This window comes from Lithobates pipiens, unplaced genomic scaffold, assembly GCF_037356315.1.
Source record: "Lithobates pipiens isolate NorthernLeopardFrog02 unplaced genomic scaffold, aLitPip1_a1.2 Scaffold_30, whole genome shotgun sequence".
In the NCBI taxonomy this organism is placed as follows: Eukaryota; Metazoa; Chordata; class Amphibia; order Anura; family Ranidae; genus Lithobates; species Lithobates pipiens.
This window is the reverse complement of record NW_027507791.1, coordinates 148679688-149109536: the sequence shown is the minus strand read 5'-3', so window position 1 is coordinate 149109536 and position 429849 is coordinate 148679688. Positions and strand designations below refer to the sequence as shown.

At 50.1% G+C, this 429849-nt stretch overlaps 1 protein-coding gene, 616 non-coding genes and 674 pseudogenes across 617 annotated transcripts; 1290 read left to right on the top strand and 1 right to left on the bottom strand.

Annotated features, from left to right (window-relative positions):
• Positions 1 to 63: 63 nt before the first annotated feature.
• On the top strand, positions 64 to 182 carry LOC143953374 (5S ribosomal RNA). Its single transcript, XR_013268462.1, has one exon. It is a non-coding gene; the product is annotated as a 5S ribosomal RNA (ribosomal RNA).
• Positions 183 to 291: 109 nt separating this feature from the next.
• LOC143944510 (5S ribosomal RNA) lies at positions 292 to 410 on the top strand. The gene has a single exon (XR_013265034.1). It is a non-coding gene; the product is annotated as a 5S ribosomal RNA (ribosomal RNA).
• A 109-nt stretch (positions 411 to 519) lies between these two features.
• Positions 520 to 638, top strand: LOC143953319 (5S ribosomal RNA). The gene has a single exon (XR_013268412.1). It is a non-coding gene; the product is annotated as a 5S ribosomal RNA (ribosomal RNA).
• Positions 639 to 747: 109 nt separating this feature from the next.
• LOC143954872 (5S ribosomal RNA) lies at positions 748 to 866 on the top strand (annotated as a pseudogene).
• Positions 867 to 14952: 14086 nt separating this feature from the next.
• On the top strand, positions 14953 to 15071 carry LOC143953602 (5S ribosomal RNA). Its single transcript, XR_013268669.1, has one exon. It is a non-coding gene; the product is annotated as a 5S ribosomal RNA (ribosomal RNA).
• Positions 15072 to 15180: 109 nt separating this feature from the next.
• Positions 15181 to 15300, top strand: LOC143948477 (5S ribosomal RNA; annotated as a pseudogene).
• Positions 15301 to 15564: 264 nt separating this feature from the next.
• On the top strand, positions 15565 to 15683 carry LOC143944073 (5S ribosomal RNA; annotated as a pseudogene).
• Positions 15684 to 15792: 109 nt separating this feature from the next.
• Positions 15793 to 15911, top strand: LOC143951843 (5S ribosomal RNA). The gene has a single exon (XR_013267077.1). It is a non-coding gene; the product is annotated as a 5S ribosomal RNA (ribosomal RNA).
• Positions 15912 to 16020: 109 nt separating this feature from the next.
• On the top strand, positions 16021 to 16139 carry LOC143946196 (5S ribosomal RNA; annotated as a pseudogene).
• Positions 16140 to 16248: 109 nt separating this feature from the next.
• Positions 16249 to 16367, top strand: LOC143951831 (5S ribosomal RNA). Its single transcript, XR_013267066.1, has one exon. It is a non-coding gene; the product is annotated as a 5S ribosomal RNA (ribosomal RNA).
• Positions 16368 to 16476: 109 nt separating this feature from the next.
• Positions 16477 to 16595, top strand: LOC143944233 (5S ribosomal RNA; annotated as a pseudogene).
• A 109-nt stretch (positions 16596 to 16704) lies between these two features.
• On the top strand, positions 16705 to 16823 carry LOC143947854 (5S ribosomal RNA; annotated as a pseudogene).
• Positions 16824 to 16932: 109 nt separating this feature from the next.
• LOC143951819 (5S ribosomal RNA) lies at positions 16933 to 17051 on the top strand. Its single transcript, XR_013267055.1, has one exon. It is a non-coding gene; the product is annotated as a 5S ribosomal RNA (ribosomal RNA).
• A 109-nt stretch (positions 17052 to 17160) lies between these two features.
• Positions 17161 to 17279, top strand: LOC143944148 (5S ribosomal RNA; annotated as a pseudogene).
• Positions 17280 to 17388: 109 nt separating this feature from the next.
• LOC143944443 (5S ribosomal RNA) lies at positions 17389 to 17507 on the top strand (annotated as a pseudogene).
• A 109-nt stretch (positions 17508 to 17616) lies between these two features.
• LOC143951807 (5S ribosomal RNA) lies at positions 17617 to 17735 on the top strand. The gene has a single exon (XR_013267044.1). It is a non-coding gene; the product is annotated as a 5S ribosomal RNA (ribosomal RNA).
• Positions 17736 to 17844: 109 nt separating this feature from the next.
• On the top strand, positions 17845 to 17963 carry LOC143944147 (5S ribosomal RNA; annotated as a pseudogene).
• A 109-nt stretch (positions 17964 to 18072) lies between these two features.
• On the top strand, positions 18073 to 18191 carry LOC143946058 (5S ribosomal RNA; annotated as a pseudogene).
• A 109-nt stretch (positions 18192 to 18300) lies between these two features.
• LOC143951915 (5S ribosomal RNA) lies at positions 18301 to 18419 on the top strand. Its single transcript, XR_013267142.1, has one exon. It is a non-coding gene; the product is annotated as a 5S ribosomal RNA (ribosomal RNA).
• A 109-nt stretch (positions 18420 to 18528) lies between these two features.
• Positions 18529 to 18647, top strand: LOC143944128 (5S ribosomal RNA; annotated as a pseudogene).
• A 109-nt stretch (positions 18648 to 18756) lies between these two features.
• LOC143952087 (5S ribosomal RNA) lies at positions 18757 to 18875 on the top strand. The gene has a single exon (XR_013267298.1). It is a non-coding gene; the product is annotated as a 5S ribosomal RNA (ribosomal RNA).
• Positions 18876 to 18984: 109 nt separating this feature from the next.
• LOC143952592 (5S ribosomal RNA) lies at positions 18985 to 19103 on the top strand. Its single transcript, XR_013267754.1, has one exon. It is a non-coding gene; the product is annotated as a 5S ribosomal RNA (ribosomal RNA).
• Positions 19104 to 19212: 109 nt separating this feature from the next.
• On the top strand, positions 19213 to 19331 carry LOC143951479 (5S ribosomal RNA). The gene has a single exon (XR_013266748.1). It is a non-coding gene; the product is annotated as a 5S ribosomal RNA (ribosomal RNA).
• Positions 19332 to 19440: 109 nt separating this feature from the next.
• LOC143954373 (5S ribosomal RNA) lies at positions 19441 to 19559 on the top strand. The gene has a single exon (XR_013269371.1). It is a non-coding gene; the product is annotated as a 5S ribosomal RNA (ribosomal RNA).
• Positions 19560 to 19668: 109 nt separating this feature from the next.
• Positions 19669 to 19787, top strand: LOC143953459 (5S ribosomal RNA). Its single transcript, XR_013268540.1, has one exon. It is a non-coding gene; the product is annotated as a 5S ribosomal RNA (ribosomal RNA).
• A 109-nt stretch (positions 19788 to 19896) lies between these two features.
• Positions 19897 to 20015, top strand: LOC143946634 (5S ribosomal RNA; annotated as a pseudogene).
• A 109-nt stretch (positions 20016 to 20124) lies between these two features.
• LOC143951288 (5S ribosomal RNA) lies at positions 20125 to 20243 on the top strand. Its single transcript, XR_013266574.1, has one exon. It is a non-coding gene; the product is annotated as a 5S ribosomal RNA (ribosomal RNA).
• Positions 20244 to 20352: 109 nt separating this feature from the next.
• Positions 20353 to 20471, top strand: LOC143946633 (5S ribosomal RNA; annotated as a pseudogene).
• A 109-nt stretch (positions 20472 to 20580) lies between these two features.
• On the top strand, positions 20581 to 20699 carry LOC143944282 (5S ribosomal RNA; annotated as a pseudogene).
• A 109-nt stretch (positions 20700 to 20808) lies between these two features.
• Positions 20809 to 20927, top strand: LOC143952109 (5S ribosomal RNA). Its single transcript, XR_013267318.1, has one exon. It is a non-coding gene; the product is annotated as a 5S ribosomal RNA (ribosomal RNA).
• Positions 20928 to 21036: 109 nt separating this feature from the next.
• Positions 21037 to 21155, top strand: LOC143945032 (5S ribosomal RNA; annotated as a pseudogene).
• Positions 21156 to 21264: 109 nt separating this feature from the next.
• On the top strand, positions 21265 to 21383 carry LOC143949149 (5S ribosomal RNA; annotated as a pseudogene).
• A 109-nt stretch (positions 21384 to 21492) lies between these two features.
• On the top strand, positions 21493 to 21611 carry LOC143951478 (5S ribosomal RNA). Its single transcript, XR_013266747.1, has one exon. It is a non-coding gene; the product is annotated as a 5S ribosomal RNA (ribosomal RNA).
• Positions 21612 to 21720: 109 nt separating this feature from the next.
• Positions 21721 to 21839, top strand: LOC143954372 (5S ribosomal RNA). The gene has a single exon (XR_013269370.1). It is a non-coding gene; the product is annotated as a 5S ribosomal RNA (ribosomal RNA).
• A 109-nt stretch (positions 21840 to 21948) lies between these two features.
• LOC143944280 (5S ribosomal RNA) lies at positions 21949 to 22067 on the top strand (annotated as a pseudogene).
• Positions 22068 to 22176: 109 nt separating this feature from the next.
• Positions 22177 to 22295, top strand: LOC143953645 (5S ribosomal RNA). Its single transcript, XR_013268707.1, has one exon. It is a non-coding gene; the product is annotated as a 5S ribosomal RNA (ribosomal RNA).
• A 109-nt stretch (positions 22296 to 22404) lies between these two features.
• LOC143948497 (5S ribosomal RNA) lies at positions 22405 to 22523 on the top strand (annotated as a pseudogene).
• Positions 22524 to 22632: 109 nt separating this feature from the next.
• On the top strand, positions 22633 to 22751 carry LOC143951477 (5S ribosomal RNA). The gene has a single exon (XR_013266746.1). It is a non-coding gene; the product is annotated as a 5S ribosomal RNA (ribosomal RNA).
• A 109-nt stretch (positions 22752 to 22860) lies between these two features.
• On the top strand, positions 22861 to 22979 carry LOC143954371 (5S ribosomal RNA). The gene has a single exon (XR_013269369.1). It is a non-coding gene; the product is annotated as a 5S ribosomal RNA (ribosomal RNA).
• Positions 22980 to 23088: 109 nt separating this feature from the next.
• LOC143954369 (5S ribosomal RNA) lies at positions 23089 to 23207 on the top strand. Its single transcript, XR_013269367.1, has one exon. It is a non-coding gene; the product is annotated as a 5S ribosomal RNA (ribosomal RNA).
• Positions 23208 to 23316: 109 nt separating this feature from the next.
• On the top strand, positions 23317 to 23435 carry LOC143951111 (5S ribosomal RNA). The gene has a single exon (XR_013266413.1). It is a non-coding gene; the product is annotated as a 5S ribosomal RNA (ribosomal RNA).
• A 109-nt stretch (positions 23436 to 23544) lies between these two features.
• Positions 23545 to 23663, top strand: LOC143946632 (5S ribosomal RNA; annotated as a pseudogene).
• A 109-nt stretch (positions 23664 to 23772) lies between these two features.
• LOC143954481 (5S ribosomal RNA) lies at positions 23773 to 23891 on the top strand. The gene has a single exon (XR_013269469.1). It is a non-coding gene; the product is annotated as a 5S ribosomal RNA (ribosomal RNA).
• A 109-nt stretch (positions 23892 to 24000) lies between these two features.
• Positions 24001 to 24119, top strand: LOC143952108 (5S ribosomal RNA). Its single transcript, XR_013267317.1, has one exon. It is a non-coding gene; the product is annotated as a 5S ribosomal RNA (ribosomal RNA).
• A 109-nt stretch (positions 24120 to 24228) lies between these two features.
• Positions 24229 to 24347, top strand: LOC143944189 (5S ribosomal RNA; annotated as a pseudogene).
• Positions 24348 to 24456: 109 nt separating this feature from the next.
• Positions 24457 to 24575, top strand: LOC143947997 (5S ribosomal RNA; annotated as a pseudogene).
• Positions 24576 to 24684: 109 nt separating this feature from the next.
• On the top strand, positions 24685 to 24803 carry LOC143951155 (5S ribosomal RNA). Its single transcript, XR_013266453.1, has one exon. It is a non-coding gene; the product is annotated as a 5S ribosomal RNA (ribosomal RNA).
• Positions 24804 to 24912: 109 nt separating this feature from the next.
• LOC143954752 (5S ribosomal RNA) lies at positions 24913 to 25031 on the top strand. The gene has a single exon (XR_013269711.1). It is a non-coding gene; the product is annotated as a 5S ribosomal RNA (ribosomal RNA).
• Positions 25032 to 25140: 109 nt separating this feature from the next.
• Positions 25141 to 25259, top strand: LOC143950915 (5S ribosomal RNA). Its single transcript, XR_013266236.1, has one exon. It is a non-coding gene; the product is annotated as a 5S ribosomal RNA (ribosomal RNA).
• A 109-nt stretch (positions 25260 to 25368) lies between these two features.
• LOC143951287 (5S ribosomal RNA) lies at positions 25369 to 25487 on the top strand. Its single transcript, XR_013266573.1, has one exon. It is a non-coding gene; the product is annotated as a 5S ribosomal RNA (ribosomal RNA).
• A 109-nt stretch (positions 25488 to 25596) lies between these two features.
• LOC143954368 (5S ribosomal RNA) lies at positions 25597 to 25715 on the top strand. The gene has a single exon (XR_013269366.1). It is a non-coding gene; the product is annotated as a 5S ribosomal RNA (ribosomal RNA).
• A 109-nt stretch (positions 25716 to 25824) lies between these two features.
• LOC143951286 (5S ribosomal RNA) lies at positions 25825 to 25943 on the top strand. The gene has a single exon (XR_013266572.1). It is a non-coding gene; the product is annotated as a 5S ribosomal RNA (ribosomal RNA).
• Positions 25944 to 26052: 109 nt separating this feature from the next.
• LOC143948047 (5S ribosomal RNA) lies at positions 26053 to 26171 on the top strand (annotated as a pseudogene).
• Positions 26172 to 26280: 109 nt separating this feature from the next.
• On the top strand, positions 26281 to 26399 carry LOC143945752 (5S ribosomal RNA; annotated as a pseudogene).
• Positions 26400 to 26508: 109 nt separating this feature from the next.
• On the top strand, positions 26509 to 26627 carry LOC143952107 (5S ribosomal RNA). The gene has a single exon (XR_013267316.1). It is a non-coding gene; the product is annotated as a 5S ribosomal RNA (ribosomal RNA).
• A 109-nt stretch (positions 26628 to 26736) lies between these two features.
• LOC143951285 (5S ribosomal RNA) lies at positions 26737 to 26855 on the top strand. The gene has a single exon (XR_013266571.1). It is a non-coding gene; the product is annotated as a 5S ribosomal RNA (ribosomal RNA).
• Positions 26856 to 26964: 109 nt separating this feature from the next.
• LOC143948799 (5S ribosomal RNA) lies at positions 26965 to 27083 on the top strand (annotated as a pseudogene).
• Positions 27084 to 27192: 109 nt separating this feature from the next.
• Positions 27193 to 27311, top strand: LOC143952144 (5S ribosomal RNA). Its single transcript, XR_013267350.1, has one exon. It is a non-coding gene; the product is annotated as a 5S ribosomal RNA (ribosomal RNA).
• A 109-nt stretch (positions 27312 to 27420) lies between these two features.
• On the top strand, positions 27421 to 27539 carry LOC143944751 (5S ribosomal RNA; annotated as a pseudogene).
• A 109-nt stretch (positions 27540 to 27648) lies between these two features.
• On the top strand, positions 27649 to 27767 carry LOC143943424 (5S ribosomal RNA; annotated as a pseudogene).
• A 109-nt stretch (positions 27768 to 27876) lies between these two features.
• LOC143951387 (5S ribosomal RNA) lies at positions 27877 to 27995 on the top strand. Its single transcript, XR_013266664.1, has one exon. It is a non-coding gene; the product is annotated as a 5S ribosomal RNA (ribosomal RNA).
• Positions 27996 to 28104: 109 nt separating this feature from the next.
• LOC143945264 (5S ribosomal RNA) lies at positions 28105 to 28223 on the top strand (annotated as a pseudogene).
• Positions 28224 to 28332: 109 nt separating this feature from the next.
• LOC143954598 (5S ribosomal RNA) lies at positions 28333 to 28451 on the top strand. Its single transcript, XR_013269574.1, has one exon. It is a non-coding gene; the product is annotated as a 5S ribosomal RNA (ribosomal RNA).
• Positions 28452 to 28560: 109 nt separating this feature from the next.
• On the top strand, positions 28561 to 28679 carry LOC143943792 (5S ribosomal RNA; annotated as a pseudogene).
• A 109-nt stretch (positions 28680 to 28788) lies between these two features.
• On the top strand, positions 28789 to 28907 carry LOC143951283 (5S ribosomal RNA). The gene has a single exon (XR_013266570.1). It is a non-coding gene; the product is annotated as a 5S ribosomal RNA (ribosomal RNA).
• Positions 28908 to 29016: 109 nt separating this feature from the next.
• On the top strand, positions 29017 to 29135 carry LOC143954367 (5S ribosomal RNA). The gene has a single exon (XR_013269365.1). It is a non-coding gene; the product is annotated as a 5S ribosomal RNA (ribosomal RNA).
• A 109-nt stretch (positions 29136 to 29244) lies between these two features.
• LOC143951282 (5S ribosomal RNA) lies at positions 29245 to 29363 on the top strand. Its single transcript, XR_013266569.1, has one exon. It is a non-coding gene; the product is annotated as a 5S ribosomal RNA (ribosomal RNA).
• Positions 29364 to 29472: 109 nt separating this feature from the next.
• Positions 29473 to 29591, top strand: LOC143948046 (5S ribosomal RNA; annotated as a pseudogene).
• A 109-nt stretch (positions 29592 to 29700) lies between these two features.
• Positions 29701 to 29819, top strand: LOC143945751 (5S ribosomal RNA; annotated as a pseudogene).
• Positions 29820 to 29928: 109 nt separating this feature from the next.
• Positions 29929 to 30047, top strand: LOC143952106 (5S ribosomal RNA). The gene has a single exon (XR_013267315.1). It is a non-coding gene; the product is annotated as a 5S ribosomal RNA (ribosomal RNA).
• A 109-nt stretch (positions 30048 to 30156) lies between these two features.
• On the top strand, positions 30157 to 30275 carry LOC143951281 (5S ribosomal RNA). The gene has a single exon (XR_013266568.1). It is a non-coding gene; the product is annotated as a 5S ribosomal RNA (ribosomal RNA).
• Positions 30276 to 30384: 109 nt separating this feature from the next.
• LOC143947996 (5S ribosomal RNA) lies at positions 30385 to 30503 on the top strand (annotated as a pseudogene).
• A 109-nt stretch (positions 30504 to 30612) lies between these two features.
• LOC143952143 (5S ribosomal RNA) lies at positions 30613 to 30731 on the top strand. The gene has a single exon (XR_013267349.1). It is a non-coding gene; the product is annotated as a 5S ribosomal RNA (ribosomal RNA).
• A 109-nt stretch (positions 30732 to 30840) lies between these two features.
• LOC143944750 (5S ribosomal RNA) lies at positions 30841 to 30959 on the top strand (annotated as a pseudogene).
• A 109-nt stretch (positions 30960 to 31068) lies between these two features.
• LOC143943423 (5S ribosomal RNA) lies at positions 31069 to 31187 on the top strand (annotated as a pseudogene).
• A 109-nt stretch (positions 31188 to 31296) lies between these two features.
• Positions 31297 to 31415, top strand: LOC143950679 (5S ribosomal RNA). The gene has a single exon (XR_013266024.1). It is a non-coding gene; the product is annotated as a 5S ribosomal RNA (ribosomal RNA).
• A 109-nt stretch (positions 31416 to 31524) lies between these two features.
• Positions 31525 to 31643, top strand: LOC143954366 (5S ribosomal RNA). Its single transcript, XR_013269364.1, has one exon. It is a non-coding gene; the product is annotated as a 5S ribosomal RNA (ribosomal RNA).
• A 109-nt stretch (positions 31644 to 31752) lies between these two features.
• LOC143951386 (5S ribosomal RNA) lies at positions 31753 to 31871 on the top strand. Its single transcript, XR_013266663.1, has one exon. It is a non-coding gene; the product is annotated as a 5S ribosomal RNA (ribosomal RNA).
• A 109-nt stretch (positions 31872 to 31980) lies between these two features.
• Positions 31981 to 32099, top strand: LOC143946887 (5S ribosomal RNA; annotated as a pseudogene).
• Positions 32100 to 32208: 109 nt separating this feature from the next.
• Positions 32209 to 32327, top strand: LOC143950914 (5S ribosomal RNA). Its single transcript, XR_013266235.1, has one exon. It is a non-coding gene; the product is annotated as a 5S ribosomal RNA (ribosomal RNA).
• Positions 32328 to 32436: 109 nt separating this feature from the next.
• LOC143944420 (5S ribosomal RNA) lies at positions 32437 to 32555 on the top strand (annotated as a pseudogene).
• Positions 32556 to 32664: 109 nt separating this feature from the next.
• LOC143951280 (5S ribosomal RNA) lies at positions 32665 to 32783 on the top strand. Its single transcript, XR_013266567.1, has one exon. It is a non-coding gene; the product is annotated as a 5S ribosomal RNA (ribosomal RNA).
• A 109-nt stretch (positions 32784 to 32892) lies between these two features.
• LOC143948340 (5S ribosomal RNA) lies at positions 32893 to 33011 on the top strand (annotated as a pseudogene).
• Positions 33012 to 33120: 109 nt separating this feature from the next.
• LOC143951154 (5S ribosomal RNA) lies at positions 33121 to 33239 on the top strand. The gene has a single exon (XR_013266452.1). It is a non-coding gene; the product is annotated as a 5S ribosomal RNA (ribosomal RNA).
• A 109-nt stretch (positions 33240 to 33348) lies between these two features.
• On the top strand, positions 33349 to 33467 carry LOC143951839 (5S ribosomal RNA). The gene has a single exon (XR_013267073.1). It is a non-coding gene; the product is annotated as a 5S ribosomal RNA (ribosomal RNA).
• A 109-nt stretch (positions 33468 to 33576) lies between these two features.
• LOC143950913 (5S ribosomal RNA) lies at positions 33577 to 33695 on the top strand. Its single transcript, XR_013266234.1, has one exon. It is a non-coding gene; the product is annotated as a 5S ribosomal RNA (ribosomal RNA).
• A 109-nt stretch (positions 33696 to 33804) lies between these two features.
• LOC143946971 (5S ribosomal RNA) lies at positions 33805 to 33923 on the top strand (annotated as a pseudogene).
• A 109-nt stretch (positions 33924 to 34032) lies between these two features.
• LOC143950911 (5S ribosomal RNA) lies at positions 34033 to 34151 on the top strand. Its single transcript, XR_013266232.1, has one exon. It is a non-coding gene; the product is annotated as a 5S ribosomal RNA (ribosomal RNA).
• A 109-nt stretch (positions 34152 to 34260) lies between these two features.
• LOC143946970 (5S ribosomal RNA) lies at positions 34261 to 34379 on the top strand (annotated as a pseudogene).
• Positions 34380 to 34488: 109 nt separating this feature from the next.
• Positions 34489 to 34607, top strand: LOC143944544 (5S ribosomal RNA; annotated as a pseudogene).
• A 109-nt stretch (positions 34608 to 34716) lies between these two features.
• LOC143945017 (5S ribosomal RNA) lies at positions 34717 to 34835 on the top strand (annotated as a pseudogene).
• A 109-nt stretch (positions 34836 to 34944) lies between these two features.
• On the top strand, positions 34945 to 35063 carry LOC143950298 (5S ribosomal RNA). The gene has a single exon (XR_013265713.1). It is a non-coding gene; the product is annotated as a 5S ribosomal RNA (ribosomal RNA).
• A 109-nt stretch (positions 35064 to 35172) lies between these two features.
• On the top strand, positions 35173 to 35291 carry LOC143952619 (5S ribosomal RNA). The gene has a single exon (XR_013267779.1). It is a non-coding gene; the product is annotated as a 5S ribosomal RNA (ribosomal RNA).
• Positions 35292 to 35400: 109 nt separating this feature from the next.
• On the top strand, positions 35401 to 35509 carry LOC143948860 (5S ribosomal RNA; annotated as a pseudogene).
• Positions 35510 to 35618: 109 nt separating this feature from the next.
• Positions 35619 to 35737, top strand: LOC143953238 (5S ribosomal RNA). The gene has a single exon (XR_013268339.1). It is a non-coding gene; the product is annotated as a 5S ribosomal RNA (ribosomal RNA).
• Positions 35738 to 35846: 109 nt separating this feature from the next.
• On the top strand, positions 35847 to 35965 carry LOC143951785 (5S ribosomal RNA). The gene has a single exon (XR_013267024.1). It is a non-coding gene; the product is annotated as a 5S ribosomal RNA (ribosomal RNA).
• A 109-nt stretch (positions 35966 to 36074) lies between these two features.
• On the top strand, positions 36075 to 36193 carry LOC143943740 (5S ribosomal RNA; annotated as a pseudogene).
• Positions 36194 to 36302: 109 nt separating this feature from the next.
• Positions 36303 to 36421, top strand: LOC143951442 (5S ribosomal RNA). Its single transcript, XR_013266714.1, has one exon. It is a non-coding gene; the product is annotated as a 5S ribosomal RNA (ribosomal RNA).
• A 109-nt stretch (positions 36422 to 36530) lies between these two features.
• On the top strand, positions 36531 to 36649 carry LOC143945597 (5S ribosomal RNA; annotated as a pseudogene).
• A 109-nt stretch (positions 36650 to 36758) lies between these two features.
• LOC143951278 (5S ribosomal RNA) lies at positions 36759 to 36877 on the top strand. Its single transcript, XR_013266565.1, has one exon. It is a non-coding gene; the product is annotated as a 5S ribosomal RNA (ribosomal RNA).
• A 109-nt stretch (positions 36878 to 36986) lies between these two features.
• On the top strand, positions 36987 to 37105 carry LOC143944634 (5S ribosomal RNA; annotated as a pseudogene).
• A 109-nt stretch (positions 37106 to 37214) lies between these two features.
• Positions 37215 to 37333, top strand: LOC143948495 (5S ribosomal RNA; annotated as a pseudogene).
• A 109-nt stretch (positions 37334 to 37442) lies between these two features.
• Positions 37443 to 37561, top strand: LOC143954818 (5S ribosomal RNA; annotated as a pseudogene).
• A 109-nt stretch (positions 37562 to 37670) lies between these two features.
• Positions 37671 to 37789, top strand: LOC143951441 (5S ribosomal RNA). The gene has a single exon (XR_013266713.1). It is a non-coding gene; the product is annotated as a 5S ribosomal RNA (ribosomal RNA).
• A 109-nt stretch (positions 37790 to 37898) lies between these two features.
• On the top strand, positions 37899 to 38017 carry LOC143944773 (5S ribosomal RNA; annotated as a pseudogene).
• A 109-nt stretch (positions 38018 to 38126) lies between these two features.
• Positions 38127 to 38245, top strand: LOC143950297 (5S ribosomal RNA). The gene has a single exon (XR_013265712.1). It is a non-coding gene; the product is annotated as a 5S ribosomal RNA (ribosomal RNA).
• A 109-nt stretch (positions 38246 to 38354) lies between these two features.
• On the top strand, positions 38355 to 38463 carry LOC143948859 (5S ribosomal RNA; annotated as a pseudogene).
• A 109-nt stretch (positions 38464 to 38572) lies between these two features.
• Positions 38573 to 38691, top strand: LOC143953237 (5S ribosomal RNA). The gene has a single exon (XR_013268338.1). It is a non-coding gene; the product is annotated as a 5S ribosomal RNA (ribosomal RNA).
• Positions 38692 to 38800: 109 nt separating this feature from the next.
• Positions 38801 to 38919, top strand: LOC143950367 (5S ribosomal RNA). The gene has a single exon (XR_013265775.1). It is a non-coding gene; the product is annotated as a 5S ribosomal RNA (ribosomal RNA).
• A 109-nt stretch (positions 38920 to 39028) lies between these two features.
• LOC143943417 (5S ribosomal RNA) lies at positions 39029 to 39147 on the top strand (annotated as a pseudogene).
• Positions 39148 to 39256: 109 nt separating this feature from the next.
• Positions 39257 to 39375, top strand: LOC143943547 (5S ribosomal RNA; annotated as a pseudogene).
• Positions 39376 to 39484: 109 nt separating this feature from the next.
• On the top strand, positions 39485 to 39603 carry LOC143943738 (5S ribosomal RNA; annotated as a pseudogene).
• Positions 39604 to 39712: 109 nt separating this feature from the next.
• On the top strand, positions 39713 to 39831 carry LOC143947001 (5S ribosomal RNA; annotated as a pseudogene).
• Positions 39832 to 39940: 109 nt separating this feature from the next.
• On the top strand, positions 39941 to 40059 carry LOC143945036 (5S ribosomal RNA; annotated as a pseudogene).
• Positions 40060 to 40168: 109 nt separating this feature from the next.
• On the top strand, positions 40169 to 40287 carry LOC143948385 (5S ribosomal RNA; annotated as a pseudogene).
• Positions 40288 to 40396: 109 nt separating this feature from the next.
• LOC143954447 (5S ribosomal RNA) lies at positions 40397 to 40515 on the top strand. The gene has a single exon (XR_013269438.1). It is a non-coding gene; the product is annotated as a 5S ribosomal RNA (ribosomal RNA).
• A 109-nt stretch (positions 40516 to 40624) lies between these two features.
• LOC143946590 (5S ribosomal RNA) lies at positions 40625 to 40743 on the top strand (annotated as a pseudogene).
• Positions 40744 to 40852: 109 nt separating this feature from the next.
• On the top strand, positions 40853 to 40971 carry LOC143945296 (5S ribosomal RNA; annotated as a pseudogene).
• A 109-nt stretch (positions 40972 to 41080) lies between these two features.
• LOC143943914 (5S ribosomal RNA) lies at positions 41081 to 41199 on the top strand (annotated as a pseudogene).
• Positions 41200 to 41308: 109 nt separating this feature from the next.
• Positions 41309 to 41427, top strand: LOC143945382 (5S ribosomal RNA; annotated as a pseudogene).
• A 109-nt stretch (positions 41428 to 41536) lies between these two features.
• LOC143954741 (5S ribosomal RNA) lies at positions 41537 to 41655 on the top strand. Its single transcript, XR_013269701.1, has one exon. It is a non-coding gene; the product is annotated as a 5S ribosomal RNA (ribosomal RNA).
• A 109-nt stretch (positions 41656 to 41764) lies between these two features.
• Positions 41765 to 41883, top strand: LOC143949273 (5S ribosomal RNA; annotated as a pseudogene).
• A 109-nt stretch (positions 41884 to 41992) lies between these two features.
• On the top strand, positions 41993 to 42111 carry LOC143948057 (5S ribosomal RNA; annotated as a pseudogene).
• A 109-nt stretch (positions 42112 to 42220) lies between these two features.
• On the top strand, positions 42221 to 42339 carry LOC143954420 (5S ribosomal RNA). Its single transcript, XR_013269413.1, has one exon. It is a non-coding gene; the product is annotated as a 5S ribosomal RNA (ribosomal RNA).
• Positions 42340 to 42448: 109 nt separating this feature from the next.
• LOC143950755 (5S ribosomal RNA) lies at positions 42449 to 42567 on the top strand. The gene has a single exon (XR_013266092.1). It is a non-coding gene; the product is annotated as a 5S ribosomal RNA (ribosomal RNA).
• Positions 42568 to 42676: 109 nt separating this feature from the next.
• On the top strand, positions 42677 to 42795 carry LOC143948123 (5S ribosomal RNA; annotated as a pseudogene).
• Positions 42796 to 42904: 109 nt separating this feature from the next.
• Positions 42905 to 43023, top strand: LOC143946241 (5S ribosomal RNA; annotated as a pseudogene).
• Positions 43024 to 43132: 109 nt separating this feature from the next.
• On the top strand, positions 43133 to 43251 carry LOC143946194 (5S ribosomal RNA; annotated as a pseudogene).
• Positions 43252 to 43360: 109 nt separating this feature from the next.
• LOC143953373 (5S ribosomal RNA) lies at positions 43361 to 43479 on the top strand. Its single transcript, XR_013268461.1, has one exon. It is a non-coding gene; the product is annotated as a 5S ribosomal RNA (ribosomal RNA).
• A 109-nt stretch (positions 43480 to 43588) lies between these two features.
• Positions 43589 to 43707, top strand: LOC143948596 (5S ribosomal RNA; annotated as a pseudogene).
• Positions 43708 to 43816: 109 nt separating this feature from the next.
• LOC143943745 (5S ribosomal RNA) lies at positions 43817 to 43935 on the top strand (annotated as a pseudogene).
• Positions 43936 to 44044: 109 nt separating this feature from the next.
• Positions 44045 to 44163, top strand: LOC143948283 (5S ribosomal RNA; annotated as a pseudogene).
• A 110-nt stretch (positions 44164 to 44273) lies between these two features.
• Positions 44274 to 44392, top strand: LOC143948904 (5S ribosomal RNA; annotated as a pseudogene).
• A 109-nt stretch (positions 44393 to 44501) lies between these two features.
• On the top strand, positions 44502 to 44620 carry LOC143948595 (5S ribosomal RNA; annotated as a pseudogene).
• Positions 44621 to 44729: 109 nt separating this feature from the next.
• LOC143943744 (5S ribosomal RNA) lies at positions 44730 to 44848 on the top strand (annotated as a pseudogene).
• A 109-nt stretch (positions 44849 to 44957) lies between these two features.
• LOC143948282 (5S ribosomal RNA) lies at positions 44958 to 45076 on the top strand (annotated as a pseudogene).
• A 110-nt stretch (positions 45077 to 45186) lies between these two features.
• Positions 45187 to 45305, top strand: LOC143948903 (5S ribosomal RNA; annotated as a pseudogene).
• A 109-nt stretch (positions 45306 to 45414) lies between these two features.
• Positions 45415 to 45533, top strand: LOC143946714 (5S ribosomal RNA; annotated as a pseudogene).
• Positions 45534 to 45642: 109 nt separating this feature from the next.
• LOC143954514 (5S ribosomal RNA) lies at positions 45643 to 45761 on the top strand. The gene has a single exon (XR_013269499.1). It is a non-coding gene; the product is annotated as a 5S ribosomal RNA (ribosomal RNA).
• Positions 45762 to 45870: 109 nt separating this feature from the next.
• Positions 45871 to 45989, top strand: LOC143944704 (5S ribosomal RNA; annotated as a pseudogene).
• A 109-nt stretch (positions 45990 to 46098) lies between these two features.
• On the top strand, positions 46099 to 46217 carry LOC143947475 (5S ribosomal RNA; annotated as a pseudogene).
• A 109-nt stretch (positions 46218 to 46326) lies between these two features.
• LOC143955007 (5S ribosomal RNA) lies at positions 46327 to 46445 on the top strand (annotated as a pseudogene).
• Positions 46446 to 46554: 109 nt separating this feature from the next.
• On the top strand, positions 46555 to 46673 carry LOC143950754 (5S ribosomal RNA). Its single transcript, XR_013266091.1, has one exon. It is a non-coding gene; the product is annotated as a 5S ribosomal RNA (ribosomal RNA).
• Positions 46674 to 47010: 337 nt separating this feature from the next.
• LOC143944317 (5S ribosomal RNA) lies at positions 47011 to 47129 on the top strand (annotated as a pseudogene).
• A 109-nt stretch (positions 47130 to 47238) lies between these two features.
• On the top strand, positions 47239 to 47357 carry LOC143952891 (5S ribosomal RNA). The gene has a single exon (XR_013268024.1). It is a non-coding gene; the product is annotated as a 5S ribosomal RNA (ribosomal RNA).
• A 109-nt stretch (positions 47358 to 47466) lies between these two features.
• Positions 47467 to 47585, top strand: LOC143943519 (5S ribosomal RNA; annotated as a pseudogene).
• Positions 47586 to 47694: 109 nt separating this feature from the next.
• Positions 47695 to 47813, top strand: LOC143950403 (5S ribosomal RNA). Its single transcript, XR_013265808.1, has one exon. It is a non-coding gene; the product is annotated as a 5S ribosomal RNA (ribosomal RNA).
• Positions 47814 to 47922: 109 nt separating this feature from the next.
• Positions 47923 to 48041, top strand: LOC143954571 (5S ribosomal RNA). Its single transcript, XR_013269550.1, has one exon. It is a non-coding gene; the product is annotated as a 5S ribosomal RNA (ribosomal RNA).
• A 109-nt stretch (positions 48042 to 48150) lies between these two features.
• Positions 48151 to 48269, top strand: LOC143950568 (5S ribosomal RNA). Its single transcript, XR_013265923.1, has one exon. It is a non-coding gene; the product is annotated as a 5S ribosomal RNA (ribosomal RNA).
• Positions 48270 to 48378: 109 nt separating this feature from the next.
• Positions 48379 to 48497, top strand: LOC143952604 (5S ribosomal RNA). The gene has a single exon (XR_013267765.1). It is a non-coding gene; the product is annotated as a 5S ribosomal RNA (ribosomal RNA).
• Positions 48498 to 48606: 109 nt separating this feature from the next.
• Positions 48607 to 48725, top strand: LOC143944164 (5S ribosomal RNA; annotated as a pseudogene).
• A 109-nt stretch (positions 48726 to 48834) lies between these two features.
• Positions 48835 to 48953, top strand: LOC143944630 (5S ribosomal RNA; annotated as a pseudogene).
• A 109-nt stretch (positions 48954 to 49062) lies between these two features.
• LOC143954455 (5S ribosomal RNA) lies at positions 49063 to 49181 on the top strand. The gene has a single exon (XR_013269445.1). It is a non-coding gene; the product is annotated as a 5S ribosomal RNA (ribosomal RNA).
• Positions 49182 to 49290: 109 nt separating this feature from the next.
• Positions 49291 to 49409, top strand: LOC143947382 (5S ribosomal RNA; annotated as a pseudogene).
• Positions 49410 to 49518: 109 nt separating this feature from the next.
• On the top strand, positions 49519 to 49637 carry LOC143945434 (5S ribosomal RNA; annotated as a pseudogene).
• A 109-nt stretch (positions 49638 to 49746) lies between these two features.
• Positions 49747 to 49865, top strand: LOC143946005 (5S ribosomal RNA; annotated as a pseudogene).
• A 109-nt stretch (positions 49866 to 49974) lies between these two features.
• On the top strand, positions 49975 to 50093 carry LOC143943860 (5S ribosomal RNA). The gene has a single exon (XR_013264973.1). It is a non-coding gene; the product is annotated as a 5S ribosomal RNA (ribosomal RNA).
• A 109-nt stretch (positions 50094 to 50202) lies between these two features.
• On the top strand, positions 50203 to 50321 carry LOC143952207 (5S ribosomal RNA). The gene has a single exon (XR_013267406.1). It is a non-coding gene; the product is annotated as a 5S ribosomal RNA (ribosomal RNA).
• A 109-nt stretch (positions 50322 to 50430) lies between these two features.
• LOC143943514 (5S ribosomal RNA) lies at positions 50431 to 50549 on the top strand (annotated as a pseudogene).
• Positions 50550 to 50658: 109 nt separating this feature from the next.
• On the top strand, positions 50659 to 50777 carry LOC143943511 (5S ribosomal RNA; annotated as a pseudogene).
• A 109-nt stretch (positions 50778 to 50886) lies between these two features.
• LOC143943848 (5S ribosomal RNA) lies at positions 50887 to 51005 on the top strand. The gene has a single exon (XR_013264972.1). It is a non-coding gene; the product is annotated as a 5S ribosomal RNA (ribosomal RNA).
• A 109-nt stretch (positions 51006 to 51114) lies between these two features.
• Positions 51115 to 51233, top strand: LOC143953045 (5S ribosomal RNA). Its single transcript, XR_013268163.1, has one exon. It is a non-coding gene; the product is annotated as a 5S ribosomal RNA (ribosomal RNA).
• Positions 51234 to 51342: 109 nt separating this feature from the next.
• On the top strand, positions 51343 to 51461 carry LOC143943483 (5S ribosomal RNA; annotated as a pseudogene).
• Positions 51462 to 51570: 109 nt separating this feature from the next.
• LOC143948058 (5S ribosomal RNA) lies at positions 51571 to 51699 on the top strand (annotated as a pseudogene).
• Positions 51700 to 51808: 109 nt separating this feature from the next.
• Positions 51809 to 51927, top strand: LOC143954881 (5S ribosomal RNA; annotated as a pseudogene).
• A 109-nt stretch (positions 51928 to 52036) lies between these two features.
• On the top strand, positions 52037 to 52155 carry LOC143947665 (5S ribosomal RNA; annotated as a pseudogene).
• A 109-nt stretch (positions 52156 to 52264) lies between these two features.
• Positions 52265 to 52383, top strand: LOC143954027 (5S ribosomal RNA). The gene has a single exon (XR_013269055.1). It is a non-coding gene; the product is annotated as a 5S ribosomal RNA (ribosomal RNA).
• A 109-nt stretch (positions 52384 to 52492) lies between these two features.
• LOC143943656 (5S ribosomal RNA) lies at positions 52493 to 52611 on the top strand (annotated as a pseudogene).
• A 109-nt stretch (positions 52612 to 52720) lies between these two features.
• Positions 52721 to 52850, top strand: LOC143947466 (5S ribosomal RNA; annotated as a pseudogene).
• Positions 52851 to 52959: 109 nt separating this feature from the next.
• LOC143946107 (5S ribosomal RNA) lies at positions 52960 to 53078 on the top strand (annotated as a pseudogene).
• A 109-nt stretch (positions 53079 to 53187) lies between these two features.
• LOC143945595 (5S ribosomal RNA) lies at positions 53188 to 53306 on the top strand (annotated as a pseudogene).
• Positions 53307 to 53415: 109 nt separating this feature from the next.
• On the top strand, positions 53416 to 53534 carry LOC143943835 (5S ribosomal RNA). The gene has a single exon (XR_013264970.1). It is a non-coding gene; the product is annotated as a 5S ribosomal RNA (ribosomal RNA).
• A 109-nt stretch (positions 53535 to 53643) lies between these two features.
• LOC143953044 (5S ribosomal RNA) lies at positions 53644 to 53762 on the top strand. Its single transcript, XR_013268162.1, has one exon. It is a non-coding gene; the product is annotated as a 5S ribosomal RNA (ribosomal RNA).
• Positions 53763 to 53871: 109 nt separating this feature from the next.
• On the top strand, positions 53872 to 53990 carry LOC143943482 (5S ribosomal RNA; annotated as a pseudogene).
• A 109-nt stretch (positions 53991 to 54099) lies between these two features.
• Positions 54100 to 54228, top strand: LOC143948035 (5S ribosomal RNA; annotated as a pseudogene).
• Positions 54229 to 54337: 109 nt separating this feature from the next.
• LOC143953521 (5S ribosomal RNA) lies at positions 54338 to 54456 on the top strand. The gene has a single exon (XR_013268595.1). It is a non-coding gene; the product is annotated as a 5S ribosomal RNA (ribosomal RNA).
• Positions 54457 to 54565: 109 nt separating this feature from the next.
• LOC143951795 (5S ribosomal RNA) lies at positions 54566 to 54684 on the top strand. The gene has a single exon (XR_013267033.1). It is a non-coding gene; the product is annotated as a 5S ribosomal RNA (ribosomal RNA).
• A 109-nt stretch (positions 54685 to 54793) lies between these two features.
• Positions 54794 to 54912, top strand: LOC143947664 (5S ribosomal RNA; annotated as a pseudogene).
• Positions 54913 to 55021: 109 nt separating this feature from the next.
• On the top strand, positions 55022 to 55140 carry LOC143954026 (5S ribosomal RNA). Its single transcript, XR_013269054.1, has one exon. It is a non-coding gene; the product is annotated as a 5S ribosomal RNA (ribosomal RNA).
• A 109-nt stretch (positions 55141 to 55249) lies between these two features.
• Positions 55250 to 55368, top strand: LOC143946142 (5S ribosomal RNA; annotated as a pseudogene).
• Positions 55369 to 55477: 109 nt separating this feature from the next.
• Positions 55478 to 55607, top strand: LOC143947465 (5S ribosomal RNA; annotated as a pseudogene).
• A 109-nt stretch (positions 55608 to 55716) lies between these two features.
• On the top strand, positions 55717 to 55835 carry LOC143946106 (5S ribosomal RNA; annotated as a pseudogene).
• Positions 55836 to 55944: 109 nt separating this feature from the next.
• Positions 55945 to 56063, top strand: LOC143947582 (5S ribosomal RNA; annotated as a pseudogene).
• Positions 56064 to 56172: 109 nt separating this feature from the next.
• LOC143943823 (5S ribosomal RNA) lies at positions 56173 to 56291 on the top strand. Its single transcript, XR_013264969.1, has one exon. It is a non-coding gene; the product is annotated as a 5S ribosomal RNA (ribosomal RNA).
• Positions 56292 to 56400: 109 nt separating this feature from the next.
• LOC143953043 (5S ribosomal RNA) lies at positions 56401 to 56519 on the top strand. The gene has a single exon (XR_013268161.1). It is a non-coding gene; the product is annotated as a 5S ribosomal RNA (ribosomal RNA).
• Positions 56520 to 56628: 109 nt separating this feature from the next.
• On the top strand, positions 56629 to 56747 carry LOC143943481 (5S ribosomal RNA; annotated as a pseudogene).
• A 109-nt stretch (positions 56748 to 56856) lies between these two features.
• Positions 56857 to 56985, top strand: LOC143948033 (5S ribosomal RNA; annotated as a pseudogene).
• A 109-nt stretch (positions 56986 to 57094) lies between these two features.
• LOC143953520 (5S ribosomal RNA) lies at positions 57095 to 57213 on the top strand. Its single transcript, XR_013268594.1, has one exon. It is a non-coding gene; the product is annotated as a 5S ribosomal RNA (ribosomal RNA).
• A 109-nt stretch (positions 57214 to 57322) lies between these two features.
• On the top strand, positions 57323 to 57441 carry LOC143951782 (5S ribosomal RNA). The gene has a single exon (XR_013267021.1). It is a non-coding gene; the product is annotated as a 5S ribosomal RNA (ribosomal RNA).
• A 109-nt stretch (positions 57442 to 57550) lies between these two features.
• LOC143947663 (5S ribosomal RNA) lies at positions 57551 to 57669 on the top strand (annotated as a pseudogene).
• Positions 57670 to 57778: 109 nt separating this feature from the next.
• On the top strand, positions 57779 to 57897 carry LOC143954025 (5S ribosomal RNA). The gene has a single exon (XR_013269053.1). It is a non-coding gene; the product is annotated as a 5S ribosomal RNA (ribosomal RNA).
• A 109-nt stretch (positions 57898 to 58006) lies between these two features.
• On the top strand, positions 58007 to 58125 carry LOC143946141 (5S ribosomal RNA; annotated as a pseudogene).
• Positions 58126 to 58234: 109 nt separating this feature from the next.
• Positions 58235 to 58364, top strand: LOC143947463 (5S ribosomal RNA; annotated as a pseudogene).
• Positions 58365 to 58472: 108 nt separating this feature from the next.
• Positions 58473 to 58591, top strand: LOC143946105 (5S ribosomal RNA; annotated as a pseudogene).
• Positions 58592 to 58700: 109 nt separating this feature from the next.
• LOC143945594 (5S ribosomal RNA) lies at positions 58701 to 58819 on the top strand (annotated as a pseudogene).
• Positions 58820 to 58928: 109 nt separating this feature from the next.
• Positions 58929 to 59047, top strand: LOC143954681 (5S ribosomal RNA). The gene has a single exon (XR_013269646.1). It is a non-coding gene; the product is annotated as a 5S ribosomal RNA (ribosomal RNA).
• Positions 59048 to 59156: 109 nt separating this feature from the next.
• LOC143952781 (5S ribosomal RNA) lies at positions 59157 to 59275 on the top strand. Its single transcript, XR_013267925.1, has one exon. It is a non-coding gene; the product is annotated as a 5S ribosomal RNA (ribosomal RNA).
• Positions 59276 to 59383: 108 nt separating this feature from the next.
• On the top strand, positions 59384 to 59492 carry LOC143948272 (5S ribosomal RNA; annotated as a pseudogene).
• Positions 59493 to 59601: 109 nt separating this feature from the next.
• LOC143953041 (5S ribosomal RNA) lies at positions 59602 to 59720 on the top strand. The gene has a single exon (XR_013268160.1). It is a non-coding gene; the product is annotated as a 5S ribosomal RNA (ribosomal RNA).
• Positions 59721 to 59829: 109 nt separating this feature from the next.
• On the top strand, positions 59830 to 59948 carry LOC143950743 (5S ribosomal RNA). Its single transcript, XR_013266081.1, has one exon. It is a non-coding gene; the product is annotated as a 5S ribosomal RNA (ribosomal RNA).
• Positions 59949 to 60057: 109 nt separating this feature from the next.
• LOC143946012 (5S ribosomal RNA) lies at positions 60058 to 60176 on the top strand (annotated as a pseudogene).
• A 109-nt stretch (positions 60177 to 60285) lies between these two features.
• Positions 60286 to 60404, top strand: LOC143954516 (5S ribosomal RNA). The gene has a single exon (XR_013269501.1). It is a non-coding gene; the product is annotated as a 5S ribosomal RNA (ribosomal RNA).
• Positions 60405 to 60513: 109 nt separating this feature from the next.
• LOC143946410 (5S ribosomal RNA) lies at positions 60514 to 60632 on the top strand (annotated as a pseudogene).
• A 109-nt stretch (positions 60633 to 60741) lies between these two features.
• LOC143946614 (5S ribosomal RNA) lies at positions 60742 to 60870 on the top strand (annotated as a pseudogene).
• Positions 60871 to 60979: 109 nt separating this feature from the next.
• Positions 60980 to 61098, top strand: LOC143954880 (5S ribosomal RNA; annotated as a pseudogene).
• A 109-nt stretch (positions 61099 to 61207) lies between these two features.
• Positions 61208 to 61326, top strand: LOC143951769 (5S ribosomal RNA). Its single transcript, XR_013267010.1, has one exon. It is a non-coding gene; the product is annotated as a 5S ribosomal RNA (ribosomal RNA).
• Positions 61327 to 61435: 109 nt separating this feature from the next.
• On the top strand, positions 61436 to 61554 carry LOC143943655 (5S ribosomal RNA; annotated as a pseudogene).
• A 109-nt stretch (positions 61555 to 61663) lies between these two features.
• LOC143945966 (5S ribosomal RNA) lies at positions 61664 to 61782 on the top strand (annotated as a pseudogene).
• Positions 61783 to 61891: 109 nt separating this feature from the next.
• On the top strand, positions 61892 to 62021 carry LOC143947462 (5S ribosomal RNA; annotated as a pseudogene).
• Positions 62022 to 62130: 109 nt separating this feature from the next.
• On the top strand, positions 62131 to 62249 carry LOC143946104 (5S ribosomal RNA; annotated as a pseudogene).
• A 109-nt stretch (positions 62250 to 62358) lies between these two features.
• LOC143952194 (5S ribosomal RNA) lies at positions 62359 to 62477 on the top strand. The gene has a single exon (XR_013267394.1). It is a non-coding gene; the product is annotated as a 5S ribosomal RNA (ribosomal RNA).
• A 109-nt stretch (positions 62478 to 62586) lies between these two features.
• LOC143951581 (5S ribosomal RNA) lies at positions 62587 to 62705 on the top strand. The gene has a single exon (XR_013266840.1). It is a non-coding gene; the product is annotated as a 5S ribosomal RNA (ribosomal RNA).
• Positions 62706 to 62814: 109 nt separating this feature from the next.
• LOC143944749 (5S ribosomal RNA) lies at positions 62815 to 62933 on the top strand (annotated as a pseudogene).
• A 109-nt stretch (positions 62934 to 63042) lies between these two features.
• On the top strand, positions 63043 to 63161 carry LOC143945593 (5S ribosomal RNA; annotated as a pseudogene).
• A 109-nt stretch (positions 63162 to 63270) lies between these two features.
• On the top strand, positions 63271 to 63389 carry LOC143952984 (5S ribosomal RNA). The gene has a single exon (XR_013268108.1). It is a non-coding gene; the product is annotated as a 5S ribosomal RNA (ribosomal RNA).
• Positions 63390 to 63498: 109 nt separating this feature from the next.
• On the top strand, positions 63499 to 63617 carry LOC143952780 (5S ribosomal RNA). The gene has a single exon (XR_013267924.1). It is a non-coding gene; the product is annotated as a 5S ribosomal RNA (ribosomal RNA).
• Positions 63618 to 63726: 109 nt separating this feature from the next.
• On the top strand, positions 63727 to 63856 carry LOC143949500 (5S ribosomal RNA; annotated as a pseudogene).
• Positions 63857 to 63965: 109 nt separating this feature from the next.
• On the top strand, positions 63966 to 64084 carry LOC143953716 (5S ribosomal RNA). The gene has a single exon (XR_013268772.1). It is a non-coding gene; the product is annotated as a 5S ribosomal RNA (ribosomal RNA).
• Positions 64085 to 64193: 109 nt separating this feature from the next.
• LOC143953787 (5S ribosomal RNA) lies at positions 64194 to 64312 on the top strand. The gene has a single exon (XR_013268837.1). It is a non-coding gene; the product is annotated as a 5S ribosomal RNA (ribosomal RNA).
• Positions 64313 to 64421: 109 nt separating this feature from the next.
• On the top strand, positions 64422 to 64540 carry LOC143947285 (5S ribosomal RNA; annotated as a pseudogene).
• A 109-nt stretch (positions 64541 to 64649) lies between these two features.
• On the top strand, positions 64650 to 64768 carry LOC143952983 (5S ribosomal RNA). The gene has a single exon (XR_013268107.1). It is a non-coding gene; the product is annotated as a 5S ribosomal RNA (ribosomal RNA).
• A 109-nt stretch (positions 64769 to 64877) lies between these two features.
• LOC143952779 (5S ribosomal RNA) lies at positions 64878 to 64996 on the top strand. The gene has a single exon (XR_013267923.1). It is a non-coding gene; the product is annotated as a 5S ribosomal RNA (ribosomal RNA).
• A 109-nt stretch (positions 64997 to 65105) lies between these two features.
• Positions 65106 to 65224, top strand: LOC143944603 (5S ribosomal RNA; annotated as a pseudogene).
• Positions 65225 to 65333: 109 nt separating this feature from the next.
• Positions 65334 to 65452, top strand: LOC143951837 (5S ribosomal RNA). Its single transcript, XR_013267071.1, has one exon. It is a non-coding gene; the product is annotated as a 5S ribosomal RNA (ribosomal RNA).
• Positions 65453 to 65561: 109 nt separating this feature from the next.
• LOC143952841 (5S ribosomal RNA) lies at positions 65562 to 65680 on the top strand. Its single transcript, XR_013267979.1, has one exon. It is a non-coding gene; the product is annotated as a 5S ribosomal RNA (ribosomal RNA).
• A 109-nt stretch (positions 65681 to 65789) lies between these two features.
• On the top strand, positions 65790 to 65908 carry LOC143954829 (5S ribosomal RNA; annotated as a pseudogene).
• Positions 65909 to 66017: 109 nt separating this feature from the next.
• Positions 66018 to 66136, top strand: LOC143946752 (5S ribosomal RNA; annotated as a pseudogene).
• A 109-nt stretch (positions 66137 to 66245) lies between these two features.
• Positions 66246 to 66364, top strand: LOC143954879 (5S ribosomal RNA; annotated as a pseudogene).
• Positions 66365 to 66473: 109 nt separating this feature from the next.
• On the top strand, positions 66474 to 66592 carry LOC143954884 (5S ribosomal RNA; annotated as a pseudogene).
• Positions 66593 to 66701: 109 nt separating this feature from the next.
• On the top strand, positions 66702 to 66820 carry LOC143944695 (5S ribosomal RNA; annotated as a pseudogene).
• A 109-nt stretch (positions 66821 to 66929) lies between these two features.
• LOC143953040 (5S ribosomal RNA) lies at positions 66930 to 67048 on the top strand. The gene has a single exon (XR_013268159.1). It is a non-coding gene; the product is annotated as a 5S ribosomal RNA (ribosomal RNA).
• Positions 67049 to 67157: 109 nt separating this feature from the next.
• LOC143950991 (5S ribosomal RNA) lies at positions 67158 to 67276 on the top strand. The gene has a single exon (XR_013266305.1). It is a non-coding gene; the product is annotated as a 5S ribosomal RNA (ribosomal RNA).
• Positions 67277 to 67385: 109 nt separating this feature from the next.
• On the top strand, positions 67386 to 67504 carry LOC143944860 (5S ribosomal RNA; annotated as a pseudogene).
• A 109-nt stretch (positions 67505 to 67613) lies between these two features.
• Positions 67614 to 67732, top strand: LOC143954878 (5S ribosomal RNA; annotated as a pseudogene).
• A 109-nt stretch (positions 67733 to 67841) lies between these two features.
• Positions 67842 to 67960, top strand: LOC143954883 (5S ribosomal RNA; annotated as a pseudogene).
• Positions 67961 to 68069: 109 nt separating this feature from the next.
• On the top strand, positions 68070 to 68188 carry LOC143952657 (5S ribosomal RNA). Its single transcript, XR_013267812.1, has one exon. It is a non-coding gene; the product is annotated as a 5S ribosomal RNA (ribosomal RNA).
• A 109-nt stretch (positions 68189 to 68297) lies between these two features.
• LOC143947091 (5S ribosomal RNA) lies at positions 68298 to 68416 on the top strand (annotated as a pseudogene).
• A 109-nt stretch (positions 68417 to 68525) lies between these two features.
• LOC143945696 (5S ribosomal RNA) lies at positions 68526 to 68644 on the top strand (annotated as a pseudogene).
• A 109-nt stretch (positions 68645 to 68753) lies between these two features.
• LOC143946407 (5S ribosomal RNA) lies at positions 68754 to 68872 on the top strand (annotated as a pseudogene).
• Positions 68873 to 68981: 109 nt separating this feature from the next.
• On the top strand, positions 68982 to 69100 carry LOC143954877 (5S ribosomal RNA; annotated as a pseudogene).
• Positions 69101 to 69209: 109 nt separating this feature from the next.
• Positions 69210 to 69328, top strand: LOC143951757 (5S ribosomal RNA). Its single transcript, XR_013266999.1, has one exon. It is a non-coding gene; the product is annotated as a 5S ribosomal RNA (ribosomal RNA).
• Positions 69329 to 69437: 109 nt separating this feature from the next.
• LOC143946899 (5S ribosomal RNA) lies at positions 69438 to 69556 on the top strand (annotated as a pseudogene).
• A 109-nt stretch (positions 69557 to 69665) lies between these two features.
• LOC143943654 (5S ribosomal RNA) lies at positions 69666 to 69784 on the top strand (annotated as a pseudogene).
• A 109-nt stretch (positions 69785 to 69893) lies between these two features.
• On the top strand, positions 69894 to 70012 carry LOC143946378 (5S ribosomal RNA; annotated as a pseudogene).
• Positions 70013 to 70121: 109 nt separating this feature from the next.
• Positions 70122 to 70251, top strand: LOC143946980 (5S ribosomal RNA; annotated as a pseudogene).
• A 109-nt stretch (positions 70252 to 70360) lies between these two features.
• On the top strand, positions 70361 to 70479 carry LOC143946748 (5S ribosomal RNA; annotated as a pseudogene).
• A 109-nt stretch (positions 70480 to 70588) lies between these two features.
• Positions 70589 to 70707, top strand: LOC143954337 (5S ribosomal RNA). Its single transcript, XR_013269338.1, has one exon. It is a non-coding gene; the product is annotated as a 5S ribosomal RNA (ribosomal RNA).
• Positions 70708 to 70816: 109 nt separating this feature from the next.
• On the top strand, positions 70817 to 70935 carry LOC143954715 (5S ribosomal RNA). Its single transcript, XR_013269678.1, has one exon. It is a non-coding gene; the product is annotated as a 5S ribosomal RNA (ribosomal RNA).
• A 109-nt stretch (positions 70936 to 71044) lies between these two features.
• Positions 71045 to 71163, top strand: LOC143954960 (5S ribosomal RNA; annotated as a pseudogene).
• A 109-nt stretch (positions 71164 to 71272) lies between these two features.
• On the top strand, positions 71273 to 71391 carry LOC143945483 (5S ribosomal RNA; annotated as a pseudogene).
• Positions 71392 to 71500: 109 nt separating this feature from the next.
• On the top strand, positions 71501 to 71619 carry LOC143946057 (5S ribosomal RNA; annotated as a pseudogene).
• A 109-nt stretch (positions 71620 to 71728) lies between these two features.
• LOC143951068 (5S ribosomal RNA) lies at positions 71729 to 71847 on the top strand. Its single transcript, XR_013266374.1, has one exon. It is a non-coding gene; the product is annotated as a 5S ribosomal RNA (ribosomal RNA).
• Positions 71848 to 71956: 109 nt separating this feature from the next.
• On the top strand, positions 71957 to 72075 carry LOC143947029 (5S ribosomal RNA; annotated as a pseudogene).
• Positions 72076 to 72184: 109 nt separating this feature from the next.
• Positions 72185 to 72303, top strand: LOC143951835 (5S ribosomal RNA). Its single transcript, XR_013267070.1, has one exon. It is a non-coding gene; the product is annotated as a 5S ribosomal RNA (ribosomal RNA).
• Positions 72304 to 72412: 109 nt separating this feature from the next.
• Positions 72413 to 72531, top strand: LOC143947957 (5S ribosomal RNA). The gene has a single exon (XR_013265352.1). It is a non-coding gene; the product is annotated as a 5S ribosomal RNA (ribosomal RNA).
• Positions 72532 to 72640: 109 nt separating this feature from the next.
• LOC143946671 (5S ribosomal RNA) lies at positions 72641 to 72759 on the top strand (annotated as a pseudogene).
• Positions 72760 to 72868: 109 nt separating this feature from the next.
• Positions 72869 to 72987, top strand: LOC143946139 (5S ribosomal RNA). Its single transcript, XR_013265183.1, has one exon. It is a non-coding gene; the product is annotated as a 5S ribosomal RNA (ribosomal RNA).
• A 109-nt stretch (positions 72988 to 73096) lies between these two features.
• LOC143944286 (5S ribosomal RNA) lies at positions 73097 to 73215 on the top strand (annotated as a pseudogene).
• A 109-nt stretch (positions 73216 to 73324) lies between these two features.
• LOC143944214 (5S ribosomal RNA) lies at positions 73325 to 73443 on the top strand (annotated as a pseudogene).
• Positions 73444 to 73552: 109 nt separating this feature from the next.
• Positions 73553 to 73671, top strand: LOC143954048 (5S ribosomal RNA). Its single transcript, XR_013269074.1, has one exon. It is a non-coding gene; the product is annotated as a 5S ribosomal RNA (ribosomal RNA).
• A 109-nt stretch (positions 73672 to 73780) lies between these two features.
• On the top strand, positions 73781 to 73899 carry LOC143943837 (5S ribosomal RNA; annotated as a pseudogene).
• A 109-nt stretch (positions 73900 to 74008) lies between these two features.
• On the top strand, positions 74009 to 74127 carry LOC143946684 (5S ribosomal RNA; annotated as a pseudogene).
• A 109-nt stretch (positions 74128 to 74236) lies between these two features.
• LOC143945372 (5S ribosomal RNA) lies at positions 74237 to 74355 on the top strand (annotated as a pseudogene).
• A 109-nt stretch (positions 74356 to 74464) lies between these two features.
• Positions 74465 to 74583, top strand: LOC143944083 (5S ribosomal RNA; annotated as a pseudogene).
• Positions 74584 to 74692: 109 nt separating this feature from the next.
• Positions 74693 to 74811, top strand: LOC143952137 (5S ribosomal RNA). Its single transcript, XR_013267343.1, has one exon. It is a non-coding gene; the product is annotated as a 5S ribosomal RNA (ribosomal RNA).
• Positions 74812 to 74920: 109 nt separating this feature from the next.
• On the top strand, positions 74921 to 75039 carry LOC143946683 (5S ribosomal RNA; annotated as a pseudogene).
• Positions 75040 to 75148: 109 nt separating this feature from the next.
• On the top strand, positions 75149 to 75267 carry LOC143945371 (5S ribosomal RNA; annotated as a pseudogene).
• Positions 75268 to 75376: 109 nt separating this feature from the next.
• LOC143945399 (5S ribosomal RNA) lies at positions 75377 to 75495 on the top strand (annotated as a pseudogene).
• A 109-nt stretch (positions 75496 to 75604) lies between these two features.
• LOC143946056 (5S ribosomal RNA) lies at positions 75605 to 75723 on the top strand (annotated as a pseudogene).
• A 109-nt stretch (positions 75724 to 75832) lies between these two features.
• On the top strand, positions 75833 to 75951 carry LOC143951067 (5S ribosomal RNA). The gene has a single exon (XR_013266373.1). It is a non-coding gene; the product is annotated as a 5S ribosomal RNA (ribosomal RNA).
• Positions 75952 to 76060: 109 nt separating this feature from the next.
• On the top strand, positions 76061 to 76179 carry LOC143947027 (5S ribosomal RNA; annotated as a pseudogene).
• Positions 76180 to 76288: 109 nt separating this feature from the next.
• Positions 76289 to 76407, top strand: LOC143951834 (5S ribosomal RNA). The gene has a single exon (XR_013267069.1). It is a non-coding gene; the product is annotated as a 5S ribosomal RNA (ribosomal RNA).
• A 109-nt stretch (positions 76408 to 76516) lies between these two features.
• Positions 76517 to 76635, top strand: LOC143951038 (5S ribosomal RNA). The gene has a single exon (XR_013266348.1). It is a non-coding gene; the product is annotated as a 5S ribosomal RNA (ribosomal RNA).
• Positions 76636 to 76744: 109 nt separating this feature from the next.
• LOC143946670 (5S ribosomal RNA) lies at positions 76745 to 76863 on the top strand (annotated as a pseudogene).
• Positions 76864 to 76972: 109 nt separating this feature from the next.
• LOC143946127 (5S ribosomal RNA) lies at positions 76973 to 77091 on the top strand. Its single transcript, XR_013265182.1, has one exon. It is a non-coding gene; the product is annotated as a 5S ribosomal RNA (ribosomal RNA).
• Positions 77092 to 77200: 109 nt separating this feature from the next.
• LOC143944285 (5S ribosomal RNA) lies at positions 77201 to 77319 on the top strand (annotated as a pseudogene).
• A 109-nt stretch (positions 77320 to 77428) lies between these two features.
• LOC143944213 (5S ribosomal RNA) lies at positions 77429 to 77547 on the top strand (annotated as a pseudogene).
• Positions 77548 to 77656: 109 nt separating this feature from the next.
• On the top strand, positions 77657 to 77775 carry LOC143954047 (5S ribosomal RNA). The gene has a single exon (XR_013269073.1). It is a non-coding gene; the product is annotated as a 5S ribosomal RNA (ribosomal RNA).
• Positions 77776 to 77884: 109 nt separating this feature from the next.
• On the top strand, positions 77885 to 78003 carry LOC143944878 (5S ribosomal RNA; annotated as a pseudogene).
• A 109-nt stretch (positions 78004 to 78112) lies between these two features.
• Positions 78113 to 78231, top strand: LOC143946682 (5S ribosomal RNA; annotated as a pseudogene).
• A 109-nt stretch (positions 78232 to 78340) lies between these two features.
• LOC143945369 (5S ribosomal RNA) lies at positions 78341 to 78459 on the top strand (annotated as a pseudogene).
• Positions 78460 to 78568: 109 nt separating this feature from the next.
• Positions 78569 to 78687, top strand: LOC143944080 (5S ribosomal RNA; annotated as a pseudogene).
• A 109-nt stretch (positions 78688 to 78796) lies between these two features.
• Positions 78797 to 78915, top strand: LOC143946115 (5S ribosomal RNA). Its single transcript, XR_013265180.1, has one exon. It is a non-coding gene; the product is annotated as a 5S ribosomal RNA (ribosomal RNA).
• Positions 78916 to 79024: 109 nt separating this feature from the next.
• LOC143951580 (5S ribosomal RNA) lies at positions 79025 to 79143 on the top strand. The gene has a single exon (XR_013266839.1). It is a non-coding gene; the product is annotated as a 5S ribosomal RNA (ribosomal RNA).
• A 109-nt stretch (positions 79144 to 79252) lies between these two features.
• Positions 79253 to 79371, top strand: LOC143953362 (5S ribosomal RNA). Its single transcript, XR_013268451.1, has one exon. It is a non-coding gene; the product is annotated as a 5S ribosomal RNA (ribosomal RNA).
• Positions 79372 to 79480: 109 nt separating this feature from the next.
• LOC143953360 (5S ribosomal RNA) lies at positions 79481 to 79599 on the top strand. The gene has a single exon (XR_013268450.1). It is a non-coding gene; the product is annotated as a 5S ribosomal RNA (ribosomal RNA).
• Positions 79600 to 79708: 109 nt separating this feature from the next.
• LOC143954876 (5S ribosomal RNA) lies at positions 79709 to 79827 on the top strand (annotated as a pseudogene).
• A 109-nt stretch (positions 79828 to 79936) lies between these two features.
• LOC143946146 (5S ribosomal RNA) lies at positions 79937 to 80055 on the top strand (annotated as a pseudogene).
• Positions 80056 to 80164: 109 nt separating this feature from the next.
• Positions 80165 to 80283, top strand: LOC143945633 (5S ribosomal RNA; annotated as a pseudogene).
• Positions 80284 to 80392: 109 nt separating this feature from the next.
• On the top strand, positions 80393 to 80511 carry LOC143946140 (5S ribosomal RNA; annotated as a pseudogene).
• A 109-nt stretch (positions 80512 to 80620) lies between these two features.
• On the top strand, positions 80621 to 80750 carry LOC143946993 (5S ribosomal RNA; annotated as a pseudogene).
• Positions 80751 to 80859: 109 nt separating this feature from the next.
• LOC143944284 (5S ribosomal RNA) lies at positions 80860 to 80978 on the top strand (annotated as a pseudogene).
• A 109-nt stretch (positions 80979 to 81087) lies between these two features.
• Positions 81088 to 81206, top strand: LOC143944212 (5S ribosomal RNA; annotated as a pseudogene).
• A 109-nt stretch (positions 81207 to 81315) lies between these two features.
• On the top strand, positions 81316 to 81434 carry LOC143944079 (5S ribosomal RNA; annotated as a pseudogene).
• A 109-nt stretch (positions 81435 to 81543) lies between these two features.
• On the top strand, positions 81544 to 81662 carry LOC143952136 (5S ribosomal RNA). Its single transcript, XR_013267342.1, has one exon. It is a non-coding gene; the product is annotated as a 5S ribosomal RNA (ribosomal RNA).
• A 109-nt stretch (positions 81663 to 81771) lies between these two features.
• Positions 81772 to 81890, top strand: LOC143946681 (5S ribosomal RNA; annotated as a pseudogene).
• A 109-nt stretch (positions 81891 to 81999) lies between these two features.
• Positions 82000 to 82118, top strand: LOC143945368 (5S ribosomal RNA; annotated as a pseudogene).
• Positions 82119 to 82227: 109 nt separating this feature from the next.
• LOC143945398 (5S ribosomal RNA) lies at positions 82228 to 82346 on the top strand (annotated as a pseudogene).
• Positions 82347 to 82455: 109 nt separating this feature from the next.
• On the top strand, positions 82456 to 82574 carry LOC143946054 (5S ribosomal RNA; annotated as a pseudogene).
• Positions 82575 to 82683: 109 nt separating this feature from the next.
• LOC143951066 (5S ribosomal RNA) lies at positions 82684 to 82802 on the top strand. The gene has a single exon (XR_013266372.1). It is a non-coding gene; the product is annotated as a 5S ribosomal RNA (ribosomal RNA).
• A 109-nt stretch (positions 82803 to 82911) lies between these two features.
• On the top strand, positions 82912 to 83030 carry LOC143947026 (5S ribosomal RNA; annotated as a pseudogene).
• Positions 83031 to 83139: 109 nt separating this feature from the next.
• LOC143951833 (5S ribosomal RNA) lies at positions 83140 to 83258 on the top strand. Its single transcript, XR_013267068.1, has one exon. It is a non-coding gene; the product is annotated as a 5S ribosomal RNA (ribosomal RNA).
• A 109-nt stretch (positions 83259 to 83367) lies between these two features.
• Positions 83368 to 83486, top strand: LOC143947944 (5S ribosomal RNA). Its single transcript, XR_013265351.1, has one exon. It is a non-coding gene; the product is annotated as a 5S ribosomal RNA (ribosomal RNA).
• A 109-nt stretch (positions 83487 to 83595) lies between these two features.
• LOC143946669 (5S ribosomal RNA) lies at positions 83596 to 83714 on the top strand (annotated as a pseudogene).
• A 109-nt stretch (positions 83715 to 83823) lies between these two features.
• Positions 83824 to 83942, top strand: LOC143946103 (5S ribosomal RNA). Its single transcript, XR_013265179.1, has one exon. It is a non-coding gene; the product is annotated as a 5S ribosomal RNA (ribosomal RNA).
• Positions 83943 to 84051: 109 nt separating this feature from the next.
• LOC143944283 (5S ribosomal RNA) lies at positions 84052 to 84170 on the top strand (annotated as a pseudogene).
• Positions 84171 to 84279: 109 nt separating this feature from the next.
• Positions 84280 to 84398, top strand: LOC143944210 (5S ribosomal RNA; annotated as a pseudogene).
• Positions 84399 to 84507: 109 nt separating this feature from the next.
• LOC143954046 (5S ribosomal RNA) lies at positions 84508 to 84626 on the top strand. Its single transcript, XR_013269072.1, has one exon. It is a non-coding gene; the product is annotated as a 5S ribosomal RNA (ribosomal RNA).
• Positions 84627 to 84735: 109 nt separating this feature from the next.
• On the top strand, positions 84736 to 84854 carry LOC143943836 (5S ribosomal RNA; annotated as a pseudogene).
• Positions 84855 to 84963: 109 nt separating this feature from the next.
• LOC143946678 (5S ribosomal RNA) lies at positions 84964 to 85082 on the top strand (annotated as a pseudogene).
• Positions 85083 to 85191: 109 nt separating this feature from the next.
• On the top strand, positions 85192 to 85310 carry LOC143945367 (5S ribosomal RNA; annotated as a pseudogene).
• Positions 85311 to 85419: 109 nt separating this feature from the next.
• Positions 85420 to 85538, top strand: LOC143944078 (5S ribosomal RNA; annotated as a pseudogene).
• A 109-nt stretch (positions 85539 to 85647) lies between these two features.
• On the top strand, positions 85648 to 85766 carry LOC143946091 (5S ribosomal RNA). Its single transcript, XR_013265178.1, has one exon. It is a non-coding gene; the product is annotated as a 5S ribosomal RNA (ribosomal RNA).
• A 109-nt stretch (positions 85767 to 85875) lies between these two features.
• Positions 85876 to 85994, top strand: LOC143951579 (5S ribosomal RNA). Its single transcript, XR_013266838.1, has one exon. It is a non-coding gene; the product is annotated as a 5S ribosomal RNA (ribosomal RNA).
• Positions 85995 to 86103: 109 nt separating this feature from the next.
• On the top strand, positions 86104 to 86222 carry LOC143953359 (5S ribosomal RNA). The gene has a single exon (XR_013268449.1). It is a non-coding gene; the product is annotated as a 5S ribosomal RNA (ribosomal RNA).
• Positions 86223 to 86331: 109 nt separating this feature from the next.
• LOC143953358 (5S ribosomal RNA) lies at positions 86332 to 86450 on the top strand. The gene has a single exon (XR_013268448.1). It is a non-coding gene; the product is annotated as a 5S ribosomal RNA (ribosomal RNA).
• A 109-nt stretch (positions 86451 to 86559) lies between these two features.
• Positions 86560 to 86678, top strand: LOC143954875 (5S ribosomal RNA; annotated as a pseudogene).
• A 109-nt stretch (positions 86679 to 86787) lies between these two features.
• LOC143946145 (5S ribosomal RNA) lies at positions 86788 to 86906 on the top strand (annotated as a pseudogene).
• A 109-nt stretch (positions 86907 to 87015) lies between these two features.
• On the top strand, positions 87016 to 87134 carry LOC143945632 (5S ribosomal RNA; annotated as a pseudogene).
• Positions 87135 to 87243: 109 nt separating this feature from the next.
• On the top strand, positions 87244 to 87362 carry LOC143946138 (5S ribosomal RNA; annotated as a pseudogene).
• Positions 87363 to 87471: 109 nt separating this feature from the next.
• LOC143946992 (5S ribosomal RNA) lies at positions 87472 to 87601 on the top strand (annotated as a pseudogene).
• Positions 87602 to 87710: 109 nt separating this feature from the next.
• Positions 87711 to 87829, top strand: LOC143947117 (5S ribosomal RNA; annotated as a pseudogene).
• Positions 87830 to 87949: 120 nt separating this feature from the next.
• Positions 87950 to 88068, top strand: LOC143951578 (5S ribosomal RNA). Its single transcript, XR_013266837.1, has one exon. It is a non-coding gene; the product is annotated as a 5S ribosomal RNA (ribosomal RNA).
• A 109-nt stretch (positions 88069 to 88177) lies between these two features.
• LOC143954833 (5S ribosomal RNA) lies at positions 88178 to 88296 on the top strand (annotated as a pseudogene).
• A 109-nt stretch (positions 88297 to 88405) lies between these two features.
• LOC143952956 (5S ribosomal RNA) lies at positions 88406 to 88524 on the top strand. Its single transcript, XR_013268083.1, has one exon. It is a non-coding gene; the product is annotated as a 5S ribosomal RNA (ribosomal RNA).
• A 109-nt stretch (positions 88525 to 88633) lies between these two features.
• LOC143953848 (5S ribosomal RNA) lies at positions 88634 to 88752 on the top strand. Its single transcript, XR_013268892.1, has one exon. It is a non-coding gene; the product is annotated as a 5S ribosomal RNA (ribosomal RNA).
• A 109-nt stretch (positions 88753 to 88861) lies between these two features.
• LOC143943609 (5S ribosomal RNA) lies at positions 88862 to 88980 on the top strand (annotated as a pseudogene).
• A 109-nt stretch (positions 88981 to 89089) lies between these two features.
• LOC143946953 (5S ribosomal RNA) lies at positions 89090 to 89218 on the top strand (annotated as a pseudogene).
• Positions 89219 to 89327: 109 nt separating this feature from the next.
• Positions 89328 to 89446, top strand: LOC143944109 (5S ribosomal RNA; annotated as a pseudogene).
• A 109-nt stretch (positions 89447 to 89555) lies between these two features.
• Positions 89556 to 89674, top strand: LOC143954258 (5S ribosomal RNA). The gene has a single exon (XR_013269266.1). It is a non-coding gene; the product is annotated as a 5S ribosomal RNA (ribosomal RNA).
• Positions 89675 to 89783: 109 nt separating this feature from the next.
• LOC143943807 (5S ribosomal RNA) lies at positions 89784 to 89902 on the top strand (annotated as a pseudogene).
• A 109-nt stretch (positions 89903 to 90011) lies between these two features.
• On the top strand, positions 90012 to 90130 carry LOC143943957 (5S ribosomal RNA; annotated as a pseudogene).
• Positions 90131 to 90239: 109 nt separating this feature from the next.
• Positions 90240 to 90358, top strand: LOC143945441 (5S ribosomal RNA; annotated as a pseudogene).
• A 109-nt stretch (positions 90359 to 90467) lies between these two features.
• LOC143944714 (5S ribosomal RNA) lies at positions 90468 to 90586 on the top strand (annotated as a pseudogene).
• Positions 90587 to 90695: 109 nt separating this feature from the next.
• LOC143953015 (5S ribosomal RNA) lies at positions 90696 to 90814 on the top strand. Its single transcript, XR_013268136.1, has one exon. It is a non-coding gene; the product is annotated as a 5S ribosomal RNA (ribosomal RNA).
• A 109-nt stretch (positions 90815 to 90923) lies between these two features.
• On the top strand, positions 90924 to 91042 carry LOC143947107 (5S ribosomal RNA; annotated as a pseudogene).
• A 109-nt stretch (positions 91043 to 91151) lies between these two features.
• On the top strand, positions 91152 to 91270 carry LOC143950777 (5S ribosomal RNA). Its single transcript, XR_013266112.1, has one exon. It is a non-coding gene; the product is annotated as a 5S ribosomal RNA (ribosomal RNA).
• A 109-nt stretch (positions 91271 to 91379) lies between these two features.
• LOC143944199 (5S ribosomal RNA) lies at positions 91380 to 91498 on the top strand (annotated as a pseudogene).
• A 109-nt stretch (positions 91499 to 91607) lies between these two features.
• On the top strand, positions 91608 to 91726 carry LOC143951204 (5S ribosomal RNA). Its single transcript, XR_013266498.1, has one exon. It is a non-coding gene; the product is annotated as a 5S ribosomal RNA (ribosomal RNA).
• Positions 91727 to 91835: 109 nt separating this feature from the next.
• LOC143943746 (5S ribosomal RNA) lies at positions 91836 to 91954 on the top strand (annotated as a pseudogene).
• A 109-nt stretch (positions 91955 to 92063) lies between these two features.
• Positions 92064 to 92182, top strand: LOC143953735 (5S ribosomal RNA). Its single transcript, XR_013268790.1, has one exon. It is a non-coding gene; the product is annotated as a 5S ribosomal RNA (ribosomal RNA).
• A 109-nt stretch (positions 92183 to 92291) lies between these two features.
• LOC143944107 (5S ribosomal RNA) lies at positions 92292 to 92410 on the top strand (annotated as a pseudogene).
• Positions 92411 to 92519: 109 nt separating this feature from the next.
• On the top strand, positions 92520 to 92638 carry LOC143946102 (5S ribosomal RNA; annotated as a pseudogene).
• A 109-nt stretch (positions 92639 to 92747) lies between these two features.
• Positions 92748 to 92866, top strand: LOC143951745 (5S ribosomal RNA). The gene has a single exon (XR_013266988.1). It is a non-coding gene; the product is annotated as a 5S ribosomal RNA (ribosomal RNA).
• A 109-nt stretch (positions 92867 to 92975) lies between these two features.
• LOC143954958 (5S ribosomal RNA) lies at positions 92976 to 93094 on the top strand (annotated as a pseudogene).
• A 109-nt stretch (positions 93095 to 93203) lies between these two features.
• On the top strand, positions 93204 to 93322 carry LOC143953407 (5S ribosomal RNA). Its single transcript, XR_013268492.1, has one exon. It is a non-coding gene; the product is annotated as a 5S ribosomal RNA (ribosomal RNA).
• A 109-nt stretch (positions 93323 to 93431) lies between these two features.
• Positions 93432 to 93550, top strand: LOC143950791 (5S ribosomal RNA). The gene has a single exon (XR_013266125.1). It is a non-coding gene; the product is annotated as a 5S ribosomal RNA (ribosomal RNA).
• Positions 93551 to 93658: 108 nt separating this feature from the next.
• Positions 93659 to 93767, top strand: LOC143948511 (5S ribosomal RNA; annotated as a pseudogene).
• Positions 93768 to 93876: 109 nt separating this feature from the next.
• On the top strand, positions 93877 to 93995 carry LOC143952021 (5S ribosomal RNA). The gene has a single exon (XR_013267238.1). It is a non-coding gene; the product is annotated as a 5S ribosomal RNA (ribosomal RNA).
• Positions 93996 to 94104: 109 nt separating this feature from the next.
• Positions 94105 to 94223, top strand: LOC143950790 (5S ribosomal RNA). The gene has a single exon (XR_013266124.1). It is a non-coding gene; the product is annotated as a 5S ribosomal RNA (ribosomal RNA).
• Positions 94224 to 94331: 108 nt separating this feature from the next.
• Positions 94332 to 94440, top strand: LOC143945852 (5S ribosomal RNA; annotated as a pseudogene).
• A 109-nt stretch (positions 94441 to 94549) lies between these two features.
• LOC143947505 (5S ribosomal RNA) lies at positions 94550 to 94668 on the top strand (annotated as a pseudogene).
• A 109-nt stretch (positions 94669 to 94777) lies between these two features.
• On the top strand, positions 94778 to 94896 carry LOC143947561 (5S ribosomal RNA; annotated as a pseudogene).
• Positions 94897 to 95005: 109 nt separating this feature from the next.
• Positions 95006 to 95124, top strand: LOC143953290 (5S ribosomal RNA). Its single transcript, XR_013268386.1, has one exon. It is a non-coding gene; the product is annotated as a 5S ribosomal RNA (ribosomal RNA).
• A 109-nt stretch (positions 95125 to 95233) lies between these two features.
• Positions 95234 to 95352, top strand: LOC143951710 (5S ribosomal RNA). The gene has a single exon (XR_013266956.1). It is a non-coding gene; the product is annotated as a 5S ribosomal RNA (ribosomal RNA).
• Positions 95353 to 95449: 97 nt separating this feature from the next.
• Positions 95450 to 95568, top strand: LOC143953113 (5S ribosomal RNA). Its single transcript, XR_013268225.1, has one exon. It is a non-coding gene; the product is annotated as a 5S ribosomal RNA (ribosomal RNA).
• A 109-nt stretch (positions 95569 to 95677) lies between these two features.
• LOC143943954 (5S ribosomal RNA) lies at positions 95678 to 95796 on the top strand (annotated as a pseudogene).
• Positions 95797 to 95905: 109 nt separating this feature from the next.
• LOC143950789 (5S ribosomal RNA) lies at positions 95906 to 96024 on the top strand. Its single transcript, XR_013266123.1, has one exon. It is a non-coding gene; the product is annotated as a 5S ribosomal RNA (ribosomal RNA).
• Positions 96025 to 96132: 108 nt separating this feature from the next.
• LOC143948271 (5S ribosomal RNA) lies at positions 96133 to 96241 on the top strand (annotated as a pseudogene).
• A 109-nt stretch (positions 96242 to 96350) lies between these two features.
• Positions 96351 to 96469, top strand: LOC143948546 (5S ribosomal RNA). The gene has a single exon (XR_013265406.1). It is a non-coding gene; the product is annotated as a 5S ribosomal RNA (ribosomal RNA).
• A 109-nt stretch (positions 96470 to 96578) lies between these two features.
• Positions 96579 to 96697, top strand: LOC143952923 (5S ribosomal RNA). Its single transcript, XR_013268053.1, has one exon. It is a non-coding gene; the product is annotated as a 5S ribosomal RNA (ribosomal RNA).
• Positions 96698 to 96805: 108 nt separating this feature from the next.
• On the top strand, positions 96806 to 96914 carry LOC143948270 (5S ribosomal RNA; annotated as a pseudogene).
• A 109-nt stretch (positions 96915 to 97023) lies between these two features.
• LOC143943420 (5S ribosomal RNA) lies at positions 97024 to 97142 on the top strand (annotated as a pseudogene).
• A 109-nt stretch (positions 97143 to 97251) lies between these two features.
• Positions 97252 to 97370, top strand: LOC143947777 (5S ribosomal RNA; annotated as a pseudogene).
• Positions 97371 to 97479: 109 nt separating this feature from the next.
• On the top strand, positions 97480 to 97598 carry LOC143953687 (5S ribosomal RNA). Its single transcript, XR_013268746.1, has one exon. It is a non-coding gene; the product is annotated as a 5S ribosomal RNA (ribosomal RNA).
• A 109-nt stretch (positions 97599 to 97707) lies between these two features.
• LOC143947864 (5S ribosomal RNA) lies at positions 97708 to 97826 on the top strand (annotated as a pseudogene).
• Positions 97827 to 97935: 109 nt separating this feature from the next.
• On the top strand, positions 97936 to 98054 carry LOC143946364 (5S ribosomal RNA; annotated as a pseudogene).
• Positions 98055 to 98163: 109 nt separating this feature from the next.
• LOC143951127 (5S ribosomal RNA) lies at positions 98164 to 98282 on the top strand. Its single transcript, XR_013266428.1, has one exon. It is a non-coding gene; the product is annotated as a 5S ribosomal RNA (ribosomal RNA).
• A 109-nt stretch (positions 98283 to 98391) lies between these two features.
• LOC143951903 (5S ribosomal RNA) lies at positions 98392 to 98510 on the top strand. Its single transcript, XR_013267131.1, has one exon. It is a non-coding gene; the product is annotated as a 5S ribosomal RNA (ribosomal RNA).
• Positions 98511 to 98619: 109 nt separating this feature from the next.
• On the top strand, positions 98620 to 98738 carry LOC143945981 (5S ribosomal RNA; annotated as a pseudogene).
• Positions 98739 to 98847: 109 nt separating this feature from the next.
• On the top strand, positions 98848 to 98966 carry LOC143946259 (5S ribosomal RNA; annotated as a pseudogene).
• Positions 98967 to 99075: 109 nt separating this feature from the next.
• On the top strand, positions 99076 to 99194 carry LOC143947863 (5S ribosomal RNA; annotated as a pseudogene).
• A 109-nt stretch (positions 99195 to 99303) lies between these two features.
• On the top strand, positions 99304 to 99422 carry LOC143951901 (5S ribosomal RNA). The gene has a single exon (XR_013267130.1). It is a non-coding gene; the product is annotated as a 5S ribosomal RNA (ribosomal RNA).
• A 109-nt stretch (positions 99423 to 99531) lies between these two features.
• Positions 99532 to 99650, top strand: LOC143952335 (5S ribosomal RNA). The gene has a single exon (XR_013267521.1). It is a non-coding gene; the product is annotated as a 5S ribosomal RNA (ribosomal RNA).
• Positions 99651 to 99759: 109 nt separating this feature from the next.
• Positions 99760 to 99878, top strand: LOC143950238 (5S ribosomal RNA). The gene has a single exon (XR_013265659.1). It is a non-coding gene; the product is annotated as a 5S ribosomal RNA (ribosomal RNA).
• A 109-nt stretch (positions 99879 to 99987) lies between these two features.
• On the top strand, positions 99988 to 100106 carry LOC143945820 (5S ribosomal RNA). The gene has a single exon (XR_013265154.1). It is a non-coding gene; the product is annotated as a 5S ribosomal RNA (ribosomal RNA).
• A 109-nt stretch (positions 100107 to 100215) lies between these two features.
• On the top strand, positions 100216 to 100334 carry LOC143953664 (5S ribosomal RNA). The gene has a single exon (XR_013268724.1). It is a non-coding gene; the product is annotated as a 5S ribosomal RNA (ribosomal RNA).
• Positions 100335 to 100443: 109 nt separating this feature from the next.
• Positions 100444 to 100562, top strand: LOC143951733 (5S ribosomal RNA). Its single transcript, XR_013266977.1, has one exon. It is a non-coding gene; the product is annotated as a 5S ribosomal RNA (ribosomal RNA).
• Positions 100563 to 100671: 109 nt separating this feature from the next.
• On the top strand, positions 100672 to 100790 carry LOC143953375 (5S ribosomal RNA). The gene has a single exon (XR_013268463.1). It is a non-coding gene; the product is annotated as a 5S ribosomal RNA (ribosomal RNA).
• A 109-nt stretch (positions 100791 to 100899) lies between these two features.
• Positions 100900 to 101018, top strand: LOC143951721 (5S ribosomal RNA). Its single transcript, XR_013266966.1, has one exon. It is a non-coding gene; the product is annotated as a 5S ribosomal RNA (ribosomal RNA).
• A 109-nt stretch (positions 101019 to 101127) lies between these two features.
• On the top strand, positions 101128 to 101246 carry LOC143955024 (5S ribosomal RNA; annotated as a pseudogene).
• A 109-nt stretch (positions 101247 to 101355) lies between these two features.
• On the top strand, positions 101356 to 101474 carry LOC143946764 (5S ribosomal RNA; annotated as a pseudogene).
• A 109-nt stretch (positions 101475 to 101583) lies between these two features.
• LOC143946404 (5S ribosomal RNA) lies at positions 101584 to 101702 on the top strand (annotated as a pseudogene).
• Positions 101703 to 101811: 109 nt separating this feature from the next.
• LOC143946450 (5S ribosomal RNA) lies at positions 101812 to 101930 on the top strand (annotated as a pseudogene).
• Positions 101931 to 102038: 108 nt separating this feature from the next.
• Positions 102039 to 102157, top strand: LOC143952062 (5S ribosomal RNA). Its single transcript, XR_013267275.1, has one exon. It is a non-coding gene; the product is annotated as a 5S ribosomal RNA (ribosomal RNA).
• Positions 102158 to 102266: 109 nt separating this feature from the next.
• On the top strand, positions 102267 to 102385 carry LOC143947638 (5S ribosomal RNA; annotated as a pseudogene).
• A 109-nt stretch (positions 102386 to 102494) lies between these two features.
• LOC143944802 (5S ribosomal RNA) lies at positions 102495 to 102613 on the top strand (annotated as a pseudogene).
• A 111-nt stretch (positions 102614 to 102724) lies between these two features.
• Positions 102725 to 102843, top strand: LOC143953616 (5S ribosomal RNA). Its single transcript, XR_013268681.1, has one exon. It is a non-coding gene; the product is annotated as a 5S ribosomal RNA (ribosomal RNA).
• A 109-nt stretch (positions 102844 to 102952) lies between these two features.
• LOC143948819 (5S ribosomal RNA) lies at positions 102953 to 103061 on the top strand (annotated as a pseudogene).
• Positions 103062 to 103170: 109 nt separating this feature from the next.
• LOC143945730 (5S ribosomal RNA) lies at positions 103171 to 103289 on the top strand (annotated as a pseudogene).
• A 109-nt stretch (positions 103290 to 103398) lies between these two features.
• On the top strand, positions 103399 to 103517 carry LOC143952061 (5S ribosomal RNA). Its single transcript, XR_013267274.1, has one exon. It is a non-coding gene; the product is annotated as a 5S ribosomal RNA (ribosomal RNA).
• Positions 103518 to 103626: 109 nt separating this feature from the next.
• LOC143948817 (5S ribosomal RNA) lies at positions 103627 to 103735 on the top strand (annotated as a pseudogene).
• A 109-nt stretch (positions 103736 to 103844) lies between these two features.
• LOC143945729 (5S ribosomal RNA) lies at positions 103845 to 103963 on the top strand (annotated as a pseudogene).
• Positions 103964 to 104072: 109 nt separating this feature from the next.
• On the top strand, positions 104073 to 104191 carry LOC143952060 (5S ribosomal RNA). The gene has a single exon (XR_013267273.1). It is a non-coding gene; the product is annotated as a 5S ribosomal RNA (ribosomal RNA).
• Positions 104192 to 104300: 109 nt separating this feature from the next.
• On the top strand, positions 104301 to 104419 carry LOC143944351 (5S ribosomal RNA; annotated as a pseudogene).
• A 109-nt stretch (positions 104420 to 104528) lies between these two features.
• LOC143951661 (5S ribosomal RNA) lies at positions 104529 to 104647 on the top strand. The gene has a single exon (XR_013266912.1). It is a non-coding gene; the product is annotated as a 5S ribosomal RNA (ribosomal RNA).
• A 109-nt stretch (positions 104648 to 104756) lies between these two features.
• Positions 104757 to 104875, top strand: LOC143947637 (5S ribosomal RNA; annotated as a pseudogene).
• A 109-nt stretch (positions 104876 to 104984) lies between these two features.
• LOC143949358 (5S ribosomal RNA) lies at positions 104985 to 105093 on the top strand (annotated as a pseudogene).
• Positions 105094 to 105202: 109 nt separating this feature from the next.
• LOC143948576 (5S ribosomal RNA) lies at positions 105203 to 105321 on the top strand (annotated as a pseudogene).
• Positions 105322 to 105430: 109 nt separating this feature from the next.
• Positions 105431 to 105549, top strand: LOC143944793 (5S ribosomal RNA; annotated as a pseudogene).
• Positions 105550 to 105658: 109 nt separating this feature from the next.
• LOC143951959 (5S ribosomal RNA) lies at positions 105659 to 105777 on the top strand. Its single transcript, XR_013267182.1, has one exon. It is a non-coding gene; the product is annotated as a 5S ribosomal RNA (ribosomal RNA).
• A 109-nt stretch (positions 105778 to 105886) lies between these two features.
• On the top strand, positions 105887 to 106005 carry LOC143954073 (5S ribosomal RNA). Its single transcript, XR_013269097.1, has one exon. It is a non-coding gene; the product is annotated as a 5S ribosomal RNA (ribosomal RNA).
• A 109-nt stretch (positions 106006 to 106114) lies between these two features.
• On the top strand, positions 106115 to 106233 carry LOC143954428 (5S ribosomal RNA). Its single transcript, XR_013269421.1, has one exon. It is a non-coding gene; the product is annotated as a 5S ribosomal RNA (ribosomal RNA).
• Positions 106234 to 106342: 109 nt separating this feature from the next.
• LOC143943902 (5S ribosomal RNA) lies at positions 106343 to 106461 on the top strand (annotated as a pseudogene).
• Positions 106462 to 106572: 111 nt separating this feature from the next.
• Positions 106573 to 106691, top strand: LOC143947706 (5S ribosomal RNA; annotated as a pseudogene).
• A 109-nt stretch (positions 106692 to 106800) lies between these two features.
• LOC143946948 (5S ribosomal RNA) lies at positions 106801 to 106919 on the top strand (annotated as a pseudogene).
• A 109-nt stretch (positions 106920 to 107028) lies between these two features.
• LOC143954402 (5S ribosomal RNA) lies at positions 107029 to 107147 on the top strand. Its single transcript, XR_013269397.1, has one exon. It is a non-coding gene; the product is annotated as a 5S ribosomal RNA (ribosomal RNA).
• Positions 107148 to 107258: 111 nt separating this feature from the next.
• On the top strand, positions 107259 to 107377 carry LOC143945686 (5S ribosomal RNA). The gene has a single exon (XR_013265141.1). It is a non-coding gene; the product is annotated as a 5S ribosomal RNA (ribosomal RNA).
• A 109-nt stretch (positions 107378 to 107486) lies between these two features.
• LOC143948319 (5S ribosomal RNA) lies at positions 107487 to 107595 on the top strand (annotated as a pseudogene).
• A 109-nt stretch (positions 107596 to 107704) lies between these two features.
• On the top strand, positions 107705 to 107823 carry LOC143951385 (5S ribosomal RNA). Its single transcript, XR_013266662.1, has one exon. It is a non-coding gene; the product is annotated as a 5S ribosomal RNA (ribosomal RNA).
• A 109-nt stretch (positions 107824 to 107932) lies between these two features.
• On the top strand, positions 107933 to 108051 carry LOC143944846 (5S ribosomal RNA; annotated as a pseudogene).
• A 109-nt stretch (positions 108052 to 108160) lies between these two features.
• LOC143948790 (5S ribosomal RNA) lies at positions 108161 to 108269 on the top strand (annotated as a pseudogene).
• A 109-nt stretch (positions 108270 to 108378) lies between these two features.
• LOC143943435 (5S ribosomal RNA) lies at positions 108379 to 108497 on the top strand (annotated as a pseudogene).
• Positions 108498 to 108608: 111 nt separating this feature from the next.
• Positions 108609 to 108727, top strand: LOC143950246 (5S ribosomal RNA). Its single transcript, XR_013265666.1, has one exon. It is a non-coding gene; the product is annotated as a 5S ribosomal RNA (ribosomal RNA).
• Positions 108728 to 108836: 109 nt separating this feature from the next.
• Positions 108837 to 108945, top strand: LOC143948811 (5S ribosomal RNA; annotated as a pseudogene).
• A 109-nt stretch (positions 108946 to 109054) lies between these two features.
• Positions 109055 to 109173, top strand: LOC143948616 (5S ribosomal RNA; annotated as a pseudogene).
• Positions 109174 to 109282: 109 nt separating this feature from the next.
• On the top strand, positions 109283 to 109401 carry LOC143951384 (5S ribosomal RNA). The gene has a single exon (XR_013266661.1). It is a non-coding gene; the product is annotated as a 5S ribosomal RNA (ribosomal RNA).
• A 109-nt stretch (positions 109402 to 109510) lies between these two features.
• On the top strand, positions 109511 to 109629 carry LOC143944845 (5S ribosomal RNA; annotated as a pseudogene).
• A 109-nt stretch (positions 109630 to 109738) lies between these two features.
• Positions 109739 to 109847, top strand: LOC143949317 (5S ribosomal RNA; annotated as a pseudogene).
• A 109-nt stretch (positions 109848 to 109956) lies between these two features.
• LOC143943636 (5S ribosomal RNA) lies at positions 109957 to 110075 on the top strand (annotated as a pseudogene).
• A 109-nt stretch (positions 110076 to 110184) lies between these two features.
• LOC143953614 (5S ribosomal RNA) lies at positions 110185 to 110303 on the top strand. The gene has a single exon (XR_013268680.1). It is a non-coding gene; the product is annotated as a 5S ribosomal RNA (ribosomal RNA).
• A 109-nt stretch (positions 110304 to 110412) lies between these two features.
• Positions 110413 to 110531, top strand: LOC143944821 (5S ribosomal RNA; annotated as a pseudogene).
• A 111-nt stretch (positions 110532 to 110642) lies between these two features.
• Positions 110643 to 110761, top strand: LOC143947704 (5S ribosomal RNA; annotated as a pseudogene).
• A 109-nt stretch (positions 110762 to 110870) lies between these two features.
• LOC143946725 (5S ribosomal RNA) lies at positions 110871 to 110989 on the top strand (annotated as a pseudogene).
• Positions 110990 to 111098: 109 nt separating this feature from the next.
• LOC143953289 (5S ribosomal RNA) lies at positions 111099 to 111217 on the top strand. Its single transcript, XR_013268385.1, has one exon. It is a non-coding gene; the product is annotated as a 5S ribosomal RNA (ribosomal RNA).
• Positions 111218 to 111328: 111 nt separating this feature from the next.
• Positions 111329 to 111447, top strand: LOC143951645 (5S ribosomal RNA). Its single transcript, XR_013266898.1, has one exon. It is a non-coding gene; the product is annotated as a 5S ribosomal RNA (ribosomal RNA).
• Positions 111448 to 111556: 109 nt separating this feature from the next.
• LOC143948302 (5S ribosomal RNA) lies at positions 111557 to 111675 on the top strand (annotated as a pseudogene).
• A 109-nt stretch (positions 111676 to 111784) lies between these two features.
• On the top strand, positions 111785 to 111903 carry LOC143951382 (5S ribosomal RNA). The gene has a single exon (XR_013266660.1). It is a non-coding gene; the product is annotated as a 5S ribosomal RNA (ribosomal RNA).
• A 109-nt stretch (positions 111904 to 112012) lies between these two features.
• LOC143950313 (5S ribosomal RNA) lies at positions 112013 to 112131 on the top strand. The gene has a single exon (XR_013265726.1). It is a non-coding gene; the product is annotated as a 5S ribosomal RNA (ribosomal RNA).
• A 109-nt stretch (positions 112132 to 112240) lies between these two features.
• LOC143947321 (5S ribosomal RNA) lies at positions 112241 to 112359 on the top strand (annotated as a pseudogene).
• A 109-nt stretch (positions 112360 to 112468) lies between these two features.
• Positions 112469 to 112587, top strand: LOC143944035 (5S ribosomal RNA; annotated as a pseudogene).
• Positions 112588 to 112698: 111 nt separating this feature from the next.
• On the top strand, positions 112699 to 112818 carry LOC143944134 (5S ribosomal RNA; annotated as a pseudogene).
• Positions 112819 to 112927: 109 nt separating this feature from the next.
• LOC143952873 (5S ribosomal RNA) lies at positions 112928 to 113046 on the top strand. Its single transcript, XR_013268008.1, has one exon. It is a non-coding gene; the product is annotated as a 5S ribosomal RNA (ribosomal RNA).
• Positions 113047 to 113155: 109 nt separating this feature from the next.
• On the top strand, positions 113156 to 113274 carry LOC143947498 (5S ribosomal RNA; annotated as a pseudogene).
• Positions 113275 to 113383: 109 nt separating this feature from the next.
• LOC143946638 (5S ribosomal RNA) lies at positions 113384 to 113502 on the top strand (annotated as a pseudogene).
• A 108-nt stretch (positions 113503 to 113610) lies between these two features.
• On the top strand, positions 113611 to 113729 carry LOC143952104 (5S ribosomal RNA). The gene has a single exon (XR_013267313.1). It is a non-coding gene; the product is annotated as a 5S ribosomal RNA (ribosomal RNA).
• A 109-nt stretch (positions 113730 to 113838) lies between these two features.
• LOC143945651 (5S ribosomal RNA) lies at positions 113839 to 113957 on the top strand (annotated as a pseudogene).
• A 109-nt stretch (positions 113958 to 114066) lies between these two features.
• On the top strand, positions 114067 to 114185 carry LOC143945357 (5S ribosomal RNA; annotated as a pseudogene).
• Positions 114186 to 114294: 109 nt separating this feature from the next.
• On the top strand, positions 114295 to 114413 carry LOC143945431 (5S ribosomal RNA; annotated as a pseudogene).
• Positions 114414 to 114522: 109 nt separating this feature from the next.
• Positions 114523 to 114641, top strand: LOC143951381 (5S ribosomal RNA). Its single transcript, XR_013266659.1, has one exon. It is a non-coding gene; the product is annotated as a 5S ribosomal RNA (ribosomal RNA).
• A 109-nt stretch (positions 114642 to 114750) lies between these two features.
• On the top strand, positions 114751 to 114869 carry LOC143946013 (5S ribosomal RNA; annotated as a pseudogene).
• Positions 114870 to 114978: 109 nt separating this feature from the next.
• LOC143950073 (5S ribosomal RNA) lies at positions 114979 to 115097 on the top strand (annotated as a pseudogene).
• Positions 115098 to 115206: 109 nt separating this feature from the next.
• Positions 115207 to 115325, top strand: LOC143948234 (5S ribosomal RNA; annotated as a pseudogene).
• Positions 115326 to 115434: 109 nt separating this feature from the next.
• LOC143951213 (5S ribosomal RNA) lies at positions 115435 to 115553 on the top strand. Its single transcript, XR_013266506.1, has one exon. It is a non-coding gene; the product is annotated as a 5S ribosomal RNA (ribosomal RNA).
• Positions 115554 to 115662: 109 nt separating this feature from the next.
• LOC143946511 (5S ribosomal RNA) lies at positions 115663 to 115781 on the top strand (annotated as a pseudogene).
• A 109-nt stretch (positions 115782 to 115890) lies between these two features.
• Positions 115891 to 116009, top strand: LOC143948532 (5S ribosomal RNA; annotated as a pseudogene).
• A 109-nt stretch (positions 116010 to 116118) lies between these two features.
• On the top strand, positions 116119 to 116237 carry LOC143952520 (5S ribosomal RNA). Its single transcript, XR_013267689.1, has one exon. It is a non-coding gene; the product is annotated as a 5S ribosomal RNA (ribosomal RNA).
• Positions 116238 to 116346: 109 nt separating this feature from the next.
• On the top strand, positions 116347 to 116466 carry LOC143946647 (5S ribosomal RNA; annotated as a pseudogene).
• A 109-nt stretch (positions 116467 to 116575) lies between these two features.
• LOC143950904 (5S ribosomal RNA) lies at positions 116576 to 116694 on the top strand. The gene has a single exon (XR_013266226.1). It is a non-coding gene; the product is annotated as a 5S ribosomal RNA (ribosomal RNA).
• A 109-nt stretch (positions 116695 to 116803) lies between these two features.
• On the top strand, positions 116804 to 116922 carry LOC143947296 (5S ribosomal RNA; annotated as a pseudogene).
• A 109-nt stretch (positions 116923 to 117031) lies between these two features.
• On the top strand, positions 117032 to 117151 carry LOC143947079 (5S ribosomal RNA; annotated as a pseudogene).
• Positions 117152 to 117260: 109 nt separating this feature from the next.
• On the top strand, positions 117261 to 117379 carry LOC143945193 (5S ribosomal RNA; annotated as a pseudogene).
• Positions 117380 to 117488: 109 nt separating this feature from the next.
• Positions 117489 to 117607, top strand: LOC143944004 (5S ribosomal RNA; annotated as a pseudogene).
• A 109-nt stretch (positions 117608 to 117716) lies between these two features.
• LOC143947714 (5S ribosomal RNA) lies at positions 117717 to 117837 on the top strand (annotated as a pseudogene).
• A 109-nt stretch (positions 117838 to 117946) lies between these two features.
• LOC143951380 (5S ribosomal RNA) lies at positions 117947 to 118065 on the top strand. The gene has a single exon (XR_013266658.1). It is a non-coding gene; the product is annotated as a 5S ribosomal RNA (ribosomal RNA).
• A 109-nt stretch (positions 118066 to 118174) lies between these two features.
• On the top strand, positions 118175 to 118293 carry LOC143953804 (5S ribosomal RNA). The gene has a single exon (XR_013268852.1). It is a non-coding gene; the product is annotated as a 5S ribosomal RNA (ribosomal RNA).
• A 109-nt stretch (positions 118294 to 118402) lies between these two features.
• LOC143944730 (5S ribosomal RNA) lies at positions 118403 to 118521 on the top strand. The gene has a single exon (XR_013265054.1). It is a non-coding gene; the product is annotated as a 5S ribosomal RNA (ribosomal RNA).
• A 109-nt stretch (positions 118522 to 118630) lies between these two features.
• On the top strand, positions 118631 to 118749 carry LOC143946212 (5S ribosomal RNA; annotated as a pseudogene).
• Positions 118750 to 118858: 109 nt separating this feature from the next.
• LOC143945192 (5S ribosomal RNA) lies at positions 118859 to 118977 on the top strand (annotated as a pseudogene).
• A 109-nt stretch (positions 118978 to 119086) lies between these two features.
• On the top strand, positions 119087 to 119205 carry LOC143946510 (5S ribosomal RNA; annotated as a pseudogene).
• A 109-nt stretch (positions 119206 to 119314) lies between these two features.
• On the top strand, positions 119315 to 119433 carry LOC143948530 (5S ribosomal RNA; annotated as a pseudogene).
• A 109-nt stretch (positions 119434 to 119542) lies between these two features.
• LOC143952518 (5S ribosomal RNA) lies at positions 119543 to 119661 on the top strand. The gene has a single exon (XR_013267687.1). It is a non-coding gene; the product is annotated as a 5S ribosomal RNA (ribosomal RNA).
• Positions 119662 to 119770: 109 nt separating this feature from the next.
• LOC143946646 (5S ribosomal RNA) lies at positions 119771 to 119890 on the top strand (annotated as a pseudogene).
• Positions 119891 to 119999: 109 nt separating this feature from the next.
• LOC143950903 (5S ribosomal RNA) lies at positions 120000 to 120118 on the top strand. Its single transcript, XR_013266225.1, has one exon. It is a non-coding gene; the product is annotated as a 5S ribosomal RNA (ribosomal RNA).
• A 109-nt stretch (positions 120119 to 120227) lies between these two features.
• On the top strand, positions 120228 to 120346 carry LOC143945504 (5S ribosomal RNA; annotated as a pseudogene).
• A 109-nt stretch (positions 120347 to 120455) lies between these two features.
• Positions 120456 to 120575, top strand: LOC143947078 (5S ribosomal RNA; annotated as a pseudogene).
• Positions 120576 to 120684: 109 nt separating this feature from the next.
• LOC143945191 (5S ribosomal RNA) lies at positions 120685 to 120803 on the top strand (annotated as a pseudogene).
• A 109-nt stretch (positions 120804 to 120912) lies between these two features.
• On the top strand, positions 120913 to 121031 carry LOC143945742 (5S ribosomal RNA; annotated as a pseudogene).
• Positions 121032 to 121140: 109 nt separating this feature from the next.
• On the top strand, positions 121141 to 121261 carry LOC143947712 (5S ribosomal RNA; annotated as a pseudogene).
• Positions 121262 to 121370: 109 nt separating this feature from the next.
• LOC143951379 (5S ribosomal RNA) lies at positions 121371 to 121489 on the top strand. The gene has a single exon (XR_013266657.1). It is a non-coding gene; the product is annotated as a 5S ribosomal RNA (ribosomal RNA).
• A 109-nt stretch (positions 121490 to 121598) lies between these two features.
• LOC143953802 (5S ribosomal RNA) lies at positions 121599 to 121717 on the top strand. The gene has a single exon (XR_013268851.1). It is a non-coding gene; the product is annotated as a 5S ribosomal RNA (ribosomal RNA).
• A 109-nt stretch (positions 121718 to 121826) lies between these two features.
• Positions 121827 to 121945, top strand: LOC143944718 (5S ribosomal RNA). The gene has a single exon (XR_013265053.1). It is a non-coding gene; the product is annotated as a 5S ribosomal RNA (ribosomal RNA).
• A 109-nt stretch (positions 121946 to 122054) lies between these two features.
• Positions 122055 to 122173, top strand: LOC143946210 (5S ribosomal RNA; annotated as a pseudogene).
• Positions 122174 to 122282: 109 nt separating this feature from the next.
• LOC143946903 (5S ribosomal RNA) lies at positions 122283 to 122401 on the top strand (annotated as a pseudogene).
• Positions 122402 to 122510: 109 nt separating this feature from the next.
• LOC143955010 (5S ribosomal RNA) lies at positions 122511 to 122629 on the top strand (annotated as a pseudogene).
• A 109-nt stretch (positions 122630 to 122738) lies between these two features.
• LOC143945816 (5S ribosomal RNA) lies at positions 122739 to 122857 on the top strand (annotated as a pseudogene).
• A 109-nt stretch (positions 122858 to 122966) lies between these two features.
• LOC143947710 (5S ribosomal RNA) lies at positions 122967 to 123087 on the top strand (annotated as a pseudogene).
• A 109-nt stretch (positions 123088 to 123196) lies between these two features.
• LOC143951378 (5S ribosomal RNA) lies at positions 123197 to 123315 on the top strand. The gene has a single exon (XR_013266656.1). It is a non-coding gene; the product is annotated as a 5S ribosomal RNA (ribosomal RNA).
• A 109-nt stretch (positions 123316 to 123424) lies between these two features.
• LOC143947077 (5S ribosomal RNA) lies at positions 123425 to 123544 on the top strand (annotated as a pseudogene).
• A 109-nt stretch (positions 123545 to 123653) lies between these two features.
• LOC143945190 (5S ribosomal RNA) lies at positions 123654 to 123772 on the top strand (annotated as a pseudogene).
• Positions 123773 to 123881: 109 nt separating this feature from the next.
• LOC143945657 (5S ribosomal RNA) lies at positions 123882 to 124000 on the top strand (annotated as a pseudogene).
• A 109-nt stretch (positions 124001 to 124109) lies between these two features.
• Positions 124110 to 124228, top strand: LOC143944003 (5S ribosomal RNA; annotated as a pseudogene).
• Positions 124229 to 124337: 109 nt separating this feature from the next.
• LOC143947709 (5S ribosomal RNA) lies at positions 124338 to 124458 on the top strand (annotated as a pseudogene).
• A 109-nt stretch (positions 124459 to 124567) lies between these two features.
• On the top strand, positions 124568 to 124686 carry LOC143951376 (5S ribosomal RNA). Its single transcript, XR_013266654.1, has one exon. It is a non-coding gene; the product is annotated as a 5S ribosomal RNA (ribosomal RNA).
• Positions 124687 to 124795: 109 nt separating this feature from the next.
• LOC143953801 (5S ribosomal RNA) lies at positions 124796 to 124914 on the top strand. The gene has a single exon (XR_013268850.1). It is a non-coding gene; the product is annotated as a 5S ribosomal RNA (ribosomal RNA).
• A 109-nt stretch (positions 124915 to 125023) lies between these two features.
• On the top strand, positions 125024 to 125142 carry LOC143944706 (5S ribosomal RNA). Its single transcript, XR_013265052.1, has one exon. It is a non-coding gene; the product is annotated as a 5S ribosomal RNA (ribosomal RNA).
• Positions 125143 to 125251: 109 nt separating this feature from the next.
• LOC143948899 (5S ribosomal RNA) lies at positions 125252 to 125370 on the top strand (annotated as a pseudogene).
• A 109-nt stretch (positions 125371 to 125479) lies between these two features.
• On the top strand, positions 125480 to 125598 carry LOC143945728 (5S ribosomal RNA; annotated as a pseudogene).
• A 109-nt stretch (positions 125599 to 125707) lies between these two features.
• LOC143945016 (5S ribosomal RNA) lies at positions 125708 to 125826 on the top strand (annotated as a pseudogene).
• A 109-nt stretch (positions 125827 to 125935) lies between these two features.
• On the top strand, positions 125936 to 126054 carry LOC143944488 (5S ribosomal RNA; annotated as a pseudogene).
• Positions 126055 to 126163: 109 nt separating this feature from the next.
• LOC143946425 (5S ribosomal RNA) lies at positions 126164 to 126282 on the top strand (annotated as a pseudogene).
• Positions 126283 to 126391: 109 nt separating this feature from the next.
• LOC143951436 (5S ribosomal RNA) lies at positions 126392 to 126510 on the top strand. The gene has a single exon (XR_013266709.1). It is a non-coding gene; the product is annotated as a 5S ribosomal RNA (ribosomal RNA).
• A 109-nt stretch (positions 126511 to 126619) lies between these two features.
• On the top strand, positions 126620 to 126738 carry LOC143954836 (5S ribosomal RNA; annotated as a pseudogene).
• Positions 126739 to 126847: 109 nt separating this feature from the next.
• LOC143953741 (5S ribosomal RNA) lies at positions 126848 to 126966 on the top strand. The gene has a single exon (XR_013268795.1). It is a non-coding gene; the product is annotated as a 5S ribosomal RNA (ribosomal RNA).
• Positions 126967 to 127075: 109 nt separating this feature from the next.
• On the top strand, positions 127076 to 127194 carry LOC143944782 (5S ribosomal RNA; annotated as a pseudogene).
• Positions 127195 to 127303: 109 nt separating this feature from the next.
• On the top strand, positions 127304 to 127423 carry LOC143947076 (5S ribosomal RNA; annotated as a pseudogene).
• A 109-nt stretch (positions 127424 to 127532) lies between these two features.
• LOC143954387 (5S ribosomal RNA) lies at positions 127533 to 127651 on the top strand. Its single transcript, XR_013269383.1, has one exon. It is a non-coding gene; the product is annotated as a 5S ribosomal RNA (ribosomal RNA).
• Positions 127652 to 127760: 109 nt separating this feature from the next.
• Positions 127761 to 127879, top strand: LOC143944054 (5S ribosomal RNA; annotated as a pseudogene).
• A 109-nt stretch (positions 127880 to 127988) lies between these two features.
• On the top strand, positions 127989 to 128107 carry LOC143946658 (5S ribosomal RNA; annotated as a pseudogene).
• Positions 128108 to 128216: 109 nt separating this feature from the next.
• On the top strand, positions 128217 to 128337 carry LOC143946844 (5S ribosomal RNA; annotated as a pseudogene).
• A 109-nt stretch (positions 128338 to 128446) lies between these two features.
• LOC143951708 (5S ribosomal RNA) lies at positions 128447 to 128565 on the top strand. The gene has a single exon (XR_013266955.1). It is a non-coding gene; the product is annotated as a 5S ribosomal RNA (ribosomal RNA).
• Positions 128566 to 128674: 109 nt separating this feature from the next.
• On the top strand, positions 128675 to 128793 carry LOC143946509 (5S ribosomal RNA; annotated as a pseudogene).
• A 109-nt stretch (positions 128794 to 128902) lies between these two features.
• LOC143949453 (5S ribosomal RNA) lies at positions 128903 to 129021 on the top strand (annotated as a pseudogene).
• Positions 129022 to 129130: 109 nt separating this feature from the next.
• Positions 129131 to 129249, top strand: LOC143953733 (5S ribosomal RNA). The gene has a single exon (XR_013268788.1). It is a non-coding gene; the product is annotated as a 5S ribosomal RNA (ribosomal RNA).
• Positions 129250 to 129358: 109 nt separating this feature from the next.
• On the top strand, positions 129359 to 129478 carry LOC143946645 (5S ribosomal RNA; annotated as a pseudogene).
• Positions 129479 to 129587: 109 nt separating this feature from the next.
• On the top strand, positions 129588 to 129706 carry LOC143945502 (5S ribosomal RNA; annotated as a pseudogene).
• Positions 129707 to 129815: 109 nt separating this feature from the next.
• LOC143947075 (5S ribosomal RNA) lies at positions 129816 to 129935 on the top strand (annotated as a pseudogene).
• A 109-nt stretch (positions 129936 to 130044) lies between these two features.
• On the top strand, positions 130045 to 130163 carry LOC143945189 (5S ribosomal RNA; annotated as a pseudogene).
• A 109-nt stretch (positions 130164 to 130272) lies between these two features.
• LOC143955009 (5S ribosomal RNA) lies at positions 130273 to 130391 on the top strand (annotated as a pseudogene).
• A 109-nt stretch (positions 130392 to 130500) lies between these two features.
• On the top strand, positions 130501 to 130619 carry LOC143944002 (5S ribosomal RNA; annotated as a pseudogene).
• Positions 130620 to 130728: 109 nt separating this feature from the next.
• Positions 130729 to 130849, top strand: LOC143947708 (5S ribosomal RNA; annotated as a pseudogene).
• Positions 130850 to 130958: 109 nt separating this feature from the next.
• LOC143951375 (5S ribosomal RNA) lies at positions 130959 to 131077 on the top strand. Its single transcript, XR_013266653.1, has one exon. It is a non-coding gene; the product is annotated as a 5S ribosomal RNA (ribosomal RNA).
• A 109-nt stretch (positions 131078 to 131186) lies between these two features.
• Positions 131187 to 131305, top strand: LOC143953800 (5S ribosomal RNA). Its single transcript, XR_013268849.1, has one exon. It is a non-coding gene; the product is annotated as a 5S ribosomal RNA (ribosomal RNA).
• Positions 131306 to 131414: 109 nt separating this feature from the next.
• Positions 131415 to 131533, top strand: LOC143944693 (5S ribosomal RNA). The gene has a single exon (XR_013265050.1). It is a non-coding gene; the product is annotated as a 5S ribosomal RNA (ribosomal RNA).
• Positions 131534 to 131642: 109 nt separating this feature from the next.
• LOC143948591 (5S ribosomal RNA) lies at positions 131643 to 131761 on the top strand (annotated as a pseudogene).
• A 109-nt stretch (positions 131762 to 131870) lies between these two features.
• Positions 131871 to 131989, top strand: LOC143945727 (5S ribosomal RNA; annotated as a pseudogene).
• Positions 131990 to 132098: 109 nt separating this feature from the next.
• On the top strand, positions 132099 to 132217 carry LOC143945015 (5S ribosomal RNA; annotated as a pseudogene).
• A 109-nt stretch (positions 132218 to 132326) lies between these two features.
• Positions 132327 to 132445, top strand: LOC143944487 (5S ribosomal RNA; annotated as a pseudogene).
• A 109-nt stretch (positions 132446 to 132554) lies between these two features.
• LOC143946424 (5S ribosomal RNA) lies at positions 132555 to 132673 on the top strand (annotated as a pseudogene).
• A 109-nt stretch (positions 132674 to 132782) lies between these two features.
• Positions 132783 to 132901, top strand: LOC143945760 (5S ribosomal RNA; annotated as a pseudogene).
• A 109-nt stretch (positions 132902 to 133010) lies between these two features.
• Positions 133011 to 133129, top strand: LOC143951435 (5S ribosomal RNA). The gene has a single exon (XR_013266708.1). It is a non-coding gene; the product is annotated as a 5S ribosomal RNA (ribosomal RNA).
• Positions 133130 to 133238: 109 nt separating this feature from the next.
• Positions 133239 to 133357, top strand: LOC143954834 (5S ribosomal RNA; annotated as a pseudogene).
• Positions 133358 to 133466: 109 nt separating this feature from the next.
• Positions 133467 to 133585, top strand: LOC143950902 (5S ribosomal RNA). The gene has a single exon (XR_013266224.1). It is a non-coding gene; the product is annotated as a 5S ribosomal RNA (ribosomal RNA).
• Positions 133586 to 133694: 109 nt separating this feature from the next.
• LOC143944781 (5S ribosomal RNA) lies at positions 133695 to 133813 on the top strand (annotated as a pseudogene).
• A 109-nt stretch (positions 133814 to 133922) lies between these two features.
• On the top strand, positions 133923 to 134042 carry LOC143947074 (5S ribosomal RNA; annotated as a pseudogene).
• Positions 134043 to 134151: 109 nt separating this feature from the next.
• Positions 134152 to 134270, top strand: LOC143954385 (5S ribosomal RNA). Its single transcript, XR_013269382.1, has one exon. It is a non-coding gene; the product is annotated as a 5S ribosomal RNA (ribosomal RNA).
• Positions 134271 to 134379: 109 nt separating this feature from the next.
• LOC143944053 (5S ribosomal RNA) lies at positions 134380 to 134498 on the top strand (annotated as a pseudogene).
• A 109-nt stretch (positions 134499 to 134607) lies between these two features.
• Positions 134608 to 134726, top strand: LOC143946657 (5S ribosomal RNA; annotated as a pseudogene).
• Positions 134727 to 134835: 109 nt separating this feature from the next.
• Positions 134836 to 134956, top strand: LOC143946843 (5S ribosomal RNA; annotated as a pseudogene).
• Positions 134957 to 135065: 109 nt separating this feature from the next.
• On the top strand, positions 135066 to 135184 carry LOC143951374 (5S ribosomal RNA). Its single transcript, XR_013266652.1, has one exon. It is a non-coding gene; the product is annotated as a 5S ribosomal RNA (ribosomal RNA).
• Positions 135185 to 135293: 109 nt separating this feature from the next.
• LOC143953799 (5S ribosomal RNA) lies at positions 135294 to 135412 on the top strand. The gene has a single exon (XR_013268848.1). It is a non-coding gene; the product is annotated as a 5S ribosomal RNA (ribosomal RNA).
• Positions 135413 to 135521: 109 nt separating this feature from the next.
• LOC143953798 (5S ribosomal RNA) lies at positions 135522 to 135640 on the top strand. Its single transcript, XR_013268847.1, has one exon. It is a non-coding gene; the product is annotated as a 5S ribosomal RNA (ribosomal RNA).
• Positions 135641 to 135749: 109 nt separating this feature from the next.
• LOC143950473 (5S ribosomal RNA) lies at positions 135750 to 135868 on the top strand. Its single transcript, XR_013265843.1, has one exon. It is a non-coding gene; the product is annotated as a 5S ribosomal RNA (ribosomal RNA).
• A 109-nt stretch (positions 135869 to 135977) lies between these two features.
• On the top strand, positions 135978 to 136096 carry LOC143949386 (5S ribosomal RNA; annotated as a pseudogene).
• A 109-nt stretch (positions 136097 to 136205) lies between these two features.
• Positions 136206 to 136324, top strand: LOC143951696 (5S ribosomal RNA). Its single transcript, XR_013266944.1, has one exon. It is a non-coding gene; the product is annotated as a 5S ribosomal RNA (ribosomal RNA).
• A 109-nt stretch (positions 136325 to 136433) lies between these two features.
• On the top strand, positions 136434 to 136552 carry LOC143947178 (5S ribosomal RNA; annotated as a pseudogene).
• A 109-nt stretch (positions 136553 to 136661) lies between these two features.
• On the top strand, positions 136662 to 136780 carry LOC143947653 (5S ribosomal RNA; annotated as a pseudogene).
• A 109-nt stretch (positions 136781 to 136889) lies between these two features.
• Positions 136890 to 137008, top strand: LOC143954888 (5S ribosomal RNA; annotated as a pseudogene).
• A 109-nt stretch (positions 137009 to 137117) lies between these two features.
• On the top strand, positions 137118 to 137236 carry LOC143951589 (5S ribosomal RNA). Its single transcript, XR_013266847.1, has one exon. It is a non-coding gene; the product is annotated as a 5S ribosomal RNA (ribosomal RNA).
• Positions 137237 to 137346: 110 nt separating this feature from the next.
• LOC143946485 (5S ribosomal RNA) lies at positions 137347 to 137465 on the top strand (annotated as a pseudogene).
• Positions 137466 to 137575: 110 nt separating this feature from the next.
• LOC143952712 (5S ribosomal RNA) lies at positions 137576 to 137694 on the top strand. The gene has a single exon (XR_013267862.1). It is a non-coding gene; the product is annotated as a 5S ribosomal RNA (ribosomal RNA).
• A 109-nt stretch (positions 137695 to 137803) lies between these two features.
• Positions 137804 to 137922, top strand: LOC143951684 (5S ribosomal RNA). Its single transcript, XR_013266933.1, has one exon. It is a non-coding gene; the product is annotated as a 5S ribosomal RNA (ribosomal RNA).
• A 110-nt stretch (positions 137923 to 138032) lies between these two features.
• Positions 138033 to 138151, top strand: LOC143947432 (5S ribosomal RNA; annotated as a pseudogene).
• Positions 138152 to 138260: 109 nt separating this feature from the next.
• LOC143947922 (5S ribosomal RNA) lies at positions 138261 to 138379 on the top strand (annotated as a pseudogene).
• A 109-nt stretch (positions 138380 to 138488) lies between these two features.
• LOC143943862 (5S ribosomal RNA) lies at positions 138489 to 138607 on the top strand (annotated as a pseudogene).
• A 109-nt stretch (positions 138608 to 138716) lies between these two features.
• On the top strand, positions 138717 to 138835 carry LOC143951373 (5S ribosomal RNA). Its single transcript, XR_013266651.1, has one exon. It is a non-coding gene; the product is annotated as a 5S ribosomal RNA (ribosomal RNA).
• A 109-nt stretch (positions 138836 to 138944) lies between these two features.
• Positions 138945 to 139063, top strand: LOC143947474 (5S ribosomal RNA; annotated as a pseudogene).
• Positions 139064 to 139183: 120 nt separating this feature from the next.
• Positions 139184 to 139302, top strand: LOC143954782 (5S ribosomal RNA). The gene has a single exon (XR_013269739.1). It is a non-coding gene; the product is annotated as a 5S ribosomal RNA (ribosomal RNA).
• Positions 139303 to 139411: 109 nt separating this feature from the next.
• LOC143949839 (5S ribosomal RNA) lies at positions 139412 to 139530 on the top strand (annotated as a pseudogene).
• Positions 139531 to 139639: 109 nt separating this feature from the next.
• On the top strand, positions 139640 to 139765 carry LOC143948285 (5S ribosomal RNA; annotated as a pseudogene).
• A 109-nt stretch (positions 139766 to 139874) lies between these two features.
• LOC143953418 (5S ribosomal RNA) lies at positions 139875 to 139993 on the top strand. The gene has a single exon (XR_013268502.1). It is a non-coding gene; the product is annotated as a 5S ribosomal RNA (ribosomal RNA).
• A 109-nt stretch (positions 139994 to 140102) lies between these two features.
• Positions 140103 to 140221, top strand: LOC143943505 (5S ribosomal RNA; annotated as a pseudogene).
• A 109-nt stretch (positions 140222 to 140330) lies between these two features.
• Positions 140331 to 140449, top strand: LOC143951999 (5S ribosomal RNA). Its single transcript, XR_013267218.1, has one exon. It is a non-coding gene; the product is annotated as a 5S ribosomal RNA (ribosomal RNA).
• A 109-nt stretch (positions 140450 to 140558) lies between these two features.
• Positions 140559 to 140677, top strand: LOC143954558 (5S ribosomal RNA). Its single transcript, XR_013269538.1, has one exon. It is a non-coding gene; the product is annotated as a 5S ribosomal RNA (ribosomal RNA).
• Positions 140678 to 140786: 109 nt separating this feature from the next.
• On the top strand, positions 140787 to 140905 carry LOC143946642 (5S ribosomal RNA). Its single transcript, XR_013265229.1, has one exon. It is a non-coding gene; the product is annotated as a 5S ribosomal RNA (ribosomal RNA).
• Positions 140906 to 141014: 109 nt separating this feature from the next.
• On the top strand, positions 141015 to 141133 carry LOC143952333 (5S ribosomal RNA). The gene has a single exon (XR_013267520.1). It is a non-coding gene; the product is annotated as a 5S ribosomal RNA (ribosomal RNA).
• A 109-nt stretch (positions 141134 to 141242) lies between these two features.
• LOC143945332 (5S ribosomal RNA) lies at positions 141243 to 141362 on the top strand (annotated as a pseudogene).
• Positions 141363 to 141471: 109 nt separating this feature from the next.
• On the top strand, positions 141472 to 141590 carry LOC143951552 (5S ribosomal RNA). The gene has a single exon (XR_013266813.1). It is a non-coding gene; the product is annotated as a 5S ribosomal RNA (ribosomal RNA).
• A 109-nt stretch (positions 141591 to 141699) lies between these two features.
• LOC143947827 (5S ribosomal RNA) lies at positions 141700 to 141818 on the top strand (annotated as a pseudogene).
• A 109-nt stretch (positions 141819 to 141927) lies between these two features.
• Positions 141928 to 142046, top strand: LOC143953233 (5S ribosomal RNA). Its single transcript, XR_013268334.1, has one exon. It is a non-coding gene; the product is annotated as a 5S ribosomal RNA (ribosomal RNA).
• A 110-nt stretch (positions 142047 to 142156) lies between these two features.
• On the top strand, positions 142157 to 142275 carry LOC143953296 (5S ribosomal RNA). Its single transcript, XR_013268391.1, has one exon. It is a non-coding gene; the product is annotated as a 5S ribosomal RNA (ribosomal RNA).
• Positions 142276 to 142384: 109 nt separating this feature from the next.
• LOC143953231 (5S ribosomal RNA) lies at positions 142385 to 142503 on the top strand. Its single transcript, XR_013268332.1, has one exon. It is a non-coding gene; the product is annotated as a 5S ribosomal RNA (ribosomal RNA).
• Positions 142504 to 142612: 109 nt separating this feature from the next.
• Positions 142613 to 142731, top strand: LOC143953230 (5S ribosomal RNA). Its single transcript, XR_013268331.1, has one exon. It is a non-coding gene; the product is annotated as a 5S ribosomal RNA (ribosomal RNA).
• Positions 142732 to 142840: 109 nt separating this feature from the next.
• On the top strand, positions 142841 to 142959 carry LOC143950972 (5S ribosomal RNA). The gene has a single exon (XR_013266288.1). It is a non-coding gene; the product is annotated as a 5S ribosomal RNA (ribosomal RNA).
• Positions 142960 to 143068: 109 nt separating this feature from the next.
• LOC143952478 (5S ribosomal RNA) lies at positions 143069 to 143187 on the top strand. The gene has a single exon (XR_013267651.1). It is a non-coding gene; the product is annotated as a 5S ribosomal RNA (ribosomal RNA).
• Positions 143188 to 143296: 109 nt separating this feature from the next.
• On the top strand, positions 143297 to 143415 carry LOC143955006 (5S ribosomal RNA; annotated as a pseudogene).
• Positions 143416 to 143524: 109 nt separating this feature from the next.
• Positions 143525 to 143643, top strand: LOC143948289 (5S ribosomal RNA). Its single transcript, XR_013265383.1, has one exon. It is a non-coding gene; the product is annotated as a 5S ribosomal RNA (ribosomal RNA).
• Positions 143644 to 143752: 109 nt separating this feature from the next.
• On the top strand, positions 143753 to 143871 carry LOC143944511 (5S ribosomal RNA; annotated as a pseudogene).
• Positions 143872 to 143980: 109 nt separating this feature from the next.
• On the top strand, positions 143981 to 144099 carry LOC143953663 (5S ribosomal RNA). Its single transcript, XR_013268723.1, has one exon. It is a non-coding gene; the product is annotated as a 5S ribosomal RNA (ribosomal RNA).
• Positions 144100 to 144208: 109 nt separating this feature from the next.
• LOC143951945 (5S ribosomal RNA) lies at positions 144209 to 144327 on the top strand. Its single transcript, XR_013267170.1, has one exon. It is a non-coding gene; the product is annotated as a 5S ribosomal RNA (ribosomal RNA).
• A 109-nt stretch (positions 144328 to 144436) lies between these two features.
• Positions 144437 to 144555, top strand: LOC143947212 (5S ribosomal RNA; annotated as a pseudogene).
• Positions 144556 to 144664: 109 nt separating this feature from the next.
• On the top strand, positions 144665 to 144783 carry LOC143946652 (5S ribosomal RNA; annotated as a pseudogene).
• Positions 144784 to 144893: 110 nt separating this feature from the next.
• LOC143945840 (5S ribosomal RNA) lies at positions 144894 to 145011 on the top strand (annotated as a pseudogene).
• Positions 145012 to 145120: 109 nt separating this feature from the next.
• Positions 145121 to 145239, top strand: LOC143954251 (5S ribosomal RNA). The gene has a single exon (XR_013269260.1). It is a non-coding gene; the product is annotated as a 5S ribosomal RNA (ribosomal RNA).
• A 111-nt stretch (positions 145240 to 145350) lies between these two features.
• LOC143947516 (5S ribosomal RNA) lies at positions 145351 to 145470 on the top strand (annotated as a pseudogene).
• Positions 145471 to 145579: 109 nt separating this feature from the next.
• LOC143950827 (5S ribosomal RNA) lies at positions 145580 to 145698 on the top strand. Its single transcript, XR_013266158.1, has one exon. It is a non-coding gene; the product is annotated as a 5S ribosomal RNA (ribosomal RNA).
• A 109-nt stretch (positions 145699 to 145807) lies between these two features.
• On the top strand, positions 145808 to 145926 carry LOC143946932 (5S ribosomal RNA; annotated as a pseudogene).
• Positions 145927 to 146035: 109 nt separating this feature from the next.
• LOC143950285 (5S ribosomal RNA) lies at positions 146036 to 146154 on the top strand. Its single transcript, XR_013265701.1, has one exon. It is a non-coding gene; the product is annotated as a 5S ribosomal RNA (ribosomal RNA).
• A 109-nt stretch (positions 146155 to 146263) lies between these two features.
• Positions 146264 to 146382, top strand: LOC143943544 (5S ribosomal RNA; annotated as a pseudogene).
• A 109-nt stretch (positions 146383 to 146491) lies between these two features.
• LOC143948198 (5S ribosomal RNA) lies at positions 146492 to 146600 on the top strand (annotated as a pseudogene).
• Positions 146601 to 146709: 109 nt separating this feature from the next.
• On the top strand, positions 146710 to 146828 carry LOC143953417 (5S ribosomal RNA). Its single transcript, XR_013268501.1, has one exon. It is a non-coding gene; the product is annotated as a 5S ribosomal RNA (ribosomal RNA).
• Positions 146829 to 146937: 109 nt separating this feature from the next.
• LOC143943503 (5S ribosomal RNA) lies at positions 146938 to 147056 on the top strand (annotated as a pseudogene).
• A 109-nt stretch (positions 147057 to 147165) lies between these two features.
• Positions 147166 to 147284, top strand: LOC143953414 (5S ribosomal RNA). The gene has a single exon (XR_013268499.1). It is a non-coding gene; the product is annotated as a 5S ribosomal RNA (ribosomal RNA).
• Positions 147285 to 147393: 109 nt separating this feature from the next.
• LOC143943502 (5S ribosomal RNA) lies at positions 147394 to 147512 on the top strand (annotated as a pseudogene).
• A 109-nt stretch (positions 147513 to 147621) lies between these two features.
• LOC143951998 (5S ribosomal RNA) lies at positions 147622 to 147740 on the top strand. Its single transcript, XR_013267217.1, has one exon. It is a non-coding gene; the product is annotated as a 5S ribosomal RNA (ribosomal RNA).
• A 109-nt stretch (positions 147741 to 147849) lies between these two features.
• On the top strand, positions 147850 to 147968 carry LOC143954557 (5S ribosomal RNA). The gene has a single exon (XR_013269537.1). It is a non-coding gene; the product is annotated as a 5S ribosomal RNA (ribosomal RNA).
• A 109-nt stretch (positions 147969 to 148077) lies between these two features.
• Positions 148078 to 148196, top strand: LOC143950661 (5S ribosomal RNA). The gene has a single exon (XR_013266008.1). It is a non-coding gene; the product is annotated as a 5S ribosomal RNA (ribosomal RNA).
• A 109-nt stretch (positions 148197 to 148305) lies between these two features.
• Positions 148306 to 148424, top strand: LOC143952332 (5S ribosomal RNA). Its single transcript, XR_013267519.1, has one exon. It is a non-coding gene; the product is annotated as a 5S ribosomal RNA (ribosomal RNA).
• A 109-nt stretch (positions 148425 to 148533) lies between these two features.
• LOC143945331 (5S ribosomal RNA) lies at positions 148534 to 148653 on the top strand (annotated as a pseudogene).
• A 109-nt stretch (positions 148654 to 148762) lies between these two features.
• Positions 148763 to 148881, top strand: LOC143951551 (5S ribosomal RNA). The gene has a single exon (XR_013266812.1). It is a non-coding gene; the product is annotated as a 5S ribosomal RNA (ribosomal RNA).
• Positions 148882 to 148990: 109 nt separating this feature from the next.
• Positions 148991 to 149109, top strand: LOC143944663 (5S ribosomal RNA; annotated as a pseudogene).
• Positions 149110 to 149218: 109 nt separating this feature from the next.
• Positions 149219 to 149337, top strand: LOC143953915 (5S ribosomal RNA). Its single transcript, XR_013268953.1, has one exon. It is a non-coding gene; the product is annotated as a 5S ribosomal RNA (ribosomal RNA).
• A 109-nt stretch (positions 149338 to 149446) lies between these two features.
• On the top strand, positions 149447 to 149565 carry LOC143943436 (5S ribosomal RNA; annotated as a pseudogene).
• Positions 149566 to 149674: 109 nt separating this feature from the next.
• Positions 149675 to 149793, top strand: LOC143954348 (5S ribosomal RNA). The gene has a single exon (XR_013269348.1). It is a non-coding gene; the product is annotated as a 5S ribosomal RNA (ribosomal RNA).
• Positions 149794 to 149902: 109 nt separating this feature from the next.
• Positions 149903 to 150021, top strand: LOC143950971 (5S ribosomal RNA). Its single transcript, XR_013266287.1, has one exon. It is a non-coding gene; the product is annotated as a 5S ribosomal RNA (ribosomal RNA).
• A 109-nt stretch (positions 150022 to 150130) lies between these two features.
• LOC143944276 (5S ribosomal RNA) lies at positions 150131 to 150249 on the top strand (annotated as a pseudogene).
• A 109-nt stretch (positions 150250 to 150358) lies between these two features.
• Positions 150359 to 150477, top strand: LOC143948276 (5S ribosomal RNA). The gene has a single exon (XR_013265382.1). It is a non-coding gene; the product is annotated as a 5S ribosomal RNA (ribosomal RNA).
• Positions 150478 to 150586: 109 nt separating this feature from the next.
• LOC143947175 (5S ribosomal RNA) lies at positions 150587 to 150704 on the top strand (annotated as a pseudogene).
• Positions 150705 to 150813: 109 nt separating this feature from the next.
• On the top strand, positions 150814 to 150932 carry LOC143947707 (5S ribosomal RNA; annotated as a pseudogene).
• A 110-nt stretch (positions 150933 to 151042) lies between these two features.
• On the top strand, positions 151043 to 151161 carry LOC143946837 (5S ribosomal RNA; annotated as a pseudogene).
• Positions 151162 to 151270: 109 nt separating this feature from the next.
• LOC143952395 (5S ribosomal RNA) lies at positions 151271 to 151389 on the top strand. The gene has a single exon (XR_013267576.1). It is a non-coding gene; the product is annotated as a 5S ribosomal RNA (ribosomal RNA).
• Positions 151390 to 151498: 109 nt separating this feature from the next.
• Positions 151499 to 151617, top strand: LOC143954778 (5S ribosomal RNA). Its single transcript, XR_013269735.1, has one exon. It is a non-coding gene; the product is annotated as a 5S ribosomal RNA (ribosomal RNA).
• Positions 151618 to 151726: 109 nt separating this feature from the next.
• On the top strand, positions 151727 to 151845 carry LOC143946271 (5S ribosomal RNA; annotated as a pseudogene).
• Positions 151846 to 151954: 109 nt separating this feature from the next.
• LOC143953863 (5S ribosomal RNA) lies at positions 151955 to 152073 on the top strand. The gene has a single exon (XR_013268906.1). It is a non-coding gene; the product is annotated as a 5S ribosomal RNA (ribosomal RNA).
• Positions 152074 to 152182: 109 nt separating this feature from the next.
• On the top strand, positions 152183 to 152301 carry LOC143944350 (5S ribosomal RNA; annotated as a pseudogene).
• A 109-nt stretch (positions 152302 to 152410) lies between these two features.
• LOC143944667 (5S ribosomal RNA) lies at positions 152411 to 152529 on the top strand (annotated as a pseudogene).
• A 109-nt stretch (positions 152530 to 152638) lies between these two features.
• On the top strand, positions 152639 to 152757 carry LOC143944509 (5S ribosomal RNA; annotated as a pseudogene).
• A 109-nt stretch (positions 152758 to 152866) lies between these two features.
• Positions 152867 to 152985, top strand: LOC143953661 (5S ribosomal RNA). Its single transcript, XR_013268721.1, has one exon. It is a non-coding gene; the product is annotated as a 5S ribosomal RNA (ribosomal RNA).
• Positions 152986 to 153094: 109 nt separating this feature from the next.
• LOC143951672 (5S ribosomal RNA) lies at positions 153095 to 153213 on the top strand. Its single transcript, XR_013266922.1, has one exon. It is a non-coding gene; the product is annotated as a 5S ribosomal RNA (ribosomal RNA).
• A 109-nt stretch (positions 153214 to 153322) lies between these two features.
• Positions 153323 to 153441, top strand: LOC143947211 (5S ribosomal RNA; annotated as a pseudogene).
• Positions 153442 to 153550: 109 nt separating this feature from the next.
• On the top strand, positions 153551 to 153669 carry LOC143946650 (5S ribosomal RNA; annotated as a pseudogene).
• A 110-nt stretch (positions 153670 to 153779) lies between these two features.
• Positions 153780 to 153898, top strand: LOC143954828 (5S ribosomal RNA; annotated as a pseudogene).
• A 109-nt stretch (positions 153899 to 154007) lies between these two features.
• LOC143954250 (5S ribosomal RNA) lies at positions 154008 to 154126 on the top strand. Its single transcript, XR_013269259.1, has one exon. It is a non-coding gene; the product is annotated as a 5S ribosomal RNA (ribosomal RNA).
• Positions 154127 to 154237: 111 nt separating this feature from the next.
• LOC143947515 (5S ribosomal RNA) lies at positions 154238 to 154357 on the top strand (annotated as a pseudogene).
• A 109-nt stretch (positions 154358 to 154466) lies between these two features.
• On the top strand, positions 154467 to 154585 carry LOC143950826 (5S ribosomal RNA). The gene has a single exon (XR_013266157.1). It is a non-coding gene; the product is annotated as a 5S ribosomal RNA (ribosomal RNA).
• Positions 154586 to 154694: 109 nt separating this feature from the next.
• LOC143945456 (5S ribosomal RNA) lies at positions 154695 to 154813 on the top strand (annotated as a pseudogene).
• Positions 154814 to 154922: 109 nt separating this feature from the next.
• Positions 154923 to 155041, top strand: LOC143950284 (5S ribosomal RNA). Its single transcript, XR_013265700.1, has one exon. It is a non-coding gene; the product is annotated as a 5S ribosomal RNA (ribosomal RNA).
• Positions 155042 to 155150: 109 nt separating this feature from the next.
• Positions 155151 to 155269, top strand: LOC143946130 (5S ribosomal RNA; annotated as a pseudogene).
• A 109-nt stretch (positions 155270 to 155378) lies between these two features.
• On the top strand, positions 155379 to 155487 carry LOC143948395 (5S ribosomal RNA; annotated as a pseudogene).
• A 109-nt stretch (positions 155488 to 155596) lies between these two features.
• LOC143952967 (5S ribosomal RNA) lies at positions 155597 to 155715 on the top strand. The gene has a single exon (XR_013268093.1). It is a non-coding gene; the product is annotated as a 5S ribosomal RNA (ribosomal RNA).
• A 109-nt stretch (positions 155716 to 155824) lies between these two features.
• Positions 155825 to 155943, top strand: LOC143947495 (5S ribosomal RNA; annotated as a pseudogene).
• Positions 155944 to 156052: 109 nt separating this feature from the next.
• On the top strand, positions 156053 to 156171 carry LOC143953199 (5S ribosomal RNA). The gene has a single exon (XR_013268303.1). It is a non-coding gene; the product is annotated as a 5S ribosomal RNA (ribosomal RNA).
• A 109-nt stretch (positions 156172 to 156280) lies between these two features.
• Positions 156281 to 156399, top strand: LOC143952966 (5S ribosomal RNA). The gene has a single exon (XR_013268092.1). It is a non-coding gene; the product is annotated as a 5S ribosomal RNA (ribosomal RNA).
• A 110-nt stretch (positions 156400 to 156509) lies between these two features.
• LOC143953823 (5S ribosomal RNA) lies at positions 156510 to 156628 on the top strand. Its single transcript, XR_013268870.1, has one exon. It is a non-coding gene; the product is annotated as a 5S ribosomal RNA (ribosomal RNA).
• A 110-nt stretch (positions 156629 to 156738) lies between these two features.
• Positions 156739 to 156857, top strand: LOC143946493 (5S ribosomal RNA; annotated as a pseudogene).
• A 109-nt stretch (positions 156858 to 156966) lies between these two features.
• LOC143952535 (5S ribosomal RNA) lies at positions 156967 to 157085 on the top strand. The gene has a single exon (XR_013267702.1). It is a non-coding gene; the product is annotated as a 5S ribosomal RNA (ribosomal RNA).
• A 109-nt stretch (positions 157086 to 157194) lies between these two features.
• On the top strand, positions 157195 to 157313 carry LOC143953901 (5S ribosomal RNA). The gene has a single exon (XR_013268941.1). It is a non-coding gene; the product is annotated as a 5S ribosomal RNA (ribosomal RNA).
• A 110-nt stretch (positions 157314 to 157423) lies between these two features.
• LOC143952524 (5S ribosomal RNA) lies at positions 157424 to 157542 on the top strand. The gene has a single exon (XR_013267692.1). It is a non-coding gene; the product is annotated as a 5S ribosomal RNA (ribosomal RNA).
• A 110-nt stretch (positions 157543 to 157652) lies between these two features.
• On the top strand, positions 157653 to 157771 carry LOC143947754 (5S ribosomal RNA; annotated as a pseudogene).
• A 109-nt stretch (positions 157772 to 157880) lies between these two features.
• On the top strand, positions 157881 to 157999 carry LOC143949003 (5S ribosomal RNA; annotated as a pseudogene).
• Positions 158000 to 158108: 109 nt separating this feature from the next.
• LOC143945174 (5S ribosomal RNA) lies at positions 158109 to 158227 on the top strand (annotated as a pseudogene).
• A 109-nt stretch (positions 158228 to 158336) lies between these two features.
• Positions 158337 to 158455, top strand: LOC143947611 (5S ribosomal RNA). The gene has a single exon (XR_013265319.1). It is a non-coding gene; the product is annotated as a 5S ribosomal RNA (ribosomal RNA).
• Positions 158456 to 158564: 109 nt separating this feature from the next.
• LOC143954213 (5S ribosomal RNA) lies at positions 158565 to 158683 on the top strand. Its single transcript, XR_013269225.1, has one exon. It is a non-coding gene; the product is annotated as a 5S ribosomal RNA (ribosomal RNA).
• A 109-nt stretch (positions 158684 to 158792) lies between these two features.
• On the top strand, positions 158793 to 158911 carry LOC143953724 (5S ribosomal RNA). Its single transcript, XR_013268780.1, has one exon. It is a non-coding gene; the product is annotated as a 5S ribosomal RNA (ribosomal RNA).
• A 109-nt stretch (positions 158912 to 159020) lies between these two features.
• On the top strand, positions 159021 to 159139 carry LOC143945199 (5S ribosomal RNA; annotated as a pseudogene).
• A 109-nt stretch (positions 159140 to 159248) lies between these two features.
• On the top strand, positions 159249 to 159367 carry LOC143945452 (5S ribosomal RNA). The gene has a single exon (XR_013265120.1). It is a non-coding gene; the product is annotated as a 5S ribosomal RNA (ribosomal RNA).
• Positions 159368 to 159477: 110 nt separating this feature from the next.
• LOC143952423 (5S ribosomal RNA) lies at positions 159478 to 159596 on the top strand. Its single transcript, XR_013267601.1, has one exon. It is a non-coding gene; the product is annotated as a 5S ribosomal RNA (ribosomal RNA).
• A 109-nt stretch (positions 159597 to 159705) lies between these two features.
• LOC143943854 (5S ribosomal RNA) lies at positions 159706 to 159824 on the top strand (annotated as a pseudogene).
• A 109-nt stretch (positions 159825 to 159933) lies between these two features.
• LOC143945210 (5S ribosomal RNA) lies at positions 159934 to 160052 on the top strand (annotated as a pseudogene).
• A 109-nt stretch (positions 160053 to 160161) lies between these two features.
• LOC143952834 (5S ribosomal RNA) lies at positions 160162 to 160280 on the top strand. Its single transcript, XR_013267972.1, has one exon. It is a non-coding gene; the product is annotated as a 5S ribosomal RNA (ribosomal RNA).
• A 109-nt stretch (positions 160281 to 160389) lies between these two features.
• Positions 160390 to 160508, top strand: LOC143944300 (5S ribosomal RNA; annotated as a pseudogene).
• A 110-nt stretch (positions 160509 to 160618) lies between these two features.
• LOC143954974 (5S ribosomal RNA) lies at positions 160619 to 160737 on the top strand (annotated as a pseudogene).
• A 109-nt stretch (positions 160738 to 160846) lies between these two features.
• Positions 160847 to 160965, top strand: LOC143953815 (5S ribosomal RNA). The gene has a single exon (XR_013268862.1). It is a non-coding gene; the product is annotated as a 5S ribosomal RNA (ribosomal RNA).
• A 109-nt stretch (positions 160966 to 161074) lies between these two features.
• Positions 161075 to 161193, top strand: LOC143954003 (5S ribosomal RNA). The gene has a single exon (XR_013269033.1). It is a non-coding gene; the product is annotated as a 5S ribosomal RNA (ribosomal RNA).
• A 110-nt stretch (positions 161194 to 161303) lies between these two features.
• On the top strand, positions 161304 to 161422 carry LOC143954973 (5S ribosomal RNA; annotated as a pseudogene).
• A 109-nt stretch (positions 161423 to 161531) lies between these two features.
• Positions 161532 to 161650, top strand: LOC143943548 (5S ribosomal RNA; annotated as a pseudogene).
• Positions 161651 to 161759: 109 nt separating this feature from the next.
• On the top strand, positions 161760 to 161878 carry LOC143953981 (5S ribosomal RNA). The gene has a single exon (XR_013269013.1). It is a non-coding gene; the product is annotated as a 5S ribosomal RNA (ribosomal RNA).
• Positions 161879 to 161987: 109 nt separating this feature from the next.
• On the top strand, positions 161988 to 162106 carry LOC143945173 (5S ribosomal RNA; annotated as a pseudogene).
• A 109-nt stretch (positions 162107 to 162215) lies between these two features.
• On the top strand, positions 162216 to 162334 carry LOC143947599 (5S ribosomal RNA). Its single transcript, XR_013265318.1, has one exon. It is a non-coding gene; the product is annotated as a 5S ribosomal RNA (ribosomal RNA).
• Positions 162335 to 162443: 109 nt separating this feature from the next.
• On the top strand, positions 162444 to 162562 carry LOC143944543 (5S ribosomal RNA; annotated as a pseudogene).
• A 109-nt stretch (positions 162563 to 162671) lies between these two features.
• Positions 162672 to 162790, top strand: LOC143953980 (5S ribosomal RNA). The gene has a single exon (XR_013269012.1). It is a non-coding gene; the product is annotated as a 5S ribosomal RNA (ribosomal RNA).
• Positions 162791 to 162899: 109 nt separating this feature from the next.
• On the top strand, positions 162900 to 163018 carry LOC143945171 (5S ribosomal RNA; annotated as a pseudogene).
• A 109-nt stretch (positions 163019 to 163127) lies between these two features.
• Positions 163128 to 163246, top strand: LOC143947587 (5S ribosomal RNA). The gene has a single exon (XR_013265317.1). It is a non-coding gene; the product is annotated as a 5S ribosomal RNA (ribosomal RNA).
• A 109-nt stretch (positions 163247 to 163355) lies between these two features.
• Positions 163356 to 163474, top strand: LOC143944387 (5S ribosomal RNA; annotated as a pseudogene).
• A 109-nt stretch (positions 163475 to 163583) lies between these two features.
• On the top strand, positions 163584 to 163702 carry LOC143953723 (5S ribosomal RNA). Its single transcript, XR_013268779.1, has one exon. It is a non-coding gene; the product is annotated as a 5S ribosomal RNA (ribosomal RNA).
• A 109-nt stretch (positions 163703 to 163811) lies between these two features.
• Positions 163812 to 163930, top strand: LOC143945198 (5S ribosomal RNA; annotated as a pseudogene).
• A 109-nt stretch (positions 163931 to 164039) lies between these two features.
• Positions 164040 to 164158, top strand: LOC143945440 (5S ribosomal RNA). Its single transcript, XR_013265119.1, has one exon. It is a non-coding gene; the product is annotated as a 5S ribosomal RNA (ribosomal RNA).
• Positions 164159 to 164268: 110 nt separating this feature from the next.
• LOC143954559 (5S ribosomal RNA) lies at positions 164269 to 164387 on the top strand. Its single transcript, XR_013269539.1, has one exon. It is a non-coding gene; the product is annotated as a 5S ribosomal RNA (ribosomal RNA).
• A 109-nt stretch (positions 164388 to 164496) lies between these two features.
• Positions 164497 to 164615, top strand: LOC143943853 (5S ribosomal RNA; annotated as a pseudogene).
• A 109-nt stretch (positions 164616 to 164724) lies between these two features.
• LOC143954972 (5S ribosomal RNA) lies at positions 164725 to 164843 on the top strand (annotated as a pseudogene).
• A 109-nt stretch (positions 164844 to 164952) lies between these two features.
• Positions 164953 to 165071, top strand: LOC143952833 (5S ribosomal RNA). The gene has a single exon (XR_013267971.1). It is a non-coding gene; the product is annotated as a 5S ribosomal RNA (ribosomal RNA).
• Positions 165072 to 165180: 109 nt separating this feature from the next.
• LOC143949570 (5S ribosomal RNA) lies at positions 165181 to 165299 on the top strand (annotated as a pseudogene).
• Positions 165300 to 165408: 109 nt separating this feature from the next.
• On the top strand, positions 165409 to 165527 carry LOC143951658 (5S ribosomal RNA). Its single transcript, XR_013266910.1, has one exon. It is a non-coding gene; the product is annotated as a 5S ribosomal RNA (ribosomal RNA).
• Positions 165528 to 165637: 110 nt separating this feature from the next.
• LOC143943892 (5S ribosomal RNA) lies at positions 165638 to 165756 on the top strand (annotated as a pseudogene).
• A 109-nt stretch (positions 165757 to 165865) lies between these two features.
• Positions 165866 to 165984, top strand: LOC143954074 (5S ribosomal RNA). The gene has a single exon (XR_013269098.1). It is a non-coding gene; the product is annotated as a 5S ribosomal RNA (ribosomal RNA).
• A 109-nt stretch (positions 165985 to 166093) lies between these two features.
• Positions 166094 to 166212, top strand: LOC143943831 (5S ribosomal RNA; annotated as a pseudogene).
• A 110-nt stretch (positions 166213 to 166322) lies between these two features.
• Positions 166323 to 166441, top strand: LOC143950809 (5S ribosomal RNA). The gene has a single exon (XR_013266141.1). It is a non-coding gene; the product is annotated as a 5S ribosomal RNA (ribosomal RNA).
• Positions 166442 to 166555: 114 nt separating this feature from the next.
• Positions 166556 to 166674, top strand: LOC143953850 (5S ribosomal RNA). The gene has a single exon (XR_013268894.1). It is a non-coding gene; the product is annotated as a 5S ribosomal RNA (ribosomal RNA).
• A 109-nt stretch (positions 166675 to 166783) lies between these two features.
• On the top strand, positions 166784 to 166901 carry LOC143949088 (5S ribosomal RNA; annotated as a pseudogene).
• Positions 166902 to 167010: 109 nt separating this feature from the next.
• LOC143944643 (5S ribosomal RNA) lies at positions 167011 to 167129 on the top strand (annotated as a pseudogene).
• Positions 167130 to 167238: 109 nt separating this feature from the next.
• LOC143953202 (5S ribosomal RNA) lies at positions 167239 to 167357 on the top strand. Its single transcript, XR_013268306.1, has one exon. It is a non-coding gene; the product is annotated as a 5S ribosomal RNA (ribosomal RNA).
• Positions 167358 to 167467: 110 nt separating this feature from the next.
• LOC143943878 (5S ribosomal RNA) lies at positions 167468 to 167586 on the top strand (annotated as a pseudogene).
• A 113-nt stretch (positions 167587 to 167699) lies between these two features.
• Positions 167700 to 167818, top strand: LOC143954546 (5S ribosomal RNA). Its single transcript, XR_013269527.1, has one exon. It is a non-coding gene; the product is annotated as a 5S ribosomal RNA (ribosomal RNA).
• Positions 167819 to 167927: 109 nt separating this feature from the next.
• On the top strand, positions 167928 to 168046 carry LOC143950402 (5S ribosomal RNA). Its single transcript, XR_013265807.1, has one exon. It is a non-coding gene; the product is annotated as a 5S ribosomal RNA (ribosomal RNA).
• Positions 168047 to 168155: 109 nt separating this feature from the next.
• LOC143952800 (5S ribosomal RNA) lies at positions 168156 to 168274 on the top strand. The gene has a single exon (XR_013267942.1). It is a non-coding gene; the product is annotated as a 5S ribosomal RNA (ribosomal RNA).
• A 109-nt stretch (positions 168275 to 168383) lies between these two features.
• LOC143946701 (5S ribosomal RNA) lies at positions 168384 to 168502 on the top strand (annotated as a pseudogene).
• A 110-nt stretch (positions 168503 to 168612) lies between these two features.
• On the top strand, positions 168613 to 168731 carry LOC143953412 (5S ribosomal RNA). Its single transcript, XR_013268497.1, has one exon. It is a non-coding gene; the product is annotated as a 5S ribosomal RNA (ribosomal RNA).
• Positions 168732 to 168840: 109 nt separating this feature from the next.
• Positions 168841 to 168959, top strand: LOC143945562 (5S ribosomal RNA; annotated as a pseudogene).
• A 109-nt stretch (positions 168960 to 169068) lies between these two features.
• Positions 169069 to 169187, top strand: LOC143951646 (5S ribosomal RNA). The gene has a single exon (XR_013266899.1). It is a non-coding gene; the product is annotated as a 5S ribosomal RNA (ribosomal RNA).
• A 109-nt stretch (positions 169188 to 169296) lies between these two features.
• On the top strand, positions 169297 to 169415 carry LOC143943999 (5S ribosomal RNA; annotated as a pseudogene).
• A 110-nt stretch (positions 169416 to 169525) lies between these two features.
• Positions 169526 to 169644, top strand: LOC143951695 (5S ribosomal RNA). The gene has a single exon (XR_013266943.1). It is a non-coding gene; the product is annotated as a 5S ribosomal RNA (ribosomal RNA).
• Positions 169645 to 169753: 109 nt separating this feature from the next.
• Positions 169754 to 169872, top strand: LOC143943720 (5S ribosomal RNA; annotated as a pseudogene).
• A 109-nt stretch (positions 169873 to 169981) lies between these two features.
• Positions 169982 to 170100, top strand: LOC143944778 (5S ribosomal RNA; annotated as a pseudogene).
• A 108-nt stretch (positions 170101 to 170208) lies between these two features.
• On the top strand, positions 170209 to 170327 carry LOC143948368 (5S ribosomal RNA; annotated as a pseudogene).
• A 109-nt stretch (positions 170328 to 170436) lies between these two features.
• Positions 170437 to 170555, top strand: LOC143952799 (5S ribosomal RNA). Its single transcript, XR_013267941.1, has one exon. It is a non-coding gene; the product is annotated as a 5S ribosomal RNA (ribosomal RNA).
• Positions 170556 to 170664: 109 nt separating this feature from the next.
• Positions 170665 to 170783, top strand: LOC143946700 (5S ribosomal RNA; annotated as a pseudogene).
• A 110-nt stretch (positions 170784 to 170893) lies between these two features.
• LOC143953411 (5S ribosomal RNA) lies at positions 170894 to 171012 on the top strand. The gene has a single exon (XR_013268496.1). It is a non-coding gene; the product is annotated as a 5S ribosomal RNA (ribosomal RNA).
• Positions 171013 to 171121: 109 nt separating this feature from the next.
• On the top strand, positions 171122 to 171240 carry LOC143945561 (5S ribosomal RNA; annotated as a pseudogene).
• Positions 171241 to 171349: 109 nt separating this feature from the next.
• On the top strand, positions 171350 to 171468 carry LOC143951634 (5S ribosomal RNA). Its single transcript, XR_013266888.1, has one exon. It is a non-coding gene; the product is annotated as a 5S ribosomal RNA (ribosomal RNA).
• A 109-nt stretch (positions 171469 to 171577) lies between these two features.
• LOC143954890 (5S ribosomal RNA) lies at positions 171578 to 171696 on the top strand (annotated as a pseudogene).
• Positions 171697 to 171806: 110 nt separating this feature from the next.
• On the top strand, positions 171807 to 171925 carry LOC143946925 (5S ribosomal RNA). The gene has a single exon (XR_013265257.1). It is a non-coding gene; the product is annotated as a 5S ribosomal RNA (ribosomal RNA).
• Positions 171926 to 172034: 109 nt separating this feature from the next.
• Positions 172035 to 172153, top strand: LOC143946699 (5S ribosomal RNA; annotated as a pseudogene).
• Positions 172154 to 172263: 110 nt separating this feature from the next.
• Positions 172264 to 172382, top strand: LOC143953837 (5S ribosomal RNA). The gene has a single exon (XR_013268882.1). It is a non-coding gene; the product is annotated as a 5S ribosomal RNA (ribosomal RNA).
• Positions 172383 to 172491: 109 nt separating this feature from the next.
• Positions 172492 to 172610, top strand: LOC143945560 (5S ribosomal RNA; annotated as a pseudogene).
• Positions 172611 to 172719: 109 nt separating this feature from the next.
• LOC143950401 (5S ribosomal RNA) lies at positions 172720 to 172838 on the top strand. Its single transcript, XR_013265806.1, has one exon. It is a non-coding gene; the product is annotated as a 5S ribosomal RNA (ribosomal RNA).
• A 109-nt stretch (positions 172839 to 172947) lies between these two features.
• On the top strand, positions 172948 to 173066 carry LOC143943998 (5S ribosomal RNA; annotated as a pseudogene).
• Positions 173067 to 173176: 110 nt separating this feature from the next.
• Positions 173177 to 173295, top strand: LOC143946913 (5S ribosomal RNA). The gene has a single exon (XR_013265255.1). It is a non-coding gene; the product is annotated as a 5S ribosomal RNA (ribosomal RNA).
• Positions 173296 to 173404: 109 nt separating this feature from the next.
• On the top strand, positions 173405 to 173523 carry LOC143953791 (5S ribosomal RNA). The gene has a single exon (XR_013268841.1). It is a non-coding gene; the product is annotated as a 5S ribosomal RNA (ribosomal RNA).
• Positions 173524 to 173632: 109 nt separating this feature from the next.
• On the top strand, positions 173633 to 173751 carry LOC143944777 (5S ribosomal RNA; annotated as a pseudogene).
• A 108-nt stretch (positions 173752 to 173859) lies between these two features.
• LOC143948367 (5S ribosomal RNA) lies at positions 173860 to 173978 on the top strand (annotated as a pseudogene).
• A 109-nt stretch (positions 173979 to 174087) lies between these two features.
• On the top strand, positions 174088 to 174206 carry LOC143952797 (5S ribosomal RNA). The gene has a single exon (XR_013267940.1). It is a non-coding gene; the product is annotated as a 5S ribosomal RNA (ribosomal RNA).
• Positions 174207 to 174315: 109 nt separating this feature from the next.
• LOC143946698 (5S ribosomal RNA) lies at positions 174316 to 174434 on the top strand (annotated as a pseudogene).
• A 110-nt stretch (positions 174435 to 174544) lies between these two features.
• On the top strand, positions 174545 to 174663 carry LOC143953410 (5S ribosomal RNA). The gene has a single exon (XR_013268495.1). It is a non-coding gene; the product is annotated as a 5S ribosomal RNA (ribosomal RNA).
• Positions 174664 to 174772: 109 nt separating this feature from the next.
• LOC143945559 (5S ribosomal RNA) lies at positions 174773 to 174891 on the top strand (annotated as a pseudogene).
• A 109-nt stretch (positions 174892 to 175000) lies between these two features.
• Positions 175001 to 175119, top strand: LOC143951622 (5S ribosomal RNA). Its single transcript, XR_013266877.1, has one exon. It is a non-coding gene; the product is annotated as a 5S ribosomal RNA (ribosomal RNA).
• Positions 175120 to 175228: 109 nt separating this feature from the next.
• LOC143943997 (5S ribosomal RNA) lies at positions 175229 to 175347 on the top strand (annotated as a pseudogene).
• Positions 175348 to 175457: 110 nt separating this feature from the next.
• On the top strand, positions 175458 to 175576 carry LOC143946900 (5S ribosomal RNA). The gene has a single exon (XR_013265253.1). It is a non-coding gene; the product is annotated as a 5S ribosomal RNA (ribosomal RNA).
• Positions 175577 to 175685: 109 nt separating this feature from the next.
• LOC143953790 (5S ribosomal RNA) lies at positions 175686 to 175804 on the top strand. Its single transcript, XR_013268840.1, has one exon. It is a non-coding gene; the product is annotated as a 5S ribosomal RNA (ribosomal RNA).
• A 109-nt stretch (positions 175805 to 175913) lies between these two features.
• On the top strand, positions 175914 to 176032 carry LOC143944775 (5S ribosomal RNA; annotated as a pseudogene).
• Positions 176033 to 176140: 108 nt separating this feature from the next.
• LOC143948366 (5S ribosomal RNA) lies at positions 176141 to 176259 on the top strand (annotated as a pseudogene).
• A 109-nt stretch (positions 176260 to 176368) lies between these two features.
• LOC143951610 (5S ribosomal RNA) lies at positions 176369 to 176487 on the top strand. The gene has a single exon (XR_013266866.1). It is a non-coding gene; the product is annotated as a 5S ribosomal RNA (ribosomal RNA).
• Positions 176488 to 176597: 110 nt separating this feature from the next.
• Positions 176598 to 176716, top strand: LOC143946380 (5S ribosomal RNA; annotated as a pseudogene).
• A 109-nt stretch (positions 176717 to 176825) lies between these two features.
• Positions 176826 to 176944, top strand: LOC143953789 (5S ribosomal RNA). The gene has a single exon (XR_013268839.1). It is a non-coding gene; the product is annotated as a 5S ribosomal RNA (ribosomal RNA).
• Positions 176945 to 177053: 109 nt separating this feature from the next.
• Positions 177054 to 177172, top strand: LOC143944774 (5S ribosomal RNA; annotated as a pseudogene).
• Positions 177173 to 177280: 108 nt separating this feature from the next.
• LOC143948364 (5S ribosomal RNA) lies at positions 177281 to 177399 on the top strand (annotated as a pseudogene).
• A 109-nt stretch (positions 177400 to 177508) lies between these two features.
• LOC143951598 (5S ribosomal RNA) lies at positions 177509 to 177627 on the top strand. The gene has a single exon (XR_013266855.1). It is a non-coding gene; the product is annotated as a 5S ribosomal RNA (ribosomal RNA).
• A 110-nt stretch (positions 177628 to 177737) lies between these two features.
• LOC143944801 (5S ribosomal RNA) lies at positions 177738 to 177856 on the top strand (annotated as a pseudogene).
• Positions 177857 to 177963: 107 nt separating this feature from the next.
• On the top strand, positions 177964 to 178082 carry LOC143953839 (5S ribosomal RNA). The gene has a single exon (XR_013268884.1). It is a non-coding gene; the product is annotated as a 5S ribosomal RNA (ribosomal RNA).
• Positions 178083 to 178191: 109 nt separating this feature from the next.
• LOC143944880 (5S ribosomal RNA) lies at positions 178192 to 178310 on the top strand (annotated as a pseudogene).
• A 109-nt stretch (positions 178311 to 178419) lies between these two features.
• LOC143945074 (5S ribosomal RNA) lies at positions 178420 to 178538 on the top strand (annotated as a pseudogene).
• A 109-nt stretch (positions 178539 to 178647) lies between these two features.
• LOC143947829 (5S ribosomal RNA) lies at positions 178648 to 178766 on the top strand (annotated as a pseudogene).
• Positions 178767 to 178875: 109 nt separating this feature from the next.
• On the top strand, positions 178876 to 178994 carry LOC143953175 (5S ribosomal RNA). The gene has a single exon (XR_013268281.1). It is a non-coding gene; the product is annotated as a 5S ribosomal RNA (ribosomal RNA).
• Positions 178995 to 179103: 109 nt separating this feature from the next.
• On the top strand, positions 179104 to 179222 carry LOC143945328 (5S ribosomal RNA; annotated as a pseudogene).
• A 109-nt stretch (positions 179223 to 179331) lies between these two features.
• On the top strand, positions 179332 to 179450 carry LOC143951799 (5S ribosomal RNA). Its single transcript, XR_013267037.1, has one exon. It is a non-coding gene; the product is annotated as a 5S ribosomal RNA (ribosomal RNA).
• A 109-nt stretch (positions 179451 to 179559) lies between these two features.
• On the top strand, positions 179560 to 179678 carry LOC143946079 (5S ribosomal RNA). Its single transcript, XR_013265177.1, has one exon. It is a non-coding gene; the product is annotated as a 5S ribosomal RNA (ribosomal RNA).
• A 109-nt stretch (positions 179679 to 179787) lies between these two features.
• Positions 179788 to 179906, top strand: LOC143944505 (5S ribosomal RNA; annotated as a pseudogene).
• A 109-nt stretch (positions 179907 to 180015) lies between these two features.
• Positions 180016 to 180134, top strand: LOC143951958 (5S ribosomal RNA). Its single transcript, XR_013267181.1, has one exon. It is a non-coding gene; the product is annotated as a 5S ribosomal RNA (ribosomal RNA).
• A 110-nt stretch (positions 180135 to 180244) lies between these two features.
• LOC143952496 (5S ribosomal RNA) lies at positions 180245 to 180363 on the top strand. The gene has a single exon (XR_013267667.1). It is a non-coding gene; the product is annotated as a 5S ribosomal RNA (ribosomal RNA).
• A 109-nt stretch (positions 180364 to 180472) lies between these two features.
• On the top strand, positions 180473 to 180591 carry LOC143947736 (5S ribosomal RNA). Its single transcript, XR_013265332.1, has one exon. It is a non-coding gene; the product is annotated as a 5S ribosomal RNA (ribosomal RNA).
• A 109-nt stretch (positions 180592 to 180700) lies between these two features.
• Positions 180701 to 180819, top strand: LOC143951264 (5S ribosomal RNA). The gene has a single exon (XR_013266552.1). It is a non-coding gene; the product is annotated as a 5S ribosomal RNA (ribosomal RNA).
• A 109-nt stretch (positions 180820 to 180928) lies between these two features.
• LOC143954352 (5S ribosomal RNA) lies at positions 180929 to 181047 on the top strand. The gene has a single exon (XR_013269352.1). It is a non-coding gene; the product is annotated as a 5S ribosomal RNA (ribosomal RNA).
• A 109-nt stretch (positions 181048 to 181156) lies between these two features.
• Positions 181157 to 181275, top strand: LOC143946697 (5S ribosomal RNA; annotated as a pseudogene).
• A 110-nt stretch (positions 181276 to 181385) lies between these two features.
• LOC143952494 (5S ribosomal RNA) lies at positions 181386 to 181504 on the top strand. The gene has a single exon (XR_013267665.1). It is a non-coding gene; the product is annotated as a 5S ribosomal RNA (ribosomal RNA).
• Positions 181505 to 181613: 109 nt separating this feature from the next.
• LOC143947723 (5S ribosomal RNA) lies at positions 181614 to 181732 on the top strand. Its single transcript, XR_013265331.1, has one exon. It is a non-coding gene; the product is annotated as a 5S ribosomal RNA (ribosomal RNA).
• Positions 181733 to 181841: 109 nt separating this feature from the next.
• Positions 181842 to 181960, top strand: LOC143951263 (5S ribosomal RNA). Its single transcript, XR_013266551.1, has one exon. It is a non-coding gene; the product is annotated as a 5S ribosomal RNA (ribosomal RNA).
• A 109-nt stretch (positions 181961 to 182069) lies between these two features.
• Positions 182070 to 182188, top strand: LOC143954351 (5S ribosomal RNA). Its single transcript, XR_013269351.1, has one exon. It is a non-coding gene; the product is annotated as a 5S ribosomal RNA (ribosomal RNA).
• A 109-nt stretch (positions 182189 to 182297) lies between these two features.
• LOC143946695 (5S ribosomal RNA) lies at positions 182298 to 182416 on the top strand (annotated as a pseudogene).
• A 109-nt stretch (positions 182417 to 182525) lies between these two features.
• On the top strand, positions 182526 to 182644 carry LOC143945794 (5S ribosomal RNA; annotated as a pseudogene).
• A 110-nt stretch (positions 182645 to 182754) lies between these two features.
• On the top strand, positions 182755 to 182873 carry LOC143951586 (5S ribosomal RNA). Its single transcript, XR_013266844.1, has one exon. It is a non-coding gene; the product is annotated as a 5S ribosomal RNA (ribosomal RNA).
• Positions 182874 to 182982: 109 nt separating this feature from the next.
• LOC143944816 (5S ribosomal RNA) lies at positions 182983 to 183101 on the top strand (annotated as a pseudogene).
• A 109-nt stretch (positions 183102 to 183210) lies between these two features.
• On the top strand, positions 183211 to 183329 carry LOC143952473 (5S ribosomal RNA). The gene has a single exon (XR_013267647.1). It is a non-coding gene; the product is annotated as a 5S ribosomal RNA (ribosomal RNA).
• A 109-nt stretch (positions 183330 to 183438) lies between these two features.
• On the top strand, positions 183439 to 183557 carry LOC143947692 (5S ribosomal RNA; annotated as a pseudogene).
• A 109-nt stretch (positions 183558 to 183666) lies between these two features.
• On the top strand, positions 183667 to 183785 carry LOC143951574 (5S ribosomal RNA). Its single transcript, XR_013266833.1, has one exon. It is a non-coding gene; the product is annotated as a 5S ribosomal RNA (ribosomal RNA).
• A 109-nt stretch (positions 183786 to 183894) lies between these two features.
• Positions 183895 to 184013, top strand: LOC143951227 (5S ribosomal RNA). Its single transcript, XR_013266519.1, has one exon. It is a non-coding gene; the product is annotated as a 5S ribosomal RNA (ribosomal RNA).
• A 110-nt stretch (positions 184014 to 184123) lies between these two features.
• LOC143950673 (5S ribosomal RNA) lies at positions 184124 to 184242 on the top strand. The gene has a single exon (XR_013266019.1). It is a non-coding gene; the product is annotated as a 5S ribosomal RNA (ribosomal RNA).
• Positions 184243 to 184351: 109 nt separating this feature from the next.
• LOC143948594 (5S ribosomal RNA) lies at positions 184352 to 184470 on the top strand. Its single transcript, XR_013265410.1, has one exon. It is a non-coding gene; the product is annotated as a 5S ribosomal RNA (ribosomal RNA).
• Positions 184471 to 184579: 109 nt separating this feature from the next.
• Positions 184580 to 184698, top strand: LOC143947141 (5S ribosomal RNA; annotated as a pseudogene).
• A 109-nt stretch (positions 184699 to 184807) lies between these two features.
• LOC143944814 (5S ribosomal RNA) lies at positions 184808 to 184926 on the top strand (annotated as a pseudogene).
• Positions 184927 to 185035: 109 nt separating this feature from the next.
• Positions 185036 to 185154, top strand: LOC143954628 (5S ribosomal RNA). The gene has a single exon (XR_013269602.1). It is a non-coding gene; the product is annotated as a 5S ribosomal RNA (ribosomal RNA).
• A 109-nt stretch (positions 185155 to 185263) lies between these two features.
• On the top strand, positions 185264 to 185382 carry LOC143948236 (5S ribosomal RNA; annotated as a pseudogene).
• A 109-nt stretch (positions 185383 to 185491) lies between these two features.
• On the top strand, positions 185492 to 185610 carry LOC143944508 (5S ribosomal RNA; annotated as a pseudogene).
• A 109-nt stretch (positions 185611 to 185719) lies between these two features.
• LOC143951631 (5S ribosomal RNA) lies at positions 185720 to 185838 on the top strand. Its single transcript, XR_013266885.1, has one exon. It is a non-coding gene; the product is annotated as a 5S ribosomal RNA (ribosomal RNA).
• Positions 185839 to 185947: 109 nt separating this feature from the next.
• Positions 185948 to 186066, top strand: LOC143947828 (5S ribosomal RNA; annotated as a pseudogene).
• Positions 186067 to 186175: 109 nt separating this feature from the next.
• On the top strand, positions 186176 to 186294 carry LOC143950719 (5S ribosomal RNA). The gene has a single exon (XR_013266060.1). It is a non-coding gene; the product is annotated as a 5S ribosomal RNA (ribosomal RNA).
• A 109-nt stretch (positions 186295 to 186403) lies between these two features.
• Positions 186404 to 186522, top strand: LOC143947051 (5S ribosomal RNA; annotated as a pseudogene).
• Positions 186523 to 186631: 109 nt separating this feature from the next.
• Positions 186632 to 186750, top strand: LOC143944529 (5S ribosomal RNA; annotated as a pseudogene).
• Positions 186751 to 186859: 109 nt separating this feature from the next.
• On the top strand, positions 186860 to 186978 carry LOC143943539 (5S ribosomal RNA; annotated as a pseudogene).
• Positions 186979 to 187087: 109 nt separating this feature from the next.
• On the top strand, positions 187088 to 187206 carry LOC143944926 (5S ribosomal RNA; annotated as a pseudogene).
• A 110-nt stretch (positions 187207 to 187316) lies between these two features.
• Positions 187317 to 187435, top strand: LOC143954768 (5S ribosomal RNA). The gene has a single exon (XR_013269726.1). It is a non-coding gene; the product is annotated as a 5S ribosomal RNA (ribosomal RNA).
• A 109-nt stretch (positions 187436 to 187544) lies between these two features.
• LOC143953512 (5S ribosomal RNA) lies at positions 187545 to 187663 on the top strand. Its single transcript, XR_013268587.1, has one exon. It is a non-coding gene; the product is annotated as a 5S ribosomal RNA (ribosomal RNA).
• A 109-nt stretch (positions 187664 to 187772) lies between these two features.
• On the top strand, positions 187773 to 187891 carry LOC143944337 (5S ribosomal RNA; annotated as a pseudogene).
• Positions 187892 to 188001: 110 nt separating this feature from the next.
• LOC143947920 (5S ribosomal RNA) lies at positions 188002 to 188120 on the top strand. Its single transcript, XR_013265349.1, has one exon. It is a non-coding gene; the product is annotated as a 5S ribosomal RNA (ribosomal RNA).
• Positions 188121 to 188229: 109 nt separating this feature from the next.
• On the top strand, positions 188230 to 188348 carry LOC143950938 (5S ribosomal RNA). The gene has a single exon (XR_013266257.1). It is a non-coding gene; the product is annotated as a 5S ribosomal RNA (ribosomal RNA).
• Positions 188349 to 188457: 109 nt separating this feature from the next.
• LOC143944145 (5S ribosomal RNA) lies at positions 188458 to 188576 on the top strand (annotated as a pseudogene).
• A 109-nt stretch (positions 188577 to 188685) lies between these two features.
• On the top strand, positions 188686 to 188804 carry LOC143952664 (5S ribosomal RNA). The gene has a single exon (XR_013267819.1). It is a non-coding gene; the product is annotated as a 5S ribosomal RNA (ribosomal RNA).
• Positions 188805 to 188914: 110 nt separating this feature from the next.
• On the top strand, positions 188915 to 189033 carry LOC143954281 (5S ribosomal RNA). The gene has a single exon (XR_013269287.1). It is a non-coding gene; the product is annotated as a 5S ribosomal RNA (ribosomal RNA).
• Positions 189034 to 189142: 109 nt separating this feature from the next.
• LOC143951956 (5S ribosomal RNA) lies at positions 189143 to 189261 on the top strand. The gene has a single exon (XR_013267180.1). It is a non-coding gene; the product is annotated as a 5S ribosomal RNA (ribosomal RNA).
• Positions 189262 to 189370: 109 nt separating this feature from the next.
• On the top strand, positions 189371 to 189489 carry LOC143944737 (5S ribosomal RNA; annotated as a pseudogene).
• Positions 189490 to 189598: 109 nt separating this feature from the next.
• Positions 189599 to 189717, top strand: LOC143946733 (5S ribosomal RNA; annotated as a pseudogene).
• Positions 189718 to 189827: 110 nt separating this feature from the next.
• On the top strand, positions 189828 to 189946 carry LOC143952285 (5S ribosomal RNA). The gene has a single exon (XR_013267477.1). It is a non-coding gene; the product is annotated as a 5S ribosomal RNA (ribosomal RNA).
• A 109-nt stretch (positions 189947 to 190055) lies between these two features.
• On the top strand, positions 190056 to 190174 carry LOC143951562 (5S ribosomal RNA). Its single transcript, XR_013266822.1, has one exon. It is a non-coding gene; the product is annotated as a 5S ribosomal RNA (ribosomal RNA).
• A 109-nt stretch (positions 190175 to 190283) lies between these two features.
• Positions 190284 to 190402, top strand: LOC143947104 (5S ribosomal RNA; annotated as a pseudogene).
• A 109-nt stretch (positions 190403 to 190511) lies between these two features.
• LOC143946732 (5S ribosomal RNA) lies at positions 190512 to 190630 on the top strand (annotated as a pseudogene).
• A 109-nt stretch (positions 190631 to 190739) lies between these two features.
• On the top strand, positions 190740 to 190858 carry LOC143953639 (5S ribosomal RNA). The gene has a single exon (XR_013268702.1). It is a non-coding gene; the product is annotated as a 5S ribosomal RNA (ribosomal RNA).
• A 109-nt stretch (positions 190859 to 190967) lies between these two features.
• On the top strand, positions 190968 to 191086 carry LOC143953303 (5S ribosomal RNA). Its single transcript, XR_013268398.1, has one exon. It is a non-coding gene; the product is annotated as a 5S ribosomal RNA (ribosomal RNA).
• A 109-nt stretch (positions 191087 to 191195) lies between these two features.
• On the top strand, positions 191196 to 191314 carry LOC143953937 (5S ribosomal RNA). Its single transcript, XR_013268973.1, has one exon. It is a non-coding gene; the product is annotated as a 5S ribosomal RNA (ribosomal RNA).
• Positions 191315 to 191422: 108 nt separating this feature from the next.
• LOC143953302 (5S ribosomal RNA) lies at positions 191423 to 191541 on the top strand. Its single transcript, XR_013268397.1, has one exon. It is a non-coding gene; the product is annotated as a 5S ribosomal RNA (ribosomal RNA).
• A 109-nt stretch (positions 191542 to 191650) lies between these two features.
• Positions 191651 to 191769, top strand: LOC143944143 (5S ribosomal RNA; annotated as a pseudogene).
• Positions 191770 to 191878: 109 nt separating this feature from the next.
• LOC143952663 (5S ribosomal RNA) lies at positions 191879 to 191997 on the top strand. Its single transcript, XR_013267818.1, has one exon. It is a non-coding gene; the product is annotated as a 5S ribosomal RNA (ribosomal RNA).
• A 110-nt stretch (positions 191998 to 192107) lies between these two features.
• Positions 192108 to 192226, top strand: LOC143954280 (5S ribosomal RNA). The gene has a single exon (XR_013269286.1). It is a non-coding gene; the product is annotated as a 5S ribosomal RNA (ribosomal RNA).
• A 109-nt stretch (positions 192227 to 192335) lies between these two features.
• On the top strand, positions 192336 to 192454 carry LOC143951955 (5S ribosomal RNA). The gene has a single exon (XR_013267179.1). It is a non-coding gene; the product is annotated as a 5S ribosomal RNA (ribosomal RNA).
• Positions 192455 to 192563: 109 nt separating this feature from the next.
• Positions 192564 to 192682, top strand: LOC143944736 (5S ribosomal RNA; annotated as a pseudogene).
• A 109-nt stretch (positions 192683 to 192791) lies between these two features.
• On the top strand, positions 192792 to 192910 carry LOC143946731 (5S ribosomal RNA; annotated as a pseudogene).
• Positions 192911 to 193020: 110 nt separating this feature from the next.
• Positions 193021 to 193139, top strand: LOC143952284 (5S ribosomal RNA). The gene has a single exon (XR_013267476.1). It is a non-coding gene; the product is annotated as a 5S ribosomal RNA (ribosomal RNA).
• Positions 193140 to 193248: 109 nt separating this feature from the next.
• LOC143951550 (5S ribosomal RNA) lies at positions 193249 to 193367 on the top strand. Its single transcript, XR_013266811.1, has one exon. It is a non-coding gene; the product is annotated as a 5S ribosomal RNA (ribosomal RNA).
• A 109-nt stretch (positions 193368 to 193476) lies between these two features.
• On the top strand, positions 193477 to 193595 carry LOC143947103 (5S ribosomal RNA; annotated as a pseudogene).
• A 109-nt stretch (positions 193596 to 193704) lies between these two features.
• On the top strand, positions 193705 to 193823 carry LOC143946730 (5S ribosomal RNA; annotated as a pseudogene).
• A 109-nt stretch (positions 193824 to 193932) lies between these two features.
• LOC143953638 (5S ribosomal RNA) lies at positions 193933 to 194051 on the top strand. The gene has a single exon (XR_013268701.1). It is a non-coding gene; the product is annotated as a 5S ribosomal RNA (ribosomal RNA).
• A 109-nt stretch (positions 194052 to 194160) lies between these two features.
• Positions 194161 to 194279, top strand: LOC143953301 (5S ribosomal RNA). The gene has a single exon (XR_013268396.1). It is a non-coding gene; the product is annotated as a 5S ribosomal RNA (ribosomal RNA).
• Positions 194280 to 194388: 109 nt separating this feature from the next.
• Positions 194389 to 194507, top strand: LOC143953936 (5S ribosomal RNA). Its single transcript, XR_013268972.1, has one exon. It is a non-coding gene; the product is annotated as a 5S ribosomal RNA (ribosomal RNA).
• Positions 194508 to 194615: 108 nt separating this feature from the next.
• Positions 194616 to 194734, top strand: LOC143954454 (5S ribosomal RNA). The gene has a single exon (XR_013269444.1). It is a non-coding gene; the product is annotated as a 5S ribosomal RNA (ribosomal RNA).
• Positions 194735 to 194843: 109 nt separating this feature from the next.
• On the top strand, positions 194844 to 194962 carry LOC143947343 (5S ribosomal RNA; annotated as a pseudogene).
• A 109-nt stretch (positions 194963 to 195071) lies between these two features.
• On the top strand, positions 195072 to 195190 carry LOC143950978 (5S ribosomal RNA). Its single transcript, XR_013266293.1, has one exon. It is a non-coding gene; the product is annotated as a 5S ribosomal RNA (ribosomal RNA).
• Positions 195191 to 195299: 109 nt separating this feature from the next.
• On the top strand, positions 195300 to 195418 carry LOC143946456 (5S ribosomal RNA; annotated as a pseudogene).
• A 109-nt stretch (positions 195419 to 195527) lies between these two features.
• On the top strand, positions 195528 to 195646 carry LOC143954403 (5S ribosomal RNA). The gene has a single exon (XR_013269398.1). It is a non-coding gene; the product is annotated as a 5S ribosomal RNA (ribosomal RNA).
• Positions 195647 to 195756: 110 nt separating this feature from the next.
• Positions 195757 to 195875, top strand: LOC143946331 (5S ribosomal RNA; annotated as a pseudogene).
• A 109-nt stretch (positions 195876 to 195984) lies between these two features.
• On the top strand, positions 195985 to 196103 carry LOC143950339 (5S ribosomal RNA). The gene has a single exon (XR_013265750.1). It is a non-coding gene; the product is annotated as a 5S ribosomal RNA (ribosomal RNA).
• Positions 196104 to 196212: 109 nt separating this feature from the next.
• LOC143954900 (5S ribosomal RNA) lies at positions 196213 to 196331 on the top strand (annotated as a pseudogene).
• A 109-nt stretch (positions 196332 to 196440) lies between these two features.
• On the top strand, positions 196441 to 196559 carry LOC143954124 (5S ribosomal RNA). Its single transcript, XR_013269143.1, has one exon. It is a non-coding gene; the product is annotated as a 5S ribosomal RNA (ribosomal RNA).
• Positions 196560 to 204253: 7694 nt separating this feature from the next.
• LOC143943622 (5S ribosomal RNA) lies at positions 204254 to 204372 on the top strand (annotated as a pseudogene).
• A 109-nt stretch (positions 204373 to 204481) lies between these two features.
• LOC143948769 (5S ribosomal RNA) lies at positions 204482 to 204600 on the top strand (annotated as a pseudogene).
• Positions 204601 to 204709: 109 nt separating this feature from the next.
• Positions 204710 to 204828, top strand: LOC143951535 (5S ribosomal RNA). Its single transcript, XR_013266799.1, has one exon. It is a non-coding gene; the product is annotated as a 5S ribosomal RNA (ribosomal RNA).
• A 109-nt stretch (positions 204829 to 204937) lies between these two features.
• On the top strand, positions 204938 to 205056 carry LOC143945340 (5S ribosomal RNA; annotated as a pseudogene).
• A 108-nt stretch (positions 205057 to 205164) lies between these two features.
• Positions 205165 to 205283, top strand: LOC143943808 (5S ribosomal RNA; annotated as a pseudogene).
• Positions 205284 to 205392: 109 nt separating this feature from the next.
• Positions 205393 to 205511, top strand: LOC143951636 (5S ribosomal RNA). Its single transcript, XR_013266890.1, has one exon. It is a non-coding gene; the product is annotated as a 5S ribosomal RNA (ribosomal RNA).
• Positions 205512 to 205620: 109 nt separating this feature from the next.
• Positions 205621 to 205739, top strand: LOC143952813 (5S ribosomal RNA). The gene has a single exon (XR_013267954.1). It is a non-coding gene; the product is annotated as a 5S ribosomal RNA (ribosomal RNA).
• A 109-nt stretch (positions 205740 to 205848) lies between these two features.
• On the top strand, positions 205849 to 205967 carry LOC143944757 (5S ribosomal RNA; annotated as a pseudogene).
• Positions 205968 to 206076: 109 nt separating this feature from the next.
• Positions 206077 to 206195, top strand: LOC143944327 (5S ribosomal RNA). Its single transcript, XR_013265016.1, has one exon. It is a non-coding gene; the product is annotated as a 5S ribosomal RNA (ribosomal RNA).
• A 109-nt stretch (positions 206196 to 206304) lies between these two features.
• Positions 206305 to 206423, top strand: LOC143953544 (5S ribosomal RNA). Its single transcript, XR_013268616.1, has one exon. It is a non-coding gene; the product is annotated as a 5S ribosomal RNA (ribosomal RNA).
• A 109-nt stretch (positions 206424 to 206532) lies between these two features.
• On the top strand, positions 206533 to 206651 carry LOC143951623 (5S ribosomal RNA). The gene has a single exon (XR_013266878.1). It is a non-coding gene; the product is annotated as a 5S ribosomal RNA (ribosomal RNA).
• Positions 206652 to 206760: 109 nt separating this feature from the next.
• Positions 206761 to 206879, top strand: LOC143951371 (5S ribosomal RNA). Its single transcript, XR_013266650.1, has one exon. It is a non-coding gene; the product is annotated as a 5S ribosomal RNA (ribosomal RNA).
• Positions 206880 to 206988: 109 nt separating this feature from the next.
• LOC143953282 (5S ribosomal RNA) lies at positions 206989 to 207107 on the top strand. Its single transcript, XR_013268379.1, has one exon. It is a non-coding gene; the product is annotated as a 5S ribosomal RNA (ribosomal RNA).
• A 109-nt stretch (positions 207108 to 207216) lies between these two features.
• On the top strand, positions 207217 to 207335 carry LOC143943434 (5S ribosomal RNA; annotated as a pseudogene).
• A 109-nt stretch (positions 207336 to 207444) lies between these two features.
• On the top strand, positions 207445 to 207563 carry LOC143952430 (5S ribosomal RNA). Its single transcript, XR_013267608.1, has one exon. It is a non-coding gene; the product is annotated as a 5S ribosomal RNA (ribosomal RNA).
• A 109-nt stretch (positions 207564 to 207672) lies between these two features.
• Positions 207673 to 207791, top strand: LOC143954938 (5S ribosomal RNA; annotated as a pseudogene).
• A 109-nt stretch (positions 207792 to 207900) lies between these two features.
• On the top strand, positions 207901 to 208019 carry LOC143953247 (5S ribosomal RNA). Its single transcript, XR_013268347.1, has one exon. It is a non-coding gene; the product is annotated as a 5S ribosomal RNA (ribosomal RNA).
• Positions 208020 to 208128: 109 nt separating this feature from the next.
• On the top strand, positions 208129 to 208247 carry LOC143944573 (5S ribosomal RNA; annotated as a pseudogene).
• Positions 208248 to 208356: 109 nt separating this feature from the next.
• Positions 208357 to 208475, top strand: LOC143948127 (5S ribosomal RNA; annotated as a pseudogene).
• Positions 208476 to 208584: 109 nt separating this feature from the next.
• Positions 208585 to 208703, top strand: LOC143944243 (5S ribosomal RNA; annotated as a pseudogene).
• A 109-nt stretch (positions 208704 to 208812) lies between these two features.
• LOC143946990 (5S ribosomal RNA) lies at positions 208813 to 208931 on the top strand (annotated as a pseudogene).
• Positions 208932 to 209039: 108 nt separating this feature from the next.
• LOC143946711 (5S ribosomal RNA) lies at positions 209040 to 209158 on the top strand (annotated as a pseudogene).
• A 109-nt stretch (positions 209159 to 209267) lies between these two features.
• LOC143947340 (5S ribosomal RNA) lies at positions 209268 to 209376 on the top strand (annotated as a pseudogene).
• Positions 209377 to 209485: 109 nt separating this feature from the next.
• LOC143954677 (5S ribosomal RNA) lies at positions 209486 to 209604 on the top strand. Its single transcript, XR_013269642.1, has one exon. It is a non-coding gene; the product is annotated as a 5S ribosomal RNA (ribosomal RNA).
• A 109-nt stretch (positions 209605 to 209713) lies between these two features.
• On the top strand, positions 209714 to 209832 carry LOC143945273 (5S ribosomal RNA; annotated as a pseudogene).
• A 109-nt stretch (positions 209833 to 209941) lies between these two features.
• LOC143943778 (5S ribosomal RNA) lies at positions 209942 to 210060 on the top strand (annotated as a pseudogene).
• A 108-nt stretch (positions 210061 to 210168) lies between these two features.
• Positions 210169 to 210287, top strand: LOC143950885 (5S ribosomal RNA). Its single transcript, XR_013266209.1, has one exon. It is a non-coding gene; the product is annotated as a 5S ribosomal RNA (ribosomal RNA).
• A 109-nt stretch (positions 210288 to 210396) lies between these two features.
• On the top strand, positions 210397 to 210515 carry LOC143954354 (5S ribosomal RNA). The gene has a single exon (XR_013269353.1). It is a non-coding gene; the product is annotated as a 5S ribosomal RNA (ribosomal RNA).
• A 109-nt stretch (positions 210516 to 210624) lies between these two features.
• On the top strand, positions 210625 to 210743 carry LOC143953821 (5S ribosomal RNA). The gene has a single exon (XR_013268868.1). It is a non-coding gene; the product is annotated as a 5S ribosomal RNA (ribosomal RNA).
• A 109-nt stretch (positions 210744 to 210852) lies between these two features.
• LOC143946989 (5S ribosomal RNA) lies at positions 210853 to 210971 on the top strand (annotated as a pseudogene).
• A 108-nt stretch (positions 210972 to 211079) lies between these two features.
• On the top strand, positions 211080 to 211198 carry LOC143946886 (5S ribosomal RNA; annotated as a pseudogene).
• A 109-nt stretch (positions 211199 to 211307) lies between these two features.
• Positions 211308 to 211416, top strand: LOC143948190 (5S ribosomal RNA; annotated as a pseudogene).
• A 109-nt stretch (positions 211417 to 211525) lies between these two features.
• LOC143951873 (5S ribosomal RNA) lies at positions 211526 to 211644 on the top strand. Its single transcript, XR_013267104.1, has one exon. It is a non-coding gene; the product is annotated as a 5S ribosomal RNA (ribosomal RNA).
• Positions 211645 to 211753: 109 nt separating this feature from the next.
• On the top strand, positions 211754 to 211872 carry LOC143943986 (5S ribosomal RNA; annotated as a pseudogene).
• Positions 211873 to 211981: 109 nt separating this feature from the next.
• On the top strand, positions 211982 to 212100 carry LOC143954565 (5S ribosomal RNA). Its single transcript, XR_013269544.1, has one exon. It is a non-coding gene; the product is annotated as a 5S ribosomal RNA (ribosomal RNA).
• A 109-nt stretch (positions 212101 to 212209) lies between these two features.
• On the top strand, positions 212210 to 212328 carry LOC143954644 (5S ribosomal RNA). The gene has a single exon (XR_013269616.1). It is a non-coding gene; the product is annotated as a 5S ribosomal RNA (ribosomal RNA).
• A 109-nt stretch (positions 212329 to 212437) lies between these two features.
• LOC143952100 (5S ribosomal RNA) lies at positions 212438 to 212556 on the top strand. The gene has a single exon (XR_013267310.1). It is a non-coding gene; the product is annotated as a 5S ribosomal RNA (ribosomal RNA).
• Positions 212557 to 212665: 109 nt separating this feature from the next.
• Positions 212666 to 212784, top strand: LOC143951824 (5S ribosomal RNA). The gene has a single exon (XR_013267060.1). It is a non-coding gene; the product is annotated as a 5S ribosomal RNA (ribosomal RNA).
• A 109-nt stretch (positions 212785 to 212893) lies between these two features.
• On the top strand, positions 212894 to 213012 carry LOC143946101 (5S ribosomal RNA; annotated as a pseudogene).
• Positions 213013 to 213121: 109 nt separating this feature from the next.
• On the top strand, positions 213122 to 213240 carry LOC143954423 (5S ribosomal RNA). The gene has a single exon (XR_013269416.1). It is a non-coding gene; the product is annotated as a 5S ribosomal RNA (ribosomal RNA).
• A 109-nt stretch (positions 213241 to 213349) lies between these two features.
• On the top strand, positions 213350 to 213468 carry LOC143948617 (5S ribosomal RNA; annotated as a pseudogene).
• A 109-nt stretch (positions 213469 to 213577) lies between these two features.
• On the top strand, positions 213578 to 213696 carry LOC143944533 (5S ribosomal RNA; annotated as a pseudogene).
• Positions 213697 to 213805: 109 nt separating this feature from the next.
• LOC143947619 (5S ribosomal RNA) lies at positions 213806 to 213924 on the top strand (annotated as a pseudogene).
• A 109-nt stretch (positions 213925 to 214033) lies between these two features.
• LOC143947326 (5S ribosomal RNA) lies at positions 214034 to 214152 on the top strand (annotated as a pseudogene).
• A 109-nt stretch (positions 214153 to 214261) lies between these two features.
• On the top strand, positions 214262 to 214380 carry LOC143944532 (5S ribosomal RNA; annotated as a pseudogene).
• Positions 214381 to 214489: 109 nt separating this feature from the next.
• LOC143945655 (5S ribosomal RNA) lies at positions 214490 to 214608 on the top strand (annotated as a pseudogene).
• Positions 214609 to 214718: 110 nt separating this feature from the next.
• LOC143952192 (5S ribosomal RNA) lies at positions 214719 to 214837 on the top strand. Its single transcript, XR_013267392.1, has one exon. It is a non-coding gene; the product is annotated as a 5S ribosomal RNA (ribosomal RNA).
• A 108-nt stretch (positions 214838 to 214945) lies between these two features.
• On the top strand, positions 214946 to 215064 carry LOC143953431 (5S ribosomal RNA). Its single transcript, XR_013268514.1, has one exon. It is a non-coding gene; the product is annotated as a 5S ribosomal RNA (ribosomal RNA).
• Positions 215065 to 215173: 109 nt separating this feature from the next.
• On the top strand, positions 215174 to 215292 carry LOC143952198 (5S ribosomal RNA). Its single transcript, XR_013267398.1, has one exon. It is a non-coding gene; the product is annotated as a 5S ribosomal RNA (ribosomal RNA).
• Positions 215293 to 215401: 109 nt separating this feature from the next.
• Positions 215402 to 215520, top strand: LOC143948130 (5S ribosomal RNA; annotated as a pseudogene).
• Positions 215521 to 215628: 108 nt separating this feature from the next.
• On the top strand, positions 215629 to 215747 carry LOC143946491 (5S ribosomal RNA; annotated as a pseudogene).
• A 109-nt stretch (positions 215748 to 215856) lies between these two features.
• Positions 215857 to 215965, top strand: LOC143949315 (5S ribosomal RNA; annotated as a pseudogene).
• A 109-nt stretch (positions 215966 to 216074) lies between these two features.
• Positions 216075 to 216193, top strand: LOC143943810 (5S ribosomal RNA). Its single transcript, XR_013264968.1, has one exon. It is a non-coding gene; the product is annotated as a 5S ribosomal RNA (ribosomal RNA).
• A 109-nt stretch (positions 216194 to 216302) lies between these two features.
• LOC143943985 (5S ribosomal RNA) lies at positions 216303 to 216421 on the top strand (annotated as a pseudogene).
• Positions 216422 to 216530: 109 nt separating this feature from the next.
• On the top strand, positions 216531 to 216649 carry LOC143954564 (5S ribosomal RNA). The gene has a single exon (XR_013269543.1). It is a non-coding gene; the product is annotated as a 5S ribosomal RNA (ribosomal RNA).
• A 109-nt stretch (positions 216650 to 216758) lies between these two features.
• Positions 216759 to 216877, top strand: LOC143954643 (5S ribosomal RNA). The gene has a single exon (XR_013269615.1). It is a non-coding gene; the product is annotated as a 5S ribosomal RNA (ribosomal RNA).
• A 109-nt stretch (positions 216878 to 216986) lies between these two features.
• On the top strand, positions 216987 to 217105 carry LOC143952099 (5S ribosomal RNA). Its single transcript, XR_013267309.1, has one exon. It is a non-coding gene; the product is annotated as a 5S ribosomal RNA (ribosomal RNA).
• A 109-nt stretch (positions 217106 to 217214) lies between these two features.
• On the top strand, positions 217215 to 217333 carry LOC143950849 (5S ribosomal RNA). The gene has a single exon (XR_013266178.1). It is a non-coding gene; the product is annotated as a 5S ribosomal RNA (ribosomal RNA).
• A 109-nt stretch (positions 217334 to 217442) lies between these two features.
• On the top strand, positions 217443 to 217561 carry LOC143945600 (5S ribosomal RNA; annotated as a pseudogene).
• A 109-nt stretch (positions 217562 to 217670) lies between these two features.
• Positions 217671 to 217789, top strand: LOC143951065 (5S ribosomal RNA). The gene has a single exon (XR_013266371.1). It is a non-coding gene; the product is annotated as a 5S ribosomal RNA (ribosomal RNA).
• Positions 217790 to 217898: 109 nt separating this feature from the next.
• LOC143953757 (5S ribosomal RNA) lies at positions 217899 to 218017 on the top strand. Its single transcript, XR_013268810.1, has one exon. It is a non-coding gene; the product is annotated as a 5S ribosomal RNA (ribosomal RNA).
• A 109-nt stretch (positions 218018 to 218126) lies between these two features.
• Positions 218127 to 218245, top strand: LOC143943497 (5S ribosomal RNA; annotated as a pseudogene).
• Positions 218246 to 218354: 109 nt separating this feature from the next.
• Positions 218355 to 218473, top strand: LOC143945056 (5S ribosomal RNA; annotated as a pseudogene).
• Positions 218474 to 218582: 109 nt separating this feature from the next.
• LOC143944140 (5S ribosomal RNA) lies at positions 218583 to 218701 on the top strand (annotated as a pseudogene).
• A 109-nt stretch (positions 218702 to 218810) lies between these two features.
• Positions 218811 to 218929, top strand: LOC143954044 (5S ribosomal RNA). The gene has a single exon (XR_013269071.1). It is a non-coding gene; the product is annotated as a 5S ribosomal RNA (ribosomal RNA).
• Positions 218930 to 219038: 109 nt separating this feature from the next.
• On the top strand, positions 219039 to 219157 carry LOC143951860 (5S ribosomal RNA). The gene has a single exon (XR_013267092.1). It is a non-coding gene; the product is annotated as a 5S ribosomal RNA (ribosomal RNA).
• A 109-nt stretch (positions 219158 to 219266) lies between these two features.
• LOC143954637 (5S ribosomal RNA) lies at positions 219267 to 219385 on the top strand. The gene has a single exon (XR_013269610.1). It is a non-coding gene; the product is annotated as a 5S ribosomal RNA (ribosomal RNA).
• Positions 219386 to 219494: 109 nt separating this feature from the next.
• On the top strand, positions 219495 to 219613 carry LOC143953351 (5S ribosomal RNA). Its single transcript, XR_013268441.1, has one exon. It is a non-coding gene; the product is annotated as a 5S ribosomal RNA (ribosomal RNA).
• A 109-nt stretch (positions 219614 to 219722) lies between these two features.
• LOC143950837 (5S ribosomal RNA) lies at positions 219723 to 219841 on the top strand. The gene has a single exon (XR_013266167.1). It is a non-coding gene; the product is annotated as a 5S ribosomal RNA (ribosomal RNA).
• A 109-nt stretch (positions 219842 to 219950) lies between these two features.
• LOC143954279 (5S ribosomal RNA) lies at positions 219951 to 220069 on the top strand. Its single transcript, XR_013269285.1, has one exon. It is a non-coding gene; the product is annotated as a 5S ribosomal RNA (ribosomal RNA).
• Positions 220070 to 220178: 109 nt separating this feature from the next.
• On the top strand, positions 220179 to 220297 carry LOC143954278 (5S ribosomal RNA). Its single transcript, XR_013269284.1, has one exon. It is a non-coding gene; the product is annotated as a 5S ribosomal RNA (ribosomal RNA).
• Positions 220298 to 220406: 109 nt separating this feature from the next.
• On the top strand, positions 220407 to 220525 carry LOC143945833 (5S ribosomal RNA; annotated as a pseudogene).
• Positions 220526 to 220634: 109 nt separating this feature from the next.
• Positions 220635 to 220753, top strand: LOC143950956 (5S ribosomal RNA). The gene has a single exon (XR_013266273.1). It is a non-coding gene; the product is annotated as a 5S ribosomal RNA (ribosomal RNA).
• A 109-nt stretch (positions 220754 to 220862) lies between these two features.
• LOC143949628 (5S ribosomal RNA) lies at positions 220863 to 220981 on the top strand (annotated as a pseudogene).
• Positions 220982 to 221090: 109 nt separating this feature from the next.
• On the top strand, positions 221091 to 221209 carry LOC143952187 (5S ribosomal RNA). Its single transcript, XR_013267388.1, has one exon. It is a non-coding gene; the product is annotated as a 5S ribosomal RNA (ribosomal RNA).
• Positions 221210 to 221318: 109 nt separating this feature from the next.
• Positions 221319 to 221437, top strand: LOC143944653 (5S ribosomal RNA; annotated as a pseudogene).
• A 108-nt stretch (positions 221438 to 221545) lies between these two features.
• LOC143944279 (5S ribosomal RNA) lies at positions 221546 to 221664 on the top strand (annotated as a pseudogene).
• Positions 221665 to 221773: 109 nt separating this feature from the next.
• On the top strand, positions 221774 to 221892 carry LOC143943798 (5S ribosomal RNA). Its single transcript, XR_013264967.1, has one exon. It is a non-coding gene; the product is annotated as a 5S ribosomal RNA (ribosomal RNA).
• A 109-nt stretch (positions 221893 to 222001) lies between these two features.
• LOC143943982 (5S ribosomal RNA) lies at positions 222002 to 222120 on the top strand (annotated as a pseudogene).
• A 109-nt stretch (positions 222121 to 222229) lies between these two features.
• LOC143954562 (5S ribosomal RNA) lies at positions 222230 to 222348 on the top strand. Its single transcript, XR_013269542.1, has one exon. It is a non-coding gene; the product is annotated as a 5S ribosomal RNA (ribosomal RNA).
• Positions 222349 to 222457: 109 nt separating this feature from the next.
• On the top strand, positions 222458 to 222576 carry LOC143954642 (5S ribosomal RNA). Its single transcript, XR_013269614.1, has one exon. It is a non-coding gene; the product is annotated as a 5S ribosomal RNA (ribosomal RNA).
• A 109-nt stretch (positions 222577 to 222685) lies between these two features.
• Positions 222686 to 222804, top strand: LOC143952098 (5S ribosomal RNA). Its single transcript, XR_013267308.1, has one exon. It is a non-coding gene; the product is annotated as a 5S ribosomal RNA (ribosomal RNA).
• Positions 222805 to 222913: 109 nt separating this feature from the next.
• LOC143950825 (5S ribosomal RNA) lies at positions 222914 to 223032 on the top strand. Its single transcript, XR_013266156.1, has one exon. It is a non-coding gene; the product is annotated as a 5S ribosomal RNA (ribosomal RNA).
• Positions 223033 to 223141: 109 nt separating this feature from the next.
• LOC143945598 (5S ribosomal RNA) lies at positions 223142 to 223260 on the top strand (annotated as a pseudogene).
• A 109-nt stretch (positions 223261 to 223369) lies between these two features.
• LOC143951063 (5S ribosomal RNA) lies at positions 223370 to 223488 on the top strand. Its single transcript, XR_013266370.1, has one exon. It is a non-coding gene; the product is annotated as a 5S ribosomal RNA (ribosomal RNA).
• A 109-nt stretch (positions 223489 to 223597) lies between these two features.
• LOC143952346 (5S ribosomal RNA) lies at positions 223598 to 223716 on the top strand. The gene has a single exon (XR_013267531.1). It is a non-coding gene; the product is annotated as a 5S ribosomal RNA (ribosomal RNA).
• Positions 223717 to 223825: 109 nt separating this feature from the next.
• LOC143943495 (5S ribosomal RNA) lies at positions 223826 to 223944 on the top strand (annotated as a pseudogene).
• A 109-nt stretch (positions 223945 to 224053) lies between these two features.
• Positions 224054 to 224172, top strand: LOC143945055 (5S ribosomal RNA; annotated as a pseudogene).
• Positions 224173 to 224281: 109 nt separating this feature from the next.
• Positions 224282 to 224400, top strand: LOC143944139 (5S ribosomal RNA; annotated as a pseudogene).
• Positions 224401 to 224509: 109 nt separating this feature from the next.
• On the top strand, positions 224510 to 224628 carry LOC143954043 (5S ribosomal RNA). The gene has a single exon (XR_013269070.1). It is a non-coding gene; the product is annotated as a 5S ribosomal RNA (ribosomal RNA).
• A 109-nt stretch (positions 224629 to 224737) lies between these two features.
• Positions 224738 to 224856, top strand: LOC143951859 (5S ribosomal RNA). Its single transcript, XR_013267091.1, has one exon. It is a non-coding gene; the product is annotated as a 5S ribosomal RNA (ribosomal RNA).
• A 109-nt stretch (positions 224857 to 224965) lies between these two features.
• LOC143954636 (5S ribosomal RNA) lies at positions 224966 to 225084 on the top strand. The gene has a single exon (XR_013269609.1). It is a non-coding gene; the product is annotated as a 5S ribosomal RNA (ribosomal RNA).
• Positions 225085 to 225193: 109 nt separating this feature from the next.
• On the top strand, positions 225194 to 225312 carry LOC143953349 (5S ribosomal RNA). The gene has a single exon (XR_013268440.1). It is a non-coding gene; the product is annotated as a 5S ribosomal RNA (ribosomal RNA).
• Positions 225313 to 225421: 109 nt separating this feature from the next.
• Positions 225422 to 225540, top strand: LOC143950813 (5S ribosomal RNA). The gene has a single exon (XR_013266145.1). It is a non-coding gene; the product is annotated as a 5S ribosomal RNA (ribosomal RNA).
• Positions 225541 to 225649: 109 nt separating this feature from the next.
• Positions 225650 to 225768, top strand: LOC143954277 (5S ribosomal RNA). The gene has a single exon (XR_013269283.1). It is a non-coding gene; the product is annotated as a 5S ribosomal RNA (ribosomal RNA).
• Positions 225769 to 225877: 109 nt separating this feature from the next.
• Positions 225878 to 225996, top strand: LOC143954275 (5S ribosomal RNA). Its single transcript, XR_013269282.1, has one exon. It is a non-coding gene; the product is annotated as a 5S ribosomal RNA (ribosomal RNA).
• A 109-nt stretch (positions 225997 to 226105) lies between these two features.
• LOC143945831 (5S ribosomal RNA) lies at positions 226106 to 226224 on the top strand (annotated as a pseudogene).
• Positions 226225 to 226333: 109 nt separating this feature from the next.
• Positions 226334 to 226452, top strand: LOC143950955 (5S ribosomal RNA). The gene has a single exon (XR_013266272.1). It is a non-coding gene; the product is annotated as a 5S ribosomal RNA (ribosomal RNA).
• Positions 226453 to 226561: 109 nt separating this feature from the next.
• On the top strand, positions 226562 to 226680 carry LOC143949627 (5S ribosomal RNA; annotated as a pseudogene).
• Positions 226681 to 226789: 109 nt separating this feature from the next.
• LOC143952186 (5S ribosomal RNA) lies at positions 226790 to 226908 on the top strand. The gene has a single exon (XR_013267387.1). It is a non-coding gene; the product is annotated as a 5S ribosomal RNA (ribosomal RNA).
• A 109-nt stretch (positions 226909 to 227017) lies between these two features.
• LOC143944652 (5S ribosomal RNA) lies at positions 227018 to 227136 on the top strand (annotated as a pseudogene).
• A 108-nt stretch (positions 227137 to 227244) lies between these two features.
• LOC143951090 (5S ribosomal RNA) lies at positions 227245 to 227363 on the top strand. The gene has a single exon (XR_013266394.1). It is a non-coding gene; the product is annotated as a 5S ribosomal RNA (ribosomal RNA).
• A 109-nt stretch (positions 227364 to 227472) lies between these two features.
• Positions 227473 to 227591, top strand: LOC143950221 (5S ribosomal RNA). Its single transcript, XR_013265644.1, has one exon. It is a non-coding gene; the product is annotated as a 5S ribosomal RNA (ribosomal RNA).
• A 111-nt stretch (positions 227592 to 227702) lies between these two features.
• On the top strand, positions 227703 to 227821 carry LOC143944599 (5S ribosomal RNA; annotated as a pseudogene).
• Positions 227822 to 227930: 109 nt separating this feature from the next.
• LOC143944106 (5S ribosomal RNA) lies at positions 227931 to 228049 on the top strand (annotated as a pseudogene).
• A 109-nt stretch (positions 228050 to 228158) lies between these two features.
• On the top strand, positions 228159 to 228277 carry LOC143947132 (5S ribosomal RNA; annotated as a pseudogene).
• Positions 228278 to 228386: 109 nt separating this feature from the next.
• Positions 228387 to 228505, top strand: LOC143945892 (5S ribosomal RNA; annotated as a pseudogene).
• Positions 228506 to 228614: 109 nt separating this feature from the next.
• On the top strand, positions 228615 to 228733 carry LOC143951194 (5S ribosomal RNA). The gene has a single exon (XR_013266489.1). It is a non-coding gene; the product is annotated as a 5S ribosomal RNA (ribosomal RNA).
• Positions 228734 to 228843: 110 nt separating this feature from the next.
• Positions 228844 to 228962, top strand: LOC143944396 (5S ribosomal RNA; annotated as a pseudogene).
• A 111-nt stretch (positions 228963 to 229073) lies between these two features.
• Positions 229074 to 229192, top strand: LOC143944955 (5S ribosomal RNA; annotated as a pseudogene).
• A 109-nt stretch (positions 229193 to 229301) lies between these two features.
• On the top strand, positions 229302 to 229420 carry LOC143946258 (5S ribosomal RNA; annotated as a pseudogene).
• Positions 229421 to 229529: 109 nt separating this feature from the next.
• Positions 229530 to 229648, top strand: LOC143952314 (5S ribosomal RNA). The gene has a single exon (XR_013267503.1). It is a non-coding gene; the product is annotated as a 5S ribosomal RNA (ribosomal RNA).
• Positions 229649 to 229757: 109 nt separating this feature from the next.
• On the top strand, positions 229758 to 229876 carry LOC143950875 (5S ribosomal RNA). Its single transcript, XR_013266201.1, has one exon. It is a non-coding gene; the product is annotated as a 5S ribosomal RNA (ribosomal RNA).
• A 109-nt stretch (positions 229877 to 229985) lies between these two features.
• On the top strand, positions 229986 to 230104 carry LOC143950341 (5S ribosomal RNA). The gene has a single exon (XR_013265752.1). It is a non-coding gene; the product is annotated as a 5S ribosomal RNA (ribosomal RNA).
• A 109-nt stretch (positions 230105 to 230213) lies between these two features.
• LOC143951523 (5S ribosomal RNA) lies at positions 230214 to 230332 on the top strand. The gene has a single exon (XR_013266788.1). It is a non-coding gene; the product is annotated as a 5S ribosomal RNA (ribosomal RNA).
• Positions 230333 to 230443: 111 nt separating this feature from the next.
• LOC143944598 (5S ribosomal RNA) lies at positions 230444 to 230562 on the top strand (annotated as a pseudogene).
• A 109-nt stretch (positions 230563 to 230671) lies between these two features.
• LOC143952331 (5S ribosomal RNA) lies at positions 230672 to 230790 on the top strand. Its single transcript, XR_013267518.1, has one exon. It is a non-coding gene; the product is annotated as a 5S ribosomal RNA (ribosomal RNA).
• Positions 230791 to 230899: 109 nt separating this feature from the next.
• Positions 230900 to 231018, top strand: LOC143946281 (5S ribosomal RNA; annotated as a pseudogene).
• A 109-nt stretch (positions 231019 to 231127) lies between these two features.
• On the top strand, positions 231128 to 231246 carry LOC143954892 (5S ribosomal RNA; annotated as a pseudogene).
• Positions 231247 to 231355: 109 nt separating this feature from the next.
• Positions 231356 to 231474, top strand: LOC143951182 (5S ribosomal RNA). Its single transcript, XR_013266478.1, has one exon. It is a non-coding gene; the product is annotated as a 5S ribosomal RNA (ribosomal RNA).
• A 110-nt stretch (positions 231475 to 231584) lies between these two features.
• On the top strand, positions 231585 to 231703 carry LOC143944395 (5S ribosomal RNA; annotated as a pseudogene).
• Positions 231704 to 231814: 111 nt separating this feature from the next.
• On the top strand, positions 231815 to 231933 carry LOC143944954 (5S ribosomal RNA; annotated as a pseudogene).
• A 109-nt stretch (positions 231934 to 232042) lies between these two features.
• On the top strand, positions 232043 to 232161 carry LOC143946257 (5S ribosomal RNA; annotated as a pseudogene).
• A 109-nt stretch (positions 232162 to 232270) lies between these two features.
• LOC143952313 (5S ribosomal RNA) lies at positions 232271 to 232389 on the top strand. Its single transcript, XR_013267502.1, has one exon. It is a non-coding gene; the product is annotated as a 5S ribosomal RNA (ribosomal RNA).
• A 109-nt stretch (positions 232390 to 232498) lies between these two features.
• LOC143950872 (5S ribosomal RNA) lies at positions 232499 to 232617 on the top strand. The gene has a single exon (XR_013266199.1). It is a non-coding gene; the product is annotated as a 5S ribosomal RNA (ribosomal RNA).
• A 565-nt stretch (positions 232618 to 233182) lies between these two features.
• Positions 233183 to 233301, top strand: LOC143952023 (5S ribosomal RNA). The gene has a single exon (XR_013267240.1). It is a non-coding gene; the product is annotated as a 5S ribosomal RNA (ribosomal RNA).
• A 111-nt stretch (positions 233302 to 233412) lies between these two features.
• On the top strand, positions 233413 to 233531 carry LOC143945006 (5S ribosomal RNA; annotated as a pseudogene).
• Positions 233532 to 233640: 109 nt separating this feature from the next.
• LOC143953088 (5S ribosomal RNA) lies at positions 233641 to 233759 on the top strand. The gene has a single exon (XR_013268202.1). It is a non-coding gene; the product is annotated as a 5S ribosomal RNA (ribosomal RNA).
• Positions 233760 to 233868: 109 nt separating this feature from the next.
• LOC143947788 (5S ribosomal RNA) lies at positions 233869 to 233987 on the top strand (annotated as a pseudogene).
• A 109-nt stretch (positions 233988 to 234096) lies between these two features.
• LOC143954757 (5S ribosomal RNA) lies at positions 234097 to 234215 on the top strand. The gene has a single exon (XR_013269716.1). It is a non-coding gene; the product is annotated as a 5S ribosomal RNA (ribosomal RNA).
• A 109-nt stretch (positions 234216 to 234324) lies between these two features.
• On the top strand, positions 234325 to 234443 carry LOC143954756 (5S ribosomal RNA). The gene has a single exon (XR_013269715.1). It is a non-coding gene; the product is annotated as a 5S ribosomal RNA (ribosomal RNA).
• A 109-nt stretch (positions 234444 to 234552) lies between these two features.
• Positions 234553 to 234671, top strand: LOC143943781 (5S ribosomal RNA; annotated as a pseudogene).
• A 109-nt stretch (positions 234672 to 234780) lies between these two features.
• Positions 234781 to 234899, top strand: LOC143946499 (5S ribosomal RNA; annotated as a pseudogene).
• A 109-nt stretch (positions 234900 to 235008) lies between these two features.
• LOC143946256 (5S ribosomal RNA) lies at positions 235009 to 235127 on the top strand (annotated as a pseudogene).
• Positions 235128 to 235236: 109 nt separating this feature from the next.
• On the top strand, positions 235237 to 235355 carry LOC143952312 (5S ribosomal RNA). The gene has a single exon (XR_013267501.1). It is a non-coding gene; the product is annotated as a 5S ribosomal RNA (ribosomal RNA).
• A 109-nt stretch (positions 235356 to 235464) lies between these two features.
• Positions 235465 to 235583, top strand: LOC143943911 (5S ribosomal RNA; annotated as a pseudogene).
• Positions 235584 to 235692: 109 nt separating this feature from the next.
• LOC143952465 (5S ribosomal RNA) lies at positions 235693 to 235811 on the top strand. The gene has a single exon (XR_013267640.1). It is a non-coding gene; the product is annotated as a 5S ribosomal RNA (ribosomal RNA).
• A 109-nt stretch (positions 235812 to 235920) lies between these two features.
• LOC143953246 (5S ribosomal RNA) lies at positions 235921 to 236039 on the top strand. Its single transcript, XR_013268346.1, has one exon. It is a non-coding gene; the product is annotated as a 5S ribosomal RNA (ribosomal RNA).
• A 109-nt stretch (positions 236040 to 236148) lies between these two features.
• On the top strand, positions 236149 to 236267 carry LOC143944572 (5S ribosomal RNA; annotated as a pseudogene).
• A 109-nt stretch (positions 236268 to 236376) lies between these two features.
• Positions 236377 to 236495, top strand: LOC143948126 (5S ribosomal RNA; annotated as a pseudogene).
• A 109-nt stretch (positions 236496 to 236604) lies between these two features.
• Positions 236605 to 236723, top strand: LOC143944241 (5S ribosomal RNA; annotated as a pseudogene).
• Positions 236724 to 236832: 109 nt separating this feature from the next.
• On the top strand, positions 236833 to 236951 carry LOC143946988 (5S ribosomal RNA; annotated as a pseudogene).
• Positions 236952 to 237059: 108 nt separating this feature from the next.
• On the top strand, positions 237060 to 237178 carry LOC143946710 (5S ribosomal RNA; annotated as a pseudogene).
• Positions 237179 to 237287: 109 nt separating this feature from the next.
• On the top strand, positions 237288 to 237406 carry LOC143954665 (5S ribosomal RNA). The gene has a single exon (XR_013269633.1). It is a non-coding gene; the product is annotated as a 5S ribosomal RNA (ribosomal RNA).
• Positions 237407 to 237515: 109 nt separating this feature from the next.
• Positions 237516 to 237634, top strand: LOC143943613 (5S ribosomal RNA; annotated as a pseudogene).
• Positions 237635 to 237743: 109 nt separating this feature from the next.
• Positions 237744 to 237862, top strand: LOC143945272 (5S ribosomal RNA; annotated as a pseudogene).
• A 109-nt stretch (positions 237863 to 237971) lies between these two features.
• Positions 237972 to 238090, top strand: LOC143944619 (5S ribosomal RNA; annotated as a pseudogene).
• A 108-nt stretch (positions 238091 to 238198) lies between these two features.
• LOC143950884 (5S ribosomal RNA) lies at positions 238199 to 238317 on the top strand. Its single transcript, XR_013266208.1, has one exon. It is a non-coding gene; the product is annotated as a 5S ribosomal RNA (ribosomal RNA).
• A 109-nt stretch (positions 238318 to 238426) lies between these two features.
• Positions 238427 to 238545, top strand: LOC143952503 (5S ribosomal RNA). The gene has a single exon (XR_013267673.1). It is a non-coding gene; the product is annotated as a 5S ribosomal RNA (ribosomal RNA).
• Positions 238546 to 238654: 109 nt separating this feature from the next.
• On the top strand, positions 238655 to 238773 carry LOC143953819 (5S ribosomal RNA). Its single transcript, XR_013268866.1, has one exon. It is a non-coding gene; the product is annotated as a 5S ribosomal RNA (ribosomal RNA).
• Positions 238774 to 238882: 109 nt separating this feature from the next.
• On the top strand, positions 238883 to 239001 carry LOC143946986 (5S ribosomal RNA; annotated as a pseudogene).
• Positions 239002 to 239109: 108 nt separating this feature from the next.
• On the top strand, positions 239110 to 239228 carry LOC143946885 (5S ribosomal RNA; annotated as a pseudogene).
• Positions 239229 to 239337: 109 nt separating this feature from the next.
• On the top strand, positions 239338 to 239446 carry LOC143946560 (5S ribosomal RNA; annotated as a pseudogene).
• Positions 239447 to 239555: 109 nt separating this feature from the next.
• On the top strand, positions 239556 to 239674 carry LOC143954653 (5S ribosomal RNA). The gene has a single exon (XR_013269624.1). It is a non-coding gene; the product is annotated as a 5S ribosomal RNA (ribosomal RNA).
• A 109-nt stretch (positions 239675 to 239783) lies between these two features.
• Positions 239784 to 239902, top strand: LOC143943612 (5S ribosomal RNA; annotated as a pseudogene).
• A 109-nt stretch (positions 239903 to 240011) lies between these two features.
• Positions 240012 to 240130, top strand: LOC143945270 (5S ribosomal RNA; annotated as a pseudogene).
• A 109-nt stretch (positions 240131 to 240239) lies between these two features.
• Positions 240240 to 240358, top strand: LOC143946889 (5S ribosomal RNA; annotated as a pseudogene).
• A 108-nt stretch (positions 240359 to 240466) lies between these two features.
• On the top strand, positions 240467 to 240585 carry LOC143950883 (5S ribosomal RNA). The gene has a single exon (XR_013266207.1). It is a non-coding gene; the product is annotated as a 5S ribosomal RNA (ribosomal RNA).
• Positions 240586 to 240693: 108 nt separating this feature from the next.
• Positions 240694 to 240812, top strand: LOC143953056 (5S ribosomal RNA). Its single transcript, XR_013268173.1, has one exon. It is a non-coding gene; the product is annotated as a 5S ribosomal RNA (ribosomal RNA).
• Positions 240813 to 240921: 109 nt separating this feature from the next.
• Positions 240922 to 241040, top strand: LOC143953818 (5S ribosomal RNA). The gene has a single exon (XR_013268865.1). It is a non-coding gene; the product is annotated as a 5S ribosomal RNA (ribosomal RNA).
• A 109-nt stretch (positions 241041 to 241149) lies between these two features.
• Positions 241150 to 241268, top strand: LOC143946985 (5S ribosomal RNA; annotated as a pseudogene).
• Positions 241269 to 241376: 108 nt separating this feature from the next.
• LOC143946883 (5S ribosomal RNA) lies at positions 241377 to 241495 on the top strand (annotated as a pseudogene).
• A 109-nt stretch (positions 241496 to 241604) lies between these two features.
• On the top strand, positions 241605 to 241713 carry LOC143948188 (5S ribosomal RNA; annotated as a pseudogene).
• A 109-nt stretch (positions 241714 to 241822) lies between these two features.
• Positions 241823 to 241941, top strand: LOC143943786 (5S ribosomal RNA). The gene has a single exon (XR_013264966.1). It is a non-coding gene; the product is annotated as a 5S ribosomal RNA (ribosomal RNA).
• A 109-nt stretch (positions 241942 to 242050) lies between these two features.
• LOC143943981 (5S ribosomal RNA) lies at positions 242051 to 242169 on the top strand (annotated as a pseudogene).
• Positions 242170 to 242278: 109 nt separating this feature from the next.
• LOC143954561 (5S ribosomal RNA) lies at positions 242279 to 242397 on the top strand. Its single transcript, XR_013269541.1, has one exon. It is a non-coding gene; the product is annotated as a 5S ribosomal RNA (ribosomal RNA).
• A 109-nt stretch (positions 242398 to 242506) lies between these two features.
• LOC143954639 (5S ribosomal RNA) lies at positions 242507 to 242625 on the top strand. The gene has a single exon (XR_013269612.1). It is a non-coding gene; the product is annotated as a 5S ribosomal RNA (ribosomal RNA).
• Positions 242626 to 242734: 109 nt separating this feature from the next.
• LOC143952097 (5S ribosomal RNA) lies at positions 242735 to 242853 on the top strand. Its single transcript, XR_013267307.1, has one exon. It is a non-coding gene; the product is annotated as a 5S ribosomal RNA (ribosomal RNA).
• Positions 242854 to 242962: 109 nt separating this feature from the next.
• Positions 242963 to 243081, top strand: LOC143951823 (5S ribosomal RNA). Its single transcript, XR_013267059.1, has one exon. It is a non-coding gene; the product is annotated as a 5S ribosomal RNA (ribosomal RNA).
• Positions 243082 to 243190: 109 nt separating this feature from the next.
• Positions 243191 to 243309, top strand: LOC143951738 (5S ribosomal RNA). The gene has a single exon (XR_013266981.1). It is a non-coding gene; the product is annotated as a 5S ribosomal RNA (ribosomal RNA).
• Positions 243310 to 243418: 109 nt separating this feature from the next.
• LOC143954422 (5S ribosomal RNA) lies at positions 243419 to 243537 on the top strand. Its single transcript, XR_013269415.1, has one exon. It is a non-coding gene; the product is annotated as a 5S ribosomal RNA (ribosomal RNA).
• Positions 243538 to 243646: 109 nt separating this feature from the next.
• On the top strand, positions 243647 to 243765 carry LOC143944531 (5S ribosomal RNA; annotated as a pseudogene).
• A 109-nt stretch (positions 243766 to 243874) lies between these two features.
• On the top strand, positions 243875 to 243993 carry LOC143947618 (5S ribosomal RNA; annotated as a pseudogene).
• Positions 243994 to 244102: 109 nt separating this feature from the next.
• LOC143948235 (5S ribosomal RNA) lies at positions 244103 to 244221 on the top strand (annotated as a pseudogene).
• Positions 244222 to 244330: 109 nt separating this feature from the next.
• Positions 244331 to 244449, top strand: LOC143944530 (5S ribosomal RNA; annotated as a pseudogene).
• A 109-nt stretch (positions 244450 to 244558) lies between these two features.
• LOC143945654 (5S ribosomal RNA) lies at positions 244559 to 244677 on the top strand (annotated as a pseudogene).
• A 110-nt stretch (positions 244678 to 244787) lies between these two features.
• On the top strand, positions 244788 to 244906 carry LOC143952191 (5S ribosomal RNA). The gene has a single exon (XR_013267391.1). It is a non-coding gene; the product is annotated as a 5S ribosomal RNA (ribosomal RNA).
• Positions 244907 to 245014: 108 nt separating this feature from the next.
• Positions 245015 to 245133, top strand: LOC143953430 (5S ribosomal RNA). Its single transcript, XR_013268513.1, has one exon. It is a non-coding gene; the product is annotated as a 5S ribosomal RNA (ribosomal RNA).
• Positions 245134 to 245242: 109 nt separating this feature from the next.
• LOC143952197 (5S ribosomal RNA) lies at positions 245243 to 245361 on the top strand. The gene has a single exon (XR_013267397.1). It is a non-coding gene; the product is annotated as a 5S ribosomal RNA (ribosomal RNA).
• Positions 245362 to 245470: 109 nt separating this feature from the next.
• LOC143948129 (5S ribosomal RNA) lies at positions 245471 to 245589 on the top strand (annotated as a pseudogene).
• Positions 245590 to 245697: 108 nt separating this feature from the next.
• Positions 245698 to 245816, top strand: LOC143946490 (5S ribosomal RNA; annotated as a pseudogene).
• A 109-nt stretch (positions 245817 to 245925) lies between these two features.
• On the top strand, positions 245926 to 246034 carry LOC143948187 (5S ribosomal RNA; annotated as a pseudogene).
• Positions 246035 to 246143: 109 nt separating this feature from the next.
• LOC143943774 (5S ribosomal RNA) lies at positions 246144 to 246262 on the top strand. The gene has a single exon (XR_013264965.1). It is a non-coding gene; the product is annotated as a 5S ribosomal RNA (ribosomal RNA).
• A 109-nt stretch (positions 246263 to 246371) lies between these two features.
• Positions 246372 to 246490, top strand: LOC143943980 (5S ribosomal RNA; annotated as a pseudogene).
• A 109-nt stretch (positions 246491 to 246599) lies between these two features.
• Positions 246600 to 246718, top strand: LOC143954560 (5S ribosomal RNA). Its single transcript, XR_013269540.1, has one exon. It is a non-coding gene; the product is annotated as a 5S ribosomal RNA (ribosomal RNA).
• Positions 246719 to 246827: 109 nt separating this feature from the next.
• LOC143954638 (5S ribosomal RNA) lies at positions 246828 to 246946 on the top strand. Its single transcript, XR_013269611.1, has one exon. It is a non-coding gene; the product is annotated as a 5S ribosomal RNA (ribosomal RNA).
• A 109-nt stretch (positions 246947 to 247055) lies between these two features.
• On the top strand, positions 247056 to 247174 carry LOC143951062 (5S ribosomal RNA). The gene has a single exon (XR_013266369.1). It is a non-coding gene; the product is annotated as a 5S ribosomal RNA (ribosomal RNA).
• Positions 247175 to 247283: 109 nt separating this feature from the next.
• Positions 247284 to 247402, top strand: LOC143947584 (5S ribosomal RNA; annotated as a pseudogene).
• Positions 247403 to 247511: 109 nt separating this feature from the next.
• Positions 247512 to 247630, top strand: LOC143951061 (5S ribosomal RNA). Its single transcript, XR_013266368.1, has one exon. It is a non-coding gene; the product is annotated as a 5S ribosomal RNA (ribosomal RNA).
• Positions 247631 to 247739: 109 nt separating this feature from the next.
• LOC143950750 (5S ribosomal RNA) lies at positions 247740 to 247858 on the top strand. The gene has a single exon (XR_013266088.1). It is a non-coding gene; the product is annotated as a 5S ribosomal RNA (ribosomal RNA).
• Positions 247859 to 247967: 109 nt separating this feature from the next.
• Positions 247968 to 248086, top strand: LOC143943494 (5S ribosomal RNA; annotated as a pseudogene).
• A 109-nt stretch (positions 248087 to 248195) lies between these two features.
• LOC143947647 (5S ribosomal RNA) lies at positions 248196 to 248314 on the top strand (annotated as a pseudogene).
• Positions 248315 to 248423: 109 nt separating this feature from the next.
• LOC143954042 (5S ribosomal RNA) lies at positions 248424 to 248542 on the top strand. Its single transcript, XR_013269069.1, has one exon. It is a non-coding gene; the product is annotated as a 5S ribosomal RNA (ribosomal RNA).
• Positions 248543 to 248651: 109 nt separating this feature from the next.
• Positions 248652 to 248770, top strand: LOC143950800 (5S ribosomal RNA). The gene has a single exon (XR_013266133.1). It is a non-coding gene; the product is annotated as a 5S ribosomal RNA (ribosomal RNA).
• A 109-nt stretch (positions 248771 to 248879) lies between these two features.
• Positions 248880 to 248998, top strand: LOC143954635 (5S ribosomal RNA). Its single transcript, XR_013269608.1, has one exon. It is a non-coding gene; the product is annotated as a 5S ribosomal RNA (ribosomal RNA).
• Positions 248999 to 249107: 109 nt separating this feature from the next.
• Positions 249108 to 249226, top strand: LOC143953348 (5S ribosomal RNA). The gene has a single exon (XR_013268439.1). It is a non-coding gene; the product is annotated as a 5S ribosomal RNA (ribosomal RNA).
• Positions 249227 to 249335: 109 nt separating this feature from the next.
• LOC143950213 (5S ribosomal RNA) lies at positions 249336 to 249454 on the top strand. The gene has a single exon (XR_013265636.1). It is a non-coding gene; the product is annotated as a 5S ribosomal RNA (ribosomal RNA).
• A 109-nt stretch (positions 249455 to 249563) lies between these two features.
• Positions 249564 to 249682, top strand: LOC143954274 (5S ribosomal RNA). The gene has a single exon (XR_013269281.1). It is a non-coding gene; the product is annotated as a 5S ribosomal RNA (ribosomal RNA).
• A 109-nt stretch (positions 249683 to 249791) lies between these two features.
• Positions 249792 to 249910, top strand: LOC143953085 (5S ribosomal RNA). The gene has a single exon (XR_013268200.1). It is a non-coding gene; the product is annotated as a 5S ribosomal RNA (ribosomal RNA).
• A 111-nt stretch (positions 249911 to 250021) lies between these two features.
• On the top strand, positions 250022 to 250140 carry LOC143954273 (5S ribosomal RNA). The gene has a single exon (XR_013269280.1). It is a non-coding gene; the product is annotated as a 5S ribosomal RNA (ribosomal RNA).
• Positions 250141 to 250249: 109 nt separating this feature from the next.
• LOC143945830 (5S ribosomal RNA) lies at positions 250250 to 250368 on the top strand (annotated as a pseudogene).
• Positions 250369 to 250477: 109 nt separating this feature from the next.
• Positions 250478 to 250596, top strand: LOC143950954 (5S ribosomal RNA). The gene has a single exon (XR_013266271.1). It is a non-coding gene; the product is annotated as a 5S ribosomal RNA (ribosomal RNA).
• Positions 250597 to 250705: 109 nt separating this feature from the next.
• Positions 250706 to 250824, top strand: LOC143948609 (5S ribosomal RNA; annotated as a pseudogene).
• A 109-nt stretch (positions 250825 to 250933) lies between these two features.
• Positions 250934 to 251052, top strand: LOC143952185 (5S ribosomal RNA). Its single transcript, XR_013267386.1, has one exon. It is a non-coding gene; the product is annotated as a 5S ribosomal RNA (ribosomal RNA).
• Positions 251053 to 251161: 109 nt separating this feature from the next.
• LOC143944651 (5S ribosomal RNA) lies at positions 251162 to 251280 on the top strand (annotated as a pseudogene).
• Positions 251281 to 251388: 108 nt separating this feature from the next.
• On the top strand, positions 251389 to 251507 carry LOC143951089 (5S ribosomal RNA). Its single transcript, XR_013266393.1, has one exon. It is a non-coding gene; the product is annotated as a 5S ribosomal RNA (ribosomal RNA).
• Positions 251508 to 251616: 109 nt separating this feature from the next.
• Positions 251617 to 251735, top strand: LOC143950220 (5S ribosomal RNA). Its single transcript, XR_013265643.1, has one exon. It is a non-coding gene; the product is annotated as a 5S ribosomal RNA (ribosomal RNA).
• Positions 251736 to 251846: 111 nt separating this feature from the next.
• Positions 251847 to 251965, top strand: LOC143944597 (5S ribosomal RNA; annotated as a pseudogene).
• A 109-nt stretch (positions 251966 to 252074) lies between these two features.
• LOC143944104 (5S ribosomal RNA) lies at positions 252075 to 252193 on the top strand (annotated as a pseudogene).
• Positions 252194 to 252302: 109 nt separating this feature from the next.
• LOC143947131 (5S ribosomal RNA) lies at positions 252303 to 252421 on the top strand (annotated as a pseudogene).
• Positions 252422 to 252530: 109 nt separating this feature from the next.
• LOC143947514 (5S ribosomal RNA) lies at positions 252531 to 252649 on the top strand (annotated as a pseudogene).
• Positions 252650 to 252758: 109 nt separating this feature from the next.
• Positions 252759 to 252877, top strand: LOC143951169 (5S ribosomal RNA). Its single transcript, XR_013266466.1, has one exon. It is a non-coding gene; the product is annotated as a 5S ribosomal RNA (ribosomal RNA).
• Positions 252878 to 252987: 110 nt separating this feature from the next.
• LOC143946649 (5S ribosomal RNA) lies at positions 252988 to 253106 on the top strand (annotated as a pseudogene).
• Positions 253107 to 253217: 111 nt separating this feature from the next.
• LOC143944953 (5S ribosomal RNA) lies at positions 253218 to 253336 on the top strand (annotated as a pseudogene).
• A 109-nt stretch (positions 253337 to 253445) lies between these two features.
• LOC143946254 (5S ribosomal RNA) lies at positions 253446 to 253564 on the top strand (annotated as a pseudogene).
• A 109-nt stretch (positions 253565 to 253673) lies between these two features.
• On the top strand, positions 253674 to 253792 carry LOC143952309 (5S ribosomal RNA). The gene has a single exon (XR_013267499.1). It is a non-coding gene; the product is annotated as a 5S ribosomal RNA (ribosomal RNA).
• Positions 253793 to 253901: 109 nt separating this feature from the next.
• On the top strand, positions 253902 to 254020 carry LOC143950871 (5S ribosomal RNA). The gene has a single exon (XR_013266198.1). It is a non-coding gene; the product is annotated as a 5S ribosomal RNA (ribosomal RNA).
• Positions 254021 to 254129: 109 nt separating this feature from the next.
• On the top strand, positions 254130 to 254248 carry LOC143950340 (5S ribosomal RNA). Its single transcript, XR_013265751.1, has one exon. It is a non-coding gene; the product is annotated as a 5S ribosomal RNA (ribosomal RNA).
• A 109-nt stretch (positions 254249 to 254357) lies between these two features.
• Positions 254358 to 254476, top strand: LOC143951511 (5S ribosomal RNA). Its single transcript, XR_013266777.1, has one exon. It is a non-coding gene; the product is annotated as a 5S ribosomal RNA (ribosomal RNA).
• A 111-nt stretch (positions 254477 to 254587) lies between these two features.
• On the top strand, positions 254588 to 254706 carry LOC143944595 (5S ribosomal RNA; annotated as a pseudogene).
• A 109-nt stretch (positions 254707 to 254815) lies between these two features.
• Positions 254816 to 254934, top strand: LOC143952330 (5S ribosomal RNA). The gene has a single exon (XR_013267517.1). It is a non-coding gene; the product is annotated as a 5S ribosomal RNA (ribosomal RNA).
• Positions 254935 to 255043: 109 nt separating this feature from the next.
• LOC143947130 (5S ribosomal RNA) lies at positions 255044 to 255162 on the top strand (annotated as a pseudogene).
• Positions 255163 to 255271: 109 nt separating this feature from the next.
• Positions 255272 to 255390, top strand: LOC143944000 (5S ribosomal RNA; annotated as a pseudogene).
• A 109-nt stretch (positions 255391 to 255499) lies between these two features.
• On the top strand, positions 255500 to 255618 carry LOC143950695 (5S ribosomal RNA). The gene has a single exon (XR_013266039.1). It is a non-coding gene; the product is annotated as a 5S ribosomal RNA (ribosomal RNA).
• A 110-nt stretch (positions 255619 to 255728) lies between these two features.
• LOC143954361 (5S ribosomal RNA) lies at positions 255729 to 255847 on the top strand. The gene has a single exon (XR_013269360.1). It is a non-coding gene; the product is annotated as a 5S ribosomal RNA (ribosomal RNA).
• A 109-nt stretch (positions 255848 to 255956) lies between these two features.
• On the top strand, positions 255957 to 256075 carry LOC143946253 (5S ribosomal RNA; annotated as a pseudogene).
• Positions 256076 to 256184: 109 nt separating this feature from the next.
• Positions 256185 to 256303, top strand: LOC143952308 (5S ribosomal RNA). Its single transcript, XR_013267498.1, has one exon. It is a non-coding gene; the product is annotated as a 5S ribosomal RNA (ribosomal RNA).
• A 109-nt stretch (positions 256304 to 256412) lies between these two features.
• On the top strand, positions 256413 to 256531 carry LOC143954475 (5S ribosomal RNA). The gene has a single exon (XR_013269463.1). It is a non-coding gene; the product is annotated as a 5S ribosomal RNA (ribosomal RNA).
• A 109-nt stretch (positions 256532 to 256640) lies between these two features.
• Positions 256641 to 256759, top strand: LOC143946252 (5S ribosomal RNA; annotated as a pseudogene).
• Positions 256760 to 256868: 109 nt separating this feature from the next.
• LOC143952307 (5S ribosomal RNA) lies at positions 256869 to 256987 on the top strand. Its single transcript, XR_013267497.1, has one exon. It is a non-coding gene; the product is annotated as a 5S ribosomal RNA (ribosomal RNA).
• Positions 256988 to 257096: 109 nt separating this feature from the next.
• On the top strand, positions 257097 to 257215 carry LOC143950870 (5S ribosomal RNA). Its single transcript, XR_013266197.1, has one exon. It is a non-coding gene; the product is annotated as a 5S ribosomal RNA (ribosomal RNA).
• Positions 257216 to 257780: 565 nt separating this feature from the next.
• On the top strand, positions 257781 to 257899 carry LOC143950668 (5S ribosomal RNA). Its single transcript, XR_013266014.1, has one exon. It is a non-coding gene; the product is annotated as a 5S ribosomal RNA (ribosomal RNA).
• A 111-nt stretch (positions 257900 to 258010) lies between these two features.
• Positions 258011 to 258129, top strand: LOC143945005 (5S ribosomal RNA; annotated as a pseudogene).
• Positions 258130 to 258238: 109 nt separating this feature from the next.
• On the top strand, positions 258239 to 258357 carry LOC143953087 (5S ribosomal RNA). The gene has a single exon (XR_013268201.1). It is a non-coding gene; the product is annotated as a 5S ribosomal RNA (ribosomal RNA).
• A 109-nt stretch (positions 258358 to 258466) lies between these two features.
• LOC143947787 (5S ribosomal RNA) lies at positions 258467 to 258585 on the top strand (annotated as a pseudogene).
• A 109-nt stretch (positions 258586 to 258694) lies between these two features.
• LOC143953631 (5S ribosomal RNA) lies at positions 258695 to 258813 on the top strand. The gene has a single exon (XR_013268695.1). It is a non-coding gene; the product is annotated as a 5S ribosomal RNA (ribosomal RNA).
• A 109-nt stretch (positions 258814 to 258922) lies between these two features.
• Positions 258923 to 259041, top strand: LOC143954755 (5S ribosomal RNA). Its single transcript, XR_013269714.1, has one exon. It is a non-coding gene; the product is annotated as a 5S ribosomal RNA (ribosomal RNA).
• A 109-nt stretch (positions 259042 to 259150) lies between these two features.
• Positions 259151 to 259269, top strand: LOC143943780 (5S ribosomal RNA; annotated as a pseudogene).
• Positions 259270 to 259378: 109 nt separating this feature from the next.
• LOC143946498 (5S ribosomal RNA) lies at positions 259379 to 259497 on the top strand (annotated as a pseudogene).
• A 109-nt stretch (positions 259498 to 259606) lies between these two features.
• Positions 259607 to 259725, top strand: LOC143947151 (5S ribosomal RNA; annotated as a pseudogene).
• A 109-nt stretch (positions 259726 to 259834) lies between these two features.
• LOC143946251 (5S ribosomal RNA) lies at positions 259835 to 259953 on the top strand (annotated as a pseudogene).
• Positions 259954 to 260062: 109 nt separating this feature from the next.
• On the top strand, positions 260063 to 260181 carry LOC143952306 (5S ribosomal RNA). Its single transcript, XR_013267496.1, has one exon. It is a non-coding gene; the product is annotated as a 5S ribosomal RNA (ribosomal RNA).
• Positions 260182 to 260290: 109 nt separating this feature from the next.
• Positions 260291 to 260409, top strand: LOC143950869 (5S ribosomal RNA). Its single transcript, XR_013266196.1, has one exon. It is a non-coding gene; the product is annotated as a 5S ribosomal RNA (ribosomal RNA).
• A 109-nt stretch (positions 260410 to 260518) lies between these two features.
• Positions 260519 to 260637, top strand: LOC143946249 (5S ribosomal RNA; annotated as a pseudogene).
• Positions 260638 to 260746: 109 nt separating this feature from the next.
• Positions 260747 to 260865, top strand: LOC143953422 (5S ribosomal RNA). The gene has a single exon (XR_013268506.1). It is a non-coding gene; the product is annotated as a 5S ribosomal RNA (ribosomal RNA).
• A 109-nt stretch (positions 260866 to 260974) lies between these two features.
• On the top strand, positions 260975 to 261093 carry LOC143950868 (5S ribosomal RNA). The gene has a single exon (XR_013266195.1). It is a non-coding gene; the product is annotated as a 5S ribosomal RNA (ribosomal RNA).
• Positions 261094 to 261202: 109 nt separating this feature from the next.
• On the top strand, positions 261203 to 261321 carry LOC143954593 (5S ribosomal RNA). Its single transcript, XR_013269570.1, has one exon. It is a non-coding gene; the product is annotated as a 5S ribosomal RNA (ribosomal RNA).
• Positions 261322 to 261432: 111 nt separating this feature from the next.
• Positions 261433 to 261551, top strand: LOC143944594 (5S ribosomal RNA; annotated as a pseudogene).
• Positions 261552 to 261660: 109 nt separating this feature from the next.
• Positions 261661 to 261779, top strand: LOC143952329 (5S ribosomal RNA). Its single transcript, XR_013267516.1, has one exon. It is a non-coding gene; the product is annotated as a 5S ribosomal RNA (ribosomal RNA).
• Positions 261780 to 261888: 109 nt separating this feature from the next.
• Positions 261889 to 262007, top strand: LOC143947129 (5S ribosomal RNA; annotated as a pseudogene).
• Positions 262008 to 262116: 109 nt separating this feature from the next.
• Positions 262117 to 262235, top strand: LOC143954649 (5S ribosomal RNA). The gene has a single exon (XR_013269621.1). It is a non-coding gene; the product is annotated as a 5S ribosomal RNA (ribosomal RNA).
• Positions 262236 to 262344: 109 nt separating this feature from the next.
• On the top strand, positions 262345 to 262463 carry LOC143951157 (5S ribosomal RNA). Its single transcript, XR_013266455.1, has one exon. It is a non-coding gene; the product is annotated as a 5S ribosomal RNA (ribosomal RNA).
• Positions 262464 to 262572: 109 nt separating this feature from the next.
• On the top strand, positions 262573 to 262691 carry LOC143947776 (5S ribosomal RNA; annotated as a pseudogene).
• Positions 262692 to 262800: 109 nt separating this feature from the next.
• On the top strand, positions 262801 to 262919 carry LOC143952305 (5S ribosomal RNA). The gene has a single exon (XR_013267495.1). It is a non-coding gene; the product is annotated as a 5S ribosomal RNA (ribosomal RNA).
• Positions 262920 to 263028: 109 nt separating this feature from the next.
• On the top strand, positions 263029 to 263147 carry LOC143950867 (5S ribosomal RNA). Its single transcript, XR_013266194.1, has one exon. It is a non-coding gene; the product is annotated as a 5S ribosomal RNA (ribosomal RNA).
• Positions 263148 to 263256: 109 nt separating this feature from the next.
• LOC143951088 (5S ribosomal RNA) lies at positions 263257 to 263375 on the top strand. The gene has a single exon (XR_013266392.1). It is a non-coding gene; the product is annotated as a 5S ribosomal RNA (ribosomal RNA).
• A 111-nt stretch (positions 263376 to 263486) lies between these two features.
• Positions 263487 to 263605, top strand: LOC143944593 (5S ribosomal RNA; annotated as a pseudogene).
• A 109-nt stretch (positions 263606 to 263714) lies between these two features.
• On the top strand, positions 263715 to 263833 carry LOC143952328 (5S ribosomal RNA). The gene has a single exon (XR_013267515.1). It is a non-coding gene; the product is annotated as a 5S ribosomal RNA (ribosomal RNA).
• A 109-nt stretch (positions 263834 to 263942) lies between these two features.
• LOC143947128 (5S ribosomal RNA) lies at positions 263943 to 264061 on the top strand (annotated as a pseudogene).
• A 109-nt stretch (positions 264062 to 264170) lies between these two features.
• On the top strand, positions 264171 to 264289 carry LOC143954648 (5S ribosomal RNA). The gene has a single exon (XR_013269620.1). It is a non-coding gene; the product is annotated as a 5S ribosomal RNA (ribosomal RNA).
• Positions 264290 to 264398: 109 nt separating this feature from the next.
• LOC143951145 (5S ribosomal RNA) lies at positions 264399 to 264517 on the top strand. Its single transcript, XR_013266444.1, has one exon. It is a non-coding gene; the product is annotated as a 5S ribosomal RNA (ribosomal RNA).
• Positions 264518 to 264626: 109 nt separating this feature from the next.
• On the top strand, positions 264627 to 264745 carry LOC143946248 (5S ribosomal RNA; annotated as a pseudogene).
• A 109-nt stretch (positions 264746 to 264854) lies between these two features.
• Positions 264855 to 264973, top strand: LOC143952304 (5S ribosomal RNA). The gene has a single exon (XR_013267494.1). It is a non-coding gene; the product is annotated as a 5S ribosomal RNA (ribosomal RNA).
• A 109-nt stretch (positions 264974 to 265082) lies between these two features.
• On the top strand, positions 265083 to 265201 carry LOC143944769 (5S ribosomal RNA; annotated as a pseudogene).
• Positions 265202 to 265310: 109 nt separating this feature from the next.
• On the top strand, positions 265311 to 265429 carry LOC143951087 (5S ribosomal RNA). The gene has a single exon (XR_013266391.1). It is a non-coding gene; the product is annotated as a 5S ribosomal RNA (ribosomal RNA).
• A 109-nt stretch (positions 265430 to 265538) lies between these two features.
• On the top strand, positions 265539 to 265657 carry LOC143946815 (5S ribosomal RNA). The gene has a single exon (XR_013265246.1). It is a non-coding gene; the product is annotated as a 5S ribosomal RNA (ribosomal RNA).
• A 111-nt stretch (positions 265658 to 265768) lies between these two features.
• LOC143953134 (5S ribosomal RNA) lies at positions 265769 to 265887 on the top strand. Its single transcript, XR_013268244.1, has one exon. It is a non-coding gene; the product is annotated as a 5S ribosomal RNA (ribosomal RNA).
• Positions 265888 to 265996: 109 nt separating this feature from the next.
• Positions 265997 to 266115, top strand: LOC143952327 (5S ribosomal RNA). Its single transcript, XR_013267514.1, has one exon. It is a non-coding gene; the product is annotated as a 5S ribosomal RNA (ribosomal RNA).
• Positions 266116 to 266226: 111 nt separating this feature from the next.
• On the top strand, positions 266227 to 266345 carry LOC143944592 (5S ribosomal RNA; annotated as a pseudogene).
• A 109-nt stretch (positions 266346 to 266454) lies between these two features.
• LOC143952326 (5S ribosomal RNA) lies at positions 266455 to 266573 on the top strand. The gene has a single exon (XR_013267513.1). It is a non-coding gene; the product is annotated as a 5S ribosomal RNA (ribosomal RNA).
• Positions 266574 to 266682: 109 nt separating this feature from the next.
• LOC143947126 (5S ribosomal RNA) lies at positions 266683 to 266801 on the top strand (annotated as a pseudogene).
• A 109-nt stretch (positions 266802 to 266910) lies between these two features.
• LOC143954647 (5S ribosomal RNA) lies at positions 266911 to 267029 on the top strand. The gene has a single exon (XR_013269619.1). It is a non-coding gene; the product is annotated as a 5S ribosomal RNA (ribosomal RNA).
• Positions 267030 to 267138: 109 nt separating this feature from the next.
• Positions 267139 to 267257, top strand: LOC143951133 (5S ribosomal RNA). Its single transcript, XR_013266433.1, has one exon. It is a non-coding gene; the product is annotated as a 5S ribosomal RNA (ribosomal RNA).
• A 109-nt stretch (positions 267258 to 267366) lies between these two features.
• On the top strand, positions 267367 to 267485 carry LOC143946247 (5S ribosomal RNA; annotated as a pseudogene).
• Positions 267486 to 267594: 109 nt separating this feature from the next.
• Positions 267595 to 267713, top strand: LOC143952303 (5S ribosomal RNA). The gene has a single exon (XR_013267493.1). It is a non-coding gene; the product is annotated as a 5S ribosomal RNA (ribosomal RNA).
• Positions 267714 to 267822: 109 nt separating this feature from the next.
• LOC143944768 (5S ribosomal RNA) lies at positions 267823 to 267941 on the top strand (annotated as a pseudogene).
• A 109-nt stretch (positions 267942 to 268050) lies between these two features.
• On the top strand, positions 268051 to 268169 carry LOC143951085 (5S ribosomal RNA). The gene has a single exon (XR_013266390.1). It is a non-coding gene; the product is annotated as a 5S ribosomal RNA (ribosomal RNA).
• Positions 268170 to 268278: 109 nt separating this feature from the next.
• Positions 268279 to 268397, top strand: LOC143951499 (5S ribosomal RNA). Its single transcript, XR_013266766.1, has one exon. It is a non-coding gene; the product is annotated as a 5S ribosomal RNA (ribosomal RNA).
• A 111-nt stretch (positions 268398 to 268508) lies between these two features.
• Positions 268509 to 268627, top strand: LOC143944591 (5S ribosomal RNA; annotated as a pseudogene).
• Positions 268628 to 268736: 109 nt separating this feature from the next.
• On the top strand, positions 268737 to 268855 carry LOC143952325 (5S ribosomal RNA). Its single transcript, XR_013267512.1, has one exon. It is a non-coding gene; the product is annotated as a 5S ribosomal RNA (ribosomal RNA).
• A 109-nt stretch (positions 268856 to 268964) lies between these two features.
• LOC143947125 (5S ribosomal RNA) lies at positions 268965 to 269083 on the top strand (annotated as a pseudogene).
• Positions 269084 to 269192: 109 nt separating this feature from the next.
• Positions 269193 to 269311, top strand: LOC143944610 (5S ribosomal RNA; annotated as a pseudogene).
• Positions 269312 to 269420: 109 nt separating this feature from the next.
• Positions 269421 to 269539, top strand: LOC143947453 (5S ribosomal RNA; annotated as a pseudogene).
• Positions 269540 to 269650: 111 nt separating this feature from the next.
• On the top strand, positions 269651 to 269769 carry LOC143944951 (5S ribosomal RNA; annotated as a pseudogene).
• A 109-nt stretch (positions 269770 to 269878) lies between these two features.
• On the top strand, positions 269879 to 269997 carry LOC143946246 (5S ribosomal RNA; annotated as a pseudogene).
• A 109-nt stretch (positions 269998 to 270106) lies between these two features.
• Positions 270107 to 270225, top strand: LOC143952856 (5S ribosomal RNA). Its single transcript, XR_013267992.1, has one exon. It is a non-coding gene; the product is annotated as a 5S ribosomal RNA (ribosomal RNA).
• Positions 270226 to 270334: 109 nt separating this feature from the next.
• Positions 270335 to 270453, top strand: LOC143950866 (5S ribosomal RNA). Its single transcript, XR_013266193.1, has one exon. It is a non-coding gene; the product is annotated as a 5S ribosomal RNA (ribosomal RNA).
• Positions 270454 to 271018: 565 nt separating this feature from the next.
• On the top strand, positions 271019 to 271137 carry LOC143950667 (5S ribosomal RNA). Its single transcript, XR_013266013.1, has one exon. It is a non-coding gene; the product is annotated as a 5S ribosomal RNA (ribosomal RNA).
• A 111-nt stretch (positions 271138 to 271248) lies between these two features.
• On the top strand, positions 271249 to 271367 carry LOC143945004 (5S ribosomal RNA; annotated as a pseudogene).
• Positions 271368 to 271476: 109 nt separating this feature from the next.
• LOC143945644 (5S ribosomal RNA) lies at positions 271477 to 271595 on the top strand (annotated as a pseudogene).
• Positions 271596 to 271704: 109 nt separating this feature from the next.
• LOC143943769 (5S ribosomal RNA) lies at positions 271705 to 271823 on the top strand (annotated as a pseudogene).
• Positions 271824 to 271932: 109 nt separating this feature from the next.
• LOC143952855 (5S ribosomal RNA) lies at positions 271933 to 272051 on the top strand. Its single transcript, XR_013267991.1, has one exon. It is a non-coding gene; the product is annotated as a 5S ribosomal RNA (ribosomal RNA).
• A 109-nt stretch (positions 272052 to 272160) lies between these two features.
• On the top strand, positions 272161 to 272279 carry LOC143950865 (5S ribosomal RNA). The gene has a single exon (XR_013266192.1). It is a non-coding gene; the product is annotated as a 5S ribosomal RNA (ribosomal RNA).
• Positions 272280 to 272844: 565 nt separating this feature from the next.
• On the top strand, positions 272845 to 272963 carry LOC143950666 (5S ribosomal RNA). Its single transcript, XR_013266012.1, has one exon. It is a non-coding gene; the product is annotated as a 5S ribosomal RNA (ribosomal RNA).
• Positions 272964 to 273074: 111 nt separating this feature from the next.
• LOC143954154 (5S ribosomal RNA) lies at positions 273075 to 273193 on the top strand. Its single transcript, XR_013269171.1, has one exon. It is a non-coding gene; the product is annotated as a 5S ribosomal RNA (ribosomal RNA).
• Positions 273194 to 273302: 109 nt separating this feature from the next.
• LOC143943768 (5S ribosomal RNA) lies at positions 273303 to 273421 on the top strand (annotated as a pseudogene).
• Positions 273422 to 273530: 109 nt separating this feature from the next.
• On the top strand, positions 273531 to 273649 carry LOC143954754 (5S ribosomal RNA). Its single transcript, XR_013269713.1, has one exon. It is a non-coding gene; the product is annotated as a 5S ribosomal RNA (ribosomal RNA).
• Positions 273650 to 273758: 109 nt separating this feature from the next.
• LOC143946496 (5S ribosomal RNA) lies at positions 273759 to 273877 on the top strand (annotated as a pseudogene).
• A 109-nt stretch (positions 273878 to 273986) lies between these two features.
• LOC143943779 (5S ribosomal RNA) lies at positions 273987 to 274105 on the top strand (annotated as a pseudogene).
• A 109-nt stretch (positions 274106 to 274214) lies between these two features.
• Positions 274215 to 274333, top strand: LOC143946494 (5S ribosomal RNA; annotated as a pseudogene).
• Positions 274334 to 274442: 109 nt separating this feature from the next.
• Positions 274443 to 274561, top strand: LOC143953665 (5S ribosomal RNA). The gene has a single exon (XR_013268725.1). It is a non-coding gene; the product is annotated as a 5S ribosomal RNA (ribosomal RNA).
• A 109-nt stretch (positions 274562 to 274670) lies between these two features.
• LOC143944320 (5S ribosomal RNA) lies at positions 274671 to 274789 on the top strand (annotated as a pseudogene).
• Positions 274790 to 274898: 109 nt separating this feature from the next.
• LOC143947558 (5S ribosomal RNA) lies at positions 274899 to 275017 on the top strand (annotated as a pseudogene).
• Positions 275018 to 275127: 110 nt separating this feature from the next.
• On the top strand, positions 275128 to 275246 carry LOC143950665 (5S ribosomal RNA). The gene has a single exon (XR_013266011.1). It is a non-coding gene; the product is annotated as a 5S ribosomal RNA (ribosomal RNA).
• Positions 275247 to 275357: 111 nt separating this feature from the next.
• On the top strand, positions 275358 to 275476 carry LOC143947111 (5S ribosomal RNA; annotated as a pseudogene).
• A 109-nt stretch (positions 275477 to 275585) lies between these two features.
• On the top strand, positions 275586 to 275704 carry LOC143944690 (5S ribosomal RNA; annotated as a pseudogene).
• A 109-nt stretch (positions 275705 to 275813) lies between these two features.
• Positions 275814 to 275932, top strand: LOC143947110 (5S ribosomal RNA; annotated as a pseudogene).
• Positions 275933 to 276041: 109 nt separating this feature from the next.
• Positions 276042 to 276160, top strand: LOC143946337 (5S ribosomal RNA; annotated as a pseudogene).
• Positions 276161 to 276269: 109 nt separating this feature from the next.
• Positions 276270 to 276388, top strand: LOC143954256 (5S ribosomal RNA). The gene has a single exon (XR_013269264.1). It is a non-coding gene; the product is annotated as a 5S ribosomal RNA (ribosomal RNA).
• A 111-nt stretch (positions 276389 to 276499) lies between these two features.
• Positions 276500 to 276618, top strand: LOC143946828 (5S ribosomal RNA; annotated as a pseudogene).
• A 109-nt stretch (positions 276619 to 276727) lies between these two features.
• LOC143946347 (5S ribosomal RNA) lies at positions 276728 to 276846 on the top strand (annotated as a pseudogene).
• A 109-nt stretch (positions 276847 to 276955) lies between these two features.
• Positions 276956 to 277074, top strand: LOC143952048 (5S ribosomal RNA). Its single transcript, XR_013267262.1, has one exon. It is a non-coding gene; the product is annotated as a 5S ribosomal RNA (ribosomal RNA).
• Positions 277075 to 277183: 109 nt separating this feature from the next.
• LOC143951796 (5S ribosomal RNA) lies at positions 277184 to 277302 on the top strand. The gene has a single exon (XR_013267034.1). It is a non-coding gene; the product is annotated as a 5S ribosomal RNA (ribosomal RNA).
• Positions 277303 to 277411: 109 nt separating this feature from the next.
• LOC143952169 (5S ribosomal RNA) lies at positions 277412 to 277530 on the top strand. Its single transcript, XR_013267371.1, has one exon. It is a non-coding gene; the product is annotated as a 5S ribosomal RNA (ribosomal RNA).
• Positions 277531 to 277639: 109 nt separating this feature from the next.
• LOC143947258 (5S ribosomal RNA) lies at positions 277640 to 277758 on the top strand (annotated as a pseudogene).
• Positions 277759 to 277867: 109 nt separating this feature from the next.
• Positions 277868 to 277987, top strand: LOC143944339 (5S ribosomal RNA; annotated as a pseudogene).
• Positions 277988 to 278096: 109 nt separating this feature from the next.
• Positions 278097 to 278215, top strand: LOC143943533 (5S ribosomal RNA; annotated as a pseudogene).
• Positions 278216 to 278324: 109 nt separating this feature from the next.
• LOC143952640 (5S ribosomal RNA) lies at positions 278325 to 278442 on the top strand. Its single transcript, XR_013267798.1, has one exon. It is a non-coding gene; the product is annotated as a 5S ribosomal RNA (ribosomal RNA).
• Positions 278443 to 278551: 109 nt separating this feature from the next.
• On the top strand, positions 278552 to 278670 carry LOC143944319 (5S ribosomal RNA; annotated as a pseudogene).
• Positions 278671 to 278779: 109 nt separating this feature from the next.
• LOC143947556 (5S ribosomal RNA) lies at positions 278780 to 278898 on the top strand (annotated as a pseudogene).
• Positions 278899 to 279008: 110 nt separating this feature from the next.
• Positions 279009 to 279127, top strand: LOC143950662 (5S ribosomal RNA). The gene has a single exon (XR_013266009.1). It is a non-coding gene; the product is annotated as a 5S ribosomal RNA (ribosomal RNA).
• A 111-nt stretch (positions 279128 to 279238) lies between these two features.
• On the top strand, positions 279239 to 279357 carry LOC143947108 (5S ribosomal RNA; annotated as a pseudogene).
• Positions 279358 to 279466: 109 nt separating this feature from the next.
• Positions 279467 to 279585, top strand: LOC143944670 (5S ribosomal RNA; annotated as a pseudogene).
• A 109-nt stretch (positions 279586 to 279694) lies between these two features.
• LOC143954255 (5S ribosomal RNA) lies at positions 279695 to 279813 on the top strand. The gene has a single exon (XR_013269263.1). It is a non-coding gene; the product is annotated as a 5S ribosomal RNA (ribosomal RNA).
• A 111-nt stretch (positions 279814 to 279924) lies between these two features.
• Positions 279925 to 280043, top strand: LOC143946826 (5S ribosomal RNA; annotated as a pseudogene).
• Positions 280044 to 280152: 109 nt separating this feature from the next.
• On the top strand, positions 280153 to 280271 carry LOC143946346 (5S ribosomal RNA; annotated as a pseudogene).
• Positions 280272 to 280380: 109 nt separating this feature from the next.
• On the top strand, positions 280381 to 280499 carry LOC143952047 (5S ribosomal RNA). The gene has a single exon (XR_013267261.1). It is a non-coding gene; the product is annotated as a 5S ribosomal RNA (ribosomal RNA).
• A 109-nt stretch (positions 280500 to 280608) lies between these two features.
• On the top strand, positions 280609 to 280727 carry LOC143951794 (5S ribosomal RNA). The gene has a single exon (XR_013267032.1). It is a non-coding gene; the product is annotated as a 5S ribosomal RNA (ribosomal RNA).
• A 109-nt stretch (positions 280728 to 280836) lies between these two features.
• LOC143952167 (5S ribosomal RNA) lies at positions 280837 to 280955 on the top strand. Its single transcript, XR_013267370.1, has one exon. It is a non-coding gene; the product is annotated as a 5S ribosomal RNA (ribosomal RNA).
• A 109-nt stretch (positions 280956 to 281064) lies between these two features.
• Positions 281065 to 281183, top strand: LOC143947257 (5S ribosomal RNA; annotated as a pseudogene).
• Positions 281184 to 281292: 109 nt separating this feature from the next.
• Positions 281293 to 281412, top strand: LOC143944338 (5S ribosomal RNA; annotated as a pseudogene).
• A 109-nt stretch (positions 281413 to 281521) lies between these two features.
• Positions 281522 to 281640, top strand: LOC143943532 (5S ribosomal RNA; annotated as a pseudogene).
• A 109-nt stretch (positions 281641 to 281749) lies between these two features.
• Positions 281750 to 281869, top strand: LOC143945294 (5S ribosomal RNA; annotated as a pseudogene).
• Positions 281870 to 281978: 109 nt separating this feature from the next.
• Positions 281979 to 282097, top strand: LOC143946803 (5S ribosomal RNA). Its single transcript, XR_013265245.1, has one exon. It is a non-coding gene; the product is annotated as a 5S ribosomal RNA (ribosomal RNA).
• A 109-nt stretch (positions 282098 to 282206) lies between these two features.
• LOC143947256 (5S ribosomal RNA) lies at positions 282207 to 282325 on the top strand (annotated as a pseudogene).
• A 109-nt stretch (positions 282326 to 282434) lies between these two features.
• LOC143953384 (5S ribosomal RNA) lies at positions 282435 to 282554 on the top strand. The gene has a single exon (XR_013268471.1). It is a non-coding gene; the product is annotated as a 5S ribosomal RNA (ribosomal RNA).
• A 109-nt stretch (positions 282555 to 282663) lies between these two features.
• LOC143943531 (5S ribosomal RNA) lies at positions 282664 to 282782 on the top strand (annotated as a pseudogene).
• A 109-nt stretch (positions 282783 to 282891) lies between these two features.
• Positions 282892 to 283010, top strand: LOC143951487 (5S ribosomal RNA). Its single transcript, XR_013266755.1, has one exon. It is a non-coding gene; the product is annotated as a 5S ribosomal RNA (ribosomal RNA).
• A 109-nt stretch (positions 283011 to 283119) lies between these two features.
• On the top strand, positions 283120 to 283238 carry LOC143952451 (5S ribosomal RNA). Its single transcript, XR_013267627.1, has one exon. It is a non-coding gene; the product is annotated as a 5S ribosomal RNA (ribosomal RNA).
• Positions 283239 to 283347: 109 nt separating this feature from the next.
• On the top strand, positions 283348 to 283466 carry LOC143952695 (5S ribosomal RNA). The gene has a single exon (XR_013267847.1). It is a non-coding gene; the product is annotated as a 5S ribosomal RNA (ribosomal RNA).
• Positions 283467 to 283575: 109 nt separating this feature from the next.
• On the top strand, positions 283576 to 283694 carry LOC143952757 (5S ribosomal RNA). The gene has a single exon (XR_013267903.1). It is a non-coding gene; the product is annotated as a 5S ribosomal RNA (ribosomal RNA).
• Positions 283695 to 283802: 108 nt separating this feature from the next.
• LOC143954764 (5S ribosomal RNA) lies at positions 283803 to 283921 on the top strand. The gene has a single exon (XR_013269722.1). It is a non-coding gene; the product is annotated as a 5S ribosomal RNA (ribosomal RNA).
• A 109-nt stretch (positions 283922 to 284030) lies between these two features.
• On the top strand, positions 284031 to 284149 carry LOC143954024 (5S ribosomal RNA). The gene has a single exon (XR_013269052.1). It is a non-coding gene; the product is annotated as a 5S ribosomal RNA (ribosomal RNA).
• A 109-nt stretch (positions 284150 to 284258) lies between these two features.
• Positions 284259 to 284378, top strand: LOC143945410 (5S ribosomal RNA; annotated as a pseudogene).
• A 109-nt stretch (positions 284379 to 284487) lies between these two features.
• LOC143955022 (5S ribosomal RNA) lies at positions 284488 to 284606 on the top strand (annotated as a pseudogene).
• Positions 284607 to 284716: 110 nt separating this feature from the next.
• LOC143952971 (5S ribosomal RNA) lies at positions 284717 to 284835 on the top strand. The gene has a single exon (XR_013268097.1). It is a non-coding gene; the product is annotated as a 5S ribosomal RNA (ribosomal RNA).
• Positions 284836 to 284944: 109 nt separating this feature from the next.
• On the top strand, positions 284945 to 285063 carry LOC143950524 (5S ribosomal RNA). Its single transcript, XR_013265883.1, has one exon. It is a non-coding gene; the product is annotated as a 5S ribosomal RNA (ribosomal RNA).
• Positions 285064 to 285172: 109 nt separating this feature from the next.
• On the top strand, positions 285173 to 285291 carry LOC143954762 (5S ribosomal RNA). The gene has a single exon (XR_013269720.1). It is a non-coding gene; the product is annotated as a 5S ribosomal RNA (ribosomal RNA).
• Positions 285292 to 285400: 109 nt separating this feature from the next.
• Positions 285401 to 285519, top strand: LOC143944275 (5S ribosomal RNA; annotated as a pseudogene).
• Positions 285520 to 285628: 109 nt separating this feature from the next.
• LOC143945409 (5S ribosomal RNA) lies at positions 285629 to 285748 on the top strand (annotated as a pseudogene).
• Positions 285749 to 285857: 109 nt separating this feature from the next.
• Positions 285858 to 285976, top strand: LOC143946791 (5S ribosomal RNA). The gene has a single exon (XR_013265244.1). It is a non-coding gene; the product is annotated as a 5S ribosomal RNA (ribosomal RNA).
• Positions 285977 to 286085: 109 nt separating this feature from the next.
• Positions 286086 to 286204, top strand: LOC143947254 (5S ribosomal RNA; annotated as a pseudogene).
• Positions 286205 to 286313: 109 nt separating this feature from the next.
• Positions 286314 to 286433, top strand: LOC143945267 (5S ribosomal RNA; annotated as a pseudogene).
• A 109-nt stretch (positions 286434 to 286542) lies between these two features.
• On the top strand, positions 286543 to 286661 carry LOC143953495 (5S ribosomal RNA). The gene has a single exon (XR_013268571.1). It is a non-coding gene; the product is annotated as a 5S ribosomal RNA (ribosomal RNA).
• Positions 286662 to 286770: 109 nt separating this feature from the next.
• Positions 286771 to 286889, top strand: LOC143951475 (5S ribosomal RNA). The gene has a single exon (XR_013266744.1). It is a non-coding gene; the product is annotated as a 5S ribosomal RNA (ribosomal RNA).
• Positions 286890 to 286998: 109 nt separating this feature from the next.
• LOC143950331 (5S ribosomal RNA) lies at positions 286999 to 287117 on the top strand. The gene has a single exon (XR_013265743.1). It is a non-coding gene; the product is annotated as a 5S ribosomal RNA (ribosomal RNA).
• Positions 287118 to 287226: 109 nt separating this feature from the next.
• On the top strand, positions 287227 to 287345 carry LOC143952756 (5S ribosomal RNA). Its single transcript, XR_013267902.1, has one exon. It is a non-coding gene; the product is annotated as a 5S ribosomal RNA (ribosomal RNA).
• A 108-nt stretch (positions 287346 to 287453) lies between these two features.
• Positions 287454 to 287572, top strand: LOC143946371 (5S ribosomal RNA; annotated as a pseudogene).
• Positions 287573 to 287681: 109 nt separating this feature from the next.
• Positions 287682 to 287800, top strand: LOC143943500 (5S ribosomal RNA; annotated as a pseudogene).
• Positions 287801 to 287909: 109 nt separating this feature from the next.
• On the top strand, positions 287910 to 288028 carry LOC143944707 (5S ribosomal RNA; annotated as a pseudogene).
• A 109-nt stretch (positions 288029 to 288137) lies between these two features.
• On the top strand, positions 288138 to 288256 carry LOC143944429 (5S ribosomal RNA; annotated as a pseudogene).
• A 109-nt stretch (positions 288257 to 288365) lies between these two features.
• LOC143944255 (5S ribosomal RNA) lies at positions 288366 to 288484 on the top strand (annotated as a pseudogene).
• Positions 288485 to 288593: 109 nt separating this feature from the next.
• LOC143953239 (5S ribosomal RNA) lies at positions 288594 to 288712 on the top strand. Its single transcript, XR_013268340.1, has one exon. It is a non-coding gene; the product is annotated as a 5S ribosomal RNA (ribosomal RNA).
• A 109-nt stretch (positions 288713 to 288821) lies between these two features.
• Positions 288822 to 288940, top strand: LOC143954029 (5S ribosomal RNA). Its single transcript, XR_013269057.1, has one exon. It is a non-coding gene; the product is annotated as a 5S ribosomal RNA (ribosomal RNA).
• Positions 288941 to 289049: 109 nt separating this feature from the next.
• On the top strand, positions 289050 to 289168 carry LOC143945984 (5S ribosomal RNA; annotated as a pseudogene).
• A 109-nt stretch (positions 289169 to 289277) lies between these two features.
• Positions 289278 to 289396, top strand: LOC143954022 (5S ribosomal RNA). Its single transcript, XR_013269051.1, has one exon. It is a non-coding gene; the product is annotated as a 5S ribosomal RNA (ribosomal RNA).
• A 109-nt stretch (positions 289397 to 289505) lies between these two features.
• On the top strand, positions 289506 to 289624 carry LOC143944812 (5S ribosomal RNA; annotated as a pseudogene).
• Positions 289625 to 289733: 109 nt separating this feature from the next.
• Positions 289734 to 289852, top strand: LOC143943557 (5S ribosomal RNA; annotated as a pseudogene).
• Positions 289853 to 289960: 108 nt separating this feature from the next.
• LOC143955021 (5S ribosomal RNA) lies at positions 289961 to 290079 on the top strand (annotated as a pseudogene).
• A 110-nt stretch (positions 290080 to 290189) lies between these two features.
• Positions 290190 to 290308, top strand: LOC143952970 (5S ribosomal RNA). Its single transcript, XR_013268096.1, has one exon. It is a non-coding gene; the product is annotated as a 5S ribosomal RNA (ribosomal RNA).
• A 109-nt stretch (positions 290309 to 290417) lies between these two features.
• Positions 290418 to 290536, top strand: LOC143953388 (5S ribosomal RNA). The gene has a single exon (XR_013268475.1). It is a non-coding gene; the product is annotated as a 5S ribosomal RNA (ribosomal RNA).
• A 109-nt stretch (positions 290537 to 290645) lies between these two features.
• Positions 290646 to 290764, top strand: LOC143954760 (5S ribosomal RNA). Its single transcript, XR_013269719.1, has one exon. It is a non-coding gene; the product is annotated as a 5S ribosomal RNA (ribosomal RNA).
• A 109-nt stretch (positions 290765 to 290873) lies between these two features.
• Positions 290874 to 290992, top strand: LOC143954021 (5S ribosomal RNA). Its single transcript, XR_013269050.1, has one exon. It is a non-coding gene; the product is annotated as a 5S ribosomal RNA (ribosomal RNA).
• Positions 290993 to 291101: 109 nt separating this feature from the next.
• Positions 291102 to 291221, top strand: LOC143945408 (5S ribosomal RNA; annotated as a pseudogene).
• Positions 291222 to 291330: 109 nt separating this feature from the next.
• Positions 291331 to 291449, top strand: LOC143946777 (5S ribosomal RNA). Its single transcript, XR_013265242.1, has one exon. It is a non-coding gene; the product is annotated as a 5S ribosomal RNA (ribosomal RNA).
• Positions 291450 to 291558: 109 nt separating this feature from the next.
• Positions 291559 to 291677, top strand: LOC143947253 (5S ribosomal RNA; annotated as a pseudogene).
• A 109-nt stretch (positions 291678 to 291786) lies between these two features.
• On the top strand, positions 291787 to 291906 carry LOC143953382 (5S ribosomal RNA). Its single transcript, XR_013268470.1, has one exon. It is a non-coding gene; the product is annotated as a 5S ribosomal RNA (ribosomal RNA).
• Positions 291907 to 292015: 109 nt separating this feature from the next.
• LOC143954536 (5S ribosomal RNA) lies at positions 292016 to 292134 on the top strand. The gene has a single exon (XR_013269518.1). It is a non-coding gene; the product is annotated as a 5S ribosomal RNA (ribosomal RNA).
• Positions 292135 to 292243: 109 nt separating this feature from the next.
• LOC143952362 (5S ribosomal RNA) lies at positions 292244 to 292362 on the top strand. Its single transcript, XR_013267546.1, has one exon. It is a non-coding gene; the product is annotated as a 5S ribosomal RNA (ribosomal RNA).
• A 109-nt stretch (positions 292363 to 292471) lies between these two features.
• On the top strand, positions 292472 to 292590 carry LOC143951268 (5S ribosomal RNA). Its single transcript, XR_013266556.1, has one exon. It is a non-coding gene; the product is annotated as a 5S ribosomal RNA (ribosomal RNA).
• A 109-nt stretch (positions 292591 to 292699) lies between these two features.
• On the top strand, positions 292700 to 292818 carry LOC143955029 (5S ribosomal RNA; annotated as a pseudogene).
• Positions 292819 to 292927: 109 nt separating this feature from the next.
• On the top strand, positions 292928 to 293046 carry LOC143952944 (5S ribosomal RNA). Its single transcript, XR_013268072.1, has one exon. It is a non-coding gene; the product is annotated as a 5S ribosomal RNA (ribosomal RNA).
• A 109-nt stretch (positions 293047 to 293155) lies between these two features.
• LOC143951203 (5S ribosomal RNA) lies at positions 293156 to 293274 on the top strand. Its single transcript, XR_013266497.1, has one exon. It is a non-coding gene; the product is annotated as a 5S ribosomal RNA (ribosomal RNA).
• Positions 293275 to 293384: 110 nt separating this feature from the next.
• LOC143952725 (5S ribosomal RNA) lies at positions 293385 to 293503 on the top strand. The gene has a single exon (XR_013267874.1). It is a non-coding gene; the product is annotated as a 5S ribosomal RNA (ribosomal RNA).
• Positions 293504 to 293612: 109 nt separating this feature from the next.
• On the top strand, positions 293613 to 293731 carry LOC143952043 (5S ribosomal RNA). Its single transcript, XR_013267258.1, has one exon. It is a non-coding gene; the product is annotated as a 5S ribosomal RNA (ribosomal RNA).
• A 109-nt stretch (positions 293732 to 293840) lies between these two features.
• LOC143952642 (5S ribosomal RNA) lies at positions 293841 to 293959 on the top strand. Its single transcript, XR_013267800.1, has one exon. It is a non-coding gene; the product is annotated as a 5S ribosomal RNA (ribosomal RNA).
• A 109-nt stretch (positions 293960 to 294068) lies between these two features.
• Positions 294069 to 294187, top strand: LOC143955035 (5S ribosomal RNA; annotated as a pseudogene).
• A 109-nt stretch (positions 294188 to 294296) lies between these two features.
• LOC143953552 (5S ribosomal RNA) lies at positions 294297 to 294415 on the top strand. The gene has a single exon (XR_013268623.1). It is a non-coding gene; the product is annotated as a 5S ribosomal RNA (ribosomal RNA).
• A 109-nt stretch (positions 294416 to 294524) lies between these two features.
• Positions 294525 to 294643, top strand: LOC143952464 (5S ribosomal RNA). Its single transcript, XR_013267639.1, has one exon. It is a non-coding gene; the product is annotated as a 5S ribosomal RNA (ribosomal RNA).
• Positions 294644 to 294752: 109 nt separating this feature from the next.
• Positions 294753 to 294871, top strand: LOC143954910 (5S ribosomal RNA; annotated as a pseudogene).
• A 110-nt stretch (positions 294872 to 294981) lies between these two features.
• Positions 294982 to 295100, top strand: LOC143945266 (5S ribosomal RNA; annotated as a pseudogene).
• Positions 295101 to 295209: 109 nt separating this feature from the next.
• On the top strand, positions 295210 to 295328 carry LOC143950635 (5S ribosomal RNA). Its single transcript, XR_013265984.1, has one exon. It is a non-coding gene; the product is annotated as a 5S ribosomal RNA (ribosomal RNA).
• Positions 295329 to 295437: 109 nt separating this feature from the next.
• LOC143948150 (5S ribosomal RNA) lies at positions 295438 to 295555 on the top strand (annotated as a pseudogene).
• Positions 295556 to 295664: 109 nt separating this feature from the next.
• Positions 295665 to 295783, top strand: LOC143947999 (5S ribosomal RNA; annotated as a pseudogene).
• Positions 295784 to 295892: 109 nt separating this feature from the next.
• Positions 295893 to 296011, top strand: LOC143951997 (5S ribosomal RNA). Its single transcript, XR_013267216.1, has one exon. It is a non-coding gene; the product is annotated as a 5S ribosomal RNA (ribosomal RNA).
• A 109-nt stretch (positions 296012 to 296120) lies between these two features.
• Positions 296121 to 296239, top strand: LOC143951252 (5S ribosomal RNA). Its single transcript, XR_013266541.1, has one exon. It is a non-coding gene; the product is annotated as a 5S ribosomal RNA (ribosomal RNA).
• A 109-nt stretch (positions 296240 to 296348) lies between these two features.
• LOC143954908 (5S ribosomal RNA) lies at positions 296349 to 296467 on the top strand (annotated as a pseudogene).
• A 110-nt stretch (positions 296468 to 296577) lies between these two features.
• Positions 296578 to 296696, top strand: LOC143945461 (5S ribosomal RNA; annotated as a pseudogene).
• A 109-nt stretch (positions 296697 to 296805) lies between these two features.
• LOC143947998 (5S ribosomal RNA) lies at positions 296806 to 296924 on the top strand (annotated as a pseudogene).
• Positions 296925 to 297033: 109 nt separating this feature from the next.
• On the top strand, positions 297034 to 297152 carry LOC143951463 (5S ribosomal RNA). Its single transcript, XR_013266733.1, has one exon. It is a non-coding gene; the product is annotated as a 5S ribosomal RNA (ribosomal RNA).
• Positions 297153 to 297261: 109 nt separating this feature from the next.
• Positions 297262 to 297380, top strand: LOC143951788 (5S ribosomal RNA). Its single transcript, XR_013267027.1, has one exon. It is a non-coding gene; the product is annotated as a 5S ribosomal RNA (ribosomal RNA).
• A 109-nt stretch (positions 297381 to 297489) lies between these two features.
• On the top strand, positions 297490 to 297608 carry LOC143945148 (5S ribosomal RNA; annotated as a pseudogene).
• A 109-nt stretch (positions 297609 to 297717) lies between these two features.
• LOC143950509 (5S ribosomal RNA) lies at positions 297718 to 297836 on the top strand. The gene has a single exon (XR_013265870.1). It is a non-coding gene; the product is annotated as a 5S ribosomal RNA (ribosomal RNA).
• A 109-nt stretch (positions 297837 to 297945) lies between these two features.
• On the top strand, positions 297946 to 298064 carry LOC143951451 (5S ribosomal RNA). Its single transcript, XR_013266722.1, has one exon. It is a non-coding gene; the product is annotated as a 5S ribosomal RNA (ribosomal RNA).
• Positions 298065 to 298173: 109 nt separating this feature from the next.
• On the top strand, positions 298174 to 298292 carry LOC143951665 (5S ribosomal RNA). Its single transcript, XR_013266916.1, has one exon. It is a non-coding gene; the product is annotated as a 5S ribosomal RNA (ribosomal RNA).
• A 109-nt stretch (positions 298293 to 298401) lies between these two features.
• Positions 298402 to 298520, top strand: LOC143949049 (5S ribosomal RNA). The gene has a single exon (XR_013265452.1). It is a non-coding gene; the product is annotated as a 5S ribosomal RNA (ribosomal RNA).
• A 109-nt stretch (positions 298521 to 298629) lies between these two features.
• On the top strand, positions 298630 to 298748 carry LOC143952565 (5S ribosomal RNA). Its single transcript, XR_013267730.1, has one exon. It is a non-coding gene; the product is annotated as a 5S ribosomal RNA (ribosomal RNA).
• Positions 298749 to 298857: 109 nt separating this feature from the next.
• Positions 298858 to 298976, top strand: LOC143948203 (5S ribosomal RNA). The gene has a single exon (XR_013265375.1). It is a non-coding gene; the product is annotated as a 5S ribosomal RNA (ribosomal RNA).
• Positions 298977 to 299085: 109 nt separating this feature from the next.
• LOC143951439 (5S ribosomal RNA) lies at positions 299086 to 299204 on the top strand. The gene has a single exon (XR_013266711.1). It is a non-coding gene; the product is annotated as a 5S ribosomal RNA (ribosomal RNA).
• Positions 299205 to 299313: 109 nt separating this feature from the next.
• Positions 299314 to 299432, top strand: LOC143954734 (5S ribosomal RNA). The gene has a single exon (XR_013269695.1). It is a non-coding gene; the product is annotated as a 5S ribosomal RNA (ribosomal RNA).
• A 109-nt stretch (positions 299433 to 299541) lies between these two features.
• On the top strand, positions 299542 to 299660 carry LOC143954907 (5S ribosomal RNA; annotated as a pseudogene).
• Positions 299661 to 299770: 110 nt separating this feature from the next.
• Positions 299771 to 299889, top strand: LOC143945460 (5S ribosomal RNA; annotated as a pseudogene).
• Positions 299890 to 299998: 109 nt separating this feature from the next.
• Positions 299999 to 300117, top strand: LOC143948626 (5S ribosomal RNA; annotated as a pseudogene).
• A 109-nt stretch (positions 300118 to 300226) lies between these two features.
• On the top strand, positions 300227 to 300345 carry LOC143951542 (5S ribosomal RNA). The gene has a single exon (XR_013266805.1). It is a non-coding gene; the product is annotated as a 5S ribosomal RNA (ribosomal RNA).
• A 109-nt stretch (positions 300346 to 300454) lies between these two features.
• LOC143945147 (5S ribosomal RNA) lies at positions 300455 to 300573 on the top strand (annotated as a pseudogene).
• A 109-nt stretch (positions 300574 to 300682) lies between these two features.
• Positions 300683 to 300801, top strand: LOC143950508 (5S ribosomal RNA). The gene has a single exon (XR_013265869.1). It is a non-coding gene; the product is annotated as a 5S ribosomal RNA (ribosomal RNA).
• Positions 300802 to 300910: 109 nt separating this feature from the next.
• LOC143949037 (5S ribosomal RNA) lies at positions 300911 to 301029 on the top strand. Its single transcript, XR_013265451.1, has one exon. It is a non-coding gene; the product is annotated as a 5S ribosomal RNA (ribosomal RNA).
• A 109-nt stretch (positions 301030 to 301138) lies between these two features.
• Positions 301139 to 301257, top strand: LOC143951250 (5S ribosomal RNA). Its single transcript, XR_013266540.1, has one exon. It is a non-coding gene; the product is annotated as a 5S ribosomal RNA (ribosomal RNA).
• A 109-nt stretch (positions 301258 to 301366) lies between these two features.
• On the top strand, positions 301367 to 301485 carry LOC143953198 (5S ribosomal RNA). Its single transcript, XR_013268302.1, has one exon. It is a non-coding gene; the product is annotated as a 5S ribosomal RNA (ribosomal RNA).
• Positions 301486 to 301595: 110 nt separating this feature from the next.
• LOC143943777 (5S ribosomal RNA) lies at positions 301596 to 301714 on the top strand (annotated as a pseudogene).
• A 109-nt stretch (positions 301715 to 301823) lies between these two features.
• On the top strand, positions 301824 to 301932 carry LOC143949582 (5S ribosomal RNA; annotated as a pseudogene).
• Positions 301933 to 302041: 109 nt separating this feature from the next.
• LOC143949002 (5S ribosomal RNA) lies at positions 302042 to 302160 on the top strand (annotated as a pseudogene).
• Positions 302161 to 302269: 109 nt separating this feature from the next.
• LOC143951731 (5S ribosomal RNA) lies at positions 302270 to 302388 on the top strand. The gene has a single exon (XR_013266975.1). It is a non-coding gene; the product is annotated as a 5S ribosomal RNA (ribosomal RNA).
• A 109-nt stretch (positions 302389 to 302497) lies between these two features.
• Positions 302498 to 302615, top strand: LOC143944353 (5S ribosomal RNA; annotated as a pseudogene).
• A 109-nt stretch (positions 302616 to 302724) lies between these two features.
• LOC143951420 (5S ribosomal RNA) lies at positions 302725 to 302843 on the top strand. Its single transcript, XR_013266694.1, has one exon. It is a non-coding gene; the product is annotated as a 5S ribosomal RNA (ribosomal RNA).
• Positions 302844 to 302952: 109 nt separating this feature from the next.
• Positions 302953 to 303071, top strand: LOC143948784 (5S ribosomal RNA; annotated as a pseudogene).
• A 109-nt stretch (positions 303072 to 303180) lies between these two features.
• On the top strand, positions 303181 to 303299 carry LOC143950400 (5S ribosomal RNA). The gene has a single exon (XR_013265805.1). It is a non-coding gene; the product is annotated as a 5S ribosomal RNA (ribosomal RNA).
• Positions 303300 to 303408: 109 nt separating this feature from the next.
• Positions 303409 to 303527, top strand: LOC143952957 (5S ribosomal RNA). Its single transcript, XR_013268084.1, has one exon. It is a non-coding gene; the product is annotated as a 5S ribosomal RNA (ribosomal RNA).
• A 109-nt stretch (positions 303528 to 303636) lies between these two features.
• LOC143947376 (5S ribosomal RNA) lies at positions 303637 to 303755 on the top strand (annotated as a pseudogene).
• A 109-nt stretch (positions 303756 to 303864) lies between these two features.
• Positions 303865 to 303983, top strand: LOC143950507 (5S ribosomal RNA). The gene has a single exon (XR_013265868.1). It is a non-coding gene; the product is annotated as a 5S ribosomal RNA (ribosomal RNA).
• Positions 303984 to 304092: 109 nt separating this feature from the next.
• LOC143953927 (5S ribosomal RNA) lies at positions 304093 to 304211 on the top strand. Its single transcript, XR_013268964.1, has one exon. It is a non-coding gene; the product is annotated as a 5S ribosomal RNA (ribosomal RNA).
• A 109-nt stretch (positions 304212 to 304320) lies between these two features.
• Positions 304321 to 304439, top strand: LOC143949280 (5S ribosomal RNA; annotated as a pseudogene).
• A 109-nt stretch (positions 304440 to 304548) lies between these two features.
• On the top strand, positions 304549 to 304667 carry LOC143943833 (5S ribosomal RNA; annotated as a pseudogene).
• A 109-nt stretch (positions 304668 to 304776) lies between these two features.
• LOC143945438 (5S ribosomal RNA) lies at positions 304777 to 304895 on the top strand (annotated as a pseudogene).
• Positions 304896 to 305004: 109 nt separating this feature from the next.
• On the top strand, positions 305005 to 305123 carry LOC143946863 (5S ribosomal RNA; annotated as a pseudogene).
• A 109-nt stretch (positions 305124 to 305232) lies between these two features.
• Positions 305233 to 305351, top strand: LOC143948624 (5S ribosomal RNA; annotated as a pseudogene).
• Positions 305352 to 305460: 109 nt separating this feature from the next.
• Positions 305461 to 305579, top strand: LOC143951972 (5S ribosomal RNA). The gene has a single exon (XR_013267194.1). It is a non-coding gene; the product is annotated as a 5S ribosomal RNA (ribosomal RNA).
• Positions 305580 to 305688: 109 nt separating this feature from the next.
• Positions 305689 to 305806, top strand: LOC143953132 (5S ribosomal RNA). Its single transcript, XR_013268242.1, has one exon. It is a non-coding gene; the product is annotated as a 5S ribosomal RNA (ribosomal RNA).
• Positions 305807 to 305914: 108 nt separating this feature from the next.
• Positions 305915 to 306033, top strand: LOC143951365 (5S ribosomal RNA). Its single transcript, XR_013266644.1, has one exon. It is a non-coding gene; the product is annotated as a 5S ribosomal RNA (ribosomal RNA).
• Positions 306034 to 306142: 109 nt separating this feature from the next.
• Positions 306143 to 306261, top strand: LOC143952825 (5S ribosomal RNA). The gene has a single exon (XR_013267964.1). It is a non-coding gene; the product is annotated as a 5S ribosomal RNA (ribosomal RNA).
• A 109-nt stretch (positions 306262 to 306370) lies between these two features.
• On the top strand, positions 306371 to 306489 carry LOC143951257 (5S ribosomal RNA). Its single transcript, XR_013266546.1, has one exon. It is a non-coding gene; the product is annotated as a 5S ribosomal RNA (ribosomal RNA).
• A 109-nt stretch (positions 306490 to 306598) lies between these two features.
• LOC143952786 (5S ribosomal RNA) lies at positions 306599 to 306717 on the top strand. The gene has a single exon (XR_013267930.1). It is a non-coding gene; the product is annotated as a 5S ribosomal RNA (ribosomal RNA).
• Positions 306718 to 306825: 108 nt separating this feature from the next.
• Positions 306826 to 306944, top strand: LOC143946181 (5S ribosomal RNA; annotated as a pseudogene).
• Positions 306945 to 307053: 109 nt separating this feature from the next.
• LOC143944108 (5S ribosomal RNA) lies at positions 307054 to 307172 on the top strand. Its single transcript, XR_013264997.1, has one exon. It is a non-coding gene; the product is annotated as a 5S ribosomal RNA (ribosomal RNA).
• Positions 307173 to 307281: 109 nt separating this feature from the next.
• On the top strand, positions 307282 to 307400 carry LOC143945034 (5S ribosomal RNA; annotated as a pseudogene).
• Positions 307401 to 307509: 109 nt separating this feature from the next.
• On the top strand, positions 307510 to 307628 carry LOC143953860 (5S ribosomal RNA). The gene has a single exon (XR_013268903.1). It is a non-coding gene; the product is annotated as a 5S ribosomal RNA (ribosomal RNA).
• Positions 307629 to 307737: 109 nt separating this feature from the next.
• LOC143950918 (5S ribosomal RNA) lies at positions 307738 to 307856 on the top strand. The gene has a single exon (XR_013266239.1). It is a non-coding gene; the product is annotated as a 5S ribosomal RNA (ribosomal RNA).
• Positions 307857 to 307965: 109 nt separating this feature from the next.
• On the top strand, positions 307966 to 308084 carry LOC143950917 (5S ribosomal RNA). The gene has a single exon (XR_013266238.1). It is a non-coding gene; the product is annotated as a 5S ribosomal RNA (ribosomal RNA).
• A 109-nt stretch (positions 308085 to 308193) lies between these two features.
• LOC143943933 (5S ribosomal RNA) lies at positions 308194 to 308312 on the top strand (annotated as a pseudogene).
• A 109-nt stretch (positions 308313 to 308421) lies between these two features.
• On the top strand, positions 308422 to 308540 carry LOC143952371 (5S ribosomal RNA). The gene has a single exon (XR_013267554.1). It is a non-coding gene; the product is annotated as a 5S ribosomal RNA (ribosomal RNA).
• A 109-nt stretch (positions 308541 to 308649) lies between these two features.
• Positions 308650 to 308768, top strand: LOC143948871 (5S ribosomal RNA; annotated as a pseudogene).
• Positions 308769 to 308877: 109 nt separating this feature from the next.
• Positions 308878 to 308996, top strand: LOC143946341 (5S ribosomal RNA; annotated as a pseudogene).
• A 109-nt stretch (positions 308997 to 309105) lies between these two features.
• Positions 309106 to 309224, top strand: LOC143949196 (5S ribosomal RNA; annotated as a pseudogene).
• A 109-nt stretch (positions 309225 to 309333) lies between these two features.
• On the top strand, positions 309334 to 309452 carry LOC143950859 (5S ribosomal RNA). Its single transcript, XR_013266187.1, has one exon. It is a non-coding gene; the product is annotated as a 5S ribosomal RNA (ribosomal RNA).
• A 109-nt stretch (positions 309453 to 309561) lies between these two features.
• LOC143946548 (5S ribosomal RNA) lies at positions 309562 to 309679 on the top strand (annotated as a pseudogene).
• Positions 309680 to 309787: 108 nt separating this feature from the next.
• Positions 309788 to 309906, top strand: LOC143951298 (5S ribosomal RNA). Its single transcript, XR_013266583.1, has one exon. It is a non-coding gene; the product is annotated as a 5S ribosomal RNA (ribosomal RNA).
• A 109-nt stretch (positions 309907 to 310015) lies between these two features.
• LOC143944177 (5S ribosomal RNA) lies at positions 310016 to 310134 on the top strand (annotated as a pseudogene).
• A 109-nt stretch (positions 310135 to 310243) lies between these two features.
• Positions 310244 to 310362, top strand: LOC143944244 (5S ribosomal RNA; annotated as a pseudogene).
• A 109-nt stretch (positions 310363 to 310471) lies between these two features.
• LOC143949025 (5S ribosomal RNA) lies at positions 310472 to 310590 on the top strand. Its single transcript, XR_013265450.1, has one exon. It is a non-coding gene; the product is annotated as a 5S ribosomal RNA (ribosomal RNA).
• Positions 310591 to 310699: 109 nt separating this feature from the next.
• Positions 310700 to 310818, top strand: LOC143945033 (5S ribosomal RNA; annotated as a pseudogene).
• A 109-nt stretch (positions 310819 to 310927) lies between these two features.
• LOC143945844 (5S ribosomal RNA) lies at positions 310928 to 311046 on the top strand. The gene has a single exon (XR_013265156.1). It is a non-coding gene; the product is annotated as a 5S ribosomal RNA (ribosomal RNA).
• Positions 311047 to 311155: 109 nt separating this feature from the next.
• Positions 311156 to 311273, top strand: LOC143948201 (5S ribosomal RNA; annotated as a pseudogene).
• A 109-nt stretch (positions 311274 to 311382) lies between these two features.
• Positions 311383 to 311501, top strand: LOC143950945 (5S ribosomal RNA). The gene has a single exon (XR_013266263.1). It is a non-coding gene; the product is annotated as a 5S ribosomal RNA (ribosomal RNA).
• Positions 311502 to 311610: 109 nt separating this feature from the next.
• LOC143954779 (5S ribosomal RNA) lies at positions 311611 to 311729 on the top strand. The gene has a single exon (XR_013269736.1). It is a non-coding gene; the product is annotated as a 5S ribosomal RNA (ribosomal RNA).
• Positions 311730 to 311838: 109 nt separating this feature from the next.
• Positions 311839 to 311957, top strand: LOC143954241 (5S ribosomal RNA). Its single transcript, XR_013269251.1, has one exon. It is a non-coding gene; the product is annotated as a 5S ribosomal RNA (ribosomal RNA).
• Positions 311958 to 312066: 109 nt separating this feature from the next.
• On the top strand, positions 312067 to 312185 carry LOC143945054 (5S ribosomal RNA; annotated as a pseudogene).
• A 109-nt stretch (positions 312186 to 312294) lies between these two features.
• LOC143948623 (5S ribosomal RNA) lies at positions 312295 to 312413 on the top strand (annotated as a pseudogene).
• Positions 312414 to 312522: 109 nt separating this feature from the next.
• Positions 312523 to 312641, top strand: LOC143950519 (5S ribosomal RNA). Its single transcript, XR_013265879.1, has one exon. It is a non-coding gene; the product is annotated as a 5S ribosomal RNA (ribosomal RNA).
• A 109-nt stretch (positions 312642 to 312750) lies between these two features.
• LOC143945360 (5S ribosomal RNA) lies at positions 312751 to 312868 on the top strand (annotated as a pseudogene).
• A 109-nt stretch (positions 312869 to 312977) lies between these two features.
• Positions 312978 to 313096, top strand: LOC143944770 (5S ribosomal RNA; annotated as a pseudogene).
• Positions 313097 to 313205: 109 nt separating this feature from the next.
• Positions 313206 to 313324, top strand: LOC143953144 (5S ribosomal RNA). The gene has a single exon (XR_013268253.1). It is a non-coding gene; the product is annotated as a 5S ribosomal RNA (ribosomal RNA).
• Positions 313325 to 313433: 109 nt separating this feature from the next.
• Positions 313434 to 313552, top strand: LOC143954051 (5S ribosomal RNA). Its single transcript, XR_013269077.1, has one exon. It is a non-coding gene; the product is annotated as a 5S ribosomal RNA (ribosomal RNA).
• Positions 313553 to 313660: 108 nt separating this feature from the next.
• On the top strand, positions 313661 to 313779 carry LOC143951476 (5S ribosomal RNA). The gene has a single exon (XR_013266745.1). It is a non-coding gene; the product is annotated as a 5S ribosomal RNA (ribosomal RNA).
• Positions 313780 to 313888: 109 nt separating this feature from the next.
• Positions 313889 to 314007, top strand: LOC143943478 (5S ribosomal RNA; annotated as a pseudogene).
• A 109-nt stretch (positions 314008 to 314116) lies between these two features.
• LOC143955025 (5S ribosomal RNA) lies at positions 314117 to 314235 on the top strand (annotated as a pseudogene).
• Positions 314236 to 314344: 109 nt separating this feature from the next.
• On the top strand, positions 314345 to 314463 carry LOC143951621 (5S ribosomal RNA). Its single transcript, XR_013266876.1, has one exon. It is a non-coding gene; the product is annotated as a 5S ribosomal RNA (ribosomal RNA).
• Positions 314464 to 314572: 109 nt separating this feature from the next.
• On the top strand, positions 314573 to 314691 carry LOC143944050 (5S ribosomal RNA; annotated as a pseudogene).
• Positions 314692 to 314832: 141 nt separating this feature from the next.
• On the top strand, positions 314833 to 314951 carry LOC143948173 (5S ribosomal RNA; annotated as a pseudogene).
• Positions 314952 to 315180: 229 nt separating this feature from the next.
• LOC143945234 (5S ribosomal RNA) lies at positions 315181 to 315299 on the top strand (annotated as a pseudogene).
• Positions 315300 to 315408: 109 nt separating this feature from the next.
• On the top strand, positions 315409 to 315517 carry LOC143948439 (5S ribosomal RNA; annotated as a pseudogene).
• A 109-nt stretch (positions 315518 to 315626) lies between these two features.
• On the top strand, positions 315627 to 315745 carry LOC143953013 (5S ribosomal RNA). The gene has a single exon (XR_013268134.1). It is a non-coding gene; the product is annotated as a 5S ribosomal RNA (ribosomal RNA).
• Positions 315746 to 315854: 109 nt separating this feature from the next.
• Positions 315855 to 315973, top strand: LOC143955023 (5S ribosomal RNA; annotated as a pseudogene).
• A 109-nt stretch (positions 315974 to 316082) lies between these two features.
• Positions 316083 to 316201, top strand: LOC143946065 (5S ribosomal RNA). Its single transcript, XR_013265176.1, has one exon. It is a non-coding gene; the product is annotated as a 5S ribosomal RNA (ribosomal RNA).
• A 109-nt stretch (positions 316202 to 316310) lies between these two features.
• LOC143953672 (5S ribosomal RNA) lies at positions 316311 to 316429 on the top strand. Its single transcript, XR_013268731.1, has one exon. It is a non-coding gene; the product is annotated as a 5S ribosomal RNA (ribosomal RNA).
• A 109-nt stretch (positions 316430 to 316538) lies between these two features.
• On the top strand, positions 316539 to 316657 carry LOC143947693 (5S ribosomal RNA; annotated as a pseudogene).
• A 109-nt stretch (positions 316658 to 316766) lies between these two features.
• On the top strand, positions 316767 to 316885 carry LOC143951426 (5S ribosomal RNA). The gene has a single exon (XR_013266700.1). It is a non-coding gene; the product is annotated as a 5S ribosomal RNA (ribosomal RNA).
• A 109-nt stretch (positions 316886 to 316994) lies between these two features.
• Positions 316995 to 317113, top strand: LOC143943718 (5S ribosomal RNA; annotated as a pseudogene).
• A 109-nt stretch (positions 317114 to 317222) lies between these two features.
• LOC143945277 (5S ribosomal RNA) lies at positions 317223 to 317341 on the top strand (annotated as a pseudogene).
• A 109-nt stretch (positions 317342 to 317450) lies between these two features.
• LOC143950696 (5S ribosomal RNA) lies at positions 317451 to 317569 on the top strand. Its single transcript, XR_013266040.1, has one exon. It is a non-coding gene; the product is annotated as a 5S ribosomal RNA (ribosomal RNA).
• Positions 317570 to 317678: 109 nt separating this feature from the next.
• On the top strand, positions 317679 to 317797 carry LOC143944797 (5S ribosomal RNA; annotated as a pseudogene).
• Positions 317798 to 317906: 109 nt separating this feature from the next.
• LOC143946623 (5S ribosomal RNA) lies at positions 317907 to 318025 on the top strand (annotated as a pseudogene).
• A 74678-nt stretch (positions 318026 to 392703) lies between these two features.
• On the bottom strand, positions 392704 to 429382 carry LOC143942236 (adenylate kinase 7-like). Its single transcript, XM_077463485.1, has 8 exons — positions 429256 to 429382; positions 418799 to 418984; positions 418560 to 418668; positions 415694 to 415788; positions 409693 to 409803; positions 405325 to 405408; positions 399653 to 399741; positions 392704 to 392719 (listed from the first exon to the last, which is right to left on the bottom strand). The coding sequence occupies exons 1-8, from the start codon at positions 429340 to 429342 to the stop codon at positions 392704 to 392706; spliced, it is 777 nt and encodes a 258-aa protein (XP_077319611.1). The 5' UTR covers positions 429343 to 429382.
• Between the last annotated feature and the right edge of the window lie 467 nt (positions 429383 to 429849).

Below are 429849 nucleotides of genomic sequence, written 5' to 3'. Positions count from 1 at the left end.
CTCGATTGCCCGAGGTGACCACCTTGGCTTTTGTCAAGAGAGTTGTAAGTAGGGTGCAAGATCGCCTATGGCCACATCACCCTGAATGCGCTCGATCTCGTCTGATCTCGGATGCTAAGCAGGGTCGGGCCTGGTTAGTACCTGGATGGGAGACCGCCTGGGAATACAAGGTGCCGTAGGCTTTTTTCCATTATGTTGTTGGCTTTGGCGACCTGCTGTATATTTCCTCTCGATTGCCCGAGGTGACCACCTTGGCTTTTGTCAAGAGAGTTGTAAGTAGGGTGCAAGATCGCCTACGGCCACATCACCCTGAATGCGCTCGATCTCGTCTGATCTCGGATGCTAAGCAGGGTCGGGCCTGGTTAGTACCTGGATGGGAGACCGCTTGGGAATACCAGGTGCCGTAGGCTTTTTTCCATTATGTTGTTGGCTTTGGCGACCTGCTGTATTTTTCCTCTCGATTGCCCGAGGTGACCACCTTGGCTTTTGTCAAGAGAGTTGTAAGTAGGGTGCAAGATCGCCTACGGCCACATCACCCTGGATGCGCTCCATCTCGTCTGATCTCGGATGCTAAGCAGGGTCGGGCCTGGTTAGTACCTGGATGGGAGACCGCCTGGGAATACCAGGTGCCGTAGGCTTTTTTCCATTATGTTGTTGGCTTTGGCGACCTGCTGTATTTTTCCTCTCGATTGCCCGAGGTGACCACCTTGGCTTTTGTCAAGAGAGTTGTAAGTAGGGTGCAAGATCGCCTACGGCCACATCACCCTGAATGCGCTCAATCTCGTCTGATCTCGGATGCCAAGCAGGGTCGGGCCTGGTTAGTACCTGGATGGGAGACCGCCTGGGAATACCAGGTGCCGTAGGTTTTTTTCCATTATGTTGTTGGCTTTGGCGACCTGCTGTATTTTTCCTCTCGATTTGCTCGAGGTGACCACCTTGGCTTTTGTCAAGAGAGTTGTAAGTAGGGTGCAAGGGGGGCGTGGTTTGGTGCCTGAGGAAGATGGACGCTCGCTTCTAAGCTCTCTCTCCCAGAGATCCAGCTATCTATTCATCGGGTATCTATCTCACCGAAAAACATGGGGAGCACACCGCAAAACCCTTCTGGTTTACCCTCCCGTTCGTCCAGGAGCCAAGACGCCCTTATAAACCAACACATACCGGAGATATTCCGTGCGCGGCCTAGAGGAGCAGCGTCTGACTCGCACGCAGCACCGCGCGACGATTCACCTCATGGCAGAGGGCCTAACAGATCCAGAAGCCGGAGCCCACAATCTCAACCCACGGATCCACCGTCGTCTCCATCGCTCAGTCTTGCAGATTTGAAAGCTATGACGGCGGATATCAAAGGAGCACTCGCGGCTGCGGTCTCCAAACTACGCGCGGACTTTCAGTCGATGATCCTGAGGGTGGAAGACATAGAAGACACACAAGCCCGCCATGACACTACTCTTTGCCGATTGCAACAAGTCTCGGAATCCCACGCGGTCCACTTCAGGGACATTAACCGCCACCTGGAAGACCTTGACAACCGTGGAAGAAGACACAACGTTCGAGTACGAGGTCTTCCAGAGTCCGTGGAACCTACACAGCTTGCCCGCTCTGTCACGGCCATTTTCAATGGCCTCTTAGAGAGGCCTCCCGATACGCCTATTGTCCTAGAGCGCATTCATCGAGCCCTACGACCCAGGGGAAGGGATGCTGATCCCCCTAGGGATGTCATATGCTGCATAGCCGATTATATCCTTAAGGAAGAAATTATGCGGAGGGCGAGGAATGGAGGGCGGATGCTTCATCAAGGCCCTGAAATTAAACTTTTCCAAGACCTGTCGGCCATTACTCTACAGAGAAGACGAGAGCTAAAACCGGTCCTAGATCTCTTGAGAGCCCGCGCTATTCCATACAGATGGAAATTCCCTCTTTGTCTCTCAGTCAACTATAATGGTCACTCGGTTAATCTCAGAGTTCCTGAAGATCTTGATCATTTTTGTAGTACTCTCAATTTGCCCCACGTTGAAGTGCCTGACTGGTACAGTGATTTTCGTCTCCCCGTGTTACGGAGAGCTGACTCTATGGAAGGCATTGCAGAGGCAGGCAACTTTAACATCGGCAGACGCAGGAGGAGCCATCCCCCTGCCTCATCACCGAGAGCTCGAGGCAACGTGCGCAATCTCAGCCCTACAGCCTCACCGGACCACCGAAAGCCCAGGAGATCGTAAAGTCTCTTCTTCCTGGAAATCCGTCTCGTTGACACACAACCCCACGAACCTTGTTCTCTGTTTTCCCGGTTACCTGAGTTAAGTGCAGTCCCACATGAAACCTAGAACCTATACTGCTCTGAGGATTTCTACTTCTTTTTTCATTCGACAACCACTATGGATGTATGAGAAATTTTGCGATTTACTGACCTAGAATGTACCCCGGATACACTCGATTGGAGTCTTTTACCACGAATGTTCTCCTGCACCCTCAACGCACCACCTACAGACTCTACTGCACTGCATTGGATTTCGTACGTCAAACCTGTAGGTAAGCTGTCTGGCTGGACAATATCTATATCCACGATGCGATCCCTAATAGTTGGTGAACTTACACTTGGACTTTGTCATCATCTCCTGCTTAATTTTTTCCTTTTTCTTTTTTCTTTTTGGTGGTGCAGTGCTATCTTACTTTTCCTTTTCTAATTATTGGTATATTATTTTTCTGTTTTTTCCCAAGTTTTCTTGGATCTCTGTATATCTGATAACCCAGCTGCATGATGAGTGTATCCGTTCAGTTTGACATGCTTTATAGATTTTCATTTACTGTTGTTTGCTTAATAACCTTCTCGTTCGATTTATGCATGAATATCGCATAACACTGTATATCCACTGAACATCTGGCTACGAACACTTGTTCTCTCTGAGGCAACCCTCGCGAGGAGAATCGATCCCACTTCATTCATTGAATATACAGTTAACTTGCACCTCAGTATGTATGCTCCCAGACCCTGATTACTTGCTCCAAGAGTTGTTATAAAGACTGCCTTCGGTTTTCATGCTTATGTTCTAGTTTGGATTTGTAGAGTACGGTATTAAGAACTCACATCCGATCCCTCATAGTTATATTGTGCATCTTCCTGATCAGAAGTGCCTCTCTTCATGATCTCTTTGTAGAATCTACCCACTCCCCGTACCTTTACATAACAATATCTCCATTTTCTTCCATGTTTGTGTATTTCCTCTCATGATATCTTTGTCGCCACAAACGAACTGATACCCCTCCTTCTCCCTTCTCGACCTCAAGGGACATGGAGCATATCCCATCTTTGTCGGGTTACCGAACACTCTCCACCACAGGAATCTCTATGAGATCCACCTGACCTTTACTGGTATTATTTACTGTCGGGAAGTTTCTAATAATACTTCCGGACCCCAGTTGTATTTACACCCCAAAAACCCACCTTTTTTGTCACATACTATCTACAATACACTTACCTTTGATCAGTCCTTCTACTGTCGTATCTGATCCCTCACCTCCCCCCTTCTTCTTTTTTTCTTTCTTTTTTCTTTCTTTTTCTTTCCTGTAGTTTATTATCCTGCCCTTCGCATTCCCTTTCCCAACCCCCTGGGTTTTCTGCTACTCGCCGTCTATTTCTCTGCTGGTCACTTACGATTTCGTTCATCATGCCCTCCCAGCACTCGATACACACACCACAATTTAGATCTCTCAAGATAGTATCTCTAAATGCGAAAGGTCTTAACACGCCCGAAAAAAGATCTCAACTTTTGGCCCATATGAAATCTATGAAAGCTGATATCATTTTTATTCAGGAAACCCATTTTAGCTCTCAGGCCACGCCTAAATTCTCCAACTTACACTACCCTCAGGGTTATCACTCCACCACTCCGAATTCTAAAACGAAGGGTGTATCCATTCTCATATCCAAGCGGACTCCCTTACAAATTATTGATACCAAGATCGATGATCATGGTAGGTACATTTTTCTTAAGGGCTCAGTACACGACAAACCGATTACATTAGCAAATATATATAGCCCTAATTCTGCACAAGTCCCCTTCTTTAGGTTAATCTCCAATCAACTGGCTACTTTTCAATCAGGTATGTTGATTCTAGGGGGCGACTTTAATGTCCCCCTAGATCCTCTGATTGACACCTCGACCGGTTCCTCTACTCTCCCTTACAGGGCCCTAAAACAAATTAGACTGACGCTACAAGATCTACTTCTCCACGATACTTGGAGAACCCTTCATCCGACCGAAAAAGACTTCACCTTCTATTCTAACCCTCACGACAAATACTCTAGACTTGACTACCTTTTCTTAACCCAGACTGATCTATCATATCTCAAACATGCAACTATAGAACCTATGGTCCTGTCGGATCATCACCCTATTTCGATCACTCTGACATTCCCTGAGACTCATGACCACACATATATCTGGAAATTGGATCCAAGTATCCTGACTGACACTATTCACACTTCTCAACTCCGACAATGTCTCACAGATTATTTCACTGAAAACACTACCCCAGATACCTCTTCTGTCACTCAATGGGCAGCTCACAAAACTGTTATCAGAGGGAAACTCATATCCATTTCTGCTGAGCTCAATAGAGAACGAAAACGTCGCCTATCCGATATTTTCATGCGTCTTAGAAAGTTAGAGACAGCACACAAATGTACGCTGGCTGAGCAGACCCTCCACGATTTACAAGCAATTCGTTCCTCCATTCGTGAGGAATTGGGGAAATCTATCCGGAAAAAATATATGCTCTCTCAGAAACTCTTTTACCAGTTCGGCAATAAAAGTGGTCATCTTCTAGCCCAAGCCTTGAAAGCCAAACGATCGAAGACGATTGTACATTCCTTACATACTTCCACAGGTAAAAAACTCACATCGAACGAAGAGATAGCCAAAGAATTCGAATGCTTCTACTCTAATTTATACAATCTTAAAAACTCTGATGAACCCCCCTTAGCTAAACTTCACAGACAACGAACGATGGAGGGATTTTTATACCAATTCTGTCCCAAAATTCAAAACCCAGACATCATATCCTCTCTAGAGGACCCGATTACCCCTTTAGATTGGAAGACCGCCCTTAAGCAGACCAAAACTGGAAAGAGCCCAGGTCCAGATGGACTGCCCGCGGTTTATTACAAAACCTTTTCGGACGTTCTCTTAGATCCCTTCTGTAGAGCCTTCAACTCCATTTCAGACACTACCCCCCTTCATCAGGATATGCTAGAAGCCCATATAGTGGTAATTCCGAAGGGTGACAAAGATCCAACCAAAGCTGAAAATTATAGACCTATCTCACTACTTAATGTTGATTTGAAACTTTTCTCTAAAATTCTTGCTAACAGAATTCTTCCTCTTATCCCTAAACTGATCTCTTGTGACCAAGTCGGATTCGTCCCTGGCCGTGAGGCCCCGGGACAATACGATTAAAGCCATTAACTTGCATCACTTAATCAAAACCTCTGGACAAAAAGGTTTTTTCCTTTCCCTTGACGCGGAGAAGGCATTCGATAGGGTAGCATGGGATTACATGCACTGTGTTTTGAAAACCATCGGATTAGGACCTCGCTTTCTCCGCTTTATTGATGCCCTATACATTAACCCGAAAGCGAAAATCAGAGTGAATAATACCTTATCGAATGCCTTCTCCATACGAAACGGGACCAGACAGGGATGTCCCCTGTCCCCTATTCTATATATTCTCACCTTGGAACTTTTCTTAAATAGCTTAAGATGTAACCCAGATATCACTGGAATTAAATCTAAAACAAAAGGGGGGCGCATGCGCGGAGGCTCCGAAGATGGACGCTTAGTCTGAGAGCTCCGTCCCGCCGCAGCAGCTCCGGCCTCTATACCGGCACCCTCGGACGCAATCTTCGCCTGAAACGAAGCCTCTAAACGAGCGGAAGCCTCGGGGACACCTCCGATGTACGCGGGAGCGGTGAGAAGAAATTTAATGACCGCTTTTGACGCCGCAGTGTCCCTGTCAGATTCAGTCAAGATGGCGGCGGCCTCGCGCTGCCCGGGCCCCGCTCGCCTGCCTAACTCAAACAATGCTGCATCCCCATCCATTTTGGCACCAGACCCCTTGCCTGACTTCCCCCCCCCGGGAGCCACTTCTCCTGCTTCTACAGCATCCCTCCTGGAGCATACCCTAGCAGACCTGGGTCTCTCACCAATGGAGGCTGGCCCACCTCAGTCTCCTCACACACTACAGCCTAAGGCTTCAGGCCTACCGCAAAATCTGAATGTGGCTGATCTCTTTGCAAAATTTGCAGATCTCCTGAACATAACAGCGAATAAAATTACAAGCGATATTAAGGCAGACCTTCACAATATTGGCTCCCGCATAGAAATAGTGGAATCTAATTTGGAAACTACAATTTCTAGGACCAATCAAAATACGGCTTGCATACAGAATCTACAGGAGCAATTGGAGACTGCACAAGCTAAAATTGACGATCTCGAAAATAGAAATCGAAGGTATAATTTTAGGATCAGGGGGCTCCCTGAATCCTACAAGGAGGTTCCTGAAACGGTCTCATCTCTCATCAAAACACTTATTCCGGATATCCCGCACCACCGACTGGAACTAGACAGAGCTCACAGGGCTCTCAGGCCCCCCAGAGCGGATGGGCTCCCCCGAGACATTGTGGTTAAGCCCCACTTTTTTTCAGTCAAAGAGGAAATAATGCGCAAATCAAGATCCCTACCAAAGATCATTTTCCAAGGGCATCATTTACAGATCTTTGCAGACTTATCCCCGTCCACTATCCAAAAAAGAAGAGCCCTGAAACCCCTGCTTCAAGTTTTGCTGGACAAAGAAATTAAATACTGGTGGCTTTTTCCTTTCCAACTCAAATTCATGTTGCGTGGCAAAGCCTACACTTTTGGTTCCCTACATGAAGGGGAAAAACTCCTGCTGCAGCTAGGCCTTATCAGCCAAATTCCACATCCTACTCCTCAAGGAAACACGTTCCAGTCAGCTAAACGACAACTGCCCACCAGCCCCCTACCTCCAGTGTGGGAGACTGTACGATCCAAGAAATCTAAGGAAACTGGTCCCCCCTGAGTGTATCAACCACAGGACCTTCGAGTATTTTGCAACTTCTCAGATGCTCCCTGGGAGCAATTACCACCTTACTTGTGCCTTGGACTCTAGACCTTTCCTCTGTCCTCTAGTTTAGCACCCATCTACAGAGGTGGTGCGGCGGGCATTGGAGGGTATCTAGGCCGTGCTACCCTCATGGGACTTTCCATTGTTGCTTACAATGCCCCATCTAATCCTAATAATTTTTTTCAGGGGGTGGGGAGGGTGAAGAAGATTGGTTCTTTTTTTTCTCCTGTGATGGCTCTGGGGGTGGTCCCGGAGGCCCCTCTCCCTGCCTCCCCTTATTGCTGTTTTTCACCATTTCCCCTGCCAAATATCCGAGACTTTCGCTTCCCCTAAGTTTCAGGTGTTATATATAGTTCTGTTCATATGTAATACAATTATTGCTACATAATGGGCTCACGGTCCTCCTTCCTTATGTCATTTTTAGTTTATCCCAATTTATTGCCAATGGAGGAGACACGAGGGCCATCGCTCTATGGGTGCCGTGTTTAAGTTCAAGATTATTTTACTATGTATTATGGTTTTCCATAATTGTTGAGGCCTTCCTGCTGGGGCGGTACTCATGTACCCCCCATTTGTCTGGCTCACTGGGACTTTTTGGTCCTGGTAACTGGACAAACCTTATCCCTACTTTTAGTAGGGTTGGGTTGTTTGATTGATTTGTCCTCACAGGTGGAGGACTCTGTCCCCTCCACTCTACGGATGACTCTCTTGTCACCCGTCTTTCTCTTCATTCCTATTCCCTTTCTTCCTCATCAGGGTCCTCCTCTATGGAATGTAAGTTGGTTTGGAAATAGAGGATTTTGCAGAGTAAGTGCTTTTGTTTTTGCTGGCGGTCCTCCCTCTCTGCTCAATGGCTGATGCGACCTTACCTCCACTAACTCCACTCAAAATAATTTCCCACAATTCCCAAGGTCTAAACTCTCCCCTTAAACGGCGCAAAGTATTTCAGTATCTACACAAACATGGGGTGGATGTAGCTCTGCTTCAGGAAACACACTTCCCTAAAAGATTTAACCCCTCCTTTATACACTCCAAATTTCCCCTATTTTTTCTGGTCAATGCAGAGGATAAAACTAGGGGAGTGGGCATCTTTATCTCTAATAGATGCAAATTCACACTGAAATCTGAATTCCAGGATGCGGAGGGTAGGTTTTTGTTATTAGTGGGTGAGCTTGATGGTAAACTATACTCCTTTGTATCTTACTATGCCCCCAACAAGGGCCAGTTAGCCTTTTTCCACCGTATGCTCTCCACCTTAACACCGTTACTTGAGGGTACGGTTCTTTTTGGAGGGGACTCCAACATCGCGTTTGACCAGGGTTTGGACACATCACGCCCCTTGGGCAAACGCTTGACTAGACCCACTAATCAAAGCTTACGTATAGCCAAGCTGCTTTTCCAGCAAGGTCTGGTTGATGTCTGGAGAGAGGTTAACCCGACTTTAAGAGACTTTACACACTATTCTAACCCTCACGGTTCCTTCTCCCGGATAGACCACATTCTTGTTGAATCTGCTTCCATTTCTCTTGCTCAAAGGGCTAGTATTAAGGAAGTGGTCTGGTCGGATCACTCAATGGTTGTCTTGACTCTCTCTCGTCCTGCATGCCACAGACCAAGTAGACGTTGGAGACTCAACGAGTCTATTTTGAGTGATCCCGCTAGAGCTCAGGAAATTGAACAAAGTATCCTACAATACTTTGCTACTAATGACACTCCCGACATAGATGATACCTGTCTGTGGGCAGCCCATAAGGCAGTAATTAGGGGTCATCTTATTCATATTTCTTCCCAAATTAACAAAACCAACAAAACTAATATTGATAACTTAGACAGGGAATACACAAAGCTAGCCAAACAACATAAAAAGAACCCAAGTTCTGTTCCAGTCTCCAAACTGGATGCTGCTAAATTGGCTTTGAACCTGGCCCTGACCACCAAAGCCGAAAAATGGTTGCGCTGGAACAGAGCCAGATTTTACTATCAGGGCGATAATATTGGTTCTATGCTGGCCAAGAGACTAACACCTAAATTCCGAGAGCCGGCCTTCCCTAAAATTAGAATCCAAGGCGGCTCCATGTCCCAAAACCCCCAGCGCATAATGCACGAATTCCGTGACTTCTACACTTCATTATACAGTGGTACCCACAGCCCATCCCCTGCGGACATCAACAAATTCCTTGACACCCTCCCGATCCCCTCATTAGAGGATAGACACAAAGCAAGGTTGGATTCGCCCATCTCAGCAGAGGAGGTGTGTGCAGTGATTAAACATTTGAAAATGCATTCGGCCCCTGGACCGGATGGCTTTTCGATACCATACTATAAAGCGTTCGTCCCCACTCTTGCACCATACATGGCCCGTTTCTTCAACAACCTCCGTAGGGGGGGAAGTCTTGATTCCTCTCTCAATGAGGCTTATATCACGGTCCTCCCTAAACCCAATAAAGATGCTAGTTCAGTCAGTAATTATAGACCGATTTCCCTCATCAACAATGATTTGAAGATTCTGACTAAAATCCTTGCGGACCGTCTGGCTTCCTTCATTAGTTTATACATACACAAAGATCAAGTAGGATTCATTCCGGGACGACAGGGCCCTGATCAAACGCGTAGGGCCATAGACATCGTGTCGCTTCTTAATTCCAATTGGGATGGGAATTCTGCCAGGCAGGGTTGCCTCTTATCTTTAGATCTCCAAAAAGCGTTCGACTCCGTGCGCTGGTCATATATTTTTACAACATTACAACGTTGGGGTTTTGGCGATTCCTTCCTCAATGTTTTGCGTGCCCTATACTCGTCTCCTACAGCCCAGGTTCCTATGCAGGGATTTTACTCAGAATCTTTCCCCATATCAAGAGGTACCAGACAAGGTTGTCCACTATCCCCTTTGGTTTTTGCAATAGCAATCGAATCTTTGGCTATAGCCATTAGGCATAATCCAAATATTCAAGGTATTCACTGTGGTTCTCAACAGCACAAATGTGCCTTATTTGCAGACGACATTCTGATGTTCGTCTCGTCTCCCCTGACTTCGTTGCCCAACATTTGCAGTCTCCTTACGGAATTTGGTTTAGTATCAGGTCTCAGGGTCAATTATCATAAATCTCAGGCTCTCAATGTTAATATCCCTGGCCCACTTATGGAAAGGCTCAGGGACAGCTTTAAATTCACCTGGAGTGATACTACGATATCATACCTGGGGATCAAATTAACCTCCAGGATTGATCTCCTCCATCAAGCTAATTACCCACCATTATTCCACAAACTGGAGGAGGATCTAAACAGGTGGTCTGGGCTGTCCCTGGGCTGGCTAGGTAGAATCAACACCATTAAGATGACGCTGCTCCCTCGTATTCTGTATCATTTCAGAGCTCTTCCCATCCCAGTAGACAGGGTGCGCTTAGAACGTTTTCAAGCTAAAGTTGTTAAATTTGTTTGGGGAAAGGGAGGACATAGATTCTCTAAATCCATTTTGTTCAGATCCAAATCGGAAGGAGGCTTGGGTCTCCCAAATTTACGTCTATACTACCAAGCAGCCCAGCTGGCACAGTTATCAGCTATCTTTTCTAGATGGGAGAAACCTGACTGGATACAGATCGAGAGACAGGCGGTTCCCAGGCACACGCTGGACTTTCTTATGTGGTGCCCCAAAAAAATGAGGCCCCCGATACTGTCCCCAACTCTTTCCCACTCCTTTTCAGTTTGGGATGGTCTAAAAAATAATTGTTGCCTTATTTCCCCGTTAAAACCTTTGTCCCACCTCTTTCATAACCCAGAATTTCCTCCGGGACGGGACATTAAAGCCTTTCAATGGTGGCTGGACAAGGGGATGTATAGAATAGGTCACTTCCTTCGACCTTTGGGCCCTGTTTCTAAAGCCTATTGTATCAGCAAACTTGACATGCCCTCTACTGAACTCTTTCGTTTCACTCAGATTACGAATTTCCTGCACAAAAAATGTAGACATCTTCCTAGTGGTCCCCAAGTGACTCCATATGAAACATGGTGCGGTCAGTACAGCGAGCAGAGGGGGGGGGGATTTCAGTTGTTTATAAGGCACTCTCTTCCACACGCTCCAAAACAACTTACATGCTAGCATGGGAAGAGGATCTTAACCAATCCTGGAGCATTGACTTATGGCAAGGGCTTTTTCTCAAATCCTTCAAAGGCATTCTTAACTCGAGTATGATAGAAGCCGGTGTCAAGGTGATAACAAGATGGTACTTGGTTCCTTCGAAATTAGCTAAAATGTTTCCATCCACTCCCCCTCTGTGTTTCCGGGGTTGCGGCCTACGGGGTGACATGATACATACCTGGTGGACTTGCCCTAGAATACGGCAGTTCTGGTACAGGATTTTTACCTGGATCTCCAAAATCTCTACCATACCGGTCCAGATGTCTCCTCTGGTGGCGCTCCTCAATTTCCCTGTAGAGGGAGCCTCCAGGAGTACGCAACGCCTCATCACTTTTATTTTACTAGGAGCTAAGCTTACTCTTGCCAAGGCCTGGAAACAACCCACTATTTCCACTGTATTGGCCAAGAGAAAAGTGTCCTGGATCATGCTCCAAGAAAAGTCGGCAAGCGTACTCCTGGACCGCTCGGACAAATTCAGGGCCATTTGGGAGCCCTGGGCGAGCTTCGTGGGAGTAGCCATTTCCCCATAATTGCGCTAGGATTTGGACCCTGGATATGATTTTATCCCCCCACGGTCGACTCCTGCTGGTAGTTGTCCTTCATCTTTTTATCTTTATTTTCCTTTTCTTTTCTTTCTTATTCCCTCTTCTCCGTTCCCTTTCTTTTCCCCCACTTTTAGCTTTCTTCTATGACGCCTAGAGGGGTACAATCTGCAGTAGACGCTTCATTGTAGAGCGAGGTCAAGTCAATTGAACTCAATACCTGCCCTTGCGCTACCATGTTGACCTCAGTTTGTTGTTTTCGGTTTCCGGGAACCTGGGCTCCTTTACACCTAACTAGTTATGTTGGACCCCCAGATGCAATTTGTTTGGGTTTCCTATTTTGGTTTCATTGAATAGATCAATACCTCTGATGTGCATGTTCCTGGTCTTCTCTGATCTGAGTTACGGCGGGGGGTGGGGGGTTCTCGGCCACAGCAAGAGCCCTTATGGGGTGGTGGAGGACTCTACCTTCTTCCTGGACATTTCTTCTTACTAGGATTCTGCACAAATGTATTAGTTAATTCTGGTCGGTTAGAGGCTATTGACTTTTCCAGATGTTTAAGTTTGTACTCCCTATAACCCTTACTTTATATGGGCTCATGGTTCTTCTCCAATTATATTGATTGCCTGTTCACCCTCTAGGCGATTCAGGACGATGAATGGTTACACATCTGTATTACCTTTTGCTGTGTTATAGTATTTTCTACAATGTCTCTGTTACATTTTATTGATGCAAATAAAAATATATTGAAACGAAAATCTAAAACAAAAGAATACAAAATCGCAGCGTACGCTGACGACATCTTACTATTTCTCACCAATCCCCTTATAACGATTCCATCCCTTTTAAAAGCATTTGGCTCATTTAATACCTTGTCCAACCTAAAAATTAACTTTAGTAAATCCTATGCCCTCAATATCTCTCTACCCCATGAATTGGCCGAACAATGTAAACTTAACTTCCCATTTCAATGGACAAATTAGACTATTACCTATCTGGGCATACAACTCCCAAAAAATTTAGACGACCTGTACGCTAAAAACTACCTACCCATCCTACATAAGATATTGTTGGACTTAAAACTATGGAACAAACCAATCTTTTCGTGGTTCGGTAGGGCTGCTATTCTCAAAATGAACATCCTCCCTCGCATCCTGTATCTTTTACAAGCCGTCCCGATTAAACTCCCCATAGCTTTTTTTAAATCGTACAAACGAGCATGTACGAATTACTTGTGGAATACGCACAGACCCAGAATTAGCTATCACCAACTCTCCCTACCCAAAGCCAAAGGTGGCATAGGTCTCCCTGACATCGCTAACTACTACAAAGCCACTCATATGACGAGGATAATTGACTGGAACATCCACTCACCTTACAAAGATTGGATTGCTCTAGAAGCTTCGTTCGTGGACTCCCCTCTTCGACATTTTCCATGGGTACAGCGCTCACACATGTTCGCTTCGACTAAATCCCATCCATTAATAGCCCCAACTTTACAATGCTTCTCTACTATATGCGCTCAAAAGGAAATTTCATCTAATCCTGGACCAATGACTCCACTGAAACAGAACCCACTCTTCCCGCCAGGCATGCACGAATCCTTCCTTGTTAAACATTGGACTAACGATCCGATTCTCATTAACTCCTTTTACAACAAAGGAAGACTGCTCACGGCACAACAAATCGCAGAAAACTTACAAATGCCCCCAATCCCCATGTGGACCTACCAACAAATTAGATTTTACCTGCAATTCACAAATTAACAAAGTGACTGCACTAGATCCCTGACTCCCTTCGAGAAACTCTGCACCTCACAGACCCCCCTGACTCACCTCGTTTCTTCGACTCATTCACTTCTATTTCAAAATTACAATCCTGGCACTTCGTTGGCTTGCAAGGCTTGGGAGAAAGACCTGGAATCTTCCTTTTCACAGGAAGAATGGGAACGTATCTTTCTACATATTCATAAAGGTTCGCTGAACGTATCAACGCAGGAAAATGGATATAAACTACAATGCCGCTGGTACCGTACTCCTGCTCTGATCCACTCCTGGGATGCAAAGACTCCGGATACATGCTGGAGATGTCACAATCCGGGTGGCACCCTCCTATACTTGTGGTGGCTTTGCTCAGCCATACGTCCTTTCTGGCAGATAATACATAGGAAAATTGAAAAAATTACGAGCTCGACAATACCCTTCTCTCCAGCACTTTTCTTGCTACATCACGATGCCCACTCTAGCACGCCTTACCGAAAATCTCTCACACTCCACTTAATCAGTGCAGCAAAGCAATGCATCCCAATCTATTGGAAGTCTCCTACCATCCCTTCCATTGCAGAATGGCTTCGTAGAGTTGATAAGATAGCAAACATAGAAGAACTGATCCACATTCATGCTGACACTCAGACGAAGTTTAGCTCCAAATGGGCACCTTGGATCCACTTTCGGACTACTGCTGACTTTCACGACCTTATTCAAAATCCCTCCTGACTAACCTTCGCATATTTAGATACCCGTAATTAGCACCGAGTACCCCCTGGGTTTCCTACCACACGACACCTCAACCGTCCACCCTAAAAGGGTGTTAGTTCGTAGACGGCGAGTAGCAGATCTCCTGAACCCCTGTCTGATTCTTTTACCTAAAGACATAACCTCCCTTCTCTCTGCCCTTTCTCACTCGTTCTTTATCCCGTCTCTCTTTTACATAGTTCCCTCTCCCCACCCTTCTCTCTACAAGGATACGCATCTCCAGAACAGAAGGTGTAAACCTATAACATCCCCCCTTACCTCCTTCTCGATCTTTCCTTACCTCGACACGTTCTTTGTTGTCGCGGTCGGGCAATCCAACTTTAGACCTGTTGATCATAGTACAACTCTACACCTACGCAATCAAACGATCTGATTTTATCTGCATTTGGAATCTCTTCCATAGATTTCTACATCTTGTTAACTGTTTACTTAGACCTAAGGTTCCATTCTACATCTACTGTATAACCATATCCAATTTGTTTGTATTATTCTTGCTCAACATGGATTGCCTGTTATATATATATATATATATGTTATTATTCTTCTGTATGATGTATTTTGAAAACCAATAAAAACCTTTGGTAAGTAGGGTGCAAGATCGCCTACGGCCACATCACCCTGAATGCGCTCGATCTCGTCTGATCTCGGATGCTAAGCAGGGTCGGGCCTGGTTAGCACCTGGTTGGGAGACCGCCTGGGAATACCAGGTGCCGTAGGCTTTTTTCCATTATGTTGTTGGCTTTGGCGACCTGCTGTATTTTTCCTCTCGATTGCCCGAGGTGACCACCTTGGCTTTTGTCAAGAGAGTTGTAAGTAGGGTGCAAGATAGCCTACAGCCACATCACCCTGAATGCGCTCCATCTCGTCTGATCTTGGATGCTAAGCAGGGTCATGCCTGGTTAGTACCTGCATGGGAGACCGGCCTGGGAATACCAGGTGCTGTAGGCTTTTTTCCATTATGTTGTTGGCTTTGGCGACCTGCTGTATTTTTCCTCTCGATTGCCCGAGGTGACCACCTTGGCTTTTGTCAAGAGAGTTGTAAGTAGGTCGTAAGATCGCCTACGGCCACATCACCCTGAATGCGCTCGATCTCGTCTGATCTCGGATGCTAAGCAGGGTCGGGCCTTGGCGACCTGCTGTATTTTTCTTCTCGATTGCCCGAGGTGACCACCTTGGCTTTTGTCAAGAGAGTTGTAAGTAGGGTGCAAGATAGCCTACAGCCACATCACCCTGAATGCGCTCTATCTCGTCTGATCTCGGATGCTAAGCAGGGTCGGGCCTGGTTAGTACCTGGATGGGAGACCGCCTGGGAATACCAGGTGCCGTAGGCTTTTTTCCATTACGTTGTTGGCTTTGGCGACCTGCTGTATTTTTCCTCTCGATTGCCCGAGGTGACCACCTTGGCTTTTGTCAAGAGAGTTGTAAGTAGGGTGCAAGATCGCCTACGGCCACATCACCCTGAATGCGCTCGATCTCGTCTGATCTCGGATGCTAAGCAGGGTCGGGCCTGGTTAGTACCTGGATGGGAGACCGCCTGGGAATACCAGGTGCCGTAGGCTTTTTTCCATTATGTTGTTGGCTTTGGCGACCTGCTGTATTTTTCCTCTCGATTGCCCGAGGTGACCACCTTGGCTTTTGTCAAGAGAGTTGTAAGTAGGGTGCAAGATAGCCTACAGCCACATCACCCTGAATGCGCTCTATCTCGTCTGATCTCGGATGCTAAGCAGGGTCGGGCCTGGTTAGTCCCTGGATGGGAGACCGCCTGGGAATACCAGGTGCCGTAGGCTTTTTTCCATTACGTTGTTGGCTTTGGCGACCTGCTGTATTTTTCCTCTCGATTGCCCGAGGTGACCACCTTGGCTTTTGTCAAGAGAGTTGTAAGTAGGGTGCAAGATCGCCTACGGCCACATCACCCTGAATGCGCTCGATCTCGTCTGATCTCGGATGCTAAGCAGGGTCGGGCCTGGTTAGTACCTGGATGGGAGACCGCCTGGGAATACCAGGTGCCGTAGGCTTTTTTCCATTATGTTGTTGGCTTTGGCGACCTGCTGTATTTTTCCTCTCGATAGCCCGAGGTGACCACCTTGGCTTTTGTCAAGAGAGTTGTAAGTAGGTCGTAAGATCGCCTACGGCCACATCACCCTGAATGCGCTCGATATCGTCTGATCTCGGATGCTAAGCAGGGTCGGGCCTGGTTAGTACCTGGATGGGAGACCGCCTGGGAATACCATGTGCCGTAGGCTTTTTTCCATTATGTTGTTGGCTTTGGCGACCTGCTGTATTTTTCCTCTCGATTGCCCGAGGTGACCACCTTGGCTTTTGTCAAGAGAGTTGTAAGTAGGGTGCAAGATAGCCTACAGCCACATCACCCTGAATGCGCTCTATCTCGTCTGATCTCGGATGCTAAGCAGGGTCGGGCCTGGTTAGTACCTGGATGGGAGACTGCCTTTGAATACCAGGTGCCGTAGGCTTTTTTCCATTACGTTGTTGGCTTTGGCGACCTGCTGTATTTTTCCTCTCGATTGCCCGAGGTGACCACCTTGGCTTTTGTCAAGAGAGTTGTAAGTAGGGTGCAAGAACGCCTACGGCCACATCACCCTGAATGCGCTCGATCTCGTCTGATCTCGGATGCTAAGCAGGGTCGGGCCTGGTTAGTACCTGGATGGGAGACCGCCTGGGAATACCAGGTGCCGTAGGCTTTTTTCCATTATGTTGTTGGCTTTGGCGACCTGCTGTATTTTTCCTCTCGATTGCCCGAGGTGACCACCTTGGCTTTTGTCAAGAGAGTTGTAAGTAGGGTGCAAGATCGCCTACGGCCACATCACCGTGAATGCGTTCGATCTCATTTGATCTCGGATGCTAAGCAGGGTCGGTCCTGGTTAGTACCTGGATGGGAGACCGCCTGGGAATACCAGGTGCCGTAGGCTTTTTTCCATTATGTTGTTGGCTTTGGCGACCTGCTGTATTTTTCCTCTCGATTGCCCGAGGTGACCACCTTGGCTTTTGTCAAGAGAGTTGTAAGTAGGGTGCAAGATTGCCTACGGCCACATCACCCTGAATGCGCTCGATCTCGTCTGATCTCGGATGCTAAGCAGGGTCTGGCCTGGTTAGTACCTGGATGGGAGACCGCCTTTGAATACCAGGTGCCGTAGGCTTTTTTCCATTACGTTGTTGGCTTTGGCGACCTGCTGTATTTTTCCTCTCGATTGCCCGAGGTGACCACCTTGGCTTTTGTCAAGAGAGTTGTAAGTAGGGTGCAAGAACGCCTACGGCCACATCACCCTGAATGCGCTCGATCTCGTCTGATCTCGGATGCTAAGCAGGGTCGGGCCTGGTTAGTACCTGGATGGGAGACCGCCTGGGAATACCAGGTGCCGTAGGCTTTTTTCCATTATGTTGTTGGCTTTGGCGACCTGCTGTATTTTTCCTCTCGATTGCCCGAGGTGACCACCTTGGCTTTTGTCAAGAGAGTTGTAAGTAGGGTGCAAGATCGCCTACGGCCACATCACCGTGAATGCGTTCGATCTCATTTGATCTCGGATGCTAAGCAGGGTCGGTCCTGGTTAGTACCTGGATGGGAGACCGCCTGGGAATACCAGGTGCCGTAGGCTTTTTTCCATTATGTTGTTGGCTTTGGCGACCTGCTGTATTTTTCCTCTCGATTGCCCGAGGTGACCACCTTGGCTTTTGTCAAGAGAGTTGTAAGTAGGGTGCAAGATTGCCTACGGCCACATCACCCTGAATGCGCTCGATCTCGTCTGATCTCGGATGCTAAGCAGGGTCTGGCCTGGTTAGCACCTGGATGGGAGACCGCCTGAGAACACCAGGTGCCGTAGGCTTTTTTCCATTATGTTGTTGGCTTTGGCGATCTGCTGTATTGTTCCTCTCGATTGCCCGAGGTGACCACCTTGGCTTTTGTCAAGAGAGTTGTAAGTAGGATGCAAGATTGCCTACGGCCACATCACCCTGAATGTGCTCGATCTCGTCTGATCTCGGATGCTAAGCAGGGTCGGGCCTGGTTAGTACCTGGAAGGGAGACCGCCTGGGAATACCAGGTGCCGTAGGCTTTTTTCCATTATGTTGTTGGGTTTGGCGACCTGCTGTATTTTTCCTCTCGATTGCCCGAGGTGACCACCTTGGCTTTTGTCAAGAGAGTTGTAAGTAGGGTGCAAGATCGCCTACGGCTACATCACCCTGAATGCGCTCGATCTCGTCTGATCTCGGATGCTAAGCAGGGTCGGGCCTGGTTAATACCCGGATGGGAGACCGCCTGGGAATACCAGGTGACGTAGGCTTTTTTTCATTATGTTGTTGGCTTTGGCGACCTGCTGTATTTTTCCTCTCGATTGCCCGAGGTGACCACCTTGGCTTTTGTCAAGAGAGTTGTAAGTAGGGTGCAAGATACCCTACGGTCACATCACCCTGAATGCGCTCGATCTCATCTGATCTCGGATGCTAAGCAGGGTCGGGCCTGGTTAGTACCCGGATGGGAGACCGCCTGGGAATACCAGGTGCTGTAGGCTTTTTTCCATTATGTTGTTGGCTTTGGCGACCTGCTGTATTTTTCCTCTCGATTGCCCGAGGTGACCACCTTGGCTTTTGTCAAGAGAGTTGTAAGTAGGGTGCAAGATCGCCTATGGCCACGTCACCCTGAATGCGCTCGATCTCGTCTGATCTCGGATGCTAAGCAGGGTCGGGCCTGGTTAGTAGTTGGATGGGAGACCACCTGGGAATACCAGGTGCCGTAGGCTTTTTTTCATTATGTTGTTGGCTTTGGCGACCTGCTGTATTTTTCCTCTCGATTGCCCGAGGTGACCACCTTGGCTTTTGTCAAGAGAGTTGTAGGTAAGGTGCAAGATTGCCTACAGCCACATCACCCTGAATGCGCTCGATCTCGTCTGATCTCGGATGCTAAGCAGGGTCGGGCCTGGTTAGTACCTGGATGGGAGACCGCCTGGGAATACCAGGTGCCGTAGGCTTTTTTCCATTATGTTGTTGGCTTTGGCGACCTGCTGTGTTTTTCCTCTCGATTGCCCGAGGTGACCACCTTGGCTTTTGTCAAGAGAGTTGTAAGTAGGGTGCAAGATCGCCTACAGCCACATCACCCTGAATGCGCTCGATCTCGTCTGATCTCGGATGCTAAGCAGGGTCAGGCCTGGTTAGTACCTGGATGGGAGACCGCCTGGGAATACCAGGTGCCGTAGGCTTTTTTCCATTATGTTGTTGGCTTTGGCGACCTGCTGTATTTTTCCTCTCGATTGCCCGAGGTGACCACCTTGGCTTTTGTCAAGAGAGTTGTAAGTAGGGTGCAAGATCGCCTACGGCCACATCACCCCGAATGCGCTCGATCTCGTCTGATCTCGGATGCTAAGCAGGGTCGGGCCTGCTTAGTACCTGGATGGGAGACCACCTGGGAATACCAGGTGCTGTAGGCTTTTTTCCATTATGTTGTTGGCTTTGGCGACCAGCTGTATTTTTCCTCTCGATTGCCCGAGGTGACCACCTTGGCTTTTGTCAAGAGAGTTGTAAGTAGGGTGCAAGATCGCCTACGGCCACGTCACCCTGAATGCGCTCGATCTCGTCTGATCTCGGATGCTAAGCAGGGTCAGGCCTGGTTAGTACCTGGATGGGAGACCGCCTGGCAATAGCAGGTGCCGTAGGCTTTTTTCCATTATGTTGTTGGCTTTGGCGACCAGCTGTATTTTTCCTCTCGATTGCCCGAGGTGACCACCTTGGCTTTTGTCAAGAGAGTTGTAAGTAGGGTGCAAGATCGCCTACGGCCACATCACCCTGAATGCGCTCGATCTCGTCTGATCTCGGATGCTAAGCAGGGTCGGGCCTGCTTAGTACCTGGATGGGAGACCACCTGGGAATACCAGGTGCTGTAGGCTTTTTTCCATTATGTTGTTGGCTTTGGCGACCAGCTGTATTTTTCCTCTCGATTGCCCGAGGTGACCACCTTGGCTTTTGTCAAGAGAGTTGTAAGTAGGGTGCAAGATCGCCTACGGCCACGTCACCCTGAATGCGCTCGATCTCGTCTGATCTCGGATGCTAAGCAGGGTCAGGCCTGGTTAGTACCTGGATGGGAGACCGCCTGGCAATAGCAGGTGCCGTAGGCTTTTTTCCATTATGTTGTTGGCTTTGGCGACCTGCGGTATTTTTCCTCTCGATTGCCCGAGGTGACCACCTTGGCTTTTGTCAAGAGAGTTGTAAGTAGGGTGCAAGATCGCCTAAGGCCACATCACCCTGAATGCGCTCGATCTCGTCTGATTTCGGATGGTAAGCAGGGTCGGGCCTGGTTAGTACCTGGATGGGAGACCGCCTGGGAATACCAGGTGCCGTAGGCTTTTTTCCATTATGTTGTTGGCTTTGGCGACCTGCTGTATTTTTCCTCTCGATTGCCCGAGGTGACCACTTTGGCTTTTGTCAAGAGAGTTGTAAGTAGGGTGCAAGATCGCCTACGGCCACATCACCCTGAATGCGCTCGATCTCGTCTGATCTCGGATGCTAAGCAGGGTCGGGCCTGGTTAGTACCTGGATGGGAGACCGCCTGGGATTACCAGGTGCCGTAGGCTTTTTTCCGTTATGTTTTTGGCTTTGGCGACCTGCTGTATTTTTCCTCTCGATTGCCCGAGGTGACCACCTTGGCTTTTGTCAAGAGAGTTGTAAGTAGGGTGCAAGATCGCCTACGGCCACATCACCCTGAATGCGCTCAATCTCGTCTGATCTCGGATGCTAAGCAGGGTCGGGCCTGCTTAGTACTTGGATGGGAGACCACCTGGGAATACCAGGTGCAGTAGGCTTTTTTCCATTATGTTGTTGGCTTTGGCGACCAGCTGTATTTTTCCTCTCGATTGCCCGAGGTTACCACCTTGGCTTTTGTCAAGAGAGTTGTAAGTAGGGTGCAAGATCGCATATGGCCACGTCACCCTGAATGGGCTCAATCTCGTCTGATCTCGGATGCTAAGCAGGGTCAGGCCTGGTTAGTACCTGGATGGGAGACCGCTTGGGAATAGCAGGTGCCGTAGGCTTTTTTCCATTATGTTGTTGGCTTTGGCGACCTGCGGTATTTTTCCTCTCGATTTCCCGAGGTGACCACCTTGGCTTTTGTCAAGAGAGTTGTAGGTAAGGTGCAAGATTGCCTACAGCCACATCACCCTGAATGCGCTCGATCTCGTCTGATCTCGGATGCTAAGCAGGGTCGGGCCTGGTTAGTACCTGGATGGGAGACCGCCTGGGAATACCAGGTGCCGTAGGCTTTTTTCCATTATGTTGTTGGCTTTGGCGACCTGCTGTGTTTTTCCTCTCGATTGCCCGAGGTGACCACCTTGGCTTTTGTCAAGAGAGTTGTAAGTAGGGTGCAAGATCGCCTACAGCCACATCACCCTGAATGCGCTCGATCTCGTCTGATCTCGGATGCTAAGCAGGGTCAGGCCTGGTTAGTACCTGGATGGGAGACCGCCTGGGAATACCAGGTGCCGTAGGCTTTTTTCCATTATGTTGTTGGCTTTGGCGACCTGCTGTGTTTTTCCTCTCGATTGCCCGAGGTGACCACCTTGGCTTTTGTCAAGAGAGTTGTAAGTAGGGTGCAAGATCGCCTAAGGCCACATCACCCTGAATGCGCTCGATCTCGTCTGATTTCGGATGGTAAGCAGGGTCGGGCCTGGTTAGTACCTGGATGGGAGACCGCCTGGGAATACCAGGTGCCGTAGGCTTTTTTCCATTATGTTGTTGGCTTTGGCGACCTGCTGTATTTTTCCTCTCGATTGCCCGAGGTGACCACCTTGGCTTTTGTCAAGAGAGTTGTAAGTAGGGTGCAAGATCGCCTACGGCCACATCACCCTGAATGCGCTCGATCTCGTCTGATCTCGGATGCTAAGCAGGGTCGGGCCTGCTTAGTACTTGGATGGGAGACCACCTGGGAATACCAGGTGCAGTAGGCTTTTTTCCATTATGTTGTTGGCTTTGGCGACCAGCTGTATTTTTCCTCTCGATTGCCCGAGGTTACCACCTTGGCTTTTGTCAAGAGAGTTGTAAGTAGGGTGCAAGATCGCCTATGGCCACGTCACCCTGAATGGGCTCAATCTCGTCTGATCTCGGATGCTAAGCAGGGTCAGGCCTGGTTAGTACCTGGATGGGAGACCGCTTGGGAATAGCAGGTGCCGTAGGCTTTTTTCCATTATGTTGTTGGCTTTGGCGACCTGCGGTATTTTTCCTCTCGATTGCCCGAGGTGACCACCTTGGCTTTTGTCAAGAGAGTTGTAGGTAAGGTGCAAGATTGCCTACAGCCACATCACCCTGAATGCGCTCGATCTCGTCTGATCTCGGATGCTAAGCAGGGTCGGGCCTGGTTAGTACCTGGATGGGAGACCGCCTGGGAATACCAGGTGCCGTAGGCTTTTTTCCATTATGTTGTTGGCTTTGGCGACCTGCTGTGTTTTTCCTCTCGATTGCCCGAGGTGACCACCTTGGCTTTTGTCAAGAGAGTTGTAAGTAGGGTGCAAGATCGCCTACAGCCACATCACCCTGAATGCGCTCGATCTCGTCTGATCTCGGATGCTAAGCAGGGTCAGGCCTGGTTAGTACCTGGATGGGAGACCGCCTGGGAATACCAGGTGCCGTAGGCTTTTTTCCATTATGTTGTTGGCTTTGGCGACCTGCTGTGTTTTTCCTCTCGATTGCCCGAGGTGACCACCTTGGCTTTTGTCAAGAGAGTTGTAAGTAGGGTGCAAGATCGCCTACAGCCACATCACCCTGAATGCGCTCGATCTCGTCTGATCTCGGATGCTAAGCAGGGTCAGGCCTGGTTAGTACCTGGATGGGAGACCGCCTGGGAATACCAGGTGCCGTAGGCTTTTTTCCATTATGTTGTTGGCTTTGGCGACCTGCTGTATTTTTCCTCTCGATTGCCCGAGGTGACCACCTTGGCTTTTGTCAAGAGAGTTGTAAGTAGGGTGCAAGATCGCCTACGGCCACATCACCCTGAATGCGCTCGATCTCGTCTGATCTCGGATGCTAAGCAGGGTCGGGCCTGCTTAGTACCGGGATGGGAGACCACCTGGGAATACCAGGTGCTGTAGGCTTTTTTCCATTATGTTGTTGGCTTTGGCGACCTGCTGTATTTTTCCTCTCGATTGCCCGAGGTGACCACCTTGGCTTTTGTCAAGAGAGTTGTAAGTAGGGTGCAAGATCGCCTACGGCCACGTCACCCTGAATGCGCTCGATCTCGTCTGATCTCGGATGCTAAGCAGGGTCAGGCCTGGTTAGTACCTGGATGGGAGACCGCCTGGCAATAGCAGGTGCCGTAGGCTTTTTTCCATTATGTTGTTGGCTTTGGCGACCTGCGGTATTTTTCCTCTCGATTGCCCGAGGTGACCACCTTGGCTTTTGTCAAGAGAGTTGTAAGTAGGGTGCAAGATCGCCTAAGGCCACATCACCCTGAATGCGCTCGATCTCGTCTGATTTCGGATGCTAAGCAGGGTCGGGCCTGGTTAGTACCTGGATGGGAGACCGCCTGGGAATACCAGGTGCCGTAGGCTTTTTTCCATTATGTTGTTGGCTTTGGCGACCTGCTGTATTTTTCCTCTCGATTGCCCGAGGTGACCACCTTGGCTTTTGTCAAGAGAGTTGTAAGTAGGGTGCAAGATCGCCTACGGCCACATCACCCTGAATGCGCTCGATCTCGTCTGATCTCGGATGCTAAGCAGGGTCGGGCCTGGTTAGTACCTGGATGGGAGACCGCCTGGGATTACCAGGTGCCGTAGGCTTTTTTCCGTTATGTTTTTGGCTTTGGCGACCTGCTGTATTTTTCCTCTCGATTGCCCGAGGTGACCACCTTGGCTTTTGTCAAGAGAGTTGTAAGTAGGGTGCAAGATCACCTACGGCCACATCACCCTGAATGCGATCGATCTCGTCTGATCTCGGATGCTAAGCAGGGTCGGGCCTGCTTAGTACCTGGATGGGAGACCACCTGGGAATACCAGGTGCTGTAGGCTTTTTTCCATTATGTTGTTGGCTTTGGCGACCAGCTGTATTTTTCCTCTCGATTGCCCGAGGTTACCACCTTGGCTTTTGTCAAGAGAGTTGTAAGTAGGGTGCAAGATCGCCTACGGCCACGTCACCCTGAATGGGCTCAATCTCGTCTGATCTCGGATGCTAAGCAGGGTCAGGCCTGGTTAGTACCTGGATGGGAGACCGCCTGGGAATAGCAGGTGCCGTAGGCTTTTTTCCATTATGTTGTTGGCTTTGGCGACCTGCGGTATTTTTCCTCTCGATTGCCCGAGGTGACCACCTTGGCTTTTGTCAAGAGAGTTGTAAGTAGGGTACAAGATCGCCTACGGCCACATCACCCTGAATGCGCTCGATCTCGTCTGATTTCGGATGCTAAGCAGGGTCGGGCCTGGATAGTACCTGGATGGGAGACCGCCTGGGAATACCAGGTGCCGTAGGCTTTTTTCCATTATGTTGTTGGCTTTGGCGACCTGCTGTATTTTTCCTCTCGATTGCCCGAGGTGACCACCTTGGCTTTTGTCAAGAGAGTTTTAAGTAGGGTGCAAGATCGCCTACGGCCACATCACCCTGAATGCACTCGATCTCGTCTGATCTCAGATGCTAAGCAGGGTCGGGCCTGGTAAGTACCTGGATGGGAGACCGCCTGGGATTACCAGGTGCCGTAGGCTTTTTTCCGTTATGTTGTTGGCTTTGGCGACCTGCTGTATTTTTCCTCTCGATTGCCCGAGGTGACCACCTTGGCTTTTGTCAAGAGAGTTGTAAGTAGGGTGCAAGATCGCCTACGGCCACATCACCCTGAATGCGCTCGATCTCGTCTGATCTCGGATGCTAAGCAAGGTCGGGCCTGGTTAGTACCTGGATGGGAGACCGCCTGGGAATACCAGGTGCCGTAGGCTTTTTTCCATTATGTTGTTGGCTTTGGCGACCTGCTGTATTTTTCCTCTCGATTGCCCGAGGTGACCACCTTGGCTTTTGTCAAGAGAGTTGTAAGTAGGCTGCAAGATCGCCTACGGCCACATCACCCTGAATGCGCTCGATCTCGTCTGATCTCGGATGCTAAGCAGGGTCGGGCCTGCTTAGTACCTGGATGGGAGACCACCTGGGAATACCAGGTGCTGTAGGCTTTTTTCCATTATGTTGTTGGCTTTGGCGACCAGCTGTATTTTTCCTCTCGATTGCCCGAGGTGACCACCTTGGCTTTTGTCAAGAGAGTTGTAAGTAGGGTGCAAGATCGCCTACAGCCACATCACCCTGAATGCGCTCGATCTCGTCTGATCTCGGATGCTAAGCAGGGTCAGGCCTGGTTAGTACCTGGATGGGAGACCGCCTGGGAATACCAGGTGCCGTAGGCTTTTTTCCATTATGTTGTTGGCTTTGGCGACCTGCTGTATTTTTCCTCTCGATTGCCCGAGGTGACCACCTTGGCTTTTGTCAAGAGAGTTGTAAGTAGGGTGCAAGATCGCCTACGGCCACATCACCCTGAATGCGCTCGATCTCGTCTGATCTCGGATGCTAAGCAGGGTCGGGCCTGCTTAGTACCTGGATGGGAGACCACCTGGGAATACCAGGTGCTGTAGGCTTTTTTCCATTATGTTGTTGGCTTTGGCGACCAGCTGTATTTTTCCTCTCGATTGCCCGAGGTGACCACCTTGGCTTTTGTCAAGAGAGTTGTAAGTAGGGTGCAAGATCGCCTACGGACACGTCACCCTGAATGCGCTCGATCTCGTCTGATCTCGGATGCTAAGCAGGGTCAGGCCTGGTTAGTACCTGGATGGGAGACCGCCTGGCAATAGCAGGTGCCGTAGGCTTTTTTCCATTATGTTGTTGGCTTTGGCGACCTGCGGTATTTTTCCTCTCAATTGCCCGAGGTGACCACCTTGGCTTTTGTCAAGAGAGTTGTAAGTAGGGTGCAAGATCGCCTAAGGCCACATCACCCTGAATGCGCTCGATCTCGTCTGATTTCGGATGCTAAGCAGGGTCTGGCCTGGTTAGTACCTGGATGGGAGACCGCCTGGGAATACCAGGTGCCGTAGGCTTTTTTCCATTATGTTGTTGGCTTTGGCGACCTGCTGTATTTTTCCTCTCGATTGCCCGAGGTGACCACTTTGGCTTTTGTCAAGAGAGTTGTAAGTAGGGTGCAAGATCGCCTACGGCCACATCACCCTGAATGCGCTCGATCTCGTCTGATCTCGGATGCTAAGCAGGGTCGGGCCTGGTTAGTACCTGGATGGGAGACCGCCTGGGATTACCAGGTGCCGTAGGCTTTTTTCCGTTATGTTTTTGGCTTTGGCGACCTGCTGTATTTTTCCTCTCGATTGCCCGAGGTGACCACCTTGGCTTTTGTCAAGAGAGTTGTAAGTAGGGTGCAAGATCGCCTACGGCCACATCACCCTGAATGCGCTCGATCTCGTCTGATCTCGGATGCTAAGCAGGGTCGGGCCTGCTTAGTACCTGGATGGGAGACCACCTGGGAATACCAGGTGCTGTAGGCTTTTTTCCATTATGTTGTTGGCTTTGGCGACCAGCTGTATTTTTCCTCTCGATTGCCCGAGGTTACCACCTTGGCTTTTGTCAAGAGAGTTGTAAGTAGGGTGCAAGATCGCCTACGGCCACGTCACCCTGAATGGGCTCAATCTTGTCTGATCTCGGATGCTAAGCAGGGTCAGGCCTGGTTAGTACCTGGATGGGAGACCGCCTGGGAATAGCAGGTGCCGTAGGCTTTTTTCCATTATGTTGTTGGCTTTGGCGACCTGCGGTATTTTTCCTCTCGATTGCCCGAGGTGACCACCTTGGCTTTTGTCAAGAGAGTTGTAAGTAGGGTGCAAGATCGCCTACAGTCACATCACCCTGAATGCGCTCGATCTCGTCTGATCTCGGATGCTAAGCAGGGTCGGGCCTGGTTAGTACCTGGATGGGAGACCGCCTGGGAATACCAGGTGCCGTAGGCTTTTTTCCATTATGTTGTTGGCTTTGGCGACCTGCTGTGTTTTTCCTCTCGATTGCCTGAGGTGACCACCTTGGCTTTTGTCAAGAGAGTTGTAAGTAGGGTGCAAGATCGCCTACAGCCACATCACCCTGAATGCGCTCGATCTCGTCTGATCTCGGATGCTAAGCAGGGTCAGTCCTGGTTAGTACCTGGATGGGAGACCACCTGGGAATACCAGGTGCCGTAGGCTTTTTTCCATTATGTTGTTGGCTTTGGCGACCTGCTGTATTTTTCCTCTCGATTGCCCGAGGTGACCACCTTGGCTTTTGTCAAGAGAGTTGTAAGTAGGGTGCAAGATCGCCTACAGTCACATCACCCTGAATGCGCTCGATCTCGTCTGATCTCGGATGCTAAGCAGGGTCAGGCCTGGTTAGTACCTGGATGGGAGACCGCCTGGGAATACCAGGTGCCGTAGGCTTTTTTCCATTATGTTGTTGGCTTTGGCGACCTGCTGTATTTTTCCTCTCGATTGCCCGAGGTGACCACCTTGGCTTTTGTCAAGAGAGTTGTAAGTAGGGTGCAAGATCGCCTACGGCCACATCACCCTGAATGCGCTCGATCTCGTCTGATCTCGGATGCTAAGCAGGGTCAGGCCTGGTTAGTACCTGGATGGGAGACCGCCTGGGAATACCAGGTGCCGTAGGCTTTTTTCCATTATGTTGTTGGCTTTGGCGACCTGCTGTGTTTTTCCTCTCGATTGCCCGAGGTGACCACCTTGGCTTTTGTCAAGAGAGTTGTAAGTAGGGTGCAAGATCGCCTACAGCCACATCACCCTGAATGCGCTCGATCTCGTCTGATCTCGGATGCTAAGCAGGGTCAGGCCTGGTTAGTGCCTGGATGGGAGACCGCCTGGGAATACCAGGTGCCGTAGGCTTTTTTCCATTATGTTGTTGGCTTTGGCGACCTGCTGTATTTTTCCTCTCGATTGCCCGAGGTGACCACCTTGGCTTTTGTCAAGAGAGTTGTAAGTAGGGTGCAAGATCGCCTACGGCCACATCACCCTGAATGCGCTCGATCTCGTCTGATCTCGGATGCTAAGCAGGGTCGGGCCTGCTTAGTACCTGTATGGGAGACCGCCTGGCAATAGCAGGTGCCGTAGGCTTTTTTCCATTATGTTGTTGGCTTTGGCGACCTGCGGTATTTTTCCTCTCGATTGCCCGAGGTGACCACCTTGGCTTTTGTCAAGAGAGTTGTAAGTAAGGTGCAAGATCGTCTAAGGCCACATCACCCTGAATGCGCTCGATCTCGTCTGATTTCGGATGCTAAGCAGGGTCGGGCCTGGTTAGTACCTGGATGGGAGACCGCCTGGGAATACCAGGTGCCGTAGGCTTTTTTCCATTATGTTGTTGGCTTTGGCGACCTGCTGTATTTTTCCTCTCGATTGCCCGAGGTGACCACCTTGGCTTTTGTCAAGAGAGTTGTAAGTAGGCTGCAAGATCGCCTACGGCCACATCACCCTGAATGCGCTCGATCTCGTCTGATCTCGGATGCTAAGCAGGGTCGGGCCTGCTTAGTACCTGGATGGGAGACCACCTGGGAATACCAGGTGCTGTAGGCTTTTTTCCATTATGTTGTTGGCTTTGGCGACCAGCTGTATTTTTCCTCTCGATTGCCCGAGGTGACCACCTTGGCTTTTGTCAAGAGAGTTGTAAGTAGGGTGCAAGATCGCCTACAGCCACATCACCCTGAATGCGCTCGATCTCGTCTGATCTCGGATGCTAAGCAGGGTCAGGCCTGGTTAGTACCTGGATGGGAGACCGCCTGGGAATACCAGGTGCCGTAGGCTTTTTTCCATTATGTTGTTGGCTTTGGCGACCTGCTGTATTTTTCCTCTCGATTGCCCGAGGTGACCACCTTGGCTTTTGTCAAGAGAGTTGTAAGTAGGGTGCAAGATCGCCTACGGCCACATCACCCTGAATGCGCTCGATCTCGTCTGATCTCGGATGCTAAGCAGGGTCGGGCCTGCTTAGTACCTGGATGGGAGACCACCTGGGAATACCAGGTGCTGTAGGCTTTTTTCCATTATGTTGTTGGCTTTGGCGACCAGCTGTATTTTTCCTCTCGATTGCCCGAGGTGACCACCTTGGCTTTTGTCAAGAGAGTTGTAAGTAGGGTGCAAGATCGCCTACGGACACGTCACCCTGAATGCGCTCGATCTCGTCTGATCTCGGATGCTAAGCAGGGTCAGGCCTGGTTAGTACCTGGATGGGAGACCGCCTGGCAATAGCAGGTGCCGTAGGCTTTTTTCCATTATGTTGTTGGCTTTGGCGACCTGCGGTATTTTTCCTCTCAATTGCCCGAGGTGACCACCTTGGCTTTTGTCAAGAGAGTTGTAAGTAGGGTGCAAGATCGCCTAAGGCCACATCACCCTGAATGCGCTCGATCTCGTCTGATTTCGGATGCTAAGCAGGGTCTGGCCTGGTTAGTACCTGGATGGGAGACCGCCTGGGAATACCAGGTGCCGTAGGCTTTTTTCCATTATGTTGTTGGCTTTGGCGACCTGCTGTATTTTTCCTCTCAATTGCCCGAGGTGACCACTTTGGCTTTTGTCAAGAGAGTTGTAAGTAGGGTGCAAGATCGCCTACGGCCACATCACCCTGAATGCGCTCGATCTCGTCTGATCTCGGATGCTAAGCAGGGTCGGGCCTGGTTAGTACCTGGATGGGAGACCGCCTGGGATTACCAGGTGCCGTAGGCTTTTTTCCGTTATGTTTTTGGCTTTGGCGACCTGCTGTATTTTTCCTCTCGATTGCCCGAGGTGACCACCTTGGCTTTTGTCAAGAGAGTTGTAAGTAGGGTGCAAGATCGCCTACGGCCACATCACCCTGAATGCGCTCGATCTCGTCTGATCTCGGATGCTAAGCAGGGTCGGGCCTGCTTAGTACCTGGATGGGAGACCACCTGGGAATACCAGGTGCTGTAGGCTTTTTTCCATTATGTTGTTGGCTTTGGCGACCAGCTGTATTTTTCCTCTCGATTGCCCGAGGTTACCACCTTGGCTTTTGTCAAGAGAGTTGTAAGTAGGGTGCAAGATCGCCTACGGCCACGTCACCCTGAATGGGCTCAATCTCGTCTGATCTCGGATGCTAAGCAGGGTCAGGCCTGGTTAGTACCTGGATGGGAGACCGCCTGGGAATAGCAGGTGCCGTAGGCTTTTTTCCATTATGTTGTTGGCTTTGGCGACCTGCGGTATTTTTCCTCTCGATTGCCCGAGGTGACCACCTTGGCTTTTGTCAAGAGAGTTGTAAGTAGGGTGCAAGATCGCCTACAGTCACATCACCCTGAATGCGCTCGATCTCGTCTGATCTCGGATGCTAAGCAGGGTCGGGCCTGGTTAGTACCTGGATGGGAGACCGCCTGGGAATACCAGGTGCCGTAGGCTTTTTTCCATTATGTTGTTGGCTTTGGCGACCTGCTGTGTTTTTCCTCTCGATTGCCTGAGGTGACCACCTTGGCTTTTGTCAAGAGAGTTGTAAGTAGGGTGCAAGATCGCCTACAGCCACATCACCCTGAATGCGCTCGATCTCGTCTGATCTCGGATGCTAAGCAGGGTCAGTCCTGGTTAGTACCTGGATGGGAGACCACCTGGGAATACCAGGTGCCGTAGGCTTTTTTCCATTATGTTGTTGGCTTTGGCGACCTGCTGTATTTTTCCTCTCGATTGCCCGAGGTGACCACCTTGGCTTTTGTCAAGAGAGTTGTAAGTAGGGTGCAAGATCGCCTACAGTCACATCACCCTGAATGCGCTCGATCTCGTCTGATCTCGGATGCTAAGCAGGGTCAGGCCTGGTTAGTACCTGGATGGGAGACCGCCTGGGAATACCAGGTGCCGTAGGCTTTTTTCCATTATGTTGTTGGCTTTGGCGACCTGCTGTATTTTTCCTCTCGTTTGCCCGAGGTGACCACCTTGGCTTTTGTCAAGAGAGTTGTAAGTAGGGTGCAAGATCGCCTACGGCCACATCACCCTGAATGCGCTCGATCTCATCTGATCTCGGATGCTAAGCAGGGTCAGGCCTGGTTAGTACCTGGATGGGAGACCGCCTGGGAATACCAGGTGCCGTAGGCTTTTTTCCATTATGTTGTTGGCTTTGGCGACCTGCTGTGTTTTTCCTCTCGATTGCCCGAGGTGACCACCTTGGCTTTTGTCAAGAGAGTTGTAAGTAGGGTGCAAGATCGCCTACAGCCACATCACCCTGAATGCGCTCGATCTCGTCTGATCTCGGATGCTAAGCAGGGTCAGGCCTGGTTAGTACCTGGATGGGAGACCGCCTGGGAATACCAGGTGCCGTAGGCTTTTTTCCATTATGTTGTTGGCTTTGGCGACCTGCTGTATTTTTCCTCTCGATTGCCCGAGGTGACCACCTTGGCTTTTGTCAAGAGAGTTGTAAGTAGGGTGCAAGATCGCCTACGGCCACATCACCCTGAATGCGCTCGATCTCGTCTGATCTCGGATGCTAAGCAGGGTCAGGCCTGGTTAGTACCTGGATGGGAGACCGCCTGGGAATACCAGGTGCCGTAGGCTTTTTTCCATTATGTTGTTGGCTTTGGCGACCTGCTGTGTTTTTCCTCTCGATTGCCCGAGGTGACCACCTTGGCTTTTGTCAAGAGAGTTGTAAGTAGGGTGCAAGATCGTCTAAGGCCACATCACCCTGAATGCGCTCGATCTCGTCTGATTTCGGATGCTAAGCAGGGTCGGGCCTGGTAAGTACCTGGATGGGAGACCGCCTGGGATTACCAGGTGCCGTAGGCTTTTTTCCGTTATGTTGTTGGCTTTGGCGACCTGCTGTATTTTTCCTCTCGATTGCCCGAGGTGACCACCTTGGCTTTTGTCAAGAGAGTTGTAAGTAGGGTGCAAGATCGCCTACGGCCACATCACCCTGAATGCGCTCGATCTCGTCTGATCTCGGATGCTAAGCAAGGTCGGGCCTGGTTAGTACCTGGATGGGAGACCGCCTGGGAATACCAGGTGCCGTAGGCTTTTTTCCATTATGTTGTTGGCTTTGGCGACCTGCTGTATTTTTCCTCTCGATTGCCCGAGGTGACCACCTTGGCTTTTGTCAAGAGAGTTGTAAGTAGGGTGCAAGATCGCCTACGGCCACATCACCCTGAATGCGCTCGATCTCGTCTGATCTCGGATGCTAAGCAGGGTCGGGCCTGGTTAGTACCTGGATGGGAGACTGCCTGGGATTACCAGGTGCCGTAGACTTTTTTCCGTTATGTTTTTGGCTTTGGCGACCTGCTGTATTTTTCCTCTCGATTGCCCGAGGTGACCACCTTGGCTTTTGTCAAGAGAGTTGTAAGTAGGGTGCAAGATCGCCTACGGCCACATCACCCTGAATGCGCTCGATCTCGTCTGATCTCGGATGCTAAGCAGGGTCGGGCCTGCTTAGTACCTGGATGGGAGACCACCTGGGAATACCAGGTGCTGTAGGCTTTTTTCCATTATGTTGTTGGCTTTGGCGACCAGCTGTATTTTTCCTCTCGATTGCCCGAGGTTACCACCTTGGCTTTTGTCAAGAGAGTTGCAAGTAGGGTGCAAGATCGCTTACGGCCACGTCACCCTGAATGGGCTCAATCTCGTCTGATCTCGGATGCTAAGCAGGGTCAGGCCTGGTTAGTACCTGGATGGGAGACCGCCTGGGAATAGCAGGTGCCGTAGGCTTTTTTCCATTATGTTGTTGGCTTTGGCGACCTGCGGTATTTTTCCTCTCGATTGCCCGAGGTGACCACCTTGGCTTTTGTCAAGAGAGTTGTAAGTAGGGTACAAGATCGCCTACGGCCACATCACCCTGAATGCGCTCGATCTCGTCTGATTTCGGATGCTAAGCAGGGTCGGGCCTGGATAGTACCTGGATGGGAGACCGCCTGGGAATACCAGGTGCCGTAGGCTTTTTTCCATTATGTTGTTGGCTTTGGCGACCTGCTGTATTTTTCCTCTCGATTGCCCGAGGTGACCACCTTGGCTTTTGTCAAGAGAGTTTTAAGTAGGGTGCAAGATCGCCTACGGCCACATCACCCTGAATGCACTCGATCTCGTCTGATCTCGGATGCTAAGCAGGGTCGGGCCTGGTAAGTACCTGGATGGGAGACCGCCTGGGATTACCAGGTGCCGTAGGCTTTTTTCCGTTATGTTGTTGGCTTTGGCGACCTGCTGTATTTTTCCTCTCGATTGCCCGAGGTGACCACCTTGGCTTTTGTCAAGAGAGTTGTAAGTAGGGTGCAAGATCGCCTACGGCCACATCACCCTGAATGCGCTCGATCTCGTCTGATCTCGGATGCTAAGCAAGGTCGGGCCTGGTTAGTACCTGGATGGGAGACCGCCTGGGAATACCAGGTGCCGTAGGCTTTTTTCCATTATGTTGTTGGCTTTGGCGACCTGCTGTATTTTTCCTCTCGATTGCCCGAGGTGACCACCTTGGCTTTTGTCAAGAGAGTTGTAAGTAGGCTGCAAGATCGCCTACGGCCACATCACCCTGAATGCGATCGACCTCGTCTGATCTTGGATGCTAAACAGGGTCAGGCCTGGTTAGTACCTGGATGGGAGACCGCCTGGGAATACCAGGTGCCGTAGGCTTTTTTCCATTATGTTGTTGGCTTTGGTGACCTGCGGTATTTTTCCTCTCGATTGCCCGAGGTGACCACCTTGGCTTTTGTCAAGAGAGTTGTAAGTAGGGTGCAAGATCGCCTACGGCCACATCACCCTGAATGCGCTCGATCTCGTCTGATCTCGGATGCTAAGCAAGGTCGGGCCTGGTTAGTACCTGGATGGGAGACCGCCTGGGAATACCAGGTGCCGTAGGCTTTTTTCCATTATGTTGTTGGCTTTGGCGACCTGCTGTATTTTTCCTCTCGATTGCCCGAGGTGACCACCTTGGCTTTTGTCAAGAGAGTTGTAAGTAGGCTGCAAGATCGCCTACGGCCACATCACCCTGAATGCGATCGACCTCGTCTGATCTTGGATGCTAAACAGGGTCAGGCCTGGTTAGTACCTGGATGGGAGACCGCCTGGGAATACCAGGTGCCGTAGGCTTTTTTCCATTATGTTGTTGGCTTTGGTGACCTGCGGTATTTTTCCTCTCGATTGCCCGAGGTGACCACCTTGGCTTTTGTCAAGAGAGTTGTAAGTAGGGTGCAAGATCGCCTACAGCCACATCACCCTGAATGCGCTCGATCTCGTCTGATTTCGGATGCTAAGCAGGGTCGGGCCTGGTTAGTACCTGGATGGGAGACCGCCTGGAAATACCAGGTGCCGTAGGCTTTTTTCCATTATGCTGTTGGCTTTGCCGACCTGCTGTATTTTTCCTCTCGATTGCCCGAGGTGACCACCTTGGCTTTTGTCAAGAGAGTTGTAAGTAGGGTGCAAGATCGCCTACAGCCACGTCACCCTGAATGCGCTCGATCTCGTCTGATCTCAGATGCTAAACAGGGTCGGGCCTGGTTAGTACCTGGATGGGAGACCGCCTGGGAATACCAGGTGCCGTAGGCTTTTTTCCATTATGTTGTTGGCTTTGGCGACCTGCTGTATTTTTCCTCTCGATAGCCCGAGGAGACCACCTTGGCTTTTGTCAAGAGAGTTGTAAGTAGGGTGCAAGATCGCCTACGGCCACATCACCCTGAATGCGCTCGATCTCGTCTGATCTCGCATGCTAAGCAGGGTCGGGCCTGGTTAGTACCTGGATGGGAGACCGCCTGGGAATACCAGGTGCCGTAGGCTTTTTTCCATTATGTTGTTGGCTTTGGCGACCTGCTGTATTTTTCCTCTCGATAGCCCGAGGAGACCACCTTGGCTTTTGTCAAGAGAGTTGTAAGTAGTGGGCAAGATCACCTACGGCCACATCACCCTGAATGCGCTCGATCTCGTCTGATCTTGGATGCTAAGCAGGGTCGGGCCTGGTTAGTACCTGGATGGGAGACCGCCTGGGAATACCAGGTGCCGTAGGCTTTTTTCCATTATGTTGTTGGCTTTGGCAACCTGCTGTATTTTTCCTCTCGATTGCCCGAGGTGACCACCTTGGCTTTTGTCAAGAGAGTTGTAAGTAGGGTGCAAGATCGCCTACGGCCACATCACCCTGAATGCGCTCGATCTCGTATGCTGAGCAGGGTCGGGCCTGGTTGGTACCTGGATGGGAGACCGCCTGGGAATACCAGGTGCCGTAGGCTTTTTTCCATTATGTTGTTGGCTTTGGCGACCTGCTCTATTTTTCCTCTCGATTACCCGAGGTGACCACCTTGGCTTTTGTCAAGAGAGTTGTAAGTAGGGTGTAAGATTGCCTACGGCCACATCACCCTGAATGCGCTTGATCTCGTCTGATCTCGGATGCTAAGCAGGGTCGGCCCTGGTTAGTACCTGGATGGGAGACCGCCTGGGAATACCAGGTGCCGTAGGCTTTTTTCCATCATGTTGTTGGCTTTGGCGACCTTCTGTATTTTTCCTCTCGATTGCCCGAGGTGACCACCTTGGCTTTTGTCAAGAGAGTTGTAAGTAGGGTGCAAGATCGCTTACGGCCACATCACCCTGAATGCGCTTGATCTCGTCTGATCTCGGATGCTAAGCAGGGTCGGGCCTGGTTAGTACCTGGATGGGAGACCACCTGGGAATACCGGGTGCCGTAGGCTTTTTACCATTATGTTGTTGGCTTTGGCAGCCTGCTGTATTTTTCCTCTCGATTGCCCGAGGTGACCACCTTGGCTTTTGTCAAGAGAGTTGTAAGTAGGGTGCAAGATCGCCTACGGCCACATCACCCTGAATGCGCTTGATCTCGTCTGATCTCGGATGCTAAGCTGGGTCGGGCCTGGTTAGTACCTGGATGGGAGACCGCCTGGGAATACCGGGTGCCATAGGCTTTTTTCCATTATGTTGTTGGCTTTGGCGACCTGCTGTATTTTTCCTCTTGATTGCCCGAGGTGACCACCTTGGCTTTTGTCAAGAGAGTTGTAAGTAGGGTGCAAGATCGCCTACGGCCACATCACCCTGAATGCGCTCGATCTCGTCTGATCTCAGATGCTAAGCAGGGTCGGGCCTGGTTAGTACCTGGATGGGAGACCGCCTGGGAATACCAGGTGCCGTAGGCTTTTTTCCATTATGTTGTTGGTTTTGGCGACCTGCTGTATTTTTCCTCTTGATTGCCCGAGTTGACCACCTTGGCTTTTGTCAAGAGAGTTGTAAGTAGGGAGCAAGATCGCCTACGGCCACATCACCCGGAATGCGCTCGATCTCGTCTGATTTCGGATGCTAAGCAGGGTTGGGCTTGGTTAGTACCTGGATGGGAGACCGCCTGGGATTACCAGGTGCCGTAGGCTTTTTTCCGTTATGTTTTTGGCTTTGGCGACCTGCTGTATTTTTCCTCTCGATTGCCCGAGGTGACCACCTTGGCTTTTGTCAAGAGAGTTGTAAGTAGGGTGCAAGATCGCCTACGGCCACATCACCCTGAATGCGCTCGATCTCGTCTGATCTCGGATGCTAAGCAGGGTCGGGCCTGCTTAGTACCTGGATGGGAGACCACCTGGGAATACCAGGTGCTGTAGGCTTTTTTCCATTATGTTGTTGGCTTTGGCGACCAGCTGTATTTTTCCTCTCGATTGCCCGAGGTTACCACCTTGGCTTTTGTCAAGAGAGTTGTAAGTAGGGTGCAAGATCGCCTACGGCCACGTCACCCTGAATGGGCTCGATCTCGTCTGATCTCGGATGCTAAGCAAGGTCGGGCCTGGTTAGTACCTGGATGGGAGACCGCCTGGGAATACCAGGTGCTGTAGGCTTTTTTCCATTATGTTGTTGGCTTTGGCGACCTGCTGTATTTTTCCTCTCGATTGCCCGAGGTGACCACCTTGGTTTTTGTCAAGAGAGTTGTAAGTAGGCTGCAAGATCGCCTACGGCCACATCACCCTGAATGCGATCGACTTCGTCTGATCTCGGATACTAAGCAGGGTCAGGCCTGGTTAGTACCTGGATGGGAGACCGCCTGGGAATAGCAGGTGCCGTAGGCTTTTTTCCATTATGTTGTTGGCTTTGGTGACCTGCGGTATTTTTCCTCTCGATTGCCCGAGGTGACCACCTTGGCTTTTGTCAAGAGAGTTGTAAGTAGGGTGCAAGATCGCCTACGGCCACATCACCCTGAATGCGCTCGATTTCATCTGATTTCGGATGCTAAGCAGGGTCGGGCCTGGATAGTACCTGGATGGGAGACCGCCTGGAAATACCAGGTGCCGTAGGCTTTTTTCCATTATGCTGTTGGCTTTGCCGACCTGCTGTATTTTTCCTCTCGATTGCCCGAGGTGACCACCTTGGCTTTTGTCAAGAGAGTTGTAAGTAGGATGCAAGGATGCCTACGGCCACATCACCCTGAATGCGCTCGATCTCGTCTGATCTCAGATGCTAAGCAGGGTCGGGCCTGGTTAGTACCTGGATGGGAGACCGCCTGGGAATACCAGGTGCCGTAGGCTTTTTTCCATTATGTTGTTGGCTTTGGCGACCTGCTGTATTTTTCCTCTCGATTGCCTGAGGTGACCACCTTGGCTTTTGTCAAGAGAGTTGTAAGTAGGGTGCAAGATCGCCTACAGCCACGTCACCCTGAATGCGCTCGATCTCGTCTGATCTCGGATGCTAAACAGGGTCGGGCCTGGTTAGTACCTGGATGGGAGACCGCCTGGGAATACCAGGTGCCATAGGCTTTTTTCCATTATGTTGTTGGCTTTGGCGACCTGCTGTATTTTTCCTCTTCATAGCCCGAGGAGACCACCTTGGCTTTTGTCAAGAGAGTTGTAAGTAGGGTGCAAGATCGCCTACGGCCACATCACCCTGAATGCGCTCGATCTCGTCTGATCTCGCATGCTAAGCAGGGTCGGGCCTGGTTAGTACCTGGATGGGAGACCGCCTGGGAATACCAGGTGCCGTAGGCTTTTTTCCATTATGTTGTTGGCTTTGGCAACCTGCTGTATTTTTCCTCTCGATTGCCCGAGGTGACCACCTTGGCTTTTGTCAAGAGAGTTGTAAGTAGGGTGCAAGATCGCCTACGGCCACATCACCCTGAATGCGCTCGATCTCGTATGCTGAGCAGGGTCGGGCCTGGTTGGTACCTGGATGGGAGACCGCCTGGGAATACCAGGTGCCGTAGGCTTTTTTCCATTATGTTGTTGGCTTTGGCGACCTGCTGTATTTTTCCTCTCTATTACCCGAGGTGGCCACCTTGGCTTTTGTCAAGAGAGTTGTAAGTAGGGCGTAAGATTGCCTACGGCCACATCACCCTGAATGCGCTTGATCTCGTCTGATCTCGGATGCTAAGCAGGGTCGGCCCTGGTTAGTACCTGGATGGGAGACCGCCTGGGAATACCAGGTGCCGTAGGCTTTTTTCCATCATGTTGTTGGCTTTGGCGACCTTCTGTATTTTTCCTCTCGATTGCCCGAGGTGACCACCTTGGCTTTTGTCAAGAGAGTTGTAAGTAGGGTGCAAGATCGCTTACGGCCACATCACCCTGAATGCGCTCGATCTCGTCTGATCTCGGATGCTAAGCAGGGTCGGGCCTGGTTAGTACCTGGATGGGAGACCGCCTGGGAATACCGGGTGCCGTAGGCTTTTTACCATTATGTTGTTGGCTTTGGCGACCTGCTGTATTTTTCCTCTCGATTGCCCGAGGTGACCACCTTGGCTTTTGTCAAGAGAGTTGTAAGTAGGGTGCAAGATCGCCTACGGCCACATCACCCTGAATGCGCTCGATCTCGTCTGATCTCAGATGCTAAGCAGGGTCGGGCCTGGTTAGTACCTGGATGGGAGACCGCCTGGGATTACCAGGTGCCGTAGGCTTTTTTCCGTTATGTTGTTGGCTTTGGCGACCTGCTGTATTTTTTCTCTCGATTGCCCGAGGTGACCACCTTGGCTTTTGTCAAGAGAGTTGTAAGTAGGGTGCAAGATCGCTTACGGCCACATCACCCTGAATGCGCTCGTTCTCGTCTGATCTCGGATGCTAAGCAAGGTCGGGCCTGGTTAGTACCTGGATGGGAGACCGCCTGGGAATACCAGGTGCCGTAGGCTTTTTTCCATTATGTTGTTGGCTTTGGCGACCTGCTGTATTTTTCCTCTCGATTGCCCGAGGTGACCACCTTGGCTTTTGTCAAGAGAGTTGTAAGTAGGGTGCAAGATGGCCTACGGCCACATCACCCTGAATGCGCTTGATCTCGTCTGATCTCGGATGCTAAGCTGGGTCGGGCCTGGTTAGTACCTGGATGGGAGACCGCCTGGGAATACCGGGTGCCATAGGCTTTTTTCCATTATGTTGTTGGCTTTGGCGACCTGCTGTATTTTTCCTCTTGATTGCCCGAGGTGACCACCTTGGCTTTTATCAAGAGAGTTGTAAGTAGGGTGCAAGATCGCCTACGGCCACATCACCCTGAATGCGCTCAATCTCGTCTGATCTCAGATGCTAAGCAGGGTCGGGTCTGGTTATTACCTGGATGGGAGACCGCCTGGGAATACCAGGTGCCGTAGGCTTTTTTCCATTATGTTGTTGGCTTTGGCGACCTGCTGTATTTTTCCTCTCGATTGCCCGAGGTGACCACCTTGGCTTTTGTCAAGAGAGTTGTAAGTAGGGGGCAAGATCGCCTACGGCCACATCACCCTGAATGCGCTCAATCTCGTCTGATCTCGGATGCTAAGCAGGGTCGGCCCTGGTTAGTACCTGGATGGGAGACTGCCTGGGAATACCAGGTGCCGTAGGCTTTTTTCCATTATGTTGTTGGCTTTGGCGACCTGCTGTATTTTTCCTCTCGATTGCCCGAGGTAACCACCTTGGCTTTTGTCAAGAGAGTTGTAAGTAGGGTGCACGATTGCCTACGGCCACATCACCCAGAATGCGTTCGATTTCGTCTGATCTCAGATGCTAAGCAGGGTCGGGCCTGGTTATTACCTGGATGGGAGACCGCCTGGGAATACCAGGTGCCGCAGGCTTTTTTCCATTATGTTGTTGGCTTTGGCGACCTGCTGTATTTTTCCTCTCGATTGCCTGAGGTGACCACATTGGCTTTTGTCAATAGAGTTGTAAGTAGGGGACACGATCGCCTACGGCCACATCACCCTGAATGCGCTCGATCTCGTCTGATCTCGGATGCTAAGCAGGGGCGGGCCTGGTTAGTACCTGGATGCGAGACCGCCTGGGAATACCAGGTGCCGTAGGCTTTTTTCCATTATGTTGTTGGCTTTGGTGACCTGCTGTATTTTTCCTCTCGATTGCCCGAGGTGACCACCTTGGCTTTTGTCAAGAGAGTTGTAAGTAGCCTGCAAAATCGTCTACGGCCACATCACCCTGAATGCGCTCTATCTCGTCTGATCTCGGATGCTAAGCAGGGGCGGGCCAGGTTAGTACCTGGATGCGAGACCGCCTGGGAATACCAGGTGCCGTAGGCTTTTTTCCATTATGTTTTTGGCTTTGGCGACCTGCTGTATTTTTCCTCTCGATTGCCCAAGGTGACCACCTTGGCTTTTGTCAAGAGAGTTGTAAGTAGGGTGCAAGATCGCTTACAGCCACATCACCCTGAATGCGCTCGATCTCGTCTGATCTCGGATGCTAAGCAGTGTCGGGCCTGGTTAGTACCTGGATGGGAGACTGCCTGGGAATACCAGGTGCCGTAGGCTTTTTTCCATTATGTTGTTGGCTTTGGCGTCCTGCTGTATTTTTCCTCTCGATTGCCCGAGGTGACCACCTTGGCTTTTGTCAAGAGAGTTGTAAGTAGGATGTAAGATCGCCTACGGCCACATCACCCTGAATGCGCTCAATCTCGTCTGATCTCGGCTGCTAAGCAGAGTCGGGCCTGGTTAGTACCTGGATGGGAGACCGCCTGGGAATACCAGGTGCCGTAGGCTTTTTTCCATTATGTTGTTGGCTTTGGCGACCTGCTGTATTTTTCCTCTCGATTGCCCGAGGTGACCACCTTGGCTTTTGTCAAGAGAGTTGTAAGTAGGGTGCTAGATCGCCTGCGGCCACATCACCCTAAATGCGCTCGATCTCGTCTGATCTCGGATGCTAAACAGGGTTGGGCCTGGTTAGTGCCTGGAAGGGAGACCGCCTGGGAATACCAGGTGCCGTAGGCTTTTTTCCATTATGTTGTTGGCTTTGGCGACCTGCTGTATTTTTCCTCTCTATTGCCCGAGGTGACCACCTTGGCTTTTGTCAAGAGAGTTGTAAGTAGGGCGCAAGGTCGCCTACGGCCACATCACCCTGAATGCGCTCGATGTCGTCTGATCTCGGATGCTAAGCAGGGTCGGGCCTGGTTAGTACCTGGATGGGAGACCGCCTGGGAATACCAGGTGCCGTAGGTTTTTTTCCATTATGTTGTTGGCTTTGGCGACCTGCTGTATTTTTCCTCTCGATTGCTCGAGGTGACCACCTTGGCTTTTGTCAAGAGAGTTGTAAGTAGGGTGCAAGATCGCCTACGGCCACATCACCCTGAATGTGCTCAATCTCGTCTGATCTCAGATGCTAAGCAGGGTCAGGCCTGGTTATTACCTGGATGCGAGACCGCCTGGGAATACCAGGTGCCGTAGGCTTTTTTCCATTATGTTGTTGGCTTTGGTGACCTGCTGTATTTTTCCTCTCGATTGCCCAAGGTGACCACCTTGGCTTTTGTCAAGAGAGTTGTAAGTAGGGTGCAAGATCGCTTACAGCCACATCACCCTGAATGTGCTCGATCTCGTCTGATCTCGGATGCTAAGCAGTGTCGGGCCTGGTTAGTACCTGAATGGGAGACTGCCTGGGAATACCAGGTGCCATAGGCTTTTTTCCATTATGTTGTTGGCTTTGGCGTCCTGCTGTATTTTTCCTCTCGATTGCCCGAGGTGACCACCTTGGCTTTTGTCAAGAGAGTTGTAAGTAGGGTGCAAGATCGCCTACGGCCACATCACCCTGAATGCGCTCAATCTCGTCTGATCTCGGATGTTAAGCAGGGTCGGGCCTGGTTATTACCTGGATGGGAGACCGCCTGGGAATACCAGGTGCCGTAGGCTTTTTTCCATTATGTTGTTGGCTTTGGCGACCTGCTGTATTTTTCCTCTCTATTGCCCGAGGTGACCACATTGGCTTTTGTCAATAGAGTTGTAAGTAGGGGACAAGATCGCCTACGGCCACATCACCCTGAATGCGTTCGATCTCGTCTGATCTCGGATGCTAAGCAGGGTCGGGCCTGGTTAGTACCTGGATGGGAGACCGCCTGGGAATACCAGGTGCCGTAGGCTTTTTTCCATTATGTTGTTGGCTTTGGCGACCTGCTGTATTTTTCCTCTCGTTTGCCCGAGGTGACCACCTTGGCTTTTGTCAAGAGAGTTGTAAGTAGCCTGCAAAATCGTCTACGGCCACATCACCCTGAATGCGCTCTATCTCGTCTGATCTCGGATACTAAGCAGGGGCGGGCCTGGTTAGTACCTGGATGCGAGACCGCCTGGGAATACCAGGTGCCGTAGGCTTTTTTCCATTATGTTGTTGGCTTTGGTGACCTGCTGTATTTTTCCTCTCGATTGCCCAAGGTGACCACCTTGGCTTTTGTCAAGAGAGTTGTAAGTAGGGTGCAAGATCGCTTACAGCCACATCACCCTGAATGCGCTCGATCTCGTCTGATCTCGGATGCTAAGCAGTGTCGGGCCTGGTTAGTACCTGAATGGGAGACTGCCTGGGAATACCAGGTGCTATAGGCTTTTTTCCATTATGTTGTTGGCTTTGGCGTCCTGCTGTATTTTTCCTCTCGATTGCCCGAGGTGACCACCTTGGCTTTTGTCAAGAGAGTTGTAAGTAGGGTGCAAGATCGCCTACAGCCACATCACCCTGAATGCGCTCAATCTCGTCTGATCTCGGATGCTAAGCAGGGTGGGGCCTGGATATTACCTGGATGGGAGACCGCCTGGGAATACCAGGTGCCGTAGGCTTTTTTCCATTATGTTGTTGGCTTTGGCGACCTGCTGTATTTTTCCTCTCGATTGCCCGAGGTGACCACATTGGCTTTTGTCAATAGAGTTGTAAGTAGGGGACAAGATCGCCTACGGCCACATCACCCTGAATGCGTTCGATCTTGTCTGATCTCGGATGCTAAGCAGGGTCGGGCCTGGTTAGTACCTGGATGGGAGACCGCCTGGGAATACCAGGTGCCGTAGGCTTTTTTCCATTATGTTGTTGGCTTTGGCGACCTGCTGTATTTTTCCTCTCGTTTGCCCGAGGTGACCACCTTGGCTTTTGTCAAGAGAGTTGTAAGTAGCCTGCAAAATCGTCTATGGCCACATCACCCTGAATGCGCTCTATCTCGTCTGATCTCGGATGCTAAGCAGGGGCGGGCGTGGTTAGTACCTGGATGCGAGACCGCCTGGGAATACCAGGTGCCGTAGGCTTTTTTCCATTATGTTGTTGGCTTTGGCGACCTGCTGTATTTTTCCTCTCGATTGCCCGAGGTGACCACATTGGCTTTTGTCAATAGAGTTGTAAGTAGGGGACAAGATCGCCTACGGCCACATCACCCTGAATGCGTTCGATCTTGTCTGATCTCGGATGCTAAGCAGGGTCGGGCCTGGTTAGTACCTGGATGGGAGACCGCCTGGGAATACCAGGTGCCGTAGACTTTTTTCCATTATGTTGTTGGCTTTGGCGACCTGCTGTATTTTTCCTCTCGTTTGCCCGAGGTGACCACCTTGGCTTTTGTCAAGAGAGTTGTAAGTAGCCTGCAAAATCGTCTACGGCCACATCACCCTGAATGCGCTCTATCTCGTCTGATCTCGGATGCTAAGCAGGGGCGGGCGTGGTTAGTACCTGGATGCGAGACCGCCTGGGAATACCAGGTGCCGTAGGCTTTTTTCCATTATGTTGTTGGCTTTGGTGACCTGCTGTATTTTTCCTCTCGATTGCCCCGAGGTGACCACCTTGGCTTTTGTCAAGAGAGTTTTAAGTAGCCTGCAAAATCGTCTACGGCCACATCACCCTGAATGCGCTCTATCTTGTCTGATCTCAGATGCTAAGCAGGGGCGGGCCTGGTTAGTACCTGGATGCGAGACCGCCTGGGAATACCAGGTGCCGTAGGCTTTTTTCCATTATGTTGTTGGCTTTGGTGACCTGCTGTATTTTTCCTCTCGATTGCCCAAGGTGACCACCTTGGCTTTTGTCAAGAGAGTTGTAAGTAGGGAGCAAGATCGTCTATGGCCACATCACCCTGAATGCGCTCTATCTCGTCTGATCTCGGATGCTAAGCAGGGGCGGGCGTGGTTAGTACCTGGATGCGAGACCGCCTGGGAATACCAGGTGCCGTAGGCTTTTTTCCATTATGTTGTTGGCTTTGGCGACCTGCTGTATTTTTCCTCTCGATTGCCCGAGGTGACCACATTGGCTTTTGTCAATAGAGTTGTAAGTAGGGGACAAGATCGCCTACGGCCACATCACCCTGAATGCGTTCGATCTTGTCTGATCTCGGATGCTAAGCAGGGTCGGGCCTGGTTAGTACCTGGATGGGAGACCGCCTGGGAATACCAGGTGCCGTAGACTTTTTTCCATTATGTTGTTGGCTTTGGCGACCTGCTGTATTTTTCCTCTCGTTTGCCCGAGGTGACCACCTTGGCTTTTGTCAAGAGAGTTGTAAGTAGCCTGCAAAATCGTCTACGGCCACATCACCCTGAATGCGCTCTATCTCGTCTGATCTCGGATGCTAAGCAGGGGCGGGCGTGGTTAGTACCTGGATGCGAGACCGCCTGGGAATACCAGGTGCCGTAGGCTTTTTTCCATTATGTTGTTGGCTTTGGTGACCTGCTGTATTTTTCCTCTCGATTGCCCCGAGGTGACCACCTTGGCTTTTGTCAAGAGAGTTTTAAGTAGCCTGCAAAATCGTCTACGGCCACATCACCCTGAATGCGCTCTATCTTGTCTGATCTCAGATGCTAAGCAGGGGCGGGCCTGGTTAGTACCTGGATGCGAGACCGCCTGGGAATACCAGGTGCCGTAGGCTTTTTTCCATTATGTTGTTGGCTTTGGTGACCTGCTGTATTTTTCCTCTCGATTGCCCAAGGTGACCACCTTGGCTTTTGTCAAGAGAGTTGTAAGTAGGGAGCAAGATCGCTTACAGCCACATCACCCTGAATGCGCTCGATCTCGTCTGATCTTGGATGCTAAGCAGTGTCGGGCCTGGTTAGTACCTGGATGGGAGACTGCCTGGGAATACCAGGTGCCGTAGGCTTTTTTCCATTATGTTGTTGGCTTTGGCGTCCTGCTGTATTTTTCCTCTCGATTGCCCGAGGTGACCACCTTGGCTTTTGTCAAGAGAGTTGTAAGTAGGGTGCAAGATCGCCTACGGCCACATCACCCTGAATGCGCTCAATCTCGTCTGATCTCGGATGCTAAGCAGAGTCGGGCCTGGTTAGTACCTGGATGGGAGACCGCCTGGGAATACCAGGTGCCGTAGGCTTTTTTCCATTATGTTGTTGGCTTTGGCGACCTGATGTATTTTTCCTCTCGATTGCCCGAGGTGACCACATTGGCTTTTGTCAATAGAGTTGTAAGTAGGGGACAAGTTCTCCTACGGCCACATCACCCTGAATGCGCTCGATCTCGTCTGATCTCGGATGCTAAGCAGGGTCGGGCCTGGTTCGTACCTGGATGCGAGACCGCCTGGGAATACCAGGTGCCGTAGGCTTTTTTCCATTATGTTGTTGGCTTTGGTGACCTGCTGTATTTTTCCTCTCGATTGCCCACGGTGACCACCTTGGCTTTTGTCAAGAGAGTTGTAAGTAGGGTGCAAGATCGCTTACAGCCACATCACCCTGAATGCGCTCGATCTCGTCTGATCTCGGATGCTAAGCAGTGTCGGGCCTGGTTAGTACCTGAATGGGAGACTGCCTGGGAATACCAGGTGCCATAGGCTTTTTTCCATTATGTTGTTGGCTTTGGCGTCCTGCTGTATTTTTCCTCTCGATTTCCCGAGGTGACCACCTTGGCTTTTGTCAAGAGAGTTGTAAGTAGGGTGCAAGATCGCCTACGGCCACATCACCCTGAATGCGCTCAATCTCGTCTGATCTCGGATGCTAAGCAGGGTCGGGCCTGGTTATTACCTGGATGGGAGACCGCCTGGGAATACCAGGTGCCGTAGGCTTTTTTCCATTATGTTGTTGGCTTTGGCGACCTGCTGTATTTTTCCTCTCGATTGCCTGAGGTGACCACATTGGCTTTTGTCAATAGAGTTGTAAGTAGGGGTCAAGATCGCCTACGGCCACATCACCCTGAATGCGTTCGATCTCGTCTGATCTCGGATGCTAAGCAGGGTCGGGCCTGGTTAGTACCTGGATGGGAGACCGCCTGGGAATACCAGGTGCCGTAGGCTTTTTTCCATTATGTTGTTGGCTTTGGCGACCTGCTGTATTTTTCCTCTCGTTTGCCCGAGGTGACCACCTTGGCTTTTGTCAAGAGAGTTGTAAGTAGGGTGCAAGATTGCCTAAAGCCACATCACCCTGAATGCGCTCGATCTCGTCTGATCTCGGATGCTAAGCAGGGTCTGGCCTGGTTAGTACCTGGATATGAGACCGCCTTGGAATACGAGGTGCCATAGGCTTTTTTCCATTATGTTGTTGGCTTTGGCGGCCTGCTGTATTTTTCCTCTCGATTGCCCAAGGTGACCACCTTGGCTTTTGTCAAGAGAGTTGTAAGTAGGGTGCAAGATCACCTACGGCCACATCACCCTGAATGGGCTCGATCTCGTCTGATCTCGGATGCTAAGCAGGGTTGGGCCTGGTTAGTACCTGGATGGGAGACCGCCTGGGAATACCAGGTGACGTAGGCTTTTTTCCATTATGTTGTTGGCTTTGGCGACCTGCTGTATTTTTCCTCTCGATTGCCCGAGGTGACCACCTTGGCTTTTGTCAAGAGAGTTGTAAGTAGGGTGCAAGATCGCCTACGGCCACATCACCCTGAATGCGCTCGAGCTCATCTGATCTCGGATGCTAAGCAGGGTCGGGCCTGATTAGTACCTGCATGGGAGACCACCTGGGAATACCAGGTGCCGTAGGCTTTTTTCCATTATGTTGTTGGCTTTGGCGACCTGCTGTATTTTTCCTCTCGATTGCCCGAGATGACCACCTTGGCTTTTGTCAAGAGAGTTGTAAGTAGGGTGCAAGATCGCCTATGGCCACATCACCCTGAATGTGCTCGATCTCGTCTGATCTCGGATGATAAGCAGGGTCGGGCCTGGTTAGTACCTGGATGGGAGACCGCCTGGGAATACCAGGTGCCGTAGCCTTTTTTCCATTATGTTGTTGGCTTTGGCGACCTGCTGTATTTTTCCTCTCGATTGTCCGAGGTGACCACCTTGGCTTTTGTCAAGAGAGTTGTAAGTATGGTGCAAGATCACCTACGGCCACATCACCCTGAATGCGCTCGATCTCGTCTGATCTCGGATGCTAAGCAGGGTCGGGCCTGGTTAGTACCTGGATGGGAGACCGCCTGGGAATACCAGGTGCCGTAGGCTTTTTTCCATTATGTTGTTGGCTTTGGCGACCTGCTGTATTTTTCCTCTCGATTGCCCGAGGTGACCACCTTGGCTTTTGTCAAGAGAGTTGTAAGTAGAGTGCAAGATCGCCTACGGGCACATCACCCTGAATGCGCTCGATCTCGTCTGATCTCGGATGCTAAGCAGGGTCGGGCCTGGTTAGTACCTGGATGGGAGACCGCCTGGGAATACCAGGTGCAGTAGGCTTTTTTCCATTATGTTGTTGGCTTTGGCGACCTGCTGTATTTTTCCTCTCGATTGCCCGAGGTGACCACCTTGGCTTTTGTCAAGAGAGTTGTGAGTAGGGTGCAAGATCGCCTACGGCCGCATCACCCTGAATGCGCTCGATCTCGTCTGATCTCGGATGCTAAGCAGGGTCGGGCCTGGTTAGTACCTGGATGGGAGACCGCCTGGGAATACCAGGTGCCGTAGGCTTTTTTCCATTATGTTGTTGGCTTTGGCGACCTGCTGTATTTTTCCTCTCGATTGCCCGAGGTGACCACCTTGGCTTTTGTCAAGAGAGTTGTAAGTAGGGGGCAAGATCGCCTACGGCCACATCACCCTAAATGCGCTTGATCTCGTCTGATCTCGGATGCTAAGCAGGGTCGGGCCTGGTTAGTACCTGGATGGGAGACCGCCTGGGAATACCAGGTGCCGTAGGCTTTTTTCCATTATGTTGTTGGTTTTGGCGACCTGCTGTATTTTTCCTCTCCATTGCCCGAGGTGATCACCTTGGCTTTTGTCAAGAGAGTTCTAAGTAGGGTGCAAGATCGCCTACGGCCACATCACCCTGAATGCGCTCGATTTCGTCTGATCTCGGATGCTAAGCAGGGTCGGGCCTGGTAAGAACCTGGATGGGAGACCGCCTGGGAATACCTGGTGCCGTAGGCTTTGTTCCATTATGTTGTTGGCTTTGGCGACCTGCTGTATTTTTCCTCTCGATTGCCCGAGGTGACCACCTTGGCTTTTGTCAAGAGAGTTGTAAGTAGGGTGCAAGATCGCCTACGGCCACATCACCCTGAATGCGCTCGATCTCGTCTGATCTCAGATGCTAAGCAGGGTCGGGCCTGGTTAGTACCTGGATGGGAGACCGCCTGGGAATACCAGGAGCGGTAGGCTTTTTTCCATTATGTTGTTGGCTTTGGCAACCTGCTGTATTTTTCCTCTCGTTTGCCCGAGGTGACCACCTTGGCTTTTGTCAAGAGAGTTGTAAGTAGGGTGCAAGATCGCCTACGGCCACATCACCCTGAATGCACTCGATCTTGTCTGATCTCGCATGCTAAGCAGGGTCGGGCCTGGTTAGTACCTGGATGGGAGACCGCCTGGGTATACCAGGTGCCGTAGGCTTTTTTCCATTATGTTGTTGGCTTTGGCGACCTGCTGTATTTTTCCTCTCGATTGCCCGAGGTGACCACCTTGGCTTTTGTCAAGAGAGTTGTAAGTAGGGTGCAAGATCGCCTACGGCCACATCACCCTGAATGCGCTCGATCTCGTCTGATCTCGGATGCTAAGCAGGGTCGGGCATGGTTATTACCTGGATGGGAGACCGCCTGGTAATACCAGGTGCCATAGGCTTTTTTCCATTATGTTTTTGGCTTTGGCGACCTGCTGTATTTTTCCTCTCCATTGCCCGAGGTGACCACCTTGGCTTTTGTCAAGAGAGTTGTAAGTAGGGTGCAAGATCGTCTATGGCCACATCAACCTGAATACGCCCGATCTCGTCTGATCTCGGATGCTAAGCAGGGTCGGGCCTTGTTAGTACCTGGATGGGAGACCGCCTAGGAATACCAGGTGCCGTAGGCTTTTTTCCATTATGTTGTTGGCTTTGGCGACCTGCTGTATTTTTCCTCTCGATTACCCGAGTTGACCACCTTGGCTTTTGTCAAGAGAGTTGTAAGTTGGGTGCAAGATCGCCTATGGCCACATCACCCTGAATGCGCTCGATCTCGTCTGATCGCGCATGCTATGCAGGGTCGGGCCTGGTTAGTACCTGGATGGGAGACCGCCTGGGAACACCAGGTGCCGTAGGCTTTTTTCCATTATGTTGTTGGCTTTGGCGACCTGCTGTATTTTTCCTCTCGATTGCCCGAGGTGACCACCTTGGCTTTTGTCAAGAGAGTTGTAAGTAGGGTGCAAGATCGCCTATGGCCACATCACCCTGAAAGCGCTCGATCTCGTCTGATCTCGGATGCTAAGCAGGGTCGGGCCTGGTTAGTACCTGGATGGGAGACCGCCTGGGAATACCAGGTGCCGTAGGCTTTTTTCCATTATGTTGTTGGCTTTGGCGACCTGCTGTATTTTTCCTCTTGATTGCACGAGGTGACCACCTTGGCTTTTGTCAAGAGAGTTGTAAGTAGGGTGCAAGATTGCCTACGGCCACATCACCCTGAAAGCGCTAGATCTCATCTGATCTTGGATGCTAAGCAGGGTCGGGCCTGGTTAGTACCTGGATGGGAGACCGCCTGGGAATACCAGGTGCCGTAGGCTTTTTTCCATTATGTTGTTGGCTTTGGCGACCTGCTGTATTTTTCCTCTCGATTGCCCGAGTTGACCACCTTGGCTTTTGTCAAGAGAGTTGTAAGTTGGGTGCAAGATCGCCTATGGCCACATCACCCTGAATGCGCTCGATCTCGTCTGATCTCGGATGCTAAGCAGGGTCAGGCCTGGTTAATACCTGGATGGGAGACCGCCTGGGAATACCAGGTGCCATAGGCTTTTTTCCATTATGTTGTTGGCTTTGGCGACCTGCTGTATTTTCCCTCTCGATTGCCCGAGGTGACCACCTTGGCTTTTGTCAAGAGAGTTGTAAGTAGGGTGCAAGATTGCCTATGGCCACATCACCCTGAATGCGCTCGATCTCGTCTGATCGCGCATGCTAAGCAGGGTCGGGCCTGGTTAGTACCTGGATGGGAGACCGCCTGGGAACACCAGGTGCCGTAGGCTTTTTTCCATTATGTTGTTGGCTTTGGCGACCTGCTGTATTTTCCCTCTCGATTGCCCGAGGTGACCACCTTGGCTTTTGTCAAGAGAGTTGTAAGTAGGGTGCAAGATCGCCTATGGCCACATCACCCTGAAAGCGCTCGATCTCGTCTGATCTCGGATGCTAAGCAGGGTCGGGCCTGGTTAGTACCTGGATGGGAGACCGCCTGGGAATACCAGGTGCCGTAGGCTTTTTTCCATTATGTTGTTGGCTTTGGCGACCTGCTGTATTTTTCCTCTTGATTGCACGAGGTGACCACCTTGGCTTTTGTCAAGAGAGTTGTAAGTAGGGTGCAAGATTGCCTACGGCCACATCACCCTGAAAGCGCTAGATCTCGTCTGATCTTGGATGCTAAGCAGGGTCGGGCCTGGTTAGTACCTGGATGGGAGACCGCCTGGGAATACCAGGTGCCGTAGGCTTTTTTCCATTATGTTGTTGGCTTTGGCGACCTGCTGTATTTTTCCTCTCGATTGCCCGAGGTGACCACCTTGGCTTTTGTCAAGAGAGTTGTAAGTAGGGTGCAAGGATGCCTAAGGCCACATCACCCTGAATGCTCTCGATCTCGTCTGATCTCGGATGCTAAGCAGGGTCAGGCCTGGTTAGTACCTGGATGGGAGACCGCCTGGGAATACCAGGTGCCGTAGGCTTTTTTCCATTATGTTTTTGGCCTTGGCGACCTGCTGTATTTTTCCTCTCGATTGCCCGAGGTGACCACCTTGGCTTTTGTCAAGAGAGTTGTAAGTAGGGTGCAAGGTCACCTACGGCCACATCACCCTGAATGCTCTCGATCTCGTCTGATCTCGTCGGATCTCGGATGCTAAGCAGGCTCAGGCCTGGTTAGTACCTGGATGGGAGACCGCCTGGGAATACCAGGTGCCGTAGGCTTTTTTCCATTATGTTTTTGGCTTTGGCGACCTGCTGTATTTTTCCTCTCGATTGCCCGAGGTGACCACCTTGGCTTTTGTCAAGAGAGTTGTAAGTAGGGTGCAAGGTCGCCTACGGCCACATCACCCTGAATGCACTCGATCTCGTCTGATCTCGGATGCTAAGCAGGGTCGGGCCTGGAAAGTACCTGGATAGGAGACCGCTTGGGAATACGAGGTGCCGTAGGCTTTTTTCCATTATGTTGTTGGCTTTGGCGACCTGCTGTATTTTTCCTCTCAATTGCCCGAGGTGACCACCTTGGCTTTTGTCAAGAGAGTTGTAAGTAGGATGCCAGATCGCCTACAGCCACATCACCCTGAATGCGCTCTATCTCGTCTGATTTCGGATGCTAAGCAGGGTCAGGCCTGGTTAGTACCTGGATGGGAGACCGCCTGGGAACACCTGGTGCCGTAGGCTTTTTTCCATTATGTTGTTGGCTTTGGCGACCTGCTGTATTTTTCCTCTCGATTGCCCGAGGTGACCACCTTGGCTTTTGTCAAGAGAGTTATAAGTAGGGTGCAAAATCGCCTGCGGCCACATCACCCTGAATGCGCTCAATCTCGTCTGACCTCGGATGCTAAGCAGGGTCGGGCCTGGTTAGTACCTGGATGGGAGACCGCCTGGGAATACCAGGTGCCGTAGGCTTTTTTCCATTATGTTGTTGGCTTTGGCGACCTGCTGTATTTTTCCTCTCGATTGCCCGAGGTGACCACCTTGGCTTTTGTCAAGAGAGTTGTAAGTAGGGTGCAAGATTGCTTACGGCCACATCACCCTGAAAGCGCTTGACCTCGTCTGATCTCGGATGCCAAGCAGGGTCGGGCCTGGTTAGTACCTTGATGGGAGACCGCCTGGGAATACCAGGTGCCGTAGGCTTTTTTCCATTATGTTGTTGGCTTTGGCGACCTGCTGTATTTTTCCTCTCGATTGCCCGAGGTGACCACCTTGGCTTTTGTCAAGAGAGTTGGAAGTAGGTTGCAAGATCGCCTACGGCCACATCACCCTGAATGCGCTCGATCTCGTCTGATCTCGGATGCTAAGCAGGGTCGGGCCTGGTTATTGCCTGGTTAGTACCTGGATGGGAGACCGCCTGGGAATACCAGGTGCCGTAGGCTTTTTTCCATTATGTTGTTGGCTTTGGCGACCTGCTGTATTTTTCCTCTCGATTGCCCGAGGTGACCACCTTGGCTTTTTTCAAGAGAGTTGTAAGTAGAGTGCAAGATCGCCTACAGCCACATCACCCTGAATGCGCTTGATCTCGTCTGATCTCGGATGCTACGCAGGGTCGGGTCTGGTTAGTACCTGGATGGGAGACCGCCTGGGAATACCAGGTGCCGTAGGCTTTTTTCCATTATGTTGTTGGCTTTGGCGACCTGCTGTATTTTTCCTCTCGATTGCCCGAGGTGACCACCTTGGCTTTTGTCAAGAGAGTTGTAAGTAGGGTGCAAGATTGCCTATGGCCACATCACCCTGAATGCGCTCGATCTCGTCTGATCTCGGATGCTAAGCAGAGTCGGGCCTAGTTAGTACCTGGGTGGGAGACCGCCTGGGTATACCAGGTGCCGTAGGCTTTTTTCCATTATGTTGTTGGCTTTGGCGACCTGCTGTATTTTCCCTCTCGATTGCCCGAGGTGACCACCTTGGCTTTTGTCAAGAGAGTTGTAAGTAGGGTGCAAGATCGCCTATGGCCACATCACCCTGAAAGCGCTCGATCTCGTCTGATCTCGGATGCTAAGCAGGGTCGGGCCTGGTTAGTACCTGGATGGGAGACCGCCTGGGAATACCAGGTGCCGTAGGCTTTTTTCCATTATGTTGTTGGCTTTGGCGACCTGCTGTATTTTTCCTCTTGATTGCACGAGGTGACCACCTTGGCTTTTGTCAAGAGAGTTGTAAGTAGGGTGCAAGATTGCCTACGGCCACATCACCCTGAAAGCGCTAGATCTCGTCTGATCTTGGATGCTAAGCAGGGTCGGGCCTGGTTAGTACCTGGATGGGAGACCGCCTGGGAATACCAGGTGCCGTAGGCTTTTTTCCATTATGTTGTTGGCTTTGGCGACCTGCTGTATTTTTCCTCTCGATTGCCCGAGGTGACCACCTTGGCTTTTGTCAAGAGAGTTGTAAGTAGGGTGCAAGGATGCCTAAGGCCACATCACCCTGAATGCTCTCGATCTCGTCTGATCTCGGATGCTAAGCAGGGTCAGGCCTGGTTAGTACCTGGATGGGAGACCGCCTGGGAATACCAGGTGCCGTAGGCTTTTTTCCATTATGTTTTTGGCCTTGGCGACCTGCTGTATTTTTCCTCTCGATTGCCCGAGGTGACCACCTTGGCTTTTGTCAAGAGAGTTGTAAGTAGGGTGCAAGGTCACCTACGGCCACATCACCCTGAATGCTCTCGATCTCGTCTGATCTCGTCTGATCTCGGATGCTAAGCAGGCTCAGGCCTGGTTAGTACCTGGATGGGAGACCGCCTGGGAATACCAGGTGCCGTAGGCTTTTTTCCATTATGTTTTTGGCTTTGGCGACCTGCTGTATTTTTCCTCTCGATTGCCCGAGGTGACCACCTTGGCTTTTGTCAAGAGAGTTGTAAGTAGGGCGCAAGGTCGCCTACGGCCACATCACCCTGAATGCACTCGATCTCGTCTGATCTCGGATGCTAAGCAGGGTCGGGCCTGGAAAGTACCTGGATAGGAGACTGCTTGGGAATACGAGGTGCCGTAGGCTTTTTTCCATTATGTTGTTGGCTTTGGCGACCTGCTGTATTTTTCCTCTCAATTGCCCGAGGTGACCACCTTGGCTTTTGTCAAGAGAGTTGTAAGTAGGTTGCAAGATCGCCTACGGCCACATCACCCTGAATGCGCTCGATCTCGTCTGATCTCGGATGCTAAGCAGGGTCGGGCCTGGTTAGTACCTGGATGGGAGACCGCCTGGGAATACCAGGTGCCGTAGGCTTTTTTCCATTATGTTTTTGGCTTTGGCGACCTGCTGTATTTTTCCTCTCAATTGCCCGAGGTGACCACCTTGGCTTTTGTCAAGAGAGTTGTAAGTAGGATGCCAGATCGCCTACAGCCACATCACCCTGAATGCGCTCTATCTCGTCTGATTTCGGATGCTAAGCAGGGTCAGGCCTGGTTAGTACCTGGATGGGAGACCGCCTGGGAACACCTGGTGCCGTAGGCTTTTTTCCATTATGTTGTTGGCTTTGGCGACCTGCTGTATTTTTCCTCTCGATTGCCCGAGGTGACCACCTTGGCTTTTGTCAAGAGAGTTATAAGTAGGGTGCAAAATCGCCTGCGGCCACATCACCCTGAATGCGCTCAATCTCGTCTGACCTCGGATGCTAAGCAGGGTCGGGCCTGGTTAGTACCTGGATGGGAGACCGCCTGGGAATACCAGGTGCCGTAGGCTTTTTTCCATTATGTTGTTGGCTTTGGCGACCTGCTGTATTTTTCCTCTCGATTGCCCGAGGTGACCACCTTGGCTTTTGTCAAGAGAGTTGTAAGTAGGGTGCAAGATCGCCTACGGCCACATCACCCTGAATGCGCTTGACCTCGTCTGATCTCGGATGCCAAGCAGGGTCGGGCCTGGTTAGTACCTGGATGGGAGACCGCCTGGGAATACCAGCTGCCGTAGGCTTTTTTCCATTATGTTGTTGGCTTTGGCGACCTGCTGTATTTTTCCTCTCGATTGCCCGAGGTGACCACCTTGGCTTTTGTCAAGAGAGTTGGAAGTAGGTTGCAAGATCGCCTACGGCCACATCACCCTGAATGCGCTCGATCTCGTCTGATCTCGGATGCTAAGCAGGGTCGGGCCTGGTTATTGCCTGGTTAGTACCTGGATGGGAGACCGCCTGGGAATACCAGGTGCCGTAGGCTTTTTTCCATTATGTTGTTGGCTTTGGCGACCTGCTGTATTTTTCCTCTCGATTGCCCGAGGTGACCACCTTGGCTTTTTTCAAGAGAGTTGTAAGTAGAGTGCAAGATCGCCTACAGCCACATCACCCTGAATGCGCTTGATCTCGTCTGATCTCGGATGCTACGCAGGGTCGGGTCTGGTTAGTACCTGGATGGGAGACCGCCTGGGAATACCAGGTGCCGTAGGCTTTTTTCCATTATGTTGTTGGCTTTGGCGACCTGCTGTATTTTTCCTCTCGATTGCCCGAGGTGACCACCTTGGCTTTTGTCAAGAGAGTTGTAAGTAGGGTGCAAGATTGCCTATGGCCACATCACCCTGAATGCGCTCGATCTCGTCTGATCTCCGATGCTAAGCAGAGTCGGGCCTAGTTAGTACCTGGGTGGGAGACCGCCTGGGTATACCAGGTGCCGTAGGCTTTTTTCCATTATGTTGTTGGCTTTGGCGACCTGCTGTATTTTCCCTCTCGATTGCCCGAGGTGACCACCTTGGCTTTTGTCAAGAGAGTTGTAAGTAGGGTGCAAGATCGCCTATGGCCACATCACCCTGAAAGCGCTCGATCTCGTCTGATCTCGGATGCTAAGCAGGGTCGGGCCTGGTTAGTACCTGGATGGGAGACCGCCTGGGAATACCAGGTGCCGTAGGCTTTTTTCCAATATGTTGTTGGCTTTGGCGACCTGCTGTATTTTTCCTCTTGATTGCACGAGGTGACCACCTTGGCTTTTGTCAAGAGAGTTGTAAGTAGGGTGCAAGATTGCCTACGGCCACATCACCCTGAAAGCGCTAGATCTCGTCTGATCTTGGATGCTAAGCAGGGTCGGGCCTGGTTAGTACCTGGATGGGAGACCGCCTGGGAATACCAGGTGCCGTAGGCTTTTTTCCATTATGTTGTTGGCTTTGGCGACCTGCTGTATTTTTCCTCTCGATTGCCCGAGGTGACCACCTTGGCTTTTGTCAAGAGAGTTGTAAGTAGGGTGCAAGGATGCCTAAGGCCACATCACCCTGAATGCTCTCGATCTCGTCTGATCTCGGATGCTAAGCAGGGTCAGGCCTGGTTAGTACCTGGATGGGAGACCGCCTGGGAATACCAGGTGCCGTAGGCTTTTTTCCATTATGTTTTTGGCCTTGGCGACCTGCTGTATTTTTCCTCTCGATTGCCCGAGGTGACCACCTTGGCTTTTGTCAAGAGAGTTGTAAGTAGGGTGCAAGGTCACCTACGGCCACATCACCCTGAATGCTCTCGATCTCGTCTGATCTCGTCTGATCTCGGATGCTAAGCAGGCTCAGGCCTGGTTAGTACCTGGATGGGAGACCGCCTGGGAATACCAGGTGCCGTAGGCTTTTTTCCATTATGTTTTTGGCTTTGGCGACCTGCTGTATTTTTCCTCTCGATTGCCCGAGGTGACCACCTTGGCTTTTGTCAAGAGAGTTGTAAGTAGGGCGCAAGGTCGCCTACGGCCACATCACCCTGAATGCACTCGATCTCGTCTGATCTCGGATGCTAAGCAGGGTCGGGCCTGGAAAGTACCTGGATAGGAGACTGCTTGGGAATACGAGGTGCCGTAGGCTTTTTTCCATTATGTTGTTGGCTTTGGCGACCTGCTGTATTTTTCCTCTCAATTGCCCGAGGTGACCACCTTGGCTTTTGTCAAGAGAGTTGTAAGTAGGTTGCAAGATCGCCTACGGCCACATCACCCTGAATGCGCTCGATCTCGTCTGATCTCGGATGCTAAGCAGGGTCGGGCCTGGTTAGTACCTGGATGGGAGACCGCCTGGGAATACCAGGTGCCGTAGGCTTTTTTCCATTATGTTTTTGGCTTTGGCGGCCTGCTGTATTTTTCCTCTCAATTGCCCGAGGTGACCACCTTGGCTTTTGTCAAGAGAGTTGTAAGTAGGATGCCAGATCGCCTACAGCCACATCACCCTGAATGCGCTCTATCTCGTCTGATTTCGGATGCTAAGCAGGGTCAGGCCTGGTTAGTACCTGGATGGGAGACCGCCTGGGAACACCTGGTGCCGTAGGCTTTTTTCCATTATGTTGTTGGCTTTGGCGACCTGCTGTATTTTTCCTCTCGATTGCCCGAGGTGACCACCTTGGCTTTTGTCAAGAGAGTTGTAAGTAGGGTGCAAAATCGCCTGCGGCCACATCACCCTGAATGCGCTCAATCTCGTCTGACCTCGGATGCTAAGCAGGGTCGGGCCTGGTTAGTACCTGGATGGGAGACCGCCTGGGAATACCAGGTGCCGTAGGCTTTTTTCCATTATGTTGTTGGCTTTGGCGACCTGCTGTATTTTTCCTCTCGATTGCCCGAGGTGACCACCTTGGCTTTTGTCAAGAGAGTTGTAAGTAGGGTGCAAGATCGCCTACGGCCACATCACCCTGAATGCGCTTGACCTCGTCTGATCTCGGATGCCAAGCAGGGTCGGGCCTGGTTAGTACCTGGATGGGAGACCGCCTGGGAATACCAGCTGCCGTAGGCTTTTTTCCATTATGTTGTTGGCTTTGGCGACCTGCTGTATTTTTCCTCTCGATTGCCCGAGGTGACCACCTTGGCTTTTGTCAAGAGAGTTGGAAGTAGGTTGCAAGATCGCCTACGGCCACATCACCCTGAATGCGCTCGATCTCGTCTGATCTCGGATGCTAAGCAGGGTCGGGCCTGGTTATTGCCTGGTTAGTACCTGGATGGGAGACCGCCTGGGAATACCAGGTGCCGTAGGCTTTTTCCATTATGTTGTTGGCTTTGGCGACCTGCTGTATTTTTCCTCTCGATTGCCCGAGGTGACCACCTTGGCTTTTTTCAAGAGAGTTGTAAGTAGAGTGCAAGATCGCCTACAGCCACATCACCCTGAATGCGCTTGATCTCGTCTGATCTCGGATGCTACGCAGGGTCGGGTCTGGTTAGTACCTGGATGGGAGACCGCCTGGGAATACCAGGTGCCGTAGGCTTTTTTCCATTATGTTGTTGGCTTTGGCGACCTGCTGTATTTTTCCTCTCGATTGCCCGAGGTGACCACCTTGGCTTTTGTCAAGAGAGTTGTAAGTAGGGTGCAAGATTGCCTATGGCCACATCACCCTGAATGCGCTCGATCTCGTCTGATCTCGGATGCTAAGCAGAGTCGGGCCTAGTTAGTACCTGGGTGGGAGACCGCCTGGGTATACCAGGTGCCGTAGGCTTTTTTTCATTATGTTGTTGGCTTTGGCGACCTGCTGTATTTTTCCTCTCGATTGCCCGAGGTGACCACCTTGGCTTTTGTCAAGAGAGTTGTAAGTAGGGTCCAAGATCGCCTACGGCCACATCACCCTGAAAGCGCTCGATCTCGTCTGATCTCGGATGCTAAGCAGGGTCGGGCCTGGTGAGTACCTGGATGGGAGACCGCCTGGGAATACCAGGAGCGGTAGGCTTTTTTCCATTATGTTGATGGCTTTGGCGACCTGCTGTATTTTTCCTCTCGTTTGCCCGAGGTGACCACCTTGGCTTTTGTCAAGAGAGTTGTAAGTAGGGTGCAAGATCGCATACGGCCACATCACCCTGAATGCGCTCGATCTCGTCTGATCTCGGATGCTAAGCAGGGTCGGGCCTGGTTAGTACCTGGATGGGAGATCGCCTGGGAATACCAGGTGCCGTAGGCTTTTTTCCATTATGTTGTTGGCTTTGGCGACCTGCTGTATTTTTCCTCTCGATTGCCCGAGATGTCCACCTTGGCTTTTGTCAAGATAGTTGTAATATAATCCAAGATCGCCTACGGCCACATCACCCTGAATGCGCTCCATCTCGGATGCTAAGCAGGGTCGGGCCTGGTTAGTACCTGGATGGGAGACCGCCTGGGAATACCAGGTGCCGTAGGCTTTTTTCCACTATGTTGTTGGCTTTGGCGACCTGCTGTATTTTTCCTCTTGATTGCACGAGGTGACCACCTTGGCTTTTGTCAAGAGAGTTGTAAGTAGGGTGCAAGATTGCCTACGGCCACATCACCCTGAAAGCGCTAGATCTCGTCTGATCTTGGATGCTAAGCAGGGTCGGGCCTGGTTAGTACCTGGATGGGAGACCGCCTGGGAATACCAGGTGCCGTAGGCTTTTTTCCATTATGTTGTTGGCTTTGGCGACCTGCTGTATTTTTCCTCTCGATTGCCCGAGGTGACCACCTTGGCTTTTGTCAAGAGAGTTGTAAGTAGAGTGCAAGGACGCCTACGGCCACATCACCCTGAATGCTCTCGATCTCATCTGATCTCGGATGCTAAGCAGGGTCAGGCCTGGTTAGTACCTGGATGGGAGACCGCCTGGGAATACCAGGTGCCGTAGGCTTTTTTCCATTATGTGTTTGGCTTTGGTGACCTGCTGTATTTTTCCTCTCGATTGCCCGAGGTGACCACCTTGGCTTTTGTCAAGAGAGTTGTAAGTAGGGTGCAAGGTCACCTACGGCCACATCACCCTGAATGCTCTCAATCTCGTCTGATCTCGGATGCTAAGCAGGGTCAGGCCTGGTTAGTACCTAGATGGGAGACCGCCTGGGAGTACCAGGTGCCGTAGGCTGTTTTCCATTATGTTGTTGGCTTTGGCGACCTGCTGTATTTTTCCTCTCGATTGCCCGAGGTGACCACCTTGGCTTTTGTCAAGAGAGTTGTAAGTAGGGTGCAAGGACGCCTACGGCCACATCACCCTGAATGCTGTCGATCTCGTCTGATCTCGGATGCTAAGCAGGGTCAGGCCTGGTTAGTACCTGGATGGGAGACCGCCTGGGAATACCAGGTGCCGTAGGCTTTTTTCCATTATGTTTTTGGCTTTGGCGACCTGCTGTATTTTTCCTCTCGATTGCCCGAGGTGACCACCTTGGCTTTTGTCAAGAGAGTTGTAAGTAGGGTGCAAGGTCACCTACGGCCACATCACCCTGAATGCTCTCGATCTCGTCTTATCTCGGATGCTAAGCAGGGTCAGGCCTGGTTAGTACCTGGATGGGAGACCGCCTGGGAGTACCAGGTGCCGTAGGCTTTTTTCCATTATGTTTTTGGCTTTGGCGACCTGCTGTATTTTTCCTCTCGATTGCCCGAGGTGACCACCTTGGCTTTTGTCAAGAGAGTTGTAAGTAGGGTGCAAGGTCACCTACGGCCACATCACCCTGAATGCTCTCGATCTCGTCTGATCTCGTCTGATCTCGGATGCTAAGCAGGGTCAGGCCTGGTTAGTACCTGGATGGGAGACCGCCTGGGAATACCAGGTGCCGTAGGCTTTTTTCCATTATGTTTTTGGCTTTGGCGACCTGCTGTATTTTTCCTCTCGATTGCCCGAGGTGACCACCTTGGCTTTTGTCAAGAGAGTTGTAAGTAGGGTGCAAGGTCGCCTACGGCCACATCACCCTGAATGCACTCGATCTCGTCTGATCTCGGATGCTAAGCAGGGTCGGGCCTGGAAAGTACCTGGATAGGAGACCGCTTGGGAATACGAGGTGCCGTAGGCTTTTTTCCATTATGTTGTTGGCTTTGGCGACCTGCTGTATTTTTCCTCTCAATTGCCCGAGGTGACCACCTTGGCTTTTGTCAAGAGAGTTGTAAGTAGGTTGCAAAATCGCCTACGGCCACATCACCCTGAATGCGCTCGATCTCGTCTGATCTCGGATGCTAAGCAGGGTCGGGCCTGGTTAGTACCTGGATGGGAGACCGCCTGGGAATACCAGGTGCCGTAGGCTTTTTTCCATTATGTTGTTGGCTTTGGCGACCTGCTGTATTTTTCCTCTCGATTGCCCGAGGTGACCACCTTGGCTTTTGTCAAGAGAGTTGTAAGTAGGGTGCAAGATTGCTTACGGCCACATCACCCTGAAAGCGCTTGACCTCGTCTGATCTCGGATGCCAAGCAGGGTCGGGCCTGGTTAGTACCTTGATGGGAGACCGCCTGGGAATACCAGGTGCCGTAGGCTTTTTTCCATTATGTTGTTGGCTTTGGCGACCTGCTGTATTTTTCCTCTCGATTGCCAGAGGTGACCACCTTGGCTTTTGTCAAGAGAGTTGTAAGTAGGGTGCAAGTTCGCCTACGGCCACATCACCCTGAATGCGCTTGACCTCGTCTGATCTCGGATGCCAAGCAGGGTCGGGCCTGGTTAGTACCTGGATGGGAGACCACCTGGGAATACCAGCTGCCGTAGGCTTTTTTCCATTATGTTGTTGGCTTTGGCGACCTGCTGTATTTTTCCTCTCGATTGCCCGAGGTGACCACCTTGGCTTTTGTCAAGAGAGTTGTAAGTAGGTTGCAAGATCGCCTACGGCCACATCACCCTGAATGCGCTCGATCTCGTCTGATCTCGGATGCTAAGCAGGGTCGGGCCTGGTTATTGCCTGGTTAGTACCTGGATGGGAGACCGCCTGGGAATACCAGGTGCCGTAGGCTTTTTTCCATTATGTTGTTGGCTTTGGCGACCTGCTGTATTTTTCCTCTCGATTGCCCGAGGTGACCACCTTGGCTTTTGTCAAGAGAGTTGTAAGTAGAGTGCAAGATCGCCTACAGCCACATCACCCTGAATGCGCTTGATCTCGTCTGATCTCGGATGCTACGCAGGGTCGGGTCTGGTTAGTACCTGGATGGGAGACCGCCTGGGAATACCAGGTGCCGTAGGCTTTTTTCCATTATGTTGTTGGCTTTGGCGACCTGCTGTATTTTTCCTCTCGATTGCCCGAGGTGACCACCTTGGCTTTTGTCAAGAGAGTTGTAAGTAGGGTGCAAGGATGCCTACGGCCACATCACCCTGAATGCTCTCGATCTCGTTTGATCTCGGATGCTAAGCAGGGTCAGGCCTGGTTAGTACCTGGATGGGAGACCGCCTGGGAATACCAGGTGCCGTAGGCTTTTTTCCATTATGTTTTTGGCTTTGGCGACCTGCTGTATTTTTCCTCTCGATTGCCCGAGGTGACCACCTTGGCTTTTGTCAAGAGAGTTGTAAGTAGGGTGCAAGGTCGCCTACGGCCACATCACCCTGAATGCTCTCGATCTCGTCTGATCTCGGATGCTAAGCAGGGTCAGGCCTGGTTAGTACCTGGATGGGAGACCGCCTGGGAATACCAGGTGCCGTAGGCTTTTTTCCATTATGTTTTTGGCTTTGGCGACCTGCTGTATTTTTCCTCTCGATTGCCCGAGGTGACCACCTTGGCTTTTGTCAAGAGAGTTGTAAGTAGGGTGCAAGGTCGCCTACGGCCACATCACCCTGAATGCACTCGATCTCGTCTGATCTCGGATACTAAGCAGGGTCGGGCCTGGTTAGTACCTGGATAGGAGACCGCTTGGGAATACGAGGTGCCGTAGGCTTTTTTCCATTATGTTTTTGGCTTTGGCGACCTGCTGTATTTTTCCTCTCGATTGCCCGAGGTGACCACCTTGGCTTTTGTCAAGAGAGTTGTAAGTAGGGTGCAAGATTGCCTATGGCCACATCACCCTGAATGCGCTCGATCTCGTCTGATCTCGGATGCTAAGCAGAGTCGGGCCTAGTTAGTACCTGGGTGGGAGACCGCCTGGGTATACCAGGTGCCGTAGGCTTTTTTCCATTATGTTGTTGGCTTTGGCGACCTGCTGTATTTTTCCTCTCGATTGCCCGAGGTGACCACCTTGGCTTTTGTCAAGAGAGTTGTAAGTAGGGTCTAAGATCGCCTACGGCCACATCACCCTGAAAGCGCTCGATCTCGTCTGATCTCGGATGCTAAGCAGGGTCGGGCCTGGTTAGTACCTGGATGGGAGACCGCCTGGGAATACCAGGAGCGGTAGGCTTTTTTCCATTATGTTGATGGCTTTGGCGACCTGCTGTATTTTTCCTCTCGTTTGCCCGAGGTGACCACCTTGGCTTTTGTCAAGAGAGTTGTAAGTAGGGTGCAAGATCGCATACGGCCACATCACCCTGAATGCGCTCGATCTCGTCTGATCTCGGATGCTAAGCAGGGTCGGGCCTGGTTAGTACCTGGATGGGAGATCGCCTGGGAATACCAGGTGCCGTAGGCTTTTTTCCATTATGTTGTTGGCTTTGGCGACCTGCTGTATTTTTCCTCTCGATTGCCCGAGGTGACCACCTTGGCTTTTGTCAAGAGAGTTGTAAGTAGGGTGCAAGATAGCATACGGCCACATCACCCTGAATGCGCTCGATCTCGTCTGATCTCGGATGCTAAGCAGGGTCGGGCCTGGTTAGTGCCTGGTTAGTACCTGGATGGGAGACCGCATGGGAATACCAGGAGCGGTAGGCTTTTTTAAATTATGTTGTTGGCTTTGGCGACCTGCTGTATTTTTCCTCTCGATTGCCCGAGGTGACCACCTTGGCTTTTGTCAAGAGAGTTGTAAGTAGGATGCAAGATAGCATACGGCCACATCACCCTGAATGCGCTCGATCTCGTCTGATCTCGGATGCTAAGCAGGGTCAGGCCTGGTTAGTACCTGGATGGGAGACCGCCTGGGAATACCAGGTGCCGTAGGCTTTTTTCCATTATGTTTTTGGCTTTGGCGACCTGCTGTATTTTTCCTCTCGATTGCCCGAGGTGACCACCTTGGCTTTTGTCAAGAGAGTTGTAAGTAGGGTGCAAGGTCGCCTACGGCCACATCACCCTGAATGCACTCGATCTCGTCTGATCTCGGATGCTAAGCAGGGTCGGGCCTGGTTAGTACCTGGATAGGAGACCGCTTGGGAATACGAGGTGCCGTAGGCTTTTTTCCATTATGTTGTTGGCTTTGGCGACCTGCTGTATTTTTCCTCTCGATTGCCCGAGGTGACCACCTTGGCTTTTGTCAAGAGAGTTGTAAGTAGGGTGCAAGATTGCCTATGGCCACATCACCCTGAATGCGCTCGATCTCGTCTGATCTCGGCTGCTAAGCAGAGTCGGGCCTAGTTAGTACCTGGATGGGAGACCGCCTGGGTATACCAGGTGCCGTATGCTTTTTTCCATTATGTTGTTGGCTTTGGCGACCTGCTGTATTTTTCCTCTCGATTGCCCGAGGTGACCACCTTGGCTTTTGTCAAGAGAGTTGTAAGTAGGGTCCAAGATCGCCTACGGCCACATCACCCTGAAAGCGCTCGATCTCGTCTGATCTCGGATGCTAAGCAGGGTCGGGCCTGGTTAGTACCTGGATGGGAGACCGCCTGGGAATACCAGGAGCGGTAGGCTTTTTTCCATTAGGTTGATGGCTTTGGCGACCTGCTGTATTTTTCCTCTCGTTTGCCCGAGGTGACCACCTTGGCTTTTGTCAAGAGAGTTGTAAGTAGGGTGCAAGATCGCATACGGCCACATCACCCTGAATGCGCTCGATCTCGTCTGATCTCGGATGCTAAGCAGGGTCGGGCCTGGTTAGTACCTGGATGGGAGATCGCCTGGGAATACCAGGTGCCGTAGGCTTTTTTCCATTATGTTGTTGGCTTTGGCGACCTGCTGTATTTTTCCTCTCGATTGCCCGAGGTGACCACCTTGGCTTTTGTCAAGAGAGTTGTAAGTAGGGTGCAAGATAGCATACGGCCACATCGCCCTGAATGCGCTCGATCTCGTCTGATCTCGGATGCTAAGCAGGGTCGGGCCTGGTTAGTACCTGGATGGGAGACCGCATGGGAATACCAGGAGCGGTAGGCTTTTTTCCATTATGTTGTTGGCTTTGGCGACCTGCTGTATTTTTCCTCTCGTTTGCCCGAGGTGACCACCTTGGCTTTTGTCAAGAGAGTTGTAAGTAGGGTGCAAGATCGCCTACGGCCACATCACCCTGAATGCACTCGATCTCGTCTGATCTCGCATGCTAAGCAGGGTCGGGCCTGGTTAGTACCTGGATGGGAGACCGCCTGGGTATACCAGGTGCCGTAGGCTTTTTTCCATTATGTTGTTGGCTTTGGCGACCTGCTGTATTTTTCCTCTCGATTGCCCGAGGTGACCACCTTGGCTTTTGTCAAGAGAGTTGTAAGTAGGGTGCAAGATCGCCTACGGCCACATCACCCTGAAAGCGCTCGATCTCGTCTGATCTCGGATGCTAAGCAGGGTTGGGCCTGGTTATTACCTGGATGGGAGACCGCCTGGGAATACCAGGTGCCATAGGCTTTTTTCCATTATGTTTTTGGCTTTGGCGACCTGCTGTATTTTTCCTCTCGATTGCCCGAGGTGACCACCTTGGCTTTTGTCAAGAGAGTTGTAAGTAGGGTGCAAGATCGCCTATGGCCACATCAACCTGAATGCGCCCGATCTCATCTGATCTCGGATGCTAAGCAGGGACGGGCCTTGTTAGTACCTGGATGGGAGACCGCCTGGGAATACCAGGTGCCGTAGGCTTTTTTCCATTATGTTGTTGGCTTTGGCGACCTGCTGTATTTTTCCTCTCGATTGCCCGAGGTGACCACCTTGGCTTTTGTCAAGAGAGTTGTAAGTAGGGTGCAAGGTCACCTACGGCCACATCACCCTGAATGCTCTCAATCTCGTCTGATCTCAGATGCTAAGCAGGGTCAGGCCTGGTTAGTACCTGGATGGGAGACCGCCTGGGAATACCAGGTGCCGTAGGCTTTTTTCCATTATGTTTTTGGCTTTGGCGACATGCTGTATTTTTCCTCTCGATTGCCCGAGGTGACCACCTTGGCTTTTGTCAAGAGAGTTGTAAGTAGGGTGCAAGGTCGCCTACGGCCACATCACCCTGAATGCACTCGATCTCGTCTGATCTCGGATGCTAAGCAGGGTCGGGCCTGGAAAGTACCTGGATAGGAGACCGCTTGGGAATACGAGGTGCCGTAGGCTTTTTTCCATTATGTTGTTGGCTTTGGCGACCTGCTGTATTTTTCCTCTTGATTGCACGAGGTGACCACCTTGGCTTTTGTCAAGAGAGTTGTAAGTAGGGTGCAAGATTGCCTACGGCCACATCACCCTGAAAGCGCTAGATTTCGTCTGATCTTGGATGCTAAGCAGGGTCGGGCCTGGTTAGTACCTGGATGGGAGACCGCCTGGGAATACCAGGTGCCGTAGGCTTTTTTCCATTATGTTGTTGGCTTTGGCGACCTGCTGTATTTTTCCTCTCGATTGCCCGAGGTGACCACCTTGGCTTTTGTCAAGAGAGTTGTAAGTAGGGTGCAAGATCGCCTCCGGCCACAACACTCTGAATGCGCTTGATCTCGTCTGATCTCGGATGCTAAGCAGGGTCGGGCCTGGTTAGTACCTGGATGGGAGACCGCCTGGGAATACCAGGTGCCGTAGGCTTTTTTCCATTATGTTGTTGGCTTTGGCGACCTGCTGTATTTTTCCTCTTGATTGCACGAGGTGACCACCTTGGCTTTTGTCAAGAGAGTTGTAAGTAGGGTGCAAGATTGCCTACGGCCACATCACCCTGAAAGCGCTAGATCTCGTCTGATCTTGGATGCTAAGCAGGGTCGGGCCTGGTTAGTACCTGGATGGGAGACCGCCTGGGAATACCAGGTGCCGTAGGCTTTTTTCCATTATGTTGTTGGCTTTGGCGACCTGCTGTATTTTTCCTCTCGATTGCCCGAGGTGACCACCTTGGCTTTTGTCAAGAGAGTTGTAAGTAGGGTGCAAGGACGCCTACGGCCACATCACCCTGAATGCTCTCGATCTCGTCTGATCTCGGATGCTAAGCAGGGTCAGGCCTGGTTAGTACTTGGATGGGAGACCGCCTGGGAATACCAGGTGCCGTAGGCTTTTTTCCATTATGTTTTTGGCTTTGGTGACCTGCTGTATTTTTCCTCTCGATTGCCCGAGGTGACCACCTTGGCTTTTGTCAAGAGAGTTGTAAGTAGGGTGCAAGGTCACCTACGGCCACATCACCCTGAATGCTCTCAATCTCGTCTGATCTCGGATGCTAAGCAGGGTCAGGCCTGGTTAGTACCTGGATGGGAGACCGCCTGGGAATACCAGGTGCCGTAGGCTTTTTTCCATTATGTTTTTGGCTTTGGCGACATGCTGTATTTTTCCTCTCGATTGCCCGAGGTGACCACCTTGGCTTTTGTCAAGAGAGTTGTAAGTAGGGTGCAAGGTCGCCTACGGCCACATCACCCTGAATGCACTCGATCTCGTCTGATCTCGGATGCTAAGCAGGGTCGGGCCTGGAAAGTACCTGGATAGGAGACCGCTTGGGAATACGAGGTGCCGTAGGCTTTTTTCCATTATGTTGTTGGCTTTGGCGACCTGCTGTATTTTTCCTCTTGATTGCACGAGGTGACCACCTTGGCTTTTGTCAAGAGAGTTGTAAGTAGGGTGCAAGATTGCCTACGGCCACATCACCCTGAAAGCGCTAGATTTCGTCTGATCTTGGATGCTAAGCAGGGTCGGGCCTGGTTAGTACCTGGATGGGAGACCGCCTGGGAATACCAGGTGCCGTAGGCTTTTTTCCATTATGTTGTTGGCTTTGGCGACCTGCTGTATTTTTCCTCTCGATTGCCCGAGGTGACCACCTTGGCTTTTGTCAAGAGAGTTGTAAGTAGGGTGCAAGGACGCCTACGGCCACATCACCCTGAATGCTCTCGATCTCGTCTGATCTCGGATGCTAAGCAGGGTCAGGCCTGGTTAGTACCTGAATGGGAGACCGCCTGGGAATACCAGGTGCCGTAGGCTTTTTTCCATTATGTTTTTGGCTTTGGTGACCTGCTGTATTTTTCCTCTCGATTGCCCGAGGTGACCACCTTGGCTTTTGTCAAGAGAGTTGTAAGTAGGGTGCAAGGTCACCTACGGCCACATCACCCTGAATGCTCTCAATCTCGTCTGATCTCGGATGCTAAGCAGGGTCAGGCCTGGTTAGTACCTAGATGGGACACCGCCTGGGAGTACCAGGTGCCGTAGGCTGTTTTCCATTATGTTGTTGGCTTTGGCGACCTGCTGTATTTTTCCTCTCGATTGCCCGAGGTGACCACCTTGGCTTTTGTCAAGAGAGTTGTAAGTAGGGTGCAAGGACGCCTACTGCCACATCACCCTGAATGCTGTCGATCTCGTCTGATCTCGGATGCTAAGCAGGGTCAGGCCTGGTTAGTACCTGGATGGGAGACCGCCTGGGAATACCAGGTGCCGTAGGCTTTTTTCCATTATGTTTTTGGCTTTGGCGACCTGCTGTATTTTTCCTCTCGATTGCCCGAGGTGACCACCTTGGCTTTTGTCAAGAGAGTTGTAAGTAGGGTGCAAGGTCACCTACGGCCACATCACCCTGAATGCTCTCGATCTCGTCTTATCTCGGATGCTAAGCAGGGTCAGGCCTGGTTAGTACCTGGATGGGAGACCGCCTGGGAGTACCAGGTGCCGTAGGCTTTTTTCCATTATGTTTTTGGCTTTGGCGACCTGCTGTATTTTTCCTCTCGATTGCCCGAGGTGACCACCTTGGCTTTTGTCAAGAGAGTTGTAAGTAGGGTGCAAGGTCGCCTACGGCCACATCACCCTGAATGCACTCGATCTCGTCTGATCTCGGATGCTAAGCAGGGTCGGGCCTGGAAAGTACCTGGATAGGAGACCGCTTGGGAATACGAGGTGCCGTAGGCTTTTTTCCATTATGTTTTTGGCTTTGGCGACCTGCTGTATTTTTCCTCTCAATTGCCCGAGGTGACCACCTTGGCTTTTGTCAAGAGAGTTGTAAGTAGGTTGCAAGATCGCCTACGGCCACATCACCCTGAATGCGCTCGATCTCGTCTGATCTCGGATGCTAAGCAGGGTCGGGCCTGGTTAGTACCTGGATGGGAGACCGCCTGGGAATACCAGGTGCCGTAGGCTTTTTTCCATTATGTTTTTGGCTTTGGCGACCTGCTGTATTTTTCCTCTCAATTGCCCGAGGTGACCACCTTGGCTTTTGTCAAGAGAGTTGTAAGTAGGATGCCAGATCGCCTACAGCCACATCACCCTGAATGAGCTCGATCTCGTCTGATTTCGGATGCTAAGCAGGGTCAGGCCTGGTTAGTACCTGGATGGGAGACCGCCTGGGAACACCTGGTGCCGTAGGCTTTTTTCCATTATGTTGTTGGCTTTGGCGACCTGCTGTATTTTTCCTCTCGATTGCCCGAGGTGACCACCTTGGCTTTTGTCAAGAGAGTTGTAAGTAGGGTGCAAGATTGCTTACGGCCACATCACCCTGAAAGCGCTTGACCTCGTCTGATCTCGGATGCCAAGCAGGGTCGGGCCTGGTTAGTACCTTGATGGGAGACCGCCTGGGAATACCAGGTGCCGTAGGCTTTTTTCCATTATGTTGTTGGCTTTGGCGACCTGCTGTATTTTTCCTCTCGATTGCCAGAGGTGACCACCTTGGCTTTTTTCAAGAGAGTTGTAAGTAGGGTGCAAGATCACCTACAGCCACATCACCCTGAATGCGCTTGACCTCGTCTGATCTCGGATGCCAAGCAGGGTCGGGCCTGGTTAGTACCTGGATGGGAGACCGCCTGGGAATACCAGGTGCCGTAGGCTTTTTTCCATTATGTTGTTGGCTTTGGCGACCTGCTGTATTTTTCCTCTCGATTGCCCGAGGTGACCACCTTGGCTTTTGTCAAGAGAGTTGTAAGTAGGTTGCAAGATCGCCTACGGCCACATCACCCTGAATGCGCTCGATCTCGTCTGATCTCGGATGCTAAGCAGGGTCCGGCCTGGTTAGTGCCTGGTTAGTACCTGGATGGGAGACCGCCTGGGAATACCAGGTGCCGTAGGCTTTTTTCCATTATGTTGTTGGCTTTGGCGACCTGCTGTATTTTTCCTCTCGATTGCCCGAGGTGACCACCTTGGCTTTTGTCAAGAGAGTTGTAAGTAGGGTGCAAGATCGCCTACAGCCACATCACCCTGAATGCGCTTGATCTCTTCTGATCTCGGATGCTACGCAGGGTCGGGTCTGGTTAGTACCTGGATGGGAGACCGCCTGGGAATACCAGGTGCCGTAGGCTTTTTTCCATTATGTTGTTGGCTTTGGCGACCTGCTGTATTTTTCCTCTCGATTGCCCGAGGTGACCACCTTGGCTTTTGTCAAGAGAGTTGTAAGTAGGGTGCAAGGATGCCTATGGCCACATCACCCTGAATGCTCTCGATCTCGTTTGATCTCGTATGCTAAGCAGGGTCAGGCCTGGTTAGTACCTGGATGGGAGACCGCCTGGGAATACCAGGTGCCGTAGGCTTTTTTCCATTATGTTTTTGGCTTTGGCGACCTGCTGTATTTTTCCTCTCGATTGCCCGAGGTGACCACCTTGGCTTTTGTCAAGAGAGTTGTAAGTAGGGTGCAAGGTCTCCTACGGCGACATCACCCTGAATGCTCTCGATCTCGTCTGATCTCGGATGCTAAGCAGGGTCAGGCCTGGTTAGTACCTGGATGGGAGACCGCCTGGGAATACCAGGTGCCGTAGGCTTTTTTCCATTATGTTTTTGGCTTTGGCGACCTGCTGTATTTTTCCTCTCGATTGCCCGAGGTGACCACCTTGCCTTTTGTTAAGAGAGTTGTAAGTAGGGTGCAAGGTCGCCTACGGCCACATCACTCTGAATGCACTCGATCTCGTCTGATCTCGGATGCTAAGCAGGGTCGGGCCTGGTTAGTACCTGGATAGGAGACCGCTTGGGAATACGAGGTGCCGTAGGCTTTTTTCCATTATGTTGTTGGCTTTGGCGACCTGCTGTATTTTTCCTCTCGATTCCCCGAGGTGACCACCTTGGCTTTTGTCAAGAGAGTTTTAAGTAGGGTGCAAGATTGCCTATGGCCACATCATCCTGAATGCGCTTGATCTCGTCTGATCTTGGATGCTAAGCAGGGTCGGGCCTGGTTAGTACCTGGATGGGAATCCGCCTGGGAATACCAGGTGCCGTAGGCTTTTGGCCATTATGTTGATGGCTTTGGCGACCTGCTGTATTTTTCCTCTCGATTGCCCGAGGTGACCACCTTGGCTTTTGTCAAGAGAGTTGTAAGTAGGGTGCAAGATCGCCTACGGCCACATCACCCTGAATGTGCTCGATCTCGTCTGATCTTGGATGCTAAGCAGGGTCGGGCCTGGTTAGTACCTGGATGGGAGACGGCCTGCGAATACCAGGTGCCGTAGGCTTTTTTCCATTATGTTGTTGGCTTTGGCGACCTGCTGTATTTTTCCTCTCGATTGCCCGAGGTGACCACCTTGGCTTTTGTCAAGAGAGTTGTAAGTAGGGTCCAAGATTGCCTACGGCCACATCACCCTGAATGCGCTCGATCTCGTCTGATCTCGGATGCTAAGCAGGGTCGGGCCTGGTTAGTACCTGGATGGGAGACCGCCTGCGAATACCAGGTGCCGTAGGCTTTTTTCCATTATGTTGTTGGCTTTGGCGACCTGCTGTATTTTTCCTCTCGTTTGCCCAAGGTGACCACCTTGGCTTTTGTCAAGAGAGTTGTAAGTAGGGTGCAAGATAGCATACGGCCACATCACCCTGAATGTGCTCGATCTCGTCTGATCTCAGATGCTAAGCAGGGTCGGGCCTGGTTAGTACCTGGATGGGAGACCGCCTGGGAATACCAGGAGCGGTAGGCTTTTTTCCATTATGTTGTTGGCTTTGGCGACCTGCTGTATTTTTCCTCTCGTATGCCCGAGGTGACCACCTTGGCTTTTGTCAAGAGAGTTGTAAGTAGGGTGCAAGATCGCCTACGGCCACATCACCCTGAATGCACTCGATCTCGTCTGATCTCGCATGCTAAGCAGGGTCGGGCCTGGTTAGTACCTGGATGGGAGACCGCCTGGGTATACCAGGTGCCGTAGGCTTTTTTCCATTATGTTGTTGGCTTTGGCGACCTGCTGTATTTTTCCTCTCGATTGCCCGAGGTGACCACCTTGGCTTATGTCAAGGGAGTTGTAAGTAGAGCGCAAGATCACCTACGGCCACATCACCCTGAATGCGCTCGATCTCGTCTGATCTCGGATGCTAAGCAGGGTTGGGCCTGGTTAGTACCTGGATGGGAGACCGCCTGGGAATACCAGGTGCCGTAGGCTTCTTTCCATTATGTTGTTGGCTTTGGCGACCTGCTGTATTTTTCCTCTCGATTGCCCGAGGTGACCACCTTGGCTTTTGTCAAGAGAGTTGTAAGTAGGGTGCAAGATCGCCTATGGCCACATCACCCTGAATGCGCTTGATTTTGTCTGATCTCGGATGCTAAGCAGTGTCGGGCCTGGTTAGTACCCGGATGGGAGACCGCCTGGGAACACCAGGTGCCGTAGGCTTTTTCCCATTATGTTGTTGGCTTTGGCGACCTGCTGTATTTTTCCTCTCGATTGCCCGAGGTGACCACCTTGGCTTTTGTCAAGAGAGTTGTAAGTAGGGTGCAAGATCGCCTATGGCCACATCACCCTGAATGCGCTCGATCTCGTCTGATCTCGGATGCTAAGCAGGGTCGGGCCTGGTTAGTACCTGGATGGGAGACCGCCTGGGAATACCAGGTGCCGTAGGCTTTTTTCCATTATGTTGTTGGCTTTGGCGACCTGCTGTATTTTTCCTCTCGATTGCCCGAGGTGACCACCTTGGCTTTTGTCAAGAGAGTTGTAAGTAGGGTGCAAGATTGCCTCCGGCCACAACACTCTGAATGCGCTTGATCTCGTCTGATCTCGAATGCTAAGCAGGGTCGGGCCTGGTTAGTACCTGGATGGGAGACCGCCTGGGAATACCAGGTGCCGTAGGCTTTTTTCCATTATGTTGTTGGCTTTGGCGACCTGCTGTATTTTTCCTCTTGATTGCACGAGGTGACCACCTTGGCTTTTGTCAAGAGAGTTGTAAGTAGGGTGCAAGATTGCCTACGGCCACATCACCCTGAAAGCGCTAGATCTCGTCTGATCTTGGATGCTAAGCAGGGTCGGGCCTGGTTAGTACCTGGATGGGAGACCGCCTGGGAATACCAAGTGCCGTAGGCTTTTTTCCATTATGTTGTTGGCTTTGGCGACCTGCTGTATTTTTCCTCTCGATTGCCCGAGTTGACCACCTTGGCTTTTGTCAAGAGAGTTGTAAGTAGGGTGTAAGGATGCCTACGGCCACATCACCCTGAATGCTCTCGATCTCGTCTGATCTCGGATGCTAAGCAGGGTCAGGCCTGGTTAGTACCTGGATGGGAGACCGCCTGGGAATACCAGGTGCCATAGGCTTTTTTCCATTATGTCGTTGGCTTTGGCGACCTGCTGTATTTTTCCTCTCGATTGCCCGAGGTGACCACCTTGGCTTTTGTCAAGAGAGTTGTGAGTAGGGTGCAACTTTGCCTACGGCCACATCACCCTGAATGCGCTCGATCTCGTCTGATCTCGGATGCTAATTAGGGTCGGGCCTGATTAGTACCTGGATGGGAGACCGCCTGCGAATACCAGGTGCCGTAGGCTTTTTTCCATTATGTTGTTGGCTTTGGCGACCTGCTGTATTTTTCCTCTCGATTGCCCGAGGTGACCACCTTGGCTTTTGTCAAGAGAGTTGTAAGTAGGGTGCAAGATCACCTACGGCCACATCACCCTGAATGCGCTCGATCTCGTCTGATCTCGGATGCTAAGCAGGGTCGGGCCTGGTTATTACCTGGATGGGAGACCGCCTGGTAATACCAGGTGCCATAGGCTTTTTTCCATTATGTTTTTGGCTTTGGCGACCTGCTGTATTTTTCCTCTCGATTGCCCGAGGTGACCACCTTGGCTTTTGTCAAGAGAGTTGTAAGTAGGCTGCAAGATCGCCTATGGCCACATCAACCTGAATGCGGCCGATCTCGTCTGATCTCGGATGCTAAGCAGGGTCGGGCCTTGTTAGTACCTGGATGGGAGACCGCCTGGGAATACCAGGTGCCGTAGGCTTTTTTCCATTATGTTGTTGGCTTTGGCGACCTGCTGTATTTTTCCTCTCGATTGCCCGAGTTGACCACCTTGGCTTTTGTCAAGAGAGTTGTAAGTTGGGTGCAAGATCGCCTATGGCCACATCACCCTGAATGCGCTCGATCTCGTCTGATCGCGCATGCTAAGCAGGGTCGGGCCTGGTTAGTACCCGGATGGGAGACCGCCTGGGAACACCAGGTGCCGTAGGCTTTTTTCCATTATGTTGTTGGCTTTGGCGACCTGCTGTATTTTTCCTCTCGATTGCCCGAGGTGACCACCTTGGCTTTTGTCAAGAGAGTTGTAAGTAGGGTGCAAGATCGCCTACGGCCACATCACCCTGAATGTGCTCGATCTCGTCTGATCTTGGATGCTAAGCAGGGTCGGGCCTGGTTAGTACCTGGATGGGAGACCGCCTGGGAATACCAGGTGCCGTAGGCTTTTTTCCATTATGTTGTTGGCTTTGGCGACCTGCTGTATTTTTCCTCTCGATTGCCCGAGGTGACCACCTTGGCTTTTGTCAAGAGAGTTGTAAGTAGGGTGCAAGATCACCTACGGCCACATCACCCTGAATGCGCTCGATCTCGTCTGATCTCGGATGCTAAGCAGGGTCGGGCCTGGTTATTACCTGGATGGGAGACCGCCTGGTAATACCAGGTGCCATAGGCTTTTTTCCATTATGTTTTTGGCTTTGGCGACCTGCTGTATTTTTCCTCTCGATTGCCCGAGGTGACCACCTTGGCTTTTGTCAAGAGAGTTGTAAGTAGGCTGCAAGATCGCCTATGGCCACATCAACCTGAATGCGGCCGATCTCGTCTGATCTCGGATGCTAAGCAGGGTCGGGCCTTGTTAGTACCTGGATGGGAGACCGCCTGGGAATACCAGGTGCCGTAGGCTTTTTTCCATTATGTTGTTGGCTTTGGCGACCTGCTGTATTTTTCCTCTCGATTGCCCGAGTTGACCACCTTGGCTTTTGTCAAGAGAGTTGTAAGTTGGGTGCAAGATCGCCTATGGCCACATCACCCTGAATGCGCTCGATCTCGTCTGATCGCGCATGCTAAGCAGGGTCGGGCCTGGTTAGTACCTGGATGGGAATCCGCCTGGGAATACCAGGTGCCGTAGGCTTTTGGCCATTATGTTGATGGCTTTGGCGACCTGCTGTATTTTTCCTCTCGATTGCCCGAGGTGACCACCTTGGCTTTTGTCAAGAGAGTTGTAAGTAGGGTGCAAGATCGCCTACGGCCACATCACCCTGAATGTGCTCGATCTCGTCTGATCTTGGATGCTAAGCAGGGTCGGGCCTGGTTAGTACCTGGATGGGAGACGGCCTGCGAATACCAGGTGCCGTAGGCTTTTTTCCATTATGTTGTTGGCTTTGGCGACCTGCTGTATTTTTCCTCTCGATTGCCCGAGGTGACCACCTTGGCTTTTGTCAAGAGAGTTGTAAGTAGGGTCCAAGATTGCCTACGGCCACATCACCCTGAATGCGCTCGATCTCGTCTGATCTCGGATGCTAAGCAGGGTCGGGCCTGGTTAGTACCTGGATGGGAGACCGCCTGCGAATACCAGGTGCCGTAGGCTTTTTTCCATTATGTTGTTGGCTTTGGCGACCTGCTGTATTTTTCCTCTCGTTTGCCCAAGGTGACCACCTTGGCTTTTGTCAAGAGAGTTGTAAGTAGGGTGCAAGATAGCATACGGCCACATCACCCTGAATGTGCTCGATCTCGTCTGATCTCAGATGCTAAGCAGGGTCGGGCCTGGTTAGTACCTGGATGGGAGACCGCCTGGGAATACCAGGAGCGGTAGGCTTTTTTCCATTATGTTGTTGGCTTTGGCGACCTGCTGTATTTTTCCTCTCGTATGCCCGAGGTGACCACCTTGGCTTTTGTCAAGAGAGTTGTAAGTAGGGTGCAAGATCGCCTACGGCCACATCACCCTGAATGCACTCGATCTCGTCTGATCTCGCATGCTAAGCAGGGTCGGGCCTGGTTAGTACCTGGATGGGAGACCGCCTGGGTATACCAGGTGCCGTAGGCTTTTTTCCATTATGTTGTTGGCTTTGGCGACCTGCTGTATTTTTCCTCTCGATTGCCCGAGGTGACCACCTTGGCTTTTGTCAAGGGAGTTGTAAGTAGAGCGCAAGATCACCTACGGCCACATCACCCTGAATGTGCTCGATCTCGTCTGATCTCGGATGCTAAGCAGGGTTGGGCCTGGTTAGTACCTGGATGGGAGACCGCCTGGGAATACCAGGTGCCGTAGGCTTCTTTCCATTATGTTGTTGGCTTTGGCGACCTGCTGTATTTTTCCTCTCGATTGCCCGAGGTGACCACCTTGGCTTTTGTCAAGAGAGTTGTAAGTAGGGTGCAAGATCGCCTATGGCCACATCACCCTGAATGCGCTTGATTTTGTCTGATCTCGGATGCTAAGCAGTGTCGGGCCTGGTTAGTACCCGGATGGGAGACCGCCTGGGAACACCAGGTGCCGTAGGCTTTTTCCCATTATGTTGTTGGCTTTGGCGACCTGCTGTATTTTTCCTCTCGATTGCCCGAGGTGACCACCTTGGCTTTTGTCAAGAGAGTTGTAAGTAGGGTGCAAGATCGCCTATGGCCACATCACCCTGAATGCGCTCGATCTCGTCTGATCTCGGATGCTAAGCAGGGTCGGGCCTGGTTAGTACCTGGATGGGAGACCGCCTGGGAATACCAGGTGCCGTAGGCTTTTTTCCATTATGTTGTTGGCTTTGGCGACCTGCTGTATTTTTCCTCTCGATTGCCCGAGGTGACCACCTTGGCTTTTGTCAAGAGAGTTGTAAGTAGGGTGCAAGATTGCCTCCGGCCACAACACTCTGAATGCGCTTGATCTCGTCTGATCTCGAATGCTAAGCAGGGTCGGGCCTGGTTAGTACCTGGATGGGAGACCGCCTGGGAATACCAGGTGCCGTAGGCTTTTTTCCATTATGTTGTTGGCTTTGGCGACCTGCTGTATTTTTCCTCTTGATTGCACGAGGTGACCACCTTGGCTTTTGTCAAGAGAGTTGTAAGTAGGGTGCAAGATTGCCTACGGCCACATCACCCTGAAAGCGCTAGATCTCGTCTGATCTTGGATGCTAAGCAGGGTCGGGCCTGGTTAGTACCTGGATGGGAGACCGCCTGGGAATACCAAGTGCCGTAGGCTTTTTTCCATTATGTTGTTGGCTTTGGCGACCTGCTGTATTTTTCCTCTCGATTGCCCGAGTTGACCACCTTGGCTTTTGTCAAGAGAGTTGTAAGTAGGGTGTAAGGATGCCTACGGCCACATCACCCTGAATGCTCTCGATCTCGTCTGATCTCGGATGCTAAGCAGGGTCAGGCCTGGTTAGTACCTGGATGGGAGACCGCCTGGGAATACCAGGTGCCATAGGCTTTTTTCCATTATGTCGTTGGCTTTGGCGACCTGCTGTATTTTTCCTCTCGATTGCCCGAGGTGACCACCTTGGCTTTTGTCAAGAGAGTTGTGAGTAGGGTGCAACTTTGCCTACGGCCACATCACCCTGAATGCGCTCGATCTCGTCTGATCTCGGATGCTAATTAGGGTCGGGCCTGATTAGTACCTGGATGGGAGACCGCCTGCGAATACCAGGTGCCGTAGGTTTTTTTCCATTATGTTGTTGGCTTTGGCGACCTGCTGTATTTTTCCTCTCGATTGCCCGAGGTGACCACCTTGGCTTTTGTCAAGAGAGTTGTAAGTAGGGTGCAAGATCACCTACGGCCACATCACCCTGAATGCGCTCGATCTCGTCTGATCTCGGATGCTAAGCAGGGTCGGGCCTGGTTATTACCTGGATGGGAGACCGCCTGGTAATACCAGGTGCCATAGGCTTTTTTCCATTATGTTTTTGGCTTTGGCGACCTGCTGTATTTTTCCTCTCGATTGCCCGAGGTGACCACCTTGGCTTTTGTCAAGAGAGTTGTAAGTAGGCTGCAAGATCGCCTATGGCCACATCAACCTGAATGCGGCCGATCTCGTCTGATCTCGGATGCTAAGCAGGGTCGGGCCTTGTTAGTACCTGGATGGGAGACCGCCTGGGAATACCAGGTGCCGTAGGCTTTTTTCCATTATGTTGTTGGCTTTGGCGACCTGCTGTATTTTTCCTCTCGATTGCCCGAGTTGACCACCTTGGCTTTTGTCAAGAGAGTTGTAAGTTGGGTGCAAGATCGCCTATGGCCACATCACCCTGAATGCGCTCGATCTCGTCTGATCGCGCATGCTAAGCAGGGTCGGGCCTGGTTAGTACCCGGATGGGAGACCGCCTGGGAACACCAGGTGCCGTAGGCTTTTTTCCATTATGTTGTTGGCTTTGGCGACCTGCTGTATTTTTCCTCTCGATTGCCCGAGGTGACCACCTTGGCTTTTGTCAAGAGAGTTGTAAGTAGGGTGCAAGATCGCCTATGGCCACATCACCCTGAATGCGCTCGATCTCGTCTGATCTCGGATGCTAAGCAGGGTCGGGCCTGGTTAGTACCTGGATGGGAGACCGCCTGGGAATACCAGGTGCCGTAGGCTTTTTTCCATTATGTTGTTGGCTTTGGCGACCTGCTGTATTTTTCCTCTTGATTGCCCGAGGTGACCACCTTGGCTTTTGTCAAGAGAGTTGTAAATAGGGTGCAAGGATGCCTACGGCCACATCACCCTGAATGCTCTCGATCTCGTCTGATCTCGGATGCTAAGCAGGGTCAGGCCTGGTTAGTACCTGGATGGGAGACCGCCTGGGAATACCAGGTGCCGTAGGCTTTTTTCCATTATGTTTTTGGCTTTGGCGACCTGCTGTATTTTTCCTCTCGATTGCCCGAGGTGACCACCTTGGCTTTTGTCAAGAGAGTTGTAAGTAGGGTGCAAGGTCACCTACGGCCACATCACCCTGAATGCTCTCGATCTCGTCTGATCTCGGATGCTAAGCAGGGTCAGGCCTGGTTAGTACCTGGATGGGAGACCGCCTGGGAATACCAGGTGCCGTAGGCTTTTTTCCATTATGTTTTTGGCTTTGGCGACCTGCTGTATTTTTCCTCTCGATTGCCCGAGGTGACCACCTTGGCTTTTGTCAAGAGAGTTGTAAGTAGGGTGCAAGGTCACCTACGGCCACATCACCCTGAATGCTCTCGATCTCGTCTGATCTCGGATGCTAAGCAGGGTCAGGCCTGGTTAGTACCTGGATGGGAGACCGCCTGGGAATACCAGGTGCCGTAGGCTTTTTTCCATTATGTTTTTGGCTTTGGCGACCTGCTGTATTTTTCCTCTCGATTGCCCGAGGTGACCACCTTGGCTTTTGTCAAGAGAGTTGTAAGTAGGGTGCAAGGTCGCCTACGGCCACATCACCCTGAATGCACTCGATCTCGTCTGATCTCGGATGCTAAGCAGGGTCGGGCCTGGAAAGTACCTGGATAGGAGACCGCTTGGGAATACGAGGTGCCGTAGGCTTTTTTCCATTATGTTGTTGGCTTTGGCGACCTGCTGTATTTTTCCTCTCGATTGCCCGAGGTGACCACCTTGGCTTTTGTCAAGAGAGTTGTAAGTAGGCTGCAAAATCGCCTGCGGCCACATCACCCTCAATGCGCTCAATCTCGTCTGACCTCGGATGCTAAGCAGGGTCGGGCCTGGTTAGTACCTGGATGGGAGACTGCCTGGGAATACCAGGTGCCGTAGGCTTTTTTCCATTATGTTGTTGGCTTTGGCGACCTGCTGTATTTTTCCTCTCGATTGCCCGAGGTGACCACCTTGGCTTTTGTCAAGAGAGTTGTAAGTAGGGTGCAAGATTGCTTACGGCCACATCACCCTGAAAGCGCTTGACCTCGTCTGATCTCGGATGCCAAGCAGGGTCGGGCCTGGTTAGTACCTTGATGGGAGACCGCCTGGGAATACCAGGTGCCGTAGGGTTTTTTCCATTATGTTGTTGGCTTTGGCGACCTGCTGTATTTTTCCTCTCGATTGCCAGAGGTGACCACCTTGGCTTTTGTCAAGAGAGTTGTAAGTAGGGTGCAAGATCGCCTACGGCCACATCACCCTGAATGCGCTTGACCTCGTCTGATCTCGGATGCCAAGCAGGGTCGGGCCTGGTTAGTACCTGGATGGGAGACCGCCTGGGAATACCAGCTGCCGTAGGCTTTTTTCCATTATGTTGTTGGCTTTGGCGACCTGCTGTATTTTTCCTCTCGATTGCCCGAGGTGACCACCTTGGCTTTTGTCAAGAGAGTTGTAAGTAGGTTGCAAGATCGCCTACGGCCACATCACCCTGAATGCGCTCGATCTCGTCTGATCTCGGATGCTAAGCAGCGTCGGGCCTGGTTAGTGCCTGGTTAGTACCTGGATGGGAGACCGCCTGGGAATACCAGGTGCCGTAGGCTTTTTTCCATTATGTTGTTGGCTTTGGCGACCTGCTGTATTTTTCCTCTCGATTGCCCGAGGTGACCACCTTGGCTTTTGTCAAGAGAGTTGTAAGTAGGGTGCAAGATTGCCTCCGGCCACAACACTCTGAATGCGCTTGATCTCGTCTGATCTCGAATGCTAAGCAGGGTCGGGCCTGGTTAGTACCTGGATGGGAGACCGCCTGGGAATACCAGGTGCCGTAGGCTTTTTTCCATTATGTTGTTGGCTTTGGCGACCTGCTGTATTTTTCCTCTCGATTGCCCGAGGTGACCACCTTGGCTTTTGTCAAGAGAGTTGTAAGTAGGGTGCAAGATTGCCTACGGCCACATCACCCTGAAAGCGCTAGATCTCGTCTGATCTTGGATGCTAAGCAGGGTCGGGCCTGGTTAGTACCTGGATGGGAGACCGCCTGGGAATACCAAGTGCCGTAGGCTTTTTTCCATTATGTTGTTGGCTTTGGCGACCTGCTGTATTTTTCCTCTCGATTGCCCGAGTTGACCACCTTGGCTTTTGTCAAGAGAGTTGTAAGTTGGGTGCAAGATCGCCTATGGCCACATCACCCTGAATGCGCTCGATCTCGTCTGATCGCGCATGCTAAGCAGGGTCGGGCCTGGTTAGTACCCGGATGGGAGACCGCCTGGGAACACCAGGTGCCGTAGGCTTTTTTCCATTATGTTGTTGGCTTTGGCGACCTGCTGTATTTTTCCTCTCGATTGCCCGAGGTGACCACCTTGGCTTTTGTCAAGAGAGTTGTAAGTAGGGTGCAAGATCGCCTACGGCCACATCACCCTGAATGTGCTCGATCTCGTCTGATCTTGGATGCTAAGCAGGGTCGGGCCTGGTTAGTACCTGGATGGGAGACCGCCTGGGAATACCAGGTGCCGTAGGCTTTTTTCCATTATGTTGTTGGCTTTGGCGACCTGCTGTATTTTTCCTCTCGATTGCCCGAGGTGACCACCTTGGCTTTTGTCAAGAGAGTTGTAAGTAGGGTGCAAGATCACCTACGGCCACATCACCCTGAATGCGCTCGATCTCGTCTGATCTCGGATGCTAAGCAGGGTCGGGCCTGGTTATTACCTGGATGGGAGACCGCCTGGTAATACCAGGTGCCATAGGCTTTTTTCCATTATGTTTTTGGCTTTGGCGACCTGCTGTATTTTTCCTCTCGATTGCCCGAGGTGACCACCTTGGCTTTTGTCAAGAGAGTTGTAAGTAGGCTGCAAGATCGCCTATGGCCACATCAACCTGAATGCGGCCGATCTCGTCTGATCTCGGATGCTAAGCAGGGTCGGGCCTTGTTAGTACCTGGATGGGAGACCGCCTGGGAATACCAGGTGCCGTAGGCTTTTTTCCATTATGTTGTTGGCTTTGGCGACCTGCTGTATTTTTCCTCTCGATTGCCCGAGTTGACCACCTTGGCTTTTGTCAAGAGAGTTGTAAGTTGGGTGCAAGATCGCCTATGGCCACATCACCCTGAATGCGCTCGATCTCGTCTGATCGCGCATGCTAAGCAGGGTCGGGCCTGGTTAGTACCTGGATGGGAATCCGCCTGGGAATACCAGGTGCCGTAGGCTTTTGGCCATTATGTTGATGGCTTTGGCGACCTGCTGTATTTTTCCTCTCGATTGCCCGAGGTGACCACCTTGGCTTTTGTCAAGAGAGTTGTAAGTAGGGTGCAAGATCGCCTACGGCCACATCACCCTGAATGTGCTCGATCTCGTCTGATCTTGGATGCTAAGCAGGGTCGGGCCTGGTTAGTACCTGGATGGGAGACGGCCTGCGAATACCAGGTGCCGTAGGCTTTTTTCCATTATGTTGTTGGCTTTGGCGACCTGCTGTATTTTTCCTCTCGATTGCCCGAGGTGACCACCTTGGCTTTTGTCAAGAGAGTTGTAAGTAGGGTCCAAGATTGCCTACGGCCACATCACCCTGAATGCGCTCGATCTCGTCTGATCTCGGATGCTAAGCAGGGTCGGGCCTGGTTAGTACCTGGATGGGAGACCGCCTGCGAATACCAGGTGCCGTAGGCTTTTTTCCATTATGTTGTTGGCTTTGGCGACCTGCTGTATTTTTCCTCTCGTTTGCCCAAGGTGACCACCTTGGCTTTTGTCAAGAGAGTTGTAAGTAGGGTGCAAGATAGCATACGGCCACATCACCCTGAATGTGCTCGATCTCGTCTGATCTCAGATGCTAAGCAGGGTCGGGCCTGGTTAGTACCTGGATGGGAGACCGCCTGGGAATACCAGGAGCGGTAGGCTTTTTTCCATTATGTTGTTGGCTTTGGCGACCTGCTGTATTTTTCCTCTCGTATGCCCGAGGTGACCACCTTGGCTTTTGTCAAGAGAGTTGTAAGTAGGGTGCAAGATCGCCTACGGCCACATCACCCTGAATGCACTCGATCTCGTCTGATCTCGCATGCTAAGCAGGGTCGGGCCTGGTTAGTACCTGGATGGGAGACCGCCTGGGTATACCAGGTGCCGTAGGCTTTTTTCCATTATGTTGTTGGCTTTGGCGACCTGCTGTATTTTTCCTCTCGATTGCCCGAGGTGACCACCTTGGCTTTTGTCAAGGGAGTTGTAAGTAGAGCGCAAGATCACCTACGGCCACATCACCCTGAATGCGCTCGATCTCGTCTGATCTCGGATGCTAAGCAGGGTTGGGCCTGGTTAGTACCTGGATGGGAGACCGCCTGGGAATACCAGGTGCCGTAGGCTTCTTTCCATTATGTTGTTGGCTTTGGCGACCTGCTGTATTTTTCCTCTCGATTGCCCGAGGTGACCACCTTGGCTTTTGTCAAGAGAGTTGTAAGTAGGGTGCAAGATCGCCTATGGCCACATCACCCTGAATGCGCTTGATTTTGTCTGATCTCGGATGCTAAGCAGTGTCGGGCCTGGTTAGTACCCGGATGGGAGACCGCCTGGGAACACCAGGTGCCGTAGGCTTTTTCCCATTATGTTGTTGGCTTTGGCGACCTGCTGTATTTTTCCTCTCGATTGCCCGAGGTGACCACCTTGGCTTTTGTCAAGAGAGTTGTAAGTAGGGTGCAAGATCGCCTATGGCCACATCACCCTGAATGCGCTCGATCTCGTCTGATCTCGGATGCTAAGCAGGGTCGGGCCTGGTTAGTACCTGGATGGGAGACCGCCTGGGAATACCAGGTGCCGTAGGCTTTTTTCCATTATGTTGTTGGCTTTGGCGACCTGCTGTATTTTTCCTCTCGATTGCCCGAGGTGACCACCTTGGCTTTTGTCAAGAGAGTTGTAAGTAGGGTGCAAGATTGCCTCCGGCCACAACACTCTGAATGCGCTTGATCTCGTCTGATCTCGAATGCTAAGCAGGGTCGGGCCTGGTTAGTACCTGGATGGGAGACCGCCTGGGAATACCAGGTGCCGTAGGCTTTTTTCCATTATGTTGTTGGCTTTGGCGACCTGCTGTATTTTTCCTCTTGATTGCACGAGGTGACCACCTTGGCTTTTGTCAAGAGAGTTGTAAGTAGGGTGCAAGATTGCCTACGGCCACATCACCCTGAAAGCGCTAGATCTCGTCTGATCTTGGATGCTAAGCAGGGTCGGGCCTGGTTAGTACCTGGATGGGAGACCGCCTGGGAATACCAAGTGCCGTAGGCTTTTTTCCATTATGTTGTTGGCTTTGGCGACCTGCTGTATTTTTCCTCTCGATTGCCCGAGTTGACCACCTTGGCTTTTGTCAAGAGAGTTGTAAGTAGGGTGTAAGGATGCCTACGGCCACATCACCCTGAATGCTCTCGATCTCGTCTGATCTCGGATGCTAAGCAGGGTCAGGCCTGGTTAGTACCTGGATGGGAGACCGCCTGGGAATACCAGGTGCCATAGGCTTTTTTCCATTATGTCGTTGGCTTTGGCGACCTGCTGTATTTTTCCTCTCGATTGCCCGAGGTGACCACCTTGGCTTTTGTCAAGAGAGTTGTGAGTAGGGTGCAACTTTGCCTACGGCCACATCACCCTGAATGCGCTCGATCTCGTCTGATCTCGGATGCTAATTAGGGTCGGGCCTGATTAGTACCTGGATGGGAGACCGCCTGCGAATACCAGGTGCCGTAGGCTTTTTTCCATTATGTTGTTGGCTTTGGCGACCTGCTGTATTTTTCCTCTCGATTGCCCGAGGTGACCACCTTGGCTTTTGTCAAGAGAGTTGTAAGTAGGGTGCAAGATCACCTACGGCCACATCACCCTGAATGCGCTCGATCTCGTCTGATCTCGGATGCTAAGCAGGGTCGGGCCTGGTTATTACCTGGATGGGAGACCGCCTGGTAATACCAGGTGCCATAGGCTTTTTTCCATTATGTTTTTGGCTTTGGCGACCTGCTGTATTTTTCCTCTCGATTGCCCGAGGTGACCACCTTGGCTTTTGTCAAGAGAGTTGTAAGTAGGCTGCAAGATCGCCTATGGCCACATCAACCTGAATGCGGCCGATCTCGTCTGATCTCGGATGCTAAGCAGGGTCGGGCCTTGTTAGTACCTGGATGGGAGACCGCCTGGGAATACCAGGTGCCGTAGGCTTTTTTCCATTATGTTGTTGGCTTTGGCGACCTGCTGTATTTTTCCTCTCGATTGCCCGAGTTGACCACCTTGGCTTTTGTCAAGAGAGTTGTAAGTTGGGTGCAAGATCGCCTATGGCCACATCACCCTGAATGCGCTCGATCTCGTCTGATCGCGCATGCTAAGCAGGGTCGGGCCTGGTTAGTACCCGGATGGGAGACCGCCTGGGAACACCAGGTGCCGTAGGCTTTTTTCCATTATGTTGTTGGCTTTGGCGACCTGCTGTATTTTTCCTCTCGATTGCCCGAGGTGACCACCTTGGCTTTTGTCAAGAGAGTTGTAAGTAGGGTGCAAGATCGCCTATGGCCACATCACCCTGAATGCGCTCGATCTCGTCTGATCTCGGATGCTAAGCAGGGTCGGGCCTGGTTAGTACCTGGATGGGAGACCGCCTGGGAATACCAGGTGCCGTAGGCTTTTTTCCATTATGTTGTTGGCTTTGGCGACCTGCTGTATTTTTCCTCTTGATTGCCCGAGGTGACCACCTTGGCTTTTGTCAAGAGAGTTGTAAATAGGGTGCAAGGATGCCTACGGCCACATCACCCTGAATGCTCTCGATCTCGTCTGATCTCGGATGCTAAGCAGGGTCAGGCCTGGTTAGTACCTGGATGGGAGACCGCCTGGGAATACCAGGTGCCGTAGGCTTTTTTCCATTATGTTTTTGGCTTTGGCGACCTGCTGTATTTTTCCTCTCGATTGCCCGAGGTGACCACCTTGGCTTTTGTCAAGAGAGTTGTAAGTAGGGTGCAAGGTCACCTACGGCCACATCACCCTGAATGCTCTCGATCTCGTCTGATCTCGGATGCTAAGCAGGGTCAGGCCTGGTTAGTACCTGGATGGGAGACCGCCTGGGAATACCAGGTGCCGTAGGCTTTTTTCCATTATGTTTTTGGCTTTGGCGACCTGCTGTATTTTTCCTCTCGATTGCCCGAGGTGACCACCTTGGCTTTTGTCAAGAGAGTTGTAAGTAGGGTGCAAGGTCACCTACGGCCACATCACCCTGAATGCTCTCGATCTCGTCTGATCTCGGATGCTAAGCAGGGTCAGGCCTGGTTAGTACCTGGATGGGAGACCGCCTGGGAATACCAGGTGCCGTAGGCTTTTTTCCATTATGTTTTTGGCTTTGGCGACCTGCTGTATTTTTCCTCTCGATTGCCCGAGGTGACCACCTTGGCTTTTGTCAAGAGAGTTGTAAGTAGGGTGCAAGGTCGCCTACGGCCACATCACCCTGAATGCACTCGATCTCGTCTGATCTCGGATGCTAAGCAGGGTCGGGCCTGGAAAGTACCTGGATAGGAGACCGCTTGGGAATACGAGGTGCCGTAGGCTTTTTTCCATTATGTTGTTGGCTTTGGCGACCTGCTGTATTTTTCCTCTCGATTGCCCGAGGTGACCACCTTGGCTTTTGTCAAGAGAGTTGTAAGTAGGCTGCAAAATCGCCTGCGGCCACATCACCCTCAATGCGCTCAATCTCGTCTGACCTCGGATGCTAAGCAGGGTCGGGCCTGGTTAGTACCTGGATGGGAGACTGCCTGGGAATACCAGGTGCCGTAGGCTTTTTTCCATTATGTTGTTGGCTTTGGCGACCTGCTGTATTTTTCCTCTCGATTGCCCGAGGTGACCACCTTGGCTTTTGTCAAGAGAGTTGTAAGTAGGGTGCAAGATTGCTTACGGCCACATCACCCTGAAAGCGCTTGACCTCGTCTGATCTCGGATGCCAAGCAGGGTCGGGCCTGGTTAGTACCTTGATGGGAGACCGCCTGGGAATACCAGGTGCCGTAGGGTTTTTTCCATTATGTTGTTGGCTTTGGCGACCTGCTGTATTTTTCCTCTCGATTGCCAGAGGTGACCACCTTGGCTTTTGTCAAGAGAGTTGTAAGTAGGGTGCAAGATCGCCTACGGCCACATCACCCTGAATGCGCTTGACCTCGTCTGATCTCGGATGCCAAGCAGGGTCGGGCCTGGTTAGTACCTGGATGGGAGACCGCCTGGGAATACCAGCTGCCGTAGGCTTTTTTCCATTATGTTGTTGGCTTTGGCGACCTGCTGTATTTTTCCTCTCGATTGCCCGAGGTGACCACCTTGGCTTTTGTCAAGAGAGTTGTAAGTAGGTTGCAAGATCGCCTACGGCCACATCACCCTGAATGCGCTCGATCTCGTCTGATCTCGGATGCTAAGCAGCGTCGGGCCTGGTTAGTGCCTGGTTAGTACCTGGATGGGAGACCGCCTGGGAATACCAGGTGCCGTAGGCTTTTTTCCATTATGTTGTTGGCTTTGGCGACCTGCTGTATTTTTCCTCTCGATTGCCCGAGGTGACCACCTTGGCTTTTGTCAAGAGAGTTGTAAGTAGAGTGCAAGATCGCCTACAGCCACATCACCCTGAATGCGCTTGATCTCGTCTGATCTCGCATGCTACGCAGGGTCGGGTCTGGTTAGTACCTGGATGGGAGACCGCCTGGGAATACCAGGTGCCGTAGGCTTTTTTCCATTATGTTGTTGGCTTTGGCGACCTGCTGTATTTTTCCTCTCGATTGCCCGAGGTGACCACCTTGGCTTTTGTCAAGAGAGTTGTAAGTAGGTTGTAAGTAGGGTGCAAGGATGCCTACGGCCACATCACCCTGAATGCTCTCGATCTCGTCTGATCTCGGATGCTAAGCAGGGTCAGGCCTGGTTAGTACCTGGATGGGAGACCGCCTGGGAATACCAGGTGCCGTAGGCTTTTTTCCATTATGTTTTTGGCTTTGGCGACCTGCTGTATTTTTCCTCTCGATTGCCCGAGGTGACCACCTTGGCTTTTGTCAAGAGAGTTGTAAGTAGGGTGCAAGGTGGCCTACGGCCACATCACCCTGAATGCTCTCGATCTCGTCTGATCTCGGATGCTATGCAGGGTCAGGCCTGGTTAGTACCTGGATGGGAGACCGCCTGGGAATACCAGGTGCCGTAGGCTTTTTTCCATTATGTTTTTGGCTTTGGCGACCTGCTGTATTTTTCCTCTCGATTGCCCGAGGTGACCACCTTGGCTTTTGTCAAGAGAGTTGTAAGTAGGGTGCAAGGTCGCCTACGGCCACATCACCCTGAATGCACTCGATCTCATCTGATCTCGGATGCTAAGCAGGGTCGGGCCTGGTTAGTACCTGGATAGGAGACCGCTTGGGAATACGAGGTGCCGTAGGCTTTTTTCCATTATGTTGTTGGCTTTGGCGACCTGCTGTATTTTTCCTCTCGATTGCCCGAGGTGACCACCTTGGCTTTTGTCAAGAGAGTTGTAAGTAGGGTGCAAGATTGCCTACGGCCACATCACCCTGAATGCGCTCGATCTCGTCTGATCTCGGATGCTAAGCAGAGTCGGGCCTGGTTAGTACCTGGATGGGAGACCGCCTGGGTATACCAGGTGCCGTAGGCTCTTTTCCATTATGTTGTTGGCTTTGGCGACCTGCTGTATTTTTCCTCTCGATTGCCCGAGGTGACCACCTTGGCTTTTGTCAAGAGAGTTGTAAGTAGGGTCTAAGATCGCCTAGGGCCACATCACCCTGAAAGCGCTCGATCTCGTCTGATCTCGGATGCTAAGCAGGGTCGGGCCTGGTTAGTACCTGGATGGGAGACCGCCTGGGAATACCAGGAGCGGTAGGCTTTTTTCCATTATGTTGATGGCTTTGGCGACCTGCTGTATTTTTCCTCTCGTTTGCCCGAGGTGACCACCTTGGCTTTTGTCAAGAGAGTTGTAAGTAGGGTGCAAGATCGCATACAGCCACATCACCCTGAATGCGCTCGATCTCGTTCGATCTCGTCTGATCTCGGATGCTAAGCAGGGTCGGGCCTGGTTAGTACCTGGATGGGAGACCGCCTGGGAATACCAGGTGCCGTAGGCTTTTTTCCATTATGTTGTTGGCTTTGGCGACCTGCTGTATTTTTCCTCTCGTTTGCCCAAGGTGACCACCTTGGCTTTTGTCAAGAGAGTTGTAAGTAGGGTGCAAGATAGCATACGGCCACATCACCCTGAATGCGCTCGATCTCGTCTGATCTCGGATGCTAAGCAGGGTCGGGCCTGGTTAGTACCTGGATGGGAGACCGCCTGGGAATACCAGGAGCGGTAGGCTTTTTTCCATTATGTTGTTGGCTTTGGCGACCTGCTGTATTTTTCCTCTCGTTTGCCCGAGGTGACCACCTTGGCTTTTGTCAAGAGAGTTGTAAGTAGGGTGCAAGATCGCCTACGGCCACATCACCCTGAAAGCACTCGATCTCGTCTGATCTCGCATGCTAAGCAGGGTCGGCCCTGGTTAGTACCTGGATGGGAGACCGCCTGGGTATACCAGGTGCCGTAGGCTTTTTTCCATTATGTTGTTGGCTTTGACGACCTGCTGTATTTTTCCTCTCGATTGCCCGAGGTGACCACCTTGGCTTTTGTCAAGAGAGTTGTAAGTAGGGTGCAAGATCGCCTACGGCCACATCACCCTGAAAGCGCTCGAACTCGTCTGATCTCGGATGCTAAGCAGGGTCGGGCCTGGTTATTACCTGGATGGGAGACCGCCTGGGAATACCAGGTGCCATAGGCTTTTTTCCATTATGTTTTTGGCTTTGGCGACCTGCTGTATTTTTCCTCTCGATTGCCCGAGGTGACCACCTTGGCTTTTGTCAAGAGAGTTGTAAGTAGGGTGCAAGATCGCCTATGGCCACATCAACCTGAATGCGCCCGATCTCGTCTGATCTCGGATGCTAAGCAGGGACGGGCCTTGTTAGTACCTGGATGGGAGACCGCCTGGGAATACCAGGTGCCGTAGGCTTTTTTCCATTATGTTGTTGGCTTTGGCGACCTGCTGTATTTTTCCTCTCGATTGCCCGAGTTGACCACCTTGGCTTTTGTCAAGAGAGTTGTAAGTTGGGTGCAAGATCGCCTATGGCCACATCACCCTGAATGCGCTCGATCTCGTCTGATCTCCGATGCTAAGCAGGGTCGGGCCTGGTTAATACCTGGATGGGAGATCGCCTGGGAATACCAGGTGCCGTAGGCTTTTTTCCATTATGTTGTTGGCTTTGGCGACCTGCTGTATTTTTCCTCTCGATTGCCGGAGGTGACCACCTTGGCTTTTGTCAAGAGAGTTGTAAGTAGGGTGCAAGATCGCCTATGGCCACATCATCCTGAATGCGCTCGATCTCGTCTGATCGCGCATGCTAAGCAGGGTCGGGCCTGGTTAGTACCTGGATGGGAGACCGCCTGGGAACACCAGGTGCCGTAGGCTTTTTTCCATTATGTTGTTGGCTTTGGCGACCTGCTGTATTTTTCCTCTCGATTGCCCGAGGTGACCACCTTGGCTTTTGTCAAGAGAGTTGTAAGTAGGGTGCAAGATTGCCTATGGCCACATCACCCTGAATGCGCTCAATCTCGTCTGATCTCGGATGCTAAGCAGGGTCGGGCCTGGTTAGTACCTGGATGGGAGACCGCCTGGGAATACCAGGTGCCGTAGGCTTTTTTCCATTATGTTGTTGGCTTTGGCGACCTGCTGTATTTTTCCTCTCGATTGCCCGAGGTGACCACCTTGGCTTTTGTCAAGAGAGTTGTAAGTAGGGTGCAAGATTGCCTCCGGCCACAACTCTCTGAATGCGCTTGATCTCGTCTGATCTCGGATGCTAAGCAGGGTCGGGCCTGGTTAGTACCTGGATGGGAGACCACCTGGGAATACCAGATGCCGTAGGCTTTTTTCCATTATGTTGTTGGCTTTGGCGACCTGCTGTATTTTTCCTCTTGATTGCACGAGGTGACCACCTTGGCTTTTGTCAAGAGAGTTGTAAGTAGGGTGCAAGATCGCATACGGCCACATCACCCTGAATGCGCTCGATCTCGTCTGATCTCGGATGCTAAGCAGGGTCGGGCCTGGTTAGTACCTGGATGGGAGACCGCCTGGGAATACCAGGTGCCGTAGGCTTTTTTCCATTATGTTGTTGGCTTTGGCGACCTGCTGTATTTTTCCTCTCGTTTGCCCAAGGTGACCACCTTGGCTTTTGTCAAGAGAGTTGTAAGTAGGGCGCAAGATAGCATACGGCCACATCACCCTGAATGCGCTCGATCTCGTCTGATCTCGGATGCTAAGCAGGGTCGGGCCTGGTTAGTACCTGGATGGGAGACCGCCTGGGAATACCAGGAGCGGTACGCTTTTTTCCATTATGTTGTTGGCTTTGGCGACCTGCTGTATTTTTCCTCTCGTTTGCCCGATGTGACCACCTTGGCTTTTGTCGAGAGAGTTGTAAGTAGGGTGCAAGATCGCCTACGGCCACATCACCCTGAAAGCACTCGATCTCGTCTGATCTCGCATGCTAAGCAGGGTCGGGCCTGGTTAGTACCTGGATGGGAGACCGCCTGGGTATACCAGGTGCCGTAGGCTTTTTTCCATTATGTTGTTGGCTTTGGCGACCTGCTGTATTTTTCCTCTCGATTGCCCGAGGTGACCACCTTGGCTTTTGTCAAGAGAGTTGTAAGTAGGGTGCAAGATCGCCTACGGCCACATCACCCTGAAAGCGCTCGATCTCGTCTGATCTCGGATGCTAAGCAGGGTCGGGCCTGGTTATTACCTGGATGGGAGACCGCCTGGGAATACCAGGTGCCATTGGCTTTTTTCCATTATGTTGTTGGCTTTGGCGACCTGCTGTATTTTTCCTCTCGATTGCCCGAGGTGACCACCTTGGCTTTTGTCAAGAGAGTTGTAAGTAGGGTGCAAGATCGCCTATGGCCACATCAACCTGAATGCACCCGATCTCATCTGATCTCGGATGCTAAGCAGGGACGGGCCTTGTTAGTACCTGGATGGGAGACCGCCTGGGAATACCAGGTGCCGTAGGCTTTTTTCCATTATGTTGTTGGCTTTGGCGACCTGCTGTATTTTTCCTCTCGTTTGCCCAAGGTGACCACCTTGGCTTTTGTCAAGAGAGTTGTAAGTAGGGTGCAAGATAGCATACGGCCACATCACCCTGAATGCGCTCGATCTCGTCTGATCTCGGATGCTAAGCAGGGTCGGGCCTGGTTAGTACCTGGATGGGAGACCGCCTGGGAATACCAGGAGCGGTAGGCTTTTTTCCATTATGTTGTTGGCTTTGGCGACCTGCTGTATTTTTCCTCTCGATTGCCCGAGGTGACCACCTTGGCTTTTGTCAAGAGAGTTGTAAGTAGGGTGCAAGATCGCCTACAGCCACATCACCCTGAATGCGCTTGATCTCGTCTGATCTCGGATGCTACGCAGGGTCGGGTCTGGTTAGTACCTGGATGGGAGACCGCCTGGGAATACCAGGTGCCGTAGGCTTTTTTCCATTATGTTGTTGGCTTTGGCGACCTGCTGTATTTTTCCTCTCGATTGCCCGAGGTGACCACCTTGGCTTTTGTCAAGAGAGTTGTAAGTAGGTTGCAAGATCGCCTACGGCCACATCACCCTGAATGCGCTCGATCTCGTCTGATCTCGGATGCTAAGCAGGGTCGGGCCTGGTTAGTACCTGGATGGGAGACCGCCTGGGAATACCAGGTGCCGTAGGCTTTTTTCCATTATGTTTTTGGCTTTGGCGACCTGCTGTATTTTTCCTCTCGATTGCCCGAGGTGACCACCTTGGCTTTTGTCAAGAGAGTTGTAAGTAGGGTGCAAGGTCGCCTACGGCCACATCACTCTGAATGCACTCGATCTCGTCTGATCTCGGATGCTAAGCAGGGTCGGGCCTGGTTAGTACCTGGATAGGAGACCGCTTGGGAATACGAGGTGCCGTAGGCTTTTTTCCATTATGTTGTTGGCTTTGGCGACCTGCTGTATTTTTCCTCTCGATTGCCCGAGGTGACCACCTTGGCTTTTGTCAAGAGAGTTTTAAGTAGGGTGCAAGATTGCCTATGGCCACATCATCCTGAATGCGCTCGATCTCGTCTGATCTCGGATGCTAAGCAGGGTCGGGCCTGGTTAGTACCTGAATGGGAAACCGCCTGGGAATACCAGGTGCCGTAGGCTTTTGGCCATTATGTTGATGGCTTTGGCGACCTGCTGTATTTTTCCTCTCGATTGCCCGAGGTGATCACCTTGGCTTTTGTCAAGAGAGTTGTAAGTAGGGTGCAAGATCGCCTACGGCCACATCACCCTGAATGCGCTCGATCTCGTCTGATCTTGGATGCTAAGCAGGGTCGGGCCTGGTTAGTACCTGGATGGGAGACCGCCTGGGAATACCAGGTGCCGTAGGCTTTTTTCCATTATGTTGTTGGCTTTGGCGACCTGCTGTATTTTTCCTCTCGATTGCCCGAGGTGTCCACCTTGGCTTTTGTCAAGATAGTTGTAATATAATCCAAGATCGCCTACGGCCACATCACCCTGAATGCGCTCCATCTCGGATGCTAAGCAGGGTCGGGCCTGGTTAGTACCTGGATGGGAGACCGCCTGGGAATACCGGGTGCCGTAGGCTTTTTTCCACTATGTTGTTGGCTTTGGCGACCTGCTGTATTTTTCCTCTCGATTGCCCGAGGTGACCACCTTGGCTTTTGTCAAGAGAGTTGTAAGTAGGGCACAAGATTGCCTATGGCCACATCACCCTGAATGCGCTCGATCTCGTCTGATCTCAGATGCTAAGCAGGGTCGGGCCTGGTTAGTACCAGGATGGGAGACCGCCTGGGAATACCAGGTGCCGTAGGCTTTTTTCCATTATGTTGTTGGCTTTGGCGACCTGCTGTATTTTTCCTCTTGATTGCCTGAGGTGACCACCTTGGCTTTTGTCAAGAGAGTTGTAAGTAGGACACAAGATCGCCTACGGCCACATCACCCTGAATGCGCTCGATCTCGTCTGATCTTGGATGCTAAGCAGGGTCGGGCCTGGTTAGTACCTGGATGGGAGACCGCCTGGGAATACCAGGTGCCGTAGGCTTTTTTCCATTATGTTGTTGGCTTTGGCGACCTGCTGTATTTTTCCTTTCGATTGCCCGAGGTGTCCACCTTGGCTTTTGTCAAGATAGTTGTAATATAATCCAAGATCGCCTACGGCCACATCACCCTGAATGCGCTCGATCTCGGATGCTAAGCAGGGTTGGGCCTGGTTAGTACCTGGATGGGAGACCGCCTGGGAATACCAGGTGCCGTAGGCTTTTTTCCATTATGTTGTTGGCTTTCTCGACCTGCTGTATTTTTCCTCTCGATTGCCCGAGGTGACCACTTTGGCTTTTGTCAAGAGAGTTGTAAGTAGGGTGCAAGATCGCCTACAGCCACATGTCCCTGAATGCGCTCGATCTCGTCTGATCTCGGATGCTAAGCAGTGTCGGGCCTTGTTAGTACTTGGATGGAAGACCGCCTGGGAATACCAGGTGCTGTAGGCTTTTTTACATTATGTTGTTGGCTTTGGCGACCTGCTGTATTTTTCCTCTCGATTGCCCGAGGTGACCACCTTGGCTTTTGTCAAGAGAGTTGTAAGTAGGGTGCAAGATCGCCTACGGCCATATCACCATGAATGCGCACGATCTCGTCTTATCTCGGATGCTAAGCAGGGCCCGGCCTGGTTAGTACCTGGATGGGAGACCGCCTGGGAATGCCAGGTGCCGTAGGCTTTTTTCCATTATGTTGTTGGCTTTGGCGACCTGCTGTATTTTTCCTCTCGATTGCCCGAGGTGACCACCTTGGCTTTTGTCAAGAGAGTTGTAAGTAGGGTGCAAGATTACCTACGGCCACATCACCCTGAATGCGCTCGATCTCGTCTGATCTCAGATGCTAAGCAGGGTCGGGCCTGGTTAGTACCTGGATGGGAGACCGCCTGGGAATACCAGGTGCCGTAGGCTTTTTTCCATTATGTTGTTGGCTTTGGCGACCTGCTGTATTTTTCCTCTCGATTGCCCGAGGTGACCACCTTGGCCTTTGTCAAGAGAGTTGTAAGTAGGGTGCAAGATCGCCTACGGCCACATCACCCTGAATGCGCTCGATCTCGTCTGATCTCGGATGCTAAGCAGGGTCGGGCATGGTTAGTACCTGGATGGGAGACCGCCTGGGAATACCAGGTGCCGTAGGCTTTTTTCCATAATGTTGTTGGCTTTGGCGACCTGTGGTATTTTTCCTCTCGATTGCCCGAGGTGACTGTCAAGAGAGTTGTAAGTAGAGTGCAAGATCGCCTACGGCCACATCACCCTGAATGCGCTCAATCTCGTCTGATCTCGGATGCTAAGCAGGGTCGTGCCTGGTTAGTACCTGGATGGGAGACCGCCTGGGAATACCAGGTGCCGTAGGCTTTTTTCCATTATGTTGTTGGCTTTGGCGACCTTCTGTATTTTTCCTCTCGATTGCCCGAGGTGACCACCTTGGCTTTTGTCAAGAGAGTTTTAAGTAGGGTGCAAGATTGCCTATGGCCACATCATCCTGAATGCGCTCGATCTCGTCTGATCTTGGATGCTAAGCAGGGTCGGGCCTGGTTAGTACCTGAATGGGAAACCGCCTGGGAATACCAGGTGCCGTAGGCTTTTGGCCATTATGTTGATGGCTTTGGCGACCTGCTGTATTTTTCCTCTCGATTGCCCGAGGTGACCACCTTGGCTTTTGTCAAGAGAGTTGTAAGTAGGGTGCAAGATCGCCTACGGCCACATCACCCTGAATGCGCTCGATCTCGTCTGATCTTGGATGCTAAGCAGGGTCGGGCCTGGTTAGTACCTGGATGGGAGACCGCCTGGGAATACCAGGTGCCGTAGGCTTTTTTCCATTATGTTGTTGGCTTTGGCGACCTGCTGTATTTTTCCTCTCGATTGCCCGAGATGTCCACCTTGGCTTTTGTCAAGATAGTTGTAATATAATCCAAGATCGCCTACGGCCACATCACCCTGAATGCGCTCCATCTCGGATGCTAAGCAGGGTCGGGCCTGGTTAGTACCTGGATGGGAGACCGCCTGGGAATACCAGGTGCCGTAGGCTTTTTTCCACTATGTTGTTGGCTTTGGCGACCTGCTGTATTTTTCCTCTCGATTGCCCGAGGTGACCACCTTGGCTTTTGTCAAGAGAGTTGTAAGTAGGGCGCAAGATTGCCTATGGCCACATCACCCTGAATGCGCTCGATCTCGTCTGATCTCGGATGCTAAGCAGGGTCGGGCCTGGTTAGTACCAGGATGGGAGACCGCCTGGGAATACCGGGTGCCGTAGGCTTTTTTCCATTATGTTTTTGGCTTTGGCGACCTGCTGTATTTTTACTCTCGATTGCCCGAGGTGACCACCTTGGCTTTTGTCAAGAGAGTTGTAAGTAGGGTGCAAGATCGCCTACGGCCACATCACCCTGAATGCGCTCGATCTCGTCTGATCTTGGATGCTAAGCAGGGTCGGGCCTGGTTAGTACCTGGATGGGAGACCGCCTCGGAATACCAGGTGCCGTAGGCTTTTTTCCATTATGTTGTTGGCTTTGGCGACCTGCTGTATTTTTCCTCTCGATTGCCCGAGGTGTCCACCTTGGCTTTTGTCAAGATAGTTGTAATATAATCCAAGATCGCCTACGGCCACATCACCCTGAATGCGCTCCATCTCGGATGCTAAGCAGGGTCGGGCCTGGTTAGTACCTGGATGGGAGACCGCCTGGGAATACCAGGTGCCGTAGGCTTTTTTCCACTATGTTGTTGGCTTTGGCGACCTGCTGTATTTTTCCTCTCGATTGCCCGAGGTGACCACCTTGGCTTTTGTCAAGAGAGTTGTAAGTAGGGCACAAGATTGCCTATGGCCACATCACCCTGAATGCGCTCGATCTCGTCTGATCTCGGATGCTACGCAGGGTCGGGTCTGGTTAGTACCTGGATGGGAGACCGCCTGGGAATACCAGGTGCCGTAGGCTTTTTTCCATTATGTTGTTGGCTTTGGCGACCTGCTGTATTTTTCCTCTCGATTGCCCGAGGTGACCACCTTGGCTTTTGTCAAGAGAGTTGTAAGTAGGGTGCAAGATCGCCTACGGCCACATCACCCTGAATGCGCTCAATCTCGTTTGATCTCAGATGCTAAGCAGGGTCACGCCTGGTTAGTACCTGGATGGGAGACCGCCTAGGAATACCAGGTGCCGTAGGCTTTTTTCCATTATGTTGTTGGCTTTGGCGACCTGCTGTATTTTTCCTCTCGATTGCCCGAGGTGACCACCTTTGCTTTTGTCAAGAGAGTTGTAATTAGGGTGCAAGGTTGCCTACAGCCACAACACCCTGAATGCACTCGATCTCGTCTGATCTTGGATGCTAAGCAGGGTTGGGCCTGGTTAGTACCTGGATGGGAGACCGCCTGGGAATACCAGGTGCCGTAGGCTTTTTTCCATTATGTTGTTGGCTTTGGCGACCTGCTGTATTTTTCCTCTCGATTGCCCGAGGTGACCACCTTGGCTTTTGTCAAGAGAGTTGTAAGTAGGGTGCAAGATCGCCTACGGCCACATCACCCAGCATGCGCTCAATCTCGTCTGATCTCAGATGCTAAGCAGGGTCGGGCCTAGTTAGTACCTGGATGGGAGACCGCCTGGGAATATCAGGTGCCGTAGGCTTTTTTCCATTATGTTGTTGGCTTTGGCGACCTGCTGTATTTTTCCTCCCGATTGCCCGAGGTGACCACCTTGGCTTTTGTCAAGAGAGTTGTAAGTAGGGTGCAAGCTCGCCTATGGCCACATCACCCTGAATGAGCTCGATCTCGTCTGATCTCGCATGCTAAGCAGAGTCGGTCCTGGTTAGTACCTGGATGGGAGACCGCCTGGGAATACCAGGTGCCGTAGGCTTTTTTCCATTATGTTGTTGGCTTTGGCGACCGGCTGTATTTTTCTTCTCGATTGCCCGAGGTGACCACCTTGGCTTTTGTCAAGAGAGTTGTAAGTAGGGTGCAAGATCGCCTACGGCCACATCACCCTGAATGCGCTCGATTTCGTCTGATCTCGGATGCTAAGCAGGGTTGGGCCTGGTTAGTACCTGGATGGGAGACCGCCTGGGAATACCAGGTGTCGTAGGCTTTTTTCCATTATGTTGTTGGCTTTGGCGACCTGCTGTATTTTTCCTCTCGATTGCCCGAGGCGACCACCTTGGCTTTTGTCAAGAGAGTTGTAAGTAGGATGCGAGATCGCCTACGGCCACATCACCCTGAATGCGCTCGATCTCGTCTAATCTCGGATGCTAAGCAGGGTCGGGCCTGGTTAGTACCTGGATGGGAGACCGCCTGGGAATACCAGGTGCCGTAGGCTTTTTTCCATTATGTTGTTGGCTTTGGCGACCTGCTGTATTTTTCCTCTAGATTGCCCGAGGTGACCACCTTGGCTTTTGTCAAGAGAGTTGTAAGTAGGGTGCAAGATCGCCTACAGCAACATCACCCTGAATGCGCTCGATCTCGTCTGATCTCGGATGCTACGCAGGGTCGGGTCTGGTTAGTACCTGGATGGGAGACCGCCTGGGAATACCAGGTGCCGTAGGCTTTTTTCCATTATGTTGTTGGCTTTGGCGACCTGCTGTATTTTTCCTCTCGATTGCCCGAGGTGACCACCTTGGCTTTTGTCAAGAGAGTTGTAAGTAGGGTGCAAGATCGCCTACGGCCACATCACCCTGAATGCGCTCAATCTCGTTTGATCTCAGATGCTAAGCAGGGTCGCGCCTGGTTAGTACCTGGATGGGAGACCGCCTAGGAATACCAGGTGCCGTAGGCTTTTTTCCATTATGTTGTTGGCTTTGGCGACCTGCTGTATTTTTCCTCTCGATTGCCCGAGGTGACCACCTTGGCTTTTGTCAAGAGAGTTGTAAGTAGGGTGCAAGATCGCCTACGGCCACATCACCCAGCATGCGCTCAATCTCGTCTGATCTCAGATGCTAAGCAGGGTCGGGCCTAGTTAGTACCTGGATGGGAGACCGCCTGGGAATATCAGGTGCCGTAGGCTTTTTTCCATTATGTTGTTGGCTTTGGCGACCTGCTGTATTTTTCCTCTCGATTGCCCGAGGTGACCACCTTGGCTTTTGTCAAGAGAGTTGAAAGTAGGATGCAAGATCGCCTACGGCCACATCACCCTGAATGCGCTCGATCTCGTCTAATCTCGGATGCTAAGCAGGGTCGGGCCTGGTTAGTACCTGGATGGGAGACCGCCTGGGAATACCAGGTGCCGTAGGCTTTTTTCCATTATGTTGTTGGCTTTGGCGACCTGCTGTATTTTTCCTCTCGATTGCCCGAGGTGACCACCTTGGCTTTTGTCAAGAGAGTTGTAAGTAGGGTGCAAGATCGCCTACGGCCACATCCCCCTGAATGCGCTCGATCTCGTCTGATCTCGTATGCTAAGCAGGGTCGTGCCTGGTTAGTACCTGGGTGGGAGACCGCCTGGGAATACCAGGTGCCGTAGGCTTTTTTCCATTATGTTGTTGGCTTTGGCGACCTGCTGTATTTTTCCTCTCGATTGCCCGAGGTGACCACCTTGGCTTTTGTCAAGAGAGTTGTAAGTAGGATGCAAGATCGCCTACGGCCACATCACCCTGAATGCGCTCGATCTCGTCTGATCTCGGATGTTAAGCAGGGTCGGGCCTGGTTAGTACCTGGATGGGAGACCGCCTGGGAATACCAGGTGCCGTAGGCTTTTTTCCATTATGTTGTTGGCTTTGGCGACCTGCTGTATTTTTCCTCTCGATTGCCCGAGGTGACCACCTTGGCTTTTGTCAAGAGAGTTGTAAGTAGGATGCAAGATCGCCTACGGCCACATCACCCTGAATGCGCTCGATCTCGTCTGATCTCGGATGTTAAGCAGGGTCGTGCCTGGTTAGTACCTGGGTGGGAGACCGCCTGGGAATACCAGGTGCCGTAGGCTTTTTTCCATTATGTTGTTGGCTTTGGCGACCTGCTGTATTTTTCCTCTCGATTGCCCGAGGTGACCACCTTGGCTTTTGTCAAGAGAGTTGTAAGTAGTGTGCAAGATCGCCTACGGCCACATCACCCTGAATGCTCTCAATCTCGTCTGATCTCGGATGCCAAGCAGGGTCGGGCCTGGTTAGTACCTGGATGGGAGACCGCCTGGGAATACCAGGTGCCGTAGGCTTTTTTCCATTATGTTGTTGGCTTTGGCGACCTGCTGTATTTTTCCTCTCGATTGCCCGAGGTGACCACCTTGGCTTTTGTCAAGAGAGTTGTAAGTAGGGTGCAAGATCGCCTACGGCCACATCACCCTGAATGCGCTCGATCTCGTCTGATCTCGGATGCTAAGCAGGGTCGGGCCTGGTTAGTACCTGGATGGGAGACCGCCTGGGAATACCAGGTGCCGTAGGCTTTTTTCCATTATGTTGTTGGCTTTGGCGACCTGCTGTATTTTTCCTCTCTATTGCAAGAGGTGACCACCTTGGCTTTTGTCAAGAGAGTTGTAAGTAGGGTGCAAGATCGCCTACAGCCACATCACCCTGAATGCACTCGATCTCGTCTGATCTCGGATGCTAAACAGGGTCGGGCCTGGTTAGTACCTGGATGGTAGACCGCCTGGGAATACCAGGTGCCGTAGGCTTTTTTCCATTATGTTGTTGGCTTTGGCGACCTGCTGTATTTTTCCTCTCTATTGCCCGAGGTGACCACCTTGGCTTTTGTCAAGAGAGTTGTAAGTAGGGTGCAAGATTGCCTACGGCCACATCACCCTGAATGCGCTCGATCTCGTCTGATCTCGGATGCTAAGCAGGGTCGGGCCTGGTTAGTACCTGGATGGGAGACCGCCTGGGAATACCAGGTGCCGTAGGCTTTTTTCCATTATGTTGTTGGCTTTGGCGACCTGCTGTATTTTTCCTCTCGATTGCCCGAGGTGACCACCTTGGCTTTTGTCAAGAGAGTTGTAAGTAGGGTGCAAGATCGCCTACGGCCACATCACCCTGAATGCGCTCGATCTCGTCTGATTTCGGATGCTAAGCAGGGTCGTGCCTGGTTAGTACCTGGATGGGAGACCGCCTGGGAATACCAGGTGCGGTAGGCTTTTTTCCATTATGTTGTTGGCTTTGGCGACCTGCTGTATTTTTCCTCTCGATTGCCCGAGGTGACCACCTTGGCTTTTGTCAAGAGAGTTGTAAGTAGGGTGCAAGATCGCCTACGGCCACATCACCCTGAATGCGCTCGATCTCGTCTGATTTCGGATGCTAAGCAGGGTCGTGCCTGGTTAGTACCTGGATCGGAGACCGCCTGGGAATACCAGATGCCGTAGGCTTTTTTCCATTATGTTGTTGGCTTTGGCGACCTGCTGTATTTTTCCTCTCGATTTCCCGAGGTGACCACCTTGGCTTTTGTCAAGAGAGTTGTAAGTAGGGTGCAAGATCGCCTATGGCCACATCACCCTGAATGCGCTCAATCTCGTCTGATCTCGGATGCCAAGCAGGGTCGGGCCTGGTTAGTACCTGGATGGCAGACCGCCTGGGAATACCAGGTGCCATTGGCTTTTTTCCATTATGTTGTTGGCTTTGGCGACCTGCTGTATTTTTCCTCTCTATTGCCCGAGGTGACCACCTTGGCTTTTGTCAAGAGAGTTGTAAGTAGGGTGCAAAGTTGCCTACGGCCACATCACCCTGAATGCGCTCGATCTTGTCTGATCTCGGATGCTAAGCAGGGTCAGGCCTGGTTAGTACCTGGATGGGAGACCGCCTGGGAATACAAGGTGCCGTAGGTTTTTTCCATTATGTTGTTGGCTTTGGCGACCTGCTGTATTTTTCCTCTCGATTGCCTGAGGTGACCACCTTGGCTTTTGTCAAGAGAGTTGTAAGTAGGGAGCAAGGTCGCCTACAGCCACAACACCCTGAATGCACTCGATCTCGTCTGATCTCGGATGCTAAGCAGGGTCGGGCCTGGTTAGTACCTGGATGGGAGACCGCCTGGGAATACCAGGTGCCGTAGGCTTTTTTCCATTATGTTGTTGGCTTTGGCGACCTGCTGTATTTTTCCTCTCCATTGCCCGAGGTGACCACCTTGGCTTTTGTCAAGAGAGTTGTAAGTAGGGTGCAAGATCGCCAAAAGCCACATCACCCTTAATGCGCTCGATCTCGTCTGATCTCGGATGCTACGCAGGGTCGGGCCTGGTTAGTACCTGGATGGGAGACCGCCTGGGAATACCAGGTGCCGTAGGCTTTTTTCCATTATGTTGTTGGCTTTGGCGACCTGCTGTATTTTTCCTCTCGATTGCCCGAGGTGACCACCTTGGCTTTTGTCAAGAGAGTTGTAAGTAGGGTGCAAGATCGCCTATGGCCACATCACCCTGAATGCACTCAATCTTGTCTGATCTCAGATGCTAAGCAGGGTTGGGCCTGGTTAGTACCTGGATGGGAGACCGCCTGGGAATACCAGGTGCCGTAGGCTTTTTTCCATTATGTTGTTGGCTTTGGCGACCTGCTGTATTTTTCCTCTCTCGATTGCCCGAGGTGACCACCTTGGCTTTTGTCAAGAGAGTTGTAAGTAGGGTGCAAGATCGCCTCCGGCCACATCACCCTGAATGCGCTTGATCTCGTCTGATCTCGGATGCTAAGCAGGGTCGGGCCTGGTTAGTACCTGGATGGGAGACCGCCTGGGAATACCAGGTGCCGTAGGCTTTTTTCCATTATGTTGTTGGCTTTGGCGACCTGCTGTATTTTTCCTCTCGATTGCCCGAGGTGACCACCTTGGCTTTTGTCAAGAGAGTTGTAAGTAGGGTGCGAGATCGCCTGCAGCCACCTCACCCTGAATGCACTCGATCTCGGATGCTAAGCAGGGTCGGGCCTGGTTAGTACCTGGATGGGAGACCGCCCGGGAATACCAGGTGCCGTAGGCTTTTTTCCATTATGTTGTTGGCTTTGGCGACCTGCTGTATTTTTCCTCTCGATTGCCCGAGGTGACCACCTTGGCTTTTGTCAAGAGAGTTGTAAGTAGGGTGCAAGATCGCCTACGGCCACATCACCCTGAATGCGCTCAATCTCGTCTGATCTCGGATGCCAAGCAGGGTCGGGCCTGGTTAGTACCTGGATGGCAGACCGCCTGGGAATACCAGGTGCCGTTGGCTTTTTTCCATTATGTTGTTGGCTTTGGCGACCTGCTGTATTTTTCCTCTCTATTGCCCGAGGTGATCACCTTGGCTTTTGTCAAGAGAGTTGTAAGTAGGGAGCAAGGTCGCCTACAGCCACAACACCCTGAATGCACTCGATCTCGTCTGATCTCGGATGCTAAGCAGGGTCGGGCCTGGTTAGTACCTGGATGGGAGACCGCCTGGGAATACCAGGTGCCGTAGGCTTTTTTCCATTATGTTGTTGGCTTTGGCGACCTGCTGTATTTTTCCTCTCGATTGCCCGAGGTGACCACCTTGGCTTTTGTCAAGAGAGTTGTAAGTAGGGTGCGAGATCGCCTGCAGCCACCTCACCCTGAATGCACTCGATCTCGGATGCTAAGCAGGGTCGGGCCTGGTTAGTACCTGGATGGGAGACCGCCCGGGAATACCAGGTGCCGTAGGCTTTTTTCCATTATGTTGTTGGCTTTGGCGACCTGCTGTATTTTTCCTCTCGATTGCCCGAGGTGACCACCTTGGCTTTTGTCAAGAGAGTTGTAAGTAGGGTGCAAGATCGCCTACGGCCACATCACCCTGAATGCGCTCAATCTCGTCTGATCTCGGATGCCAAGCAGGGTCGGGCCTGGTTAGTACCTGGATGGCAGACCGCCTGGGAATACCAGGTGCCGTTGGCTTTTTTCCATTATGTTGTTGGCTTTGGCGACCTGCTGTATTTTTCCTCTCTATTGCCCGAGGTGATCACCTTGGCTTTTGTCAAGAGAGTTGTAAGTAGGGAGCAAGGTCGCCTACAGCCACAACACCCTGAATGCACTCGATCTCGTCTGATCTCGGATGCTAAGCAGGGTCGGGCCTGGTTAGTACCTGGATGGGAGACCGCCTGGGAATACCAGGTGCCGTAGGCTTTTTTCCATTATGTTGTTGGCTTTGGCGACCTGCTGTATTTTTCCTCTCTATTGCCCGAGGTGACCACCTTGGCTTTTGTCAAGAGAGTTGTAAGTAGTGTACAAAATTGCCTACGGCCACATCACCCTGAATGCGCTTGATCTTGTCTGATCTTGGATGCTAAGCAGGGTCGGGCCTGGTTAGTACCTGGATGGGAGACCGCCTGGGAATGCCAGGTGCCGTAGGCTTTTTTCCATTATGTTGTTGGCTTTGGCGACCTGCTGTATTTTTCCTCTCGATTGCCCGAGGTGACCACCTTGGCTTTTGTCAAGAGAGTTGTAAGTAGAGTACAAGATCGCCTACGGCCACATCACCCTGAATGCGCTCGATCTCGTCTGATCTCGGATGCTAAGCAGGGTCGGGCCTAGTTAGTACCTGGATGGGAGACCGCCTGGGAATACCAGGTGCTGTAGGCTTTTTTCCATTATGTTGTTGGTTTTGGCGACCTGCTGTATTTTTCCTCTCGATTGCCCGAGGTGACCACCTTGGCTTTTGTCAAGAGAGTTGTAAGTAGGGTGCAAGATCGCCAAAAGCCACATCACCCTTAATGCGCTCGATCTCGTCTGATCTCGGATGCTACGCAGGGTCGGGCCTGGTTAGTACCTGGATGGGAGACCGCCTGGGAATACCAGGTGCCGTAGGCTTTTTTCCATTATGTTGTTGGCTTTGGCGACCTGCTGTATTTTTCCTCTTGATTGCCCGAGGTGACCACCTTGGCTTTTGTCAAGAGAGTTGTAAGTAGGGTGCGAGATCGCCTGCAGCCACCTCACCCTGAATGCACTCGATCTTGGATGCTAAGCAGGGTCGGGCCTGGTTAGTACCTGGATGGGAGACCACCCGGGAATACCAGGTGCCGTAGGCTTTTTTCCATTATGTTGTTGGCTTTGGCGACCTGCTGTATTTTTCCTCTCGATTGCCCGAGGTGACCACCTTGGCTTTTGTCAAGAGAGTTGTAAGTAGGGTGCAAGGTCGCCTACAGCCACAACAGCCTGAATGCACTCGATCTCGTCTGATCTTGGATGCTAAGCAGGGTCGGGCCTGGTTAGTACCTGGATGGGAGACCGCTTGGGAATACCAAGTTCCGTAGGCTTTTTTCCATTATGTTGTTGGCTTTGGCGACCTGCTGTATTTTTCCTCTCTATTGCCCGAGGTGACCACCTTGGCTTTTGTCAAGAGAGTTGTAAGTAGGGTGCAAAATTGCCTGCGGCCACATCACCCTGAATGCGCTCGATCTCGTCTGATCTCGGATGCTAAGTAGGGTCAGGCCTGGTTAGTACCTGGATGGGAGACCGCCTGGGAATACCAGGTGCCGTAAGCTTTTTTCCATTATGTTGTTGGCTTTGGCGACCTGCTGTATTTTTCCTCTCGATTACCCGAGGTGACCACCTTGGCTTTTGTCAAGAGAGTTGTAAGTAAGGTGCAAGATCGCCTACGGCCACATCACCCTGAATGCGCTCAATCTCGTCTGATCTCGGATGCTAAGCAGGGTCGGGCCTGGTTAGTACCTGGATGGGAGACCGCCTGGGAATACCAGGTGCCGTAGGCTTTTTTCCATTATGTTGTTGGCTTTGGCGACCTGCTGTATTTTTCCTCTCGATTGCCCGAGGTGACCACCTTGGCTTTTGTCAAGAGAGTTGTAAGTAGGGTGCAAGGTTGCCTACAGCCACAACACCCTGAATGCACTCGATCTCGTCTGATCTCGGATGCTAAGCAGGGTCGGGCCTGGTTAGTACCTGGATGGTAGACCGCCTGGGAATACCAGGTGCCGTAGGCTTTTTTCCATTATGTTGTTGGCTTTGGCGACCTGCTGTATTTTTCCTCTCTATTGCCCGAGGTGACCACCTTGGCTTTTGTCAAGAGAGTTGTAAGTAGGGTGCAAAATTGCCTACGGCCACATCACCCTCAATGCGCTCGATCTCGTCTGATCTCGGATGCTAAGCAGGGTCGGTCCTGGTTAGTACCTGGATGGGAGACCGTCTGGGAATACCAGGTGCCGTAGGCTTTTTTCCATTATGTTGTTGGCTTTGGCGACCTGCTGTATTTTTCCTCTCGATTGCCCGAGGTGACCACCTTGGCTTTTGTCAAGAGAGTTGTAAGTAGGGTGCAAGATTGCCTACAGCCACATCACCCTGAATGCACTCGATCTCGTCTGATCTCAAATGCTAAGCAGGGTCAGGCCTGGTTAGTACCTGGATGGGAGACCGCCTGGGAATACCAGGTGCCGTAGGCTTTTTTCCATTATGTTGTTGGCTTTGGCGACCTGCTGTATTTTTTTCCTCTCGATTGCCCGAGGTGACCACCTTGGCTTTTGACAAGAGAGTTGTAAGTAGGGTGCAAGATCGCCAAAAGCCACATCACCCTGAATGCGCTCGATCTCGTCTGATCTCGGATGCTACGCAGGGTCGGGCCTGGTTAGTACCTGGATGGGACACCACCTGGGAATACCAGGTGCCGTAGGCTTTTTTCCATTATGTTGTTGGCTTTGGCGACCTGCTGTATTTTTCCTCTCGATTGCCCGAGGTGACCACCTTGGCTTTTGTCAAGAGAGTTGTAAGTAGGGTGCAAGATCGCCTATGGCTACATCACCCTGAATGCATTCAATCTTGTCTGATCTCAGATGCTAAGCAGGGTTGGGCCTGGTTAGTACCTGGATGGGAGACCGCCTGGGAATACCAGGTGCCGTAGGCTTTTTTCCATTATGTTGTTGGCTTTGGCGACCTGCTGTATTTTTCCTCTCTATTGCCCGAGTTGACCACCTTGGCTTTTGTCAAGAGAGTTGTAAGTAGGGAGCAAGATCACCTACGGCCACATCACCCTGAATGCGCTCGATCTCGTCTGATCTCAGATGCTAAGCAGGGTCGTGCCTGGTTAGTACCTGGATGGGAGACCGCCTGGGAATACCAGGTGCCGTAGGCTTTTTTCCATTATGTTGTTGGCTTTGGCGACCTGCTGTATTTTTCCTCTCTCGATTGCCCGAGGTGACCACCTTGGCTTTTGTCAAGAGAGTTGTAAGTAGGGAGCAAGATCGCCTACGGCCACATCACCCTGAATGCGCTTGATCTCATCTGATCTCGGATGCTAAGCAGGGTCGGGCCTGGTTAGTACCTGGATGGGAGACCGCCTGGGAATACCAGGTGCCGTAGGCTTTTTTCCATTATGTTGTTGGCTTTGGCGACCTGCTGTATTTTTCCTCTCGATTGCCCGAGGTGACCACCTTGGCTTTTGTCAAGAGAGTTGTAAGTAGGGTGCGAGATCGCCTGCAGCCACATCACCCTGAATGCACTCGATCTCGGATGCTAAGCAGGGTCGGGCCTGGTTAGTACCTGGATGGGAGACCGCCTGGGAATACCAGGTGTCGTAGGCTTTTTTCCATTATGTTGTTGGCTTTGGCGACCTGCTGTATTTTTCCTCTCGATTGCCCGAGGTGACCACCTTGGCTTTTGTCAAGAGAGTTGTAAGTAGGGTGCAAAATTGCCTACGGCCACATCACCCTGAATGCGCTCGATCTCGTCTGATCTCGGATGCTAAGCAGGGTCAGGCCTGGTTAGTACCTGGATGGGAGACCGCCTGGGAATACCAGGTGCCGTAGGCTTTTTTCCATTATGTTGTTGGCTTTGGCGACCTGCTGTATTTTTCCTCTCGATTCCCCGAGGTGACCACCTTGGCTTTTGTCAAGAGAGTTTTAAGTAGGGTGCGAGATCCCCTACAGCCACATCACCCTGAATGCGCTCGATCTCGTCAGATCTCAGATGCTAAGCAGGGTCGGGCCTGGTTAGTACCTGGATGGGAGACCGCCTGGGAATACCAGGTGCCGTAGGCTTTTTTCCATTATGTTGTTGGCTTTGGCGACCTGCTGTATTTTTCCTCTCGATTGCCCGAGGTGACCACCTTGGCTTTTGTCAAGAGAGTTGTAAATAGGGTGCAAGATCGCCTGCAGCCACATCACCCTGAATGCGCTCGATCTCGGATGCTAAGCAGGGTCGGGCCTGGTTGGTACCTGGATGGGAGACCGCCTGGGAATACCAGGTGCCGTAGGCTTTTTTCCATTATGTTGTTGGTTTTGGCGACCTGCTGTATTTTTCCTCTCGATTGCCCGAGGTGACCACCTTGGCTTTTGTCAAGAGAGTTGTAAGTAAGGTGCAAGATCGCCTACGGCCACATCACCCTGAATGCGCTCAATCTCGTCTGATCTCTGATGCTAAGCAGGGTCGGGCCTGGTTAGTACCTGGATGGGAGACCGCCTGGGAATACCAGGTGCCGTAGGCTTTTTTCCATTATGTTGTTGGCTTTGGCGACCTGCTGTATTTTTCCTCTCTCGATTGCCCGAGGTGACCACCTTGGCTTTTGTCAAGAGAGTTGTAAGTAGGGAGCAAGATCGCCTACGGCCACATCACCCTGAATGCGCTTGATCTCGTCTGATCTCGGATGCTAAGCAGGGTCGGGCCTGGTTAGTACCTGGATGGGAGACCGCCTGGGAATACCAGGTGCCGTAGGCTTTTTTCCATTATGTTGCTGGCTTTGGCGACCTGCTGTATTTTTCCTCTCGATTGCCCGAGGTGACCACCTTGGCTTTTGTCAAGAGAGTTGTAAGTAGGGTGCGAGATCGCCTGCAGCCACATCACCCTGAATGCACTCGATCTCTGATGCTAAGCAGGGTCGGGCCTGGTTAGTACCTGGATGGGAGACCGCCTGGGAATACCAGGTGCCGTAGGCTTTTTTCCATTATGTTGTTAGCTTTGGCGACCTGCTGTATTTTTCCTCTCGATTGCCCGAGGTGACCACCTTGGCTTTTGTCAAGAGAGTTGTAAGTAGGGTGCAAGGTCGCCTACAGCCACAACAGCCTGAATGCACTCGATCTCGTCTGATCTCAGATGCTAAGCAGGGTCGGGCCTGGTTAGTACCTGGATGGGAGACCGCCTGGGAATACCAAGTTCCGTAGGCTTTTTTCCATTATGATGTTGGCTTTGGCGACCTGCTGTATTTTTCCTCTCTATTGCCCAAGGTGACCACCTTGGCTTTTGTCAAGAGAGTTGTAAGTAGGGTGCAAAATTGCCTACGGCCACATCACCCTGAATGCGCTCGATCTCGTCTGATCTCGGATGCTAAGCAGGGTCAGGCCTGGTTAGTACCTGGATGGGAGACCGCCTGGGAATACCAGGTGCCGTAGGCTTTTTTCCATTATGTTGTTGGCTTTGGCGACCTGCTGTATTTTTCCTCTCGATTCCCCGAGGTGACCACCTTGGCTTTTGTCAAGAGAGTTTTAAGTAGGGTGCGAGATCCCCTACAGCCACATCACCCTGAATGCGCTCGATCTCGTCAGATCTCAGATGCTAAGCAGGGTCGGGCCTGGTTAGTACCTGGATGGGAGACCGCCTGGGAATACCAGGTGCCGTAGGCTTTTTTCCATTATGTTGTTGGCTTTGGCGACCTGCTGTATTTTTCCTCTCGATTGCCCGAGGTGACCACCTTGGCTTTTGTCAAGAGAGTTGTAAGTAGGGTGCAAGATCGCCTGCAGCCACATCACCCTGAATGCGCTCGATCTCGGATGCTAAGCAGGGTCGGGCCTGGTTGGTACCTGCATGGGAGACCGCCTGGGAATACCAGGTGCCGTAGGCTTTTTTCCATTATGTTGTTGGCTTTGGCGACCTGCTGTATTTTTCCTCTCGATTGCCCGAGGTGACCACCTTGGCTTTTGTCAAGAGAGTTGTAAGTAAGGTGCAAGATCGCCTACGGCCACATCACCCTGAATGCGCTCAATCTCGTCTGATCTCTGATGCTAAGCAGGGTCGGGCCTGGTTAGTACCTGGATGGGAGACCGCCTGGGAATTCCAGGTGCCGTAGGCTTTTTTCCATTATGTTGTTGGCTTTGGCGACCTGCTGTATTTTTCCTCTCGATTGCCCGAGGTGACCACCTTGGCTTTTGTCAAGAGAGTTGTAAGTAGGGTGCAAGGTCGCCTACAGCCACAACACCCTGAATGCACTCGATCTCCTCTGATCTCGGATGCTAAGCAGGGTCGGGCCTGGTTAGTACCTGGATGGGAGACCGCCTGGGAATACCAGGTGCCGTAGGCTTTTTTCCATTATGTTGTTGGCTTTGGCGACCTGCTGTATTTTTCCTCTCGATTGCCCGAGGTGACCACCTTGGCTTTTGTCAAGAGAGTTGTAAGTAGGGTGCAAGATTGCCTACAGCCACATCACCCTGAATGCGCTCGATCTCGTCTGATCTCAAATGCTAAGCAGGGTCAGGCCTGGTTAGTACCTGGATGGGAGACCGCCTGGGAATACCAGGTGCCGTAGGCTTTTTTCCATTATGTTGTTGGCTTTGGCGACCTGCTGTATTTTTTTCCTCTCGATTGCCCGAGGTGACCACCTTGGCTTTTGACAAGAGAGTTGTAAGTAGGGTGCAAGATCGCCAAAAGCCACATCACCCTGAATGCGCTCGATCTCGTCTGATCTCGGATGCTACGCAGGGTCGGGCCTGGTTAGTACCTGGATGGGACACCACCTGGGAATACCAGGTGCCGTAGGCTTTTTTCCATTATGTTGTTGGCTTTGGCGACCTGCTGTATTTTTCCTCTCGATTGCCCGAGGTGACCACCTTGGCTTTTGTCAAGAGAGTTGTAAGTAGGGTGCAAGATCGCCTATGGCCACATCACCCTGAATGCACTCAATCTTGTCTGATCTCAGATGCTAAGCAGGCTTGGGCCTGGTTAGTACCTGGATGGGAGACCGCCTGGGAATACCAGGTGCCGTAGGCTTTTTTCCATTATGTTGTTGGCTTTGGCGACCTGCTGTATTTTTCCTCTCTATTGCCCGAGGTGACCACCTTGGCTTTTGTCAAGAGAGTTGTAAGTAGGGAGCAAGATCACCTACGGCCACATCACCCTGAATGCGCTCGATCTCGTCTGATCTCAGATGCTAAGCAGGGTCGGGCCTGGTTAGTACCTGGATGGGAGACCGCCTGGGAATACCAGGTGCCGTAGGCTTTTTTCCATTATGTTGTTGGCTTTGGCGACCTGCTGTATTTTTCCTTTCTCGATTGCCCGAGGTGACCACCTTGGCTTTTGTCAAGAGAGTTGTAAGTAGGGAGAAAGATCGCCTACGGCCACATCACCCTGAATGCGCTTGATCTCGTCTGATCTCGGATGCTAAGCAGGGTCGGGCCTGGTTAGTACCTGGATGGGAGACCGCCTGGGAATACCAGGTGTCGTAGGCTTTTTTCCATTATGTTGTTGGCTTTGGCGACCTGCTGTATTTTTCCTCTCGATTGCCCGAGGTGACCACATTGGCTTTTGTCAAGAGAGTTGTAAGTAGGGTGCAAGGTCGCCTACAGCCACAACAGCCTGAATGCACTCGATTTCGTCTGATCTCGGATGCTAAGCAGGGTCGGGCCTGGTTAGTACCTGGATGGGAGACCGCCTGGGAATACCAAGTTCCGTAGGCTTTTTTCCATTATGTTGTTGGCTTTGGCGACCTGCTGTATTTTTCCTCTCTATTGCCCGAGGTGACCACCTTGGCTTTTGTCAAGAGAGTTGTAAGTAGGGTGCAAAATTGCCTACGGCCACATCACCCTGAATGCGCTCGATCTCGTCTGATCTCGGATGCTAAGCAGGGTCAGGCCTGGTTAGTACCTGGATGGGAGACCGCCTGGGAATACCAGGTGCCGTAGGCTTTTTTCCATTATGTTGTTGGCTTTGGCGACCTGCTGTATTTTTCCTCTCGATTGCCCGAGGTGACCACCTTGGCTTTTGTCAAGAGAGTTGTAAGTAGGGTGCAAGATCGCCTACGGCCACATCACCCTGAATGCGCTCGATCTCGTCTGATCTCGAATGCTAAGCAGGGTCGGGCCTGGTTAGTACCTGGATGGGAGACCGCCTGGGAATACCAGGTGCCGTAGGCTTTTTTCCATTATGTTGTTGGCTTTGGCGACCTGCTGTATTTTTTCTCTCGATTGCCCGAGGTGACCACCTTGGCTTTTGTCAAGAGAGTTGTAAGTAGGGTGCAAACTTACCTACGGCCACATCACCCTGAATGCGCTTGATCTTGTCTGATCTCGGATGCTAAGCAGGGTCAGGCCTGGCTAGTACCTGGAGGGGAGACCGCCTGGGAATACCAGGTGCCGTAGGCTTTTTTCCATTATGTTGTTGGCTTTGGCGACCTGCTGTATTTTTCCTCTCGTTTGCCCGAGGTGACCACCTTGGCTTTTGTCAAGAGAGTTGTAAGTAGGGTGCAAGATCCCCTATGGCCACATCACCCTGAATGCGCTCGATCTCGTCTGATCTCGGATGCTAAGCAGGGTCGGGCCTTGTTAGTACCTGGATGGGAGACCGCCTGGGAATACCAGGTGCCGTAGGCTTTTTTCCATTATGTTGTTGGCTTTGGCGACCTGCTGTATTTTTCCTCTCTCGATTGCCCGAGGTGACCACCTTGGCTTTTGTCAAGAGAGTTGTAAGTAGGGTGCAAGATCGCCTACGGCCACATCACCCTGAATGCGCTTGATTCTCGTCTGATCTCGGATGCCAAGCAGGGTCGGGCCTGGTTAGTACCTGGATGGGAGACCGCCTGGGAATACCAGGTGCCGTAGGCTTTTTTCCATTATGTTGTTGGCTTTGGCGACCTGCTGTATTTTTCCTCTCGATTGCCCGAGGTGACCACCTTGGCTTTTGTCAAGAGAGTTGTAAGTAGGGTGCAAGATCGCCTACGGCCACATCACCCTGCATGCGCTCGATCTCGTCTGATCTCGGATGCTAAGCAGGGTCGGGCCTGGTTAGTACCTGGATGGGAGACCGCCTGGGAATACCAGATGCCGTAGGCTTTTTTCCATTATGTTGTTGGCTTTGGCGACCTGCTGTATTTTTCCTCTCGATTTCCCGAGGTGACCACCTTGGCTTTTGTCAAGAGAGTTGTAAGTAGGGTGCAATATCGCCTACGGCCACATCACCCTGAATACGCTCAATCTCGTCTGATCTCGGATGCCAAGCAGGGTCGGGCCTGGTTAATACCTGGATGGCAGACCGCCTGGGAATACCAGGTGCCGTTGGCTTTTTTCCATTATGTTGTTGGCTTTGGCGACCTGCTGTATTTTTCCTCTCTATTGCCCGAGGTGACCACCTTGGCTTTTGTCAAGAGAGTTGTAAGTAGGGTGCAAAGTTGCCTACGGCCACATCACCCTGAATGCGCTCGATCTCGTCTGATCTCAGATGCTAAGCAGGGTCAGGCCTGGTTAGTACCTGGATGGGAGACCGCCTGGGAATACAAGGTGCCGTAGGTTTTTTCCATTATGTTGTTGGCTTTGGCGACCTGCTGTATTTTTCCTCTCGATTGCCCGAGGTGACCACCTTGGCTTTTATCAAGAGAGTTGTAAGTAGGGTGCAAGATCCCCTATGGCCACATCACCCTGAATGCGCTCGATCTCGTCTGATCTCGGATGCTAAGCAGGGTCGGGCCTGGTTAGTACCTGGATGGGAGACCGCCTGGGAATACCAGGTGCCGTAGGCTTTTTTCCATTATGTTGTTGGCTTTGGCGACCTGCTGTATTTTTCCTCTCCATTGCCCGAGTTGACCACCTTGGCTTTTGTCAAGAGAGTTGTAAGTAGGGTGCAAGATCGCCTACAGCCACATCACCCTGAATGCGCTCGATCTCGTCTGATCTCGGATGCTACGCAGGGTCGGGTCTGGTTAGTACCTGGATGGGAGACCGCCCGGGAATACCAGGTGCCGTAGGCTTTTTTCCATTATGTTGTTGGCTTTGGCGACCTGCTGTATTTTTCCTCTCGATTGCCCGAGGTGACCACCTTGGCTTTTGTCAAGAGAGTTGTAAGTAGGGTGCAAGATCGCCTACGGCCACATCACCCTGAATGCGCTCAATCTCGTTTGATCTCAGATGCTAAGCAGGGTCGGGCCTGGATAGTACCTGGATGGGAGACCGCCTAGGAATACCAGGTGCCGTAGGCTTTTTTCCATTATGTTGTTGGCTTTGGCGACCTGCTGTATTTTTCCTCTCGATTGCCCGAGGTGACCACCTTGGCTTTTGTCAAGAGAGTTGTAAGTAGGGTGCAAGGTCGCCTACAGCCACAACACCCTGAATGCACTCGATCTTGTCTGATCTCAGATGCTAAGCAGGGTCGGGCCTGGTTAGTACCTGGATGGGAGACCGCCTGGGAATACCAGGTGCCGTAGGCTTTTTTCCATTATGTTGTTGGCTTTGGCGACCTGCTGTATTTTTCCTCTCTATTGCCCGAGGTGACCACCTTGGCTTTTGTCAAGAGAGTTGTAAGTAGGGTGCAAAGTTGCCTACGGCCACATCACCCTGAATGCGCTCGATCTCGTCTGATCTCGGATGCTAAGCAGGGTCAGGCCTGGTTAGTACCTGGATGGGAGACCGCCTGGGAATACCAGGTGCCGTAGGCTTTTTTCCATTATGTTGTTGGCTTTGGCGACCTGCTGTATTTTTCCTCTCGATTCCCCGAGGTGACCACCTTGGCTTTTGTCAAGAGAGTTTTAAGTAGGGTGCGAGATCCCCTACAGCCACATCACCCTGAATTCGCTCGATCTCGTCAGATCTCAGATGCTAAGCAGGGTCGGGCCTGGTTAGTACCTGGATGGGAGACCGCCTGGGAATACCAGGTGCCGTAGGCTTTTTTCCATTATGTTGTTGGCTTTGGCGACCTGCTGTATTTTTCCTCTCGATTGCCCGAGGTGACCACCTTGGCTTTTGTCAAGAGAGTTGTAAGTAGGGTGCAAGATCGCCTGCAGCCACATCACCCTGAATGCGCTCAATCTCGTCTGATCTCGGATGCCAAGCAGGGTCGGGCCTGGTTAGTAACTGGATCGGAGACCGCCTTGGAATACCAGGTGCCATAGGCTTTTTTCCATTATGTTGTTGGCTTTGACGACCTGCTGTATTTTTCCTCTCGTTTGCCCGAGGTGACCACCTTGGCTTTTGTCAAGAGAGTTGTATGTAGGGTGCAAAATCATCTATAGCCACATCACCCTGAATGCGCTCGATCTCATCTGATCTCGGATGCTAAGCAGTGTCGGACCTGGTTAGTACCTGCATGGGTGACCGCCTGGGAATACCAAGTGCCGTAGGCTTTTTTCCATTATGTTGTTGGCTTTGGCGACCTGCTGTATTTTTCTTCTCGATTGCCCGAGATGACCACCTTGGCTTTTGTCAAGAGAGTTGTAAGTAGGGTGCAAGATCGCCTACGGCCACATCACCCTGAATGCGCTCGATCTCGTCTGATCTCGGATGCTAAGCAGGGTCAGGCCTGGTTAGTACCTGGATGGGAGACCACCTGGGAATACCAGGTGCCGTAGGCTTTTTTCCATTATGTTGTTGGCTTTGGCGACCTGCTGTATTTTTCCTCTCGATTGCCCGAGGTGACCACCTTGGCTTTTGTCAAGAGAGTTGTAAGTAGCGTGCAAAATCGCCTACGGCCACATCACTCTGATTGCGCTCGATCTCGTCTGATCGCGGATGCTAAGCAGGGTCGGACCTGGTTAGTACCTGGATGGGAGACCGCCTGGGATTACCAGGTGCCGTAGGCTTTTTTCCATTATTTTGTTGGCTTTGGCGACCTGCTGTATTTTTCCTCTCGATTGCCCGAGGTGACCACCTTGGCTTTTGTCAAGAGAGTTGTAAGTAGGGTGCAAGATCGCCTACGGCCACATCACCCTGAATGCGCTCGATCTCGTCTGATCTCGGATGCTCAGCAGGGTCGGGCCTGGTTAGTAACTGGATCGGAGACCGCCTTGGAATACCAGGTGCCATAGGCTTTTTTCCATTATGTTGTTGGCTTTGACGACCTGCTGTATTTTTCCTCTCGTTTGCCCGAGGTGACCACCTTGGCTTTTGTCAAGAGAGTTGTAAGTAGGGTGCAAGATTGCCTACGGCCACATCACCCTGAATGCGCTCGATCTCGTCTGATCTCGGATGCTAAGCAGGGTCGGGTCTGGTTAGTACCTGCATGGGAGACCGCCTGGGAATACCAGGTGCCGTAGGCTTTTTTCCATTATGTTGTTGGCTTTGGCGACCTGCTGTATTTTTCCTCTTGCTTGCCCGAGGTGACCACCTTGGCTTTTGTCAAGAGAGTTGTAAGTAGGGTGCAAGATCGCCTACAGCCACATCACCCTGAATGCGCTCGATCTCGTCTGATCTCGGATGCTAAGCAGGGTTGGGCCTGGTTAGCACCTGCGATGGGAGACCGCCTGGGAATACCAGGTGCCGTAGGCTTTTTTCCATTATGTTGTTGGCTTTGGCGACCTGCTGTATTTTTCTTCTCTATTGCCCGAGGTGACCACCTTGGCTTTTGTCAAGAGAGTTTTAAGTAGGGTGCAAGATCGCCTACGGCCACATCACCCTGAATGCGCTCGATCTCGTCTGATCTCGAATGCTAAGCAGGGTCAGGCCTGGTTAGTACCTGGATGGGAGACCGCCTGGGAATACCAGGTGCCGTAGGCTTTTTTCCATTATGTTGTTGGCTTTGGCGACCTGCTGTATTTTTCCTCTCGATTGCCCGAGGTGACCACCTTGGCTTTTGTCAAGAGAGTTGTAAGTAGGGTGCAAGATCGCCTACGGCCACATCACCCTGAATGCGCTCAATCTTGTCTGATCTCTGATGCTAAGCAGGGTCGGGCCTGGTTAGTACCTGGATGGGAGACCGCCTGGGAATACCAGGTGACGTAGGCTTTTTTCCATTATGTTGTTGGCTTTGGCGACCTGCTGTATTTTTCCTCTCGATTGCCCGAGGTGACCACCTTGGCTTTTGTCAAGAGAGTTGTAAGTAGGGTGCAAGATCGCCTACGGCCACATCACCCTGAATGCGCTCGATCTCATCTGATCTCGCATGCTAAGCAGGGTCGGGCCTGGTTAGTACCTGGATATGGAGACCGCCTGGGAATACCAGGTGCCATAGGCTTTTTTCCATTATGTTGTTGGCTTTGGCGACCTGCTGTATTTTTCCTCTCGTTTGCACGAGGTGACCACCTTGGCTTTTGTCAAGAGAGTTGTAAGTAGGGTGCAAGATTGCCTACAGCCACATCACCCTGAATGCGCTCGATCTCGTCTGATCTCAGATACTAAGCAGGGTCGGGCCTGGTTAGTACCTGGATGGGAGACCGCCTGGGAATACCAGGTGCCGTAGGCTTTTTTCCATTATGTTGTTGGCTTTGGCGACCTGCTGTATTTTTCCTCTCGATTGCCCGAGGTGACCACCTTGGCTTTTGTCAAGAGAGTTGTAAGTAGCGTGCAAAATCGCCTACGGCCACATCACTCTGATTGCGCTCGATCTCGTCTGATCGCGGATGCTAAGCAGGGTCGGACCTGGTTAGTACCTGGATGGGAGACCGCCTGGGAATACCAGGTGCCGTAGGCTTTTTTCCATTATGTTGTTGGCTTTGGCGACCTGCTGTATTTTTCCTCTCGATTGCCCGAGGTGACCACCTTGGCTTTTGTCAAGAGAGTTGTAAGTAGGGTGCAAGATCGCCTACGGCTACACAACACCCTGAATGCGCTCGATCTCATCTGATCGCGGATGCTAAGCACTGTTTGGCCTGGTTAGTACCTGGATGGGAGGCCGCCTGGGAATACCAGGTGCCGTAGGCTTTTTTCCATTATTTTGTTGGCTTTGGCGACCTGCTGTATTTTTCCTCTCGATTGCCCGAGGTGACCACCTTGGCTTTTGTCAAGAGAGTTGTAAGTAGGGGGCAAGATTGCCTACGGCCACATCACCCTGAATGCGCTCGATCTCGTCTGATCTCGGATGCTAAGCAGGGTCAGGCCTGGTTAGTACCTGGATGGGAGACCGCCTGGGAATACCAGGTGCCGTAGGCTTTTTTCCATTATGTTGTTGGCTTTGGCGAGCTGCTGTATTTTTCCTCTCGATTGCCCGAGGTGACCACCTTGGCTTTTGTCAAGAGAGTTGTAAGTAGAGTGCAAGATCGCCTACGGCCGCATCACCCTGAATGCGCTCGATCTCGTCTGATCTCGGATGCTCAGCAGGGTCGGGCCTGGTTAGTACCTGGATGGGAGACCGCCTGGGAATACCAGGTGCCGTAGGCTTTTTTCCATTATGTTGTTGGCTTTGGCGACCTGCTGTATTTTTCCTCTCTATAGCCCGAGGTGACCACCTTGGCTTTTGTCAAGAGAGTTGTAAGTAGGGTGCAAGATTGCCTATGGCCACATCACCCTGAATGCGCTCGATCTCATCTGATCTCGGATGCTAAGCAGGGTCGGGCCTGGTTAGTACCTGGATGGGAGACCGTCTGGGAATACCAGGTGCCGTAGGCCTTTTTCCATTATTTTGTTGGCTTTGGCGACCTGCTGTATTTTTCCTCTCGATTGCCCGAGGTGACCACCTTGGCTTTTGTCAAGAGAGTTGTAAGTAGCGTGCAAGATCGAATACGGCCACATCACCCTGAATGCGCTCGATCTCGTCTGATCTCCGATGCTAAGCAGGGTCGGGCCTGGTTAGTACCTGGATGGGAGACCGCCTGGGAATACCAGGTGCCATAGGCTTTTTTCCATTATGTTGTTGGCTTTGGCGACCTGCTGTATTTTTCCTCTCGTTTGCACGAGGTGACCACCTTGGCTTTTGTCAAGAGAGTTGTAAGTAGGGTGCAAGATTGCCTACAGCCACATCACCCTGAATGCGCTCGATCTCGTCTGATCTCAGATACTAAGCAGGGTCGGGCCTGGTTAGTACCTGGATGGGAGACCGCCTGGGAATACCAGGTGCCGTAGGCTTTTTTCCATTATGTTGTTGGCTTTGGCGACCTGCTGTATTTTTCCTCTCGATTGCCCGAGGTGACCACCTTGGCTTTTGTCAAGAGAGTTGTAAGTAGCGTGCAAAATCGCCTACGGCCACATCACTCTGATTGCGCTCGATCTCGTCTGATCGCGGATGCTAAGCAGGGTCGGACCTGGTTAGTACCTGGATGGGAGACCGCCTGGGATTACCAGGTGCCGTAGGCTTTTTTCCATTATTTTGTTGGCTTTGGCGACCTGCTGTATTTTTCCTCTCGATTGCCCGAGGTGACCACCTTGGCTTTTGTCAAGAGAGTTGTAAGTAGGGTGCAAGATCGCCTACGGCCACATCACCCTGAATGCGCTCGATCTCGTCTGATCTCGGATGCTCAGCAGGGTCGGGCCTGGTTAGTAACTGGATCGGAGACCGCCTTGGAATACCAGGTGCCATAGGCTTTTTTCCATTATGTTGTTGGCTTTGACGACCTGCTGTATTTTTCCTCTCGTTTGCCCGAGGTGACCACCTTGGCTTTTGTCAAGAGAGTTGTAAGTAGGGTGCAAGATTGCCTACGGCCACATCACCCTGAATGCGCTCGATCTCGTCTGATCTCGGATGCTAAGCAGGGTCGGGTCTGGTTAGTACCTGCATGGGAGACCGCCTGGGAATACCAGGTGCCGTAGGCTTTTTTCCATTATGTTGTTGGCTTTGGCGACCTGCTGTATTTTTCCTCTTGCTTGCCCGAGGTGACCACCTTGGCTTTTGTCAAGAGAGTTGTAAGTAGGGTGCAAGATCGCCTACAGCCACATCACCCTGAATGCGCTCGATCTCGTCTGATCTCGGATGCTAAGCAGGGTTGGGCCTGGTTAGCACCTGCGATGGGAGACCGCCTGGGAATACCAGGTGCCGTAGGCTTTTTTCCATTATGTTGTTGGCTTTGGCGACCTGCTGTATTTTTCTTCTCTATTGCCCGAGGTGACCACCTTGGCTTTTGTCAAGAGAGTTTTAAGTAGGGTGCAAGATCGCCTACGGCCACATCACCCTGAATGCGCTCGATCTCGTCTGATCTCGAATGCTAAGCAGGGTCAGGCCTGGTTAGTACCTGGATGGGAGACCGCCTGGGAATACCAGGTGCCGTAGGCTTTTTTCCATTATGTTGTTGGCTTTGGCGACCTGCTGTATTTTTCCTCTCGATTGCCCGAGGTGACCACCTTGGCTTTTGTCAAGAGAGTTGTAAGTAGGGTGCAAGATCGCCTACGGCCACATCACCCTGAATGCGCTCAATCTTGTCTGATCTCTGATGCTAAGCAGGGTCGGGCCTGGTTAGTACCTGGATGGGAGACCGCCTGGGAATACCAGGTGCCGTAGGCTTTTTTCCATTATGTTGTTGGCTTTGGCGACCTGCTGTATTTTTCCTCTCGATTGCCCGAGGTGACCACCTTGGCTTTTGTCAAGAGAGTTGTAAGTAGGGTGCAAGATCGCCTACGGCCACATCACCCTGAATGCGCTCGATCTCATCTGATCTCGCATGCTAAGCAGGGTCGGGCCTGGTTAGTACCTGGATATGGAGACCGCCTGGGAATACCAGGTGCCATAGGCTTTTTTCCATTATGTTGTTGGCTTTGGCGACCTGCTGTATTTTTCCTCTCGTTTGCACGAGGTGACCACCTTGGCTTTTGTCAAGAGAGTTGTAAGTAGGGTGCAAGATTGCCTACAGCCACATCACCCTGAATGCGCTCGATCTCGTCTGATCTCAGATACTAAGCAGGGTCGGGCCTGGTTAGTACCTGGATGGGAGACCGCCTGGGAATACCAGGTGCCGTAGGCTTTTTTCCATTATGTTGTTGGCTTTGGCGACCTGCTGTATTTTTCCTCTCGATTGCCCGAGGTGACCACCTTGGCTTTTGTCAAGAGAGTTGTAAGTAGCGTGCAAAATCGCCTACGGCCACATCACTCTGATTGCGCTCGATCTCGTCTGATTGCGGATGCTAAGCAGGGTCGGACCTGGTTAGTACCTGGATGGGAGACCGCCTGGGAATACCAGGTGCCGTAGGCTTTTTTCCATTATGTTGTTGGCTTTGGCGACCTGCTGTATTTTTCCTCTCGATTGCCCGAGGTGACCACCTTGGCTTTTGTCAAGAGAGTTGTAAGTAGGGTGCAAGATCGCCTACGGCTACACAACACCCTGAATGCGCTCGATCTCATCTGATCGCGGATGCTAAGCACTGTTTGGCCTGGTTAGTACCTGGATGGGAGGCCGCCTGGGAATACCAGGTGCCGTAGGCTTTTTTCCATTATTTTGTTGGCTTTGGCGACCTGCTGTATTTTTCCTCTCGATTGCCCGAGGTGACCACCTTGGCTTTTGTCAAGAGAGTTGTAAGTAGGGGGCAAGATCGCCTACGGCCACATCACCCTGAATGCGCTCGATCTCGTCTGATCTCGGATGCTAAGCAGGGTCAGGCCTGGTTAGTACCTGGATGGGAGACCGCCTGGGAATACCAGGTGCCGTAGGCTTTTTTCCATTATGTTGTTGGCTTTGGCGAGCTGCTGTATTTTTCCTCTCGATTGCCCGAGGTGACCACCTTGGCTTTTGTCAAGAGAGTTGTAAGTAGAGTGCAAGATCGCCTACGGCCGCATCACCCTGAATGCGCTCGATCTCGTCTGATCTCGGATGCTCAGCAGGGTCGGGCCTGGTTAGTACCTGGATGGGAGACCGCCTGGGAATACCAGGTGCCGTAGGCTTTTTTCCATTATGTTGTTGGCTTTGGCGACCTGCTGTATTTTTCCTCTCTATAGCCCGAGGTGACCACCTTGGCTTTTGTCAAGAGAGTTGTAAGTAGGGTGCAAGATTGCCTATGGCCACATCACCCTGAATGCGCTCGATCTCATCTGATCTCGGATGCTAAGCAGGGTCGGGCCTGGTTAGTACCTGGATGGGAGACCGTCTGGGAATACCAGGTGCCGTAGGCCTTTTTCCATTATTTTGTTGGCTTTGGCGACCTGCTGTATTTTTCCTCTCGATTGCCCGAGGTGACCACCTTGGCTTTTGTCAAGAGAGTTGTAAGTAGCGTGCAAGATCGAATACGGCCACATCACCCTGAATGCGCTCGATCTCGTCTGATCTCCGATGCTAAGCAGGGTCGGGCCTGGTTAGTACCTGGATGGGAGACCGCCTGGGAATACCAGGTGCCATAGGCTTTTTTCCATTATGTTGTTGGCTTTGGCGACCTGCTGTATTTTTCCTCTCGTTTGCACGAGGTGACCACCTTGGCTTTTGTCAAGAGAGTTGTAAGTAGGGTGCAAGATTGCCTACAGCCACATCACCCTGAATGCGCTCGATCTCGTCTGATCTCAGATACTAAGCAGGATCGGGCCTGGTTAGTACCTGGATGGGAGACCGCCTGGGAATACCAGGTGCCGTAGGCTTTTTTCCATTATGTTGTTGGCTTTGGCGACCTGCTGTATTTTTCCTCTCGATTGCCCGAGGTGACCACCTTGGCTTTTGTCAAGAGAGTTGTAAGTAGGGTGCAAGATCACCTACGGCCACGTCACCCTGAATGCGCTCGATCTCGTCTGATCTCGGATGCTGAGCAGGGTCGGGCCTGGTTAGTACCTGGATGGGAGACCACCTGGGAATACCAGGTGCCGTAGGCTTTTTTCCATTATGTTGTTGGCTTTGGCGACCTGCTGTATTTTTCCTCTCGATTGCCCGAGGTGACCACCTTGGCTTTTGTCAAGAGAGTTGTAAGTAGCGTGCAAAATCGCCTACGGCCACATCACTCTGATTGCGCTCGATCTCGACTGATCGCGGATGCTAAGCAGGGTCGGACCTGGTTAGTACCTGGATGGGAGACCGCCTGGGAATACCAGGTGCCGTAGGCTTTTTTCCATTATGTTGTTGGCTTTGGCGACCTGCTGTATTTTTCCTCTCGATTGCCCGAGGTGACCACCTTGGCTTTTGTCAAGAGAGTTGTAAGTAGGGTGCAAGATCGCCTACGGCTACACAACACCCTGAATGCGCTCGATCTCATCTGATCGCGGATGCTAAGCACTGTTTGGCCTGGTTAGTACCTGGATGGGAGGCCGCCTGGGAATACCAGGTGCCGTAGGCTTTTTTCCATTATTTTGTTGGCTTTGGCGACCTGCTGTATTTTTCCTCTCGATTGCCCGAGGTGACCACCTTGGCTTTTGTCAAGAGAGTTGTAAGTAGGGTGCAAGATCGCCTACGGCCACATCACCCTGAATGCGCTCGATCTCGTCTGATCTCGGATGCTAAGCAGGGTCAGGCCTGGTTAGTACCTGGATGGGAGACCGCCTGGGAATACCAGGTGCCGTAGGCTTTTTTCCATTATGTTGTTGGCTTTGGCGAGCTGCTGTATTTTTCCTCTCGATTGCCCGAGGTGACCACCTTGGCTTTTGTCAAGAGAGTTGTAAGTAGAGTGCAAGATCGCCTACGGCCACATCACCCTGAATGCGCTCGATCTCATCTGATCTCGCATGCTAAGCAGGGTCGGGCCTGGTTAGTACCTGGATATGGAGACCGCCTGGGAATACCAGGTGCCATAGGCTTTTTTCCATTATGTTGTTGGCTTTGGCGACCTGCTGTATTTTTCCTCTCGTTTGCACGAGGTGACCACCTTGGCTTTTGTCAAGAGAGTTGTAAGTAGGGTGCAAGATTGCCTACAGCCACATCACCCTGAATGCGCTCGATCTCGTCTGATCTCAGATACTAAGCAGGGTCGGGCCTGGTTAGTACCTGGATGGGAGACCGCCTGGGAATACCAGGTGCCGTAGGCTTTTTTCCATTATGTTGTTGGCTTTGGCGACCTGCTGTATTTTTCCTCTCGATTGCCCGAGGTGACCACCTTGGCTTTTGTCAAGAGAGTTGTAAGTAGGGTGCAAGATCACCTACGGCCACGTCACCCTGAATGCGCTCGATCTCGTCTGATCTCAGATGCTGAGCAGGGTCGGGCCTGGTTAGTACCTGGATGGGAGACCACCTGGGAATACCAGGTGCCGTAGGCTTTTTTCCATTATGTTGTTGGCTTTGGCGACCTGCTGTATTTTTCCTCTCGATTGCCCGAGGTGACCACCTTGGCTTTTGTCAAGAGAGTTGTAAGTAGCGTGCAAAATCGCCTACGGCCACATCACTCTGATTGCGCTCGATCTCGTCTGATCGCGGATGCTAAGCAGGGTCGGACCTGGTTAGTACCTGGATGGGAGACCGCCTGGGAATACCAGGTGCCGTAGGCTTTTTTCCATTATGTTGTTGGCTTTGGCGACCTGCTGTATTTTTCCTCTCGATTGCCCGAGGTGACCACCTTGGCTTTTGTCAAGAGAGTTGTAAGTAGGGTGCAAGATCGCCTACGGCTACACAACACCCTGAATGCGCTCGATCTCATCTGATCGCGGATGCTAAGCACTGTTTGGCCTGGTTAGTACCTGGATGGGAGGCCGCCTGGGAATACCAGGTGCCGTAGGCTTTTTTCCATTATGTTGTTGGCTTTGGCGACCTGCTGTATTTTTCCTCTCGATTGCCCGAGGTGACCACCTTGGCTTTTGTCAAGAGAGTTGTAAGTAGGGTGCAAGATCGCCTACGGCCACATCACCCTGAATGCGCTCGATCTCGTCTGATCTCGGATGCTAAGCAGGGTCAGGCCTGGTTAGTACCTGGATGGGAGACCGCCTGGGAATACCAGGTGCCGTAGGCTTTTTTCCATTATGTTGTTGGCTTTGGCGAGCTGCTGTATTTTTCCTCTCGATTGCCCGAGGTGACCACCTTGGCTTTTGTCAAGAGAGTTGTAAGTAGAGTGCAAGATCGCCTACGGCCGCATCACCCTGAATGCGCTCGATCTCGTCTGATCTCGGATGCTCAGCAGGGTCGGGCCTGGTTAGTACCTGGATGGGAGACCGCCTGGGAATACCAGGTGCCGTAGGCTTTTTTCCATTATGTTGTTGGCTTTGGCGACCTGCTGTATTTTTCCTCTCTATAGCCCGAGGTGACCACCTTGGCTTTTGTCAAGAGAGTTGTAAGTAGGGTGCAAGATTGCCTATGGCCACATCACCCTGAATGCGCTCGATCTCATCTGATCTCGGATGCTAAGCAGGGTCGGGCCTGGTTAGTACCTGGATGGGAGACCGTCTGGGAATACCAGGTGCCGTAGGCCTTTTTCCATTATTTTGTTGGCTTTGGCGACCTGCTGTATTTTTCCTCTCGATTGCCCGAGGTGACCACCTTGGCTTTTGTCAAGAGAGTTGTAAGTAGCGTGCAAGATCGCTTACGGCCACATCACCCTGAATGCGCTCGATCTCGTCTGATCTCCGATGCTAAGCAGGGTCGGGCCTGGTTAGTAACTGGATCGGAGACCGCCTTGGAATACCAGGTGCCATAGGCTTTTTTCCATTATGTTGTTGGCTTTGACGACCTGCTGTATTTTTCCTCTCGATTGCCCGAGGTGACCACCTTGGCTTTTGTCAAGAGAGTTGTAAGTAGGGTGCAAGATCGCCTACGGCCACATCACCCTGAATGCGCTCGATCTCGTCTTATCTCGGATGCTAAGCAGGGTCTTGCCTGGTTAGTACCTGGATGGGAGACCGCCTGGGAATACCAGGTGCCGTAGGCTTTTTTACATTATGTTGCTGGCTTTGGCGACCTGCTGTATTTTTCCTCTCGATTGCCCGAGGTGACCACCTTGGCTTTTGTCAAGAGAGTTGTAAGTAGGGTGCACAATCGCCTACGGCAACATCACCCTGAATGCGCTCAATCTCGTCTGATCTCGGATGCTAAGCAGGGTCGGGCCTGGTTAGTACCTGGATGGGAGACCGCCTGGGAATACCAGGTGCCTTAGGCTTTTTTCCATTATGTTGTTGGCTTTGGCGACCTGCTGTATTTTTCTTCTCGATTGCCCGAGGTGACCACCTTGGCTTTTGTCAAGAGAGTTGTAAGTAGGGGGCAAGATCACCTACGGCCACATCACCCTGAATGCGCTCGATCTCGTCTGATCTCGGATGCTAAGCAGGGTCCGGCCTGGTTAGTACCTGGATGGGAGACCGCCTGGGAATACCAGGTACCGTAGGCTTTTTTCCATTATGTTGTTGGCTTTGGCGACCTGCTGTATTTTTCCTCTCGATTGCCCGAGGTGACCACCTTGGCTTTTGTCAAGAGAGTTGTAAGTAGGGGGCAAGATCACCTACGGCCACATCACCCTGAATGCGCTCGATCTCGTCTGATCTTGGATGCTAAGCAAGGTCCGGCCTGGTTAGTACCTGGATGGGAGACCGCCTGGGAATACCAGGTGCCGTAGGCTTTTTTCCATTATGTTGTTGGCTTTGGCGAACTGCTGTATTTTTCCTCTCGTTTGCCAGAGGTGACCACCTTGGCTTTTGTCAAGAGAGTTGTAAGTAGGGTGCAAGATCGCCTACGGCCACATCACCCTGAATGCGCTCGATCTCGTCTGATCTCGGATGCTAAGCAGGGTTTGGCCTGGTTAGTACCTGGATGGGAGACCGCCTGGGAATACCAGGTGCCGTAGGCTTTTTTCCATTATGTTGTTGGCTTTGGCGACCTGCTGTATTTTTCCTCTCGATTGCCCGAGGTGACCACCTTGGCTTTTGTCAAGAGAGTTGTAAGTAGGGAGCAAGATCCCCTACGGCCACATCACCCTGAACGCGCTCGATCTCGTCTGATCTCGGATCCTAAGCAGGGTCGGGCCTGGTTAGTACCTGGATGGGAGACCGCCTGGGAATACCAGGTGCCGTAGGCTTTTTTCCATTATGTTGTTGGCTTTGGCGACCTGCTGTATTTTTCTTCTCTATTGCCCGAGGTGACCACCTTGGCTTTTGTCAAGAGAGTTTTAAGTAGGGTGCAAGATCGCCTACGGCCACATCAACCTGAATGCGCTCGATCTCGTCTGATCTCGAATGCTAAGCAGGGTCAGGCCTGGTTAGTACCTGGATGGGAGACCGCCTGGGAATACCAGGTGCCGTAGGCTTTTTTCCATTATGTTGTTGGCTTTGGCGACCTGCTGTATTTTTCCTCTCGATTGCCCGAGGTGACCACCTTGGCTTTTGTCAAGAGAGTTGTAAGTAGGGAGCAAGATCGCCTACGGCCACATCACCCTGAATGCGCTCAATCTCGTCTGATCTCTGATGCAAAGCAGGGTCGGGCCTGGTTAGTACCTGGATGGGAGACCGCCTGGGAATACCAGGTGCCGTAGGCTTTTTTCCATTATGTTGTTGGCTTTGGCGACCTGCTGTATTTTTCCTCTCGATTGCCCGAGGAGACCACCTTGGCTTTTGTCAAGAGAGTTGTAAGTAGGGTGCAAGATCGCCTACGGCCACATCACCCTGAATGCGCTCGATCTCATCTGATCTCGCATGCTAAGCAGGGTCGGGCCTGGTTAGTACCTGGATATGGAGACCGCCTGGGAATACCAGGTGCCATAGGCTTTTTTCCATTATGTTGTTGGCTTTGGCGACCTGCTGTATTTTTCCTCTCGTTTGCACGAGGTGACCACCTTGGCTTTTGTCAAGAGAGTTGTAAGTAGGGTGCAAGATTGCCTACAGCCACATCACCCTGAATGCGCTCGATCTCGTCTGATCTCAGATGCTAAGCAGGGTCGGGCCTGGTTAGTACCTGGATGGGAGACCGCCTGGGAATACCAGGTGCCGTAGGCTTTTTTCCATTATGTTGTTGGCTTTGGCGACCTGCTGTATTTTTCCTCTCGATTGCCCGAGGTGACCACCTTGGCTTTTGTCAAGAGAGTTGTAAGTAGGGTGCAAGATCACCTACGGCCACGCCACCCTGAATGCGCTCGATCTTGTCTGATCTCGGATGCTGAGCAGGGTCGGGCCTGGTTAGTACCTGGATGGGAGACCACCTGGGAATACCAGGTGCCGTAGGCTTTTTTCCATTATGTTGTTGGCTTTGGCGACCTGCTGTATTTTTCCTCTCGATTGCCCGAGGTGACCACCTTGGCTTTTGTCAAGAGAGTTGTAAGTAGCGTGCAAAAACGCCTACGGCCACATCACTCTGATTGCGCTCGATCTCGTCTGATCGCGGATGCTAAGCAGGGTCGGACCTGGTTAGTACCTGGATGGGAGACGGCCTGGGAATACCAGGTGCCGTAGGCTTTTTTCCATTATGTTGTTGGCTTTGGCGACCTGCTGTATTTTTCCTCTCGATTGCCCGAGGTGACCACCTTGGCTTTTGTCAAGAGAGTTGTAAGTAGGGTGCAAGATCGCCTACGGCTACACAACACCCTGAATGCGCTCGATCTCATCTGATCGCGGATGCTAAGCACTGTTTGGCCTGGTTAGTACCTGGATGGGAGACCGCCTGGGAATACCAGGTGCCGTAGGCTTTTTTCCATTATTTTGTTGGCTTTGGCGACCTGCTGTATTTTTCCTCTCGATTGCCCGAGGTGACCACCTTGGCTTTTGTCAAGAGAGTTGTAAGTAGGGTGCAAAATTGCCTACGGCCACATCACCCTGAATGCGCTCGATCTCGTCTGATCTCGGATGCTAAGCAGGGTCGGGCCTGGTTAGTACCTGGATGGGAGACCGCCTGGGAATACCAGGTGCCGTAGGCTTTTTTCCATTATTTTGTTGGCTTTGGCGACCTGCTGTATTTTTCCTCTCGATTGCCCGAGGTGACCACCTTGGCTTTTGTCAAGAGAGTTGTAAGTAGCGTGCAAAATCGCCTACGGCCACATCACTCTGATTGCGCTCGATCTCGTCTGATCGCGGATGCTAAGCAGGGTCGGACCTGGTTAGTACCTGGATGGGAGACCGCCTGGGATTACCAGGTGCCGTAGGCTTTTTTCCATTATTTTGTTGGCTTTGGCGACCTGCTGTATTTTTCCTCTCGATTGCCCGAGGTGACCACCTTGGCTTTTGTCAAGAGAGTTGTAAGTAGGGTGCAAGATCGCCTACGGCCACATCACCCTGAATGCGCTCGATCTCGTCTGATCTCGGATGCTCAGCAGGGTCGGGCCTGGTTAGTAACTGGATCGGAGAGCGCCTTGGAATACCAGGTGCCATAGGCTTTTTTCCATTATGTTGTTGGCTTTGACGACCTGCTGTATTTTTCCTCTCGTTTGCCCGAGGTGACCACCTTGGCTTTTGTCAAGAGAGTTGTAAGTAGGGTGCAAGATTGCCTACGGCCACATCCCCCTGAATGCGCTCGATCTCGTCTGATCTCGGATGCTAAGCAGGGTCGGGTCTGGTTAGTACCTGCATGGGAGACCGCCTGGGAATACCAGGTGCCGTAGGCTTTTTTCCATTATGTTGTTGGCTTTGGCGACCTGCTGTATTTTTCCTCTTGCTTGCCCGAGGTGACCACCTTGGCTTTTGTCAAGAGAGTTGTAAGTAGGCTACAAGATCGCCTACAGCCACATCACCCTGAATGCGCTCGATCTCGTCTGATCTCGGATGCTAAGCAGGGTTGGGCCTGGTTAGCACCTGCGATGGGAGACCGCCTGGGAATACCAGGTGCCGTAGGCTTTTTTCCATTATGTTGTTGGCTTTGGCGACCTGCTGTATTTTTCCTCTCGATTGCCCGAGGTGACCACCTTGGCTTTTGTCAAGAGAGTTGTAAGTAGGGTGCAAGATCGCCTACGGCCACATCACCCTGAATGCGCTCAATCTTGTCTGATCTCTGATGCTAAGCAGGGTCGGGCCTGGTTAGTACCTGGATGGGAGACCGCCTGGGAATACCAGGTGCCGTAGGCTTTTTTCCATTATGTTGTTGGCTTTGGCGACCTGCTGTATTTTTCCTCTCGATTGCCCGAGGTGACCACCTTGGCTTTTGTCAAGAGAGTTGTAAGTAGGGTGCAAGATCGCCTACGGCCACATCACCCTGAATGCGCTCGATCTCATCTGATCTCGCATGCTAAGCAGGGTCGGGCCTGGTTAGTACCTGGATATGGAGACCGCCTGGGAATACCAGGTGCCATAGGCTTTTTTCCATTATGTTGTTGGCTTTGGCGACCTGCTGTATTTTTCCTCTCGTTTGCACGAGGTGACCACCTTGGCTTTTGTCAAGAGAGTTGTAAGTAGGGTGCAAGATTGCCTACAGCCACATCACCCTGAATGCGCTCGATCTCGTCTGATCTCAGATACTAAGCAGGGTCGGGCCTGGTTAGTACCTGGATGGGAGACCGCCTGGGAATACCAGGTGCCGTAGGCTTTTTTCCATTATGTTGTTGGCTTTGGCGACCTGCTGTATTTTTCCTCTCGATTGCCCGAGGTGACCACCTTGGCTTTTGTCAAGAGAGTTGTAAGTAGGGTGCAAGATCACCTACGGCCACGTCACCCTGAATGCGCTCGATCTCGTCTGATCTCGGATGCTGAGCAGGGTCGGGCCTGGTTAGTACCTGGATGGGAGACCACCTGGGAATACCAGGTGCCGTAGGCTTTTTTCCATTATGTTGTTGGCTTTGGCGACCTGCTGTATTTTTCCTCTCGATTGCCCGAGGTGACCACCTTGGCTTTTGTCAAGAGAGTTGTAAGTAGCGTGCAAAATCGCCTACGGCCACATCACTCTGATTGCGCTCGATCTCGTCTGATCGCGGATGCTAAGCAGGGTCGGACCTGGTTAGTACCTGGATGGGAGACCGCCTGGGAATACCAGGTGCCGTAGGCTTTTTTCCATTATGTTGTTGGCTTTGGCGACCTGCTGTATTTTTCCTCTCGATTGCCCGAGGTGACCACCTTGGCTTTTGTCAAGAGAGTTGTAAGTAGGGTGCAAGATCGCCTACGGCTACACAACACCCTGAATGCGCTCGATCTCATCTGATCGCGGATGCTAAGCACTGTTTGGCCTGGTTAGTACCTGGATGGGAGGCCGCCTGGGAATACCAGGTGCCGTAGGCTTTTTTCCATTATTTTGTTGGCTTTGGCGACCTGCTGTATTTTTCCTCTCGATTGCCCGAGGTGACCACCTTGGCTTTTGTCAAGAGAGTTGTAAGTAGGGTGCAAGATCGCCTACGGCCACATCACCCTGAATGCGCTCGATCTCGTCTGATCTCGGATGCTAAGCAGGGTCAGGCCTGGTTAGTACCTGGATGGGAGACCGCCTGGGAATACCAGGTGCCGTAGGCTTTTTTCCATTATGTTGTTGGCTTTGGCGAGCTGCTGTATTTTTCCTCTCGATTGCCCGAGGTGACCACCTTGGCTTTTGTCAAGAGAGTTGTAAGTAGAGTGCAAGATCGCCTACGGCCGCATCACCCTGAATGCGCTCGATCTCGTCTGATCTCGGATGCTCAGCAGGGTCGGGCCTGGTTAGTACCTGGATGGGAGACCGCCTGGGAATACCAGGTGCCGTAGGCTTTTTTCCATTATGTTGTTGGCTTTGGCGACCTGCTGTATTTTTCCTCTCTATAGCCCGAGGTGACCACCTTGGCTTTTGTCAAGAGAGTTGTAAGTAGGGTGCAAGATTGCCTATGGCCACATCACCCTGAATGCGCTCGATCTCATCTGATCTCGGATGCTAAGCAGGGTCGGGCCTGGTTAGTACCTGGATGGGAGACCGTCTGGGAATACCAGGTGCCGTAGGCCTTTTTCCATTATTTTGTTGGCTTTGGCGACCTGCTGTATTTTTCCTCTCGATTGCCCGAGGTGACCACCTTGGCTTTTGTCAAGAGAGTTGTAAGTAGCGTGCAAGATCGCCTACGGCCACATCACCCTGAATGCGCTCGATCTCGTCTGATCTCCGATGCTAAGCAGGGTCGGGCCTGGTTAGTAACTGGATCGGAGACCGCCTTGGAATACCAGGTGCCATAGGCTTTTTTCCATTATGTTGTTGGCTTTGACGACCTGCTGTATTTTTCCTCTCGATTGCCCGAGGTGACCACCTTGGCTTTTGTCAAGAGAGTTGTAAGTAGGGTGCAAGATCGCCTACGGCCACATCACCCTGAATGCGCTCGATCTCGTCTTATCTCGGATGCTAAGCAGGGTCTTGCCTGGTTAGTACCTGGATGGGAGACCGCCTGGGAATACCAGGTGCCGTAGGCTTTTTTACATTATGTTGCTGGCTTTGGCGACCTGCTGTATTTTTCCTCTCGATTGCCCGAGGTGACCACCTTGGCTTTTGTCAAGAGAGTTGTAAGTAGGGTGCACAATCGCCTACGGCAACATCACCCTGAATGCGCTCAATCTCGTCTGATCTCGGATGCTAAGCAGGGTCGGGCCTGGTTAGTACCTGGATGGGAGACCGCCTGGGAATACCAGGTGCCTTAGGCTTTTTTCCATTATGTTGTTGGCTTTGGCGACCTGCTGTATTTTTCTTCTCGATTGCCCGAGGTGACCACCTTGGCTTTTGTCAAGAGAGTTGTAAGTAGGGGGCAAGATCACCTACGGCCACATCACCCTGAATGCGCTCGATCTCGTCTGATCTCGGATGCTAAGCAGGGTCCGGCCTGGTTAGTACCTGGATGGGAGACCGCCTGGGAATACCAGGTACCGTAGGCTTTTTTCCATTATGTTGTTGGCTTTGGCGACCTGCTGTATTTTTCCTCTCGATTGCCCGAGGTGACCACCTTGGCTTTTGTCAAGAGAGTTGTAAGTAGGGGGCAAGATCACCTACGGCCACATCACCCTGAATGCGCTCGATCTCGTCTGATCTTGGATGCTAAGCAAGGTCCGGCCTGGTTAGTACCTGGATGGGAGACCGCCTGGGAATACCAGGTGCCGTAGGCTTTTTTCCATTATGTTGTTGGCTTTGGCGAACTGCTGTATTTTTCCTCTCGTTTGCCAGAGGTGACCACCTTGGCTTTTGTCAAGAGAGTTGTAAGTAGGGTGGAAGATGGCCTACGGCCACATCACCCTGAATGCACTCAATCTCGTCTGATCTCAGATGCTAAGCAGGGTCGGGCCTGGTTAGTACCTGGATGGGAGACAGCCTGGGAATACCAGGTGCCGTAGGCTTTTTTCCATTATGTTGTTGGCTTTGGCGACCTGCTGTATTTTTCCTCTCGATTGCCCGAGGTGACCACCTTGGCTTTTGTCAAGAGAGTTGTAAGTAGGGTGCAAGATCGCCTACGGCCACATCACCCTGAATGCGCTCGATCTCGTCTGATCTCGGATGCTAAGCAGGGTTTGGCCTGGTTAGTACCTGGATGGGAGACCGCCTGGGAATACCAGGTGCCGTAGGCTTTTTTCCATTATGTTGTTGGCTTTGGCGACCTGCTGTATTTTTCCTCTCGATTGCCCGAGGTGACCACCTTGGCTTTTGTCAAGAGAGTTGTAAGTAGGGAGCAAGATCCCCTACGGCCACATCACCCTGAACGCGCTCGATCTCGTCTGATCTCGGATCCTAAGCAGGGTCGGGCCTGGTTAGTACCTGGATGGGAGACCGCCTGGGAATACCAGGTGCCGTAGGCTTTTTTCCATTATGTTGTTGGCTTTGGCGACCTGCTGTATTTTTCTTCTCTATTGCCCGAGGTGACCACCTTGGCTTTTGTCAAGAGAGTTTTAAGTAGGGTGCAAGATCGCCTACGGCCACATCACCCTGAATGCGCTCGATCTCGTCTGATCTCGAATGCTAAGCAGGGTCAGGCCTGGTTAGTACCTGGATGGGAGACCGCCTGGGAATACCAGGTGCCGTAGGCTTTTTTCCATTATGTTGTTGGCTTTGGCGACCTGCTGTATTTTTCCTCTCGATTGCCCGAGGTGACCACCTTGGCTTTTGTCAAGAGAGTTGTAAGTAGGGAGCACGATCGCCTACGGCCACATCACCCTGAATGCGCTCAATCTCGTCTGATCTCTGATGCAAAGCAGGGTCGGGCCTGGTTAGTACCTGGATGGGAGACCGCCTGGGAATACCAGGTGCCGTAGGCTTTTTTCCATTATGTTGTTGGCTTTGGCGACCTGCTGTATTTTTCCTCTCGATTGCCCGAGGTGACCACCTTGGCTTTTGTCAAGAGAGTTGTAAGTAGGGTGCAAGATCGCCTACGGCCACATCACCCTGAATGCGCTCGATCTCATCTGATCTCGCATGCTAAGCAGGGTCGGGCCTGGTTAGTACCTGGATATGGAGACCGCCTGGGAATACCAGGTGCCATAGGCTTTTTTCCATTATGTTGTTGGCTTTGGCGACCTGCTGTATTTTTCCTCTCGTTTGCACGAGGTGACCACCTTGGCTTTTGTCAAGAGAGTTGTAAGTAGGGTGCAAGATTGCCTACAGCCACATCACCCTGAATGCGCTCGATCTCGTCTGATCTCAGATGCTAAGCAGGGTCGGGCCTGGTTAGTACCTGGATGGGAGACCGCCTGGGAATACCAGGTGCCGTAGGCTTTTTTCCATTATGTTGTTGGCTTTGGCGACCTGCTGTATTTTTCCTCTCGATTGCCCGAGGTGACCACCTTGGCTTTTGTCAAGAGAGTTGTAAGGAGGGTGCAAGATCACCTACGGCCACGCCACCCTGAATGCGCTCGATCTTGTCTGATCTCGGATGCTGAGCAGGGTCGGGCCTGGTTAGTACCTGGATGGGAGACCACCTGGGAATACCAGGTGCCGTAGGCTTTTTTCCATTATGTTGTTGGCTTTGGCGACCTGCTGTATTTTTCCTCTCGATTGCCCGAGGTGACCACCTTGGCTTTTGTCAAGAGAGTTGTAAGTAGCGTGCAAAAACGCCTACGGCCACATCACTCTGATTGCGCTCGATCTCGTCTGATCGCGGATGCTAAGCAGGGTCGGACCTGGTTAGTACCTGGATGGGAGACGGCCTGGGAATACCAGGTGCCGTAGGCTTTTTTCCATTATGTTGTTGGCTTTGGCGACCTGCTGTATTTTTCCTCTCGATTGCCCGAGGTGACCACCTTGGCTTTTGTCAAGAGAGTTGTAAGTAGGGTGCAAGATCGCCTACGGCTACACAACACCCTGAATGCGCTCGATCTCATCTGATCGCGGATGCTAAGCACTGTTTGGCCTGGTTAGTACCTGGATGGGAGACCGCCTGGGAATACCAGGTGCCGTAGGCTTTTTTCCATTATTTTGTTGGCTTTGGCGACCTGCTGTATTTTTCCTCTCGATTGCCCGAGGTGACCACCTTGGCTTTTGTCAAGAGAGTTGTAAGTAGGGTGCAAAATTGCCTACGGCCACATCACCCTGAATGCGCTCGATCTCGTCTGATCTCGGATGCTAAGCAGGGTCAGGCCTGGTTAGTACCTGGATGGGAGACCGCCTGGGAATACCAGGTGCCGTAGGCTTTTTTCCATTATGTTGTTGGCTTTGGCGAGCTGCTGTATTTTTCCTCTCGATTGCCCGAGGTGACCACCTTGGCTTTTGTCAAGAGAGTTGTAAGTAGAGTGCAAGATCGCCTACGGCCGCATCACCCTGAATGCGCTCGATCTCGTCTGATCTCGGATGCTCAGCAGGGTCGGGCCTGGTTAGTACCTGGATGGGAGACCGCCTGGGAATACCAGGTGCCGTAGGCTTTTTTCCATTATGTTGTTGGCTTTGGCGACCTGCTGTATTTTTCCTCTCGATTGCCCGAGGTGACCACCTTGGCTTTTGTCAAGAGAGTTGTAAGTAGGGTGCAAGATCGCCTACGGCCGCATCACCCTGAATGCGCTCGATCTCGTCTGATCTCGGATGCTCAGCAGGGTCGGGCCTGGTTAGTACCTGGATGGGAGACCGCCTGGGAATACCAGGTGCCGTAGGCTTTTTTCCATTATGTTATTGGCTTTGGTGACCTGCTGTATTTTTCCTCTCTATAGCCCGAGGTGACCACCTTGGCTTTTGTCAAGAGAGTTGTAAGTAGGGTGCAAGATCGCCTACGGCCACATCACCCTGAATGCGCTCGATCTCATCTGATCTTGGATGCTAAGCAGGGTCGGGCCTGGTTAGTACCTGGATGGGAGACCGTCTGGGAATACCAGGTGCCGTAGGCCTTTTTCCATTATTTTTTTGGCTTTGGCGACCTGCTGTATTTTTCCTCTCGATTGCCCGAGGTGACCACCTTGGCTTTTGTCAAGAGAGTTGTAAGTAGTGTGCAAGATCGCCTACAGCCACATCACCCTGAATGCGCTCGATCTCGTCTGATCTCCGATGCTAAGCAGGGTCGGGCCTGGTTAGTAACTGGATCGGAGACCGCCTTGGAATACCAGGTGCCATAGGCTTTTTTCCATTATGTTGTTGGCTTTGACGACCTGCTGTATTTTTCCTCTCGATTGCCCGAGGTGACCACCTTGGCTTTTGTCAAGAGAGTTGTAAGTAGGGTGCAAGATCGCCTACGGCCACATCACCCTGAATGCGCTCGATCTCGTCTGATCTCGGATGCTAAGCAGGGTCGGGCCTGGTTAGTACCTGGATGGGAGACCGCCTGGGAATACCAGGTGCCGTAGGCTTTTTTACATTATGTTGTTGGCTTTGGCGACCTGCTGTATTTTTCCTCTCGATTGCCCGAGGTGACCACCTTGGCTTTTGTCAAGAGAGTTGTAAGTAGGGTGCACAATCACCTACGGCAACATCACCCTGAATGCGTCCAATCTCGTCTGATCTCGGATGCTAAGCAGGGTCGGGCCTGGTTAGTACCTGGATGGGAGACCGTCTGGGAATACCAGGTGCCTTAGGCTTTTTTCCATTATGTTGTTGGCTTTGGCGACCTGCTGTATTTTTCCTCTCCATTGCCCGAGGTGACCACCTTGGCTTTTGTCAAGAGAGTTGTAAGTAGGAGGCAAGATCACCTACGGCCACATCACCCTGAATGCACTCGATCTCGTCTGATCTCCGATGCTAAGCAGGGTCCGGCCTGGTTACTACCTGGATGGGAGACCGCCTGGGAATACCAGGTACCGTAGGCTTTTTTCCATTATGTTGTTGGCTTTGGCGACCTGCTGTATTTTTCCTCTTGATTGCCCGAGGTGACCACCTTGGCTTTTGTCAAGAGAGTTGTAAGTAGAGGGCAAGATCACCTACGGCCACAGCACCCTGAATGCACTCGATCTCGTCTGATCTCGGATGCTAAGCAGGGTCCGGCCTGGTTAGTACCTGGATGGGAGACCGCCTGGGAATACCAGGTGCCGTAGGCTTTTTTCCATTATGTTGTTGGCTTTGGCGAACTGCTGTATTTTTCCTCTCGTTTGCCAGAGTTGACCACCTTGGCTTTTGTCAAGAGAGTTGTAAGTAGGGTGCAAGATCGCCTACGGCCACATCACCCTGAATGCACTCGATCTTGTCTGATCTCGGATGCTAAGCAGGGTCGGACCTGGTTAGTACCTGGATGGGAGACCGCCTGGGAATACCAGGTGCCGTAGGCTTTTTTTTTATTATGTTGTTGGCTTTGGCGACCTGCTGTATTTTTCCTCTCGATTGCCCGAGGTGACCACCTTGGCTTTTGTCAAGAGAGTTGTAAGTAGGGTGCAAGATCGCCTATGGCCACATCACCCTGAATGCGCTCGATCTCGTCTGATCTTGGATGCTAAGCAGGGTCGGGCCTGGTTATTACCTGGATCGGAGACCGCCTGGGAATACCAGGTGCCGTAGGCTTTTTTCCATTATGTTGTTGGCTTTGGCGACCTGCTGTATTTTTCCTCTCGTTTGCCCGAGGTAACCACCTTGGCTTTTGTCAAGAGAGTCAGTAAGTAGGGTGCAAGTTTGCCTACGGCCACATCACCCTGAATGCGCTCGATCTCGTCTGATCTTGGATGCTAAGCAGGGTCGGGCCTGGTTAGTACCTGGATGGGAGACCGCCTTGGAATACCAGGTGCCGTAGGCTTTTTTCCATTATGTTGTTGGCTTTGGCGACCTGCTGTATTTTTCCTCTCGATTGCCCGAGGTGACCACCTTGGCTTTTGTCAAGAGAGTTGTAAGTAGGGTGCAAGATCGCCTACGGCCACATCACCCTGAATGCGCTCGATCTCGTCTGATCTCGGATGCTAAGCAGGGTCGGGCCTGGTTAGTACCTGGATGGGAGACCGCCTGGGAATACCAGGTGCCGTAGGCTTTTTTCCATAATGTTGTTGGCTTTGGCGACCTGCTGTATTTTTCCTCTCGATTGCCCAAGGTGACCACCTTGGCTGTTGTCAAGAGAGTTGTAAGTAGGGTGCAAAGATCGCCTACGGCCACATCACTCTGAATGCGCTCGATCTCGTCTGATCTCGGATGCTAAGCAGGGTCGGGCATGATTATTACCTGGATCGGAGACCGCCTGGGAATACCAGGTGCCGTAGGCTTTTTTCCATTATGTTGTTGGCTTTGGCGACCTGCTGTATTTTTCCTCTCGATTGCCCGAGGTGACCACCTTGGCTTTTGTCAAGAGAGTTGTAAGTAGGGTGCAAGATCGCCTACGGCCACATCACCCTGAATGCGCTCGATCTCGTCTGATCTCAGATGCTAAGCAGGGTCGGGCCTGGTTATTACCTGGATCGGAGACCGCCTGGGAATACCATGTGCCGTAGGCTTTTTTCCATTATGTTGTTGGCTTTGGCGACCTGCTGAATTTTTCCTCTCTTTTGCCCGAGGTGACCACCTTGGCTTTTGTCAAGAGAGTTGTAAGTAGGGTGCAAGTTTGCCTACGGCCACATCACCCTGAATGCGCTCGATCTCGTCTGATCTTGGATGCTAAGCAGGGTCGGGCCTGGTTAGTACCTGGATGGGAGACCGCCTTGGAATACCAGGTGCCGTAGCCTTTTTTCCATTATGTTGTTGGCTTTGGCGACCTGCTGTATTTTTCCTCTCGATTGCCCGAGGTGACCACCTTGGCTTTTGTCAAGAGAGTTGTAAGTAGGGTGCAAGATCGCCTACGGCCACATCACCCTGAATGCGCTCGATCTCGTCTGATCTCGGATGCTAAGCAGGGTCAGGCCTGGTTAGTACCTGGATGGGAGACCGCCTGGGAATACCAGGTGCCGTAGGCTTTTTTCCATTATGTTGTTGGCTTTGGCGACCTGCTGTATTTTTCCTCTCGATTACCCGAGGTGACCACCTTGGCTTTTGTCAAGAGAGTTGTAAGTAGGGTGCAAGATCGCCTACGGCCACATCACCCAGAATGCGCTCAATCTCATCTGATTCCGGATGCTAAGCAGGGTCGGGCCTGGTTAGTACCTAGATGGGAGACCGCCTGGGAATGCCAGGTGCCGTAGGCTTTTTTCCATTATGTTGTTGGCTTTGGCGACCTGCTGTATTTTTCCTCTCGATTGCCCGAGGTGACCACCTTGGCTTTTGTCAAGAGAGTTGTAAGAAGGTTGTAAGAAGGTTGCAAGATCGCCTACGGCCACATCACCCTGAATGCGCTCGATCTTGTCTGATCTCGGATGCTAAACAGGGTCGGGCCTGGTTAGTACCTGGATGGGAGACCGCCTGGGAATACCAGGTGCCATAGGCTTTTTTCCATTATGTTGTTGGCTTTGGCGACCTGCTGTATTTTTCCTCTCGATTGCCCGAGGTGACCACCTTGGCTTTTGTCAAGAGAGTTGTAAGTAGGATGCAAGATCGCCTACAGCCACATCACCCTGAATGCGCTCAATCTCGTCTGATCTCGGATGCAAAGCAGGGTCGGGCCTGGTTAGTAACTGGATCGGAGACCGCCTTGGAATACCAGGTGCCATAGGCTTTTTTCCATTATGTTGTTGGCTTTGACGACCTGCTATATTTTTCCTCTCGTTTGCCCGAGGTGACCACCTTGGCTTTTGTCAAGAGAGTTGTATGTAGGGTGCAAGATCGCCTATGGCCCCATCACCCTGAATGCGTTCGATCTCGTCTGATCTCGGATGCTAAGCAGGGTCGGGCCTGGTTAGTACCTGGATGCTGGATGGGAGACCGCCTGGGAATACCAGGTGCCGTAGGCTTTTTTCCATTATGTTGTTGGCTTTGGCGACCTGCTGTATTTTTCCTCTCGATTGCCCGAGGTGACCACCTTGGCTTTTGTCAAGAGAGTTGTAAGTAGGGTGCAAGATCACCTGCGGCCACATCACCCTGCATGCGCTCGATCTCGTCTGACCTCGGATGCTAAGCAGGGTCGGGCCTGGTTAGTACCTGGATGGGAGACCGCCTGGGAATACCAGGTGCCGTAGGCTTTTTTCCATTATGTTGTTGGCTTTGGCGACCTGCTGTATTTTTCCTCTCGTTTGCCCGAGGTGACCACCTTGGCTTTTGTCAAGAGAGTTGTAAGTAGGGTGCAAGATCACCTACGGCCACATCACCCTGAATGCGCTCGATCTCGTCTGATCTTGGATGCTAAGCAGGGTCGGGCCTGGTTAGTACCTGGATGGGAGACCGCCTGGGAATACCAGGTGCCATAGGCTTTTTTCCATTGTGTTGTTGGCTTTGGCGACCTGCTGTATTTTTCCTCTCGATTGCCCGAGGTGACCACCTTGGCTTTTGTCAAGAGAGTTGTAAGTAGGGTGCAAGATCGCCTACTGCCACATCACCCTGAATGCGCTCGATCTCGTCTGATCTCGGATGCTAAGCAGGGTCGGGCCTGGTTAGTACCTGGATGGGAGACCGCCTGGGAATACCAGGTGCCGTAGGCTTTTTTCCATTATGTTGTTGGCTTTGGCGACCTGCTGTATTTTTCTTCCCGATTGCCCGAGGTGACCACCTTGGCTTTTGTCAAGAGAGTTGTAAGTAGGGTGCAAAAACGCCTACAGCCACATCACGCTGAATGCGCTCGATCTCGTCTGATCTCGGATGCTAAGCAGGGTTGGGCCTGGTTAGTACCTGGATGGGAGACCGCCTGGGAATACCAGGTGTCGTAGGCTTTTTTCCATTATGTTGTTGGCTTTGGCGACCTGCTGTATTTTTCCTCTCGATTGCCCGAGGTGACCACCTTGGCTTTTGTCAAGAGAGTTGTAAGTAGGATGCAAGATCACCTACGGCCACATCACCCTGAATGTGCTCGATCTCGTCTGATCTCGGATGCTAAGCAGGGTTGGGCCTGGTTAGTACCTGGATGGGAGACCGCCTGGGAATACCAGGTGCCGTAGGTTTTTTTCCATTATGTTGTTGGCTTTGGCGACCTGCTGTATGTTTCCACTCGATTGAACGAGGTGACCACCTTGGCTTTTGTCAAGAGAGTTGTAAGTAGGGTGCAAGATCGCCTACGGCCACATCCCCCTGAATGCGCTCGATCTCGTCTGATCTCGTATGCTAAGCAGGGTCGTGCCTGGTTAGTACCTGGGTGGGAGACCGCCTGGGAATACCAGGTGCCGTAGGCTTTTTTCCATTATGTTGTTGGCTTTGGCGACCTGCTGTATGTTTCCACTCGATTGCCCGAGGTGACCACCTTGGCTTTTGTCAAGAGAGTTGTAAGTAGTGTGCAAGATCGCCTACGGCCACATCACCCTGAATGCTCTCAATCTCGTCTGATCTCGGATGCCAAGCAGGGTCGGGCCTAGGTTAGTACCTGGATGGGAGACCGCCTGGGAATACCAGGTGCCGTAGGCTTTTTTCCATTATGTTGTTGACTTTGGCGACCTGCTGTATTTTTCCTCTCAATTGCCCGAGGTAACCACCTTGGCTTTTGTCAAGAGAGTTGTAAGTAGGGTGCAAGATCGCCTACGGCCACGTCACCCTGAATGCGCTCGATCTCGTCTGATCTCGGATGCTAAGCAGGGTCGGGCCTGGTTAGTACCTGGATGGGAGACCGCCTGGGAATACCAGGTGCCGTAGGTTTTTTTCCATTATGTTGTTGGCTTTGGCGACCTGCTGTATTTTTCCTCTCGATTGCCCGAGGTGACCACCTTGGCTTTTGTCAAGAGAGTTGTAAGTAGGGTGCAAGATCGCCTACGGCCACATCACCCTAAATGCGCTCGATCTCGTCTGGTTTCGGATGCTAAGCAGGGTCGTGCCTGGTTAGTACCTGGATGGGAGACCGTCTGGGAATACCAGATGCCGTAGTCTTTTTTCCATTATGTTGTTGGCTTTGGCGACCTGCTGTATTTTTCCTCTCGATTGCCCGAGGTGACCACCTTGGCTTTTGTCAAGAGAGTTGTAAGTAGGGCGCAAGCTCGCCTACGGCCACATCATCCTGAATGCGCTCGATCTCGTCTGATCTCGGATGCTAAGCAGGGTCGGGCCTGGTTAGTAACTGGATGGGAGACCGCCTGGGAATACCAGGTGCCGTAGGCTTTTTTTCCATTATGTTGTTGGCTTTGGCGACCTGCTGTATTTTTCCTCTCCATTGCCCGAGGTGACCACCTTGGCTTTTGTCAAGAGAGTTGTAAGTAGGATGCAAGCTCGCCTACGGCCACATCATCCTGAATGCGCTCGATCTCGTCTGATCTCGGATGCTAAGCAGGGTCGGGCCTGGTTAGTACCTGGATGGGAGACCGCCTGGGAATACCAGATGCCGTAGGCTTTTTTCCATTATGTTGTTGGCTTTGGCGACCTGCTGTATTTTTCCTCTCCATTGCCCGAGGTGACCACCTTGGCTTTTGTCAAGAGAGTTGTAAGTAGGGCGCAAGCTCGCCTACGGCCACATCATCCTGAATGCGCTCGATCTCGTCTGATCTCGGATGCTAAGCAGGGTCGGGCCTGGTTAGTAACTGGATGGGAGACCGCCTGGGAATACCAGGTGCCGTAGGCTTTTTTCCATTATGTTGTTGGCTTTGGCGACCTGCTGTATTTTTCCTCTCCATTGCCCGAGGTGACCACCTTGGCTTTTGTCAAGAGAGTTGTAAGTAGGACGCAAGCTCGCCTACGGCCACATCATCCTGAATGCGCTCGATCTCGTCTGATCTCGGATGCTAAGCAGGGTCGGGCCTGGTTAGTAACTGGATGGGAGACCGCCTGGGAATACCAGGTGCCGTAGGCTTTTTTCCATTATGTTGTTGGCTTTGGCGACCTGCTGTATTTTTCCTCTCCATTGCCCGAGGTGACCACCTTGGCTTTTGTCAAGAGAGTTGTAAGTAGTGTGCAAGATCGCCTATGGCAACATCACCCTGAATGCGCTCGATCTCGTCTGATCTCGGATGCTAAGCAGGGTCGGGCCTGGTTAGTACCTGGATGGGAGACCGCCTGGGAATACCAGGTGCCGTAGGCTTTTTTCCATTATGTTGTTGGCTTTGGCGACCTGCTGTATTTTTCCTCTCGATTGCCCGAGGTGACCACCTTGGCATTTGTCAAGAGAGTTGTAAGTAGGGAGCAAGATCGCCTATAGCCACATCACCCTGAATGCGCTCGATCTCGTCTGATCTCGGATGCTAAGCAGGGTCGGGCCTGGTTAGTACCTGGATGGGAGACCGCCTGGGAATACCAGGTGCCGTAGGCTTTTTTCCATTATGTTGTTGGCTCTGGCGACCTGCTGTATTTTTCCTCTCGATTGCCCGAGGTGACCACCTTGGCTTTTGTCACGAGAGTTGTAAGTAGAGCGCAAGATCGCCTACAGCCACATCACCCTGAATGCGCTCGATCTCGTCTGATCTCGGATGCTAAGTAGGGTCGGGCCTGGTTAGTACCTGGATGGGAGACCGCCTGGGAATACCAGGTACCGTAGGCTTTTTTCCATTATGTTGTTGGCTTTGGCGACCTGCTGTATTTTTCCTCTCGATTGCCCGAGGTGACCACCTTGGCTTTTGTCAAGAGAGTTGTAAGTAGGGTGCAAGATCACCTACGGCCACATCACCCTGAATGCGCTCGATCTCGTCTGATCTCGGATGTTAAGCAGGGTCGGGCCTGGTTAGTACCTGGATGGGAGACCGCCTGGGAATACCAGGTGCCGTAGGCTTTTTGCCATTATGTTGTTGGCTTTGGCGACCTGCTGTATTTTTCCTCTCGATTGCCCGAGGTGACCACCTTGGCTTTTGTCAAGAGAGTTGTAAGTAGGGTGCAAGATCGCCTACGGCCACATCCCCCTGAATGCGCTCGATCTCGTCTGATCTCGTATGCTAAGCAGGGTCGTGCCTGGTTAGTACCTGGGTTGGAGACCGCCTGGGAATACCAGGTGCCGTAGGCTTTTTTCCATTATGTTGTTGGCTTTGGCGACCTGCTGTATTTTTCATCTCGATTGCCCGAGGTGACCACCTTGGCTTTTGTCAAGAGAGTTGTAAGTAGTGTGCAAGATCGCCTACGGCCACATCACCCTGAATGCTCTCAATCTCGTCTGATCTCGGATGCCAAGCAGGGTCGGGCCTGGTTAGTACCTGGATGGGAGACCGCCTGGGAATACCAGGTGCCGTAGGCTTTTTTCCATTATGTTGTTGGCTTTGGCGACCTGCTGTATTTTTCCTCTCGATTGCCCGAGGTGACCACCTTGGCTTTTGTCAAGAGAGTTGTAAGTAGGGTGCAAGATCGCCTACGGCCACATCACCCTGAATGCGCTCGATCTCGTCTGATCTCGGATGTTAAGCAGGGTCGGGCCTGGTTAGTACCTGGATTGGAGACCGCCTGGGAATACCAGGTGCCGTAGGCTTTTTTCCATTATGGTGTTGGCTTTGGCGACCTGCTGTATTTTTCCTCTCGATTGCCTGAGGTGACCACCTTGGCTTTTGTCAAGAGAGTTGTAAGTAGGGTGCAAGATCGCCTACGGCCACATCACCCTGAATGCGCTCGATCTTGTCTGATTTCGGATGCTAAGCCGGGTCGTGCCTGGTTAGTACCTGGATGGGAGACCGCCTGGGAATACCAGATGCCGTAGGCTTTTTTCCATTATGTTGTTGGCTTTGGCGACCTGCTGTATTTTTCCTCTCGATTGCCCGAGGTGACCACCTTGGCTTTTGTCAAGAGAGTTGTAAGTAGGGTGCAAGATCGCCTACAGCCACATCACCTTGAATGCGCTCAATCTCGTCTGATCTCGGATGCCAAGCAGGGTCGGGCCTGGTTAGTACCTGGATGGGAGACCGCCTGGGAATACCAGGTGCCGTTGGCTTTTTTCCATTATGTTGTTGGCTTTGGCGACCTGCTGTATTTTTCCTCTCGATTGCCCGAGGTGACCACCTTGGCTTTTGTCAAGAGAGTTGTAAGTAGGGTGCAAAGATTGCCTACGGCCACATCACCTGAATGCGCTCAATCTCGTCTGATCTCGGATGCTAAGCAGGGTCGGGCCTGGTTAGTACCTGGATGGGAGACCGCCTGGGAATTCCAGGTGCCGTAGGCTTTTTTCCATTATGTTGTTGGCTTTGGTGACCTGCTGTATTTTTCCTCTCGATTGCCCGAGGTGACCACCTTGGCTTTTGTCAAGAGAGTTGTAAGTATGGTGTAAGATTGCCTACGGCCACCTCACCCTGAATGCGCTCGATCTCGTCTGATCTCGGATGCTAAGCAGGGTCGGGCCTGGTTAGTACCTGGATGGGAGACCGCCAGGGAATACCAGGTGCCGTATGCTTTTTTCCATTATGTTGTTGGCTTTGGCGACCTGCTGTATTTTTTTCCTCTCGATTGCCCGAGGTGACTACCTTGGCTTTTGTCAAGAGAGTTGTAAGTAGTGTGCAAGATCGCCTACGGCCACATCACCCTGAATGCTCTCAATCTCGTCTGATCTCGGATGCCAAGCAGGGTCGGGCCTACGTTAGTACCTGGATGGGAGACCGCCTGGGAATACCAGGTGCCGTAGGCTTTTTTCCATTATGTTGTTGACTTTGGCGACCTGCTGTATTTTTCCTCTCGATTGCCCGAGGTAACCACCTTGGCTTTTGTCAAGAGAGTTGTAAGTAGGGTGCAAGATCGCCTACGGCCACGTCACCCTGAATGCGCTCGATCTCGTCTGATCTCGGATGCTAAGCAGGGTTGGGCCTGGTTAGTACCTGGATGGGAGACCGCCTGGGAATACCAGGTGCCGTAGGTTTTTTTCCATTATGTTGTTGGCTTTGGCGACCTGCTGTATTTTTCCTCTCGATTGCCCGAGGTGACCACCTTGGCTTTGGTCAAGAGAGTTGTAAGTAGGGTGCAAGATCGCCTACGACCACATCACCATGAATGCGCTCGATCTCGTCTGATTTCGGATGCTAAGCAGGGTCGTGCCTGGTTAGTACCTGGATGGGAGACCGCCTGGGAATACCAGATGCCGTAGGCTTTTTTCCATTATGTTGTTGGCTTTGGCGACCTGCTGTATTTTTCCTCTAGATTGCCCGAGGTGACCACCTTGGCTTTGGTCAAGAGAGTTGTAAGTAGGGTGCAAGATCGCCTACGGCCACATCACCCTGAATGCGCTCGATCTCGTCTGATCTCGGATGCTAAGCAGGGTCGCGCCTGGTTAGTACCTGGATGGGAGACCGCCTGGGAATACCAGGTGCCGTAGGCTTTTTTCCATTATGTTGTTGGCTTTGGCGACCTGCTGTATTTTTCCTCTCGATTGCCCGAGGTGACCACCTTGGCTTTTGTCAAGAGAGTTGTAAGTAGGGTGCAAGATCGCCTACGGCCACATCACCCTGAATGCGCTCGATCTCGTCTGATCTCGTATGCTAAGCAGGGTCGTGCCTGGTTAGTACCTGGGTTGGAGACCGCCTGGGAATACCAGGTGCCGTAGGCTTTTTTCCATTATGTTGTTGGCTTTGGCGACCTGCTGTATTTTTCATCTCGATTGCCCGAGGTGACCACCTTGGCTTTTGTCAAGAGAGTTGTAAGTAGGGTGCAAGATCGCCTACGGCCACATCACCCTAAATGCGCTCGATCTTGGATGCTAAGCAGGGTTGGGCCTGGTTAGTACCTGGATGGGAGACCGCCTGGGAATACCAGGTGCCGTAGGCTTTTTTCCATTATGTTGTTGGCTTTGGCGACCTGCTGTATTTTTCCTCTCGATTGCCCGAGGTGACCACCTTGGCTTTTGTCAAGAGAGTTGTAAGTAGGGTGCAAGATCACCTGCGGCCACATCACCCTGCATGCGCTCGATCTCGTCTGACCTCGGATGCTAAGCAGGGTCGGGCCTGGTTAGTACCTGGATGGGAGACCGCCTGGGAATACCAGGTGCCGTAGGCTTTTTTCCATTATGTTGTTGGCTTTGGCGACCTGCTGTATTTTTCCTCTCGTTTGCCCGAGGTGACCACCTTGGCTTTTGTCAAGAGAGTTGTAAGTAGGGTGCAAGATCACCTACGGCCACATCACCCTGAATGCGCTCGATCTCGTCTGATCTTGGATGCTAAGCAGGGTCGGGCCTGGTTAGTACCTGGATGGGAGACCGCCTGGGAATACCAGGTGCCATAGGCTTTTTTCCATTGTGTTGTTGGCTTTGGCGACCTGCTGTATTTTTCCTCTCGATTGCCCGAGGTGACCACCTTGGCTTTTGTCAAGAGAGTTGTAAGTAGGGTGCAAGATCACCTGCGGCCACATCACCCTGCATGCGCTCGATCTCGTCTGACCTCGGATGCTAAGCAGGGTCGGGCCTGGTTAGTACCTGGATGGGAGACCGCCTGGGAATACCAGGTGCCGTAGGCTTTTTTCCATTATGTTGTTGGCTTTGGCGACCTGCTGTATTTTTCCTCTCGTTTGCCCGAGGTGACCACCTTGGCTTTTGTCAAGAGAGTTGTAAGTAGGGTGCAAGATCACCTACGGCCACATCACCCTGAATGCGCTCGATCTCGTCTGATCTTGGATGCTAAGCAGGGTCGGGCCTGGTTAGTACCTGGATGGGAGACCGCCTGGGAATACCAGGTGCCATAGGCTTTTTTCCATTGTGTTGTTGGCTTTGGCGACCTGCTGTATTTTTCCTCTCGATTGCCCGAGGTGACCACCTTGGCTTTTGTCAAGAGAGTTGTAAGTAGGGTGCAAGATCGCCTACTGCCACATCACCCTGAATGCGCTCGATCTCGTCTGATCTCGGATGCTAAGCAGGGTCGGGCCTGGTTAGTACCTGGATGGGAGACCGCCTGGGAATACCAGGTGCCGTAGGCTTTTTTCCATTATGTTGTTGGCTTTGGCGACCTGCTGTATTTTTCTTCCCGATTGCCCGAGGTGACCACCTTGGCTTTTGTCAAGAGAGTTGTAAGTAGGGTGCAAAAACGCCTACAGCCACATCACGCTGAATGCGCTCGATCTCGTCTGATCTCGGATGCTAAGCAGGGTTGGGCCTGGTTAGTACCTGGATGGGAGACCGCCTGGGAATACCAGGTGTCGTAGGCTTTTTTCCATTATGTTGTTGGCTTTGGCGACCTGCTGTATTTTTCCTCTCGATTGCCCGAGGTGACCACCTTGGCTTTTGTCAAGAGAGTTGTAAGTAGGATGCAAGATCGCCTACGGCCACATCACCCTGAATGTGCTCGATCTCGTCTGATCTCGGATGCTAAGCAGGGTTGGGCCTGGTTAGTACCTGGATGGGAGACCGCCTGGGAATACCAGGTGCCGTAGGTTTTTTTCCATTATGTTGTTGGCTTTGGCGACCTGCTGTATGTTTCCACTCGATTGCACGAGGTGACCACCTTGGCTTTTGTCAAGAGAGTTGTAAGTAGGGTGCAAGATCGCCTACGGCCACATCCCCCTGAATGCGCTCGATCTCGTCTGATCTCGTATGCTAAGCAGGGTCGTGCCTGGTTAGTACCTGGGTGGGAGACCGCCTGGGAATACCAGGTGCCGTAGGCTTTTTTCCATTATGTTGTTGGCTTTGGCGACCTGCTGTATGTTTCCACTCGATTGCCCGAGGTGACCACCTTGGCTTTTGTCAAGAGAGTTGTAAGTAGTGTGCAAGATCGCCTACGGCCACATCACCCTGAATGCTCTCAATCTCGTCTGATCTCGGATGCCAAGCAGGGTCGGGCCTAGGTTAGTACCTGGATGGGAGACCGCCTGGGAATACCAGGTGCCGTAGGCTTTTTTCCATTATGTTGTTGACTTTGGCGACCTGCTGTATTTTTCCTCTCGATTGCCCGAGGTAACCACCTTGGCTTTTGTCAAGAGAGTTGTAAGTAGGGTGCAAGATCGCCTACGGCCACGTCACCCTGAATGCGCTCGATCTCGTCTGATCTCGGATGCTAAGCAGGGTCGGGCCTGGTTAGTACCTGGATGGGAGACCGCCTGGGAATACCAGGTGCCGTAGGTTTTTTTCCATTATGTTGTTGGCTTTGGCGACCTGCTGTATTTTTCCTCTCGATTGCCCGAGGTGACCACCTTGGCTTTTGTCAAGAGAGTTGTAAGTAGGGTGCAAGATCGCCTACGGCCACATCACCCTAAATGCGCTCGATCTCGTCTGATTTCGGATGCTAAGCAGGGTCGGGCCTGGTTAGTAACTGGATGGGAGACCGCCTGGGAATACCAGGTGCCGTAGGCTTTTTTCCATTATGTTGTTGGCTTTGGCGACCTGCTGTATTTTTCCTCTCCATTGCCCGAGGTGACCACCTTGGCTTTTGTCAAGAGAGTTGTAAGTAGGACGCAAGCTCGCCTACGGCCACATCTTCCTGAATGCGCTCGATCTCGTCTGATCTCGGATGCTAAGCAGGGTCGGGCCTGGTTAGTACCTGGATGGGAGACCGCCTGGGAATACCAGATGCCGTAGGCTTTTTTCCATTATGTTGTTGGCTTTGGCGACCTGCTGTATTTTTCCTCTCCATTGCCCGAGGTGACCACCTTGGCTTTTGTCAAGAGAGTTGTAAGTAGGGCGCAAGCTCACCTACGGCCACATCATCCTGAATGCGCTCGATCTCGTCTGATCTCGGATGCTAAGCAGGGTCGGGCCTGGTTAGTAACTGGATGGGAGACCGCCTGGGAATACCAGGTGCCGTAGGCTTTTTTCCATTATGTTGTTGGCTTTGGCGACCTGCTGTATTTTTCCTCTCCATTGCCCGAGGTGACCACCTTGGCTTTTGTCAAGAGAGTTGTAAGTAGGACGCAAGCTCGCCTACGGCCACATCATCCTGAATGCGCTCGATCTCGTCTGATCTCGGATGCTAAGCAGGGTCGGGCCTGGTTAGTAACTGGATGGGAGACCGCCTGGGAATATCAGGTGCCGTAGGCTTTTTTCCATTATGTTGTTGGCTTTGGCGACCTGCTGTATTTTTCCTCTCCATTGCCCGAGGTGACCACCTTGGCTTTTGTCAAGAGAGTTGTAAGTAGTGTGCAAGATCGCCTATGGCAACATCACCCTGAATGCGCTCGATCTCGTCTGATCTCGGATGCTAAGCAGGGTCGGGCCTGGTTAGTACCTGGATGGGAGACCGCCTGGGAATACCAGGTGCCGTAGGCTTTTTTCCATTATGTTGTTGGCTTTGGCGACCTGCTGTATTTTTCCTCTCGATTGCCCGAGGTGACCACCTTGGCATTTGTCAAGAGAGTTGTAAGTAGGGAGCAAGATCGCCTATAGCCACATCACCCTGAATGCGCTCGATCTCGTCTGATCTCGGATGCTAAGTAGGGTCGGGCCTGGTTAGTACCTGGATGGGAGACCGCCTGGGAATACCAGGTACCGTAGGCTTTTTTCCATTATGTTGTTGGCTTTGGCGACCTGCTGTATTTTTCCTCTCGATTGCCCGAGGTGACCACCTTGGCTTTTGTCAAGAGAGTTGTAAGTAGGGTGCAAGATCACCTACGGCCACATCACCCTGAATGCGCTCGATCTCGTCTGATCTCGGATGTTAAGCAGGGTCGGGCCTGGTTAGTACCTGGATGGGAGACCGCCTGGGAATACCAGGTGCCGTAGGCTTTTTGCCATTATGTTGTTGGCTTTGGTGACCTGCTGTATTTTTCCTCTCGATTTCCCGAGGTGACCACCTTGGCTTTTGTCAAGAGAGTTGTAAGTAGGGTGCAAGATTGCCTACGGCCACATCACCCTGAATGTGCTCGATCTCGTCTGTTCTCGGATGCTAAGCAGGGTCGGCCTGGTTAGTACCTGGATGGGAGACCGCCTGGGAATACCAGATGCCGTAGGCTTTTTTCCATTATGTTGTTGGCTTTGGCGACCTGCTGTATTTTTCCTCTCGATTGCCCGAGGTGACCACCTTGGCTTTTGTCAAGAGAGTTGTAAGTAGGGTGCAAGATCGCCTACGGCCACATCACCCTGAATAGGCTTGATCTTGTCTGATCTTGGACGCTAAGCAGGGTCAGGCCTGGTTAGTACCTGGATGGGAGACCGCCTGGGAATACCAGGTGCCGTAGGCTTTTTTCCATTATGTTGTTGGCTTTTTGTGACCTGCTGTTTTTTTCCTCTCGATTGCCCAAGGTGACCACCTTGGCATTTGTCAAGAGATTTGTAAGTAGGGTGCAAGATTGCCTACAGCCACATCACCCTGAATGCGCTCGATCTCGTCTGATTTCGGATGCTAAGCAGGGTCGGGCCTGGTTAGTACATGGATGGAAGACCGCCTGGGAATACCAGGGGCCGTAGGCTTTTTTCCCTTATGTTGTTGGCTTTGGCGACCTGCTGTATTTTTCCTCTCGATTGCCCGAGGTGACCACCTTGGCTTTTGTCAAGAGAGTTGTAAGTAGGGTGCAAGATGGCCTACGGCCACATCACCCTGAATGCGCTCAATCTCGTCTGATCTCGGATGCTAAGCAGGGTCGGGCCTGGTTAGTACCTGGGTGGGAGACCGCCTGGGAATACCAGGTGCCGTAGGCTTTTTTCCATTATGTTGTTGGCTTTGGCGACCTGCTGTATTTTTCCTCTCGATTGCCCGAGGTGACCACCTTGGCTTTTGTCAAGAGAGTTGTAAGTAGGGTGCAAGATTGCCTACGGCCACATCAACTTGAATGCGCTCGATCTCGTCTGATCTCGGATGCTAAGCAGGGTCGGGCCTGGTTAGTACCGGGATGGGAGACCGCCTGGGAATACCAGGTGCCATAGGCTTTTTTCCATTATGTTGTTGGCTTTGGCGACCTGCTGTATTTTTCGTCTCGATTGCCCGAGGTGACCACCTTGGCTTTTGTCAAGAGAGTTCTAAGTAGGGTGCAAGATCGCCTACTGCCACATCACCCTGAATGCGCTCGATCTCGTCTGATCTCGGATGCTAAGCAGGGTCGGGCCTGGTTATTACCTGGATGGGAGACCGCCTGGGAATACAAGGTGCCGTAGGCTTTTTTCCATTATGTTGTTGGCTTTGGCGACCTGCTGTATTTTTCTTCTCGATTGCCCGAGGTGACCACCTTGGCTTTTGTCAAGAGAGTTGTAAGTAGGATGTAAGATAGCCTATGGCCACATCACCCTGAATGTGCTCGATCTCGTCTGATCTCAGATGCTAAGCAGGGTCGGGCCTGGTTAGTACCTGGATGGGAGACCGCCTGGGAATACCAGGTGCCGTAGGCTTTTTTCCATTATGTTGTTGGCTTTGGCGACCTGCTGTATGTTTCCTCTCGATTGCACGAGGTGACCACCTTGGCTTTTGTCAAGAGAGTTGTAAGTAGGGTGCAAGATCGCCTACGGCCACATCCCCCTGAATGCGCTCGATCTCGTCTGATCTCGTATGCTAAGCAGGGTCGTGCCTGGTTAGTACCTGGGTGGGAGACCGCCTGGGAATACCAGTTGCCGTAGGCTTTTTTCCATTATGTTGTTGGCTTTGGCGACCTGCTGTATTTTTCATCTCGATTGCCCGAGGTGACCACCTTGGCTTTTGTCAAGAGAGTTGTAAGTAGTGTGCAAGATCGCCTACGGCCACATCACCCTGAATGCACTCGATCTCGTCTGATTTCGGATGCTAAGCAGGGTCACGCCTGGTTAGTACCTGGATGGGAGACCGCCTGGGAATACCAGGTGCCGTAAGCTTTTTTCCATTATGTTGTTGGCTTTGGCGACCTGCTGTATTTTTCCTCTCGATTGCCCGAGGTGACCACCTTGGCTTTTGTCAAGAGAGTTGTAAGTAGGGTGCAAGATCGCCTACGGCCACATCCCCCTGAATGCGCTCGATCTCGTCTGATCTCGTATGCTAAGCAGGGTCGTGCCTGGTTAGTACCTGGGTTGGAGACCGCCTGGGAATACCAGGTGCCGTAGGCTTTTTTCCATTATGTTGTTGGCTTTGGCGACCTGCTGTATTTTTCATCTCGATTGCCCGAGGTGACCACCTTGGCTTTTGTCAAGAGAGTTGTAAGTAGTGTGCAAGATCGCCTACGGCCACATCACCCTGAATGCTCTCAATCTCGTCTGATCTCGGATGCCAAGCAGGGTCGGGCCTGGTTAGTACCTGGATGGGAGACCGCCTGGGAATACCAGGTGCCGTAGGCTTTTTTCCATTATGTTGTTGGCTTTGGCGACCTGCTGTATTTTTCCTCTCGATTGCCCGAGGTGACCACCTTGGCTTTTGTCAAGAGAGTTGTAAGTAGGGTGCAAGATCGCCTACGGCCACATCACCCTGAATGCGCTCGATCTCGTCTGATCTCGGATGCTAAGCAGGGTCGGGCCTGGTTAGTACCTGGATGGGAGACCGCCTGGGAATACCAGGTGCCGTAGGCTTTTTTCCATTATGGTGTTGGCTTTGGCGACCTGCTGTATTTTTCCTCTCGATTGCCTGAGGTGACCACCTTGGCTTTTGTCAAGAGAGTTGTAAGTAGGGTGCAAGATCGCCTACGGCCACATCACCCTGAATGCGCTCGATCTTGTCTGATTTCGGATGCTAAGCCGGGTCGTGCCTGGTTAGTACCTGGATGGGAGACCGCCTGGGAATACCAGATGCCGTAGGCTTTTTTCCATTATGTTGTTGGCTTTGGCGACCTGCTGTATTTTTCCTCTCGATTGCCCGAGGTGACCACCTTGGCTTTTGTCAAGAGAGTTGTAAGTAGGGTGCAAGATCGCCTACAGCCACATCACCTTGAATGCGCTCAATCTCGTCTGATCTCGGATGCCAAGCAGGGTCGGGCCTGGTTAGTACCTGGATGGGAGACCGCCTGGGAATACCAGGTGCCGTTGGCTTTTTTCCATTATGTTGTTGGCTTTGGCGACCTGCTGTATTTTTCCTCTCGATTGCCCGAGGTGACCACCTTGGCTTTTGTCAAGAGAGTTGTAAGTAGGGTGCAAAGATTGCCTACGGCCACATCACCCTGAATGCGCTCAATCTTGTCTGATCTCGGATGCTAAGCAGGGTCGGGCCTGGTTAGTACCTGGATGGGAGACCGCCTGGGAATTCCAGGTGCCGTAGGCTTTTTTCCATTATGTTGTTGGCTTTGGTGACCTGCTGTATTTTTCCTCTCGATTGCCCGAGGTGACCACCTTGGCTTTTGTCAAGAGAGTTGTAAGTATGGTGTAAGATTGCCTACGGCCACCTCACCCTGAATGCGCTCGATCTCGTCTGATCTCGGATGCTAAGCAGGGTCGGGCCTGGTTAGTACCTGGATGGGAGACCGCCAGGGAATACCAGGTGCCGTATGCTTTTTTCCATTATGTTGTTGGCTTTGGCGACCTGCTGTATTTTTTTCCTCTCGATTGCCCGAGGTGACTACCTTGGCTTTTGTCAAGAGAGTTGTAAGTAGTGTGCAAGATCGCCTACGGCCACATCACCCTGAATGCTCTCAATCTCGTCTGATCTCGGATGCCAAGCAGGGTCGGGCCTACGTTAGTACCTGGATGGGAGACCGCCTGGGAATACCAGGTGCCGTAGGCTTTTTTCCATTATGTTGTTGACTTTGGCGACCTGCTGTATTTTTCCTCTCGATTGCCCGAGGTAACCACCTTGGCTTTTGTCCAGAGAGTTGTAAGTAGGGTGCAAGATCGCCTACGGCCACGTCACCCTGAATGCGCTCGATCTCGTCTGATCTCGGATGCTAAGCAGGGTTGGGCCTGGTTAGTACCTGGATGGGAGACCGCCTGGGAATACCAGGTGCCGTAGGTTTTTTTCCATTATGTTGTTGGCTTTGGCGACCTGCTGTATTTTTCCTCTCGATTGCCCGAGGTGACCACCTTGGCTTTTGTCAAGAGAGTTGTAAGTAGGGTGCAAGATCGCCTACGGCCACATCACCATGAATGCGCTCGATCTCGTCTGATTTCGGATGCTAAGCAGGGTCGTGCCTGGTTAGTACCTGGATGGGAGACCGCCTGGGAATACCAGATGCCGTAGGCTTTTTTCCATTATGTTGTTGGCTTTGGCGACCTGCTGTATTTTTCCTCTCGATTGCCCGAGGTGACCACCTTGGCTTTGGTCAAGAGAGTTGTAAGTAGGGTGCAAGATCGCCTACGGCCACATCACCCTGAATGCGCTCGATCTCGTCTGATCTCGGATGCTAAGCAGGGTCGCGCCTGGTTAGTACCTGGATGGGAGACCGCCTGGGAATACCAGGTGCCGTAGGCTTTTTTCCATTATGTTGTTGGCTTTGGCGACCTGCTGTATTTTTCCTCTCGATTGCCCGAGGTGACCACCTTGGCTTTTGTCAAGAGAGTTGTAAGTAGGGTGCAAGATCGCCTACGGCCACATCACCCTGAATGCGCTCAATCTCGTCTGATCTCGTATGCTAAGCAGGGTCGTGCCTGGTTAGTACCTGGGTTGGAGACCGCCTGGGAATACCAGGTGCCGTAGGCTTTTTTCCATTATGTTGTTGGCTTTGGCGACCTGCTGTATTTTTCATCTCGATTGCCCGAGGTGACCACCTTGGCTTTTGTCAAGAGAGTTGTAAGTAGGGTGCAAGATCGCCTACGGCCACATCACCCTAAATGCGCTCGATCTTGGATGCTAAGCAGGGTCGGGCCTGGTTAGTACCTGGATGGGAGACCGCCTGGGAATACCAGGTGCCGTAGGCTTTTTTCCATCATGTTGTTGGCTTTGGCGACCTGCTGTATTTTTCATCTCGATTGCCCGAGGTGACCACCTTGGCTTTTGTCAAGAGAGTTGTAAGTAGGGTGCAAGATCGCCTACAGCCACATCACCCTGAATGCGCTCGATCTCATCTGATCTCGGATGCTAAGCAGGGTCGGGCCTGGCTAGTACCTGGATGGGAGACCACCTTGGAATACCAGGTGCCGTAGGCTTTTTTCCATTATGTTGTTGGCTTTGGCGACCTGCTGTATTTTTCCTCTCGATTGCCCGAGGTGACCACCTTGGCTTTTGTCAAGAGAGTTGTAAGTAGGGTGCAAGATCGCCTACAGCCACATCACCCTGAATGCGCTCGATCTCGTCTGATCTCGGATGCTAAGCAGGGTCGGGCCTGGTTAGTACCTGGATTGGAGACCGCCTTGGAATACCATGTGCCGTAGGCATTTTTCCATTATGTTGTTGGCTTTGGCGACCTGCTGTATTTTTCCTCTCGATTGCCCGAGGTGACCACCTTGGCTTTTGTCAAGAGAGTTGTAAGTAGGGTGCAGGATCGCCCACAGCCACATCACCCTGAATGCGCTCGATCTCGTCTGATCTCGGATGCTAAGCAGGGTTGGGCCTGGTTAGTACCTGGATGGGAGACCGCCTGGGAATACCAGGTGCCGTAGGCTTTTTTCCATTATGTTGTTGGCTTTGGCGACCTGCTGTATTTTTCCTCTCGATTGCCCGAGGTGATCACCTTGGCTTTTGTCAAGAGAGTTGGAAGTAGGGTGCAAGATCGCATACGGCCACATCACCCTGAATGTGCTCAATCTCGTCTGATCTTGGATGCTAAGCAGGGTTGGGCCTGGTTAGTACCTGGATGGGAGACCGCCTGGGAATACCAGGTGCCGTAGGCTTTTTTCCATTATGTTGTTGGCTTTGGCGACCTGCTTTATTTTTCCTCTCGATTGCCCAAAGGTGACCACCTTGGCTTTTGTCAAGAGTGTTGTAAGTATGGTGCAAGATCGCCTGCGGCCGCATCACCCTGAATGCGCTTGATCTCATCTGATCTCGGATGCTAAGCAGGGTCGGGCCTGGTCAGTACCTGGATGGGAGACCGCCTGGGAATACCAGGTGCCGTAGGCTTTTTTCCGTTATGTTGTTGGCTTTGGCGACCTGCTGTATTTTTCCTCTCGATTGCCCAAAGGTGACCACCTTGGCTTTTGTCAAGAGAGTTGTAAGTAGGGTGCAAGATCACCTACGGCCACATCACCCTGAATGCGCTTGATCTCGTCTGATCTCGGATGCTATGCAGGGTCCGGCCTGGTTAGTACCTGGATGGGAGACCACCTGGGAATACCAGGTGCCGTAGGCTTTTTTCCATTATGTTGTTGGCTTTGGCGACCTGCTGTATTTTTCCTCTTTATTCCCCGAGGTGACCACCTTGGCTTTTGTCAAGAGAGTTGTAAGTAGGGTGCAAGATCCCCTACGGCCACATCACCCTGAATGCGCTCGATCTCGTCTGATCTCGGATGCTAAGCAGGGTCGGGCCTGGTTAGTACCTGGATGGGATACCGCCTGGGAATACCAGGTGCCGTAGGCTTTTTTCCATTATGTTGTTGGCTTTGGCGACCTGCTGTATTTTTCCTCTCGATTGCCCGAGGTGATCACCTTGGCTTTTGTCAAGAGAGTTGGAAGTAGGGTGCAAGATCGCCTGCGGCCACATCACCCTGAATGTGCTCAATCTCGTCTGATCTCGGATGCTAAGCAGGGTTGGGCCTGGTTAGTACCTGGATGGGAGACCGCCTGGGAATACCAGGTGCCGTAGGCTTTTTTCCATTATGTTGTTGGCTTTGGCGACCTGCTTTATTTTTCCTCTCGATTGCCCAAAGGTGATCACCTTGGCTTTTGTCAAGAGAATTGTAAGTAGGGTGCAAGATCGCCTGCGGCCGCATCACCCTGAATGCGCTTGATCTCATCTGATCTCGGATGCTAAGCAGGGTCGGGCCTGGTTAGTACCTGGATGGGAGACCGCCTGGGAATACCAGGTGCCGTAGGCTTTTTTCCGTTATGTTGTTGGCTTTGGCGACCTGCTGTATTTTTCCTCTCGATTGCCCAAAGGTGACCACCTTGGCTTTTGTCAAGAGAGTTGTAAGTAGGGTGCAAGATCACCTACGGCCACATCACCCTGAATGCGCTTGATCTTGTCTGATCTCGGATGCTATGCAGGGTCGGGCCTGGTTAGTACCTGGATGGGAGACCGCCTGGGAATACCATGTGCCGTAGGCATTTTTCCATTATGTTGTTGGCTTTGGCGACCTGCTGTATTTTTCCTCTCGTTTGCCTGAGGTGACCACCTTGGCTTTTGTCAAGAGAGTTGTAAGTAGGGTGCAAGATCGCTTATGGCCACATCACCCTGAATGCGCTCGATCTCGTCTGATCTCAGATGCTAAGCAGGGTCGGGGCTGGTTAGTACCTGGATGTGAGACGGCCTGGGAATACCAGGTGCCGTAGGCTTTTTTCATTTATGTTGTTGGCTTTGGCGACCTGCTTTATTTTTCCTCTCGTTTGCCCGAGGTGACCACCTTGGCTTTTGTCAAGAGAGTTGTAAGTAGGGTGCATGATCGCTTACGGCCGCATCACCCTGAATACGCTCGATCTCGTCTGATCTCGGATGCAAAGCAGGGTCTGGCCTGGTTAGTACCTGGATGGGAGACCGCCTGGGAATACCAGGTGCCGTAGGCTTTTTTCCATTATGTTGTTGGCTTTGGTGACCTGCTGTATTTTTCCTCTCGATTGCCCGAGGTGACCACCTTGGCTTTTGTCAAGAGAGTTGTAAGTAGGGTGCAAGATCGCCTACGGCCACATCACCCTGAATGCGCTCGATCTCGTCTGATCTCGTATGCTAAGCAGGGTCGGGCCTGGTTAGTACCTGGATGGGAGACCGCCTGGGAATACCAGGTGCCGTAGGCTTTTTTCTGTTATGTTGTTGGCTTTGGCGACCTGCTGTATTTTTCCTCTCGATTGCCCGAGGTGACCACCTTGGCTTTGGTCAAGAGAGTTGTAAGTAGGGTTCAAGATCGCCTACGGCCACATCACCCTGAATTTGCTCGATCTCATCTGATCTCAGATGCTAAGCAGGGTTGGGCCTGGTTAGTACCTGAATGGGAGACCGCCTGGGAATACCAGGTGCCGTAGGCTTTTTTCCATTATGTTGTTGGCTTTGGCGACCTGCTGTATTTTTCCTCTCGATTGCCTGAGGTGACCACCTTGGCTTTTGTCAAGAGAGTTGTAAGTAGAGTGCAAGATCGCCTACGGCCACATCACCCTGAATGCGCTCGATCTCGTCTGATCTTGGATGCTAAGCAGGGTCAGGCCTGGTTAGTACCTGGATGGGAGACCGCCTGGGAATACCAGGTGCCGTAGGCTTTTTTCCATTATGTTGTTGGCTTTGGCGACCTGCTGTATTTTTCCTCTCGATTGCCCGAGGTGACCACCTTGGCTTTTGTCAAGAGAGTTGTAAGTAGGGTGCAAGATTGCCTACAGCCACATCACCCTGAATGCGCTCGATCTCGTCTGATCTCGGATGCTAAGCAGAGTCGGGCCTGGTTAGTACCTGGATGGGAGACCGCCTGGGAATACCAGATGCCGTAGGCTTTTTTCCATTATGTTGTTGGCTTTGGCGACCTGCTGTATTTTTCCTCTCGATTGCCCGAGGTGACCACCTTGGCTTTTGTCAAGAGAGTTGTAAGTAGGGTGCAAGATCGCCTATGGCCATATCGCCCTGAATGCGCTCGATCTCGTCTGATCTCGGTTGCTAAGCAGGGTCGGGCCTGGTTAGTACCTGGATGGGAGACCGCCTGGGAATACCAGGTGCCGTAGGCTTTTTTCCGTTATGTTGTTGGCTTTGGCGACCTGCTGTATTTTTCCTCTCGATTGCCCAAAGGTGACCACCTTGGCTTTTGTCAAGAGATTTGTAAGTAGGGTGCAAGATCGCCTACGGCCACATCACCCTGAATGCGCTTGATCTCGTCTGATCTTGGATGCTAAGCAGGGTCGGGCCTGGTTAGTACCTGGATGGGAGACCGCCTGGGAATACCAGGTGCCGTAGGCTTTTTTCCATTATGTTGTTGGCTTTGGTGACCTGCTGTATTTTTCCTCTCTATTGCCCGAGGTGACCACCTTGGCTTTTGTCTAGAGAGTTGTAAGTAGAGTGCAAGATCACCTACGGCCACATCACCCTGAATGCGCTCGATCTCGTCTGATCTTGGATGCTAAGCAGGGTCAGGCCTGGTTAGTACCTGGATGGGAGACCGCCTGGGAATACCAGGTGCCGTAGGCTTTTTTCCATTATGTTGTTGGCTTTGGCGACCTGCTGTATTTTTCCTCTCGATTGCCCGAGGTGACCACCTTGGCTTTTGTCAAGAGAGTTGTAAGTAGGGTGCAAGATTGCCTACAGCCACATCACCCTGAATGCGCTCGATCTCGTCTGATTTCGGATGCTAAGCAGAGTCGGGCCTGGTTAGTACCTGGATGGGAGACCGCCTGGGAGTACCAGGTGCCGTAGGCTTTTTTCCATTATGTTGTTGGCTTTGGCGACCTGCTGTATTTTTCCTCTCGATTGCCCGAGGTGACCACCTTGGCTTTTGTCAAAAGAGTTGTAAGTAGGGTGCAAGATCGCCTACGGCCACATCACCCTGAATGCGCTTGATCTCGTCTGATCTCGGATGCTAAGCAGGGTCGGGCCTGGTTAATACCTGGATGGGAGACCGCCTGGGAATACCAGGTGCCGTAGGCTTTTTTCCATTATGTTGTTGGCTTTGGCGACCTGCTGTATTTTTCCTCTCGATTCCCCGAGGTGACCACCTTGGCTTTTGTCAAGAGAGTTGGAAGGAGGGTGCAAGATCGCCTACAGCCACATCACCCTGAATGTGCTCAATCTCGTCTGATCTCGGATGCTAAGCAGGGTCGGGCCTGGTTAGTACCTGGATGGGAGACCACCTGGGAATACCAGGTGCCGTAGGCTTTTTTCCGTTATGTTGTTGGCTTTGGCGACCTGCTGTATTTTTCCTCTCGATTGCCCAAAGGTGACCACCTTGGCTTTTGTCAAGAGAGTTGTAAGTAGGGTGAAAGATCGCCTACGGCCACATCACCCTGAATGCGCTTGATCTCGTCTGATCTCGGATGCTAACCAGGGTCGGGCCTGGTTAGTACCTGGTTGGGAGACCGCCTGGGAATACCAGGTGCCGTAGTCTTTTTTCCATTATGTTGTTGGCTTTGGCGACCTGCTGTATGCTTCCTCTCGATTGCCCGAGGTGACCACCTTGGCTTTTGTCAAGAGAGTTGTAAGTAGGGTGCAAGATCGCCTACGGCCACATCACACTGATTTCGCTCGATCTCGTCTGATCTCGGATGCTAAGCAGGGTCGGGCCTGGTTAGTACCTGGATGGGAGACCGCCTGGGAATACCAGGTGCCGTAGGCTTTTTTCCATTATGTTGTTGGCTTTGGCGACCTGCTGTATTTTTCCTCTCGATTGCCCGAGGTGACCACCTTGGCTTTTGTCAAGAGAGTTGTAAGTAGGGTGCAAGCTCGCTTATGGCCACATCACCCTGAATGCGCTCGATCTCGTCTGATCTCGGATGCTAAGCAGGGTCTGGCCTGGTTAGTACCTGGATGGGAGACCACCTGGGAATACCAGGTGCCGTAGGCTTTTTTCCGTTATGTTGTTGGCTTTGGCGACCTGCTGTATTTTTCCTCTCGATTGCCCAAAGGTGACCACCTTGGCTTTTGTCAAGAGAGTTGTAAGTAGGGTGAAAGATCGCCTACGGCCACATCACCCTGAATGCGCTTGATCTCGTCTGATCTCGGATGCTAACCAGGGTCGGGCCTGGTTAGTACCTGGTTGGGAGACCGCCTGGGAATACCAGGTGCCGTAGTCTTTTTTCCATTATGTTGTTGGCTTTGGCGACCTGCTGTATGCTTCCTCTCGATTGCCCGAGGTGACCACCTTGGCTTTTGTCAAGAGAGTTGTAAGTAGGGTGCAAGATCGCCTACGGCCACATCACACTGATTTCGCTCGATCTCGTCTGATCTCGGATGCTAAGCAGGGTCGGGCCTGGTTAGTACCTGGATGGGATACCGCCTGGGAATACCAGGTGCCGTAGGCTTTTTTCCATTATGTTGTTGGCTTTGGCGACCTGCTGTATTTTTCCTCTCGATTGCCCGAGGTGACCACCTTGTCTTTTGTCAAGAGAGTTGTAAGTAGGGTGCAAGATTGCCTACAGCCACATCACCCTGAATGCGCTCGATCTCGTCTGATCTCGGATGCTAAGCAGAGTCGGGCCTGGTTAGTACCTGGATGGGAGACCGCCTGGGAATACCAGGTGCCGTAGGCTTTTTTCCATTATGTTGTTGGCTTTGGCGACCTGCTGTATTTTTCCTCTCGATTGCCCGAGGTGACCACCTTGGCTTTTGTCAAGAGAGTTGTAAGTAGGGTGCATGATCGCTTACGGCCGCATCACCCTGAATACGCTCGATCTCGTCTGATCTCGGATGCAAAGCAGGGTCTGGCCTGGTTAGTACCTGGATGGGAGACCGCCTGGGAATACCAGGTGCCGTAGGCTTTTTTCCATTATGTTGTTGGCTTTGGTGACCTGCTGTATTTTTCCTCTCGATTGCCCGAGGTGACCACCTTGGCTTTTGTCAAGAGAGTTGTAAGTAGGGTGCAAGATCGCCTACGGCCACATCACCCTGAATGCGCTCGATCTCGTCTGATCTCGTATGCTAAGCAGGGTCGGGCCTGGTTAGTACCTGGATGGGAGACCGCCTGGGAATACCAGGTGCCGTAGGCTTTTTTCTGTTATGTTGTTGGCTTTGGCGACCTGCTGTATTTTTCCTCTCGATTGCCCGAGGTGACCACCTTGGCTTTTGTCAAGAGAGTTGTAAGTAGGGTGCAAGATCGCTTATGGCCACATCACCCTGAATGCGCTTGATCTCGTCTGATCTCGGATGCTAAGCAGGGTCGGGCCTGGTTAGTACCTGGATGGGATACCGCCTGGGAATACCAGGTGCCCTAGGCTTTTTTCCATTATGTTGTTGGCTTTGGCGACCTGCTGTATTTTTCCTCTCGATTGCCCGAGGTGACCACCTTGTCTTTTGTCAAGAGAGTTGTAAGTAGGGTGCAAGATTGCCTACAGCCACATCACCCTGAATGCGCTCGATCTCGTCTGATCTCGGATGCTAAGCAGAGTCGGGCCTGGTTAGTACCTGGATGGGAGACCGCCTGGGAATACCAGGTGCCGTAGGCTTTTTTCCATTATGTTGTTGGCTTTGGCGACCTGCTGTATTTTTCCTCTCGATTGCCCGAGGTGACCACCTTGGCTTTTGTCAAGAGAGTTGTAAGTAGGGTGCATGATCGCTTACGGCCGCATCACCCTGAATACGCTCGATCTCGTCTGATCTCGGATGCAAAGCAGGGTCTGGCCTGGTTAGTACCTGGATGGGAGACCGCCTGGGAATACCAGGTGCCGTAGGCTTTTTTCCATTATGTTGTTGGCTTTGGTGACCTGCTGTATTTTTCCTCTCGATTGCCCGAGGTGACCACCTTGGCTTTTGTCAAGAGAGTTGTAAGTAGGGTGCAAGATCGCCTACGGCCACATCACCCTGAATGCGCTCGATCTCGTCTGATCTCGTATGCTAAGCAGGGTCGGGCCTGGTTAGTACCTGGATGGGAGACCGCCTGGGAATACCAGGTGCCGTAGGCTTTTTTCTGTTATGTTGTTGGCTTTGGCGACCTGCTGTATTTTTCCTCTCGATTGCCCGAGGTGACCACCTTGGCTTTGGTCAAGAGAGTTGTAAGTAGGGTTCAAGATCGCCTACGGCCACATCACCCTGGATTTGCTCGATCTCATCTGATCTCAGATGCTAAGCAGGGTTGGGCCTGGTTAGTACCTGAATGGGAGACCGCCTGGGAATACCAGGAGCCGTAGGCTTTTTTCCATTATGTTGTTGGCTTTGGCGACCTGCTGTATTTTTCCTCTCGATTGCCTGAGGTGACCACCTTGGCTTTTGTCAAGAGAGTTGTAAGTAGAGTGCAAGATCGCCTACGGCCACATCACCCTGAATGCGCTCGATCTCGTCTGATCTTGGATGCTAAGCAGGGTCAGGCCTGGTTAGTACCTGGATGGGAGACCGCCTGGGAATACCAGGTGCCGTAGGCTTTTTTCCATTATGTTGTTGGCTTTGGCGACCTGCTGTATTTTTCCTCTCGATTGCCCGAGGTGACCACCTTGGCTTTTGTCAAGAGAGTTGTAAGTAGGGTGCAAGATTGCCTACAGCCACATCACCCTGAATGCGCTCGATCTCGTCTGATCTCGGATGCTAAGCAGAGTCGGGCCTGGTTAGTACCTGGATGGGAGACCGCCTGGGAATACCAGATGCCGTAGGCTTTTTTCCATTATGTTGTTGGCTTTGGCGACCTGCTGTATTTTTCCTCTCGATTGCCCGAGGTGACCACCTTGGCTTTTGTCAAGAGAGTTGTAAGTAGGGTGCAAGATCGCCTATGGCCATATCGCCCTGAATGCGCTCGATCTCGTCTGATCTCGGTTGCTAAGCAGGGTCGGGCCTGGTTAGTACCTGGATGGGAGACCGCCTGGGAATACCAGGTGCCGTAGGCTTTTTTCCGTTATGTTGTTGGCTTTGGCGACCTGCTGTATTTTTCCTCTCGATTGCCCAAAGGTGACCACCTTGGCTTTTGTCAAGAGATTTGTAAGTAGGGTGCAAGATCGCCTACGGCCACATCACCCTGAATGCGCTTGATCTCGTCTGATCTTGGATGCTAAGCAGGGTCGGGCCTGGTTAGTAGCTGGATGGGAGACCGCCTGGGAATACCAGGTGCCGTAGGCTTTTTTCCATTATGTTGTTGGCTTTGGTGACCTGCTGTATTTTTCCTCTCGATTGCCCGAGGTGACCACCTTGGCTTTTGTCTAGAGAGTTGTAAGTAGAGTGCAAGATCACCTACGGCCACATCACCCTGAATGCGCTCGATCTCGTCTGATCTTGGATGCTAAGCAGGGTCAGGCCTGGTTAGTACCTGGATGGGAGACCGCCTGGGAATACCAGGTGCCGTAGGCTTTTTTCCATTATGTTGTTGGCTTTGGCGACCTGCTGTATTTTTCCTCTCGATTGCCCGAGGTGACCACCTTGGCTTTTGTCAAGAGAGTTGTAAGTAGGGTGCAAGATTGCCTACAGCCACATCACCCTGAATGCGCTCGATCTCGTCTGATCTCGGATGCTAAGCAGAGTCGGGCCTGGTTAGTACCTGGATGGGAGACCGCCTGGGAGTACCAGGTGCCGTAGGCTTTTTTCCATTATGTTGTTGGCTTTGGCGACCTGCTGTATTTTTCCTCTCGATTGCCCGAGGTGACCACCTTGGCTTTTGTCAAAAGAGTTGTAAGTAGGGTGCAAGATCGCCTACGGCCACATCACCCTGAATGCGCTTGATCTCGTCTGATCTCGGATGCTAAGCAGGGTCGGGCCTGGTTAATACCTGGATGGGAGACCGCCTGGGAATACCAGGTGCCGTAGGCTTTTTTCCATTATGTTGTTGGCTTTGGCGACCTGCTGTATTTTTCCTCTCTATTGCCCGAGGTGACCACCTTGGCTTTTGTCAAGAGAGTTGTAAGTAGGGTGCAAGATCTCATATGGCCACATCACCCTGAATGCGCTCAATCTCATCTGATCTCGGATGCTAACCAGGGTCGGGCCTGGCTAGTACCTGGATAGGAGACCGCCTGGGAATAGAAGGTGCCGTAGGCTTTTTTCCATTATGTTGTTGGCTTTGGCGACCTGCTGTATTTTTCCTCTCGATTGCAAGAGGTGACCACCTTGGCTTTTGTCAAGAGAGTTGTAAGTAGGGTGCAAGATCGCCTACGGCCACATCACCCTGAATGCGCTCGATCTCGTCTGATCTCGGATGCTAAGCAGGGTCGGGCCTGGTTAGTACCTGGATGGGAGACCGCCTGGGAATACCAGGTGCCGTAGGCTTTTTTCCATTATGTTGTGTGGCTTTGGCGAGCTGCTGTATTTTTCCTCTTGATTGCCCGAGGTGACCACCTTGGCTTTTGTCAAGAGAGTTGTAAGTAGGGTGCAAGATCGCCTACAGCCACATCACCCTGAATGCGCTCGATCTCGTCTGATCTCGGATGGTAAGCAGGGTCGGGCCTGGTTAGTACCTGGATGGCAGACCGCCTGGGAATACCAGGTGCCGTAGGCTTTTTTCCATTATGTTGTTGGCTTTGGCGACCTGCTGTATTTTTCCCCTCGTTTGCCCGAGGTGACCACCTTGGCTTTTGTCAAGAGAGTTGTAAGTAGGGTGCAAGATTGCCTACGGCCACATCACCCTGTATGCGCTCGATCTCGTCTGATCTCGGATGCCTAGCAGGGTCGGGCCTGGTTAGTACCTGGATGGGAGACCGCCTGGGAATACCAGGTGCCGTAGGCTTTTTTCCATTATGTTGTTGGCTTTGGCGACCTGCTGTATTTTTCCTCTCGATTGCCTGAGGTGACCACCTTGGCTTTTGTCAAGAGAGTTGTAAGTAGGGTGCAAGATCGCTTATGGCAACATCACCCTGAATGCGCTCGATCTCGTCTGATCTCGGATGCTAAGCAGGGTCTGGCCTGGTTAGTACCTGGATGGGAGACCACCTGGGAATACCAGGTGCCGTAGGCTTTTTTCCGTTATGTTGTTGGCTTTGGCGACCTGCTGTATTTTTCCTCTCGATTGCCCAAAGGTGACCACCTTGGCTTTTGTCAAGAGAGTTGTAAGTAGGGTGCAAGATCGCCTACAGCCACATCACCCTGAATGCGCTCGATCTCGTCTGATCTCGGATGCTAAGCAGGGTTGGGCCTGGTTAGTACCTGGATGGGAGACCGCCTGGGAATACCAGGTGCCGTAGGCTTTTTTTCCATTATGTTGTTGGTTTTGGCGACCTGCTGTATTTTTCCTCTCGATTGCCCGAGGTGACCACCTTGGCTTTTGTCAAGAGAGTTCTAAGTAGGTAGGATGCAAAATCGCCTACGGCCACATCACCCTGAATGCGCTTGATCTCGTCTGATCTCAGATGCTAAGCAGGGTCGGGCCTCATTAGTACCTGGATGGGAGACCGCCTGGGAATACCAGGTGCCGTAGGCTTTTTTCCATTATGTTGTTGGCTTTGGCGACCTGCTGTATTTTTCCTCTCGTTTGCCCAAGGTGACCACCTTGGCTTTTGTCAAGAGAGTTGTAAGTAGGGTGCAAGATCGCCTACGGCCACATCACCCTGAATGCGCTCGATCTCGTCTGATCTCGGATGCTGTGCAGAATCGGCCTGGTTAGTACCTGGATGGGAGACCGCCTGGGAATACCCGGTGCCGTAGGCTTTTTTCCATTATGTTGTTGGCTTTGGCGACCTGCTGTATTTTTCCTCTCGATTGCCCGAGGTGACCACCTTGGCTTTTGTCAAGAGAGTTGTAAGTAGGGTGCAAGATCGCCTATGGCCACATCACCCTGAATGCGCTCGATCTCGTCTGATCTCGGATGCTAAGCAGGGTCGGGCCTGGTTAGTACCTGGAAAGGAGACCGCCTGGGAATACCAGGTGCCGTAGGATTTTTTCCATTATGTTGTTGGCTTTGGCGACCTGCTGTATTTTTCCTCTCGATTGCCCGAGGTGACCACCTTGGCTTTTGTCAAGAGAGTTGTAAGTAGGGTGCAAGATCGCTTATGGCCACATCACCCTGAATGCGCTCGATCTCATCTGATCTCGGATGCTAAGCAGGGTCTGGCCTGGTTAGTACCTGGATGGGAGACCACCTGGGAATACCAGGTGCCGTAGGCTTTTTTCCGTTATGTTGTTGGCTTTGGCGACCTGCTGTATTTTTCCTCTCGATTGCCCGAAGGTGACCACCTTGGCTTTTGTCAAGAGAGTTGTAAGTAGGGTGCAAGACCGCCTACAGCCACATCACCCTGAATGCGCTCCATCTCGTCTGATCTCGGATGCTAAGCAGGGTTGGGCCTGGTTAGTACCTGGATGGGAGACCGCCTGGGAATACCAGGTGCCGTAGGCTTTTTTCCATTATGTTGTTGGTTTTGGCGACCTGCTGTATTTTTCCTCTCGTTTGCCCGAGGTGACCACCTTGGCTTTTGTCAAGAGAGTTCTAAGTAGGTAGGATACAAAATCGCCTACGGCCACATCACCCTGAATGCGCTTGATCTCGTCTGATCTCGGATGCTAAGCAGGGTCGGGCCTCGTTAGTACCTGGATGGGAGACCGCCTGGGAATACCAGGTGCCGTAGGCTTTTTTCCGTTATGTTGTTGGCTTTGGCGACCTGCTGTATTTTTCCTCTCGATTGCCCGAGGTGACCACCTTGGCTTTTGTCAAGAGAGTTGTAAGTAGGGAACAAGATCACCTACGGCCACATCACCCTGAATGCGCTCGATCTCGTCTGATCTCGGATGCTAAGCAGGGTCGGGCCTGGTTAGTACCTGGATGGGAGACCGCCTGGGAATACCAGGTGCCGTAGGCTTTTTTCCATTATGTTGTTGGCTTTGGCGACCTGCTGTATTTTTCCTCTCGATTGCCCGAGGTGACCACCTTGGATTTTGTCAAGAGAGTTGTAAGTAGGGTGCAAGATCGCCTACGGCCACATCACCCTGAATGCGCTCGATCTCGTCTGATCTCGGATGCTAAGCAGGGTCGGGCCTGGTTAGTACCTGGATGCGAGACCGCCTGGGAATACCAGGTGCCGTAGGCTTTTTTCCATTATGTTGTTGGCTTTGGCGACCTGCTGTATTTTTCCTCTCGATTGCCCGAGGTGACCACCTTGGCTTTTGTCAAGAGAGTTGTAAGTAGGGTGCAAGATCGCCTACGGCCACATCACCCTGAATGCGCTCGATCTCGTCTGATCTCGGATGCTAAGCAGGGTCGGGCCTGGTTAGTACCTGGATGGCAGACCGCCTGGGAATCATTGCTGCCGTAGGCTTTTTTCCATTATGTTGTTTGGCTTTGGCGACCTGCTGTATTTTTCCTCTCGATTGCCCGAGGTGACCACCTTGGCTTTTGTCAAGAGAGTTGTAAGTAGGGTGCAAGATTGCCTACGGCCACATCACCCTGAATGCGCTCGATCTCGTCTGATCTCGGATGCCTAGCAGGGTCGGGCCTGGTTAGTACCTGGATGGGAGACCGCCTGGGAATACCAGGTGCCGTAGGCTTTTTTCCATTATGTTGTTGGCTTTGGCGACCTGCTGTATTTTTCCTCTCGATTGCCCGAGGTGACCAACTTGGCTTTTGCCAAGAGAGTTGTAAGTAGGGTGCAAGATTGCCTACAGCCACATTACCCTGAATGCGCTCGATCTCGTCTGATCTCGGATGCTAAGCTGGGTCGGGCCTGGTTAATACCTGGATGGGAGACCGCCTGGGAATACCAGGTGCCGTAGGCTTTTTTCCATTATGTTGTTGGCTTTGGCGACCTGCTGTATTTTTCCCCTCTATTGCAAGAGGTGACCACCTTGGCTTTTGTCAAGAGAGTTGTAAGTAGGGTGCAAGATCGCCTACGGCCACATCACCCTGAATGCGCTCGATCTCGTCTGATCTCGGATGCTAAGCAGGGTCGGGCCTGGTTAGTACCTGGATGGGAGACCGCCTGGGAATACCAGGTGCCGTAGGCTTTTTTCCATTATGTTGTTGGCTTTGGCGACCTGCTGTATTTTTCCCCTCGATTGCTCGAGGTGACCACCTTGGCTTTTGTCAAGAGAGTTGTAAGTAGGGTGCAAGATCGCCTACGGCCACATCACCCTGAATGCGCTCGATCTCGTCTGATCTTGGATTCCAAGCAGGGTCGGGCCTGGTTAGTACCTGGATGGGAGACCGCCTGGGAATACCAGGTGCCGTAGGCTTTTTTCCATTATGTTGTTGGCTTTGGCGACCTGCTGTATTTTTCCTCTCGATTGCCCGAGGTGACCACCTTGGCTTTTGTCAAGAGAGATGTAAGTAGGGTGCAAAGATTGCCTACGGCCACATCACCCTGAATGCGCTCGATCTCGTCTGATCTCGGATGCTAAGCAGGGTCGGGCCTGGTTAGTACCTGGATGGGAGACTGCCTGGGAATGCCAGGTGCCGTAGGCTTTTTTCCATTATGTTGTTGGCTTTGGCGACCTGCTGTATTTTTCCTCTCGATTGCCCGAGGTGACCACCTTGGCTTTTGTCAAGAGAGTTGTAAGTAGGGTGCAAGATCTGCTACGGCCACATCACCCTGAATGCGCTTGATCTCATCTGATCTCGGATGCTAAGCAGGGTCGGGCCTGGTTAGTACCTGGATGGGAGACCGCCCGGGAATCCCAGGTGCTGTAGGCTTTTTTCCATTATGTTGTTGGCTTTGGCGACCTGCTGTATTTTTCCTCTCGATTGCCCGAGGTGACCACCTTGGCTTTTGTCAAGAGAGTTGTAAGTAGAGTGCAAAATTGCCTATGGCCACATCACCCTGAATGCGCTCGATCTCGTCTGATCTTGGATGCTAAGCAGAGTCGGGCCCGGTTAGTACCTGGATGGGAGACCGCCTGGGAATACTAGGTGCCGTAGGCTTTTTCCATTACGTTGTTGGCTTTGGCGACCTGCTGTATTTTTCCTCTCTATTGCCCGAGGTGACCACCTTGGCTTTTGTCAAGAGAGTTGTAAGTAGGGTGCAAGATCTCATATGGCCACATCACCCTGAATGCGCTCAATCTCATCTGATCTTGGATGCTAAGCAGGGTCGGGCCTGGCTAGTACCTGGATAGGAGACCGCCTGGGAATAGAAGGTGCCGTAGGCTTTTTTCCATTATGTTGTTGGCTTTGGCGACCTGCTGTATTTTTCCTCTCGATTGCAAGAGGTGACCACCTTGGCTTTTGTCAAGAGAGTTGTAAGTAGGGTGCAAGATTGCCTACGGCCACATCACCCTGAATGCGCTCGATCTCGTCTGATCTCGGATGCTAAGCAGGGTCGGGCCTGGTTAGTACCTGGATGCGAGACCGCCTGGGAATACCAGGTGCCGTAGGCTTTTTTCCATTATGTTGTTGGCTTTGGCGACCTGCTGTATTTTTCCTCTCGATTGCCCGAGGTGACCACCTTGGCTTTTGTCAAGAGAGTTGTAAGTAGGGTGCAAGATCGCCTACGGCCACATCACCCTGAATGCGCTCGATCTCGTCTGATCTCGGATGCTAAGCAGGGTCGGGCCTGGTTAGTACCTGGATGGCAGACCGCCTGGGAATCATTGCTGCCGTAGGCTTTTTTCCATTATGTTGTTTGGCTTTGGCGACCTGCTGTATTTTTCCTCTCGATTGCCCGAGGTGACCACCTTGGCTTTTGTCAAGAGAGTTGTAAGTAGGGTGCAAGATTGCCTACGGCCACATCACCCTGAATGCGCTCGATCTCGTCTGATCTCGGATGCCTAGCAGGGTCGGGCCTGGTTAGTACCTGGATGGGAGACCGCCTGGGAATACCAGGTGCCGTAGGCTTTTTTCCATTATGTTGTTGGCTTTGGCGACCTGCTGTATTTTTCCTCTCGATTGCCCGAGGTGACCAACTTGGCTTTTGCCAAGAGAGTTGTAAGTAGGGTGCAAGATTGCCTACAGCCACATTACCCTGAATGCGCTCGATCTCGTCTGATCTCGGATGCTAAGCTGGGTCGGGCCTGGTTAATACCTGGATGGGAGACCGCCTGGGAATACCAGGTGCCGTAGGCTTTTTTCCATTATGTTGTTGGCTTTGGCGACCTGCTGTATTTTTCCCCTCTATTGCAAGAGGTGACCACCTTGGCTTTTGTCAAGAGAGTTGTAAGTAGGGTGCAAGATCGCCTACGGCCACATCACCCTGAATGCGCTCGATCTCGTCTGATCTCGGATGCTAAGCAGGGTCGGGCCTGGTTAGTACCTGGATGGGAGACCGCCTGGGAATACCAGGTGCCGTAGGCTTTTTTCCATTATGTTGTTGGCTTTGGCGACCTGCTGTATTTTTCCCCTCGATTGCTCGAGGTGACCACCTTGGCTTTTGTCAAGAGAGTTGTAAGTAGGGTGCAAGATCGCCTACGGCCACATCACCCTGAATGCGCTCGATCTCATCTGATCTTGGATTCCAAGCAGGGTCGGGCCTGGTTAGTACCTGGATGGGAGACCGCCTGGGAATACCAGGTGCCGTAGGCTTTTTTCCATTATGTTGTTGGCTTTGGCGACCTGCTGTATTTTTCCTCTCGATTGCCCGAGGTGACCACCTTGGCTTTTGTCAAGAGAGATGTAAGTAGGGTGCAAAGATTGCCTACGGCCACATCACCCTGAATGCGCTCGATCTCGTCTGATCTCGGATGCTAAGCAGGGTCGGGCCTGGTTAGTACCTGGATGGGAGACCGCCTGGGAATGCCAGGTGCCGTAGGCTTTTTTCCATTATGTTGTTGGCTTTGGCGACCTGCTGTATTTTTCCTCTCGATTGCCCGAGGTGACCACCTTGGCTTTTGTCAAGAGAGTTGTAAGTAGGGTGCAAGATCGCCTACGGCCACATCACCCTGAATGCGCTCGATCTCGTCTGATCTCGGATGCTAAGCAGGGTCGGGCCTGGTTAGTACCTGGATGGCAGACCGCCTGGGAATCATTGCTGCCGTAGGCTTTTTTCCATTATGTTGTTTGGCTTTGGCGACCTGCTGTATTTTTCCTCTCGATTGCCCGAGGTGACCACCTTGGCTTTTGTCAAGAGAGTTGTAAGTAGGGTGCAAGATTGCCTACGGCCACATCACCCTGAATGCGCTCGATCTCGTCTGATCTCGGATGCCTAGCAGGGTCGGGCCTGGTTAGTACCTGGATGGGAGACCGCCTGGGAACACCAGGTGCCGTAGGCTTTTTTCCATTATGTTGTTGGCTTTGGCGACCTGCTGTATTTTTCCTCTCGATTGCCCGAGGTGACCAACTTGGCTTTTGCCAAGAGAGTTGTAAGTAGGGTGCAAGATTGCCTACAGCCACATTACCCTGAATGCGCTCGATCTCGTCTGATCTCGGATGCTAAGCTGGGTCGGGCCTGGTTAATACCTGGATGGGAGACCGCCTGGGAATACCAGGTGCCGTAGGCTTTTTTCCATTATGTTGTTGGCTTTGGCGACCTGCTGTATTTTTCCCCTCTATTGCAAGAGGTGACCACCTTGGCTTTTGTCAAGAGAGTTGTAAGTAGGGTGCAAGATCACCTACGGCCACATCACCCTGAATGCGCTCGATCTCGTCTGATCTCGGATGCTAAGCAGGGTCGGGCCTGGTTAGTACCTGGATGGGAGACCGCCTGGGAATACCAGGTGCCGTAGGCTTTTTTCCATTATGTTGTTGGCTTTGGCGACCTGCTGTATTTTTCCCCTCGATTGCTCGAGGTGACCACCTTGGCTTTTGTCAAGAGAGTTGTAAGTAGGGTGCAAGATCGCCTACGGCCACATCACCCTGAATGCGCTCGATCTCGTCTGATCTTGGATTCCAAGCAGGGTCGGGCCTGGTTAGTACCTGGATGGGAGACCGCCTGGGAATACCAGGTGCCGTAGGCTTTTTTCCATTATGTTGTTGGCTTTGGCGACCTGCTGTATTTTTCCTCTCGATTGCCCGAGGTGACCACCTTGGCTTTTGTCAAGAGAGATGTAAGTAGGGTGCAAAGATTGCCTACGGCCACATCACCCTGAATGCGCTCGATCTCGTCTGATCTCGGATGCTAAGCAGGGTCGGGCCTGGTTAGTACCTGGATGGGAGACCGCCTGGGAATGCCAGGTGCCGTAGGCTTTTTTCCATTATGTTGTTGGCTTTGGCGACCTGCTGTATTTTTCCTCTCGATTGCCCGAGGTGACCACCTTGGCTTTTGTCAAGAGAGTTGTAAGTAGGGTGCAAGATCTGCTACGGCCACATCACCCTGAATGCGCTCGATCTCATCTGATCTCGGATGCTAAGCAGGGTCGGGCCTGGTTAGTACCTGGATGGGAGACCGCCCGGGAATCCCAGGTGCTGTAGGCTTTTTTCCATTATGTTGTTGGCTTTGGCGACCTGCTGTATTTTTCCTCTCGATTGCCCGAGGTGACCACCTTGGCTTTTGTCAAGAGAGTTGTAAGTAGAGTGCAAAATTGCCTATGGCCACATCACCCTGAATGCGCTCGATCTCGTCTGATCTTGGATGCTAAGCAGAGTCGGGCCCGGTTAGTACCTGGATGGGAGACCGCCTGGGAATACTAGGTGCCGTAGGCTTTTTCCATTACGTTGTTGGCTTTGGCGACCTGCTGTATTTTTCCTCTCTATTGCCCGAGGTGACCACCTTGGCTTTTGTCAAGAGAGTTGTAAGTAGGGTGCAAGATCTCATATGGCCACATCACCCTGAATGCGCTCAATCTCATCTGATCTTGGATGCTAAGCAGGGTCGGGCCTGGCTAGTACCTGGATAGGAGACCGCCTGGGAATAGAAGGTGCCGTAGGCTTTTTTCCATTATGTTGTTGGCTTTGGCGACCTGCTGTATTTTTCCTCTCGATTGCAAGAGGTGACCACCTTGGCTTTTGTCAAGAGAGTTGTAAGTAGGGTGCAAGATTGCCTACGGCCACATCACCCTGAATGCGCTCGATCTCGTCTGATCTCGGATGCTAAGCAGGGTCGGGCCTGGTTAGTACCTGGATGCGAGACCGCCTGGGAATACCAGGTGCCGTAGGCTTTTTTCCATTATGTTGTTGGCTTTGGCGACCTGCTGTATTTTTCCTCTCGATTGCCCGAGGTGACCACCTTGGCTTTTGTCAAGAGAGTTGTAAGTAGGGTGCAAGATCGCCTACGGCCACATCACCCTGAATGCGCTCGATCTCGTCTGATCTCGGATGCTAAGCAGGGTCGGGCCTGGTTAGTACCTGGATGGCAGACCGCCTGGGAATCATTGCTGCCGTAGGCTTTTTTCCATTATGTTGTTTGGCTTTGGCGACCTGCTGTATTTTTCCTCTCGATTGCCCGAGGTGACCACCTTGGCTTTTGTCAAGAGAGTTGTAAGTAGGGTGCAAGATTGCCTACGGCCACATCACCCTGAATGCGCTCGATCTCGTCTGATCTCGGATGCCTAGCAGGGTCGGGCCTGGTTAGTACCTGGATGGGAGACCGCCTGGGAATACCAGGTGCCGTAGGCTTTTTTCCATTATGTTGTTGGCTTTGGCGACCTGCTGTATTTTTCCTCTCGATTGCCCGAGGTGACCAACTTGGCTTTTGCCAAGAGAGTTGTAAGTAGGGTGCAAGATTGCCTACAGCCACATTACCCTGAATGCGCTCGATCTCGTCTGATCTCGGATGCTAAGCTGGGTCGGGCCTGGTTAATACCTGGATGGGAGACCGCCTGGGAATACCAGGTGCCGTAGGCTTTTTTCCATTATGTTGTTGGCTTTGGCGACCTGCTGTATTTTTCCCCTCTATTGCAAGAGGTGACCACCTTGGCTTTTGTCAAGAGAGTTGTAAGTAGGGTGCAAGATCGCCTACGGCCACATCACCCTGAATGCGCTCGATCTCGTCTGATCTCGGATGCTAAGCAGGGTCGGGCCTGGTTAGTACCTGGATGGGAGACCGCCTGGGAATACCAGGTGCCGTAGGCTTTTTTCCATTATGTTGTTGGCTTTGGCGACCTGCTGTATTTTTCCCCTCGATTGCTCGAGGTGACCACCTTGGCTTTTGTCAAGAGAGTTGTAAGTAGGGTGCAAGATCGCCTACGGCCACATCACCCTGAATGCGCTCGATCTCGTCTGATCTTGGATTCCAAGCAGGGTCGGGCCTGGTTAGTACCTGGATGGGAGACCGCCTGGGAATACCAGGTGCCGTAGGCTTTTTTCCATTATGTTGTTGGCTTTGGCGACCTGCTGTATTTTTCCTCTCGATTGCCCGAGGTGACCACCTTGGCTTTTGTCAAGAGAGATGTAAGTAGGGTGCAAAGATTGCCTACGGCCACATCACCCTGAATGCGCTCGATCTCGTCTGATCTCGGATGCTAAGCAGGGTCGGGCCTGGTTAGTACCTGGATGGGAGACCGCCTGGGAATGCCAGGTGCCGTAGGCTTTTTTCCATTATGTTGTTGGCTTTGGCGACCTGCTGTATTTTTCCTCTCGATTGCCCGAGGTGACCACCTTGGCTTTTGTCAAGAGAGTTGTAAGTAGGGTGCAAGATCTGCTACGGCCACATCACCCTGAATGCGCTCGATCTCATCTGATCTCGGATGCTAAGCAGGGTCGGGCCTGGTTAGTACCTGGATGGGAGACCGCCCGGGAATCCCAGGTGCTGTAGGCTTTTTTCCATTATGTTGTTGGCTTTGGCGACCTGCTGTATTTTTCCTCTCGATTGCCCGAGGTGACCACCTTGGCTTTTGTCAAGAGAGTTGTAAGTAGAGTGCAAAATTGCCTATGGCCACATCACCCTGAATGCGCTCGATCTCGTCTGATCTTGGATGCTAAGCAGAGTCGGGCCCGGTTAGTACCTGGATGGGAGACCGCCTGGGAATACTAGGTGCCGTAGGCTTTTTCCATTACGTTGTTGGCTTTGGCGACCTGCTGTATTTTTCCTCTCTATTGCCCGAGGTGACCACCTTGGCTTTTGTCAAGAGAGTTGTAAGTAGGGTGCAAGATCTCATATGGCCACATCACCCTGAATGCGCTCAATCTCATCTGATCTTGGATGCTAAGCAGGGTCGGGCCTGGCTAGTACCTGGATAGGAGACCGCCTGGGAATAGAAGGTGCCGTAGGCTTTTTTCCATTATGTTGTTGGCTTTGGCGACCTGCTGTATTTTTCCTCTCGATTGCAAGAGGTGACCACCTTGGCTTTTGTCAAGAGAGTTGTAAGTAGGGTGCAAGATTGCCTACGGCCACATCACCCTGAATGCGCTCGATCTCGTCTGATCTCGGATGCTAAGCAGGGTCGGGCCTGGTTAGTACCTGGATGGGAGACCGCCTGGGAATACCAGGTGCCGTAGGCTTTTTTCCATTATGTTGTGTGGCTTTGACGACCTGCTGTATTTTTCCTCTCGATTGCCCGAGGTGACCACCTTGGCTTTTGTCAAGAGAGTTGTAAGTAGGGTGCAAGATCGCCTACGGCCACATCACCCTGAATGCGCTCGATCTCGCCTGATCTTGGATGCTAAGTAGGGTCAGGCCTGGTTAGTACCTGGATGGGAGACCGCCTGGGAATGCCAGGTGCCGTAGGCTTTTTTCCATTATGTTGTTGGCTTTGGCGACCTGCTGTATTTTTCCTCTCGATTGCCCGAGGTGACCACCTTGGCTTTTGTCAAGAGAGTTGTAAGTAGGGTGCAAGATCTGCTACGGCCACATCACCCTGAATGCGCTCGATCTCATCTGATCTCGGATGCTAAGCAGGGTCGGGCCTGGTTAGTACCTGGATGGGAGACCGCCCGGGAATCCCAGGTGCTGTAGGCTTTTTTCCATTATGTTGTTGGCTTTGGCGACCTGCTGTATTTTTCCTCTCGATTGCCCGAGGTGACCACCTTGGCTTTTGTCAAGAGAGTTGTAAGTAGGGTGCAAAATTGCCTATGGCCACATCACCCTGAATGCGCTCGATCTCGTCTGATCTTGGATGCTAAGCAGAGTCGGGCCCGGTTAGTACCTGGATGGGAGACCGCCTGGGAATACTAGGTGCCGTAGGCTTTTTCCATTACGTTGTTGGCTTTGGCGACCTGCTGTATTTTTCCTCTCTATTGCCCGAGGTGACCACCTTGGCTTTTGTCAAGAGAGTTGTAAGTAGGGTGCAAGATCTCATATGGCCACATCACCCTGAATGCGCTCAATCTCATCTGATCTTGGATGCTAAGCAGGGTCGGGCCTGGCTAGTACCTGGATAGGAGACCGCCTGGGAATAGAAGGTGCCGTAGGCTTTTTTCCATTATGTTGTTGGCTTTGGCGACCTGCTGTATTTTTCCTCTCGATTGCAAGAGGTGACCACCTTGGCTTTTGTCAAGAGAGTTGTAAGTAGGGTGCAAGATCGCCTACGGCCACATCACCCTGAATGCGCTCGATCTCGTCTGATCTCGGATGCTAAGCAGGGTCGGGCCTGGTTAGTACCTGGATGGGAGACCGCCTGGGAATACCAGGTGCCGTAGGCTTTTTTCCATTATGTTGTGTGGCTTTGGCGACCTGCTGTATTTTTCCTCTCGATTGCCCGAGGTGACCACCTTGGCTTTTGTCAAGAGAGTTGTAAGTAGGGTGCAAGATCGCCTACGGCCACATCACCCTGAATGCGCTCGATCTCGTCTGATCTTGGATGCTAAGCAGGGTCAGGCCTGGTTAGTACCTGGATGGGAGACCGCCTGGGGATACCAGGTGCCGTAGGCTTTTTTCCATTATGTTGTTGGCTTTGGCGACCTGCTGTATTTTAACTCTCGATTGCCCGAGGTGACCACCTGGCTTTTGTCAAGAGAGTTGTAAGTAGGATGCAGATCGCTTATGGCCACATCACCCGGAATGCGCTCGATCTCATCTGATCTCGGATGCTAAGCAGGGTCGGGCCTGGTTAGTACCTGGATGGGAGACCGCCTGGGAATACCAGGTGTCGTAGGCTTTTTTCCATTACGTTGTTGGCTTTGGCGACCTGCTGTATTTTTCCTCTCGATTACCCGAGGTGACCACCTTGGCTTTTGTCAAGAGAGTTGTAAGTAGGGTGCAAGACCACCTACGGCCACATCACCCTGAATGCACTCGATCTCGTCTGATCTCGGATGCTAAGCAGGGTCCGGCCTGGTTAGTACCTGGATGGGAGACCGCCTGGGAATACTAGGTGCCGTAGTCTTTTTTCCATTATGTTGTTGGCTTTGGCGACCTGCTGTATTTTTCTTCTCGATTGCCCGAGGTGACCACCTTGGCTTTTGTCAAGAGAGTTGTAAGTAGGGTGCAAGACCGCCTACGGCCACATCACCCTGAATGTGTTCGATCTCGTCTGATCTCGGATGCTAAGCAGGGTCGGGCCTGGTTAGTACCTGTATGGGAGACCGCCTGGGAATACCATGTGCCGTAGGCTTTTTTCCATTATGTTGTTGGCTTTGGCGACCTGCTGTATTTTTCCTCTCGATTACCCGAGGTGACCACCTTGGCTTTTGTCAAGAGAGTTGTAAGTAGGGTGCAAGATCACCTACGGCCACATCACCCTGAATGCACTCGATCTCGTCTGATCTCGGATGCTAAGCAGGGTCCGGCCTGGTTAGTTCGTGGATGGGAGACCGCCTGGGAATACTAGGTGCCGTAGTCTTTTTTCCATTATGTTGTTGGCTTTGGCGACCTGCTGTATTTTTCCTCTCGATTGCCCGAGGTGACCACCTTGGCTTTTGTCAAGAGAGTTGTAAGTAGGGTGCAAGATCGCCTACGGCCACATCACCCTAAATGCGTTCGATCTCGTCTGATCTCGGATGCTAAGCAGGGTCGGGCCTGGTTAGTACCTGGATGGGAGACCGCCTGGGAATACCAGGTGCCGTAGGCTTTTTTCCATTATGTTGTTGGCTTTGGCGACCTGCTGTATTTTTCCTCTCGATTGCAAGAGGTGACCACCTTGGCTTTTGTCAAGAGAGTTGTAAGTAGGGTGCAAGATCACCTACAGCCACATCACCCTGAATGCGCTCGATCTCGTCTGATCTCGGATGCTAAGCAGGGTCCGGCCTGGTTAGTACCTGGATGGGAGACCGCCTGGGAATACCAGGTGCCGTAGGCTTTTTTCCATTATGTTGTTGGCTTTGGCGACCTGCTGTAATTTTCCTCTCGATTGCCCGAGGTGACCACCTTGGCTTTTGTCAAGAGAGTTGTAAGTAGGGTGCAAGATCACCTACGGCCACATCACCCTGAATGCGCTCGATCTCGTCTGATCTCGGATGCTAAGCAGGGTCGGGCCTGGTTAGTACCTGGATGGGAGACCGCCTGGGAATACCAGGTGTCGTAGGCTTTTTTCCATTATGTTGTTGGCTTTGGCGACCTGCTGTATTTTTCCTCTCGATTCCCCGAGGTGACCACCTTGGCTTTTGTCAAGAGAGTTGTAAGTAGGGTGCAAGATCGCCTATGGCCACATCACCCTGAATGCGCTCGATCTCGTCTGATCTCGGATGCTAAGCAGGGTCGGGCCTGGTTAGTACCTGGATGGGAGACCGCCTGGGAATACCAGGTGCCGTAGGCTTTTTTCCATTATGTTGTTGGCTTTGGCGACCTGCTGTATTTTTCCTCTCGATTGCAAGAGGTGACCACCTTGGCTTTTGTCAAGAGAGTTGTAAGTAGGGTTCAAGATTGCCTACAGCCACATCACCCTGAATGCGCACAATCTCGTCTGATCTCGGATGCTAAGCAGGGTCGGGCCTGGTTAGTACCTGGATGGGAGACCGCCTGGGAATACCAGGTGCCGTAGGCTTTTTTCCATTATGTTGTTGGCTTTGGCGACCTGCTGTATTTTTCCTCTTGATTGCCCGAGGTGACCACCTTGGCTTTTTTCAAGAGAGTTGTAAGTAGGGGGCAAGATCGCCTACGGCCACATCACCCTGAATGCGCTCAATCTCGTCTGATCTCGGATGCTAAGCAGGGTCGGGCCTGGTTAGTACCTGGATGGGAGACCGCCTGGGAATACCAGGTGCCGTAGGCTTTTTTCCATTATGTTGTTGGCTTTGGCGACCTGCTGTATTTTTCCTCTCGATTGCCCGAGGTGACCACCTTGGCTTTTGTCAAGAGAGTTGTAAGTAGGGTGCAAAGATTGCCTATGGCCACATCACCCTGAATGCGTTTGATCTCGTCTGATCTCGGAAGCTAAGCAGGGTCGGGCCTGGTTAGTACCTGGATGGGAGACCAACTGGGAATACCAGGTGCCGTAGGCTTTTTTCCATTATGTTGTTGGCTTTGGCGACCTGCTGTATTTTTCCTCTCGATTGCCCAAGGTGACCACCTTGGCTTTTGTCAAGAGAGTTGTAAGTAGGGTGCCAGATCGCCTACGGCTACATCACCCTGAATGCGCTCGATCTCGTCTGATCTCGGATGCTAAGCAGGGTCGGGCCTGGTTAGTACCTGGATGGGAGACCGCCTGGGAATACCAGGTGCCGTAGGCTTTTTTCCATTATGTTGTTGGCTTTGGCGACCTGCTGTATTTTTCCTCTCTATTGCAAGAGGTGACCACCTTGGCTTTTGTCAAGAGAGTTGTAAGTAGGGTGCAAGATCGCCTACAGCCACATCACCCTGAATGCACTTGATCTCGTCTGATCTCGGATGCTAAGCAGGGTTGGGCCTGGTTAGTACCTGGATGGGAGACCGCCTGGGAATACCAGGTGCCGTAGGCTTTTTTCCATTATGTTGTTGGCTTTGGCGACCTGCTGTATTTTTCCTCTCTATTGCCCGAGGTGACCACCTTGGCTTTTGTCAAGAGAGTTGTAAGTAGTGTGCAAGATCGCCTACGGCCACATCACCCTGAATGCGTTCGATCTCATCTGATCTCGGATGCTAAGCAGGGTCGGGCCTGGTTAATACCTGTATGGGAGACCGCCTGGGAATACCAGGTGCCGTAGGCTTTTTTCCATTATGTTGTTGGCTTTGGCGACCTGCTGTATTTTTCCTCTCGATTGCCCGAGGTGACCACCTTGGCTTTTGTCAAGAGAGTTGTAAGTAGGGTGCAAGATCGCCTACAGCCACATCACCCTGAATGCGCTTGATCTCGTCTGATCTCGGATGCTACGCAGGGTCGGGTCTGGTTAGTACCTGGATGGGAGACCGCCTGGGAGTACCAGGTGCCGTAGGCTTTTTTCCATTATGTTGTTGGCTTTGGCGACCTGCTGTATTTTTCCTCTCGATTGCCCGAGGTGACCACCTTGGCTTTTGTCAAGAGAGTTGTAAGTAGGGTGCAAAGATTGCCTATGGCCACATCACCCTGAATGCGTTTGATCTCGTCTGATCTCGGAAGCTAAGCAGGGTCGGGCCTGGTTAGTACCTGGATGGGAGACCAACTGGGAATACCAGGTGCCGTAGGCTTTTTTCCATTATGTTGTTGGCTTTGGCGACCTGCTGTATTTTTCCTCTCGATTGCCCAAGGTGACCACCTTGGCTTTTGTCAAGAGAGTTGTAAGTAGGGTGCCAGATCGCCTACGGCTACATCACCCTGAATGCGCTCGATCTCGTCTGATCTCGGATGCTAAGCAGGGTCGGGCCTGGTTAGTACCTGGATGGGAGACCGCCTGGGAATACCAGGTGCCGTAGGCTTTTTTCCATTATGTTGTTGGCTTTGGCGACCTGCTGTATTTTTCCTCTCTATTGCAAGAGGTGACCACCTTGGCTTTTGTCAAGAGAGTTGTAAGTAGGGTGCAAGATCGCCTACAGCCACATCACCCTGAATGCACTTGATCTCGTCTGATCTCGGATGCTAAGCAGGGTTGGGCCTGGTTAGTACCTGGATGGGAGACCGCCTGGGAATACCAGGTGCCGTAGGCTTTTTTCCATTATGTTGTTGGCTTTGGCGACCTGCTGTATTTTTCCTCTCTATTGCCCGAGGTGACCACCTTGGCTTTTGTCAAGAGAGTTGTAAGTAGTGTGCAAGATCGCCTACGGCCACATCACCCTGAATGCGTTCGATCTCATCTGATCTCGGATGCTAAGCAGGGTCGGGCCTGGTTAATACCTGTATGGGAGACCGCCTGGGAATACCAGGTGCCGTAGGCTTTTTTCCATTATGTTGTTGGCTTTGGCGACCTGCTGTATTTTTCCTCTCGATTGCCCGAGGTGACCACCTTGGCTTTTGTCAAGAGAGTTGTAAGTAGGGTGCAAGATCGCCTACAGCCACATCACCCTGAATGCGCTTGATCTCGTCTGATCTCGGATGCTACGCAGGGTCGGGTCTGGTTAGTACCTGGATGGGAGACCGCCTGGGAGTACCAGGTGCCGTAGGCTTTTTTCCATTATGTTGTTGGCTTTGGCGACCTGCTGTATTTTTCCTCTCGATTGCCCGAGGTGACCACCTTGGCTTTTGTCAAGAGAGTTGTAAGTAGGGTGCAAGATTGCCTACGGCGACATCACCCTTAATGCACTCGATCTTGTCTTATCTCGGATGCTAAGCAGGGTCGGGCCTGGTTAGTACCTGGATGGGAGACCGCCTGGGAATACCAGGTGCTGTAGGCTTTTTTCCATTATGTTGTTGGCTTTGGCGACCTGCTGTATTTTTCCTCTCAATTGGCCGAGATGACCACCTTGGCTTTTGTCAAGAGAGTCTTAAGTAGGGTGCAAAGATTGCCTACGGCCACATCACCCTGAATGCGCTCGATCTCGTCTGATCTCGGATGCTAAGCAGGGTCGGGCCTGGTTAGTACCTGGATGGGAGACCGCCTGGGAATACCAGGTGCCGTAGGCTTTTTCCCATTATGTTGTTGGCTTTGGCGACCTGCTGTATTTTTCCTCTCGATTGCCCGAGGTGACCACCTTGGCTTTTGTCAAGAGAGTTGTAAGTAGGGTGCAAGATTGCCTACTGCCACATCACCCTGAATGCGCTCGATCTTGTCTGATCTCGGATGCTAAGCAGGGTCGGGCCTGGTTAGTACCTGGATGGGAGACCGCCTGAGAATACCAGGTGCCGTAGGCTTTTTTCCATTATGTTGTTGGCTTTGGCGACCTGCTGTATTTTTCCTCTCGATTGCACGAGGTGACCACCTTGGCTTTTGTCAAGAGAGTTGTAAGTAGGGTGCAAGATCGCCTACGGCCACATCACCCTGAATGCGCTCGATCTCGTCTGATCTCGGATGCTAAGCAGGGTCGGGCCTGGTTAGTACCTGCATGGGAGACCGCCTCGGAATACCAGGTGCCGTAGGCTTTTTTCCATTATGTTGTTGGCTTTGGCGACCTGCTGTATTTTTCTTATCGATTGCCTGAGGTGACCACCTTGGCTTTTGTCAAAAGAGTTGTAAGTAGGGTGCAAGATCGCCTATGGCCACATCACCCTGAATGCGCTCGATCTCGTCTGATCTCAGATGCTAAGCAGGGTCGAGCCTGATTAGTACCTGGATGGGCTAACGAATGGGAATACTAGGTGCCGTAGGCTTTTTTCCATTATGTTGTTGGCTTTGGCGACCTGCTGTATTTTTCCTCTCGATTGCCCGAGGTGACCACCTTGGCTTTTGTCAAGAGAGTTGTAAGTAGTGTGCAAGATCGCCTACGGCCACATCACCCTGAATGCGCTCGATCTCGTCTGATCTCGGATGCTAAGCAGGGTCGGGCCTGGTTAGTACCTGGATGGGAGACCGCCTGGGAATACCAGGTGCCGTAGGCTTTTTTCCATTATGTTATTGGCTTTGGCGACCTGCTGTATTTTTCCCCTCGATTGCCCGAGGTGACCACCTTGGCTTTTGTCAAGAGAGTTGTAAGTAGTGTGCAAGATCGCCTACGGCCACATCACCCTGAATGCGCTCGATCTCGTCTGATCTCGGATGCCAAGCAGGGTTGGGCCTGGTTAGTACCTCAATGGGAGACCGCCTGGGAATACCAGGTGCCGTAGGCTTTTTTCCATTATGTTGTTGGCTTTGGCGACCTGCTGTATTTTTCCTCTCGATTGCCCGAGGTGACCACCTTGGCTTTTGTCAAGAGAGTTGTAAGTAGGGTGCAAAGATTGCCTACGGCCACATCACCCTGAATGCGCTCGATCTCGTCTGAACTCGGATGCTAAGCAGGGTCAGGCCTGGTTAGTACCTGGATGGGAGACCGCCTGGGAATACCAGGTGCCGTAGGCTTTTTTCCATTATGTTGTTGGCTTTGGCGACCTGCTGTATTTTTCCTCTCGATTGCCCGAGGTGACCACCTTGGCTTTTGTCAAGAGAGTTGTAAATAGGGTGCAAGATCGCCTACGGCCATATCACCCTGAATACGCTCGATCTCGTCTGATCTCGGATGCTAAGCAGAGTCGGGCCTGGTTAGTACCTGGATGGGAGACCGCCTGGGAATACCAGGTGCCGTAGGCTTTTTTCCATTATGTTGTTGGCTTTGGCGACCTGCTCTATTTTTCCTCTCGATTGCCCGAGGTGACAACCTTGGCTTTTGTCAAGAGAGTTGTAAGTAGGGTGCAAGATCTCTTACGGCTACATCACCCTGAATGCGCTCAATCTCATCTGATCTCGGATGCTAAGTAGGGTCAGGCCTGGCTAGTACCTGGATGGGAGACCGCCTGGGAATACCAGGTGCCGTAGGCTTTTTCCCATTATGTTGTTGGCTTTGGCGACCTGCTGTATTTTTCCTCTCGATTGCCCGAGGTGACCACCTTGGCTTTTGTCAAGAGAGTTGTAAGTAGGGTGCAAGATTGCCTACTGCCACATCACCCTGAATGCGCTCGATCTTGTCTGATCTCGGATGCTAAGCAGGGTCGGGCCTGGTTAGTACCTGGATGGGAGACCGCCTGAGAATACCAGGTGCCGTAGGCTTTTTTCCGTTATGTTGTTGGCTTTGGCGACCTGCTGTATTTTTCCTCTCGATTGCCCGAGGTGACCACCTTGGCTTTTGTCAAGAGAGTTGTAAGTAGGGTGCAAGATCGCCTACGGTCACATCACCCTGAATGCGCTCGATCTCGTCTGATCTCGGATGCTAAGCAGGGTTGGGCCTGGTTAGTACCTGGATGGGAGACCGCCTGGGAATACCAGGTGCCGTAGGCTTTTTTCCATTATGTTGTTGGCTTTGGCGACCTGCTGTATTTTTCCTCTCGATTGCCCGAGGTGACCACCTTGGCTTTTGTCAAGAGAGTTGTAAGTAGGGTGCAAGATCAGCCACAGCCACATCACGCTGAATGCGCTCGATCTTGTCTGATCTCGGATGCTAAGCAGGGTCGGGCCTGGTTAGTACCTGGATGGGAGACCGCCTGGGAATACCAGGTGCCGTAGGCTTTTTTCCATTATGTTGTTGGCTTTGGCGACCTGCTGTATTTTTCTTCTCGATTGCCCGAGGTGACCACCTTGGCTTTTGTCAAGAGAGTTGTAAGTAGGGTGCAAGATCTCCTACGGCCACATCACCCTGAATGCGCTCAATCTCATCTGATCTCGGATGCTAAGCAGGGTCAGGCCTGGCTAGTACCTGGATGGGAGACCGCCTGGGAATACCAGGTGCCGTAGGCTTTTTTCCATTATGTTGTTGGCTTTGGCGACCTGCTGTATTTTTCCTCTCGATTGCCCGAGGTGACCACCTTGGCTTTTGTCAAGAGAGTTGTAAGTAGGGTGCAAGATGGCCTACGGCCACATCACCCTGAATGCGCTCGATCTCATCTGATCTCGGATTCTAAGCAGGGTCGGGCCTGGTTAGTACCTGGATGGGAGACCGCCTGGGAATACCAGGTGCTGTAGGCTTTTTCCCATTATGTTGTTGGCTTTGGCGACCTGCTGTATTTTTCCTCTCAATTGCCCGAGGTGACCACCTTGGCTTTTGTCAAGAGAGTTGTAAGTAGGGTGCAAGATTGCCTACTGCCACATCACCCTGAATGCGCTCGATCTTGTCTGATCTCGGATGCTAATCAGCGTCGGGCCTGGTTAGTACCTGGATGGGAGACCGCCTGAGAATACCAGGTGCCGTAGGCTTTTTTCCATTATGTTGTTGGCTTTGGCGACCTGCTGTATTTTTCCTCTCGATTGCCCGAGGTGACCACCTTGGCTTTTGTCAAGAGAGTTGTAAGTAGGGTGCAAGATCGCCTACGGGCACATCACCCTGAATGCGCTCGATCTCGTCTGATCTCGGATGCTAAGCAGGGTTGGGCCTGGTTAGTACCTGGATGGGAGACCGCCTGGGAATACCAGGTGCCGTAGGCTTTTTTCCATTATGTTGTTGGCTTTGGCGACCTGCTGTATTTTTCCTCTCGATTGCCCGAGGTGACCACCTTGGCTTTTGTCAAGAGAGTTGTAAGTAGGGTGCAAGATCGGCCACGGCCACATCACGCTGTATGTGCTCGATCTCGTCTGATCTCGGATGCTAAGCAGGGTCGTGCCTGGTTAGTACCTGAATGGGAGACCGCCTGGGAATTCCAGGTGCCGTAGGCTTTTTTCCATTATGTTGTTGGCTTTGGCGACCTGCTGTATTTTTCCTCTCGATTGCCTGAGGTGACCACCTTGGCTTTTGTCAAGAGAGTTGTAAGTAGGGTGCAAGATCGCCTACGGCCACATCACCCTGAATGCGCTCGATCTCGTCTGATCTCGCATGCTAAGCAGGGTCAGGCCTGGTTAGTACCTGGATGGGAGACCGCCTGGGAATACCAGGTGGCGTAGGCTTTTTTCCATTATGTTGTTGGCTTTGGCGACCTGCTGTATTTTTCCTCTCGATTGCCCGAGGTGACCACCTTGGCTTTTGTCAAGAGAGTTGTAAGTAGGGTGCCAGAACGCCTACGGCCACATCACCCTGAATGCGCTCGATCTCGTCTGATCTCGGATACTAAGTAGGGTCGGGCCTGGTTAGTACCTGGATGGGAGACCGCCTGGGAATACCAGGTGCCGTTGGCTTTTTTCCATTATGTTGTTGGCTTTGGCGACCTGCTGTAATTTTCCTCTCTATTGCCCGAGGTGACCACCTTGGCTTTTGTCAAGAGAGTTGTAAGTAGGGTGCCAGATTGCCTACGGCCACATCACCCTGAATGCGCTTGATCTCGTCTGATCTTGGATGCTAAGCAGGGTCGGGCCTGCTTAGTACCTGGATGGTAGACCGCCTGGGAATACCAGGTGCCGTAGGCTTTTTTCCATTATGTTGCTGGCTTTGGCGACCTGCTGTATTTTTCCTCTCTATTGCCCGAGGTGACCACCTTGGCTTTTGTCAAGAGAGTTGTAAGTAGGGTGCAAAGATCGCCTATGGCCACATCACCCTGAATGCGCTCGATCTCGTCTGATCTCTGATGCTAAGCAGGGTCGGGCCTGGTTAGTATCTGGATGGGAGACCGCCTGGGAATACCAGGTGCCGTAGGCTTTTTTCCATTATGTTGTTGGCTTTGGCGACTTGCTGTATTTTATCTCTCGATTGCCCGAGGTGACCACCTTGGCTTTTGTCAAGAGAGTTGTAAGTAGGGTGCCAGATTCCCTACGGCCACATCGCCCTGAATGCGTTCGATCTCGTCTGATCTCGGATGCTAAGCAGGGTCGGGCCTGGTTAGTACCTGGATGGGAGACCGCCTGGGAATACCAGGTGCCGTAGGCTTTTTTCCATTATGTTGTTGGCTTTGGCGACCTGCTGTATTTTTCCTCTCGATTGCCCGAGGTGACCACCTTGGCTTTTGTCAAGAGAGTTGTAAGTAGGGTGCAAGATTGCCTACGGCCACATCACCCTGAATGCGCGCGATCTCGTCTGATCTCGGATGCTAAGCAGGGTCGGGCCTGGTTAGTACCTGGATGGGAGACCGCCTGGCAATACCAGGTGCCATAGGCTTTTTTCCATTATGTTGTTGGCTTTGGCGACCTGCTGTATTTTTCCTCTCTATTGCCCGAGGTGACCACCTTGGCTTTTGTCAAGAGAGTTGTAAGTAGGATGCAAAGATCGCCTATGGCCACATCACCCTGAATGCACTCGATCTCATCTGATCTCGGATGCTAAGCAGGGTCGGGCCTGGTTAGTATCTGGATGGGAGACCGCCTGGGAATACCAGGTGCCGTAGGCTTTTTTCCATTATGTTGTTGGCTTTGGCGACCTGCTGTATTTTATCTCTCGATAGCCCGAGGTGACCACCTTGGCTTTTGTCAAGAGAGTTGTAAGTAGGGTGCCAGATCGCCTACGGCCACATCGCCCTGAATGCGCTCGATCTCGTCTGATCTTGGATGCTAAGCAGGGTCGGGCCTGGTTAGTACCTGGATGGGAGACCGCCTGGGAATACCAGGTGCCGTAGGCTTTTTTCCATTATGTTGTTGGCTTTGGCGACCTGCTGTATTTTTCCTCTCGATTCCCCGAGGTGACCACCTTGGCTTTTGTCAAGAGAGTTGTAAGTAGGGTGCAAGATCGCCTACGCCTACATCACCCTGAATGCGCTCGATCTCGTCTGATCTCGGATGCTAAGCAGGGTCAGGCCTGGTTAGTACCTGGATGGGAGACCGCCTGGGAATACCAGGTGCCGTAGGCTTTTTTCCATTATGTTGTTGGCTTTGGCGACCTGCTGTATTTTTCCTCTCTATTGCCCGAGGTGACCACCTTGGCTTTTGTCAAGAGAGTTGTAAGTAGGGTGCAAGATTGCCTACGGCCACATCACCCTGAATGCGCTCGATCTCGTCTGATCTCGGATGCTAAGCAGGGTCGGGCCTGGTTAGTACCTGGATGGGAGACCGCCTGGCAATACCAGGTGCCGTAGGCTTTTTTCCATTATGTTGTTGGCTTTGGCGACCTGCTGTATTTTTCCTCTCTATTGCCCGAGGTGACCACCTTGGCTTTTGTCAAGAGAGTTGTAAGTAGGGTGCAAAGATCGCCTATGGCCACATCACCCTGAATGCTCTCGATCTCGTCTGATCTCGGATGCTAAGCAGGGTCGGGCCTGCTTAGTATCTGGATGGGAGACCGCCTGGGAATACCAGGTGCCGTAGGCTTTTTTCCATTATGTTGTTGGCTTTGGCGACCTGCTGTATTTTTCCTCTCGATTGCCCGAGGTGACCACCTTGGCTTTTGTCAAGAGAGTTGTAAGTAGGGTGCAAGATTGCCTACGGCCACATCACCCTGAATGCGCTCAATCTCGTCTGATCTCGGATGCTAAGCAGGGTCGGGCCTGGTTAGTACCTGGATGGGAGACCGCCTGGGAATACCAGGTGCCGTAGGCTTTTTTCCATTATGTTGTTGGCTTTGGCGACCTGCTGTATTTTTCCTCTCGATTGCCCGAGGTGACCACCTTGGCTTTTGTCAAGAGAGTTGTAAGTAGGGTGCAAGATCGCCTATGGCCACATCACCCTGAATGCGCTCAATCTCGTCTGATCTCGGATGCTAAGCAGGGTCGGGCCTTGTTAGTACCTGGATGGGAGACCGCCTGGGAATACCAGGTGCCGTAGGCTTTTTTCCATTATGTTGTTGGCTTTGGCGACCTGCTGTATTTTTCCTCTCGATTGCACGAGGTGACCACCTTGGCTTTTGTCAAGAGAGTTGTAAGTAGAATGCAAGAACGCCTACAGCCACATCACCCTGAATGCGCTCGATCGCGTCTAATCTCGGATGCTAAGCAGGGTCTGGCCTGGTTAGTACCTGGATGGGAGACCGCCTGGGAATACCAGGTGCCGTAGGCTTTTTTCCATTATGTTGTTGGCTTTGGCGACCTGCTGTATTTTTCCACTCGATTGCCCGAGGTGACCACCTTGGCTTTTGTCAAGAGAGTTGTAAGTAGGGTGCAAAGATCGCCTATGGCCACATCACCCTGAATGCACTCGATCTCGTGTGATCTCGGATGCTAAGCAGGGTCGGGCCTGGTTAGTATCTGGATGGGAGACCGCCTGGGAATACCAGGTGCCGTAGGCTTTTTTCCATTATGTTGTTGGCTTTGGCGACCTGCTGTATTTTTCCTCTCGATTGCCCGAGGTGACCACCTTGGCTTTTGTCAAGAGAGTTGTAAGTAGGGTGCAAGATGGCCTACGGCCACATCACCCTGAATGCGCTCGATCTCGTCTGATCTCGGATGCTAAGCAGGGTCGGGCCTGGTTAGTACCTGGATGGGAGACCGCCTGGGAATACCAGGTGCCGTAGGCTTTTTTCCATTATGTTGTTGGCTTTGGCGACCTGCTGTATTTTTCCTCTCGATTGCCCGAGGTGATCACCTTGGCTTTTGTCAAGAGAGTTGTAAGTAGGGTGCAAGATAGCCTATGGCCACATCACCCTGAATGCGCTCAATCTCGTCTGATCTCGGATGCTAAGCAGGGTCGGGCCTTGTTAGTACCTGGATGGGAGACCGCCTGGTAATACCAGGTGCCGTAGGCTTTTTTCCATTATGTTGTTGGCTTTGGCGACCTGCTGTATTTTTCCTCTCGATTGCACGAGGTGACCACCTTGGCTTTTGTCAAGAGAGTTGTAAGTAGAATGCAAGAACGCCTACAGCCACATCACCCTGAATGCGCTCGATCGCGTCTAATCTCGGATGCTAAGCAGGGTCTGGCCTGGTTAGTACCTGGATGGGAGACCGCCTGGGAATACCAGGTGCCGTAGGCTTTTTTCCATTATGTTGTTGGCTTTGGCGACCTGCTGTATTTTTCCACTCGATTGCCCGAGGTGACCACCTTGGCTTTTGTCAAGAGAGTTGTAAGTAGGGTGCAAGATGGCCTACGGCCACATCACCCTGAATGCGCTCGATCTCGTCTGATCTCGGATGCTAAGCAGGGTCGGGCCTGGTTAGTACCTGGATGGCAGACCGCCTGGGAATACCAGGTGCCATAGGCTTTTTTCCATTATGTTGTTGGCTTTGGCGACCTGCTGTATTTTTCCTCTCGATTGCCCGAGGTGACCACCTTGGCTTTTGTCAAGAGAGTTGTAAGTAGGGTGCAAGATCACCTACAGCCACATCACCCTGAATGCGCTCGATCTCGTCTGATCTCGGATGCTAAGCAGGGTCGGGCCTGGTTAGTACCTGGATGGGAGACCGCCTGGGAATACCAGGTGCCGTAGGCTTTTTTCCATTATGTTGTTGGCTTTGGTGACCTGCTGTATTTTTCCTCTCGATTGCCCGAGGTGACCACCTTGGCTTTTGTCAAGAGAATTGTAAGTACGGTGCAAGATCGCCTATGGCCACATCACCCTGAATGTGCTCGATCTCGTCTGATCTCGGATGCTAAGCAGGGTCGGGCCTGGTTAGTACCTGGATGGCAGACCGCCTGGGAATACCAGGTGCTGTAGGCTTTTTCCATTATGTTGTTGGCTTTGGCGACCTGCTGTATTTTTCCTCTCGATTGCCCGAGGTGACCACCTTGGCTTTTGTCAAGAGAGTTGTAAGTAGGGTGCAAGATCACCTACAGCCACATCACCCTGAATGCGCTCGATCTCGTCTGATCTCGGATGCTAAGCAGGGTCGGGCCTGGTTAGTACCTGGATGGGAGACCGCCTGGGAATACCAGGTGCCGTAGGCTTTTTTCCATTATGTTGTTGGCTTTGGCGACCTGCTGTATTTTTCCTCTCGATTCCCCGAGGTGACCACCTTGGCTTTTGTCAAGAGAGTTGTAAGTAGGGTGCAAGATCGCCTACGCCTACATCACCCTGAATGCGCTCGATCTCGTCTGATCTCGGATGCTAAGCAGGGTCAGGCCTGGTTAGTACCTGGATGGGAGACCGCCTGGGAATACCAGGTGCCGTAGGCTTTTTTCCATTATGTTGTTGGCTTTGGCGACCTGCTGTATTTTTCCTCTCTATTGCCCGAGGTGACCACCTTGGCTTTTGTCAAGAGAGTTGTAAGTAGGGTGCAAGATTGCCTACGGCCACATCACCCTGAATGCGCTCGATCTCGTCTGATCTCGGATGCTAAGCAGGGTCGGGCCTGGTTAGTACCTGGATGGGAGACCGCCTGGCAATACCAGGTGCCGTAGGCTTTTTTCCATTATGTTGTTGGCTTTGGCGACCTGCTGTATTTTTCCTCTCTATTGCCCGAGGTGACCACCTTGGCTTTTGTCAAGAGAGTTGTAAGTAGGGTGCAAAGATCGCCTATGGCCACATCACCCTGAATGCTCTCGATCTCGTCTGATCTCGGATGCTAAGCAGGGTCGGGCCTGCTTAGTATCTGGATGGGAGACCGCCTGGGAATACCAGGTGCCGTAGGCTTTTTTCCATTATGTTGTTGGCTTTGGCGACCTGCTGTATTTTTCCTCTCGATTGCCCGAGGTGACCACCTTGGCTTTTGTCAAGAGAGTTGTAAGTAGGGTGCAAGATTGCCTACGGCCACATCACCCTGAATGCGCTCAATCTCGTCTGATCTCGGATGCTAAGCAGGGTCGGGCCTGGTTAGTACCTGGATGGGAGACCGCCTGGGAATACCAGGTGCCGTAGGCTTTTTTCCATTATGTTGTTGGCTTTGGCGACCTGCTGTATTTTTCCTCTCGATTGCCCGAGGTGACCACCTTGGCTTTTGTCAAGAGAGTTGTAAGTAGGGTGCAAGATCGCCTATGGCCACATCACCCTGAATGCGCTCAATCTCGTCTGATCTCGGATGCTAAGCAGGGTCGGGCCTTGTTAGTACCTGGATGGGAGACCGCCTGGGAATACCAGGTGCCGTAGGCTTTTTTCCATTATGTTGTTGGCTTTGGCGACCTGCTGTATTTTTCCTCTCGATTGCACGAGGTGACCACCTTGGCTTTTGTCAAGAGAGTTGTAAGTAGAATGCAAGAACGCCTACAGCCACATCACCCTGAATGCGCTCGATCGCGTCTAATCTCGGATGCTAAGCAGGGTCTGGCCTGGTTAGTACCTGGATGGGAGACCGCCTGGGAATACCAGGTGCCGTAGGCTTTTTTCCATTATGTTGTTGGCTTTGGCGACCTGCTGTATTTTTCCACTCGATTGCCCGAGGTGACCACCTTGGCTTTTGTCAAGAGAGTTGTAAGTAGGGTGCAAAGATCGCCTATGGCCACATCACCCTGAATGCACTCGATCTCGTGTGATCTCGGATGCTAAGCAGGGTCGGGCCTGGTTAGTATCTGGATGGGAGACCGCCTGGGAATACCAGGTGCCGTAGGCTTTTTTCCATTATGTTGTTGGCTTTGGCGACCTGCTGTATTTTTCCTCTCGATTGCCCGAGGTGACCACCTTGGCTTTTGTCAAGAGAGTTGTAAGTAGGGTGCAAGATGGCCTACGGCCACATCACCCTGAATGCGCTCGATCTCGTCTGATCTCGGATGCTAAGCAGGGTCGGGCCTGGTTAGTACCTGGATGGGAGACCGCCTGGGAATACCAGGTGCCGTAGGCTTTTTTCCATTATGTTGTTGGCTTTGGCGACCTGCTGTATTTTTCCTCTCGATTGCCCGAGGTGATCACCTTGGCTTTTGTCAAGAGAGTTGTAAGTAGGGTGCAAGATAGCCTATGGCCACATCACCCTGAATGCGCTCAATCTCGTCTGATCTCGGATGCTAAGCAGGGTCGGGCCTTGTTAGTACCTGGATGGGAGACCGCCTGGTAATACCAGGTGCCGTAGGCTTTTTTCCATTATGTTGTTGGCTTTGGCGACCTGCTGTATTTTTCCTCTCGATTGCACGAGGTGACCACCTTGGCTTTTGTCAAGAGAGTTGTAAGTAGAATGCAAGAACGCCTACAGCCACATCACCCTGAATGCGCTCGATCGCGTCTAATCTCGGATGCTAAGCAGGGTCTGGCCTGGTTAGTACCTGGATGGGAGACCGCCTGGGAATACCAGGTGCCGTAGGCTTTTTTCCATTATGTTGTTGGCTTTGGCGACCTGCTGTATTTTTCCACTCGATTGCCCGAGGTGACCACCTTGGCTTTTGTCAAGAGAGTTGTAAGTAGGGTGCAAGATGGCCTACGGCCACATCACCCTGAATGCGCTCGATCTCGTCTGATCTCGGATGCTAAGCAGGGTCGGGCCTGGTTAGTACCTGGATGGCAGACCGCCTGGGAATACCAGGTGCCATAGGCTTTTTTCCATTATGTTGTTGGCTTTGGCGACCTGCTGTATTTTTCCTCTCGATTGCCCGAGGTGACCACCTTGGCTTTTGTCAAGAGAGTTGTAAGTAGGGTGCAAGATCACCTACAGCCACATCACCCTGAATGCGCTCGATCTCGTCTGATCTCGGATGCTAAGCAGGGTCGGGCCTGGTTAGTACCTGGATGGGAGACCGCCTGGGAATACCAGGTGCCGTAGGCTTTTTTCCATTATGTTGTTGGCTTTGGTGACCTGCTGTATTTTTCCTCTCGATTGCCCGAGGTGACCACCTTGGCTTTTGTCAAGAGAATTGTAAGTACGGTGCAAGATCGCCTATGGCCACATCACCCTGAATGTGCTCGATCTCGTCTGATCTCGGATGCTAAGCAGGGTCGGGCCTGGTTAGTACCTGGATGGCAGACCGCCTGGGAATACCAGGTGCTGTAGGCTTTTTCCATTATGTTGTTGGCTTTGGCGACCTGCTGTATTTTTCCTCTCGATTGCCCGAGGTGACCACCTTGGCTTTTGTCAAGAGAGTTGTAAGTAGGGTGCAAGATTGCCTACGGCCACATCACCCTGAATGCGCTCGATCTCATCTGATCTCGGATGCTAAGCAGGGTCGGTCCTGGTTAGTACCTGGAAGGGAGACCGCCTGTGAATACCAGGTGCCGTAGGCTTTTTTCCATTATGTTGTTGGCTTTGGCGACCTGCTGTATTTTTCCTCTCGATTGCCCGAGGTGACCACCTTGGCTTTTGTCAAGAGAGTTGTAAGTAGGGTGCAAGATCGCTTACGGCCACATCACCCTGAATGCGCTCGATCTCATCTGATGTGGGATGCTAAGCAGCGTCGGGCCTGGTTAGTACCTTGATGGGAGACCGCCTGGGAATACCAGGTGCCGTAGGCTTTTTTCCATTATGTTGTTGGCTTTGGCGACCTGCTGTATTTTTCATCTCGATTGCCCGAGGTGACCACCTTGGCTTTTGTCAAGAGAGTTGTAAGTAGGGTGCAAGATTGCCTATGGCCAAATCACCCTGAATGCGCTCGATCTCATCTGATCTCGGATGCTAAGCAGGGTCGGGCCTGGTTAGTACCTGGATGGGAGACCGCCTGTGAATACCAGGTGCCGTAGGCTTTTTTCCATTATGTTGTTGGCTTTGGCGACCTGCTGTAATTTTCCTCTCGATTGCCCGAGGTGACCACCTTGGCTTTTGTCAAGAGAGTTGTAAGTAGGGTGCAGGATTGCCTACGGCCACATCACCCTGAATGCACTCAATCTCATCTGATCTCAGATGCCAAGCAGGGCCAGGCCTGGTCAGTACCTGGATGGGAGACCGCCTGGGAATACCAGGTGCCGTAGGCTTTTTTCCATTATGTTGTTGGCTTTGGCGACCTGCTGTATTTTTCCTCTTGGTTGCCCGAGGTGACCACCTTGGCTTTTGTCAAGAGAGTTGTAAGTAGGGTGCAAGATCGCCTACGGCCACATCACCCTGAATGCGCTTGATCTCGTCTGATCTCGGATGCTAAGCAGGGTCGGGGCTGGTTAGTACCTGGATGGGAGACCACCTGGGAATACCAGGTGCCGTAGGCTTTTTTCCATTATGTTGTTGGCTTTGGCGACCTGCTGTATTTTTCCTCTCGATTGCCCGAGGTGACCACCTTGGCTTTTGTCAAGAGAGTTGTAAGTAGGGTGCAAAGATCGCCTATGGCCACATCACCCTGAATGCGTTTGATCTCGTCTGATCTCGGAAGCTAAGCAGGGTCGGTCCTGGTTAGTACCTGGATGGGAGACTGCCTGGGAATACCATGTGCCATAGGCTTTTTTCCATTATGTTGTTGGCTTTGGTGACCTGCTGTATTTTTCCTCTCGATTTCCCGAGGTGACCACCTTGGCTTTTGTCAAGAGAGTTGTAAGTAGGGTGCAAGATTGCCTACGGCCACATCACCCTGAATGCGCTCGATCTCATCTGATCTCGGATGCTAAGCAGGGTCGGGCCTGGTTAGTACCTGGATGGGAGACCGCCTGCGAATACCAGGTGCCGTAGGCTTTTTTCCATTATGTTGTTGGCTTTGGCGACCTGCTGTTTTTTTCCTCTCGTTTGCAAGAGGTGACCACCTTGGCTTTTGTCAAGAGAGTTGTAAGTAGGGTGCAAGATCGCCTTCGGCCACATCACCCTGAATGTGCTCGATCTCGTCTGATCTCGGATGCTAAGCAGGGTCGGGCCTGGTTAGTCCCTGGATGGGAGACCGCCTGGGAATACCAGGTGCCGTAGGCTTTTCTCCATTATGTTGTTGGCTTTGGCGACCTGCTGTATTTTTCCTCTCTATTGCAAGAGGTGACCACCTTGGCTTTTGTCAAGAGAGTTGTAAGTAGGGTGCAAGATCGCCTATGGCCACATCACCCTGAATGCGCTCGATCTCGTCTGATCTCGGATGCTAAGCAGGGTCGGGCCTGTTTAGTCCCTGGATGGGAGACCGCCTGGGAATACCAGGTGCCGTAGGCTTTTTTCCATTATGTTGTTGGCTTTGGCGACCTGCTGTATTTTTCCTCTCGATTGCAAGAGGTGACCACCTTGGCTTTTGTCAAGAGAGTTGTAAATAGGGTGCAAGATCGCCTACGGCCACATCACCCTGAATGCGCTCGATCTCGTCTGATCTCGGATGCTAAGCAGGGTCGGGCCTGGTTAGTAAATGGATGGGGGCGTGGCTTGGTGTCCGAGGAAGATGGACGCACGCTGCTGAAGCTCTCTCTCCCAGAGGTCCAGGGTTCATCCCAGCGGCTACCTACTCCACAGAAAACATGGGGAATACACCACAAAACTCCTCAGGACTGTCCACCCGTTCTTCCAGGGGCCAAGACGTCCACGCCAGCCAACAAATACCGGAGATCTTCCGGGCGCGGCCTAGAGGCCCAGCGCCCGATCCACACGCTACACTACGCGAGTCATCTCCGCATGGCAGGGGAGCTCCCAGATCCAGGAGCCGGAGCCCGCAAGTTCACTCTCCTGACCCGCCACCCCCGCAGGCACTTAGCCTCGCGGATTTACGAGCCATGACTGCGGACATCAAGGGAGCTCTTGCAGCTGCAGTCGCGGAACTACGCGCCGACTTCCAGTCGATGGTCCTGAGGGTTGAGGACATTGAAGAGACGCAGGCCCGCCATGACACCACTCTTTGCCACGTCCAACAAGTCTCCGAATCCCACGCTATCCATCTCAGAGACATCAACCGCCATCTGGAAGACCTCGATAATCGCGGAAGGAGACACAACGTGCGGGTAAGAGGTCTTCCAGAATCCATAGAACCCACACAGCTCACGCACGCAGTTACATCCATCTTTAATGGCCTTCTAGAAAGGCCCCCTGACACCCCTATTGTCTTGGAGCGCATACACAGGGCCTTGAGACCCAGAGGGAGAGAGACTGATCCCCCTAGGGACGTTATTTGCTGTGTAGCTGACTATCTCTTAAAAGAGGAAATAATGAGAAAAGCCAGAAATGGGGGACGACTACATCACCAAGGAGCTGAAATTAAACTATTTCAGGATCTGTCAGCAATCACCTTACAGAGAAGAAGGGAGCTAAAACCCATCCTAGACCTGCTAAGGGCGCGTGCAATCCCTTATAGATGGAAATTCCCTCTCTGTCTTTCTGTCACCTATAATGGCCACACTGTCAATCTTAGGGTCCCTGAAGATTTGGAACACTTCTGCAGCACCCTTAATTTGCCACCTATGGAGGTTCCTGATTGGTACAGTGACTTCCGTCTTCCTTTGCTTCGCAGAGTGGACTCCATGGAAGGCATAGCTGAGGCAGGAAATTTTAACATAGGTAGGCGCAGAAGAGCTCACCCACCTGCCTCTTCTCCACGGGCCCATGGCAACTTACGTAACCTCAGCCCCACTGCCTCTCCTGACCACAGGAAACCAAGAAGATCATAAGGATCCCTCCTATATCGTCAAGACATGTTGGATCACAGTTTGTTACACTTCATACCACGTTATCTTCGCCACATGAAGCTTGCTCAGTCTTTTTTTTTTTTTCTCTTACTGTGTTTTGCTGTTGCTACAAGACTCTCCGTCCATCGCTACCTCTCCAGGCTCTATTGGTAAGAGAAGGATCTCACAGATGCTCATGTTTTGCTGTTAACTCGTCAGCCATTTTGCTTATCTCTTTCTCCCCACGGCTGCTGCCCACCCTCTCCACTTCTTCTCTGCCACAATTCTTCACAGTCATTGTACTTATCGTATGACCGCTGCTGAGCTATATGACAAACTTCTTCATTAACTCATACTTTGGCCCACATCCTTGCCTTTTATCTTTGGACCTTCCCTTAACCCTTCAGCTAACTTCCGAGGAATGGAATAGCTCGATCCCCCTCATTATCCTTTTTTTGTAATGTACCTGCTTTTTTGATCGCCCTTATCTGCTTTTGTTTTGTTTTTTCTCTTTCTTCTTTTTTCTTTTCTTTTCTTTTTCTCTCTATTTGCTTTTATTTAGTGCCCGATGGATCAGCTGGACATACACCACGAGTAAAGGTACTGTCTCAATACTCCAGATTGCCTCTCTTTTCACTACTTTAGCCTTGCTTAGCCCTGCAGCCGGGCTCCATACCAGCTGTCTGATGTACTTTATCTACCGGTACCAAGTTGGTACTGTCAGCAAGATCCCCTTGCCTGCATTATTCGAAGGGTAGATGGACTTATATAGCGTAATGTTTTTACTGCAAAAGTTTTCATTGCTATGTTCATGGTATATGATTTCCTTGTTACTGCAGCATATGTAAACCATTTTGTTCCTCTTACTCTAGGGTACATGTTTATTCTCTATGTATGATATTTCTCCCTCTCCCTGGATGCATAACATTCCTATTACATTACGGAAGGTGATAGCACCTTATATTCCTATTACACCTGAAACCCCGGGTCTCCGTATTTACGTCATCAGGTTCCCATCCAAGCTCATGATGTCAGCCCAGCTCCCCTAGGCTGCTAAAGGTTAAGATGATCATTCCCCCGACATACACATACGTACACGTCTGCCCCCACAGTCTCGTGCTGCTTTCTACTCTTTCACTCCCCATTTTAAAGCCATCAGATCTGTTCACTATCGGTATCCTCCTCATTCCCTTCTGACCTCAAGGGATATAGAGTCCACACTTTTCCTTGCTCGACCACCTTCCACCCTCCGCCACAGGGATCTCCGTGAGACTTCCCTGACCCGTACTGGTACTGTTCCTAGTCAGGAAGGTTTTAATTAGACCTCCTGACCCCAGTAATTGTTTTACCTTGCTCCCCCCCCCACCTACCTGTATATACTTGTATTCTCCACGTGACCTCGACCCCTCACCCCCCCTCCCCCCTTTCTCTTTTTGTACTTCACCCTCTTCCCTAACCCTTTCCTTCTTTCATTAATATCTCTGTAGATCCGCCACTCGCCGCTTTCTCTTCTACAAATTTAATTCCCTTTCAATCATCATGTACCCGCCTAAACCTCCACAATCACCAGGCTCTACCTCCCTTAAGGTAGTATCCCTAAACGCAAAAGGTTTGAACACCCCAGAGAAACACTCTCAACTTTTAATTCATATGAAATCTATGAAAGCTGATGTTATCTTTATCCAAGAGACACACTTTAGTTCTCAATCTGTCCCTAAATTTGCCAATTACCATTACCCGACCGGATACCATTCAACCACCCCCAATTCTAAAACCAAAGGGGTCTCCATTCTAGTGTCTAAAAACACCCCTCTTCAAATCACAGACAAGATGATTGATGACCAAGGTAGATACGTTTTCATTAAAGGATCCCTACACAACAAACCCATTAACCTAGCTAACATATATAGCCCTAATACGGCTCAGGTTCCATTCTTCAGGACGATCACAAACCATCTGGCGACGTTTCAATCTGGCCTGTTGATACTAGGGGGCGATTTTAATGTCTCCTTGGATCCTCACATGGATACTTCCGCAGGATCCTCCCACCTCCCCTTTAGGGCCCTTAGACAAATCAAGTTATCTCTCCAAACTCTTCTTTTACACGATACATGGAGGACTCTCCACCCGACGGAGAAGGACTTCACATTTTACTCTAGTCCCCATGACAGGTACTCAAGAATTGATTATATATTTCTGACACAGGCTGATCTTCCATACCTCTCACAAGCGACAATAGAACCTATGGTTCTCTCAGACCATCACCCCACTTCGATCACTCTGCTCTTCCCGGTTATTCAAGAACGATCGCGTGTCTGGAAACTAGATCCAAATATCCTGACTGACACTACTCGAGCGTTGCAGATCCAGCAATGTCTCACTGATTATTTCACAGAAAATAATACGCAAGACACGTCCTTTCTCACCCAATGGGAAGCCCACAAAAGTGTGATACGTGGGAAACTGATTTCTATCTCGGCCCAACTTAATAGGGAACGAAAACGCCGCTTATCCGTTCTTTACTCATCACTTAAGACACTTGAAACTGCACACAAACGTACGTTGGCCGAGCAGACCCTCCAAGAATTACAGCAAGTTCGTACCTCCATTCAAGAGGAGCTGGGAAAATCCGTTAAGAAAAAATACATGCTTTCCCAGAAGCTTTTCTACGAGTTCGGCAATAAAAGCGGTCACTTTTTGGCCCGAGCCTTGAAAGCCAAACAATCTAAAAACACGGTGCACTCTTTACATACATCTTCTGGTACAAAACTCACATCCAACACGGACATAGCTAGCGAATTCTAAAAATTTTACTCTGATTTATATAACATCAAACAACCTGACTCATCCCCCGCTGCCGCTTTTACCAGACAACAGACGATGGAACAATTCCTGAATAAATTTTGCCCGACCATTCAAAACCCTAACACAATATCTGACTTAGATGGTCCCATCACTCCATTGGAATGGACAAAAGCCCTTAAGCAGACGAAAAACGGCAAAAGCCCAGGCCCAGATGGGCTCCCCGCGGTTTATTACAAGACCTTTTCAGAAATTCTCCAAGACCCCTTTAGAAGAGCCTTTAATTCCATTTCTGACACCACACCCCTTCACCAAGACATGCTGGAGGCTCAAATCGTAGTCATTCCGAAGGGAGACAAGGACCCGACCAAGACTGGAAATTATCGACCAATATCGCTACTCAACGTTGACCTGAAACTGTTTTCCAAAATTATTGCCAACAGACTCCTCCCGCTCATCCCTACACTGATCTCCCCTGACCAAGTCAGCTTTGTCCCAGGCCGGGAGGCGCGGGACAACACGATAAAAGCTATCAACTTGCACCATTTAATTAATAGCACCGGACAAAAAGGTTTTTTTCTCTCACTTGACGCGGAGAAGGCATTCGATAGGGTTGCATGGGACTACATGCACTGTGTCCTCCGAAACATTGGTTTGGGACCCCAACTGCTATGCTTCATTAACGCTTTATACATCACACCGAGAGCTAGAATAAGAGTTAACAACACCCTATCGAATGCCTTCTCCATACAAAACGGGACCAGACAAGGATGCCCCTTATCCCCTATCCTATATATTCTCACACTAGAACCTTTCCTAAACAGTTTGAGACAAAATCCGGATATCTCAGGGATTCGTTCCAAATCCAAAGACTATAAAATTGCCGCCTACGCGGACGATATCCTACTGTTCCTGACCAACCCCTTGATCACGATCCCATCCCTTCTAAAAGCATTTAAACTATTCAACACGCTGTCCAATCTAAAAATAAACTTTAATAAGTCCTACGCTCTCAACATATCCTTAGACCACACCGTTACTCAACAGTGTAAACTTAACTTTCCGTTCCAATGGACTGATGATGCCATCACGTACTTGGGCATACAAATTACAAAAAACATGAGTGATCTCTATATTAAAAACTATGTACCTATTTTACACAAGATTATAACGGACCTGAAACAGTGGAACAAGCCAATTTTCTCTTGGTTTGGCAGAGCTTCCATTTTAAAAATGAACATCCTTCCTCGCATCTTATACCTTCTACAAGCAGTGCCAATCAAACTCCCAACTGCTTTTTTCAAATCGTACAGACAAACCTGCTCCAATTTTCTGTGGGGCTCGCATAGACCCAGAGTTAGCTACTCTCAGCTCTCTCTACCTAAAAGTAAGGGTGGTATAGGCCTTCCAGATATTACCAATTATTATAAAGCTGCCCACTTGACACGAATAATTGACTGGAACATTCATTCTCCGTATAAAGACTGGGTCAACCTGGAAGCGTCATTTATAGACTCTCCACTCCACTCTCTACCTTGGGTACAGCGTGCTCACGTCTTCCCCATGGTCAAATCCCATCCACTTATTGCCCCGACACTAGCGTGCTTCCGCACTGCCTGTTTACAAGACGGTATCTCATCTACGCCTGGACCACTGACCCCACTTAAAATGAACCCAGACTTCCCCCCGGGTATGCACGAATCCTTTCTTGTCAAGCATTGGACACAAATTCCGTTAGTGATATCATCCTTTTACAAAAACGGGCGACTACTTACAGCCCAGCAATTAGCCACTGACCTGAAGACACCTCCGATTCCCATGTGGACCTATCAACAGATTCAACATTAGTTACATGACACTAACAAAAAAAAGGATTGTACTAGACCTCTGACCCCCTTTGAGAATCTTTGCTCTTCTAAAACGCCTCTGACTCATCTCATCTCCTTAACACACTCCCTATTATATCAAAGATATACTCCTGGAGATTCTTTGGCTTGCAAGGCTTGGGAAAAAGACCTCGACTTATCCCTTTCTAGTGAGGACTGGGAAAATATCTTTCTTAATATTCACAAAGGCACCCTCAATGTTTCCACTCAAGAAAACGGCTTCAAGCTTCAATGCAGATGGTACAGAACCCCTGCTCAGATCCACTCCTGGGACACTCAGGTATCGGATACCTGCTGGAGATGCCACAACCACCGTGGCACTCTTTTACACTTATGGTGGCTCTGCTCGGCCATCCAACCTTTCTGGCAGAAAATACATCGGCTGATTAGCGAAATTACAGGTACAGACCTACCCTTCAACCCAGCCTTATTTCTTCTGCACCACAGAGTTCCCTTTAAAACATCTTATCGTAAATCCCTTACACTCCATCTACTCAGTGCGGCCAAACAATGCATTCCACTCCATTGGAAATCTTCTACTACCCCCTCTGCTAATACATGGCTTTGGAGAGTGGATAAAATAGCACAACTGGAGGAACTCATCCACATTAACAATGACACCCCGACCAAATATGGTTCGAAGTGGGCTCCTTGGCAACACTTCCGAACCACTGAAACCTTTCGCAACCTAACCCAACACCCAATCTAATTGACTGCTTACTGCTGCATAGTCACACGACTCTGTACTCCCTGGAACCTTTCCCTCGATTACTGTCTACTCACATCCATTATAACATATCCGCTACCATTTGACCTTGCAGAAGAACACTTTCTTCACCCAGAACCTGCGAGCGGCGAGTGGCGGAACTCGCATAGTCCTCATTAGGAGCCTACCTCACCCACCTGTCTACCCAAGAAATCCATCCTCACCTTAGGTCTTCCATGCTACTCTCCCCCCCCCATCCCCCCTTTATTCTCTTTCCCCTTCCCCCCCCTCCTCCATAACCTTACACACACTCAGCATGATGGACGAAAACCTCCCCCCTATCCCTTCCTCCCACTCCCTAATTTTTTCTTGTTTCCCTCGATCAGCCCGATATGGTACTATCACAGTGTGCACATTGCAGACTCTCTCAATACACCACACACACGTAAACAAGAATGCTATGTTTTGAGTGCATTTAGCAACTTCTCCAACACCTCTTTCATATTGAACGGATGAACCCGTGTAATCTATTTCTATGTTTCCACTGAGCGATTGTATCCTATATTATTTGATACTGTTTAAACCGTTTGTTCACTTATACCGTTTATTTATTTTTTCTCGGTAATGAGTACCTGCCATAAGGTGTATATTATCTGTATATTGTTTTATGGAAACATAATAAAATTTTTTGAAAAAAAAAAAAAAAAAGAAAGTAAATGGATGGGAGACCGTCTGGGAATACCAGGTGCCGTAGGCTTTTTTCCATTATGTTGTTGGCTTTGGCGACCTGCTGTATTTTTTCCTCTTGATTGCAAGAGGTGACCACCTTGGCTTTTGTCAAGAGAGTTGTAAGTAGGGTGCAAGATTGCCTATGGCCACATCACCCTGAATGCGCTCGATCTCGTCTGGTCTCGGATGCTAAGCAGGGTCGGGCCTGGTTAGTACCTGGATGGGAGAACGCCTGGGAATACCAGGTGCCGTAGGCTTTTTTCCATTATGTTGTTGGTTTTGGCGACCTGCTGTATTTTTCCTCTCGATTGCAAGAGGTGACCACCTTGGCTTTTGTCAAGAGAGTTGTAAGTAGGGTGCAAGATCGCCTACAGCCACATCACCCTGAATGCGTTCGATCTCGTCTGATCTCGGATGCTAAGCAGGGACTGGCCTGGTTAGTAAATGGATGGGAGACCGCCTGGGAATATCAGGTGCCGTAGGCTTTTTTCCATTATGTTGTTGGCTTTGGCGACCTGCTGTATTTTTCCTCTCGATTGCCCGAGGTGACCACCTTGGCTTTGGTCAAGAGAGTTGTAAGTAGGGCGCAAGATTGCCTACGGCCACATCACCCTGAATGCGCTCGATCTCGTCTGATCTCGGATGCTAAGCAGGGTCGGGCCTGGTTAGTACCTGGATGGGAGACCGCCTGGGAATACCAGGTGCCGTAGGCTTTTTTCCATTATGTTGTTGGCTTTGGCGACCTGCTGTATTTTTCCTCTCGATTGCCCGAGGTGACCACCTTGGCTTTTGTCAAGAGAGTTGTAAGTAGGGTGGAAGATCACCTACGGCCACCTCACCCTGAATGCGCTCGATCTCGTCTGATCTCGGATGCTAAGCAGGGTCGGGCCTGGTTAGTACCTGGATGGGATTTCGCCTGGGAATACCAGGTGCCGTAGGCTTTTTTCATTATGTTGTTGGCTTTGGCGACCTGCTGTATTTTTCCTCTCGATTGCCCGAGGTGACCACCTTGGCTTTTGTCAAGAGAGTTGTAAGTAGGGTGCAAGATCGCCTACGGCCAAATCACCCTGAATGCGCTCGATCTCGTCGGATCTCGGATGCTAAGCAGTGTCGGGCCTGGTTAGTACCTGGATGGGATTCCGCCTGGGAATACCAGGTGCCGTAGGCTTTTTTCCATTATGTTGTTGGCTTTGGCGACCTGCTGTATTTTTCCTCTCGATTGCCCGAGGTGACCACCTTGGCTTTTGTCAAGAGAGTTGTAAGTAGGGAGCAAGATCGCCTACGGCCACATCACCCTGAATGTGCTCGATCTCGTCTGATCTCGGATGCTAAGCAGGGTCGCGCCTGGTTAGTACCTGGATGGGAGACCGCCTGGGAATACCAGGTGCCGTAGGCTTTTTTCCATTATGTTGTTGGCTTTGGCGACCTGCTGTATTTTTCCTCTCGATTGCCCGAGGTGACCACCTTGGCTTTTGTCAAGAGAGTTGTAAGTAGGGTGCAAGATCGCCTACGGCCACATCACCCTGAATGCGCTAGATCTCGTCTGATCTCGGATGCTAAGCAGGGTTGGGCCTGGTTAGTACCTGGATGGGAGACCGCCTGAGAATACCAGGTGCCGTAGGCTTTTTTCCATTATGTTGTTGGCTTTGGCGACCTGCTGTATTTTTCCTCTCGATTGCCCGAGGTGACCACCTTGGCTTTTGTCAAGAGAGTTGTAAGTAGGGTGCAAGATCGCCTATGGCCAAATCACCCTGAATGCGCTTGATCTCGTCTGATCTTGGATGCTAAGCAGGGTCGTGCCTGGTTAGTACCTGGATGGGAGACTGCCTGGGAATACCAGGTGCCGTAGGCTTTTTTCCATTATGTTGTTGGCTTTGGCGACCTGCTGTATTTTTCCTCTCGATTGCCCGAGGTGACCACCTTGGCTTTTGTCAAGAGAGTTGTAAGTAGGGTGCAAAATCGCCTACGGCCACATCACCCTGAATGCGCTCGATCTCGTCTGATCTCGGATGCTAAGCAGGGTGGGGCCTGGTTAGTACCTGGATGGGAGACCGCCTGGGAATACCAGGTGCCGTAGGCTTTTTTCCATCATGTTATTGGCTTTGGCGACCTGCTGTATTTTTCCTCTCTATTGCCCGAGGTGACCACCTTGGCTTTTGTCAAGAGAGTTGTGTGTAGGGTGCAAGATCGCCTACGGCCACATCACCCTGAATGCGCTCGATCTCGTCTGATCTCGGATGCTAAGCAGGGTCGTGCCTGGTTAGTACCTGGATGGGAGAGCGCCTGGGAATACCAGGTGCCGTAGGCTTTTTTCCATTATGTTGTTGGCTTTGGCGACCTGCTGTATTTTTCCTCTCGATTGCCCGAGGTGACCACCTTGGCTTTAGTCAAGAGAGTTGTAAGTAGGGTGCAAGATCGCCTACGGCCACATCACCCTGAATGCGCTCGATCTCGTCTGATCTCGGATGCTAAGCAGGGTCGGGCCTGGTTATTACCTGGATGGGAGACCGCCTGGGAATACCAGGTGCCGTAGGCTTTTTTCCATTATGTTGTTGGCTTTGGCGACCTGCTGTATTTTTCCTCTCGATTGCAAGAGGTGACCACCTTGGCTTTTGTCAAGACAGTTGTAAGTAGGGTGCAAGATCGCCTACGGCCACATCACCCTGAATGCGCTCGATCTCGTCTGATCTCGGATGCTAAGCAGGGTCAGGCCTGGTTAGTACCTGGATGGGAGACCGCCTGGGAATACCAGGTGCCGTAGGCTTTTTTCCATTATGTTGTTGGCTTTGGCGACCTGCTGTATTTTTCCTCTCGATTGCCCGAGGTGACCACCTTGGCTTTTGTCAAGAGAGTTGTAAGTAGGGTGCAAGATCACCTACGGCCACATCACCCTGAATGCGCTCGATCTCGTCTGATCTCGGATGCTAAGCAGGGTCAGGCCTGGTTAGTACCTGGATGGGAGACCGCCTGGGAATACCAGGTGCCGTAGGCTTTTTTCCATTATGTTGTTGGCTTTGGCGACCTGCTGTATTTTTCCTCTCGATTGCCCGAGGTGACCACCTTGGCTTTTGTCAAGAGAGTTGTAAGTAGGGTGCAAAATCGCCTACGGCCACATCACCCTGAATGCGCTCAATCTCGTCTGATCTCTGATGCTAAGCAGGGTCGGGCCTGGTTAGTACCTGGATGGGAGACCGCCTGGGAATACCAGGTGCCGTAGGCTTTTTTCCATTATGTTGTTGGCTTTGGCGACCTGCTGTATTTTTCCTCTCGATTGCCCAAGGTGACCACCTTGGCTTTTGTCAAGAGAGTTGTAAGTAGGGTGCAAAGTCGCCTATGGCCACATCACCCTGAATGCGCTCGATCTCGTCTGATCTCGGATGCTAAGCAGGGTCAGGCCTGGTTAGTACCTGGATGGGAGACCGCCTGGGAATACCAGGTGCCGTAGGCTTTTTTCCATTATGTTGTTGGCTTTGGCGACCTGCTGTATTTTTCCTCTCGATTGCCCGAGGTGACCACCTTGGCTTTTGTCAAGAGAGTTGTAAGTAGGGTGCAAGATCACCTACGGCCACATCACCCTGAATGCGCTTGATCTCGTCTGATCTCGGATGCTAAGCAGGGTCAGGCCTGGTTAGTACCTGGATGGGAGACCGCCTGGGAATACCAGGTGCCGTAGGCTTTTTTCCATTATGTTGTTGGCTTTGGCGACCTGCTGTATTTTTCCTCTCGATTGCCCGAGGTGACCACCTTAGCTTTTGTCAAGAGAGTTGTAAGTAGGGTGCAAAATTGCCTACGGCCACATCACCCTGAATGCGCTCGATCTCGTCTGATCTCGGATGCTAAGCAGGGTTGGGCCTGGTTAGTACCTGGATGGGAGACCGCCTGAGAATACCAGATGCCGTAGGCTTTTTTCCATTATGTTGTTGGCTTTGGCGACCTGCTGTATTTTTCCTCTCGATTGCCCGAGGTGACCACCTTGGCTTTTGTCAAGAGAGTTGTAAGTAGGGTGCAAGATCGCCTATGGCCAAATCACCCTGAATGCGCTCGATCTCGTCTGACCTCGGATACTAAGCAGGGTCGGGCCTGGTTAGTACCTGGATGGGAGACCGCCTGGGGATACCAGGTGCCGTAGGCTTTTTTCCATTATGTTGTTGGCTTTGGCAACCTGCTGTATTTTTCCTCTCGGTTGCCCGAGGTGACCACCTTGGCTTTTGTCAAGAGAGTTGTAAGTAGGGTGCAAGATCACCTACTGCCACATCACCCTGAATGCGCTTGATCTCGTCTGATTTCGGATGCTAAGCAGGGTCGGGCCTGGTTAGTACCTGGATGGGAGGCCGCCTGGGAATACCAGGTTCCGTAGGCTTTTTTCCATTATGTTGTTGGCTTTGGCGACCTGCTGTATTTTTCCTCTCGATTGCAAGAGGTGACCACCTTGGCTTTTGTCAAGAGATTTGTAAGTAGGATGCAAGATCCCCTACGGCCACATCACCCGGAATGCGCTCGATCTCGTCTGATCTCGGATGCTAAGCAGGGTCGGGCCTGGTTAGTACCTGGATGGGAGACCACCTGGGAATACCAGGTGCCATAGGCTTTTTTCCATTATGTTGTTGGCTTTGGCGACCTGCTGTATTTTTCCTCTCGATTGCCCGAGGTGACCACCTTGGCTTTTGTCAAGAGAGTTGTAAGTAGGGTGCAAGATCGCCTACGGCCACATCACCCTGAATGCGCTCGATCTCGTCTGATCTGGGATGCTAAGTAAGGTCGGGCCTGGTTAGTACCTGGATGGGAGACCGCCTGCGAATACCAGGTGCCGTAGGCTTTTTCCATTATGTTGTTGGCTTTGGCGACCTGCTGTATTTTTCCTCTCGATTGCCCAAGGTGACCACCTTGGCTTTTGTCAAGAGAGTTGTAAGTAGGGTTCAAGATTGCCTACGGCCACATCACCCTAAATGCGCTCGATCTAGTCTGATCTTGGATGCTAAGCAGGGTCGGGCCTGGTTAGTAACTGGATGGGAGACCGCCTGGGAATACCAGGTGCCGTAGGCTTTTTTCCATTATGTTGTTGGCTTTGGCGACCTGCTGTATTTTTTCTCTCGATTGCCCGAGGTGACCACCTTGGCTTTTGTCAAGAGAGTTGTAGGTAGGGTGCAAGATCACCTACGGCCACATCACCCTGAATGCGCTCGATCTCGGATGCTAAGCAGGGTCGGGCCTGGTTAGTACCTGGATGGGAGACCGCCTGGGAATACCAGGTGCCGTAGGCTTTTTTCCATTATGTTGTTGGCTTTGGCGACCTGCTGTATTTTTCCTCTCGATTGCCCGAGGTGACCACCTTGGCTTTTGTCAAGAGAGTTGTAAGTAGGGTGCAAGATCGCCTACGGCCACATCACCCTGAATGCGCTCGATCTCGTCTGATCTCGGATGCTAAGCAGGGTCGGGCCTGGTTAGTACCTGGATGGGAGACCGCCTGGGAATACCTGGTGCCGTAGGCTTTTTTCCATTATGTTGTTGGCTTTGGCAACCTGCTGTATTTTTCCTCTCGATTGCCCGAGGTGACCACCTTGGCTTTTGTCAAGAGAGTTGTAAGTAGGGTGCAAGATCGCCTACGGCCACATCACCCTGAATGCGCTTGATCTCGTCTGATTTCGGATGCTAAGCAGGGTCGGGCCTGGTTAGTACCTGGATGGGAGGCCGCCTGGGAATACCAGGTTCCGTAGGCTTTTTTCCATTATGTTGTTGGCTTTGGCGACCTGCTGTATTTTTCCTCTCGATTGCAAGAGGTGACCACCTTGGCTTTTGTCAAGAGATTTGTAAGTAGGGTGCAAGATCGCCTACGGCCACATCACCCGGAATGCGCTCGATCTCGTCTGATCTCGGATGCTAAGCAGGGTCGGGCCTGGTTAGTACCTAGATGGGAGACCGCCTGGTAATACCAGGTGCCGTAGGCTTTTTCCATTATGTTGTTGGCTTTGGCGACCTGCTGTATTTTTCCTCTCGATTGCCCGAGGTGACCACCTTGGCTTTTGTCAAGAGAGTTGTAAGTAGGGTGCAAGATCGGCTACGGCCACATCACCCTGAATGCGCTCGATCTCGTCTGATCTCGGATGCTAAGCAGGGTCGGGCCTGGTTAGTACCTGGATGGGAGACCGCCTGGGAATACCAGGTGCCGTAGGCTTTTTTCCATTATGTTGTTGGCTTTGGCGACCTGCTGTATTTTTCCTCTCGATTGCCCGAGGTGACCACCTTGGCTTTTGTCAAGAGAGTTGTAAGTAGGGTGCAAGAACACGTATGGCCACATCACCCTGAATGCGCTCGATCTCGTCTGATCTCGGATGCTAAGCAGGGTCGGGCCTGGTTAGTACCTGGATGGGAGACCGCCTGGGAAAACCAGGTGCCGTAGGCTTTTTTCCATTATGTTGTTGGCTTTGGCGACCTGCTGTATTTTTCTTCTCGATTGCCCGAGGTGACCACCTTGGCTTTTGTCAAGAGAGTTGTAAGTAGGGTGCAAGATCGCCTACAGCCACATCACCCTGAATGCGCTCGATCTCGTCTGATCTCGGATGCTAAGCAGGGTCGGGCCTGGTTAGTACCTGGATGGGAGACCACCTGGGAATACCAGGTGCCATAGGCTTTTTTCCATTATGTTGTTGGCTTTGGCGACCTGCTGTATTTTTCCTCTCGATTGCCCGAGGTGACCACCTTGGCTTTTGTCAAGAGAGTTGTAAGTAGGGTGCAAGATCGCCTACGGCCACATCACCCTGAATGCGCTCGATCTCGTCTGATCTGGGATGCTAAGTAAGGTCGGGCCTGGTTAGTACCTGGATGGGAGACCGCCTGCGAATACCAGGTGCCGTAGGCTTTTTCCATTATGTTGTTGGCTTTGGCGACCTGCTGTATTTTTCCTCTCGATTGCCCAAGGTGACCACCTTGGCTTTTGTCAAGAGAGTTGTAAGTAGGGTTCAAGATTGCCTACGGCCACATCACCCTAAATGCGCTCGATCTAGTCTGATCGTGGATGCTAAGCAGGGTCGGGCCTGGTTAGTACCTGGATGGGAGACCGCCTGGGAATACCAGGTGCCGTAGGCTTTTTTCCATTATGTTGTTGGCTTTGGCGACCTGCTGTATTTTTTCTCTCGATTGCCCGAGGTGACCACCTTGGCTTTTGTCAAGAGAGTTGTAAGTAGGGTGCAAGATCACCTACGGCCACATCACCCTGAATGCGCTCGATCTCGGATGCTAAGCAGGGTCGGGCCTGGTTAGTACATGGATGGGAGACCGCCTGGGAATACCAGGTGCCGTAGGCTTTTTTCCATTATGTTGTTGGCTTTGGCGACCTGCTGTATTTTTCCTCTCGATTGCCCGAGGTGACCACCTTGGCTTTTGTCAAGAGAGTTGTAAGTAGGGTGCAAGATCGCCTACAGCCACATCACCCTGAATGCGCTCGATCTCATCTGATCTCGGATGCTAAGCAGGGTCGGGCCTGATTAGTACCCGGATGGGAGACCGCCTGGGAATACCAGGTGCCGTAGGCTTTTTTCCATTATGTTGTTGGCTTTGGCGACCTGCTGTATTTTTCCTCTCGATTGCCCGAGGTGACCACCTTGGCTTTTGTCAAGAGAGTTGTAAGTAGGGTGCAAGATCGCCTACGGCCACATCACCCTGAATGTGCTCGATCTCGTCTGATCTCGGATGCTAAGCAGGGTCTGGCCTGGTTAGTACCTGGGTGGGAGACCGCCTGGGAATACCAGGTACCGTAGGCTTTTTTCCATTATGTTGTTGGCTTTGGCGAACCGCTGTATTTTTCCTCTCGATTGCCCGAGGTGACCACCTTGGCTTTTGTCAAGAGAGTTGTAAGTAGTGTTAAAGATCGCCTACGGCCACATCACCCAGAATGCTCTCAATCTCGTCTGATCTCGGATGCCAAGCAGGGTCGAGCCTGGTTAGTACTTGGATGGGAGACCGCCTGGGAATACCAGGTGCCGTAGGCTTTTTTCCATTATGTTGTTGGCTTTGGCGACCTGCTGTATTTTTCATCTCGATTGCCCGAGGTGACCACCTTGGCTTTTGTCAAGAGAGTTGTAAGTAGGGAGCAAGGTTGCCTACAGCCACAACACCCTGAATGCATTCGATCTCGTCTGATCTCGGATGCTAAGCAGGGTCGGGCCTGGTTAGTACCTGGATGGGGGACCGCCTGGGAATACCAGGTGCCGTAGGCTTTTTTCCATTATGTTGTTGGCTTTGGCGACCTGCTGTATTTTTCCTCTCTATTGCCCGAGGTGACCACCTTGGCTTTTGTCAAGAGAGTTGTAAGTAGGGTGCAAGATCGCCTATGGCCACATCACCCTGAATGCGCTCGATCTCGTCTGATCTCGGATGCTAAGCAGGGTCGGGCCTGGTTAGTACCTGGATGGGAGACCGCCTGCGAATACCAGGTGCCGTAGGCTTTTTTCCATTATGTTGTTGGTTTTGGCGACCTGCTGTATTTTTCCTCTCGATTGCCCGAGGTGACCACGTTGGCTTTTGTCAAGAGAGTTGTAAGTAGGGTGCAAGATCGCCTACGGCCACATCACCCTGAATGCGCTCGATCTCGTCTGATCTCGGATGCTCAGCAGGGTCGGGCCTGGTTAGTACCTGGATGGGAGACCGCCTGGGAATACCAGGTGCCGTAGGCTTTTTTCCATTATGTTGTTGGCTTTGGCGACCTGCTGTATTTTTCCTCTCGATTGCCCGAGGTGACCACCTTGGCTTTTGTCAAGAGAGTTCTAAGTAGGGTGCAAGATCGCCTACCTTCAAATCACCCTGAATGCGCTCGATCTCGTCTGATCTCGGATGCTAAGCAGCGTCGGGCCTGGTTAGTACCTGGATGGGAGACCGCCTGGGAATACCAGGTGCCGTAGGCTTTTTTCCATTATGTTGTTGGCTTTGGCGACCTGCTGTATTTTTCCTCTCGATTGCCCGAGGTGACCACCTTGGCTTTTGTCAAGAGAGTTGTAAGTAGGATGCAAGATCGCCTATGGCCACATCACCCTGAATGCGCTCGATCTCGTCTGATCTCGGATGCCAAGCAGGGTGGGCCCTGGTTAGTACCTGGATGGGAGACCACCTGGGAATACCAGGTGCCGTAGGCTTTTTTACATTATGTTGTTGTCTTTGGCGACCTGCTGTATTTTTCCTCTCGATTGCCCGAGGTGACCACCTTGGCTTTTGTCAAGAGAGTTGTATATAGGATGCAAGATCACCTACGGCCACATAACCCTGAATGCGCTCGATCTCGTCTGATCTCGGATCCTAAGCAGGGTCGGCCCTGGTTAGTACCTGGATGGGAGACCACCTGGGAATACCAGATGCTGTAGGCTTTTTTCCATTATGTTGTTGGCTTTGGCGACCTGCTGTATTTTTCCTCTCGATTGCCCGAGGTGACCACCTTGGCTTTTGTCAAGAGAGTTGTAAGTAGAGTGCAAGATCGCCTACAGCCACATCACCCTGAATGCGCTCGATCTCGTCTGATCTCGGATGCTAAACAGGGTCGGGCCTGGTTAGTACCTGGATGGGAGACGGCCTGGGAATACCAGGTGCCGTAGGCTTTTTTTCATTATGTTGTTGGCTTTGGCGACCTGCTGTATTTTTCCTCTCGATTGCCCGAGGTGACCACCTTGGCTTTTGTCAAGAGAGTTGTAAGTAGGGTGCAAGATCGCCTACAGCCACATCACCCTGAATGCGCTCGATCTTGTCTGATCTCGGATGCCAAGCAGGGTGGGCCCTGGTTAGTACCTGGATGGGAGACCACCTTGGAATACCAGGTGCCGTAGGCATTTTTACATTATGTTGTTGGCTTTGGCGACCTGCTGTATTTTTCCTCTCGATTGCCCGAGGTGACCACCTTGGCTTTTGTCAAGAGAGTTGTAAGTAGGATGCAAGATCACCAACGGCCACATAACCTTGAATGCACTCGATCTCGTCTGATCTCGGATCCTAAGCAGGGTGTGCCCTGGTTAGTACCTGGATGGGAGACCACCTGGGAATACCAGGTGCTGTAGGCTTTTTTCCATTATGTTGTTGGCTTTGGCGACCTGCTGTATTTTCCCTCTCGATTGCCCGAGGTGACCACCTTGGCTTTTGTCAAGAGAGTTGTAAGTAGAGTGCAAGATCGCCTACAGCCACATCACCCTGAATGCGCTCGATCTCGTCTGATCTCGGATGCTAAACAGGGTCGGGCCTGGTTAGTACCTGGATGGGAGACGGCCTGGGAATACCAGGTGCCGTAGGCTTTTTTCCATTATGTTGTTGGCTTTGGCGACCTGCTGTATTTTTCCTCTCGATTGCCCGAGGTGACCACCTTGGCTTTTGTCAAGAGAGTTGTAAGTAGGGTGCAAGATCGCCTACGGCCACATCACCCTGAATGCGCTCGATCTTGTCTGATCTCGGATGTTAATCAGGGTCGGGCCTGGTTAGTACCTGGATGGGACACCGCCTGGGAATACCAGGTGCCTTAGGCTTTTTTACGTTATGTTGTTGGCTTTTGGCGACCTGCTGTATTTTTCCTCTCGATTGCCCGAGGTGACCACCTTGGCTTTTGTCAAGAGAGTTGTAAGTAGGGTGCAAGATCGCCTACGGCCACATCACCCTGAATGCGCTCGATCTCGTCTGATCTCGGATGCTAAGCAGGGTCGGGCCTGGTTAGTACCTGGATGGGAGACCGCCTGGTAATACCAGGTGCCGTAGGCTTTTTCCATTATGTTGTTGGCTTTGGCGACCTGCTGTATTTTATCTCTCTATAGCCCGAGGTGACCACCTTGGCTTTTGTCAAGAGAGTTGTAAGTAGGGTGCAAGATCGCCTACGGCCATATCACCCTGAATGCGCTCGATCTCGTCTGATTTCAGATGCTAAGCAGGGTCGGGCCTGGTTAGTACCTGGATGGGAGACCGCCTGGGAAAATCAGGTGCCGTAGGCTTTTTTCCATTATGTTGTTGGCTTTGGCGACCTGCTGTATTTTTCCTCTCGATTGCCCGAGGTGACCACCTTGGCTTTTGTCAAGAGAGTTGTAAGTAGGGTGCAAGATCGCCTACGGCCACATCACCCTGAATGCGCTCGATCTCGTCTGATCTCGGATGCTAAGCAGGGTCGGGCCTGGTTAGTACCTGGATGGGAGACCACCTGGGAATACCAGGTGCCATAGGTTTTTTTCCATTATGTTGTTGGCTTTGGCGACCTGCTGTATTTTTCCTCTCGATTGCCCGAGGTGACCACCTTGGCTTTTGTCAAGAGAGTTGTAAGTAGGATGCAAGATCGCCTACGGCCACATCACCCTGAATGCGCTCGATCTCGTCTGATCTGGGATGCTAAGTAAGGTCGGGCCTGGTTAATACCTGGATGGGAGACCGCCTGCGAATACCAGGTGCCGTAGGCTTTTTCCATTATGTTGTTGGCTTTGGCGACCTGCTGTATTTTTCCTCTCGATTGCCCAAGGTGACCACCTTGGCTTTTGTCAAGAGAGTTGTAAGTAGGGTTCAAGATTGCCTACGGCCACATCACCCTAAATGCGCTCGATCTAGTCTGATCTTGGATACTAAGCAGGGTCGGGCCTGGTTAGTACCTGGATGGGAGACCGCCTGGGAATACCAGGTGCCGTAGGCTTTTTTCCATTATGTTGTTGGCTTTGACGACCTGCTGTATTTTTTCTCTCGATTGCCCGAGGTGACCACCTTGGCTTTTGTCAAGAGAGTTGTAACTAGGGTGCAAGATCACCTACGGCCACATCACCCTGAATGCGCTCGATCTCGGATGCTAAGCAGGGTCGGGCCTGGTTAGTACATGGATGGGAGACCGCCTGGGAATACCAGTTGCCGTAGGCTTTTTTCCATTATGTTGTTGGCTTTGGCGACCTGCTGTATTTTTCCTCTCGATTGCCCGAGGTGACCACCTTGGCTTTTGTCAAGAGAGTTGTAAGTAGGGTGCAAGATCGCCTACGGCCACATCACCCTGAATGCGCTCGATCTCATCTGATCTCGGATGCTAAGCAGGGTCGGGCCTGATTAGTACCCGGATGGGAGACCGCCTGGGAATACCAGGTGCCGTAGGCTTTTTTCCATTATGTTGTTGGCTTTGGCGACCTGCTGTATTTTTCCTCTCAATTGCCCGAGGTGACCACCTTGGCTTTTGTCAAGAGAGTTGTAAGTAGGGTGCAAGATCGCCTACGGCCACATCACCCTGAATGTGCTCGATCTCGTCTGATCTCGGATGCTAAGCAGGGTCTGGCCTGGTTAGTACCTGGGTGGGAGACCGCCTGGGAATACCAGGTACCGTAGGCTTTTTTCCATTATGTTGTTGGCTTTGGCGAACTGCTGTATTTTTCCTCTCGATTGCCCGAGGTGACCACCTTGGCTTTTGTCAAGAGAGTTGTAAGTAGTGTTAAAGATCGCCTACGGCCACATCACCCAGAATGCTCTCAATCTCGTCTGATCTCGGATGCCAAGCAGGGTCGAGCCTGGTTAGTACTTGGATGGGAGACCGCCTGGGAATACCAGGTGCCGTAGGCTTTTTTCCATTATGTTGTTGGCTTTGGCGACCTGCTGTATTTTTCATCTCGATTGCCCGAGGTGACCACCTTGGCTTTTGTCAAGAGAGTTGTAAGTAGGGAGCAAGGTTGCCTACAGCCACAACACCCTGAATGCATTCGATCTCGTCTGATCTCGGATGCTAAGCAGGGTCGGGCCTGGTTAGTACCTGGATGGGGGACCGCCTGGGAATACCAGGTGCCGTAGGCTTTTTTCCATTATGTTGTTGGCTTTGGCGACCTGCTGTATTTTTCCTCTCTATTGCCCGAGGTGACCACCTTGGCTTTTGTCAAGAGAGTTGTAAGTAGGGTGCAAGATCGCCTATGGCCACATCACCCTGAATGCGCTCGATCTCGTCTGATCTCGGATGCTAAGCAGGGTCGGGCCTGGTTAGTACCTGGATGGGAGACCGCCTGCGAATACCAGGTGCCGTAGGCTTTTTTCCATTATGTTGTTGGTTTTGGCGACCTGCTGTATTTTTCCTCTCGATTGCCCGAGGTGACCACCTTGGCTTTTGTCAAGAGAGTTGTAAGTAGGGTGCAAAATCGCCTACGGCCACATCACCCTGAATGCGCTCGATCTCGTCTGATCTCGGATGCTAAGCAGGGTCGGGCCTGGTTAGTACCTGGATGGGAGACCGCCTGGGAATACCAGGTGCCGTAGGCCTTTTTCCATTATGTTGTTGGCTTTGGCGACCTGCTGTATTTTTCCTCTCGATTGCCCGAGGTGACCACCTTGGCTTTTGTCAAGAGAGTTGTAAGTAGGGAGCAAGGTCGCCTACAGCCACATCACCCTGAATGCGCTTGATCTCGTCTGATCTCGGATGCTAAGCAGGATCGGGCCTGGTTTGTACCTGGATGGGAGACCGCCTGGGAATACCAGGTGCCGTAGGCATTTTTCCATTATGTTGTTGGCTTTGGCGACCTGCTGTATTTTTCCTCTCGATTGCCCGAGGTGACCACCTTGGCTTTTGTCAAGAGAGTTGTAAGTAGGGTGCAAGATCGCCTACGGCCACATCACCCTGAATGCGCTCGATCTCGTCTGATCTCGGATGCTAAGCAGGGTCGGGCCTGGTTAGTACCTGGATGGGAGACCGCCTGCGAATACCAGGTGCCGTAGGCTTTTTTCCATTATGTTGTTGGTTTTGGCGACCTGCTGTATTTTTCCTCTCGATTGCCCGAGGTGACCACCTTGGCTTTTGTCAAGAGAATTGTAAGTAGGGTGCAAAATCGCCTACGGCCACATCACCCTGAATGTGCTCGATCTCGTCTGATCTCGGATGCTAAGCAGGGTCGGGCCTGTTTAGTACCTGGATGGGAGACCGCCTGGGAATACCAGGTGCCATAGGCCTTTTTCCATTATGTTGTTGGCTTTGGCGAAAGGCTGTATTTTTCCTCTCGATTGCCCGAGGTGACCACCTTGGCTTTTGTCAAGAGAGTTGTAAGTAGGGTGCAAGATCGCCTACGGCCACATCACCCTGAATGTGCTCGATCTCGTCTGATCTCGGATGCTAAATAGGGTCGGGCCTGGTTAGTACCTGGATGGGAGACCACCTGCGAATACCAGGTGCCGTAGGCTTTTTTCCATTATGTTGTTGGCTTTGGCGACCTGCTGTATTTTTCCTCTCCATTCCCCGAGGTGACCACCTTGGCTTTTGTCAAGAGAGTTGTAAGTAGGGTGCAAGATCGCCTACGGCCACATCACCCTCAATGTGCTCGATCTCGTCTGATCTCGGATGCTAAGTAGGGTCGGGCCTGGTTAGTACCTGGATGGGAGACCACCTGCGAATACCAGGTACCGTAGGCTTTTTTCCATTATGTTGTTGGCTTTGGCGACCTGCTGTATTTTTCCTCTCGATTGCCCGAGGTGACCACCTTGGCTTTTGTCAAGAAAGTTGTAAGTAGGGAGCAAGGTTGCCTACAGCCACAACACCCTGAATGCACTCAATCTCGTCTGATCTCGGATGCTAAGCAGGGTCGGGCCTGGTTAGTACCTGGATGGGGGACCGCCTGGGAATACCAGGTGCCGTAGGCTTTTTTCCATTATGTTGTTGGCTTTGGCGACCTGCTGTATTTTTCCTCTCTATTGCCCGAGGTGACCACCTTGGCTTTTGTCAAGAGAGTTGTAAGTAGGGTGCAAGATCGCCTACAGCCACATCACCCTGAATGCGCTCGATCTCGTCTGATCTCGGATGCTAAGCAGGGTCGGGCCTGGTTAGTACCTGGATGGGAGACCGCCTGCGAATACCAGGTGCCGTAGGCTTTTTTCCATTATGTTGTTGGTTTTGGCGACCTGCTGTATTTTTCCTCTCGATTGCCCGAGGTGACCACCTTGGCTTTTGTCAAGAGAGTTGTAAGTATGGTGCAAAATCGCCTACGGCCACATCACCCTGAATGCGCTCGATCTCGTCTGATCTCGGATGCTAAGCAGGGTCGGGCCTGGTTAGTACCTGGATGGGAGACCGCCTGGTAATACCAGGTGCCGTAGGCCTTTTTCCATTATGTTGTTGGCTTTGGCGACCTGCTGTATTTTTCCTCTCGATTGCCCGAGGTGACCACCTTGGCTTTTGTCAAGAGAGTTGTAAGTAGGGAGCAAGGTCGCCTACAGCCACATCACCCTGAATGCGCTCGATCTCGTCTGATCTCGGATGCTAAGCAGGATCGGGCCTGGTTAGTACCTGGATGGGAGACCGCCTGGGAATACCAGGTGCCGTAGGCATTTTTCCATTATGTTGTTGGCTTTGGCGACCTGCTGTATTTTTCCTCTCGATTGCCCGAGGTGACCACCTTGGCTTTTGTCAAGAGAGTTGTAAGTAGGGTGCAAGATCGCCTACGGCCACATCACCCTGAATGCGCTCGATCTCGTCTGATCTTGGATGCTAAGCAGGGTCGGGCCTGGTTAGTACCTGGATGGGAGACCGCCTGCGAATACCAGGTGCCGTAGGCTTTTTTCCATTATGTTGTTGGTTTTGGCGACCTGCTGTATTTTTCCTCTCGATTGCCCGAGGTGACCACCTTGGCTTTTGTCAAGAGAATTGTAAGTAGGGTGCAAAATCGCCTACGGCCACATCACCCTGAATGCGCTCGATCTCGTCTGATCTCGGATGCTAAGCAGGGTCGGGCCTGGTTAGTACCTGGATGGGAGACCGCCTGGGAATACCAGGTGCCGTAGGCCTTTTTCCATTATGTTGTTGGCTTTGGCGAAAGGCTGTATTTTTCCTCTCGATTGCCCGAGGTGACCACCTTGGCTTTTGTCAAGAGAGTTGTAAGTAAGGTGCAAGATCGCCTACGGCCACATCACCCTGAATGTGCTCGATCTCGTCTGATCTCGGATGCTAAGTAGGGTCGGGCCTGGTTAGTACCTGGATGGGAGACCGCCTGCGAATACCAGGTGCCGTAGGCTTTTTTCCATTATGTTGTTGGCTTTGGCGACCTGCTGTATTTTTCCTCTCGATTCCCCGAGGTGACCACCTTGGCTTTTGTCAAGAGAGTTGTAAGTAGGGTGCAAGATCGCCTACGGCCACATCACCCTGAATGTGCTCGATCTCGTCTGATCTCGGATGCTAAGTAGGGTCGGGCCTGGTTAGTACCTGGATGGGAGACCGCCTGCGAATACCAGGTGCCGTAGGCTTTTTTCCATTATGTTGTTGGGTTTGGCGACCTGCTGTATTTTTCCTCTCGATTGCAAGAGGTGACCACCTTGGCTTTTGTCAAGAGAGTTGTAAGTAGGGTGCAAGATCGCCTACAGCCACATCACCCTGAATGCGCTCGATCTCGTCTGATCTCGGATGCAAAGCAGGGTCGGGCCTGCTTAGTACCTGGATGGGAGACCGCCTGCGAATACCAGGTGCCGTAGGCTTTTTTCCATCATGTTGTTGGCTTTGGCGACCTGCTGTATTTTTCCTCTCGATTGCCCGAGGTGACCACCTTGGCTTTTGTCAAGAGAGTTGTAAGTAGGGTGCAAGATCGTCTATGGCCACATCACCCTGAATGCACTCGATCTCGTCTGATCTCGGATGCTAAGCAGGGTCGGGCCTGTTTAGTACCTGGATGGGAGACCGCCTGGGAATACCAGGTGCCGTAGGCTTTTTTCCATTATGTTGTTGGCTTTGGCGACCTGCTGTATTTTTCCTCTCGATTGCCCGAGGTGACCACCTTGGCTTTTGTCAAGAGAGTTGTAAGTAGGGTGCAAGATCACCTACGGCCACATCACCCAGAATGTGCTCAATCTCGTCTGATCTCAGATGCTAAGCAGGGTCGGGCCTAGTTAGTACCTGGATGGGAGACCGCCTAAGAATATCAGGTGCCGTAGGCTTTTTTCCATTATGTTGTTGGCTTTGGCGACCTGCTGTATTTTTCCTCTCGATTGCCCGAGGTGACCACCTTGGCTTTTGTCAAGAGAGTTGTAAGTAGGGTGCAAGATCGCCTATGGCCACATCACCCTGAATGCGCTCGATCTTGTCTGATCTCGGATGCTAAGCAGGGTCGGGCCTGGTTAGTACCTGGATGGGAGACCGCCTGGGAATACCAGGTGCCGTAGGCTTTTTTCCATTATGTTGTTGGCTTTGGCGACCTGCTGTATTTTTCCTCTCTATTGCCCGAGGTGACCACCTTGGCTTTTGTCAAGAGAGTTGTAAGTAGGGTGCAAAATTGCCTACGGCCACATCACCCTGAATGCGCTCGATCTCGTCTGATCTCGGATGCTAAGCAGGGTCAGGCCGGGTTAGTACCTGGATGGGAGACCGCCTGGGAATACAAGGTGCCGTAGGTTTTTTCCATTATGTTGTTGGCTTTGGCGACCTGCTGTATTTTTCCTCTCGATTGCCCGAGGTGACCACCTTGGCTTTTATCAAGAGAGTTGTAAGTAGGGTGCAAGATCCCCTACGGCCACATCACCCTGAATGCGCTCGATCTCGTCTGATCTCGGATGCTAAGCAGGGTCGTGCCTGGTTAGTACCTGGATGGGAGACCGCCTGGGAATACCAGTTGCCGTAGGCTTTTTTCCATTATGTTGTTGGCTTTGGCGACCTGCTGTATTTTTCCTCTCGATTGCCCGAGGTGACCACCTTGGCTTTTGTCAAGAGAGTTGTAAGTAGGGTGCAAGATCGCCTACGGCCACATCACCCTGAATGCGCTCGATCTCATCTGATCTCGGATGCTAAGCAGGGTCGGGCCTGATTAGTACCCGGATGGGAGACCGCCTGGGAATACCAGGTGCCGTAGGCTTTTTTCCATTATGTTGTTGGCTTTGGCGACCTGCTGTATTTTTCCTCTCGATTGCCCGAGGTGACCACCTTGGCTTTTGTCAAGAGAGTTGTAAGTAGGGTGCAAGATCGCCTACGGCCACATCACCCTGAATGTGCTCGATCTCGTCTGATCTCGGATGCTAAGCAGGGTCTGGCCTGGTTAGTACCTGGGTGGGAGACCGCCTGGGAATACCAGGTACCGTAGGCTTTTTTCCATTATGTTGTTGGCTTTGGCGAACTGCTGTATTTTTCCTCTCGATTGCCCGAGGTGACCACCTTGGCTTTTGTCAAGAGAGTTGTAAGTAGTGTTAAAGATCGCCTACGGCCACATCACCCAGAATGCTCTCAATCTCGTCTGATCTCGGATGCCAAGCAGGGTCGAGCCTGGTTAGTACTTGGATGGGAGACCGCCTGGGAATACCAGGTGCCGTAGGCTTTTTTCCATTATGTTGTTGGCTTTGGCGACCTGCTGTATTTTTCATCTCGATTGCCCGAGGTGACCACCTTGGCTTTTGTCAAGAGAGTTGTAAGTAGGGAGCAAGGTTGCCTACAGCCACAACACCCTGAATGCATTCGATCTCGTCTGATCTCGGATGCTAAGCAGGGTCGGGCCTGGTTAGTACCTGGATGGGGGACCGCCTGGGAATACCAGGTGCCGTAGGCTTTTTTCCATTATGTTGTTGGCTTTGGCGACCTGCTGTATTTTTCCTCTCTATTGCCCGAGGTGACCACCTTGGCTTTTGTCAAGAGAGTTGTAAGTAGGGTGCAAGATCGCCTATGGCCACATCACCCTGAATGCGCTCGATCTCGTCTGATCTCGGATGCTAAGCAGGGTCGGGCCTGGTTAGTACCTGGATGGGAGACCGCCTGCGAATACCAGGTGCCGTAGGCTTTTTTCCATTATGTTGTTGGTTTTGGCGACCTGCTGTATTTTTCCTCTCGATTGCCCGAGGTGACCACCTTGGCTTTTGTCAAGAGAGTTGTAAGTAGGGTGCAAAATCGCCTACGGCCACATCACCCTGAATGCGCTCGATCTCGTCTGATCTCGGATGCTAAGCAGGGTCGGGCCTGGTTAGTACCTGGATGGGAGACCGCCTGGGAATACCAGGTGCCGTAGGCCTTTTTCCATTATGTTGTTGGCTTTGGCGACCTGCTGTATTTTTCCTCTCGATTGCCCGAGGTGACCACCTTGGCTTTTGTCAAGAGAGTTGTAAGTAGGGAGCAAGGTCGCCTACAGCCACATCACCCTGAATGCGCTTGATCTCGTCTGATCTCGGATGCTAAGCAGGATCGGGCCTGGTTTGTACCTGGATGGGAGACCGCCTGGGAATACCAGGTGCCGTAGGCATTTTTCCATTATGTTGTTGGCTTTGGCGACCTGCTGTATTTTTCCTCTCGATTGCCCGAGGTGACCACCTTGGCTTTTGTCAAGAGAGTTGTAAGTAGGGTGCAAGATCGCCTACGGCCACATCACCCTGAATGCGCTCGATCTCGTCTGATCTCGGATGCTAAGCAGGGTCGGGCCTGGTTAGTACCTGGATGGGAGACCGCCTGCGAATACCAGGTGCCGTAGGCTTTTTTCCATTATGTTGTTGGTTTTGGCGACCTGCTGTATTTTTCCTCTCGATTGCCCGAGGTGACCACCTTGGCTTTTGTCAAGAGAATTGTAAGTAGGGTGCAAAATCGCCTACGGCCACATCACCCTGAATGCGCTCGATCTCGTCTGATCTCGGATGCTAAGCAGGGTCGGGCCTGTTTAGTACCTGGATGGGAGACCGCCTGGGAATACCAGGTGCCATAGGCCTTTTTCCATTATGTTGTTGGCTTTGGCGAAAGGCTGTATTTTTCCTCTCGATTGCCCGAGGTGACCACCTTGGCTTTTGTCAAGAGAGTTGTAAGTAGGGTGCAAGATCGCCTACGGCCACATCACCCTGAATGTGCTCGATCTCGTCTGATCTCGGATGCTAAATAGGGTCGGGCCTGGTTAGTACCTGGATGGGAGACCACCTGCGAATACCAGGTGCCGTAGGCTTTTTTCCATTATGTTGTTGGCTTTGGCGACCTGCTGTATTTTTCCTCTCCATTCCCCGAGGTGACCACCTTGGCTTTTGTCAAGAGAGTTGTAAGTAGGGTGCAAGATCGCCTACGGCCACATCACCCTCAATGTGCTCGATCTCGTCTGATCTCGGATGCTAAGTAGGGTCGGGCCTGGTTAGTACCTGGATGGGAGACCACCTGCGAATACCAGGTACCGTAGGCTTTTTTCCATTATGTTGTTGGCTTTGGCGACCTGCTGTATTTTTCCTCTCGATTGCCCGAGGTGACCACCTTGGCTTTTGTCAAGAAAGTTGTAAGTAGGGAGCAAGGTTGCCTACAGCCACAACACCCTGAATGCACTCAATCTCGTCTGATCTCGGATGCTAAGCAGGGTCGGGCCTGGTTAGTACCTGGATGGGGGACCGCCTGGGAATACCAGGTGCCGTAGGCTTTTTTCCATTATGTTGTTGGCTTTGGCGACCTGCTGTATTTTTCCTCTCTATTGCCCGAGGTGACCACCTTGGCTTTTGTCAAGAGAGTTGTAAGTAGGGTGCAAGATCGCCTACAGCCACATCACCCTGAATGCGCTCGATCTCGTCTGATCTCGGATGCTAAGCAGGGTCGGGCCTGGTTAGTACCTGGATGGGAGACCGCCTGCGAATACCAGGTGCCGTAGGCTTTTTTCCATTATGTTGTTGGTTTTGGCGACCTGCTGTATTTTTCCTCTCGATTGCCCGAGGTGACCACCTTGGCTTTTGTCAAGAGAGTTGTAAGTATGGTGCAAAATCGCCTACGGCCACATCACCCTGAATGCGCTCGATCTCGTCTGATCTCGGATGCTAAGCAGGGTCGGGCCTGGTTAGTACCTGGATGGGAGACCGCCTGGTAATACCAGGTGCCGTAGGCCTTTTTCCATTATGTTGTTGGCTTTGGCGACCTGCTGTATTTTTCCTCTCGATTGCCCGAGGTGACCACCTTGGCTTTTGTCAAGAGAGTTGTAAGTAGGGAGCAAGGTCGCCTACAGCCACATCACCCTGAATGCGCTCGATCTCGTCTGATCTCGGATGCTAAGCAGGATCGGGCCTGGTTAGTACCTGGATGGGAGACCGCCTGGGAATACCAGGTGCCGTAGGCATTTTTCCATTATGTTGTTGGCTTTGGCGACCTGCTGTATTTTTCCTCTCGATTGCCCGAGGTGACCACCTTGGCTTTTGTCAAGAGAGTTGTAAGTAGGGTGCAAGATCGCCTACGGCCACATCACCCTGAATGCGCTCGATCTCGTCTGATCTTGGATGCTAAGCAGGGTCGGGCCTGGTTAGTACCTGGATGGGAGACCGCCTGCGAATACCAGGTGCCGTAGGCTTTTTTCCATTATGTTGTTGGTTTTGGCGACCTGCTGTATTTTTCCTCTCGATTGCCCGAGGTGACCACCTTGGCTTTTGTCAAGAGAATTGTAAGTAGGGTGCAAAATCGCCTACGGCCACATCACCCTGAATGCGCTCGATCTCGTCTGATCTCGGATGCTAAGCAGGGTCGGGCCTGGTTAGTACCTGGATGGGAGACCGCCTGGGAATACCAGGTGCCGTAGGCCTTTTTCCATTATGTTGTTGGCTTTGGCGAAAGGCTGTATTTTTCCTCTCGATTGCCCGAGGTGACCACCTTGGCTTTTGTCAAGAGAGTTGTAAGTAAGGTGCAAGATCGCCTACGGCCACATCACCCTGAATGTGCTCGATCTCGTCTGATCTCGGATGCTAAGTAGGGTCGGGCCTGGTTAGTACCTGGATGGGAGACCGCCTGCGAATACCAGGTGCCGTAGGCTTTTTTCCATTATGTTGTTGGCTTTGGCGACCTGCTGTATTTTTCCTCTCGATTCCCCGAGGTGACCACCTTGGCTTTTGTCAAGAGAGTTGTAAGTAGGGTGCAAGATCGCCTACGGCCACATCACCCTGAATGTGCTCGATCTCGTCTGATCTCGGATGCTAAGTAGGGTCGGGCCTGGTTAGTACCTGGATGGGAGACCGCCTGCGAATACCAGGTGCCGTAGGCTTTTTTCCATTATGTTGTTGGGTTTGGCGACCTGCTGTATTTTTCCTCTCGATTGCAAGAGGTGACCACCTTGGCTTTTGTCAAGAGAGTTGTAAGTAGGGTGCAAGATCGCCTACAGCCACATCACCCTGAATGCGCTCGATCTCGTCTGATCTCGGATGCAAAGCAGGGTCGGGCCTGCTTAGTACCTGGATGGGAGACCGCCTGCGAATACCAGGTGCCGTAGGCTTTTTTCCATCATGTTGTTGGCTTTGGCGACCTGCTGTATTTTTCCTCTCGATTGCCCGAGGTGACCACCTTGGCTTTTGTCAAGAGAGTTGTAAGTAGGGTGCAAGATCGTCTATGGCCACATCACCCTGAATGCACTCGATCTCGTCTGATCTCGGATGCTAAGCAGGGTCGGGCCTGTTTAGTACCTGGATGGGAGACCGCCTGGGAATACCAGGTGCCGTAGGCTTTTTTCCATTATGTTGTTGGCTTTGGCGACCTGCTGTATTTTTCCTCTCGATTGCCCGAGGTGACCACCTTGGCTTTTGTCAAGAGAGTTGTAAGTAGGGTGCAAGATCACCTACGGCCACATCACCCAGAATGTGCTCAATCTCGTCTGATCTCAGATGCTAAGCAGGGTCGGGCCTAGTTAGTACCTGGATGGGAGACCGCCTAAGAATATCAGGTGCCGTAGGCTTTTTTCCATTATGTTGTTGGCTTTGGCGACCTGCTGTATTTTTCCTCTCGATTGCCCGAGGTGACCACCTTGGCTTTTGTCAAGAGAGTTGTAAGTAGGGTGCAAGATCGCCTATGGCCACATCACCCTGAATGCGCTCGATCTTGTCTGATCTCGGATGCTAAGCAGGGTCGGGCCTGGTTAGTACCTGGATGGGAGACCGCCTGGGAATACCAGGTGCCGTAGGCTTTTTTCCATTATGTTGTTGGCTTTGGCGACCTGCTGTATTTTTCCTCTCTATTGCCCGAGGTGACCACCTTGGCTTTTGTCAAGAGAGTTGTAAGTAGGGTGCAAAATTGCCTACGGCCACATCACCCTGAATGCGCTCGATCTCGTCTGATCTCGGATGCTAAGCAGGGTCAGGCCGGGTTAGTACCTGGATGGGAGACCGCCTGGGAATACAAGGTGCCGTAGGTTTTTTCCATTATGTTGTTGGCTTTGGCGACCTGCTGTATTTTTCCTCTCGATTGCCCGAGGTGACCACCTTGGCTTTTATCAAGAGAGTTGTAAGTAGGGTGCAAGATCCCCTACGGCCACATCACCCTGAATGCGCTCGATCTCGTCTGATCTCGGATGCTAAGCAGGGTCGGGCCTGGTTAGTACCTGGATGGGAGACCGCCTGGGAATACCAGGTGCCGTAGGCTTTTTTCCATTATGTTGTTGGCTTTGGCGACCTGCAGTATTTTTCCTCTCGATTGCCCGAGGTGACCACCTTGGCTTTTGTCAAGAGAGTTGTAAGTAGGGAGCAAGATTGCCTACGGCCACATCACCCTGAATGCGCTCGATCTCGTCTGATCTCGGATGCTAAGCAGGGTCGGGCCTGGTTAGTACCTGGATGGGAGACCGCCTAGGAATACCAGGTGCCGTAGGCTTTTTTCCATTATGTTGTTGGCTTTGGCGACCTGCTGTATTTTTTTCCTCTCGATTGCCCGCGGTGACCACCTTGGCTTTTATCAAGAGAGTTGTAAGTAGGGTGCAAGATCGCCAACAGCCACATCACCCTGAATGCGCTCGATCTCGTCTGATCTCGGATGCTACGCAGGGTCGGGCCTGGTTAGTACCTGGATGGGAGACCGCCTGGGAATACCAGGTGCCGTAGGCTTTTTTCCATTATGTTGTTGGCTTTGGCGACCTGCTGTATTTTTCCTCTCGATTGCCCGAGGTGACCACCTTGGCTTTTGTCAAGAGAGTTGTAAGTAGGGTGCAAGATCGCCTACGGCCACATCCCCCTGAATGCGCTCGATCTCGTCTGATCTCCTATGCTAAGCAGGGTCGTGCCTGGTTAGTACCTGGGTGGGAGACCGCCTGGGAATACCAGGTGCCGTAGGCTTTTTTCCATTATGTTGTTGGCTTTGGCGACCTGCTGTATTTTTCATCTCGATTGCCCGAGGTGACCACCTTGGCTTTTGTCAAGAGAGTTGTAAGTAGTGTGCAAGATCGCCTACGGCCACATCACCCTGAATGCTCTCAATCTTGTCTGATCTCGGATGCCAAGCAGGGTCGGGCCTGGTTAGTACCTGGATGGGAGACCGCCTGGGAATACCAGGTGCCATAGTCTTTTTTCCATTATGTTGTTGGCTTTGGCGACCTGCTGTATTTTTCCTCTCGATTGCCCGAGGTTACCACCTTGGCTTTTGTCAAGAGAGTTGTAAGTAGGGTCCAAGATCGCCTATGGCCACGTCACCCTGAATGCGCTCACTCTCGTCTGATCTCGGATGCTAAGCAGGGTCGGGCCTGGTTAGTACCTGGATGGGAGACCGCCTGGGAATACCAGGTGCCGTAGGCTTTTTTCCATCATGTTGTTGGCTTTGGCGACCTGCTGTATTTTTCCTCTCTATTGCCCGAGGTGACCACCTTGGCTTTTGTCAAGAGAGTTGTAAGTAGGGTGCAAGATCGCCTATGGCCACATCACCCTGAATGCACTCGATCTCGTCTGATCTCGGATGCTAAGCAGGGTCGGGCCTGGTTAGTACCTGGATGGGAGACCGCCTGGGAATACCAGGTGCCGTAGGCTTTTTTCCATTATGTTGTTGGCTTTGGCGACCTGCTGTATTTTTCCTCTCGATTGCCCGAGGTGACCACCTTGGCTTTTGTCAAGAGAGTTGTAAGTAGGGTGCAAAGATTGCCTACGGCCACATCACCCTGAATGCGCTCGATCTCGTCTGATCTTGGATGCTAAGCAGGGTCTGGCCTGGTTAGTACCTGGATGGGAGACCACCTGGGAATACCAGGTGCCGTATGCTTTTTTCCATTATATTGTTGGCTTTGGCGACCTGCTGTATTTTTTTCCTCTCGATTGCCCGAGGTGACCACCTTGGCTTTTGTCAAGAGAGTTGTAAGTAGGGTGCAAGATCGCCTACAGCCACATCACCCTGAATGCGCTCGATCTCGTCTGATCTCGGATGCTACGCAGGGTCGGGTCTGGTTAGTACCTGGATGGGAGACCGCCTGGGAATACCAGGTGCCGTAGGCTTTTTTCCATTATGTTGTTGGCTTTGGCGACCTGCTGTATTTTTCCTCTCGATTGCCCGAGGTGACCACCTTGGCTTTTGTCAAGAGAGTTGTAAGTAGGGTGCAAGATCGCCTACGGCCACATCACCCTGAATGCGCTCAATCTCGTTTGATCTCAGATGCTAAGCAGGGTCGCGCCTGGTTAGTACCTGGATGGGAGACCGCCTAGGAATACCAGGTGCCGTAGGCTTTTTTCCATTATGTTGTTGGCTTTGGCGACCTGCGGTATTTTTCCTCTTTATTGCAAGAGGTGACCACCTTGGCTTTTGTCAAGAGAGTTGTAAGTAGGGTGCAAGATCGCCTACAGCCACATCACCCTGAACGCACTCGATCTCGTCTGATCTCGGATGCTAAGCAGGGTCGGGCCTGGTTAGTACCTGGATGGGAGACCGCCTGGGAATAACAGGTGCCGTAGGCTTTTTTCCATTATGTTGTTGGCTTTGGCGACCTGCTGTATTTTTCCTCTCTATTGCCCGAGGTGACCACCTTGGCTTTTGTCAAGAGAGTTGTAAGTAGGGTGCAAGATCGCCTACGGCCACATCACACTGATTGCACTCGATCTCGTCTGATCTCGGATGCTAAGCAGGGTCGGGCCTGGTTAGTACCTGGATGGGAGACCGCCTGGGAATACCAGGTGCCGTAGGCTTTTTTCCATTATGTTGTTGGCTTTGGCGACCTGCTGTATTTTTCCTCTCGATTGCCCGAGGTGACCACCTTGGCTTTTGTCAAGAGAGTTGTAAGTAGGGTGCAAGATCCCCTACGGCCACATCACCCTGAATGCGCTCGATCTCATCTGATCTCGGATGCTAAGCAGGGTCGGGCCTGGTTAGTACCTGGATGGGAGACCGCCTGGGAATACCAGGTGCCGTAGGCTTTTTTCCATTATGTTGTTGGCTTTGGCGACCTGCAGTATTTTTCCTCTCCATTGCCCGAGGTGACCACCTTGGCTTTTGTCAAGAGAGTTGTAAGTAGGGTGCAAGATTGCCTACGGCCACATCACCCTGAATGCGCTCGATCTCGTCTGATCTCGGATGCTAAGCAGGGTCGGGCCTGGTTAGTACCTGGATGGGAGACCGCCTGGGAATACCAGGTGCCGTAGGCTTTTTTCCATTATGTTGTTGGCTTTGGCGACCTGCTGTATTTTTTTCCTCTCGATTGCCCGCGGTGACCACCTTGGCTTTTATCAAGAGAGTTGTAAGTAGGGTGCAAGATCGCCAACAGCCACATCACCCTGAATGCGCTCGATCTCGTCTGATCTCGGATGCTACGCAGGGTCGGGCCTGGTTAGTACCTGGATGGGAGACCGCCTGGGAATACCAGGTGCCGTAGGCTTTTTTCCATTATGTTGTTGGCTTTGGCGACCTGCTGTATTTTTCCTCTCGATTGCCCGAGGTGACCACCTTGGCTTTTGTCAAGAGAGTTGTAAGTAGGGTGCAAGATCGCCTACGGCCACATCCCCCTGAATGCGCTCGATCTCGTCTGATCTCGTATGCTAAGCAGGGTCGTGCCTGGTTAGTACCTGGGTGGGAGACCGCCTGGGAATACCAGGTGCCGTAGGCTTCTTTCCATTATGTTGTTGGCTTTGGCGACCTGCTGTATTTTTCATCTCGATTGCCCGAGGTGACCACCTTGGCTTTTGTCAAGAGAGTTGTAAGTAGTGTGCAAGATCGCCTATGGCCACATCACCCTGAATGCTCTCAATCTTGTCTGATCTCGGATGCCAAGCAGGGTCGGGCCTGGTTAGTACCTGGATGGGAGACCGCCTGGGAATACCAGGTGCCATAGTCTTTTTTCCATTATGTTGTTGGCTTTGGCGACCTGCTGTATTTTTCCTCTCGATTGCCCGAGGTTACCACCTTGGCTTTTGTCAAGAGAGTTGTAAGTAGGGTCCAAGATCGCCTATGGCCACGTCACCCTGAATGCGCTCAATCTCATCTGATCTCGGATGCTAAGCAGGGTCGTGCCTGGTTAGTACCTGGATGGGAGACCGCCTGGGAATACCAGGTGCCGTAGGCTTTTTTCCATCATGTTGTTGGCTTTGGCGACCTGCTGTATTTTTCCTCTCTATTGCCCGAGGTGACCACCTTGGCTTTTGTCAAGAGAGTTGTAAGTAGGGTGCAAGATCGCCTATGGCCACATCACCCTGAATGCACTCGATCTCGTCTGATCTCGGATGCTAAGCAGGGTCGGGCCTGGTTAGTACCTGGATGGGAGACCGCCTGGGAATACCAGGTGCCGTAGGCTTTTTTCCATTATGTTGTTGGCTTTGGCGACCTGCTGTATTTTTCCTCTCGATTGCCCGAGGTGACCACCTTGGCTTTTGTCAAGAGAGTTGTAAGTAGGGTGCAAAGATTGCCTACGGCCACATCACCCTGAATGCGCTCGATCTCGTCTGATCTTGGATGCTAAGCAGGGTCTGGCCTGGTTAGTACCTGGATGGGAGACCACCTGGGAATACCAGGTGCCGTATGCTTTTTTCCATTATGTTGTTGGCTTTGGCGACCTGCTGTATTTTTTTCCTCTCGATTGCCCGAGGTGACCACCTTGGCTTTTGTCAAGAGAGTTGTAAGTAGGGTGCAAGATCGCCTACAGCCACATCACCCTGAATGCGCTCGATCTCGTCTGATCTCGGATGCTACGCAGGGTCGGGTCTGGTTAGTACCTGGATGGGAGACCGCCTGGGAATACCAGGTGCCGTAGGCTTTTTTCCATTATGTTGTTGGCTTTGGCGACCTGCTGTATTTTTCCTCTCGATTGCCCGAGGTGACCACCTTGGCTTTTGTCAAGAGAGTTGTAAGTAGGGTGCAAGATCGCCTACGGCCACATCACCCTGAATGCGCTCAATCTCGTTTGATCTCAGATGCTAAGCAGGGTCGCGCCTGGTTAGTACCTGGATGGGAGACCGCCTAGGAATACCAGGTGCCGTAGGCTTTTTTCCATTATGTTGTTGGCTTTGGCGACCTGCGGTATTTTTCCTCTTTATTGCAAGAGGTGACCACCTTGGCTTTTGTCAAGAGAGTTGTAAGTAGGGTGCAAGATCGCCTACAGCCACATCACCCTGAACGCACTCGATCTCGTCTGATCTCGGATGCTAAGCAGGGTCGGGCCTGGTTAGTACCTGGATGGGAGACCGCCTGGGAATAACAGGTGCCGTAGGCTTTTTTCCATTATGTTGTTGGCTTTGGCGACCTGCTGTATTTTTCCTCTCTATTGCCCGAGGTGACCACCTTGGCTTTTGTCAAGAGAGTTGTAAGTAGGGTGCAAGATCGCCTACGGCCACATCACACTGATTGCACTCGATCTCGTCTGATCTCGGATGCTAAGCAGGGTCGGGCCTGGTTAGTACCTGGATGGGAGACCGCCTGGGAATACCAGGTGCCGTAGGCTTTTTTCCATTATGTTGTTGGCTTTGGCGACCTGCTGTATTTTTCCTCTCGATTGCCCGAGGTGACCACCTTGGCTTTTGTCAAGAGAGTTGTAAGTAGGGTGCAAGATCGCCTACAGCCACATCACCCTGAATGCGCTTGATCTCGTCTGATCTCGGATGCTACACAGGCTCGGGTCTGGTTAATACCTGGATCTGAGACCGCCTGGGAATACCAGGTGCCGTAGGCTTTTTTCCATTATGTTGTTGGCTTTGGCGACCTGCTGTATTTTTCCTCTCGATTGCCCGAGGTGACCACCTTGGCTTTTGTCAAGAGAGTTGTAAGTAGGGTGCAAGATTGCCTACGGCGACATTACCTTAATGCGCTCGATCTTGTCTTATCTTGGATGCTAAGCAGGGGCGAGCCAGGTTAGTACCTGGATGAGAGACCGCCTGGGAATACCAGGTGCTGTAGGCTTTTTTCCATTATGTTGTTGGCTTTGGCGACCTGCTGTATTTTTCCTTTCGATTGCCCGAGGTGACCACCTTGGCTTTTGTCAAGAGAGTTGTAAGTAGGGTGCAAAGATTGCCTACGGCCACATCACCCTGAATGCGCTTGATCTCGTCTGATCTCGGATGCTAAGCAGGGTCGGGCCTGGTTAGTACCTGGATGGGAGACCACCTGGGAATACCAGGTGCCGTATGCTTTTTTCCATTATGTTGTTGGCTTTGGCGACCTGCTGTATTTTTTTCCTCTCGATTGCCCGAGGTGACCACCTTGGCTTTTGTCAATAGAGTTGTAAGTAGGGTGCAAGATCGCCTACAGCCACATCACCCTGAATGCTCTCGATCTCGTCTGATCTCGGATGCTACGCAGGGTCGGGTCTGGTTAGTACCTGGATGGGAGACCGCCTGGGAATACCAGGTGCCGTAGGCTTTTTTCCATTATGTTGTTGGCTTTGGCGACCTGCTGTATTTTTCCTCTCGATTGCCCGAGGTGACCACCTTGGCTTTTGTCAAGAGAGTTGTAAGTAGGGTGCAAGATCGCCTACGGTCACATCACCCTGAATGCGCTCGATCTCGTCTGATTTCGGATGCTAAGCAGGGTCGTGCCTGGTTAGTACCTGGGTGGGAGACCGCCTGGGAATACCAGGTGCCGTAGGCTTTTTTCCATTATGTTGTTGGCTTTGGCGACCTGCTGTATTTTTCCTCTCGATTGCCCGAGGTGACCACCTTGGCTTTTGTCAAGAGAGTTGTAAGTAGGATGCAAGATTGCTTACAGCCACATCACCCTGAATGTGCTCTAACTCGTCTGATCTCGGATGCTAAGCAGGGTCGTGCCTGGTTAGTACCTGGGTGGGAGACCGCCTGGGAATACCAGGTGCCGTAGGCTTTTTTCCATTATGTTGTTGGTTTTGGCGACCTGCTGTATTTTTCCTCTCGATTGCCCGAGGTGACCACCTTGGCTTTTGTCAAGAGAGTTGTAAGTAGGGTGCAAGATCGCCTACAGCCACATCACCCTGAATGCGCTCGATCTCGTCTGATCTCGGATGCTACGCAGGGTCGGGTCTGGTTAGTACCTGGATGGGAGACCGCCTGGGAATACCAGGTGCTGTAGGCTTTTTTCCATTATGTTGTTGGTTTTGGCGACCTGCTGTATTTTTCCTCTCGATTGCCCGAGGTGACCACCTTGGCTTTTGTCAAGAGAGTTGTAAGTAGGGTGCAAGATCGCCTACAGCCACATCACCCTGAATGCGCTCGATCTCGTCTGATCTCGGATGCTACGCAGGGTCGGGTCTGGTTAGTACCTGGATGGGAGACCGCCTGGGAATACCAGGTGCTGTAGGCTTTTTTCCATTATGTTGTTGGCTTTGGCGACCTGCTGTATTTTTCCTCTCGATTGCCCGAGGTGACCACCTTGGCTTTTGTCAAGAGAGTTGTAAGTAGGGTGCAAGATCGCCTACAGCCACATCACCCTGAATGTGCTCGATCTCGTCTGATCTCGGATGCTAAGCAGGGTCGTGCCTGGTTAGTACCTGGGTGGGAGACCGCCTGGGAATATCAGGTGCCGTAGGCTTTTTTCCATTATGTTGTTGGCTTTGGCGACCTGCTGTATTTTTCCTCTCGATTGCCCGAGGTGACCACCTTGGCTTTTGTCAAGAGAGTTGTAAGTAGGGTGCAAGATCGCCTACGGCCACATCACCCTGAATGCGCTCAATCTCGTTTGATCTCAGATGCTAAGCAGGGTCGCGCCTGGTTAGTACCTGGATGGGAGACCGCCTGGGAATACCAGGTGCCGTATGCTTTTTTCCATTATGTTGTTGGCTTTGGCGACCTGCTGTATTTTTCCTCTCGATTGCCCGAGGTGACCACCTTGGCTTTTGTCAAGAGAGTTGTAAGTAGGGTGCAAGATCGCCTACGGCCACATCACCCTGAATGCGCTCAATCTCGTTTGATCTCAGATGCTAAGCAGGGTCGCGCCTGGTTAGTACCTGGATGGGAGACCGCCTAGGAATACCAGGTGCCGTAGGCTTTTTTCCATTATGTTGTTGGCTTTGGCGACCTGCGGTATTTTTCCTCTTTATTGCAAGAGGTGACCACCTTGGCTTTTGTCAAGAGAGTTGTAAGTAGGGTGCAAGATCGCCTACAGCCACATCACCCTGAACGCACTCGATCTCGTCTGATCTCGGATGCTAAGCAGGGTCGGGCCTGGTTAGTACCTGGATGGGAGACCGCCTGGGAATAACAGGTGCCGTAGGCTTTTTTCCATTATGTTGTTGGCTTTGGCGACCTGCTGTATTTTTCCTCTCTATTGCCCGAGGTGACCACCTTGGCTTTTGTCAAGAGAGTTGTAAGTAGGGTGCAAGATCGCCTACGGCCACATCACACTGATTGCACTCGATCTCGTCTGATCTCGGATGCTAAGCAGGGTTGGGCCTGGTTAGTACCTGGATGGGAGACCGCCTGAGAATACCAGATGCCGTAGGCTTTTTTCCATTATGTTGTTGGCTTTGGCGACCTGCTGTATTTTTCCTCTCGATTGCCCGAGGTGACCACCTTGGCTTTTGTCAAGAGAGTTGTAAGTAGGGTGCAAGATCGCCTACGGCCACATCACCCTAAATGCGCTCGATCTCGTCTGATCTCGGATGCTAAGCAGGGTCGGACCTGGTTAGTACCTGGATGGGAGACCGCCTGGGAATACCAGGTGCCGTAGGCTTTTTTCCATTATGTTGTTGGCTTTGGCGACCTGCTGTATTTTTCCTCTCGATTGCCCGAGGTGACCACCTTAGCTTTTGTCAAGAGAGTTGTAAGTAGGGTGCAAAATTGCCTACGGCCACATCACCCTGAATGCGCTCGATCTCGTCTGATCTCGGATGCTAAGCAGGGTTGGGCCTGGTTAGTACCTGGATGGGAGACCGCCTGAGAATACCAGATGCCGTAGGCTTTTTTCCATTATGTTGTTGGCTTTGGCGACCTGCTGTATTTTTCCTCTCGATTGCCCGAGGTGACCACCTTGGCTTTTGTCAAGAGAGTTGTAAGTAGGGTGCAAGATCGCCTATGGCCAAATCACCCTGAATGCGCTCGATCTCGTCTGACCTCGGATACTAAGCAGGGTCGGGCCTGGTTAGTACCTGGATGGGAGACCGCCTGGGGATACCAGGTGCCGTAGGCTTTTTTCCATTATGTTGTTGGCTTTGGCAACCTGCTGTATTTTTCCTCTCGGTTGCCCGAGGTGACCACCTTGGCTTTTGTCAAGAGAGTTGTAAGTAGGGTGCAAGATCACCTACTGCCACATCACCCTGAATGCGCTTGATCTCGTCTGATTTCGGATGCTAAGCAGGGTCGGGCCTGGTTAGTACCTGGATGGGAGGCCGCCTGGGAATACCAGGTTCCGTAGGCTTTTTTCCATTATGTTGTTGGCTTTGGCGACCTGCTGTATTTTTCCTCTCGATTGCAAGAGGTGACCACCTTGGCTTTTGTCAAGAGATTTGTAAGTAGGATGCAAGATCCCCTACGGCCACATCACCCGGAATGCGCTCGATCTCGTCTGATCTCGGATGCTAAGCAGGGTCGGGCCTGGTTAGTACCTGGATGGGAGACCACCTGGGAATACCAGGTGCCATAGGCTTTTTTCCATTATGTTGTTGGCTTTGGCGACCTGCTGTATTTTTCCTCTCGATTGCCCGAGGTGACCACCTTGGCTTTTGTCAAGAGAGTTGTAAGTAGGGTGCAAGATCGCCTACGGCCACATCACCCTGAATGCGCTCGATCTCGTCTGATCTGGGATGCTAAGTAAGGTCGGGCCTGGTTAGTACCTGGATGGGAGACCGCCTGCGAATACCAGGTGCCGTAGGCTTTTTCCATTATGTTGTTGGCTTTGGCGACCTGCTGTATTTTTCCTCTCGATTGCCCAAGGTGACCACCTTGGCTTTTGTCAAGAGAGTTGTAAGTAGGGTTCAAGATTGCCTACGGCCACATCACCCTAAATGCGCTCGATCTAGTCTGATCTTGGATGCTAAGCAGGGTCGGGCCTGGTTAGTAACTGGATGGGAGACCGCCTGGGAATACCAGGTGCCGTAGGCTTTTTTCCATTATGTTGTTGGCTTTGGCGACCTGCTGTATTTTTCCTCTCGATTGCCCGAGGTGACCACCTTGGCTTTTGTCAAGAGAGTTGTAAGTAGGGTGCAAGATCGCCTACGGCCACATCACCCTGAATGCGCTCGATCTCGTCTGATCTCGGATGCTAAGCAGGGTCGGGCCTGGTTAGTACCTGGATGGGAGACCGCCTGGGAATACCTGGTGCCGTAGGCTTTTTTCCATTATGTTGTTGGCTTTGGCGACCTGCTGTATTTTTCCTCTCGATTGCCCGAGGTGACCACCTTGGCTTTTGTCAAGAGAGTTGTAAGTAGGGTGCAAGATCGCCTGCGGCCACATCACCCTGAATCCGCTCGATCTCGTCTGACCTCGGATACTAAGCAGGGTCGGGCCTGGTTAGTACCTGGATGGGAGACCGCCTGGGAATACCAGGTGCCGTAGGCTTTTTTCCATTATGTTGTTGGCTTTGGCAACCTGCTGTATTTTTCCTCTCGATTGCCCGAGGTGACCACCTTGGCTTTTGTCAAGAGAGTTGTAAGTAGGGTGCAAGATCGCCTACGGCCACATCACCCTGAATGCGCTTGATCTCGTCTGATTTCGGATGCTAAGCAGGGTCGGGCCTGGTTAGTACCTGGATGGGAGGCCGCCTGGGAATACCAGGTTCCGTAGGCTTTTTTCCATTATGTTGTTGGCTTTGGCGACCTGCTGTATTTTTCCTCTCGATTGCAAGAGGTGACCACCTTGGCTTTTGTCAAGAGATTTGTAAGTAGGGTGCAAGATCGCCTATGGCCACATCACCCGGAATGCGCTCGATCTCGTCTGATCTCGGATGCTAAGCAGGGTCGGGCCTGGTTAGTACCTAGATGGGAGACCGCCTGGTAATACCAGGTGCCGTAGGCTTTTTCCATTATGTTGTTGGCTTTGGCGACCTGCTGTATTTTTCCTCTCGATTGCCCGAGGTGACCACCTTGGCTTTTGTCAAGAGAGTTGTAAATAGGGTGCAAGATCGGCTACGGCCACATCACCCTGAATGCGCTCGATCTCGTCTGATCTCGGATGCTAAGCAGGGTCGGGCCTGGTTAGTACCTGGATGGGAGACCGCCTGGGAATACCAGGTGCCGTAGGCTTTTTTCCATTATGTTGTTGGCTTTGGCGACCTGCTGTATTTTTCCTCTCGATTGCCCGAGGTGACCACCTTGGCTTTTGTCAAGAGAGTTGTAAGTAGGGTGCAAGAACGCGTATGGCCACATCACCCTGAATGCGCTCGATCTCGTCTGATCTCGGATGCTAAGCAGGGTCGGGCCTGGTTAGTACCTGGATGGGAGACCGCCTGGGAAAACCAGGTGCCGTAGGCTTTTTTCCATTATGTTGTTGGCTTTGGCGACCTGCTGTATTTTTCTTCTCGATTGCCCGAGGTGACCACCTTGGCTTTTGTCAAGAGAGTTGTAAGTAGGGTGCAAGATCGCCTACAGCCACATCACCCTGAATGCGCTCGATCTCGTCTGATCTCGGATGCTAAGCAGGGTCGGGCCTGGTTAGTACCTGGATGGGAGACCACCTGGGAATACCAGGTGCCATAGGCTTTTTTCCATTATGTTGTTGGCTTTGGCGACCTGCTGTATTTTTCCTCTCGATTGCCCGAGGTGACCACCTTGGCTTTTGTCAAGAGAGTTGTAAGTAGGGTGCAAGATCGCCTACGGCCACATCACCCTGAATGCGCTCGATCTCGTCTGATCTGGGATGCTAAGTAAGGTCGGGCCTGGTTAGTACCTGGATGGGAGACCGCCTGCGAATACCAGGTGCCGTAGGCTTTTTCCATTATGTTGTTGGCTTTGGCGACCTGCTGTATTTTTCCTCTCGATTGCCCAAGGTGACCACCTTGGCTTTTGTCAAGAGAGTTGTAAGTAGGGTTCAAGATTGCCTACGGCCACATCACCCTAAATGCGCTCGATCTAGTCTGATCGTGGATGCTAAGCAGGGTCGGGCCTGGTTAGTACCTGGATGGGAGACCGCCTGGGAATACCAGGTGCCGTAGGCTTTTTTCCATTATGTTGTTGGCTTTGGCGACCTGCTGTATTTTTCCTCTCTATTGCCCGAGGTGACCACCTTGGCTTTTGTCAAGAGAGTTGTAAGTTGGGTGCAAGATCGCCTACGGCCACATCACCCTGAATGCGCTCGATCTCGGATGCTAAGCAGGGTCGGGCCTGGTTAGTACCTGGATGGGAGACCGCCTGGGAATACCAGGTGCTGTAGGCTTTTTTCCATTATGTTGTTGGCTTTGGCGACCTGCTGTATTTTTCCTCTCGATTGCCCGAGGTGACCACCTTGGCTTTTGTCAAGAGAGTTGTAAGTAGGGTGCAAGATCGCCTACGGCCACATCACCCTGAATGCGCTCGATCTCGTCTGATCTCGGATGCTAAGCAGGGTCGGGCCTGGTTAGTACCTGGATGGGAGACCGCCTGGGAATACCTGGTGCCGTAGGCTTTTTTCCATTATGTTGTTGGCTTTGGCGACCTGCTGTATTTTTCCTCTCGATTGCCCGAGGTGACCACCTTGGCTTTTGTCAAGAGAGTTGTAAGTAGGGTGCAAGATCGCCTGCGGCCACATCACCCTGAATCCGCTCGATCTCGTCTGACCTCGGATACTAAGCAGGGTCGGGCCTGGTTAGTACCTGGATGGGAGACCGCCTGGGAATACCAGGTGCCGTAGGCTTTTTTCCATTATGTTGTTGGCTTTGGCAACCTGCTGTATTTTTCCTCTCGATTGCCCGAGGTGACCACTTTGGCTTTTGTCAAGAGAGTTGTAAGTAGGGTGCAAGATCGCCTACGGCCACATCACCCTGAATGCGCTTGATCTCGTCTGATTTCGGATGCTAAGCAGGGTCGGGCCTGGTTAGTACCTGGATGGGAGGCCGCCTGGGAATACCAGGTTCCGTAGGCTTTTTTCCATTATGTTGTTGGCTTTGGCGACCTGCTGTATTTTTCCTCTCGATTGCAAGAGGTGACCACCTTGGCTTTTGTCAAGAGATTTGTAAGTAGGGTGCAAGATCGCCTATGGCCACATCACCCGGAATGCGCTCAATCTCGTCTGATCTCGGATGCTAAGCAGGGTCGGGCCTGGTTAGTACCTAGATGGGAGACCGCCTGGTAATACCAGGTGCCGTAGGCTTTTTCCATTATGTTGTTGGCTTTGGCGACCTGCTGTATTTTTCCTCTCGATTGCCCGAGGTGACCACCTTGGCTTTTGTCAAGAGAGTTGTAAGTAGGGTGCAAGATCGGCTACGGCCACATCACCCTGAATGCGCTCGATCTCGTCTGATCTCGGATGCTAAGCAGGGTCGGGCCTGGTTAGTACCTGGATGGGAGACCGCCTGGGAATACCAGGTGCCGTAGGCTTTTTTCCATTATGTTGTTGGCTTTGGCGACCTGCTGTATTTTTCCTCTCGATTGCCGAGTTTACCACCTTGGCTTTTGTCAAGAGAGTTGTAAGTAGGGTGCAAGAACGCGTATGGCCACATCACCCTGAATGCGCTCGATCTCGTCTGATCTCGGATGCTAAGCAGGGTCGGGCCTGGTTAGTACCTGGATGGGAGACCGCTTGGGAAAACCAGGTGCCGTAGGCTTTTTTCCATTATGTTGTTGGCTTTGGCGACCTGCTGTATTTTTCTTCTCGATTGCCCGAGGTGACCACCTTGGCTTTTGTCAAGAGAGTTGTAAGTAGGGTGCAAGATCGCCTACAGCCACATCACCCTGAATGCGCTCGATCTCGTCTGATCTCGGATGCTAAGCAGGGTCGGGCCTGGTTAGTACCTGGATGGGAGACCACCTGGGAATACCAGGTGCCATAGGCTTTTTTCCATTATGTTGTTGGCTTTGGCGACCTGCTGTATTTTTCCTCTCGATTGCCCGAGGTGACCACCTTGGCTTTTGTCAAGAGAGTTGTAAGTAGGGTGCAAGATCGCCTACGGCCACATCACCCTGAATGCGCTCGATCTCGTCTGATCTGGGATGCTAAGTAAGGTCGGGCCTGGTTAGTACCTGGATGGGAGACCGCCTGCGAATACCAGGTGCCGTAGGCTTTTTCCATTATGTTGTTGGCTTTGGCGACCTGCTGTATTTTTCCTCTCGATTGCCCAAGGTGACCACCTTGGCTTTTGTCAAGAGAGTTGTAAGTAGGGTTCAAGATTGCCTACGGCCACATCACCCTAAATGCGCTCGATCTAGTCTGATCGTGGATGCTAAGCAGGGTCGGGCCTGGTTAGTACCTGGATGGGAGACCGCCTGGGAATACCAGGTGCCGTAGGCTTTTTTCCATTATGTTGTTGGCTTTGGCGACCTGCTGTATTTTTTCTCTCGATTGCCCGAGGTGACCACCTTGGCTTTTGTCAAGAGAGTTGTAAGTAGGGTGCAAGATCACCTACGGCCACATCACCCTGAATGCGCTCGATCTCGGATGCTAAGCAGGGTCGGGCCTGGTTAGTACATGGATGGGAGACCGCCTGGGAATACCAGGTGCCGTAGGCTTTTTTCCATTATGTTGTTGGCTTTGGCGACCTGCTGTATTTTTCCTCTCGATTGCCCGAGGTGACCACCTTGGCTTTTGTCAAGAGAGTTGTAAGTAGGGTGCAAGATCGCCTACGGCCACATCACCCTGAATGCGCTCGATCTCATCTGATCTCGGATGCTAAGCAGGGTCGGGCCTGATTAGTACCCGGATGGGAGACCGCCTGGGAATACCAGGTGCCGTAGGCTTTTTTCCATTATGTTGTTGGCTTTGGCGACCTGCTGTATTTTTCCTCTCGATTGCCCGAGGTGACCACCTTGGCTTTTGTCAAGAGAGTTGTAAGTAGGGTGCAAGATCGCCTACGGCCACATCACCCTGAATGTGCTCGATCTCGTCTGATCTCGGATGCTAAGCAGGGTCTGGCCTGGTTAGTACCTGGGTGGGAGACCGCCTGGGAATACCAGGTACCGTAGGCTTTTTTCCATTATGTTGTTGGCTTTGGCGAACCGCTGTATTTTTCCTCTCGATTGCCCGAGGTGACCACCTTGGCTTTTGTCAAGAGAGTTGTAAGTAGTGTTAAAGATCGCCTACGGCCACATCACCCAGAATGCTCTCAATCTCGTCTGATCTCGGATGCCAAGCAGGGTCGAGCCTGGTTAGTACTTGGATGGGAGACCGCCTGGGAATACCAGGTGCCGTAGGCTTTTTTCCATTATGTTGTTGGCTTTGGCGACCTGCTGTATTTTTCATCTAGATTGCCCGAGGTGACCACCTTGGCTTTTGTCAAGAGAGTTGTAAGTAGGGAGCAAGGTTGCCTACAGCCACAACACCCTGAATGCATTCGATCTCGTCTGATCTCGGATGCTAAGCAGGGTCGGGCCTGGTTAGTACCTGGATGGGGGACCGCCTGGGAATACCAGGTGCCGTAGGCTTTTTTCCATTATGTTGTTGGCTTTGGCGACCTGCTGTATTTTTCCTCTCTATTGCCCGAGGTGACCACCTTGGCTTTTGTCAAGAGAGTTGTAAGTAGGGTGCAAGATCGCCTATGGCCACATCACCCTGAATGCGCTCGATCTCGTCTGATCTCGGATGCTAAGCAGGGTCGGGCCTGGTTAGTACCTGGATGGGAGACCGCCTGCGAATACCAGGTGCCGTAGGCTTTTTTCCATTATGTTGTTGGTTTTGGCGACCTGCTGTATTTTTCCTCTCGATTGCCCGAGGTGACCACGTTGGCTTTTGTCAAGAGAGTTGTAAGTAGGGTGCAAGATCGCCTACGGCCACATCACCCTGAATGCGCTCGATCTCGTCTGATCTCGGATGCTCAGCAGGGTCGGGCCTGGTTAGTACCTGGATGGGAGACCGCCTGGGAATACCAGGTGCCGTAGGCTTTTTTCCATTATGTTGTTGGCTTTGGCGACCTGCTGTATTTTTCCTCTCGATTGCCCGAGGTGACCACCTTGGCTTTTGTCAAGAGAGTTCTAAGTAGGGTGCAAGATCGCCTACGGCCAAATCACCCTGAATGCGCTCGATCTCGTCTGATCTCGGATGCTAAGCAGCGTCGGGCCTGGTTAGTACCTGGATGGGAGACCGCCTGGGAATACCAGGTGCCGTAGGCTTTTTTCCATTATGTTGTTGGCTTTGGCGACCTGCTGTATTTTTCCTCTCGATTGCCCGAGGTGACCACCTTGGCTTTTGTCAAGAGAGTTGTAAGTAGGATGCAAGATCGCCTATGGCCACATCACCCTGAATGCGCTCGATCTCGTCTGATCTCGGATGCCAAGCAGGGTGGGCCCTGGTTAGTACCTGGATGGGAGACCACCTGGGAATACCAGGTGCCGTAGGCTTTTTTACATTATGTTGTTGTCTTTGGCGACCTGCTGTATTTTTCCTCTCGATTGCCCGAGGTGACCACCTTGGCTTTTGTCAAGAGAGTTGTAAGTAGAGTGCAAGATCGCCTACAGCCACATCACCCTGAATGCGCTCGATCTCGTCTGATCTCGGATGCTAAACAGGGTCGGGCCTGGTTAGTACCTGGATGGGAGACGGCCTGGGAATACCAGGTGCCGTAGGCTTTTTTTCATTATGTTGTTGGCTTTGGCGACCTGCTGTATTTTTCCTCTCGATTGCCCGAGGTGACCACCTTGGCTTTTGTCAAGAGAGTTGTAAGTAGGGTGCAAGATCGCCTACAGCCACATCACCCTGAATGCGCTCGATCTTGTCTGATCTCGGATGCCAAGCAGGGTGGGCCCTGGTTAGTACCTGGATGGGAGACCACCTTGGAATACCAGGTGCCGTAGGCATTTTTACATTATGTTGTTGGCTTTGGCGACCTGCTGTATTTTTCCTCTCGATTGCCCGAGGTGACCACCTTGGCTTTTGTCAAGAGAGTTGTAAGTAGGATGCAAGATCACCAACGGCCACATAACCTTGAATGCACTCGATCTCGTCTGATCTCGGATCCTAAGCAGGGTGGGCCCTGGTTAGTACCTGGATGGGAGACCACCTGGGAATACCAGGTGCTGTAGGCTTTTTTCCATTATGTTGTTGGCTTTGGCGACCTGCTGTATTTTCCCTCTCGATTGCCCGAGGTGACCACCTTGGCTTTTGTCAAGAGAGTTGTAAGTAGAGTGCAAGATCGCCTACAGCCACATCACCCTGAATGCGCTCGATCTCGTCTGATCTCGGATGCTAAACAGGGTCGGGCCTGGTTAGTACCTGGATGGGAGACGGCCTGGGAATACCAGGTGCCGTAGGCTTTTTTCCATTATGTTGTTGGCTTTGGCGACCTGCTGTATTTTTCCTCTCGATTGCCCGAGGTGACCACCTTGGCTTTTGTCAAGAGAGTTGTAAGTAGGGTGCAAGATCGCCTACGGCCACATCACCCTGAATGCGCTCGATCTTGTCTGATCTCGGATGTTAATCAGGGTCGGGCCTGGTTAGTACCTGGATGGGACACCGCCTGGGAATACCAGGTGCCTTAGGCTTTTTTACGTTATGTTGTTGGCTTTTGGCGACCTGCTGTATTTTTCCTCTCGATTGCCCGAGGTGACCACCTTGGCTTTTGTCAAGAGAGTTGTAAGTAGGGTGCAAGATCGCCTACGGCCACATCACCCTGAATGCGCTCGATCTCGTCTGATCTCGGATGCTAAGCAGGGTCGGGCCTGGTTAGTACCTGGATGGGAGACCGCCTGGTAATACCAGGTGCCGTAGGCTTTTTCCATTATGTTGTTGGCTTTGGCGACCTGCTGTATTTTATCTCTCTATAGCCCGAGGTGACCACCTTGGCTTTTGTCAAGAGAGTTGTAAGTAGGGTGCAAGATCGCCTACGGCCATATCACCCTGAATGCGCTCGATCTCGTCTGATTTCAGATGCTAAGCAGGGTCGGGCCTGGTTAGTACCTGGATGGGAGACCGCCTGGGAAAATCAGGTGCCGTAGGCTTTTTTCCATTATGTTGTTGGCTTTGGCGACCTGCTGTATTTTTCCTCTCGATTGCCCGAGGTGACCACCTTGGCTTTTGTCAAGAGAGTTGTAAGTAGGGTGCAAGATCGCCTACGGCCACATCACCCTGAATGCGCTCGATCTCGTCTGATCTCGGATGCTAAGCAGGGTCGGGCCTGGTTAGTACCTGGATGGGAGACCACCTGGGAATACCAGGTGCCATAGGTTTTTTTCCATTATGTTGTTGGCTTTGGCGACCTGCTGTATTTTTCCTCTCGATTGCCCGAGGTGACCACCTTGGCTTTTGTCAAGAGAGTTGTAAGTAGGGTGCAAGATCGCCTACGGCCACATCACCCTGAATGCGCTCGATCTCGTCTGATCTGGGATGCTAAGTAAGGTCGGGCCTGGTTAATACCTGGATGGGAGACCGCCTGCGAATACCAGGTGCCGTAGGCTTTTTCCATTATGTTGTTGGCTTTGGCGACCTGCTGTATTTTTCCTCTCGATTGCCCAAGGTGACCACCTTGGCTTTTGTCAAGAGAGTTGTAAGTAGGGTTCAAGATTGCCTACGGCCACATCACCCTAAATGCGCTCGATCTAGTCTGATCTTGGATACTAAGCAGGGTCGGGCCTGGTTAGTACCTGGATGGGAGACCGCCTGGGAATACCAGGTGCCGTAGGCTTTTTTCCATTATGTTGTTGGCTTTGGCGACCTGCTGTATTTTTTCTCTCGATTGCCCGAGGTGACCACCTTGGCTTTTGTCAAGAGAGTTGTAACTAGGGTGCAAGATCACCTACGGCCACATCACCCTGAATGCGCTCGATCTCGGATGCTAAGCAGGGTCGGGCCTGGTTAGTACATGGATGGGAGACCGCCTGGGAATACCAGGTGCCGTAGGCTTTTTTCCATTATGTTGTTGGCTTTGGCGACCTGCTGTATTTTTCCTCTCGATTGCCCGAGGTGACCACCTTGGCTTTTGTCAAGAGAGTTGTAAGTAGGGTGCAAGATCGCCTACGGCCACATCACCCTGAATGCGCTCGATCTCATCTGATCTCGGATGCTAAGCAGGGTCGGGCCTGATTAGTACCCGGATGGGAGACCGCCTGGGAATACCAGGTGCCGTAGGCTTTTTTCCATTATGTTGTTGGCTTTGGCGACCTGCTGTATTTTTCCTCTCGATTGCCCGAGGTGACCACCTTGGCTTTTGTCAAGAGAGTTGTAAGTAGGGTGCAAGATCGCCTACGGCCACATCACCCTGAATGTGCTCGATCTCGTCTGATCTCGGATGCTAAGCAGGGTCTGGCCTGGTTAGTACCTGGGTGGGAGACCGCCTGGGAATACCAGGTACCGTAGGCTTTTTTCCATTATGTTGTTGGCTTTGGCGAACTGCTGTATTTTTCCTCTCGATTGCCCGAGGTGACCACCTTGGCTTTTGTCAAGAGAGTTGTAAGTAGTGTTAAAGATCGCCTACGGCCACATCACCCAGAATGCTCTCAATCTCGTCTGATCTCGGATGCCAAGCAGGGTCGAGCCTGGTTAGTACTTGGATGGGAGACCGCCTGGGAATACCAGGTGCCGTAGGCTTTTTTCCATTATGTTGTTGGCTTTGGCGACCTGCTGTATTTTTCATCTCGATTGCCCGAGGTGACCACCTTGGCTTTTGTCAAGAGAGTTGTAAGTAGGGAGCAAGGTTGCCTACAGCCACAACACCCTGAATGCATTCGATCTCGTCTGATCTCGGATGCTAAGCAGGGTCGGGCCTGGTTAGTACCTGGATGGGGGACCGCCTGGGAATACCAGGTGCCGTAGGCTTTTTTCCATTATGTTGTTGGCTTTGGCGACCTGCTGTATTTTTCCTCTCTATTGCCCGAGGTGACCACCTTGGCTTTTGTCAAGAGAGTTGTAAGTAGGGTGCAAGATCGCCTACGGCCACATCACCCTGAATGCGCTCGATCTCGTCTGATCTCGGATGCTAAGCAGGGTCGGGCCTGGTTAGTACCTGGATGGGAGACCGCCTGCGAATACCAGGTGCCGTAGGCTTTTTTCCATTATGTTGTTGGTTTTGGCGACCTGCTGTATTTTTCCTCTCGATTGCCCGAGGTGACCACCTTGGCTTTTGTCAAGAGAGTTGTAAGTAGGGAGCAAGGTCGCCTACAGCCACATCACCCTGAATGGGCTTGATCTCGTCTGATCTCGGATGCTAAGCAGGATCGGGCCTGGTTTGTACCTGGATGGGAGACCGCCTGGGAATACCAGGTGCCGTAGGCATTTTTCCATTATGTTGTTGGCTTTGGCGACCTGCTGTATTTTTCCTCTCGATTGCCCGAGGTGACCACCTTGGCTTTTGTCAAGAGAGTTGTAAGTAGGGTGCAAGATCGCCTACGGCCACATCACCCTGAATGCGCTCGATCTCGTCTGATCTCGGATGCTAAGCAGGGTCGGGCCTGGTTAGTACCTGGATGGGAGACCGCCTGCGAATACCAGGTGCCGTAGGCTTTTTTCCATTATGTTGTTGGTTTTGGCGACCTGCTGTATTTTTCCTCTCGATTGCCCGAGGTGACCACCTTGGCTTTTGTCAAGAGAATTGTAAGTAGGGTGCAAAATCGCCTACGGCCACATCACCCTGAATGCGCTCGATCTCGTCTGATCTCGGATGCTAAGCAGGGTCGGGCCTGGTTAGTACCTGGATGGGAGACCGCCTGGGAATACCAGGTGCCATAGGCCTTTTTCCATTATGTTGTTGGCTTTGGCGAAAGGCTGTATTTTTCCTCTCGATTGCCCGAGGTGACCACCTTGGCTTTTGTCAAGAGAGTTGTAAGTAGGGTGCAAGATCGCCTACGGCCACATCACCCTGAATGTGCTCGATCTCGTCTGATCTCGGATGCTAAATAGGGTCGGGCCTGGTTAGTACCTGGATGGGAGACCACCTGCGAATACCAGGTGCCGTAGGCTTTTTTCCATTATGTTGTTGGCTTTGGCGACCTGCTGTATTTTTCCTCTCCATTCCCCGAGGTGACCACCTTGGCTTTTGTCAAGAGAGTTGTAAGTAGGGTGCAAGATCGCCTACGGCCACATCACCCTCAATGTGCTCTATCTCGTCTGATCTCGGATGCTAAGTAGGGTCGGGCCTGGTTAGTACCTGGATGGGAGACCACCTGCGAATACCAGGTACCGTAGGCTTTTTTCCATTATGTTGTTGGCTTTGGCGACCTGCTGTATTTTTCCTCTCGATTGCCCGAGGTGACCACCTTGGCTTTTGTCAAGAGAGTTGTAAGTAGGGTGCAAGATCGCCTACAGCCACATCACCCTGAATGCGCTCGATCTCGTCTGATCTCGGATGCTAAGCAGGGTCGGGCCTGGTTAGTACCTGGATGGGAGACCGCCTGCGAATACCAGGTGCCGTAGGCTTTTTTCCATTATGTTGTTGGTTTTGGCGACCTGCTGTATTTTTCCTCTCGATTGCCCGAGGTGACCACCTTGGCTTTTGTCAAGAGAGTTGTAAGTATGGTGCAAAATCGCCTACGGCCACATCACCCTGAATGCGCTCGATCTCGTCTGATCTCGGATGCTAAGCAGGGTCGGGCCTGGTTAGTACCTGGATGGGAGACCGCCTGGGAATACCAGGTGCCGTAGGCCTTTTTCCATTATGTTGTTGGCTTTGGCGACCTGCTGTATTTTTCCTCTCGATTGCCCGAGGTGACCACCTTGGCTTTTGTCAAGAGAGTTGTAAGTAGGGAGCAAGGTCGCCTACAGCCACATCACCCTGAATGCGCTCGATCTCGTCTGATCTCGGATGCTAAGCAGGATCGGGCCTGGTTAGTACCTGGATGGGAGACCGCCTGGGAATACCAGGTGCCGTAGGCATTTTTCCATTATGTTGTTGGCTTTGGCGACCTGCTGTATTTTTCCTCTCGATTGCCCGAGGTGACCACCTTGGCTTTTGTCAAGAGAGTTGTAAGTAGGGTGCAAGATCGCCTACGGCCACATCACCCTGAATGCGCTCGATCTCGTCTGATCTTGGATGCTAAGCAGGGTCGGGCCTGGTTAGTACCTGGATGGGAGACCGCCTGCGAATACCAGGTGCCGTAGGCTTTTTTCCATTATGTTGTTGGTTTTGGCGACCTGCTGTATTTTTCCTCTCGATTGCCCGAGGTGACCACCTTGGCTTTTGTCAAGAGAATTGTAAGTAGGGTGCAAAATCGCCTACGGCCACATCACCCTGAATGCGCTCGATCTCGTCTGATCTCGGATGCTAAGCAGGGTCGGGCCTGGTTAGTACCTGGATGGGAGACCGCCTTGGAATACCAGGTGCCGTAGGCCTTTTTCCATTATGTTGTTGGCTTTGGCGAAAGGCTGTATTTTTCCTCTCGATTGCCCGAGGTGACCACCTTGGCTTTTGTCAAGAGAGTTGTAAGTAGGGTGCAAGATCGCCTACGGCCACATCACCCTGAATGTGCTCGATCTCGTCTGATCTCGGATGCTAAGTAGGGTCGGGCCTGGTTAGTACCTGGATGGGAGACCGCCTGCGAATACCAGGTGCCGTAGGCTTTTTTCCATTATGTTGTTGGCTTTGGCGACCTGCTGTATTTTTCCTCTCGATTCCCCGAGGTGACCACCTTGGCTTTTGTCAAGAGAGTTGTAAGTAGGGTGCAAGATCGCCTACGGCCACATCACCCTGAATGCGCTCGATCTCGTCTGATCTCAGATGCTAAGCAGGGTCGGGCCTGGTTAGTACCTGGATGGGAGACCGCCTAGGAATACCAGGTGCCGTAGGCTTTTTTCCATTATGTTGTTGGCTTTGGCGACCTGCTGTATTTTTTTCCTCTCGATTGCCCGAGGTGACCACCTTGGCTTTTGTCAAGAGAGTTGTAAGTAGGGTGCAAGATCGCCTACGGCCACATCACCCTGAATGTGCTCGATCTCGTCTGATCTCGGATGCTAAGTAGGGTCGGGCCTGGTTAGTACCTGGATGGGAGACCGCCTGCGAATACCAGGTGCCGTAGGCTTTTTTCCATTATGTTGTTGGGTTTGGCGACCTGCTGTATTTTTCCTCTCGATTGCAAGAGGTGACCACCTTGGCTTTTGTCAAGAGAGTTGTAAGTAGGGTGCAAGATCGCCTACAGCCACATCACCCTGAATGCGCTCGATCTCGTCTGATCTCGGATGCAAAGCAGGGTCGGGCCTGCTTAGTACCTGGATGGGAGACCGCCTGCGAATACCAGGTGCCGTAGGCTTTTTTCCATCATGTTGTTGGCTTTGGCGACCTGCTGTATTTTTCCTCTCGATTGCCCGAGGTGACCACCTTGGCTTTTGTCAAGAGAGTTGTAAGTAGGGTGCAAGATCGTCTATGGCCACATCACCCTGAATGCACTCGATCTCGTCTGATCTCGGATGCTAAGCAGGGTCGGGCCTGTTTAGTACCTGGATGGGAGACCGCCTGGGAATACCAGGTGCCGTAGGCTTTTTTCCATTATGTTGTTGGCTTTGGCGACCTGCTGTATTTTTCCTCTCGATTGCCCGAGGTGACCACCTTGGCTTTTGTCAAGAGAGTTGTAAGTAGGGTGCAAGATCACCTACGGCCACATCACCCAGAATGTGCTCAATCTCGTCTGATCTCAGATGCTAAGCAGGGTCGGGCCTAGTTAGTACCTGGATGGGAGACCGCCTGGGAATATCAGGTGCCGTAGGCTTTTTTCCATTATGTTGTTGGCTTTGGCGACCTGCTGTATTTTTCCTCTCGATTGCCCGAGGTGACCACCTTGGCTTTTGTCAAGAGAGTTGTAAGTAGGGTGCAAGATCGCCTATGGCCACATCACCCTGAATGCGCTCGATCTTGTCTGATCTCGGATGCTAAGCAGGGTCGGGCCTGGTTAGTACCTGGATGGGAGACCGCCTGGGAATACCAGGTGCCGTAGGCTTTTTTCCATTATGTTGTTGGCTTTGGCGACCTGCTGTATTTTTCCTCTCTATTGCCCGAGGTGACCACCTTGGCTTTTGTCAAGAGAGTTGTAAGTAGGGTGCAAAATTGCCTACGGCCACATCACCCTGAATGCGCTCGATCTCGTCTGATCTCGGATGCTAAGCAGGGTCAGGCCGGGTTAGTACCTGGATGGGAGACCGCCTGGGAATACAAGGTGCCGTAGGTTTTTTCCATTATGTTGTTGGCTTTGGCGACCTGCTGTATTTTTCCTCTCGATTGCCCGAGGTGACCACCTTGGCTTTTATCAAGAGAGTTGTAAGTAGGGTGCAAGATCCCCTACGGCCACATCACCCTGAATGCGCTCGATCTCGTCTGATCTCGGATGCTAAGCAGGGTCGGGCCTGGTTAGTACCTGGATGGGAGACCGCCTGGGAATACCAGGTGCCGTAGGCTTTTTTCCATTATGTTGTTGGCTTTGGCGACCTGCAGTATTTTTCCTCTCGATTGCCCGAGGTGACCACCTTGGCTTTTGTCAAGAGAGTTGTAAGTAGGGTGCAAGATTGCCTACGGCCACATCACCCTGAATGCGCTCGATCTCGTCTGATCTCGGATGCTAAGCAGGGTCGGGCCTGGTTAGTACCTGGATGGGAGACCGCCTAGGAATACCAGGTGCCGTAGGCTTTTTTCCATTATGTTGTTGGCTTTGGCGACCTGCTGTATTTTTTTCCTCTCGATTGCCCGCGGTGACCACCTTGGCTTTTATCAAGAGAGTTGTAAGTAGGGTGCAAGATCGCCAACAGCCACATCACCCTGAATGCGCTCGATCTCGTCTGATCTCGGATGCTACGCAGGGTCGGGCCTGGTTAGTACCTGGATGGGAGACCGCCTGGGAATACCAGGTGCCGTAGGCTTTTTTCCATTATGTTGTTGGCTTTGGCGACCTGCTGTATTTTTCCTCTCGATTGCCCGAGGTGACCACCTTGGCTTTTGTCAAGAGAGTTGTAAGTAGGGTGCAAGATCGCCTACGGCCACATCCCCCTGAATGCGCTCGATCTCGTCTGATCTCCTATGCTAAGCAGGGTCGTGCCTGGTTAGTACCTGGGTGGGAGACCGCCTGGGAATACCAGGTGCCGTAGGCTTTTTTCCATTATGTTGTTGGCTTTGGCGACCTGCTGTATTTTTCATCTCGATTGCCCGAGGTGACCACCTTGGCTTTTGTCAAGAGAGTTGTAAGTAGTGTGCAAGATCGCCTACGGCCACATCACCCTGAATGCTCTCAATCTTGTCTGATCTCGGATGCCAAGCAGGGTCGGGCCTGGTTAGTACCTGGATGGGAGACCGCCTGGGAATACCAGGTGCCATAGTCTTTTTTCCATTATGTTGTTGGCTTTGGCGACCTGCTGTATTTTTCCTCTCGATTGCCCGAGGTTACCACCTTGGCTTTTGTCAAGAGAGTTGTAAGTAGGGTCCAAGATCGCCTATGGCCACGTCACCCTGAATGCGCTCACTCTCGTCTGATCTCAGATGCTAAGCAGGGTCGGGCCTGGTTAGTACCTGGATGGGAGACCGCCTGGGAATACCAGGTGCCGTAGGCTTTTTTCCATCATGTTGTTGGCTTTGGCGACCTGCTGTATTTTTCCTCTCTATTGCCCGAGGTGACCACCTTGGCTTTTGTCAAGAGAGTTGTAAGTAGGGTGCAAGATCGCCTATGGCCACATCACCCTGAATGCACTCGATCTCGTCTGATCTCGGATGCTAAGCAGGGTCGGGCCTGGTTAGTACCTGGATGGGAGACCGCCTGGGAATACCAGGTGCCGTAGGCTTTTTTCCATTATGTTGTTGGCTTTGGCGACCTGCTGTATTTTTCCTCTCGATTGCCCGAGGTGACCACCTTGGCTTTTGTCAAGAGAGTTGTAAGTAGGGTGCAAAGATTGCCTACGGCCACATCACCCTGAATGCGCTCGATCTCGTCTGATCTTGGATGCTTAGCAGGGTCTGGCCTGGTTAGTACCTGGATGGGAGACCACCTGGGAATACCAGGTGCCGTATGCTTTTTTCCATTATATTGTTGGCTTTGGCGACCTGCTGTATTTTTTTCCTCTCGATTGCCCGAGGTGACCACCTTGGCTTTTGTCAAGAGAGTTGTAAGTAGGGTGCAAGATCGCCTACAGCCACATCACCCTGAATGCGCTCGATCTCGTCTGATCTCGGATGCTACGCAGGGTCGGGTCTGGTTAGTACCTGGATGGGAGACCGCCTGGGAATACCAGGTGCCGTAGGCTTTTTTCCATTATGTTGTTGGCTTTGGCGACCTGCTGTATTTTTCCTCTCGATTGCCCGAGGTGACCACCTTGGCTTTTGTCAAGAGAGTTGTAAGTAGGGTGCAAGATCGCCTACGGCCACATCACCCTGAATGCGCTCAATCTCGTTTGATCTCAGATGCTAAGCAGGGTCGCGCCTGGTTAGTACCTGGATGGGAGACCGCCTAGGAATACCAGGTGCCGTAGGCTTTTTTCCATTATGTTGTTGGCTTTGGCGACCTGCGGTATTTTTCCTCTTTATTGCAAGAGGTGACCACCTTGGCTTTTGTCAAGAGAGTTGTAAGTAGGGTGCAAGATCGCCTACAGCCACATCACCCTGAACGCACTCGATCTCGTCTGATCTCGGATGCTAAGCAGGGTCGGGCCTGGTTAGTACCTGGATGGGAGACCGCCTGGGAATAACAGGTGCCGTAGGCTTTTTTCCATTATGTTGTTGGCTTTGGCGACCTGCTGTATTTTTCCTCTCTATTGCCCGAGGTGACCACCTTGGCTTTTGTCAAGAGAGTTGTAAGTAGGGTGCAAGATCGCCTACGGCCACATCACACTGATTGCACTCGATCTCGTCTGATCTCGGATGCTAAGCAGGGTCGGGCCTGGTTAGTACCTGGATGGGAGACCGCCTGGGAATACCAGGTGCCGTAGGCTTTTTTCCATTATGTTGTTGGCTTTGGCGACCTGCTGTATTTTTCCTCTCGATTGCCCGAGGTGACCACCTTGGCTTTTGTCAAGAGAGTTGTAAGTAGGGTGCAAGATCCCCTACGGCCACATCACCCTGAATGCGCTCGATCTCATCTGATCTCGGATGCTAAGCAGGGTCGGGCCTGGTTAGTACCTGGATGGGAGACCGCCTGGGAATACCAGGTGCCGTAGGCTTTTTTCCATTATGTTGTTGGCTTTGGCGACCTGCAGTATTTTTCCTCTCGATTGCCCGAGGTGACCACCTTGGCTTTTGTCAAGAGAGTAGTAAGTAGGGTGCAAGATTGCCTACGGCCACATCACCCTGAATGCGCTCGATCTCGTCTGATCTCGGATGCTAAGCAGGGTCGGGCCTGGTTAGTACCTGGATGGGAGACCGCCTGGGAATACCAGGTGCCGTAGGCTTTTTTCCATTATGTTGTTGGCTTTGGCGACCTGCTGTATTTTTTTCCTCTCGAGCGCCCGCGGTGACCACCTTGGCTTTTATCAAGAGAGTTGTAAGTAGGGTGCAAGATTGCCAACAGCCACATCACCCTGAATGCGCTCGATCTCGTCTGATCTCGGATGCTACGCAGGGTCGGGCCTGGTTAGTACCTGGATGGGAGACCGCCTGGGAATACCAGGTGCCGTAGGCTTTTTTCCATTATGTTGTTGGCTTTGGCGACCTGCTGTATTTTTCCTCTCGATTGCCCGAGGTGACCACCTTGGCTTTTGTCAAGAGAGTTGTAAGTAGGGTGCAAGATCGCCTACGGCCACATCCCCCTGAATGCGCTCGATCTCGTCTGATCTCGTATGCTAAGCAGGGTCGTGCCTGGTTAGTACCTGGGTGGGAGACCGCCTGGGAATACCAGGTGCCGTAGGCTTTTTTCCATTATGTTGTTGGCTTTGGCGACCTGCTGTATTTTTCATCTCGATTGCCCGAGGTGACCACCTTGGCTTTTGTCAAGAGAGTTGTAAGTAGTGTGCAAGATCGCCTACGGCCACATCACCCTGAATGCTCTCAATCTTGTCTGATCTCGGATGCCAAGCAGGGTCGGGCCTGGTTAGTACCTGGATGGGAGACCGCCTGGGAATACCAGGTGCCATAGTCTTTTTTCCATTATGTTGTTGGCTTTGGCGACCTGCTGTATTTTTCCTCTCGATTGCCCGAGGTTACCACCTTGGCTTTTGTCAAGAGAGTTGTAAGTAGGGTCCAAGATCGCCTATGGCCACGTCACCCTGAATGCGCTCAATCTCGTCTGATCTCGGATGCTAAGCAGGGTCGTGCCTGGTTAGTACCTGGATGGGAGACCGCCTGGGAATACCAGGTGCCGTAGGCTTTTTTCCATCATGTTGTTGGCTTTGGCGACCTGCTGTATTTTTCCTCTCTATTGCCCGAGTTGACCACCTTGGCTTTTGTCAAGAGAGTTGTAAGTAGGGTGCAAGATCGCCTATGGCCACATCACCCTGAATGCACTCGATCTCGTCTGATCTTGGATGCTAAGCAGGGTCGGGCCTGGTTAGTACCTGGATGGGAGACCGCCTGGGAATACCAGGTGCCGTAGGCTTTTTTCCATTATGTTGTTGGCTTTGGCGACCTGCTGTATTTTTCCTCTCGATTGCCCGAGGTGACCACCTTGGCTTTTGTCAAGAGAGTTGTAAGTAGGGTGCAAAGATTGCCTACGGCCACATCACCCTGAATGCGCTCGATCTCGTCTGATCTTGGATGCTAAGCAGGGTCTGGCCTGGTTAGTACCTGGATGGGAGACCGCCTGGGAATACCAGGTGCCGTAGGCTTTTTTCCATTATGTTGTTGGCTTTGGCGACCTGCTGTATTTTTCCTCTCGATTGCCCGAGGTGACCACCTTGGCTTTTGTCAAGAGAGTTGTAAGTAGGGTGCAAGATCGCCTACGGCCACATCACCCTGAATGCGCTCAATCTCGTTTGATCTCAGATGCTAAGCAGGGTCGCGCCTGGTTAGTACCTGGATGGGAGACCGCCTAGGAATACCAGGTGCCGTAGGCTTTTTTCCATTATGTTGTTGGCTTTGGCGACCTGCGGTATTTTTCCTCTTTATTGCAAGAGGTGACCACCTTGGCTTTTGTCAAGAGAGTTGTAAGTAGGGTGCAAGATCGCCTACAGCCACATCACCCTGAACGCACTCGATCTCGTCTGATCTCGGATGCTAAGCAGGGTCGGGCCTGGTTAGTACCTGGATGGGAGACCGCCTGGGAATAACAGGTGCCGTAGGCTTTTTTCCATTATGTTGTTGGCTTTGGCGACCTGCTGTATTTTTCCTCTCTATTGCCCGAGGTGACCACCTTGGCTTTTGTCAAGAGAGTTGTAAGTAGGGTGCAAGATCGCCTACGGCCACATCACACTGATTGCACTCGATCTCGTCTGATCTCGGATGCTAAGCAGGGTCTGGCCTGGTTAGTACCTGGATGGGAGACCGCCTGGGAATACCAGGTGCCGTAGGCTTTTTTCCATTATGTTGTTGGCTTTGGCGACCTGCTGTATTTTTCCTCTCGATTGCCCGAGGTGACCACCTTGGCTTTTGTCAAGAGAGTTGTAAGTAGGGTGCAAGATCGCCTACGGCCACATCACCCTGAATGCGCTCAATCTCGTTTGATCTCAGATGCTAAGCAGGGTCGCGCCTGGTTAGTACCTGGATGGGAGACCGCCTAGGAATACCAGGTGCCGTAGGCTTTTTTCCATTATGTTGTTGGCTTTGGCGACCTGCGGTATTTTTCCTCTTTATTGCAAGAGGTGACCACCTTGGCTTTTGTCAAGAGAGTTGTAAGTAGGGTGCAAGATCGCCTACAGCCACATCACCCTGAACGCACTCGATCTCGTCTGATCTCGGATGCTAAGCAGGGTCGGGCCTGGTTAGTACCTGGATGGGAGACCGCCTGGGAATAACAGGTGCCGTAGGCTTTTTTCCATTATGTTGTTGGCTTTGGCGACCTGCTGTATTTTTCCTCTCTATTGCCCGAGGTGACCACCTTGGCTTTTGTCAAGAGAGTTGTAAGTAGGGTGCAAGATCGCCTACGGCCACATCACACTGATTGCACTCGATCTCGTCTGATCTCGGATGCTAAGCAGGGTCGGGCCTGGTTAGTACCTGGATGGGAGACCGCCTGGGAATACCAGGTGCCGTAGGCTTTTTTCCATTATGTTGTTGGCTTTGGCGACCTGCTGTATTTTTCCTCTCGATTGCCCGAGGTGACCACCTTGGCTTTTGTCAAGAGAGTTGTAAGTAGGGTGCAAGATCGCCTACAGCCACATCACCCTGAATGCGCTTGATCTCGTCTGATCTCGGATGCTACACAGGGTCGGGTCTGGTTAATACCTGGATCTGAGACCGCCTGGGAATACCAGGTGCCGTAGGCTTTTTTCCATTATGTTGTTGGCTTTGGCGACCTGCTGTATTTTTCCTCTCGATTGCCCGAGGTGACCACCTTGGCTTTTGTCAAGAGAGTTGTAAGTAGGGTGCAAGATTGCCTACGGCGACATTACCTTAATGCGCTCGATCTTGTCTTATCTTGGATGCTAAGCAGGGTCGAGCCAGGTTAGTACCTGGATGAGAGACCGCCTGGGAATACCAGGTGCTGTAGGCTTTTTTCCATTATGTTGTTGGCTTTGGCGACCTGCTGTATTTTTCCTTTCGATTGCCCGAGGTGACCACCTTGGCTTTTGTCAAGAGAGTTGTATGTAGGGTGCAAAGATTGCCTACGGCCACATCACCCTGAATGCGCTCGATCTCGTCTGATCTCGGATGCTAAGCAGGGTCGGGCCTGGTTAGTACCTGGATGGGAGACCGCCTGGGAATACCAGGTGCCGTATGCTTTTTTCCATTATGTTGTTGGCTTTGGCGACCTGCTGTATTTTTTTCCTCTCGATTGCCCGAGGTGACCACCTTGGCTTTTGTCAATAGAGTTGTAAGTAGGGTGCAAGATCGCCTACAGCCACATCACCCTGAATGCTCTCGATCTCGTCTGATCTCGGATGCTACGCAGGGTCGGGTCTGGTTAGTACCTGGATGGGAGACCGCCTGGGAATACCAGGTGCCGTAGGCTTTTTTCCATTATGTTGTTGGCTTTGGCGACCTGCTGTATTTTTCCTCTCGATTGCCCGAGGTGACCACCTTGGCTTTTGTCAAGAGAGTTGTAAGTAGGGTGCAAGATCGCCTACGGTCACATCACCCTGAATGCGCTCGATCTCGTCTGATTTCGGATGCTAAGCAGGGTCGTGCCTGGTTAGTACCTGGGTGGGAGACCGCCTGGGAATACCAGGTGCCGTAGGCTTTTTTCCATTATGTTGTTGGCTTTGGCGACCTGCTGTATTTTTCCTCTCGATTGCCCGAGGTGACCACCTTGGCTTTTGTCAAGAGAGTTGTAAGTAGGATGCAAGATTGCTTACAGCCACATCACCCTGAATGTGCTCTAACTCGTCTGATCTCGGATGCTAAGCAGGGTCGTGCCTGGTTAGTACCTGGGTGGGAGACCGCCTGGGAATACCAGGTGCCGTAGGCTTTTTTCCATTATGTTGTTGGTTTTGGCGACCTGCTGTATTTTTCCTCTCGATTGCCCGAGGTGACCACCTTGGCTTTTGTCAAGAGAGTTGTAAGTAGGGTGCAAGATCGCCTACAGCCACATCACCCTGAATGCACTCGATCTCGTCTGATCTCGGATGCTACGCAGGGTCGGGTCTGGTTAGTACCTGGATGGGAGACCGCCTGGGAATACCAGGTGCTGTAGGCTTTTTTCCATTATGTTGTTGGTTTTGGCGACCTGCTGTATTTTTCCTCTCGATTGCCCGAGGTGACCACCTTGGCTTTTGTCAAGAGAGTTGTAAGTAGGGTGCAAGATCGCCTACAGCCACATCACCCTGAATGCGCTCGATCTCGTCTGATCTCGGATGCTACGCAGGGTCGGGTCTGGTTAGTACCTGGATGGGAGACCGCCTGGGAATACCAGGTGCTGTAGGCTTTTTTCCATTATGTTGTTGGCTTTGGCGACCTGCTGTATTTTTCCTCTCGATTGCCCGAGGTGACCACCTTGGCTTTTGTCAAGAGAGTTGTAAGTAGGGTGCAAGATCGCCTACAGCCACATCACCCTGAATGTGCTCGATCTCGTCTGATCTCGGATGCTAAGCAGGGTCGTGCCTGGTTAGTACCTGGGTGGGAGACCGCCTGGGAATATCAGGTGCCGTAGGCTTTTTTCCATTATGTTGTTGGCTTTGGCGACCTGCTGTATTTTTCCTCTCGATTGCCCGAGGTGACCACCTTGGCTTTTGTCAAGAGAGTTGTAAGTAGGGTGCAAGATCGCCTACGGCCACATCACCCTGAATGCGCTCAATCTCGTTTGATCTCAGATGCTAAGCAGGGTCGCGCCTGGTTAGTACCTGGATGGGAGACCGCCTGGGAATACCAGGTGCCGTATGCTTTTTTCCATTATGTTGTTGGCTTTGGCGACCTGCTGTATTTTTCCTCTCGATTGCCCGAGGTGACCACCTTGGCTTTTGTCAAGAGAGTTGTAAGTAGGGTCCAAGATCGCCTATGGCCACGTCACCCTGAATGCGCTCACTCTCGTCTGATCTCGGATGCTAAGCAGGGTCGGGCCTGGTTAGTACCTGGATGGGAGACCGCCTGGGAATACCAGGTGCCGTATGCTTTTTTCCATTATGTTGTTGGCTTTGGCGACCTGCTGTATTTTTCCTCTCGATTGCCCGAGGTGACCACCTTGGCTTTTGTCAAGAGAGTTGTAAGTAGGGTGCAAGATCGCCTACGGCCACATCACCCTGAATGCGCTCAATCTCGTTTGATCTCAGATGCTAAGCAGGGTCGCGCCTGGTTAGTACCTGGATGGGAGACCGCCTAGGAATACCAGGTGCCGTAGGCTTTTTTCCATTATGTTGTTGGCTTTGGCGACCTGCGGTATTTTTCCTCTTTATTGCAAGAGGTGACCACCTTGGCTTTTGTCAAGAGAGTTGTAAGTAGGGTGCAAGATCGCCTACAGCCACATCACCCTGAACGCACTCGATCTCGTCTGATCTCGGATGCTAAGCAGGGTCGGGCCTGGTTAGTACCTGGATGGGAGACCGCCTGGGAATAACAGGTGCCGTAGGCTTTTTTCCATTATGTTGTTGGCTTTGGCGACCTGCTGTATTTTTCCTCTCTATTGCCCGAGGTGACCACCTTGGCTTTTGTCAAGAGAGTTGTAAGTAGGGTGCAAGATCGCCTACGGCCACATCACACTGATTGCACTCGATCTCGTCTGATCTCGGATGCTAAGCAGGGTCGGGCCTGGTTAGTACCTGGATGGGAGACCGCCTGGGAATACCAGGTGCCGTAGGCTTTTTTCCATTATGTTGTTGGCTTTGGCGACCTGCTGTATTTTTCCTCTCGATTGCCCGAGGTGACCACCTTGGCTTTTGTCAAGAGAGTTGTAAGTAGGGTGCAAGATCGCCTACGGCCACATCACCCTGAATGCGCTCAATCTCGTTTGATCTCAGATGCTAAGCAGGGTCGCGCCTGGTTAGTACCTGGATGGGAGACCGCCTAGGAATACCAGGTGCCGTAGGCTTTTTTCCATTATGTTGTTGGCTTTGGCGACCTGCGGTATTTTTCCTCTTTATTGCAAGAGGTGACCACCTTGGCTTTTGTCAAGAGAGTTGTAAGTAGGGTGCAAGATCGCCTACAGCCACATCACCCTGAACGCACTCGATCTCGTCTGATCTCGGCTGCTAAGCAGGGTCGGGCCTGGTTAGTACCTGGATGGGAGACCGCCTGGGAATAACAGGTGCCGTAGGCTTTTTTCCATTATGTTGTTGGCTTTGGCGACCTGCTGTATTTTTCCTCTCTATTGCCCGAGGTGACCACCTTGGCTTTTGTCAAGAGAGTTGTAAGTAGGGTGCAAGATCGCCTACGGCCACATCACACTGATTGCACTCGATCTCGTCTGATCTCGGATGCTAAGCAGGGTCGGGCCTGGTTAGTACCTGGATGGGAGACCGCCTGGGAATACCAGGTGCCGTAGGCTTTTTTCCATTATGTTGTTGGCTTTGGCGACCTGCTGTATTTTTCCTCTCGATTGCCCGAGGTGACCACCTTGGCTTTTGTCAAGAGAGTTGTAAGTAGGATGCAAGATCCCCTACGGCCACATCACCCTGAATGCGCTCAATCTCGTCTGATCTCGGATGCTAAGCAGGGTCGGGCCTGGTTAGTACCTGGATGGGAGACCGCCTGGGAATACCAGGTGCCGTAGGCTTTTTTCCATTATGTTGTTGGCTTTGGCGACCTGCTGTATTTTTTTCCTCTTGATTGCCCGCGGTGACCACCTTGGCTTTTATTAAGAGAGTTGTAAGTAGGGTGCAAGATCGCCAACAGCCACATCACCCTGAATGCGCTCGATCTCGTCTGATCTCGGATGCTACGCAGGGTCGGGCCTGGTTAGTACCTGGATGGGAGACCGCCTGGGAATACCAGGTGCCGTAGGCTTTTTTCCATTATGTTGTTGGCTTTGGCGACCTGCTGTATTTTTCCTCTCGATTGCCCGAGGTGACCACCTTGGCTTTTGTCAAGAGAGTTGTAAGTAGGGTGCAAGATCGCCTACGGCCACATCCCCCTGAATGCGCTCGATCTCGTCTGATCTCGTATGCTAAGCAGGGTCGTGCCTGGTTAGTACCTGGGTGGGAGACCGCCTGGGAATACCAGGTGCCGTAGGCTTTTTTCCATTATGTTGTTGGCTTTGGCGACCTGCTGTATTTTTCATCTCGATTGTCCGAGGTGACCACCTTGGCTTTTGTCAAGAGAGTTGTAAGTAGTGTGCAAGATCGCCTACGGCCACATCACCCTGAATGCTCTCAATCTTGTCTGATCTCGGATGCCAAGCAGGGTCGGGCCTGGTTAGTACCTGGATGGGAGACCGCCTGGGAATACCAGGTGCCATAGTCTTTTTTCCATTATGTTGTTGGCTTTGGCGACCTGCTGTATTTTTCCTCTCGATTGCCCGAGGTTACCACCTTGGCTTTTGTCAAGAGAGTTGTAAGTAGGGTCCAAGATCGCCTATGGCCACGTCACCCTGAATGCGCTCAATCTCGTCTGATCTCGGATGCTAAGCAGGGTCGGGCCTGGTTAGTACCTGGATGGGAGACCGCCTGGGAATACCAGGTGCCGTAGGCTTTTTTCCATCATGTTGTTGGCTTTGGCGACCTGCTGTATTTTTCCTCTCTATTGCCCGAGGTGACCACCTTGGGTTTTGTCAAGAGAGTTGTAAGTAGGGTGCAAGATCGCCTATGGCCACATCACCCTGAATGCACTCGATCTCGTCTGATCTCGGATGCTAAGCAGGGTCGGGCCTGGTTAGTACCTGGATGGGAGACCGCCTGGGAATACCAGGTGCCGTAGGCTTTTTTCCATTATGTTGTTGGCTTTGGCGACCTGCTGTATTTTTCCTCTCGATTGCCCGAGGTGACCACCTTGGCTTTTGTCAAGAGAGTTGTAAGTAGGGTGCAAGATCGCCTACGGCCACATCACCCTGAATGCGCTCAATCTCGTTTGATCTCAGATGCTAAGCAGGGTCACGCCTGGTTAGTACCTGGATGGGAGACCGCCTAGGAATACCAGGTGCCGTAGGCTTTTTTCCATTATGTTGTTGGCTTTGGCGACCTGCGGTATTTTTCCTCTTTATTGCAAGAGGTGACCACCTTGGCTTTTGTCAAGAGAGTTGTAAGTAGGGTGCAAGATCGCCTACAGCCACATCACCCTGAACGCACTCGATCTCGTCTGATCTCGGATGCTAAGCAGGGTCGGGCCTGGTTAGTACCTGGATGGGAGACCGCCTGGGAATAACAGGTGCCGTAGGCTTTTTTCCATTATGTTGTTGGCTTTGGCGACCTGCTGTATTTTTCCTCTCTATTGCCCGAGGTGACCACCTTGGCTTTTGTCAAGAGAGTTGTAAGTAGGGTGCAAGATCGCCTACGGCCACATCACACTGATTGCACTCGATCTCGTCTGATCTCGGATGCTAAGCAGGGTCGGGCCTGGTTAGTACCTGGATGGGAGACCGCCTGGGAATACCAGGTGCCGTAGGCTTTTTTCCATTATGTTGTTGGCTTTGGCGACCTGCTGTATTTTTCCTCTCGATTGCCCGAGGTGACCACCTTGGCTTTTGTCAAGAGAGTTGTAAGTAGGGTGCAAGATCCCCTACGGCCACATCACCCTGAATGCGCTCGATCTCGTCTGATCTCGGATGCTAAGCAGGGTCGGGCCTGGTTAGTACCTGGATGGGAGACCGCCTGGGAATACCAGGTGCCGTAGGCTTTTTTCCATTATGTTGTTGGCTTTGGCGACCTGCTGTATTTTTTTCCTCTCGATTGCCCGCGGTGACCACCTTGGCTTTTATCAAGAGAGTTGTAAGTAGGGTGCAAGATCGCCAACAGCCACATCACCCTGAATGCGCTCGATCTCGTCTGATCTCGGATGCTACGCAGGGTCGGGCCTGGTTAGTACCTGGATGGGAGACCGCCTGGGAATACCAGGTGCCGTAGGCTTTTTTCCATTATGTTGTTGGCTTTGGCGACCTGCTGTATTTTTCCTCTCGATTGCCCGAGGTGACCACCTTGGCTTTTGTCAAGAGAGTTGTAAGTAGGGTGCAAGATCGCCTACGGCCACATCCCCCTGAATGCGCTCGATCTCGTCTGATCTCGTATGCTAAGCAGGGTCGTGCCTGGTTAGTACCTGGGTGGGAGACCGCCTGGGAATACCAGGTGCCGTAGGCTTTTTTCCATTATGTTGTTGGCTTTGGCGACCTGCTGTATTTTTCATCTCGATTGTCCGAGGTGACCACCTTGGCTTTTGTCAAGAGAGTTGTAAGTAGTGTGCAAGATCGCCTACGGCCACATCACCCTGAATGCTCTCAATCTTGTCTGATCTCGGATGCCAAGCAGGGTCGGGCCTGGTTAGTACCTGGATGGGAGACCGCCTGGGAATACCAGGTGCCATAGTCTTTTTTCCATTATGTTGTTGGCTTTGGCGACCTGCTGTATTTTTCCTCTCGATTGCCCGAGGTTACCACCTTGGCTTTTGTCAAGAGAGTTGTAAGTAGGGTCCAAGATCGCCTATGGCCACGTCACCCTGAATGCGCTCAATCTCGTCTGATCTCGGATGCTAAGCAGGGTCGGGCCTGGTTAGTACCTGGATGGGAGACCGCCTGGGAATACCAGGTGCCGTAGGCTTTTTTCCATCATGTTGTTGGCTTTGGCGACCTGCTGTATTTTTCCTCTCTATTGCCCGAGGTGACCACCTTGGCTTTTGTCAAGAGAGTTGTAAGTAGGGTGCAAGATCGCCTATGGCCACATCACCCTGAATGCACTCGATCTCGTCTGATCTCGGATGCTAAGCAGGGTCGGGCCTGGTTAGTACCTGGATGGGAGACCGCCTGGGAATACCAGGTGCCGTAGGCTTTTTTCCATTATGTTGTTGGCTTTGGCGACCTGCTGTATTTTTCCTCTCGATTGCCCGAGGTGACCACCTTGGCTTTTGTCAAGAGAGTTGTAAGTAGGGTGCAAGATCGCCTACGGCCACATCACCCTGAATGCGCTCAATCTCGTTTGATCTCAGATGCTAAGCAGGGTCGCGCCTGGTTAGTACCTGGATGGGAGACCGCCTAGGAATACCAGGTGCCGTAGGCTTTTTTCCATTATGTTGTTGGCTTTGGCGACCTGCGGTATTTTTCCTCTTTATTGCAAGAGGTGACCACCTTGGCTTTTGTCAAGAGAGTTGTAAGTAGGGTGCAAGATCGCCTACAGCCACATCACCCTGAACGCACTCGATCTCGTCTGATCTCGGATGCTAAGCAGGGTCGGGCCTGGTTAGTACCTGGATGGGAGACCGCCTGGGAATAACAGGTGCCGTAGGCTTTTTTCCATTATGTTGTTGGCTTTGGCGACCTGCTGTATTTTTCCTCTATATTGCCCGAGGTGACCACCTTGGCTTTTGTCAAGAGAGTTGTAAGTAGGGTGCAAGATCGCCTACGGCCACATCACACTGATTGCACTCGATCTCGTCTGATCTCGGATGCTAAGCAGGGTCGGGCCTGGTTGGTACCTGGATGGGAGACATCCTGGGAATACCAGGTGCCGTAGGCTTTTTTCCATTATGTTGTTGGCTTTGGCGACCTGCTGTATTTTTCCTCTCGATTGCCCGAGGTGACCACCTTGGCTTTTGTCAAGAGAGTTGTAAGTAGGGTGCAAGATCCCCTACGGCCACATCACCCTGAATGCGCTCGATCTCGTCTGATCTCGGATGCTAAGCAGGGTCGGGCCTGGTTAGTACCTGGATGGGAGACCGCCTGGGAATACCAGGTGCCGTAGGCTTTTTTCCATTATGTTGTTGGCTTTGGCGACCTGCAGTATTTTTCCTCTCGATTGCCCGAGGTGACCACCTTGGCTTTTGTCAAAAGAGTTGTAAGTAGGGTGCAAGATTGCCTACGGCCACATCACCCTGAATGCGCTCGATCTCTTCTGATCTCGGATGCTAAGCAGGGTCGGGCCTGGTTAGTACCTGGATGGGAGACCGCCTGGGAATACCAGGTGCCGTAGGCTTTTTTCCATTATGTTGTTGGCTTTGGCGACCTGCTGTATTTTTTTCCTCTCGATTGCCCGCGGTGACCACCTTGGCTTTTATCAAGAGAGTTGTAAGTAGGGTGCAAGATCGCCAACAGCCACATCACCCTGAATGCGCTCGATCTCGTCTGATCTCGGATGCTAAGCAGGGTCGGGCCTGGTTAGTACCTGGATGGGAGACCGCCTGGGAATACCAGGTGCCGTAGGCTTTTTTCCATTATGTTGTTGGCTTTGGCGACCTGCTGTATTTTTCCTCTCGATTGCCCGAGGTGACCACCTTGGCTTTTGTCAAGAGAGTTGTAAGTAGGGTGCAAGATCGCCTACGGCCACATCCCCCTGAATGCGCTCGATCTCGTCTGATCTCGTATGCTAAGCAGGGTCGTGCCTGGTTAGTACCTGGGTGGGAGACCGCCTGGGAATACCAGGTGCCGTAGGCTTTTTTCCATTATGTTGTTGGCTTTGGCGACCTGCTGTATTTTTTTCCTCTCGATTGCCCGCGGTGACCACCTTGGCTTTTATCAAGAGAGTTGTAAGTAGGGTGCAAGATCGCCAACAGCCACATCACCCTGAATGCGCTCGATCTCGTCTGATCTCGGATGCTACGCAGGGTCGGGCCTGGTTAGTACCTGGATGGGAGACCGCCTGGGAATACCAGGTGCCGTAGGCTTTTTTCCATTATGTTGTTGGCTTTGGCGACCTGCTGTATTTTTCCTCTCGATTGCCCGAGGTGACCACCTTGGCTTTTGTCAAGAGAGTTGTAAGTAGGGTGCAAGATCGCCTACGGCCACATCCCCCTGAATGCGCTCGATCTCGTCTGATCTCGTATGCTAAGCAGGGTCGTGCCTGGTTAGTACCTGGGTGGGAGACCGCCTGGGAATACCAGGTGCCGTAGGCTTTTTTCCATTATGTTGTTGGCTTTGGCGACCTGCTGTATTTTTCATCTCGATTGTCCGAGGTGACCACCTTGGCTTTTGTCAAGAGAGTTGTAAGTAGTGTGCAAGATCGCCTACGGCCACATCACCCTGAATGCTCTCAATCTTGTCTGATCTCGGATGCCAAGCAGGGTCGGGCCTGGTTAGTACCTGGATGGGAGACCGCCTGGGAATACCAGGTGCCATAGTCTTTTTTCCATTATGTTGTTGGCTTTGGCGACCTGCTGTATTTTTCCTCTCGATTGCCCGAGGTTACCACCTTGGCTTTTGTCAAGAGAGTTGTAAGTAGGGTCCAAGATCGCCTATGGCCACGTCACCCTGAATGCGCTCAATCTCGTCTGATCTCGGATGCTAAGCAGGGTCGGGCCTGGTTAGTACCTGGATGGGAGACCGCCTGGGAATACCAGGTGCCGTAGGCTTTTTTCCATCATGTTGTTGGCTTTGGCGACCTGCTGTATTTTTCCTCTCTATTGCCCGAGGTGACCACCTTGGCTTTTGTCAAGAGAGTTGTAAGTAGGGTGCAAGATCGCCTATGGCCACATCACCCTGAATGCACTCGATCTCGTCTGATCTCGGATGCTAAGCAGGGTCGGGCCTGGTTAGTACCTGGATGGGAGACCGCCTGGGAATACCAGGTGCCGTAGGCTTTTTTCCATTATGTTGTTGGCTTTGGCGACCTGCTGTATTTTTCCTCTCGATTGCCCGAGGTGACCACCTTGGCTTTTGTCAAGAGAGTTGTAAGTAGGGTGCAAGATCGCCTACGGCCACATCACCCTGAATGCGCTCAATCTCGTTTGATCTCAGATGCTAAGCAGGGTCGCGCCTGGTTAGTACCTGGATGGGAGACCGCCTAGGAATACCAGGTGCCGTAGGCTTTTTTCCATTATGTTGTTGGCTTTGGCGACCTGCGGTATTTTTCCTCTTTATTGCAAGAGGTGACCACCTTGGCTTTTGTCAAGAGAGTTGTAAGTAGGGTGCAAGATCGCCTACAGCCACATCACCCTGAACGCACTCGATCTCGTCTGATCTCGGATGCTAAGCAGGGTCGGGCCTGGTTAGTACCTGGATGGGAGACCGCCTGGGAATAACAGGTGCCGTAGGCTTTTTTCCATTATGTTGTTGGCTTTGGCGACCTGCTGTATTTTTCCTCTCTATTGCCCGAGGTGACCACCTTGGCTTTTGTCAAGAGAGTTGTAAGTAGGGTGCAAGATCGCCTACGGCCACATCACACTGATTGCACTCGATCTCGTCTGATCTCGGATGCTAAGCAGGGTCGGGCCTGGTTGGTACCTGGATGGGAGACATCCTGGGAATACCAGGTGCCGTAGGCTTTTTTCCATTATGTTGTTGGCTTTGGCGACCTGCTGTATTTTTCCTCTCGGTTGCCCGAGGTGACCACCTTGGCTTTTGTCAAGAGAGTTGTAAGTAGGGTGCAAGATCCCCTACGGCCACATCACCCTGAATGCGCTCGATCTCGTCTGATCTCGGATGCTAAGCAGGGTCGGGCCTGGTTAGTACCTGGATGGGAGACCGCCTGGGAATACCAGGTGCCGTAGGCTTTTTTCCATTATGTTGTTGGCTTTGGCGACCTGCAGTATTTTTCCTCTCGATTGCCCGAGGTGACCACCTTGGCTTTTGTCAAGAGAGTTGTAAGTAGGGTGCAAGATTGCCTACGGCCACATCACCCTGAATGCGCTCGATCTCGTCTGATCTCGGATGCTAAGCAGGGTCGGGCCTGGTTAGTACCTGGATGGGAGACCGCCTGGGAATACCAGGTGCCGTAGGCTTTTTTCCATTATGTTGTTGGCTTTGGCGACCTGCTGTATTTTTTTCCTCTCGATTGCCCGCGGTGACCACCTTGGCTTTTATCAAGAGAGTTGTAAGTAGGGTGCAAGATCGCCAACAGCCACATCACCCTGAATGCGCTCGATCTCGTCTGATCTCGGATGCTACGCAGGGTCGGGCCTGGTTAGTACCTGGATGGGAGACCGCCTGGGAATACCAGGTGCCGTAGGCTTTTTTCCATTATGTTGTTGGCTTTGGCGACCTGCTGTATTTTTCCTCTCGATTGCCCGAGGTGACCACCTTGGCTTTTGTCAAGAGAGTTGTAAGTAGGGTGCAAGATCGCCTACGGCCACATCCCCCTGAATGCGCTCGATCTCGTCTGATCTCGTATGCTAAGCAGGGTCGTGCCTGGTTAGTACCTGGGTGGGAGACCGCCTGGGAATACCAGGTGCCGTAGGCTTTTTTCCATTATGTTGTTGGCTTTGGCGACCTGCTGTATTTTTCATCTCGATTGCCCGAGGTGACCACCTTGGCTTTTGTCAAGAGAGTTGTAAGTAGAGTGCAAGATCGCCTACGGCCACATCACCCTGAATGCTCTCAATCTTGTCTGATCTCGGATGCCAAGCAGGGTCGGGCCTGGTTAGTACCTGGATGGGAGACCGCCTGGGAATACCAGGTGCCATAGTCTTTTTTCCATTATGTTGTTGGCTTTGGCGACCTGCTGTATTTTTCCTCTCGATTGCCCGAGGTTACCACCTTGGCTTTTGTCAAGAGAGTTGTAAGTAGGGTCCAAGATCACCTATGGCCACGTCACCCTGAATGCGCTCAATCTCGTCTGATCTCGGATGCTAAGCAGGGTCGGGCCTGGTTAGTACCTGGATGGGAGACCGCCTGGGAATACCAGGTGCCGTAGGCTTTTTTCCATCATGTTGTTGGCTTTGGCGACCTGCTGTATTTTTCCTCTCTATTGCCCGAGGTGACCACCTTGGCTTTTGTCAAGAGAGTTGTAAGTAGGGTGCAAGATCGCCTACGGCCACATCACCCTGAATGCGCTCAATCTCGTTTGATCTCAGATGCTAAGCAGGGTCTGGCCTGGTTAGTACCTGGATGGGAGACCACCTGGGAATACCAGGTGCCGTATGCTTTTTTCCATTATGTTGTTGGCTTTGGCGACCTGCTGTATTTTTTTCCTCTCGATTGCCCGAGGTGACCACCTTGGCTTTTGTCAAGAGAGTTGTAAGTAGGGTGCAAGATCGCCTACAGCCACATCACCCTGAATGCGCTCGATCTCGTCTGATCTCGGATGCTACGCAGGGTCGGGTCTGGTTAGTACCTGGATGGGAGACCGCCTGGGAATACCAGGTGCCGTAGGCTTTTTTCCATTATGTTGTTGGCTTTGGCGACCTGCTGTATTTTTCCTCTCGATTGCCCGAGGTGACCACCTTGGCTTTTGTCAAGAGAGTTGTAAGTAGGGTGCAAGATCGCCTACGGCCACATCACCCTGAATGCGCTCAATCTCGTTTGATCTCAGATGCTAAGCAGGGTCGCGCCTGGTTAGTACCTGGATGGGAGACCGCCTAGGAATACCAGGTGCCGTAGGCTTTTTTCCATTATGTTGTTGGCTTTGGCGACCTGCGGTATTTTTCCTCTTTATTGCAAGAGGTGACCACCTTGGCTTTTGTCAAGAGAGTTGTAAGTAGGGTGCAAGATCGCCTACAGCCACATCACCCTGAACGCACTCGATCTCGTCTGATCTCGGATGCTAAGCAGGGTCGGGCCTGGTTAGTACCTGGATGGGAGACCGCCTGGGAATAGCAGGTGCCGTAGGCTTTTTTCCATTATGTTGTTGGCTTTGGCGACCTGCTGTATTTTTCCTCTCTATTGCCCGAGGTGACCACCTTGGCTTTTGTCAAGAGAGTTGTAAGTAGGGTGCAAGATCGCCTACGGCCACATCACACTGATTGCACTCGATCTCGTCTGATCTCGGATGCTAAGCAGGGTCGGGCCTGGTTAGTACCTGGATGGGAGACCGCCTGGGAATACCAGGTGCCGTAGGCTTTTTTCCATTATGTTGTTGGCTTTGGCGACCTGCTGTATTTTTCCTCTCGATTGCCCGAGGTGACCACCTTGGCTTTTGTCAAGAGAGTTGTAAGTAGGGTGCAAGATCGCCTACAGCCACATCACCCTGAATGCGCTTGATCTCGTCTGATCTCGGATGCTACACAGGGTCGGGTCTGGTTAATACCTGGATCTGAGACCGCCTGGGAATACCAGGTGCCGTAGGCTTTTTTCCATTATGTTGTTGGCTTTGGCGACCTGCTGTATTTTTCCTCTCGATTGCCCGAGGTGACCACCTTGGCTTTTGTCAAGAGAGTTGTAAGTAGGGTGCAAGATTGCCTACGGCGACATTACCTTAATGCGCTCGATCTTGTCTTATCTTGGATGCTAAGCAGGGTCGAGCCAGGTTAGTACCTGGATGAGAGACCGCCTGGGAATACCAGGTGCTGTAGGCTTTTTTCCATTATGTTGTTGGCTTTGGCGACCTGCTGTATTTTTCCTTTCGATTGCCCGAGGTGACCACCTTGGCTTTTGTCAAGAGAGTTGTAAGTAGGGTGCAAAGATTGCCTACGGCCACATCACCCTGAATGCGCTCGATCTCGTCTGATCTCGGATGCTAAGCAGGGTCGGGCCTGGTTAGTACCTGGATGGGAGACCGCCTGGGAATACCAGGTGCCGTATGCTTTTTTCCATTATGTTGTTGGCTTTGGCGACCTGCTGTATTTTTTTCCTCTCGATTGCCCGAGGTGACCACCTTGGCTTTTGTCAATAGAGTTGTAAGTAGGGTGCAAGATCGCCTACAGCCACATCACCCTGAATGCTCTCGATCTCGTCTGATCTCGGATGCTACGCAGGGTCGGGTCTGGTTAGTACCTGGATGGGAGACCGCCTGGGAATACCAGGTGCCGTAGGCTTTTTTCCATTATGTTGTTGGCTTTGGCGACCTGCTGTATTTTTCCTCTCGATTGCCCGAGGTGACCACCTTGGCTTTTGTCAAGAGAGTTGTAAGTAGGGTGCAAGATCGCCTACGGTCACATCACCCTGAATGCGCTCGATGTCGTCTGATTTCGGATGCTAAGCAGGGTCGTGCCTGGTTAGTACCTGGGTGGGAGACCGCCTGGGAATACCAGGTGCCGTAGGCTTTTTTCCATTATGTTGTTGGCTTTGGCGACCTGCTGTATTTTTCCTCTCGGTTGCCCGAGGTGACCACCTTGGCTTTTGTCAAGAGAGTTGTAAGTAGGATGCAAGATTGCTTACAGCCACATCACCCTGAATGTGCTCGATCTCGTCTGATCTCGGATGCTAAGCAGGGTCGTGCCTGGTTAGTACCTGGGTGGGAGACCGCCTGGGAATACCAGGTGCCGTAGGCTTTTTTCCATTATGTTGTTGGCTTTGGCGACCTGCGGTATTTTTCCTCTTTATTGCAAGAGGTGACCACCTTGGCTTTTGTCAAGAGAGTTGTAAGTAGGGTGCAAGATCGCCTACAGCCACATCACCCTGAACGCACTCGATCTCGTCTGATCTCGGATGCTAAGCAGGGTCGGGCCTGGTTAGTACCTGGATGGGAGACCGCCTGGGAATAGCAGGTGCCGTAGGCTTTTTTCCATTATGTTGTTGGCTTTGGCGACCTGCTGTATTTTTCCTCTCGATTGCCCGAGGTGACCACCTTGGCTTTTGTCAAGAGAGTTGTAAGTAGGGTGCAAGATCGCCTACGGCCACATCACACTGATTGCACTCGATCTCGTCTGATCTCGGATGCTAAGCAGGGTCGGGCCTGGTTAGTACCTGGATGGGAGACCGCCTGGGAATACCAGGTGCCGTAGGCTTTTTTCCATTATGTTGTTGGCTTTGGCGACCTGCTGTATTTTTCCTCTCGATTGCCCGAGGTGACCACCTTGGCTTTTGTCAAGAGAGTTGTAAGTAGGGTGCAAGATCGCCTACAGCCACATCACCCTGAATGCGCTTGATCTCGTCTGATCTCGGATGCTACACAGGGTCGGGTCTGGTTAATACCTGGATCTGAGACCGCCTGGGAATACCAGGTGCCGTAGGCCTTTTTCCATTATGTTGTTGGCTTTGGCGACCTGCTGTATTTTTCCTCTCGATTGCCCGAGGTGACCACCTTGGCTTTTGTCAAGAGAGTTGTAAGTAGGGTGCAAGATTGCCTACGGCGACATTACCTTAATGCGCTCGATCTTGTCTTATCTTGGATGCTAAGCAGGGTCGAGCCAGGTTAGTACCTGGATGAGAGACCGCCTGGGAATACCAGGTGCTGTAGGCTTTTTTCCATTATGTTGTTGGCTTTGGCGACCTGCTGTATTTTTCCTTTCGATTGCCCGAGGTGACCACCTTGGCTTTTGTCAAGAGAGTTGTAAGTAGGGTGCAAAGATTGCCTACGGCCACATCACCCTGAATGCGCTCGATCTCGTCTGATCTCGGATGCTAAGCAGGGTCGGGCCTGGTTAGTACCTGGATGGGAGACCGCCTGGGAATACCAGGTGCCGTATGCTTTTTTCCATTATGTTGTTGGCTTTGGCGACCTGCTGTATTTTTTTCCTCTCGATTGCCCGAGGTGACCACCTTGGCTTTTGTCAATAGAGTTGTAAGTAGGGTGCAAGATCGCCTACAGCCACATCACCCTGAATGCACTCGATCTCGTCTGATTTCGGATGCTAAGCAGGGTCGTGCCTGGTTAGTACCTGGGTGGGAGACCGCCTGGGAATACCAGGTGCCGTAGGCTTTTTTCCATTATGTTGTTGGCTTTGGCGACCTGCTGTATTTTTCCTCTCGATTGCCCGAGGTGACCACCTTGGCTTTTGTCAAGAGAGTTGTAAGTAGGATGCAAGATTGCTTACAGCCACATCACCCTGAATGTGCTCGATCTCGTCTGATCTCGGATGCTAAGCAGGGTCGTGCCTGGTTAGTACCTGGGTGGGAGACCGCCTGGGAATACCAGGTGCCGTAGGCTTTTTTCCATTATGTTGTTGGTTTTGGCGACCTGCTGTATTTTTCCTCTCGATTGCCCGAGGTGACCACCTTGGCTTTTGTCAAGAGAGTTGTAAGTAGGGTGCAAGATCGCCTACAGCCACATCACCCTGAATGCGCTCGATCTCGTCTGATCTCGGATGCTACGCAGGGTCGGGTCTGGTTAGTACCTGGATGGGAGACCGCCTGGGAATACCAGGTGCTGTAGGCTTTTTTCCATTATGTTGTTGGCTTTGGCGACCTGCTGTATTTTTCCTCTCGATTGCCCGAGGTGACCACCTTGGCTTTTGTCAAGAGAGTTGTAAGTAGGGTGCAAGATCGCCTACGGCCACATCACCCTGAATGCGCTCAATCTCGTTTGATCTCAGATGCTAAGCAGGGTCGCGCCTGGTTAGTACCTGGATGGGAGACCGCCTGGGAATACCAGGTGCCGTATGCTTTTTTCCATTATGTTGTTGGCTTTGGCGACCTGCTGTATTTTTCCTCTCTATTGCCCGAGGTGACCACCTTGGCTTTTGTCAAGAGAGTTGTAAGTAGGGTGCAAGATCGCCTACAGCCACATCACCCTGAATGTGCTCGATCTCGTCTGATCTCGGATGCTAAGCAGGGTCGTGCCTGGTTAGTACCTGGGTGGGAGACCGCCTGGGAATATCAGGTGCCGTAGGCTTTTTTCCATTATGTTGTTGGCTTTGGCGACCTGCTGTATTTTTCCTCTCGATTGCCCGAGGTGACCACCTTGGCTTTTGTCAAGAGAGTTGTAAGTAGGGTGCAAGATCGCCTACGGCCACATCACCCTGAATGCGCTCAATCTCGTTTGATCTCAGATGCTAAGCAGGGTCGCGCCTGGTTAGTACCTGGATGGGAGACCGCCTGGGAATACCAGGTGCCGTATGCTTTTTTCCATTATGTTGTTGGCTTTGGCGACCTGCTGTATTTTTCCTCTCTATTGCCTGAGGTGACCACCTTGGCTTTTGTCAAGAGAGTTGTAAGTAGGGTGCGAGATCGCCTACGGCCACATCACCCTGAATGCGCTCGATCTCGTCTGATTTCGGATGCTAAGCAGGGTCGGGCCTGGTTAGTACCTGGATGGGAGACCGCCTGGGTATACCAGGTGCCGTAGGCTTTTTTCCATTATGTTGTTGGCTTTGGCGACCTGCTGTATTTTTCCTCTCTATTGCCCGAGGTGACCACCTTGGCTTTTGTCAAGAGAGTTGTAATTAGGGTGTAAGATCGCCTACGGCCACATCACCCTGAATGCGCTCGATCTCGTCTGATCTCGGATGCTAAGCAGGGTCAGGCCTGGTTAATACCTGGATGGGAGACCGCCTGAGAATACCAGGTGCCGTAGGCTTTTTTCCATTATGTTGTTGGCTTTGGCGACCTGCTGTATTTTTCCTCTCGATTGCCCGAGGTGACCACCTTGGCTTTTGTCAAGAGAGTTGTAAGTAGGCTGCAAGATTGCCTACAGCAACATCCCCCTGAATGCGCTTGATCTCGTCTGATCTCGGATGCTACGCAGGGTCGGGTCTGGTTAGTACCTGGATGGGAGACCGCCTGGGAATACCAGGTGCCGTAGGCTTTTTTCCATTATGTTGTTGGCTTTGGCGACCTGCTGTATTTTTCCTCTCGATTGAACGAGGTGACCACCTTGGCTTTTGTCAAGAGAGTCTTAAGTAGGGTGCAAAGATTGCCTACGGCCACATCACCCTGAATGCGCTCGATCTCGTCTGATCTCGGATGCTAAGCAGGGTCGGGCCTGGTTAGTACCTGGATGGGAGACCGCCTGGGAATACCAGGTGCCGTATGCTTTTTTCCATTATGTTGTTGGCTTTGGCGACCTGCTGTATTTTTTTCCTCTCGATTGCCCGAGGTGACCACCTTGGCTTTTGTCAAGAGAGTTGTAAGTAGGGTGCAAGATCGCTTACGGCCGCATCACCCTGAATGCGCTCAATCTCGTTTGATCTCAGATGCTAAGCAGGGTCGCGCCTGGTTAGTACCTGGATGGGAGACCGCCTGGGAATACCAGGTGCCGTAGGCTTTTTTCCATTATGTTGTTGGCTTTGGCGACCTGCTGTATTTTTCCTCTCGATTGCCCGAGGTGACCACCTTGGCTTTTGTCAAGAGAGTTGTAAGTAGGGTGCAAGATCGCCTACGGCCACATCACCCTGAATGCGCTCGATCTCGTCTGATCTCGGATGCTACGCAGGGTCGGGTCTGGTTAGTACCTGGATGGGAGACCGCCTGGGAATACCAGGTGCCATAGGCTTTTTTCCATTATGTTATTGGCTTTGGCGACCTGCTGTATTTTTCCTCTCGATTGCCCGAGGTGACCACCTTGGCTTTTGTCAAGAGAGTTGTAAGTAGGGTGCAAGATCGCTTACGGCCGCATCACCCTGAATGCGCTCAATCTCGTTTGATCTCAGATGCTAAGCAGGGTCGCGCCTGGTTAGTACCTGGATGGGAGACCGCCTGGGAATACCAGGTGCCGTAGGCTTTTTTCCATTATGTTGTTGGCTTTGGCGACCTGCTGTATTTTTCCTCTCGATTGCCCGAGGTGACCACCTTGGCTTTTGTCAAGAGAGTTGTAAGTAGGGTGCAAGATCGCCTACGGCCACATCACCCTGAATGTGCTCGATCTTGTCTGATCTCGGATGCTAAGCAGTGTCGTGCCTGGTTAGTAGCTGGGTGGGAGACCGCCTGGGAATACCAGGTGCCGTAGGCTTTTTTCCATTATGTTGTTGGCTTTGGCGACCTGCTGTATTTTTCCTCTCGATTGCCCGAGGTGACCACCTTGGCTTTTGTCAAGAGAGTTGTAAGTAGGGTGCAAGATTGCCTATGGCCACATCACCCTGAATGCGCTCGATCTTGTCTGATCTCGGATGCTAAGCAGGGTCGGGCCTGGTTAGTACCTGGATGGGAGACCGCCTGGGAATACCAGGTGCCGTATGCTTTTTACCATTATGTTGTTGGCTTTGGCGACCTGCTGTATTTTTTTCCTCTCTATTGCCCGAGGTGACCACCTTGGCTTTTGTCAAGAGAGTTGTAAGTAGGGTGCAAGATCGCCTACAGCCACATCACCCTGAATGCGCTAGATCTCGTCTGATCTCGGATGCTACGCAGGGTCGGGTCTGGTTAGTACCTGGATGGGAGACCGCCTGGGAATACCAGGTGCCGTAGGCTTTTTTCCATTATGTTGTTGGCTTTGGCGACCTGCTGTATTTTTCCTCTCGATTGCCCGAGGTGACCACCTTGGCTTTTGTCAAGAGAGTTGTAAGTAGGGTGCAAGATCGCCTACGGCCACATCACCCTGAATGCGCTCAATCTCGTTTGATCTCAGATGCTAAGTAGGGTCGCGCCTGGTTAGTACCTGGATGGGAGACCGCCTGGGAATACCAGGTGCCGTAGGCTTTTTTCCATTATGTTGTTGGCTTTGGCGACCTGCTGTATTTTTCCTCTCGATTGCCCGAGGTGACCACCTTGGCTTTTGTCAAGAGAGTTGTAAGTAGGGTGCGAGATCGCCTACGGCCACATCACCCTGAATGCGCTCGATCTCGTCTGATCTCGGATGCTAAGCAGGGTCGTGCCTGGTTAGTACCTGGGTGGGAGACTGCCTGGGAATACCAGGTGCCGTAGGCTTTTTTCCATTATGTTGTTGGCTTTGGCGACCTGCTGTATTTTTCCTCTCGATTGCCCGAGGTGACCACCTTGGCTTTTGTCAAGAAAGTTGTAAGTAGGGTGCAAGGTCGCCTATGGCCACATCACCCTGAATGCGCTCGATCTCGTCTGATCTCAGATGCTAAGCAGGGTTGGGCCTGGTTAGTACCTGGATGGGAGACCGCCTGGGAATACCAGGTGCCGTAGGCTTTTTTCCATTATGTTGTTGGCTTTGGCGACCTGCTGTATTTTTCCTCTCGATTGCCCGAGGTGACCACCTTGGCTTTTGTCAAGAGAGTTGTAAGTAGGGTGTAAGATCGCCTACAGCCACATCACCCTGAATGCACTCGATCTCGTCTGATCTCGGATGCTAAGCAGGGTCGGGCCTGGTTGGTACCTGGATGGGAGACCGCCTGGGAATACCAGGTGCCGTAGGCTTTTTTCCATTATGTTGTTGGCTTTGGCAACCTGCTGTATTTTTCCTCTCGATTGCCCGAGGTATCCACCTTGGCTTTTGTCAAGAGAGTTGTAAGTAGGGTGTAAGATCGCCTACGGCCACATCACCCTGAATGTGCTCGATCTCCTTTTATCTCGGATGCTAAACAGGGTCGGGCCTGGTTAGTACCTGGATAGGAGACCGCCTGGGAATACCAGGTGCCGTAGGCTTCTTTCCATTATGTTGTTGGCTTTGGCGACCTGCTGTATTTTTCCTCTCGATTGCCCGAGGTGACCACCTTGGCTTTTGTCAAGAGAGTTGTAAGTAGGGCACAAGATTGCCTATGGCCACATCACCCTGAATGCAATCGATCTCGTCTGATCTCGGATGCTAAGCAGGGTCGGGCCTGGTAATGTACCTGGATGGGAGACCGCCTGGGAATACCAGGTGCCGTAGGTTTTTTTCCATTATGTTGTCGGCATTGGCGACCTGCTGTATTTTTCCTCTCGATTGCCCGAGGTGACCACCTTGGCTTTTGTCAAGAGAGTTGTAAGTAGGGTGAAAGATCGACTACGGCCACATCACCCTGAATGAACTCGATCTCGTCTGATCTCGGATGCTAAGCAGGGTGGGGCCTGGTTAGTACCTGGATGGGAGACCGCCTGGGAATACCAGGTGCCATAGGCTTTTTTCCATTATGTTGTTGGCTTTGGCGACCTGCTGTATTTTTCCTCTCGATTACCCGAGGTGACCACCTTGGCTTTTGTCAAGAGAGTTGTAATTAGGGTGTAAGATCGCCTACGGCCACATCACCCTGAATGCGCTCGATCTCGTCTGATCTCGGATGCTAAGCAGGGTGGGCCTGGTTAGTACCTGGATGGGAGACCGCCTGGGAATACCAGGTGCCGTAGGCTTTTTTCCACCACGTTGTTGGCTTTGGCGACCTGCTGTATTTTTCCTCTCGATTGCCCGAGGTGACCACCTTGGCTTTTGTCAAGAGAGTTGTAATTAGGGTGTAAGATCGCCTACGGCCACATCACCCTGAATGCGCTCGATCTCGTCTGATCTCGGATGCTAAGCAGGGTCAGGCCTGGTTAATACCTGGATGGGAGACCGCCTGAGAATACCAGGTGCCGTAGGCTTTTTTCCATTATGTTGTTGGCTTTGGCGACCTGCTGTATTTTTCCTCTCGATTGCCCGAGGTGACCACCTTGGCTTTTGTCAAGAGAGTTGTAAGTAGGCTGCAAGATTGCCTACAGCAACATCCCCCTGAATGCGCTTGATCTCGTCTGATCTCGGATGCTACGCAGGGTCGGGTCTGGTTAGTACCTGGATGGGAGACCGCCTGGGAATACCAGGTGCCGTAGGCTTTTTTCCATTATGTTGTTGGCTTTGGCGACCTGCTGTATTTTTCCTCTCGATTGAACGAGGTGACCACCTTGGCTTTTGTCAAGAGAGTCTTAAGTAGGGTGCAAAGATTGCCTACGGCCACATCACCCTGAATGCGCTCGATCTCGTCTGATCTCGGATGCTAAGCAGGGTCGGGCCTGGTTAGTACCTGGATGGGAGACCGCCTGGGAATACCAGGTGCCGTATGCTTTTTTCCATTATGTTGTTGGCTTTGGCGACCTGCTGTATTTTTTTCCTCTCGATTGCCCGAGGTGACCACCTTGGCTTTTGTCAAGAGAGTTGTAAGTAGGGTGCAAGATCGCTTACGGCCGCATCACCCTGAATGCGCTCAATCTCGTTTGATCTCAGATGCTAAGCAGGGTCGCGCCTGGTTAGTACCTGGATGGGAGACCGCCTGGGAATACCAGGTGCCGTAGGCTTTTTTCCATTATGTTGTTGGCTTTGGCGACCTGCTGTATTTTTCCTCTCGATTGCCCGAGGTGACCACCTTGGCTTTTGTCAAGAGAGTTGTAAGTAGGGTGCAAGATCGCCTACGGCCACATCACCCTGAATGCGCTCGATCTCGTCTGATCTCGGATGCTACGCAGGGTCGGGTCTGGTTAGTAGCTGGGTGGGAGACCGCCTGGGAATACCAGGTGCCGTAGGCTTTTTTCCATTATGTTGTTGGCTTTGGCGACCTGCTGTATTTTTCCTCTCGATTGCCCGAGGTGACCACCTTGGCTTTTGTCAAGAGAGTTGTAAGTAGGGTGCAAGATTGCCTATGGCCACATCACCCTGAATGCGCTCGATCTTGTCTGATCTCGGATGCTAAGCAGGGTCGGGCCTGGTTAGTACCTGGATGGGAGACCGCCTGGGAATACCAGGTGCCGTATGCTTTTTACCATTATGTTGTTGGCTTTGGCGACCTGCTGTATTTTTTTCCTCTCTATTGCCCGAGGTGACCACCTTGGCTTTTGTCAAGAGAGTTGTAAGTAGGGTGCAAGATCGCCTACAGCCACATCACCCTGAATGCGCTAGATCTCGTCTGATCTCGGATGCTACGCAGGGTCGGGTCTGGTTAGTACCTGGATGGGAGACCGCCTGGGAATACCAGGTGCCGTAGGCTTTTTTCCATTATGTTGTTGGCTTTGGCGACCTGCTGTATTTTTCCTCTCGATTGCCCGAGGTGACCACCTTGGCTTTTGTCAAGAGAGTTGTAAGTAGGGTGCAAGATCGCCTACGGCCACATCACCCTGAATGCGCTCAATCTCGTTTGATCTCAGATGCTAAGTAGGGTCGCGCCTGGTTAGTACCTGGATGGGAGACCGCCTGGGAATACCAGGTGCCGTAGGCTTTTTTCCATTATGTTGTTGGCTTTGGCGACCTGCTGTATTTTTCCTCTCGATTGCCCGAGGTGACCACCTTGGCTTTTGTCAAGAGAGTTGTAAGTAGGGTGCGAGATCGCCTACGGCCACATCACCCTGAATGCGCTCGATCTCGTCTGATCTCGGATGCTAAGCAGGGTCGTGCCTGGTTAGTACCTGGGTGGGAGACTGCCTGGGAATACCAGGTGCCGTAGGCTTTTTTCCATTATGTTGTTGGCTTTGGCGACCTGCTGTATTTTTCCTCTCGATTGCCCGAGGTGACCACCTTGGCTTTTGTCAAGAAAGTTGTAAGTAGGGTGCAAGGTCGCCTATGGCCACATCACCCTGAATGCGCTCGATCTCGTCTGATCTCAGATGCTAAGCAGGGTTGGGCCTGGTTAGTACCTGGATGGGAGACCGCCTGGGAATACCAGGTGCCGTAGGCTTTTTTCCATTATGTTGTTGGCTTTGGCGACCTGCTGTATTTTTCCTCTCGATTGCCCGAGGTGACCACCTTGGCTTTTGTCAAGAGAGTTGTAAGTAGGGTGTAAGATCGCCTACAGCCACATCACCCTGAATGCACTCGATCTCGTCTGATCTCGGATGCTAAGCAGGGTCGGGCCTGGTTGGTACCTGGATGGGAGACCGCCTGGGAATACCAGGTGCCGTAGGCTTTTTTCCATTATGTTGTTGGCTTTGGCAACCTGCTGTATTTTTCCTCTCGATTGCCCGAGGTATCCACCTTGGCTTTTGTCAAGAGAGTTGTAAGTAGGGTGTAAGATCGCCTACGGCCACATCACCCTGAATGTGCTCGATCTCCTTTTATCTCGGATGCTAAACAGGGTCGGGCCTGGTTAGTACCTGGATAGGAGACCGCCTGGGAATACCAGGTGCCGTAGGCTTCTTTCCATTATGTTGTTGGCTTTGGCGACCTGCTGTATTTTTCCTCTCGATTGCCCGAGGTGACCACCTTGGCTTTTGTCAAGAGAGTTGTAAGTAGGGCACAAGATTGCCTATGGCCACATCACCCTGAATGCAATCGATCTCGTCTGATCTCGGATGCTAAGCAGGGTCGGGCCTGGTAATGTACCTGGATGGGAGACCGCCTGGGAATACCAGGTGCCGTAGGTTTTTTTCCATTATGTTGTCGGCATTGGCGACCTGCTGTATTTTTCCTCTCGATTGCCCGAGGTGACCACCTTGGCTTTTGTCAAGAGAGTTGTAAGTAGGGTGAAAGATCGACTACGGCCACATCACCCTGAATGAACTCGATCTCGTCTGATCTCGGATGCTAAGCAGGGTGGGGCCTGGTTAGTACCTGGATGGGAGACCGCCTGGGAATACCAGGTGCCATAGGCTTTTTTCCATTATGTTGTTGGCTTTGGCGACCTGCTGTATTTTTCCTCTCAATTGCCCGAGGTGACCACCTTGGCTTTTGTCAAGAGAGTTGTAAGTAGGGGGCGAGATCGCCTACGGCCACATCACCCTGAATGCACTTGATCTCGTTTGATCTCGGATGCTAAGCAGGGTCGGGCCTGGTTGGTAGCCTGGATGGGAGACCGCCTGGGAATACCAGGTGCCGTAGGCTTTTTTCCATTATGTTGTTGGCTTTGGCGACCTGCTGTATTTTTCCTCTCCATTGCCCGAGGTGACCACCTTGGCTTTTGTCAAGAGAGTTGTAAGTAGGGCGCAAGTTCGCCTATGGCCACATCACCCTGAATGCGCTCGATCTCATCTGATCTCGGATGCCAAGCAGGGTTGGGCCTGGTTAGTACCTGGATGGGAGACCGCCTGGGAATACCAGGTGCCGTAGGCTTTTTTCCATTATGTTGTTGGCTTTGGCGACCTGCTGTATTTTTCCTCTCGATTGCCTGAGGTGACCACCTTGGCTTTTGTCAAGAGAGTTGTAAGTAGGGTGAAAGATCGCCTACGGCCACATCACCCTGAATGTGCTCGATCTCCTTTTATCTCGGATGCTAAACAGGGTCGGGCCTGGTTAGTACCTGGATAGGAGACCGCCTGGGAATACCAGGTGCCGTAGGCTTTTTTCCATTATGTTGTTGGCTTTGGCGACCTGCTGTATTTTTCCTCTCGATTGCCCGAGGTGACCACCTTGGTTTTTGTCAAGAGAGTTGTAAGTAGGGGACAAGATTGCCTATGGCCACATCACCCTGAATGCACTCGATCTCGTCTGATCTCGGATGCTAAGCAGGGTCGGGCCTGGTAATGTACCTGGATGGGAGACCGCCTGGGAATACCAGGTGCCGTAGGTTTTTTTCCATTATGTTGTCGGCATTGGCGACCTGCTGTATTTTTCCTCTCGATTGCCCGAGGTGACCACCTTGGCTTTTGTCAAGAGAGTTGTAAGTAGGGTGAAAGATCGACTACGGCCACATCACCCTGAATGAACTCGATCTCGTCTGATCTCGGATGCTAAGCAGGGTGGGGCCTGGTTAGTACCTGGATGGGAGACCGCCTGGGAATACCAGGTGCCATAGGCTTTTTTCCATTATGTTGTTGGCTTTGGCGACCTGCTGTATTTTTCCTCTCAATTGCCCGAGGTGACCACCTTGGCTTTTGTCAAGAGAGTTGTAAGTAGGGTGCGAGATCGCCTACGGCCACATCACCCTGAATGCGCTCGATCTCGTCTGATCTCGGATGCTAAGCAGGGTCGGGCCTGGTTAGTACCTGGATGGGAGACCGCCTGGGAATACCAGGTGCCGTAGGCTTTTTTCCATTATGTTGTTGGCTTTGGCGACCTGCTGTATTTTTCCTCTCGATTGCCTGAGGGGACCACCTTGGCTTTTGTCAAGAGAGTTTTAAGTAGGGTGCAAAATCGCCTATGGCCACATCACCCTGAAAGCGCTCGATCTCGTCTGATCTCGGATGCGAAGCAGGGTCGGGTCTGGTTAGTACCTGGATGGGAGACCGCCTGGGAATACCAGGTGCCGTAGGCTTTTTTCCATTATGTTGTTGGCTTTGGCGACCTGCTGTATTTTTCCTCTCGATTGCCCGAGGTGACCACCTTGGCTTTTGTCAAGAGAGTTGTAAGTAGGGTGCAAGACCGCCTACGGCCACATCACCCTGAATGCGCTCGATCTCGTTTGATCTCGGATGCTAAGCAGGGTCAGGCCTGGCTAGTACCTGGATGGGAGACCGCCTGGGAATACCAGGTGCCGTAGGCTTTTTTCCATTATGTTGTTGGCTTTGGCGACCTGCTGTATTTTTCCTCTCGATTGCCCGAGGTGACCACCTTGGCTTTTGTCAAGAGAGTTGTAAGTAGGGTACAAGATTGTCTACGGCCACATCACCCTGAATGCGCTCGATCTCGTCTGATCTCGGATGCTAAGCAGGGTCGGGCCTGGTTAGTACCTGGATGGGAGACCGCCTGGGAATACCATGTGCCGTAGGCTTTTTTCCATTATGTTGTTGGCTTTGGTGACCTGCTGTATTTTTCCTCTCGATTGCCGAAGTGACCACCTTGGCTTTTGTCAAGAGAGTTGTAAGTAGGGTGAAAGATCGCCTACGGCCACATCACCCTGAATGCGCTCGATCTCGTCTGATCTCGGATGCTAAGTAGGGTGGGCCCTGGTTAGTACCTGGATGGGAGACCACCTGGGAATATCAGGTGCCGTAGGCTTTTTTCCATTATGTTGTTGGCTTTGGCGACCTGCTGTATTTTTCCTCTCGATTGCCCGAGGTGACCACCTTGGCTTTTGTCAAGAGAGTTGTAAGTAGGGTGAAAGATCGCCTACGGCCACATCACCCTGAATGCACTCCATCTCGTCTGATCTCGGATGCTAAGCAGGGTCGGGCCTGGTTGGTACCTGGATGGGAGACCGCCTGGGAATACCAGGTGCCGTAGGCTTTTTTCCATTATGTTGTTGGCTTTGGCAACCTGCTGTATTTTTCCTCTCGTTTGCCCGAGGTATCCACCTTGGCTTTTGTCAAGAGAGTTGTAAGTAGGGTGTAAGATCGCCTACGGCCACATCACCCTGAATGCACTCGATCTCGTCTGATCTCGGATGCTAAGCAGAGTCGGGCCTGGTTGGTAGCCTGGATGGGAGACCGCCTGGGAATACCAGGTGCCGTAGGCTTTTTTCCATTATGTTGTTGGCTTTGGCGACCTGCTGTATTTTTCCTCTCGATTGCCCGAGGTGACCACCTTGGCTTTTGTCAAGAGAGTTGTAAGTAGGGTGTAAGATTGCCTACGGCCACATCCCCCTGAATGTGCTCGATCTCATCTGATCTCGGATGCTAAGCAGGGGCAGGCCTGGTTAGTACCTGGATGGGAGACCGCCTGGGAATTCCAGGTGCCGTAGGCTTTTTTCCATTATGTTGTTGGCTTTGGCGACCTACTGTATTTTTCCTCTCGATTCCCCCGAGGTGACCACCTTGGCTTTTGTCAAGAGAGTTGTAAGTAGGGTGAAAGATTGACTATGGCCACATCACCCTGAATGAACTCGATCTCATCTGATCTCGGATGCTAAGCAGGGTGGGGCCTGGTTAGTACCTGGATGGGAGACCGCCTGGGAATACCAGGTGCCATAGGCTTTTTTCCATTATGTTGTTGGCTTTGGCGACCTGCTGTATTTTTCCTCTCAATTGCCCGAGGTGACCACCTTGGCTTTTGTCAAGAGAGTTGTAAGTAGGGGGCGAGATTGCCTACGGCCACATCACCATGAATGCACTCGATCTCGTTTGATCTCGGATGCTAAGCAGGGTCGGGCCTGGTTAGTACCTGGATGGGAGACCGCCTGGGAATACCAGGTGCCGTAGGCTTTTTTCCATTATGTTGTTGGCTTTGGCGACCTGCTGTATTTTTCCTCTCGATTGCCCGAGGTGACCACCTTGGCTTTTGTCAAGAGAGTTGTAAGTAGGATGCAAGATCGCCTACGGCCACATCACCCTGAATGCGCTCGATCTCGTCTGATCTCGGATGCTAAGTAGGGTGGGCCCTGGTTAGTACCTGGATGGGAGACCACCTGGGAATATCAGGTGCCGTAGGCTTTTTTCCATTATGTTGTTGGCTTTGGCGACCTGCTGTATTTTTCCTCTCGATTGCCCGAGGTGACCACCTTGGCTTTTGTCAAGAGAGTTGTAAGTAGGGTGAAAGATCGCCTACGGCCACATCACCCTGAATGCACTCCATCTCGTCTGATCTCGGATGCTAAGCAGGGTCGGGCCTGGTTGGTACCTGGATGGGAGATCGCCTGGGAATACCAGGTGCCGTAGGCTTTTTTCCATTATGTTGTTGGCTTTGGCAACCTGCTGTATTTTTCCTCTCGTTTGCCCGAGGTATCCACCTTGGCTTTTGTCAAGAGAGTTGTAAGTAGGGTGTAAGATCGCCTACGGCCACATCACCCTGAATGCACTCGATCTCGTCTGATCTCGGATGCTAAGCAGAGTCGGGCCTGGTTGGTAGCCTGGATGGGAGACCGCCTGGGAATACCAGGTGCCGTAGGCTTTTTTCCATTATGTTGTTGGCTTTGGCGACCTGCTGTATTTTTCCTCTCGATTGCCCGAGGTGACCACCTTGGCTTTTGTCAAGAGAGTTGTAAGTAGGGTGCAAGTTCGCCTATGGCCACATCACCCTGAATGCGCTCGATCTCATCTGATCTCGGATGCCAAGCAGGGTTGGGCCTGGTTAGTACCTGGATGGGAGACCGCCTGGGAATACCAGGTGCCGTAGGCTTTTTTCCATTATGTTGTTGGCTTTGGCGACCTGCTGTATTTTTCCTCTCGATTGCCTGAGGTGACCACCTTGGCTTTTGTCAAGAGAGTTGTAAGTAGGGTGAAAGATCGCCTACGGCCACATCACCCTGAATGTGCTCGATCTCCTTTTATCTCGGATGCTAAACAGGGTCGGGCCTGGTTAGTACCTGGATAGGAGACCGCCTGGGAATACCAGGTGCCGTAGGCTTTTTTCCATTATGTTGCTGGCTTTGGCGACCTGCTGTATTTTTCCTCTCGATTGCCCGAGGTGACCACCTTGGTTTATGTCAAGAGAGTTGTAAGTAGGGCACAAGATTGCCTATGGCCACATCACCCTGAATGCACTCGATCTCGTCTGATCTCGGATGCTAAGCAGGGTCGGGCCTGGTAATGTACCTGGATGGGAGACTGCCTGGGAATACCAGGTGCCGTTGGTTTTTTTCCATTATGTTGTCGGCATTGGCGACCTGCTGTATTTTTCCTCTCGATTGCCCGAGGTGACCACCTTGGCTTTTGTCAAGAGAGTTGTAAGTAGGGTGAAAGATTGACTACGGCCATATCACCCTGAATGAACTCGATCTCGTCTGATCTCGGATGCTAAGCAGGGTGGGGCCTGGTTAGTACCTGGATGGGAGACCGCCTGGGAATACCAGGTGCCATAGGCTTTTTTCCATTATGTTGTTGGCTTTGGCGACCTGCTGTATTTTTCCTCTCAATTGCCCGAGGTGACCACCTTGGCTTTTGTCAAGAGAGTTGTAAGTAGGGTGCGAGATCGCCTACGGCCACATCACCCTGAATGCGCTCGATCTCGTCTGATCTCGGATGCTAAGCAGGGTCGGGCCTGGTTAGTACCTGGATGGGAGACCGCCTGGGAATACCAGGTGCCGTAGGCTTTTTTCCATTATGTTGTTGGCTTTGGCGACCTGCTGTATTTTTCCTCTCGATTGCCTGAGGGGACCACCTTGGCTTTTGTCAAGAGAGTTGTAAGTAGGGTGCAAAATCGCCTATGGCCACATCACCCTGAAAGCGCTCGATCTCGTCTGATCTCGGATGCGAAGCAGGGTCGGGCCTGGTTAGTACCTGGATGGGAGACCGCCTGGGAATACCAGGTGCCGTAGGCTTTTTTCCATTATGTTGTTGGCTTTGGCGACCTGCTGTATTTTTCCTCTCGATTGCCCGAGGTGACCACCTTGGCTTTTGTCAAGAGAGTTGTAAGTAGGGTGCAAGATTGTCTACGGCCACATCACCCTGAATGCGCTCGATCTCGTCTGATCTCGGATGCTAAGCAGGGTCGGGCCTGGTTAGTACCTGGATGGGAGACCGCCTGGGAATACCATGTGCCGTAGGCTTTTTTCCATTATGTTGTTGGCTTTGGTGACCTGCTGTATTTTTCCTCTCGATTGCCGAAGTGACCACCTTGGCTTTTGTCAAGAGAGTTGTAAGTAGGGTGCATGATTGCCTACGGCCATATCACCCTGAATGTGCTCGATCTCCTTTTATCTCGGATGCTAAGCAGGGTTGGGCCTGGTTAGAACCTGGATGGGAGACCGCCTGGGAATACCAGGTGCCGTAGGCTTTTTTCCATTATGCTTTTGGCTTTGGCGACCTGCTGTATTTTTCCTCTCGATTGCCCGAGGTGACCACCTTGGCTTTTGTCAAGAGAGTTGTAAGTAGGGTGCAAGATTGCCTACGGCCACATCACCCTGAATGCGCTCGATCTCGTCTGATCTCGGATGCTAAACAGGGTCAGGCCTGGTTAGTACCTGGATAGGAGACCGCCTGGGAATACCAGGTGCCGTAGGCTTTTTTCCATTATGTTGTTGGCTTTGGCGACCTGCTGTATTTTTCCTCTCGATTGCCCGAGGTGACCACCTTGGCTTTTGTCAAGAGAGTTGTAAGTAGGGCACAAGATTGCCTATGGCCACATCACCCTGAATGCACTCAATCTCGTCTGATCTCGGATGCAAAGCAGGGTCGGGCCTGGTTAGTACCTGAATGGGAGATCGCCTGGGAATACCAGGTGCCGTAGGCTTTTTTCCATTATGTTGTTGGCTTTGGCGACATGCTGTATTTTTCCTCTCGATTGCCTGAGGTGACCACCTTGGCTTTTGTCAAGAGAGTTGTAAGTAGGGTGCAAGATTACCTACGGCCACATCAACCTGAATGCGCTCGATCTCGTCTGATCTCGGATGCTAAGCAGGGTCGGGCCTGGTTAGTACCTGGATGGGAGACCGCCTGGGAATCCCAGGTGCCATAGGCTTTTTTCCATTATGTTGTTGGCTTTGGCGACCTGCTGTATTTTTCCTCTCGATTGCCCGAGTTGACCACCTTGGCTTTTGTCAAGAGAGTTGTAAGTAGGGTGTAAGATTGCCTACGGCCACATCCCCCTGAATGTGCTCGATCTTATCTGATCTCGGATGCTAAGCAGGGTCAGGCCTGGTTAGTACCTGGATGGGAGACCGCCTGGGAATTCCAGGTGCCGTAGGCTTTTTTCCATTATGTTGTTGGCTTTGGCGACCTGCTGTATTTTTCCTCTCGATTGCCCGAGGTGACCACCTTGGCTTTTGTCAAGAGAGTCGTAAGTAGGGTGCAAGATCGCCTACGGCCACATCAATCTGAATGCGCTCGATCTCGTCTGATCTCGGATGCTAAGCAGCGTTGGGCCTGGTTAGTACCTGGATGGGAGACCGCCTGGGAATACCAGGTGCCGTAGGCTTTTTTCCATTATGTTGTTGGCTTTGGCGACCTGCTGTATTTTTCCTCTCGATTGCCCGAGGTGACCACCTTGGCTTTTGTCAAGAGAGTTGTAAATAGGGTGCAAGGTCGCCTATGGCCACATCACCCTGAATGCGCTCGATCTCGTCTGATCTTAGATGCTAAGCAGGGTTGGGCCTGGTTAGTACCTGGATGGGAGACCGCCTGGGAATACCAGGTGCCGTAGGCTTTTTTCCATTATGTTGTTGGCTTTGGCGACCTGCTGTATTTTTCCTCTCGATTGCCCGAGGTGACCACCTTGGCTTTTGTCAAGAGAGTTGTAAGTAGGATGCAAGATCGCCTACGGCCACATCACCCTGAATGCGCTCGATCTCGTCTGATCTCGGATGCTAAGTAGGGGGGGCCCTGGTTAGTACCTGGACGGGAGACCACCTGGGAATATCAGGTGCCGTAGGCTTTTTTCCATTATGTTGTTGGCTTTGGCGACCTGCTGTATTTTTCCTCTCGATTGCCCGAGGTGACCACCTTGGCTTTTGTCAAGAGAGTTGTAAGTAGGGTGAAAGATCGCCTACGGCCACATCACCCTGAATGCACTCCATCTCGTCTGATCTCGGATGCTAAGCAGGGTCGGGCCTGGTTGGTACCTGGATGGGAGACCGCCTGGGAATACCAGGTGCCGTAGGCTTTTTTCCATTATGTTGTTGGCTTTGGCGACCTGCTGTATTTTTCCTCTCGATTGCCCGAGTTGACCACCTTGGCTTTTGTCAAGAGAGTTGTAAGTAGGGTGTAAGATTGCCTACGGCCACATCCCCCTGAATGTGCTCGATCTCATCTGATCCCGGATGCTAAGCAGGGTCAGGCCTGGTTAGTACCTGGATGGGAGACCGCCTGGGAATTCCAGGTGCCGTAGGCTTTTTTCCATTATGTTGTTGGCTTTGGCGACCTACTGTATTTTTCCTCTCGTTTGCCCTAGGTGACCACCTTGGCTTTTGTCAAGAGAGTTGTAAGTATGGTGCAAGATCGCCTACGGCAACATCACCCTGAATGCGCTCGATCTCGTCTGATCTCGGATGCTAAGCAGGGTCGGGCCTGGTTAGTATCTGGATGGGAGACCGCCTGGGAATCCCAGGTGCCATAGGCTTTTTTCCATTATGTTGTTGGCTTTGGCGACCTGCTGTATTTTTCCTCTCGATTGCCGAGTTGACCACCTTGGCTTTTGTCAAGAGAGTTGTAAGTAGGGTGTAAGATTGCCTACGGCCACATCCCCCTGAATGTGCTCGATCTCATCTGATCTCGGATGCTAAGCAGGGGCAGGCCTGGTTAGTACCTGGATGGGAGACCGCCTGGGAATTCCAGGTGCCGTAGGCTTTTTTCCATTATGTTGTTGGCTTTGGCGACCTACTGTATTTTTCCTCTCGATTCCCCCGAGGTGACCACCTTGGCTTTTGTCAAGAGAGTTGTAAGTAGGGTGAAAGATTGACTATGGCCACATCACCCTGAATGAACTCGATCTCATCTGATCTCGGATGCTAAGCAGGGTGGGGCCTGGTTAGTACCTGGATGGGAGACCGCCTGGGAATACCAGGTGCCATAGGCTTTTTTCCATTATGTTGTTGGCTTTGGCGACCTGCTGTATTTTTCCTCTCAATTGCCCGAGGTGACCACCTTGGCTTTTGTCAAGAGAGTTGTAAGTAGGGGGCGAGATTGCCTACAGCCACATCACCATGAATGCACTCGATCTCGTTTGATCTCGGATGCTAAGCAGGGTCGGGCCTGGTTAGTACCTGGATGGGAGACCGCCTGGGAATACCAGGTGCCGTAGGCTTTTTTCCATTATGTTGTTGGCTTTGGCGACCTGCTGTATTTTTCCTCTCGATTGCCCGAGGTGACCACCTTGGCTTTTGTCAAGAGAGTTGTAAGTAGGATGCAAGATCGCCTACGGCCACATCACCCTGAATGCGCTCGATCTCGTCTGATCTCGGATGCTAAGTAGGGTGGGCCCTGGTTAGTACCTGGATGGGAGACCACCTGGGAATATCAGGTGCCGTAGGCTTTTTTCCATTATGTTGTTGGCTTTGGCGACCTGCTGTATTTTTCCTCTCGATTGCCCGAGGTGACCACCTTGGCTTTTGTCAAGAGAGTTGTAAGTAGGGTGAAAGATCGCCTACGGCCACATCACCCTGAATGCACTCCATCTCGTCTGATCTCGGATGCTAAGCAGGGTCGGGCCTGGTTGGTACCTGGATGGGAGACCGCCTGGGAATACCAGGTGCCGTAGGCTTTTTTCCATTATGTTGTTGGCTTTGGCAACCTGCTGTATTTTTCCTCTCGTTTGCCCGAGGTATCCACCTTGGCTTTTGTCAAGAGAGTTGTAAGTAGGGTGTAAGATCGCCTACGGCCACATCACCCTGAATGCACTCGATCTCGTCTGATCTCGGATGCTAAGCAGAGTCGGGCCTGGTTGGTAGCCTGGATGGGAGACCGCCTGGGAATACCAGGTGCCGTAGGCTTTTTTCCATTATGTTGTTGGCTTTGGCGACCTGCTGTATTTTTCCTCTCGATTGCCCGAGGTGACCACCTTGGCTTTTGTCAAGAGAGTTGTAAGTAGGGTGCAAGTTCGCCTATGGCCACATCACCCTGAATGCGCTCGATCTCATCTGATCTCGGATGCCAAGCAGGGTTGGGCCTGGTTAGTACCTGGATGGGAGACCGCCTGGGAATACCAGGTGCCGTAGGCTTTTTTCCATTATGTTGTTGGCTTTGGCGACCTGCTGTATTTTTCCTCTCGATTGCCTGAGGTGACCACCTTGGCTTTTGTCAAGAGAGTTGTAAGTAGGGTGAAAGATCGCCTACGGCCACATCACCCTGAATGTGCTCGATCTCCTTTTATCTCGGATGCTAAACAGGGTCGGGCCTGGTTAGTACCTGGATAGGAGACCGCCTGGGAATACCAGGTGCCGTAGGCTTTTTTCCATTATGTTGCTGGCTTTGGCGACCTGCTGTATTTTTCCTCTCGATTGCCCGAGGTGACCACCTTGGTTTATGTCAAGAGAGTTGTAAGTAGGGCACAAGATTGCCTATGGCCACATCACCCTGAATGCACTCGATCTCGTCTGATCTCGGATGCTAAGCAGGGTCGGGCCTGGTAATGTACCTGGATGGGAGACCGCCTGGGAATACCAGGTGCCGTAGGTTTTTTTCCATTATGTTGTCGGCATTGGCGACCTGCTGTATTTTTCCTCTCGATTGCCCGAGGTGACCACCTTGGCTTTTGTCAAGAGAGTTGTAAGTAGGGTGCAAGATCGCCTACGGCCACATCACCCTGAATGCGCTCAATCTCGTCTGATCTCGGATGCTAAGCAGGGTCGGGCCTGGTTAGTACCTGGATGGGAGACCGCCTGGGAATACCAGGTGCCATAGGCTTTTCTCCATTATGTTGTTGGCTTTGGCGACCTGCTGTATTTATCCTCTCGATTGCCCGAGGTGACCACCTTGGCTTTTGTCAAGAGAGTTTTGAGTAGGGTGCAAGATCGCCTACGGCCACATCACCCTAGATGTGCTCGATCTCGTCTGATCTCGGATGCTAAGCAGGGTCGGGCCTGGTTAGTACCTGGATGGGAGACCGCCTGGGAATACCAGGTGCCGTAGGCTTTTTTCCATTATGTTGTTGGCTTTGGCGACCTGCTGTATTTTTCCTCTCTATTGCCCGAGGTGACCACCTTGGCTTTTGTCAAGAGAGTTGTAAGTAGGGTGCAAGATCGCTTACGGCCACATCACCCTGAATGCGCTCGATCTCGTCTGATCTCGGATGCTAAGCATGGTTGGGCCTGGTTAGTACCTGGATGGGAGACCACCTGGGAATACCAGGTGCCGTAGGCTTTTTTCCATTATGTTGTTGGCTTTGGCGACCTGCTGTATTTTTCCTCTCGTTTGCCCGAGGTGACCACCTTGGCTTTTGTCAAGAGAGTTGTAAGTAGGGTGCGAGATCGCCCACGGCCACATCACCCTGAATGCGCTCAATCTCGTCTGATCTCGGATGCTAAGCAGGGTCGTGCCTGGTTAGTACTTGGATGGGAGACCGCCTGGGAATACCAGGTGCCGTAGGCTTTTTTCCATTATGTTGTTGGCTTTGGCGACCTGCTGTATTTTTCCTCTCGATTGCCCGAGGTGACCACCTTGGCTTTTGTCAAGAGAGTTGTAAGTAGGGTGCAAGATCACCTACGGCCACATCACCCTGAATGCGCTCGATCTCGTCTGATCTCGGATGCTAAGCAGGGTCGGGCCTGGTTAGTACCTGGATGGGAGACCGCCTGGGAATACCAGGTGCCATAGGCTTTTTTCCATTATGTTGTTGGCTTTGGCGACCTGCTGTATTTATCCTCTCGATTGCCCGAGGTGACCACCTTGGCTTTTGTCAAGAGAGTTCTAAGTAGGGTGCAAGATTGCCTATGGCCACATCACCCTGAATGCGCTTGATCTCGTCTGATCTCGGATGCTAAGCAGGGTCGGGCCTGGTTAGTACCTGGATGGGAGACCGCCTGGGAATACCAGGTGCCGTAGGCTTTTTTCCGTAATGTTGTTGGCTTTGGCGACCTGCTGTATTTTTCCTCTCTATTGCCCAAAGGTGACCACCTTGGCTTTTGTCAAGAGAGTTGTAAGTAGGGTGCAAGATCGCCTACGGCCACATCACCCTGAATGCGCTTGATCTCGTCTGATCTCGGATGCTAAGCAGGGTCGGGCCTGGTTAGTACCTGGATGGGAGACCGCCTGGGAATACCAGGTGCCATAGGCTTTTTTCCATTATGTTGTTGGCTTTGGCGACCTGCTGTATTTATCCTCTCTATTGCCCGAGGTGACCACCTTGGCTTTTGTCAAGAGAGTTTTGAGTAGGGTGCAAGATCGCTTACGGCCACATCACCCTAAATGCGCTCGATCTCGTCTGATCTCGGATGCTAAGCAGGGTCGGGCCTGGTTAGTACCTGGATGGGAGACCGCCTGGGAATACCAGGTGCCGTAGGCTTTTTTCCATTATGTTGTCTGCTTTGGCGACCTGCTGTATTTTTCCTCTCGTTTGCCCGAGGTGACCACCTTGGCTTTTGTCAAGAGAGTTGTAAGTAGGGCGCAAGATCGCCTACGGCCACATCACCCTGAATGCGCTCAATCTCGTCTGATCTCGGATGCTAAGCAGGGTCGTGCCTGGTTAGTACTTGGATGGGAGACCGCCTGGGAATACCAGGTGCCGTAGGCTTTTTTCCATTATGTTGTTGGTTTTGGCGACCTGCTGTATTTTTCCTCTCGATTGCCCGAGGTGACCACCTTGGCTTTTGTCAAGAGAGTTCTAAGTAGGGTGCAAGTTCGCCTACAGCCACATCACCCTGAATGCGCTCGATCTCGTCTGATCTCGGATGCTAAGCAGGATCGGGCCTGGTAAGTACCTGGATGGGAGACCGCCTGGGAATACCTGGTGCCGTAGGCTTTTTTCCATTATGTTGTTGGCTTTGGCGACCTGCTGTATTTTTCCTCTCGATTGCCCGAGGTGACCACCTTGGCTTTTGTCAAGAGAGTTGTAAGTAAGGTGCAAGATCGCCTACGGCCACATCACCCTGAATGCGCTCAATCTCGTCTGATCTCGGATGCTAAGCAGGGTCGGGCCTGGTTAGTACCTGGATGGGAGTCCGCCTGGGAATACCAGGTGCCGTAGGCTTTTTTCCATTATGTTGTTGGCTTTGGGGACCTGCTGTATTTTTCCTCTCGATTGCCCGAGGTGACCACCTTGGCTTTTGTCAAGAGAGTTGTAAGTAGGGAGCAAGATCCCCTGCGGCCACATCACCCTGAATGCGCTCGATCTCGTCTGATCTCGGATGCTAAGCAGGGTCGGGCCTGGTTAGTACCTGGATGGGAGACCGCCTGGGAATACCAGGTGCCATAGGGTTTTTTCCATTATGTTGTTGGCTTTGGCGACCTGCTGTATTTTTCCTCTCGATTGCCCAAGGTGACCACCTTGGCTTTTGTCAAGAGAGTTGTAAGTAGGGTGCAAGATCGCCTACGGCCACATCACCCTGAATGCGCTCGATCTCATCTGATCTCGGATGCTAAGCAGGGTCGGGCCTGGTTAGTACCTGGATGGGAGACTGCCTGGGAATACCAGGTGCCGTAGCATTTTTTCCATTATGTTGTTGCCTTTGGCGACCTGCTGTATTTTTCCTCTCGATTGCCCGAGGTGACCACCTTGGCTTTTGTCAAGAGAGTTGTAAGTAGGGTGCAAAGATCGCCTATGGCCACATCACCCTGAATGTGCTCGATCTCGTCTGATCTCAGATGCAAAGCAGGGTTGGGCCTGGTTAGTACCTGGATGGGAGACCGCCTGCGAATACCAGGTGCCGTAGGCTTTTTTCCATTATGTTGTTGGCTTTGGCGACCTGCTGTATTTTTCCTCTCGATTGCCCGAGGTGACCACCTTGGCTTTTGTCAAGAGAGTTGTAAGTAGGGTGCAAGATCGCCTACGGCCACATCACCCTGAATGCGCTCGATCTCGTCTGATCTCGGATGCTAAGCAGGGTCGGGCCTGGTTAGTACCTGGATGGGAGACTGCCTGGGAATACCAGGTGCCGTAGGCTTTTTTCCATTATGTTGTTGGCTTTGGCGACCTGCTGTATTTTTCCTCTCGATTGCAAGAGGTGACCACCTTGGCTTTTGTCAAGAGAGTTGTAAGTAGGGTGCAAGATCGCCTACGGCCACATCACCCTGAATGCGCTCGATTTCGTCTGATCTCGGATGCTAAGCAGGGTGGGCCTGGTTAGTACCTGGATTCGAGACCGCCTGGGAATACCAGGTGCCGTAGGCTTTTTTCCATTATGTTGTTGGCTTTGGCGACCTGCTGTATTTTTCCTCTCGATTGCCCGAGGTGACCACCTTGGCTTTTGTCAAGAGAGTTGTAAGTAGGGTGCAAGATTGCCTAAGACCACATCACCCTGAATGCGCTCGATCTCGTCTGATCTCGGATGTTAATTAGGGTCGTGCCTGGTTAGTACCTGGATGGGAGACCGCCTGCGAATACCAAGTGTCGTAGGCTTTTTTCCATTATGTTGTTGGCTTTGGCGACCTGCTGTATTTTTCCTCTCGATTGCCGGAGGTGACCACCTTGGCTTTTGTCAACGGAGTTGTAAGTAGGGTGCAAGATTGCCTACTGCCACATCACCCTGAATGCGCTCGATCTCGTCTGATCTCGGATGCTAAGCAGGGTCGGGCCTGGTTAGTACCTGGATGGGAGACCGCCTGGGAATACCAGGTGCCGTAGGCTTTTTTCCATTATGTTGTTGGCTTTGGCGACCTGCTGTATTTTTCCTCTCGATTGCCCGAGGTGACCACCTTGGCTTTTGTCAAGAGAGTTGTAAGTAGGGTGCAAGATCCCCTACGGCCACATCACCCTGAATGCGCTCGATCTCGTCTGATCTCGGATGCTAAGCAGGGTCGGGCCTGGTTAGTACCTGGATGGGAGACCGCCTGGGAATACCAGGTGCCATAGGGTTTTTTCCATTATGTTGTTGGCTTTGGCGACCTGCTGTATTTTTCCTCTCGATTGCCCAAGGTGACCACCTTGGCTTTTGTCAAGAGAGTTGTAAGTAGGGTGCAAGATCGCCTACGGCCACATCACCCTGAATGCGCTCGATCTCATCTGATCTCGGATGCTAAGCAGGGTCGGGCCTGGTTAGTACCTGGATGGGAGACTGCCTGGGAATACCAGGTGCCGTAGCATTTTTTCCATTATGTTGTTGCCTTTGGCGACCTGCTGTATTTTTCCTCTCGATTGCCCGAGGTGACCACCTTGGCTTTTGTCAAGAGAGTTGTAAGTAGGGTGCAAAGATCGCCTATGGCCACATCACCCTGAATGTGCTCGATCTCGTCTGATCTCAGATGCAAAGCAGGGTTGGGCCTGGTTAGTACCTGGATGGGAGACCGCCTGGGAATACCAGGTGCCGTACGCTTTTTTCCATTATGTTGTTGGCTTTGGCGACCTGCTGTATTTTTCCTCTCGATTGCCCGAGGTGACCACCTTGGCTTTTGTCAAGAGAGTTGTAAGTAGGGTGCAAGATTGCCTAAGACCACATCACCCTGAATGCGCTCGATCTCGTCTGATCTCGGATGTTAATTAGGGTCGTGCCTGGTTAGTACCTGGATGGGAGACCGCCTGCGAATACCAAGTGTCGTAGGCTTTTTTCCATTATGTTGTTGGCTTTGGCGACCTGCTGTATTTTTCCTCTCGTTTGCAAGAGGTGACCACCTTGGCTTTTGTCAAGAGAGTTGTAAGTAGGGTGCAAGATTGCCTACGGCCACATCACCCTGAATGCGCTCGATCTCGTCTGATCTCGGATGCTAAGCAGGGTCGGGCCTGGTTAGTACCTGGATGGGAGACCGCCTGGGAATACCAGGTGCCGTAGGCTTTTTTCCATTATGTTGTTGGCTTTGGCGACCTGCTGTATTTTTCCTCTCGATTGCAAGAGGTGACCACCTTGGCTTTTGTCAAGAGAGTTGTAAGTAGGGTGGAAGATCGCCTACGGCCACATCACCCTGAATGCACTCGATCTCGTCTGATCTCGGATGCTAAGCAGGGTCGGGCCTGGTTAGTACCTGGATGGGAGACCGCCTGGGAATACCAGGTGCCGTAGGCTTTTTTCCATTATGTTGTTGGCTTTGGCGACCTGCTGTATTTTTCCTCTCGATTGCCCGAGGTGACCACCTTGGCTTTTGTCAAGAGAGTTGTAAGTAGGGTGCAAGATCGCCTATGGCCACATCACCCTGAATGCGCTCCATCTCGTCTGATCTCGGATGCTAAGCAGGGTCGGGCCTGGTTAGTACCTGGATGGGAGACCGCCTGGGAATACCAGGTGCCGTACGCTTTTTTCCATTATGTTGTTGGCTTTGGCGACCTGCTGTATTTTTCCTCTCGATTGCCCGAGGTGACCACCTTGGCTTTTGTCAAGAGAGTTGTAAGTAGGGTACGAGATCGCCTACGGCCACATCACCCTGAATGCGCTCGATCTCGTCTGATCTCGGGTGCTAAGCAGGGTCGGGCCTGGTTAGTACCTGGATGGGAGACCGCCTGGGAATACCAGGTGCCGTAGGCTTTTTTCCATTATGTTGTTGGCTTTGGCGACCTGCTGTATTTTTCCTCTCGTTTGCAAGAGGTGACCACCTTGGCTTTTGTCAAGAGAGTTGTAAGTAGGGTGCAAGATCGCCTACGGCCACATCACCCTGAATGCGCTCGATCTCGTCTGATCTCGGATGCTAAGCAGGGTCGGGCCTGGTTAGTACCTGGATGGGAGACCGCCTGGGAATACCAGGTGCCGTAGGCTTTTTTCCATTATGTTGTTGGCTTTGGCGACCTGCTGTATTTTTCCTCTCGATTGCAAGAGGTGACCACCTTGGCTTTTGTCAAGAGAGTTGTAAGTAGGGTGGAAGATCGCCTACGGCCACATCACCCTGAATGCACTCGATCTCGTCTGATCTCGGATGCTAAGCAGGGTCGGGCCTGGTTAGTACCTGGATGGGAGACCGCCTGGGAATACCAGGTGCCGTAGGCTTTTTTCCATTATGTTGTTGGCTTTGGCGACCTGCTGTATTTTTCCTCTCGATTGCCCGAGGTGACCACCTTGGCTTTTGTCAAGAGAGTTGTAAGTAGGGTTCAAGATAGCCTACGGCCACATCACCCTGAATGTGCTCGATCTCGTCTGATCTCGGATGCTAAGCAGGGTCGGGCCTGGTTAGTACCTGGATGGGAGACCGCCTGGGAATACCAGGTGCCGTAGGCTTTTTTCCATTATGTTGTTGGCTTTGGCGACCTGCTGTATTTTTCCTCTCGATTGCCCGAGGTGACCACCTTGGCTTTTGTCAAGAGAGTTGTAAGTAGGGTGCAAGATCCCCTACGGCCACATCACCCTGAATGCGCTCGATCTCATCTGATCTCGGATGCTAAGCAGGGTCGGGCCTGGTTCGTACCTGGATGGGAGACCGCCTGGGAATACCAGGTGCCATAGGGTTTTTTCCATTATGTTGTTGGCTTTGGCGACCTGCTGTATTTTTCCTCTCGATTGCCCAAGGTGACCACCTTGGCTTTTGTCAAGAGAGTTGTAAGTAGGGTGCAAGATCGCCTACGGCCACATCACCCTGAATGCGCTCGATCTCATCTGATCTCGGATGCTAAGCAGGGTCGGGCCTGGTTAGTACCTGGATGGGAGACTGCCTGGGAATACCAGGTGCCGTAGGCTTTTTTCCATTATGTTGTTGGCTTTGGCGACCTGCTGTATTTTTCCTCTCGATTGCCGGAGGTGACCACCTTGGCTTTTGTCAACAGAGTTGTAAGTAGGGTGCAAGATTGCCTACGGCCACATCACCCTGAATGCGCTCGATCTCGTCTGATCTCGGATGCTAAGCAGGGTCGGGCCTGGTTAGTACCTGGATGGGAGACCGCCTGGGAATACCAGGTGCCGTAGGCTTTTTTCCATTATGTTGTTGGCTTTGGCGACCTGCTGTATTTTTCCTCTCGATTGCCCGAGGTGACCACCTTGGCTTTTGTCAAGAGAGTTGTAAGTAGGGTGCAAGATCCCCTACGGCCACATCACCCTGAATGCGCTCAATCTCGTCTGATCTCGGATGCTAAGCAGGGTCGGGCCTGGTTAGTACCTGGATGGGAGACCGCCTGGGAATACCAGGTGCCATAGGGTTTTTTCCATTATGTTGTTGGCTTTGGCGACCTGCTGTATTTTTCCTCTCGATTGCCCAAGGTGACCACCTTGGCTTTTGTCAAGAGAGTTGTAAGTAGGGTGCAAGATCGCCTACGGCCACATCACCCTGAATGCGCTCGATCTCATCTGATCTCGGATGCTAAGCAGGGTCGGGCCTGGTTAGTACCTGGATGGGAGACTGCCTGGGAATACCAGGTGCCGTAGCATTTTTTCCATTATGTTGTTGCCTTTGGCGACCTGCTGTATTTTTCCTCTCGATTGCCCGAGGTGACCACCTTGGCTTTTGTCAAGAGAGTTGTAAGTAGGGTGCAAAGATCGCCTATGGCCACATCACCCTGAATGTGCTCGATCTCGTCTGATCTCAGATGCAAAGCAGGGTTGGGCCTGGTTAGTACCTGGATGGGAGACCGCCTGGGAATACCAGGTGCCGTACGCTTTTTTCCATTATGTTGTTGGCTTTGGCGACCTGCTGTATTTTTCCTCTCGATTGCCCGAGGTGACCACCTTGGCTTTTGTCAAGAGAGTTGTAAGTAGGGTGCAAGATTGCCTAAGACCACATCACCCTGAATGCGCTCGATCTCGTCTGATCTCGGATGTTAATTAGGGTCGTGCCTGGTTAGTACCTGGATGGGAGACCGCCTGCGAATACCAAGTGCCGTAGGCTTTTTTCCATTATGTTGTTGGCTTTGGCGACCTGCTGTATTTTTCCTCTCGTTTGCAAGAGGTGACCACCTTGGCTTTTGTCAAGAGAGTTGTAAGTAGGGTGGAAGATCGCCTACGGCCACATCACCCTGAATGCACTCGATCTCGTCTGATCTCGGATGCTAAGCAGGGTCGGGCCTGGTTAGTACCTGGATGGGAGACCGCCTGGGAATACCAGGTGCCGTAGGCTTTTTTCCATTATGTTGTTGGCTTTGGCGACCTGCTGTATTTTTCCTCTCGATTGCCCGAGGTGACCACCTTGGCTTTTGTCAAGAGAGTTGTAAGTAGGGTGCAAGATCGCCTATGGCCACATCACCCTGAATGCGCTCCATCTCGTCTGATCTCGGATGCTAAGCAGGGTCGGGCCTGGTTAGTACCTGGATGGGAGACCGCCTGGGAATACCAGGTGCCGTACGCTTTTTTCCATTATGTTGTTGGCTTTGGCGACCTGCTGTATTTTTCCTCTCGATTGCCCGAGGTGACCACCTTGGCTTTTGTCAAGAGAGTTGTAAGTAGGGTACGAGATCGCCTACGGCCACATCACCCTGAATGCGCTCGATCTCGTCTGATCTCGGGTGCTAAGCAGGGTCGGGCCTGGTTAGTACCTGGATGGGAGACCGCCTGGGAATACCAGGTGCCGTAGGCTTTTTTCCATTATGTTGTTGGCTTTGGCGACCTGCTGTATTTTTCCTCTCGATTGCCCGAGGTGACCACCTTGGCTTTTGTCAAGAGAGTTGTAAGTAGGGCTGAAGATAGCCTACGGCCACATCACCCTGAATGTGCTCGATCTCGTCTGATCTCGGATGCTAAGCAGGGTCGGGCCTGGTTAGTACCTGGATGGGAGACCGCCTGGGAATACCAGGTGCCGTAGGCTTTTTTCCATTATGTTGTTGGCTTTGGCGACCTGCTGTATTTTTCCTCTCGATTGCCCGAGGTGACCACCTTGGCTTTTGTCAAGAGAGTTGTAAGTAGGGTGCAAGATCCCCTACGGCCACATCACCCTGAATGCGCTCGATCTCGTCTGATCTCGGATGCTAAGCAGGGTCGGGCCTGGTTAGTACCTGGATGGGAGACCGCCTGGGAATACCAGGTGCCATAGGGTTTTTTCCATTATGTTGTTGGCTTTGGCGACCTGCTGTATTTTTCCTCTCGATTGCCCAAGGTGACCACCTTGGCTTTTGTCAAGAGAGTTGTAAGTAGGGTGCAAGATCGCCTACGGCCACATCACCCTGAATGCGCTCGATCTCATCTGATCTCGGATGCTAAGCAGGGTCGTGCCTGGTTAGTACCTGGATGGGAGACTGCCTGGGAATACCAGGTGCCGTAGGATTTTTTCCATTATGTTGTTGCCTTTGGCGACCTGCTGTATTTTTCCTCTCGATTGCCCGAGGTGACCACCTTGGCTTTTGTCAAGAGAGTTGTAAGTAGGGTGCAAAGATCGCCTATGGCCACATCACCCTGAATGTGCTCGATCTCGTCTGATCTCAGATGCAAAGCAGGGTCGGGCCTGGTTAGTACCTGGATGGGAGACCGCCTGGGAATACCAGGTGCCGTAGGCTTTTTTCCATTATGTTGTTGGCTTTGGCGACCTGCTGTATTTTTCCTCTCGATTGCCCGAGGTGACCACCTTGGCTTTTGTCAAGAGAGTTGTAAGTAGGGTGCAAGATCACCTGCGGCCACATCACCCTGAATGCGTCTGATCTCGGAAGCTAAGCAGGGTCGGGCCTGGTTAGTACCTGGATGGGAGACCGCCTGGGAATACTATGTGCTGTAGGCTTTTTTCCATTATGTTGTTGGCTTTGGTGACCTGCTGTATTTTTCCTCTCGATTGCCCGAGGTGACCACCTTGGCTTTTGTCAAGAGAGTTGTAAGTAGGGTGCAAGATTGCCTAAGACCACATCACTCTGAATGCGCTCGATCTCGTCTGATCTCGGATGTTAATTAGGGTCGTGCCTGGTTAGTACCTGGATGGGAGACCGCCTGCGAATACCAAGTGCCGTAGGCTTTTTTCCATTATGTTGTTGGCTTTGGCGACCTGCTGTATTTTTCCTCTCGTTTGCAAGAGGTGACCACCTTGGCTTTTGTCAAGAGAGTTGTAAGTAGGGTGCAAGATCGCCTACGGCCACATCACCCTGAATGCGCTCGATCTCGTCTGATCTCGGATGCTAAGCAGGGTCGGGCCTGGTTAGTACCTCGATGGGAGACTGCATGGGAATACCAGGTGCCGTAGGCTTTTTTCCATTATGTTGTTGGCTTTGGCGACCTGCTGTATTTTTCCTCTCGATTGCAAGAGGTGACCACCTTGGCTTTTGTCAAGAGAGTTGTAAGTAGGGTGCAAGATCGCCTACGGCCACATCACCCTGAATGCGCTTGATTTCGTCTGATCTCGGATGCTAAGCAGGGTGGGCCTGGTTAGTACCTGGATGGGAGACCGCCTGGGAATACCAGGTGCCGTAGGCTTTTTTCCATCATGTTGTTGGCTTTGGCGACCTGCTGTATTTTTCCTCTCGATTGCCCGAGGTGACCACCTTGGCTTTTGTCAAGAGAGTTGTAAGTAGGGTGGAAGATCGCCTACGGCCACATCACCCTGAATGCACTCGATCTCGTCTGATCTCGGATGCTAAGCAGGGTCGGGCCTGGTTAGTACCTGGATGGGAGACCGCCTGGGAATACCAGGTGCCGTAGGCTTTTTTCCATTATGTTGTTGGCTTTGGCGACCTGCTGTATTTTTCCTCTCGATTGCCCGAGGTGACCACCTTGGCTTTTGTCAAGAGAGTTGTAAGTAGGGTGCAAGATTGCCTAAGACCACATCACCCTGAATGCGCTCGATCTCGTCTGATCTCGGATGTTAATTAGGGTCGTGCCTGGCTAGTACCTGGATGGGAGACCGCCTGCGAATACCAAGTGCCGTAGGCTTTTTTCCATTATGTTGTTGGCTTTGGCGACCTGCTGTATTTTTCCTCTCGTTTGCAAGAGGTGACCACCTTGGCTTTTGTCAAGAGAGTTGTAGGTGGGGTGCAAGATCACCTACGGCCACATCACCCTGAATGCGCTCGATCTCGTCTGATCTCGGATGCTAAGCAGGGTCGGGCCTGGTTAGTACCTGGATGGGAGACCGCCTGGGAATACCAGGTGCCGTAGGCTTTTTTCCATTATGTTGTTGGCTTTGGCGACCTGCTGTATTTTTCCTCTCGATTGCAAGAGGTGACCACCTTGGCTTTTGTCAAGAGAGTTGTAAATAGGGTGGAAGATCGCCTACGGCCACATCACCCTGAATGCACTCGATCTTGTCTGATCTCAGATGCTAAGCAGGGTCGGGCCTGGTTAGTACCTGGATGGGAGACCGCCTGGGAATACCAGGTGCCGTAGGCTTTTTTCCATTATGTTGTTGGCTTTGGCGACCTGCTGTATTTTTCCTCTCGATTGCCCGAGGTGACCACCTTGGCTTTTGTCAAGAGAGTTGTAAGTAGGGTGCAAGATCGCCTATGGCCACATCACCCTGAATGCGCTCCATCTCGTCTGATCTCGGATGCTAAGTAGGGTCGGGCCTGGTTAGTAGCTGGATGGGAGACCACCTGGGAATACCAGGTGCCGTACGCTTTTTTCCATTATGTTGTTGGCTTTGGCGACCTGCTGTATTTTTCCTCTCGATTGCCCGAGGTGACCACCTTGGCTTTTGTCAAGAGAGTTGCAAGTAGAGTGCGAAATCGCCTACGGCCACATCACCCTGAATGCGCTCGATCTCGTCTGATCTCGGGTGCTAAGCAGGGTCGGGCCTGGTTAGTACCTGGATGGGAGACCGCCTGGGAATACCAGGTGCCGTAGGCTTTTTTCCATTATGTTGTTGGCTTTGGCGACCTGCTGTATTTTTCCTCTCGATTGCCCGAGGTGACCACCTTGGCTTTTGTCAAGAGAGTTGTAAGTAGGGTTCAAGATAGCCTACGGCCACATCACCCTGAATGTGCTCAATCTCATCTGATCTCGGATGCTAAGCAGGGTCGGGCCTGGTTAGTACCTGGATGGGAGACCAACTGGGAATACCAGGTGCCGTAGGCTTTTTTCCATTATATTGCTGGCTTTGGCGACCTGCTGTATTTTTCCTCTCGATTGCCCGAGGTGACCACCTTGGCTTTTGTCAAGAGAGTTGTAAGTAGGGTGTAAGATCGCCTACGGCCACATCACCCTGAATGCGCTCAATATCATCTGATCACGGATGCTGAGTAGGGTCGGGCCTGGTTAGTACCTGGATGGGAGACCACCTGGAAATACCAGGTGCCGTAGGCTTTTTTCCATTATGTGGTTGGCTTTGGCGACCTGCTGTATTTTTCCTCTCGATTGCCCGAGGTGACCACCTTGGCTTTTGTCAAGAGAGTTGTAAGTAGGGTGCAAGATCGCCTACGGCAACGTCACCCTGAATGCGCTCGATCTCGTCTGATCTCGGATGCTAAGCAGGGTCGGGCCTGGTTAGTACCTGGATGGGAGAACGCCTGGGAATACCAGGTGCCGTAGGCTTTTTTCCATTATGTTGTTGGTTTTGGCGACCTGCTGTATTTTTCCTCTCGATTGCCCGAGGTGATCACCTTGGCTTTTGTCAAGAGAGTTCTAAGTAGGGTGCAAGTTCGCCTACGGCCACATCACCCTGAATGCGCTCAATCTCGTCTGATCTCGGATGCTAAGCAGGGTCGGGCCTGGTTAGTACCTGGATGGGAGACCGCCTGGGAATACCAGATGCCGTAGGATTTTTTCCATTATGTTGTTGGCTTTGGCGACCTGCTGTATTTTTCCTCTCGATTGCCGGAGGTGACCACCTTGGCTTTTGTCAACAGAGTTGTAAGTAGGGTGCAAGATCGCCTACGGCCACATCACCCTGAATGCGCTCTATCTCGTCTGATCTCGGATGCTAAGCAGGGTCGGGCCTGGTTAGTACCTGGATGGGAGACCGCCGGGGAATACCAGGTGCCATAGGGTTTTTTCCATTATGTTGTTGGCTTTGGCGACCTGCTGTATTTTTCCTCTCGATTGCCCGAGGTGACCACCTTGGCTTTTGTCAAGAGAGTTGTAAGTACTGTGCAAGATTGCCTAAGACCACATCACCCTGAATGCGCTCGATCTCGTCTGATCTCGGATGTTAATTAGGGTCGTGCCTGGTTAGTACCTGGATGGGAGACCGCCTGCGAATACCAAGTGCCGTAGGCTTTTTTCCATTATGTTGTTGGCTTTGGCGACCTGCTGTATTTTTCCTCTCGTTTGCAAGAGGTGACCACCTTGGCTTTTGTCAAGAGAGTTGTAAGTAGGGTGCAAGATTGCCTACGGCCACATCACCCTGAATGCACTCGATCTCATCTGATCTCGGATGCTAAGCAGGGTCGGGCCTGGTTAGTACCTGGATGGGAGACCGCCTGGGAATACCAGGTGCCGTAGGCTTTTTTCCATTATGTTGTTGGCTTTGGCGACCTGCTGTATTTTTCCTCTCGATTGCAAGAGGTGACCACCTTGGCTTTTGTCAAGAGAGTTGTAAGTAGGGTGCAAGATCGCCTACGGCCACATCACCCTGAATGCGCTCGATCTCGTCTGATCTCGGATGCTAAGCAGGGTGGGCCTGGTTAGTACCTGGATGGGAGACCGCCTGGGAATACCAGGTGCTGTAGGCTTTTTCCATCATGTTGTTGGCTTTGGCGACCTGCTGTATTTTTCCTCTCGATTGCCCGAGGTGACCACCTTGGCTTTTGTCAAGAGAATTGTAAGTAGGGTGGAAGATCGCCTATGGCCACATCACCCTGAATGCACTCGATCTCGTCTGATCTCGGATGCTAAGCAGGGTCGGGCCTGGTTAGTACCTGGATGGGAGACCGCCTGGGAATACCTGGTGCCGTAGGCTTTTTTCCATTATGTTGTTGGCTTTGGCGACCTGCTGTATTTTTCCTCTCGATTGCCCGAGGTGACCACCTTGGCTTTTGTCAAGAGAGTTGTAAGTAGGGTGCAAGATCGCCTATGGCCACATCACCCTGAATGCGCTCGATCTCGTCTGATCTCGGATGCTAAGCAGGGTCGGGCCTGGTTAGTAACTGGATGGGAGACCGCCTGGGAATACCAGGTGCCGTAGGCTTTTTTCCATTATGTTGTTGGCTTTGGCGACCTGCTGTATTTTTCCTCTCGATTGCCCGAGGTGACCACCTTGGCTTTTGTCAAGAGAGTTGTAAGTAGGGTTCTAGATAGCCTACGGCCACATCACCCTGAATGTGCTCGATCTCGTCTGATCTCGGATGCTAAGCAGGGTCGGGCCTGGTTAGTACCTGGATGGGAGACCAACTGGGAATACCAGGTGCCGTAGGCTTTTTTCCATTATGTTGTTGGCTTTGGCGACCTGCTGTATTTTTCCTCTCGATTGCCCGAGGTGACCACCTTGGCTTTTGTCAAGAGAGTTGTAAGTAGGATGCAAGATTGCCTACAGCCACATCACCCTGAATGCGCTCGATCTCGTCTGATCTCGGATGCTAAGCAGGGTCGGGCCTGGTTAGTACCTGGATGGGAGACCGCCTGGGAATTTCAGGTGCCGTAGGCTTTTTCCATTATGTTGTTGGCTTTGGCGACCTGCTGTATTTTTCCTCTTGATTGCCCGAGGTGACCACCTTGGCTTTTGTCAAGAGAGTTGTAAGTAGGGTGCAAGATCGCCTACGGCCACATAACCCTGAATGCGTTTGATCTCGTCTGATCTCGGATGCTAAGCAGGGTCGGGCCTGGTTAGTACCTGGATGGGAGACCGCCTGCGAATACCAGGTGCCGTAGGCTTTTTTCCATTATGTTGTTGGCTTTGGCGACCTGCTGTATTTTTCCTCTCGATTGCCCGAGGTGACCACCTTGGCTTTTGTCAAGAGAGTTGTAAGTAGGGTGCAAGATTGCCTACGGCCACATCACCCTGAATGCGCTCGATCTCGTCTGATCTCGGATGCTAAGCAGGGTCGGGCCTGGTTAGTACCTGGATGGGAGACCGCCTGGGAATACCAGGTGCTGTAGGCTTTTTTCCATTATGTTGTTGGCTTTGGCGACCTGCTGTATTTTTCCTCTCGATTCCCCGAGGTGACCACCTTGGCTTTTGTCAAGAGAGTTGTAAGTAGGGTGTAAGATCGCCTACGGCCACATCACCCTGAATGCGCTCGATCTCATCTGATCACGGATGCTGAGCAGGGTCGGGCCTGGTTAGTACCTGGATGGGAGACCACCTGGAAATACCAGGTGCCGTAGGCTTTTTTCCATTATGTTGTTGGCTTTGGCGACCTGCTGTATTTTTCCTCTCGATTGCCCGAGGTGACCACCTTGGCTTTTGTCAAGAGAGTTGTAAGTAGGGTGCAAGATCGCCTACGGCAACGTCACCCTGAATGCGCTCGATCTCGTCTGATCTCGGATGCTAAGCAGGGACGTGCCTGGTTAGTACCTGGATGGGAGACCGCCTGGGAATACCAGGTGCCGTAGGCTTTTTTCCATTATGTTGTTGGTTTTGGCGACCTGCTGTATTTTTCCTCTCGATTGCCCGAGGTGACCACCTTGGCTTTTGTCAAGAGAGTTGTAAGTAGGGTGCAAGATTGCCTATGGCCACATCACCCTGAATGTGCTCGATCTCGTCTGATCTCGGATGCTAAGCAGGGTCGGGCCTGGTTAGTACCTGGATGGGAGACCGCCTGGGAATACCAGGTGCCGTAGGCTTTTTTCCATTATGTTGTTGGCTTTGGCGACCTGCTGTATTTTTCCTCTCGATTCCCCGAGGTGACCACCTTGGCTTTTGTCAAGAGAGTTGTAAGTAGGGTGCAAGATTGCCTATGGCCACATCACCCTGAATGTGCTCGATCTCGTCTGATCTCGGATGCTAAGCAGGGTCGGGCCTGGTTAGTACCTGGATGGGAGACCGCCTGGGAATACCAGGTGCCGTAGGCTTTTTTCCATTATGTTGTTGGCTTTGGCGACCTGCTGTATTTTTCCTCTCGATTGCCCGAGGTGACCACCTTGGCTTTTGTCAAGAGAGTTGTAAGTAGAGTGCAAGATCGCCTACGGCAACGTCACCCTGAATGCGCTCGATCTCGTCTGATCTCGGATGCTAAGCAGGGTCATGCCTGGTTAGTACCTGGATGGGAGACCGCCTGGGAATACCAGGTGCCGTAGGCTTTTTTCCATTATGTTGTTGGTTTTGGCGACCTGCTGTATTTTTCCTCTCGATTGCCCGAGGTGATCACCTTGGCTTTTGTCAAGAGAGTTCTAAGTAGGGTGCAAGTTCGCCTACAGCCACATCACCCTGAATGCGCTCGATCTCGTCTGATCTCGGATGCTAAGCAGGGTCGGGCCTGGTAAGTACCTGGATGGGAGACCGCCTGGGAATACCTGGTGCCGTAGGCTTTTTTCCATTATGTTGTTGGCTTTGGCGACCTGCTGTATTTTTCCTCTCGATTGCCCGAGGTGACCACCTTGGCTTTTGTCAAGAGAGTTGTAAGTAGGGTGCAAGATCGCCTACGGCCCCATCACCCTGAATGCGCTCAATCTCGTCTGATCTCGGATGCTAAGCAGTGTCGGGCCTGGTTAGTACCTGGATGGCAGACCGCCTGGGAATACCAGATGCCGTAGGATTTTTTCCATTATGTTGTTGGCTTTGGCGACCTGCTGTATTTTTCCTCTCGATTGCCGGAGGTGACCACCTTGGCTTTTGTCAACAGAGTTGTAAGTAGGGTGCAAGATCGCCTACGGCCACATCACCCTGAATGCGCTCAATCTCGTCTGATCTCGGATGCTAAGCAGGGTCGGGCCTGGTTAGTACCTGGATGGGAGACCGCCGGGGAATACCAGGTGCCATAGGGTTTTTTCCATTATGTTGTTGGCTTTGGCGACCTGCTGTATTTTTCCTCTCGATTGCCCGAGGTGACCACCTTGGCTTTTGTCAAGAGAGTTGTAAGTACTGTGCAAGATTGCCTAAGACCACATCACCCTGAATGCGCTCGATCTCGTCTGATCTCGGATGTTAATTAGGGTCGTGCCTGGTTAGTACCTGGATGGGAGACTGCCTGCGAATACCAAGTGCCGTAGGCTTTTTTCCATTATGTTGTTGGCTTTGGCGACCTGCTGTATTTTTCCTCTCGTTTGCAAGAGGTGACCACCTTGGCTTTTGTCAAGAGAGTTGTAAGTAGGGTGCAAGATTGCCTACAGCCACATCACCCTGAATGCACTCGATCTCGTCTGATCTCGGATGCTAAGCAGGGTCGGGCCTGATTAGTACCTGGATGGGAGACCGCCTGGGAATACCAGGTGCCGTAGGCTTTTTTCCATTATGTTGTTGGCTTTGGCGACCTGCTGTATTTTTCCTCTCGATTGCAAGAGGTGACCACCTTGGCTTTTGTCAAGAGAGTTGTAAGTAGGGTGCAAGATCGCCTATGGCCACATCACCCGGAATGCGCTCGATCTCGTCTGATCTCGGATGCTAAGCAGGGTGGGCCTGGTTAGTACCTGGATGGGAGACCGCCTGGGAATACCAGGTGCAGTAGGCTTTTTCCATCATGTTGTTGGCTTTGGCGACCTGCTGTATTTTTCCTCTCCATTGCCCGAGGTGACCACCTTGGCTTTTGTCAAGAGAATTGTAAGTAGGGTGGAAGATCGCCTACGGCCACATCACCCTGAATGCACTCGATCTCGTCTGATCTCGGATGCTAAGCAGGGTCGGGCCTGGTTAGTACCTGGATGGGAGACCGCCTGGGAATACCAGGTGCCGTAGGCTTTTTTCCATTATGTTGTTGGCTTTGGCGACCTGCTGTATTTTTCCTCTCGATTGCCCGAGGTGACCACCTTGGCTTTTGTCAAGAGAGTTGTAAGTAGGGTGCAAGATCGCCTATGGCCACATCACCCTAAATGCGCTCGATCTCGTCTGATCTCGGATGCTAAGCAGGGTCGGGCCTGGTTAGTACCTGGATGGGAGACCAACTGGAAATACCAGGTGCCGTAGGCTTTTTTCCATTATGTTGTTGGCTTTGGCGACCTGCTGTATTTTTCCTCTCTATTGCCCGAGGTGACCACCTTGGCTTTTGTCAAGAGAGTTGTAAGTAGGATGCAAGATTGCCTACAGCCGCATCACCCTGAATGCGCTCGATCTCGTCTGATCTCGGATGCTAAGCAGGGTCGGGCCTGGTTAGTACCTGGATGGGAGACCGCCTGCGAATACCAGGTGCCGTAGGCTTTTTTCCATTATGTTGTTGGCTTTGGCGACCTGCTGTATTTTTCCTCTCGATTGCCCGAGGTGACCACCTTGGCTTTTGTCAAGAGAGTTGTAAGTAGGGTGCAAGATTGCCTACGGCCACATCACCCTGAATGTGCTCGATCTCGTCTGATCTCGGATGCTAAGCAGGGTCGGGCCTGGTTAGTACCTGGATGGGAGACCGCCTGGGAATACCAGGTGCCGTAGGCTTTTTTCCATTATGTTGTTGGCTTTGGCGACCTGCTGTATTTTTCCTCTCGATTCCCCGAGGTGACCACCTTGGCTTTTGTCAAGAGAGTTGTAAGTAGGGTGTAAGATCGCCTACGGCCACATCACCCTGAATGCGCTCGATCTCATCTGATCACGGATGCTGAGCAGGGTCGGGCCTGGTTAGTACCTGGATGGGAGACCACCTGGAAATACCAGGTGCCGTAGGCTTTTTTCCATTATGTTGTTGGCTTTGGCGACCTGCTGTATTTTTCCTCTCGATTGCCCGAGGTGACCACCTTGGCTTTTGTCAAGAGAGTTGTAAGTAGGGTGCAAGTTCGCCTACGGCCACATCACCCTGAATGCGCTCGATCTCGTCTGATCTCGGATGCTAAGCAGGGTCGGGCCTGGTAAGTACCTGGATGGGAGACCGCCTGGGAATACCTGGTGCCGTAGGCTTTTTTCCATTATGTTGTTGGCTTTGGCGACCAGCTGTATTTTTCCTCTCGATTTCCCGAGGTGACCACCTTGGCTTTTGTCAAGAGAGTTGTAAGTAGGGTGCAAGATCGCCTACGGCCACATCACCCTGAATGCGCTCAATCTCGTCTGATCTCGGATGCTAACAGGGTCGGGCCTGGTTAGTACCTGGATGGGAGACCGCCTGGGAATACCAGATGCCGTAGGATTTTTTCCATTATGTTGTTGGCTTTGGCGACCTGCTGTATTTTTCCTCTCGATTGCCCGAGGTGACCACCTTGGCTTTTGTCAACAGAGTTGTAAGTAGGGTGCAAGATCGCCTACGGCCACATCACCCTGAATGCGCTCGATCTCATCTGATCTCGGATGCTAAGCAGGGTCGGGCCTGGTTAGTACCTGGATGGGAGACCGCCTGGGAATACCAGGTGGCGTAGGCTTTTTTCCATTATATTGTTGGCTTTGGCGACCTGCTGTATTTTTCCTCTCGATTGCCGGAGGTGACCAGCTTGGCTTTTGTCAAGAGAGTTGTAAGTAGGGTGCAAGATCGCCTACGGCCACATCACCCTGAATGCGCTCGATCTCGTCTGATCTCGGATGCTAAGCAGGGTCGGGCCTGGTTAGTACCTGAATGGGAGACCGCCTGGGAATACCAGGTGCCATAGGGTTTTTTCCATTATGTTGTTGGCTTTGGCGACCTGCTGTATTTTTCCTCTCGATTGCCCAAGGTGACCACCTTGGCTTTTGTCAAGAGAGTTGTAAGTAGGGTGCAAGATCGCCTACGGCCACATCACCCTGAATGCGCTCGATCTCATCTGATCTCGGATGCTAAGCAGGGTCGGGCCTGGTTAGTACCTGGATGGGAGACCGCCTGGGAATACCAGGTGCCGTAGGCTTTTTTCCATTATGTTGTTGGCTTTGGCGACCTGCTGTATTTTTCCTCTCGATTGCCCGAGGTGACCACCTTGGCTTTTGTCAAGAGAGTTGTAAGTAGGGTGCAAGATCACCTACGGCCACATCACCCTGAATGCGTTTGATCTCGTCTGATCTCGGAAGCTAAGCAGGGTCGGGCCTGGTTAGTACCTGGATGGGAGACCGCCTGGGAATACTATGTGCCGTAGGCTTTTTTCCATTATGTTGTTGGCTTTGGTGACCTGCTGTATTTTTCCTCTCGATTGCCCGAGGTGACCACCTTGGCTTTTGTCAAGAGAGTTGTAAGTAGGGTGCAAGATTGCCTAAGACCACATCACCCTGAATGCGCTCGATCTCGTCTGATCTCGGATGTTAATTAGGGTCGTGCCTGGTTAGTACCTGGATGGGAGACCGCCTGCGAATACCAAGTGCCGTAGGCTTTTTTCCATTATGTTGTTGGCTTTGGCGACCTGCTGTATTTTTCCTCTCGTTTGCAAGAGGTGACCACCTTGGCTTTTGTCAAGAGAGTTGTAAGTAGGGTGCAACATCGCCTACGGCCACATCACCCTGAATGCGCTCGATCTCGTCTGATCTCGGATGCTAAGCAGGGTCGGGCCTGGTTAGTACCTGGATGGGAGACCGCCGGGGAATACCAGGTGCCGTAGGCTTTTTTCCATTATGTTGTTGGCTTTGGCGACCTGCTGTATTTTTCCTCTCGATTGCAAGAGGTGACCACCTTGGCTTTTGTCAAGAGAGTTGTAAGTAGGGTGCAAGATCGCCTACGGCCACATCACCCTGAATGCGCTCGATCTCGTCTGATCTCGGATGCTAAGCAGGGTGGGCCTGGTTAGTACCTGGATGGGAGACCGCTTGTGAATACCAGGTGCCGTCGGCTTTTTTCCATTATGTTGTTGGCTTTGGCGACCTGCTGTATTTTTCCTCTCGATTGCAAGAGGTGACCACCTTGGCTTTTGTCAAGAGAGTTGTAAGTAGGGTGCAAGATCGCCTACGGCCACATCACCCTGAATGCGCTCGATCATGTCTGGTCTCGGATGCTAAGCAGGGTCAGGCCTGGTTAGTACCTGGATGGGAGACCGCCTGGGAATACCAGGTGCCGTAGGCTTTTTTCCATTATGTTGTTGGCTTTGGCGACCTGCTGTATTTTTCCTCTCGATTGCCCGAGGTGACCACCTTGGCTTTTGTCAAGAGAGTTGTAAGTAGGGTGCAAGATCGCCTACGGCCGCATCACCCTGAATGCGCTCGATCTTGTCTGATCTCGGATGCTAAGCAGGGTCGGGCCTGGTTAGTACCTGGATGGGAGACCGCCTGGGAATACCAGGTGCCGTAGGCTTTTTTCCATTATGTTGTTGGCTTTGGCGACCTGCTGTATTTTTCCTCTCGATTGCCCGAGGTGACCACCTTGGCTTTTGTCAAGAGAGTTGTAAGTAGGTTTCAAGATAGCCTACGGCCACATCACCCTGAATGCGCTCGATCTCGTCTGATCTCGGATGCTAAGCAGGGTCGGGCCTGGTTAGTACCTGGATGGGAGACCGCCTGCGAATACCAAGTGCCGTAGGCTATTTCCATTATGTTGTTGGCTTTGGCGACCTGCGGTATTTTTCCTCTCGATTGCAAGAGGTGACCACCTTGGCTTTTGTCAAGAGAGTTGTAAGTAGGGTGCAAGATCGCCTACAGCCACATCACCCTGAATGCGCTCGATCTCGTCTGATCTCGGATGCTAAGCAGGGTCGGGCCTGGTTAGTACCTGGATGGGAGACCGCCTGGGAATACCAGGTGCCGTAGGCTTTTTTCCATTATGTTGTTGGCTTTGGCGACCTGCTGTATTTTTCCTCTCGATTGCCCGAGGTGACCACCTTGGCTTTTGTCAAGAGAGTTGTAAGTAGGGTGCAAGATCGCCTACGGCCACATCACCCGGAATGCGCTCGATCTCGTCTGATCTCAGATGCTAAGCAGGGTCGGGCCTGGTTAGTACCTGGATGGGAGACCGCCTGGGAATATCAGGTGCCGTAGGCTTTTTTCCATTATGTTGTTGGCTTTGGCGACCTGCTGTATTTTTCCTCTCAATTGCCCGAGGTGACCACCTTGGCTTTGGTCAAGAGAGTTGTAAGTAGGGTGCAAGATCGCCTATGGCCACATCACCCTGAATGCGCTCGATTTCGTCTGATCTCGGATGCTAAGCAGGGTCGCGCCTGGTTAGTACCTGGATGGGAGACCGCCTGGGAATACCAGGTGCCGTTGGCTTTTTTCCATTATGTTGTTGGCTTTGGCGACCTGCTGTATTTTTCCTCTCGATTGCCCGAGGTGACCACCTTGGCTTTTGTCAAGAGAGTTGTAAGTAGGGTGCAAGTTCGCCTACGGCCACATCACCCTGAATGCGCTAGATCTCATCTGATCTCCGATGCTAAGCAGGGTTGTGCCTGGTTAGTACCTGGATGGGAGACCGCCTAGGAATACCAGGTGCCGTAGGCTTTTTTCCATTATGTTGTTGGCTTTGGCGACCTGCTTTATTTTTCCTCTCGATTGCCCGAGGTGACCACCTTGGCTTTTGTCAAGAGAGTTGTAAGTAGGGTGCAAGATCGCCTACGGCCACATCACCCTGAATGCGCTCAATCTCGTCTGATCTCGGATGCCAAGCAGGGTCGGGCCTGGTTAGTACCTGCGTGGGAGACCGCCTGGGAATACCAGGTGCCGTAGGCTTTTTTCCATTATGTTGTTGGCTTTGGCGACCTGCTGTATTTTTCCTCTCGATTGCCCGAGGGGACCACCTTGGCTTTTGTCAAGAGAGTTGTAAGTAGAGTGCAAGAGTGCAAGATTGCAAGATTGCCAGATTGCAAGATTGCCTACGGCCACATCAACCTTAATGGGCTCGATCTTGTCTGATCTCGGATGCCAAGCAGGGTCGGGCCTGGTTAGTACCTGCGTGGGAGACCGCCTGGGAATTCCAGGTGCCGTAGGCTTTTTTCCATTATGTTGTTGGCTTTGGCGACCTGCTGTATTTTTCCTCTCGATTGCCCGAGGGGACCACCTTGGCTTTTGTCAAGAGAGTTGTAAGTAGAGTGCAAGAGTGCAAGAGTGCAAGAGTGCAAGATTGCAAGATTGCAAGATTGCAAGATTGCAAGATTGCAAGATTGCAAGATTGCAAGATTGCAAGATTGCAAGATTGCAAGATTGCAAGATTGCAAGATTGCCTACGGCCACATCACCCTTAATGCGCTCGATCTTGTCTTATCTCGGATGCTAAGCAGGGTCGGGCCTGGTTAGTACCTGGATGGGAGACCGCCTGGGAATACCAGGTGCCGTAGGCTTTTTTCCATTATGTTGTTGGCTTTGGCGACCTGCTGTATTTTTCCTCTCGATTGAACGAGGTGACCACCTTGGCTTTTGTCAAGAGAGTTGTAAGTAGGGTTCAAGATTGCCTATGGCCCCATTACCCTGAATGCGCTCGATCTCGGATGCTAAGCAGGGTCGGGCCTGGTTAGTACCTGGATGGGAGACCACCTGGGAATACCAGGTGCCGTAGGCTTTTTTCCATTATGTTGTTGGCTTTGGCGTCCAGCTGTATTTTTCCTCTCGATTGCCTGAGGTGACCACCTTGGCTTTTGTCAAGAGAGTTGTAAGTAAGGTGCAAGATTGCCTACGGCCACATCACCCTGAATGCGCTCGATCTCGTCTGATCTCGGATGCTAAGCAGGGTCGGGCCTGGTTAGTATCTGGATGGGAGACCACCTGCGAATACCAGGTGCCGTAGGCTTTTTTCCATTATGTTGTTGGCTTTGGCGACCTGCTGTATTTTTCCTCTCGATTGCAAGAGGTGACCACCTTGGCTTTTGTCAAGAGAGTTGTAAGTAGGGTGCAAGATCGCCTACAGCCACATCACCCTGAATGTGCTCGATCTCGTCTGATCTCGGATGCAAAGCAGGGTCGGGCCTGATTAGTACCTGGATGGGAGACCGCCTGGGAATACCAGGTGCCGTAGGCTTTTTTCCATCATGTTGTTGGCTTTGGCGACCTGCTGTATTTTTCCTCTCGATTGCCCGAGGTGACCACCTTGGCTTTTGTCAAGAGAGTTGTAAGTAGGGTGCAAGATCGCCTATGGCCACATCACCCTGAATGCGCTCGATCTCGTCTGATCTCGGATGCTAAGCAGGGTCGGGCCTGGTTAGTACCTGGATGGGAGACCGCCTGGGAATACCAGGTGCCGTAGGCTTTTTTCCATTATGTTGTTGGCTTTGGCGACCAGCTGTATTTTTCCTCTCGATTACCCGAGGTGACCACCTTGGCTTTTGTCAAGAGAGTTGTAAGTAGGGTGCAAGATCGCCTACGGCCACATCACCCTGAATGCGTTCGATCTCGTCTGATCTCGGATGCTAAGCAGGGTCAGGCCTGGTTAGTACCTGGATGGGAGACCGCCTGGGAATACCAGGTGCCGTAGGCTTTTTTCCATTATGTTGTTGGCTTTGGCGACCTGCTGTATTTTTCCTCTCGATTCCCCGAGGTGACCACCTTGGCTTTTGTCAAGAGAGTTGTAAGTAGGGTGTAAGATCGCCTACGGCCACATCACCCTGAATGCGCTCGATCTCATCTGATCACGGATGCTGAGCAGGGTCGGGCCTGGTTAGTACCTGGATCGGAGACCACCTGGAAATACCAGGTGCCGTAGGCTTTTTTCCATTATGTTGTTGGCTTTGGCGACCTGCTGTATTTTTCCTCTCGATTGCCCGAGGTGACCACATTGGCTTTTGTCAAGAGAGTTGTAAGTAGGGTGCAAGATCGCCTACGGCCACATCACCCTGAATGCGCTCGATCTCGTCTGATCTCGGATGCTAAGCAGGGTCGGGCCTGGTTAGTACCTGGATGGGAGACCGCCTGGGAATACCAGGTGCCGTAGGCTTTTTTCCATTATACTGTTGGCTTTGCCGACCTGCTGTATTTTTCCTCTCTATTGCCCGAGGTGACCACCTTGGCTTTTGTCAAGAGAGTTGTAAGTAGGGTGCACAATCGTCTACGGCCACATCACCCTGAATGCGCTCGATCTCGTCTGATCTTGGATGCTAAGCAGGGTCGGGCCTGGTTAGTACCTGGATGGGAGACTGCCTGGGAATACTAGGTGCCGTAGGCCTTTTTCCATTATGTTGTTGGCTTTGGCGACCTGCTGTATTTTTCCTCTCGATTGCCCGAGGTAACCACCTTGGCTTTTGTCAAGAGAGTTGTAAGTAGGGTGCAAGATTGCCTACCGCCACATCACCCTGAATGCGCTCGATCACGTCTGATCTTGGATGCTAAGCAGGGTCGGGCCTGCTTAGTACCTGGATGGGAGACCGCCTGGGAATACCAGGTGCCGTAGGCTTTTTTCCATTATGTTGTTGGCTTTGGCGACCAGCTGTATTTTTCCTCTCGATTGCCCGAGGTGACCACCTTGGCTTTTGTCAAGAGAGTTGTAAGTAGGGTGCAAGATCGCCTACGGCCACATCACCCTGAATACGCTCGATCTCGTCTGATCTCGGATGCTAAGCAGGGTCGGGCCTGGTTAGTACCTGGATGGGAGACCGCCTAGGAATACCAGGTGCCGTAGGCTTTTTTCCATTATGTTGTTGGCTTTGGCGACCTGCTGTATTTTTCCTCTCGATTGCCCGAGGTGACCACCTTGGCTTTTGTCAAGAGAGTTGTAAGTAGTGTGCAAGGTCGCCTACGGCCACATCACCCTGAATGCGCTCTATCGCGTCTGATCTCGGATGCTAAGCCGGGTCGGGCCTGGTTAGTACCTGGATGGGAGACCGCCTGGGAATACCAGGTGCCGTAGGCTTTTTTCCATTATGCTTTTGGCTTTGCCGACCTGCTGTATTTTTCCTCTCGTTTGCCCGAGGTGACCACCTTGGCTTTTGTCAAGAGAGTTGTAAGTAGGGTGCAAGATTGTCTATGGCCACATCACCCTGAATGCGCTCGATCTCGTCTGATCTTGGATGCTAAGCTGGGTCGGGCCTGGTTCGTACCTGGATGGGAGACCGCCTGGGAATACCAGGTGCCGCAGGCTTTTTTCCATTATGTTGTTGGCTTTGGCGACCTGCTGTATTTTTCCTCTCGATTGCCCGAGGTGACCACCTTGGCTTTTGTCAAGAGAGTTGTAAGTAGGGTGCAAGATCGTCTACGGCCACATCACCCTGAATGCGCTCGATCTCTTCTGATCTCGGATGCTAAGCAGGGTCGGGTGTGGTTAGTACCTGGATGGGACTCTCTCAGGTGCACACGCGTCATGACGTAGGACGCGGAGTCTAGGGGAGGGACTGGTGTGAAGCCGACCGGAGCGGGATGACGGCGGGCCCCACGGAATTTACCCGGAGAGTGAGAGGCTCCGGCGGCATGCAGCAGACCTCTTTCCAGCCACCGCACCGGAGCCCGCCCGTTCGCCAGACATCACACGGGAAACGAACATAACAGCGGGATCGCTGTATACTCCCTCCCCCCCCTCGCTCCCCCTCCCCCCCCTCTGGTCGGATCTCCTTAACGTCCATCGCTACGCAGAGTCCAAGCCGCGGCTCAAACTCCGGTATATGAGCGAGAAGGGACGAGGATACACGCAGGAAGATAGAACCAAGACTGGACCCTAGAAGGACAACGTGGAACAGATAAGAAACTGGGTTGTTTGTAATGTTGCTGTCTTGTTGTTTAATTCTGGCTAGATTGTGCGGTACTGGGCTATGCTGGGCAATGTGGTGCAACTAGCTTTTCAGAATCAGAAAGAGCAACGCTGTGCAGACAAGAGTCTGGGCTCTATGTAAAACTCACTTTTTCCTTGCCGTCAAATCTGAGCCAGGATGTGTTGTTTTGGACTGTACTGGGTTAAGTAGTACTACCCGTTTTCTTATTGTGTGTTTCGAAGGCTTTAAGGAACTAAGCACATATACACAAGCTGCACCAGAGAGGCCGTTTTCCTCCCTTTTTCTTTCCCCCTCCCCCCCTGGGGCTACCTCAGACTGGAAACATATATTGTACTTATTGAATTTATGTGCAATGGTTCAAAAGCAGGGAAGAAGGTCTAATTTGGGTTGAAGGACTATACCGCTCAGGTAAAATAAATTGGAGTGCACCCAGGGGCCTATTAACTGCAAGATAAATCCAAACTAAACCCATTGCTTTGAGAACGTTCCAGACGCTCTCAAATCTAAAGATTAACATACTAAACTGATTATAATCATATTGGCCTGCGATTAATATCAAAAATCTACGCGTCATAAGTCCTAGAGTTAAACGGCCCACCCTCCTTTAATGCTCATAAGGGAGAGTTACAAGTCTAACAAATAAGAGAAGGAGTAGGATTATCGCAGAAACAACAGGGGACTGGGTGAAAATTACGGTACAATTCCCGATTGCTCATAGAAAAGATAATAAGGGGAATTCTAAATAGGACCTTATTTACTTCGCTCCCCCGCGTCAGGGAAAGACGCTAGGATAACGACAGGCGAACCAACCTAGTGTGGTGGAAGAAGATAAAATGAGTAAATCCTCTAAACAAAATGCTCGGGGGGGGGGGCCCTAAAACCCCAAAAAATACAATAGCAGACTGTACAATTAAACAATATCTAACCCAAGGGGGGAGCCCAGGAGGAGAAGGGGCGGAAGGGTTACCTTCGAAACCCGAGAGGAAGAAGGGACTAGATAAAAAACATGAAAAAACCAGGGACCATTCTCGTGACAATCTTACAACCAAAAGCGAAATGGAATTGAGCAAAAATGAAGAACATCAGGGAGAGGATCAAACCATAACACAGCGAGTATTGAGAGAAATGCTCTCAAATCTCGAAGTCGCTATAAAATTAGAGATTGGTATGTTGAGATCGGATTTGGGACACTTATTAAATAGAGTGGAAGAAGTGGAGTCAAATATGGAAAGGCAGGCCCAGGAACTAGGGCTTGTGAAGAACCAAATTAAAACAGTATACCAAAACCAGAGAAAAATCTTGTATCAACTCGAGGACCAAGAAAACAGGAACCGCAGACAAAACTTAAGAATACGCTCGGTTCCCGAAAAAAAACAAGAAGATCTAAAGGAAATTATTAAAAATATATTCAATCCATTCCTGGACAGAGGGGAGGAGGGATTCCCAAAGATTGAAAGGGTCCACCGAATAGGCAGAATAAGGAATGAGGGAATCAGCAAGCCACGCGATATTATAGTCAGATTCAGATTCTGTGAAGATAAGGAAGAGATATGATCAAGATTAAAGGGGAGAGGTGCATTGAAATATGCAGGGACAGAGTTGCAAGTCTTTCCAGATCTCGCCTCAGAGACATTGACCAGAAAGCGGCTCTTAAAACCCCTGTTAGACCAGATGAAAACACAGAATATACGATACAGCTGGGGGTTCCCGGCATGTCTCGTGGGATCTAAAGATGGCAGATCAGCCAGACTGCGATTCCCGGAAGAGCTGGTTGGATTCTGTGAGAGATTGGAGATCCAGGCCCCGGCTCTGCCGGGCTGGATGGATGAGGACTGGGGGGTGTTTGGGGGGGGGCCTCGGGGGGTGGGAGGGAGGTAGGTGATGTAACATAGTGGTCTGGGTGCGGGCGTGGGGGGTGTGTTCCCCCATACCCCCCCCTCTCCCTAATATAATCTTGGGGAGGGAGGGGAGGAGGCTGAACACTGTACCTCACCTTAGATCTAAATAAGACTTAGGGATGGTCAGGATTATCGGGCCATTCAATGAGTCGAAGGCCAGACTTAGGCCCGGGGGGAGGGGGAGGAGGGGAGGGGTGGGATGGCGAGGAGTGGGAGGTGGCCTGGGGAGGGGGGGGGGAGGGTGGGATGGGGAGGGAGGGATGGGAGGGAAGGAGGGAGGGGAAATCTATGCGGGAGAAGTTATGCCTCAGTGTAGAAGTAAGACGAGGATTCTATATAGCTACTCAAGAGATCTGTGATGCAAGCCATAAATTTTTTGACGTATAATGTTAAAGGGCTAAACACGCCTAGTAAGAGGCATAAGATCTTGAAGGAACTTAGACACTATAAAGCTGAGGTGATTTTTCTGCAGGAAACCCATTTTTCCCATGAGGCAAATATCAAGTTATATTCAAAGGAATTTCCAGTTTGGTATTATGGAGAAGCGACAACAAGCAGAGGAAGGGGAGTAGCTATAGGGTTTGCAAATAAGGTACAGTTTAATCTGGAAGATAGACTAGTAGATCCGGAGGGAAGATATCTTGCCTTAAAAGGCAAGTTGAGAGAAGTGGAATGCACCCTGATCAATATATATGCCCCCAATCGTGACTCTACAAAATACTTAGTGGATCTGTTGGGGAAGTTGACAGATTTTGGGAGGGGACCAGTGATCTTGATGGGGGACCTGAATTTTTGTGTCGATCCGGGATTGGATAGTACATCCGGGGTACAGGGGACTAGTAAGGTGCAATTAAAAAGGATAAAACAAAAATTTCATGCATGTCAATTAGTAGATGCATGGAGAGTTCAGCACCCAAATGAGAAAGATTTCACGTTCTATTCCCCTGTACACGGGATGTACTCCCGGATCGACTACATTTTTGTAGACCATAGAATTTTGGAAATGGTCGAAGAGATTACGATAGAGGCAGCTACTCTCTCCGACTATTCCCCGGTGGGGATGAAGTTGCTATTAAGGAGAGAGGAATGTAAACCTTTTACTTGGCGTTTAAACGAAGGACTAATTCAGGATGCAGAAGGGGAAGAAAGGATTAATAAAGAATTAGAACAATATTTTGAGATCAATGATACTGAGAATATATCAAGCCAAAATTTATGGGAGGCTCACAAAGCCTACATCAGGGGGATCCTGATCGCATTGGGAACTAGGAAAAAAAAAGAGAGATCGGAAAAAATTAAAACCCTATTGGAGGAAATATTTAGAATAGAACAGCAACATAAAAAAGATCTGAATCAAGATAAAACAATTCTTCAAAAATTAATAACCAAACGGGATGATCTAAAAACCCTGATGGAACAGGAAACTCAAAAAACGTTCAATCAAATAGCTAGAGATAGGTATTATGGAGATAACAAACCCACTAAATATCTAGCAAGAAGACTACAAAAGAAAAAATCTAGAAATTATATAGAAAGTATCCAGACAGGTAAAGGAGATGTGGCTTATAGAACAAGAGAGATAGCGGAAATATTTAAAAACTATTATGAGAAAGTGTATGCAGTAGATCAGCCCGTTGGATTAAAAGTAGAGGAAAAGGAATTAAAAATGGAGGAATACCTAGAAAAGGCTCAGTTAACAAAAATCACTGAAGTGGAAATGGAACTATTAGAGAGACCTATCTCAGAGGAGGAAGTAAAAAAGGCACTTATGGACTCAGCCTCAGGGAAAAGCCCAGGCCCAGACGGGTTTACCACATACTATTTTAGGAAATTTAAGAAAATATTAATCCCGCATTTATGCAATTATATGAATGGACTTGGGATAGAGTATGAAATGAGTAAGGAGGCAAGGTCAGCATCTATAACGGTTATTCGGAAGGAGGGGAAGGACGAGACGATGTGTTCTAATTATCGGCCCATATCTCTACTTAATGCCGATACAAAGCTTTTTGCTAAAGTCCTGGCAAGTAGAATGAAGGTCCTAATGAACACCCTGGTTCATCCCGACCAGGTGGGTTTTATATCCGGAAGGGAGGGAAGGGACAATGGGGTGAGAACATTGCTCCTTCTTTCCCAGGAGGGTGAAGGGGAAGGCCCGAGTCTGCTCCTGTCGACTGATGCCCAGAAGGCCTTCGACAGGGTAGACTGGGGCTTTATGTTCCGGACCCTGGAAGCAATGGGAGTGGGACCAACAATGGTCCAGAGGATTAGGACACTTTATCGTCATCCAACCGCTAGAATTAAGATTAATGGTACGTTATCCCTACCTTTTGAGATGAAAAATGGGACGAGACAGGGGTGCCCCTTATCACCCCTATTGTTTGTGTTGTCTTTAGAGCCATTGCTTGCCACGATTCGTAATGACCCACAGATTAAGGGAATTGAAATAGGAAAGGAAGAACATAAATTGGCTGCTTTTGCCGATGATGTTCTATTCTATGTTAGTAAACCAAGCAATACTATGCCTAGGCTGATAGAGGCAATAGCACAGTATGGCCAACTCTCGAACTTTAAAATCAACCAAGCAAAATCAGAGATACTTAATATTAATACGGGTAAATTGGAAAAATGTAGACTCCAAAAAGAGTTTGGGTTCCCCTGGCGGAAGGAAATGAATTACCTTGGAATAAAACTTACAACCTCAGTAGAGAAAATGTATAAATTAAATTTAATCCCACTATTAGACGAAATCAAGAAAGAAAGTAATAGATTGGTAAATAGATCACTGACCTGGATGGGGCGTATTAGCGCACTTAGGATGTATATTATACCAAAAATTCTGTATAAATTCCAGATGATCCCCATAGCGGTACCGAAGTATTATTTCACAAAGATTAAGACACTGCTAATGGGGTTCATATGGAACAATAAAAAACCGAGAGTCCCCTTCACTACCCTGAAACGAAGCAAAAGTCAAGGGGGACTAGCTATACCCGATATACAAAAATATTATAACGCAATTGTGCTGTCGAGAGTAGTTGAATGGGTAAGGGAAAATAATAAGGAAAAAAGATGGGTAAACATAGAAAACGCTTTCAGTAAAACAGTTAAATAAGATAGTATGGAATCCGCCAAAACACAGGACACTTGACTTGGATACAAATATTTTAACACGTAATGCACTCAGGGTGTGGGATAGGATATACAAGCAACTGAATGGCCAATACAATTCCCCACTTATAGAGTTAAAAGAAAATGAATATTTCCCTCCAGGGTTAAAAATTAATAGTGGGAACTGGCTGAAAAAAGAGAAGGCATAGGTTAGGGACATTATAAAAGGGGGGAGGATTTTGTCACTGCACGATTTAAAACACAAAGGGGAATTGGGAAGAATAGATGAGTGGCGGTATCTCCAGTTGGCCCACTTTGTGGGAAGCCTACCACAGCCATTAAAAACGGAAGAAGAGTGGTCGCCTTTTGAGCAGCTATGTTTAACAGATAACCCTAAGGGGATAATTTCCAAGCTGTATGGGCTTCTGACCGAGAGGGGGGATCTGGGGAGCCCGCCTTTTATACAGAAATGGGAAAAGGAACTGGGCACACAATGTGATAAAAGCACTCAGGGGAAAATGTATAAACTTATACACAGGTCGGCAGCCGATAGTAGCACAGTAGAAATGAATTATAAATGTATCTCTAGATGGTACGCTACCCCAGACAAAATTCATAAATTCCAACCAAGTAAGTCAGGAGATTGCTGGAGAGGATGTAGAGAATTAGGAACAATGACTCATCTGTGGTGGAGCTGTCCCAAAATAAATAAATATTGGAAAAGGATTCTACATTACGTAAAAGAAATTACAAACATCATAATCCCAGAGGACCCATGGATAGTATTATTCCACGGTACTAGAGAGGAAATTAAAAAGTATCAAGAATCACTGGTCCCACATCTTTTAAATGCTGCCAAAAGATTGATACAAAGAATTACCGCTCTAAGGTAATGACTTCTCCCAAAACAGCTGTCTCCACAATCCCACAGGGTGCTGGCTCTGTTTGCAACAGGAACTGAAGTAGAAAAGATGTAGCTGGATAGCCGCACTCCAAATTATTCAACTTTATTTGAAAAATGTATTTAAAATCATAGCATCTAGGCTGGCAAACAGACTAACTGCACAGCCGCTGACATGTTTCACACCGAACACGGTGCTTAGTCATAGCTAATGAGCAGAATATACATACAGAGCTATATATACACACACACAAGCAATTAGACAAATGAATAAAATATGTGTATGACAAGATAGCAATTAAGGAAACACCTGTGAACATCCAAAGTCTAAAGATTAACATTTAAATGAATGAAAAGAAAAATACTTTTTCCCCTAAAACACCAAAATCAAGCTGACACATTGAAAGCATGGTAATAAATGAATGACATGATAAATCTTATCCTTAGGTGGAGAGGTATAGATGTAACCTAAAGAAATAAAAAATGACAAGTAAAAACATTTTTCATTTTGTATGTAAAAAAATGTTATATATTTTTTCACACGCATTGGCAGACACACAAAAAAAAAGGGAGAGAAAGAAACAAACTCTCAATGTGTGTGCATGCCAATACATGGGCTCATTGAATGTCAAACCCACCAGAGAAAAACACACAAAAAATATTCCCTAAAAATGACACATCCCAAAAAAGGTTTCATAATAAAAAGATTGCAAATATTGCATTATTGGATGTGTCTGCTTAGGTCGTCTCCTATGATACAATGCATAGATATCAAAAATAAAAGTAAATATAAATATAGGAATAGACCAAATGAATGATCGATATCGAATGTTCTAAAACCAAGGGCAGGTTCAATGCGAATATCACTATACCGACAGGTATAAGAAGCTGATACAAAAACCCTGTTGATTGATCACACACCCAACATAATATATTAGCTGTGTGATTATCAAACGAATGACAAACATGTCTAATAGGATATTAGTTAACATAAAAAATACTGATATTCATAAACATTGCAGAGAAAAATGCCGCAATATATGCATGCAGACCTATTCAAAAAACAGTTTCAATCGAATAATTGGCCTGTCCTCAATGTAAAGCAATTATAATAAATGGAAAATGGTGAATAAACTCTGGCAGAAACATATTAAAATGAGCCCAGCAGAACCAGATGAAAAAACCTGTCAGCACCAGACCGACAACCAGTGAAATGGGAGCCATACATATTGGCTTAGTAAATACTGGGCAATCAATATGTGGAAAATTCACTCATAAAAGAATGAAATGTCCCACTCAAAGTTAAGGCCCTTAGGCTGCCTCGTATGGAGATGGAATATCCAATAAACCTCCCTTTTGCATAACAGACTAAACCTATCACCCCCTCTTTTAGATAAAGTGACTTTTTCCACCCCCTGAATGCGTAAGCCACTGACATCCTTATCATGGCAAAAATTCCAATGCTTCGCCACATTAGTGGGGTGGTTTTTGGAAATGTCATAGAGGTGGTCATATAATCTGTCTCTCAGTCTTCGTGTTGTGCGTCCAACATACTGTATGCAACATTGTTCACACGTAATCACGTAAATAACAAATTTAGTGTTACAGTTAATAAAGGCCATGGCTTTAAAATCCTTATTTAGAGACCTAGAAAGGATGGTATCGCCTCGACAGGTTTTTTCATCTGGTTCTGCTGGGCTCATTTTAATATGTTTCTGCCAGAGTTTATTCACCATTTTCCATTTATTATAATTGCTTTACATTGAAGACAGGCGAATTATTCGATTGAAACTGTTTTTTGAATAGGGCTGCATGCATATATTGCGGCATTTTTCTCTGCAATGTTTATGAATATCAGTATTTTTTATGTTAACTAATATCCTATTAGACATGTTTGTCATTCGTTTGATAATCACACAGCTAATATATTATGTTGGGTGTGTGATCAATCAACAGGGTTTTTGTATCAGCTTCTTATACCTGTCGGTATAGTGATATTCGCATTGAACCTGCCCTTGGTTTTAGAACATTCGATATCGATCGTTCATTTGGTCTATTCCTATATTTATATTTACTTTTATTTTTGATATCTATGCATTGTATCATAGGAGACGACCTAAGCAGACACATCCAATAATGCAATATTTGCAATCTTTTTATTATGAAACCTTTTTTGGGATGTGTCATTTTTAGGGAATATTTTTTGTGTGTTTTTCTCTGGTGGGTTTGACATTCAATGAGCCCATGTATTGGCATGCACACACATTGAGAGTTTGTTTCTTTCTCTCCCTTTTTTTTTGTGTGTCTGCCAATGCGTGTGAAAAAATATATAACATTTTTTTACATACAAAATGAAAAATGTTTTTACTTGTCATTTTTTATTTCTTTAGGTTACACCTATACCTCTCCACCTAAGGATAAGATTTATCATGTCATTCATTTATTACCATGCTTTCAATGTGTCAGCTTGATTTTGGTGTTTTAGGGGAAAAAGTATTTTTCCTTTCATTCATTTAAATGTTAATCTTTAGACTTTGGATGTTCACAGGTGTTTCCTTAATTGCTATCTTGTCATACACATATTTTATTCATTTGTCTAATTGCTTGTGTGTGTGTGTATATAGCTCTGTATGTATATTCTGCTCATTAGCTATGACTAAGCACCGTGTTCGGTGTGAAACATGTCAGCGGCTGTGCAGTTAGTCTGTTTGCCAGCCTAGATGCTATGATTTTAATTACATTTTTGAAATAAAGTTGAATAATTTGGAGTGCGGCTATCCAGCCACATCTTTTCTACGCCAAAAGATTGATACCTAAGAATTGGCAAAAAGAGGAAAGTCCTTCAATCTGGGAATGGATCGATGCAGTGGAGGTGACTTACCGTATGACTAGGCGAAGGGAAAGCCATGATGATAAGGGATTGGTAGTAGCAGATAAATGGCAAGAGTGGAAAAAATTTAAAAAAACATGGAGCTATGCTGAGCATATAAGAATATAAGAAGGTAAAATAGAAGTAGACTTAAATCTCCCGCATAGTTAGGTAGAGGAGGCGGTGGGTGGGAGATGGGGGGGGGGGGGGTAAGGTAGAAGAAGGAGCGAGAAGTTTGTAAGAGTAGACCTGATATTGTTTTTTATATCTTTTTCTTGGAAAAAATAAAGGAATTTTTGTAGTATAAATTAAAACATAAAGCTACAATGATGTGAAGACGAGGACAACGTAAATGAACGTAAAGTTGATTGGACCTCATGAAAAATTTGCTGAAGTAGCAAAAAAAAAAAAAATAATAATAATTGGTAAAAATAAGAATAAAATGGGTAAATACAGAAAGGATTATCATTCTAAAATGGTTTAAATTGATTAATGAAAATTATTTAGGAAAACATAATTTTTAAAAGAATTTGATACTTGTTTTCATTTTCTTTTACAGATATGTCTTTTTGTTTCTAAATTTAAAGAAAACGATTTTATTTTAATTTTTTATTTAGTTTTTTGAAATTTTTCAATGACAATGCAACAAGCACAACAAAATTTCTATTTGTTACTATTTCTTGTTTTTTCAAAAATTATTATTTTTTGATTATGTTATCAAGGACTATCATTTTTTGGTGAATTTCAATGATTTATTCATATGGACTTGCATCAAAAGCGACATATTGATCGGTCGATCATTATGTGAGGGGGAGTTAGGATGTGCTTCTCATAAGAATTTTTTTTATGAATTATGAATAATGATGATAGTAATAAGATAATAGGAAAGACAAAAAGGTATAATTAGAGTAATTTTGATGGTTCAGCGTCACACAACACCTAACAAAGATGGCACCACATCCCTGAAAATTTGAAACATAAATCAAAGGACAGGAAGGGAGATTAGGGATTTTGGCGGTGCTGGTTAACAAAGTACAATTAATTAAAGTACAAAATTTGTAATACAAAAATTTATTAAGTTTGAAGTTAAAATCAGTAGCAATATATGCTTAAAAGATACAGGATAATGCAATACAGTGGTTGTTCTCGTCAAGCACACATAGTCCCGACATGTTTCGCATTGGATTGCTTCTTCAGGGGATGTGTGAATGTTTGAACAAAATCTTCAACCACTACGTTGATGGTAAAGTAGGGGAATTGCCCACCTCGGGGGTTAACTGCAGCAGCGCTGAATCGCAGGGGGCTAAAAAGCCAACCCAGGGAAAATGGGTTGGATAGTTGTAAGAAATGGGGACGCTTGTATTTTGAAAAAAATCTTTTTGAGCACTCAGGGAGACACACCTGCACAGAAGTACCAGCAAGAAGTACAAAGTCTGGAGGATCAAGCGTCACCCTTGGCTGCGACCCGCGAAAGAATTTTTTTTCAAAATACAAGCGTCCCCATTTCTTACAACTAGGCACAATCAAAGGGCAGCTCCAGAAAATATGGTAATGGGTGCCCTCATCTCGTTGGCATCTCCAACACAACTTAGATACGGAGTGATCATATTTATGTAACATTTCAGGGGTTTTGTACCAGAACATTAGTATCTTGTAGGCCGTCTCTCTCTGCTCCACACATCTGGAGACTCTAGAGGTAGAGGTCCAGATGTCCTGCCATTGGGAAATGGTTAAGGGGGAAGGTAAAACCGTAGCCCATCTTCTCATATAGAGATGTGTGTCCGTAGTGGGTGAGGTCGAATTGTGGAGGACACTATAAATAGAGGATATAAGTCCTTTCTGGCACGGGCCTTGTGAGCACAAAGTTTCAAAGGTGTTAGGGTTGGCCAGAATCAGGTCAGGAGATCTAGAGTGGAAATAATGTTTGAATTGAATGTAAGAGAAAGAGAGTCGATCAGGAATGTCATATTTGTTCTGAAGCTCAGAAAAGGATAGGAATTTGCGAGATACTGGATGCACCAGATGGCGGAGTTGAAAGACGCCAGACCTATACCAAGGAAACATATTCTTCACCGAGAGGCTGTCAGGCATATCCGGATTAAAAATGACATTCAGCAGGGGTGAGCATGGAGAAGAGAGAGAGAACCGTTTGTGACACTGTTTCCATACGGAGAGAGTAAAAAGCATCGGTCCCAGGCATATACGCCTAAGCTGCGCCATAGAGGAGGTCAAATCAGACCATAGCATGGAGCATGGATGGACCGGGGTGACCACACTCATTTCTAGCTCCGACCATCTACTGGTAGCAAAATACGACGACCAGGAGATAGCCGCCACCAGGTGCGACGCATAGTAGTACTTCACGATATCGGGGGCTCCCAGTCCTCCATGAGATCGTGGAGCAAAAACCACCGTTTGGGCAATCCGATGCCTCTTATTCCCCCATATAAATTTAGCAAAGGCTCGCTGAATATTCCTAAGCTGAGGCATAGAGATAGCAACTGGCAATGTTTCAAAAAGATATAAAAACTTAGGGAGTATGGCCATTTTCAATACATTAATCCTACCCAGGAGAGATAGGGGGCAGGACGACCAACTTCTGAGTAGACTATGCGTTTCCGCTATTAAAGATGTATAGTTAGCTTCATAAAGGGAGCCGTACTTAGCGGTCAGGTTAATGCCAAGATATTTGAGAGAAACGGGGCACCAACGGTAGGGATACGTGGATTCCAAGGAAGCTTGAAGTGCGGGGGGGATATGAATAGGGAGCGCTTCGGTTTTGGACGCATTTACCTTATAACCCGAGAGCCTACCGAAGGAATCTAAAATAGTGTGAAGTTTGGGAAGGGAGGTTAGGGGTTTCGTCAGTGTGAGGAGAATGTCGTCTGCAAAAAGAGACAGCTTGTATTCTTTCAGTCTGAGGGAGACTCCCCTTATGTCCGAATCCGCCCGTATAGCTGCAGCCAAGGGTTCTAAGCATAATATAAACAGCAAGGGGGAGAGGGGGCATCCCTGTCTGGTACCATTACTATGTGTGAATAGCGGGGATCTGTAAGATGCCAATTGGACTTGGGACGTGGGAGACGAGTATAGGGCTTGCAGGGCTGATAGGAAAGAACCAGAAAAACCAAAGCGCTTAAGCGTTGCAAACATATAGGGCCATCCCAGCCTGTCAAAGGCTTTTTGTGCGTCTAAACTCAAAACAATGGCCGGACGAGACATTTTATCGAGTAGATCGATGAGGTCAATGGTACGCCTGGTATTATCCCCAGCCCGTCTGCCCAGCACAAATCCCACCTGGTCATTATGAACCAGAGCAGGAATCAATAAGGAAAGCCTATTAGCTAAAATTTTGGTGAAGATTTTATAGTCGGAGTTGAGTAAGGCTATGGGTCTGTAATTATCTGGCAGTGTAGGGGATTTACCCGGTTTCGGGATAACTGTGATATGTGCGTGGAGAAACTGAGAATGCGGGATAGTGCCCCTTTGCAGGGAGGTAAAAAGATTAAGCAGGTGGGGGCTTAGTGTCGGGAGAAAAGTTTTATAATAAACATAAGGAAGCCCATCAGGACCCGGGGATTTATGGGACGGAAGGTCTTTTACAACCGCAGCCAGCTCCTCCGGTGTAACGGGGGCATTTAAGGTGTCTACTTGTGGGGAAGACAGCACTGGTAATTTCAAGGAGGCGCAGAAGTCATCAAAGCTACTTTGGGAGAACTCATGATTGGGGTCAGAAGCTAGGCAGTTATATAATTTTTTGTAAAAAGTGCCAAACACTTTAGTCATCGTCAAGGGGCAGTAAGTCGGAGTGCCGTCCGGCTGCAGCAGGAGGTCAGGATAGGAGTGAAACGGACGGGGCTTAAGCTTGTTCACCAACATCCTATGAGGCTTGTTGGCAAATTCATAGAACCGCTGTTTAGTCCAAAGCAGAGCCTTAGAACAATTGTGCATGTCTAAAGACTTTAACCGTTCGCGGAGAGAGGTCACTGTGCGAAGACGCGGCACCGATGGGGAGGACACAAGCAGAGCTTCAGCTCTTTGCAATTGCGAGAGGAGGTTCAGTCTCTGCGCTGCCGAGTCCCGCTTTAGGCGAGAGCCAGCCGAGATACATAATCCTCTAAAGACAGCCTTGTGAGCTTCCCAAAGGGTGGACACGTCCCGCACCGACCCTTCATTAAGCTGAAAAAATTCGGCTAACCCGTGAGATAGATGAGTTTCGGTAACTGGATCGCGGAGGAGGAACTCGTTGAATCTCCAGTGGCAGGTCTTAGGTGTGGAGAGGGTGAGGACGAGATCGAGCTGTACCGATGCGTGATCAGACCACGTCATGGGATTTAACTCCAAGGCCACTACCGACGTTAGGAGAGGCGCCGAAACAAAGATGTAGTCTAATCTAGAGTACATCTTGTGTGGGGGAGAGTAAAAGGAGAATTGCCGATGTGTAGGGTGTTTAATCCTCCAGGTGTCTAAAAAGTTATGAGACCTAATAAGCTTGCGAAACGCAGCAGATTGACGTTCCGTTTTTAAAGAGGGATTGTCTGAAAACAGGGTCTGCCTATCCTTCCTAGCAGACATAGCCATATTAAAGTCCCCGCCAAGGATCATGAATGGCTGGGCATAGGTGCCCAGGCCGTCCAAGACCTCAGTGAGGAAGTGAATCTGGCCTGAGTTAGGAGCATAAACATTGATTATAGTAAGAGAACGAGATAAGTAGTCACAGTCCAGGAGAATGTATCTGCCCTGAGGATCAATAAATGAGGACTTAACCCGTAGCGGGCATGTCTTTTTAATCAGTATTGCCACCCCTGCTTTGCCAGAGGGGTCGGAGGCCACAAAAGAGACCGGAAAATGTTTGGCCGCAAATTTAAGAGATCCCCCCGGGCGAAAGTGGGTCTCCTGGACTAGGACCACATCCGCGTTAGAGGACTTGAACTCCTTCAAAGCCAACCAACGCTTATGGATTGAGTTCAGGCCCTTAACATTGTAGGTAAGTACCTTCAAAGCCATCGTTTAGAAATCAGAGAAAGCTTAAGACAACCGTAATATACACATAAAAATCGGACATAACCATACCAACCATGAAGAAATCGGGACTCGTGGTGTGTCCTAGAAGTAAAAGGCAAATGAAGACATATAATAACAACAATGTAATTATGAATTGTAGTAGAGTGTATCCAAATTGAACAAAAGATGAAAAAAAGGCCAAAAAATAGGCCTAGAAAATAGAAAAAAAAAACATTACTAAAAGAAAAAAAGCCTGGGGGGTAAAAACCACCCAGGAGTCCACAGCCGTAGCCATGGAACCAAAGAAGGCACATCAGGGGTTCCAGCTCATCTGGAGAGACCCCGCCACCTTCCAGCAATATCTACAGGAAATGAGAGCAAAACACTGTAGTCCCAACAACCAAAAAAAAAAAAAAAAAAAAAAAAAAACAGGGGCGGTGGAAAATAGAACCTGTAACTAAAATTGCAAAAATCCCTTGTTAAAGAGGAAACATGGTGAGATAGGGGCCGAGGCCAGGATCAGCCAAACATAACTCATGGAAGCTTCCATCAGGGAGGGAGTCTAGGATGCAGGTTACGTTGAGGAGTAGAAAAGGATTTCTGCGGCTTCTGGCGTGCTGGGGTCCAGATCCGAGCAGGAACGGATGAGGGTCTGGGCGTCGTCGGAAGCGGCATGGGGTCTTCGTCTGGAAGCGGTGGTAGGCCCAGGTTACGTATGAAAGCTTCACTCTCCTGAAGATCTCTCATAGAGTATTGAATCCCATCCTTAGTAGCAGAAAGGCGGAAAGGAAACCCCCAACGATACGGAAACTGATGGTTTTGTAGGTGGGCAGTCACGGGACGGAAGCTGCGACGTTTGGCAAGAGTAATAGGGGATAAGTCACTAAAAATTTGTATCTTGGCTCCTTTAAACTCCAAACGGGATTTGTTCCGGGTGGCCATGGTCAAAGCTTCTTTGCTATCGTAGTAATGGAAGCGTACGATAATGTCTCTGGAATTGGCTCCGGCCGGTGGTTTTGGGGCCAGAGATCTGTGGGCCCTATCCATTCTCCAGTCTATGTCCGGGACTTTAGGGGCAACAACGTTAAAGAGGCTGAGTAGGTATGGTCTGATCTCCCCCTCACCAATAGCCTCCGGGACGCCTCTGATCCGAAGGTTTTGGCGACGTTCCCTATTCTCCAAATCTTCCTGTTGGGATTGGAGCTGAGAGACTGATTGTTTCAGACCGGCGTTGTCTTCTTCCAGAACGTGGACATATTGTATCAGGTCATCAAATTTGGATACCAGGACATCAGTCCGTTCTCCAATCTGGGCAAGCTCTCCCCGCAGTTCATGAGCCAGCTTACCCATTTCCTTAGAAACATTACTCGTCAAGTCTTGTAGGAGTGCTCGCAGTTTGTCGTCAAGTACATCAACTGTGACCGGGGTGGACATTGCGTCCGAGTGGCTGTGTGACAGGGATTGTGGACTGTCGTGCGCCGGTGCTTGGGACGCCACTTGTGCGTATGTGAAAGAACCTGGAGAAGGGGCTGGGGAGACTGGCCTGCTTAAAAATCGATCCAGAGTCTGTGTCTGTGAGGGCCGCAAATCCGGGGACGTAGACTGAGGAAGGTGTTTCGGCCCGTATTTCACCATGAGGCGTTGGGACTAGGCGTATATTCAGTTACATGCGGTGATTCCCATAGGAAAGTTGCAGCTGTGAGCAGCACGGGAGCATTGGAAGGCGGCTAAGGCCTACGTGAGATGATCACATGGCTGTCAAACAATTGGGACCCAAGATGAGACCCCAAAATAGTAAGCTGCCGTTCAGGAGGCCCAAACCAACCGTGGGGGGGAGGGGAGGGGGGGGATGAAGCAGGAGTGCAGGCCGCAGCAGTTCCAAACAGCCAGGTGAATGAAATCCAGACACCACTGCCCCACTGGTTGAAACAAAGGGGGGAGGCACAAAGTAGGGCACAAAAACCAGGGTGAGTAGCAGGCCAATGTAGGCCACAGGCAGCTGGGAAAGGCGATGAGTGGACCAAGATGGCCGCTGAGTAGGCCTGAGATAAGTGCAGTACAGGAGGATGTGACCGGGGAGTACAGGCAGGCACTCAGGAGGGTTAGCAAGTTAGTCTGATGCAGGGGCAATGCCTGTGCTGGCAGGAGCAATAATCCGGCTGCAGGAGAGGGCAGGCACGTTGCTGAAGGCCTCGGGTGTAGCAAGATGGCCGCCGGAGCTCACCTGTCTAGCTGGGGTCCGGGAGTCCCTTCAGGCATCCAAGCGGTGATTAGCGGTGGTCTGGCTCAGGAGAGGCTGTCCCGAGGGGTCCGCGGTGAGCGCTTGCTGCGATCCCGGCTGAGGGGGGACCCAGGATGCTCGATCCGGAGGCTCCGGGTAGCGGTGTAGGCCGCAAGATGGCGGCGTCCAGCCTGTCGCGTCGCCCGCCGCCGCAGGGCAATAACGGCGGCGGATCCGACAAAAATAACGGCTCCGTCCGGAGCTCCAATGTCCCACCGGCGAGATGGAGAGGTCGGTGGACAAAACAGGGATGCGGTGGACGAGGATGGGGTAAGATTGAGCTAGGCCTCGGCGGAGCTCTCCCCAGACACGTCCGACGTCCTCGACTTCCGGCCACGCCCCCCCCAAGAAGATCATTTTTAAAGTAAGATCATAGATTATCCATAAAATATTTATATGATATGGTTAAAGTTATAAGAGTTTCACAAGAAGTTAAATACATTTATAAAGTTGAAAGAAGAAAATATTTAATATTACATGATTTAGATGGAGAATTAATTAAAATTAAATATAATAGTTTATACTTTCTCAATGGAATGAAATATTTAAATATTTTTCATAGAAACATCTCAGAATTTTTGAAAATGTTTATGTACAATATCTGACTCACTAAAATGTATTTATGTGTATTGTATTAATGTTTATTGTATTGTTTGTATTGGAAAAAAAGAGAATCAGAGACATTTATTATTTAAGATGAATGCACATATTATTTGTTGAATATAGTGCATTGAGGGGGAATTGTTAGAAGTTTTTGAGTTGATTAATATTTTAAGTGATAAAAGTTTCTGAAAATATATGTAAGTTATATGTTTGGTAAGAAGTGATGGTTTCTAAAGGTCACAGAACAACACAGAGTTTAGATAGGAGTGGTTTTGCTGAGTAGGTATTTCTATTTTTGCGTTACTATGTCAGAACAATGGGTGGAGTTATGCAACTTATCTATAGACTGAACCATATTGGGTATATATGCAAATGTGGGTGTTATTAGAATATGCTGACATAACATCTTGAAGAGTATAAGAATGGGGTAGGATTATGAGAGCAGGGAAGATCGGTGGGAAGAGAAGTAACGCTATACTTTGAAAATGTAACACCAGAAGTACCACCTTAGAAGCCATCACCATGCCATATGTTACCAGATGTCAATCTTGTCTTTGTTTATCTTTCTGAACAATAAACCAACTACGGACGAAGGATTCTTCAATTTCTACTCCTGAAAGTACGTTTGAAATGCCTTGAAGGAAGACATACTTTACTGATTCACATATTACACAAAGACTTTGCTATTCATTAAGAAACGCCCCTGTGAGTATGTAGAGTTTCTTTTCCACTACATTTACACTACATTTGTATTTACTACTCTCTACACTCACTTTTTACAACTGCTTTCTTTTCCTTTTTCTTTTATCTCCTACTTTCCTTCTCTCTCTCATCTCATGTTGTATGAGCAATCTTTTTATAATTTTATTCCAATCACCCATTATATTTAGAGAAACTTCCAGACTTTGCATGTCCCCCCTGGTCGCCACGGGGGGGACATTTATTGGCACAGTTACCTTGGCTGGGCATGGTCACAGTTAAGCAACAGTGCTCCTCCTTCCCCTACTTGTGTTTCTTTATTTTTTATTGATTTGTTTATTTTTACATTGATTGTTAGTTATCTGTCCAAACCTATTGCAGATTTTCTCATGAAGAAGCGGCATTGAGAGCATGAAACTAGTTGAGATATGTCATCTGTGAACAGTTATCCCAATGTGATCTTCCCCCCTTGGGGACCATTATACTTGTGATACTTCCCGATGGATCCCCATGCATTTTTATGTATCCAATAATATATGTCTTGCTTTATCTTATATTGGTTTTGTATTAATAAAATTCTATATCGTTTTTACCCACGTGAATCTACATTAATTATATCTGTACCGCAATAGTCCATACTCCGTTTTTGTTCTGAGGGACCAGTTGGGGACAGGCCCCTTTATTTATCTATTTCAATCGATTTGGATGATGGTACTCTGTTGTACTATTTATACCTTATTTTTTACACTTAGGGGTTATACAATTTTGACTTGTAGACAGTCCCAGGGTGGAATTACATACATTGTATTAGCTCTCCTTCTTTTTTCCCCTTCTTTTCAGGATTACACAATTATTTCACCTCCCTGTGAATCCCCACTCAGCTCCCTCTACCCCATCCTCCCTCACCCCAACGTGTTAATAGAATTTGTAGTTTTTCATTCGTGCTGTACTTTGGTAACATGTCTATTGTAATGATATTAATGACACGCTTGCAAATAGCAATATAGGTATTGGAAGCATTAGAGGGCATGGATTTGACATCATGAAGCTTTCAGCTTCTAGTATTACAGAGCATGCGCTGTCTTTTCCCGGGAGCAGTGGTGTGCATCTGTAATCCCAGATACTTGGGAGGCTGAGGCTGTCGGATTGCTTGAGTCCAGGAGTTCTGGTCTACCCTGTGCTATGTTGATTTGGTATCAATATGGTGGTCCCAGGGGAGCCCGGAGCCACCAGGATGTCCTAAGTAGGGGTGAACCAGAGCAGGTCAAAACCCCTGTGCCGATCAGTAGTGGGATTGCACCTTTGAATAGCCAGTGTAGAGCAGCCTGGACAATACAGTGGGACACAGACTTTTTCCCAACTATTAAATTTATTTTTATATAGTTTCTATTGACTTCTATTGGCGTGCATCTCTAATTCCAGCTACTTTGGCAGCTGAGGCTGTCATATTGAAATATTGATATTGGAAGATGGGGATTTGAGGTCATGTAGCTTTCAGCTTCTAGTATCTCAGGAGCAAGCACTGTTCCTTGCTGGTTGCAGTAGCGTGCAGCTATCATCTCAGCTACTTGTGAGGCTGAGGCTGTTGGATTGCTTGAGTCCAGGAGTTCTGATCTACCCTGTGCCATGTTGATTGGTTGTCCACGCTAAGTTCATTATCAATATGGTGTTTCCAGGGGAGCCCAGAGCCAGCAGGTTGTCCTAAGGAGGGGTGAACCAGCCCGGGTTGAAGACAGAGCAGGTCAAAACCCCCGTGCTGATGATTAGTGGGATTGTGCCTGTGAATAGCTAGGGTAGAGCAGCCTAGACAATACAGACTTTTTTCCAACTATTAACTTTATTTTTATTCAGTGTTTCTATTATCTGTATTAGTTCCTCATTTATTTTGAAATATAAATTATAAAGTAGAAAATAGGTTGTAATGCAGATGACTGGTAGCCAGTCCAAGGGTGAAATTCCTGGGTGCCACTTATATACGCTCCTGTGATTGTGGTGGATCGCTCTCAACGCAGTAAGACTGAGATGTTACGAATAGCTCCGGGTCTTGTTCTAACAATCCAAAGCCAATTGCTCCTGATCATGTGATCACTGTGATTAGCCAGATAGCCCAGGGTTGTTTCTCCTCTCTGTAGGGGAAAAGATGCATTGTATCTTTTCCTCTTGGCAAAAGGGGAAGTCTGTAAACAAAAACAAAAAAAAAGAAGAAAAAAGTCAGTTTAAAAAAAATAATAAAATACAGTTTAAGGCAGGGGTGCCCAACCTTTTGAAGAGCGAGGGCCACCTAAGCAAATTGGTAACCGGTCATGGGCCACAATGAGTGGAGCATGTGCATGGCAGTACACTCTACTCTTTTTCTGCGGATCGGATTGGAGATAGGCGTTTGTAAACGGACACAAGTCCATTTACATCTGCTACTCTTTAGAGGTGAATGGAGGGTCCAACTGGGTCGGACTGACCGTGTGAAAGGGGCCTATGGCTCAGTGCAGGTAACCCTCAGGTGCACTACTCTGCACCTGTGGATCAGTTTGAAAGCAGCCCAGTAACCACTGCAGAACAGATATGCCCATAGATACACTGTGATTTTAGTAATAAACTTACTATTAATAACAGTATTCTATTCTATTCCATCACAGAACAGGAGGTCGCGGGCCACATCAGAGGGCTCTGCGGGCCACATGTGGCCCCCGGGCCACTGGTTGGGCACCCCTGGTTTAAGGTGATTGTAAATTAAATCATTTTATTTTTTAAATAACAAACATGTTATACTTACCCAAGCAGCCTGGATCATCCTCTTCTTGGGTCTCCCTTCGAGTGACCACTATAGCAATTGACTTTTGTGCATGATGGCTCTCAAGCCGGCTTTGTGTGTCCATAAGACCCATGCTCCCTTCTCACTGGCTGTGATTGACAGCAGGGGGAGCCAATGACTCACGTTGCTGTCTCTGAGCCAGTGAGGAGACAGACAGCCGAGAGAGTCTTGTGTACATTGCTAGATCAGGCTCAGGTAAGTATAAGGAGGGGCTTGTGGGGGAAGCTAAATGCAGAAAGTTTTTATGTAAACAGCTTTCTGCCTTTAGAACCACTTTAACTAGATCAGGATCGGGTTTTGTGTCTGTGTAAGTGTCATTTGTATTAGTTAGTAGCACTTGTGTCTTCTTTTCAACCAGATTAACTATGTAGCTACGGTATGTGTCTTAGGTAGGAACTTATTATAGCGCAACTTTAATTTGGACTATATTATATTTAGTGTCAGTTTGTGTAGGGCAAAAAAAAGCATAAAGTTGTTTCTAATCCCTGCTACAGATACAAACAACAAAACACTGTGGTATATGTGGTGTCGGCGCAATTGTCAGGAGTAGGAGAATTTGTTTTGTAGGTTTTTTTTGTGGGTCAGGTTTACTAACAAAAATTGCAAAATTGGGTTAGGGTGTTAATAAAGTGTTTGTAAAAGTATTTTTTTTTTTTTATTAAAAAAACAAACATATTACACTTACCTGCTCTTTGCACCTCTTCTATGGTCCCCAGCTGGCCCTTTACTTTTGCTCTGGGGGCACACCTGCAGGCTTGATCCTGAGCCTGCTCTCAGCTCGCAGAATTTGTTTGGCAACAGAGGGAGCCACTACAGACGAGCACATCACTGGATTGAGAGAGGACATAGGTCAGTATAGAATGGGGTGATTGAGCGATACAAACACTGGGACATTTTTTAGCTTAACCACTTAAAGAGGAAGTAAACCCTGATGGGTTTACTTCCTCTTTTTTTCCCTGCAAAGGTAAAGCATAATGGACTACTATGCATCGCATAGTAGCTCATTATGTGTCACTTACCTGACACAGGAGCCAGCGAAGTCGCCGCTGTCCCCTGTAGTCCGCCGCATCCATGTTGCTTGTGGCGTCTCGCAGCTCCGACGAATCACAGCGGCGCAACCGCGATGACGTCACTCCCGTGCATGCGCACGGGAGTCGCGCCTCGCAGCTCCGCCGCTGTCATACGGCGAAGCCGCGATGACGTCACTCCCGCGCATGCGCACGGGAGTCGACAAATTTGGCAAATCCATTCTTGGATTTGCCGCATTTAGTGCGCCTGCGCGCCGCTGTCTACGGCGCATGCGCCGTAGACAGCGGTGCCCATTTTCGGGCAAATATCTCCTAAACCATATAGGTTTAGGAGATATTGCTTGGACCTACAGGTAAGCCTTAATCTAGGCTTACCTATAGGTCCAAGTTGTTTGGAAGGGTTTACTTCCTCTTTAAGGACCAGGCCTCTTTTTCAGACTTGGTGTTTCCATGTTTAAAACAGTTTTTTTTTTGCTAGAAAATTACTTAGAACCCCCAAACATTTTATATTGTTTTTTTTCTAACACCCTAGAGAATAAAATGGCGGTCATTGAAATACTTTTTGTCACACCGTATTTGCGCAGTGGTCTTACAAGCGCACTTTTTTTGGAAAAAATTCACTTTTTTGAATAAAAAAATAAGACAACAGTAAAATTAGCCCAATTTTTTTTATACTGTGAAAGATAATGGTATGCCGAGTAAATTGATACCCAACATGTCACGCTTCAAAATTGCGCCCGCTCGTGGAATGGCGTCAAACTTTTAGCCTCAAAAATCTCCATAAGCGACATTTCAAAAATTCTACAGGTTGCATTTTTTGCGTTACAGAGGAGGTCTAGGGCTAGAATTATTGCTCTCGCTCTACCGATCGCAGGGATACCTCACATGTGTCGTTTGACCACCGTTTTCATATGCGGGCGCTACTCACGTATGCGCTCGCTTCTGTGCGCAAGCTCGTCATAACGGGGTGTTTTTAAAACATTTTTTTTTTTTTCTTATTTATTTTAATTGATTTTATTTATTTTTACACTGTTTTAAAAAAATAAATAAAATGGATCACTTTTATTCCTATTACAAGGAATGTAAACATCCCTTGTAATAGAAAAAAGCATGACAGGTCCTCTTAAATATGAGATCTGGGGTCAAAAAGTCCTCAGATCTCATATTTGGGCTAAAATGCAAAAAAAAAAAAAAAAAAAAGAAAATCTGACATTTAAAAAAAATATATACCTTTAAGAGGTATGGGCGGAAGTGACGTTTTGACGTCGCTTCCGCCCTCCTATGGTATAGAGACGAGTGGGGGCCATCTTAGCCTCACTTGTCTCTATGCCCAGCAGATGGAAGGACCCGATCGCCTCCGCCGCTACCGACGGCTCCGGTAAGCGGCGGAAGGTGCGGGAGGACGGCGGGAGGGGGGGTGGCACCTCTCCCGCCGCCGATAGCGGTGATCTCGCTGCGAATCCGCCGCGGAGACCACCGTTATCGTACAGCCGACCGCCGCCTGAAGAGATGGATATCTCGGTTGTGGCAGCAGCTGCTGCCGTTACCGAGATATCCCTCTTCAAAAATAGGATGTACATCGTCGTGCGGCGGTCGGCAAGTGGTTAAAGCGGGAGTCCGCCGTTTTTGTTTTTTTAAAAGCCAGCAGCTACAAATACTGCAGCTGCTGACTTTTAAAATAATGACACTTACCCGCCCAGCGCGCCTGGGATGTTGGCACCCGAAGCCGATCTCTCGATTGTCTCTCGGGTGCTGCCGCCGCCATCTTGGGTATGGGAATCAGGAAGTGGAGCCTTGCGGCTTCATTTCCCGGTTCCCTACTGCGCATGCGTGAGTCGCGCTGAGCAATAAGGATGGTCCCCGCTGTCTCTGGGATTTGTGTGTTTCCCAGCAGACAGCGGGGGATCTGAGGAAAGGGGCGTAGCTTCTGCAGATATCTATACCGGAAGTGGGTGCAGATACCTGTACTGTACAGGCACCTGCACCCCCCTCCCCCCTGAAAGGTGCCAATTGTGGCGCCAGAGGGGGGGAGGGTTCCAATGAGCGGAAGCTCCACTTTAGGGTGGAGCTCCGCTTTAATGTAGGGAATGCATTAAGATAAAAGATTTCCAGACTTTATAACCACTTTAAAACAGAACTAAACTTACTTTTGCTTTAGCTGTACCACTCCTCAATGGTGCCAGCATCTTCAGCTGTGTGCCAGTCTTCAATCTTCTTCATGGGCCAGCGTATTATGACATCACTCCTGCACATGCACAGGAAACGGTCATTCCAGAACACAGAGACCAGGCCAGAGCTGTAAGCTGAGCTGCACATGTGCATTGCATGTCTCTTCTGCAATAAAGAGCCTGCCTGCTCTCTGTTTGTGGCAATGAAACTTTAGTTCCACTTTAAGGTTTGTTTTGACCTTGGCCGTGAAGGGTTTAACCATACCACTTTAAGCCCCTCCCACTGTAAGCACAATTTGACCACACCCACCCTTTATTCCAACGTGCTATGCACATTGCATTGTTGCACTCATTATGGTGCCCAGGGGGTTCCCTGGATCTTTCAAATTCCTACTTATGTCCCTGACTCTCAGCATACAGAATAGGAACAGTAAGAGCCGTGTACTGAGGATTACACCCAGCATACCGAGCAAGAGAAGTGCGGTGTCCATACCTGCAGAATAAGAACAGATACTGACAATTACACCCAGCATACAGAGGATGTGAAGTGTCAATTCAAGTAGAAGTCTTGTGAGCAACTAGGGTGTAAATGTACTATCTAGAGTGGGCAGCAAGTAACAAACTCCCAATATAAATGTGCAAAAGAAATAACATTAAACAAATATGTTGCGCTAATGTTCTATACCATATCCAATCACTTAACCACTTCAGCCCCAGACCATTTTGCGATTCGGCACTGCGTCGCTTTAACTGACAATTGCGCGGTCATGCGACGTGGCTCCCAAACAAAATTGACTTCCTTTTTTTCCCACAAATAGAGCTTTCTTTTGGTGGTATTTGATCACCCCTGCGGTTTTTATTTTTTGCACTATAAACAAAAATAGAGCGACAATTTAAAAAAAAAAACATTATTTTTTACTTTTTGTTATAATAAATATCCCCCGAAAATATATTAAAAAAAAACATTTTTTTCCCTCAGTTTAGGCCGATACGTATTATTCTGCATATTTTTGGTAAAAAAAATCACAATAAGTGATTATTGATTGGTTTGCACAAAAGTTATAGCGTTTACAAAATAGGGGATAGTTTTATTGCATTTTTATTAATATTTTTTTTTTTTTTACTAGTAATGGCGGCGATCAGCGATTTTTATTGTGACTGCGACATTATGGTGGACACATCGGACATTTTTGACACATTTTTGGGACCATTGTCATTTATACAGCAATCACTGCTATATAAATGCAGTGATTCCTGTGTAAATGACACGGGCAGTGAAGGGGTTAACCAGTGGGTGGCGGTGTAGGGGTTAAGTGTTCCTAGGGGTGTGTTACTAATTGTTGGGGGCTGGGCTTTAATTTAGTGAACACTGATCTTTGCTGCAATCAGAGATCAGCGTCACTAGTTGCTAGGCAGAAAGGGAGATGCTGTTTACAACAGCATTTCCTCGTTCAGCCGCCCCGTGAGACGATCGTAGGTATGCCCGCAGCGATAAAGGCTGCGGGACCCGCGACCAGACTCATGGGGGTCCTGACCAGAACACGAGCGCGCCGTCGCGATGGCAGGGCGGCATTAAAGATTGGACGTACCTGTACGCCAATATGCCTGCCCGTGCCATTCTGCCGATGTACATCGGCGTGCGCTGGTCGGGAACCGGTTAATGTGTCACTGAAAATTTTATCATTTTTTTCCCACAAATAGAGCTTTCTTTTGGTGGTATTTGATCACCTCTGCGATTTTTTATATTTTGTTAGAAAAATTAAAAAGGACCGATTAAAAAAAAAAAAAATACAAAAACGTTTTATATTTTTTATAAAATTTTGCAAACAGGTAACATTTCTCCTTCATTGATGTATGCTAATGAGGCTACACTGATGGGTGCTGATAGGCTGCACTGGTGGGCACTGATAGACTGCACTGTTGGGCACTAATAGGTGGCACTGATAGCTGGCACTTATGGGTGGCAGTGATGGACACTGATGGGCACTGGTAGGTGACACTGATAGGCAGCACTGCTAGGTGGCACTGAAGAGGCACTGATTGGCACCACTGGCGGGCATTGATAGGATGCACTTGTGGGCACTGAAAGGTGGCAATGATTGGTGGCACTGATTGGGGGCACTGTGGGCACTGATTTGTGGCACTGGCAGGTGGCACTGGCAGGCGGTACTTGTGGGCATATATGAGGCAGCTTTTCCTCTTCGGGACCGATGTCCCTTCAAACAGGCTTTTTTTCTTCTCACGTTGTCCTTGTGAGTAGAAAAAAAAACGATTACTGATCTTCTGTTTACATCATATGATCAGCTGTCATTGGCCGACAGTTGATCACGTGGTAAGGGGCCGGTATCGGCCCCTTACTTGGATCTGTGATCACTCAAGTCTCATTGACTCGGGTGATCACAGTGCGTGCCAATCAGCTTCTAACTTCAGCTTGTTCAATGAAAGTGTTTGTAATCCCAAGTGCTACAATGATGGTAATCCTGACCCCTTCCACCCCTTTGCCTGCATGGGATGCACAGGTGTTTCATTCATCTGCATGCTGGCAGTCCTGTTTATATCTATTGGGACACATTGGGGTTGATTTACTAAAACTGGAGACTGCAAAATATTGTGCATCTGTGCATGGTAGCCAATCAGCTTCTAACTTCAGCTTGTTCAATGAAAGTGTTTGTAATCTCTTACAGCACACTTTTTGCTACAGGTAACCCTATAATAAGGCTTTTACCTGTAGCTACCCCGGATATCTCCTGAACCTTAACAGTTTAGGAGATATCTCTGTATTTGCATGTATGTGTCGACGTCATCGTTACATGCACACTGAAGCAAATTGAAGCAATGGTACGTCCGTGCCGTTGCTTTAGTGAGTGTACCGTTACTGGCGGCTCCTGCGCGCATGCACGGGAATGACTTCATCGTAGTTCCGGCCAATCACAGTGCCGGAGCCCGCGATACCCTGAAGTAACTCCGGGAGCGATGTCGACCGCCAGAGCGGTGTACGAGGATCGCTGTGAGGGCTTTGTTCTCGGGTAAGTCATTCATAATGAGCTAGTATGCTATGAATACTAGCTCATTATGCCTTTATCTTGCAGGGTTTTTTTTGTCCTGGGGTTTACAACCACTTTAAAGAGGAGCTCCAGCTCCCCACCAAAAAAATATAAGTCGGCAGCTACAAATACTGTAGCTACTGACTTTTACTATTAGGACACTTACCTGTCCAGGGATGCCGCGGTGTCCTCACCCAAGCCGCCATCTTGGGTAAGGGAAACGGCAGTGAAGTCTTATGGGTTCACAGCTGGTTTCCTACTTCGCTTGCGTGGATGGCAGGAATGGGAGTAGGTACCTGTCAAAGCCAGATAACCACCCCCCCCCCCCCCCCCACCACCACAAGGTGCCAAATGTGACACCGGAAAGGGGGCAGACAAGAGGCACTTCCCCTTTTCAGTGGAGCTCCATTTTAAGCTTTGACAAAAAGCTGACTGGTTTCTATGCAGAGCTGCACAAGATTTTGCATGCTCCAGTTAAAATAAATCAGCCCCAATGGCTGAAAAGACATTTGGTGACATGCACCTGCCCCTTTGCACGGCTGCCAAGCTGGAACCTGTGGCTATATCCATGCAGCCACTGTATCCCAATTGCTATGAATAGATGTAAGCACAGATGTGTGGATAGGTACACCCATGGGAATGAAGCCCAAGAGCTCATTCACACTGTATGCATTTTTCTGCACTTTATCAACACCGGGCACTACAAGGTCATAGAGAAAACAATTGTTTTCCCTGTGCCCTGTTCATACTACAAAGCTGGCATGAGCTGGGTTACAGTGCACTGCATATAAAAGTCAGACTTGCAGCATTTTCCCGCAATGCACCAGAGCTCACATGAAGTCGCCATTCATTGCAGCTCTGCATACAAATGAGTGAAGGGCCAGTTCACACCAGGAATCGAATCGCACGGGGCCAAACTGAGCATTCCTGTGTGATTCACATGCAGTGCGATTTTTACCCATTTATTTTGAATGAGCTGAATCACACTGGACTGCACCAAAACTAGTGCATGCACTACTCTAAAAACGCACAGCAACCGGATCGCATGGTACTTCTGTAAAATGTGATCCGGTGCCGGTGTCCTATCATATAAGGTCCTCCATCCGATAGTGTCCGCTGCGTATTGCGCATGCGCAGTACACAGCAACACAGATTACGAAAATTGCCGAGGATAAATGGTGCCTGCGCCGTGAGTCCAGGTTCTATCCCCACTATCCAAGTGGACATAAAGTAGGAATATAAAAGAGCCGAGCGCAGCTCGGGACACTTTTTTGGCAGCAGGCGGAGTCATGGTATAATTAGGGGACGGGGCATGCGTTTATAGGCGTGACATGGGAAAAGGAAAAAATGCGGCGCGCACAGCGCTGCGGCGAAGAATGGGCATGGTTCACGTAAAATAATGGGCGTGGCTTACATGGGGCGTGGCTCAAAGGGGTGTGGTTAGAGTCTGAGATGAATGCGGGATGGAGAGGGGATGGAGAGAGGGGGATGTAGAGAGGGGGATGGAGAGAGGGGGGGAGGGAAAGGAGGGACAGCAGCCCCCCGATCCTACACCACAATAGCAATATGTGTTTTCCAGAGTTTGACAATCAGCAGATAAAGATACTCCAAATACCTGGTGTTGGCGCTTCAATCATCCCGGCGCCATGATTGTTATGGTGTCAGGATGATTGAAGCGCATTATTTCTATTATTACATTGTAATATAAAATGAAATCATTCAACTCACCATAATGCCGAATCAGTGGGAGCCATGCGCGCGTCACTAGCCACGTTGCCTGCCACCAGATGCCATCAGGTGTCCCAAGCGGAGTCTGTCCTTACATCAGGTGCCCCATCAGAGGTACCTTCCTCACATCTGTGTCCATCAGCGGAGCCCCTCCTTACATCTGGTGTCCCTCTGACATCCACAGACCGCCCCCCCACATCCTGCACAGACCCGCCCCCACATCTCAAGACTGGCCCCGACATACCACTGGCCCCCTACATCCACAGACTGGCCCCCACATTCACAGACTGGCCCCCCACATTCACAGACTGGCCCCCACATCCACAGACTGGCCCCGACATACCACTGGCCCCCACATTCACAGACTGGCCCCCACATCCACAGACTGGCCCGACATACCACTGGCCCCCACATTCACAGACTGGCCCCCCACATTCAGACTGGCCCCCACATTCACAGACTGGCCCCCACATCCACAGACTGGCCCCCACATCCACAGACTGGCCCCCAACATACCACTGGCCCTCACATTCACAGACTGGCCCCCACATTCACAGACTGGCCCCCCCACATTCACAGACTGGCCCCCACATTCACAGACTGGCCCCCAACATCCACATACCATGACTGTCACTGGCCCCCGACATCCGACTGGCCCCCGACATCCGACTGGCCCCTGCCCCGACATCCACATTGACAGACTGGCTGCCGTTGCCGCGCGCAGACATTTAACTGTGGCGCCGCCCACCGCCCTTCACACTGACACAAACACACACTAGCAGCGGGGGTGGGCGGCGCCACAGGTGTAGACCAACTTCTGGTCTTCTTAAAAATGGCGGCCGGTGGAGACATTGTCTCCGCCGGCCGCCGACAAAAAAACGGGAAATTCAATTTCCCGGGACAAACCGAATTTCGCGGGACATTTCCCGGGACAAAATGAATTGGGGACAAATGTCCTAATCGCGGGAATGTCCCTCGAAATTCGGGACAGTTGGCAACTATGTTATCATTGAAAGCCAAAATAAAGAAGATCCCACATTTTGGATTGTCCCCTGAGAAGTAATAGAGGGGGATATCTTCCAATGGGGCATTAGTTCTGGTGACCTGGGGGGTCTCCCAAGGGATTCCATTCATTTTCAGGCCTCTTCCCATAGAATTACATGGCTCAATACTGGCAGGAATATATCCCTATAAGTGGGCGGATGTAATTGGACTTGCACCCAACTATATCCGCCCACCCCCAGATCTGTTGGACCAATTGGAATGATTTTTCACTTTTGTCTTTTTTTTTGGCCTTTGTATCATATTCACATGGGTTCTCATTATTCTATTGGCCATCATGGCACATACAAATGCACAGAAAAACAGGAACGCCTCATTTCCCATAAAGCAGAGCAACTGCAAAATTCTGAGCATCCTCACTGCACACGCATGCGTTGTTTTTCCATAAAAAACACTACAGTGTGAGAGAGCCCATTAACATGTTTGTTTTTTGTTTGTTTTGCTTGATGTGTTTGCCAATGAAATTGATGGGAATCCATCAAATCACTTTTCAACACGTGCACTGAGCTGCACGCTGTGACGCAGGTGAATGCACCAAAGTACACGTTCATGTATAAGATAAGACATCCTCAATAGCATGCATTGCAGCACCTCTCCAGCCCCCCCCCCCCCCATTTTTCCACAACTATTATATTATATTATATATATATATATATATATATATATATATATATATATATATTATATTGTTGCACCTATTACCTCCTGATTTGCCACTATTACCCCTGATGCGCCTGATTTGAACCTACATTTACTTTTGCACCATTTTTATGTTTATACACCGTTATTTATTTTTAGATTTACTCATAATTATATTTATATTTTTATACACCGTTATTTATTTTTAGATTTACTCATTATCCGTTATTTATTTTTAGATTTACTCATTATTATATTTATTGTTTTTTTTTCCTTTTTTCTATACCCTTTTTTATTTTTAATATGCATTTATTATTTTTATACACCCTGATTTGTAGTTATTTTTATATTTATTAATTATTATATTTATCATTATTATTTATTATTTTATACACCCTTTTTTTATCTTTATTCTTTAAATTTATTCATAAATGTATCCTTTTTCATTTTTTAGATTCATTTTTATTCATTATCTTTATTATTTTTTATGTATATTTATAGTCTCATATTTATTTATTTTATAATATTTTTATTTGTTTATATTTAATTGACCTATTTTTTTTTTTCATTCACAATCTTTTATTTAGATTTATTCATTATTAATGTCATCACGCACCCATTTTTTATTTTTATACACCGCTATTTATATTTACTCATTATTGTATTTAAAAAAATAAAATAAAATTCTACACCCTTTTTTGTCCCCTAGTATTTACTAGCGCCTGGGTTGTCCCCTATTAGTGCCTGGATTATACCTACTTTACCTATATGAGCGCCAGGATTGCGCCTACTTGACCCCTATTAGCGGCTCAGTTGCTGCTGCCTTGTAGCAGCCCATTTAGATAGCTACAGTTTGTGCTATATTCAGCCCAGCAAAATGTGGGTGTGATTCCCAATGCTGCCTCTAGATGGTAGTGCTGAACCGATGACATCACTGGCAATCCTGCTTCTAGACACAGAGAGCATTGCAATCCCCTTGCCGGGCGCGGTGGCGTGCGTCTGTAATCCCAGCTACTTGGGAGGCTGAGGCTGTCGGATTGCTTGAGTCCAGGAGTTCTGGTCTACCCTGTGCTATGTCGATCGGGTGTCCACGCTAAGTTCGGTATCAATATGGTGGCCCCAGGGGAGCTTAGGGCCACCAGGTTGCTCTAAGGAGGGGTGAATCGGCCCAGGCCGGAAACGGAGCAGGTCAAAACCCCCGTGCTGATCAGTAGTGGGATCGCGCCTGTGAATAGTCGGTGTAGAGCAGCCTGGACAATACAGTGAAACACAGTCTCTCTTTTCTTTTTATTTACAAACGCTTTTATTTTTTATTTTTATACCCCTTTATTTACATTTATTCCTTATTCATGTCATCACGCACCCTTTTTTATTTTTATACACCATTAATTATTTTTACATTTACTCATTATTATATTTATTTATTTCTATACACCCTTTTTTATTTTTAATATGCATTTATTTTACTTTTTTACACCCTGATTTGTACTTATTTTTATATTTATTCATTATTATATTTATCCTTATTATTTTTATACACTTCTTTAATCTTTATTCTTTAAATTTATTCATAAATGTATCCCTTTTTTTTTATATATACTTTTTTATTCATTATCTTTATTATTATTTTATATATATATATATTTATTTATTTTATATTACTTTTATTTGTTTATATTTATTAACCTCTTTTTTTTTTCCAGTTTTTAGTTTGTTTAGCAAAAAATAAAAAACCCCAGTGGTGATCAAATACCACCAAATGAAAGCTCTATTTGTGGGAAGAAAATCATAAAACTTTGGTTTGAGTACAGTGTTTTATGACCGCGCAGTTGTCATTCAAAGGGCGACAGCGCTGAAAGCTGAAAATTGTCCTGGGAAGGAACGGCCACTGGTATTGCATTGGTTAACTTACGGGTGATTATAAAGCCTAAAGGAATTTTTTATAGTCTATATTTTATATTAGTACGGAATTCTCTGGGCACAGCACTGACCTCTGCTGGAGAAAAGTTAATAATGCATATAAAGCCTGCACGCTGTTCCATCTACCGCCACTAGATGTCACGCAGTTTTCTGAACGCTCTTACAGAATTGATCCCTATGGTTCGTCGTGCCATGTGATGCAGGAAGTGTATGGCCGGCTGTAGTGAGTGCAGAAGTGGAAGCTGGCAGCATGAAGAACAGATATGTCATCTGTGGACAGTTATCCCAATGTGATCTTCCCCCCTTGGGGACCATTGTGATACTCCCCGATTGTTCTCCATGCATTTTTATGTATCCAGTAATATATGTCTTGCTTGATCTTATATTGGTTTTATATTAACCACTTTCAGACCGGACCATTTTGCTGGTCAATGACCAGAGGTCTTTTTACAATTTGGCACTGCGCTGCTTTAACTGGTAATTGCGCGGTCATGCAATGTTGTACCCAAACAAAATTTGCGTCCTTTTCTTCCCACAAATAGAGCTTTCTTTTGATGGTATTTGATTGCCTCTGCGATTTTTATTTTTTGCGATATAAATGTAAAAAGACCACAAATTTTGAAAAAAAATGATATTTTCTACTTTTTGTTATTAGAAAAATCCAATAAACTCAATTTTAGTCATACATTTAGGCCAAAATGTATTCAGCCACATGTCTTTGGTAAAAAAAAGTCAATAATTGTATATTTATTGGTTTGCGCAAAAGTTGTCACATCTACAAACTAAGGTACGTTTTCTGGAATTTACGCAGCTTTTAGTTTATGACTGCCTATCTCATTTCTTGAGGTGCTAAAATGGCAGGGCAGTACAAAACCCCCCCAAATGACCCCATTTTGGAAAGTAGACCCCCTAAGGAAATTGATAAGTGGCATGTTGAGCCCATTGAATATTTAATTTTTTTGCCTCAAGCGATTGAATAATGACAAAATTTTTTTTTTTTTTTTTTTTTTTTTACACAAAGTTGTCACTAAATGATATATTGCTCACACATGCTATGGGCATATGTGAAATGACACCCCAAAATAAATTCTGCTGCTTCTCCTGAGTACGGGGATACCACATATGTGGGACTTTTTGGGAGTCTAGCCGCGTACGGGGCCCCAAAAACCAAGCACCGCCTTCAGGCTTTCTAAGGGCGTAAATTTTTGAGTTCACTTCTCACTACCTATTACAGTTTTGAAGGCCATAAAATGCCAAGATGGCACAAAACCCCCACAAATGACCCCATTTTAGAAAGTAGACACCCCAAGCTATTTGCTGAGAGGCATGTTGAGTCCATGGAATATTTTATATTTTGCCACAAGTTGCAGGAAAATTACAAACTTTAATTTTTTTAATTTTTTTTTCACAAAGTTGTCACTAAATGATATATTGCTCACACATGCTATGGGCATATGTGAAATGACACCCCAAAATAAATTCTGCTGCTTCTCCTGAGTACGGGGATACCACATGTGTGGGATTTTTTGGGAGCCTAGCCGCGTACGGGGCCCCGAAAACCAAGAACCGCCTTCAGGTTTTCTAAGGGCGTAAATATTTGACTTCACTCCTCACTACCTATTACAGTTTTGAAGGCCATAAAATGCCAAGATGGCACAAAACCCCCACAAATGAACCCATTTTAGAAAGTAGACACCCCAAGCTATTTGCTGAGAGGCATGTTGAGTCCATGGAATATTTTATATTTTGCCACAAGTTGCGGGAAAATTACAAACTTTTTTTATTTTTTTTCACAAAGTTGTCACTAAATGATATATTGCTCACGCATGCCATGGGCATATGTGAAATGACACCCCAAAATAAATTCTGCTGCTTCTCCTGAGTACGGGGATACCACATATGTGGGACTTTTTGGGAGCCTAGCCGCGTACGGGGCCCCGAAAACCAAGCACCGCCTTCAGGCTTTCTAAGGGCGTTACAGTTTTGAAGGCCATAAAATGCCAAGATGGCACAAACCCCCCCCAAATGACCCCATTTTGGAAAGTAGACACCCCTAAATTTAGGGGTACACTAGTGAGACTAGGTAATAAATGGCGGGTGCCCTGAAACTATAAAAAAATAACTAACCAACCAGCGTCACCTGTAACAGTTATATGGTGATCACTGGTGAAAGGGTTAACTAGGGGGCAATCAGGGGCCTTTATGCGGTAGTATATGGGGGTCCCTGGCGCTATAAAAAGCTGCGGCGAACCTAAATACCTACCTGCCTAACTAGCGTCACCTGTGACACTAATACAGCGATCAGAAAAAGATCGCTTATTAGGCTGGGTTCACACTGGAGCGATGCGGGAACGCCACAAATCCGCGGCGGGTTCCCGCATCGCATGCCTCCCGGCGGCAGTTCACACTGCCCTATGCGAACTGCTGGGAGTGTCAGTGAAATGTTAATGACACCCCCAGATCAGTTCGCATATCGCAGTGCGATCTGCAAACTTGGATCGCATGGTGTGAACACCCATGCGATCCGATTCTGCTGCGGACCAAAAAAAGGGTCCCGTGCGAGTTTGCGGCGGGTGCGGCGGGTGCGACGCGAATTCAGCCATACTATCTGTATGGCTGAACTCGAATCGCACAGAGATCGGATGTGATTTGCACTGCAGTGCGGTGCGAATCACATCCGTTCTCATAAACCGCTGCAATGTGAACCCAGCCTTAGTGACACTGGCGACGGGGGGTGATCACGGGGTTAAACCTTTATTGGGGGGGTTAGGGGGGTACCTTAGAACTAAAGGGGGCTAACCCTAACTGCCCTAACAGTTATTACAGTCACAAATGACACCCGCCGGGTGATCAGGGGGTTAAACCTTTATTCGGTAATAAATGGCGGGTGCCCTGAAACTATAAAAAAATAACTAACCAACCAGCGTCACCTGTAACAGTTATATGGTGATCACTGGTGAAAGGGTTAACTAGGGGGCAATCAGGGGGCTTTATGCGGTAGTATATGGGGGTCCCTGGCGCTATAAAAAGCTGCGGCGAACCTAAATACCTACCTGCCTAACTAGCGTCACCTGTGACACTAATACAGCGATCAAAAAAATGATCGCTTATTAGGCTGGGTTCACACTGGAGCGATGCGGGGAACGCCACGAATCCGCGGCGGGTTCCCGCATCGCATGCCTCCCAGCGGCAGTTCACACTGCCCTATGGGAACTGCTGGGAGTGTCAGTGAAATGTTAATGACACCCCCAGATCAGTTTGCATATAGCAGTGCGATCTGCAAACTCGGATCGCATGGTGTGAACACCCATGCGATCCGATTCTGCTGCGGGCCAAAAAAAGGGTCCCGTGCGAATTTGCGGCGGGTGCGGCGGGTGCGATGCGAATTCAGCCATACTATCTGTATGGCTGAACTCGAATCGCACAGAGATCGGATGTGATTTGCACTGCAGTGCGGTGCGAATCACATTCGTTCTCATAAACCGCTGCAATGTGAACCCAGCCTTAGTGACACTGGCGACGGGGGGTGATCACGGGGTTAAACCTTTATTGGGGGGTTAGGGGGGTACATTAGAACTAAAGGGGGCTAACCCTAACTGCCCTAACAGTTATTACAATCACAAATGACACCAATGCAAAAAAAAAAAAAAAAAAAATGACATTGGTGTCACTGTGACTGGGGGGCAGGGGTAATTGGGGGGGTGATCGGGGGGGGTGTGAGTGTGCCTGGCATGTTCTACTGTGTAGTGTCGTGTTGGTGCAACTCACCGATCCTCTCTCCTCGGTGTCGGAACGAAAAATACCGACACGGAGGAGAGATTACATCACTTCCTCTCCTGTGTTTACATTACAGGAGAGGAAGTGATGTCACGAACGATTTCTATTCGTCAGGGAGCGATCGCGAGGGGGTGGCCATGAATGAATGGCCACCCCCTCGTCCGGGATCGCTCCCGAACGAATACCGACTGCCGCAGGCACCGGGCGGGGGCCCGATCGGGCCCCCGACCTAGGGTTGCCACCTTTTCTTTAAGTCAAACCCGAACACTTTAGCGCCACGCAGCAATTTTTTTTAATAGTATAAGCTATACATATATTTTGCTATTAAATAACATTTCTAATCATATGAAGTTAATCACAAGAGTTCCCCTTTACATCAGAGTCCGCAGAGTTCCTCTTTTACATCTGAACTCACAGAGTTCCCTTTCACTGTAAGGGGGGGACTCTGCAGACTCTGATGTAAGGGAGAACTTTGGGGACTCTGTCATAAGGGATGCTCTGGGAACCCTGATTTAAGGGGGAACATTGAGAACTCTGATGTATGGAGAAGATTCTGATGTAAGGGGGAACACTGTGGCCTCTGGTGTAAAGGGGAACTCTGGTGTAAAGGGTGCTCTGAGAACCCTGACTTGCCTTAGTGTATTCACTCACTCACTCCTTGGCAGTCAGCACCTTCAAATTTCCAGCCCCAACTTGCCATTTCTGAGGCACAGCGCCGGGGATTGGAGTGTGGGCAGACACAGAGGGGTAGGAGTGTTTGGGGGGTGGGGGTGGAAGCTGCAGGGAAGCCATAGTCAATCTAAATAATGTGTCCAGGTTTCAGGCAGTCTGAAACCCGGACGCATGATTCCAAACCCGAACTGTCCGGGTGAATCCTGGACAGGTGGCAACCCTACCCCGACCCGCGGGAAGGCAGGGACGTACATGTACGCCCTTATGCCTGCCCGTGCCATTCTGTCGACGTACATCGTCGTGCGGCGGTCGGGAAGTGGTTAATAAATTCTATATCATTTTTACCAACGTGAATCTACATCAATTACATAGGCGTCGTTAATACGGGGCTATTGAGGCTGGAGCCCCAAATGTGGGCTCAATAGCTGGAGTGTTAGCAGCGGTGGCGGCAGACGCATTTTTCCAGCTGTGTAATGAGGCGATTGGGCCCCGCCCACTGCACTATAAATTGCAGAGTCATATGCTGCTGCAGCCTGAGAATGACTGTAGGAGTTTTACGAGAACGATGGCTCTGGATTCTCCATGAATGGAGACGGTGTGGCAACGCCCCCTCCTCGCTCACGCAGCCAGCAGACATAACGGCCGGGGTGGCATGGAGTGGGACGGACAGAAGAAAAGATAATTAAATTAAGGAGCTTCTGGTGTCTCTCTCTTCCTCCCTCTCTCTCCCCCCTCTCCCTCTCTCTCTCCCCCTCTCTCCCTCCCTCCCTCTCTCTCTCCTTCCCCTCTCTCTCTGCTCCCTCTCTCTCCCCCTCTCTCTCCCTCCCCCCTCTATCTTCCACCCCTCTCTCTCTCTTCCTCCCCCTCTCGCTCTCTCTTCCCCTTCTCTCTCTCTCTTCCTCCCTCTCTCTCTCTTCCTCCCCCCTCTCTCTCTCCTCCCTCTCTGTCCCTCCCCCTCTCTCCCTCCTCTCTCTCCTCCTTCCGCTCTCTCTTCCCCTTCTCTCTCTTACCCTTATCTCTCTCTTCCTTCCCTACTCTCTCTCTCTCTCTCTCTCTCTCTCTCTTCCTCCTCTTCTCTCTTCCTCCCCTCCCCCCCCCTCTCTCTCTCTCTCTCTTCCTCCCCCTCTCTCTCTCTTCCTCCCCCTCTCTCTCTTCCCCCCTCTCTCTCTTCCCCCTCTCTCTCTCTCTTCCCCCCTCTCTCTTCCTCCACCTCTCTCTCCCTCCCTCCCCCTCTCTCTCTCCCCCTCTCTCTCTTCCTCCCCCTCTCTCATTCTCTCTTTCTCTTACTACCCTTCTCTCTCCCTCCCCCTCTCTCCCCCCTCTCTCTTCCTCCCTTTCTCTCTCTCTCTCTCTTCCTCTCCTTCTCTCTCTCTCTTCCTCCCCTTCTCGCTCTCTTCCTCCCCCTTTCTCCCCCCTGTCTCTTCCCCCCACCTCTCTCATTCTCTCTCTCTTCCTCCCCCCCTCTCTGTCTCCCTCCCCTCCTCTCTCCCCCCACCCCTCTCTCCCTCCCCTTCTCTCTCCCTCCCCCTTTCTCTCGCTCCCTCCCCCCTCTCTCTCTTCCTCCCCCCTCTCTCATTCTCTCTCTCTTCCTCCTTCTCTCTCTCTTCCTCCCCTTCTCTCTATCTTCCTCCCCCTCTCTCTCCCTCCCTCTCTCTCTCTCCCCCTCTCTCTCCACTGCTCTCTCTCTTCCTCCCCTTCTCTCTCTCTTCCTCTCTCTCCTCCCCTTTCTCTCTCTCCCTCCCCTTCTCTATCTTCCTCCCCTCTCTCTCTCTCCTCCCCTCTCTCTCCACCTTCTCTCTCCCCCCTCTTTCTTCTTCCCCTTCTCTCTCTTCCCCCCTCCCTCTCTCCCTCCCCTCCTATCTCTCTCCCTCCCCCTCTCTCTCTCCCTCCCCCTCTCTCTCTCTCCCTCCCCCTCTCTCTCCCTCCCCCTCTCTCTCCTCCCCCCTCTCTCCCCTCCCCCCTCTTTCTCCACTGCTCTCTCTCTCTCTTCCTCCCCCTCTCTCTCCCTCCCCTACTCTCTCTCTTCCTCCCCTTCTCTCGCTCTCTCTCTTCCTCCCCTTCTCTCTCTCTTCCTCCCCTTCTCCCTCTCTCCTCCCTCTCTCTCTCTCTTCCTCCCCTTCTCGCTCTCTCTCTCTCTTCCTCCCCCTTCTCTCTCTTCCTCCCCTTCTCTCTCTCTCCCTCCCCCTCTCTCTCTCTCCCTCCCCCTCTCTCTCTCTCCCTCCCCCTCTCTCTTCCTCCCCTTCTCTCTCTCTCCCTCCCCCCTCTCTCTCTCCCCTCCCCCTCTCTCCACTGCTCTCTCTCTTCCTCCCCCCTCTCTCCCCCTCTCTCTTTTTCCCCTTATCTCTCTCTTCCTCCTCTTCTCCGCTCTCGCTCTATCTCTCTTCCTCCCCTTCTCTCTCTCTTCCTCCCCTTCTCTCTCTCTCCTCCCCTCTCTCTCTTCCTCCCCCCTCTCTCTCTCTCTCTCGCTCTCTATCTCTCTCTCTCTCTCCCTCCCCTTCTCTATCTTCCTCCCCTCTCCCCTCTTTCTCCTTCCCTCTCTCTCCACCTTCTCTCTCCCTCCCCCTCTCGTCTTCCCTCTCTCTCTTCCTCCCCTTCTCTCTCTCTTCCTCCCCTTCTCTCTCTCTTCCTCCCCTTCTCTCTCTCTCCTCCCCTTCTCTCTCTCTCCTCCCCTCTCTCTCTCTCTCTCTCTCCCTCCCCTTCTCTATCTTCCTCCCCTCTCCCCGCTCTCTCCTCCCCTCTCTCTCCACCTTCTCTCTCCCTCCCCCTCTCTTCTTCCATCTCTCTCTTCCTCCCCTTCTCTCTCTCTTCCTCCCCTTCTCTCTCTCTTCCTCCCCTTCTCTCTCTCTCTCTTCCACCCCCCTCTCTCTCTCTCCCCTCTCTCTCTCTCTCCCTCCCCCTCTCTCTCTTCCTCCCCTTATCTCTCTCTCCTCCCCTTCTCGCTCTCTCTCTTCCTCCCCCTCTCTCTCCCTCCCTCCCCCCTCTCTCTCTCTCCCTCTCTCTTTCTCTTTCTCTTCCTCCCCTTCTCTCTCTCTCTCTCCCTTCCCCCTCTCTCTCCACTGCTCTCTCTTCCTCCCCCCTCTCTCCCCCTCTCTCTTCCTCCCCTTCTCACTCTCTTCCTCCCCTTCTCTCTCTCTTCCTCCCCTTCTCTCTCTTCCTCCCCTCTCTCTCTTCCTCCCCTTCTCTCTCTTCCTCCCCTTCTCTCTCTCTCTCTTCCTCCCCTTCTCTCTCTTCCTCCCCTTCTCTCTCTCTCTCTTCCTCCCCTTCTCTCTCTTCCTCCCCTCTCTCTCTCTTCCTCCCCTTCTCTCTCTTCCTCCCCTTCTCTCTCTTCCTCCCCTCTCTCTCTCTTCCTCCCCTTCTCTTTCTCTCTCCCCTCTCCCCTCTCTCTCCACCTTCTCTCTTCCTCCCCCTCTCTCGCTCTTCCTCCCCTTCTCTCTCTTCCTCCCCTTCTCTCTCTCTCTTCCTCCCCCTCTCTCTCTCTTCCTCCCCCTTCTCTCTCTCTTCCTCCCCCTTCTCTCTCTCTTCCTCCCCCTCTCTCTCTCCCCCCCTCTCTATCTCTTCCTCCACTGCTCTCTCTCTTGCTCCCCTCTCTCTCTCTTCCTCCCCTCTCTCTCTCTTCCTCTCTCTCTCTTCCTCTCTCTCTCTCTCTCTCTTCCTCTCTCTCTCCCTCTCTTCCTCCCCTTCTCTCTCTCTCTCTCTCTCGCTTCCTCACCTCTCCCCTCTCTCTCCTCCCCCCTCTCTCTCCACCCTTCTCTCCCCTCCCTCCTCTCTCTCCACCCTTCTCTCCCCTCCCTCCTCTCTCTCCACCCTTCTCTCTTCCTGCTGTTAAGGCTATTTTTATATCTCACTTAAATGATTAACGATACAGGAAATAAGTGATTAAACCTTTGTCTACATAAGAATAAAAATGAACGATAACAGTGCGAAAAGATAAACAATGACATTTATTTATACAGAAAAGAATCTTTAGAATAATTAGAACTTATCATATAACTCAAGTCATCTCAAGTGTTACAAGTACAGTGTTGGTTAGGCTGCAAAGATAATTTAGGCCATATGGTTACAATAGACATACACTTTCAATATATTTATCAATATCTCAAGACAAGTCCTAGGAAAGAAATAGTTAGAGATAGAAAAGAGACATTAGAGAGAGAGAGAGAGAGAGAGAGAGAGAGAGAGAGATACAAGTATACGTTACACGGACATCCTGTCATCCCTGATGGTCTGGAACTGAAGAAGGCATCAGCTAACTTTCGCCCTATTTTATATGCATTTTTGGCCAATCAGAAGATGGAACGCACACATTGGCTCTGAGTTCGCATAAACCTCTGATTGGCTGATTCTCAAGTCTAAATGCCGATTGGTTCAGGATGGCTCACACTCTGATTGGCTAATTCTTAAGCTCCCAGAAATATCCATAGTTCAGGCCTGAATGTCCGATGCCAGTTCGTCTATCAATCTAATGAACCCTCTCCTTTGATCCTCAAGCCCAAACAGTTCCGACATTAGCATGTTAATGTCCCCTGGGGAGATGGAGCCTCAATGTCTGCAAAGATGATTGGGAACACAAAAGGGGATTCACTGAACATCTGGGGACGTTCAATGGTTCCCACGAGATAGGAGACAGTAAAAAACCTCTGTCCACCTATACATAAACCTGAGAATAGGGATGAGCCGAACACCCCCCGGTTCGGTTCGCACCAGAACTTTCGAACGGACCCCATGTTCGTTACGAACGTTAGAACCCCATTGAAGTCTATGGGACTCGAACGTTCGAAATGGAAAGTGCTAATTTTAACGGCTAATATGGAAGATACTGTCCTAAAAAGGGTTTGGGGACCTGGCTCCTGCCCCAGGGGACATGGGTCAATGCCTAAAATGTTTTTAAAAATGGCAGTTTTGGCGGGAGCACTGATTTTACTGACGATTAAAGTGAAAAAAAAAAAAGTGAAATATTCCTTTAAATATGGTGCTTGGGGGGTGTCTGTAGTATGCCTGTGAAGTGCCACGTGTTTCTCGTGTTTAGAACAGTCCCTGCACAAAATGACATTAAACGGAAATAACACCATTTAAAACTGCTTGCGGTTTTAATGTTATATCTGGTTCCTGCAATATGGTTGAAAATCATTCAGAAAAATGGCATGGGTAGCCCTCCCTGCCCATTACCAGCCTATTTGGGTCTTGTACGCATATTAAGGGGAACCCTGTACCCATATTAAAAAAAGGAAATGCGTGTGGCCCCCAGGCCCTATATACTCAGAACAGCAGTATACAGGCGGTGCAAACAAGACAGGGACTGCGTAGGTTTGTTGTGTTAAGTTGAATCTGTTTGTAATTTTCAACTGGTACATTTTTAAAGTGTAGCTCCAGTCAAAAAAACTATTTTTGGGGCGTGGCTTGGCGCGCGGCGGAGATGGCAGCCTGAACGAGGAGCTCCGTCAAGCCCAAGGCCCTTAGCACCTCTTTGCCGAAAGCCTAGCGAGGATGAACAAGCAGTTCCGCGGGTCTCAGCACACACGATCCCGCAGATCCACGGCGGTGTCTGCGAGAGGATCCATCTCGGAGATCTTCCAGAAACAAACAGCCGCGCAGCGGGCCCAGGAAGGTGGCAACATGGCGCCGTCGCACGAGGACGGGGATCTCAGTGAGGACTCTCAGTCGGCCTCAGAGGACCACGGTAGGAGACCTGCTCGTCCCGATCACCCCCTTACATATGCAGACATGTCCGGCTTCGCTGCCGACATCAAGGCATCCTTTTCTGCGGCCATAACGGACCTAAAAACCAATCTGCTGGTTCTAACAGAAAAGATGGCCGCGGCGGACACTGCGGGGAAGCTCCGAGACAGAGCAATACTCAGACTGGATACAGTCACTTCTTCACACGCTCAACACTTTATTGACCTGAATAGACACATGGAGGACCTTGACAATAGGGGGAGACGGAACAATATTAGGGTCCGTGGAGTGCCGGAAACAGTGACTGCTGACCAGATTATGCCTGCCCTCCAGAGGGTCTTCAACAGCGTGCTAGAAAGACCCGAGGACTCAGCCATCGAATTCGTCAGGGCTCATAGAGCCCTCCGAGCTAGGGGACCCGATGCTCAACCACCTCGCGACATTATATGCTGCTTGCAGAACTTTTCGCTAAAAGAAGAGATTATGTTTAAGGCGCGCAGGAATGACCACATCGTGTTTAACGGTGAGAACATTAAACTGTTCCAGGATCTCTCGCAGATAACTTTGAAAAACCGCAGAGCCTTGCGCCCCTTACTAGATGTACTCAGAGCGAGAGATCTTCGTTATACCTGGCGTTTCCCTTTTGCTCTTTCAGTGACACACAATGGCAAGCAATACCTGCTCCGCACTCCGAGCGATCTCCCAGAGTTTTGCAATGCTCTACACCTCGACCCTGTGGACCTCCCGGATTGGTATCAGGAGTTCTCCCTACCGCCTAGAGAGAGGAGTCCACCCCACTCTCCTCTAACTACACCTGACAAGCGCCTCGCCAAAAAGCAGCGTTCAGCCTGGCAGGATGGTCCGGGCGCAGGGACCCCACGCAGCAGAGCGCATTCTTCTAGACCACCACCAGATGATTAACTGTTGGCACTAAGGTCCCCGGTGATCGTGTCCCCCCCTTGTTGTGGTCCGCCCTCACCATATATTTCCTGGGCTAATTTGTTTTTGTTTTACGCGACTCCCCTGAGACCTTTTGATCCAGACTACAGATTTCACTGGAGCTTGGCACCACTAAGGCCCTATGACTTTTCTGATTTTGGGAACTCGTCCAGGGGCTTTTTTCCCCATGCTCTAGGTTTGTATTCAAGGCTCTCCGGGTCGTGTTTCCCTAGCTATCCAACCCCGCTGCTATGGAAGGAAGGCTGAGAACCACACATGAACTACGGGAGTTCTGGTTAGGTGGTTGGTGGGATTTGCTCCTGAGCAATGGGGATTTTAAGTCTGTTGACACATTGTTGCAGTTTGGCCATGGACGAACACTTACTACCCACACGTGGGTGAGACCTTTAGGACTTGGGGGGCGGAGGGGGGTTCGCCCCTGAGGCACATGCTCGGGGAGGCTGCACGGGGGGGGGCGTCTGGGGGGGGGAAACGGGCTGTCTTCCCCTCCCTGTCCGGCTGCACCTCTTGGTACCCGACTCTCATTTTTATCGGGTCACTGCTTTGTGCTGAGTTTCTCTTTATGCTTGTATGTTTGTTCTACTCGTTTAAGTTATATATATTTTTATCTCTTTTTTTATGGCAGAGATGTTTATACGCTTGATATACCTGCTACAGGGGGCCAAGGCTTGGCTTCCTTCTACATGTTATTAGTATACCACACCGTTACTGTTTATTTGCATCTGACAACGGTTGCTATTGAAGCTACGTGTCTCCCTTGTTCCCACACGTGGCCCAGTGGCTGGGCGGGGATTTTTCTCCCCTCCCGGGTGCCGGATTCTTGACCTACCTGGCCGACTTACTGGCCGCCGGGGGTCGTTACCTCTAACCCTTCATTTTACTTTGACTTTTCTGTTTCTGTCCTTATTTCCTTCTCTGTAGCTCTTTCTTGCCTCTCTTGGCCGCTGTAAAATAGATATAGTAGGAGTGTCTCAACATAATAATCTTTGAGTCTTGCAGGTGGTGACTGTAGGCAAAGCCTACCATTTCTCTCTGTCCCTACAGATGGCTTACTCAGCTCTTGGCACGTCACCGACGTTAGTGTCTCACAACGTGAAAGGCTTGAATATACCGGAGAGGCGTTCTACCCTGCTCCGGGAACTGAAAAAAGGTAAACCGCACATTGTCTTCCTGCAGGAGACACATTTCAAAACTGGTCAGGTCCCTAGGCTCACCGACTCCTACTTCACAGATGCACATCACGCAACTAATGATACTTCTAAATCCAGGGGGGTCTCCATTTTACTAAGTAGAGGAGCCTCCTTTGAGCTCACAGACAAAAAGGTGGATCCAGAGGGGAGGTTTATTTTTCTTAAGGGTACCCTCGGAGGGGTCCCTACGACGCTTGCCAATGTATATTTCCCTAACGCCTCGCACTTGACGTTCTGTAGAACGCTGGTGCGACAGCTTGAAGAGTTTGGGACGGGCTGTTTGCTTTTAGGGGGTGACTTCAATATCCCGCTGGAACCTCTCTTGGATACGTCCACAGGGAGGACAGCGGTTCCCTTCCATACCCTGAAGGCCATTAAGCTTCTTCTCCACTCCCTGGATTTGGTGGACGCCTGGCGTTACTTACATCCATCCGACAAAGACTTTACGTTTTACTCGATTCCTCACGACCGTCACTCTAGGATTGACTATGTATTTATTACCCAAAGAGACTTACACAGGGTGCAACAATCACATATAGGAATTCAGTCTCTTTCCGATCACGCTCCAATTTCCATTAGCCTCAATCATTTTGATACTCCTAAAAAGACACCTATGTGGAGGCTGAATTCCTCCCTATTGACTGACCCTTCTTCGTTTCCCAAAATTGAATCGACCCTGAAGGAATTTTTTGAGCACAATGTGACCCCAGGTATGGACCCCTTTTCGATCTGGGAGGCCCACAAATGTACGGTCAGGGGGTTGTTGATGTCATTAGGGGCACAAAGGAAAAGAGATAGGGAGAAAGATATAAGCAAACTTACCCACACAATTCGACGTTTAGAAACTCTTCACAAACAATCTCTGTCGGAGAGGTCAGCGAAGGAGCTTCTTGAGGCCCGGTTGGCCCTCCGACAGACGTTGGACCTGCAGACCAGGAGACTTTTATTTCTGCGGAAGAAGACGTATTATGGACAGGGGGATAAAGCGGGCCGCCTACTTGCCAGGGCATTGAGAGACCTCACCACCAAGACAGACATCCCGGGAATTCGGAACCAGGAGGGACGTTTAGACAGAACGACTGATGCTATAGCCCAACATTTTCATGAGTTCTACACAAAACTCTATAACCTCCCGCCACAACATAGGCCCCCTGACATGGGTAATGGGAGACTTCAAAACATACGGGACTACTTGGAGGGATCGGGTCTACCTTCACTTGCAAAGGAGGACTCGGAGATACTGGATGCCCCTATAGACCAGGGAGAAATCAGATTAGCTATTAAAGGACTTAAAACGGGTAAAAGCCCTGGGCCTGATGGCTACACAGCCATTTACTATAAGACGTTTATGGACACCCTGACCCCACATTTACATTCGGCGCTAAACTCCTTGACGAAAGGTGGTAGGGTCCCTCCTGAATTTTTGTCTGCGCACATTGCAGTCATCCCAAAACCGGACAAGGACCCCACACACTGCGCAAGTTATAGACCGATTTCATTGTTGAACCTAGATGTTAAGATATTGGCGAAAATAATTGCAACGAGATTGTCCCCCTTCCTCAGTAAACTGATTGGACCGAGCCAGGTGGGCTTTATGCCAGGTAGAGAAGCTAGGGACAATGTCACCAAGGCCTTGGATTTGATACACGCTGCCCATGTGCGAAACATCGAGGGCCTTCTCCTGTCTACCGACGCGGAGAAGGCCTTCGATAGAGTAGCCTGGGACTACATGTTTGAGTCATGTAGACACATAGGACTGGGACCTTGTTTGATGAGCTGGATAACAGCCCTGTATCAGAATCCTTCAGCTAAACTTAAAATCAATGGTGCTTTATCGGACAGGGTAGACATAAGGAATGGCACGAGACAGGGGTGCCCCCTGTCTCCTCTGTTGTTTATTATCTCCCTGGAACCCTTTATTAGGAGAGTCTTGGCTAACAGCTCAGTGCGGGGCTTCAGGGTGGAAGGAAGGGAGTTCAAAGTGGGGGCTTATGCCGATGATCTCCTGTTTTTCATTACTGAGCCGCACATGTCTATACCATCACTTGTGAAGGAATTTTCGGTCTATGGGTACATCTCTAATCTCAAGATTAATTACTCTAAGTCGGAGGCGATGAACATTACTCTACCAGCTCCTATATTGCACAGATCAATGGAGAATAGCTCCTTCAAGTGGGTGTCCCATGCCATTAAATATTTAGGAGTGTGGCTAACACCCAAGATAGACTCTGTTTTCGCCCGTAACTTCACGCCTCTACTTAAGACCATTGACAGAGATTTACAACACTGGCATACTAAGCCTATTTCCTGGTTTGGAAGAACGGCCACATGCAAAATGAATGTCCTGCCTAGGGTATTATACCTAATTCGAGCCTTGCCCATCAGGATCCCGCAAAGTTTTTTTAGATCCCTCCAGGCCATATTGCTGAGATTTATATGGGCCCATAAAACGCCCCGTATTAAATTCTCTTTACTAATGAAACCCAAGAGTTTGGGTGGACTGGGAATACCTAATTTTCGGAACTACTACCGAGCTTCCCATATTGCGAGAATTGTGGACTGGCATTGTCATGCTGCAATAAAGGACTGGGTGACGCTAGAGAGGGACTCAGTCCCAGTACCCCTGCCTTTCTCCCCGTGGATTCCGAAAGCCACATACCCCCTGACACTGACGAAACACCCTTTAATAGGGACCACCCTGGAAATCTTTCATCAACTGTCCAAGCTAAACATGCTCTCTTCCCCTGGAGGCCCGCTTACTCCGCTACAACATAACCCCGACTTTGCTCCAGGACTGGGGAATCAAACATTAAGGCCTACCGACAAACGACTTCCACTTTTAGCTATGCACTACTTTGATAAAGGGGTGATGAAGGACTTCGCGAAGTTGAAGTCGGATAATGACATCCCCTCTCTGCCCCTATGGGCGTACTTTCAAATACGATCCTTCGTTAACAAACCACCACGCAGGGAACATTTTATTAGAGAACTTACAGAGTTGGAGTCGGTGTGCCTTAAAGGGGAACAGGTATCAAAAACTACCTCTACAGCATACGATTGGCTGCAACACCTGGCGACGGGGACGAGAGATAGGTTCAGAGAGAGGTGGTCGGCAGATTTAGAAATAGATTTCTCAGACGCTCAATGGGAGAAGGCCTGTATATTAGCACACAAATGCTCTATCAGCACAAGACTGCAGGAAACCACGTATAAAGTGCTTACCCGTTGGTATGTCACACCTGACAAGACTCATAAATGGTACCCCCAATCCAGTGATATGTGTTGGCGTTGTCTGCAGGAAAGAGGTACTATGCTTCATGTATGGTGGAGTTGTGACAAAATAAGTACATTTTGGGATGATGTTAAGAGGCTGGTGCATCGAATCACGGAGACCGTCATTACCTTGGACGCTGCATGTTGTCTACTTAACATTTCTGACTTTTCTTTGAAAAAGCACGCAAATTCCTTATCAAGGCATCTACTAAATGCGGCTAGGTCGCTTATACCTCTATATTGGAAAACCACGCACACCCCTTCTTTGAAGGAGTGGTTGTTAAAGGTTTCCCATATATGTGAATTGGAAGATACTAAGGCACAATCAGAGGAAACTGTAGCAAGATACCACAAAACCTGGTCTCCCTGGTTCGAGTACCGATACTCTCAAGAATATAAGTTTCTGGTTGGATGATTTGTTCGCCAGAAGAATGCATATGAATCGCCAATAATTGACTGGTCGATGGAATCGACCTACATGCCACCTTTCATAGGTTACTAGATGATGCTCCTATGTAATGAACAATCTCACACTATGCATAAGGTTCTCTTCTTTCCACTCTCTCTTTCTACCATTTATTTCTTTCTTCTTTACTCTCTGCATTTCCATTTTCCCAAGAAGTACAGTTGTTGCTCGCAGCTTGGTATTATCACTTTTCGAGTGCCGTTTGGCGTTGTTTTCTGTAACCAATCTGCGCATAGGTATGGCTCCGGGCCAAAAGATAGGGGCAGTTTTACACTTTACTATTGTTATTCTATGCGAATGTTTGGTCTTCTATGTCTGTGTCCAATTTTCTTTTTGTGCATTTGATGTTGTACACGCCTGTACTTTCTCTTGTATTGACTAAATTCTTGAATAAAAACCTTTTCAAATGTAAAAAAAAAAAAAAAAAACTATTTTTAAGCTTTTTGGAAAACATAGGGAAGGGTTATCACCCCTGTATAATTTGTTTTGTCGTCCATCTTTTTTCATCTCACTTGCTGCTGTCTCCTTGCGTTTGCAAGTAGGAGATGTTTGTAAGTTGGATGTTTGAAAGTAGGGGCCTGCCCTATATGCTCTGCAGAAATGGCGGAACAAGGTGTTGGTTTTGCCACAACATTGTAAGCCCTCAAAGTGACTCTTGGTGGGCGCTGGAGCACCCTGCTGTGAACGACTATATCAAGAATTGTAATTACATGCCATTGTTGAACAGTGGTAGAAAAATTGACCTTTGGTGGTTGTGGTGCTGGTGCCACAACACTATAAGTCCTCACCGTTACTCTGGGTGGGCACAGGAAGGGGCCCTCCTGTGAAATATTATATCAAGAATTGTAATTACATGTCCCTGTTAAACAGGGGCAGAAAAATTTGGCCTTAGGCACTGCTGCTGGTGCCACCACACTGCAACCTCTTCCATATACTCTAGTTTTTTTGCTGGAATTAGCCCTGCTGCAAAGCATTGCATCAAAAAATTTACTTAAACGCCCCTGTTAAACAGGGGCAGAAAAATTGGGCCTTAGGCACTGGTGCTGGTGCCACCACACTGCAACCTCTGCCATATACTCTAGTTTTATTGCAGGAATTAGCCCTGCTGCAAAGCATTGCATCAAAAATTGTACTTAAACGCCCCTGTTAAACAGGGGCAGAAAAATTGGGCCTTAGGCACTGGTGCTGGTGCCACCACACTGCAACCTCTGCCATATACTCTAGTTTTATTGCAGGAATTAGCCCTGCTGCAAAGCATTGCATCAAAAATTGTACTTAAACGCCCCTGTTAAACAGGGGCAGAAAAATTGGGCCTTAGGCACTGGTGCTGGTGCCACCACACTGCAACCTCTGCCATATACTCTAGTTTTATTGAAGGAATTAGCCCTGCTGCAAAGCATTGCATCAAAAATTGTAATTAAACGCCCCTGTTAAACAGGGGCAGAAAAATTGGGCAGCTGGCATCACCCAGAACCAAAAATGTTCTTCCAACATATCAGCGGAGGAGGAAGAGGATAGACAATCAACATAACAGGACAGTCACTCAGCATCAGCATAGGCAGTCTTGAAGGGATGTGGTATTTCAAAAAAAAATATTCGGTTACATCAGCTTCAGGTGCTTGGTAGCTGTGGGTGATCCAAGACTGATTCATCTTGATGAAGGTCAGTCGATCAACTGATTCGGTGGACAGGCGCACCCTGTGATCGGTAACAAAGCCACCAGCAGCACTGAAGGTGCGTTCCGAAAGAACGCTGGATGCAGGACAGGCCAGTAGCTCAATTGCATACTGTGCAAGCTCTGGCCAGTGATCCATCCTCAAGACCCAGTAAGCCAGAGGATTTTCAGTGGGAAAGGTGTCCAAGTCTGACCTTGCCCCTAGGTATTCCTGCACCATGTAAATCAGACGCTGGCGATGGGTGCTGGAACCAATCATACCTTGGGGCTGCGGACTAAAAAATTGTCTGAAAGCATCAGTCAGACGGCCACCTTCTCCACCGCTCCTTCTGACCGATGCCTCAGCAACACGTTGTCCAGGACCAGGAGTTTGTAACCTCCCAGTCTCTGGGAACGCGTTGCACAGACCTTTCTGCAAGGCCTCCCGGAGATGTCTCATCCTCTGCTCCCTCTGCGATGGCAAGATAAGGTCGGCAACCTTACCCTTGTACCGTGGATCAAGGAGAGTGGCCAGCCAGTAATGGTCCCTCTCCTTGATCCGAAGAATACGAGGATCCTTCCGCAGGCTTTGCAGGATCAGGGAGGCCATGCAGCATAGGTTAGCTGAGGCATTCGGTCCGGAGTCCTCTGGGTCACTAAGGACAACATGATCCGCAGCTACCTCCTCCCAGCCACGTACAAGTCAACGTGTTTCTTGGGACTGTAAATCATCCCTATAAGACTGCTGCTGCTGCTGCTGCTGATGCTGATGCTGATGCTGAGTGCCAGCCTCCACCTCCATGCTGACACAATCATCCTCCTCCTCCTCTTCCTCCTCCTCATCCTCTTCCTGTGTGATGGGTGGCACAGCAGGAACACTGTCTGGATAAAGGGGGCCTTGAGAGGCAAGGAAGTCCTCCTCTTCCTGCCTCTGTTCTGCCTCAAGTGCCCTGTCCATTATTCCACGCAGCGTATGCTCCAAGAGGTGGACAAGAGGTACAGTGTCACTGATGCATGCACTGTCACTGCTCACCATCCTTGTGGCCTCCTCAAACGGTGACAGGACAGTGCATGCATCCCTGATCATGCCCCACTGGCGTGGTGAGAAAAAACCAAGCTCCCCTGACCCTGTCCTGGTGCCGTAGTCGCACAGGTACTCATTGATGGCCCTCTGCTGCGTGTGCAGCCGCTACAGCATGGCCAATGTTGAGTTCCATCTGGTGGGCATGTCACATATAAGGCGGTTCTTGGGCAGGTTCAACTCCTTTTGGAGCTCAGCCAGCCGAGCACAGGCATTAAATGATCGGCGGAAATGCACACAGACTTTCCTGGCCTGCTTCAGGACATCCTGTAAGCCGGTGTACCTGCCCAAGAACCGCTGCACCACCAGGTTAAGGACGTGAGCTACACAGGGCACATGGGTCAGTTGTCCCTGTCGGAGGGCGGAGAGGAGGTTGGTGCCATTGTCGCAAACCACCATTCCTGGCTTAAGCTGGTGTGGCGTCAACCACCTCTCGGCCTGCCCCTGCAGAGCTGACAAAACATCCGCCCCAGTGTGGCTCCTGTCCCCCAAACAAACCAGCGTAAGCACGGCATGGCATCGTTTTGCCTGCGTACTTGCGTAGCCCCTGGAACGCCTACGGAGCACCGCTGGTTCTGAGGACAGAGCACTGGAAGAGGCCATGGAGGAAGAAGAAGAGGAGGGGTGGAGGAGAGAGGTGTGTCACAACCAATAGTAGCATTTTGGAGACGTGGTGGCGGAACAACCTCCAACACTACTGCACCTTGTCCTGCATCCTTCCCAGCAGCCAGAAGAGTGACCCAATGGGCCATGAAAGACAGGTAACGTCCCTGTCCATGCCTGCTGGACCATGAGTCAGCGGTAATATGCACCTTACCGCTGACCGCCCTGTCCAGCGAGGCAAGGACATTGCCTTCCACATGCCGGTAGAGAGCCGGAATCGCCTTCCATGAGAAAAAGTGGCGTTTGGGGACCTGCCACTGAGGAACCGCACATTGTACAAACTCATGGAAGGGGGCCGAGTCTACCAACTGAAAAGGCAGCAGTTGAAGTGCTAGCAATTTAGCCAAGCTAGCATTCAACCGCTGGGCATGTGGATGGCTGGGAGTAAACTTCTTCCGCCGGTCCAGCAGCTGGGGCAGGGACATTTGCCTGCTATAATCGGACGTGGGTGTACCACTAGCAGAGTTCCCGGAAGCACTTGGCTGTGACACACCTAATTCTACACCTTCATTCCTCTCAGAGCAGGTTTCAGAGAGGACTGAAGGTCTAGTGGGGTTGGAGATGCCAGCTGATGAGGAGCAAGGAGAGGTCCGCTTTGTTCTTTGGTGTGGGTCTTTGAGGTACGCTTGCCAACGAGCTGCATGGAAGGTCAACATATGTCTGGTCAAGCATGTGGTGCCCAAGCGGCTGATGTTTTGGCCACGTGAGATACGCTTGAGACATATGTTGCAAATAGCAGCGGTGCGATCTGATGCACTCGTCTCAAAAAAGGCCCACACCAAAGAACTTTTAGAATAACGTGCAGAGGCAGCGCCCTGCACAGGCGGAGCTCTGCGGTGTGATTCAGTCGGTGTGCTGCCCCTAAGCTGGCCCCCGGAGGGCATCCTGCCTCGTTGGACATGTGCCTCCTCCTCCTCCTCCTCCTCCTCCTCCCTCCTTCCAGGCACCCACGTGGAGTCAGTGCCCTCATCATCCCCTCCCTCTTCATCGCTGTAGCAAACCTGGCAGTATGCTGCAGCTTGTGGAACATGACTGCCAGATTGCTGTCCTTCTTGAGCATCCCCTCTCTCTGCGCTCACGCTACTGCCTTCCTCTAGCTGAGTGTCATCATCAGAGCCCACCAAACACTGGGCATCCTCCTGGAGCATGTACCCAACACTGTGCTCAAAGAGTTCAGGAGACTCCTCAGGAGGACGTGGTGGGTCTAGGGAAGGAGTCACTGATGATGACATTGAGAGGAGGGAAGACGATGCGTTGGCAGCTGCTTTGCTACTACCCTGAGACTGGGTGAGAGAGGATGAGGAGGATGAAGAGGGCTTGGTCATCCACTCTACCAAGTCGTTGGCATGTTGCGGTTCAACATGTCCAGCTGCTGAAAAGAAGGACAAGCATGTCCCATGGCCACGTGCTGATGACAATGCACCGCGTCCATGACCAGCACTGTTGTCTCTAGACACAGAGCCTGCTTGCCCTCTTTTATCGGCTCGCGCCTGTCTGCCTCTCCTTGCTGGCCTTCCAGACATGGTAATGGCCTGAAGGGAGTTGGGTAAAACAGCAGTTGGGTAGTTTATATTGTGCTGGAGGCACACAACACCCACTAACTCCTGCAGATGCCTTTTTTATAGAACACCAGAGATAAAGGGGTATATACAGATGTATACTGTGCTGTGCTGGAGGCACACACAACTTCCAATAACTCCTGCAGATGGCAATTGGGCTCAAATAGAGAACAGCTATGTAGGTGGATTATAGCGGTATGTACTGGGTACAGAGCACGCAGACAGCACGCACTATCTCCTAACACTACTGACTGCAAGCTCTATTATTAAAGATAGATCACTAGCTATGTAGGTGAGGTGAATATTGCGGTGTATACTGCGGTCAGGGCACGCAGACAATAACCAGAAAACAGCAGAGATAAAGGGGTATATACAGATGTATACTGTGCTGTGCTGGAGGCACACACAACTTCCAATAACTCCTGCAGATGGCAATTGGGCTCAAATAGAGAACAGCTATGTAGGTGGATTATAGCGGTATGTACTGGGTACAGAGCACACAGACAGCACGCACTATCTCCTAACACTACTGACTGCAAGCTCTATTATTAAAGATAGATCACTAGCTATATAGGTGAGGTGAATATAGTGGTGTATACTGCGGTCAGGGCACAGACAATAACCACTACACAACAGCAAGATAGGAAATCAGCCAAAAACGATCGGTGTGTACTGTGTTGAAGGTACACAGAACACCCACTGCTTCAGATGCCAACATACTACACGAGGCCGCCTCAATGGCGGCCTTATATAGTGTGGGGCATGCACTACACAGCCTGAGCTATGATTGGCCACAGGCATCCTGCCTGTGGCCAATCATGGCTCTCCTCGCTGCTGGCGCTGCGATTGGCCAAGCATGCGGGGTCACAGTGCATGCTTGGCCAATCATGAGCCAGCAATGCACTGCGCCATCGCAGTGCATTGTGGGCCGTGAGCGCCACACGAATTTTGACGCGAACGGACCAAGTGTTCGGATTTCGCCAAACGAACGAACAGCCAATGTTCGAGTCGAACGTACGTTCGACTCGAACACGAAGCTCATCCCTACCTGAGAATATTAAGTCTTACATTCAGAATGGTTTCCTTTAAGCTCCTTGCTATAAATATTATATTTCAAAATCTCCACCACACTGCCCCCTCTCTATCTCCCCTTCTCTCTCTCTCTCTCCCTCCCCCCATCTCTCTCCCCCTCTCTCTTCCTCCCCTTCTCTCTCTCCCCCCCCCCTTCTCTCCCTTCCTCCCCCCCTCTCTTTTCCTTCCCCCTCTCTCTCTCTTCCTCTCCTCTCTCTTCCTCCCCCCTCTCTCTCTTCCTCCCCCCTCTCTCGTCCTCCCCCCTCTCTCTCTCCCCCTCTCTCTATCCCCTCCCCCTTCTCTCTCTCTCCCCCTCCCCCTCTCTCTCTCTCCCCCTCTCTCTCTTCCTCCCCTCTCTCTTCCTCCCCCTCTCTCTTCCTACCCCTCTCCCCTCCCCTCTCTCCCTCCCACCTCTCTCTTCCTCTCCCACCTCTCTCTTCCTTCCCCCTCTCTCTCTTCCTCCCCTCTCTCTCATTCTCTCTCTCTCTTCCTCCCCCCTCTCTCTCATTCTCTCTCTCTTCCTTCCTCTCTCTCACTCTATGGCTGCATTTGATGGGCACAGTGGCTTCATTTGAAGGTAGGTCAGTGTGTGTCAGGTGGTTCAGTGTAGGTCAGTGTGTGTAACATACCCCCCCCGGTGCCAGACTCGGACTTCAGGCTGAAGCCCCTGGTCTTTCTGCAACCTAGCAACGCCCCTGATCAATTCTATCTGTACCGCAATAGTCCATACTCCGTTTTTGTTCTGAGGGACCAGTTGGGGACAGGCGCATTTATTTATCTATTTCAATCGATTTGGATGATAGTACTCTGTTGTTATATTTATACCTTATTTTTTACACTTAGGGGTTATACAATTTTGACTCGTAGACAGTCCCAGGGTGAAATTAGAGACATTGTATTAGCTCTCCTTCTTTTTTTCCCCCTCTTTTCAGGATTACACAATTATTTCACCTCCCTGTGAATCCCCACCCTCCCTCACCCCAATGTTTTAATAGCATTTGTAGTTTTTCATTCGTGCTGTACTTTGGTAACATGTCTATTGTAATGATATTAATGACACGCTTGCAAATAGAAATATAGGTATTGGAAGCATTAGAGGGCATGGATTTGACATCATGAAGCTTTCAGCTTCTAGTATTACAGAGCATGCACTGTCTTTTCCTGGGAGCGGTGGTGTGCATCTGTAATCCCAGCTGCTTGGGAGGCTGAGGCTGTTGGATTGCTTGAGTCCAGTAGTTCTGGTCTACCCTGTGCTATGTTGATTTGGTATCAATATGGTGGTCCCAGGGGAGCCCGGAGCCACCAGGATGTCCTAAGTAGGGGTGAACCAGCCCAGGTCAGTGACAAAGCAGGTCAAAACCCCTGTGCTGATCAGTAGTGGGATTGCACCCTTGAATAGCCAGTGTAGAGCAGCCTGGACAATACAGTGGGACACAGACTTTTTCCCAACTGTTAAATTTATTTTTATACAGTGTTTCTATTGATTTCATATAGCTTTCATCTTCTAGTGTCTCAGAGACAGCAGTCATCTGCAGTGGCTTGCATCTCTAATTCCAGCTACTTTGGCAGCTGAGGCTGTCAGATTGAAATATTGATATTGGAAGGTGGGGATTTAAGGTCATGTAGCTTCCAGCTTCTAGTATCTCAGGAGCAAGCACTGTTCCTCGCTGGTTGCAGTAGCGTGCAGCTATCATCTCAGCTACTTGGGAGGCTGAGGCTGTTGGATTGCTTGAGTCCAAGAGTTCTGATCTACCCTGTGTTATGTTGATTGGTTGTCCACACTAAGTTTATTATCAATATGGTGTTTCCAGGGGAGCCCAGAGCCAGCAGGTTGTCCTAAGGAGGGGTGAACCAGCCCAGGTTGAAGACGGAGCAGGTCAAAACCCCCATGCTGATGATTAGTGGGATTGTGCCTGTGAATAGCTAGGGTAGAGCAGCCTGGACAATACAGACTTTTTTCCAACTATTAACTTTATTTTTATTCAGTGTTTCTATTATCTGTATTAGTTCCTCATTTATTTTGAAATATAAATTATAAAGTAGAAAATAGGTTGTAATGCAGATGACTGGTAGCCAGTCCAAGGGTGAAATTCCTGGGTGCCACTTATATACGCTCCTGTGTGATCACTGTGATTAGCCAGATAGCCCAGGGTTGTTTCTCCTCTGTGTAGGGGAAAAGATGCATTGTATCTTTTCCTCTTGGCAAAAGGGGAAGTCTGTAAACAAAAACAAAAAAAAAAAAAATAAGAAGAAAAAAGTCAGTTTAAAAAAAATAATAAAATACAGTTTAAGGCAGGGGTGCCCAACCTTTTGAAGAGCGAGGGCCACCTAAGCAAATTGGTAACCAGTCACGGGCCACAATGAGTGGAGCATGTGCATGGCAGTACACTCTACTCTTTTTTTGCGGATCGGATTGGAGGTAGGCGTTTGTAAAAGGACACAAGTCCATTTACATCTGCTACTCTTTAGAGGTGAATGGAGGGTCCAACTGGGTCGGACTGACCATGTGAAAGGGGCCTATGGCTCAGTGCAGGTAACCCTCAGGTGCACTGCTCTGCACCTGTGGATCGGATCAGTTTGAAAGCAGCCCAGTAACCACTGCAGAACAGATATGCCCATATATAGACTGTGATTTTAGTAATAAACTTACTATTAATAACAGTATTCTATTCTATTCCATCACAGAACAGGAGGTCGCCGGCCACATCAGAGGGCTCTGCGGGCCACTGGTTGGGCACCCCTGGTTTAAGGTGATTGTAAATTAAATCATTTTATTTTTTTAAATAACAAACATGTTATACTTACCCAAGCAGCCTGGATCATCCTCTTCTTGGGTCTCCCTTCGAGTGACCACCATAGCAATTGACTTTTGTGCGTGATGGCTCTCAAGCCGGCTCTGTGTGTCCATAAGACCCATGCTCCCTTCTCACTGGCTGTGATTGACAGCAGGGGGAGCCAATGACTCACGTTGCTGTCTCTAAACAAGTGAGGAGACAGACAGCCGAGAGAGTCTTGTGTACATCGCTAGATCAGGCTCAGGTAAGTATAAGGAGGAGCTTGTGGGGGAAGCTAAATGCAGAAAGTTTTTATGTAAACAGCTTTCTGCCTTTAGAACCACTTTAACTAGATCAGGATCGGGTTTTGTGTCAGTGTAAGTGTCATTTGTATTAGTTAGTAGCACTTGTGTCTTTTTTTCAACCAGATTAACTATGTAGCTACGGTATGTGTCTTAGGTAGGAACTTATTATAGCGCAACTTTAATTTGGACTATATTATATTTAGTGTCAGTTTGTGTAGGGCAAAAAAAAGCATAAAGTTGTTTCTAATCCCTGCTACAGATACAAACAACAAAACACTATGGTATATGTGGTGTCGGCGCAATTGTCAGGAGTAGGAGAATTTGTTTTGTAGGTTTTTTTTTGTGGGTCAGGTTTACTAACAAAAATTGCAAAATTGGGTTTGGGTGTTAATAAAGTGTTTGTAAGAGTATTTTTTTTAATTAAAAAAACAAACATATTACACTTACAGTGCCTTGCGAAAGTATTCGGCCCCCTTGAACTTTTCAACCTTTTGCCACATTTCAGGCTTCAAACATAAAGATATAAAATTTTTATTTTTTGTGAAAGAATCACAAACAAGTGGGACACAATTGTGAAGTCGAACGAAATCTATTGGATTTTTGAAAGTTTTTTAACTAATAAAAAAATGAAAAGTGAGAAGAAGAAAAAAACGATTACTGATCTTCTGTTTACATCACATGATCAGCTGTCATTGGCCGACAGTTGATCACGTGGTAAGGGGCCGGTATCGGCCCCTTACTCGGATCTGTGATCACTGAAGTCTCATTGACTCGGGTGATCACAGTGCGTGCCGCGCGCCCATTTAAGGGGGCGTGGCCAGCTTGCAAAGGGGAGGACGTTTATAAATGGCCTCCCGGCAAAGCAGAGTCGCACTGTAGCCATCATTCAGCTATAGCACAGATCTGAACAAGTTAATGAAGCACTTGCAGTTAGCAATAATGACACTAGATGGCAGGACTTTGACTTCATGTAGCTTTCAGCTTCTAGTGTCTCATTTCAAGCAGTCACCATTGCTGGGTACAGTTGATCAGGTGTCCACACCAAGTTTGGTATCAATATGGTGGCTCCGGGGGAGCCTGGAGTCTCCATGTTGTCCTAAGGAGGGGGGAACCAGCCCCCGGAGCAGGTCACCACCCCCTGTGCTGATCAATAGTGGAATCAAGCCTGTAAAAAGCCGGTATAGAGCAGCCTGGACAATACAGTGTGACAAAGACTTTTTCCGTTGATGGAGAGTGGAGACAGCTTGCTGTTCTCTATGAGCTGTTGGATGGAAACAGAACGATTGTCCATTTACATCCCACTGTCATCCAATGCGCCAGACAGATGGGGAATGGATCCCCCATACATCCGTTATTAGCGGACAGGAGGGGATCGGGTGTCAGCGGGTGTCAAACGACACATCTGCCAATATTCCGCCGTTTCATGAAGAGCAATAGATGGTCTGATTGCGCCCACCTGAAAAACTGACAGGTGGACCCGATCAATCTGTCAGTGTGGAAGGGGCCTAATAAAGCACTTGCAATTAGTAATTATTTGACTTTGACTTTATCTAGCTTTCAGCTTCTAGTGAATCTACATACATTTAAAGGCCTCATTCACACAGCCATGCTCATCCTTTCACCCCTTCAAAACAAAAAAGGGACACTATTCAGAGAAAAGGGCAACGCTGCACAACCCCGGAGAATTGTCAAAGAGGGAATCTCCCCCATATGGGGTTTTCTAGGCAGCAAGTAAGTAAAAAAGGTTCTACAAAAGGATTAAGAATAAACTTCAATTTTATTAAACAAAATATTAAATAATTTTAAATGGTAAATGTTAGAAAATAATTGGTTAAAATAAGAGCTGTGGTACAGGAGATATAAACACTACAACACCAGTGCAAGTGGGAACATTTATAACATGTGATAGTATACAATAGTCAAGTGCTACAATGATGGTAATCCTGACCCCTTCCACCCCTTTGCCTGCATGGGATGCACAGGTGTTTCATTCATCTGCATGCTGGCAGTCCTGTTTATATCTATTGGGACACATTGGGGTTGATTTACTAAAACTGGAGACTGCAAAATATTGTGCATCTGTGCATGGTAGCCAATCAGCTTCTAACTTCAGCTTGTTCAATGAAAGTGTTTGTCATCTCTTACAGCACACTTTTTTCTACAGGTAACCCTATAATAAGGCTTTTACCTGTAGCTACCCCGGATATCTCCTGAACCTTAACGGTTTTGGAGATATCTCTGTATTTGCATGTATGTGTCGACGTCATCGGCACATGCACACTGAAGAAAATTAAAGCAACGGTACGTCTGTGCCGTTGCTTTAGTGAGTGTACCGTTACTGGCGGCTCCTGCGTGCATGCACCACGATACCCGGAAGTAGCAGTGTACGAGGACGGCTGTGAGGGCTTTGTTCTCGGGTAAGCCATTCATAATGAGCTAGTATGCTATAAATACTAGCTCATTATGCCTTTATCTTGCAGGGGCTTTTTTTGTCCTGGGGTTTACAACCACTTTAAAGAGGAGCTCCAGCTCCCCACCAAAAAAATATAAGTCAGCAGCTACAAATACTGTAGCTACTGACTTTTACTATTAGGACACTTACCTGTCCAGGGATGCCGCGGTGTCCTCACCCAAGCCGCCTTCTTGGGTAAGGGAAACGGCAGTGAAGTCTTATGGGTTCACAGCTGGTTTCCTACTTCGCTTGCGTGGATGGCAGGAATGGGAGTAGGTACCTGTCAAAGCCAGATAACCACCCCCCAAACCCCCCCCCCCACCACAAGGTGCCAAATGTGACACCGGAAAGGGGGCAGACAAGAGGCACTTCCCCTTTTCAGTGGAGCTCCATTTTAAGCTTTGACAAAAAGCTGACTGGTTTCTATGCAGAGCTGCACCAGATTTTGCAAGCTCCAGTTATAATAAATCAGCCCCAATGGCTGAAAAGATATTTGGTGACATGCACCTGCCCCTTGCACGGCTGCCAAGCTGAAACCTGTGGCTATATCCATGCAGCCACTGTATCCCAATTGCTATGAATAGATGTAAGCACAGATGTGTGGATAGGTACGCCCCTGGGAATGAAGGCCAAGAGCTCATTCACACTGTATGCATTTTTCTGCACTTTATCAACACCGGGCACTACAAGGTCATAGAGAAAACAATTGTTTTCCCTGTGCCCTGTTCATACTACAAAGCTGGCATGAGCTGGGTTGCAGTGCACTGCATATAAAAGGCAGACTTGCAGCATTTTCCCGCAATGCACCAGAGCTCACATGAAGTCGCCATTCATTGCAGCTCTGCATACAAATGAGTGAAGGGCCAGTTCACACCAGGAATCGCACGGGGCCAAACTGAGCATTCCTGTGTGATTCACATGCAGTGCGATTTTGACCATTTTTTTTAATCACACTGGACTGCACCAAAAGTAGTGCATGCACTACTCTAAAAACGCACAGCAACCGGATCGCATGGTACTTCTGTAACATGTGATCCGGTGCCGGCAAATGCACCTCAACTCTGACCTGTGTTTGGGGTGGCGTTTATTTAACTGCTTGCCGACTAGCCGCCGCCATTATTATCGCAAAAAATGTCCCGGTCATTCAGCCGCCAAATCTTCCGGGGCTGAAGTGGTTAAAGTGTAACTAAAGGTAAAACTTATTTTTTTTTATTTTTTTTTTTTAGATAGAGAGCAGAGGGATTAGAACACCTGTTGATTTTTATTGCTGTCTGTGCCCCTGTTATGGAGATTCTCCCTCTATTTGTCCTGTTCGCCATTATCATTGAAAGCCAAAATAAAGAAGATCCCACATTTTGGATTGTCCCCTGAGAAGTAATAGCGGGGGATATCTTCCAATGGGGCATTAGTTCTGGTGACCTGGGGGGTCTCCCAAGGGATTCCATTCATTTTCAGGCCTCTTCCCATGGAATTACATGGATCAATACTGGCAGGAATACATCCCTATAAGTGGGCGGATGTAATTGGACTTGCACCCAACTATATCCGCCCACCCCCAGATCTGTTGGACCAATTGGAATGATTTTTCATTTTTGTCTTTTTTTTTTTTTTGGCCGTTGTATCATATTCACATGGGTTCTTATTATTCTATTGGCCATCACAGCACACACAAATACACAGAAAAACAGGAACGCCTCATTTCTCAAAAGGCAATGCAACTGCAAAATTCTGAGCATCCTCATTGCACACGCATGCGTTGTTTTTCCATAAAAAACACTACAGTGCGAGAGAGCCTATTAACATGTTTGTTTTTTTGTTTTTTTTTGCTTGATGTCTTTGCCAATAAAATTGATGGGAATCCATGAAATCACTTCTCAATATGTGCACTGAGCTGCATGCTGTGACGCAGGTGAATGCACCAAAGTACATGTTCATGTATAAGATAAGACATCCTCAATAGCATGCATTGCAGCACCTCTCCAGCCCCCCCATTCTTCCACAACTATTATATTATATATATATATATATATTATATTGTTGCACCTATTAGCTCCTGATTTGCAACTATTACCCATGATGCGCCTGATTTGAACCTACATTTACTTTTGCACCATTTTTATGTTTATACACCGTTATTTATTTTTAGATTTACTCATTATTACATTTATATTTTTATACACCTTTATTTATTTTTAGATTTACTCATTTTTATATTTATTATTTTTTTCCTTTTTTCCTACACCCTTTTTTATTTTTGAATTTATTACTTTTATACACCCTGATTTGTAGTTATTTTTATATTTATTGATTTTTATATTTATCATAATTATTTATTATTTTATACACCCTTTTTTTATCTTTATTCTTTAAATTCATTCATAAATGTATCCTTTTTATTTTTTTAGATTAATTTTTATTCATTATCTTTATTATTTTTTTATGTATATTTATACTCACTTATTTATTTATTTTATATTACTTTTATTTGTTTGTATTTAATTAACCTATTTTTTTTTCATTCACAATCTTTTATTTAGATTTATTCATTATTAATGTCATTATTTTTCTACACCGCTATTTATATTTACTCATTATTGTATTTTTTTTTTTTTCTATACCCTTTTTTGTCCCCTAGTATTTACTAGCACCTGGGTTGTCCCCTATTAGCGCCTGGATTATGCCTACTTTACCTATATGGGTGCCCGGATTGCGCCTACTTGACCCCTATTAGCGGCTCAGTTGCTGCTGCCTTGTAGCAGCCCATTTAGATAGCTTGCAGCTTGTGCTATATTCAGCCCAGCAAAATGTGGGTGTGATTCCCAATGCTGCCTCTAGATAGCAGTGCTGAGGCGATGACATCACTGACAATCCTGCTTCTAGACACAGAGAGCATTTCTCCTTGCCGGGCGCGGTGGCGTGTGTCTGTAATCCCAGCTACTTGGGAGGCTGAGGCTGTTGGATTGCTTGAGTCCAGGAGTTCTGGTCTACCCTGTGCTATGTCAATCGGATGTCCACGCTAAGTTCGGTATCAATATGGTGGCCCCAGGGGAGCTCAGGGCCACCAGGTTGCCCTAAGGAGGGGTGAATTGGCCCAGGCCGGAAATGGAGCAGGTCAAAACCCCCGTGCTGATCAGTAGTGGGATCGCGCCTGTGAATAGTCAGTGTAGAGCAGCCTGGACAATACAGTGAAACACAGTCTCTCTTTTCTTTTTATTTACAAAGGCTTTTATTTATTCTTTTTATACCCCTTTATTTACATTTATTCATTATTCATGTCATCACGCACCCTTTTTTATTTTTATACACCATTATTTATTTTTACATTTACTCATTATTATATTTATTTATTTCTATACACCCTTTTTTATTTTTAATATGCATTTATTTTACTTTTTTACACCCTGATTTGTACTTATTTTTATATTTATTCATTATTATATTCATCCTTATTATTTTTATACACTTTTTTTCATCTTTATTCTTTAAATTTATTCATAAATGTATCCTTTTTTATTTTTATTTTATATACATTTGTATTCATTATCTTTATTTTTTTTTAATGTATATTTATACTCACTTATTTATTTATTTTATATTACTTTTATTTGTTTATATTTATTTAACCTATTTTTTTTCCATTTACAATCTTTTATTTATATTTTTTCATTATTAATGTCATCACGCACCCATTTTTTTTTATTTATTTTTAGATTTACTCTAGATACTTACTTTAGATTATTATACTTATTTTTTTTTCTTTTTCTACACCCTTTTTTATTTTTAATATGCATTTGTTATTTTTATACACCCTGATTTGTAGTTATTTTTATATTAATTAATTATTATTCTCATCATTTATTTCTTTATTTTTATACACCCTTATTTAGAGTTATTTTTATATTTATTAACTATAATATTTATCATTATTATTTATTATCTTTATACACCTTTTGTTTTTGACCACCGGTCAGTGCCCATTAGTGCCGCCTGTCAGTGCCCACCAGTGCTGCATATCAGTGCCACCTATCGATGCCCATAAGTGCTGCATATCAGTGCCCATCAATTCTACATATCAGTGCCTCCTCATCAGTGCCCATCAGTGAAGGCGAAAACTAAGAAAAAACTTTATTTTTTCCAAAATGTTGGTCTTTTTTAGTTTGTTTAGCAAAAAATAAAAACCCCAGTGGTGATCAAATACCAGCAAATGAAAGCTCTATTTGTGGGAAGAAAATGATAAATCTTTAGTTTGAGTACAGTGTTGTATGACCGCACAATTGTCATGCTGGCACCAAATTAAAATTTTATCTTTTTTTCCCACAAATTGAGCTTTGTTTTGGTGGTATTTGATCACCTCTGCGATTTTTTTTTTATATTTTGTTAAACAAATTTAAAAAAGACTGATTAAAAAAAAAAATACAAAACCATTTTATATTTTGTTAATACATTTTGCAAATGGGTAATTTTTCTCCTTCATTGATGTATGCTAATGAGGCTACACTGATGGGAGCTGATAGGCTGCCCTGGTGGGCACTGATAGGCTACACTGTTGGGCACTAATAGATGTCACTGATAGCTGGCACTTATGGGTGGCAGTGATGGGCACTGATCGGCACTGGTAGGTGACACTGATAGGCAGCACTGCTAGGTGGCACTGATTGGCACCACTGGTGGGCATTGATAGGATGCACTTGTGGGCACTGATAGGTGGCAATGATTGGTGGCACTGATTGGGGGCACTGTGGGCACTGATTTGTGGCACTGGCAGGCATATATGAGGCAGCTTTTCCTCTCCCTCTTCAGGACCGATGTCCCTTCAAACAGAAGCCGGCGATCAGCTTTTTTCCTTCTCACGTTGTCAGTGTGAGAAGAAAAAAAAAAAGATTACCGAACTTCTGTTTACATTACATGATCAGCTGTCATTGGCTGACAGCTGATCACGTGGTAAGGATCTGTGATCACTCGAGTCTCATTGACTCGGGTGATCACAGTGCGTGCCACGCGCCCCTTTAGGAGGCGTGGCCAGCTTGCAAAGGGGAGGACATTTATTAATGGCTTCCCGGCAAAGCAGAGCCGCGCTGTAGCCGTCACTCAGCTATAGCACAGATCTGAACAAGTTAATGAAGCACTTGCAGTTAGCAATAATGACACTAGATGGCAGGACTTTGACTTCATGTAGCTTTCAGCTTCTAGTGTCTCATTTCAAGCAGTCACCATTGCTGGGTATAGTTGATCAGGTGTCCACACCAAGTTTGGTATCAATATGGTGGCTCCGGGGGAGCCTGGAGTCTCCATGTTGTCCTAAGGAGGGGGGAACCAGCCCCCGGAGCAGGTCACAACCCCCGTGCTGATCAATAGTGGGATCATGCCTGGACAATACAGTGAGACACAGACTTTTTCCGCTGATGCAGATTGGACACAGCTTGCTGTTCTCTATGGGCTGTTGGATGGAAACGGAACGATTGTCCATTTACATCCCACTGTCATCCAATGCGCCAGACAGATGGGGAATGGATCCCCCATACATCTGTTATTAGCAGACAGGAGGGGATTGGGTGTCAAACGACACATAGCCGATGGTCTGATTGCGCCCACCTGAAAAACTGACAGGTGGACCCGTTCAGTCTGTCAGTGTGGAAGGGGCCTAATAAAACACTTGCAATTAGTAATAATGACCCTAGATAGCAGGACTTTGACTTTATCTAGCTTTCAGCTTCTAGTGAATCTACATACAATTAAAGGCCTCATTCACACAGCCATGCTCATTCTTTCACCCCTTCAAAACAAAAAAGGGACACTATTCAGAGAAAAGGGCAACGCTGCACAACCCCGGAGAATTGTCAAAGAGGGAATCTCCCCCATATGGGGTTTTCTAGGCAGCAAGTAAGTAAAAAAAGTTCTACAAAAGGATTAACAATAAACTTCAATTTTATTAAACAAAATATCAAAAGATTCTAAATAGTAAATGTTAGAAAATAATTGGTTTAAATAAGAGCTGTGGTACAGGAGATATAAACACTACAACACCAGCGCAAGTGGGAACATTTACAACATGTGATAGTATACAATAGTCAAGTGCTACAATGATGGTAATCCTGACCCCTTCCACCCCTTTGCCTGCATGGGATGCACAGGTGTTTCATTCATCTGCATGCTGGCAGTCCTGTTTATGTCTATTGGCAGGGGTCAAGTCCTGGGGAAAAAAGTGTGGAAACTCCCACCCAAGATCCACTCCCCCACCAAAAAAAAATGATACGCTCATATGCACGAACACTTCAAAAGTGGTATTTTTCATCCAATTTTCGTATTGTGTGTATGAAGCTTAACTGTTTTTCCTTAAAAAAAAACAATCCTCAATAAACATAAATACGGTAATTCTCTGAATATTCAGCATTCATTAAATTGTGCTTCCATGCAAATGTGAACATCATGTTCTGATCTTTACTGGGGAATGTTATTTTGTATATAGAGTGTTTATGTGGTGAGTTTACACTTTTCATTGAACAGAGTTTGGATAACACAGGGTTAAACGGAAAGGTCATAAATTAACTGCACATTATCTGGACAGAATGCTTGGGGAGATAGTGATGTTCCTGCTTAGGAGATGTATGTTAGCTTGGGGGGCTGCAAACTCTGCAGGGCTCCAACACACACTCGCTGCTATTCCAACCCTTCACACATAAACGTCCCTCCTTGCATTAAACTTTGCCAGGTATTGTGCTCAACTTACCACCCCAAACTGATGTTCACAGAGCAAGTATGCAGGAGACTGGGGGGGGGATGAGGAGACAGAAAATCAGGAGGGGCCGGCAGGGAGGAGCGCATCACAAGAGGTCTGACTAAATACAATCTCTTAGCAGCAGGGACCTGATCTACCCGTCAGCTAGCTGTGATTGACAGGTAGATCAAAGCGGAAGCTGTCATGGGGCCCCCTACTGGCAATGCCTGAATGATCAGGTGTGCAGCACTTACTATTGGGAGCTGTGTCGGCAGCTGCTGGTGTAGCACCTGCCACACAGCTCGCATACTTCAAAGTCTTGCAGGACACGGCTGCTAACGGGAACTGAGAAAAAGTGGAACTGGAAAAAGTACAGGAACTCCGTTCCCATGCGTTCCCGCAAGACTTGAGCCCTGAGTATGAGTTACAATCCATTGTTGACTCCCATAGGTTCCGTGGGCGCATACAGTACCTGGTGAATTGGAAGGGGTACGGTCCGGAGGAATGCTCCTGGGTTTCATCTTTGGACGTACATGCCCCTGTCCTCCTCCACGAGTTCCATAGACAGTTTCCCCTCAAGCCCGGTGGCCATCCGAGGGAGAGGGGTCATTGCGGAGGGGGTACTGTCAGGGCTGGCTTAGCCCTTCCTTCTCTGGGCTGGCTGCTCAGCTGTCGGCTAATTGCCAGTTCTCATCTCTCTCCACAGTTACCAGCTGTTCCTGATCATGCTCGTCTGAACTGCTTACTTAAAGCTGTCCAGCTTACTTCATCTCTGCCTTCGCCTTGGTCACATCAGAAGAAACCATCTCCTGCGGTTCTGTTTAAAGATTGAATTGCTGACATCCCTTCTGGCTCCTTATCCTGCTTGCTGTTGCTCTACTTGGATCCCTGACTTCTGGCCTGGCTGATTATCTGATCTGGTTATTGAACTCTGGCCTGGCTGACTATTCGATCCGGTTACTGGATTTTGGCTATGCTTTGACTACGCTTTTTCTATTTACCTTATTATTTTTATTTAATAAACAAGTGTGATTTAATTGTACTTCTGTCTCGGTCTGATTCATGGTTTCTGACAGTACTGAAGTTTGTCGCCATTCCACAAGCGGGTGCAATTTTGAAGCGTGACATGTTAGGTATCTATTTACTTTCCCCAAAAAAACACGTTTGAAAAAAATTCCTGCGCAAATACCATGCGAGATAAAAAGTTGCAACGACCGCCATTTTATTCTTTAGGGTCTCTGCTAAAAAAAACATATATAATGTTTGGGGGTTCTGTGTAATTTTCTAGCAAATACATTTTTACATGTAGGAGAGAAATGTCAGAATTGGCCTGGTAGGCAAGTGGTTAATATGTACATTTGGGAGGATGCTTATTGAACATTTGGGAATAGAAAGCTACATAATGGTTTACGATATTTTTTAAAATGTATCTATGTTGGTATCCATTTATATGCATTTAATATGTTAGTTTTAAAAGAATGCCTATTCTATTCCCACTAGATGTCGCTGTGAGCGGGCCAGGTGGAATTCAATGTTTCAGTTCACATTTACATATTCGGTGATTGGGTCCTTCCCATTAGAAAATTGACGGTCCAATCACTGCGATCCTCCCGGTTCTCTTTGAGTATATATGTGCGTAGTGGTGGCCTGTGTGCGTGTCCCTGATGCCATCAAGTACGACAAAACGCATCAGCCGGAGCTATGCAGACATGCTACCATGCATGCGCGAGAGAAGGTTGGCTAACTTGGTTCCTGGAGAAACTACCAATTGTACCCATATGCTCGTTTTAAGCTATTTTTGTAAGTGTTACTCCTTTTTATAATAAAATGTTTTAAACAGTGTCACGCTATGTTAGCGACCTTTTTGTTGATTTGTGGTGATTCGTTTTTCATCCTTCTGGGGGAGTTACGTGCAGAGGACTGTGCTCCCTGGTTTGCTGTTTACTACCTCCATGCTGCCCATTCATCCGGCAACAGAGAAGGAGATCTAGGCGATTCGGATCGTTGGCTTGGCTATTGTAAATGAAGCTTATGTAACTGCTTAGGGGGTCGCATGTCCTCAGGTAAGTGCGGCTTGTTGCTTTTGGTTGGTGAGACCCAATCTATCTTACCTCTCATTTCTTTCATGACATGTGGGATTTCTCGTCCTGTTAACTCCCATGTGTAACATTCCCAGGAGGTCTTAAGCCATGTACACACGATCGGACTATCCGGTGGACTTGGTTGTTGTGATTAAAATGGTATTTCTATATACCTGACAAAGACCAGCTAGAGGTATAACTAACACAATTACAATATTCACGAAACCCTTTACTTAACACTGCAACAAGGAGACAACAAGAAGGTGATGAGTCAAGATTACAGTTCAGCAGTTGTCTGGTGTATTGTGGGAGGGGCTGCATTTTATATGCACCGTTATCAGCCAATCATTGTATAGAACATGGGTGTGGTTAATACAGAGGCGTACGTTACATATCATTACATATTATTAATTATGACATCTGCTTCTGAATCACAGTCATGGGATATGTGGCCCAGACATATTGTGACACAATTTCTTTATTTAGACAGTACAGAATAAAACTGCCTATGCAAGCTATATTCTCTTATATGCATGTCCACAGAAAAACTGCCATAGTCTGCAGATACAGAGTTTAAGCTAACTAATAGGTTAACCCCAGTTAATCTTATGTGAACTTATAAAGTTATAAGGTTCAGCCATATCACAAAAATCCCCTCTAAGTTATGAAATCAAACCATGAACATGACTTACTTCTCCTCACTGTGACATACTCATCCCGGTGGCCATAGTAAAAGTTAAGATATATCCTATTAGCTGCAGCTGGGTTGGAAGGTCAAGTACCTCGGAAACCATGCACATAACAAACTGGAAGCAGGCATATAAAAGTAATACCATAAGCAAAATCAGTACAACACACATTGCAATATCTCTAATCCAGGATTCAGCATTGAGACCAAACCCCCAATGTTACCCAGGGGGCTCCCAAGCAATTATTTTGCTTTTTCATCATGTCAATACCCCCTCAGGCTCCTGAGAGGAACTATGCCCAGGTCATGTTCTTTTCCAGAAACAATGACCCAGCATAACGTGTTTGAGGGGGCACCCAGGGTGAACACTAGCCTTGAGCAAGTGACGTTCCTCACTGTCCCCGAGAATCACCACTATCGGAACCAATGAGACCAAGTAACACCATCCCTTGGAATCATTCAGAATCCATGGATGGCATGTTCTTCCACAACAAATGTACGTGCTGTTGTCCAAGGCCAGTGGCTGTCTGCTTAAGGACCTGTTGGGCACCCTCAGAGAATCCTGCAAAAGCAAGCTGTGAAAGTAGCTTGGCCATCTCAGTATGGGAGCCGGAGGCATGCATGAAGTGTGATGTAGGGCACGATCTAAGGTGTCAAGCACTGTGGAGTTCCTGTAGACTCTGAATACACATCCTCTCTATGTCCAATGAGTGTGTTACTAGTGATTTTATTGGGTAGGCCACATATAAACTCAACCAATACATATATAATACACTGCCTATGCCAGCATCCCTTCAAACAGTATATACACTGAAATGGTCGCGCATGTCCTGGGCACACTACAACAACAATCCCAATTTGCCCCGTGACCCTCACCCGGACCACCCTTTAAGCATGCAAAAATAGAAAACAACAAACATGTAATCTCAGCTGCATAGCAATTGTCCATGGACTGCAAAAGGGAGGAAGGGGCGTGACAGTCCATAGAAACAAGTGGGAGGGGCATGACAGCCTTTAGGCCAAATAAAAATAGTCCCAAAGAAATACTCAAAAAGAAAAGTCTATTGGATGGCTTCTGAATGTCCATTAGATTCGCAGAAAAGGAAGGAAAAGGAAATGTCCACATTATAACTCTCATTCTGCTCAACTTTTCCAAAAACCTTTTGGTTCAATTCTGTGATCACTCATATGTACAGACATTAATTCTCTACCCCAAAACACTGCCTCTTTGTAAGGACAGAACTTGATATCCACAGACAGACTGGAACTGATGCGTTGGGCGAGACCGGAGACTTTGGGCTGGCACATCTGGATCTTTTTCATGTGGTGCTCACGGGAATTTTGTACCCCAGGTTTGCGTCATGTGGCTCCCCCTTGAGGTATCATTGGCAGGAACATTTTCCAGCCGGAGTCCGCCTTTAGTCATCTGAGCACCTCCTATGGTATTTGAACAACAAAGATGAACAACAAAGATTTCCATGTTAAAGCTGTAGTCATCACTTCATCTGGATAGGATATAGGGCAGGGTATGGATGGGCAGTAGGGTATGACTGGGGTGGGCATTTCTTCATGTGAAAAGGGCTGTGGGTGAATGCAGGCTGGCTGGGGCAGATATTCCTCATCTGACATGAGTAGTCACAGAATCTACCTGATCAATTCAGGCCTTAACCATTGGAGATATTAAAAATAATATTCTTAATTGACTCAAACATAAGTGAAACATGCAGGAATGAAAATGTTTCTCAGCAAGGGTTTTCATTATATAGCTTCAATATATTTAACTAAACATTTTTCCAAATCCAGTATTATAGCAGAACTTCAACAAAACTTAAACCTCTTTAGTTTCTTCTGTTCCCAGGATCCAAGTGGACCCAAGGGACTTAGGACAGAACATTTTACCCAAACACATATTCTGACTCAGAAGTCTCCAAACTTTGCAAATATGTCTGATCATCAGCAACAAACAAAACATTGATGGATAAACAACATTTCATCACCAACACTTCATGACTGACACCCTGGGAATTCAGAAGGTAAATAACCAGAATAGTCATTCTGATTATAAAATAAAATATTTGAACGATCGCCATTTTATTCTCTAGGGTGTCTGCTAAAAATAAAAAATAAATTATATTATATATATATATATATATATATATATATATATATATATATATATATATATATATATAATGTTTGGGGGTTCTACGTCATTTTCTAGAAAAAAAATACGTATTTTAACAAATGTCAGAAATAGGCTTAGGCATGAAAGGGTTATGTAGCAATGTCTAGGACTCTTATTGGGCCATTTTGGCATCAAGCACTGCATTGTAGGATGAGTGGTGGATACGAAGTCTGTGTATGCATAGTAAGGTTGGGGTACTCGCAGCTATTGCCCTCTAAATCTATCCTATCAACTTGAATTATAAACAGGTGATCATGCAACTAAAGACTGTAAGACGAGTCCGACTCAGAGATAAATAGATAGATCTGTGCAGTACACATGCTTTCCACTCCTGCCAAACATGTGGCAGACAAAGAACAGGTGATATGATGACATTTCCTATCACGCCTAAAATATTCCCTAGCACATAGGAATCAGCGAAGGAGTGTTTTCACTTCCCAAACATCCAATTAGGTCTGAATAGTCCTGATCTGCTATTAACCTTCACCTTTAGAAATAAATGGCAGAGACTCTTACCAGATAATCTATTGGGTCACCTGGGCAGACTTTAATACACTCATTCAGCCCCTGTATTAGAGTTGGCATAACGTTCTTCATTAAATAATTTCTTAAAGGGACAGACTGAGCTTCCAGTAGCTCCCGTTCTTGGCGCTTCACCTCTTCAAGGTGACTGTTCTGTAATATAACAGGAACATGCAATCGCCACATGTGCTCATACCTTTCTGTTACATACTTAGCTTACATTGACATATATATGAGGGCTCACTTTGCAGGAAAAGTGGCCCCAGGTCCTTTGAGAAGACTGCAGGCATCTGATATTCCAGTGCGCCCAAGGATCCCCAAACTCCACAGCATTCTAATGAGCAAAAAGTGATGAGATTCTTCATGACCATCTCTGGGCCACCTACTCCAGTCCCCGCTGCTATTCTATTGACCATTGAGCATGCGTTGCAGCATGCAGTCATGTGTAGAGGAATTTGAAAGAGATAAAAAATTTTTATATGATTGGCCATTTGAAATGAACAGCTCTTTTTTAATTTCTTTAACTTATTTCACCTCACACTTTAGTAAATCGGGCTCAAAAAGAGATACTGCAATAGAGGCTTGACTGTGTCAGACATTTAAGCAAAAGTAAGGGATGAAAGGTGCAGCTTGCTAAAGATGACACCACATCCTAATATTAAACTGCAACTGCAACAAAAGAAATGTATATATAAACCACATAGCCCATCAACTATGAAAATATTACATACTCACATATGGAGACACCAGTATGCCATGTGTGGTCAGTGCTGATCATAAACTTGGTTCACTCTCTGGCACATTAGGGCCTCCTGATGAAGCAAACCAGTTGCAAAACACATCGAGACTGCTGCATCCCTTCCCGTACCACTGGCCCTTGAATTGTCATATTACTATGTTTTTAGTTTTATGATATTTTGTATTTAAGATTGTTTGGGCCAGATAGGACTAGTGCTCTATCAGGGAAGTTATTGTGATGTTCACTTTCTTGCACAATTATGCCGCGTACACACGATCGGACTATCCGGCAGACTTAGTTGTGTGTGGGCTCCAGTGGACTTTTTCTTCCCAAAAGTCAGACGGACTTAGAAATAAGACTTGCTTCAAAATTGTCCACCGGACTCGGCTTTTAACGGACAATCCGTTCGTCTGTGTGCTAGTCCGGAGGACTAAAACCGACGCTAGGGCAGCTACTGGCTGCTGGCTATGAACTTCCTTATTCTACGTCATCACGTTCAAATTCGTCGGTCCTTTGGAGTGGCCAAGTCCGTTTGTTTGAAAGTCAGCGGACCTCAGCTGCAAAATCCATTGGATTGTCCGCCGGACTAAGTCTGCCGGATAGTCCGATCGTGTGTGTAAATGTTATGTCTTTTTAATGATATATTGTAATAAGATTATGTGTTTAGACATTTGTGTCTTTCCTTTCTTCTTTGGGGTTTTGGCTGGCACCACAAAGTCCTCATATTCATTTATTTTGTTTTATGTCAGACATTTGTGAACACATCTAAGAATTGCACAGGTACATGATTGTATCATTCCTGGGCCCAGTCTAGGAATAGATGAATAGTGATAGATGAATAAAGATGGTGCTATCATTCTGGGGGGGGGGGGGGGCAGAAGGTGGCACTGTGATCTCTGAAAGGTAATAAATACTGGAATTGGTACATTTACACATTACAAACAACAAAAAAAGGGCAAAAACATAATTAATGACTGTTACGACTTGCATAGGAACATGAACACTTACATGTTATTTAACACCTAAAGCTGAATTCCAGAAATTCAACTGCTTTGTAAAAAATGAAGGCACACTAGGAGTTAAGTCCAGTGAGGTGTATAACAACACCTGGGCTTATCTTTACTGTTTATATCTGACAGCTTTATAGTACTCCCAGAAGACAGCTACAGCTGTATTTCTAGTAGCCTGATGCTGATCCTTCTGAGCTCTGAATCTTAAACATGAGAGTTGGTGCAGCTGGTATGCCCCTCCCTCCCCTCCTCCTGCCCAATCACAGAAGCCTTTGTATTATGTGAACACATTCACAATATATGAAGGCTTCTGTGAATGGGCAGCAGAGGGGCAGAGTGGGCATAGTTCTGTGTGCTTCTCTCTTCTCAAATCCCAAAGTGTTACTCCAGCAGAGCAAACAAACCTGCAAAAGTAAATAATATAAATAAGTTCAGGAGATATTTATTATGCAGTTCCTTGGACTTAACTCCTAGTGTGCCTTCACTTTTTAGTAGCTGAATTTCTGGAATTCAGATTTAAGACCACAAATACATCCGATGCTTAATTCACTTGAAATACAACTTTCTCCAACCTACCCATTCCTCCCAGCGAGCCATCCTCTCCGCTTCCTCTTCAGCTTCCCTCCGCTCCAGTTCAGCCTTTCTTTTTAATTCTTGAGAAATACTTTCCTCTGCTTCCTGAAGTTCCAGCTCTGCTTGTTCTGCCATGTCCATAGTTCCTAGGCTCCCCTAGAGCTTTAGTGATTTGCTTTAAGATGCCTCTGTACGTTGGATCATCATCTTTTGAGACGTCTATGGGATTCAAAGAAAATGATAAACAAAAATATACAAAACACTGCAGGCTATTTGTTAGATTTACAAACACAGCCACAATTAGACATGTGCATTCGTTTTCGTCCGAATGCATTTTCGTCCGAATTTCAGCTATTTTCGTTTTCGTTTTGACAAACGATAACGAAAGCACAAAATCCGAAAAACGAAAGATCCAACATAAATAAATGCTTTATTTTCGTTTTCATTGTTACAACAGTTCGATATAGAATAGGAGATTCGACATGACTCTGACAACAATCTGTGTCTATAGAACCTGTGGTCGAATGTGCCTAACCTTACCTCTATTAGTCCAAGATTATATAGAGAAAATATTCGACAGAGAAAAAAGATTTGACAGAGAGAAAAGATTCTGCAAGTTACTGTCCTAAAAAGTGTTTGGGGACCCGGGTCCTGCCCCAGGGGACATGGATCAATGTAAAAAAAAGTTTTAAAAACGGCCGTTTTTTCGGGAGCAGTGATTTTAATAATGATTAAAGTGAAACAATAAAAGTGTAATATTCCTTTAAATTTCGTAGGGGGGGGGGGGGTTGTCTATAGTATGCCTGTGAAGCGGCGCATGTTTCCCATGCTTAGAACTGTCCCTGCACAAAGTGTCATTTATGCAGGAAAAAAAGTCCTTTAAAATCACTCGCAGCTATTATGAATTGTCGGCTCCGTAATACAGAGAACACTCATTGAAAGTCATTGATAAAAAAATAAATAAATAAATAAATAAAAAAGCGTGGGGGTCCCCCAAATTCAATTACCAGGCCCTTCAGGTCTGGTATGGATATTAAGAGGAACCCTGCCTCAAATTTAAGAAAAAAATTGACGTGGGGTTCCCCCTAAAAATCCATACCAGACCCTTCAGGTCTGGTATGGATATTAAGGGGAACCCCGCGTCAAATTAAAAAAAAAAATTGACGTGGGGTTCCCCCTAAAAATCCATACCAGACCCTTTATCCGAGCACGCAACCTGGCAGGCCGCAGGAAAAGAGGGGGGGACGAGAGAGCGGCCCCCCCTCCCTCCTGAACCGTACCAGGCCACATGCCCTCAACATTGGGAGGATGCTTTGGGGGTCTGTGACCCCTCAAAGCACCTTGTCCCCATGTTGATGAGGACAAGGGCCTCATCCCCATAACCCTGGCCGGTGGTTGTGGAGGTCTGCGGGCGGGGGGCTTATCAGAATCTGGAAGCCCCCTTTAACAAGGGGACCCCCAGATCCCGGCCCCCCCCCTGTTTGAAATGGTAAGGGGGTACAAAAGTACCCCTACCATTTCACAAAGAAAGTGTAAAAAATGGTTAAATAAAACAAACACACTTTTGAAAAATTCCTTTATTAAAAATAAAAAAATAAAAAAAAGATTCCAGCGGCGGTAATCCACTTGCTATCCAGCGACGGACGGTCATCTCTCCAGCGATGGCTCATCTCATCCAGCGCAGCGAATCCTCCATCCTTCTTCTGTCTCTGTGGAGGAGACACTGCAGGCATTCCGGCGGCTGACGTTTCCTATATAAGGAGGGCGGGGCCACCCGTCACCTGACCCCGCCCCCCTCTGACGCAAGGGGAAACCCGGGGGGTTCCCCGTGACGTATGGGTGACCCCGCACCCCTCTGATGTAACAGAAACCTGCCTGTGTTACATCAGAGGGGTGCGGGGTCACCCATACGTCACGGGGAACAGATAGGAAGAAGAGAACGGTGAAGGTTGTTAGCTCACCTTTCCATTCCTTGTGAAAAGGTGAATTTACACTTTTCATAAAAAGAGGAGTGCATTTCACAGTTGAAAACCTCTGATTCATGTTAAAGAAGAAGGCTGCACCGCATACAGGAGAGAAGAATAAAAATATAAATTGCTGCAAACTAGAGTTCTGCTTTAAGTGTTGTAGCTTAGACACTTTAAGTCCCTCTAACAGTGCCAAGCATCACTTACCCTTTCCCCACTCCAGCTCTAGTCCCCCTAACAGTGCCAAGCATCACTTACCCTTTCCGCACTCCAGCTCTGTCCCTAATTTCCGCCTGAGTCAAGTGCTGTCAGTCCTGCCCAGACACTCTGCCATACTGCCCTTATCCTGTGAGCCCAGCCTGTCTTTTATATGCCCCACTAAGGGATGGGGGGTGGTGTCATCAGCTAGGCAGAGCTCACAGCACTCCAGGACTGGGCAGCACTCACATGTAATTGTGCGAGTGCCGTGTGTCCTGGAAGAATGCCCGCTGAAGTTATAGGTCAAGCACAAACACTTCTGGGAAAAAGCAATGTATAAGGGTTAAAAAAATGCTGCATAGGTGGGGGGGGGGGGGGGTATTCTGTAGTTCAAATGGAGGGATAAGTCAGTTGGAGCCAGCACATCCCTGCAGTAATGGCCACTCAATGGTGATAACATTTTGGCAGGCATCATGTCTATCTAAAACACTCATTCTTTACCTAAATGCAAGGCAGACCATAGATTATGCAATTTTCTTTCCTTTAACTACAGGTAGAAGGAAAAAAGTTGCTTTATTCGTCAGTGTTGATGGGGGAATCCCTCCCACAACACCATTGTTTTCTGCTGGAGGGAGCGAGAGGAATCTTCCCCATCAGAAAAATCACTGATGGCAGATATAGTCACGGGTAATGATCGGGAGAAAATACCCTGATAACCTGCCCATAGTTAGAAATTTGGCTGGTTCCTGCTGAACCGGCTGAATTTCAGTCTGTCTATGGCTGGCTTAAACAATAGAAGCCAGTAAACTAGGTGTTGTGTGTTACATGTGTCTCAGCTACCCTTCCGTTCTTCTTACTACTTATGTATACATGGATGATACAGTATTGATTATCACCCAATACAATAGGACCACATCAAATCAGTTCTGTTCACTGAAAAACAACACCTGATTCACACATAGAAAGCAACACACATTTAATAGTACATTGTTATCTGCAATTCCTGAGTCCTAGGTAAGATGCTAGGGTGCTATACATAGCCTCTGAAAAGCCCTGATGTAAGCAATGGGCTGGCTCTTGGAAGGAGTTATGCAAATATGAAAATGCCTTTATGGGTGAATGTCTCTCTGGAGTAGTGGGCATTCCTAGACAGGCTGTACAGTGGAACCTTGGATTACGAGCATAATCCAGTAGAAGGCTTGAAATCCAAAGCACTTGCATATCAAAGCGAGTTTCCCCATAGAAGTCAATGGAAACAAAGCTAATTCGTTCCACATTGACTTCTATTGAATGCAATACCGCATGTGGCAAGAGGTGGGGGGGACAGAGAGATTCATAAATACGAGGGGGGGCAGAGAGACTCGGCAATACTCGGAGACACTTGGAAACCCTTAAAAAGGCTTGGAAACACTTGGGAACTGAGTATTTCTGAGTGTTTCCAAGTATTTCCGAGTGGCTCTGAGCGGCTCTGAGTGCCATTGGCGCCCCCGCACCTTTGGCTAAATGCATAACACTCGAAAACCGTGTCAGAATTTTTAAAAAATAATAGCTCGTATTGTGACATGCTAATTTACCACGTTACTCGCAATCCGAGGTTCCACTGTATTTTGCATTTACACTGTCCCTAGGCAAGGCCCACATGTGATGCTGAGCCTCTATGAATAAAATTAGATTTCCAATATGTGAAAGGGGTGGGCCAAGAATAGTAAGGCTGAGGTGAAAAGTGCTAAATGGTGTTGGGTGTCCACCAGCCAGTAAATTAAGCAGGCTCTATCCAAGCTTTCTAATGTATAGTGTGAGAAGCTCACAGTGTGCAGTAAAAGAGTAAGCAATTTCAGTACAGGAGAGGAACTGTGCAAGACTGAACGCAAGTCTGTAGCTTATTTAACCACTAGGTGTCCTCACTATAGCCGAAAGATGGCTGCAGCACAGACGCCAATTGCCGGGAGGGTGTCCCTGGACGTGCTCCTGTTTACTTCCGCAATGCACGCTCCCGCGAGCGCGCATCGGGGAAGTTCTGTGCTGCCCGTGTCCCTTGAACACAGCCAGTCACAGATTGCTGTAAATGGCCAATCACAGCGGCTGTTTACAGCGCAATCGGTGTGTCCAATGAGAGATGATCTCATATGTAAATATATGAGATTATCTCTCATCGCCGGTTCTCCCTCCTCAGACAGACAGTGTGTGAGGAGGGAGAAATGAACCGCTGCAGTGGTAAGTGAAAAAGAAAAAAAAGAAAATAAAGTGCCATCTGTCCTCACTGCCTTGTGTCCCCACTGCCACCTGTCCCCAGTGCCACCTGTCAGTGCCACCTGTCCCCAGTACCAACTGTTCCCAGTGCCACCTGTCCCCAGTGTCACTTGTCAGTGACATCTGTCATCAGAGCCACGTATAAGTGCCATGGGTCATCAGTGCCACATCAGTGCCACTTGTCGTCAGTGCCACATAGTGCCATCTGTCATCAGTGCCATGTATCAGTGCCATCTGTCATCAGTGTCATGTGTCATCGGTGCCACATATTAGTGCCATCTGTCATCAGTGCCACGTATTAGTGCATCTGTCATCAGTGTCACGTATTAGTGCCACGTATAAGTGCCATCTGTCATCAGTGCCACGTGTCATCAGTACCACATATTAGTGCCATCTGTCATCAGTGCCACATCAGTGTCATGTGTCATCAGTGCCACATATCAGTGCCATCTGTCATCAGTGCCATGAAAAAAATTCTAAATATTGTGCATTGGGGACCCCCTTAGTCTGCCGGTAAAGTGGTGCATCTGTACTGTGTATAGAACCTGCTGCAGCGAAATTGACGCATATAAAGAAAGAAAATGACATGTGAGTTTCTTGGCTGCAAGACATTGCCATGCAAAAATGGCTAATAAAAACTGTGTTTCCCACAATTCACCCCCCGATCCATACCAGTCCCTTATCCAAGCATGCAGCCAGGGAGGCCAGGAAAAGTGAGGGACGAGCAAGCGCCCCCACCCCCCGAACTATACCAGGCCACATGCCCTCACCCCAAAACCCCATGCTCCCATGTTGATGGGGACAAGGGCCTCTTCCCCACAACCCTGGGCGGTGGTTGTGGGAATTTGCGGACAAAGGGCTTATTGGAATCTGAAGGGAAACTTTTAGACCCCTTTCACACTAGGGCGGTGGATGCATCGGCAGTAAAGCGACGCTATTTTTAGCGGCACTTTACCGTCAATTTCGCGGCGCTATTCATCCCTCCTCTTTATTAATGAAATAAGAACTCACAGTTTTTGACAATTCCTCTATTAAAAATAAAACCACAGTGTCCCACGATGTAGATCTATCGTCAGTCACGCATGCCCGCCGCACCCAAAATAAGAAAAATGATCCGCCCGCGATGAAGGCTAACTGCCAACTGCCTGCTCCGCCATCTAACAGCTCTTAAATAGGTAAAGGGGTGGAGCAAGCTGGCAACATCACCTGGTGGCACTACCTCCTTATGACGTGACCGACCACTGCATGCTGGGTTGGTGACGTCACATGGGGCAGTGCCACCAGGTCCAGGGTTGTGGCACTTTATTTATTCTGGCCAATAAAATAAATAAAGTGCTTGATGTGGGTAAACACGGCTTAACGCGATACATACATTTACCGGCGTCAAGTGTTTTTTTGCTGTCAGGAGAAAAACATCCAGGGCAGTTGTTATCAGCGTCCAGTGAGCATGAGGCCTAATAGTCGTACTTAACCACTTGCCACCCGCCCTATAGACAATTGACGGTGGCAAAGTGGTTTCATAATCCTGATCGGACGTCATATGACGTGATCAGGATTATGAGCCGCTGCACGCCCCCGGGGGCGCGCATCGCGGCGATCGTTGTTGCGGGGTGTCAGTCTGACACCCGGCAACTACGATCTCGGTAAAGAGTCTCCGACGGAGACTCTTTACCACGTGATCAGCCGTGTCCAATCACGGCTGATCACAGTGTAAATAGGAAGAGCCGGTGATCGGCTTTTCCTCACTCGCATCTGTCAGACGCGAGTAGAGGAGAGCCGATCGGCTGCTCCACTGACAGGGGGGGGGGTCTGTGCTGATTGATTATCAGCACAGCCCCCCTGAGGATGCCCACACTGGACCACCAGGGACGCCACCAGACCACCAGGGATGCCCAGCAAAAGGTAATCCTCCCTAGACGACCAGGGATGCCAGTCAGCACAATGGATGCCAATCAGTGCCCATAATGGATGCCAATCAGTGCCCACAATGGGCATCACTGATTGGCATGCATTATTGTTTGGCACTGATTGGCATCCATTAGTACAGTATAACACCAATGCCGCCTATGAGTGCCCACCTGTGCCGCCTATCAGTGCCCACCTGTGCCGCCTATCAGTGCCCACCCATGCCCATCTGTGCCGCCCATCTATGCCAATCCATGCCAGCTATCAGTGCCAATTTGTGCCACCTTTCAGTGTCCATCCGTGTCGCCCATCCGTGTCGCCCATCAGTGCCGCCTATCAGTGCCGCCTATCAGTGCCACATATCAGTGTCCATCAATGCCACCTCATCAGTGCCACTTCATTGGTGCCACATCATTGGTGCCCATCAGTGCCGCCTTATCAGTGCCCATCAGTGTAGCCCCATCAGTGCCCATCAGTGAAGGAGAAAACATACTTATTTACAAAGTTTTGAAACAAACAAAAAAAAAACATTATTTTTTTCAACATTTTCGGTATTTTTTTATTTGTAGCGCAAAAAATAAAAACCGTAGAGGTGATCAATACCACCAAAAGAAAGCTCTATTTGTGGGAAAAAAATGATAAAAATTTCATTTGGGTACAGTGTAGCATGACCGCGCAATTGTCATTCAAAGTGCGACAGCTCTGAAAGCTCAAAATTGGTCTGGGCAGGAAGGTGTTTAAGTGCCCGGTATTGAAGTGGTTAATAAATAATGGTCAAGCTGAATGAAATGCTTTAACAAACCTGCAACTTCTATACTGCAAAAATGTGTACCTTGCCAAATCTTTGATGTGGATCAGTGGGATGATATTCTGGCCATCTCCAAAAACAGACAGTGCTGAGGTTTCTCCCAACCAGGCCTCCTATATGTATAAAAGCCAAAAGCAATTATGAGTGCACCCACAGACTGTGCCTGGTACAGTTAATCTTGTACAAAAAGAACCTGTCAGTTGGAGTTTATTGAGCCGTTTACCTGTGTTCAGTGCACTGCCTCTTTGTACCTTATACTTATGAAAAAAAAGGGTATGGAAAATCCCCTGCTGCTTATGCTTCTGGGGCGGTGACATTAAATTAGATATTTCTTTACAAAGTAGCCCCGTGTTTAGTAGAAAAGCCTGTCACCTACCAGCATGCTCTGTACAAGGAAGCAGTGGTCTTTCTGCAGAGATCTCAGAGTCTCAGAGTTCTCCAATGAGCAGGGAGCATGAGCTTTGACACAACAGGGGGCGTGTCAGACATCCCGAAAATGATCGCTTCTTCCACACAGAGAGCAGGCCTTCTCTGCAGCATGCTGACAGGGGACGGACTTTTCTACTCAGGTTGTGGCTGCTTTCTGAAGAGACTTTGCACACCTTTTGTTTTGGAGTACCTGGAACGTATTTAGCGGATTTAAACTGAAAGTTCAACTGAGCTTTAATTTTGCCTTCTGATCGACTCCAACGCATTTAGCTGAAATGGCAACATTTTTTCACAGAAATTTTTGCTTTATGTTACTATAGGAAATGTGTTCTTGTAAGCCACTGAGCATATTGCAATAGAATCCTAGCCCTAAAATGTAAAGGCTATAGCCCCATACACACTATCAGATTTTCTGCTGATTTTTGTCTTCAGATTTACCAAAACCATGTAGTAAAAGGACCTGCCTGATTGCATACAAATTGAAACTCCTAAGGTTTGACCTCATATTATATGGTTTTGGTAAATCTGACCCCCCTTCCCCCCCACATGACAGTGGGCGGGGGAACCCTGCGATTTGAAAACAGCAAGGCTGTGTGAGGGCGTGGGTTTCATCCACACAGCTGCGTCATGGCAATTAACCACTAGCCGACGAGCCGCCGTCATTCTACTGCGGCAGGTCAGCTCTCCATGCCAAATCGCCGTAGCTGTACATCGGCCCTTTAAACAGCTATAGCAGGTACGTGCGTGGCAGGGGACACGATGCGCATGGCCAGTGGGCGTGATGTCCTCCGGCCACAGGCAACTGCAGGCATGAGAGCCAGAATGGGGATGTATGTGTGTGTGTGTAAATCCCCAGTCTGTCAGGAGAGAAGAGACAGATCGTCTGTTTCTACTAGTTAGGAACAGCAATCTGGCTACTCCTCTAGTCAGTTACATCCCCCACAGTTAGAAACACACACAAGGAACACATTTAACCCCTGGTTAAAGTGGTTGTAAACCCTTACAAACCACTTTGACCTACAGGTAAGCCTAGATTAAGGCTTACCTGTAGGTCCAAGAAATATCTCCTAAACCTATACAGTTTAGGAGATATTTGCCCGAAGACAGGCACCGCTGTCTACGGCGCATGCGCCGTAGACAGCGGCGCGCAGGCGCACTGAGCGCAGCATTTCCAACAATTGAGCTGCCGCGCGTCGGCTCCCGTGCGCATGCGTGGGAGTGACGTCATCGCGGCTCCGCCGAATGACAGCGGCGGAGCTGCGAGACCCCACCGAAAAGATAGATGCGCCGGACTACAGGGGACAGCGGTGACATCGCTGGCTCCTGTGTCAGGTAAGTGACACATAATGGGCTACTATGCGATGCATAGTAGTCCATTATGCTTTGCCTTTGCAGGGAATGAAAGAGGAAGTAAACCCATCAGGGTTTACTTCCTCTTTAACTCCTTCCCTGCCAGTGACATTTACAGAGTAATCAGTGCATTTTTATAGCACTGATCGCTGTATAAGTGTTAATGGTCCCAAAAATGTGTCAAAGTGTCCGATCTGTCCATCACAATGTCACAGTCCCACTAAAAATCGCAGATCACTGCCATTACTAGCAAAAAAAAAAATAATTATAATAAAAATGCCATGAATATAGCCCCTATTTTGTATATGGTATAACCTTTGTGCAAACCAATCAATAAACGCTTATTGTGATTTTTTTTACCAAAAATTTGTAGAAGAATATATATCAGCCTAAACTGAGGAAGAAATTTGTTTTTTTATATATTTTTTTGGGGGGGGGGATATTTATTATAGCAAAAAATGTAAGAAAATTGCTTTTTTTTTTCAAAATTGTCACTCTTTTGTCACTCACCTTACTGTTATGACCCCTGCATTACCCGTAAGGTCATAACTTGTTGTGGTTCCATTTAAGGGAGATAGGGATGAGGATCTGATGTTTCATGTCTCCCATGGCACAATATCAGCCTCCAAGCTCGCGATCATACATATAGAAATGAGAACAGAATACACCACATCTAGTGTTCTCTGTTTTAAAAAATTAAATATACCGAATAAAAGTATAAATAATCAAATAAGTGCAATACTTTTATTCAGTATATTAAAAGTTTTAAAACAGAGAACACTAAATATGGTGTATTCTTTTCTCATTTGCATATATGTCATTGCGAGCTTGGAGGCTCATATTGAGCAATAGGAGATACTAACAAGCTGAAACATCAGATCTTCCTCCCTATCTGACTTAAAGGGAATCACCACAAGTTATGTCCTTACTAGTAATGCAGAGGTCATAACAGTAAGGTGAGAGGCTAGAGTGCACAGGTGTTGGGGTGGCACTGTCACTTGTCCGGAAGTATCATATGGTGGTAGAATATTTATCAACGTTGTGTTTTTTTTTTTTTATGTTACTGATTGAGAAGGCGGCTGGTCACAATATTCAATATGGACCCTTATGCACTGTTGATTGATTTTTTGATATTTATATTTTTGTTCACTTATTTATGATATTGTTTGATGGTATTAGACTGTCCAGTTATTTATTAATAAATTTAGAATTGTGATACACTCTGGGGTGGATTTACTAAATGCAAATAGACTGTGCACTTTTGAAAGTGCAGTTGCACTCTGCAAGTCAGTTGCTCCAGAACTTAGTAAATAAGGGAGAGCTCTGCTGACTCCAAGCATGTGCAAGCAAAAATTATTATTATTTTTTTAATTTTCCTTGCATGTTATTGGTTGTTCTTTGCAAAGTGAACCTTTACTTCATTTACTAAGCTCTGGAGCAACTGCACTTGCAGAGTGCAACTGCGCTTTCAAATGTGCACAGTCTATTTGCCTTTAGAAATATATTATATATAAAATCTAATCATATAATATAATATACATTATATATATATATATATATATATATATATATATATATATATATAATATAAAATCGATTTTGAGGGATATATATATATATATATATATATATATATATATATATATATATATATACATATATACATATTATATATATAAAATATATAATATGAAATAGATTTCGAGGGATTGGTGTGTGTAGTTATACTGGGTCTTGTCCAAGTACAAAATATTTTCTAATAAAATATGAAATAAACAAGAATGTCACATAGAAAAAGTATATAGTTACAAAATTGCATAGACAGAGAAATATGCACGGTTGAAAAAGCAGAAAGGTTTCCTATAGTCAGAATTCAACTGGGCATATTTCTCTGCCTATGTAATTTTGTAAGTATGCATCTTACGCGACTTCCCAATTTTTTGGGGCGCAACCATATATTGAAATGTAATTACTGCAAATATAATTTGGTTTTGACATATTATTAAGTGTACACTCTTACTTTATAGACTGTGATACCCAACTGACCAAAATATACCGCTGAAGAAGGATCCTTTGAGGTCTGAAACATGTAAGGTGTCCGAGCCTGGAATGTACAGTGCTTTCCCTATCAACATGTTCCCCCGGGCAACCACCGTCTTTTATCCATGACGTGCATGTTGGGTACCTTACTGAGTGCTTTTATACAATTTGTTTGTCATTTTGTATACTTTTTCTGTGATATTCAAGTTTGTTACATATTTCATAATAAAATATTTTTTTCCCTACCTAGTCTGTCCCTTGTCAAATCCATGCGAGGTTTTGGTTTATGCCCTAGGGCACTACTAGTTCTTTTAGTCTATTTGCCTTTAGTTAAATCAACCCCTAGATGTTGTAATTATAACTACAAGTACCATCTTCCACAGCAGAAGGCAGATTTGTAGTTTGAATGCGCTGTGAACATACTGATTGGCATGCTAGTAGTCCATTCACACTTCCTCCAGCTTGCATGCTTACAGGCTGTACAGAGGTATGGGCTAAAAGCTGGAGGGAGAGTGTGCAGGAGCCTGAAATTGCACCAGTGATCTGCTGATTGCAGTGCTTTGTAGGCTCCTTGTCAGGTCACCTTGAGGCGAGGTGACAGGTGCACACCGTAGGGATCAGGAGTGCACCGCAAGGTTGTGGACCCTACGGCTGACTGCTGCAGACGGGGGACAGATCCCACTGGGGTTAGAGCGTAAGATTCCCTGGGGTGCGGAGTCTAAGAGCCAGCAGGTGTTCACCAACGCCTCTAGTGGTGAGGATGGATTTGGCTGCAACTGGCTCCAGGTCACGACCCCAAGGGTCCCCCAGCTCACACCCACAGTAGGCAACAGGAGGATAGGGATGGTGAGGGATAAAGCCAAGGTCGGGGCCACAAGCTGACAAGAATAGTCGGGGACACGCCAAAAGGTCAGGATCACAGGCAAACAGGGATAGTCAAACACACGCCAAAGTCGGTAACGGAAAACAGTAGCAGAGCACACAGCAGGAAACAGGAAGCTAACCCACAAAGGTTGATCAGCAGGGCTGGCCTGCAGTGCACAGGTTAATATAGAGCTCTCTGATAGGAACTAGGGTGGAGCCATGCCAGAGGATGGATTATAAAAGCAGTCAGGTGAGGCTCGGCTGGTCTCTAGAAATGAACACATGGAGACAGGTAAGCAGACGAACTCTATTGCATAACCATGACACTCCTGTTAAAAAATAAAAATAAAAAAAAATCCACATATGTGCATTTATTATTTTATTAAAAGGTGAACTTATCATTTTAACTGTTAACGTGCTGGTTTCATTTAACTCTCTTATGTGTAAATCTCAAGGCTGCTAGTTTGTTTTTGTTTTTTTCAGCTACCCTCAAAATTATGGCCACAGAGAACTGTTTCAGAACTGCTACTGTGTAAGCCCCTGTACACACGGTCGGAAATTCCGATGGAAAAAGTCAGATCGGACCATGTTGTCGGATAATCTGACCGTGTGTGGGCTTCATCTGACTTTTTCCGTCAGAATGTCCGACCAACAAAGTTTGAGAGCTGGATATAAAATTTTCCGACAACATGATCCGATCGGACTTTGTCCGATCGTTTGTAGAGAATTCTGATCGGACAAAGTGCCACGCATGCTCAGATCAAATTACAAGACCAAAGATATTGGCTACTAGCCTGAACGTATTCGTAACGAAAGAACGTCATCACGTTCCAAATGATCGGATTTTCCGACAACTTTGTCCGACCGTGTGTATGCAACACCAGTTTCGGACAAGATCCATCTGAAAAAATCTGACAGATTTTGTTGTCAGAATGTCCGACCGTGTGTACAAGGGCTAACAAAAGAACCTGGCGGTCTATTTCCTGTATTAAGGTACATATTGCAGCACTTACTTTGAAGGATGTATGAAGGATGCCTTCTTCTGCTCCATAAAGAAGGCCAGATGCAACCACATAGGTTGTGAACTTGCCTTTGTTCTGTAAAAAGATATCACATGGAAATAGAAAACTTAAAATGATGGTAGGTTTATTCAGACATTAACCTGGACGCCTCTCAACTCCCATTCACATTTCTGTATTGTGGCAATGTGCATTAAAACTCACCTGCTATATTTGCGGTGTGTTGGCGTGCCATTCATTGAAAAGCACCCAATACATTGTACGGTAGAGCCCAACCCACAAGAGCTCGCCACAATGCATATATATTGCACTTTGTGGTGCCCTGCATTTTGAAAAAAAGAGCCACGCATGTTTTTCATTTCTTGTGGCGCAATGATAGAAAATTCATAATAAATAAAGTGCCCTAACACAACTCATATTAACATGTGGCATGGTATGGGTCAACGTGCATGCATTAACACACCTGGATGGAACACTTTAGTGTGAGTAGACCCTAAAGCTCATTGCTATGTCTGGTTATAAGCACTATGAGGCAGTGGCTGGCAGGATTGTGGACAATATATATGCATCATCTAGGTTTCTCAACTTTTTCCTTTCCCAGAATCTAAGTTCTGTCCTGGGTCCTGGAGCCCAGAGTCTTTGTAGAGCTTTAGGTGGGAAAAGCCTGACACTGTCACTTTGTGGAAACCAGTGACACTAATACAGCGATCGGTGCTAAAATATGCACTGTCACTGTACTAATGACACTGACTGGGAAGGGATTAACATCTAGGGAAATCAAAGGGTTAAATGTGTGCCTAACCAGTGTTTTTGTGTGTACGGTGAGCTTCTTTTACTAAGGGATGTGATGGTTTTTATTTCCCGATTTGCAGGGAAGTAAAAAGCGCCACATCCCCACTGAGAAGACAGAGGTTTGTCCTGTCTTCCTCCTCGCCAATCAGTGGGTGTTGGGGGTCATCCATTGGCCGGCACCCACTGATCGGCTTGTGCTGTGACTAATCACAGCACAGCCAGTGCGCCCCCTATCCAAAAGTGCTGGAATAAGGTACTAGGTATGTGATTTGATGCAGGAGAGTCACTGAATACCTATGTTATGTTGTCTGCAAGTGATTAAAAGGAATAGAAACCCTAACACGTTCTCTTGATGGTTTTCTTTTTTCTGTCATACCATTAAAGAAGTTTGTTTTATTTGTTCAATTATTGCAAACAAATCTGCTGATCATGCTAGAAATCCAGTGGGCTTGCAAGATCCTGTGGGTTCTGCAGCATTTTTAGCACTGCTTAGAACACCTCTGTCTACTATATAGTACTCTAGAGTGCCTTGAAAAAGTATTCATACCCCATGACATTTTCCAAATGTTTTCATGTTACAACCAAAAATTAAATGGATTTTATTGTGATTTTATGTGATAGACCAACACATAGTGGTGCATAATTGTGAAGTGGAAGGAAAATGATCAATTTTTTTTTTTTACAAATAATTATCTGAAAAGTGTGGCGTGAATTTGTATTCAGCCCCCTTTACTCTGATATCCCTAACTAAAATCTAGTGGAACCAATTGCCTTTTGAAGTCACCTAATTTGTAAATAGAATCCATCTGTGTGTATTTAATCTCAGTATAAATACATCTGTTTCGTTGATGCCCTCAGAGGTTTGTTAGAGAACCTTAGTGAACAAACAGCATCACGAAGGCCAAGGAACACACCAGACAGGTCAGGGATATAGTTGTGGAGAAGTTTAAAGCAGGGTTAGGTTATAAAAAAATATCTGAAGCTTTGAACATCTCACAGAGCTCTGTTCAATATATCATCCGAAAATGGAAAGAGTATGGCACAACTGCAAACCTACCAAGACATGGCCATCCACCTAACCTGACAGGCCGGGCAAAGAGAGCATTAATCAGAGAAGCAACCAAGAGGTCCATGGTAACTCTGGAGGAGCTGCAGAGATCCACAGCTCAGGTGGGAGAATCTGTCCACAGGACAACCTTTAGTCGTGCTCTCCACAAATCTGCCCTTTATGGAAGAGTGACAAGAAGAAAGACATTTTGAAAGAAAGCCATAAGAAGTCCTATTTCCAGTTTGCGAGAAGCCATGTGGGGGACACAGCAAACACGTGGAAGAAGGTGCTCTGGTCGGATGAGACCAAAATCGACCTTTTTGGCCTATAAGCAAAACGCTATGTGCGGCAGAAAACTACACATCACCCTAAACACACCATTCCCACTGTGAAACATGGTGGTGGCAGCATCATGTTGTGAGGATGTTTTTCTTCAGCAGGGACCGGGAAGCTGGTCAGAGTTGATGGGAAGATGGATGGAGCCAAATACAGGACAATCTTAGAAGAAAACCCGTCTGCAAAAGACTTGAGACTGGGGCGGAGGTTCACCTTCCATCAGGTCAACGACCCTAAACATACAGCCAGAACTACAATGAAATGGCTTATATCAAAGCATATTCATGTGTTAGAATGGCCCATTCAAAGTCCAGACCTAAATCCACTGTGCGATTATTGCAAAAAAATAAATAAAATGATGCTGATCATGCTAGAAATCCAGTGGGCTTGCAAGATTCTGTGGGTTCTGCAGCATTTTTAGCATTGCCTAGTACACCTCTGTGTACTATATGGTACTCTACATTGCCTTGAAAAAGTATTTTCAAAGTCCAGACCTAAATCCAATTGAGAATCTGTGGCAAGACTTGAAAATTGCTGTTCACAGATGCTCTCCATCCAATCTGACAGAGCTTGAGCTATTTTTCAAAGAAGAACGGGCAAAAATATCACTCTCTAGATGTGCAAAGCTGGTAGAGACATCCCCAAAAAGACTTGCAGCTGTAATTGCAATGAAAGGGGGTTCTACAAAGTATTGACTCAGGGGAGCGCCATACAAATGTACCCCACACTTTTCACATATTTATTTGTAAAAAAGGTTGAAACCCATTTATCATTTTCCTTCCACTTCACAATTATGTGCCACTTTGTGTTGGTCTATCACATAAAATCCCAATAAAATACATTTAAGTTTTTTGGTTTGTAACATGACAAAATGTGGAAAATGTATGAACACTTTTTCAAGTCACTGTATGTTACAGAAAAGAGGAGAGGGGGTGGGTAGTCCTGCCCTAGGGTGACAACGCTGCTCCTCCACACTATGGTAAGCAGGGCCGTTTTTAAGGCAGGACAAAAGGGGCAGCTGCCCTGGGCCCTTTCATTGTTGTGGGGCCCTAAGCAGCTGCCTCTTCCTTGTCAACTATCCTGGTTTAAATTTCCTCTTCGCTTGAGGTTTTAGTCCTGTGCTGTGTCCCAATATCTCAGTGTGAAGTGCTGCTACTAATGCTGCCCAGCTCTGCCCTATTGTTGTGTACAGATGACTCACCTGCAGACCCTGTGTTTACATGTAAATTACCGGCATTCATATGTAAATAGCAACGGCATTCATATGTAAACAGCAGCGGCCGGCGGCATTCATATGTATATCATGCCCCTTAAGGTCATATCCACAGTGATCTCTAGCAACCAATCAACAAAGAGAAATCATGTGCTGTGACCTCTAGCAACTAACCAGTAAGCTGTAATGTGTGCTGTAACCTCTAGCAACCAGTCAGTGAGCAGTAATGATACACTGTAACCTCTGGCAACCAATCGTAATAGATGCCTGATCTGATTCAGCAAACTGATTTTGAGTCTAGCTGCTATTTATTGTCTCAGAGCAGGTGGAGAGCAAAACTGCATGGGGGGGGCCAAGAAAAGTTTTGCCCAGGGTCCAATCAGTGCTAAAGACAGCCCTGATGGTAAGTGAGCGTTGTCACTCTAGGACAGAAAGTGTTAATGATAGGATCACCAGGTGAAGCTGAAAGGCAAAAGAATCCCTGCTGAGCCGCCCGAGTTGTGAACCGTCTTTGGTCGGCTTTAATACTGTTATTCCCGGCTTGGTGGTAGCAGGGGCAGTTTTCACAATCAAGCTGTAGTGATAAAGATGCAGCTGCACAATTCAGTGCTAATACTGATGTGTGTCATAAGGAAGAGTTGGGCCTCTTTAAGTAGTACTGAGAAACCAAACACACAACATCAAAGTCAATCTAAAGCCAAAGGTTTTATTTTATTTTTTGTTTTAATACAGCAAGAAATGGTTAGAACTTCGGTAAGTTTTGTTCTGTTTTCTGTGACCCATTAAGGAGATTGCCTTCTGCTTCCTATCATGGAGACCCAACAGGAAGTGAGGATAAACCCCTATTAGACAATTGTCATTGGATCAGGTGTCCCCATTGGAAGATTTCTCCTCTATTCTGTAAAACTTTGGATTCAGCATCACTTTCTGATGAAAGGTGAATCTTCTTGACATATTGCATTAAAATACTTACTGATTTCCCCATCTTAATGACGAGTTTTTCTGCATTAATATGATCTTTAAAGTTTGAGTGACATTTCCTTCTCCGATAATCATCTTCTGTGAAAGGGAGTTCAGGATCATCCTGTAAGAAGACTGCAGGTGCTAGAGTCACGCTAAATGCTTAAAATCACACACTTATCATCACTAAACACAGATTTGGCTTCTTTCATACAAATGTCTGGGAGTTGTTTTACCTGCCATAGGATTTGTATTTATGTCCATACAGTTCAGAGATTTACACAGCTCTCCCACACAGCACAACCCTATCTGCCAAGGCAGGTTTAGGCTGCTTTCACACTGGGGCGGTATTCAGGCGTTACAGCGCTAAAAATAGCGCCTGTGTAGCGCCTGAAAAAAAACGGCCCCTTTCCCTCCAGTGTGAAAGCCGGAAGGCTTTCACACTGGAGCGATGAGCTGGCAGGACGGTGAAAAAAGTCCTGCTAGCCGCATCTTTGGAGCGGTGAAGGAGCGGTGTATTCACCGCTCCTATACCGCTCCTACCCATTGAAATCAATGGGACACCGCGGCAATACCGCCGGCAAAGCGCCGCTTTGCGGCGCTTTGCGGGCGGGTTTAACCCTTTTTCGGCCGCTAGCGGGGGTCAAAACCACCCCGCTAGCGCCCGCAGACCGCCGCTAAAATGACGGTAAAGCGCTGCTAAAAATTTTTTGCGGCGCTTTACCGCCGACGCCGCTCCCGCCCCAGTGTGAAAGCAGCCTAAGTGATTTTTGTCAGGCTGCTTTTCCCCCAGCCTGTGATTGGACAGTGAAAAGAGAAGTACTGGTGAGTACATCTCTCTGTCACTCTGCACTCTCCTGCTATCAGCATGTCTCATGTTAACTAACTGGCTCCTTGTGCTGTTTCTCCCTCTCCCAGTTTGAGCTTTGCTGTACAGTGGAATTTAGGAGAAAAAAATATTAATGGCTGCAAAGCTGCCTTCATTTATGCCTTGTATGTCTGCCTTTGCTGAGAACAATAACTAGGCCGACACTGTTGACCTCTCCTGAAAATGCTAGTTACCTGGCTGTTAAAGCGATCTGTCCAAAACTAAAACAAACTCTGAGATCATTCTGACTTCACCTCCTGCTTGCTTGTTCTGGGTTAGGGACTCAAATAATTGAAGTTTTCACAACTTTTATGAATAATAGTTAAATGTCCTTCACTTTTCCTTTGGCATACATCTTTTGTGGCTATTAAAATACAACTCTGTCATATAAAAATACATTTTATAGGTATATTAACAGTAAAAAGGCAAAATCAGAGCAAATTGCCCACATGAAAGACAAGGAAGGGAGGATGGTTATGGATGAAACAGAGAAGGCAACTGTACTTAAAGTGGATGTAAACCTGATTTTTTTTTTATGTCATAATGTAGAGTATAAGATTTGCTATCATTTGAGCCCAGTCTTGCTTAATCCAACTCTGAGCAATCCCCTTTTATTGTTCAGTGAGATAAATCTTGACAGAGAAATACTTTGTCAAATCCTCCCCCTTGCTGTGAGTGACAGGCGATTTACATATCTCGTGCACTAGCCTAAGAGACATGCATTATTTTTTAATTCCCCCCACTCCTTTCTTCTGCTGCTCTGCCAGGATTGGATGTTCTACACCTCAGCATAATTGGGCATGCAGAAGTCATGTGGTTACTTTCCTGTCTTTTCACTGGTTGTTAGAGATCATAGCAGAAGTTCAGCGTAAGAAATACACAGGAGAAAATGCATATTGACAAGGGGAGTGTAGAGGTGGGCGGGGAGTCTACTGACATCACGTCTCCACCCACCGAGCTCCAGACAACAGACCCACCCACAGAATATGCAGTTTTTCGGGTCTCATAACAGACAGAGGGGAGACATTTGACAAGTAAAGATACATGCAAGAGGCATTTATATCCTTCTAGATAACCCCTATGGCAGTAGTTTAGAAAGGATGACATAGGGTTTACATCCACTTTAATGCCTTCTTCTCCTCAGTCTTTACGCGGTAAAAGGAGGAGTATAATGACTGCAAGCGTGCTGTTAGTGACACATCACAGGGAATACCCTCGTGGCTAACAGAGGCCGGAGTGAAGGAAAGACTTAAACTTAATACAAATAAATCATCAGGTCCAGATGGCTTACACCCAAGAGTCCTCAGAGAACTAAGTCAGGTTATAACCAGAACATTGTTCCTAATCTTTGAGGACAGCATACTGACAGAATTTGTACCAGCTGATTGGAGAAACGCCAATATGGTACCAATATTCAAAAAAGGACAGAGACAAATCCCTGGAAACTACAGCCTAACATCAATAGTGGGCAAATTATTGGCAAGGATGATAAGGGACTCTATCCAAAAATTTACTAAAGGAAAAAAATATCATTAGTAGTAATCAGCATGGGTTTACGAAAGGTCGTTCTTGCCAGACCAATCTGTTAACATTTTATGAGGAAGAAGTGAGCTGCCATCTAGACAGGGGAAGACCTGTGGATTTAGTCTACCTGGATTTTGCAAAAGCATTCAATACAGTCCCCCATAAATGATTAATTTACAAGCTGAGGTCTGCAGGCATGGCCCAAAAGGTTTGTTCTTGGGTATAAAACTGGTTACAGGGGCACGGCCAAAGGGTGGTGATAAATAATATGTACTCATACTGGTCTGGAGTGGTAAGTGGGGTACCCTAAGGTTTTGTCCTGTGACCAATTATATTCAATTTATTCATAAATGATATAGAGAATGGGATAAATAGTTCAATCTCAGTTTTTGCAGACGATACAAATTAAGCAGAGCAATAACTTAACATCAGGGTATAGAAATTTTACAGAAAGACCTGAACAAAATAATGGAGTGGGCAAATAGATGGCAAATGAGGTTTAATATGGAGAAATGTAAAGTAATGCACTTGGGGGAAAAAACATAAATGAAAAATACTCACTAGGGGGAGAATCTCTGGGGGATCAAGGCTGGAGAAAGATCTGGGGGTCCTAGTAGATGACAGATTGGGCGATAGCATGCAATGTCAAGCTGCAGCTACTAAAGCCGGCAGAATATCAGCATGCATAAAAAAGGGGATATACTCCAGGGAAAAAACATATAATCCTACCACTTTATAAAACTCTGGTTAGACCACATCTGGAACACTACATCCAGTTCTGGTCACCAGTCCTCAGAAGGGAAGTGCTGGAACTGAGGGAAGAATCAAGAAAAAGGGCAATGAAATTAATAAGGGGACTGGAGGACCTCAGTTACGAGAAATGACTGCAAGCACTAAATGTATTCTCGCTGGAGAAACAACGCTTGAGATGAGATATGATAGCTTTTTACAAATACCTCAATGACGCTCCCAGCATAGGAAACAAACTATTCAGTCTGTAAGAGGACACGGGGCCACACAATGAGACTGGAGGAGAAGCGGTTTAACCACTTCAATGCAGGGCACTTATACACCTTCCTGCCCAGACCAATTTTGAGCTTTCAGAGCTGTCGCACTTTGAATGACAATTGCGTGGTCATGCTACACTGTACCCAACTAAATTTTTATCATTTTGTTCCCACAAATAGAGCTTTCTTTTGGTGGTATTTGATCGCCTCTGGGATTTTTATTTTCTGCTAAACAAATAAAAAAAGCCTGAAAATCTTGAAAAAAAAAACATGTTTCTTTTGGTTTCAGTTACAAAACTTTGTAAATAAGTAAGTTTTCTCCTTCACTGATGGGCACTGACGGGGCTGCAGTGACCGGCACTGATAAGGCGGCACTGATGGGCACCGATGAGGTGGCACCAATGAAGTGGCACTGATAGGTGGCACTGATATGCGACACAGATAGACACTGATAGGTGGCACAAATAGGCACTGATAGGTGGAACGGATTGTCATGGATAGGTGGCACGGATTGGCATGGATGGGTGGCATGGATAGGTGGCACAAATGGGCATGGATAGGTGGCACGGATGGGCATGGATAGGCGGCATGGATGGGCACTGATAGGCAGCTAGGATGGGCACTGATAGGCGGCTAGAATGGGCACTGATAGGCGGCATGGATGGGCATTGATAGGCAGCATTGTAATTTAAAGTTTTGTAGGGATGGATGCCAATCAGTGCCAAACAATAATGCATGCCAATCAGTGATGCCCATTGTGGCATCCATTATGGGCACTGATTGGCATTCATTATGGGCACTGGCTGGCATCCCTGGTGGTCTAGGGGGCATACCTGGTGCTGGGCATCTCCTGGTGGTCTGGTGGCGTCCCTGGTGGTCCAGTGTGGGCATCCTCAGGGGGGCTGTGCTGATAATTGATCAGGCACAGACCCCCCCTGTCAGAGGAGCAGCCGATCGGCTCTCCTCTACTCACGTCTGACAGACGCGAGTGAGGAAAAGCCGATCACCGGCTCTTCCTATTTACACTGTGATCAGCCGTGATTGGACACAGCTGATCATGTGGTAAAGTCTCCTTCGGAGACTCTTTACCGAGATCGTAGTTGCGGGGTGTCAGACTGACACCCCGCAACAATGATCACCGCGATGCGCGTCCCCGGGGGGCGCACAGTGGCTTAATATCCTGATCACATCATATGACGTCCGGTCAGGATATTAAAACCACTTTGCCACCGTCATTTTGCTATATGGCGGGCGGCAAGTGGTTAACCTTAAACTGTGCAGGGGTTTTTACTGTCAGGACTATAAGGATGTGGAACTCTCTTCCACAATTGGTGGTGGCAGCGGGGAGTATGGATATTTTTAAGAGACTCTTGGATGTACATCTTAAAGATCGCAACAAACAGGGATATGGGAAATAATTATAGACCCTGACACATGTGCACCTACACAGGTTGAACTGGATGGACGATTGTCTTTATTCAACCTTACCTACTATGTAACTATATGCTATAGATCGTGGGGTGCTTAACCCGTGGCCTCTGGAGCCCCAGGTGTGGCCCGTGACCTCTAACCAAGGAAAGCACATGCCCATGCTCTGGGATAGAGGGTCGGCAAGCCCAGATTGCTATCAATGGGTTGGTGACCCTCCATCCCAGAGCATTAGAGTGCATGGAGCCGGCACCCACAGTGGAGGTAGCAGGAGCCGCATAAGCCAATACTGCCTCTGTAGTGCCAGCTCCTGTCCCAGGCAGAGGGATACTAAGTGCACTTCACCTGGGACCTTTCTAGCAGCCTGGAGAGAGATGCCAGCAGAAGCTGGAAGAGGAAAAGGTCAGTGTATTAACAGGGGCGGACTGACAACTCATGGGGCCTCCGGGCAATAGGAGATTATGGGGCCCCTAGGCAATCAGAGATTATGGGGCCACACAGTAGACACAAACACACACACATAGTAAACAATCACACAGTATACACAGACATGTTTCTATTGGCTGAGAAGGTACTGGAGAGGTGGGGCAGCTTTAATCTCAGGATTGTTAGACCAAAAGGATGTCGGTAAGGGACATTTTTTACATACTGTCCCTGGTTTACTGAGGCTGGCAACCCTGATGGGGCCCCCTAGTGGCATGGGGCCCTCAGGCAGTGCCCGAGTGGCCCAATGGTTAGTCCACCCCTGTGTATTAAACATCATATACATTGCACTTTTGCAATGGGCATATTAGCACTTATAAAAAAGCGTTATTAAGCTGCTTTCACATTGATCCGTAGGAGCAGCGTAGTGCACCAGGGGATTTTCTGCGAGTTAGCTGCACTGAGCCATAGACATCTATTATATACTGCAGTTTGTTGCAGTTTGGTGTACCCAACCCCCCCCCCCCCCCCAAGAATCTATGGCAAAGTGTAGCTAACCGTAGGAAAGCCGCAGGCGCACTGTGCTGCACTTGTGGAGTTAAGCTTGGCACAAAAGTATCATCACTCTATAAATGAGTAAATAAAGGCTCAATTATTAAGTAGTTTTTTTTTTTATTATTTATTTTATTACTAAATCATGACAAATAAAAAAGTAAAACTGGATACTGTATAAGCCAATCAGAGATGGTATTTGGCACACTTACTGGGTAAAGTGGCTTGCTTCGTGCCCAGGTCATGACTGTAGATAATAATATAAACATTTTCTGGCTTTCAAAGTTTTCAATTTCTGTGTGGAGCGCTAAAAGGAAACGAAATGTAATAGACTGATTTTCAGACAGTGATAACAAAATGGTGCTGATTCATTAAAACTAGAGAAAAAACAAGGACAAACAGAGCCTATACCCATAGCAATCAATCACAATTCTTTAAGTGCTGGGATGGGCAACTAAAACATTTTAATAAATCAGTCCCAGTATGGTAAATCAGTCATTTCTTTTGTACAGGTAATTGAAAGTTAAACAGATTGTCCTTCCACAATTTTGTATGTGTGCTGCAGGCAAAGCCTCCACCACCAATCAGAAATGATCTCCAATCCAGGAACATTCCCCTTACTTTATCTGCAGGGGCACTGCAAATGACTGAATACTATAATAATACTAGAAATACTAGAATGCCGAATATTATAGTAACATCGCCAATAATGACCATATCACAATATTATTATTATCATTTTAGCCTCTTCACAGGCTATTCCCTCTTGAAGAGGGATTTCACTGTGAAAAAAAAATATTAAAAGCCAGCAGCTACAAATACTGCAGCTGCTGACTTTTAATAAATGGACACTCACCTGTCCCAGGATCCAGCGATGTCAGCAGCCGAGGCCGATCGATCGCTCGGCTCTCGACTGCTGCCGCCACCATTCTAGGTGAGGGAATCAGGAAGTGAAGCGTTACGGCTTCACTTCCCAGTTCCCTACTGCGCATGCGCGAGTCGCGCAGCGCAATAGGAATTGTCCACGCTGTCTCTGGGACCGTGTGTGTCCCAGCAGACAGCGCGCAGGGACAGGAAGAGGCATGGACTCCCGTGGGAGTCTATGCCTGGAAGTGGGTGTAAATGCCTGTCTTTGACAGGTATCTGCACCCCCCTTCCCCTTGAAAGGTGCCAATTGTGACACCGGAGGGGGGGACGGTTCCGATGAGTGGAAGTTCCACTTTAGGGTGAAATCCCGCTTTAAGCCTATCATGAATGCTGCTGCCAGACTCATCTACCTTACCAACCCCTTAGTGTCTGCCACCCCCCTCCACCCATCGCCCAGCGAAATAAATTTAAAATACTAACTACAACATACAAAGCTATTCACAACACTGCCCCGAGCTACGTCACCAAACTTGTCTCTAAATATCACCCAAACCGTCCTCTCCGCTCCTCCCAAGACCTCCTGCTCTCTAGCTCCCTTGTCTCCTCCTCCCATGCTCATCTCCAGGACTTCTCCAGAGCCTCTCCAATCCTCTGGAACTCTCTACCTCAATATGTCTGGCTATCTCCTATTCTGGTTGTCTTCAGGCGATCCCTGGAAATTCATCTTTTCAGGGAAGCCTATCACGCCTCCAACTAATCTCCTACCACTTCCATCAGCACATCCCCCACAGTTACAACCTTTTCTACCACTTACCCCACCCTATTAGATCTTAAGCTCTTCTGAGCAGGGCCCGCTTAACCCTCTATTTTATTGTATTGTAACTGTATTGATGTAAGAGAAGTGACCTGCCGCAGTACCAAGTAACAATGGCATGCTTTCATCCCGGGTAAAAAAAAGGAGGGCAAATGGAACTTTAAATGAAGCATGTCAATTGAAAAATAAAAATAATAAATACATGTACAAGTAGATGAAATTATTTAGATTTAATTTATAATCGATAACCCCTAGGGGTAGTCCATGTCTAATCTGAATGCATACAATGGTAATACAGTAATATAAATATAGATAAAAAAATTAATATATTTTCATAATAATAATCAGAAAATCTGGAGTATAGACAAATGAATGGACATACATGGATGCAGTTCATATCAGAAATACATAAATTACCAATCAAAATCATAAAATCACATGAATGAGTGAAAACTCTATAGGACAAAATTAATATTATCAATGATTAAAATAAGCTTAATTGGGCATCCTTAGTTTGAGAAACTGATGCGTTTCTTGGCTTCTTGCCAGTCATCAGGGGTGGGATGCATGTTTTTACTAAAAAAGCAAGTAAATATGACAAATATTAATATATGTGGAACCTCAATTAAATAGAGAGAGTATCAAATTGATCCACTTAATTGATAAAATGACTTACAATATAGCCCAAAAATTGGGCAGAACTTCCAGCAATGGGAACTGTAAGCCCTTGTACACACGGTCGGAGATTCCGACAACCAAATCCATCAGAGTAATTCCGACGGATTAATTCTGGAAGAGGTCCGGAAGTGATGTTGCATACACACAGTCGGACTAAGTTGTCGGAAAATCCGATTGTACATAACGCGATGACGTTATTTCCTTATGACGGGACTACGTTCAGGCTAGTAGCCAATAGCTTTGGTCTAGGAATTTGATCTGAGCATGCGTGGCACTTTGTCCGTCGGAGTAGGCTACACATGATCGGAGTATGTCCGATAGGAGCATTTTGTCTGAAAATTTTACCGGCAAGTTGGAAAACTTGGTCCGTCGGATATTCCAATGGAAACAGTCCGATGCAGACCACACACAGTCGGAATTTCCGACAAAACAGTCCGATAGGAAACATTCCGTTGGAATCTATGACCGTGTGTACAAGGGCTTAGAGCTGAGATATAACCGTCTAAATCATTTAATATACTCACATGTATTTATTATTTTTATTTTTCAATTGACATGCTTAATTTAAAGTCCCATTTGCCCTCCTTTTTTTATATATTGTAACTGTATTGTCACCCTTTTATATTTTAAAGCACTGCATAAACTGTTGGCGCTATATAAATCCTGTATAATAATAATACAAATTTTATGTACACAATTATTAAAATTAGTCCACCCACCAGACGCTGCCCAGGAAGCTTCATCGATCTGGGACAGGTCCTCTGTGATATTATATATGATGACATCGCTCTCCATAAGATGACTTAACAGCTCATCTCTATTTGAAATCTGGAACAGAGAGAAGGTAAGAGACATGGCCCACTGGAGAAATGAGTGAAAAGCTGTCTAATGATCTCCAAACATTCAAGTGATGGGACCATAAAAACCAAAGAACAGATTACACCCCGACGTTGCTTACCGCATATGTTTCCACCGGAAACCCCAGCTTCTTGTCTAAAGGTTTGGACAGAGTGCCTACTATCTGGAAGAGGCCCTGTTTTGATTTGCTGTCTGCCTCATCCTCTTGAGCTGATAGGTGCTCTTCTTCCTCCGCACCCTCTTCGGCTTCTTCAAGAGAAGCTCCAGCAATGCAGGCAGACAAATACTGCAGAAATAATAAGACCAATGAGTCTACAGTGTCAGGACATTCTGTGATAAATAAAGCACATATACTTTATATAATGGTACACATGCATTATACATACATTATACTGTATATTTAACTAAGCTGTGGGTCCCATTTTTAAGGGCCAGTCCACCCAAAATTGAATCTGGTAAGCTGGTTGACCTTTTTTCTCATCATACATCAGCTTCCAAAGCATCAGAGGGATTGCATTGTTAAAAGGTATCAGTCAGGAGAAGGGTACAAAATAATTTCCAAACCTAACCTACTCAAGGAGTTTGAGGTTTATGGGAGGTTGTCTAACCTTAAGATCAACTTCACCAAATCGGAAGCCATGGGGATCCTGATACCACCACGGTTACTCCCTGCTCTGCAATCCAGTTTCCAATTCAAATGGACGACGACCGCCCTGACGTACCTAGGCACTTACATTCCTCCGGACCTTGCAGACCTATACGCATGCAATTTCCCCCCCTTACTTACTAAAACGCGGCTGCTTCTGGACTCATGGCACAAAGGGACGCATTCTTGGTTCGGTAGATGTAATTTACTAAAAATGTGCATCTTGCCAAAATATCTGTATTTATTTCAGACTCTACCGATCAAAATTCCCTCTGTTTATCTTAAACAGGTACAGGCACTGTTTACCCGCTTTGTCTGGGCACAGAGGCAGCCTCGGATACCACGTTCCCAACTGTCCCTTCCTAAGCGACATGGAGGGGTGGCGTTACCAGACATTAAGCAGTATTATAACGCCTCTCATCTGAGCAGGGTGATTGATTGGGCTCGCAACCTCCCCACCAAATTGTGGGCCCAGATAGAGCAACACCAGTGCCCAGTCCCGTTGCGGTCCGCTCTTTGGTGCAGGACCGAACTGCCGAGGGACGTGAAAGCCCACCCGCTTATAGGCAACACCCTCTACCAGAGCGAGAAGGCGGCGTTCCGCCAATCCCTAACGAACGGGTCGTCACCGCAGACACCAATTCTCGGCAACCCTGGATTCCCGCCGGGTTTACCGGCTATGCAGTTTTGTCAATTGCGGGATTCCGACCTCACTAGGGCCTCTCAGTTTGTAAAGCGTGACGGCTGGGTTTCTATCAGTGACCTTATGGACCTCAGAGGTCCTTATGGTTTAAATTTTTGGGACGCCGCGCATTTACATCACTTTCTTCAGTCCATCCCGAACCCCGCGGCCTATTCTAGACCGTTGACCGAGTTTGAGGAGCACTTTTCTGGCACGGAACCTATCTCCCGACTTCTCTCTAAGATGTATGTACAGCTGAATACGCCACCACCAGCGCACCGTATCTCCAGTCTCGCGAAATGGGAGGGGGACCTGGGTTGCACCTTCACACCTGCGCAGATTGCACAGACTCTGCGGTTCACCCTGAAATCAACTGTCAGCCAATGATCAACTGTCATTGGCTGACAGCTGATCACGTGATAAGGGGTCGGGATCGACCCCTTGCACGGATCGGTGATCAGGCGAGTCTCATGGACTCGCCGATCACAGAGCGCGCCGCGCGCGCCCCTCAGGGGGCCCGCAGGCCGCTCGTGCACGGGACTACGTCAATAGACGTAGTCCCGGAAAAGGAGATCCGCGCTGTAGCCGTCATTTGGCTATAGCGCGGATCTCACGTGGTTAAAAGGTATAGCGCCAAATCTATTTCCTTCCCTTATCCGTCTTACTGTCCCATCCATTGGGTGGAAATTAATAGAGGCTGCTCTTACCAATATCATATCTCTTTATTCCATAGCGCGACCTACCCCCCTTCTTTTATTCAACAAAGTATTAGTTTAAGGGTGAGCACACTTATGCAACTATATTATTTCAACTGTCCCCATCAGAGTACCCCTTACATTAACTGTCCACAACATGCCCCCTTACATCGAGTGTCCCCAACAGAGTTCCCCCTTACATCAATTGCCCCCATCAGAGTGCCTCATGAATCAATGAATGCACACTTAGAGCCCTAGGGGGCACAGCTAAAATCTAGGGGAGGCACTGCCCACCCCAGCAACCCCTTATATCCAGACCTGTTATGTCTATTGCCACTGACCCTTCTGACTGACCACTGCCTATGGCAAAAGACTATCAGGTGAGAACTGGGTCTATGAGAGGCCCCAACCCTTCTGGCCAGCAGCTGCCTGCAGTATTAGTACTGGGTGGGAAGCTGGTGACAATCTCACATCTACGAGCGGCTCCTGACCCTACTGGCCAGCGTGCGTCTGAAAGACCAACCTATCTGATAGGAATCAGGTGACATCCTCATGTCTATGGCCCCTAACCCTACTAGCTGACCACCAGGGGAGGGCTGGCAGCCTTAGGCCAGGGGGGCAAGTCCAGTCAAGTGGCCCATTGAACCACCAAATCAGTTTACCATCCATGCCCACCTGGTTTTATAACGGATGATTGATGTTATGAAGCAAGACAAATATGATATAATGTGGTAATTCAATTTTTAAAAAATACTTTTTAATGCAAAAGTAAACAAAGTACAGAAGCAAGTAATATTGCATAAACTATTATTGCATTGCGGAGGGTGTTAGATAAGTCCGCTGGTAGGGGGAGGGTGTTAGATCAGTCCGCTGGTGGGGGGGAGGGTGTTAGATAAGTTCACTGGTGGGGGAGTGTGTTAGATAAGTTCGCTGGTGGGGGGAGGTTGTTAGATAAGTCTGCTGGTGGGGGGAGGGTGTTAGATAAGTCTGCAGGTGGGGGGAGGGTGTTAGATAAGTCCGCTGGTGGGGGGAGGGTGTTAGATAAGTCCGCTGGTGGGGCGGAGGGTGTTAGATAAGTCCGCTGGTAGGGGGAGGGTGTTAGATCAGTCCGCTGGTGGGGGGAGGGTGTTAGATAAGTCCACTGGTGGGAGGAGGGTGTTAGATAAGTCGGCTGGTGTGGGGAGGGTGTTAGATATGTCCGCTGGTGGGGGGAGGGTGTTAGATAAGTCCGCTGGTGGGGGGGAGGGTGTTAGATAAGTCCACTGGTGGGGGGAGGGTGTTAGATAAGTCCGCTAGTGGGGGTAGGTTGTTAGATAAGTCTGCTGGTGGAGGGAGGTTGTTAGATAAGTCCGTTGGTGGGGGGGAGGTTGTTAGATAAGTCCGCTGGTGGGGAGAGGGTGTTAGATAAGTCCGCTGGTGGGGGGAGGGTGTTAGGTAAGTCTGCTGGTGGGGGGAGGTTGTTAGATAAGTCCACTGGTGGGGAGGAGGGTGTTAGATAAGTCCGCTGGTGGGGGGGTGTTAGATAAGTTCGCTGGTGGTGGGAGGGTGTTAGATAAGTCCGCTGGTGGGGGGAGATTGTTAGATAAGTCCGCTGGTGGGGGGAGGTTGTTAGATAAGTCCGCTGGTGGGGGGAGGGTGTTAGATAAGTCCGATGGTGGGGGGAGGGTGTTAGATAAGTCCGTTGGTGGGGGGTGTTAGATAAGTCCCCTGGTGGGGGGAGCGTGTTAGATAAGTCCGTTGGTGGGGGGGAGAGTGTTAGATAAGTCCGCTGGTGGGGGGGAGGATGTTAGATAAGTCTGCAAGTGGAGGGGTGTTAGATAAGTCCGCTGGTGGGGGGAGATTGTTAGATAAGTCCGCTGGTGGGGGGGTGTTAGACAAGTCCGCTGGTGGGGGGGAGGGTGTTAGATAAATTCGCTGCTGGGGGAGGGTATTAGATAAGTCCGCTGGTGGGGGGGTGTTAGATAAATCCGCTGGTGGGGGGTGTTAGATAAGTCCGCTGGTGGGGGGAGGGTGTTAGATAAGTCTGCAGGTGGGGGGGTGTTAGATAAGTCCGCTGGTGGGGGAAGGGTGTTAGATAAGTCCGCTGGTGGGGCGGAGGGTGTTAAATAGGTCGGCTGGTGTGGGGAGGGTGTTAGATAAGTCCGATGGTGGGGGGAGGGTGTTAGATAAGTCCGTTGGTGGGGGGTGTTAGATAAGTCCCCTGGTGGGGGGAGCGTGTTAGATAAGTCCGCTGGTTGGGGGGAGGATGTTAGATAAGTCTGCAAGTGGGGGGGTGTTAGATAAGTCCGCTGGTGGGGGGAGATTGTTAGATAAGTCCGCTGGTGGGGGGGTGTTAGACAAGTCCGCTGGTGGGGGGGAGGGTGTTAGATAAATTCGCTGCTAGGGGAGGGTATTAGATAAGTCCGCTGGTGGGGGGGTGTTAGATAAATCCGCTGGTGGGGGGTGTTAGATAAGTCCGCTGGTGGGGGGAGGGTGTTAGATAAGTCTGCAGGTGCGGGGAGGTGTGTTAGATAAGTCCACTGGTAGGGGGAGGGTGTTAGATAAGTCCGCTGGTGGGGGGAGGGTGTTAGATAAGTCGGCTGGTGGGGGGAGGGTGTTAGATAAGTCTGCTGGTGGGGGGAGGGTGTTAGATAAGTCCGCTGGTGGGGGGAGGGTGTTAGATAAGTTTGCATGTGGGGGGAGGGTGTTAGATAAGTCCGCATGTGGGGGGGGTGATAGATAAGTCCGCTGGTGGGGGAAGGGTGTTAGATAAGTCCGCATGTAGGGGGCTGTTAGATAAGTCCGCTGGTGGGGGGAGGGTGTTAAATAAGTCGGCTGGTGTGGGGAGGGTGTTAGATAAGTCCGATGGTGGGGGGAGGGTGTTAGATAAGTCCGTTGGTGGGGGGGGAGAGTGTTAGATAAGTCCACTGGTGGGGGGGAGGATGTTAGATAAGTCTGCAAGTGGGGGGGTGTTAGATAAGTTCGCTGGTGGGGGTAGATTGTTAGGTGAGTCCGCTGGTGGAGGGGGAGGGTGTTAGATAAATTCGCTGGTGGGGGAGGGTATTAGATAAGTCCGCTGGTGGGGGAGTGTTAGATAAGTCCGCTGGTGGGGGGTGTTAGATAAGTCCGCTGGTGGGGGGAGGGTGTTAAATAAGTCTGCAGGTGGGGGGGAGGGTGTTAGATAAGTCCGCTGGTGGGGGAAGGATGTTAGATAAGTCCGCTGGTGGGACGGAGGGTGTTAGATAAGTCCACTGGTAGGGGGAGGGTGTTAGATAAGTCCGCATGTGGGGGGGTGTTAAATAAGTCTGCTGGTGGGGGGGAGGGTGTTAGATAAGTCCGATGGTGGGGGGAGGGTGTTAGATAAGTCCGTTGGTGGGGGGTGTTAGATAAGTCCCCTGGTGGGGGGAGCGTGTTAGATAAGTCCGCTGGTGGGGGGGAGAGTGTTAGATAAGTCCGCTGGTTGGGGGGAGGATGTTAGATAAGTCTGCAAGTGGGGGGGTGTTAGATAAGTCCGCTGGTGGGGGGAGATTGTTAGATAAGTCCGCTGGTGGGGGGGTGTTAGACAAGTCCGCTGGTGGGGGGGAGGGTGTTAGATAAATTCGCTGCTAGGGGAGGGTATTAGATAAGTCCGCTGGTGGGGGGCTGTTAGATAAATCCGCTGGTGGGGGGTGTTAGATAAGTCCGCTGGTGGGGGGAGGGTGTTAGATAAGTCCGCTGGTAGGGGGAGGGTGTTAGATAAGTCCGCTGGTGGGGGGAGGGTGTTAGATAAGTCTGCTGGTGGGGGGAGGGTGTTAGATAAGTCCGCTGGTGGGGGGAGGGTGTTAGATAAGTTCGCATGTGGGGGGAGGGTGTTAGATAAGTCCGCATGTGGGGGGGTGATAGATAAGTCCGCTGGTGGGGGAAGGGTGTTAGATAAGTCCGCATGTGGGGGGCTGTTAGATAAGTCCGCTGGTGGGGGGAGGGTGTTAAATAAGTCGGCTGGTGTGGGGAGGGTGTTAGATAAGTCCGATGGTGGGGGGAGGGTGTTAGATAAGTCCGTTGGTGGGGGGGAGAGTGTTAGATAAGTCCGCTGGTGGGGGGGAGGATGTTAGATAAGTCTGCAAGTGGGGGGGTGTTAGATAAGTTCGCTGGTGGGGGGAGATTGTTAGGTGAGTCCGCTGGTGGAGGGGGAGGGTGTTAGATAAATTCGCTGGTGGGGGAGGGTATTAGATAAGTCCGCTGGTGGGGGAGTGTTAGATAAGTCCGCTGGTGTTGGGTGTTAGATAAGTCCGCTGGTGGGGGGAGGGTGTTAGATAAGTCTGCAGGTGGGGGGGAGGGTGTTAGATAAGTCCGCTGGTGGGGAAGGGTGTTAGATAAGTCCGCTGGTGGGACGGAGGGTGTTAGATAAGTCCACTGGTAGGGGGAGGGTGTTAGATAAGTCTGCATGTGGGGGGGTGTTAGATAAGTCCGCTGGTGGGGGGAGGGTGTTAGATAAGTCTGCTGGTGGGGGGAGGGTGTTAGATAAGTCCGATGGTGGGGGGAGAGTGTTAGATAAGTCCGCTGGTGGGGGGGAGGATGTTAGATAAGTCTGCAAGTGGGGGGGTGTTAGATAAGTTCGCTGGTGGGGGGAGATTGTTAGGTGAGTCCGCTGGTGGAGGGGGAGGGTGTTAGATAAATTCGCTGGTGGGGGAGGGTATTAGATAAGTCCGCTGGTGGGGGAGTGTTAGATAAGTCCGCTGGTGGGGGGTGTTAGATAAGTCCGCTGGTGGAGGGAGGGTGTTAGATAAGTCTGCAGGTGGGGGGAGGGTGTTAGATAAGTCCGCTGGTGGGGGAAGGGTGTTAGATAAGTCCGCTGGTGGGACGGAGGGTGTTAGATAAGTCCACTGGTAGGGGGAGGGTGTTAGATAAGTCCGCATGTGGGGGGGTGTTAGATAAGTCTGCTGGTGGGGGGGAGGGTGTTAGATAAGTCCGCTGGTGGGGGGAGGGTGTTAGATAAGTCTGCTGGTGGGGGGAGGGTGTTAGATAAGTCCGCTGGTGGGGGGAGGGTGTTAGATAAGTTCGCATGTGGGGGGAGGGTGTTAGATAAGTCCGCATGTGGGGGGGGTGATAGATAAGTCCGCTGGTGGGGGAAGGGTGTTAGATAAGTCCGCATGTGGGGGGCTGTTAGATAAGTCCGCTGGTGGGGGGAGGGTGTTAAATAAGTCGGCTGGTGTGGGGAGGGTGTTAGATAAGTCCGATGGTGGGGGGAGGGTGTTAGATAAGTCCGTTGGTGGGGGGGAGAGTGTTAGATAAGTCCGCTGGTGGGGGGGAGGATGTTAGATAAGTCTGCAAGTGGGGGGGTGTTAGATAAGTTCGCTGGTGGGGGGAGATTGTTAGGTGAGTCCGCTGGTGGAGGGGGAGGGTGTTAGATAAATTCGCTGGTGGGGGAGGGTATTAGATAAGTCCGCTGGTGGGGGAGTGTTAGATAAGTCCGCTGGTGGGGGGTGTTAGATAAGTCCGCTGGTGGGGGGAGGGTGTTAGATAAGTCTGCAGGTGGGGGGGAGGGTGTTAGATAAGTCCGCTGGTGGGGGGAGATTGTTAGATAAGTCCGCTGGTGGGGGGGTGTTAGATAAGTCCGCTGGTGGGGGGAGGGTGTTAGATAAGTCCACTGGTGGGGGGGAGGGTGTTAGATAAGTTCGCTGGTGGGGGGGAGGGTATTAGATAAGTCCGCTGGTGGGGAGGTGTTAGATAAGTCCGCTGGTGGGGGGTGTTAGATAAGTCCGCTGCTGGGGGGAAGAGTGTTAGATAAGTCAGCTGGTGGGGGGGAGGATGTTAGATAAGTCTGCAAGTGGGGGGGTGTTAGATAAGTCCGCTGGTGGGGGGATATTGTTAGATAAGTCCGCTGGTGGGGGGGTGTTAGACAAGTCCGCTGGTGGGGGGGGAGGGTGTTAGATAAATTCGCTGGTGGGGGAGGGTATTAGATAAGTCCGCTGGTGGGGGGTGTTAGATAAGTCCGCTTGTGGGGGAAGGGTGTTAGATAAGTCTGCTGGTGGGGCGAGGGGGGTGTTAGATAAGTCCGCTGGTGGGGGGAGGGTGTTAGATAAGTCGGCTGGTGTGGGGAGGGTGTTAGATAAGTCCGCTGGTGGGGGGGAGGGTGTTAGATAAGTCCGCTGGTGGGGGGAGGGTATTAGATAAGTCCGCTGGTGGGGGGAGGGTATTAGATAAGTCCGCTGGTGGGGGGTGTTGGGTAAGTCCGCTGGTGGGGGGAGGGTGTTACATAAGCCTGCTGGTGGGGGGGGTTGTTAGATAAGTCCGCTGGTGGGGGTGTGTTAGATAAGTCCGCTGGTGGGGGGAGGGTGTTAGATAAGTCCGCTGGTGGGGGGAGGGTGTTAGATAAGTCCACATGTGGGGGGGTGTTAGATAAGTCCGCTGGTGGGGGGAGATTGTTAGATAAGTCCGATGGTGGGGGGAGGGTGTTAGATAAGTTCGCTGGTGGGGGGAGGGTGTTAGATAAGTCCGCTGGTGGGGGGGAGGGTGTTAGATAAGTTCACTGGTGGGGGAGTGTGTTAGATAAGTTCGCTGGTGGGGGGAGGTTGTTAGATAAGTCTGCTGGTGGGGGAAGGTGTTAGATCAGTCCGCTGGTGGGGGGAGGGTGTTAGATAAGTCGGCTGGTGTGGGGAGGGTGTTAGATATGTCCGCTGGTGGGGGGAGGGTGTTAGATAAGTCCGCTGGTGGGGGGGAGGGTGTTAGATAAGTCCACTGGTGGGGGGAGGGTGTTAGATAAGTCCGCTAGTGGGGGTAGGTTGTTAGATAAGTCCGCTGGTGGAGGGAGGTTGTTAGATAAGTCCGTTGGTGGGGGGGAGGTTGTTAGATAAGTCCGCTGGTGGGGGGAGGGTGTTAGGTAAGTCTGCTGGTGGGGGGGTCTTAGATAAGTCCACTGGTGGGGAGGAGGGTGTTAGATAAGTCCGCTCGTGGGGGGGTGTTAGATAAGTTCGCTGGTGGGGGGGTGTTAGATAAGTCCGCTGGTGGGGGGAGGTTGTTAGATAAGTCCGCTGGTGGGGGGAGATTGTTAGATAAGTCCGCTGGTGGGGGGAGGTTGTTAGATAAGTGTGCTGGTGGGGGGAGGGTGTTAGATAAGTCCGCTGGTGGGGGGAGGTTGTTAGATAAGTCCGCTGGTGGGGGGAGGGTGCTAGAAAAAAAACAAAAGCAGCCGCTGCCAAAATTTTTAATTGTCATGATGACTATGCTATGCATTATTAATTAAATTTACTACTGAAGGGGATTTTCCTATTCTAGTATGCTCTCATACTGGGGCGGTGCGCTGGCGGGATGTTAGAAAAAGTCCTGCAAGCAGCATCTTTGGGGCGGTTTAGCGGCGCTGTATACGAAGGCTCCCAGGCCGCCCCTGCCCTTTGGAATGAATGGGCAGTGCTTCTGAAACGGCTGCAACACGGGGTGCTTTTAACCCCTTTTTAGCCCCTTCTTGGGGGTTAAAAGTGCCATTACCACCCAAACAGCGGTAAAGAGGCGCCAAAATGAGCGGAACTTTACCTCTAACGCTCGGGCGGCTGCAGCGTGAAAGCACCCTAAAACAAAAACAAAAGACATACTGTGCGCTGCTAGAATGTTCGGGTTTGGCTTAAAATTAAAGTGACAACCTCACCTAAGAGCTCATTCACACTGGATGCATTTTTCTGCACTTTATCAGCACCGCTCACCACACAGGACCATAGAAAACCATCGTTATCTCTGTGCCCTGTTCACACCACAAAGCTGCCTTGTGCTGCTGAATTTGCACAGAAAGCAGGTAGAAGTAGCGCCCCCAGGAGGTGTATGGGCATTATTAATCGCTCGCCCTTATTTATTGTTATTTATTGTTTTATACCCCCTTATTTATAAATATTTTTATATTTATTAACTATTTTATTGTTGTTTATTATTTGTATACCCCCCATATTTATTTTTATATTTATTCATTAAATGCATTCACAAATATATATTTTTTGCCTTTTTTTTATACTCCCTTATTTATATTCATTTTTTTTAAAACGCAGACTTGGAGCATTTTTCCCGCAATGCACCAGAGCTCACATGAAGTGGCATTGCAGCTCGGCCTCCGCATACAAATGAGTGACGGGCCGGTCCACACCACGGAATCGCACAACAACGTACTGAGCGTTCCTCTGCCATTCACGTGCGGTGTGCGATTTTAGCCTATTCATTTAGAATGGACTGAGTCGCACCGAACTGCACCAATAGCAGTTCATGCACTCCTTTAAGGGAAACGCACAGCAAGCTGATGGCATACTACTTCTGTAGCACGCGGTCTGGTGCAGGCGAGCGCCCTGCGCGTGTGACCTGCATTTCATGACATAACATTAACACCCCGCTGCAAATCGCAACTGCAGTGCGTTTTGAAGGTGGTGCAGGAAACATGCGGCTTCCAACCCAGCATTTTGGTGTGAACTAAATGTCACTCAATAAAGTAAAAAGAATTGTGCCTACTTTATCTATATTAACAACTCGGATTGCGCCTACTTTTCTCCTATTAGCGCCTGACTTGCGCCTGCTTTGTACATGCCAACCCACCCCCCCACCTTTCCTATGTTCCTGGCAGCGTACATATCCAGGTTATTCATAAAGATCCTTTTAGGTCTGACGATCGGCTCCCCTCCCTCGGCCATGTTGCAGTCTGTGGGTTACTATGGTCGCACTCCGGTTGCCAAGGACGGGTGGTTGCTAAGCGACGCTAGGGTCCTTCCTAGCTACAGCTTGTACGCAGGTCTGATAGAGTAAAGAGCGTCCCTTCTGCTTAGCAGCGTGCGGGTGTAATTCTCAGTAATACCTGTAGATGGCAGTGTTGAGCCGATGACGTCATTGAGAATGTGTGCTTCAAGATTAACAGAGTAACAAGTTACAAGTGCCGGGAGCGGTGGCGCTTCATGGTAGAAGCCGTCTCGGTGGGGCTGTTGGATTGGTCGTGTTGTCCATGAGTTCAAGCCTCGTGGGGAAATATGGTCAATCCACACAGCCTGCTTTTTTTTTTCCTTCTTTAAAAAAATAAATAATAGATATATATTTTTTATAAAATAAAAAACATAAATATAATAGAAAATATTATGTTTAAGGTTTTGATTTATTATTTTATACCCATTTATTTACATTTTTATTGTAGAGCAGCCTAAATAATA

What these genes read in the sequence shown, in the direction of transcription:
- LOC143942236 (XM_077463485.1), bottom strand. Translation starts at nt 429,342, where the DNA reads ATGGCCGAGGGAGGGGAGCCGATCGTCAGACCTAAAAGGATCTTTATG. An exon ending in CTGCCAGGAACATAGGAAAG is followed by an intron (nt 418,985 to 429,255) that starts GTGGGGGGGTGG and finishes TTATTTCTGCAG; the next exon opens with TATTTGTCTGCCTGCATTGC. An exon ending in TCCTTCATACATCCTTCAAA is followed by an intron (nt 399,742 to 405,324) that starts GTAAGTGCTGCA and finishes TTATACATATAG; the next exon opens with GAGGCCTGGTTGGGAGAAAC.